This window comes from Hippocampus guttulatus, chromosome 1 (genome assembly GCF_054856545.1).
Source record: "Hippocampus guttulatus isolate MCC_2025c chromosome 1, RoL_Hgut_1.0, whole genome shotgun sequence".
Lineage (NCBI taxonomy): Eukaryota > Metazoa > Chordata > Actinopteri > Syngnathiformes > Syngnathidae > Hippocampus > Hippocampus guttulatus.
In genome coordinates, this window is record NC_141261.1 from 32871624 (window position 1) to 33370009 (window position 498386).

Sequence of the window (498386 nt, forward strand, 5' to 3'; positions counted from 1 at the left end):
TATTATTTTGTTCTCTCCGTGTCAACGTTGGTTTTCTCCAGGTACTCCGGTTTCCTCCCACATTCCAAAAACATGCATGGCAGGCTGATTGGGCACTCCAAATTGTCCCTAGGTGTGAGTGTGAGCACGGATGGTTGTTCGACGATGTGTGCCCTGCGATTGGCTGACACCCGGTCCAGGGTGTCCCCCGCCTACTGCCCGAAGACGGCTGAGATAGGCTTCAGCACCCCCCGCGGCCCTTGCGAGGATAAACCAGATCGGAAAATGGATGGAAAATAATAAAGCAGATTTATTTGGAGTTAATAATGTACATTTATCACTTTCACTGAACTTAATTCGAAGAGGCGTGCTTAACAACTGTTGGGCGTTTTGCGGAAAAAAAATTGGTCAACTGCATAACGCATACATGTTACTAGCAACCACTATTGCCTCCGCTTCTAAAATGATGGCTAAGCGGCTGCTACTTCAGTGCATTCATCAGCAGTTGCTGGAACACTTGGAGATCCACTTTCTTCAAGATGGTGACCTTATGCTCCTTGTGCAGCGCGTCAATGTAGTCCAGGACCATCATGCCTCTGGTGTTTTTTCCCTCCAGCTCCACCGTAACGGCCACCTGCAGCAGCGACGCCACGTATGTTTCTTCACATCTCATCTTTCTCATGGAGCTGAATGGACCTTATTAAGAATCGAAGAGAAGCGCTGACCTTCTCGCTTTCCGTCACCACATTGTCACTGATGGCTGCAGCCAGAGCATAGGTGTCACACGTGTTGAATCCAGGTCCTGACACCAGCTCCTTTTGATACCGATCTGTCTGAACCATCTACAAAGCCAACAGGTTAACTTGTAAAAGTGGGGATCTATCGAGTCTCTCCAATGTGTCGTAACATTGGAGGCTTAAACATAGTTGACATGACGTGTAAATAGGTGCTACGCAAAATCATCTTTACCTTGCGGGTGTGTGCATAGATGGTCTGCATAAAACGAGCCTTTGGAGTGTCTTGGGCCAGCCAGGTATCACAGAAGGACTTGGGCACACAAATACAGGGAGATATGATTTTTTTCTCCGACCATGGACCGCTCATAGAAAAAATGTGGCTTCCTTTCAGATATCACTACAAGTGACATATGCTCCTCACCCACGGCAGGCTGTTCCTGCAGCTGAACTCCCATGAGGCGATTGTGGTGGGGCAGGTGTAGCGTTCCAGAACAATGAAGGCGGCCTCAGGGTCAGCCAGAAAGTTAAATTCTCCACACACGGTCGTGTTCCCTCTTGCTGACGTGTAACAAAACACAGGTGTCCGTCATGCTCAACATCGATTGCAAAAGCAGCATAAATTGCAAACGGTTTAACAGGCCAGTTACATTCTATGTTGCCTCCCATGATGTAGATGCCCTTCAGTCTGGCGGGCAAGGACGGGTCCATTTTGACAGCAAGTGCCAGGTTGGTGAGGGGCCCTGTTGCGACCAGGATCACCTGCACAGGGAAATCGCATTACGCTTCACATTTTTACATTGTATTACTTTACAAAGGACGACCCTTTAAAATGAATCTGAACTGTAAATTGAATGATGAATTCATCTTTTGTGGAAATATTTGTCACATGATTGTAAAAGGCAGGGATCAAACCTCGGAATACTACTCTGGGAGGGGAAAAAAAAGTATATAACATAGCCAGAGGCTCCAATTTAATCATCCATGCATGGTTCATGTCGCTTGGCCTTATTAAGGTAACGGGTGAGCTGAAGCTTATCGCAGCAGACGTTGGATGAGAGAGGGGGTACACCTTGCCTGGACTGGACAATTTAGCATCTTAACTTTACTCAACTCTGTTTTATTTGTGTAGCACCGACACCAAACATATCTGGCTGTATACCAAGTGCTATAGGCTACATAAGATCAAAGATCATCAAGAAAAAAAACATTTATGATCCTAGGAAATTTTGAATGGGACAACTGACTCTTGCAAGGGGGAAAGCATTGTGGTTCGAAGTTGGAATGCTTTGAATCGAGCACGTGACACAAGAACTGGGGTGTAACTAATATTTTGGCCGATATGGCCACACCATTGGGGAGGCCTATGGACAGGAATCCTGGGTGTACACAATATTTTTGAATCTCAATTAGAATCTGTGGTGTACCTAATGGCCAACATAGCCGCCAAGTGTTGGGATTATTCATCCATCCATTATCTGAACCACTTCACCTCATAAGCATCACGGTGCGTGCTGGAGCCTATCCCAGGCTTCGGAGAGTAGATACACTTTCAACTCGTTGCCAGCCAATCGCAGGGCACATATAGACCAACAACCATCCGCGCACCCAATCACACTTGGGGAAAATTTGGAGTGTCAATCGACCTACGATGCATGTCTTTGGAATGTGGGAGGAAACCGGAGTACTGTACATGGAAAAAACCTATGCAGGCACGGGGAGGGCATGCAAACTCCACACACATAGCTTCTGCACTGTGAGGCGGGCGTGCTAACCAATCGACACTGTGCTGCCATGCTTGAATTAAGGCAGGTTAAATTTACAGTTAACCTGAAATACCTGAAGCAACTTGCTCTCCCAATTTAACAGTTTAAGATACGGATTCCACAATGGACTCGTTAGCATGACATGGTTTTGGTGAATGCGAGCATGTTGTCTTTTTTTTTTTATATCGGATTAAGAAAAATAACTGAATTAGGGTGGGTTAAATTGAAAGTAAATCAAAGGAAAATGTCAGAAAAATGCAGCAAAGTTCACATTGAGGTCAACCAAGGTGTTTTTGTGACTTCTCCTCGGTTCAAGTCAAATTAAAGTTACAAAATTTTGTTTTGGTAACACAAGTTTTTTTCTGAAAGAGCACACTTAAGACTAAGAAATGTACAAATATGTGAATTGAGGAAATATTCTCCCCACAGTAATGAGTTAATCAGAGATTTTTAGACAGATTATTCAGTGATTTTTAGATAGATTTTCCTGGCAGCTCCAACTGCAACTTAATTAGCTCCACTCTAGCCCATGGGTGACACACCAATGTACATATGTCTTTTTCTTTTGTTTTGTTTTGTTTTTATATTTCACTCACTGAACACTCACATAATTTTTCACAGCCCGTTTTGTTCAGCGGAAATGTCGGTCCTGTTGGACAGTCTGCGGCTGGATGGATGGATGGCTTGTGCAGCCGACGATGAGAAGAAAGGAGGGTCATCGCAGAGCGCAGATGCGTATGTGGAACTGGGAGTCCCCGCTTGGAATTGAAGCGAATTTACATGATGTGAGCCAATCTCTTTTTCATCAATGGACGCAACAGCTTCTTGTCTGCTTTCAAACTTAGCTTGTAGCAAACGTGTATACATTTTCAGCATGATGTCATGATCCACTGGTGAAAGGACACTTTGATTCTCTCCTCTTGCATCTATAACTGCTTCAAACAACAAAGTGTATGCAGAAAAAGGGGTTAAGATTGCACCACTATCTGTGTCTTATGTGTTGTGTTGTATTATTTTTTTCATTTTATGTTAACTGTTCTGTTGATGGCGGTGCGGGAACCTGCAGCGGCTCCTCTCTCTCCTGTGGTTGAGAGGAAATAAATTTCATCTGTGCTGTATGTTGCATATAGAGCACATTTGACAATAAAGTTGACTTGAACTTGAACATATGGGCGTGTGTACATTTTCAGAAAAATTATTATTATTATTAATTAATACAGCAACATTTTTTCCTTTATCCTAGTAAAGCTTCCTGGAGATTTGCAATTAGCAATTTGGCATGCGATAACATTGTCGGTAATGGTGTAGTGGTACACTTGCCCGACTTGTATGTGGACAGTGTGGGATGGGTTCTCACTCACTGATGGTTTGGATGTGAGTGTGAATGGTTGTTTGTTTCTATAAGTGCCCTGCGACTGACTGGCGACCAGTTCAGGGTGTTGTCTGCCTTTTGGCAAATCAGATGGGACAGGCTCCAGCAACTTCCCCTGACACTCTTCGGAATAAACAGTGTTGAAAATGGATGGTATGCGATAACTTGACCTAACATGCATTCTTTTGGAATGTGGAAGGAAGCCTGGTCCACTGGGCGCGTGGTTGTTCATATCTGTGTGCCCTGTGATTGGCTAGCAACCGGTTCAGGGTGACCCCGCCTACTGCCCGAAGACAGCTGGGATAGGCTCCAGCACGCCCCGCCACCCTTGTGAGAATAAAGCGGATCGGAAAATGAATGAATGAATGTAATACATATGGTGACACTGTGCTGAACTGGTTAGCACGTCCACTTCACAGTGCAAAGTTTGTGGTTTCAAATCCGGCCCTGGCCTTCCTGTGTGGGGTTTGCACATTCTCCCCGTGCCTGTGTGGGTTTCCTCCAGGTACTCCGGTTTAGTCCCACATTTCAAAAACATGCATGGCAGGTTAATGGAACATTCTAAATTGCCTCTAAATGTGAGCGTGATGTTTGTCTCTGTGTGCCCTGCGATTGGCTGGCGACAGTTCAGTGTGTGCTACGCCTACTGCCCGAAGACAACTGGGATAGGCTCCAGTACCCCTGCAACCCTCATCAGGTTAAGGAGTACAGATAATGGATGGATGTGGATGGGTGGATGTAATAGGTATGTTTGTTTGTTTTTAGATTTTCCATCCACTCACCTCCCCAGGATTTTGGTTGGAAATGGAAATGATGGCCTCCGCAGCATTTGTCTTCTGCACCAGTTCCAGGCCCGGGGCATCTGGATCGGGGGCATCACCCAGCCCGTCCTTCCCATGAAAATCTCCTGCATGTATTTTGTTGCACAGTAGAGGCTCCTCAAAGCCCGGGTACACCTTTATCTATGATGCATGACATTGCTAAGTTTGAGCCCAAGAACTGGCAACTATTTAACATGCATGCAAGTAAATGCTCACATCGAGCCTGTTGCAGATTTTCAAGACGCGGAGGGTGTTCCTCAGGGCGTTCTGTAGGGGAGTGTTGCCGTGAGTGCAGGTGATCCCCAATATCTCCACGTTGGGAGCTGCCAGGGCCATCATGATGGCCTGAGCATCATCCACTCCCGTGTCCACATCGAGGATCAGCCTCTTCATTGTTTCTGGAAGAAGCAGAGCGAGGATACTTGGCAATGACTCATGGCCGCAAGGTCATGAAAATCCTCTGTGAATACACATTCACAGCTGCAACAAATGAAATCATCTCGAGGAGTGTCAATGCAGGTTGGCTGCTCACGACAGCTCTGCGCTCTGGTCTCTTTGGGTCACATTTGTGTTTATTTGGTGACCAAAGCAACATTCCTGGGATGGATATCTTCAGGAAGGAATGTAAAAACAGCTCACGGTGGCTTTAACTCTGCTGAAAATGATGGGGAACAGCCTTTTTTGTGTGCAACTTTACATCTCAAAAGCACTCAAGAGAAACACCAAGAGACCTCCAGACTATGAAACAAACAGATCGCAAAAAAGAAAGAAAGAAAAACAATAAAATGTGAATGAACCACATAAAAAGATCATAACTCACAAACTTCGCTGGAAGCTAAGTTGAACCTTTGCATGCAACCTGTAACCAGATAACATGATAAGATGTCCATTGTAGGAACCTCTGTCCCTGAAAGGGTTAATTTATGCATATATGTTTTTTAATCTATGCCAGTTTGGACCACAGATATGTGATTAGTCCAGAAAGGGTTTGAAAAGAAGTTATTCAGTAGGTTGTTGAGAGAGGGCTGGGAAAATAAATCAACTCACCTGCCAGGCAAGATCGTATGATGGTATAGACTACCAGGGTCTCTCCAGTGAGGAAGTAGGTCTTTCTTGTGCGACATCCTGCTTTTTATACATGGGTGGGGCTCGGGTGAGGAAATGGGGGGAGGATTGCACAACAGCCACCAGTAAACACAATGTATGCTGGCCTTTGAGGAAAACTTGTTTAGCAACGAAAAAAAAAAGCCTGAAACCGTTAATTCAAGTTACACATAATGAGACTCCACATTCTCTTCCGATCATAATTACAACGATTTAAGTCATCTGAATAAACACACCCTAGGTAAAGACAGTTTGGTGCGTAGGAGCAAAGCGGAAAGTGAGCCTGTCATTCTTCAAAACCACAAAGTGCTTTTTCCATTTCTGAATTCGCAAATTGGTCTTGTTGAAAACAACACGGTCTAAATTGAACACTGTATATTTTTGGAATGCTCGGTTGGAATGAGAATGAAAGTGTCATATCTGTTCAACATACAGTTACAGTACATGTGGCGCCCTGTTTTTCTACAAAGCCACAGAGGTTTTATTCTTCTGAGTGCTCATATGACGCTCATGCTGCAGCGTCCGACTAGAGAAGCTGTCAGGCAAATGTACAGGAGCGGCGCCTTGCCTCTGCCAGACTGCCACATCAGCACATAAGGCCTGGCTCTCATGCCCCACGTTGACTGGACAGAATTCACAATCTGGAGCCAATCAGTTCTCCTACTTGCAAGGCATCAAGCTAAATGAAAGCTTTATTTAAATTTGTTTCTTGGAGAAACTATTGGGAAACATCCTCTTTGGCAATGTCGCCTGGTGTGCCCCACTCTTACCCAGAGTCAGCTTGGACAGACTCCAGCGTACCCGTGATCCTAATGACAAAAGTGCTATTAAAATATGGATGGAATGGACACGACAGATATCAGATTGACATGTTGTGAGTTATATATGGTTATGTTATGCTTCGTGATACCTGCCATAAATCTGTGTCCTTGCATGATACAAGGACCCCTTATAAAGAGAACCTGTGGCCAGTTCATTCCACAGCTGCTTGTGTGCAGCCAAGCAGGAGCACACATCTGTTTTGGTCATATAACAACCACACCTACATAGAGTTTCTCAGTTCTTGACTTGAAAGCGGGACTCGATGAAATTCCAGAGCAAAAGCAACACTTTAAATGCTGCATCCAAAGCATCTCTCAAAGCCACAAGTTCGGAGCTCATCTGTGTGACAGCGGGAGCTCATCCCTCAAGCCCAAGGCTTTGGAACGACACGGTCGTATTCAAGTACCCTTGTTGACAAAATGTAAAAATGTCAACCAGCTGTGACAGATGCTAGTCTGCTTGCTGGATACTGAGCATTGAGTAAGGCACCCTTCCCCCTGCTCAAGAAGTGCAGCATTCTTTGCTAAGGGACCATTAATCACAGGCAAAATGCTTTCACTCACTCACACTAGTGGAATTCTTTTTCGCTCACTCCCACAACGGAAATGCTCTCACACGCATTATTCTCACATGACAACTGTTCCCCCCTCCCCTCACACACTACTAAACCGCTCTCACATGCACTCAAAAAATTTTGGGCTCACATACACGTATGGGGCCCCAAATTCAGTTCACGAATATATGATTGTAAGGCCCCTCAGGCACGACCGATGGGTGAAGATTTTTTTTTTGTACTTCCTGCAGCCCCAAAATATGAACTAGTGAGCAGTGACAGTGATTTAAAGTCTCATCAATTTTGTGGTATTAACTAAAGAGAGACAAATGATGTGGAGCACCAAGGCACTTTGGGATATCATGGTGAAACTTGCCTAAGGGAACTTGGTATAAACATGATACCATTGCACTGCCACTGAAACAAAAGAAGACTACAATCCTTTCATTATCATAAACGCAATAAATATGATGCTAGACCTTCTCTTCGTGTTCACATTTTTTTTAAATATGTAATAGTATACTGTATTGATCAGAGATGTGTTCCTCAAACCAGTCCTTGGCCTCAAGGACCGGCCTGAGGACCAAGGGGCGGTCCTTGGCCTTGGATTGCCGGTCCTCGGACACAGTGAGGGATTAGAGCCTCAAATCCCTTGTATAAGGACCACAATAATCACGAAGGAATCTAATATATTCCATCCAAGGAAACCCATATTGATGGATTAACTCTGGGGCTTTAAGAGGGGCGGGTCTGCCTCTAACTGATAACAGTTAGCTCAACGTATAAAGAGCGGCATCACAGTTAGTTTCAATCACGGTTTGTTGCGTTCGCGATCGGCAGTTTAAATAGCGTGTAAAGCCTTTCTGTAACAGTGGTTTCTTTTATTTAGTTATTTTTGCACAGTCGTCACGTTTGTGCGGTCGCACTAGAATGTTTGTTTGAACCAAGTAATTTGCGTTACAGCTGGAGTCAATAATGTCGGCAGTTCACTTCCGGGTTTGGCCCTTGGGATTTGGAGTCCTTTTGCTCGATTCCAGTTATGTTTGCTGAATGCTTTCTCATGTTTGGAATAATGAATATTGATAATACATAGTTTAAAATCATGGTTGATTTAATTATTTATTATTATTATTGTGAAGTTGAAGGTATTAATTAATGTAGTATTAGTGGTAGTGGTAATAATAGAAGTACTCAGAGAATGGTTCGAGATTCAGCCATCTCGTTACCTCTGCGTCCCGCGTCCTAGACGCATTATTTTCCCACGGGACGCACAGTTCCAAACAATGTGCGCTTTTGGGACGCAAGGAAATTTCTCAGTCAAAACAAACAAACAAAAAAACTACGGCAAGCCTGAGGATTTCACAGTAACAATCGTTACCGGTAGCGTGTCGTTTCCGTGGCGCCATTTTCACTGTACCAAAAAATGGTTTAATTATAAAAGTCACCGCACTTGAATTGACTGTGTGATCCACGCGATTTCACTGCGCCTGTATGTGTGTTTGTGATGTGGTGTGGTGTGTGAGTGTGTTTCTTCTAATTTACTTTCGTTTTGTTTTGTTTTCAGTGTTGGGGGGACACAACAGATGACGTTATGTGCGCATGCGGGTTGTTATTTTAGTCCGCAAACTGAGGAATCGCGTGGATGAATGTTTGAGATGGCGGCGAAAAAAACTCACCAAGGTCTACTAATTACGATATTTAAGAAATGGGAATGCTTGTCTGATTTTTCGTATGAATCGTCCAAAGGGCGTATCACAAAACTCACCTGTGACGTATGCACGATTACGAGGCAAATTGGTCATTAGATTTGTAGGCTAATCGCTGTGAAAAATATTATGAAACAGTATTGGTTATTCTATAATTTACTGGTTGTAGCATGGTAACTTGATGAATAAAACATTCGTCACAAGGTGTAGTAATGCTAATGTTAACTGTTGGTAGAACAGTATATATATATGTAACGTGTGTTAAATTCTTTCGTCAAATTGATCTGGGAAGAGGATGTCAAGCCACATCAATACTTACATTACCAGTCAATTAATCTTTGCAGTGTGAGATTGGAAAAAATACTCTGATGATGCCACATGAGTACACCAGTTTTTGATCCATTTATTTTTTGGAATAAACCTGGAGTACACAGCTGCTGATGTAATGTTCATTGTTAATGCATAGTTTTCAAACATTGACCCTTGAAACATTATACTTTTGAGTTTCGGAATTCTTGATTATCAATATCAGTCAAAATAGAAAAATGGGTTCCCATGATGAACGTTTACGGAACCCAACATTTGTTATCGTGGTTTCCCATTGGGTAATCCGACGGAACCGAAAAACGGTTACCGTGAATTTCCGAAATCCTCCGGCCTGCTCCTGAATTATTAAAATTTTTGCAGCATTTGTTTATCATTGTATGTATATGTTGTTGTTTGTGTTATTATCATATGCAATTGAATAAGTAGACCCTTTCAGAATTCGAAATTTGGGACTCTCTCAATCCATAATGGCACTCATACTTTTCTGATCAGCGAGTCCCAGGGACTCGCTGCCGGTAAACTGTAAAATTATCACTGAGAGATTACCGCTTTTTCTGCAGTCAGTGATTGACTTCTATGCAGTCATTTCTCAACTTGTGTTCCGTGCCACGTCATGCCTGTTGAGTGTTGATTTACTTCATATTAAGAAACTACTGCACTAAAACATTAATTCATAAATGTATACCATATGATTTTATTTTTTTTTCTCAGTATAAATAACACGTACCCTGACTGTTCTACTCTTTGAATAAAAACACTTCATTCAAGCGTTAGGGAGTGCAAAGGGTTATGATGGAGGGGTGTTGCAAATCATGAAGACCTGCCAAGTGGTATGATAGCATTGTTTTATACATGTCCTCGGCTAGGCCTCAGTTTCAAAATCAGTCCTTGGTCCTTGGCCTTGCCCCGGAAAATTTTCCAAGTCCTTGGCCTTGGCCTTGGCCTCGGAGTCAAGTCCTTGGCCTCGGGTTGCCGGTCCTTGGACACAACACTGGTATTGACTTCCGAACCCCGCTGTATATATATATGTAACGGAGTGATATATTGCTTTTATTAAATTATGACGGAAGTGACGCAACAGCGCACAGTATGGCACCAGCTTCCCGCCGTAGTTCAGGCAGAGCTACCAGGGAAGTTACAGGGTAAGTCAGGTTTCATTGATGGTCCGGATTCATTTCTAGTTTAATTACAATATGTCACTTTGTTTTTCCTTTTTCTACGGTGCTGTGTATTTAATTAGTTCCCTGATTTGTTCCGAGTCCACATTGCTTTTTGTGTCGTCATTTAATTTAAGTTTTGTCGAATGAAAGTTTTTATCCATTGAGTTAACAGGTGGCTTTTTTTGTTGCGCAGTTATTTTTGAGACTGAAAAGCCCCGTGACTTCACCTATCCCTCCCGCCATACTGTGTTGCAGGTAATGCTTCTTTCCTTTTGGTTGTACTGTATATAGTCTTTCGTGTCATTTTTCATTTGGCTATCAGTGTGGCTGGCGTGTACCCGCGCGGTTCGTCGCGGCCGCCATTATTGTACATTGCGCAGCCGTTCTGCTGCATGTGATGCGTTCAGTGGTATCACGTAAATACCAGTGGAAGTGTGTTTTTTTCCCCCTTTTTTTGTAAATAGTTAATATACGATCACCTATGTTGTATATTTTGTTTTGTTGTGCATTTAGTTTTCTTATGGATGATGTTTAGTTCAGGCAGAGCTACCAGGGAAGTCACAGGTTATTTTTGAGACTGAAAAGCCCCGTGACTTCACCTATCCCTCCCGCCATACTGTGTTGCAGGCAATAAAAAAAAGAGAAAAGCCACATCCTAGTGTCTGGTGTTCTTGAGGCGGCAGCGACGTGGAGCTCGAGACCATCATAGTTGTGACCTCGTCACATATATATGACGTCCACTTGTCCAAGGCTGAGCTACACTGCAGTTGTTTGCAGAGTAGCTAGTGATTAGAGGACAAGTAGGGTAACATTTCCTGACACTTACCCAATATCGTATGTGCTACGTGGGAATTTATTTTTATTTTTTAGTAACTGTCCACAATCTGCACTTTTGGGTCCCGACCCACCAGTTGAGAATGACAAACACGTTTTGTTTGCGTCCAGACCTCATTGGCTTTTGGCATTTTTGACATACCGGTACTTGCAGTTGTGCTTCATATGGATCTCACTCCTAAAACCTACTGTGCTCTCTTTACCTACTGTGCCAAAACCCTCCTCAAAACTCACTTGTATTCTTTGGCATTCGACTCAGCATGACTTCGATTTGTTCTTGGTTTTACTGTTTGGTGCTTTCTACCGTCTTTATTACCGATTTGTTTTACTGTTTATTGTATATGTTAAATTGCTCCATGTACAGCACTTTGTATGCAGTGATGGCTGTTTGAAAGTGCTCTATAAATACAGTTGACCTGACTTGACAGCCTTGCAAGATGTGTTCGCCGTGTGGCAAAATGTCATCCACTGGCCTTTAAAACAAGATATAAACCAAACGACAACCAAGCCTTCCTTGAGACAAATGTCTCAAATGTCTCAAAAACAATCTTTTTTTTTGTTTGTTTTTTTGTCTGAGACTTTTTTCATCACCAGTGAACAGTTCTTCAAGAAATCTTAGCGAATTTAATGAAATACCTGAGGGGAACAGCTGACAGCATTAAGAGTGCAAAGCAGGAACATTGTGTTAATTTGCGGAAGTATGTCAACAAACAGCAATCTTTCTTTTTTGAATCAAGATTTTATTTGGCTTATGAAACACATTTCAATGTTCCCATCTTGGCTGTTGCTAGTCACCCTACTTGAGTGAATTGGTAAGCATCTGCTTAAACTTCTCCAAGTCGATTTTCTTCATGATGGTGACCTTGTGTTTCTTCTTCAGCAGGTCCATGTAATCCAACACCATCATGCCTCGGGTACAGGCCCCGTCCAGCTCCACTGTCACAGCCACCTAAAATACCAGCACAGGCAGTGAAAAAAACTAAACTCAACTGAGAAGGAAAGGCGGCTGCCTTTTACCTGCTCACTCTCTGTGACGAGGGAGTTATCGATGGCGGCGGCCAGGGCATAGGTGTCGCAAGTATTGAAGCCTTGTCCTGCTGTGATTTCCTTCTGGTAGTCCGCTGACTGAGATTTCTGGCATTGCGTGAAGAGTAATATGTCCTGAGCTGATCCATCCAGCTCATTTAATTTTCAGGGCAGGGTTGAGCGAACTTGAATTATACCGCCTGAAAGCGGACATACTATGGAAAATTGACTTATTAATTGATTGTATATAGAACGTGTTGTACAAGCAGGAGTGCCTGGATGCCCACCAAATTTGAAGAAGCAATTGATTTGTTTGCTGCCTCTTTCTGAAAATATGTCTGCGTGAACCTGCATGTCCCTTTTAACGCATGTGCTACAATGCAGCCCTGACTCTTACCGTCCTGGAGAGGCATGAAATGTTTTTCATGAAGGTAGCTTTCTCAGTCTTGATAGAAAGCCACTGGTCACAAAAGGACTGAGGAGGGAAGAGAGAAGGCAAAAAAGTCAAAGCATCAAAAAAAGTGACCTATTTAACTTCAAGGTGAGGCGTACCCATGGCAGGCTGTTACTGCAGGTGAACTCCCAGGAGGCGATGGTGGTGGGGCAAGTGTAGCGTTCCAAAACAACATAGGCGGCCTCTGTGTCGGCAACAAAGTTGAACTCCCCGCATGTTGTGGTGTTACCCCTGGCTGTACGCATCACATGACATGTCATGCAACAGATCACCGAGGGGGAAAACAAAGGTTCAAATGCATGTTTGGAGAGGAGAGAGCCGTACACTCAATGTTGCCTCCCATGATAGACAGAGCCTTTAGCTTCTTGGGAAGGGAAGGGTCTAGTTGCACTGCGACTGCAAGGTTAGTCAACGGTGCCGTGGCCACCAGAGTCACCTGCGGTATAATTACGACACATCAAGCTGTGACTCTCACTCTGGCATGTAATAATGACGAAAACGAGCCTCGCTTGTCTTACCTCTCCTTGGTTCTGCTTGACCATTTTGATTAAGGCCTTCACACCATTTTTCTTCTGTACCAGCTCCAATCCCGGTGCATCTGGATTTGGGACATCACCCAGCCCGTCCTTCCCATGGTAATCGCTGGCATGTTGCTTGTTGGACAGGAGGGGCTGCGAGCATCCTGCGTACACTGGGATCTTTGGATTCGATGGCTTATCAAAGCTCCAAAGCATGTACAAAGTTCAATCACGCTTGAAATGTGGAGCTACTTACATCCAGCCTGTTGCACGCTTTTAAAACCCGGAGGGTGTTCTTCAGGACTTTCTCAAGGGGGATGTTTCCATGGCAGCAGGTGATCCCCAGTATCTCCACATCAGGTGCTGACAAGGCCATCATGATGGCCATCGCATCATCCACCCCTGTGTCCACATCGAGGATTATCTTCTTTTTCATCCTGCATCCAAGCACAAGAAACCAGTCATTTGCTGGGTCTGTAAGTCTCTGGGAAGTGAAGGGGCTTCATGTTCAACTGACCTTAAAGTGTCACGGACAGGGAGATCTCAGCTATATGACAATGTGGTTAAAAAAAATGCATTTCCAAAAGAGGCAAAAGGGAATTCAAATAACCATGCATGCAGATTCACCTGTATTTAGTATGAATGCTCACAGAAGGGAAAATCCTTCAGGTGTAACAGAAATACATAAGGAAGTCCAATTCTGACAGTAAATAAAAAGACAAACGGTGGAAAGCCTGTTGAACAAGCAAGGGTTATTCAATTGAAAGGAATCCTCACCTGGGGAGAAGTCGTTGGTCGTTGGAGAATGATCTGCAGTTGCTGCCTGGAAATGTGAAAGACCCTCTTACAGGCAAAACTTGCACAACCTCTTTTTATGAGCTTGAGTTTCTTGTGCAAAAGGCACCACCCAGGCCTGGAGGGTAAAAAAAAATTCTTACAAACACTGAGAAGCTTCAGAAATTCTGAAGCTTTCAATATGTATTCTGAATCAGAATACATATTGAAATCATACATGTGGTGCTTCATTTTAAATGATTCATCATGTTGAAAATATAAATCAGCATGTATTGTAAAGTAGAGTTTATTCAATCACCTCTCACCATGGTGCCTGCAGTACTTACGCCAGTGTGTCCCAATTCAAAACCACAAGAGAAATGTGAAGTAAGGTCTGGATTTGGTTTGGTGGTGCAGATGCAGAGATGCATGCCTTTTCCATGTAGAAGATTACAGATAGCCATTTTGTTTATTGAGATATCTTAATAACCTCCTGCACACACTTACTGCTTTAGAACGGTCGTGCAAACAGGATCTTTCCACACTATGTTGGCAGCCTGCCAGTTGATGACAATGAGAAGCCTTGTTTTTCATCTTCTTTTCTTTATACCTCATTCGGTACAGCTCAGAGGTGGATGACTCTCGTCACGACTTGGAGACGTGTCAACTTAAGTCGCTAATTGTTAGGATCTGGACCAAACCGGATGTTTTTGGATTCCACAAATGCAGGCTCAGACAAAGCGTCATAACAAAATATTTATTACAGAAAAACGCATCGACAAAGTACAAACTGAAATCGCTGGTCACAAGAAGCCAAGAAAAACAAGGCATGAACAAAAAGCGCTTGCAAAGGCAAGGTACAATACAACACTGAGACCACACAAACAAAATATCAAAAGTCCAATAACGCACAACCAAGGATCAAGCTCAAATTAAAGGAATAATGATTACTTATATTGATTCTATGACAAAACGAGAGCGACTACGAAAGTTATCGAGAGGTCTAGAATACAACACTTGAAGCACAACAGCGAGCAAGGTCAATAATCCGACAATGGCGAGGCAGCTTGGCAGTACAAGGCTGGATTGGAAAACGCAGCACAGGTGCGCCTGCTGGAGGGAAACGCCCTTCACTCCAGCTAGAGCTGGAACACAATCAAGACAGAACATGACACAAATTTTAGGACATGCTTGGCGAAAACTTATGATAGACTTAATCGACTTGGCATTCATGCGAATTTACTTGATTTTGGCTTGACCTCCATGGAGGGGCATGCAGAGGGGGAGGCCAACGGGATGGGCATCCACTGGGGGAGAGTTGCGTTCACAGGTTACCCCCCCCTCTTCCCACCCCCACCCACTCACTCGACAACAGAAATGTAATCAGATTAACCCTTTCAGGGTCAGCGGACACTACAGTGGACAGTTTATCATGTTATCAGGTTACAGGGGTGCATGAAAGGGTTAATAATTAAAAATCACAAACACATTAATGCACATGTCGGCGGGCCATCCCGCAGGGATATAGGACTTTTTTTTTGTCTGGCAGAAGCCTGAAAATTGAATCTGAACAGTTTATAATTCCCTCCACATGTTTCAGTCCCAGCAAAAGAAAAACAGCCCCAAAGCATAATGCTGTCAAAACCATACTTCACTGAAGGTCTGGTACTCTTTTGGTGAGGAGCAGTGTTGTGTTCGCGCTCAACATGCGTACCTGTAGGAAATACGGCCAAAAAGTTCTACCTTGGTTTCCAGCAAGGCCAAGTTGGCCTCTCAGTAGACACATTTCGTCTGTGGTTTATGAGATGTCCTGATAGGGCGGCCCGGTAGTCCAGTGGTTAGCACGTCGGCTTCACAGTGCAGAGGTACCGGGTTCGATTCCAGCTCCGGCCTCCCTGTGTGGAGTTTGCATGTTCTCCCCGTGCCTGCGTGGGTTTTCTCCGGGTGCTCCGGTTTCCTCCCACATTCCAAAAACATGCATGGCAGGCTGATTGGACGCTCTAAATTGTCCCTAGGTGTGAGTGTGGGTGTGGATGGTTGTTCGTCTCTGTGTGCCCTGCAATTGGCTGGCAACTGATTCAGGGTGTCCCCCGCCTACTGCCCGGAGACGGCTGGGATAGGCTCCAGCACCCCCCGCCACCCTAGTGAGGATCAAGCGGTTCGGAAAATGGATGGATGGATGAGATGTCCTGATGCCAGCATGTCTGTGCGAAAGAATGTGAATACACAAATTGCCTGTAGAGGCTTCTCAGATGACAAGTTCACACTCTTTATCAGAGATTTGCGTTTTCATACTTTGCTGAGAATTAGCAGGTCTTTGTCAAAACAAAGTGGAGAGATTCTCTGGTGATTCATTTGCTTTGAAGTTAAGCGAGAACATACATGATGCGAAGGTCTGGGCTGTGGGGATCTTGGAGAGGAGGAGACATGGTCCACTTGTGGGATATTTAATAAATACATAATAGAGTCAAAGACGACCTCAGCTACAACAATGCTGAACGTGCATCTAAAGCACCTAGCCCCCAGGGGATGCACAACAACAGGATGTGAGCGAGCGCAGCATGCAAGCACAAAGTTTCACAAGTAGCCATAACGAAGACTGGTAATATGCCGGATGGGCCGGGCGAGCACAAGATATGGTACATATTAAAAACTGCATATGTTGACAGTCCATACCAAACATCAACAGAACAAGCATTAAAGTATGAACATACTTTTTTTAGTGAGAACAATGAAACAACTATGGGATCTGTCCTGTATGAACGTCTAAGTATGTTAAAAACATACGTGTGACAATACAAGCAACAAAGTGCAACAATATATCGCCCAAAAACTGTTTATAACACAAAAACTGCAGTACAGTACAGTACAATACAGTACAGCAGGGGTGGCCAACCAGTCAGAGACGAAGAGCCAATTTTTTTACTGTGTTAGTGCAAAGAGCCACACCATACCCTTCCTCGGGCACGCGCGCGCGCACACACACACACACACACACACACACTTTTTGGCCAAAGATCGACTTTTGAAGCGATCAACTTCTCACGAACGACCCGATCGCGCACGTCCAAGCATACCCACACGCACACACACACGCGAGCTCGCACACACGCACTCATACGGGTGCCCACCAGTGCACTCGCGCACATATGCACGCACACCACGATGAGCAACAGTCGGAACGGGCCGAAAATGAATGAACGCTAAAGATACAAACAAACAAATATTTTTTTTCCCACCCATTTCCTCCTCCCACCCCTTGCGGTCGACTTGGGACCATTTCGCTAGCTCCCGGTCGATTCTGATCGACGTATTGGGCACCCCTGCTTTAAAATCAGAGCTAATTCGCTGACTAGCTTAGCGCTTAGCGCCGTTGTTTGCGCATAAGCGGTGAGGCAGTCATCTGATTGGTTGCCCTCATTGTCAATCAAGTAACGGGATTGATGATAGGCTGACGGAGTACGTTCTGTGAAGTTAGCGCCTTGTTTGAATGGCATCGCCACTGCCGAGGCGTTTTCGATGCTTGTCGTGTGAGAGCCTGGGAGCCGCATTGAACCAGCCAAAGAGCCGCATGCGGCTCGTGAGCCGCGGGTTGGCCACCCCTGCAGTACACGTATATGAACAAAATATAACAAAGTTAGGACTATTTGCTACAAAATGAGACGAGCAAGGGACCTGGAAGCTTTTCTTTCCACTCACTCACTGTCTCTAACTTGACCTCCCCTCAATCACCACCAAAGACAGCGTTGCTCAGCTGATGTCGTGCAATGAACTTTTGAAGTCAGCCACTAGACGCTTCGAAGTCTTCAATGCTCATAGTTAACGCTATGGGACTTACCTCCTCTCTTATTAGCGGTCCAGTTTGCGTAAAGTTTTTAGCATGATAACAGTCAAACCATTCCAGGAAACGTTCACTTACTCGACTGTCCGTCGAGCAGCAAGCGATTCACTCTGAGCATGGAAATTGCCAGAATCGGACTGAGCAAGAATCGCTTCCTTGCTTTTTCCAAAGTCTCGTAGATTTGAGTCTTTCCGTCTCCAAGCGTCTCCTTACTGTTTTGGACTTTGTAACCCGCTTCGCTTCATCGGATACATTTCACTTTCCCTTCTGCGGTTATTACAGTTCCTCTTCATTTGGATGCCATGATCTACAGCAGGGGTCCCCAACCGCCGGTCCGCGGACCGGTACCGGTCCGCAGGGCATTTGGTACCAGGCCGCACAGAAAAAACTTGCCTTAATTCCGTTTTATTTATTTCGGAATACGAAAGATGTTTTATTTTGAAAAATTACCGGATTCACCGTTACATCCGTCTGTGTCACGCTTGACACACGTCAAGCCACGCTTCTGCGTCACGTGACCGATTACGCTAAAAACACAATGAGTAAAAAATGAGTAAAAAAACTGCTGGAGATCGCAAATGACAGCGACCTTAAAAGTACATTCGAGCCAACTGGATTAAAGTTATGGCTGAATATTCTGAGATCGCCACAATAGCACTGTTGCTATTTCAGACATGCTACCTGTGTGAGGCGGGGTTTTCTGCAGCAACGGCGACTAAAACAAAATTACGAAGTAGACTGGACATAAAACACACACTTGAGGTGTCATTGTCTCCTATTACCACAAGATGGGACCGTCTGGTTGCAGAAAATCAAGCTCGGGGCTGTGGTGAGTCGTCATTTTCATGCACTTTGAATTTGCATTGTATCGTATTTTGAAGGCATTAAACATGACCATCGTGACCATGAGTGTTGCGGCCAGATTAGACGCTCCTTGTGTTTATTATTATATTTCGAAAACACCATCGTTTTCATGCAGCTCATACCATATTATTTTGTCGTATTATTTCCGCCACACCTTAAATGCCGGTCCCTGAAAATATTGTCTGACATAAACCGGTCCGTGGGGCAAAAAAGGTTGGGGACCCCTGATCTACAGGACGTAAATGTAAATGAATGAAATTAAAAACTTTAGCAATTCCAGTAAAACTCACTGCAATAAGCTTGTGCGGGAGTTTTTTGCCTCACTCAAATTATCCTCAAAATGAGGGTAGTTTGAGTGTGGATTTTTTTTCTCCCCCTCTCCCTCCCTTGTGGTTTCTTTCTGCCTTCCGGGTTGAGTGAACGCTGGCGCGTTTTGGCTGCCGCTGCTCAACCTGTATTGTTTTGTGTTTTTTGTTATTGTAAAGTGTCCTTGGGTGTCTTGAAAGGCGCTTATAAATAAAATGTATTATTATTATTATTATTAATAAAGAGTCACTTACATGTCGCCGTTTTGGATCCAATGATAAAAAAGCAGCGGCGCGAACACATTTATTCTGTCGTATCGAGCGGGAGTTGCTTGAGTTGGAGCTACTGCGGGCTTACATATGGCTTCCGGGTACCAGAACTTCTGTTGTTATGAATCGATTGTTAATGTAATATAGTAGTAGAAAAATTCATGCATAAGGTTTTTTTTTTTTTTTTACCGGGTTCGGGAATTTCCGTTTGACAGAGTTCCGCAGGTGGTATATAAGATTTCTCCCTCTATCTCTCTCCCTCTCTCTCCGTCTCCCAGTCCCTCCCTGTGCTCTGCAACTTCAATTAACTGCGCCACCTGGCGTTGAAATGCCTGTCATTACAAGTCCAAATTAAATGAATGCAATCATTCACATCGAACCTTAACTGTGTACCAACCATCAGCGGGCCGGATTAAAAAGACATGCGGGCCGGATCCGCCCCGCGGGCCATAGTTTACCCACCACTGGTCTAGAGGTTTAAGGTTAATATTACATTTGTTGTGTTATTTCAGTCTGGGTCTTAATACACAAAGAAGGGCATTCCGTCAGTACTTGACGGAAGGTCAAACAGTCTGTCACTGACCGATGCCCGTTTTGATCACGAACGAGGAATAACGGGAAATTCATAAAATTGACCGACTCAGCAGAGACTGAAGTGTGTTTTCATCCGTCCCCTGAATTATCACTAACCAGATCAGTACTGAAGAATCTTCTCCTGTTTCACTGACGACTGACGGAAACGCACCGTGTAGCACACGTGTTTGTTCGCGGTGGAGAATAGAACACGGTTGCTTCTAACGGAGCAGAGAACTGGCTCCTCGTCCTCCAACAGGTGAAGAAAAGAAATTGGAACATCACTTATCCATCTGGTTTGTTCCCATTCGGGCATTTATCACCCCTGCAATGCAATGAAAGCTATAGGCCAACGGCAATATCGGTTTCTTGACCATTGACCAAGTTTTCTTAGCAACCGTGTAGCAAAATACAAATACAAGACATTTTGGACCGTGAACTCATTGACGGACCAAGTGACAAAGAATCTTGCATGAAACGTTGCTATGTGTGTTTCCCTTACAACAAAATCCACTGTAGTGACATGCAAAAGCAGCCATGCAAAATTCACAGAGAAACAGCACGTTTTGCTTGTGCAGAAACGGAACACCAAGAGCAAATAAGTACTTGCAAGTCGTGTTTAAACTTGAGCTTATGCTGTTCGATTTTTCAGACATGAACCATGAGAGAGTTCCACCCCATTAGAGACATCTGTTTGCACTACAAATGGTTGGTTTTCTAAATATTTAACAATACTTTGTTTGTATAATGTCTTATGTGCATTATTCCATAATACATGTATTTTGATCTTTTGAATAATTATGAAATGAGAATTGTTAAGTCGAACCGGAGAACATGTGTTCAGTGTTAAGGACCATCACAATTCTGTATTGAAAAATGTTGGGGAGAAAGTGGCCTTCTTTCCCCTGCGTGTTCGTTGAATTTCGGATGAGGAGGATGTTGGTTATCCAAATACAGGCTGGAGTCGATGAACAGTTTCGTTGAAGCTTTTAATAACAGAATATTCCGGGCACCCGCGGCTTACAGACAATGGCTGTGGTGGTCACGAGTGCAAAAAAGGAAGGGATTCACCACGTATTTATATCATCAAAAGGGTGGTAGCGAAACTCAAGATGTGACATCAGAACTTTCATTTCTCCTAAACTGTTTCTTAGCTTGTATCAACTGGTGCATCCCTATGACTGTGCATCTCTACAAGGTCTCCAGGAAGGAGTGTTCCAATTTTAAGTGATGATTGCTTCAAGGACGCAGAGTATCGCTGCGTGCATGTGAAAGTTAAACATCATGACTCAATATGAGCAGAATACACACTTCCAATTTATCCAAAAGGTGACATGGTTTGATCTGTTTGGTTTTGTTTCAGCCTGGCTGGAGTGGAGGGCATTTCCCCCGGTGGCGAACCTGGCACTCTTTGCAATCACTGGACTAGAAAAGGACTCAGTTGACAGCCGCACTCTTTCGGATTGTTAACCTTCCTCACTGTTTCTGCTTCAAGTGTTGTTTTCTAGACCTTTTGTCCATGCTCATGGTTTGCGCTTGTCCGTACTGATCTCATTTTTGTAAGTATTTTTGGATCTTGTAATTCCTCCTCAGTTTTGGTTTTCGCGTGAATTGGATACTCTTGCTATTTCCTTTTCTAGTGTATTCTGGTTTAACTATGACTTCGCCTTTTGCAAGCACTTTGTGCTTATTCCATGTTTTCTTGGCTCTTTGTTGCCAGCGACCTTTTTCTGTACTTTTTCAGTTCTCCGCTTTTCTAGAAATAAACACCACTGTTTAACCTTTTATCTTGTCTACGTTTGTAGGATCAAACATCATTTGCTTTGTTCCCGGACCGTGTCAAAAGGGTAAATATTAGCAAAAACGCCCAGAAAATCAATGCTGTTAATCCCCTTTCTGATCTGGGTATTGACAAAAAAAGCCCCAAAAACATTCAAGAATATTTGATCAAGTTGGTATGTTACCCACGCAGGTGCAGGAAGACCCTGTAAAGTCCATACAGGAAGGCTGGAGCTGGAATCGATCCCATGAACTCTGCACTGTGACACGGAGGTGCTTACCAGTCGACCATTATGCCGCTACAGTCACACAATCATTCATAAATATTGAATTCATGAGAGGAAATCCACTATTGTGGAACCTATCAGACCTATATGTTGCCAGGTTTGTGGAAGGAATTAACCAAACACAAAATACTTTTTATGTGGGCTTTCTTCCCGACTGAACATGAAAAAAATGTATGCATGCACAGCTATCTTCGCAGGCATTTCGTCCTCTCTTCACTTCCTAGTTTGAGTCTCACTCACACTTGGTGTTTTCATGGGACTTAACCCTGCGCTACTCTGAAAGTGACAGTGCTACATTTATGAAATGAGGCAGCATTCACTACAACAGTCCAAGTATGGTTCACCTGGTTACATATATAAAATTGTTAATAAATAGCGGGAACCTTAAAACTGCTGTATTAGCTCTGGGAACATATAACTCACCACAGTATGTTGGCAGAATAAGATAAGATAAGATATCTCTTTATTTGTCCCGCAATGGGGAAATTACAGTCAGAATTCAGAAAGGAAAACGCTGGGTAGGGAGAGGGAAAAAAAAACACGCTCAAACTATCCTCTTCTGAGGATAATTTAAGTCCAGGATAAAAAAGACCCTAGCACATAAATAAGCATATGACAGTTACAACAAGTCACAAGACATAACATGTAATAAGGGGGAGGATGAATGGGAAGGGGGGGGGGGGGGGGTGACCGCGACGCGGTATTCCTGACCAGCTGCACGGACACGTGCGCTCTGCAGGTCCAACCACGTCACGGGGGAAAAGAATCGGAGCGATGAAGACGGTGATAATAAGGATGTGTATGCGCGTGTGGTTGTCCAGTTGTGTATGTGTATGCGTGTACAGGTCATAGCTGCTTCGTCGAGGTCTGTCTCATGAAGACAGTCCCGGCTTATCAGTCCATGGCCGAGAAGGAGGGGGGTGATGGTGGGGGCCCTAGCTTCCATGCATACTTCCATCCAGGGGAAAAGGCCAGATAGCGTTGTTTGTTTTGGAGGGACGGCCGCCAAAAATTTCAGACAGCCTTGAGTCCGTAGCCTGTATCTCTTCACTGGCGCCGATCAGCCAAATCCTCAATCTCTTCGTCGAAAGAATTTTTGTCGATTGCATCGAGAGACCAGCCAACTAATTCCATGGTTAGTTCTTCGGATGAAAATACGGTAGGAGGCTAGGAAAAGTTAGACAAAGACAGCACAAAGACTAAGTGGCGAGCAAGGAGATGGTGGGGGTGAGGGCAGGAGCTGAGCAAAAAGCGTCCGCCTTCGTCGAGAGCCAAGCAGGAAAGGAATAAATAAATATAAAGCCCAGGATCTCTAACATAGGGTAATCTTCCTTCTTTGCCGTGTGTCTTGAACTTATCTTCATGTCCTCATTTATTTTCCCCCCTGCCTCCCTGTATTGCTGTCATTTCTCCCTGTCTTTCCTGAAATACTCTTCACTTCTTTTCAGATCGGCTTCAAATCTCTCCTCTCTCTGTAGCAACACTGCATCCTTGCTGCACTTAGCAATGGAACCATTTTCTAACCGTTATGACTATGACAAAGTTTGTCTCTTTCTTTGATGTTGTTAGTTGCTTTGTTCCTTTATTTGGTCACACAGGGCTGGGCTTGTTTTTCTCGAGGTAAGCTTGAGTTAATATTCAGTTTCCTTCCATGCCCTGCTGCATCCAGCCCTGTGTCCATCCCAAATTCAGAAACATTGGAATCATATGCATCTGTAGTGTGAAGTCTTTCATCAGCACTTCAGTAATCAGTCTTCAGGCAAACGGCTAATGTCATCATGTCAGGCTCTCATTCAGCAGCAGTCAATGCCGTCGAGTTCAGGATTTTTTGCCTCTGCAAGTGGATGGAACGTGGCTGGACAATAAACAGCTTTCGTTTGCGGACTTTCTGAGGAACTTCAAGATCAGCTGTCTCCTCGGGATGAACCAGAGTCTCGCAAACAGTTAACCTCAGAAATTGCGATGGACAATGGCATCAGAGAACGTCGTTGGAGTGCCACACTTGCCTGCTCTTCATCCCCTTGCACTGCTGTTCGTCGACTGGTCACCCAGTCTTTCAGAAGCCCCAAGCCACCTGCTGCCACCGGGGAAGAACCCATGCAACTCGGCAGAACCCGCCTCTCCTTGGAAAAACATGCCCAGCAGGTTGCGTAGCGTCTTTGCATCTATTGTGGAAGATCCTGGGACTTCAACAATCAGTCAATTGTTCAGACATGAATTGTGAGAGAGTTCCACCCTCTGAGAGTCATTTGTTTGTACCGCAAAGTGTTAATTATGTAAGAATTTAACAATAAGTTTTGTTTATAATCCCTCATTTGTCCCATATTTCATGATACAACTTATTTTTATCTTCTGAATAATAATGAAATGACAATTGCTAAATTTTGTTTCAGTCCCGGATGCTGTGGAGGGCATATCCCTCCAGCAAAAACTGTATGTACAGTTTAACAGTCCTAAGGTATGTATTCTCTGTTTCAATAGTTGTGTCTCTAAAGTTAAACAAAAAAAGTTGTATTTGCTGATGACACAATTTTATACCGCTTCAGAGAAAATCGCGTGTGGCTTCTGAATACTGTGGAAAAATAATTAAATATATTTTGAAATGGTTTGACATTAATAAATTCTCTTTGAATGTCAACAGTACAGTATATAATCTTTGGTCCCCGGCAAATTAAACACCAGGTCAAAATTATCATCAATTCAATTCCGCGATCGTCGGCCTCATTACGGACAGAGATGATCGGGAGTACAGGGGACTGACAGAGGACTTCGTGGTCTGGTGCCCGCAGAACCACCTGGGTGTTCTCAACAATAAACTAGGCTGGTCTAACAGCTTGGATGCTCTGATCAGGAAGGGACAGAGCCTGCTCAGAAAAGTGAGGTCTTTTGGGGTTCAGGGGTCACTCCTTAAGACTTTCTATGACTCTGTGGTGGCCTCAGCCATTCATTATGGCAAAGTCTGCTGGTCAGGCAGCATCTCAGCCCGGGCCTGAGGGAGACTGGACCGACTGGTCAGGAAGGCCAGCTCTGTCCTAGGCTTCTCCCTGACACTCCGGAGGAGGTGGGCAACAGGAGGATGCTTGCCAAGCTCAAGGCTATGATGGACAGACCCTCCCACCCCCTCCAGGCCACCCAGACAGCACTTGGCAGCTCCTTCAGCCAGAGACTGACACACCTGTGCTGCAAGAAGGAGAGGTACTGCCGCTCATTACTGCAGACTGCTGTCAGACTATTGAATAGACAGACCTGAAAACCTGGATTCAGACCCACTCACGCATTTTTAATATGCTTATATTTATATTGTATAATTAATATTTATATACTTTTCGTTTTATATACAGTATATATATATATATATATATATATATATATACTGTATATATTAGAGCTGTCAAACGATTAAAATATTTAATCTAATTAAAAACGCAACTGTCATAATTAACTCAAATGAACTAAAAATTAATAATGATTACTCATGCATTTTTTATCGTTTCTGAATTTCCTTTTATGTTTTTTGTCCTATTTTTCCCCATTATAATGCTCTCATCAACATGGAATCAGTTTTCTATGTGCAAAATGCAAATATTTACTGAAATAACAAGTTTGATTTTCAATTTTACATGAACATTTTTCACTTGGAGCAGTTATTCACACATAATCTCTCACACAATATTACTGTCCATCAACAACAGTGAAAAAAATATTTCGTCACACGACAGCTGCTTTAACGGCTCTTTTTATGGAATTAAAACAGAGCAATATAAAATGATAAAGTGCATATCTAAGGTAAACTAGTACTCAGCCTATAGTGGATTTAAGCCATGGTTGCATACTTCGTTTTTCTCAAGTTTGCTTTGAACACAGCAGTCAGGCTATAAGATATCCTTTATTTGTCCCACACTGGGGAAATTTACAATGTTGATTCTGTCGGTCCTTCTTGCGCGCAAGTCTCTCTACGGTTTTGTGTAGACATCATTTCGAATGACTACACCTGGTTCGATGACAACACTGGAGACGTTTTATTTTCGGTGTGTTCTAGTGGTGGGAATTCCGGCTCTTTTGGCTCGGCTCACTAAAAAGAGCCGGCTATTTCGGCTCTCAATTGGCTCCTCAGTTTTTTTTGTTGTTTAAATTAATTTATGACCAAAAATAATGTAAAATTAGGTGTAAAATGAATTACTAATGTAAAAAATATACAGAATATTAAATATTTATTATTTATATGGCTTTATTTATATTCTTCTGAACATACTCAACATGGAGTACAACATGGCGCGCTACAAAAAATAAATTACAAAGTACAAAAACAAAGACCCATCTCAAAACAAGGTCAACAAAAAGTTCCAATCTCTGTGTATATGGTTGAGTGAACGCTGGCGCGTTTTGGCTGCCGCTGCTCAACCCGTATTGTTTTGTGTTTTTTGTTATTGTAAAGTGTCCTTGGGTGTCTTGAAAGGCGCTTATAAATAAAATTTATTATTATTATTATTATTATATTTACAAGCTTTTAACTATTTACAGTAAAACGACATAAGTAAGCTGATTACCACACAACAAATTATAAATTATAATTTGATATTGGATATTTTAACCCTGCACAGTCTACACGCTGCCTTTGAACTATCAAATAAGTTGAAATTAGTCCAAATTTCACTGCGTTTCCCTATCCATTTTCTCACCTTTCCACTTTCCACCGTGTTGTTTTTTCTCTGTAGCGCTATCGAGCTCTCTCTCTCGTCTCGTCTCTTCTGTTTGTGTGCTGCTCACAGTGTGCTGCTGTGAATATATCTAACTCCTCCCCCTTCTCTTCACTGCAGCGTGTGTGTGTGTGTGTGTGTGTGTGTGTGTGTAACCCTCCCCTCCCTCTTCTACCACGGATCTTGACCAATCACGTGCGGCTTTAACCGAAAGGGGAAAAAAAACCTGACCAAAAAAAGTCGGCTCCTATTAGACTAATAAATGTGTTCTTATCTTATCTTATCCTATGAGCGGCTCCCTATTAGGAACCAGCTCCTGTCGTTCACTTCAAAGAGCCGGCTCTAAGAGCCGGTTCGTTCGCGAACGACACATCACTAGTGTGTTCGCTAGGTCGCGACCACCGCACCGCTGAACTCTCGACGTGCTTCAGCGCACCGTCGCTGTCAGACAAACACAGAGAAGCTCCACCTCCATGATTTATATGGACGCGGAACACGGTAACCTTCCACACAAAATAGTTGGGAAAATGAGCGGGAAAATGAGAAGCAGTCCGCAGAGAAGGAAATTACCACGACACGAGTGCTATTTGCGTGTGTGTGCGTGTGTGCGCGCGCGTGTGTGTGTGCGTATGTGCGCGTGTGTGCGCGTGTGTGTGCGTGCGTGTGTGTGTGTGTGTGTGTGTAACTTTTTTAGTCTCCCTTTTTATTTTAATTTTTATTTAACAGGATCAATATATAAGACATTGTCTTTTAAAATTTGGATAATTATATGCATGTAAAACATCTAGCTTCAGTGTATTTGCAATTTTTGTCCCCGGCAGGCTGGTACCATATCATCCCCTGGCTTGAATATTCTCAACAGACGTATTGTTACGCTTGCAGACATTTTAGCCCTCCTAATACTGTTTTTTTTCTCATCACTGTAATGTTATGACTGCAATTTCAAAGTCTGAAGAAATAAAAAGTCAAATAAGATTTCGAATCTGTCTTTTTAGCCCTGGGTTGAATGTGCCCCCCATCAAAACCCCTGGCCCCAGCCCGGCCCCCTCAGTGAAATTGATCCAGAACCGCCACTGGGCATACATCGAACTCAACGTAATGTCTGCTCTTTATTCACTGGAGGCTCATCAACCTAGTCTCTTATTTCGCACCCGAAACAGTGTCTTCTCCCGCTTGGTGTAACTTAGCCTTCTCCGCTACGTACAATTTCTGTTCATAGCTTGTAATGGAGGCTCTCGCTAGCAATCCGTAGTGGAGTCGTTCGATGCAATGCGAATGATTTCAGCTTGAGTCTGGCTGTGGACAATGTTAACAGGCTTGCATGCAGTAGCCATACATTTAGCAATGGCTTCAGCAAATTTGTTCTTCATCGTGTTATCCATTTTCTTCACTTTGAAATGATCCATAGCTGTCTGTCTTAGACGAGGGGGCGGAGTACTCACATCAGCTGTGTGCTTGGCCATTAAGTGGTATTTCAGACTAGACGTGCTATGATGATCTTGTAGCTCAGTTTACTACTGCAAAACATCCAGGTAACTTTGGTCTTGTCAGTGGAACAATCTGGCAACTTTTTAAAAGTAAACTTTCCATTCATAAACTCTTTAAGTATCCGTTTTCGGTGTCTCGCGCTGCCGTGGCTGGCAAAACAAACATGTGCATGGACCTGTGCAGCGTGCTTGTTGTTTTGTTTTTGGTTTATTTATAGAGCAACGTAACATCCGCTGTGACGTGTGCCGTGTTAATCTCGCGAGAAAAAAATTAATCCCGTGAAAATTCATTTAAATTAATGCCAATAAAAACGCGCTAAACTGACAGCTCTAATACAGTATATATATAAAAAATCCTTGTCTCACCCCTCGGGTGGTGTCTGTCCCTCATTCAGCTCGGGTTTTGTACAAAGCAAACAATAACCAACTTTTCCACAGTATCCAGAGGCTGTTCGAAATTTGACAGGGTTGTTGTAGTTTTAGGGGTAAAAGTGTCTTGAAATAAATCAAGGACAAGCACATCCATCCATCCATTTTCCAACCTGCTTATCCTCACAAATGTCGTGGGCATGCTGGAGCCTAACTGAGCTGTCTTTGGGCAGTAGGTGGGGTACACCCTAAACTGGTTGCCAGGCAATCGCAGAGGACAAGAAAAAACTGAGCATATGTCAGTTTCTGTAAAGGGTGTTAATTAATAGGACAATTTTGAAAAACTATTGAAAACTTGTGAATCAAAATTGTAAAACAGGTTTAAAAATACATAATAACATTAGTACTACAAAAATATAAAAAATTGTGTATTAACATGAGAAACGGAACTTAATCTAGTATTCTCCAGCCATTAGGCTTCAATTGATGAATAAGATTATCTATCCAACAAAACAATACGATTATTTGCAAATCATGTTTAACCTATACAGTATTAAATTGAATACACTATAAAATATTGAGGATAAGATAACTTTTATTTGTCCCACACTGGGGAAATTTGCAGTCTACAGCAGCAAAATTGGGAGCGGGGGGAGGAAAAAAACTGTTTCATTGCACAAAAAAAATGTTTCAGAAAAGAACTGTTCAAGTTCAATATACCGGTAAGTATAATATAAAATATAGCATTAGCATTTGAAGCCGATCAACTTAATTTTGAGCAAATAATTATATCTTAGAATTTTATGGCAGCAACACGTTCCAATAAATCTGGGATTTAGATTTAGGATGTATTGTGTTGTTTACGTGAACCCTTTATTTTGGTGGCCCAGAGGCACGCTGCGAGTTGCATACGCTTCCTGGCACCCAATCTCTTTCTGGAATTGTCGTTTCCGGTTTGGAAAAACAATTCTATAAAATTGTGTTAACGTTTAAAAAACGTTATGAAACATAATGAAAAAACTCACTTAACTAGGTACATTCTTGTTGCGTATTAGCAGTAAAAAAAAAAAGATCTAGCACAGTCGTTTAACCGAGAGAGTGATACGTTATATGCTTTATTTTGAAATAAAGCTTGAAGTCCAGTGGTGTCGTTACTACTGTTAACTTCATTCACTAAGGCTGGGTCACGCTCCAAAGCGGATGTTTTGTGCGTCGCCACAATGTGACAGAAACATGTGTTACCTTGATATGGAGGCGCTTGGCAAAGGACCCCAAGACAGCCACCTGCCGGGTAAGCAGGCGTTTGGAGCTTTAGCTTAAAGCGATGTCAATCGGCCGTGTAGGAAAGCTGCAGGGAGGTCGTGACGGTTTGGTTTGCAGTGACCGTGGACGCAAAATGCGCGCTCCCAACAAGCAGCACCTTTGCTCCTCAACAGGCCGAATTTGCATCGGTTTTAAAAGTGTACAAAATGTATTTGAAGTAATGTTGTTTGCTTTGAATGCGTCCCGCCTTTTATTTGTTGTCACAGGTGATCGTGACCCTGTGATGTCTCATGCATTGCAGCATCTGCGAGCCTGCAGGTGCCCCGGAAGATGTGAGCTTTGCGATAAAAGTATGCCAAATATCATCCGTACAAACAACCCCAAAACCTTTATTGGCTGCAAGTCACCGGAAAATAGTCAAAGTGGACATGGTCTGTTGAGAGAGCCTCGTGGACAAATGCAGTAGAAGAAGGTACTCTTGTATTATTGACAGCAGTGGGCAAAGTATAATAATGATCGAGAAATTGTAATTGGTTCAGGTTTGTCGGACAATGAGCGAAAACAGCCCACTGCAAAGTATGTTCAAAGGCTGTTGAAACCAAAACAAGTACAGTGAAACTCCTCTAGAACGAAAGCTACATGGGCGAAAATACCCCCTAATGTGAAAAATCTTCATGTAGTAACACCATTCCCATTCTCCTTTCCCCCATACGATGAAAAAACCTCCTGTTGCGTTATACAAAATCATTTTCTCTGCTCCTGCCTCGTGAAGACATTCACTACAACGAAGTCTGATCCAACTGCTTCGTTCGGAAACGGCAACAACAACCACCACACTGGTTTACATAGTGAACGATGTTTATTTCGGTCACAGCTGCGAGTTTCCTGAATGCAACATACTCATAGCTGCTCTGCCATTGGCTTAACGAGCATCATCCTGGCCTCCAATCGGCCAAGAGGGACCTCACTGTCTATGTGTGTAGATACTGGAGCTAGATCCGTGGAAGATAGAGTGGAATGCATCCGATTAGCTGCACAGAGTAAATTGCTTATGGCTTGACGGACATTCAAATAAATGAACGTTTCCTCGAATGCTTTACTTGTTATCATGCTAAAAACCTTACGCTAACTGGAGCGCTAATTAGAGAGAAGGCAAGTTCCATCGCGCTAACTATGGCCATCGATGACTACGAAGCATCCCGTGGCTGGCTTAAAAGTTCATTGTATGACATCAGCTGAGCAACGCTGTCTTGGGTGGCGATCGAGGGGAGGTCGAGTTAGAGACAGTGAGATGGTGGAAAGAAAAGCCACTGGGTCCAGGAAGTATTTGTTATTGTTAGATTCAGACACAGCATGAACGTTGCTTTGCTAAAATGGCTACAAAACGGACCTTTGGATGTCAAGCAGCTAAGACAAGAAGAGCTCTGATAAGATAAGATAAGATATCCTTTATTTGTCCCACACTGGGGAAATTTACAGCCTCCAGCAGCAAGAATGTAGGCAGAAAGAAGAAGAAAAAACAAACAAACACCGTTCAATTAAGTGCAATATAAATACAAAATGGATAAATCACAGTACTATTTACAGTTGTTTTCCACATCATTTAATTATTATTAATATTATTGTTGCTCTTTTTTATTCAGCAGCCTGACAGCAGTTGGTAGGAACGAGCGTCGGTATCTCTCCTTCTTGCAGCGCGGGTGTAACCGTCTCTGGCTGAATGGAGTTGCGTGTGCCATCGGGATCTCCGTTCACAGGATACGTAAAAAGATTAAAGCAAATAAAGGAGATGAGCAGAAATGAAGCTGCCCCTCTCCCCCCCGTAGGTTTGGGGTACAAAACCACGCAAAACAAAATGGGAAGAAGAAATAAATAAAGTAAAAGGACGAAAAGAAACTCAAACAGGGATATGCGCTGCTGGAGAGGCAGCCACTCAGGGGGCGCCATCATAAAAAAAAAAATGATGCAGGAAGAGAGGGTAAAAGTGATCAAAATGAAAGACGGAGCAAACAAAATAAAATACATTATCCAAGAAATTGATGAAAGTGAATGCTGATCGTAAATTTCGCAATTTCTTTCCCTTTTTCTCTTTCTACACTGACAATATGAAGTGTCAAATAAGTGTGTGCTCATACTTATGCACTATTGGAATAAAAATAGAGTACAGATACGTTTGTGTGTGCGTGTGTGTGTGTGTGGGGGGGTGGGTGGGTGTGTGTGCTTACATCTGAGATCAAATTTGCTACAGTGAAAACCCCTTGTTGTGAAAAATTTCTTGCTGCAAACATGATTTCGTTGTAGAGGAGTTTCACTGTAGTGTGAACAAATAATTTCAGAAAATGAATTGGAGACACTGAGCAGTGTTGACATAGAAGGTAAAACCCTTGCTCAGATATTGATGACATAAGTATAATGTTTTTACGATGTTTTACAAGAAAGGAGCCCAGTGGAATTCAGTTGATTGCTCTGATAAATTTTGGACATATACAATATACAAATACAAATACTTTAAACAAGGACTGAATATAACGAAGTGCAAAACAAGAAATAAATGTTTTCTACTATTACAAATTATAATCCCAAAACATGTTCTCTGATCTTTCATCTCCACTTATTTCACTGCTTTGTGCAGACTAAGAAAGTGCCCATCTAACCTTCACTCTCAGAATATTATTGTTCATGATAACCGATGGAATTTGCTCAATAACAATGTTCAACATCATACTTTTTATCCTTGTCATGCATTTTCTGTTTTTATTTTTGTAAACTGGATATCAGATGACTTTGACCTTTTCAGGATGACACCAACTTTCATTACCTTTAATGGGAAAATTGCCCGTACCAGCATGGCCGCCATGGGACTGTCTGTTGATTGTGCCACAGTGCCGTTTACTGGCAGTGTGGCCGATTCTGGAACAAATAGATTTTTGCTGTTTTTCCATCCATCCATCCATCCATCCATCCATCCATCCATCCATCCATCCATCTATCCATCTTCCGATCCGCTTTATTCTCACAAGGGTCGCGGGTGGGGGCGGGGGGGGGGGGTGCTAGAGCCTATCCTAGCTGTCTTCGGGCAGTAAGCGGGGTACCCCCTGAACCGGTTGGCCAATCGCAGGGCACACAGGGACGAACAACCATCCGCGCTTGAACTCACACCTAAGGACAATTTAGAGCAGGGGTGGGCAATTATTTTCCCGGGGGGGGGGGCCAAATGAGAAGCAGAAAATATTGTGGAGGGCCGGGTAAAAAGTTAGAAATAGAAATAGAAAATAAAGAAGACAGCACAATGTCTTTGTATGCCAGTAATAATGTAACATTCTCCTCCACCATCACACTCAGCACCGGTTCTCCTCAAGGATGTGTACTGAGCCCCCTGTTGTTCACGCTCTACACATTTGACTGCTCTCCGACTCTTATTAGCGGTCCAGTTTGCGGAAAGTTTTTAACATAATAACAATCAAACCATTCTAGGAAATGTTCATTTACTCGAGCCACAAGCAATTCACTCTGAGCATGGAAATTGCCAGAATCGGACTGAGTAAGAATCGCTTCCTTGTTTTTCAAAGTCTCGTAGATTTGAGTCTTTCCAACTCCAGGCGTCTCCTGAATGTTTCGTACTTTGTTACCCGCTTCGTTTAATCAGATACATATCACTTTCCCTTCCATGGTCATTACTCTCTCCCTCTTTCTTCATCTTCCCCTCCCTCCCTGTGCTCTGCAACTTGAAGTAACTGCGCCACCTGGTGTTGAAATACCTGTCATTACAAGTCCAAACGAAATGAATGCAATCAAACCTTAATTGTGCACCAATCTTCGGCGGGCCGGATTAAAAAGACAAACGGGCCGCATCCGGCCCGCGGGCCGTAGTTTGCCCACCCCTGATTTAGAGTGTTCAATCAGCCTGCTGTGCATGTTTTTGAAGTGTGGGAGGAAACCGGAGTACAGGGAGAAAACCCACGCAGGCCCGGGGAGAACATGCAAACTCCACACACGGAGGCCGGAGCCGGCACCGAACCCACGACCTCTGCACTGTGAGGCCAATGGGCTAACCACTCGACCCCTGGGCTGCCTGCTGCTTTTCCATGAGCCCAGTGCACGGTGCACAATCCAGCATGTCAGGTTCCGCCATAACATTTCTCAAGTGGCGAATCACAATATGGATTGCTGTGTCATGATGTGGCGACGCTGCAAAGTGCAGCCCATCAAATGCACAGAAGCTTTCCCATCAAGAAGAAAAATCACTTTCTGGGTTTAAGATAGTAAGATACAGCCACCGTCAAGACAAAGATGCAGTTTTATCAGTGCATATATTTTGTTTTTATGGCAATATTGAGCCATATGTACAGTTTCATATCGACCATGGATGAAATTGTGTAAAAGTAACTTCATGACTAACCTCTCATTCAAGTCAATGCTGAAATTCGAAATTCGCTTGCAAAAATGTTGACCGCAAGCTTCTATATTTAATCACCCAGATGCCTCATGACCAATCACTGAGTATACAATATCACACGACACGGGTTACGATGCTTCAAGACAGATCAAAATCAGTTATGAGACACTACCTTTGTTTGCGACATGTCTGTAGGCTCAAAATAGGGCTGCATTTGTATAGTCTGGCTTTGGTATTAGGGGAGTTTGACTTTGAAACTTGCCGGCAGTGACTGCGTTAACAAATCCATTAGTCCTTTCAATCTCATGTGCTGCAGTGTCTAGAAAAGTAACCCCCCCCCCAACCCCACCTATAGAGCAATATATGTAATCACGAGTGAGGTAAACATTGCTAGGAAATCCGTGGTTGCTTAAAATGCCGTTAAACACGGATGATAATGTGCACATCGGAACTCATTAATGTTGTATTGTTTGTGCTGCTTTTGGAACGAAAAAAAATATATTTTAAAAGGCTCATACTCGGCATTTTACTTTAGACTTTACATTGAGGGGAAGCTGCGAAATCCCCCGCGGAAATGGGCGTCACAGCCATTCCGTGCTAATTCGGGGATTAAAACAAAGCGGCAGTTTGAGTCTTGTCCGTAAGAGGGGGTCATTTATTTAATTTAACGCCTTCCAATGAGGATGGGCATTGCGCCACCTCCTGGAGATATCGCTCATATAAAAAAACTCGCCACTGATTTTCACAGACGTGATGGCCATTTATTGGTTGCAACATACTGCTTTAATGTAGAGTGCAACTGTTGTGATGAACTACCTTCAATATGTTCTCTAGCTTGTCCAGATGAATTTGTTCTTTTTACTCGTACAGCTTTTTTTCAGTGTGTCACTTTTTACTGACTTCCTCATAATTACAGTTTAACAAACATTACCGTGGCATGATAATTAACATCTCATGGTTGTAAACATCCATTCGGTAACTACAACCAAAAAGGCACAACGTGAACACAATTATTTCTCCACATTGACTCTTAAGATAAGATAAGAGGAAAAACTTATTTATCTCACAATGGAGAGATTCACAATTTACAGCAGCAAAATTTGGAAAGTAGAAAAACATGAAGTAGTTGCATGCACAAAATAAATTAAAAAAATGAACTGTACACAGTACAGAATGCAATATAAAAGATAAGATATACACATATATGCAACTGCATAGCATCCTCCTGTTGCCCACCTCTTCCAGAGTGTCAGGGAGCAGCCTAGGACAGAGCTGGCTTTCCTGACCAGTCGGTCCAGTCTCTCTCAGGCCCGGGCTGAAATCAGAATCAGAATCATCTTCATTGGCCAAGTATGTAGAACACACAAGGAATTTGTCTCCGGTATAACACGCTGCATTAGTATCATCATAAACAAGGACATGACAAATAGGTATGGAAGGACATTCCGTAATGTAAGTGAACCGTAGTGCGGTGGTACCACTCAGTGACAACTGTGAGACAATGTGCAAAGTATCAAGCAGAGCTAAAGTGATCAGTGGTAGAATACAATACTATGACAGTTGTACAGTTGGTGCAGAAAATCATTGAACCATTTTAGAGTGACCAGTCGCAGTATTTGTTGTACAAGAAGAGTGACTACGTCAGTGACTGTTTAGGGAGTTAATGGCTAGAGGGAAGAAGCTGTTCAAGTGTCTGCTGGATTTGGTGCGCATGGATCTGTAGCGCCTGCCGGAGGGGAGTAGCTGGAAAAGGTGGTGGGCAGGGTACGGGGGATCCAGGAGGATTTTCCGTGCCCTTGTTTTGATTCTTGCAGTGTGCAAGTCCTCAAGAGTGGGTAGGGCGGTGCCAATGATTTTTTCCGCCGTCCTAACTGTCCGTTGAAGTCGGTTTTTGTCCTTTTTTGTGGCGGCCCCAAACCAAACCGTGATGGAAGAACACAGGATTGATTCGATGACTGCCATGTAGAACTGACGTAGCACCTCCTCAGCAGCCTCAGGAAGTACATCCTCTGCTGGGCCCTTTTCAGGATCGAGATGGTGTTGACTTCCCACTTCATGTCCTGGGAGACTGTGATTCCCAGGAACTTGAAGGTCTCGACAGTTGACACAGGGCAGTTGGATAGTGTGAGGGGCAACTGTGGAGAAGGATGTTTCCTGAAGTCCACGATCATCTCTACAGTCTTTTGCGTGTTCAGCCCGAGGTTGTGTCGGCTGCACCAGAGCTCCAGCTGCTCCACTTGTTGTCGGTACGCAGACTTGTCGTCGTCTTTGATGAGACCAATGACCGGGGTGTCGTCTGCGAACAGAGATGTGTTCCTCGAGCCGGTCCTTGGCCTCGAGGACCGAGGGGCGGTCCTTGGTCCTCGGCCTTGGCCTCGGAGTCAAGTCCTTGGTCCTTGGCCTTGGCCTCGGGAGTCAAGTCCTTGGCCTTGGCCTTGGCCTCGGATTGCCGGTCCTCGGACACAGTGAGGGATTAGAGCCTCGAATCCCTTGTATAAGGACCGCAAAAATCACGAAGGAATCTAATAAATTCCATCCAAGGAAACCCATATTGATGGATTAACTCTGGCGCTTTAAGAGGGGCGGGTCTGCCTCTGACAGATAACAGTTAGCGCAACGTATAAAGAGCGGCATCACAGTTAGTTTCAATCACGGTTTGTTGCGTTCGCGATCGGCAGTTTAAATAGCGTGTAAAGCCTTTCTGTAACAGTGGTTTCTTTTATTTAGTTATTTTTGCACAGTCGTCACGTTTGTGCGGTCGCACTAGAGTGTTTGTTTGAACCAAGTAATTTGCGTTACAGCTGGAGTCAATAATGTCGGCAGTTCACTTCCGGGTTTGGCCCTTGGGATTTGGAGTCCTTTTGCTCGATTCCAGTTATGTTTGCTGAATGCTTTCTCATGTTTGGAATAATGAATATTGATAATACATAGTTTAAAATCATGGTTGATTTAATTATTTATTATTATTATTGTGAAGTTGAAGGTATTAATTAATGTAGTATTAGTGGTAGTGGTAATAATAGTAGTACTCAGAGAATGGTTCGAGATTCAGCCATCTCGTTACCTCTGCGTCCCGCGTCCTAGACGCATTATTTTCCCACGGGACGCACAGTTCCAAACAATGTGCGCTTTTGGGACGCAAGGAAATTTCTCAGTCAAAACAAACAAACAAAAAAACTACGGCAAGCCTGAGGATTTCACAGTAACAATCGTTACCGGTAGCGTGTCGTTTCCGTGGCGTCATTTTCACTGAGTTTGTGATGTGGTGTGGTGTGTGAGTGTGTTTCTTCTAATTTACTTTCGTTTTGTTTTGTTTTCAGTGTTGGGGGGGACACAACAGATGACGTTATGTGCGCATGCGGGTTATTATTTTAGTCCGCAAACTGAGGAATCGCGTGGATGAATGTTTGAGATGGCGGCGAAAAAAACTCACCAAGGTCTACTAATTACGATATTTAAGAAATGGGAATGCTTGTCTGATTTTTCGTATGAATCGTCCAAAGGGCGTATCCCAAAACTCACCTGTGATGTATGCACAGAACGCGAGAGCGAAATACGAGGCGAGGCACGATTACGAGGCAAATTGGTCATTAGATTTGTAGGCTAATCGCTGTGAAAAATATTATGAAACAGTATTGGTTATTCTATAATTTACTGGTTGTAGCATGGTAACTTGATGAATAAAACATTCGTCACAAGGTGTAGTAATGCTAATGTTAACTGTTGGTAGAACTCATGATGACGTGTGTTAAATTCTTTCGTCAAATTGATCGTAGATTACACATGCATCGTCTTGGGAAGAGGATGTCAAGCCACATCAATACTTACATTACCAGTCAATTAATCTTTGCAGTGTGAGATTGGAAAAAATACTCTGATGATGCCACATGAGTACACCAGTTTTTGATCCATTTATTTTTTGGAATAAACCTGGAGTACACAGCTGCTGATGTAATGTTCATTGTTAATGCATAGTTTTCAAACATTGACCCTTGAAACATTATACTTTTGAGTTTCGGAATTCTTGATTATCAATATCAGTCAAAATAGAAAAATGGGTTCCCATGATGAACGTTTACGGAACCCAACATTTGTTATCGTGGTTTCCCATTGGGTAATCCGACGGAACCGAAAAACGGTTACCGTGAATTTCCGAAATCCTCCGGCCTGCTCCTGAATTATTAAAATTTTTGCAGCATTTGTTTATCATTGTATGTATATGTTGTTGTTTGTGTTATTATCATATGCAATTGAATAAGTAGACCCTTTCAGAATTCGAAATTTGGGACTCTCTCAATCCATAATGGCACTCATACTTTTCTGATCAGCGAGTCCCAGGGACTCGCTGCCGGTAAACTGTAAAATTATCACTGAGAGATTACCGCTTTTTCTGCAGTCAGTGATTGACTTCTATGCAGTCATTTCTCAACTTGTGTTCCGTGCCACTTCATGCCTGTTGAGTGTTGATTTACTTCATATTAAGAAACTACTGCACTAAAACATTAATTCATAAATGTATACCATATGATTTTATTTTTTTTCTCAGTATAAATAACACGTACCCTGACTGTTCTACTCTTTGAATAAAAACACTTCAAGCGTTAGGGAGGGCAAAGGGTTATGATGGAGGGGTGTTGCAAATCATGAAGACCTGCCAAGTGGTATGATAGCATTGTTTTATACATATCCTCGGCTAGGCCTCAGTTTCAAAATCAGTCCTTGGTCCTTGGCCTTGGCCTCGGAGGCAGGTCCTTGGCCTTGGCCTGGGAAAATTTCTCAAGTCCTTGGCCTTGGCCTTGCCCTGGAAAATTTTCCAAGTCCTTGGCCTTGGCCTTGGCCTCGGAGTCAAGTCCTTGGCCTTGGCCTCGGGTTGCCGGTCCTTGGACACAACACTGTCTGCGAACTTTATGAGTTTGACAGCTGGACTTGTTGAGGTGCAATCGTTTGTGTAGAGGGAGATGAGCAGTGGAGAGAGGACACATCCCTGTGGGGCTCCAGTGCTAGTGGTGCGTGTTGATGATGTTGTTGCTCTCAGTCTCACCTGTTGTGTCCGTCCCGTCAGGAAGCTGAGGATCCACTGGCAGATCATAGGGGACACACCGAGGTGGAGAAGTTTGGGGGTGAGGAGTTCCGGGATGATGGTGTTGAACGCAGAGCTGAAATCCACAAACAGGATCCTTGCGTAGGTCCCTGTGCTGTCAAGGTGCTCGAGGATGTAGTGCAGACCTATGTTGACTGCGTCCTCCACAGACCTGTTTGCCCGGTAGGCAAACTGAAGAGGGTCCAGCAGGGGTCCGGTGACGTTCTTTAGGTGGTTTAGCACAAGGCGTTCAAAGGACTTCATGACCACAGACGTCAGAGCGACAGGCCTATAGTCGTTCAGTTCCGATGTTGCCGATTTCTTGGGAACTGGGATGATGGTAGACTGTTTGAAGCAGGATGGGACCTCACACAGCTCCAGGGATCTGTTGAAGATTTGTGTGAAGACACCAGCTGGTCAGCACAGCCTTTCAGGCAGGAGGGGGACACTTTGTTGGGCCTCGCAGCTTTCTTGATCTTCTGCTGCTTGAAGAGCCGTATCACGTCCTGTTCGTGGATCTGTAGGGGAGAAAAAGAGGGTGGTGGGGTAGATAGAGTAGTTTCTGGTAGAGGTGTGTGTGTGTGGGAAATGGGGGTGTCCTTTTCAAATCGGCAGAAAAACATGTTTAGTTCATCAGCAAGACCCTTATTGTTCACTGTTTGGGGGGATGGCATTCTATTGTTTGTGATTGCTTTCAGGCCATTCCATACAGATGCAGAGTCGTTAGCAGAGGACTGGTTTTTCAGCCTCTCTGCATAGCTTCTCTTAGCGATGTTAATTTCCTTTGTCAATTGGTTTCGGGCGTGTTTGTACAGTGCCCGATCTCCACTTGTTCGTACCCTGGATGTTCATCGGTTTAGGTGAGGGCTGATTCCTGCAGAAATCCACAACCAACTCCTTAGTTTTCCTGCAGTTGATTCGCAGGCACCAGTCCACAAAGTCCTCCGTCAGTCCCCTGTACTCCCGATCATCTCCTCCTGTAATGAGGCCGCCGATTGCGGAGTGATCAGAGAACTTCTGAAGGTGGCAGGTTAGAATGATGTAGCTGAAGTCTGAGGTGTAGAGGGTGAACAGGAATGGAGCCAGGACAGCCCCCTGCGGTGCCCCGGTGCTGCTGAGGAGCCTGTCTGACTCACAGCTCTTTGCCCTCACGTACTGTGGGCGGTTTGTGAGATAATCTGTAATCCATGATATGAGGTGATGGTGCTGCAGTTTGTCCCCCTGTAGGTTGGGCTGGATGGTGTTGAAGGCACCGGAGAAATCAAAGGACATGATCCTCACAGTGCTCCCAGCCTTCTCCAGGTGTAACAGTGCAGAGTGTAGGAGGTAGATGATGGCATCCTTCACGCCGATGCCGGACCGGTAGGCAAACTGCAGCGGGTCCAGTGACGAGCTCACCGGCGGTCGCAGGTAGGCGAGGATGAGTCTCTCAAGCGTCTTCATCAAGTGAGATGTCAGCGCCACCGGTCTGTAGCTCTTGAGCTCCTTTGGGTGGGGGGTCTTGGGCACTGGGACCAGGCACGAAGGTTTCCACAGCTGTGAAACTCTGCCCAGCTTCAGGCTCAGGTTAAACATGTGCTTGACAATGGCTAAATGGTGCATGCATAATTCATCATGTAAATTAAATGTGCATAATTTGGAAACGCAAGATGTGGCTCTTGTTTGGGGAGCGTGCTGCCTTTTGAGGAAGGGTGTTTTTCAAATAGCCCTAACTTTGTTATATTTTGTATATTTTTATGTACTTGTACTGTATGTTGAAGTTTTTGTGATATAAAAAGTTTTTGGGCAATATGTTGTTGCACTTTGTTGCTTGTGTTGTCACACATGTACAGTATGTTGTTATCATACTTGGACGTTCATACAGGACAGATCCCATAGTTGTTTCACTGTTCTCATTAAACAAAGTATCTTAATACTTAAATGTTTTTGTTCTGTTAATGCTTGGTATGGACTGTCAACATAGGCAGTTTTTTATATGTACCGTATCTTGTGCTGACCCGGCCCACCTGTCAAATTTTAGAAATCAATGTGGCCCCCGAGCCAAAAGGTTTGCCCAGCCCTGCCCTAGAGCATTGATGTCAATTAGCAATGGTGGCATCACAATTTTGCAAAATTCTGAACGGCTTGCTTCAAGACATTATTTTCAAAGACGATATACTTGATGGCTTGATGGTCACTTGATGGTTGGACAGGCACCGCTAAGACCCAACTACTTGTATACAAGCAGTTAAAAAGTCATTTCTCCAATAAGATGTCCCTTAAATCTTGTTCTTCACCAAACAAAAAAGGCAAAGATGTCTCTTTCCGAGTCAGCGGCCTGAAGTGTGCCGCCACAATGAGGACCTCACATAAAACTTTGTTAGCCCCCCCCCCTCCACCCCCAACACGCACGCACACACACACACACATTCGCCTTCCCTCCCTTTGAGCTGAGCCACACTCCTCTCTATTCTTATATATACTCTTAAAGGCCACGTCTCCTCTGTTTCTGCTTGACCCCCCCAACTTACCCCCACCCTTCTTCTAGGCTGAAACAAAGAGGACAGAGACGGTGGCGCTCTGTAGCCAGGTGTTCGCCACTGCTGCCCTGGGCCGTAAAGAGCACCATCCCTCACCCTACAGCTGCCCTCGCCGCCCTCCCATTGTGCGCTTCTATTGTGCGGCCGCCCGCCCTTCGTTGATTCATCGGCCACACAGGGGACGCTCATTCAGATGTTTGTGTGTGTGTGTGGGGGGTGGGGGGGGGGTGTTTGTGCATGCATTGACTACGCGTGCCTTGGAGAACGTCGCAGGTCTCCGACTCCTCCCGCCGTTATCTGCGTGCCTCATTGTGACACAGCCTCCCTGTGATTGGTGGACATGCGGGTGCTTGCAACAGGGGAATGGCTGACATTGTTCCTCCATCTGTTCTGCTTCTCACTGTCCAACGTGCCTCTGTAGGGAAAACACCGATCTGCAACCGTCCCATTCGGAGTCCTTCTACACTTTCACCTGCAGACTTCTATCTAAGAATCTAAACATGTGGAAACTGGGTTGGAGATTTTTTTTGTTGTTCCCATCTTTGTACGCTGATGCACTGATGATCCTGTAAGTGAGTATGTGCGAGTCATGATATGATGCATGCAGGCCTTCAATGTGATGTTCATGCACAGACATGCTGCCTTCCTTTGTGAGGCTGTGTGTTTTAGAAAGTGATAGTGGAGCTGATGTGATGTTCTTCACACTACTTTGAGATGTAAAGTAATGCAGCTCGGAATGAATGAAACAAAGGTGACACTTGAGGTGAGCAGAGTGGCAAGTTTACATGTTGACAAAAAGCTGGATGTACACTGCAGGTCCAACAACCCAATTTCTATTTCATGCCCATGTCAGATTTTTAAAAAAATATATTTTTTTACTATGCTCTCATGTACATTTCAAGTGATGTGTAGCGTATCAGATGAGTGTCTTTACATTCACAGTAAACACGGCCAAATTGTATGTAAATAACTCCAATAGCAATAAAACACATATTAAACATTACAAAGCTTTTGGATGGCCTCAGCTTAACTCTTCCCATCATTTATTCAAATGAAAGTAACTATAGAGTGCAGTTTTTCACTCACATCCCACGAATGCTAAAGCTATATAGGCTGTATATAAAGCTATGCTTTCTATTTTATTTTGTGTTGTTTCGGCAGAGCCATGTGTGTATGTCTAATGTATATGCACTCTGCATTGTGATGACATCAAGCTAGCATGGTTGGGGTATTTGCGGTCTGTGCGTTTATGCTGCACTCACATTGGCAGATATCTGTTCTGTCAGATTTTTCTCCACATTTGTAAGAGGCCTGATACGATTCCATGTTTGTTTGTTTTTTTTCCCCCGCTATCTTGCCGTCACACATATTCCAAAAGAGCAGAAAAAATGTTCACTTAAACCATGCAGTGTAAATATAGCCTGTTTGAAAAAGGCTTTGTGTGTGTTCACTTTTGGCAGTGCACTTGCCCGAAGTTAGCTTCACTTGGAAGTGTGTGTGGATGTGTGCGCGCTCATTCGTTTGGCTGTGGAGCGTTAGTGTCACTGGGGAAAGCCCAGTAGCGCCATAGTTGGGTTATCTCACCGTGGTGGGCAGTGCCAGACATCCCCCAGTCTTTCCCGATGACACCCGAAGAGCCCCCCGGGCCCCTCCCCAACCCGCACAATTTCAACCGCCAACCTCAGGGCTCCTAAGCGCCAAGCGGTATGTTGCATACTGTATGAATTGCGCCAGATGGGAGGGGGAGCGGCTCAAGTTTGAAAGATGCAACTGCTCCTCATGTCACAATGCTCGTCAGTGTTGTTCTGTTGAGACGAGTTGATGTTGTCAGTGGTTGCTGGAGTGGAACTAGAGTAGCTCAGGATTAAATTGATTTAAAATTTAAATCTTAGATTTATATAAAGTGTATTATTTTGTACATTTATTTAATTATTATAGTTGCACCATGTTTAACCTTCTAATTGAACTTGTTTTTTTCTTTTTTTTTTTTGCTACACCAAAATTGTTTGTGGGTCAGTGTTGAATGCATGAAAAAAAACATTCTATAGTTTTGTTTTTTACATGTAACCTTATTTGTAGTGTTGCAACTTAAAAATTTAAATAACAGGAGGGATAAATGTGTTGGATGCCAATCAGGTCAGTGGAATACTGTATTGCTTTCATGAGGCACACATGCACAGAGAGTTTGCAGTGCAAACGGTTCCTTTAAAAAAATAAAAGATAATCGTGCTCAGAGGGTTCTGAATAAAGATGAGGATCATCATAAGACAAGCTTCCAATATTTGGAGATCGTCTTTAGGTAGCACAATCAAAAGTGTTCCAAGTAATATTGATGGTGATTCTATGCAAATCCATCCACAGTAATACCTCTGGGAGTGAAATTTAAAACTGAGCATTGCTCTTTTTTGGCTCTTATGAGCTTGTGCTGCTGCAATTAGTGAACTGTCGTTGCCTTGAGGTGTGAAGGTGGTTGACCGATGTGTGGCAGACAAATGTAGTGGCTTGTAGCCGATTTTGCGTTGTCTTGATGCATCGTAGCCCACGTCGTGTGACATACTCAACGATGCCTCATTGTCATAATGGCGAAAGTCTTGCATGTCAATATTTTTGTCCGTCTTACGGCATAGTGTGACATGTCCTACGTCGTCTATTGATTGGTCTTCGGCATTGACCAATTGGAAGACAGCGCCCTCCGACTTATGATGAGAGACTGGGATGTGGTGCACACAATCACAATGTGGTGTACTGTACAGTATTTAAAAAGTGACTTGAACAAAAGGGGAAATATTGGAAAGTATATGGAGCATTTAACTCATGCTAGGTTTGCTAAAAGCTAGTAACTATTTGGCATATGTGGTGTAATTAAACAAATTTGTTACTTGAAGTTCTTTTTGGAGAATAAACAGTCCATACTTCCATCTCCCCACTATCCAAGAATGAAAGGGTCCATATTCCTGCCCCCCCCATCCCCCTCCCCTCCACTTTTCTCAACATAAAATCAACGCACATGCACATAATGCCTCCATCGACAAGAATTTGACAGCTGTTTGTCTCATCTCCCCGACCGACCTGCGCCGGTGGACTGAATCTTGACAGAAGAACACAATGATTGGGCACGGTCTGGTCGGTGACAAAAATGTTTCTCTGCGAGTCTGACAGCGCGACCGTCACGAACGACAACAATGTTGTCGTCTAGCCGAGTCGTGCGGACAAAGCCATAAGACATACTCTGAGAGCCCGCCCCCCTTTCTTCCCCCAGACACCGCCTGAACACACGCCCCTGTCTGGGCGGTTTGAGCGGGCTTTGTGTGTATGGGGGTGGGGGTAGGGGTTCAACAGCTACATCTTAGCAACAGTGGCTTAGTCATTTTGCCACATAGCCCCCTTTTTTATTAAATGCAGCCCGTTGCCCCTCCCCTAATCTCCTCCCAGCTTGTCCCTCTGCTTTATCCAAATGACCTTTTCTGGGACGTGCTTTTTTAATTAATTAATTGATTGATATTAATTTAAGTCTCTTACTTGTCTCCGTTGTACACTGATTTCCATGGGCATGAATGATTGTCATCTTTCGTCGCCCATAACTTCCCGTTTTTTCCATCCAGTTTTGGACCAGTGGGCCCACCGCACACTCACATGCAAACAATACCAGTCAAAATAAGTATCACGACATTAAAAGCCAAAAGTTTAATTTGCGAATGGGGAGGTGAGTTCTTTACTTCTGTCCGAATGTAAAGAGCTTGATTTTCTTTCTTTCATCGTTCATACTATGCCCTCCGTGAGCCACCACCTGACTGTGGTGGAGGGGTTTGTGTGTCCCAATTATCCTAGGAGCTAAGTTGTCTGGGGCTTTATGCCCATGGCAAACAGGTCCTAGATGAGGGACCAGACAAAGCACAATTCATACAATCTTTTCTGATTAATAACACAAAAGGACTTAGTTTTCCCTTGGCCGAATACGGGTCAGTGAGATTGGTTGAGCTGCTGTTAACCTTAACAAGGAGTCCTATTGTACCTTTTTGGCCTTTGGGACTTGGAGGCAGCCGATAGATGCTGACTGGCCAAGCAGAATGTAGCATTGACCGTCACCGAGGCAAAGACTCGGGGGAGGACTTCGGTGACACCAATTTCCTTACGGCTTTGAGGAAATTCTGGTTTAACATCCGGCATCTCAGCAGACATAAGCAGTGCCCCGTTAACACTGCGTATAGTTAAGATGCTGCTGACTGCGACTCGGGACGTTGTGAATCGGCGGGGAAAATATTTTGAAGACCTTGTCAATTCCACTGACCTGCGCTTACTGAGACAAAGCAGAGTCTGGAAACTCTGACTTGGGCTCTCCTATCTCTGGGGTTGAAGTCACCAAGGTGGTTAAAAAGCTCCAGTGGCATAGCCCACCGGGGGGTGGATGAGAACCACCAGGAGTTTCTTAAGGTTCCGGATGTTGTGGGGCTGTCCTGTTTGACACGCCTCAACAACATCACATGGACATCAGGGACAGCGTCGCTGGCTTGGTAGACCAGGGTCGCGGTCCCTCTTTTAACTCATTTACACCCTTTGACGTATAAATACGTCAATTTGCGCATAGCCGTTCCCTCCCCATGACGTATTAATACGTCAATCACGTGTTTTCATGGGGGAGGGTGCAAGAGAGTCCGATGCAACTTCTCACCACAGGATTAGGCTTGGCGGCAATGTTAAATAGCAAAAAAATGGCCATCGGGTGGCAGTGGTGCAAAACTCAACCAGGATCACGCAGCAGAAGTAGTAGAAAGGGCGTACAGTGAAGGAGGGGCGTATGTGGATAGTGGATTGGAACATTAGCAACTAGCAACGATGGAGAAAAGGAAATAACTAACTAAAAATGATTTATTTTTCGGTATAAAAGCGTCCTCGAAACAAAACAACAAAGGAGATGGTGTTTGTGTGGAAGAGAAAATGACGCTTCGGTCACTAATCGAAAGCGGCACCCGTCAAACGAACGTCGGCCTGCACAAACATGGCGTGCTACACGCGGCCCGCATAGCTCACGCCGAGTTTCGAGTTCATCTGATGAAGATGAACTTGCTCCACGTCAGCGATCATCGCTTGGCAGAGCATTTTGTGCCTCCCGATGCCCCACATCGCCCACAAATCGTCTCCCCGGCGACTTCCAGCGATGACGGCAAAGAGGCTGCATTGCTTCGCATGGCCGACGCCGGGCACACGTCAGCGATTCGTTGGAATCGTCTCGTAAAGACGACGGCGAAAACGATGAATTGGAGAGCGATTTGGATCCCGATGTCGGACGAATATGTGCCTTCGGACATAACGGAAAGCAGCTGAGAGTCCTCGCCAGAGCCGCTGGAACGAGGAGGTAACTGCTGACTAGCTTGCAAGTTCCCATTCAAAACTTCATCACTTCTTATGCCTCCTCAGTCACTTTTATGTACCGCTACATTCCCCGCTATACTATGAAGTTGCCAGTAACACTAATCATTTATGTACGGTTGATGCGTCTCGTAGATGTGGATGAAAATATGTGCCGTAAATGCGCTGACTTGCATGTCGCCATAGGTTTTCAAAAAACAAACAGGACACATTTGGTCCGCTCAGCTCTGCTAAAACCACTCGTGTTAAATTCATATTCCATTTCATTTCAAATTGGATGCTGAACAACGTGGAATGAATGGTGTAAATAGCAGTGTGCGAGCATGTATGTGTGTGTGTGAGAGATGTTGAAATGTAAGTGGAAAGCAACAATAAAAAAAATAGAAAAATAAAAGTGTGGTAATTGTACATACTTCTATAAATTACAGATTGTCCAACCAGAAGCCAAAAGATGACGACTCCTCGCTTTGGTGGTGGAAAGAAAGGTAAATAAAATTATTGTACCTCACTCTGCAGCAAGATATATTTGCAACTTTTTATGTTTCTATAATTTATAGGTCGTGCATCTGGACGTGGTGGGATGAATCGATGTGGTGACAAACTGGATGGAAGCCAAAAACCATCTTCTCCACAGCTGCACTTTTGTTCATAGTTCAATAGTTTTGTTGTGTGCAAATAAATTATTTTGCGACAAAAACATTATTTGTAATGTTCTTTTGTAGGAGGAACACATTATTGAGGTATTTGAGCTGCCACAAAAGCAAAAAATAGTGTAAAACTTGAAATGCATGCTTTTACAAAAAGCTCATTTTCTCTGGATTTCTGCAGAAAATCTGCATTTTCCATCAAACTTAGCAGTTTTCTAATGCTGATTGCCAACGAACGGAGAAAGCTAGAAACAAACTTTTTTTTCTGCTGAAAGAAGAGAGTCTCGCCTTTCTTTTGACAGGTTGCATGTATATATAGCCATAGAACAGAAAATTCTGTGGGCCTTGCAAATCAGTCAAAATTCAGTAAAATGTGAGGGATTGAGGGGGTTGCTCAAGTGAAAAGGGGTGGTATTCAATGAGTTAAAGAAGGGGGACTGGAGAGTGTGTTGCACCTACAGAGGGATCATGCTTCTCACCCCCCCTGGTTAGGTCTGGGAAATCTAATCACATTTCAGGAGGAGCGGTGTTAGTAGCTCTGCACCCTCAGAAGGGTTGCTTCAGCAGTATGGGGTACCAAACCCTCTCATATGGGCTATTCGGTCCCTATACCACAGATGTCAGAGTTTGGTTCGTCTTGCTGGCAATAAGTCGGCTTGGTTGACCGCCAAGGATGCTCTTTGTCACCAATTCTGTTCATAACCTTTATGGATAGAATTTCTAGGCACAGCTGAGGCACTAATGGGGTTCGGTTTGGTGGCCACAGTATTGCATTTCTTCTTTTTGCAGAAGATGTGGTACTAGAAGGTAAACGACGGCCCGGAGGGTTATTGGGGGTTGACATCCCACAAAATAAATAAATAAATAAATAAATAAAATATATACACACACACACACACACACATTGATATATATCTTTTGGATCTGTCTCTGTGCGTCCTGGTACTGGTGTTTGGGCACCTCTAATCTCGGGTCCTGGTAGCTCGGCCGCCTCGAACCTTGGCCACGGGAGTAGTTTTATCTTGAGGAATTGCTTATGTTACAAAAGTGAAAATGCAGTTGTGAAATGTAGTAGGTACAGTTTTCAGTAGTGTTGTAGTTAGAGGTGTCAATTTATCGTGTTAATTGCGAATAATTAATTGCAGTCATATTTAGCGCATTATGTTTTTAATCACGTTAATATCAATTTTAATCTGTAACTTTATTGTTTCTGTCGATGGGTTGCCTTTTTATAATATCCCTTTTCATGTGTTGGCTTCCTGTGTTCGAGAAGTTGAGAGTGGGGAAACAACTGTCAGTCACAGCCTGAACTGGACATTGATTGGCTCTCATTATGTTTGGGCTTGTTTAGCATGAGATGATTGGCTCCCATTGGGGTTGGGTGGGCTAAGTAAGCAGCGGTGAGGAGAGAAGAGGAGAGGTGAAAATCGAGGCGCATGTGAAAGTTCTCGGCACAATGAATGGATTTGATAAAAGTGTTGTGCCTAATTTGTAAGGAGTTTGCTGACCACCGAAGCAGCTCAAAATTAACCTCCGACATTTATGCAAAGCACCCAGTCGCATGTGCATCCACAGCTAACGTTCGCACCGAAAGCATTATCAATATTGTGAGCTAAAGCAAAGCTCTTCGCCAAACTAAACTCGAGGAGAACACCCCGCGTACGAGGTATGAAGTCAGCATAGCTGCTGTGTCCTCAGTAGCACATTAGAAGTGGTTGATGTTTATTTCAGCACTTTATTTTGTCATGATGTTGATGATGATGATGATTGTTATTTCTGAAGTGCTAATTTACAGCTCTGTGATTTTTTTCTTATTTATTTTTTATGATTGAAGCACTTTCAGTGTTGAGTACTTGTATTGCTCAGAAAAGTGTTCTTACTGTTTTTGATATGTTAACATAAGCACTTTTTATGGACCGGATGTTCAATTTTTATTTTTATTTTGTAATTATTTGGAGATTTACAAAAACAAACAAAACGGTGATATTCACCCTGGTGGTCGAAACTAAAGGTTGCAGGTAGGACGTGGGACTAGTCTCAACTACAGCAGCAAGTGAATGGCTAGGACTGCATCTGTTCCAGTCTGTTTACAAACAATGAAAGACTTTATAATGCCACTTTTTTTGTCTTTTAATCTGCCTCAATAATGTAATGAATTAAAAATAAAATTAGGGGCTTCTCAGCACTTTTTAGATCAGATTAAAATATAGATTAATTAGATCAATTAATTACAAATCATAATTAATTGATCGCTTGACAGCATTAGTTATAGTACAGTTATAGTAACAGAAATAGGATCAAGTCACACATTTTTAAGTCACAGGTCATTTTGTCTTGGGCAGTAAAGTCAAATCAACAAGACTACACCATTTGTCCTTTTGCGCAGTATTTCAACTTGTCATTACCATTTTACATGGTGTTGCCTTTGCCAATTATGGGATTGAAAGTTTTTTTTTTTTCCTCATTTGTCTTTTCTGCGAGCTGAGTTTGATGTGGCTCCAATCAATGTTCCCTCTAATTTTTCATGTCTGGGCAAACAGACAAGCTCCCTGAGCACACCGAGGACCACTGTGAGTAACATCATAAGTGTTCACTGTTGCCACACACTCGTATCACACTTGGGATCATAGAGAGTTAATGGCTTATTAAAAGAATCAAATTACGACATCAATTTCCATAAGTTTACTTTTAATATAACTAATTTGGCCCACTTAAAGTGAAAAAGACTACACTCATTGATAATTCGTGAGAGTCTAACTTTGGCTTTGGTCAGTGAGGTCCAGTTTTGGCCTGGATGAGGGTCTTGCTCTGGAAGAAATGAGGCATACACACCTTTCAGACGTAACATTTTGTTCACATTTTCCACAATGTGTGCTGTATCTTGTGATACAGTGTCTTTTATTAGCATTTATACTACTCATAAAGTAGGCTCCGATGGTGGGGGAAGATGCCGGTCCGTCCTGGCAGACCCAAACGTATTGTGAGGGTTTGTTGGGAGCGTCTGGCGGAATCCCCTGTCAGAAGGAGTTTCAACTCCCACCTCCGACAGAGCTTTTCCCATGTTCCGGGAGAGGCGGGGGACATTGAGCCCGAGTGGACCATGTTCCGTGCCTCTATTGTTGAGGCGGCCAATCTGAGTTGTGGCCGTAAGGTGGTTGGTGCCTGTCGTGGCGGCAACCCCCGTACTCGCTGGTGGACACCAGCAGTAAGGGATGCCGTCAAGCTGAAGAAGGAGTCCTATCGAGCCTTTATGGCCTGTGGGACCCCAGAGGCAGCTGACGGGTATCGACTGGCCAAGCGGATCGCAGCTTCGGTGGTCGCCGAGGCAAAAACCCGAGCGTGGGAAGAGTCCGGTGAGGCCATGGAAGCCGACTTCCGGACGGCTTCGAGGAAATTCTGGTCCACCATCCGACGTCTCAGGAGGGGGAAGCAGTGCACCACTAACACTGTGTACAGTGGGGATGGGGCGCTGCTGACTTCGACTCGGGACGTTGTGAACCGGTGGGCAGAGTACTTCGAAGACCTCCTCAACTCCACCAACACGCCTTCCTTGGAGGAAGCAGAGTCTGAGGACCCTGAGGTGGGCTCTCTTATCTCTGTGGTTGAAGTCACCGATGTGGTTAAAAAGCTCCTCGGTGGCAAGGCCCCAGGGGTGGATGAGATCCGCCCGGAGTTCCTCAAGGCTCTGGATGTTGTGGGGCTGTCCTGGTTGACACGCCTCTGCAACATCGCGTGGTCAACAGGGAGAGTGCCTCTGGATTGGCAGACCGGGGTGGTCGTCCCTCTTTTTAAAAAGGGGGACCGGAGGGTGTGTTCCAACTACAGAGGGATCACACTCCTCAGCCTCCCTGGTAAGGTCTATTCAGGGGTGCTGGAGAGGAGGGTCCGTCAGGAAGTCGAGCCTCAGATTGAGGAGGAGCAGTGTGGTTTTCGTCCCGGCCGTGGAACAGTGGACCAGCTCTACACCCTTAGCAGGGTCCTCGAGGGTATGTGGGAATTCGCCCAACCAGTCTACATGTGTTTTGTGGACTTGGAGAAGGCGTTTGACCGTGTCCCTCGGGGAGTTCTGTGGGGGGTGCTTTGTGGGTATGGGATACCGAACCCCCTGATACGGGCTGTTCGGTCACTATACCACCGATGTCAGAGTTTGGTTCGCATTGCCGGCAGTAAGTCGGAATCGTTTCCAGTGGGGGTAGGACTCCGCCAAGGCTGCCCTTTGTCGTCGAATTTCTAGGCGCAGCCGAAGCGTTGAGGGGGTCCATTTTGGGGGCCTCAGTATTGCATCCCTGCTTTTTGCAGATGATGTGGTGCTGTTGGCTCCTTCAAACAGGGCTCTCCAACTCTCACTGGAGCGTTTCGCAGCCGAGTGTGAAGCGGTTGGGATGAAGATCAGCACTTCCAAATCTGAAACCATGGTCCTCAGTCGGAAAAGGGTGGAGTGCCCCCTCCGGGTCGGGGAGGAGATCTTGCCCCAAGTGGAGGAGTTCAAGTATCTTGTAGTCTTGTTCACGAGCGGGGGCGGGAGGGAGCGGGAGATCGACAGGCGGATCGGTGCAGCTTCTGCTGTGATGCGGACGTTGTATCGGTCTGTCGTGGTGAAGAAGGAGCTGAGCCAAAGGGCGAAGCTCTCAATTTACCGGTCGATCTACGTTCCAACCCTCATCTATGGTCACGAGCTATGGGTCGTGACCGAAAGAACGAGATCCCGGATACAAGCGGCCGAAATGAGTTTTCTCCGCAGGGTGTCCGGGCTCTCCCTTAGAGATAAGGTGAGAAGCTCGGTCATCCGAGAGGGGCTCAGAGTCGAGCCGCTTCTCCTCCACATCGAGAGGAGCCAGATGAGGTGGCTCGGGCATCTGATTCGGATGCCTCCTGAGCGCCTCCCTGGTGAGGTGTTCCGGGCATGTCCCACCGGGAGGAGACCCCGAGGAAGACCCAGGACACGCTGGAGAGACTATGTCACCCAGCTGGCCTGGGAACGCCTCGGGATCCCCCGGGGAGAGCTGGAAGAAGTAGCTAGGGAGAGGGAAGTCTGTGCTTCCCTGCTAAAGCTGTTGCCCCCGCGACCCGGCCCCGGATAAGCGGTAGATGATGGATGGATGGACTACTCATAAATGATCTAGTCATAATAGAATTTAATGATTAATATCCATAAATAAAACATCTTCATAAATGTCACGAGAACTTAAATTTTACCTTATTTTTCACGTCTGTCCTTCTCACTTCTCCAGTGGTTCTACACTTGAGTCTTTGTATAATTCCAACAGCATTAAAATGACTTTTCTGCTGAATGTGTCGCTTGAGGTAGTCCAGCTTCCATTTCGTCCACTTGTTGTAAGCCAGGGGTGCCCAAACATTTTTGACCGAAGACTACTTTTTGATCAACCAACCTCTCGCGATCGACCCGTTATCGCGCACACGCGCGTACAGACACATGCATGCCATGATGAGCAAAAGCCTGAAGTGGAGCCATGTGACACAGTATTGCAGCCTGTTAACTATCGTAGCTCACGCGTACCGTTTTAAAATGCTTCTCTCAGCCCTCCAGATTCCTATTCTTTGTGCGTGCCCTCTGAGAATTGTACACGAAACAAACTCTGAATGAGAAAAATGATAATGATAAACGATGTAGCGCAACAGCTTCAATCACAAACTGCAATTGCAGACTGCTGAGCGCTAACAACTTTAAAAAAACTTTTTGTGAAAATGAGACTGATGCGATGATTAGGGTGCAGTGTACATTAACACAAAAAATATATTACTAACATGCACAAAGACACACAAATCGTTGTTTGTGTTTTTTTTCTCCTCTACACCCCTTGCGATCGACTTGGGACCAGTCCGCGAGCTACCGGTCGATCGCGATTGACGTAATGGGCAGCGCTGTTGTAAGCGAATTTTCCATCGGAAATTTCCATCGGAAAATTCGCTTCCAACTTTAGCCTCGCTGCATGTTTTACAGAGCAGACCTTTCTCACTCGAAAAAAAAATATCTCACCGCTTGTTCTTTTTCATTTGTTGATTAATGTGCACTGTCCCAATGAATTAAGAAAAAGTCCGACAGCCATTCCAGCCTAAAAGAAAGGCAGTTCGTTTTTATTTCGGTTTGGGGAGTCGACGTATAGCATTCACTGCCCGTTTGTTTCGCCATGATAAGGGGTTAGCATTAACGTCACTTTTCTCTGCCACACTGTTATTATGGAGCATGGATGAGCAGAGCACATGCGCCAGTATTGCCAATGCTGTGATTGGCTGCATAGCGTCATTGCATCGTATCGTATGATTGGCTGGACACATGTCACTCACTGAATTACACAGCAAAATGATGCAGAAAATGTTATATATTTAATTCGTTCTGCGCTGGACAGGGTTTCTCGTGCGCTGAGAGTGTGCGACCAGTGCGCAGTTGCGCAACTTAGAGGGAACATTGGCTCTAATTGCTACAGCCCTGACCAAGTACCGGTAGGATGCTGGTAACTTTCACTGCAAGTGCTGTCATTGGGCCACATTCACTTCCAATTGCATATGCATGTTTGAAACACAAATCTGTGATTCATTCATATGTTTGTACTTGGATCCGTGCCTACTCTACGACGAAATATAGCACCTTCTCAGACAATAAGCCTGCATTAAAAAAAAAGAATGATAAGCTTTTGAAAAAAAAATCATCAAAAGATACACAACGTATTGAAACTCCAGCCATTATTTTAAAAAAATGATACGTTTAACTATAATAAATTAAATCAGAACTTCGCTAATGAGTTTGCTAATGTCATAAATAACGGAATAGGACACTTCTCATCACTTTTCCCCTGCTTTAGTTCAAATGCTTGGAAGTGTGTATGTACTGCATGTGTGTATCTGCCGCTGTCTGTGTGTTGGCACATGATTGCTTCCATCAATTGAAGGCTTTGTTAGATTAGGCCTCTTTAGCGCATATGATTAGACAGTCAGTACACTGGGTACCTTGCCCCTCGTTCAAAGTGAACTGGGTTAAACTGCGGTTCACCCGCAGTTCATTTCTGTTAGTGTCAAGCACATTCTTCCTTTACGTGTCTTTTTCACTGAACAAATGCCACAGTGCTTCAAAGTTAGTGACACTCTTTAACTGTAGGGCTAGTCCCGTCGACATGACCAGTTCTTTCACTTCTTCTTCAGGCATCAATGACTCCAGGATTGAGGTGGCTACAATTTACCGGATGTCCGAGAAAGCTCCATGGGCCAGAAGAATCATGCGGAAGCAGGACCTGGCCGCATCCTCGATTTGGGGCTTGAGTATCTCCACGTAGCAGGGGCTGACCGTCAGGCTGGCAGCGCTGACGAGCCTCCCGCCATGGAGGGGCAGGGGGAGAGCGACGCCGGTACCACCCCTACTCCCCTTGCAGCCGTGGCAGAGGAAGATAGCTGTTACGACCGAGAGGGCAAGCCACGGGCTTCTCCCACTCCCCGGCTTACTGGTGACCTCAACCCCCACAGAGGAGAGAGCGGCTCTTCTCACAGCAAAAGCACCCACCAGCCGCTCTGTCGGACCCCGTGTGTGGACTTGGGGACCGAAGGACCACCCGAGCCGCCTGTCGAACTTTCGTCAGAGGGCCGACGAGACGGGCCTGCCCTGCTCCAGCACCCACCCTTGTCTCAGGAAAACCCGTCCAATTCTGGGCCCGCACTCGCTTTTGCCGACGAGCAATATCAGGCCAAACTGGGATTTGCGCTCAAACTGGGCTATTCCGAGGAGACGGTGCGGCTGGTACTCTCCAAGCTGGGACCGCACACTTTGATCAACGACATCCTGGGAGAGCTGGTCAAACGGGGCTCTTCAGATGGCGAGCAACCCGTCGGGTCGTCTGCCTCCACTTCGACGTCATCGTCCTCTTGTTCCTCTTACAGTTCCTCCGATTTGCCAGCAGCTCTGGGATTGGACTCACCGTGCCTGCCAGACCCTCTGTGTGACCAAGAAATCCTGCGGCCTGTCGTGGTGGACGGCAGTAATGTGGCCATGAGGTGAGCGGGCTTTGTGGCCATAGCGAATAGTCAGCACTTTTCGGGGGAGATTCTTCATATTCGTATGTTGGCTCTTCCCTGTAGCCACGGCAACAAAGAGGTGTTCTCCTGCCAGGGCATCCAGCTGGCTGTTGACTGGTTTTTAGAACGCGGCCACCATGATGTCACGGTTTTCGTTCCAGCATGGAGGAAGGAGCAGTCTCGGCCAGACGCCCCAATTACAGGTCTGTTCTCGAGTCTGGACAGAAGATTAAATGGAGCTGACTGTGTCCCGCCATCACTTTTCTCTGCAGACCAAGAGATCCTGCGGCGTCTGGAGAAGGAGAAGATCCTTGTGTTCACTCCTTCACGCCGCGTGCAAGGTCGGCGTGTGGTCTGTTACGATGACCGCTTTATCGTCAAGCTAGCTTACGAGTCGGACGGCATCATCGTGTCAAACGACAACTACAGAGACCTCGCCAATGAGAAACCTGAGTGGAAGAAGTTCATCGACGAGCGACTACTCATGTACTCCTTTGTCAATGACAAGTAGGTCTGCGGGTTGAAATCATCCAATTAAAGCCAATAATTGTTGGCACTAGGTATATGCTAAGCAATCCTATGTACGATTCAATTAGAAATTGCAAACAAACAATTTACATGCATGCAAGACCCCACGAATTGACCTTTAATGGCGGAGATGACAGGAATACATTTATTATTGGCTAGCCTCTTTTTAATCATTCATCCATCCATCCATTATCTGATCCACTGATCCTCACACACCTCAAGAGGTCTTCAGAGTTTCTCCCGCAGTTCAATAACTCGATTTAAACGTCATGACACAAATACGACATAACCAACTCAGAAATTCTTGTAGTACGCTCTTGTTTCTGGTCATCCTCCCTCCCCGTCTGTCAGATTCATGCCACCAGATGACCCACTCGGCCGACACGGTCCCAGCTTGGACAACTTCTTGAGGAAAAGACCTGTGATGCCCGAGCAGAAAAAACAGCCTTGTCCGTATGGTGAGAACACAGTGGGATCATGTCAACATCATTTAAGGATCTGATTTGTTGACTCCACATATGTTCCCAATTTAGGAAAGAAGTGCACTTATGGCCACAAATGTAAGTACTACCACCCGGAGAGAGGCGCTCAGCCGCAACGCGCTGTGGCCGATGAGCTGCGGGCCAGCGCCAAGACCTGCGTTTCCACCAAGAACCAGGCCGACGCCGGGCTGGTGAAGAGCCACAGCATGCCAGCTCGCAGCATCGAGGCAAAGAAAGGTGTGGCAAAACGGCAGTCTGACCCTGGTGTCCGAGCTCTGTCGTACAGCGACGCAGAGGAGAAACTGGCAGCAAAAGACAGGACAGAAAGTCGGAGGACCGGCGTATCAGGCGCTGTCGGTAATTGCAGCGGGACCGCAAGCATGTCCGCCGTCCTCCCGGGAGGCCAGCCCCCCGGCGCTCAGCAGGACCAACAGTCCCGAGCAGGCACCCCTCAGTGTGTCCCTCCAGCCCCCAGTCACGACCTCTACCCACACTGCGAGTCCCCAGACCTGAGCTGCTACTCGGCGGCGCACACCAACAGCAACCTGCGCATCTCATCCAGGCAGAGCCCAGACAGTCGCATCCCCCATGACGGCGACCTCAGGCTGGGCTCCATAGGATCGGCCGGCTCCGAATGCGGCAGTGAAAGCAGCACGAGTTGCGGCAGCAGCTGCGACTCGTACAGCGAGCGGCCGTGTCACGCTTGCCAGGACAGCCTGGTTGAGGACGCCGGCCATTACGCCAACAGCCACGGTCGGCTACATTTCTGTCCAGCTGCAGGAAGCCACGAACTGTGCAGCCTTCATTCGGTTGATCCTACCAGTGTGCCACACAGTAAAATGACGAACCCGGCAGCGCACGGCTATGGTACGAGCGCAGCACCAGGCCAAAGCTGGGATCACAGTCGGTCTCTCTACGCATTACCCCTTCATTTCCACCACCAGCCGTTTGCTACACGTTCGAGCTGTCCGGCCGACTACCACACGCTCGCTGCGTCTAACACACCTGACTCTCCTCTGTGCCGCCGCGTGGCTCCTACCAGAGCAGAGAGCGGATCAGAATCTCGTCTTTACGATAATCTGTGCATATTCCAACATCACCACCGAACGAAAGCTTTGCCCACTTGGGATGCGTACTACAGGGAGCCGCCGGCGCTTCCTCGGTACGGGCCCGGTGCCTATCCTTGCCTGTCGGACACATGCCGGGCATTGTGGCACTCTCCTCAGTGGGCACAAGATGGCTACACATCACGCCACTTGTCTCATCTCTCTCTCCACTCAGCTCCGTCGCACTATTTAAGTCACCCCTCTGCGCAATCTTCTCTCCCACCCCACCTCGCCCCGTCCTCTTACACCTCGCAGCTTCCCGAGTCCCCCGGGCACGCGAGGGAGAAAGCATACGCCAACCTGTGCAATATCTTCCCCTCTGAACTGGTGAGTCGGGTGATGGCCAGGAGCCCCCATGTGACGGACCCCCAGCAGCTCGCAGCCGCCATCCTGGCAGAGAAAGCGAATATGAGCTACTGAAGCAAGTTTTCAGCACTTATGTTGGGAATCCACCATGAATGACCAACGGCAAAATGCTGATGGATCAGCCGTCAAGATCTGTTTTGATGACTAAATCACTGAACATGTCAGATTTTGTGAAAAGTGTCACCATTACATACCCGTTAAGCAGCACATTGTGGGCAAGTTAAGTCGAGGTTGCACACCAAAATTAATTTGTGTGCGTTTTTGGCTTTGTTTTTGCGTGCTGATGACAGACGGCTCGTCATCTTGTTGGAGAATGACGCAAGTGTTTTGGGCCACGTGGAGATGTTCGATCCTGTGGTGTGTACCTTAGTTTTAGTAAGGGACATCTCTTTCTCATATTGCGCTCTCTGAGTATACATATAAATGTATGTACCTATAGATATACTACACCACACAAACACACTTATTTATATAGATCTATGTGGCCCTTTCTGTTGGGTTGACTGGAATCTGCTACTGACAGCATTGCTTGTGTAAATGTGTCACGTAAATATATCGAAGTAGTTATCTGTAGCCGATTCCAGCGCAATCACCAATGAGCCATGTTTGATACAAATTGTATCCGGAACCGAGTCGCCGATGTGGTGCAGGATTTTAACTAGTCACACTCTTGATGTAGTAAATATGTCCCGGCTCATGTACTCCTGCGGTGGACAAAGGCAGTTCGGGACCTACGTTGTGTTAGGTACGTTAGCTGCTTTTGGGATTTTTGGTTCGAGACAGCTTATTTTCTGCAGCATCTCCTTGAAAAGAAATGTGGACGTTCAGCTTTGTGGAGTGGGTTAGTCTTTCCTGACCAGTGTGGATTATTGAGAACAAAAGCTGCTTTTTTGCAGCCCGTGTCGCTGAACTGGGATGCTGTTGAAAAGAAGCACACTCAAAAATGTGTGTAACCAAGAAGCGCCTTCGCTCAGGCCTGCTGGCACCGTGTGTCAGCGTGGCACCCGAGCGTGGGCCCAAAGTAATGCCTCTTCATGGCATTGTGCTTACGACACATCCGATACTCTGAACTATGTTCAGCTAACTGTTGTGCATGTTTTCGCGCCTTTTGATTTCTGCATGTCTATTTGTGCCGACTTGACTTAGCAGCATTGAAAGTTCACTCCAACAACTCTTGTCATGATTTTTACTGCTGTAGCCGTTGCTGTGAGTGTTCATTAAAGGGTACCACCATGAAATCAAATGACTTTTCTTTGTTAGTATGTACGTCTCTGGTGTGTAAAATTGATGTCCAGGCTTTAACCGCGGCCCCTATAAATTTGTTTTGGGGTTACTCCATTCAGGAAGCAGGTATAATGCATGCTCTGTTGGGTTCAAGTTTGGAGATTGACTTGGCAACATTTGCAACCTTTTACAAGCCCTGACGAAAACCCCAAATTCGCTATGTTCGCAAGCATTTGCCACTCCGTGAAATACCATCTTAAAACTTTCCACTTCTTTTCTCTGGACTATCTTACTCCGTTGGCAGTGTTAATGTTTTGGTCTTCTTGCTTGCATCTTTGTGAATGATCAAGGGGCTACCACTCAGTTTGTTTGCATATTTGTTTAAATTGGCTGAGAAAATGTTTCCTTAGTATTCATTGTGCTCTATATCACTAGAGGAATGAGACTCAAATATATATATATATATTATAATAGCAGTTAAGGGAGACTTTAAATTTAAATGAAGCCACTTTGAGAGACCAAACACAATACAGTAATCCCTCGTTTATCGCGGTTAATGGGGACCAAAACCACCCGCGATAAACGAAAATCCGCGAAGTACAGGTACGTCCGCAAACGGTCTGCGAGAAGCTGCAAAACAACAGCGAGTCACATAGAGCAACATATACAGTACTGTACTCCATGTATATGTAAAAAAAAATAAAAAATTAATATGTTTGAAAAAATCCACGATGCACTGAACCCGCGATAAACGAACCGCGAAGTAGCGAGGGATCACTGTATTTCCTTCAATGACTTAACCAAAACCCTCCTGTGTTTGCATACATGACCCATTTCACTCTTAGGTCCTCTTGGGCCACTTTTGCCACCCATGTGACTCAAAATATCCTCACTTCCAATACTACTCCAATCATACAGTGCCTACATTGATTGTCATGTAGCACAAGCAAGATGACTCTCTGGGGAAAAATATGCACATAAAAGAAAGTAGTGTTCACAATATTAGCCATTTCATATCACAATGATGATATACCACAGTACATTGAGTTACTTCATATTTTTCTAAAAATTCAATAATCACACTCTAATCGCTTATCTTTATCGTCCTTCCCTCATACATGAAATCTGCACATTCAGTGGTCTTTGATTGTGGGAATGTGCAACAATCATCTTCTTGATATGATATACTTGTAAAGTGGCTGGATTATTTTGGTCAATAAAATCCAATGAGAATTAGGCCTTTTGTGAGTGACAAAAAAAGCCTTATCGCTTCGACTCCAACTCATGAAAAACGGGAGCAAAAATTAACGGGTCATAGTAATAATTTGTTGAGTGTAGCTACAGCTCGACCCAGTGGCTTGCGGCACAGATTCATGAACACAGCATAGTTTGCTTTTCACAATAAAAGACCGAACTCCGTATTTGCCTGCTCACTTCTCATCTGCACAACACGGGTCAGGTGTTTACTGTATTCATGATTAATACTCTACTTTGTGTTTTGGTTCCCTTTGTTGTGGTTACGCCTAGTGATTTGCTGCTTTGTTGCTCAAAATAGAAGACATATTCCAAGTGAAAGGGCACAAATTTAAAACATTTTATTAGTGATCTGACGCCAAGTTTTTCAAACCATATATCAAACAATCCTAACATACTGACTCTGAGATGAGTAACAAAAATAACGGCACACTGACAGCTGGTGCCCGAACATCATAAAAAAGCTGGCTTAGGTGGGCGGGCCAAAAACATGAAGTAGCTCAAATCAACTTGAAAAGTGCCACCCTCGTCCGTGGAAATGACTGGCAGGTCAACTCAGAAGCACATCCTATTATTATTATTTTTTTTTCCTGCTATAGCAAACACTTTAAACACAAAGGGCAGGCCAAGTGCTTTAAAAACACCTCAACTATTAAAAAAAAAAAAAAAGAAAACTCAACCTGCACCAGCCGCCAAGCAGAGCATAACCAACGTACTGTATGTGTTTGCAAAAAATACAGTACCGCACTGTCGTACTGTTAATTAAAACAAAAAAGGTCATCTTCATGTCAATTTCAAACATGTCCACAGCACTTTGACTCTGCACAAAGGATGTTGAATGTTGACTGAAATCATCCAGAAAGTGATCTGTTGTAACACTTCCCATTGTAAGAGGTACCCACATAGCAATACGCCAGCTCCAAATACTAATATCCCCCCTCTGTAAATTTTGCATATTACGGCACATCTTGAGGCTTGTCTCAAGCAGAGTTGGAGGTTCACCTCCAGATTTTTGGGCAGGGTTCGGAGACGGTTTTCTTCCGGGCCTCACGTTCTACATTTTCACTTGCCGAGACCACCACTTGGGATTCCTTTAGGAGCTGCACACTAAACACTTGAGATGCGACGACCAACTAGCTTATGCTGCAAACACTTTCAACCTGGAGCTGTGTAACAGTTTCCCTTTGACACCTTTGCTACATTCATCCATCAGCCGCTCAAATGGACATACTGGGTGTCTTTTCCCCCAACACAATCTGAAAATCTGCTCTACTCTCGAAATCCAGTTTGAAATGAAACAACTAAAATATGGGACAACCATCTTAAATTAAACACGAACTGACGATACGACCTTGTGGTGTTTCGCCTCGGAAGTGTGGGACGGTGGACTAAAAACAAGGCCTTAGCGATAAATCAAAACATAAGCGGAGCACACAACAGAACTAGCATACTGAATTGAAGACATGCGATCAAAGATGTGTAGCATTCGAGGGATCGGTCTGAAAAGAACCCCGTGTGTTCGTCTTTGGTGTGACAATGTCTTTTCCCAAACGCGGCAGGCCTCCCACAAAGAGAACAACTTTGGCAGACTGACAAGATTGAAGGTCCACGTTTGGTGAAGGGGGACTCGAGGGGACGGTGAAGGGTGGCTGCAATCAGTTGTCCATGAGAAAGCATGCGGCCATTTTGGAGAGCATCGAGTCTTCTTTTCACATGGACTCAAATTCATCGATGCGCTGCTTGGTGTTGCCCTGCCGGATCTGACGCAGCGTTTTGTACTTGTCGCGGCCCGCCTTCACGTTTTCAGCGTGCAGGACGTCATTCGCAGTCTTCTTGGTTTCGTCCCTGGCTTCGGCCAACTCGGAACTTAAAGTCTGACGGCGCACGAGAGGAGCGGTACGCATCGGATGAAATTCTTCAACTCATTTGGGATGAAGAGAAACAAAAGGTGAGGAGAACGCACCTGGAGCTGTTTCTTGACCCGCTCGTTCTTCTGGGCTTCGGTGATGCGAGCCTCTTCGCTGCGCAGATCCAGCTGGCAGACGCCCTCGTTGGACAGCTCGGCGCTGGCCTCGGCGTGGTTCTCATCCTGCTCGTCGTGCTCGCTCTCTGCGTGGCCGCTCACGGGCGTTGGCACCGTGGTTATGGCCGTCTTCAGTTCTTCTTTGGTCTTCTCTAGGTCCTCCTGGGCCGACAGCGCCTGTGGAAGGAGAAGCGGAGCGCGTAAGGGCACAGAGCGAGCGGTCGGCGTCAACATGCGTGCGGACTAAAGTGAGGTGAGGCGAGCCGCACCTTGTGTTGCCATTCGGTGGCCTCGTCCTCTTTCTTCTTCTTGGCGTCTTCCAGCAGCGCGATCTTGGCTGTGAACTCGGCCAACTCTGCAGCCTGAGACCAAATAACAGACAACGCTTTCATGGTGTTGATCAGGTTCACTAAGTTTTTAGAGCAGAGTTATGCGTTTGATTTTTTTTCTGCAACACTTGGTTTTAATTTCATTTGGATTTGTTTCAGTATAAGTTTTAGTTTTTTTAACATATAGTTGCTTTCAAGCTTAGCTTGTAGCAGACGTGTGCACATCGCAGCATGACGTCTTTGATCCACTGGTGAAAAGGACACTTTGATTCACTCCTCTTTCATCGATAACTGCTTCAGACAACAAAGTGTATGCAGGAAAGTGGTGAAGATTGCACGATTGTCTCTGTCTAAAGTGTTGTCTTGTATTATTTTGTCATTTTATGTTAATGGCGGCGCGGGCACCCGCAGCGGCTCCTCTTGTTTTACGTTGAGAGGGAAGAAATTTCATCTGTGCTGTAGCACATTTGACAATAAAGTTATACTTGACTTGAATATTTGTAGAGTGAAAGATTTAAAAAAAAAAAAGTCACCAAGTATTGTTTGTATGGACAAGCAGCAATAGCAAAATTCGTCAAAAATGAATTTCGAAAGCTCAAGTGTGATAATTGACGGAATAGCAAAATTGTCCTTTTTTGCTATAATTACAGTTTTATTAATCGAAGACATAGTTTCAGTTTCTTTTCATTTATTTTTAAGTATTTTTTTTGATGAATGGAAAAGTTTCAATTTGAGTTTTTTAAAACATTTTTGTTTCCCAATCACCAAGACACACACCAGTTGCTCCTGGTTCTTCTGCTGGTCTGCAGCCTGTTTGGCCAGCTCGCCTTTGGCCTCCTCCGCTGCTTGTCGCTCCTTGTCCAACCTCTCAGCTTCCTCTCGCGCCTTTCTTCGCTCTTGCTCCAGCGCCATGGCCCGGCGTGTCTGCTCCTCAAGCTCTGACGACATACAAACATGACAGGATTTCGACTTTGCAAAGCGTCCCGATTTCATCACTCACCCAATCGTCCGTCTTTGATAGATCACTGCCATAAAGTTCTAACCAATTCTAAAAAGTGTCACTTTTCATATTTCATAATCTCTCTGGCCGTATGAACGAGTACATTGTGGCTTTGTAAGATTTTGTGTTTTTACTTACATTCCACACAGCGTCCCGGTTCTAGGAAATTTGGGATTGCAAAGCGAATGTGGTACCTTTTTGGGCTCTTGTGGTCTGCTCTTCAATCTGTCTCAACCTCTCCATGAGTTCATCTTTCTCGCGCTCGATCCTTTCCTTCTCCTTCTCTGCAGCCTCTCGCTTCTTCTTCTCGCTCTCCAGCTGGGCCCTGACACATTTCGGCGTGGAGTGGATGAATGCATGCGCACAAATCAAGCACCCGTGTTGCTTTTGTTGTCACTTCTCTGGAGCCTTGCTCCTCTACTGTACATCACATCACCGACGTCCGTGTGGGAAAGGCACGTCCCTCAAGTGGAGAACAGCTTGTGAACAAGGGCTACTCGACCCGAGAGCAAGTGCGCTGTACGTGACCCTTTTCAAGGGGAACAGTGAAGTACCTCTCCATCTGCTTGTGATGCTTCTCCTCCCGAGCCTGAGCCTTCATCTGCTGCACCTCGATGGTGTCTGGCTTCCTCCTCCTCATGTACAACTCATGGTTACCCATACACAGCGCCAAGATGCGCTTGTTGATGCGCAGTCGGGGTGCGTAAAACACAAAGTCCTGCGGATGACGGTGAAGAGCGGCACATTGACGAGACCCGCTTCCCGTGTTTTGCAGGCTGAAATTGTGCTCACCCGCTTTGACACTCACAGGTGCTTTCTTGTCAATGGGTTTGATGACAAACTTCTTGTCGTTAAAGGAGATGTTTCGAATCTCGCTCCAGGGGAAGCCAATCTTTGGTGTTAACCTGCAAGAGCAACACATTAAGGACGGCAGATTGCTGTCCACTGCCTGATTCATTAAGCCTCGCCTAAGTTTCAAAACATTTTTTTTCCACGATCGTAACGGTGACGCAATAAGGATTTGTCACGTACTTGTCTTCGTGCTCATAAATGTTAAGGCCGAGCGCATCTACGCCCAGCCAGAGCTGCGTGGCCTTCTTGTTTTTGATTTCAAAGTAGTTGACTCCATACATCTCCAGGTCCTGGGCTATTTTCAAGTACTCCATCATAGAGTCCTCTCTGGTGAGAAGAAAGCACCATCATACACTACACACCCAGGATGTGGTTCTTGTACATGACACGGCATGTCCAAAGCAGCCTTCACAGACCTGAGCATTCCTGTGTGTTCCTCATGCCAAGTCTGGATCCTGTCCTCCCACTGCTCCTTGGTCAGCTTGTGCTGCTCCAGCACTCTGCATGCATACACACAAAACAACAACAACAAAAAATTGTGGACCAACAAGCTGTGCCTTTTATTGGGAATTATTCAGCGAAGCCAATCTGTATCATCGCCTCAGGAACATGCGGGATATTTTGTCAGCTGCGTCTGAGCCAAAACAAACATATGCCATCAAAAAGACTCCGAACAACGCAAATATTTTCTTCGTCTTTTTATGATATTCTTTTTCTTAGAATAGTTTTGAGCGACATATTATTGACAGATTCTTTTATTTTCATGTCAGTTTTGATTTATTCAATATGATGTCTTGGCACTCTATTTCTATTCGAAAATACAATAATGTAGTTACAATTTTATTTACAGAATGACACATTAAAATGATTATCAGGTTGAGTGAAAAATTTTACCGTGGTAGTATTTCTGAATGGGTTGTATGGACCTTTAGCAAAGCGAAAATGATTGAAGGAGAAAAAATAAAAATCACAAATTTGAGAACGTTTATTGTGCATAAGACACTGTAAGTGTGAATATATTTTTAACCTCATCTTGGCTGACGTATTCGATAACGGATTAATTCTGCAGAGTTCGACATCTACGGTGGCCCTGTGGCAGTATGCCATTGTGTCAGGCCACCACCTACGGATGCTGGCCAGGCCAGACCAGTAAAGATTTTTCAGTCAGTAAGAAAATGGCCCCATGTCACTAGCTTTGGAACAAGGGCAGCAACACACAGTGAAGCTTCATCGCCCGATTATTATGTGCAGCATTGTGCGGACAACAGCGGTATACAGTACTAACAAGAACTACATTTGTCATTAAAATGCAGATTTTAGGACAATTCGTCCCAAAACAGGGTGACACATTACAGCACTGAGTCGTTACTGTCATAACACTTGTTGGAATACGGACGGTTTGTTGAAGTATTCCAAGGAAAATGAGACAGTAGGCTATTGCAAGACAAGTCTCTCTTCAAAATAATGAAATAGCAACAAGGAAAGAGAAATGCTTGATTCTTTGGAGCGAGGCCGCTATGTGGCATCTTACAACACACTGTGCTCTGGAGGCCGGCTCGTTGTAGCGTAATGTTGGCCGACCATTTTCGTCATTTCTTTTTATTTGTCGCCATGCCGGTCAATATGTCTTCACATGAAAATGATCGAAAGTTTAAGGACCGCTGCCTTTATGACAAAACAATATATAGACACTGTGCATTGTTATAATGTCAGTGCCAAGTAAATTTGAATAATTCTGCAAAATATTGTTTGAAGAATTGATATTCCGAGTGCAATTCCAATGTGAGCGGGCCATCGCAACTTGGCTTGTCACCGCTGCACCGGCTGTCTGTTTTCTCTCGAGGGACATGCTGTTCATAGTCAGTCACAAATGACTTCCAAATGGAATTGAATAAAAACTCCTTGGACTTTTCTGAAATGAAGACAAATCATCGTCCAACAAATAAAAATGTAATTTGATCAAAACGGTAAATGAAGTGCACTTACAGTCTGAATTTGTAAGATTGCTTTGACATGCCAACTCGAATCACCACTGCCTCGTGGACAGCCCTACTGACGCGCTTTTAGTGAGACTTAAGTAAAAGGTGGACCGTGGCAACAGATACCTGATTGCTGTGTTTCTGACCAGATTTAACAATAGCATAGTGCAGGGGTCGGCAACCCAAAAAGTTCAAAGAGCCATATTGGACCAAAAAAACCCCCAAAAAACAAATATGTTTAGAGCCGCAAAATATTAAATATTGAAGGCAACACATGCTGTATTTGCCTACTATCAAAATGACTAAGGTGGTTACAAATACACAATGAGCCTTCACGATTAAATGGTTTTTTTCCCCTGCAGTGCATCCTGTAGAGAAGGGGTGCCCACCCTTTTTTGACAGAAGATCTACTTTTCGATCAACCAACCTCCTGCGATTGACCCGTAATTGCACGTGTGCATACACACACATTTACAAACACATGCCATAATGAGCAACAGCCATAACCGCCGCTAAGATGATCGAGGCATAGGAGGCACTTTTGCAGCGTGTTAACTATCGTAGCTCACGTGTTGCGTTTAAAATGCTTCACTCAGCCATCCACATTCCCATTCTTTGCCAGTACCCTTGGTGAATTGTACATGAAATGCTGTTTTTTTTTTTCTCACGACAGCCACCTGCCTGGCATCCCGTCCTGCTCATAGAAACTGTGTCGCAGGCTACGGCGCAAATTCTCGTTGACAGAAATGTTGACATTTAATATTTATTCTCCACATTTTTTTAAAGCATTGGAAAACGTGAAGAATGTTGGATTGGATTTAACTTTATTGTCAAATGTACTGTATGTGAAACATACAGCACAGATGAAATTTCTTCCCTCTCAACACAAAACAAGTCATGTTTGTCCTCCTACAGAAACCGTATTAAAAAAATATATATATATTTCCCTCCCCCATCTTTTTCCATTTTCAAACATTTTTCAAAAAGCTCCAGGGAGCCGCTAGGGCGGCGCTAAAGAGCCGCATGCGGCTCTGGAGCCACGGGTTGCCGACCCGAGCTGCCCACACTGCCAGATGTGCTTGAAGCCGTTTTTTTTTTTTTTAACGCTGAAGAAACTGCCGTGACCTCAATACAAAACACCATTGTGATTGGTTGACAGCCAGTCGCAAGCCACAGTACTCTGAGGAACATTTTCGATTTCCGTAAAAGTGGAACACATGGTAAATGCCCGTCACAAAATACACACAAATCGGAACACTCGGCATCTGTGGCTATAATGAACCTCTGAGGCAGCAGTCGGTCGTGGGTGAGGTATCCAGGCTTGTGGACATCCTTGCTGTAGTCTCCATATTTGGCCTGGACAGCGTATGAGGCGAGTAACACTGCTGTTTCCGGGGGACAATAGTTCTCATCGTTCAGGATGGCTTCCTTCACCTGATACAACAGGAAAGACACCGAATATAATACAGCGTCACTGTAATAGTTATTGGACCAAGCGGAGCAAAGGCACAGTGACTCGAGGCTGAGACTTACCTGAAGGAAGAAGAGCCTTTGAGTGATCTCCTGGATGAGCTCCTCTGAAACGTCCTCAGGAAAGAACTTTGCTCGGAACTTAAACTGCAGGGGATTCTCTTTCTTTACATCTTGTTGAGTCACCTGAACGACATGTGCATGTGAATAAGGAGCAGCGTGGGTTGGAAACAAAACAAAACAAAAAATAGGATTCTGACAAACCGTACGAAAAAGAGCATTTCCGGGTTGTGCAGCAAGGAACTGACCTTTTTATTTAATTTGAGCCAAGTGATGTAGCCCTTACTGTCCACGTACTGGAGGCCAAAAAACCAGACCTCCCGTAGCCCCACCGTTTTCACCACCTTCACAACCGAAAGAATGACATCAAACCAACTCTTTCAATCATCTGTGGGGAAAACACCAATGATTCTTTTAACCTGATCAAAAAGCTGTTTTCCAGTCGTGTTTGGCTGAATGGCAAACTCCAGCTCTGCATCCATGGTGGTCACACGAACGTTTATCTAAAAAGACACATTCCACAGACATTTTAAACTGCCTCATCTCAACTCAATGTTCATCAAGAATTATGATCAGACTGGTTAAAAAGGCAGAGAGCTTCATATTTTATACAGGGAAATGATGTGTGAAATTATTTGTGGAGTGGACAGCACACCTACTTTATGTTACAAAATACTCCTAGATGTATTTATTTATTTACTGACAAGGTACGAGTCTACTTCCTTCAATTATCAACTCAGTTTAATAAAATAAGGAAACTGTCTCCCGCTTTCCATGTTATAGCCTCTCGCCCACCTTTCATAGCGGCTCACTGGTGAGTCAGGCAGAGGGATGTCATTGGCTAATGAGCTTGTCTGGCAGCGCAAAAAAAAGAAATTGTTGCACTCTGACAAAGGCGTCTTCCTCCCCTGCATACATACTTGGGCCCTGAACCACATGTTGCCTCTGACGGTTAATAACGCAACAGGTGTTTTCAGCAGCATTTGTGTGACATGCCCACGAGTAGCATGCCGCTGTGCCGCTGATTGGTGATCTTGGGATAGGGAGAGAGGATGGGGTGGGTTAAAAAAAAGTGTGTTGGGGGCGGGGGGGCTTATCTTATTTGTAATAACATATGCATTTGAATGTGACTTTTATTTGGTTCCCGTCAGAGAAACTTGTCTCGATGGACAGCCCCTCTGTGCTGCTACATACGAACGTACACATACACTACACAACATAAATTGGACAATTACGTACATACAATACATTAAATACTCTACACACAATGGACACAGCATTTTAAAAACATTTTATATATGCCTTTTCGCTTTTAAGGGACCAAAGGTAATTAGACAAATAGCTGCTCAGCTGTTCCACAATGTGTCATTGCCTCATTATATCACTGAGAAGATGATAAAAGGCCAGCCAGAGTCATTTCAAGTTTGGTTCATTCGTTTGGAATCGGATGAGGTCGTCTCGCACAATAAAGGCCAAAGAAATGTCACGATCAGTGAAGCAAGCCACCATTAGGCCGAAAAATCAAAACAAACCCATCAGAACGCAAAGTCATTAGGTGGGGCAAAAACTAGTACCTTCTTAATAAGAGAGAAGGCACTGATGATCTCAGCAACACCAAGAGACTTGAAAGATCATGGAAAAGAAGTGTGGTGGTTAAAGGCGTTCTGAGCAGGGAGTCAAGGCTTAAAGGATGACGTGACTTGTTTTCCAAAGTGTGTTTTGGGGGTCGTTTATTGCCGTCACAAACATCGTGTCTTCCGATGACAATGCAACATCCTGAAATGATGTTCAACTGTCAATTAAAGGCCAACTACACTGACAACTGTACTGTATTGTGCTCTACCAGGCTGAAGTTATATAAGGCGCTTCGGATTATAAAATGCACCTTCAATGAATTGCCTGTTTTAAAGCTGTTTTTATATATAGGGCTCATTGCATTATAAGGTGCATAGAATAGAAGCTACAATAGTGGCTGCGGTTACGCTATGCATCCACTCGATGGAATACAATACAATACAGCTTTATTTACATCGAGCCTTCACAACCGCTGCAGCTGTAACAAAGCTATGAGAACTGGTCACAAACACAGACAGGAAACATAAATGCAAATGGTATTACAGAATAATCCATGAAAGACAAGTTATGAGGATAATTGATTCGATAAAAAGGCACACAAGCCTCATGGGCTCACATCAACAAGGCGCTAAATATCCTTCGAAGTCTTGCTTGTCACCTTCTTCCTCGTTTAGTCAGTAGCTAATGTTTGGTCCCAGTGGCCCTTGTACATCCCATCCTGTAGACTTGGGGCCCCCTGTCTCCTTATCTTACGTCAACAGTCTCAAACTTGGGCCTTAAACTGGACAGTGATTTCAAACTTGACCGGCAAATTGCTGCCGTTGTTAAATCCAGCTTCTTTCACCTTAGACAGCTGGCCAAAGTAAAACCTCTCCTCTCTCATTAACACTTTGAGACAGTAATTCATGCCTTTTTCACATCCCGGCTCGATTACTGCAATTCCATTTACTTTGGAGTCAGCCAGTCCTCCATGAAGCGCCTTCAGCTGGTCCAGAATGCCGCTGCCCGCCTCTTGATGCCTCTCCAGCACCGCATATCCCTGTTTGAGTTTCTTTTCGTCCTTTTACTTTATTTATTTCTTCTTCCCATTTTGTTTTGTGTGGTTTTGTACCCCAAACCTACGGGGGGGAGAGGGGCAGCTTCATTTCTGCTCATCTCCTTTATTTGCTTTACTCTTTTTACGTATCCTGTGAACGGAGATCCCGATGGGCGTTTGTTTGTTTTTTCTTCTTTCTGCCTACATTCTTGCTGCTGGAGGCTGTAAATTTCCCCAGTGTGGGACAAATAAAGGATATCTTATCTTATCTTATCTTGACTGGTACTCGTAAGAGGGAGCACATAACTCCTCCTCTGGCATCCCTTCACTGGCTCCCCATACATTTTAGAGTTATTTTCAAGATCCTCTTATTTGTTTTCAAATCTCTAAATGACCTCGCGCCACCTTACCTCTCTGAGCTCATCCGCCCCTACACACCTGCCCGCCGCCTCGGGTCTGCGGACCAGACATTATTGGAAGTACCAAGAACTACACTGAGGCTCAGAGGGGATCGAGCCTTTTCTGTTGCTGGTCCCTCTCCCTGGAATGACCTCCCACTGAACATTCGGTAAGCCTCCTCGCTGCCCATCTTCAAATCCCTCCTCAAAACTCACTTGTATTCTTTGGCATTCGACTCAGCATGACTTAGATTTGTTCTTGGTTTTACTGTTCGGTGCTTTGTACCGTCTTTGTTACCGATTTCTTTTACTGTTTATTGTATATGTTAAATTGCTCCATGTACAGCACTTTGTATGCAGCGATGGCTGTTCAAAAGTGCTCTATAAATACAATTGAATTGAAAGTAGCTAACTATGCTTTTGGTATTATCAGTTTCATAATGGCAGCGCAGAGCTCACAAAGTAGTTGTCTGTTTGAGTGTGTGTTGGTGAATGCACGTCAATTAGTGTCGGGCAGAATCCTTTTCAGTTACAATTGGTTCCTGCTAATAATCACCATTAGATGGCATCGGAACACTAACAGGGAAACAACTCAATGGGGAACATAAAGACACCGTTAACACCATATATAAGGTGCATTGGATTATTGGGGTGCACTGTCGGCTTTTGGGAAAAATGAATACTTTTAGGTGCACCTTACAGTGCGGAAAATACGGTAATAAACATAAATGACTGTGCACACTTTGATGCCGACAGTGTGAGAGTTATATGTGTGAGAGAGCGAGAAAGAGAGAGAGAGAGAACTTTACCTCAATTTATAAACATTTGATGTTACATAGTACATGTACTTCAGCCAGCAATTGTTGTGTTGTTAACTGTTATGGGGGATTTCAGAGGTGTTTGAATGCAAATTACTTTTTATTTTGAAATTCTCACCAAAGATGGTGGCTCCTAGTCACCTCACTGTAGTAATAACAGTAATAAGTATTTAACTCTGTTGCTGCTTATACTCCAAGACTTTACATTTAGTCATGCTGGTTACCAGCTATCAATACATCTTCAATGCCACTTATTCCTCACTGCGATCGCAGGTGTGCCACTGCTTATTCCAGCTGACTTTGGTCAAGAAATAAGGTACATCCTGGGTTGGTCGTCAGCCAATCACAGGACACTGGTTACATCCAAACAAATCTAACAGACCCCAGCCTCATATGCGGAGGTAGTAACATGACAAGAAAGGTGTTGAATTTTACTTGCGCACATCCTTTCACATTCTTACCGGTTTCGGCATTGTTGCTTCCTCTCTTCTTTAAACAACAAGATGAGAAGGTACTGTTCGTTGTCAGAGGATGACAACACCTCTATTACAGGACCTGAGAAAGGGTTAAACAAACGGTTAAAGCTGAGTAATCAGAGAACTGAAAAAAAAATTCACAAAATGCTATTCACATTAGAATTCATGATAACATTGGAGTTGCACTCCCAGAGCAAAACATATGCTTCATTTTGATCTGGCTCAACTATCATTTTACCAGTATCCGTTTTAAAATGCTGCACTTTTTTTCTATACGGCTATTAAACGTGAGGTCATGAACAGGTATGATGACAAATCATGCCGCAATATGAGTCTCCAAAAGATGATTGCATCACAGACAACGCTGTGGCATTATGCCCGATGGTGGCATTTTTGTACAGCACGGGTGTGTCAAGTCAAGGCCTGGGGTCCAGATCTGGCCCGCCACGTCATTTTATGCGGCCCGTAAAAGCAAATCATTTGTGTGAACGTCCATGATTCTTGCTAAAATTGTACCAAGATGTCAAATTGCCATGTGTAAGAAATAACGGTGAGATAACGGTGAGAACCTTGAAAAATAATTGAACAAGCAACAAATAAATTGTTGACTGATTTCAAAACGAGTAATTTATCAGTTCCAAGTCATAATGTGATGTGGTGATTTAACATTTATTTGGTTTCACTGTCATGATGGCCCTTCAAGCGAAGATGCTAACAACCACCAAGTGGCCCGCAACAAAAATGAATTTGACACCCCTGTTGTACAGTATTGGGGTGTTGCTATGATTTTGTGTGGTGTACTGGATCAACCTTCTAGTCCAAAAAAAATTTCTGAGCATTCTCTCTCACACACACACACACACACACACACACACACACACACACACACACACACACACACTTTTAGCTCATGCAATTTGTACTCAACTACCAAAAAAAAAGGTCAAACTTGTATTATCACGCGTTCCTGCTTTCAAGGCGCAACCGTTGGTGTTAAAAAAACCGGGAAACGTCATAATAGAGTCCACGTAGTATTAAATGGCATTCATTTACTGTAGCTGTTAACTGAATATGAGCATGTTTCCGCGTGGCGACTCAACATGTGGCTTCTGCGTTAGAAGTGACCACTTGTTGCTCGTCAGCAATTAGTACATTTGGTTTTCTCCCAGAGTTCTGTTCCACAGTAACGTAGTCATGATTTAAACAAACTGTAGGAAATATCCCAAAAATCTAAACGCTTGGAGCAAACAATCCAACAGCTCAAAACTTACAAGGCTACGAAATCATTAAAGCAGCACGAGTGACACTGACAACCAAAGCATTTCTAGATGACATCTTAATGTAAGCTTGAAGTGAGTTTGTTCAATCAAAGATATTGTACATTAGTCACGGGGTGTCCGTGAAAAGGCAAAACATTTCCTAGCTAGTGGGTGTAGTCTAAATAACGGGACAAGTCAAATGGTAGCCAAGGCTGCCCCGCGCGTGCACGTGAAGTTTAGAGCGGAGAGAAAACATGTCAGTTACCCAAGCGTAGTTTTGTAACTAGACAACCATACACGAATACATTTTCTCCAATTCATACAGGTAACGCGCTGCTGAGGAAAAAAACGCCGCGCACCATGATTTCCGCTATGGCATCAAACTTGAGCGGCTCGTCGTTGAGAAGCAACTCACCGGGGGGAGTGGGAGAAGAGTCGTATGTCTGTGAAATGAGAGAAAAGCTTGGCGTCTTTTTGCGAAGAAAACTGCGATCGGTGAAAAGAATCCGGGATGCTTCTTTCCTCGTGTGTGGCTGTTGCGTTTACACACGCAAATTCCCGCAGACATAGAAAACTGTTGATGACTAAACAACCATAAGGCGATTTGAGAGTCTCCAGCCTACCGGAATACACATCAACAGCTTCCGGTAGGAGCTTTGAAAAATAAATAAATAAATGACACGTTGGAAGACGGGCCGTCAGATTAACAACTAACCAGTTAACATCCATTAGCCACCATATTCAGAAGAAAAGAGTAACTTTTGCATCAAATCCGGTCCTGCCTTTGAAACACGCCGTTGTAGTCAATTGTTCAATTATAGCTACAGACGGTACAAATAATGTTGCCTCGGGCGTTTTATACTCGTTTTAACTAGTATATCCTACTGTACATGGCACCCAAGATAAATCAATCACTGACTCTATTGCACAGACCTCTCGATACGAACGTTTAAAATCTCACACTGATCGAATCACTTTGACAGTGTTTTCACAATTTCTGTCACGCCAAACACTTGTTGATTCCATCTGCATTTGTCCCTTTAACCGCTGGATGTCACTATTTCCCTTCAGTAACTAGCTGACAAAAGCATATCATCAATCAGTCAATGTGTTCTACCTATCCGTCTATCTATCTATCGATCTGTCTGCTTGCTTGCCTGCCTGTCTGTCTCTCACTCCATCCGTCCATCCATCCGTCCCTCAGTTCATCCATCTGTTTGCTGCCTTCCTGTCCTCGCACAAACAAACACTCACATGCAAGCTGTTAGACATTGAATTTATGACAACTGGACTGTTCTGGTTGTCATAAAAGCCGTTTAACGTCTCATCCGTGAAGTCTTTATCAGTTCATGCTCCAGGCTTGTGCATGAACTAGTGAAAGCATGAATTGATGAAACCTGCTCGGATGAGAGGCCAACCATCTTTGAAAACAGCCAGACCAGTCCAGTTGAGCTCAATTCAATGACATGAGAAGAGAATACTCACACTCACATTCATATTTATAGTCGATTTAAAGGGTCCATTGAAACTAGCTTGAATGCATGCTTTTGGAATGTAAATCCAACCATCCATTTTCTAATTCGCTTATCCTTACGAGGGTCGTGGGCATGCTGGAGCCTATTCCAGCTGTTTTCAGGCAGTAGGTGGGAAACACCCTGAACCGGTTGCCAGCCAATCGCAGGACACACAGAGACGAACAACCATCCATGCTCACAATCACACCTCGGGACAATTTATAGCAGGGGTCTCAAACTCATTTTTTTGTCGCGGGCCACATTGTAGTTACGGTTTGACTTGGAGGGCCTTTATGAATTTTGGGACACCATATAAATGTTTAATAATAATGACTATTGAATAAAAAAATAATGTTTGAAAGTGCTCTATAAGTACAGTTGAGTTGAGTTGAGTTAATCACCTCTACATATTACATAGCACACAACAAATTGATGAATAACTAGTTTTAAAATCAGACGTCAAGAACAATGACTGTTATTGTGGATTACGTATGACAATTTGAAATTTTGGTTCAGACTTGGGCAAACGTCATGGAACTTCACATGCTTGATTTGCTTTTGTGGGCCACATTAAATGATGTGGCGGGCCAGATCTGGCCCCCGGGCCTTGACTTTGACACCTGCGATTTAGAGTGTTCCATTAACCTGCCATGCATGTTTTTTGTTTTTGGAATGTGGGAGGAAACCGGATTACCCGGAGAAAAGGCACACAGGCACGGGGAGAACATGCAAACTCCACACAGGAAGGCCGGAGCCAGAATTGATCTCTGCACCTCTGCACTGTGAGGTGGACGTGCTGACCAGTTCACCACTGTGCCGCCCTGGAATGTAAATACACAGGGGAAAAAAAGGTGGAAGTAATAATTCATCACCAAGACCTTCGACATGAGCATGACATGGCCGATCTCACAGACTGGACTAATTGCCAGTCAATCGCAGGGCAGACAACCACAACTAAAGACAGACACCCATTGACACACCCCTACAATGTCTAGACAGAAGTCATCTGAGTGAGCCACTACACTGTGTGACTTTCCTAAACTCATTTCAGCACTTAATTTATTTTGAATATCCCCGGCAGGTGTATAGCTATACAGTTCATTGTTGTAAGCCACTGTGAAGACAATAGATGGCTTGTTTCACCAACAGTTTGATGGTTTCCATGGTAGATGTCCGTTATCAATGTGATCAATAACGTCACACGACCACAGCCGACATTAGCTTTTGGCAATGCGCCAGGCAAGAACATTGTTCCCATAACAACAGGAGCGGAGAGGAGAAAGGCGTCTTTGTTGAGTTATCCTGACTAAATTGACAAGGCCTTTTTCAGCCTTTGATACAGAACCTTGCACAATGGATGGCATATAAATTTGCAGATGTCGCCTGCAAAGCTCAAATGTCAAAGCTTTTCACAGCAGCAAGCGGAGCAATTGATTGACTCACTTATTTGTCTCCTGCCAAAATATTCATCCCGCAGGACAAAAAAAATAAAATAAATAAAAACATTGATTGGGTTACCTTTTGTCAACTGCTAATATAAATATATGTCCCACAGGAAAAAAAAAAGAATTGAAAGAATGGAAGCGTCAACGTGTTCCACTTCCTCTCATCTAGGTGACCTTGCGTGAACATACACCTGCCAAAAAACACTCACGATAGCTTTCTGATTCAAAATTGTATCACTTGGCCTGCGTAGTGGTCTTCTCCCCATGTTCAATAGCCGTTGATCATATCTTTTGGTTGGCCTGCAACACATTGTGTCTGTCTCTTCCCTCCCATTCATTTGCCATTCATTTCCAGCCACTGCAATTTTCTCCAGCAGGAACTGAATAGACAGATGACAAGACAACACCGGACTCTCCTCTTTCCCTAGTTATTGTAGAAAATAGCCCAGCAATAATTTCTTTTTGTGTCATTGGTAGACTTCTAAAAGCCCAATTGACGTCAGCTCGGCAAAGAAAGCCATAAAGAAACCCTTTCAGTGGCTTTGAATGAACGCAGGAAAGAGGAATGAATCCCTCTGGGGTGCTGTGACTGAGCGGGCCTTTTTATTTTCTTTTGCTCTGCTAATCAAATGGAGCTGGAATGAAAATGGAGTTTTCTATGAAAATGGGGCCCTTTGTTGGCTTTGCGAGGCTGGTAATTCATAAACAATAAGCAATCTCCTTTTGTTTGGGATATAATATATTCGGGCTGTTCTAAAAGAGGTCTTTGCGCGTGCACACGCACACACGCACACACACACACACACACACACACACACACACACACACACACACACACACACACACACACACGTGTGCTCAGACTGAAGCCAAGCGCGGTGGTCGGGTAAGAGAGGAGAGTATAAAAGGAGGCAGAGGAAGACTTTCCATTCATCCTCCTAGCTGAGAGACGGCAGGACCTCTCTTGCTTTCTTCAGCTTCCTGAACCTCGGACTCTCTCCCTCTCTCAAGAGAAGTTCGAGTTCAGCAGGGATTTTTCAGGCTTCCAGCAGGTCCACTTGCTCGGAACTCTTTGTGATGTGCACATTTTTCCCGGGCACATATGAGAAACTAATGATGTTTCATCCAGGCCTTGCACCTCCTGAAAGACAACGAAAAAGACATTCACGCACGCAGGGAGACAAGTGACAACAGAAAGGGAACACAAGGTGTTACCATGGGATTCAACTGGTGACAGGAGAAGCAAAGTGCACTGTGGAGGACCTTTTCCTGTTGAAGTCAAACTTTGTTGGATGTTTCCTCAGAAGGAATTACGTTCATAATTTCACACAGAGGAAAGTGAGGATGAGGATAAGGTCATCCATCCTCTGTCATCCACTGGGGCCAAGTTAAAGGAGTGCTGTTTACATTTGTACGGACATCAACAGATGTGGAATTGGTAAGTGCGGCTTTTTGTCCAGCTGAAAAACTTTCCATAAGCTTGGCAATGTTGTTTTATGAGACATGCATGTCACATGATGCGCTTTGTTCTTCATACTGAAATACAAGCGAGTCAATGTTGCTTACATCGCACAAGTTCACAACACATGGAGCAAGTCTAAAATGACCCAAAGGAGGAGAAGCGTGGCAGTCAATGGATGGATTGGACCGTTCAAATGCAGCGTTGTGGCTCTTTCAATAATCCGCTAGATGGCAGCACCACCTAACCAACAACTCAATGGCAGCAAAGTGTCCTCCGCGTGCCCTTACAAATGCATAGTTTGTATATTGTGTACACAAACACACGCATGCGTACTCTTCAAAGTGCTTTAAAGCTACATAAAATTACAAGGAGGTAAACACAAATCACTCCAATAAACATACATTTATTTCATGAAAAAATAGTTCACTAAATAAAAGCATGGTGTGCAAGCTCAAACACTTTGGGTTGTCATACGCACCACTGAATAAAACTATTTTCAGCCTGCAGTATCGTCCAAGTTGAGACTGTTTCAGATTTTAGCAGCATAAAACTCAAACACACGCCCACTTTGTTTCGACCTGACTCTTAGGGCCCTATTTCCTCGATAGGCACAGGAGGGCAGGAGGGAAGGCAGTCTCCAATTGCCCATGCCATATGACTACATCATTCTCAAAGGGACATTTTGCAAGTTAACTGCATAAAGGCACTTTTGCGGGCGCCAATCTCAGGCACGGACCCAGTGAGTCAATTTCTGCTTCAACTGCCCTGATTTTAAAGGGAATGAGGGGAGCCGATTTGATTCCATTGCCATGTTTTTCATTCATCAGTTTGATCGGTTTCATCATAATTTGAACTGATCGAGTGCACAAGCGACAACATGTAACTTGTTGATTGACCATCTGAATCGATTGACTGGAAGTCTGCTGGTTCCATCCCTCAACGATAAACAACACTGGGTACAAAAATAGGCCCCTTGGTATCAGAAACCATTCACTGAGATTCTCAGAAGTACCTTTGTACTCGACAACGAGGAGGCTTGTGCTCAAGAAGAGCTGTTTTGGACAGCAACATAAAACCAATGCAGAAACCTCTCCGAACTGCATGGGCAAGTATGGTCATATTTCCTGCAGGGTCTAGTTAGTAGGACTAAAACCACAGCATTCTGAATGTACTGCAGCTGAATTTTACTGCACCTCAATGAGCAAACCAGTTACAGTCGTCAAACTTGCTGGAAACAAACGTGGATTATTCTCTCCTAGTCATCTTTAGAACTGATTCATTTGATTTTGACAATGTTTTTGATTGTAAAAATGCCCCAAACCCAAGCTTTTGAGTCTCCTTTTGGAGACACCAACAATATACTGACATTGTCGAAGTGGCATGATCACAATTTTTGACAGCTGTTCTAAAACTGAGTTGAAAAATTCAGCTGTGGCCTCCAATTTTCAAGCAGTCGGGGTTTCTAAGGAGGCGTTGGCTTCCACTCAGGGTCCTGATTTTGAACAGCGGTTATAAAATTGAGTAAAAAAATCATATGTAAGGATTTGTGATCTCGGGTTTTTCAACAGAGTTTCAAAGGAGGGGTTAAAAGGTGAATTTGGTTTTGAAGCAGCATTCCCAGCGTTACTACTTTTAAACCCGAATTTGAAACCCAAACCCGAGTTTGAGACCCCACTAATTTTAAACCCCAAAGCACTTTGAAATCCTTACCGTCCATTGAAACGCCACTTTGAAACCCAAACGCTAATTTAAATACCTACTTTGAAACCGTGGACCTATTTAAAAATATCAGTCGCCCTATGTATGCACTTTAGCCGTCGAGATGCCCAAGGACCAGTTGCCCCACAATCTATCACGTGGAAACGGATCGTGATGAATACCAACGCACACTCAAACACACCACTTTATAGTTTGACGATAGCTTGAGGGCAGTGGACAAAGAGGATGTTTTTCCTCATTTCAAGATGCTATTATTCTTATGAGTTGCGGTGCTTTTGAAAATGTATAAATGAGGCTTTCTCTCGAATAGTGAGCGAAAATGGAAATTGTATGTCTCGGTTGCAGCATATGTATAATAAATGACCACAAGAGGGCGCTTGAGCTCCAGCGACTTGAACAGGCCAGACACTGCTGGTGGTTTGGAACAGGTCGCGCTTCAGTGTTTTGGCTCGTGATCACATTGACTTTTGCATCGTGTTACATTTCATATAATATCATCTAAATATAATCCAAAGCAACAAAGAACTTCGAAATTAGATATTTAGGCTGGTCACTATTATAGGGACTAAACTGATTGATGATATAGCTCAGATAAATCTGAACAGAAAATGTGTACCAGAAGCATTGCAACAAGCTTTCCATGTCCACGAATCTCACCCAGGCCCACTCACACAAAAGCCTTAGATCAAATTTTTTTGTGGTGTTGGAGACACAATTAAAAAAAAAATTTTTTTTTTGCTTTCCATTACAAAAACTGTCTGAACCACAATTTCAACTAATTCGATCAAACTAAAAGAGAACAATGAAGTAGCATGAATAAATATATTTCCAAAAATATAGAAGTATAGATTTTTAGATCCCTCCCTACTCCAACACACCTAACTCAATTGATCATGATCGTTTTGGGCTTCTACTGAGCTTGTTTGATGAGCTGATCATTTGAGTCAGGTGTGTTGAAGTAGAGAGGGATCTAAAACAGGCATGATATGGTTCTGGAGGAACCAGAGTTGCTTACCCCTGCCTGAGGAGTTCACCTTGTAGTACCCCCCCCCCCCCCCCCCTTAAAAACCTATGAATTTAAATATCTAGTAAACTAACAGTTTCTTGTGGCGATGAAGCTTCAGCACCATGGCCAGCGACTGTCACACCATCCACAAAGTACTTTCAACATAATTTCTGATCTTTTGGACAAAAGTACTTGACACAAGTGTCAATTTAACAGATTTGTGATCTCCCTTGCCAACTTTGCCTCAACCACCCACGGAGGTCAACTTGCAGCACTTGTGCTTCAACCTCCGATATGGAGTCCAGCAATTCAGTTGCTTCTTCCGCCATGTTAAGGACTATGTGCCTCTCGTGTACCGAGAATGAGAGGCAAGGTCGAATTGATGGCGAATCAAGTGGGCCGGGGTTACATCCACACCGGCGCAACACGCCTCTTTTTGAACTACTCAAAGCTACAGTACATGCGTCGGTGAAAAACATAAAACTTGGTCTCACTTACCGCTTCACAGAGTTGGACTGCGCCTTGTGCTAGCCTTGCACTGGACCTGAAAATAGCGTCCCACAAGTTTTTAAATCAATTCATGTGATCATGCTGTATTTCTGTGCTTTTCTTCTAATAATTTTTGTACGTATAATCATTGAAGAATATTTTGGATTTAGCAGAGAATTACCTTCGCCATTTGGGGTTTTGTTTTACTAGACGTGATTGAAGTTTTTCTCAACCAATCTAGACACATGCTGCCTTCGCAATTTCGACCTAACCTTTATAATAGGTATCACATGAGCAAGACAACAAATGATTTGCACGCCTCTCATGCTCAGCAGCTGCATGCTTCTTTGTTGTCTCAGCACTCACTAATTAATATGATAAATAAGATGCTATTTAATTGGAGGGAGTCATGACTGGCACATGCATGAGGACAGGCAAAGATAAGCGAGCTGTTTGAGGCAGTACCCCCCCCCCCCCCCCACTTCCTGTCTGATTGATGACTTTTTTTTTTTTTCTTTAGATACCGGACAGCTAGGAATAGCAGCTTTGCATTCAGCCACATTTCTATCAAGCGGTACAGTTGAGTTTATGGATTTGCAGATTTGGAACGGCTTCAATGGACAAAAAAGCAATATGGCACGGATCAATTGTTTTGGTGAAGTGTAATAAACCAAGCTACTGTTTAGTGATAATGGAGTTGTAGTTTAATTACAATTTGGACACATCTATTCAGGGAAAAATTGGACTTGTGCAAATTTCGGACAAAGTTTTCCCTGCATATCGCCTCATCTACGGAGCAAGAAAGTCGGTCATATCGCTGACAGCTTTGCCTCAAGCGTCCATGTAGTATAATAGAAGGAATGTACTGTGATCTCCTCATCCTCAGATAATCCCAGCTCCATCTGGATCCCAACAAGAAGCCTGCGGGGAAGTCGCTTCTGTTTTTCTGCGCCACCTAATCCCCCGCACCATCATTCCCACATACCGCTTGTGTCTGACAAGATCAACATCGTTGCACATGTGTGCTTGTTGAGAGAAAAGAAGAGTATTCAACACATCTTGGAGATCTATTTTAACAGCGTCTGGCTGGACACTCCCAACCTGTCCAGACAAATGCTGCGCCTCCACAATGATTTCCTCCTCCTGACATAAACTGCTTGTGCGCAAGCGGCAAGCGGAGAAGAAAGACGAGGAGGCTTGGCGAGCAGAGAAGCGAGGATATGAAAAGAGATTAGTGGTTGAGAGGAGTCAGAAAAGAGTGGTGAAAAAGAAGAAGAGGAGCAACGATATAGACGATGATTGCGAAGAGCTGGTGAGGCTGTAGATGAATTGTACAGAGAGAAGAAAGATTACACAAATGTTCAACCGTGCAACAAGTTGTCAGATGACACGGTACACGGAGGGTGTAGCAGTAGATGGCAAGGAGAGGAGGGATCAAGAAAACCGAGAGCATAGGACGAGGACAGCGGCCTTTTAAGCTGTAATGAGAGGCCAGAGAATGATAAGAGACTCTCATGGGAGAAGTGACTGTTGCTGCACTCCTTGGCCGGCTGACAACTGTAATTAGCCAAACTCCACTCTGGCTATTATTGATCGTCCCCTGCCCTCGCCTCCCCCGACACTGGGCCTTCGTGTCACCTCGACGCGCTCTTGCTGGTTGACGGGGTAGTGCTTGATTGAACCCTTCTCAGCATGAGAGTCGTTCACACCAGCGACGAGCATCCGCTCAAATAAAGGTACGTGGTGCCTGCAAAACAAACACAGTGGGGTCATGGGACCCATTTTCCTCAAGTAGGAGTGTGTGTGTGTGTGTGTGTGTGTATTTGGGTGTGCTTGAAATCTGCATCAAAACACCTGATTTGGAGAGTGTGTCGGCAACATGCGGGGTGTTTGCATATTCTCCTCATATATATACATACATTATATGTTTAAGAGGGTGGCTACTCCTTCCCACTCAGTGTTGGGACATAGATTTTAGCTATGCCAACTTCACACACACACACACACACACACACACACACACACACACACACACACACACACACACACACACACACACACTCACACTTCCTTGTCGTAACTGTCTGTGTACACGAGCTATATCAGACAAAGTTGCTCTTTGCAGTGGCACTGCCAGGGATATTGGGCCCATGAAAAGAAATCTTCCTGGACTCCGCTACAGCCAGTGATGAAGAACTAAGATTCAGGGGAAAATGAGAGAACCCCTGCTTGTCTCCAAGATGGTCATCCAACTCCTGAATGATTAATAAAATGGCTGAATGAATCCATCCAATTCTTTTGTTTGTTTGTTTATTTTATTGAACATATAAAAACACAATACAACAATAAATTGACAAAAGTGAAAGCAAGCAAAAATTGTAAAAAAGCAAAGAAAAAACCAGTCATCATCACAATTCTATGTTCAAAGGAGTAGGAGGAAGTAAGAAACTTATCTAGTCCTACCCCTTGTTCTGTAGCAACATATGAGTTGATCCTTTTTCAATACAAAAATAAAAGAAAAATCAACATTTCATCAATGCTTTTATCCTTATATGTACTGTACTAATCTCTCTTTACAGTTCTTGCATATTTTTATATCGATTTTCTCATATTCATAATTCTGATGTATTACTATATGTTATAGATATATCAAATTTATCAGCTTAACTCTGATTTGTGTAGTTTTTTTGTACTAATCTTTTGAATTTGTTTTTGAACTCGACAAGCAATTTACTGATTTTCAGGTCCGTTTCAAAATTATTCCACAGATTGACACCTATTACTGATACACTCCTTTGCTTGATGTTTGTTCTTGTTTTGGATTTTTTGTATAGGTTAGTACCCCTTAAATTATAACAACTTTCTTTAATTTCAAAAAGCTTCTGGATGTTTTGGCATAGGAGGTTATTATGTACTTTATACATTAATTGGGTGATTTTAAAGTCAACCAGGTCATATAATTTCATTGTGTTTGATTTGATGAATAGTGGATTTGTGGGTTCTGTATATTTAGATCTATTGATTATTCTGATTGCTTTTTTTTTGTAGTTTTCAAAATTTTGTCCCATCTTTTATTTTAGGAGACGTCATACATACACAAACATAAACTGTATGGCTAACACCTGACTGCATGGTTGTTTCATTGTTAGAATGTTTGCCTCACCATTTCTGAGAACATTTGGGTTTGGTATTCATACCTCAACTTCGGCCTTCCTGTGTGGAGGTTGCATTTTCTCCCCCTGCTGGTGTGGGTTTTCTCCAAAGAGTCCGTTGGAGAGACTGTGAACGTGAATACTTGTTTGTCCATATGTGCCCTGCCATTAACTGGCAACCAGTCGAGTGTGTGCACTGCCCCTCGCCCAAAATCATCAGTCAGCCCGCATAGGCTCCAGCATCAAATGAGGGAAAATAGAAAACGAATGACTGGCTCCTCCTTAAATCAAAAAAGCTCTACTAGGAGGGAAAATTCAACATGCCCTCATTTGTCTATATTTTTGTGTTGCACACCGCACAGAAAATCAGATCACACACATACAGGCATGTGATAAGCGATGCTAGACTGAAAAGTAAGTAGTGCTGCACTTTTTCAGCAAGAATTGGAAGGGACATTGCTCAAGCCTTGCTCCAGGGCACCTTGACAGTGGTCAGAAAGCAAACAAGCATCCCTCTCAGATCTAGTCATCTTATCTATCGATCTATCTATCTATCTATCTATCTATCTATCTATCTATCTATCTATCTATCTATCTATCTATCTATCTATCTATCTATCTATCTATCTATCTATCTATCTATCTATCTATCTATCTATCTATCTATCTATCTATCTATCTATCTATCTATCTTTTTTAAAAGGTCAATAGATTTTCTTTCATTGGGCATCTTCAAATGGCGGACTGCACATCATGCGCACATTGTTTTCTCACACGCGCCGCAGTCACAGACTGTGTACATGCTACTCAGCTTCAGTACCGTCATCGTGCTTGTTGAGCCAATTAAGTGTCACCTTTTAAAGTCCACAAACTATATGCCACCTCTTAACCACTAATTGTGTTCTTCTTTTCCTCCTCTCCTTTTTAAAACGAATCTTGTGTATTTGATCTTCTCAGCATTCTCTATACACACTAAGAATAAGATGAGTTACTTGGCTTCTCCTCACTTGACCACAAACAATGCAAAGAGAGCAAAACTCTAGTAATAACAATTATTAGTGTGCGACAGACGGGCCTTCTTACTGTGACAAAAACCCGAGGAGGACTCAAGTGAAATTGAAAATGTCAGCACTATAAGTGTGGACGCTAATCAGACATGCTGCCATTATAACAGCAAGGTTAAATACCTGCTGGCATCATCACCTTCAGCCAAGATAACATCCAAGCTACAAGACCTTGCACGCACACACACACACACACACACACACACACACGCACACACGCACACACGCACACACACACACACACACACACACACACACACACACACGCACACACATGCACACACACATACACACACACGCACACTCCGAGGATAAATATCTGATTGTGTGCCCAAGCACTGACAAAGGACCGATGAGGGATCTCCAACATTCATGCATCTCCTGTCGTCGCCGTACATGCAGCGTCCCATCGTGCCATTGAGTAAGGGGGAGGATTTACAAGTCACGCCAGTGGTCTCCATACGTACACCAAAGCTCTCTTTTGTTCCCCCCATCACCTGTTCCAGATTTATGACACCCAATTACGAGCAAGTGTCCTAACAGCATTCCCCATTAGCCTATCAAATGCTTTAGTGCTTGTTCCCTCAATGGGTTATCTGGCCTTTCAGCATGGCCATAGCCAATTTACGCCTCCCCCACAAGACCATGCGAACAAAGACCTCGCCGCTCTTCTTTTTGTTTTGTTGCAATGCTCCTCCAAGACAGGTAATTAAAAAAAACTGAGTTTGTGGTTAATTTGTGAGATAATTATCTAAATTAAACTGCTTTCTCCTCACATGGCGGGCAGGGGTGTGTGAAGAGAGGGCTCTTTCTATCTCATTCTCTTCCTCGCCTGACGAGGGTGGTCACAAGAAACAAAGACGCTAATGACACCTTCTCCTTTCTCTCTTTTTGTTTTCTCCGCCTTATTTTGCCTGCTCTTTTGTTTTATCAGCCTGACAATTAAATGAAGATGGAGGAGTGGATGTTTTACTTCCAGGTGCCTTTGTCCCATCTGCATTGTCTGGTAAAGCCAATAAAATATCAATTCTGCAGGTGGCCAATGAAAGCAGCAAAAAAATTATTCAGGACCCACACCAAGGTGGCATTTGACCTCTAGCACCTCGATGTAAAATACTGCTGTCAGCAGGAGGTCCATACATGGCCCTTTGTAGACACAAATTTCACAGAGAAGAACATAGAGATGGACACTGGAAATATTTAGAATTCTTTTGAATTAGCCGTTACTGTGTTAAAGAATCTGATATGGAAGAATCTGATATCATATTTGTATGAACATGCCAGCATGGAGATGTAGCTGGTGACTGTCTGACTTGCTCAATCACCCCTCCACCACACACACACACACACACACACACACACACACAGATAATTGATGAAGGAATGAACGCTCACTGTCAAATGTGGTGGCACGTTGCCATCAGGCCCTGACAGGAAAATAACACTCTTCAAGGAAAATAATACACTCATTCTGCTGTCGGCGCTCACAGAATATGGCTCGCAGACGATGCTCGCGCGTGTGCGTGTCCGCCTGTGCATTTGTGTCTGTGTGCATGAGTGCATATGTCTAAAAGCCCTCGTCACTGCTGTCAACCTGAGTACAAAGGATCACTTTATATGATTAGTATGCATCTCTGAATAACATACTGCACAAAAAGCCCTGCCCCACTGGATGCTCCACGCCAATTAATGGATTAAGAAATTATTTCCAGGCAAGCCTTGTTGTGAGACAGCAATGATATGTGGCTGTTGTGGCTGCTACTAGCCACATGGCCAATTTCTCACTCAGCAACTTGGTGTTGAATTCCGAAAGTAACTTCAAGTAGGCCGCCTCAAAATGTGTACATTCCTGTGTAACACACTTAATAGCAAGTGCGGGTTGAACAAATTCAATCCGTATGACAGTGTGAGTCTCATATTTGGTCGAAAGCCAAAGGAAAAAGATGTATCTTCAAACGAGTTTTAAAAATGGACAGGGATGGGGCTCGCCAAGTATTTGACGGAAAGTCAAATATTTGCATTCATTTGTGCTTTTCATTGACTGTTTTTCAATTTCTTATATTATTAATTAATGTCATGTGTAAAGTACCTTGTAACAGCTCCAGCTGTTGTGAAACACGATTTGTCAATAAAGTTGTACTGTACTGTATTGCATTGTGTTGTGTTAATTTCCTTTAAAAAAAAAAAAATTGAAACATTTGGATTATTGATAGCCGCAGGACACAAGCCCGCAGTTGGGGGCCCCTCCATAGCAAATTGAGTAAAAGTCGAGGAATAGGTCACCCGTCGGCAATTGCCCCCCTTCCGCTGATAATACATGAAATATTGCCGGAATATATAAATGTAGCGCAGGTAGTAATACACAAGGGATGAAGAGATTCGTTACAATGATGTCATAAACAATTTTGCAACTCTGAAAGTAAGGACGATAAAGCACCTAACTCACTGAGTGACACAGGTTTGCAAGTGTGTGGACACCTAAGGAACGTGTTTTTTTTTTTTCGTCAGGCTCGTTCAGTGCCACAAATGGTCGTTTTCTTCGTGGCTTTTTAAACCTGACATGGAATGAACTTAAGTGGCCTCCAAGTACGGAGAAAACCTTTAATCTGAGGGGAGCAAGCAACATATGTAGCATTATTCCAACATGTGGTTGAAGCAAATCTCTGAAATAATTCAGGCTGTATTTGTCATTCCTATTTAAGAGCGAGAGCGTCAGCTCAGTGCTGCAGGCCAGTATTTAGCATGCGGCGGATGAATGGAGAAATCCTATCCATCACATTAACACACTTTGATAGCAGCCTGGCACTTGGAGGCAGCTTCGTCTGCAGGAAGGCTCTCATATGCCAGCGGCCCCGGCATTTGAACTGTTGCACGCCACTTATGTCTTCCGCTTTATTTATAGAAACTATTTCAGTGCTGAAGTGTGGGTGGCAGATGTTGTCTTTCATATGTTTTTTTTTTTCAGCAAGACTGTTTGCTCTTGGCCTTTCCCCTTTTATCAAACATTGCATTTGAAAATTGACTGTGACCACACCATTTGTTGAACTTGAAATATCCAACGCAACTTCCTGATGCTGCACAAGTAAACCGATTAGTGACGAAACGTTTCTATGGAAAACCCATGATTAAACAATTAGTATTACCCGTTTCAAACTGTAATTAGCATTCGTAATGAATTTGGCTTCTCTGGGGGTACCCGGCTCATGAGCCAGCTCCTCTGGAATGCAATGCAGGGATGTCGCGCTGCTTTTTGTGCTCACGGTTTCCTTCGGAGGGCCGTTATGTCTCTCAACCCATATAAATGTATGATCGCCTGATGTTATCGCTTTTACACAACAAATTGATGGATAACTTGTTTTGAAATTAGAAGCCAGGAAATTGTTTGTTCAAATATGTTTCTGTTTATTTTAAAGGGGGTATTGGTCACCCCAAACAATCTTGCAGTAGCTCATATGTCATTGTTGTGAAATGAAGACAATTTGCAAGAAGCATGAAATCAACGGACATGATTTGCCTTCGCGGGCCACATAAAATGCTGTTGAGGGCTACATCTGGCTCGCAGGCTTTTTTGACTTTGACACCTGTGATGTAATGTGTCCAGGGGTATTGTGGCATTGAGTAAATTCAGGACAACTCCTGAACAGCCAGAAATTCAAAGCTGACATGGTCTGGTGTTACTTTTTTTTTAAAAGGTCAATAGATTTTCTTTCATTGGGCATCTTCAAATGGCGGACTGCACATCATGCGCACATTGTTTTCTCACACGCGCCGCAGTCACAGACTGTGTACATGCTACTCAGCTTCAGTACCGTCATCGTGCTTGTTGAGCCAATTAAACCGTTTGTTTTCCAGAACAAATTTGCAGCATGCCTTGCTCTAAAGTTCGGAGGCCAGCTCAAACCCGCTGCGTGTCCTGTGTTGCAAGACAGTGATTTGAATTACACTAAGCATCCCTTCCATACTTTTACTTTTTCTTCGACCAAACATATCCATTGAACCTGGCGGTCAGAACCTCAACAACATAGCAGAAATGGCAGCCGACTGCAGCAAAGTTACAGAAAAGAAGAGCAAATGAATGTTCCCTACTAATAGCATTGACTTGGGTGGCAAAGTGAAAGCGATAGAAAATAATTTTCTTTTTCACTTGAAATATGCATCGACCTGTTGTGATTGTTATTTGAAAGTGAGGTATGATTTTGAAGACGATGAAACCGAACCGTTAGAAATAGAATCCCTCCCAACGTTTAAAAGTAACTTCAATATCATTGATGGATCAATGAAAGCTTTCATTTTTAATTCGATGGTTAAATCATTCATTGCCCTCAAGTCATTTTGCTTTTGTCTCCAAACACACATGATCCAAGCGTGCCCAATATAAGGGTCAACAACAACATACTGCCACTGTTCCCATCAGTCGAGCATTTTCATCACTTTCCTGATGGAATCTCCTCTTCCTATTTTGTTGCGATAGGTTGTCATTCATCTCCCTCTTTGTCATTCCTCTGATCTTCTGCTCCCATTTGAGCATCAAAGGTGTTGAAGAGGTTGGCCATCTTGGGATCCTTCCTCACAATTCCCTTCATCTTCTTCAAAAGGAGGATGGTGCAAAGGCCAACTGTGTGTGTTTCAAATCTCTTGACTGAAATACTCCTCACACTTTGCAATGCTTGAAACCTTTGGAGCCTGTCGTACACACACACACACACACACACACACACACATGGTATTAAAGGTCAATGAAGAAAGACTTTGGAAAACTGTCATGGGTGACGATTTCTCAATCTGTTTCCTGTCCTTATGCCAAAATGATAGAATCACCGATCCTGGAGGATGATCATTTTGGAGAGTTAAATATACTTTATTCAAAATAAACGTGTTTGGCAAAACACTAACAAAATCAAAGCAAGAAAGAAAAAATTAGGCTAAAAAAATGATATACCGGTATATAATTTATAGCTCACTTCTTGCTCATTTTAGCAGATGGCAGCAATGAACTCTTTTGTGTGTCTTGCGGGGGGCTACACATACCTCCCAATTTTTGTAGCTCTAGACCAAACCTACCAGGATTGGATATTGTTTTTCCAATGTAGGTGGCGTGACAAAGTCTTTGGGCAGTATGCAGGGTACACCCTGAACTGGTTACCAGCCAACCGCAGGGCACACACAGACGAACAACCATTAACGCTCACAATCACACCTCAGGACAATTTAGAGTGCTCCATCCATGCAAGGGAGGGAGGAAACTGGAGTCAATATTTATTTATTCATGTTTTATTATTTGGGGGGTAAGAGGGATGAGCCAACCTCCATTTTTTGCGATAAATATTTTTGGTCAGTTTTTCCCCATTTTTTGGGGGGTGGGGGGGGGGTCGATTACTTCTTTTCAACACATTTATAACGGGTGTCATTTCATGTGTGGATTTTTGCTATTTGCAGCCCAGCCTAGTCTCTATCCCCTGCAAGTAGTGTGGGTTCTCCATATACTGCAATATGTACAAATTCAATCAATCAATCAAACTTCCATAAAAATGCAACTCAAAGTGCTGTGCAGTTAAAAAAAAAAATCAAAATTACAACACAAGAGCAGGACACACCCTGGCCACAACTCACACAGATATACAGTGAATCCTCACAAGAATGCCAATGCTTGCGCGCGCGTGCGTGCACACACACACATAAAACATGCACACACATCCCGATGGTGGATGGGGAGCTGATCCACGCTGAATGACTGCAACCACCCCTCCCAGCATGGAGGCCCCCCAAGATGAAACGGTGAATCTTAAAAAAAAAAAAGTAAATTCATAAAATAAATACATCAATAAATAAAAAGACTTACCTTAAAAGAATTAAGATAAGTATATAAATAAGTTATTCGAAAGCCAAGCTAAAAAGATGTGCCTTAAACTTCCTCTTAAAAACATCAACAGTCTCTGCAGACCTAATAATCTTCCTTTCAATGATAATAATAAGAACAATTATAATAATAATAGTAGTAAAACAGTTATCGTATCTATTCAAAGCAACAAATTAATCATGTACTGTATGTCGTTATGTTAGCATTGGGACTTTAGGGTCACACTGCAGACATCAATTTGTCTGTTGGATAGGATCGAGGTCAGATCATTTTCTTTCCACAATCAAACTGTTCAAAGACTGAGACCATATTTTTATTATCTATTTTCATGCTGACACAGAAGAAGAAAGCATGAGCAATTTATTTACCTTTTCCAAGCTGCCCCTGCGGGAGGTCAGATGTTTACTCAAGACAACACCACAATGACACACTTACAAGAGATGCAGTATTGCAGGCAGAAGTCTATTGACTGTAAATAAGTACATCGAAGCAGCATTACATTGGCTCATGGTACATTTGCCACTTGAAGCCCTTTAAAGGCTGTTTTTTTGTAAGCGAGCAAGGCCAGAACTTGGACAGACACTGTGCACGAACACCAACACACACACACACACGCGCACGCACGCACGCACGCACGCACACACACACACACACACACACACACACACACACACACACACACACACACACACACACACACACACACACACACACACACACACACATTCTAACCTTGAGCCTAAACCTATTCCTCATCTCTGCGGAAGTGCGCTGAGTGAATAACCTCGATAAAGGCTTTTTAATAGACTGCATTGTATGGGTACCCTGGTGTGGGGTGGTAATATTGTGGGCGGGGTGATTCCCGATGGGAGAACCGGAGAGGGGAAGCAAGTGAGAGATGGGAGCCCGGCACACACAAAACTCCAGCGGAGCATCGCTGCTCAAATTGCTGTGCCTGCGCTCCTGATCCTTATATACATGTAAATGCCTGTTTGCAATCCAAAATGAACAAGGTCTTGGGCAAGAACAACCCAGATACGATGAGCTTGGTCAGAGGCAAACGCTACAACTCGGTGATGTACTGGCGTTGTCTCTCGGATGTGTGAATGAAGACGTTTATTACAACAGACTTGGAGGATTAGCCAAGGGCTTAGGCCATTCTCATGGTAATGTTCACAAGGCTGCGAGTGCACAGATAAACGCAAGCACTTACCTTATCGAAATACACAGAACTGTAGGAGTTTTGCTTCACTGCGGTGACATACTGAACATACAAATATACGCTCACAATTCTAACTAAAGAATCGTGCGGCCATCAATGGCACCTGAATGTAGCATAGGCATCTGGGTTTTGTGGGTTCTGCTGCCTCACAGCAAGAGGGCTTTGCCTTTGAATCTCAGCTCAGATCTGCATGTTGAACTTCTCTCCAGGTACTTCGGCCTCATTATACAGTCACAAAAAAAACTAAACAAAAACAAACATTTCGCATATGTTAAACCTTGTGTTGTGTTCCGATCAAATTTGACCGTTTTAAAAGTTTTATCTCTGAAAGTGGGTCGCTGATGGTGGCACTGCGGGATCAGTGGTGGTGTGGATGTGGATGTGAAAGGTTGTTTGTCTCTGTTTGTAACCTGTGACTGACTGGCGACCAGTTCAGGGTGTGGTCTGCCTTCTGGCCAAAGTCAGCTAGGCTCCAGCAACTCACCGCGACCCTGTTCGGGGTAAGCGGTGTTGAAAACGGATGAATGGATCTCTCAAAGTTGTAGTTCATTTGTTCAGACTGACCTAAGATTTCATGACTTCATCTCACGAGAGGGCATACAATGATATAAGTTGTGTTTAACTTTTGTACACTTTTTGTGTTCCCACTCAGAAATGACTGTTCATTATAAATGAATGGGGGAGACAACGATTAGTGTAATAACTGAGCTCAGGCACACACACACATGCACAGAATACTCACACAACTCATTCTATGCTTTATTCTCCTTTTTATGCCTGTTGTATTTATTGCATGTGATAAAGTGATGATGGCAGCCTATCAGCTTTCACATAATAATGAAAGCATTTCAAAACAAGGCAGCGGACGCTCTCAAGTTACTTAAGGGGTGTTCACATGGCGCACATTTGCATCCGTGCTGCACCCATCGATGTATTCTGTTGCGATATATCTTACACCGGTGTAAATTTTGTGGAGCGTTCACACATATAAAGCTGCTGACTAAAGAGAAGCGTGTTGACCCTGGTGCATTCACACGGCAGTTTCTGCGGCCGTGCAATACGATAATCCATCCATCCATTTGCCGAACCGCTTGATCCTCACCAGGGTCGCGGGTGCAATACGATAATAATACGGAAATAAAACATGCACGTGCGTAATGTGTACTTCCTTTTCCCCGCCTTGTTTGTGACATGTTAGTGTCTACTTGAGCTGCTTTTTACTTCTAACTGGGTCAGTTCAGGTGGGGGACAGAGGTGTTCAGGTCAAAGCTAGGCTAGAGGGTCTAGTTTTGACCTGATTACTGCGCTCACTTAGCTGCTTTTGTGTTAGGAATAGGATTGCCCTCCCCACCCCCACCCCCATTGAAAAATAAAATCCATTGGATTTAGTTAATTTGAACACGTACTGTACATTGGCTGCAAATGATTTTAAAATGTTGTCACGTTTAACGTAATTTTAATCACGAGCAACCGAAAATCAAGTACTTTTTTGTTCAGTGCATCAACTGCCAGACTTTCCCGCAGGGGTAGAAATGTAACGGTTGGATATACGGATGTCTCCCCTGCCACCTTCGATTAAGGCCACTGTGGGAGAAGCGCACCTGCACAGCTGATGGGAGACAATGCCAGCGCTTCCTCTGTGAGATTGATTTTCTCCATTAAAATGGCATCTTTGTCTACCAACCTTTGTTATGCTAAAGAGAAGATGGAAGATTTCCAATCCAATTTGGACTGAGTTGCAGGCCGGTCAGCAATATGGGCCTCCATTGTCCCGACCAAGTCCACTGGGATGGGCGCGTGTGTCTCCTGAACGCCAATTAAGGTGGACAGAGAGACAAACAAGGTGAATTGACAGGCAAGAGAAAGGTATCCATCGTCCTCTCCGTCTCATCGCTGAAAAAAAAAAAAATCAAAGTGTAAGAGAGGGGAAGGAGGATGAAGAGGAGAGGCGAAATAACCCGTAACTCACCGCGTTGGAGGCCCTAGCTCTAGTAACGACGTTCAGCAATCTTATCTTAACATTTAATCATGTGCTTCTAGACTTTTGAATGCTGACATGTCAGAGCAAAGGTTTTTTTTATGTGTTATTGCATTTTTTTCTTTCAGTTTATACAGTTGTTAGTTTTGCACTTGCAATTTTAATCCACTTAAACACCTTCTAGTGTTGTTGTGTGCGTAGGACTGAGATTGGTCGCCTTGCCAAGAGGTTATTTAAAAAAAAAAAAAAAGACAAGCACCAAACCTTAACATTTCTACAGGTGCTATTGGAAACTGCAGTATTGTAGTTTCTGAGACTCCCTCCCAGATACAGTTGGAGCAGGAGATGTCCATCCCTCTGATTCTCAACTGCAACTCGAATTCACCGGTGGCTAATTTTCAGCGTCGGCAATAATGGTATTCTCGGTCGGTAATAATTCTATTCTTTTATTCATGGAGTAATCTAAAAAGTTATTTTTCCCGTAGTTGAAACGCCATTCCGTCTCATTTTTAGGGGTGTCAAAATTAGCATGGTTAAAGCAAGTCCCTTATTTGGAAAGCCTAGTATTTGAAGAATTCTGGTCTCAACTCAGCAGACAATTCTTCTCGAGTAATGCATTGCACAGCAGCCAATATACACAATGTTTGAAGAAGAAATAGGAGGAGCCAATTGGACTGTGAGGTACCACCACCTCTTCCCAGCTTCAGCGGGATGCACCTGGTAGGCTGCTCTTTAGCAGTTAGCACCAAGCTAGGTTTCTAGAGCTCCCAAAGTGGTCTGGATGGGCACTCCCAGACTCCTTTGAGAGCCAAGAGCCAAGTGCATGTCCATCTTGTCACTTGAGTGACACCAAGTCATGACTGGAAGTCATGCAAAAGTTTATGGGGTAGAGGAATAAGGTGGATTTTATTTAGTAACTCCAGAAGATAGCTTGTGCAACATCATCAATTTTATTTATCGCTCGTTTGATGGAAAGCTGCATCACTAATGTCAATGCGCATTTGTATAAAACCTGACAAAATAAAGGAATACAACACTGCGCAAAAGCTTCATCCATCCATCCATTTTCTGATTCACTTATCCTCAGGAGGGTCGAGGGGGGTGCTGGAGCCTATCCCAGCTGTCTTCGGGCAGTAGGCGTGGGACACCCTGAACCGGTTGCTAGCCAATGTTTAGCACATCCACCTCACAGTGCTGAGGTGCAGGGTTTGATTGCAGCTCCGGCCTTCCTGTTTGCATGTTCTCCCCATGCCTGCGTGGGTTTTCTCCGGGTATTCCGGTTTCCTCCCACATTCAAAAAAAAACATGATTGGCAGGTTAATTACACATTCTATTTTGTCCCTAGGTGTGATTATGAACGTGTATGGTTGTTTGCCTATGTGTGCCTGCGATTGGCTGCCAACCAGTTCAGGGTGTCCCCCGCCTATCGCCCGAAGTCAGCTGGGATAGGCTCCAGCACCCCCCGTGACCCTTGTGAGGATAATGGGTGAATGGGTGGCAGTCGGGAACAGGTTATTATTTGCAATGACTGCCTGCGGACAGCAAGTAAAAACTCAAATTCAATTGTATTTCTTTCGATTTCACTGATTGTTTCTGGCATGTCAGTACTGACAACTTCCAATCAGTCCACGCTCTTTAATTTTATTTTTCCTTGAATCGTCATGTTATTGATCGAGTGCTCAAGCAGTAGGATGTTTCTTTGGCATCGCACTTGACAGACATGTTGATGTGGACAGGCCTTTGATGGAGACCTGGCAGTTGAAAGAAGTATCGTCTTCCAGCACTTCACTTCAACACATCTCAACGTCACTTTTTTTTTCACTTTATAGCGCTGCGTTCTACACCCCCAATCACAACTGCGATCCCCCCCACCCCCCTCCCTCTTAGCATGGCTGGTGACAGACGGCTTAATAGGATTTAATAAGGCCCATTTGCATGTCAGCCTTTTAGAGGTTCTGCAAGAAAGAAAGGCAATGGGAGGGATGCGGTGGAAAGAAGTAGCTGCTGTGAAAGGATAGAAAGTGTAGAAAAGGGGGGGGGAAACGAGGAAGGAAGGAAGGAAAGATGGATAAATGCATTGATTTAAGGACCCACTTCTTGTTTCATTAATGCTTCAAGGCTGCTTAAATAGATGAGCAGCGACACCATAAACTTTAGGGTGCAAAATATCATATGTTATGAGTTTTCAACATGCATTCTTATTGCCATTTAGCAGAAATGTGAAAAACGATCCTTCTCTAAAAATGGATAAAATACTGTGAGGCAAAATATTTGCATTTCGCCCATTTACTTTATGACAGCTGCTTTTTGTCTGTGTGTGTGCGCATGTAATTTAAGATTTCTGATGGCCGCTGATGTTTGTTTGTGACGCGTGTTGTTGTGAACACACACACACACACGCGCGCACACACACACACACACACGCGCACACACACACACACACACACACACACACACACAATTTATGGAGTGTTTCAATGAATTATAGCTATCTCTAAATTTGCACGCACAATGTGATTACTCAAAACTATCTAAATCCAGCATGTGGTGGCAGGTGCAAATGGCACCGCGGTGTGTCACCATGACAGGGTGCTCCAAGCGATGCGATGGGTAGAAGGGATCTTTATAGCTCATGTACACATTTTTGAAATACCAGAAACAACAATTATTGCATCATATCATCTCTCAGCAATGCAATTTTGGAACTTGTGAATGACCTCAGGCAGGGGTCTCAAAATCATTATTCTCACGGTTTCTTGCAGACTTCGAACCCAAACAAATGTTTCATATCCTCATATTATTTCATAAAGGCTCCTAAATTAACAAGCGGTAAGCCAAACAATGCGCGTTCAAAATCATTTTCACAGGTGTTGATAAAAATTTACCAGCAGCCTGTTTGGCCGCTGATACATGAGGTAATGGACGCTGTCCATGCATCATTGACACATTTGAGGAGACGTGCTCACTTCCAGGTGCTAATCTAGCGCAGCGGTTCCCAGCCTTTTTTCCAATCATGTACCCTTTTCTGCCAAGTACCTCCTAATCAGTGACAAGCATTTAAACTTAAAGTGCTGTGCCATCAGTGTCTGATTTTTAAAACTTTGAAACTCCATTTGTAGTCATATCTGGAGAACTACTTGGTAATATAGTAAAAAGAAAGACAAAACAAAAAAAAAGAAACAATTAACTTCATCATCAATAAAGATGTTTGCACATAAAAATAATCATACAAAATAAAGTGTTCTCCTTAGGACAGATCTGTTCTCAAGGTGGAAATCACTAACTTAAACAGACACTGAGAAAAAACAAAACAAATATCGAAGTATCCATGTATAATTAAAAAGAAGAGTAACAACATTACCAATGGTCAACACTGCACATTTTTGTACAGAATTTATTTTTTGGGCCTTTAGTGGGACAGTTTAGTTAGACACTTGGGCTTGTGCTTCACTAAGGATCTTTGTCATTCTTGGTGGCAATTGTTCTGATCAAGCTCTTTTATTTATTTTTTGCCTGGATATATTTTCAGTATAAATATAAATATATTTTGAAAACCCACGTATCCCAGAAGTGCTTTAACGCACCCCCTGGGGTACACATACCCCTTTTTGAGAGCCACTTGTCTTTGCCATCACGTAAAACTTTTCAGGAACGACGTTGTTAACACAAATGACGAATTAACTTCTAATTTACTGCGGTTATCCAAGTGACAGCAAAAGGATCAAAGCATCATATCTCATTTATTGAGCCATTTGCTGTAACATAGTACATGCAGGCCACTGTGAGCATTGACTTGCAGTGCTTATTTTGGCACACTTAACTCTGTTCAGAAGACACAATAACCACAGAATAGAATAGACACCCATCCATCCATCCATCCATTTTCCGAACCGCTTGATCCTCACTAGGGTCGCGGGGGGTGCTGGAGCCTATCCCAGATATCTCCGGGCAGTAGGCGGGGGACACCCTGAATCAGTTGCCAGCCAATCGCAGGGCACACAGAGACGAACAACCATCCACGCCCACACTCACACCTAGGGACAATTTAGAGCGTCCAATCAGCCTGACATGCATGTTTTTGGAATGTGGGAGGAAACCGGAGCACCCGGAGAAAACCCACGCAGGCCCGGGGAGAACATGCAAACTCCACACAGGGAGGCCGGAGCTGGAATCGAACCCGGTACCTCTGCACTGTGAAGCCGACGTGCTAACCACTCGACTACCGCCCCAGAATAGACACCCAAAAGGGGAAAAAAAGACAGTTGTGTGCAAAAAGGAAACCTTCAACTAATTTAACCATAAGTAGACAAGATGAACTTCATAGCGCAAGCCTTTATTGTCACAACAAATTTGAGCTTTTGAAAACATCATAAAGAACCCATAATCAAATAATAAGAATGACAAGCATATGCTACTAACTGTAGGATGATGGTAAATGTTCCCACGAATGTTCCCCGTGGCTTCTCTCGTGGCCGGGTGCCTCGCATGGGCGGTGCGGGAGAGGGAGGGAGAAAGAGCGCCGATTTGTGACTCGACGGGGGAGCCAAGCATTGAAAAACAAAGAGAAAGGTGGACAAACTACCTTCATTGATTCAATGATGCAATAGTTAAGTCGTCTCGCCGAACGTATAAACTCCTTTGTAGAACTGGCTCACTGGTAAATTTTGTTTAAATACAACCCCCCCCCCCCAAAACAACAACAACAACACAATACATAATACCAAAACCTGCACACCAGAAAGTTAGCTTGAATAGCTTACCCTTCGTCTTTAAGAAGTCACAACTTTAGATGACATTCCCACCTTGAAAAGCATCAGTTCCGTGCGACTGAAAATGCCTCTTCAAAAGAATGAGGTTACTGTATTTTTCCTTCAGATTATGTCCTGTTAGCTTGAATCCAACGGAAACCGTAAGCCTCCGAATCTTCCCACCGGAAATACATAAAGAGCCGCTGTTCATGGAGTATATTGTGTCAGTCAGATATTCTGTACGCAGAGTTGGGCATCGAGTCTCGAGAATCGATTGGAACAGGACTACATGTATTCACCCGGAAAATGATGGCATTTAAAATGTCCTCATCCTAGGTTGTGCAAATGCCTGTATTTCCCACTACACTCTAGAGCACTCGTTCTCAAGCAGTGTGCCGTGGCGCATTAGCGTGCCATGAGAGATCATCACATGTCATTCACGTCTGTGGGACTGAAAGGGATATGACGGTGTTTCATTTGTATTTTTTTCTTTTGTATTTGGCTGCGTGTCAGTTTGCTGATGCCGTTTGACTGTCGCCGACGACTCGCACGGACTGGGCTGGCATGAAATACGGCAGCTCACTGACGGACTCACGGGACGCATGATGCCCACCTTACTCTGAAGAGGGGGGCTTGGTAACAAAAATCCCGTACAATATTTCCACGTTATTATTTCTCCATATGACATTTTGAGGAAATTTTGGTCGAGATTTTAGCAGCAATCATAGAAGTTGACAAACAAGATTTGTTTCCGCAGGCCACATAAAATGAAGTGGTTCAAAAGCAGTGATCGAATGGCTGACTTGGAGCCAGTCTCCTTTCACAACAGTCTCCTGTCAACTCGGAATTTCATTGTGACCATTTTTTTTTCTCCACACACTGTGAGGATGGTGAGGGATTGGCTACGACCAGAGGAGTTGTTGTGTGTTTATCCCAAATTTAAATGCAAATTACACATGATGCGCACTTGTGTTTGCTGGTTTAACCAAATTATCAGAGTGATTTATTTATTTTCTGTAACTCAGTATTACATTTATTTGTCTTCCACTGACACTTCCAATTCCATCACTTCATACTTCCCTTTGGGGTACTGTCCCAATTCTCCCTAAAAAAAAAAAAAGAAATCATCACAACTACCCTCTGATAGAGAAGGCGGTCGGTCTCCAACATTTTTGCACCTGCTGCCAACTTTGGCCCATAAAGTTTCCCTTTAGAGTCCATTTCCAGTGCTTACAATACTGACGTCTTCAAGCTGAGGTAACATGAATTCATTTCCTCATTTGTACAAACACACGGCCCACTTGGCTTCCCTTTCTTCTGTTGTGAACTAAACCATTGTTTCTCGACTGTCAAGCACAGAGGCTGGAGCGGCACACAACGCCGCCTCCGGAATTTGATCGATCAAAGTGCGAAAAAGCAATTTGGTTTCCAATACAATACGCTTACCAAAGGTATGTCCATTTTAAGAAAAATTTAACATGGCCGGATTAAGATTTGGTTTTACATGCATTAAAAAAATGCTTTTATTCGATGGACTGCATTTTTATGTGCATGGAAACATATTGACTATGCTCCAGTAGAGATGGGGGACTGATCCTTTTCGTGTTCCAAGAAGACTCCACCTCTCTTTTTTCGTGACTGACACCCCCTCTTTGAATACCCTCTCGCCATCTGTGATTCGACCACATTCCACCATCCTCCAATTTTGTCACTTTCACACAATGTCAAGTGCAGCGTGCTCGAATCAATGAATCGAAATATATACACGGCGAGTGTATTTTGTGTCGACAGTCGATCCGCCTGGTTTGCCGAGAGATTAACGCTGGTAAATCCTCTCTTTTTTTGTAACACCCCTCAAGTCTTCTTTCCCACAAATGCGAATGCTTCCCTTCCGTATGAGCTGATGAGTGGCACATTGATGCTTGTGTCTGATATGGACTCAAACGATTATGGGGTGGGCTCAATCGCCAGCTTGTCTCAAGGCCACGTTGAGCTCGGTGTCATGCGCAAAACTGAGAGAGCAACAGTATTGACTCCCTGACTGCACTCGCATCGGTCCCTGGGCATGGAACATCTGGTGGACTTCTTGGAACCTGCTCGTCATGCTGTACGACGGAGAGCTGCAGAAGCAAGATTCTTGGAACTACCGTACTCACTGGTGCAAAAGCTCAGGCAGACAACCATGTTAAAGACTAATTGACAAGCACTTAAAACAAGTCGTAATTAGTGCATGGCTGGTAATAATTGGGCAGGCAGTCTGAGCACTAATTAGCATTAGAAGAGAAAGAAAATAGCCTGCGGTGTACCTTAGTGTGTGGATAGATGATCCCCACGGGAGGGCACTGATGAAGTTGCTACTTTCAAGAAACACACTGGGGCTGGGGGAGAGTAGAGGCGAGCAAGGGGGCGAGGAGGAGGGTGGGGGGTCTTTTGTCATGGTGCATGGTCTGCGGGTGGCCCTCTGCAGGGGGGGTTGGGGGCGATGGCAGGTGTATGTGTGTGTGTGTGTCTGAGCTGAACTTCTGCTTTACAGAACTAATTGATTCTGCGGCCCCTTTTTTTTTTTTTTATCCGCCCCCATTCATCCCACATGCCAATTGTTTTGCACTCAAACATTACTAATACATTTCCCACCTGCTGCAGGGACACTCAAGTCACAAACTTGTGTCTTAGCGGGTTCCTTTCCACCCCTGCTTCCACAAAGATCGCCACTCATATCGTGTGCATTTCCGAACACGCTACAAACTAATGGTAGCAGTTTGAAACTAAGCTGTATGCGTGGAGAGAACTTTGCCACTGTGCATTCTCTAATTGTTGGTTAATTAAATGAAGTATCGGGCGGATTTGGTAAATTATGAGCAATTGTCCCCGAAGGAGCTTTAACAAGGTCTTGATTGGTGCCTCCAGCCACATCCAGTGGCAGCAATGATCCTTCAATTAGTACGGAAGAAGAGTCCCCGCCGTGGATGAGGGAACCACAGGTCCTGGAAGGGAAGGAAAAGGTTCAGGGAAAAAAAGAAACACAGCTCTTAATTAATCAGTGGTGGGACTTGGGCAACGTAGTTATCTCGAAAATTTGCATTTGTTCATCTCTTGAAGACTTTGTTGGAAATGTTCCCCCTTCTTCTGCTCTAGCATGTCAGGGTCCATATAGACCGGGGGTCGGCAACATGTGGCTCTCGAGTCGCATGTGGCTCTTTAGCGCCCCCCAGTGGCTACGATAGTTAGCACGCTGCAAAAGTGCATCCCGTGCCTCATTCATCTTTGTGGCTGTTTTGGCTGTTGCTCATTACGGCATGCGTGTATAAGAGTGTGCGCGAGGTTGGTTGTTCAAACAGTAGATCTTCCGTCAAAAATGTTTGGGCACCCCTCCTCTACAGGATGAACTGCAGGGGGAAAAAAACTATTAATTATGAATGCGCATTTGGTATTTGTAGCCAACTTAGTCATGTTGATAGCAGACTAATACAGTAAATATTCCCATCCCCGGAATTCTATGAAAAGGAATATCCTTCGCCCGTAATAAAAACCTACGCATTAACATTTTGACTATGATGTTACGTGTTACCGGAATTTGCGTAAGCGGAAATTCCACTAGCCGTAACCCGGATGGAGGCGTAATGCCGCGGGAGCTTAAATACACGCAACGCCCACAGGATGCGACGGAAAAGATACGACGCTGAGACACGTTTTCACTTCGCGTTTTTCGATCATCAGATTCGAAACGACGACGTGTGAGTTTTTATTGCCGTGCGTTTTACTGTAATTGTGAATGATTTTAACTTTATTCACTTACGTCCTGTCGAACGCGGCACTCGCTTAAAAGCAGCACCCACTCGACAGGACCAAAGAAACGTGTTCGCTTTGCCGTTTTCATTCATCAGATTCGAAATGAAGACGTGTAAGTGACTTTTTATTGGCGTGCGTTTTACTGTAATTGCGAAAGATTTGAACTTTATTCACTTACGTCGTGTAGATCATGGCATCGAAACGTAGAAGAACTGTAATGACCGGAGCGGAGCGAGTGAAATTCATCCGTTTGAGCGAGGCTGGACACAAAGTTAAAAAGATCCAGCAGACACTTGGGGTTGGGAAGACGCAAATCTACGAAACTTTAAAAAACAAGGCATCGATTCAACTCCTGATGACAAGCCACCATCCAGCCAGGAAGCAATGCAAATGGCAACAAAAATCCTTCAGTATGCACAAGAATCACCAGGCATCGGTGATCAACGGGACAGTTACTTGCAACTAGCAAGAAAACTGTATGACACGCAGGCAAACATTGTCATAAACCAAAGAATGCATCCAAGAAAACAATCCAAAATAGACACATTTTTTTTCCCAAGACAGAAAAAAATAAAATAAAAATAAAATACTGTACATATTGTACTGTTGTGATTTTTTTGGATACACCTGTATTGCAGTTTTTGGAGGGTATATTTTTGTATTTTATTGATTGTGTTGTTACACGTGCATTTTGTCAACATACTGGCAGGTTCATAAAGGACATGTACCATGCTCATTTCCCAAATGAGGAATTTCTGTTATCAGGACAAATTGGACAGCGCAAACTCAAGTCCGCACTAGAGAATAGTTACTGTATAGCTCATATCAATAGATTTTTGCAGCTCCAGAGATGTTTGTTTTTTTGTTTATTTTGGTCCAATATGGCTCTTTCAACATTTTGGGTTGCCGACCACTGATATAGCATTGGGTGTCGAAGAAATTGACCCGAACCTCAACAAATTCCTTTGAGAAGGGTCATGCTAACCCCCCCCCCCTCCCCCACCACCACCACCACCACCACCACCACCCTCACCTCCGACTCATACACACACAATGTACAAAGCAGTATAGTTGTTCACCGATTCACGAGACAAATGTAAACAGGCACTGAATAGGGACCGAGCTTGCACCACCTGCATTGATGTAAGCTATGTGAACCACTACGAGACCATTGGCTCTGGATGTATTCATCCATCCATCCATTTCTAGGAAGATTTCCTTGGCCTATGCAGCCCTGTCAGACCGAAAACTGTCGCTCTCTCATAGTGAACACACGCATGCGTGCACAAACGCAGGGGGAACAGAGATAGCAAGGTGGCTGACATTTGTACAGTGTCGACCGTGGACATTTCTTGTGGCCAATCACCCAGACTGAAAGCGGAGCAGGAGATAAGGCCTTTTGTCTGACCTGACAATGGCCTAGTGAGGCTGCCATGGGAGACCATTCAGTGTGTCCAATAGCCTTCACGTAAGTGTGTGTATTTGTGTCGGGCCTATCCTGGCCATCTATGACAGAGAAATCATTAAGATGGAGTCTTCACCTCATGACACGCTACGTCTTCAAGTTTCAACTTGATTTTCAGTGCAACCAATGTACATTTTATTTTTGACTGCCCCTGATGTGTAGCAGCACTTCACATGGAGTGCGGACGGGCAATGCAACCTTACCTTTTACCGGATAATGTCGCCTGGCAGCCAGCGGCAACGAGAATCACCAAATCTCTCAAATGACATTCGCACTTTGAGGCCTTCAAATGAGGAACTTGTGCGAGGAGCATAATATGCGAGACCATCTTCATAATAGCTGCAGCGCCACTTAAGCGGGTGCGAGAGTAATTGGTGCTCCGAAAATCTTTATAGCATCATATATCCACGATTGAGCTTTTAAGAGGGTATCTTGCCTTCCCGTGCATGCATGCTCACGTGCACGCACATACGGGAGTATGCATGCGCACACACACACACACACACACACACACACACACACACACACACACACACACACACACACACACACACACGCACACACACACACACACAAACGGGAAATGTGTTCGACGGCTTCAAGCCTTCTTGAAATTCCCAAGCGTATTGGGACACCACATGCCATAATGATCGTCTATAAGTGGAAGGTGTGGACTGCTAACTTTGTAATGGTGCAGATTGGGACTAATGCACTGCCAGGTAATGGGGTTGGAGTTGGGGAGGACTGGAGGTAGATTACCCGTCTATTATACGCTGACACTATGACAGAGCATAGCAAATCGTCAGGAGGTGAATGGGACGAGAAAGATGAGGAAGATGAACAGGATCAAAGTTGACAGTGCAGAAACTTTCTTTTAGTTCTACTGTTGCCACGGTGACAAGTCCTGCCGTGATGTCATGTTTGTCCATCAGAACTATCGACAAAAAGTGTCTAACTTTGTACATGTGAGTAAATGTCCACAAAAGGCCCATAAATGTTCTGAAGAAGGCAGGGCTGGACTGGCACAATCAATCAAGCCATCAATCAAGCAATCAATCATCCCGGGCTTTTTAATTTATACCGGCATATGCCCAAAAGCGTGCATAGGTACGCACTCGAATGCCTTCGCATGGTTGGGACAACCACTGTAATGGAGAAGTCATTGTTTGACATGCCATCCAAAGTCAGGGTTTGATGAAATAATATGCACAAATATCCAGGACCTTGCTCAACACATCCATAACAACACACTCATAACACAAACAGGGTGGAGTCAAAGTAAAAAGCAACATTTTCTCTGAGCATAATTTGAAGGATAATGTCATTTTATTTGCCATTGCTTTCTGTATGTTTAGCAGACTGCGTTTAATGGCCTATTTGTACAAATCTTATCTAAATGCACAATGACAAAAAAAAAGGCATTTTATGCACAATTCTAAACATTGCTTTTTACTTGTTTTTTTTTTCCTGCTTGTTTTATGAATGTGTTGAGCAAGGTTGTGATTACGTAAGCATTTTATTTGTGGATAGTATGATAAACAATTACTTCGCAGCTAGGTTGTGTGCTTGCTGTGGTGTGAAAATAGACGTGAACATTGATATTGATGGCACAAATCAAATGTTGTATTGTAAAGACAGATACTTATGAAATTTGTGTTTAAATAGGACTCCTGGCTACCATGTAGCTCTGCCGCTGTTGTTGATTGATTCACTTTGCTGTCTATATTCTAAATGGATTCTCTCTAAATTGTGGGCTAGTCTCTTGGTGTAAAAAAAGTAACATAGCAGCGCATCGGCCCCAACAGACAGCCTCCCGCCGGGCATCTGCCCTGTAAGACAGCTGGCCAGTCCAGGCCTGTAAAAGAGCCATTCATGGAGTATTTTCTTATAAAGCATTTTGTTGGATTGATTATTTTTAGTCATCATACATTCGCTTATGCCTGACATGATACATTGATTATGCTTGCAAAGAAGAACGCTTATGCTTGCAATCATTAATTGACTATGCCTGCAATGAAGAACGCTTCTGCTTTTAATAGAGATACATTCTTTATTATGTACTCACATTTTATCCATTATATACTCACTTTTATAATCAAGAATGCTTGGTGCACTGTGTGGAAGTTTAGGGACGCAACCACCTTTCCGAGGACGTGGTTGGGAAGAGATACGTGTTAAGACTAAACAGTGAGCAAGGGTGAACAATGAGTGGAGCCATCAACACCAGCTGTGGCGTGATGTTTTTGTGACAATTGCACACATGTACGTAATTTGCACTCACATACACACACATAGTCAAACAAGTTCAGTGTGTGTTCAACAGCCCCTCGCCCTTTAGGTTGGACACACCTATGTAGTAGCTTTCCCAATAAATGAGGAGGTGAAGGGGGAGATCGTTAGGGTGACGTGCCGAGAACTGAAACCGAATGCTTCTCCTCGTTCCCTCCTGGTACCAGAATCGAGTCTCCTGTCTCCTCCTTTTGTTTATTCCTGAGTGTCAAATTGGACAAACCTGACATTTTGGGGGGCTCGTCCGGGATCGCAATATACCTGACGCCTCCAGACGCTGAGTCGACGGCCGGGATACCAAATGGATAAAATGGATCCTAAAATGAAGTTAACATGTACGGACTGGAAATTCGTAGAGAGCCAATGTCCTTCTAAGATAAAACATCTAAATTTGTGGATAAAAAATGTATAATTTTGCTGACCGGCTGAACACACAAACATTACTGCACCTGCAGGATAATATTAGAACTATGTGCGAAAATGACAGAGAAAAAATGGATATGGATGGGTTCGAAGACATTGAGTTCTGGATGTTCTTGGCTGAAAAGAAGCAGAAAGTGAATGAGGAAGAGGGAATAGAGAAAGTTGAAAGAAGGGAACGCGTCAGTGAGATGGAATTTAACCATGACAAGAGCGATGGAAACGTTATGTTTCACAGGAGAGAGGATGATGAGTTGGGACCGGTAGGTTTACGGACAGGAGTAAAACAGAAAGTGGAGAGAGAAAGTGAGCTTGGGATGACATCCACAAATCCTGTTACACCATCATTGTATTCATCCCTTCCAACTTCGACATCTCCTTTTCCACCATTATTTTTTAATAAGTAATAATTCTTATTTGTTGGTGTTGTGGGGCAGAAGGCCACATTTCCCGTGACTGTCCCAAGAGTAAATTTGTAAGTGCATGACGAGACATTCCTGCTTCTCAGCAAGAGATAGCAACTTTCCTTGTTGGCTTCTTGATGGAAGGAAGTTTCATTTTGAAGGAACACGGAAAGTGATAGCGGCTTGTTTGACGGTAAATTGATGTTGTATATCGATATTTGGATGTAGTGAAGTGTTCTAGCAGGTGACAAAAGTTTGTAGATGCTTAACTTGGTTGAGAGTGGTAGCAAGGTGAATATTTTGGTTTGTCTGTAGAGTTGTGTCTGCGAATATGTGTTCGATTAGTCTTTGTGTGTGTGTAGTCTTGGAGCGACTCATGGAGTCTTGTTTGTTTTATTTTCTGGCTTTTGCAGTGTAGAAGGTTTGTATGGCATCTATTATAATTACTTGTAATTGTAACTGTTTTATTATAATTCCTAACGCCACTTGAGCTTCATTATTTCAATAATCTAGAGGAATCTAGATATAAACAAACGCGTTTTGCAGGCTATATTTAGGTAGGTTTGTGCGACTTTCGGCGAATCTCTGTAAAATGGCATTGCAAGGTGCACTCATTTCTGCAAGCCTGAATTGAACGGAAACTGCGTAATATGTTCATGTGAATACTGTTTATTTCCCAACGTGGCAATATAAGTTGGTGTGCCCTTATTGTGTTTGTACAGCCAAACACAATAAGCTTCATTTACGCTTCCTCGCTTGCTATTATGCAGAATAATGCTCTATTTGATGTCTGCACGTGTTTTATCTTCAAATGAGCCATTTAAATGTCATTACTGCGTGTACGTGTGTATGTGTGTTTTCATCTTGTCTTACTGTTTATTGTGCATGTTAAATTGCTCCATGTACAGCACTTTGTATGCAGCGATGGCTGTTTGAAAGTGCTCTATAAATACTGTTGACTTGACTTGACTTGACTTGACAAGGGAAGTGACCAACATTCTTATACAGACGCTGTAACACTTTTTTTTCATATACAGTAGAAAAAAAAATTCACAATTGAAAACATCTGTCTCATTGTTTGTGTCGTGCAAAAAACAGAAAAAAGAAAGATCTTTTATTTTTATATCTCTGCATGTATCCTGGCGGCCGGGTATTCGAGTGGTTAGCACGTCAACCTCACAGTGCAGAGGTCGTGGGTTCACGCCTTTCTGTGTGGAGTTTGCATGTTCTCCCCAGGCCTGCGTGGGTTTTCTCTGTGTGCTCCGGTTTCCTCCCACATTCCAAAAACATGCATGGCAGGCTGATTGGACACTCTAAATTGTGCCTTGGAGTGAGTGTGAGCGCGGATGGTTGTTCATCACTGTGTGCCCTGCGATTGGCTGGCAACCGGTTCAGGGTGTCCCCCGCCTACTGCCCGAAGACGGCTGGGAGAGGCTCCAGCACCCTGTGAGGATTAAGAGGCTTGGAAAATGGATGGATGGTTACATGTGTCCTTCGTAGTAAAAACTTATTACGATTGAAAATAATGTTTATTTGTGTTTGCGAGTTGTACTCAACAAGATTGTTTTTTTTTTTTAACAGTGGTAAGCATATGTTTAAAGAACTATGTTGCTAAAATGCATATGCCTGAGCCTGTGTAGGTGATGAATAAGGACGATTTGACGATGCAATTTTTTAAATACACAAAAACATATGAGGTTCACGGCTACGTCTGCGGCGTTTTGAGGGAGAGCTGTGGCAGGACAACTCGTGACTGCTTCCCCATGACAGCACCGTGCTTTCAATGCCTTGAGCATCTGACAGATCCTGGCTGTTAAAATCATTGCCATGCTGGTGCAACCTCCCAACTCACCCGACTTGGCTCCGTGTGATTCCCAAACTCAAGGTGATTATCAAGGTGGCTGAACGACATCAAGATGGCCTCCTTAAAGGAGTGCGCGTGGGACTGAAGGCTAGAAAAGTGTTTGAGTCCTGGAAGATTACTTTGACGGGAAAAAACTAGTACAGTAATTTGGATTTGAAATACAGGGTGTCCATAAAGTCTGAGTAATCTTCTGACATAATCATACACACACACACACACACACACACACACACACACACACACACACACACACACACATGCACGCACACGCATACACACACACACACACACAGATATGTTTTTTTTTTCTTGTCACAGGTCAACAACAGCATATTTAGCAGTGGCTTTAAATTTGGTCATGTTTGACACCTCAGGCAAACATCCCCATGCTCCTATTCCATGGCCTGCTTTTGAAAATGATTTCCTTCAAGTGCAGCGGTGTGACCTTGGTGCAGAGGAAGCCGTGACAGTCTCTCTGCCGGAGTGGCAGGCGTGGTTGCAGGGTAGCCTGCCACGCACTCTACTGTATTTCAGGAAATCATTCTCGGCGCATGACAAGGACACTCTCTTTTTACCGACGCACTGTAATTAGCTTGTTTCGCAATCCACCATTGAGCTGACACACTGCCGGTTTGTTTCTCTCTGTCTCTCTATCTTTCTCTCTCTCTCTCTTTGCTTGCTCACTTGTTTGCTCCCTCCCATTGTTGTTGCTGTGCGTGTGGCCTGCTGGCACTGTAGAACATCAGCATTCATCAAATAACCCTTATGACAAACTTTTTCTTGAAATTGACCGTACTTTTAATAAAACATGACGTAAATATAAATATTGGGACAGCTAGAGGGTTGCTGATGGTGTTGTGGTACACTTGCCTGACATGTGTGCAGGCAGCATGGGATCGGTTCCCACTCAGTGGCAGTGTAGATGTGGGTGTGAAAGGTTGTTTGTCTCTATATGTGCCCTGGGACTGACTAGTTCAGGGTGTCGTCTGCTTTCCACCTGGGAAGCAGCATTGTGTCAAGTGGTTAGCACGTCTGCCTCACAATTTTGAAGTTTGGGGTTTAAATCCACGACTCTAATGAGGATAAGCATTATTGAAAATGGATGGATGGGAAATTTTGCTGTCACACTGACATGAAATGAAAATGGGTGTGGGGGTATTCACTCGAAAACTATGCATTAAATATACATATTATTCAATCTAACAATCAACATCAAGTGAAATTCCTTCTTGCTATGACATATCTTTGTCTGCAAATTGTACATGAGTGCAGACACACTTGCATGGGTGTTGTATTCGTGTGTGTGAAAACAACTTGCCCTGTTCGCCATGGTGACGCCAAACCTCTGTGTTCTCCCGTCTCTACGGCAACTGGGGCCCTGAGTTCCCTCTTGCCGGAGGAGCCATTGAACTCCCCTGGCGAGAGACAATAGACAAGGACCTGGCGCTGCTAATTTCTTATCACTAAATCCCATTTATCTTTAAATCCCACGGAAGTAAAGTGAAAAACATCGCTGCTCGTGAGCTCGGTCCTGACTGAATGCCTGGCTCATCCAATGCTATAGCAATATTGCACACAACATTTCATTAACAAATAATATGAAAAACCTTGCTCAAAGTACTGCATCGACATAGTGGAATTTGTACTGTCTCAGCCTGGTTTGGACCGTCAGCTAAACTCATCTTCTACACCATGACTCTGAAGATGTTACTCTAGGTCCACAGGGTTAATGATGCAGAAAAAGGTTTCCCATTGCAATGAACTGTAACATATAGTCCGAGGGGATATTACTTTCAATTCACACCATGCACAGATATTACAATAAAACAAACTGAATTCACTGTGTATATGAATTACTTTTCATTCACAACCAACTAAATAAGTTATACATAATTAATAACATTACCTCAACCGCTATGGTAACAAGAGATCATTGTGCTAACGCAATTAGCTAGCACTAACATAAATCTTAACATTTTTCCGGTTGCAAACTCTGCTGCTCTTAGTACAACTTAAATGCAACATGTGAACTTCAATTGACTTTAAATTGCGAACAGAACAACACTGTTGGACCTTAACAGGGACATTTTATCATTTAACATTGGATTCCCAATTTAAAACGATTTCCATGTGTCTTAATAGTAGGCTTCTGACAGGATCGCGAATTACAGCATGCTGAACACCTAGTTCGGAAACATCCACACTGATTGAAATGACTCAGTTTGTAAAAGCTTTTGATGGAACATCCAGGGCAGCCCTTCTCAAAATCTAGCCCCAGAGCCAATTTAATTCATGTCATATTATCAGGTTTCAATTGATAGCACACAAACAGCCGGGTCTTTGGAGGATGCAGAATTGGTTACATTTGTCATGATTCTGTTTGTGAACAACAGGTGGCAATGTAGGGCTCCCCCTGCAGCTGCACACCTGTTGGTCATTATGTAATTAGTGGTATAAAAGGACTCCCGCCCGGCCACTCATTGTCGGGTCATTGTTTGTTTGTGTGTTTGCTTGTGTCAGGTTTGTTTCAGTCATGTTTCGGTTACTGTTACGTTTTAGCTTCAGTCATGTTTTTTGTTTGATACTTTGGACTTTGTTTGTTTAGGATTTAGTTTTCTCTGTGTTTTAATACAATCTTTCAAGTGCACCCTGCTCCTCCCTCCTGCCTGCTTTTTGGGGTCCAACACACCACCTCGCATCGTGACAAAATTAGTTCTAGCTTTGCACAACCGACCCGCAGGAATGAATATCTCTTGCTCTGGAGGAAGTCTCTGTCTCCAGAACTCTCCAATAATCTATAAGTACATCTAGCGGAACCTCAAATTCTGGATTTAATTGGTTTCATGAGTCCGCTTGTAACTTGAAACAGTCATAAATTGGGTAATGTTTCCCAGTGCAATGAACAGCAATAGAAATACTGTAATCAGTTCTCACCCCCCAATCCCAGGTTATACTTACCGGTTGTTATTTTGTATAGTTTTTTATTTAATTTTTTTTAACCAGACATTGTCAAAGACACCGAGGAACTGTTTTAAATTGTGAAAAAAGAGCTTCATATGTTTTCTTTAAGGTTAATGGCCATGTCTATGTCTATGTCAACAACCCACAGCTTGAGCAAGCAAAATAATAATCCATCCATCCATTATCCTAGCCCAGGGGTAGGGAACTTCCTTGAGAGCCTATCCTAGCCATCTTCGGGCAGGAGACGGGGCACACTCTGAAGTGGTTGCCAGCCAATCGCAGCGCACACAAACAACCATTCACACCGAGGGATAATTTTGTGTTCCATGAACCTGCCAAGCATGCTTTTGGAATGTGGGAGGAAAGGGGAGTATGCGGAGAAAACCCACGCGAGCACGGGGAGAAGATGCAAAAGAAAGCCAGAGCCTGGAATCGACCCTGTACCTCTGTGCTGTGAGGTGGACATGCTAACTACCGTGCCGCCAATATTAATAATAAGATAAGATAAGATAAGAAATCCTTTATTAGTCTCGCAATAGAGAAATTCCCAATTCACAGCAACAAAGTTATGAAAGGATTAAGTAGAAAAATAATAATTATGATAATAAAATGAAGAACAATAACAATGCCTCCGATTTATCTAGCGCTTTTCTGTGACACACTCAAAGCAACATTAACTTAGCTGTGAGCAGTGGCGAAAAGATTTGATACTGGTGCTTAAGAAACAAACACAGCCCGCCAAGCATGTGTGTCAATGCATGCCAGTGAACACCTTCGCGTATTATTATCAGTGCGCTCTGACAGTAGGTGCTTTTGACGTGGACTTGCTAGTACGCTTTTGCGGAGACAGTTCAGTTGTGTGTGTACGCGTGTGCGTATTTGCACTTGCTTCTTGACTGACAGACAAAGGCCTAATCGCTCCTCCGTTAAGGCAACAAAACAGCTCGAAAGGAAGTATTGATCCGAAAGCACCGTAATCCCCCTTCAGCTAATACGGCAATTTCATGTAATACCTGCAATAACTCACATTCGTCAGTCAAAAGAGCATCGAACATCGGATTTTAAAGGCAAGCTCTCTGAATAAAAGGGGTTTGAATTATACCTGTAATAATACTGTGCAGACACACTTTTCTGACGAATGGTCAACCCTTTGGCTTGAAAGATTTCATTTTAAGAATCCAAAAATTGACTTCATTCCGGGACTCTGATGCTTTTCCTTTTGGCTGTCAACCTGCATGCCACGAGCACCTTGTTTTCAAGAGAAACGGTGCGCATGAAGGAGCAAGAGCTATTCCTTGTTTGCGTTGAGCTTCACATAGAAGCCACGGTAAAGAAACAGCTTTTGGAAAACATCACATCAAAACCCACGTTAGATGAGAGTTGCTGTGAATGTTTTCCGCCCTAAACACATCATTACTGCATTGTGATATTACTGTAGACGTACAGTGTTGTGTTATTTGTGTGTTCAATGATGAGACTTGGTTGAATTTTGACGTTACTTTGACTACTCCTGTTTCAAGCTTCTGTGTATACTGAAACTGGCCTAGGATAGCCTAGATTTCGCTTCACTTAGGGTAGTAAACAAGTTTGTTCCATATCACAACATCCCCCCTGTTTGGCTTGAAACATAAAATTGTGGAATACATACCAAATTATTGAATCTCTAATAATAAAGCAGTTTGCCACATACAAATCCCAATTCCACAGAATTCCTAACTTCCGAATATAAACAACCATGTCATATCTAATTGCAGCAACTTTGTGGAACACGATAGCGTATCCAAAAACATGGGTACGGTTTCATTTAAAGCACGGGTGTCAAACTCATTTCACATTGTGGGCCACATACGGCCTCGGTCGATGTCAAGTGGGCCAGACCGTTAAAATGTAAATAACCAAAATATCACGTCTTTCCTTTGTTTTGGTTATAAAGAGGCACAAGAACATTAGGAAAATGTTGAAATTTAATCAACATACCTTTCACAAAACATTTGACAAAATGACTTGACTCTCTGTTTCATTTGGCTGTCTAAAATTTGCTGATAGGTCCGAAGTGCTCTCTGGTATTCCTCGTCAGGCTAATATTGGCAAAAGCTTGTCGGTTATTGGGACATACAAGTTCAGCCGCCTTTATCAAGCATCGTTTCACAAAGTCACCCTTGGAATATGGTTTTGATGCTAATGCTATTTCGCTAGCAATTAGGTAGCCGGCTTGACTGCTGTGTTGGGTCTGTCTCAGTGACAGACTGAGACTGCTGTTACCTTCTTCTCTGCTCAAAACAGTGTTCCTCTAGCGGATGATCCATGAATTGCAGCTTATTAAAAATATTAATTCCGTGTCTTTTATGTATTCTCTCACTTTTAAATTATCCCGCGGGCCTGATCGAACCTCATTGGGGGCCGGTTCCGGCCTGCGACCGTATGTTTGGCACCCCTGATTTAAAGGGTCAATATCATGCTAAACCCCACCTCTCTCCATGTTGCTGCCATACCCGTTTTGCGACACCTTAAAGTCGGTTGCTGCATGCACCGCCCATGAAATAGTTAAGAGTAATAATATGGAGAAACATTGTTTGAGCCTTACCTCACCTGACTTTTGAGCCATTGATCCAAAGTCAGGTGGACATTTTTATACAGCATTGATGTACCATACTATTCATCGGTGCACATGATAGTGTGTGTAACAAATACGTTTAGTTTTTATCCAACAAAACAACCTGACCGCAACAGAAACAAACAAACAGAAATAAATACCTTATTCTCCAAAAGGAGATCAAAATGGTCCCACACAGCAGACAATTTGCGTTTCCCCAGGAGCTGCTCCATAATATGCACATACTTCGACAAGTGAGCGAGGGTGAGGTCTGGTTTGTTTCTTATATGCTTGGTTTTTATGTGTTTGGGGTTGGGTATGACTTCTTCTTTTGTCAACCAACCTCTTGCTTTTGTTGTTGTTTGTTCTTCGAACAGCAATGTGCCCAATGTCCTCTCCCACCACAAGCCTTGCAGATGTCACGGATGATTTGACATATGTGATTCCTCTGTATGGTGTGCTCATTTTCTGAGTTTTCTGATTTAGACAATTCCAAGGTGTGGTTAACTGTGCACTCCCAGCTGATAATAATAATAATAATAATACATTTTATTTATAAGCGCCTTTCAAGACACCCAAGGACACTTTACAATAACAAAAAACACAAAACAATACTGGTTGAGCAGCGGCAGCCAAACGCGCCAGCGTTCACTCAACCCGGAAGTCAGAAAGAATAAGTCATTTTCAGTTGTTTAGATTGGTCAATAATTCGTAAAAATGTATAAAGAAAGGAAATAACAATAACACAGAATCGTGGAACTGCTAATGAGGAGTAAACAGTTTGGACTGGGCTATTGACTTGCACATGTGCAGTTGTCCACTACAGGCACTTCACAGGTGAAAAGGCTCAAGCTCACAAACAGTGAAAATTAAGTATTTTGACATTGCTTCCAGAAAATGTTGATTCCTGCATCACTCTGCACATTGTCACACAGCTGTCATCGGGTGGTACCACGGCACAATGGTACCCTTAGACTGCATGTTTTTCCTATTCTTTACAAAAATATGTTCTTCCAGAGTCATTTTATGATCATAACAACAAGGGAAAGAAACTTTGTTGAATTTAGTCTCCTCCCTCAACCAATGTCATGTCCTAAGAGACATGAAATACAAAAATAATAGAGCGCCCCGACACTCCCGAGTTTTAATTTTGTGTCAATTTATTCTGTGTAGAATGTCTCCCTCTGGCTTGCAAGCCAGTTTTTTGTTTTGAAAAATGTGAAAGAAGACAACACCCTCGCTTCATATTTGCAAGGATTAAAAACAACAACAAAATAGACTCACCATGGACATGAACAGGAGGATTATTCGCATGACTTCGGAACGACATGTTATTAGGACTTAACCATACTGAAATATTGATTTCACTTTGCTCTCTTCGTGGAGTTGTCATGAGCATTCGGACATTAATGCTTATCATCCTATTTCTGTCTTTCTTTCAATACTTCTCCCAAGGGGTAGCCTTGGGGTATTCCATACAGGTAGTCTTTCAGTGCAATCTGTGGGGTACTGGCATTTAAGAGTTCAGTGAGGCGTTCATTTGACTATGTCTCAGTGAATTGACATGACAGCGCCAAAATTCTAGTTCTATTCACAAAATCATCAATGCTGTCATCCAATTTTTGTCTGAATTGCATCAAGTGGAGTCAATGAATCTCAAAGTTCACATTTATCTGAAATCTGGTCTTCAAGACAAAGTCCACATCTTGTGTGGGTTCTTCTTGTGTGGATTATTGCACTTAAAACAAGTAACTACGAATATACAATAATCACAAGTACCCTTGGTTGTCTGTTGTTGCTATTTGTTTGTTTATTTTTATTTAACATATTTATATATTCATGTCTTATGGAATTTTAACGTAAATTTTAGCTGTGTGTGTTCAATACACTACATGTTTCCACTGTGGTTGAGAGAGGAAAGTAATTTCATCTGTGCTGTATGTTACACATAGAGCATATTTGACAATAAAAGCTGACTTGACTTCTTGTCCTCATCACTGAGGCCGCCAGCATTCAGTTTCTGAACCCCTCATCGTCTACATACTTTCCTAGGTCGTTAAACGTTATAAATTATTCCCTTCTCGTCCAAATAGAGACACATTTCACGCTGTCATGTTCTAGCATCACTCAGATCCGCCTCGGACCAGTTCATCATTGCTTATGCGATTCCTTTGGGTTCAGAGAATATCACTTGATCAACCGCACCTCGGTTAACGTAGATTGCCTCCGTTAGCACTTAGCTTTGTGTTTCTCACTACATTCGGCAACAGATGACGTATCCTGAGACAAATGCTTTCCTCAGCCCGTGTAAAGAGCAGACATTCACGTTACACAAGCAATCCATTAGTGCTGCCACCATGTTATTGGTGAGTTCAATGATGAGACTTGATTGACTGTCGATGGAACTTTTGCTCCTCCTGTTTTCATCAACCACCAGAATAGAGCCGCTATGTATCCTTACACTGTCCCAGTAGACGGTAAGCTGTATGCATACCACTCCACCTAGGAGGATAAACTAGTTCGTGACCTGTCTCAACATCCATGTTGTTTCTGCCGAGTTGGTCATTATTAGTGGAAGATGTTTGTGTGTGTGTGTGTGTGTGTGTGTGCGCGTGTGTGTGCGCGTGTGTGTGTGTGTGTGTGTGTGAGTGTGAGTGTGAGTGTGAGTGTGTGTGTGTGTGCGAGTGCGTTTTTGCATGTGAGACAGCTTTCATCAATTTGCATATCTGCATATTAGCACTGGACCATTCCTTTAATTTCCTATTGTTACTGATAAGCATCAATCCCTCTGTGTCGTCCTGTGTGTGTATGTGTGTGTTCGCACGCGTGCATGTGTGTGTGCGTTAGTGTCAACCTGGCAATGACAGATGCGTGTTACATGAGGCCCATTGACAGCAAGGGGCTTTAAAGACCTCTGTGAACCAATGTCTTCAAAGGCCAGTATATTGATCACTCACGAGTATGATTTGAATCGCCACCTAGAAGCTGATGGGCCCATCTGTCAGTGCAGGGCAACATGATGATTAGCACTGTTGTCTTAGAAGTTCAAGGTTTGGCAATCCTAAAGGGCACATTTTTGTGAAGGCGACATATTTAATAAGGTGCATATTAACCAACAACAAAATAAGTGCATAATAATCATTTTACAATATGCATTTTATATACATAATATGTCATGCGGCGGCCCGGTGATCCAGTGGTTAGCACGTCAAATTTACAGTGCAGATGTACCGGGTTAATTCCAACTCCGTCCTGCCTGTGTGGAGTTTGCATGTTCTCCCGTCAGTGTGTGGGTTTCTCCCTCTGCTCCGGTTTCCTCCCGTATTCCAAAACATGCATGGCAGGCTGATTGAACACTTAAAATTATCCCGGGGTGTGAGTGTGAGCGTGAGCGTGGATGGTTGTTCATCACTGTGTACCACGCGATTGGCTGGCAACCGGATCAGGGTGTCCCCTGCCTATTGCCCGAAAATGGCTGGGATAGGTCCAGCACTACCCGCGACCCTTGTGAGGATAAGCCGGAAAATGGATGGATGGAATATGTCATGCCAATACAAGAAGAAATATGGGCATCTGAGGAACTACCTGTCTGCGGGTAAATGAAATTAAATATGGTTCACATTGAAAAATGACAGATTTATGAAAATTCCGATGACATATTTGAACGAATAGATTTTATAGCTTGTCGTCTTAACTCTGCAACGTGTGAAGTCGGCCAGCGACGAGAGCCCCAGCCATCAAAGTGCCAACTTCGTGACACGCTGAGGAGCCGAGCAAAGAGAAACACAGAGAAGACAGACACAATACTTCCGTCGATTCAATGTTGCAAGAATTAAATTGTCTCGACTATTGTATAGACTTTCTCCTCTCTAGTACCCGCTCATTGGTGAATGCATTCAAATAAAAAAATGGAACGTAATGGCTGGCACATGTCATGCCCTGCAAATGGGGGGAGCTGCTACAATTGGCTGGGACATTCAACATTCAATCACACAATAGCACCCAATGGCGTAAAGGCCGCCTGATGCCCATTTCGGCCAGTCCATCGTCTAGGAAAATTCCAGAAGAAAGTAAATTCCCCCATCCGCACGGTTAGACTGCACTGGGCAAGAAAAGAGGGGCCAACGTGTATAATGAGACGTCAAACTGATGAATGCCGGTGTTTTGTTTGCAAATATTGTTTAATCTTGAATTTGATGCCTGCAAGTCATTCCCAAAATGCTGGGACAGGGGCAAGAGAAGACTGGAAAAGTTGAGGAATTCTCAAAAAAAGGACCTTTTGGATTTGTCCCACCGTTTTTTTTTCACAGTGGAATGGAAGTGCAGAACGGCTCGTTCAGAGAAAGATTTTCAGAAATAGACTGATAACTGAAGATATGGTGTACTGTTCAATCTCAATCATTTCCATACAAACATTCTTATTTTTACATAATGAACCTCTTTAAGTCAATGGGCCATTTTGCCTGACCACATTCGATATTTGGAGATTCAAATAATCATTTGGAAAATGCTGTTTTAGTTTCAAATTCAATATGTCGAGATATCCTTAAACCGGCCAAAGAATAGCAAATGTGAAAGCACAGAATGCGATTGGATGGGTGACCTTAATAAATTTTTTAGGTCTCAGTGAATGGCCTCGTATGTCTGCGCAGCACTGATAATGTGCGACAGGCCATTATTCCTCGGGACCTTGGGTGAGATGAGATGGTGAAGGTAGAGACGACAGCGCAAGTTGCGGCTAGCGAGATTTTAAAGGCTGTTTTGTGTGTCAGCTGTGGTTCAAGCTCGGGTGCAAAATGGGTATGACAAGAACGTTGTACGCCTTGACACACACAGAAAGAAAAAGTAAAGCTGGACGATGACATTTTGAGCATCTGAGTCTCACCAAAGTCAAACAGATTACTTTGAGAGAATGTTCAAAATATGTGGACAATAATATTTGTATTGTTATGGTTTCGGACCAACTCAGAACAGAAGCAGATCCCAAAAATGCAGACCAGGAATGGATCGGATACAAAAAAGCAATTTATGATGACAAAAATGGTCGCCACACTGACATAGTACAACACAAATCGTTGGGAGCAACCCAGGGTAAAATCACACGATTAACGAAAAGATCATGCAAAAGGCAAGAGAAAATAATAACGCAAATTCACATGTCCTAAAATGACAAGACAAAGCCAATCCACAGGTAAAACGTAAACACACCAAGGACAGCAATACCAAAAATTAACATGAGATCACAAGAACAACAAACCAGATATATGACAGAGAAAAGTCCACAAATCAAGAGCGATGGGAGACGAGAAAATCAGCACTTGCACATGAGACGGGAGCAAGGCGAATATTTCCAAAACTGTTGACGGCTAGACACTCTCTTAAAACAGGTGATCAATAATGGCATGATAAGAGACAGGTGCGGAACGGGAGGATGAGCCCTCCACTGCCCCCTGCTGGAGACAAAATAAAACAGAACCATAACATCTATGAGTCACGCACTTTGTTTGGTCTCATTACTTGAAGAAAGCTTTGCTTTTGCCACTGGGAAACTAACACCAAAGCAAACCAAATCCATGTATGTATGTACCAGATGACGGCATGAAATCACAATTGTTGAAATTTCATAACACATTTTTCACCATAGGTCGGGATTTTATACTGTAGTGGTTATTGCCCTGCGTTGTGGCCACAGCAATCCTCCAAATCCTGGTCACGTCATGTGCAAAGGGCATACTGGCCTTCTTCATTTTTTTGCAGCTGACTGGACAGGAATAATTTCTTCGGGGCGGTCCAGTCGTTAGCGTGTCGACCTCACAGTGAATTTATTCATTCATTCATTTTGCGATCCGCTTATCCTCACAAGGGTAGCGGTGGGTGCTGGAGCCTATCCCAGCCGTCTTCGGGCAGTAGGCGGGGGACACCCTAAACTGGTTGCCAGCCAATCGCAGGACCTCACAGTGCAGAGGTTCAATTCCAGCTCCGGCCTCCCTGTGTGGAGTTTGCATGTTTTCCCCGGGCCTGCATGGGTTTTCTCCGGGTACTCCGGTTTCTTTCCAAAAACATGCATGGCGGGCTGCTTGAACACTCTAAGTTGTCCCCGTGGGTGTGAGCGTGAATGGTTGTTCTTCTCTGTGTGCCCTGCAATTGACTGGCAACCGATTCAGGGTGTCCCCCGCCTACTGCCCGAAGACGGCTGCGGTAGCCTCCAGCAAACATTGAAAAATCGATGGATGGATTTTTCACCATGAAAATTAATGAATATACCGGTAAATGTATTTATGATCCAGTCCAATTCCAATCTGTCTCCATCATAAAAACTTGATTCAATGCACATGCAGACTTTCAAGTAACATTTTAACGCCGAGCCGCTAACTCTCACTACTCTCTAGAGCACAGGTGTCAAACTCAAGGCCCGGGGGCCAGATCCGGCCCGCCAGGTCATTTTATGTGGCCCGCGAAAGTAAATGATGTGTGTGAATTTGCTATAATCTGTACCGAAATGTCAAATTGTAATGTCTAACAAATAACGTTGAGATTTAGCACTCATTTTGTTACCCTGTTTACACTCACTTGAACAATAATCGAACAAACTATTATAATTGACTAATTTGAAAACTAGTAGTCAATTAAATTTGTTGTGTACAACGAATAATTTTGTGCTTTCACTGTCATAACGGCCCTGCATAGGAAGATGTAACTCCATATTGGCTCGCAACTAAAATGAGTTTGACACCCCTGCTCTAGAGTTTTCCTGCAGCGCAGGGAAAAGTACAAACATGCATGACAAACACACAGTATCCCATGGAAGGTTTAGACCTTTTACTGCAGCTGCCTGCGCTTACTTCTTGAATTAAGTTGAATTTGGAGCTGGCACTGCATTCTTCCCACTGTCTCTTCTGCACTCCATGCCGCACTCGTGATCACGCCATTGTCGCCATGTCACCGCTTTTATCTCGTCACCCGGAGCAACCTCTCCATCTTATTGTCCTGCCACCGCTATCTGTCTCTTTGTGGCTCTGATGAGGGTCACGAGGTCAGGCTGGGAGGGGGATTGTCATTAGCTGTGTGTGTGTGTGTGTGTGTGTGTGTGTGTGTGTGTGTGTGTGTGTGTGTGTGTGTGTGTGCACGCAGGTGAATTGTGTACATGTGTAGGCCACACAAGATAACAAGAGTCTTTAATGATCAGTGTGAGGAGATGGGTGCAAACGAGAAGCAACGCTGCTTATATACATACACAAAGTACCCCCCCCCCCACACACACACACACTTATATGCTGGCTGTGGTGCCGTACACACCAGACGGTGCACTTGGAGTCATTTTTCTGGCCAATAAGAAATACTAAATGTCACATTCAATGTATTAACCAGACTGCTGAACATCAGAAAATGCATTTTATTGGCAATGTCATGAGTATAAGTATATGCTAGCCTGAAGCATGAAGGGAGCAATGACTCACGTGACTCTTGCAGCTGTTCTTCCCGTGCATTTTTTTAACAGGAAATGTGCTAATATTAATGATAAAATCAGTGAAATTGTTAGATTGAAAAAAGCAAAATCAATGAAAAGCACAGACCATCGAAATAAAATCAAACGTAATCTATCTATCTATCTATCTATCTATCTATCTATCTATCTATCTATCTATCTATCTATCTATCTATCTATATGAACAACCATTTGCAGTGGCATTCCTAAAGTGCATGACAACAGTAACACACACAGACATTTCCTGTGTGTTTTTTGCAGACACCCGTTGGGCTTTTTCTGCCTTCCTTTGCTTTCCATGCTGACTGGTGCTTCTCTCGCGGGTGCTGTCTCTCCCAATAGCAACAGCAAAAATGCTGACACAGCGCAACTCGTAAACAAACACCATCCAGTGGCGTCCCACCTGCCTGCCAGTTTTTCCCCTCTTCTGCTATTCACTCACAGTTGGTTACAAAACTAATCCATCCATCCATTTTGTGTAGCACTTGTCCTCATTAAGGCTGCGGAAGAGTTTGTGCCTATTCCTGGTGACTTTTAGCGAAAGGTGGGGTAAACTCTGGATGGATCATAAGCCAATTGTAAGGCGTTGCACACTGGTGGTGACAAGAGACCCGAGGCCAGTGCCGCCACCAGGCTATTTGCCGGGCCTATTTGTTTCGGTGTCGGTGCCCTGAGCGTGTGTATTTACATCCATGTGTGGGTGTCATGTGCATGTGTCGATGCCACTATTTCTTCAGCTTTCTCAGGGTTGCCTCATCACAGTACATTTGTGTGAATGTGTTTGCCAGAGGGGAACAGATTCCATAGCAAAAATGTGCCCTCGCAGCTGGAGTGGGATGGATGAAAGGAATGACAGTCAGTATATCTACATGCATCCAATGATTCTCACCTATCTTACCGAGCGCCAAAGGTTTGTAAGAGTGTCCGCACATAGCAAATGTTTTTTCCATCAGGCCAACAATTTGAATGGTCTGAAACAGTTGTACTTGTTGCAGAGGGATTTTGTTCAAACATGTTCAAAATGTGATGGTGACAAGAAAAACTGTTTAAACAAAACATTCTAACGGTTTGGGAATGTTTGGTGAATGTATTGGCAACTGTTTGCAATTTTAAACCAACCCAGACAAAAAAAAAAAGGCAATTGACCGATGACTGTCATGGTTTTATTTACAGTTCCTGCTGGAGTGGTGGGTGTTCCCTCCAGCGGCGTACCTGTCATGAGTTAATGGACTATGTAAGGACATCCATGCCAACTACTAGCTGTCGGATTATCCGCCTTGCTCACAACTCTCGTACCAAGTGCTAATTCTCGAGACGTTCATGACCTTGTTCTTTCCGCTCTCGTTCATGCCACATTTTATTCCTTATGTACGTAGTGTTAAGTTATTTATTCATAGTGACTATTTTTGCTTCTAGTAATTGGGTTTCCTTGTCTTTTTATGACTAGCGATGTACATTATTTAGTCATCATTACCATTTGCAAGTGCTTTTTGTTCATTACGTGATATCCTGGCTCTCTGTACCAGCGACTTAAGTCATGCTTTGTCGGGCCTGTGCTTTCTTGTGAATAAACCTGTTTCGTTAAAACTTCGTGACGTTTCTGGGATTGACGCCTATCCTATCTGGACTACATCCAGATCCTAACAGTGAAGTTTTGGCTTTATTTCGTTCGAGACACTTGGGATGGGCTCCAGCACAACTGTGAGCCTCATATGGATAAGTGATTCAGAGAATAGATGGATGGATGAAATAGTCATAATACATTGTAGAATTCTTATTTAAGTAAATAAGAAATGCAAAAAAGAAATGCTACGGTAAAAACCAAAACAAAACAGTTTTTTCCTGAAAAAACAAAGTTGTGACTATTTCCACTCATATTTTAAAGTATATTTCAATTCAGCAAGTGGTGTGTACTGCACCTGCTGCAAGGTAGATCTTGCTAAGATGACAAGTTTCAAACATCGCTGGAAGATGGTTCCTTTTATCTTTCACTTTGAGCAAACGCCTAATTTCTTTACTGTATGAGGAGACTCGTGACCATTGTGATGGTGTGTTCGGGATTTAGTGTATGCAACATTGAAAAATTAATACTCATATTAAAGTGACGATTATTCTGCACAAACTGCTGAAAGATTCACAAACTCGCCACCACATGTACAAAACAGAGGGGCGATGCTACAAACTGTTGTGATCACGTCGCACTTCTTCCACGCCTCGTTCTGTCTGAATAGGGAAGGCATAAAAGTCCTTTTCTCCACCCCGCCATGCCAGGCAACTCCCAGCGGCCTCTTTGTTGACACAGCCGCCACAATGGTAGCTAAAGGCCTCCCATTATGACACTAACCCCAGGCCCGGTCGAGGCCTTGCAGGGTGATCCAGTGCACAGCAGCCAGCGCTGCCCAAAACCCCCCTTCAATATCAGCTTGCGTGTATAAGACTAAACCCCCTGCCCCCAGCTGCATTGTTCTGCATTATTCTGCCTCGACAATAGGAAATCACACTTTGAAAGTCATTTTCAAAAAGAGGGAAGCCAATCAAAATTTATTGTTTCCCTTTGGCTGAGCGGCCTGCCCCTCCCCAAAGCCCGGGTTTCATTCACAGCCATTATACAGACAAATTAAATAAAAGCGAGTATGGGGTCGGAAGAGGGCTGAGAGTTTCGCTGACATTCGCCAGAGACATTCAGGCTCAGGAAGATCTCTTTCAAGCAACGGGAGAGGGAAGAATTGAAAGATGCTGATGCAAATAACACGGCACGACCCCTCTTATTGCAGCGGAGCACAAGTTAAACGACAGATGTGAAGCAACAGATTGCAATTTGGTGGACTTCACGCTTAGTCCTTTTCTTCTTTTTTTTTCCTTCTCCAAAGCTCCAGCAGGTGATAACAGTATAGTGGAGGCCTGTTGAGAAGTAAGGTACGTTGCTACCCCTAACATACAGAGGCTTCACGTGTGTGTGTGTGTGTGTGTGTGTGTGTGTGTGTGTGTGTGTGTGTGTGTGCGCGTGTGTGTGTGTGTGTGTTTGTCAGATATGGCTGAAACCTATTCCGTAATAAACAGCTGTATTTAAATTTTGGTGCACTGTTGGCGCTGCCACTGCTTCTGCAAAGAAGGCTCTCGCAAAAGGACATTTCAACATTGGCTGAAAAGAAAATGTTGTACGGCTGCTAGGACGTTTCATGTGTCAGAATAGCCTGCTGTGTTTTTGTAGTTGAAGTCGCTCCGTTAACGGGAGTTCATATGTTTTGTACAACTGGCTGATTGCTTCTTCACTGATTTGCCTAAACACGACTTGTGCCTGGATTTGATGTTCCTCCTCGTGTCCATCCTGCGTTGATCAAGCCAGTAATTGCATTTATTATCAAATAAGCAGTCCAGTGACATGTTCTATTGGTGTGACCAAGCACACGAGAGACTGAGTGAGTGAGGGAGCAAAAAAAAAAAAAAGGATGGGATGGAGAAAAGGGTAGTTGGAGGGGTGCCGCTCTTTGAAAGCAGGAGAGCTTGGTTGAGAGCTAGACCCCATTTAGGATGAGCGAGAGAACTCTGGAGCAATTCAGGGAAGTGGGGGGTAGGGGCTCCTTAGACCTGCACTTAAAGGCCCTCTGCAGGAAGTCCTCATTCTTCCTCCTCTTCAGCAGCAGTGGCAGCAGCAGCAAAATGCCTAATTTAGCATGTGGGAGGATGGGAAGGAGGGCGTGAGGGAGGGGGAGTGAAGGGAGGACCCCCATCCTCCCTTTAAGTGGTATAACATCAAATGTCAGCAAGAACACAAGAATTAGTGTATATTATCAGTTATTTGTGTGTGCGAACCTTGTTATCCGCTCACTGTGACATTTGACAGAGGAAGCTCAGCGACCGTGTTTTGCCACGCAATGTTACGGATGGAACAAACACCATGCCTCACATCATCACCAAAACCTGAAATAATTACTCATGCTATGAAAGAACTACTACTGTTTGTTTGTTTGTTTTACAAGCACTGTTGATACAAAGACAGAGCGGTCTACATATAAATAAAATGAACTATCCAAAACCATACTGGTAACTGTTGTCATAATAGACACCATATGTCTCGTTATGAGACAGAACTATTTGAGTTTGAAAGGTAAGGGAAATAATGAAAGCCTTAGTATTAAATTACAGAAAAAAAGAGAAAACTATGTTGTACTGATAAAGAACTATGAACAAAACAATGCTTGTCAGCCATTTTAAATCTGCTGCTCTGAAAATCATGTCACTTTATTATATCAGGATTTGTAAAAAGAAAAAACAAAAAGTTGCGAATAGAGGGTTCTTTAAAAACATCTCCGTATTCTGTTATTATTATTTTTTATTTTTTAAACAATCTGCTGGAACACTTAAATTTTCCAATTGGGTTTCAAGTAAAGGTTATCGAATATTCTGCTGCATTGAGAATGACTAAACAATTTACAAAACTTTGTAATGTCTTCTTGTGATGCATGAGAAGGGCCATTCCAACGATTGGGTGATATTTGCCTGTGGGAAGACATTCACATAAATGTACTGTGACGAGGTAAACTTGAGTTTTTGTCCAAAGTTAGCTGGAATAGGCCCTAGGACCCCCCGTGACCCTGATCAGGATAAGCGGTGTTGAAAATGGATGCATGGATGAATTTCATTGCTATGGTTGGTTCCACATCTGTAAACGAGTCAATATACTCACCAGATATGCCGACTTCAAGGCTCCCCATTCTCCAAGCATGCTCCTTTTTCACTTGGTCTCGGTATTACAAGCTGGTTTTGTTATATACCTCTCAGTGCTCACAGATGGGAATCATATTGTCCTACGTTGTTTTTATTTCACCACGCTGTGTGTGTGTGTTTGTGCTTTGGGATGGAGAGCGTGACATAGTAATTACCATAATTTCCTGACTACAGAACACACCTGATTAAAAGATGCAACAGCTAAATTTAGCCATATAAACACATTTGTACGTACATACATTAGCCGTCTTGTGTCAATAGCCACATGTCTCCGCGTTATAAATGGGTTATTTGCAAAGGAAGAGGTCACACAGAGGGATTTTTATTTACCTCAAACACCAATAAGAGCCTCCCCTACCTCCCATAATCAATACCGAACACAGCTAGCTACACAGTCGCATCCGAGAACCTCTCATTCGCTCACGGTCACATTAGGCAAATTCTCCAACAGGCTTTCCCACACAGCAGTGCAACCTTTGGAAAGCAGTTTGTTACGTGGTGGGTAGACAGGGGGATGTACGGACTTCTATTTTTTTAATGTAACACAGCACATGGCGGCCCGGTAGTCCAGTGGTTAGCACGTCGGCTTCACAGTGCGGAGGTACCGGGTTCGATTCCAGCTCCGGCCTCCCTGTGTGGAGTTTGCATGTTCTCCCCGGGCCTGCGTGGGTTTTCTCCGGGTACTCCGGTTTCCTACCACATTCCAAAAACATGCGTGGCAGGCTGATTAAACACTCTAAATTGTCCCTAGGTATGAGTGTGAGCGTGGATGGTTGTTCGTCTCTGTGTGCCCTGCGATTGGCTGGCAACCGATTCAGGGTGTCCCCCGCCTACTGCCCGGAGAAAAGCTGGGATAGGCTCCAGCACCCCCTGCGACCCTAGTGAGGATCAAGCGGTTCGGAAGATGAATGAACACAGCACATTACACTTTTTACTGCCGTAGGAGTGGAAGATGGCCAGCTTTTCCTTGTAGTGTAATCCGCCGAATGTTGCTGCACCACATTCGTCCTTGCCCGGTTGGATCGATGGTGCCATTTCATAAAACGAAAGTTCGTTGATATTGAATTCTCTCGAGGTTGTTCGATTCCCATGGTCCTCCACGTAACTAGCTTGAAGTTCAAACCGCGGGTTCGTTGATTTTGAATTCTCTCGAGGTTGTTCGATTCCCATGGTCCTCCACGTAACTAGCTTGAAGTTCAAACCGCGCTTCATAAGCGTGTCTCTTCATCTGTGCCATTTTCCAGATGTTGTTTTGCATAATGCATGTACTATATACTTCAGTATATACACCAAGTAGGGGTGTCTTCTTTCACACCCACCCTTCCCACTTTAACATCTGTATGCTGTCCTCTGTTACATCAGCCTTTCCTTCTCATAAGTAGCATGTCATTGCAACATCAGTCAGTCAAGCGGACCCCTCATCCAAGTCACTTAACAGCACTCACAGATTTTGTAACTTGGTGAATACACAAGGCCACCCGCATTATTAGGCGGCCCGTCCATTTTGGAGAAAATGTAAGACTTTTAAGTGTGTCTTTTGGTTGTGAAAATACGTTATACATAATTCTCTGAAAGCATGTCACTCCATAGCCAGACTTGCTGACGTGTCGTCTGTTTCCACCAATGGCGGGAGTCAGTTGCCAAACAAACAGCAGAGACAGAGGTCACACTGCAAAGATGGCTGTATTTATGGCACTTGTTCCGTAGGCGGACAAACCATTTTTCGCTTCAAACTCTTCATCCGCGGAACCCAGCAGACTGTGAGAACAATTATTGAATATACGGTATTGGGAAACGCAACACCAGAAATGCTCAACTCACAATCAGTCTGACTGTAACATAACACAAATATATAATTTATATCAGATCATACAGTTTAAAATATACACTTCTAAAAGATTTAAGGTATTATATTTCATGTTAAAGACTAAATTTTGGAAGCGGGGATGGGCAACAAATGCTATTTCTCCAGTGTTCAAGGAGTTTAAATTATGACAATATTTTAAATGGTTCAGTTATACAGGCAGATTAATGTGCATGATACTTTGCTTCATAAAAAATGAATTTTACTGTTCATCTTCTAAAGCACTGCTTGTGTTTAGTTTGTGTGTGTGTGTGCGTGTGCGTGTGTGTATGTGTGTGCATGCAATGTCTGCAACTTTCTCAGGTCCCTCATAGGGACTATCATCGTTGGTAATCCTTTTCTCGCTCGACTAATCTGTTTTCGCTGGGGTTACAAAACACCCGCCCATCAACCCAACAAAAAGCCCCCCGCCTCATCCTCATCACCTTCCCTCTGTGCAGGCCCCCCTCCTTCGCTGCTTACCCCATTCTATCAAGGTTACATCTTCATCCTGCCTCTTCTCTTCTTTCAATAATCTTATTAGCGGTTTCATGTTTAACTCCTGGAGATGAGAGAATCTGACCAAATAAATACACCGAGTGTAGGGCTGTATGATATGGTCAAAATTTCCTCCTGCGATATGTTTGCCAGATACCTGTGTCCCGATGTGATATTGATCAGTGAAAATAAAAAAATAAAAATAAAAAAAACACCCATATGTGACTATGGTTATGTATATGCATTGATGAATTACATGTTGATGTGATGTGTGGACTCCCAGTGACTATACCAGCCTGGATTGCGTTTTGAGGCTCCCCATACAATATGTTGCATTGTATGACTTTTATTAATCCACATAAAGATGGTGGCAGTCAAAGATGACAGACATAAGACGTGGTTGATAATGATGAGGAAAGTGTGGATATAATGAAAGGCGAGGCTCACTCCCTTTGGAGCGGCGAGGCGCAGGCTGCCTGTACATTTTCAAACCAAGTTTTGCAATTTTATCCGCTGGTAATTCTGAAATTAAAAATATGGTCACATAATGTTCGAAAACACCATATTTGTGAGAGCGAGCGAGACAATTGAAACTATGCAATGTCAACAACATGCACAAAAAGTCCACACGTGACAGCTTAGTTTCAGACTGAATTTAACAACATTCACATCCAGTACATGGATGAGAAAATCTCCAAGTATTTCCAAAGCATCGCCCTCTGGCAGACAGACAAACAGCCATTAATGCAAATGCAAAGTGAGAGCTGACGATTCATTCAACATCAATTCGAGGACAAGGTGTGATGATTACGTTTTGAGTGTACATGCTTAAAAACTCTCAGTACATGTGGCTTGTTTAACACAACGCAGCACAAGATAGGTTGAAAAACACGGATTCATTCAGATGTTCACATTCTAAAAAAATTATTGAAACTGAATTTTTGCTTCGGAACATTGTTGATTTCACACAGTTGACTTAGAAAGGGGAGATTCCCATTGCTACTGAGAAGTCTTCCTCTTGGCTCATTGGAAAGGGACGGCCTTTCAGCTCTGCATTGACCTCGGGATCGGGAGTTTTTAAACATTTTGTGTACAGGTTACAGGGGGGACATTTTTCCAAGGCTCCCTCATAAACCCAGCACCAAGTCAACTAAACGAAATTGACTTACAGTGACTTTTCCAACTGCTCTAGCAACTGATTTTAGCGAGTTTGATTCCCGCAAGGATGGCACGTTGGCGACTGGTTAGCACAGGGGTTGGCAACCCAAAATGTTGAAAGAGCCATATTGGACCAAAAAAAAATCGAAAAACAAATGTGTCTGGAGCTGCAACAAATTAAAAGCCTTGTAACGAAGGAAACACATGCTATATGTAGCTATGTGAGCTATATTAGCTAACTATCAAAATGGCGTTGGCTACAAATACACAATGAGCCTTCCCGATTAAACATTTTTTTTCCCCTGCAGTGCATCCTGTAGAGCAGGGGGGCCCAACCTTTTTTGACCAAAGCTCTAACTTTCGATCAACCAGCCTCATGCGATTGACCCATGACCGCACACGGCGGCAAAAGCAGGCACTTACACACGCATGCCATAATGAGCAACAGCCATAACGGCGGCTAAGATGAACGAGGCACGGGACGCATTTTTTCAGCGTGTTAACTTTCGTAGCTGACGTGCACTGTTTTAAGATGCTTCTCTCGGTGCTTCAGATTGCCATTCTTTGCCAGTTCCCTCAGTGAATTGGACATGAAACGCAGTTTCTTCTTACAACAGCCACCTGCCTGGCATCCCTCTCTGCTAATAGAAACGTGTGTCGCAGGCTATGACGCAAATCTTTGTTGACAGAAATGTTAAAATGTAATATTTATTCGACATATTTTTACAGCGTTGGAAAATGTTCCGAATGTCTGTCCTCCAACAGAAACCTTATTCAAACAAAAAATATAATTTCACTCCCCCATCTTTTTCCATTTTGAAACATTTTAAAAAGAGCTGCATGCGGCTCCGGAGCCGCGTGTTGCCGACCCCCGGGTTAGCACGTCCACCTCACAGTACAAATATCCCAAAAGAAATGATAGCAACAGCTCTCCACGGCACAGTGGAGAGCCACTTCTCAGAACCATCATGAGAAGATCATTTAATGAAATTTAAATTCCACAGCACTCTATTTTTGACTGTCATTATGTTTCTTGACACGGGGGCACCATACAGTACGCTGCTGTGACATAAATGACAAATGAGATGCTAGTGTAAAGAAATGCAGCTTACTGCTATTCGAAATTGAAAAACACAAAAAAATTGGTCTTTATCATTTGCTTTCATATTTAATCTCCCTTGACCCTTGTCCGCCACTACCCTCCTTTATTTTTCAAATGATTATAACACTCAGGATGTTAAAAGGGCCTTTTATTTTGTACAGCCTACAGCATCTCCCATGTTAAAATGAGTGGATGAAGGACATTGAGGTCAGAGCGCGAACCTCGGTGTGTACGTGCGTGTGTATGCTCTATCAGTGCAGTTGAGCTCCACAAGTTGACAGTTTGCTATGACAGTGAGTCACAAACCAACTGGCGGTGTCCTCTAATGCACAGCAGATATTCCTTTGAAGTGTGTGTATGTGGGATTATTATTCGTAACATCTGTTCGATCAGTTAACCCCTTCTAGGACTCAGAAAGCCGATTATCCCACCTCCGTTACACAGAGCCATGTCATGCAGCATTAATTAGGAAGTATCCTACTTTTGTAGTTTTGGGTATACCCGCGAGTGGCTGGCAACCAGTTCAGGGTGTACCCTGCCTCTCGCCCATGGTCAGTTATGATAGGCTCCGTCCAGCACACTCGCAACCCTAGTGAAGATAAGCAGTACAGAAAACGGACAGTTTTGGGCACTTCAGGTAAAAGTCAGACGTATATGTGATACACGAGGTGCACTGCTTTAGCAAACCACAAAAGCATCATGCTATACTGTATGTGAGGTCATTAAGTAGCACTGACGCGCAATCAGTCAACCAAAAAGTAGGTTGCAGTTTATGTTTTGCAAAAAACAGCAGCGCAGCAATGAACTATGGAAACCAGAATCCCGGATTACTTTTTGAAAATGTTGTACCATTTTTCTGTTCTTTGGCCATAATTTACTTTGTGTTGTTGCTGTTGTTGTTTTTACAGAAAGGTATTTTTCCAACCGCCACCCTTGCAACTCAGCCGTCCAAGATTTGGGGAAATGTTGGAATGCAGATGGCCGAGCAAAACACACAAGAGGAACCATTTTGATGCAACAACACAAATTCACATCATCTGTGCAGTCCCCTGCCTACCTTCATGTGGCCTACAGCAAAGTCATGAAACACCAGGACACTCAGGACAACTGTCTTCTTCCACCGCGGATGTCTTTTCCGAAATAGAAACATGTTGACAGAATTAAGAAGAAGAAGAATAAAAATGACTCATTGTGTGTTGAACGTTTACATTTCCAATCTTATTGAAAGCTTCATGTCTGGTTTAAGCGCATGCAGATGTGCTTTTTCTAATGAGACCGAAACACGTCTGCTGCTGAGAAATACCACTGGTCATCATTCACAACAAATCAGGATCAGTTTTCAGGAAGGCAGAATCTCAAAGCTCGTGCAGTGAGTTAACCTTTGTCTAGTTCTTTGTCACAATGCCAACAACAAAAACAAACAAAAAGTCAAAAAAAATGTGACAAGCTGACGAACAGCGCAGCTCCGACCCAGGCACTCAGCAGCCAGCAGGTGGGAGAGAACGGAGGGAAAGGAAGCACGCGCAAATGGCAACCGGCATGTTCGAACAGTGTTTCCCAACCTTTCGTGAGTCATGACACATATTTTACAAAATCTCACGGCATACCACTGAGCAAAACGATTTACAAAAAGTGCATATACAGGTCCTCTAGTAGAAGAGCATTTGATTGTTATGCTTGTTCCTAAAAGTGGTTGGCATATGTAACTAAAACAGTTTTCTTGACTTTTATGCAAACAATTTTTTTGGTCAAAATAATTTACATTAATTAATGTCTCGTGGGTTAGCACGTCGGCTTCACAGTGCAGAGGTACCGGGTTCAATTCCAGCTCCGGCCTCCCTGTGTGGAGTTTGCATGTTCTCCCCGGGCCTGCGTGGGTTTTCTCCGGGTGCTCCGGTTTCCTCCCACATTCCAAAAACATGCATGGCAGGCTGATTGGACGCTCTAAATTGTCCCTAGGTGTGAGTGTGGGCGTGAATGGTTGTTCGTCTCTGTGTGCCCTGCGATTGGCTGGCAACTGATTCAGGGTGTCCCCGCCTACTGCCCGAAGACGGCTGGGATAGGCTCCAGCACCCCCCGCGACCCTAGTGAGGATCAAGCGGTTCGGAAAATGGATGGATGGATGGATTAATGTCTCGTGGCAATGTCACAGGGCCTTCAAAAGGCCTGCAACAGTTCACATGTATCATTAAATTTCTTTTAAGCTTCTTGATATGTTGTCGGTCACTTTGACGCATTTTAAAATCTAGATTTATTTTTCAGGTTCGCTGAATAATAATCATCATCATCATAATCATAATAATAATTGAATTTGCTTTGTGTTATATTTTGGGTATGATGAAAACGTAGTCACATTGACCCATGAACATTGTTGCGTGTGTGTGCGTGCGTGCAAGTGCATGTGCGTGTTAAATGGCTTTCTTTCTTGTTCACCGCAGAGCACTGGAAGGAAACAAAAGGGCGCTTTGAAAGCCACGTGCACCGCGCCGTCACTCAACCGTCTCCTAGCAACAGAAAGCAGAAATGCACCTGTGGCTCTGGATGGAAGAGCAGATCACGGAGCCTGTCGGTTGTCAAAAGCGCCGAGAAATTTCAAACATTCCACTTTCAGCGGTTAATTATTGATTTAAAACGGAAGCCCTATAATTCTAACTGACAATTTGTAGCATAGATCGGTCGAACTTTATTGTCTAGGAGAATGTAGCCTGAAAGGTTATTTTCTAATGTTTGGGAAACCCGGACTATTCATGAAAAGTCATCTGTTTTTATGGAGACGAAATCGATATTCTGCACTTGTCTCGTCATAAATAGGATCGAATAATGCAGGCGTTGATTTTTCATTTACACGGCAAAGGAAATGAAATCCTTAAGAAGCGTGTTTTGGGGTTCCGAATAATCGTGATATTCATGCTAAACAAGATCTAAATTCTCAGGGTTTACTGTATGTTTGATACCCACAAACACGCACGCGCGCGCACACGGCCGCTGTGACGTGTACAGAAGCTCGCTCCCGCGCATGCAAATCAGGTTCTCCCTGGAGCCTCTCCATTGGCCGCCCGCGCTCATTTAGCGGCTGTCAGCGCGCGGCCCGGGCAAGCTGCGCCAACTTTTGCCAGCGCAGCTCGGAGCAAAGTGGCGCACGCACGCACGCGGGGATCCCAGGCCGCCTTCTTCCGAGACGAATGACAGCAAAAAAGGGCAACGCGGGGAAGTGAGGAACAAGTTTGCCTCTGAGACCGCTACCGCTCTATACGACTCTCAGCATCCTCAAGGGAGGGAGGGTGAGGCGGCCTGAATGTTTCTTCGTGTCTGAGTGATTCGGCCAAGACAAGGTGAATGTACAGCATCATGATGGAGACGGACCTGCACTCCCCCGCGGTGCAACAGACCAACCCGTCCAACCCCGGGGGGCACGGTGGCGGCGGAGGCAAACTCCCCCAGGAGCGAATCAAGAGACCCATGAACGCCTTCATGGTGTGGTCGCGTGGCCAGCGACGCAAGATGGCCCAGGAGAACCCCAAGATGCACAACTCGGAGATCAGCAAGCGGCTGGGGGCCGAGTGGAAGGTGATGACCGAGGCCGAGAAGCGGCCCTTCATCGACGAGGCCAAACGGCTGCGGGCCATGCACATGAAGGAGCACCCGGACTACAAGTACCGGCCGCGGAGGAAGACCAAGACCTTGCTCAAGAAGGACAAGTACTCGCTGGCCGGCGGGCTTCTCGGCAACGCGGCGGCGGGGATGGGCGGCGGGCAGCGGCTGGAGAGCCCCGGTGGGGGGTCCCTGGGGTCCAGCGCGGGCGTGTACACGGCGCACGTCAACGGTTGGCCGAACGGCGCGTACTCCGCCGCGGCTGCGGCCGCTCACGCCATGATGCAGGAGGCGCAGCTTGCTTACACGCAACACCCGGGCGCCGGCGCTCACCCGCACCACCACACGCACCAGCACCCGCATAACCCGCAGCCCGTGCACAGGTACGACGTGAGCGCCTTATCTTACAGCCCCATCTCGAACTCCCAGAGCTACATGAGCGCCTCTCCGCCCGTCTACGGGGGCATCACGGGCTACACGCATCACCAGCACCACAGCGCCGGCGTGTCACCCGTGCCGGGGGCGCTCGGGGGAACTCTGGGGACCCTGGTGAAATCGGAGCCGAGCGCGAGCCCTCCCGTGTCCACGGCGCGCCAGCCGTGCCCCTCGGGGGACCTGCGGGACATGATCAGCATGTACTTGCCCACCGGGGACGCGGCGGGTGACTCGTCCGTGCAGGGGCGCCTGCACGTGCTCCACACGCAGCACTACCAGGGAAGCAGCGCCCACGTCAACGGGACGGTTCCCCTGACGCACATTTAAATGTATTTGATGTTTTGCAAGCACTCAATCGCAACCAAATACTCCAAGCAGTGGTGGGCCACTGCCACTCGCGTATAAATTAAGGCGTTTAAAGCCATAAAAATGCAATCACCTTGAACAAAGTTTCACCCCCTCCCCGCTACCCATTCCCAAATGTTTTCTTTCTTTTGTCTGGCCAGGCTTGGCGGAACGCTCACGCTGATTTATTTGAGCCCACGGTAACAGAGGTTGCCAAGTTTTCACACAGTTTCAATTATAATCCTCCAAGTCTGGTGCATTATACTTTTTTTATTTAATTTTTTTTTTTTTTTTTTACGTTTGTGTGCAATTTGGCGCGCTGGAAAATGTGTTTTGGAAAAAGTTTCCAGACAGCAATATCAATTGATTTTAATTTGTAACCCATCCTGTAAACGCGTGAGTCTGGCGGTGTAATTTGATTTTGCTGTTGTAAATGTTGTTAACGGTGAATAAATATGCCAACTGAACACGCTTTCTGCAACTGTATTGTCAAAAGGAGGAGTAATTCGCTTTTCATTTTTTTTTTCATTCACCCCAACATTTTTTTTGCTTGAAGTGGGCTGTCGCCGAACGAAATTGTAAGAGCATTTCAGTCTGCCACGAATACAGAAAAAGTGGTTGCTTTGTATTATCAATGCTCCCTCCTTTGATGTCCTGCTATTTATGCTATATCTGATTAGTTCTCGATTCGATTTTTCTGTCAGTTTCGTTTACCCTTAGAGGGGAGTGAATTGACTAATTGATTTTCAATTGGAACATAAATTATTGTTTTATGTGATGCCGCATTATCAGAGCAGTGCTTTAAAAAAACGTTTTTAAATGTAAGATTATTTTCTTTTTTCCATATGGATAGAGATTTCAAATCTGTATGATCATTTTAATCACATTGTCGGGTAGTTCAGTTGTCACACATTCGATGTCTTATTTATCCCTTCATTTGATTAATTTCCAACCGTTTATTTTCCCCCGTTAAAATCACGTAACGTTGCGGAAGAAAAGACACGTGCAAGCCAACACGCATTCTCATCAAGCTTTGCTCCAACCGCACTTGCGTTCGCTTTCTCCTCCCTTCAACCAAACTGTTCGAATGTATTAATGGGTTCGGGAATGGATTTATTGAAACGCGAAATGAGTGTTTTTCAAAGGGCAGTATGAATGGCCTTAGGCCATGCAGCTCGTTCGTCTTTTATTTCGTTGACGTTTGTTCATGTTAAAATCAGTTGGAGCCCTCGCTACCATCTCGATGATGACGTCAATCATAGTCATCCCAATTCCGGAATAAATGCTGCGCAACATCCGTTGAACTCTGGTAGAAAACGCTGCCGTTGTTCAATTTGGAAGCCCCGAAGGACGGCGTGGCCTGCCCGCGTGTTGCTTCGTGAAACAGCGGAGCAGGGTGAGGCAAGTTGAGGAGTGTTTGGTTGCGAAAGGGGATTTGAGTGACAGCGTTTCAGGCTTCTCGAGGGTTGGGTTTGGGTGGTTGTTGGCAACATACTCCTTTATTCACTCCTACCCCAAGATTCGCAAACAACATCCCTGGAAGTGACCTACATTTCCTTGACCCCCCCACCACCCACCCCTCAAAAAAAAAAATCCGTTTGCGATTGGCCTTGTACTTTTTGTTTCGGTATTTCCCGAATTACATTACATTAAATTAACATCAACAAATTTAATTAGGTGAGGAAAAAATGTGGGCATATATACGGTATATATATATATATATATATACTGTTTATATATATATATATATATATATATATATATATATATATATAAATCAATATGCGAAGATGCAAATGAATATTATTTCAGAAAATTAGGTCCTACATTTTTATTGCATTTTAATGCTGCATGGTTGAGCTCTGTTAATAAATGTGACTGATTCTTTTCTCATTTTCTCATTATTCAAGGGAGACCTTAGTGTTTGTGTCGTACATATTGACTGATTATTACTTTTGAAAAAAAAATCATACCAAAAGCCATGACTGATTAATTAATTGAAAACTATAAGTTAACTACAGAATTTACATTTCAATAGTTCCAAAGAAATAAACGAAGATCAGTAAATATACCACAAGGCTAAAATACTAAAATACTTGATGACCATTTTTACATTATTGGCTAATGTGATTGCTTTACTAAAGAGTGCCAGTGTTGGGCCATAAACTAAAGATCTCCCTTCAAAAGCACAGATGAAGAAGAAACTGAGCTGCACCGCCATCCTCGAAATGGCTCAACTTGTGCTTTCCTATTTTATTGCCTGTGTTAAGACAGCACCATTGTAATTAGCAATTAATACCTGTGGCACAAAACCTGCAGCGTTTCAACACAGCAAATCCTGACAATTAATTGTCACAACAGCAAATCTAAGGAGAAAATAAGAAGCAGTAGTGCAAAATCCTGCCCCAGAAACTGAAATCGGCCGCTTAAGTGCCTACACAGGAAGGCTTTGAAAATTGCAGAAGGTTTGTCAAAATGCAACATTTTGGCACTGGACGACCATCTTTTTCAGCAGTTGAGAAGAAAATAATTTGGCTCCCTGCACTCTGCTCCTTTGCTGCGCACAATCGTCATCTAATTTTAGAGCGGTCTCATCACTTTGGGGGTCATGGACTTCAGACATGGGCTCTTGCAAGTAAGTCAGGTTGTAGGGTTTGTTTGTTTTTTCCTACTGCTTAAATGTCTTGAATAATGCACTTGTTTGTATGCAATCCACGGACATTTTGCCTCGTGTATATAAGCTACTGTAGTCTGGTACCTTTCATACTCAGTGGAAATCGACGACAAAAAGAAGCATTTGATTTAGTGACTGTTTGCACTTCATTTAAAAGTTGCACCTATTTAATAAGCTTTTCCCCTCAGTGTTCTGACTTGATGATTTGGCTGAGTATTCAAATAAATGAAGTTGGTCAACTCTATTTATGGCCTTTTTAGTGATGAAAATTAAAGAATATGAAAAACCTGACGGGTTATCTTGTCTTGCCACATTATTGTGCTTGATTTAAACCAGTCAATAAAGGGTTAAACAGCACCTACATGGCCACAACTCATCTCTTGACAAACATGATTGTCAGTAATGAATACGTCCATCCATCCATTTTCTGATCCGCTTATCCTCACAAGGATTGCAGGGGGTTGCTGGAGCCTATCCCAGCTATCTTCGCGCAGTGGGCGGAGGACACCCTGAACCGGTTTCCAGCCAATCGCAGGGCACACAGGGAAGAACAACCATTCGCGCTCACACCTACAGGGACATAGAGTGTTCAATCAGCCTGCCATGCATGTTTTTGGAATGTGGGCAGAAACCGGAGGACCTGGAAAAAACCCACACAGGCCCAGGGAGAACATGCAAACTCCATACAGAAAGGCCGGAGCTGGAATTGAGCCCGGTACCTCTGCACTGGAAATCAAATTTGGATCCCAAATTTCCCCCACAAACCAACATCCAGTGAGGAACTTCAAGCATCCTCTTAATGGGGCCAGAAGGGATGACAATGATGTGATAAAATCATGAGGTTTTCTGCTGACGTCATGCATCCTACACAGGGTGGGTCACATTAGGACCGTGCTCCTCTGGCACCCCGCCCCCCACCCCTTCTAAATGCACTCAACACCCCCACCCCATTCCTGCATGTCCTAAACATGGATAATTGTCATCAGTTTATCACGCCCACGCATATCCCCCACCGCTTCTCCTCCTACAAAAGCTTGCACCTCCGTCGTTGGACGCCGTCCTGTCACGGGAGATTACGGGGGGCCGATTGCACAAAACCGAATGTGGCGCGGTGAGATTAGCTGGGCCGTCATTGAAAATAGCAATGGGGCAGACAAATTCTTCACGAGGGGGCCTTATCATGCAATTACACGTTGACACGTTTTAACCATTTTCCAGCCTCCTAATCCGAGAGCCCCCCCCCCCCCCCCCACCCGCTTCCAAATGGAGAACTATTGGAGCTACTGGCTGGCTGACTCCCGCCGGATGCCTGACTTTCTTTTCTCACGAGCAGACCCCACAAACGCAATTGCTTCGCTCGCCGCTGCCCTTAAAAACTGCCTCAGCAAAATGAACGTTTTCAACATGAGGCCCTGATCCGTGTGATGGCAGGGAGGATAAATCAGGGAACATCTTGAATGCACCATGAAAATCACTTTCATCTCAATCTATCTCAAACCCAATAAATCAGTTCATTCTGTTTTGAGCCGCCACCTTGACGGGATTGAACCAAGTCACTAAGCATCAAATGGAGTGCAATGCGTATTGTTCCATGTCTTCCTATTCAATTAGAGCCTTCCATGACAATCAATTAGGGGGCCCGCCCTAAATCTCCCCAGGGGGCCAATAATCATCATACACCATCTGCTTACATGGGCACAGGGGAGCACCGCTCAGCAGTAACAAATACTGTTGGGCCAACACCATGATGAATCGCAAAAGAATGCTCATTGAGACTGGAAGTAAATGACAGAATGACAACTGAATGACTGAAACCAGTACTAAGGGACAAGTGCACGATCCAGTGACTGGTTGTCAATTATTGATTGATTTATCTATTGACTTATTTTTAAAGGGACAGAGTATCTCAATCAACACTTTCTAAAAAAGTAAATACACCCAAAATAGCTAAAAGCTAGGTTTTTTTTCTAACCCCTTTACCACATGTTAATAGACACGTCAATAACAATACACAAGGGACAGATCATGAGGCATCATAGAAACAGAAGAATGAATACAGTGAAAGGCAAAACTAACTACTGAATAAAAAAATAAAACATATGCACATTTCATAGTAGTCCCCCTCGTGTTTACATAGTTGGGGATCAACAAACCAGTTCTCTATATTAAATGGATACATGAAATAAATATCCATTCATCCATTATTTGAACTGCTTAATTTTCACAAGGGTGCTGGAGCTTATCCCAGCCGTCTTTGGGCAGTAGGCAGGGGACACCCTGAACCAGCCAATTCAGGCACATAGAGACGAACAACCATACACGCTCACACTCACACTCACACCTATGGCCAAATTAAAGTGTTCAATCAGCCTGCCATGCATGTTTTTGGAATGTGAGAGGAAACCCACGCAGGCCCGGGGAGAACATGCAAAATCCACACAGGCCGGAGCCGGGATTGAACCCTGCACCTCTGCACTGTGAGGTTGGCGTGCTAACCAGACGAACGTCAGGCCGCAAATTAAATCAACACTCAAATATAAAAAAAATAATCAAATAAGAAATAGATGAAATAAAGCAGGATATGATAGAAACTCTCTGATTCGTTGGTGCATTCTATTGGTGTGATGCTTTGAATGAGAATACGATTTGACTGAATGCTGTTCATCGACGGTCTTTTTCTAGCTGCACCTCCGGGAGCGGAGGAGTCGAATTTTATGAAACTGCATCCGTTTTTGTCTATGTAGCTGATATTGGAGTAAAGACTCGTTTTATGGGAAACTCAGACACGATGGCATAATTAAAGATAGAGCTCAATACATGATACCACACCGTACTCACAAAGTGTTTATTTTGGTAACCGAATGATCACAAGAGTCATTAAACTGAACACCAAATTTACTTTCGGGATCACAAAATTATGCACAGGAAGTTGGTAAAACACTCATAACTACTATGACACAACAAGAGAACTGAAACAATCATCAACATCATGAAACGTGTCATTAGCTTTCAACAAAGTCGTTAGAAGGCTATAAGTGTGATCATTGCGGCTAGGCATCCTGGGAAAGTCCTCCTCTTTGTTGTTCATTTCAAATGCTGTTGCCAAACAGGTTGCATTTCTGTGAAACGAATGGAAAGCAAATTCAGAAACTTTAACGACATTAATTTGAGTTCATCTACAGCCTGCCATGTTTAAACGATATTCATCCGCTTAAACGGATTCTTTTTCAAAGTCAACACTGTGTTGCAGCCATATTTTGTGTTGTGCTGCACAGTGGCAGATGCTGACATTTCATCTGCGGTAAATTATTGGAGTGATTTCAAGAATATAGGCTACTTCTTTCAAGGTTTACATTTCTAGTGATTCAGTCGATCAGTTGAATGTCATTTCACTGTGCATGCGTCACGATCATCATGATTCATTTCTGTTGACCGCCTTCAAATAAAAAGTGTCACTGCCACATCATGAGCTCTGCCAGGTCAATTTAGAGCACGAACTCGGTTCCTTCCTTAAGAAAGGTTCAAAGAAACTACAGTACTAAATGAGGAAATTGGCTATAGTAAAGGTGCCAACAAGCTCTCTCTGAGAAAATGCAATATTATGGCGGGCGAGCTCAAAGTCACTTCTAAGTGCAGGAGCAATTACCGGCAACATTTCCCTGATGGCTTAAGACAGCTCCAAGCGAAGCGGTGGGGGTAAAAGAGCTCCAGAGTAAAGAGAAACAGGAAACACTCACATAATTATCACAGCAACTCAGGCTCCGGCTAATCACTGGAGTTAAAAGGTCTCCTGCCAGCCCGGAGGCCAGTGAACCACCACAGTGGCGGGGAACTTGTGTCATTTACAACCTGCAGGTGACACCCGGTTCACGTCTCTGCGACCTCCCATCGCTGTGGCCGTCATAAACACAGCTCAATTACTGCCAATCACTGGCAAGTGTCGAAGAATTACTTGCCGTGTGTGTGTGCGCGTGCATGTGTGTGTGTGTGTGCATGCAGGTGAATTGTGCATATGTGTAGGCCACATGCTCTCCATTGCAAAGTACAACAACAAAACAACAAAACAACACAAGGAACTTGTAATTGAATGTTGATTAGTGGGCTGAGAACACTGCCATCCAGCTAACTTTACATCAAACTGCTGCAATATCTGACCACATAAGAGAACTTCAAGTCTTAAAATATCCCTGGTTTGGAGTCCAATCAAAAAATCTGATTAGGAGGCTGGAAAATGGTGTGCGTGTGTGCGTGAGTGAGTGAGTGAGTGAGTGAGTGTGTGTGTGTGTGTGTGTGTGTGTGTGTCTACAGTTCATTCACTCATAACATGGCTAGCAGAGGCGATCCACTGTCAGTGTGTGTGAATGTCTAATGAAATTACTCAAGTACCATATTTTCAAGCACTTATTAACTGTTTATCTTAAGTGGCAAAACAAAACATTTAGCTCAAATATTGAGCTCCAAATATTACGATCTCCATTGCATATATGGTAGGCAAAAACATCAAACAGTGAAAGCTCAATCTTGAAAAAGTACTGGCCCCGCACAGGGTGTGTGTGTGTGTGTGTGTGTGTGTGTGAGGGAGTATGTGTTTAGTTTAAACAATATACTAATCTCTGGCATGGAGTAGAGGGATTTGCTGTATCAAAAGGAGCGAGAGACAGGCATGCTTGTTAGTGATATCTTGGCTAAAGATTCCCACACACACCCACCTCGGTGATCCACTTATGTACTGTCGGCCTGCGAGTCTGTGTGCCTGTTTGTGCGTGTGTGTATTAGTGTTTTCTTGAACCAAAAAAAAATGCAACAAAAATATTTTTGTCAAGGCAGATTTTATAACGCTTGACTATATAGGAGACTAAAATCTCTATGAAACAACCTGGTTGAAAATAGCCACCTCTCCGACATGCTTCCATACCTGTGCAGGTATGGAAAACAAAAATTAAACATACACACTGCTGAAAGATGGGCAGCCAAGAGAATGGCTGTGCGATGAAGAAAGCGGACCGTTGAAATTAAATTAATACATGACAATTTCGATGGAGTTGGGAATGTATGTCACTGCTTCTGATAGTGTTGAGGCCAGCAACGAGGGCTTTGAAGGCCCTCACTACACCCCCCACCCCCACCCCCGTTGAATTGTAGGGATTGTTATTCATGACAGCCATGTTGTCCTCACATCATGTCTTCGCCACAGCATCCAAAGATTCTTCATGCTCTGTTCACTTTTTGGCACTTGTCCTCGCACATCTAACGAGACAGATACCGACTAGGGGTCGGCAACACGCGGCTCCAGAGCCGCATGCGGCTCTTTAGCGACATCTAGTGGCTCCCTGGAGCTTGATAAAAAATGTTTGAAAGTGGAAAAAGATTTTGATAGTAGGCTAAGATAGCTTAAATAGATATAGATACATGTTGCAGCTCCGAAAAAGGAGAGCTGTGGTGTTATTTTTTTAAAACGTACACTTTATTTTTACTTTTAAAAGTCTCGACAAACACAGACACGTCTGCGTCCGACTCCGTGCCTTCTCTCTTCTCGTTCGACTCAAGAGGTGTTCAAAGACAGCTTCAGAAAGACGGAAATTAATGATCACTTCACTGACACTAAGAAAAGCGAAAATAATGCACCAAAACAAAAAATCAAGCGAGGAAATTACAAAATAAATTCTATGGGGGCGTTTGTGAACACACAACAAAGGAATGAATAACAAACAATTCTGAGACAGTCCAGTCTCCTACATACATAAGCATGTGTTTCCTTCATTGTAAGTTTTATATAAGGCTTTTATTTTTTTGCGGCTCCAACATATTTGTTTTTTGTTTTTTGTTTTTGTCCTATATGACTCTTTCAACATTTTTCGTTGCCGACCCCTGGTCTATACCGATTATTCATACCGAGAAAATGACCATCACTTCAATTACGGGCCTAGATTATCCTCCAGATCTCAAACATCCAAAATGGTGAGCAAATACCGATCACATGATCAAAACGTATCTATGACTGCATTCCTGAGGGGACTTGACTAGGAGGGCATGATGTAGGACAGGACTTGACTTGAAATAACCTTTGGGCAAACCGACCTGAGACATGCTTGAGAATTGAAGGTTACAAATTCTGACATACTTGTGACTTGATCCTATTTCTGGCTCCGGAACGGTCTCATATGTACTCAGATACATTATTAATAATAACAATATTAATAAGAACGACTTGATCTGATATAGCATCTTTCATGAAAACTAAAGACACTTTACATCAAAATGTCAAAATTAATAAACAAACAACAACAACACAAAAACAACCAAACCAAGCGCCAAAGCCCTTTGTAGTGTCATATCAGTCAAGATTCGAAACAGTCCAGTGTTGGTGCCTGCCGAATTTCAAAGGGAAGAGTGTTCCATAGGGTAGGGGCTGTGACGCTGAAGGCTCTTCTTGCCCCAAAATTTCATCTGATGGTGCAAGCGACAGTGGGGAGGCTTAGATTGACACACAAAGAAAACAAGACATAAAATGAAACAAAATTGCATGTAAAAAAGAAAGCAGATGATGATAGTGATGATGGATGACATCAGAAAGGTATGAGGGGGCAAAGTCGTGTTGTGCTTTATGGGTGAGGGGCAGCCGGTTATATTTGATGCTGAATTTGAATTTTGCACTGCTCAGGCAGCCAGATGTTGCAACACAAACTTTTTAAGTAGGGAAGAAGACGACGAATGATGCAGCACAGTAGGAAGAGGATCGCGGTGCCCAGACACAATGGAAGCATTCGTCCTTTAACTGCTCGGGTGTTATCATCCGACCACAGAGACGCTCCAAACGCTTTAAAAAGCACATTTGAAGATGTATTAGTGCATCCCAGAAACCACTTGCTGCCAATAGGGGGCTGCTTGCTGCGCTTTGTGCATGCCACTTTCGCGCCTGTGTATGCGCTCGTGTGTGTGCGTGTGTGTGTGTGTGTGTGTGTGCGCGCGCGCGCGTGCATGTGTGTGCGTGGTTCCCACCAAATTCTCTTAGTGAGCGTTGCTAAGGTGCTTTAGGCATGGGATTAGCTGGAGGCTCATCGCACATTCCCTGACTGATAAAAAGGTACAAAGAGGAAGTGCAAAACAAACAGGAAGTTTGAATGAAAACATTTTAAAAAAAACAGCAGAGAGCACCAATGCGATCGATAGGACAACGGGAAAAATAGAAGATTGCAATGAGGACAAACAAGGAAATTAGGGGCAGAGGTGAGGACGGGGGCGAGGGGCTGAGGAAGAGGAGGTGGGCGAGAGGCAGAACACGATTGCATATGGTTGCATCAGCGTGCTCACCGATGGCGAGATGGAGAGAATAAGCCGCATAATCAAGCGTGGAGGCAGCCGCTAAAAAGTGTCCAGGACGTCACCTTACCACTGTGAATCTTGGAAAGCCTTCAGAGCTGCGCGTCCCAGTTTGTGCGAATACCAATGACTCAACCGTACACATCCTTGACACCCCTGTTTATGTTTGTCAGCTGTTAATCAACCTGACATACATGCAGATGAACTATTCTTAAAACATGACTCTGATGCAAAATAAAATGAGGAGCTTCTTGTTCACATGAGACAGCTATGTGGACTTTCTGTGTGGAGTTTGAGTGCGATCTTGCTGTATCTGATGCTCAGATCCAACAACATGCTGGCAATTGTTTTCATAAAGGGTCACATGTAGGCTCCATTATTCACAAAATGTGACTCGAGAATGGGAGACTGAATGAGTCACAGGAACCATAGAAATGCATGTCCTGAGAAATGTTTTGATAGATTCATGAATGAAACACCTGTTGTGAATTTTGCTGTTCTGCTCCTAATTCTTAGATGACAGCAGTTTGAGCAACGAATAGAATTGAAGAGTTGGACGCGTGAATTTAAGAGTTTAGAGAAGGTCAAACTTATCTTGAAAGATGATCATGGATTTTGGAGTCAAAATGAAATTTCACCCAAAAGTCAAATATATTTTTTGGGAGGAGTGTATATTTAGATTAGCTGAATGAATAGAAAGAGAGAGGAAAGATAAAAGTTCCTTGTTAATTTTAAGTCTTTCTTTATTTTTTAAATCTGCAATTAGTTGAGTTATTCATGCTTTCGACATTATAAAAGGAAAATATGAAATAGATGGATGGATGAATGTTTCAACTCTATGGTAGGATATCACTGCCTTTGATTAATTTTTGTATCAATAACAAGATGTCTTTTCTTCAAATGTTTCTACAATGCAAAGCAAAAGCCATTTATCAAACACACCCACAAAAGCCTCCAACCTTTCTGGATCCGAGCTCATCTAAGATGGACTGGTGCAAAGTGTAAAAGTATTCTAATGTGGTCTAATAAGTTCACATTTCAACATTAAAATTCTTTTTGAAAATTGTGGACATCGTGTCAAAAATGCCCTTTTCAGGCATGCTGGGCATGCATTCAATTTATACACGCATAGCAGTTTTTATTTTGAGCCTCTTCAAAATACTAAGAATAGCAAAACTGATTTTTAAAAAACTTTCTTCAATAACTGAACCAAAAAGGTTTGCTGGGCTGCAGCTGGGTAGTCAGGAGGATCAAGGTGAGATGCTGCAGAAGCTGGCGATAGGCAAGTTTAGCAACGGGCTTGGCTGCCTACAACTGCCTGCGAAACACATTGCGGTTTTGTGCTTCATTCGGTAATCAAAGCCTCTTGTGTCTTGCCTCCATGTCAGCAAATAAGATATACTTCTTACAATTATCATTCTCAAGAAGGGATTATGCGGACTAATTACCAGAGGGAAGGCCAGTGAAGCCATGCTGAATGCAAAGCTAACCTAATGTCATCATGATAGACGGGAATTAAAAGTGCTTGGGTAACTGAGTACACTTTAGACAAGTCTCGTTGGAACTATGTTAAAGCAGAGCGTATCCAACTTTGATCAGGCAAAATAGCAGGCAATCTAAGAAGTGTCTGCTGAGAAAATTAAAACAAAACAATGCAACGCACTCGGGCAAACCGGAAATGTTACAGCATCCCGTACATTAACTTTAAAACGATATTAATATGGAGGATAAGCGATTCAGAGAACGGAGTGGTATACTGTAGTATATTGAATGCATATAATTTTACAAGGGCGGCTCGGTAGTCGAGTGATTAGCGCGTCGACTTCACAGTGCAGAGGTTCAATTCCGGCTGCGGCCTTCCGGTGTGGAGTTTGCATGTTCTCCCCATGCTTGCGTGGGTTTTCTGCGGGTCCTCCGGTTTCCTCCCACATTCCAAAAACATTCATGCCAGGTGAATGGAACACTAAATTGTCCCAAGGTGTGATTGTGAGTGTGAACGGTTGTTCATCAATGTGTGCCCTGCAGTTGGCTGGCAACCAGTTCAGGGTGTCCCCCCGCCTTCTGCCCGAAGACGGCTGGGATAGGCTCCAGCACGCCCCGTCGTTCAGAAAATGGATGGATGGATGGATAAAATTACTCCTGAACCGTACAAACTAATCTGAGAAATATTTTTATTGTAAAAGAAAGAAAGTCCTCATCTGTATTACTTTTGTATAAAGTTTCACTTTCCATAAAAACTCATAAATACAAAGTTTTTTTGTAGTGAAACTGTTAGTGACCATTTAACTGCTATCACAGGAAGGATGAATTTTCACAGACTTGGAAGCGAAACAGCTGCTGCAAGATGAGCCAAACACCGTTCAGTCACAACAGCTGCTGAAACCACCCTGCGCAGCACATTATGTCTTTTTTGTACATAGTTTCGGAACCACTGTTGACATGAGATCGTCAATCACTTTCATGCACACAAAAACAACGCCTAAACAGACTCTCTTAGTCTTACCTTGCATCAACTTGGCATTTTCAGCTCCCGGTAATCACAAGGCAAGACTCAGTCTATACATATATAAGGTCTCACAAACGCTTGGAAATGATAGAACTCTTAAGAGCACATATCCGCAGGATCACTGCAGTATTTTTTTGACTTTCAAATTCATCATGTGGGTGGTCGTCAATGGTGTACCCCACTCACCATTAACTCAAAATCAATTTGGATAGTGCTCCAGCTCACCTGTGAGTGCTATATAAGATGGATGGAAGATGCATCTGATATAAATCATTTACCTGGCACGGGTTGTAACAGTTGGCTTCTCAAGGATTCATCTGTCACTCTATATTTTGTGAATATAATACAGACTTTTGTCAATAATAGCTTGTGGCATCGTAACCATGAATGGTGAAGTCCTACAGCCTCATACATATATATATATATATATATATATATATATATATATATATATATATATATATATATATATATATATATACATATAAAATAAAAATCCTCGTCTCACCCCCCCTCGGGGTGGTGTCCGTCCCTCATTAAGCTCGGGTCCTCTACCAGAGGCCAGGAAGCTTGAGGGTTCTGCGCAGTATCCTTGCTGTTCCCAGCACTGCGCTTTTCTGGACTGAGATGTCCGATGTTGTTCCCGGGATCTGTTGCAACCACTCATCTAGTTTGGGGGTCACTGCCCCGAGTGCTCCGACCACCACAGGCACGACTGTCACCTTTACCTTCCAGGCTCTCTCCAGCTCCTCTCTGAGCCCTTGGTATTTCTCGAGTTTCTCGTGTTCCTTCTTTCTGATGTTTCCATCACTTGGGACCGCAACATCCACTACAACGGCTTTCCTCTGCCATTTATCTATGATCACGATATCTGGTTGGTTCGCCATTACCATCTTGTCAGTCTGGATCTGGAAGTCCCACAGGATCTTCGCTCTGTCATTCTCCACCACCTTCGGGGGTGTTTCCCATTTTGACCTTGGGGTTTCCAGTCCATACTTCGCACAGATGTTTCGGTATGCCATCCATGCCAGCCACCTGGTTATGGCGTTCCATGTAGGCTTTCCCTGCCAGCATCTTACACCCTGCAGTTATGTGTTGGATCGTCTCAGGTGCCTCTTTGCACAACCTACACCTTGGGTCTTGTCTGGTGTGGTATATAAGATAAGATAAGATAAGATATCCTTTATTATATCTGGGCCTCAATGGCTCTGGTGCTCAGGGCCTGCTCCTGAGCAGCCAGGATGAGTGCCTCTGTGCTGTCCTTCAGGCCAGCCCTCTATAGCCACTGATAGGACATCTTGAGATCAGCCACTTCAGTTATGGTCCGGTGGTACATCCCGTGTAGGGGCTTGTCCTCCCACGATGGTCCCTCTTCCAGCGCCTCATCTTCTGTTCCCCATTGTCTGAGACATTCTCTGAGTACATCATCCATTGGAGCCTTCTCCTTGATGTATTCGTGGAGCTTGGATGTTTCATCCTGGACAGTGGCTCTCACACTCACTAGTCCCCGGCCTCCTTCCTTTCGGCTTGCGTACAGTCTCAGGGTGCTGGATTTGGGATGGAACCCTCCGTGCATGGTTACGAGCTTTCGGGTCTTAACGTCCGTGGTCTGAATCCCTTCCTTTGGCCACCTTATTATTCCTGCAGGGTATCTGATCACTGGCAGGGCATAGCTGTTTATTGCCCGGGTCTTATTCTTGCCATTGAGCTGGCTTCTTAGGACTTGCCTCACTCACTGGAGGTATTTGGCCGTAGCCGCTTTCCTTGTTGCCAGTTCGAGGTTACCATTGGTTTGTGGTATACCGAGGTACTTGTAGCTGTCCTCAATGTCTGCTATTGTTCCTTCAGGGAGTGAGACCCCTTCAGTGCGGACTACCTTTCCTCTCTTAGTCACCATCCGACTACATTTCTCAAGCCCGAATGACATCCCGATGTCGCTGCTGTAGATCCTGGTTGTGTGGATCAGGGAGTCTATGACCCTTTCGCTCTTAGCATACAGCTTTATGTCATCCATGTAGAGGAGGTGACTGATTGTAGCTCCATTTCTGAGGCGGTATCCATAGCCTGTCTTGGTGATTACTTAGCTTAGGGGGTTCAGTCCTATGCAGAACAGCAGTGGGGAGAGTGCATCACCTTGGTATATGCCACATTTGATGGACACTTGCGTAAGTGGCTTGCCATTGGCTTCAAGTGGGGTTTTCCACATCCTCATCGAGTTCGCAACGAAGGCTCTTAGGGTCCTGTTCACCTTATACAACTCCAAGCATTCAGTGATCCATGTATGTGGCATCGAGTCATAGGCTTTCTTGTAATCAATCCAGGCTGTGCACAGGTTGGTACGTCGGGACCTGCAGTCTTGTGCGACTGTTCTGTCAACCAGGAGCTGATGTTTGGCTCCTCTGGTATCTCTACCAATGCCCTTCTGTGCTTCGCTCATGTATTGATCCATGTGTCCACTTATCTTAGCCGCAATGATGCCTGACATGAGCTTCCATGTTGTGGAGAGACAGGTTATTGGCCGATAGTTGGATGGGACTGCACCCTTTGAGGGATCCTTCATGATCAGGATCGTTCGCCCTTCGGTTAGCCATCTTGGGTGAGTCCCATCCCTCAGCAGCTGGTTCATTTGTGCTGCTAGGCGCTCATGGAGTGCTGTGAGTTTCTTTAGCCAGTAGGTGTGGACCATGTCCGGGCCTGGTGCTGTCCAGTTCTTCATATCTGAGACACTTTCCTGTATGTCTGCCACTGTTATGGTAACTGGGTTCTGTTCAGGGAGGTTGCTGTGCTCCTCTCTCAGGGTCACCAGCCATTGTGCACTGCTGTTATGTGCAACCTCCTTCTCCCATATGCCTTTCCAGTACCTTTCAGTTTCCAGTCTTGGTGGGTCAGCTCTGTTGTTAGGACCCTGCCACTGAGCGTACACTTTCGCAGATTGTGTTGCGAACAGCCTGTTTATTCGTCTGGCCTCATTCTCTTTCGTGTACCGCTTTAGGCGGCTGGACAAGGCTTGGAGCCTTTGTTTGGCAGTTTCGAGTGCTTCAGGGATGGTCATCTGGATGTACCTCTCGGGTATCGGCCTTTTCATCACACCTCTCTGGGCCTCCGTCAATTGACTCACATCTTTCCGAGCCGCCTTGATCTTAGCCTCCAACCGTCTTTTCCATGGTGGGTATACTGTGTATATATATATATATATATACACAGTATATATATATATATATACACAGTATATAGTCCTATTTTTCCCCGTTTTAATGCTCTCATCAACATGGAATCATGGATCAGTTTTCTATGTGCAAAATGCAATTTAAGATAAGATAAGATAAGAAAAACCTTTATTAGTCTCGCAATGGAGAAATTCCCAATTCACAGCAGCAAAGTTATGAAAGGCAGAAGCAGAACAACAAAATATAGGAGCTGCTGGAAAGGCAGCCACTCACGCGGCGCCATTTTGAAGTCTACAGATAAGAAAAGATAAGAAAACCTTTATTAGTCTCGCAATGGAGAAATTCCAGATTCACAGCAGCAAAGTTATGAAAGGAAGAAGTAGAACAACAAAATATAGGAGCTGCTGGAAGGCAGCCAGTCAGGCGGCGCCATTTTGAAGTCAAAATAACAAAAATAACACAACACAACACATAGGACACAGACAGTCATGCAATCTTCACCACTTTTCTGCATACACTTTGTTCTCTGAAGCAGTTATAGATGAAAGAGGAGAGGATCAAAGTGTCCTTTCACCAGTGGATCAGAGACGTCATGCTGAAAATGTGCACACGTCTGCGACAAGCTAAGTTTTGAAAGCAAACACGAAGCTGTAGCGTCCATTGACAAAAAAGAGATTGGCTCACATCTCCTGTCCCATGTAAATCCACTTCAATTCCAAGCCGCAACTCCCAGTTCCACATCCGCATCGGCGCTCCGCGCTAACGCTCCTTTCTTCTCATCGTCGGCTCCTCAAGCCTTACATCCATCCAGCCGCAGACCGTTCAACAGCACCGATCTCTCCGATCTCTGAACAAAGCGGGGCTGTGAAAAATGCTGCCCATAACAGGCGCAAGACACAAGCGCCCCGGGACTGTCCAGCAACGACAGTCAAATGGCGCCGACATTCCTCCCAGGCAAAAACAGTGCTGGTATACCCATGCTGCCGACAAGGCGCAACCACCAAGCACAGAGTTTCTTCCTTGATGAATGTCGTGGCCAAAAAATGCTGAAAAAAAGTCCACATCAGGTCCACATGACGTAACAACAAACACAAAGTGACAAAACAAACCAAAAAACAAAAAAAAAAGCAAGGCTCATGAGAGCACTTGCCGACGGCTGCCTACTCGGGCGCCATCTTGACTTCAAAGTTACTGAAACAACAATGCAATTTACTGAAACAACAATTTCGATTTTCAATTTTACCTGAACATTTTTCACTTGGAGCAGTTATTTACACATAATCTCTCACACAATATTACTGTCTATCAACAACAGTGAAAAAAATATTTTGTCACACAACAGCTCTTTTACCACCTCTTTTTAGGGAATCAAAACAGAGCAATATAAAATTATAAAGGGCACATCTAAGGTAAACTAGTACTCAGCCTACAGTGGATTTAAGCCATGGTTGCATACTTCATTTTTCTCAAGTTTGCTTTCAACACAGCAGTCAGGCTATGTTGATTCTGTTGGTCCTTCTTGCGCGGAAGTCTCTCTATGGTTTTGTGTAGACATCATTTCGGATGAGTACACTTGGTTCAAAACAACATTGAAGACGTTTTCTTATTTTCAGTGTGTTCGCTACGACTGCCCCGCTGAACTCTCGATGTGCCTCAGCGCACCGTCACTGTCAGACAAACACAGAGAAGCTCCACCCCCATTATTTATATCAGGGGTGCCCAAACTTTTTGGATCGTGACGTCGCGTATTCCGTTGTTTGGATGCAGAATTGCAGATGGCGGAAGTAATTTCTCACCAGGCTTGTGACGGAATTAGGGAGGTGGATGAAGTTGAAGGCTGTCCAGATTAAAGAATGAGAGACGGATCCAAAAGTGTTGGCGAGCTCCAGGAATCGGACGTGCTGGTCTCTTTGATTACACTCTTCATGTTGACATACGCGGCTTTCGTACCAAGAAACCACCAGAAATTGTGCTTGTACTCATTCCAGTCACACCAAAAGTAAATCAACTTTGCTGGCACCAAAAGCAACTGGCAACAGTAAGGAAGTCAGCCCCGAGTGTAAATGCTTGAGGAACCAAAAGTGGGCTCGTTCGGGATTTGAACCGGGGACCTCTCGCACCCAAAGCGAGAATCATAACCCTAGACCCGTCTTCCTGAACTGGCGGACCGCGATCCACGAATCTGTCCGGACCGCCGACCTCTGTCCGAAACTCCTCTGTCCGGACCCTCGGCAAATTGTATAAAATAATAAATTATAAAGTGATTTTTACGTTATACATTTTATATTTTTGGACTATAATCTGCGCATTACCGCGATCGCTTGTTAAAATGATCCGTTTTATTATTTGCGTGCATGAACAGATGTATTGCAGAGGACGCAGCAGCGCGACTGTGTGTGTATAATGTTTGACGAACTGGAGGCCCTGGCTGAGCAGGGCATGTCGGCGATAACGATGCGCTGATTGGCTCCTCTGAACTTAAGGTGTGCCCATACATAAGCGTCACACATTCAAAATGGATGATTGGGTCAGGAAACAGACACATGCGCGACGCCACAGTGTGCTCACAGCTTCAGCACAGGAGAGCCGCACACGGACAATTAGACAAGACGAATCGCGGGAGGTTTTGATCGTGTGCAGTTTTGCTCCCGTCTACCCGGGGATCTTTGCAGCTGTTTAACAGCAGAACACCGCATCATGGTAAATGAACATCCCAATGGCGTCCTCAAATAATATTTGCATGCCTCAGACATTGCATTCACCTTTAGTGGAAGAACAGCACTGCACATTCCTGTGCTCCCTTGTGTCAGTATTTAAAATGGTTCTTAACTCCTCTTCTGATATATTTTTCAATGATTTCAGAGGGGATGTGAAAAGGGGAATTGTACAAATGAAAATAATATTTTTGTTTTCATGTTTAGTATTTATTTTGGTAAAATGAGTATTTTGTTTTGCGTTTGTTAAATTAAGGGCTTGACATTGAACAGGTTCAATGTCAAGCTTCTGCAGAGCTTGCTCATGATCTGTTCATTTGAATCAGGTGTGTTGCAATAGGGAGACTTGGAAAACATGCAGGGCAGCGGCCCTCCAGGACCTGAGTTTGACATCTATGCCCTAGACCAACAAGGCACATATGCTTAGGTAAAATTTAGTAACTTTATGTCCTTTCAACTGCGATGTTTTGCACTTCAGGACGGAGGCAAGGACGAAGGTAAGCCATCGCAAGCCTGTCCACACTCGGGTCCTGACTAGATTGAAGAAATGCTAATTGAATAAAAACCTAGTATATCTTTGGATCTCAAAGCAAACACGGTGAAGCAGCATTTAGCTGTTATGCTCCACCCCAGTGGAATAAGCTGCCACCAGAATTGAAGTCGGCCCCAAGTGTAAATGCTTTGAAGCTTGGAGGCAATCCCAAGTGTCTTTGGGTAGTAGGCGGGGTACACCCTGAACCGGTTGCAAGCTAATCGCAGGACACACAAAGACAAACAACCATTCACGCTCACAATCACACGGAGGGACAATTTAGAGTGTTCCATTGACATGCCAGGCATGTGGGGGGGAAACCCAGAGAAAACCCACACATGCACCGGGAAAACATGCATAACCCACACAGGAAGTATTGACTCCTTGGCTCAGGGAGGAACCAAAACTGGGCTCGTCCGGGATTTGAACCCGGAACCTCTCGCACCCAATGCGAGAATCATACCCCTAGACCAACGAGCCTCCTGTCTAAGTTAAGAGTTTAGTACTCTATATCCTTTCAACTAATAAGTGTTTCCAAGGACAGCACTTGGTTTTGTGGTGTTTGCTTCAGGGCGGAGCAAGGACAAAGACGAGCCACCACAATGTGTCCATACTTGAGTCCAGACTACATTGAAGAAACGGTAATTGAGTAAAACTCTAGCATGTCTTTGAGGACTGCAGATTCAGCCCAGGTCTCAAAGCAAACATGGTGAAGCAGCATTTAGCTGCTATGCTCCACCCCAGTGGAATAAGCTGCCAACGGAAGTGACGTCAACCCCAAGTGTAAATGCTTTGAAGCCTATCCCATCTGTCTTCGAGCAGTCGGCAGGGTACACCCAGAACTGGTCGCCAGCCAATCGCAGGGCACACAAAGACAAGCAAGCATTCGCCCTCACAATGACACCGAAGGACAACTTCGAGTGTTCCATTGACATGCCAGACATTTTTTCGGTGTCTGGGAGGAAACCCACGCATGCACAGGGAGAACATGCAAAGCCCACACAGGAAGTATTGACTCCTTGGCTTAGGGAGGAACCAAAACTGGGCTCATCCGGGATTTGAACCCGGGACCTCTCGCACCTAAAGCGAGAATCATACCCCAAGACCAACGAGCCAACCGGCTTTGAGGCAATTAATTAAATCTATATCCTTTCAACTGCTCAGTGTTGTCAATGATTGCACTTGGTTTTGTGGTGTTTGCTTCAGGACGGGGCAAAGACGAAGAAAAGCCACCACAAGCGTGTCCATACTTGAGTACTGACTACATTGAAGAAATGCTAATTTCTGGTTTCAAAGCAAACATGGTGAAGCAGCTAGCAACGGAAGGGAAGTCAGCCCCGAGTGTACATGCTTGAGGAACCAAAGCTGGGCTCGTCCGGGATTTGAACCCGGGACCTCTCGCACCCAAAGCGAGAATCATACCCCTAGACCAGGGGTGCCCAAACTTTTTGGATCGAAGATCTACTTTTCGATCAACTAACCTCCCGGGATCTACACTTACCGGAACGCACACACACACACACACACACACACACACACACCACGCGCACATGCACGCCATGATGAGAAACAGCCTGAAACTGGGGCTTGCGACGCACTTTTGCAGCCTGTTAACTATCGTAGCTCACACGTACCGTTTTAAAGTGCTTCCGTGGGCCCTCCTACATTCCTATTCTTTGCCCGTGCCCTCGGCGAATTGTACACAAAGCAAACTGAATGAGAATAATGATGATAAAAGATAGAGCGCAACAGTTCTGATCACAAGCTGCAATTGCAGACTGCTGAGAGCTAACAACTTCCGGTGACATAATCACGTGCCACCGTAAATTCAAGATTTACAGTACCTGCTTTATTTTATTTTTTAAATATTTTTTTGGTGAAAATGAGACTGATAAGATGATTAGGGTGCAGCGTACATGAACACAAAAAAATATGTTACTAACATGTACAAAGACACACAAATGGTTGTTTGTTTTTTTTCTCCTCGACACTCCTCGGATCTACTTGGGACCTGTCTTAGATCTACCGGTAGATCAGGATCGACCTAATGGGCACCCCTGATTTATATGGACACGGAACACGATAACCTTCCACACAAAATGGTTCCAAACAAGTGACAATCGCATCAGTGGCATACATCGTACTCAACAGGCTACCTGCTCTTTATTCACCAGAGGCTCATCAACCTAATCTCTTATTTCTCCCCTGAAACAGTGTCTTCTCCCACTTGGTGTCCCTCAGCCTTCTCCGCTACGTACAATTTCTGTACAGAACTTGTAATGGAGGCTCTCGCTGGCAATCCGTAGCGGAGTCGTTAGATGCAATGCGAATGATTTCAGCTTGAGTCGAGCTGTGGACAATGTTGACAGGCTTGCATGCAGTAGCCATACATTTAGCAATGGCTTCAGCAAATTTGTTCTTCATCGTGTTATCCATTTTCTTCACTTTGAAATGATCCATAGCTGTCTGTCTTAGACGAGGGGGCGGAGTACTCACATTATCTGTGTGCTTGGCCATAAAGTGGTATTTCAGACTCGACGTGCTATGATGATAGCTCAGTTTACGACTGCAAAACATACAGGTAACTTTGGTCTTGTCATTGGAACTATCTGGCAACTTTTTAAAAGTAAACTTTCCATTCATAAACACTTTAACTGTTTTCGGTGACTCGCGCTGGCAAAACAGACATGGGCGTGGACTTCTGCAGCACGCTTGTTGTTTTGTTTCCGGTTTATTTATAGAGCAACATAACAACCGCTGTGACGTGTTGCCGCATTAATCTCGCGAGAACAAATTTAATCACATTAAAATTCATTTAAATTAATGCCAATAATAACACGCTAAACGGACAGCTGTAATATATATACAGTATATATAAATATATACAGTAACTATTCTCTAGTGCGGACTTGAGTTTGCGCTGTCCAATTTGTCCTGATAACAGAAATTCCTCATTTGGGAAATGAGCATGGTACATGTCCTTTATGAACCTGCCAGTATGTTGACAAAATGCACGTGTAACAACACAATCAATAAAATACAAAAATATACCCTCCAAAAACTGCAATACAGGTGTATCCAAAAAAATCACAACAGTACAATATGTACAGTATTTTATTTTTATTTTATTTTTTTCTGTCTTGGGAAAAAAAATGTGTCTATTTTGGATTGTTTTCTTGGATGCATTCTTTGGTTTATGACAATGTTTGCCTGCGTGTCATACAGTTTTCTTACTAGTTGCAAGTAACTGTCCCGTTGATCACCGATGCCTGGTGATTCTTGTGCATACTGAAGGATTTTTGTTGCCATTTGCATTGCTTCCTTGCTGGATGGTGGCTTGTCATCAGGAGTTGAATCGATGCCTTGTTTTTTAAAGTTTCGTAGATTTGCGTCTTTCCGACTCCAAGCGTCTGCTGGATCTTTTTAACTTTGTGTCCAGCCTCGCTCAAACGGACGCATTTCACTCGCTCCGCTCCAGTTAACAGTTCTTCATGCGATGATCTACACGACGTAAGTGAATAAAGTTCAAATCTTTCGCAATTACAGTAAAACGCACGCCAATAAAAAGTCGCTTACACGTCTTCGTTTCGAATCTGATGAATGAAAACGGCAAAGCGAACACGTTTCTTTGGTCCTGTCGAGTGGGTGCTGCTTTTAAGCGAGTGCCGCGTTCGACAGGACGTAAGTGAATAAAGTGAAAATCATTCACAATTACAGTAAAACGCACGGCAATAAAAAATCACTTACACGTCGCCAAGACAGAAAAAAATAAACATTAAAATACTGTACGTATTTTACTGTTGTGATTTTTTTGGGATACACCTGTATTGCAGTTTTTGTTATATAAACAGTTTTTGGACAGTATATTTTTGTATTTTATTGATTGTGTTGTTACACGTGCATTTTGTCAACATACTTGCAGGTTCGTAAAGGACATGTACGATGCTCATTTCCCAAATGAGGAATTTCTGTTATCAGGACAAATTGGACAGCGCAAACACGAGTCCGTACTAGAGAATATTTACTGTGTGTGTGTGTGTGTGTGTGCGTGCGTGCGTGCGTGTGTGTGTGTATATATATATAGAGAGAGAGAGAGATACTTTGAACCGCACACTTTGGTTCCTTGACCAGGAAAAATGTGAGCAGTAGCGACTGATGCAGATCAATGTTATGCAGCAATGGCAAAAAAAAGGGACAAGAAGGGCTGGTTATAATCGACTGAAGCTTTGACCTCTCAGACGCCACCGCAGGTTACATTTTACAATAACAATTGGCCCCCTACTCATGCACCCCTCTCCACTGTCCTCTCCATGCGGCCGCTCGGCCGATAGGTTTGAGGCAAACACTAAAAGCTCTCGCAGAGTGAGTGACAATAGCAGGGCAGGAAAGTGCTCGCTGGATTTCTTCTGTGCCCTCTCTCTTTCTCCACAGGAAGGCATGATGGAAGTCATTAGTGTGGGCCTCCAAGTCGCTGCAGAAGCATTAGAGGTGTTCACATGGCAACTTTTACTCCGGTGTAGCACCGAGGCTGCCCCCCATAGAGCGTTCACACCTACAAAATTATACCGGTGTAGCAAATTTAACCCTGCTCAGGAGGTGGTTTAAAAATTTACTCCGGAGTAAATGCGAGTTTGCGGGGCAGCACCGATATAAAATGGGACGTGTGAACGCTACAGGGGTAGACTTGCTACGCGTGAGAAGAGCTGATTACATACGGGTACTGAATAGGTAACCGATCCGTTGACAATTCTATCCCACCAAACAGAACTGCGTGTCTTCATCCATGTTGTTTTCTCGGCGTTTGGTGATGCCATGGCGAATGTCCACATGGCCATGAACGATGTCCTTGATTTGTCGCCGAATGAATCGTAGAATGCGTTGCTTTCGTGCTCTGTTGTACTTTCGCCATCTTTCTTTTCTGAAACTGCCAGAAACTGCCGTGTGAACGCAAGTGGGGCTGCACCGGGGTTAACACGCTTCTCTTTAGTCAGCAGCTTTTTACGTGTGAACGCTCCACAAAATTTACACCGGTGTAAGATATATCGCAACAAAATACATTGGTGCAGCACCGAAGCAAATGTGTGCCGTGTGAACACCCCTATTGTCTTTGACCTACTCAGGCAGCATGCTTGAGCGTGCACGTGCGTCTGTGTGAATGTGTGAGTGTTTTTTATGTGCCTTTCCTCTTCCTTGTTGAGTGTTAAGTCGTTAAGTTATTGTAGATATGCGCAGCTTCCCGAGATTCATTCATCCACAAAATATTGTCTCACGACTTTTTTCAATGATCGCGCAACGTTTTTCTTTTGTCGCTTTTTTAGTTTAACATTCAGTAATGTCACAGTCCATCAAGTTTCCTTCCTTACCAGGCACAGCGCCTGGGCTAAGCTTGACCGATATGTTGGGGCGCTTTTCTGTCTTTCTTTCTTTTTTTTTTTAAATCACAAAGCGATACATTGCTGAGATGAAATTCACTCTGACGTCCGTGCACCACTCTGAGAGCGCATGAGTTCGGATAGACGGGGTGCGGAATAATTTATTTTAATGTAATTATATTGGGCGGCCCGGTAGTCCAGTGGTTAGCACGTCGGCTTCACAGTGCAGAGGTACCGGGTTCGATTCCAGCTCCGGCCTCCCTGTGTGGAGTTTGCATGTTCTCCCCGGGCCTGCGTGGGTTTTCTCCGGGTGCTCCGGTTTCCTCCCACATTCCAAAAACATGCATGGCAGGCTGATTGAACACGTTAAAAATTGTCCCTGGGTGTGAGTGTGGGCGTGGATGGTTGTTCGTCTCTGTGTGCCCTGCGATTGGCTGGCAACCGATTCAGGGTGTCCCCCGCCTACTACCCGGAGACGGCTGGGATAGGCTCCAGCACCCCCCCCCCCCGCGACCCTAGTGAGGATCAAGCGGTTCAGAAAATGGATGGATGGATAATTATATTGACAGTGTATGTAATGAGAATTTGTTTTGAACAGGAATTTGGTGCTCCCTACAGCAGATGGCACCTAAGACTGGTTCACCAATGCTGGGGGCCAGTCCTGAGGCAGACTCTCAGTAACTCGGTACCAGAGCAGGCTAAATTTATCGTCTCCATGACCAGGGTTACAAGAGTTTCGGATATTGTAGTGAAGACCTGAGAATAAGTGACAGAAAAAAAATGCAGACAGGTTAATTTATGAAGCTCAATTTCTAGGTGGGGCTTCACCATAGACTGATTGGTTACAAACTCACACCTGTGGAGGTTACCCTCTGTTATACCATCCAATTGTGGGGATGGGGGCGGGGGGGGGGGGGGTCATCACGTTATGTAACATTTATGTCAAGTTGAATATATGTCTCATTTATGCATAACTGTTTACTTAAATGGTGTTACCGCCTAGTGATGACACTTGTTCATTTATTTACATCTCCAATTTGAGTCATTGTGCATGGGGCTGTTTCACATGGTCCATGACTGTAAACACAGTCGATGGGATCACTCTTGAAATGTAAATAACACAGAAAATTGGATAGAGGCATTAAATTGGAGTTGGGCACTTCGACGGGGAGTGTCAATGCAGCCTTAAATTGGTTCTTCATTGCTTGCTTCATTGACATTTGTTTTATATTTTTTCATCTTGCCTGTTACGGTTTTTCCATGCAAAAATGACTGATGTGAAAATCGACATGCCATTCACGAAGCTATGGTTGGCCTCACATAATTACACAGCACTAGATACATATGTACAAGTACAAAAAAGATTCATGATATTGTCCTATTCAACCGTCAATAACCTAGAACCAAGATGCACACACTGCACGACGGTGCGAATGCACCAGCCGCAACGTGCGGTTGTTGGATTCATCGCATGAAAAGTGATTGCAAGTGAGGTATGCCCTTGTTTGCCATGGTGGCAAAAAAGACAAGATCAACAACTTTTTTTCGTTTATTGTGTTTGTGTCCTTGCCCCCTCATGCGATCCTTTATGTTGATCTTTCATATGTCTTCACAAAGAAGTCAAGAATTCCGCTCACATTCGCAGAGTCAAAATAGGAATTCTGACAAAGAAAAGAAACTATTGATCACACTAGCCATTGTATAACACAAATGTTTCAGTCTTGACCTTTTTGCCTTTGACTCGACTCATTTGTGGCTTGATGAGAATGTGGTTGCAGCAAAGAAACGAAATGCATTATGATCACCACTACACCAATCACTTCACGTGATTGATGCAAGGTTAACCTCTGATTATAGTCTCGCAAGAACCTCCAGACTTGCACAAAAATGTGTCTCAAAATATTCACAGCTTATACACACGTTGATGAGGCCAAAATACACTACTTTGTGTTTGGCACGAACCCAACCGAGGGTGCGGATGTCGAGTGGCGTTGGGAGGCCTTTGCTCTAAAAGCAGCATGAATGAATCTTCAGCAATTTTGTCGAGCTCCAAAACTAATGGAAACAACATACTTTGTACAGTGCTGTGAAAAAGTATTCCTGATTTCTAATTTTCTCGCATATTTTGAGAAATATTGCGTCGACTTCCTGACTACTACAGTCACGTGACATGAGGCAAGACGGTAATACAAGGCAAGGCGTGGTCAATGCAAAATACAGTAGTTCTAACATAAAAATAATATTAATGCCTTTGATACAGATATCTTCTCGTTGGACTGTATTCAATTAAATATAGGTATATGTAATATAATGTACAGTACCTACGACCACAGCACAATGTGTAGATGTAACAAAGTATTACATCGTCTTTGGGCAGCGAATGCACTTTTATTTTCTGATAGCCGCACACATATTTTCTCTCTTGAAACTATATTGAACCATGTTTACATTTTCATATGCACTGTACCATGGTTGAGACAACGGAGAGCAGGATGCAAAGCTGACTATCATCACTCATTCATTCTGAAGGGGAACTCACTCGAATTCATACGGCCGCCTCTCCGAATCACAGGCTTGTCGCCCTCACTCTGCGGCGTTGGAAGGTCTCTCCCGCTGCTGTAGTCCTTTCATCCATTGAATGGGACCCGGCAAGCAAGCGGTGCGTGCGTTCGATTGTGATTTTCTTTTAAACCATCAATCATCAAAAAGAGTATCCATTAGTACGGATGAAATTATAAATATGGTTCAGTGTTGTTGTCAAAAACTATTGTCTTTATCGTAGACTGTATTTGTGTGAATTTGGCAATGGCTGGGGAATGGGCATGTGCGGCATCGCTGTCGGCCAATCAGATAACAGTGACACTTTAGCCGTAACAGTGCTTTCGAACCACCGCCGAGTTGGTTTTGAAAATCGATTCAATCAAAAAGGGAAGGGCCCTTTCGAGCGACGTTTAACACTGTGGTTCGGGTCTTCAGAGCGCACCAAAAACGGCGCTAGGCACTCGGCCCTTTCCCTGGGAACACGGTGTGCCAGTGCTGGCTGGGTTTGGAAACTTCTTTTTAAAGGCAAGTCAAACATTTTGGAATGGAGTGTATTCATTTCATTAATTATTTTGCAAATGTGGGACTAATTGCGAAAATGGCACAGTGCGTGACCTGCAGTTGTACTGATAAATCTGGGAGAAACACTTTGAGCACATTTCATCGTGAAGAATGTGATTTTAGAATTTCGCTCATGAGGTCTATTCCTGAATGCTACTCGAAGATTCGTTTGAATCATGTCGTCTGAGCCATCAACAGTGAAATGACAGTAAAGCCCATCGGGACAAAATATGAAAGGTCAACATAACCTTTGTCAGTCACAATTCACGATCTTGCGATAATATACTCTGAACAGTCGATGCAAACAGTGAAGTTTGTCCTTTGAGAGCCTCTCATTATATAAGATAAGCGAAATCCTTTCATTCAGCCAAACAACGGACAGAAGGGTGCAGTAGCCTATGTTGATTTATTGGGCGGCCGGATTCTTCATGAACGAAACAAACAAACGAAAAAAAATCAAATTAAGCCAAAAAATAAGGGTTTCTTGATTTTTTTTTCGGGGGGGGGGGGGTTATTAATACTAAATCTATGCTTCATTTATGGCCATACATCAAGATATGAATGAATGTTTATTTATTTTTTTAAAAAAGCATGCTCTTCATGTTCTCAGAGTACGCGGTCTATGCAATTATCTGCAGCTTACATGTGAGAATTCAATGACAACGTTGGGAGAAAAAAAATGTAGTGAAGATTGTTCACAATGGAAGGCATCCTTAGCTCTCTGCTTCAAGACAGGCTTCAGACTCTGATTTTCTGGGATGGTATCTGAGTCTATTGTGTGTCAAGACAGTGATGCATGTTGAAGACATGACAATCTTGAACTGATGGAGGAAAAAAAATGTTTCTGTACAATTTCCCTTCTTTGAGAGGAGCTGCCAAGGCTACGGAATGCTGCCAAAGAATAAAGGAGACATTTTCTTCTTGTTGAAAATAAATCTGAAAGGCAAACTTTCACATGAATCAGACTGAAGTTTTTCTTTGCAATGCATGCCGAACGCGTCTCAAGGCAAGTCTCAACTCATCGTTTTCTCAGCGAGGTCACGAGCGATATGAAAGCGGCAAACAATCAGCCGGGCTGCAAAACAGTTCATGGAAAATGGCCACAATTTCACAGATTTTTTTAACACCATTGGCTGCCTCGGTTGGCCAAAAGACATCCCGTATAGGTGCACTGCCTCTGAATATTATGTGCTCTTTACCTACCTCTGTTCCTTACTATTCAGGTGAAGATGGCACCGTTATTATGCTATAGTCAACGTGTGTTCACCACTTCTTTTCAGAAATGTCAACCATAATGTCACCTACTGTTTTTTGGGGGGAGGGTGGGGGGTTGTATGTACAACAGCTCAGCATCGTTGTCAATGCCATGCCATTTTTTTTAAGGGTTACTGGGAATAAATGTCTTCGAGTCATCACCATTTCACTTCTGTAGGACGTAAGGCCCCGATCTCCATCTCTCAGTGCTGACCTTTGACCCCAGATCGACCTATTCCTCCATCCTTACTGTTTGCACGACTCCCAGCAGGGAGGAGAGGAGCACAGAGAAGGGCTCTGATGATCCAATTGATGGAAGAAAGAACATGGTAAAGTCCCTTTTTATTCTTGAGACTTTATTTCAGTACATTTTAGTGCGTGATGTAGTTGTGCATAACTTGAAAACGTTCATATCTGGAAGAGAAACTCTGGGTAAAAGCTTATTTTAAACAATACTACTGTGCTGCACCCTAGTGGAGAACCGGTGAATTGCAGCATGAAAGCACAAGAATTATCTTAGTAGGGTAAAAAGTTGCGCCACACCCGCGTCAAATCCGACCTGGCCTGTCCAAATAATTGTTGGTTTGTTTTTACAACTGATAGGGAAGCATGGCGTGATGATTTGCTCATCATTTATGTCAGCATCTTAACACTGTCAGTGGGAACAAAAGCTATATATGCGGGTCCTTTGAAACCATCCATCCATCCATTTTCCGAACCGCTTGATCCTCACTAGGGTCGCGGGGGGTGCTGGAGCCGATCCCAGCCGTCTTCGGGCAGTAGGCGGGGGACACCCTGAATCAGTTGCCAGCCAATCGCAGTCCTTTGAAACCGAAGACAAATTAAGTTTGCTGACTCAAGAACAGCAAAAGAACTTGCAATAATTACAGTTCTCAGATGACTTGATACATTTGTTGTTCCAAATGCCACACCTGTCTGCGGTCAACTTATGTTAAAATAAATGGCACATACGGTACTTTATACTTTCAATGTTATCCTTTCAGAAATGGATTTTCTTAATTTACTACTCATCTAAATCATGATAAATGAAAAGGCATTCGTATCATAGCATGATGAAGCGAGAATTGAGTTTATTTTTTGGGTGACTAAAGACACCTTAACAGTGTTGGACTGACTGAAAGAAAAAAAGTTTGACACCCAACTTTAGCGGGCCAATTGTGTTTTCAAAGGAGCGGCACACATGGTTGGCAAGCACCCACAAGACGACTGTTAAAAGAGGCGCACAAAAGACCCCAAATTGCACACAAAAGAACAAAATATTTATTCACTTCTCTGTGTTGTGTATTTGAGTCGACATTTACTGATAATGTCTGCGTTGAGCAACACGGGACACTAATTCCACAATGTTTTAAAATAAACACTCAATTTGGAAGCTGTCTGTTTTTGAGACTTTTGGTAGGTGAAGAGAGTCAGGACAGGTTCAATTGGTGCAATTTTGAATTCCAAATACACAAAAGGCATTGGCATTTTTTATTGTTATTGTTTTGGGTTTTTTTTTTTTGCAAAAGGCAAATAAAAGACAAAGACAATTTTTCTGCAGTGTCCGTTCACCATTTTTCTTAACCTTTTAAAGGTATTCCGCACACACGGTCAAGTGCTTCATCCACCCCAATCCACTTTATTAGTGTCATATCTATACTGTCGTGCGGTCATAAATCAGTTTCAGAACCGGTCTCACTCGCGATACATGAGAATAATAGATACAAAGGTAAACGAACTGCTTCTTTCATTAGCTAGCGGCAACACAATTTCAAATAGTGACGCTCGGGGTAGAAATACATGTACATCATTTAAAAACAAAGTCACAGTTTGTAACATTGGTCGACGGCATTTAAATAAGTCCTGCGGCATATAAAACATAAAAACGATACATACAAATAGTGAAATTATACGCAAATTGTCCAACATTTTGTGCAGTTTGTTGTTTGATAGGTTTCCAGTGTTGTTCGGCGTGAGATGCGTTTTTACATTCAGCCACACTCTGCACTCTGCATCGCAGAGATATCAGCTACACAAGGCACCTAACAGGAAGCAGCTACAAAGATCCGAAGCAGTGACAAGGCTGCGGTTCAGAGACAACAGGTAGAGAGAAACATTTCTTCTACTTTCTATTCATGTACTGGAGCGGCAGCGACGCGTGAAGATGAGGAGCCGGCAAAAGCAAAACTGGCGGTCACGTGGGATGGACCATATCGCAGCGTCATCGCCACAGAGGCAACGACTGGAGGATAGCGTGAAGGACAAGGAGAAAGAAAGAAAACAAGAGAGGAGGAAGGGGAATATTTTATGAAAAAAAAAAAACCCCTGCTCTTCTGTGACCAAGGTAACACCATAACAGGCATATTGGCCGATTTACAGCACAATAAACCAGCTGTAGCCTCCATGATGTCACATTGTCATTCTGCACCTCTGGTAAATATGAGCGGTGCAGTATTCACTCCACAACATCAAAGGCAACGAGACAGCGAGCGCAGTCACACAAGTACCACTGCTAGCAGAATATTCGTTGGAAAAAGGGCCACGACGAAAGGTTGACTAGTCAACGGCTGGCAGGATACATGCTATTAGAATGCCTACCACACAAAGGCAAAACACAATACACACTGAAATATATGCAAGATGCTAGTTAGACTAGGGACACGGCGAAGCCTACAAGTGTAAACACGCAGGCCCCTGCCCTTGAGACACTTTTCTTACAGCATTGCAGTGTGTCCTATGAAGTGTTTCTGGACAATGTGTTTGCACGCAGAGAGGACCAGTTTGTCCTGTAGAGACACAGAGCACACGGACAGTGAGAAAGAAAGAAGGAAGGAAGGAAGGATGGAGATGTTTGCTCAGGTCATAGGGGCTAGAAGTGCTCTCATGGTCATCATCATCAAAATTTCAGTCTGCATAGAAGACAATGGCTGGTTAACCATCATAATACAAGAAAATAAAAACCCAACATACCCCAACAATCCAATTGCACTTCAGAATTAAAGATGATTCCAGTGCTAATGTTGAGCTGCAAAGCTGTGACACTGAGCCCTGATCGGAATGTAGTCCTCTCCATAGTCATCCCACAATGCTTTGTGTCATGCTTGACTGCTGACTTGGCAACAGTCAACCCCTTGCAGTGTGGTGACGCATAGCCGCTATTCGCGACATGTTCTGTTACTCCAGTGTAGTGACATCGGGAAATTAGCTTAGCACAGCTCGACTTGGAAGCCATTTGGTCCATTTGAACAGGATTCAATTAGTTCTGCTCACGACACTGTTTTATGACAATTCAGAAATTAGACCAAAGTCTCTGGTCCAGCCCTACTGAAGGTTTGGCCCTGCTTTGACGTGCGGTTGACATCGTTGAATCCCAGCAGGGGCGCGAAGGTGCAATAATCTGGGGGCCTCTGCCAGCGTGTCACCATGGCTTTCTTGGTAAAAGGTTCAGACCTTGTAGGGTTAGGCGTGTTCCTGTGGATGCCGGAACCTCGACGGCGGCTGCCAGCATTGGGAGCAGCGTGGATAGATGACAGGGGGGTGAACTCGGAAAGCTGACCCTTGTATACTTTATCAGCATTCTGTGTGGGGATCAGAACGGAGAAAAAAAAGAAATCAATATAAATATGGAAGGTTGCCGAGGAGCTACTGGACACTAACATCCCAGTTGGGTTCAGTTTCAAAAGCGTGCCTCCGACTAAATCCCTCAATGAGCAGCACTTGATGTTTTTACTTTGATTGATCAACTGGGATATTTCGTGTACTTTTGCAGTGTCCTCGTGAACAATGAACCATGCAAATAGAAACCCAAGAGTGGTGAGCCCCGTGGGCGTTTTGGTCGGAAGGAAGCACTCAAGTCACCAGAGGGCCCCAGAGATCAAAACATATCAAACCACCGAAACAGCCAACACACATGCACAACCCCCACTCCCACACACACACACAATAGAAGCTTTACCATGCTGAAGCCCTCTAGGCTTGTGTGACAGCTAGCCCACCTAGCAAGGAGTCAGAACTCAGGCAGGCTTCGGCCTCCTCATAAGCTCTACTATCCGTCACATGCTGCATACACGAACACACACCACACACACACAGGTTTATATCAACATGTTTTTCTCTTCATAGCTGAATCCAGACGTGACTTCTGTTTCATGCAAATGAGCAGAGCAAAAGGAACGTGGTCGGGAAGAGGAAGTGAAGGCCGGCTGAAAGGAAAGGCAGCGGACGGGTCACCTCAGGGCAGGATTAGAAACTGATTCTGCTGGAGGTCTGAGACAGCATAAAGATGGTGGAAGGCTGAGAGGCTAGGCACCGACGTTTCATCTGCCAGGGGAGCGGAATTGCAGGAGGGAGAAGGAGGAACCAGGAGGTCAGGTAATGAAGAAAAGAAGGGAAGGGCAGAAAGTTCACAGCTCACAAGATCACTAAGCTCTATCCATAGATGTGCATTATTTTAGTGATCAAGTCATTCAAACTGAAGGTAAAAGTGAGAGAAACATTTTAGGATCAATCAGGTTGAATGAAGATTAGCTCGCTTCAAGTCGAGGGGGAAGAGAAGGTTTTGATCACAGATCGTATGGAAGAAGCTCACTGCCGCAGCGAGTCAGACGACATTTCTAACTGGCCAATGAATGCACCGGGGCTGAAAGGATTGGACAAGGTTAAGAAAACAATTTCAAAATCAACACTTTCAGTACCAAATGTCAATCGCGCCTACAGTGTAAGTGCAAACACAAATTCTATTGCACTGGTCTGAAGTGAAGTCAAAGAGCAGAGGCAAGCACGCAGACAAGGCTGACTGACTTGGATCCGCGAGAGCAGGAACATAGCTGAGTCCTGCATACATCTGCTGAGCCACAGCCACCGATGAGACACAACGTTGTCACGGTCTTACCAAACTTGAAAGCGCACAATTAATGCTGGAAGCCAATCTGCTAAATTGGGCAAAAGGAAGGTGTTACCCGCTCGTGACTCGTACAACCAGGGCAGAGCTTACCTGTATACGTTCAGTGGTAGTGGGCCAAAGAGACCTCCAGATGACCTTCTTCAGAACATCTGGCAGAAGACTGGATATAATCAACAGTACTATGCTCAGCCATGCAGGGCCACTAGACAACATCTGCATGAATACATAGTACATCCTTTGGTAGTTGAGGAAGGGCCTGCGGGACACAAGACATTTCGGGACAACCAGTCAATCAGAGAGAACAGCTCTCAACATTACAGAGCAAAATGAGAAGGGGGGGGGGGGGATTGTACAAAGCCTACCAGATGATTCCTCCCCACAGCAGAGAGAACACCACAAAGAAGATAAGCGAGCCCCATATTACAAAGTGGTTGATCCAGGTCCAGTAATGTGTATCGAGGGCCAACTGGAGGCAGGCAAGACATGTCAATGTGTGTGAGCGCTTGTGTGCATTTGTGTGGATATGGGGTACCTTGAATGTAACTATGAAGACCAGCACTGTAAAGACCAGCGTCCCAAAGGTCCAGTTTCCAAACATCTGCCGGGAGAAAAACAAAATATTGTTGCTGTTTGCTGTCTCAAATCACTTTAATTCGACAAACACAAACGCTGAACAGTAAAACAGACAAGAACATATCAATGACGAATGTGTGCGTAAAATCAACACGAGTCAATCAATCAACAGATGGTCAACAGCGACATGAGGGAGGGACAACGGGGACTTGAGTATGCAGTAGTCATGTTGACACAATGTTGGGTAATTAAATAAGCAACAACCAACAATAAATAACCCTGCTATATTTTTTGCTTTTTATTGTTTTGTTCTACACAAAGTAAGAAAAGACATTTTGCAAGTCAAATCCATTTCAATTGTCTCATCATAAGCGCTAATGGCCATTAGTGGATGGAATAAAATAAACAACATAAAGGTGCCAAGTGGGCTTTCACACTTCGCTTCCCTGTACTTCATCAACAGCAACAACAAGAATCCTCCCCCAGTCCTAACATCTTTTTGTTGAGAATGGATGCAGGCAAACAGCTTCTCATTGGCACATGTAAATACCTAATCATATTATGTTCTGTCACACACATACACTGTCAGAAAAAAGCGTGACATTTATGATACCTTTTAGGGTCCAATGGCTTGTCACTGGGGCAGTACCTTGTAGCATTCACTTCGGTTGTATCTTTTAAACAAGGTCCGTATTGGGACCCTTAAAATTTGTACCGTTTGTGGAGAAATGTGTATCATAGAGTAATTTTTTTTTAAAATCTTAGAGTAGATATTTGTACTCATTTTAGGCAAAACTGTAACTAAAGGTACAGTACATCATATTTGCCTGCAAAGGGCGCTGTCTGGATCGAGGATGGGCAACATGATAAAAATGATTCCCCTACCACACCTGATCATTTTCAAGTTGTAATTATGTGCTTCATCCATATCAATTTGTGTAGCACGAGCACCTATTCACCTCTATAAGAGAAGAAAATCACGCTAGCGACAACCCTGTCAACATACAGAAAAAAGGAAAGCATCCACCTTGTATATATCAAGATGTTCACAATCACATGTACAGGTGTAGCACTACATGCTGAGCGCATAGTGAAACATGGGTAGTAAACACGCTTAAGAGAAAATGATTATTGACATTAAGATGGGAAATTTTCCGTATAGCGTACCACAAAGGATCCTGGGAACCGAAGATTGGTCAAAAAATACTAAAGTACTGTACACAGACAACAATGTTTTCTTCGCAAGAACCGTTGTCAGTTCAATGAAGTTTCCCATTCCCAGTCTATATGACCACCCTTACTGCTTTTTTTTTTTAAGAGCATTCAATACAACAGTGAGCTCTTTTGAAAGACATCCGTCGAGGCCTTGCACTTGTTTGCACCCTTACATGCGACCATAAAGGTAAAGAAACGGTCCTTTTACCAATTTCAACAATTTGTGTACCTTTCTAACCATAAAAAAGAAACTAATTGTCCCTAGGGCTAGGTGAACCCGACAAAAATGTGTACCTTGGCGAACAAAAAGTGGACCACCTACAGTACCCGTTTTTCTGACAGTGTATACAAATTGTAAAAGGGAGGTTTGGAATAAGAGTAAACATGGGTGTGAGTGAATATGCACCTAGCCTACAGCTGTTGTGTCTACAGCAAGCACTGAGAGAAGGGACATGAGATGAGAGGTGAGTGAGCGGGCAATGGTTGGTTCTGTATGAGGCAGTGTGACTGGGTCAGACTGGGACTCTTGGAGGGCCGACAGTGAGTCGTGGGCACGCTTACCATCTGTGTGTTGGTTGTCATTAGCTGGGAGGAGGAAAAGAGAAGCATAAAGAAAAGGCAACAGAAAGGTAAGAGGAGAGGAAAACGAAGGCCAGAAAAGGAAAATCATAACAGCTAAACCACAGTTTGGCGCCTGGAGGAAAAAAAAAAGAACTGATGCAAAGAAAAATAATCAAGAAGCTGACAAAGTTTGAGGACGGTAACATTGGTTACGAATGAAAGGTGGCAGACAGATGGTGGTGACATTTGAGCAGACAGTCTACTCTAAATGCTCTGACATCTAACACCCATCTGGCATGACAGCAGATCTGCACCTGGACATTGAAACCAAGATTAAACTAGTTAAGACAACAGACTCAAATTGTTTGTGACTTGTCGCCTGACATTGTACTACCTGCTATTATTCCATCCCCATCCCACTTTGTCTTATTTATTATTATTATTACTATTATTATTATTGTTGTTTTGGTAACCTCAATGGTAACTTAAACTAGACAAAGCAAGAGTGTTGTTGTGGACACGCTGGTGCTACCTGTCCGTTGCTGGTAAAGGTGGTGTTGTCAAACAGGAAGTAAGCACCAAAGAATATCACAATGGCATCATATACACCTAAGAGAGTCCAATAAATGAAGATGGGCCACCGCAGTAATGAATTCTTGGCAATGTCCCTGTGAAGGTAAGGAAAAACCATGACCATGAGCAAAAACACACCTACCGGTACTCATCAATACTTCATTGACTCCTGATGGAGAAGCTCCAGATCAGGATGTGATGTGTTCATTTGACAGAGTTACTTTTGATTCATCAAATACAGTTCATTCCTGTCTACGGTATTCTTTGGAACAGTTACCGTTATGTCCGAAATGACTGGACAACGCTTTCAAACGAAGCATTTCAAATATAGTAACTCAAGTGAAATTGAAGAGTAGATTTTCAGACCAAGAAAAAAAGTGGTAGTCACAAATTACAGTCCATTTATGCACAGTATGTGGCTTAAAAGTGGTATTTCCGTTCTGGTTTATTTAATTATAGTGGTGTGTGGATATAGACAAAATAACCAAACTATTTTTCACTGTCCAATCACTTCTGGAACTACAGATATTGGTAGCTTTTACTGGCAGTGCATGTGTGTGTGTGTGTTGTAGTCACTCAGAAAACACCCATGTCAGATGAGCACAGTCGGTAAGCCAATTATGGTGAGCTCCAACCTGTATAGGGACGGGTCCTTCTTCAGGATGTCCATGTTGATGTGCTGTTCAATGAGACTGTAGACCAGAATGGGCAGGGAAGTGAAGCTAATGTTGTACAGAGTCAAGTAGGCTGTATCATAGAGTGGCTGAAAATGAGGAGAGACACGATGAGTGAGACATTTGATCATTTGTGGTGTCTTTGCGTGCTTCGCTGTGCTTGTGCGAGTGCATCCCTACCTGTTGTGAGAAACCACAGAAGAACTGGTATAGAAATTGCGGGAAGATGAAACAGACATTCTGCAGGAATAGAAGCATAAACTCGGTCGGTCTATCCCGCACCTTGCATGAAAAGAACACGCCATCCACACTACAGGTACCCATACCTTGTAAAAGAAGTATTGTACAAGTTCAGAGATGCGTATGTAGTAATAATGTCCATGGACAAGCAGAATCTTCTTCAGGTGTTTGAATTTGGGAATGGCATAGTCGCTGTTCCTCACTGCCTGACGTCCCTCTTTACCCATGATACCTGAGGGACAAGGCCCGTTATTTTGTCCCCTGAACTGATCCTCAATTTTAAATGCTTAAAAAAAAAGTGTTCACCTATGCCAACATGAGCTTCGAGGATCATGCTGACATCATTGGCTCCGTCTCCAATGGCAAGTGTGATTGGATGCTCCTTGGAGGTCTTGATCAGCTTCACAATCTAGAAAGGTCAAAAATCAGAATAACGCCACCTTTACGAGTGCAAACCAGTGAGCCTTGCTCTTCTATTTTAGAATATGAAATTGGTCAATTCAGAGGCAGAGGTTGCCTTTGTACCTGCGCTTTCTGAAGCGGTGCCATTCGACAGCAGAGGACAGCACTGCAGTTGCGGCAAATTTCTAGGAAAATCTCTTTGTAGTTTCCTGAGTTGGAGTCCTCCTGGCCTGGCTTCATTACCGTTGAGAGGGTTGCTCCGTCGATGATGAGGCCGTAGTCCATGTAGTCACCTGATAAACTGCACAGTCACAAGACCGCAAGATCACACTCTGTGTGCTACCAAGCGACTTCCGGCTGCAATTCTCCAAAAGCCGCCGACATCTTTCAAAACACACCCAGAAACGTCCCTGCTCATGCCGCCATGCTGCCTGAGGACGGTTCTGCTCAGATCAAACAGAACATCGTGAAGGCTCTGCTCCTCTGTGCGCTTGGTGGTCAGCTCCAGGATCTGCGTGTTGCGGTGGAAGAGCTTGCTGGCATAGCAAGTGGCGGCTGCCGTCTCCATCTTGTCACCGGTCAGCACCCACACCTTCATTCCAGCTTTGTGCAGGGACTCAATGGTGTCTGCCGCTTTTTCTTGGAGTCTGCAAAGGTCAAGTTTGAGGAAGGGTCAAGCAAGTCGCACATCAAGAGGGTTGACTATTTCATTTGCCGTGGCTACACTGAACAAAATTATGAGCCCTTTTGGCAAAGATCGAAACGTTTTTCTACATCCACAAAAGGCCATTTTCCTGAAATGTTGTTCCCAAATCTGTCTAAATCTGTATTGGTGAGCATTTCTCCTTTGTCGAGATAATCAGCTCGCAGGTGTGGCGTATCAAGATGCTGAGTGGACAGCCTGATTATTGCAAAGATGTGCCTTAGGGTGGCCACACAAAAAAAAAAAAGGCCACTCTGAAATGTGCAGTTTAGCACGCTGACACAGATTTGGACAAGTTTGGAGGGAGCGTGCAATTGGCATTCGGACTGGAGGAATGCCCATCAAGAGCTGTTGCCTATGAATTGAATATTCATTTCAAGCCTTCTCCGAAGGCGTTTCAGACAATTTGGCAGTACATCCAACGCAGGCCGCGTGTCACCGCAGCAGCCCAGAACCTCCACATTCAGCATCTTTGAGTTTACCTTGTGAAAAATGGGAGCATAAATGAAAAGGTGTTGCATTTATATTTTTGTGTAGTACACTAAACAAGAAAGAAGTGAAGGGTGCAACGCAGGACAATTGTCTCTCTGTCTCACTCTGCAAAGTAGAAGCTGCCCTGCAATGCCCTCCGAGCTAACAAAGTCTTTGCATGAACTACCAATTGCGTCCTTCAGAAAGTCGTTAAGGCAGTAGCATTCCTGAAATCAAGAACTGATTCTGTGGAATGATGGGAGAGAGAACTCCGAGACAAGAATACCGTTCATTCATTTAATTTTTTTGCTGCTTATCCAGTTTAGGGTTATCCATGAGCTGAAGCGCATTTCAGCTGACTTTCAGCAATAGGAGGGCCACACTCTGTACTGTTTGCCAGTCAATCGGAAGGGCACATGCAGACAAGACAGTCATTGACACTCACGACGGGCTTGAATTTAACCTATGGCATGCATGCTTTAGGCTCAGGTGAAGAGAACATTCAAACGCCACACACAGAGTTCAGAGCCACCATTACCAATATTAAATCCCCAAATGAGTTAAGACGAGCCCAAATTGAATGCTGTCACCTACCTGTCTTCCACAGCAGTGGCTCCTAGCAGGATGAGGTCTTTCTCAATAATGTCATAAGCCTCCGCCAGACGTTTATCCCTGTCCTGTAGTGCCAACTTGGCTCGACTCAAAAGTAAGCACACCTCCTGGTACTGCGCTGGACTGAGCGGCCGGTATGCCACACAGAGTGTCCGAAGACCCTCCTTGGAAGAAATTCAGTTGTCACATGATGAATGCAGAGTGGATATAGAGTGCAGTATGTCTTTTGAGTATGCGTGTCTGCTCTCACCACTGCATTGTGCTCCACCCGAGCTCTGACTTGATCCACCTTGCCTGATATAACCCTTGGGAAGATGGAGGAGTCTGCTCCTTTGCAGAAAAGGTACAGTTCACCTGGAGACATGGGCAAATAAACAAAGAAGAAGAAATATATAATATATACGGTACATAAATCTGATGAGAAACCCAAACAGAAGATCCTTATTACCGGTGCTGGCCCTGACAATGACGCTCATCCTCCTTCTGACCGAGTCAAAGGTCAGAACTTCCAGGAGTTCAAACCTGATTGGGGGGAGATGGGGAAACAACATTGCATCCAATTAGCCATTTCATAGATGCAGATTAATAAATCCTCTGCATGCAGAGAGATTGACAGATTTTTTAAAAAAAGTATCAAGGAGAGACACTAACCTCTCAATCTCCTCCTCCCGGTTCAAGATTTCCATGTGACTGTCTTTGAGTCTCAGATACGTGAAGCCAAGTCTTCAGCACAGCAAAAATATTGCAACACACAAATTGTAAAAGAAGAGTTTTTACGCAAGGTCGCATAATATTTTTGACCGAACGATTCATGTGCGTGTAAGGCACCTCTTCATGCCCTCTACAAGCGCCACCTCATCCGGAGATGACGAGATGTAGAAGGAAGTGGACTTGCCAAGGCGGATGCCCTGCTTGATGCCATCTACCGTCTCCTCCTCTTTCACTTGCACAGTGTGGCATAAGCACAGCGCACGGAAAAACAACTCCTCGCGCTGCTGTTGTTTTGAGAGGCAACACAAGTACTCTCACTTACTTCAAGACAAATACTGCAGACAGACAGTCGATATGTGTCCTCACTCACCCTGGCCTCAGGACCCGGTGATGTGTCAATCATGTCCATGCTGTCTGCACCAGGCAAAACCTAAATACATGAAATAATGAATGGAGGCAGTAAGGGATGCCGAAATTAATTTCACAATCGTTTGATGAAAAAAAGAAAATACAAGAGTTGTATTATCACCTGTCCATTACAGATAGCTTGGGCGACATAAACATGTCCATCCACACAGCACTCGATGAACTCCATGTTGTTCTCTGTCAGCGTCCCTGTCTTATCAGTAAACACATACTCCACCTGGAGAGAAGAATTCAAGGCTACATCGATGAACGTGCCAACTGGAGAAATGTTTTCACAAAGGGCAAGACAATGGAGAACCTGTCCCAGCTCTTCATTCAGGTCTGATGTGTTGACCACTGCTCTCTCGCCAAGCTCCTGGTCAAACATCTCATCATCCCACATCATGAAATAGGAGCCCAGGAACTTCTGCATCTCCACAGTGACGTACATGGAAACGGGGATAATGTAGTTGAATAAGACCATGAAGGCCAGGAAGTCTGTGAAGGCTCTGATCACCTGCGGAGGCAAGAGGAGACCGTGAGGAGCGTAAAAAGGAATAGATAACCCTTAAAGATAAAGAAATAACCAGCAGTGTGGAATGCTGCGTTTAACAGACTCACAATGTTTCTCTGCCTCGCTGCCTCAGTTCTCTGGTCGTACCAGGGCTCGTCTCTGATGGGGTCAGCCTGCCACGCATATTTTAGCACTGTGTTGACAAAGGCCTTGCTGATGAGAATGCATAGGTAGACCACCAAATAGGCGTTCATTGACCTGCCAATACAAAACCTGTTAAATCCCCATACTAATCCTCTGCACCAAATGTGTTTGGATATTAAAGCCGATGTAAAGGTAACGGTGGATGAGGGGGTTAGCCGAACTGCCTCACAGTTCTGAGGTTTGCCGTTCAAATCCGGTCGCTGGCTTTCTTATGTGGTGAATGCATGTTTTCCCCGTGCTTGTGTAGGTTTCCTCTCATATTCAAAAACACGCCTCAGAAGGTAAATTAAATATTCTTAATTATCCGTGGGTGTGAATGCGAGTCTCAAGGGTTGTTTGTCAATATGTGGCCTGCCCTCGGCTGGTGACCAGTCCAGGGTGTATCCCGCCAGCGCAACCCTAGTGAGGATAAGCGCTATGGAAAATGGATGAATAGAGAGAACATTCCACTAAAGCGGGTTGAAAAATGAAGGCTCCAGATTTCAGTCGGTGTAGCTCCAGAAGTTGCGTGGATAGGAATGGAAAGAAAAGCTTACTTTTCTACTGCAGAGCGTTTCTGAGACTTGGACTGGTAGTTAAGAGCCATCTTTGTTTCCATCCCAGTGTAGATGGCAACTGCTGAAATAAGGAAATGGCAGCAATATTGGTTCGATGAGAACCTTCTCTTAAGGGAGTACTGACAAACAACATTAACAAATATGATGGTGAAATCTTCTGCCTTTTTGTTAAATTACCATAAATGTACTCTGTGTTCTTCAGTGTGGCTCCTCTGAGAAGCAGGTTCTCCGATCCCAATGGCCTGTGAACAGTCACAATTGTAATTATAGCCTTTTCAGGTGCATCGGAACTTTGTTATGCGGGAAAAACTTGCAATGTATATTTATTGTTGTAGCACAACGTTGATTATAAAGCACGCGAGACAGCAATATATCCTGTATGTGAAAGGTACACACGGTAATATTACCTTGCCACTGGCTCATTGTTCATGTAAATGTTGATGCGACCAACAAACCTATTCAGAAAAATAAATAAATAAGAAGAAATATGTTTGGGAAAATGAATTCCTGGCTGGTGTACGCAGCAGCAGGTTTCACTGACTTGTACAGGTCTGGCTGTGGTTGTTCACATTCGATGGTCGCGTGGATTGAGTCCACCTCCTTCTCAGCGTTGTAAGCTTTGGTGTCCTGCACTGCATAGTATGTCTGTGGAAGAAATACAAAACATTCTCGGCACGGTCAAACACTTGACATGAGATAGGCGGGCCGTGTCAAGTAACCGTCCAGCATGATAAGAAATGCTCACGCACCTTGTGACTGCTCTCGCCATCCAGACTGGCTGTGGTGACATGGCAGGTTCCATCATCCCGGGATGAGGACAAGAGAATGAGATCGCAGGGGAATGAATCATCTTCCTTCACAAAGACTATGTCTCCCACCTGAGGCAAATCCAACCAAGAGGTATATATTATCTCATTCATTTGCAATGTGTCTGAGTGCATTTGTGACCCAAAACCTGAGACACACATACAAGGGGGTGCAAAAGTACAGTAGGCCCAGTGTACACTTTTTATCATGAAAAAACAGGAGCTTTATCAATGGCCTTGTGAATATAATGGCCATTCATCGGGCCCCCGTAACCGATACATCTGTGGGGTGGTTCCATTTAAGGTGAGATAAAGAAGGAAAACAACTCGGTACAACTCTCACACCTTTGTACAGTACATACTTTTGCACCCCCTTTGTATATGTGTATGAGTCAGAGGGCGAAACCTTGCTTTGGTATGAGGCAATAGAATATGCTGTTCGGCGTAAGAGTGACTGATTTGGACACACATATGCACACAAACACACCCGCAGTTTGCGACTCGGCTTGCAGATCACTTTGCCATGTTGCAGCACGTGGACGGGACACTGGTTGACAGCGTTGTCCGCTTTGTGTCTCAGCCAGTCCTCGTAACCCTGAGAAATAGAGATGGCGGATGGTGACAAAGGCCATGGCATGGCATGACATCAGGCTTTCGGGCTTCCCACCTGCTTGATAGCTGTAACTGTGATGACAAAGAAGAGCGGCAGTCCACTGGTGACAGGACTGGTGGGTGTGTCAATGATCAACTAAAAAAAACAATGGAAAGACGTTTCGCAGTATGGAAATCGGCCGCAACAGTGACATTAGCTCAATGACAACAAGCAGTGCCCTTTAGTTCCATTCCACGCAGTACAAATTTTCCTCAAATTCAAAGGCTACAAAATAACTGATCCAAATCAATATGACTTTAAAGAACACTCATGATGTGCCAACCCCAATACAGTGCCTCGTGGACCAAAATGGTGATGTGAGACAAACTGGAGGACTGGTTTGGTCAACAGAAATTCATCACTTCCATTTTATGATGGGGATGGAATGGCAAGAATGCAATAGGTACATTTTATGACACAAACTTGACAAAGCCAAGAAGAAAAAAAAACATCTAATGTTGGATGACTTTGGTTGCAGTCGGGCAATTACCGGTAATCGAAATTTGAAATATCGCAGAAAAATGATTCATGTGCCAAACGGCTGCGTGTGTGGGCATTTTTCCGATGTTATGTAGGTATCCTGAATGCATGTTCCTTGTGCAGCAAATGTTTGATGTTATATACTACTGCCGTCCCTGAGCAGGCTTTAAGCTGTTTCATGACACCCCAGTTGGAGTTTACTGTAAAACTAGTGACTATAAAAACAAATACACATTGTATATTTAAATACAAGACATGCTTCCTTTTGAGAAAAATAAATGATCATCATCTAATTGCCCCACAGAGATAAATAAAGTTTTCTGAATCTGAATCATTGATGCTAAAGTCAATGTAAAATCCCATTGACATGCTACCGAGAAATTAGTGTGGAGTTCCAGGAGTGATATTCCTTCAAATACCGGTAAATATTCACACACAAACGCCACAGGAACACACACATACAAGCAATATAACAGGACTCAAAGAGACATTTCCTTCCCAATATGTTACAAAGTAATTATATTAATAGAGCTGGGACAGCCGACATTTATTTTTATTTATTCATTTGTTTAAATTGTAGTTATTTTGATACATTTTTATTTATTACTCATTTATTTTTTGGTTTTTCTTTCAAGTTACGTTTTAAAGTTGAGTTTAAAGTTGGAGCAGGACACATTTCCACATGGTATGGCATGAAATAGGGCCCCGAGGTCGCATGTTAGCCCAGTAAGTAAATAAAAATCTGAACTACAAAATAAGATGAAAATCAAAACAATTGAGAGATAAGGGAGATGCTAATGCACGATAGCAATGTGTGGAAAGATGCATTGCGGCAAAGGTGTGGATGCATGAACATGTAAGAGGCCTGAATTCCAAATGATATTTAGAAGTTTATCTTGTTCTTGTGTTCAAAGTGCAGGGATGAATGGGCATGAGTCGAGGATGACAGTTTTGCTAGTTGAATGAATACAGTTTTTTGAAATCAATAAAGTAGAATTTTCATTCGCCAGTAATTTCGATATCAATTAAAATAATCATGATTATCAGTATTACTTTTCCTATTTTTTTCATAGCCTTACTTTGTAATATTCTTACAGACGCCTGGTGCCACACTAATATGATGTCATGCAATTTACACAGAGGATGCAGCTATGACCATCACGTCTATACAACCTGATGAGGGTTACTGTTATTGTTCCAAACTGAACCATTGGTGAAAGACCTTGTCATATAAATGCAACCAAATCAATGTAATGTTACCTGAACCAGAAAGATGATGAGAAAGTAGAAGTTGGCAACTCTCCTGAACTGCTCAAACATATTCTTGGGGATGAAGTTCCAAAATGTGTACTGGGAACACAAAACAGCAGTCAGTTCAGGCATCTGGGACAATAAAGTAAAATGCAAAACCGCTTAAATGCCGAGAAGTCTCGACGAGTTTTACACCTGTTGCCAACAGCATGGGCAATCCATTAGAATGAGTGAACAATAAAGTTCACTCATTCTAATGGATTGAGTGGATTTGATTAAGATTGTAATCTCTATTGTGTTGACCACAAAAATCGGTTGATCCGAAAATGTATGCCTTGTAACCATTCATTCATTAATCACTAATTATTATTTAGTTTGTTTATTTCTTTCTTTATTTATTGCCATGCTCGCAACCAATGTTCTGGGTTGCCGCGTGCAGCGGGAAGCTTGAACCTCTCTTCTGGCAACAGAAACAGCTATCCAAGGATTATGCCTAATGTTTTCATTCTTTAAACAGTCAAAATTAAAGTTTTATGTCATGACTGCAAAATGAGACACACATGTAGGTAGGTGCAACAGGTTACCACTGCACTATGATGGGTAAGGTAGGTTTATTTCATTCATTCCTTTTTACTCATTCAGCTCGGATCACGACGACGGAAAATTAGCCCCAGAAAGACTCTCCACTTAATGTCATGGCTCAAAAAGATCATTTTAAGAGATATTGCTGCTGCGTGTGGTGTGTTCAGGCTGATCTGGAAGGACATTTGGGTCGCTCTGATCTCAAATTGGGGGATATTCAACATGTTGGATTGTTTAGGCCTGAGACTTTACGCCGTGTGAGGTGTGCCTCGAGGACAAACAGGCAGCCATTCGGAAAGCGAGTTGACGAGGCGGCGAGGAAGCACGGTGAGAAATACAAAATCAAAACAAACATGGCTCCACAGAAAGGCTGTGCTTGCGCTCTCTCTCAACCCCTCCTTTTCTTTTTATGTTGCTTTTTTGGGGGCTAAAAAACTATCGCCACTGCCGCCTCTTTGTCCGCCATGCTTGTTTCCTCTGAAGTGACGTTTAATCTCGAGAAGCTTTGTGTGGGAATATCTGTCAATGCAATCGGTTCGTGTGTTGACATATTGTACAAATATTGTACCTAAAAACTGGTATACCCGTGATTTCTTTGTGTGTGCGTGCGGTCGGGGTCAGGGGCGATTCCTTGAGTGGTCGATGGAATAGAACAATGGATAATTAATTCCAAACACATTTGCATGTGACAGCCTTAAGTGCAATCTTCGGCGATCACGCACAACGCACACACCAACAGTGCACGACGTCTGTCTCAGTGAGCACGCAATTTAGCGTCTCCCATTTGGCATCTTAAATCGGGTCCTGTGTGACTGGCCCTCATGTGCTTTCACTGACCTTAGAGGAGACTATCCTGTTGTCTGGGAATCTTTGTTGTATGAAGGCTTCCGTCCCTGGAGGAGGCTTCTTGTGTCCAATGTAGATTGTCCTACTGTCCACCCAGTTCTCCTCACCCACACACTGCAGGGGAATTCATCATAAAATATACAGATTGTACAGCTCATTCAAAGAAGCTTTATTGTTAAACTTATATTGAGTGGCCCACATATTAAAGCCTCATTTCAACAGCAGTATGTCATGTGACGCCTCACACTTTTCTGTCAAATAATCAAGATGAAGGAGCTATTTGTCCTCAATGAACAGCCGCTTTTGTTTCCAGATATACAGTCGCGTGTGATCAATTCTGGTATGTCGACGATGCCAACTCTCATTCCCGCAGTCGCCCACAAACGGCAAAGTGTAAAAATTGCAAACGAAACTGCTATTTCTCCCATTTTGAGCTCATCTTTGTCTTTTCTTGAATGGAATCGTTCTCCGGTCCCATTAATAACTAGCACAATGCTTACACAGTTTTTGCCTCACAATGACATTGCTGTATGCACTAACAACTACAGGTGTGCTGGGTGCCGTATACTAACACTGCTCTTCAACCTGAACTATAGAATCAGATGTTAACATGAAAATGGAAAGGTGTATAGACAGCAGCCTTTTATGACCGGATGAATTTTGCTCAACTCAAAATGTGCAGTGTGAATGTGGCAAAAATGCAAATAGAATTAATACGGTGGCGGGCATTGTTCCTGTTGCACACCAGTCGAAATAAAGCTGACTAATCCCTCTTTGTCTCACTTCAAATCAATCAATCTTGAACATAACAAATACTTGTGAATGCTTGCCAGTGTAGCAAAATTGAGGTTTTTGTCAAAAGGTTGCAAAAGGTTTCTTGTCGCCAAGAAAAACAGTTTGGGACAAGTAAAAACTGTCTGTGAATGCAAACATCAGACTTCTTTTCCAAACCCTGACGAAAACCCTAAATTCTGAACGTTCGCGAGTATTCGCTGCTCAGTGAGACACCGGCTTTAGATGAAGAGCAAACTGTGAGAGAGATACGCATAGACATGGAGAGGAAGTCATTGCAAAGCAAAGTTGTCATTCATATTTCCTTCTTCGCTGTTCGCATCTGTTCCTTGCTTGGTTTTGTGCTGTTCATTTGAATGCAAAAGAGGTTTGTTCAACGTGAACCTATGCATGCATGGCTTTTCATTCGCCGTCTTTTCGGGTAAGTGGTTAGCATGTCTCCCGCCTGGTTCAAAGATTTGGGGGTTGAATCTCAGTTCTGGCCTTCCTCGTGCACTATGCATATTCTCTCTGTGCTTCCATGCGTTTTCTGGCCGTACTGTGGCTTCCTCCCACATTCCAAAAACACGCATGGCAGGTTAATTGAAGACTTATAATTGTCCACAGTTGTGAAAGTGAATAAATTTTTTTCTGAACCTGTCCTGTGACTGACTGCTGACCAGTCCAGAGTGTACCCTGGGTGCACCTAGCAGCATACTGGGATATGCTGCTAGGTGCACCCACGACCCTGATAAGGAAAAGTGTTTTAGGAAATATATGGATGGATGGCTTTCTTTCATCAAAATAAAATGATTGCAGTTTGTTCAGGGTCAAAGGTCTCCACTTTGCTCGACTCAGCTGAAGCGCTTGACTTCATTTTGTACTTATTTATGTTGTTAAGAAAGTTACATCAAAAATAACATAACCAAACTCTTAATGTCTGCCTGTAGCGTCAAAAACTAGGCAGGTCGCCCGCTGCCGCACCATCATTGTTCCTCGTGGACTATGCATAAGCTATTCTACAGCCCTGGAAAGTAGTCACGACAAAATTAGTTAATTTTGTCACAATTAGCAAGTAAAATGTCTCACGAACTGTTTTATTAAACACTGCGTTTGTGGGTGACAGTGACACTTGGACTGATGTACCTTGCTGTGATTTTGATGACGAGTGATTGATTGTCCATTTCCACTGCCGTCTTAGGGCTGCGTGTGCTTTCCATCATCGGCCTCTCTCTGGAAGGCTTCTAAGGTCATAGTCGCCCCGCTATCGATTGAGTTCAACGTCCACCGGCAGTCAAGCTTTGTGCAAAAAAGCCTGTCTGAGTTTAATCTAATCAGATGGCATCCTTACAAAATAAACCTCTTCTTATACTCTGAAAACTGCCAATGTGAGATGTGATCATGAGACTTTGTGTGTAACTGGAGACATTAGGCTATTCTGAACCCTGGTAATCTCTTTGAGTGGCGTTTCATGTTCCAGGGCATGGTGGCTTTCAGAAGTTTATTTATAGTTTGAGGGGAAGCGTTTGTGGTCAGGATGGAGGGAAGATGGATGATGGGAGCTTGCAGACTTTATATCTGTCTGCCTCAATCAGTGCCACACATAGGCTTACAAACAAACATCCCTACCTAGCATTGCCTCACTAGTTAGCTATATTTAGATGAGGAAACAAGCTCCACCTCTCCTATTGTCTTTACAATTCAGTTTCCTCACATCTTGAATGGGTAGCACTGCAAGCAGGACATGGATCCACCCATTTCAAGGAGTACACACTTCCTAAAAACGCTAACTTGATTCTAACAGCTCTAACGCTACCACCAACGTAATATCCAATGAAGCCTATATATTCATTCTACAAAGCAAAACAAAAATATTTTTGGGACAATGCTATGCTTTCAACATGGGAATAGTTTGGGGGAACCTTTTGGGAAGGCCCCTTTTTGCTCCTCTGTGACTGTGGAAGCCATTATGGATGAGTTTGTTGTGCTTGAGCCTTGGCCTCAAACTCATAAAACAACTTTGTGATGAACTTGAACAGAGATAGTGAGCAAAAAAAAGAGCCTTTCTGCGGGCCAACATCAGTCAATGCTTGTCAGGGTGACTAAAAATCTGATGCAACATCTTCCCAAAAAGTCTAAGCAGAAGAGTGGAAGTGGTTCTAGGTGTAAAGGTGGGGGCCAACTGGTCACATATTTTCACTTGCTGTACATGTAATCACCAGGTGCCCCAATATGTTGGTCCAAGACGTTTATCAACAATATACGCTAAGTCAGGGGGAGGGGACTGCGGTTCCTCGAGAGTGATATCCTGCCTATTTTAGATCCCTTCTTACTCCAACACACCTGATTCAATTGATCATGATCGTTTCAGGCTTCTCCAGAGTTTGCCGATGAGCTGATCGTTTGAATCAGGTGCGTTGCAGTAGGGAGGGATCTAACGCGGGCAGGATATGGCTCTCGAGTAACTGGAGTTTCCCTACCTCTGCGCTAAGTGACGCACACATTAGGGCTGTGTGACACCTGGCATGTAAAGATAACCCACAGGACACTTGAGTCACATAAACAGATGACAATTGTTTCGACACAGCTTTTGAAGTTGAGTCATTGTTGTCAGCGATAACCTCCATCTTTTATCTCTTTATGTCTCTTGCCAACAGACTGTGACAGAGGCAAAGTCATCTTAGGCAAATGATGGTGGTCTGTTTTGTGTGATACGGCCACACACACACACACACACACACACACACACACACACACGAAGGAATCAGACATGCCATCTGAGTCTGCTCCTTTGTTGTGCGTATTGGACAACAGAGCATGTGCACATGCACAGACACTTAACATCATATCACTCTCAAATAAAGCTGTCTTGGTAAACAAACTAATTTCTGACATTAGCATCGATCTATTCGTCTCTTTGAGATCCGGCAAAGTGTAGATGAATATTTTAGCCTAAATGAATGCACTACCCCCCACTCATTAACTCTCGCACACTCGAAAAACTGTACAGGTAATAGGAGTCATCCAAAACCCAAATGTGGATGTCGACAATAAGATTGTCCCCTCATCATTTATTTATCATTAGTTGAAATTCTCTCAGCTAGTCGATGGTGTGAGCCAAGTCACCATCACATGCTTGACCTTGTTCTGACATATGGCATTGTCCTAACATACTAATATACACTTTTTTATTTTTTGGTGCTCGGCAATATGGAAATAAATCTTCGATCACAATATGGGCAATTTTATATCTTGATAACGATAGACTGTGCCACATTTTGAGTGATATAAACAGACTATAACTATATTAACAACTATACAACATACTCAGCACATTTACCTCTTCTCACTTTATTTTGAAGTGACATTTAGCAGACCCGTATTAAATGATGAATGCATCTAGTAGTGTTGCTACAAAAAGAGAGGCTTAGCTTACAGTCGCTTACATATTTTTGCACAAATGAAGATAATTCAAATAGGAGTCCAAAAAAATAGTTTGACATTTTCAGTAATTCAATAAAAGCAAGGAACATTTTTTTTCAAAGTGCAGTTTCAAGGTTCTGATATTTGTAGCCTTGTAGTGCAGCCAAAGGAGACGGTCAACAGTACCAATATTGCACAAAAGTGGCAGTGGTAAGCGATTGCTCTAAGACGCTCAGGTACCTTAAAAAATCCCCCAAAAAAGTGCTGTGTGTACACTTAATTGACTAAATATGCGCTCAAACACCTTAACCTTTTGGTTCAGAATCAGCTTCTTGTCACAACTGCCACAGCTTTCAACTCAGGCATTGCCACGACACTTTAACACAGTCAGACACTGAGCATCTACTGCTTTGTAAAGAGGGTTTTTCCACTGTGCGAAACTGGATGGTCATTGGATAAATGCTGAGAGTTTTATCCTGCCAAACTTGAAAGGAGGTATGTAGTTGGGTAGCCTGAACTGCAATACAGCGCTAGTGTGGAAAGTCCATAATTTGTTATCATTTTCGATATTACTATCTTGAATGTTCATATCCCAATGGCAATACAATAACGATACATCACCCAGCCCTAATAGGCGGTATGGAGAATGGATTGATGGATGTGTGGAGAATATATATATATATATATATATATATATATATATATATATACAGTCATGTATATATATATTTTTTTTTTGTAATTTAAAAAAGTTTCATGTGCAGATGAAAAAAAAATTACTGTGTTGACAGAGACCTGCAAAAAACTAGTGAAAAAGCTGTAAATAGGCAGGCCAGACCAATTGTTAGCTATGTCAGACTAATTAAATAAACAAAAAACAAATATGTCTGGAGCCGCAAAAAATAAAAAGCCTTATAATGAAGGCAACACACGCTGTATGTATCTATATGAGCTATATTAGCCTGCTATCAACATGACTAAGTTGGCTACAAATACACAACGAGCATTCATGATTAAAAGTCCCCCCCCCCCTCCGCAGTTCATCCTGTCGAGGAGGGGTGCCCAAACTTTTTTGACGGAAGATCTACTGTTCGAACAACCAACCTCCCGCGATCGACCAGTTACCGCACACGTGCGCATACGCACACACCTCCGCACGCATGCCGTAATGAGCAACGGCCGCTGAGATGAACAAGGCACGGGAAGCACTTTCGCAGCGTGCCAACTATCGTAGCTCACGTGTACCGTTTAAAATGCTTCTCTTGGCCACCCAGATTCCCATTCGGAGCAAGTACCCTCGGTGAATTGTACATGAAAGGCAGCTGTTTTTTTGGTTTTTCTTTTACAACAGCCCCCTGACTGACATCCCGCCCTGCTTATAGAAACGTGTGTTGCAGGCTATGACGCAAATATTCGTTGAGGAAATGTTGACATTTAATATTTGACACATTTTTACAGCATCGGAAAACAATGTTTATCCTCTGACAGAAACCATATTAAAACAAAAAAAATTATTTCCCTCCCATCTTTTTTCATTTTCAAACATTTTGGAAAAAGCTCAAGGGAGCCACTGGGGGGGGGGGGGGGGGGGGGGGTCTCTAAAGAGCTGCATGTGGCTCAAGAGCCGCGTGTTGCCGACAGGGACGGACGGACGGGCATACTTTACATTTTGAAATACAACAAAAAGATGGCCGACAAACAGATCCAGCCCAACCACATCACCAACATGGATGACGTGCTGCTCACTTTCGACATCCCAGTGAACCACACTATAGAGAAGAAGTGGACCAGCATGGTAGCTATACGCACAATGGGCCACGTGTGGGGTCGACTTTTACTGTTGTGCTTGGTTGCCATGGTAATGGATAGAAATGGCCAAAATTAAGTTGTGAGCAGTGTCGGAGCGATGAACACATCGCGAATACAGTTTTACTGAGACTGGGAGGCAGCGCCGGGTGAGTGACGCCACCATTTGTTCGTAGATTGTGGATGCTTGAGCTAATGTGTCTGCTTGCACTGGTGTTCGAGTTTACGCAAAAGCTGGCATCAGCAAAAGACTGACTCTGACAATGATGTGAGGGAGCCTGGTGTGTTTGATTGTGAACTTGCCCAGCTGTTCATTTCGGATACAGATTGGGACTCGGATGGATTTGAGGATGAGGACCGATCAAAAAATGAGGACATTTTTAAATACAGGGTGAGGCAAAATGATAGGACACATTTGTAGGTGAAATAAAAGGCAAATAAAGCACCCATTCTCGCGGCGCCATTTTGAAGTCAAAAATAACAAAAATAACACAACACAACACATAGGACACAGACAGTCGTGCATCTTCACCACTTTTCTGCATACACTTTGTTGTCTGAAGCAGTTATAGATGAAAGAGGAGAGGATCAAAGTGTCGTTTCACCAGTGGGTCAGAGATGTCATGCTGAAAATGTGCACACGTCTGCTACAAGCTAAGTTTTGAAAGAAAACACGAAGCTGTAGCGTCCATTGACGAAAAGAGATGAGTTCACTTCTCCTGTCCCACGTAATCCGCTTCAAACTCCAAGCCGCAACTCCCAGTTCCAAATCCACATCGGCGCTCCGCACTAACGCTCCTTTCTTCTCATCGTCGGCTCCTCAAGCCTTACATCCATCCAGCCGCAGACCGTTCAACAGCACCGATCTCTCCGCTGAACAAAGCGGGGCTGTGAAAAATGCTGCCCATTACAGGCGCAAGACACAAGCGCCCCGGGACTGTCCAGCAACGACAGTCAAATGGCGCTGACATTCCTCCCAGTCAAAAACAGTGCTGGTATACCCATGCTGCCGAGAAGGCGCACCCACCAAGCACAGAGTCTCCTCCTCGATGAATGTCGAGGCCAAAAAAATGCTGAAAAAAGTCCACATCAGGTCCACACGACGTAACAACAAACACAAAGTGACAAAACAAACACAAAAACAATAAAAAAAAAGCAAGGCTCATGAGAGCACTTGCCGACGGCTGCCTACTCGGGCGCCATCTTGACTTCAAAGATGCAATGCATGCTCCTGCTGTTTTAAAAACATACGCTAGCTTGCATGCATGCTATCGTATTTTCTAAGCTAGCATACGTTTTACCATGCCTGCGTCCAATAATACAATGTGTCTAGTGAAGTGGTTCTCAACCTTGTTAGAGGTACCGAACCCAACCAGTTCATATGCACATTCACCGAACCCTTCTTTAGTGAAAAATAAAAATATTATTTCTTTACAAATTCAAGACATTAAAAAAACATATTTATTAAACACAGAAAAAAAGTAAATAAAATTACATGGCCAAAGTACAGTTTTTTAAAAATTGAATGACGTACTATCACGACAGTCACACGGTGCTGACTGAGCGAACTAAATTTCCCGCAACACTGATTGGACAAGCAATGTAATGTGATCATCTGCAGCTGGTGATGGCCAAGCGGGCATGTCACAACTAATTGACACGTTGAGTCGGGTGTGTTTTAACCTCCATGGCAGAGGCTCCGTCGAACCCCTGAGACCGATTCACCGAACCCTTAATGTTCGATCGAACCCAGGTTAAGAACCACTGGTCTAGTGTATGTGCTAAATACAGAAACAGCACCCGTAACTGACACGATGCCTTTTAATCTGGTGCGCCGTATGGTCATGAAAATACGGTACTTCTGCTGTGGGAAGAGACACTTTTTGTGAATACCCTTAGTCGGCATACTTGTGACATTAGAGTTGATATAAATAACTAATGCTCCTCCGCTATGCACATTAACTCCACCTTAAAAGTGCATTTTGCTGCAGAAGCATTATCAGCACAAACACTGTCAATAACACTCCGTCCCACACACAAGCAGACCACCTCTGTATTCCCAAACACACATTTCAAATTTCCTCTTTTCAAGAAAACGTGCATCGTGCAAACGATGCACGTCATTTCAACAAGTGGCCAAATAATTTTTTTTTTAAGTTTAGTTTTTAATCCATTTTGAAATCAGAAAATAAGAGGAACTACTATTTTGGCATTTCTTTAGTCTTCAGAAGGTCAAAAAAATAAATAAAAAGAGTGTCTTGATGACGTTTCATTGACCCGGCACAGATTCAATACACACTTGAGGACCACAAAAAATACCTAATATTCATCTTTTTTTCTTCATGATTACTTTGTCGTGTTAAAGTTATTCCAAAGACCATTTTAGTTTTTTCTTTCTTGAACAGAGGGCTACCAACAATTTTGTCCATGAGTGTATTGTGCGCGTGCACACACACACACGCGCGCGCACACACGCGCACACACACACACACACAAACACACACACAAACACACGCACACGCACACACGCGGATTTGAGGACCCATATAACCCACAATTCTACTGTAGTCCCCCCCCCCCCCCAAAAAAAAACATGAGAAAGTGGCGTCTCCATTGGGTAACTGCTGCAGATGGCCTTGACAGATTTTTGTCTCCAAAGTAGACAATATCATGATCTGAAATTTCCTGACAATAAGGGCGGTAATTGGAATCAACCAGACGGGGCTCATACTTTGGCTCATTGTGCTCAGCGAGCAGGAAGAACTGCTGAGAGTCACATGATTCACCCCCACAACTTAACTTTCTGAGTTTGTCATGTGGGAATACATGTTTGGCTAGGAAGCATTAAGGAACACAGCTGAAAAACAGCAACATCATTTTGGTCCCGGAAAGTTATTTATCACACATGATTTATAATATTATGGAACAATCCTGATACAACTGGAACAAACCCAAAGCATGGATTGGTGTGATTGTCAGCATTTAATTAGGATGGTGTCTTTTGTTATAGTCAATGGTAGTGGTTGCCATTAGCGTTTTATACACTTAGTTATACATCACTTTCAGTCACAACTTTCACTTCCTACTGTCACTCAATACCTTCTACATCTCTCACAGGAGCCCACGAAAAAGAACCAAAATGGTTTTTTCATCTCCCCGTTTCCTGTTTCATCTCCCACCAATGTGTGTGTGTTTCCCCACTTTACAGTGCTCCGCACATTAGTGGAAGCGCTTCACACTCATCCATAATGTTTGTCTCATGGGGAGACTTGTGTGTGTAATGGTCTCTATCACATTGTATCGCCAGTAATCACCGGTGCACAATGCAAATACAAACCAAACAAAAAGTTATGGTCAAAACTGCATTTTTGTCAATGAAGTGATCACAAAACGTGGAAAAAGTCAATCCAATTTTTGCTTCCTCTGCTCATCAACTCATGGGCAGAAAGCAAATAAAGCATCCACATTCAGAGAGCCGCCATTTAGGGTATTGCTACCTGATCTTAAAAAACAGGCCTTCGTGGCTCATTGATGACCTCCCTCCATCTCTGGCTTATCACCATTCTATAGTTTTCTGTTTGCCACTCGTACGAGTTGCGGGTCATCATGAGCCACTCAACGCTGCTTCTCAGTTTTGGCTTTAGGGGCTTTAAATACTATTGACCACATGATGATCAACTGAGGAGCTTTGGTCAAATCCTGAAGTCTTGCTTTCAGAAGTCATTCCCTCTTTGTTTCAACTGAATGCTCCATTATCAAGCAGCTCCAAACTTTAATTTCTGTTGTATGTGGCACACACAGCACATTGGTATGATTGTTTATTAGCCCTGACATATAATGCTCCAGTTTTGCTCTGGTTCGGCATCAAGTTCTCTCTCCTGTTATCATGTGGTATCCTCCCTCTGCAACCACTGCAGCGAAACTGTATTTGCTTCTACAAATTCAGAGCCCGCGGGTTTAATCCAGGCCACAATGTGAATGTGAAATTGAAAAAAAGAATATACTGGAGCAGCTCTGCAGCTTTCAGTTGTTGGAGGAGTTACATCATTCCCAACACTTTGTGAGGCTGTAAATGTGTATGAATGGGTTGCCTGCTCAAAGCAGACCAGGAGAACCTGATCCATGCATTTATCTCTGGTTGTCTAGAATACTGTCATGGTCACCTGAGTGGACTCCCTCAAAAGAGCATAAAACAACTGCAACTCCTTCAGAACTAAACATAATACTCCAGTCCTAAAGGCTTCGCACTGGCTGCCAGTCAGCTGTCGAGTAGACTTTAGTTCTGCCTAAAAATCATGAAAAGGTTTCAGCCCTGAATACATGAAAAAAACCCAGGGGTTTTCCTGTGTTCAAAATTGCGTAGCGGCCACATCCGGCTAATTTTGGGCCGCCCTCGATCATACTGATTGATATCACTTAACAAAGCGTAAAGCTTCAGCTGTGCCGATTGAGGGATTGATGTCCCTCTGCGGCAGCTTCGTATTTTAACTGAAGTTGCAGCATTGCACCACTATGGAGTCCATATCAACAGCAGTGCACAGGAAATATCTGAAGCAGCTAACGAAGAACAAACAGATCGAATCGTGTTTTTCCCCCGCTAGTCGGTGCCATCAGCGTCCTGATTTTCCCTGGCGAACGGTACAAACAGGTAAATATTGACGGTTTATTTTTTTGCATCCATCACGTCGTGTTTATGAAACTAAAAGTTTCCTTTGTGTCAAAGTGACATTTATGATTTTTAGCATTGCAGATATGGAAGGGAAAATCCGTTTTTTTTTTTTTTTTAGCTAGCGAGAATGAAAGCCAAATCCAGGTGAAACGGATCAGAGAAATGAACATAACAGGCAGTTAAAGAGTAATAATTCATGGTGGTGTCAAGATGTGGAAATTTGGTCTGAAACACTGGTGATAGCGAGGGTCGGAATGCAGGACAGGACAAGTCGTGAGGCTCCATAAATCAGTTTCCAATTAAAGGCATAACAACGCAATGTCAACGTGTATGTGATTGAAACATTTTTTAATCCTCTTTCCATCTGGTCTTCAAAACACAAGAGCCAGTGGCTTTGACAAGCTGTGGCAAAATGAATTTACCTGGCTCAGGCATACTGATGAAGGCATGCACTGTTATTTATGCCAAAAGCATTGCCACCTAACGCAGCAGGCAAATGCTGCCTCGCTTCTGAGCCATCAACCAACTACAGGCTGGACTGATTAAAAAAAGACAGAAGCTAAGGTATTCACAGAGCCGAGAGAAGCTATGCAGAGAGGCTGAAAAAAAAAAAAAACAGTTTTCTGCTCACGACTGCATCCGGGTGGGACATATATATGAAGTATTCAACCTGTTATACCATGATTTTATTAATTTATTTTTAATAGCTGTAAAAGGCAGCGTTACGGATGTAATGAGGTAGAGTTCAGTGAATTCAATTAACAAAATACGGACTCGTTAACATTTGGCAGCTGATATTTTGCAAATAACAAAAACTTTTGCAGTCGATTACACTGACTTCTATTTTTTTCCTCCATGAAGTAATTATGCTTCAGTTACCAGTTGTGTCCGTAACAGGTCAGAAAATATGGAGCACTGTTGATTGTTTCCCCAAGTACAAGCCGGTGTATAATTTGGATTAAACACAAAAAAAAAAAAATTATCAGTCTGCTTTCATGAAGAAAGGTTACAGAAATCAGAGGTTCAAATCAGAGATTTGGACAATTTTATTTGACATCAAATTGGGCTGCTGAACAAAAACCAGAGGTCAAAGAGGGCAACGTTGTAGCTACAATTTGTCACATTCAATGAAACACCCTACATGCTGATGGCTGAAGAATACTAGTAGTACAGTATCATACAGCTAGCTTGAATCTTCAGTGTTGGACATTAGATGAGCTCTGTGAAAATTGCACTTCTATTGTGTTCATGATGCGACACCACAGCATGTCCATGAATCCTGCTGCCCTTCGGTGTCGCCATTGGAGACAAATTCACAAAAGAGAACATTACAGTGTGCTCAGGTTGTTCTTAATTACCCTCTTGACAACCACAGGATGAATAAGGTCTATTTTCCTTCTCATGCATCTTATGTCGCTGTTAATTCAATATTTGCTTGAATGTTTTTTTTCTCCATACTGCACTGCTGGAACTTGTATCATGTCATCAGATTGTAAAACGACTGGGAATATCAAAGGGGAGCAATAACAGAATGACATCATGTGGTCGTCATGAGGCTAGACACATGACCTGGGTCGAGTTCCACAGTGGAGATGGATTTTACAACTCATGAGTTGCTCGTAAGAGCGTTCCAACACATCCAGCCATGAAGTTTAAAATAAATGGAGTACGAGAAGTGGCTACCGTTTTACACGGCCGCAGTACAAAATCACTTAGCAGCAAACAATAGTAGTCAGGGAATGACTAACAAAATGGGAGAAAAATATAATTGTTTGGGTTTGGTTTGTTGCACCAAAAGCAGGCATTTGGTTCCATCATGACAAAAACTGAACAGTGTAAAAAGTAGAGGCCAAGTTCATGACACGTGGGGGGTGGAATAAAATTCAGCAGTGGCTGCTTTCTATATCGAAATTACAATCAAACATTAATGCAATGATTATTTATTCATGCTTAATGCTTCATGTAGTGCTGTTAAACAATCATTTGGATTTACAGTGAGCAATGCTGCACTTTGTTTCATAATTGATGCTGTCCTCTGTCATCATAGTGTGTTTGTATGGCCTATTTTCCATAACCTGTGTAGGTGAGTTTCCAGTGCCGCTAAGTGCAAAACTTATAGTTTAGGGCCGAACAGTTTCATTACAATTTGTATGACAGAAATTGCGACTTTGATTCAATTCGAATTTACTAACCCCCCCGCCCCAAAAAAAAAGCTTCAGGGCACTATTCGCTATGTCCATTAATGTTAACAAATATGACAGAAACTTGTATCATACCATCAAAATGTTAAAAGCTATTACTCGAATTAATGTAAGGACACTAAAGCAGGTGTCTGAAAATAATAAATAAATACATAAATAAATTCACCCCCAGTTTGCGAGCAGCATCTCTGAGCAGCTTTGCACGACCTGTCATGTATTGCATGCACATGACTGCATTGTCTGGAACCGTGATTTCATTCGAAAAACAAGAAATCATGTTCAAAGTCTAAGAAAATGGTGTCCAGAGAGGTGGCCATAAATTGTATTTACTGTATTTATTTATTTACCCAAATAATTCAATAAAGGACATTGTAGAACTCTGATTTTAACACGTGATACCTGATACTCCTTGATATTTTTGCTCTGTCCGAATCTCAGATTAGCCCTCCCTTGTTATATCAGAGGTCATCAAGGATCACATCATGTCTTCATGATGGCTGCCGGCATGGCTCAATTTTATTACACAACAATCAATGCCGATTTGCGCACAAGTTGCTTATGGTTGGTGGGGTAGTCTGGGTCACTTCAGCGTACAGCTGCATGCATTCACGCAGCTACTCGAGCTTTCCAAGGTCAGTATGATACTTCGTACGAAAGCTTTTAAGCAAACACATCGAAGAGAGTTAGTGTATGAGTCGGGTGCACAGTCAGCATTTGGGAAGATCGGCTGTATATTATCACTGGGCTTTTATTTACTGTCTGGAACTGGAACTGGGAATGCTTTGTTCCAGTGAGTTGCAGCGCTATCACTCCCAATGCCAAGGAGAACATTACGGTTGGAGAGAGCAACGATATTATGACAGGCAAAGTTCAAACATATCTCTCTCTTTGGAAAAAGGAGTCCATGTGTCATTAACCCTGGCCTATCTATCCTCTGTCTGCTTGTTCTATGGGTTGCAGCATCTTTGAATGCAACTGCAGCGGTGCTTACACAAGCCCTGAACAGCGCACCAGCTCTGCGCCATAACATGAAGTTGAAAGTCCTGACAGTAATGTGGTGGTTGATACAGTATATCCTGCAGGCGTCTTAAAAGTTAAACCAGGGGTGCCAGCCTCAGTCGCACAGCGGGGCCCAAAACACAACTTAGGTTTGGGATGAACAGGATGAATATTTATTGAACGGACTCGAATTTAACATTTATTTAACTTACAAGTCGATCAAAACCTACAGTATAGAACATTAATCCAAAATGAGTCAATGTAAATTTGAAATATTTTCCTCTGCATTTAAATGTCAAAATAAATTACAAACTCAAATAACATGCTACAAAAAAAAAAAGAAAACTGAATGTGAAGAAAATGTTTGGTTTTTACATAAAGGCTCAAATAATTTAAACGTTCAAGTTCAAGAGTCTGCCATTTGTCAAATATTTTTGCAGATGTGTCTGCATACTGAGCCGGATGTGGCCGGGAGTTTGACGCATAGTGCGACATGCTCAGAACACCTCACCAGGGAGGCGTCCAGAAGGCATCCTAACCACATGCCCAAGCCACCTCATCTGGCTCCTCTCACTGTGAAGGAGCAGCGGCTCAACTTTGAGCCCCTCCCGGGTGACCGAGCTTCTCACCTTATCTCTGAAGGACAGCCTGGACACCCTGTGGAGGGAAATAATTTTGGCCGCTTGTATACGAGATCTTGTTCTTTCAGTCACGACCCACAGCTCGTGACCATAGGTGATGGTAGAGCGACGGATTAATCGAGAGCTTCAGGTTTCGGCTCAGCTCCTTTTTCACCATGACAGACCGATACAAAATCTGCATCACAGCAGACGCCGCACTGATCCACCTGTAAATCTCTCACTCCCTCCTACCCTCACTCGTGAACAAGACCCCAAGATACTTAAACTCCTCCACTTGGGTTAAGATCTCCTCCTCGACCCAGAGAGGGCACTCCACCCTTTTCCGATACTATGGTCTCTGATTTGGAGCTGATGATTTTCATCCCACCTGCTTCACACTCAGCTGTGAGTCGCTCTAGTGAGATCGCGGACAACAATATCACATTATCTGCAAAAAGCAGAGATGCAATAATGAGGCCAACAAAACGGATGGCCTCAATGTCTCGGCTGCGGCTCAAAATTCTGTCCACAGAATCGGTGACAAAGGGCAGCTTTGACAGACTCCAACTCTCAATGGAAACAAATCCGATTTACTGCTGGCAATGCAAGCCAAACTCTGACCTCGGTAGTGCGGGGTAGCAAGAGCCAGGATCGAATACCTTCTGCAAGTGCACAAAACACATGTAGACTGGTCAGGCCAACTCTCAGGCACCCTCGAGGACCCTGCTGAGGGTGTAGAGCCGGTGCTCCTCCTGAATCTGAGAGTCGTATTCGGTAATATCTCACTTTGCTGATCCGATCAATGAGGTCTTTGATAGATTGCGCAAATTATAACATTACAGTTGATCATTGATTTTGCAAGAAATGCAACATGTCGACCACTTTTGATCCACATGATCAAATTGTGTAAACGGCACGTAGATAGGCTCAAACTTGTAAACCTTTGACTGAGATGACACTGCTAATCACTCTTAAACTGTTGATTCTGTAAGCCAGGGGTGCCCAAACTTTTTTGACCGAAGATCTACTTTTCGATCAACCAACCTCCCGGGATCGATCAGTTACCACGCGCGCGCGCATACGCACGCCCGTACACATGCATGCCATGATGAGCAGCCTGTTAACGCTCGTAGCTCACGCGTATCGCTTTAAAATGCTTCTCTCGGCCCTCCAGATTCCCATTCTTTGCCCGTCCCCTCGGTGAATTGTACAAAAACTCTGAATGAGAATAATGATAACTATAACAGATATAGCGCAACAACTCTGAGCACAAGCTGCAACTGCTGAGCGCTAACAACTTCCGGTGACGCAGTCACACGCCACCGTAGGTTGAAGATGACCTGCTTTATTTTATTTTATTTTTAAAATACTTTTTGTGAAAGTGAGACCGATAGAATGATTAGGGTGCAGTGTGCATTAACAAAAAAATATATTACTAACATGCACAAAGACACAAATGTTTGTGGGGGGGGTTTCCTTCTACAGCCCTCGGATTGATTTGGGACCAGTCCCCGATCTACTGGTTGATCACGATCGACGTAATGGGCACCCCTGCTGTAAATGATGCAGCTTGACTCAGCTGACTTTGACACGCACACACAATCGTATGTGTACTCTTTATTTTTATTTCAATAGTGCATAAGTATGAGCACACACTTATTTGACACTTCATATTGTCAATGTAGAAAGAAAAAAAGGGAAAGAAATTGCGAAATTCACGATCAGCATTCACTTTCACTTACATCAATTTCTTGGACAATGTATTTTATTTTGCTTCCTCCGTCTTTCATTTTGATCACTTTTACCCTCTTCCAGCATCAGAGCGCTTCTTGTCTTAGCTGCTTGACATCCAAAGGTCCGTTTTGTAGCCATTTTAGCAATGCAACGTCCATGCTCGTCTGAATCTAACAATAACAAATACTTCTTGGACCCGGTGGCTTTTCTTTCCACCATCTCACTGTCTCTAACTCAACCTCCCCTCGATCGCCACCCAAGACAGCGTTGCTCAGCTAATGTCATGCAATGAACTTTTAAGCCAGCCACGGGACGCTTTGTAGTCCTCGATGGCCATAGTTAGCTCTCGAAGGCTAAAAACCTTACGCTAACTAGAGCGCTTCTCTCTCATTAGCGCTCCAGTTAGCGTTTGTTTTGTTTTGTTTATTGAACATAAAACATATACAGTAATAATTTGACAGAAAATAAGGTAAATAAAATATTAAAAAAGAAAGAAATCAGTCTTCATTCAACACAGTTATGTTCAAGGGAGTAGGAAGAAGTAAAAAATGTATCTAGTCCTACCCCGTTATGTGTTTATATCTAATAAATCATTTTTATATCAATCAGAAAAGAAAGAAAGAAGAAAGAAGTCTCCATTCAGGCTCATACTTTACCCTTAACCGTGATATTTTTACAACTTTTGTATCGGGATTATATAAATCCACACCCTGGCACTCTTGTGTCAGCGTAAGGTTTTTAGCCTGATAACAAGTAAAGCATTTTGGAGGAAAATGCTTTACTTGTAATACGAGGAAACGTTCGTTTATTTGAATGTCCGTCGAGCCATAAGCAATTTACTCTGAGCATCTAATCGGATGCATTCCACTCTATCTTCTACGGATCTAGCTTCAGTATCTACAGACATAGACAGTGAGGTCCCTCTTGGCCAATCGGAGGCCAGGATGATGCTCGGTAATCCAATGGCAGAGCATCTATGAGTATGTTGCGTTCAGGAAACTCGCAGCTGTGACCGAAATAAACATCGTTCACTATGTAACCCAGTGTGGTGGTTGCTGTTGCCGTTTCCGAACGAAGCAGAAGAGGTCGCTGTTGGATTAGACTTGGTTGTAGTAAATGTCTTCGCGAGGCTGGAGCAGAGAAAATGATTTCGTATAACGCAACAGGGGTTTTTTTTCGTCATATGGGGGGCAGTAGAATGGGAATGGTGTTAATGCATTTAGATTTTTTCACATTAGGGGGTATTTTCACCCATGTAGGTTTTGTTCTACAGGAGTTTCATTGACCCTGAGGTGGGCTCTCCTATCTCTGTGGTTGAAGTCACCGATGTGGTTAAAAAGCTCCTCGGTGGCAGGGCCCCAGGGGTGGATGAGATCCGCCCGGAGTTCCTCAAGGCTCTGGATGTTGTGGGGCTGTCCTGGTTGACACGCCTCTGCAACATCGCGTGGTCAACGGGGAGAGTGCCTCTGGATTGGCAGACCGGGGTGGTAGTCCCTCTTTTTAAAAGGGGGGACCGGAGGGTGTGTTCCAACTACAGAGGGATCACACTCCTCAGCCTCCCTGGTAAGGTCTATTCAGGGGTGCTGGAGAGGAGGGTCCGTCAGGAAGTCGAACCTCAGATTGAGGAGGAGCAGTGTGGTTTTCGTCCCGGCCGTGGAACAGTGGACCAGCTCTACACCCTTAGCAGGGTCCTCGAGGGTATGTGGGAATTCGCCCAACCAGTCTACATGTGTTTTGTGGACTTGGAGAAGGCGTTTGACCGTGTCCCTCGGGGAGTTCTGTGGGGGGTGCTTCGTGGGTATGGGGTACCGAACCCCCTGATACGGGCTATTCGGTCACTATACCACCGATGTCAGAGTTTGGTTCGCATTGCCGGCAGTAAGTCGGAATCGTTTCCAGTGAGGGTAGGACTCCGCCAAGGCTGCCCTTTGTCGCCGATTCTGTTCATAATCTTTATGGACAGAATTTCTAGGCGCAGCCGAAGCGTTGAGGGCGTCCGTTTTGGTGGCCTCAGTATTGCATCCCTGCTTTTTGCAGATGATGTGGTGCTGTTGGCTCCTTCAAACGGGGCTCTCCAACTCTCACTGGAGCGTTTCGCAGCTGAGTGTGAAGCGATTGGGATGAAAATCAGCACCTCCAAATCTGAAACCATGGTCCTCAGTCGGAAAAGGGTGGAGTGCCCCCTCCGGGTCGGGGGAGAGATCTTGCCCCAAGTGGAGGAGTTTAAGTATCTTGGGGTCTTGTTCACGAGTGAGGGCAGGAGGGAGCGAGAGATCGACAGGCGGATCGGTGCAGCGTCTGCTGTGATGCGGACGTTGTATCGGTCTGTTGTGGTGAAGAAGGAGCTGAGCCAAAGGGCGAAGCTCTCAATTTACCGGTCGATCTACGTTCCAACCCTCATCTATGGTCACGAGCTATGGGTCGTGACCGAAAGAACGAGATCCCGGATACAAGCGGCCGAAATGAGTTTTCTCCGCAGGGTGTCCGGGCTCTCCCTTAGAGATAAGGTGAGAAGCTCGGTCATCCGGGAGGGGCTCAGAGTCGAGCCGCTTCTCCTCCACATCGAGAGGAGCCAGATGAGGTGGCTTGGGCATCTGATTCGGATGCCTCCTGAACGCCTCCCTGGTGAGGTGTTCCGGGCATGTCCCACCGGGAGGAGACCCCGAGGAAGACCCAGGACACGCTGGAGTGACTATGTCACCCAGCTGGCCTGGGAACGCCTCGGGATCCCCCGGGGAGAGCTGGAAGAAGTAGCTAGGGAGAGGGAAGTCTGGGCTTCCCTGCTAAAGCTGTTGCCCCCGCGACCCGGCCCCGGATAAGCGGTAGAAGATGGATGGATGGATGGATGGAGTTTCATTGTATATATATATATATATATATATATATATACATATATATATATATATCAGTGGCGGGCCGTGCATTTCAACCTTAGGCCTTCAGTGACGTCACATACATTAAGACAATACAGTATAGGCTCGTTAAGCAGCGCTTAATTTCAGGAGCATTGAAAACCATCAAGTATGCCAGTCTTCCTCAACTGGCGGACCGCGATTCACGACCGGACCGCCGACCTCCTCTGTCCGGACCTCCTCTGTCTGGACCCTCGGCAAATTGTATAAAATAATAAATTATAAAGTGATTTTTACGTTCTACATTTTATATTTTTGGACTATAATCTGCCTATTACCGCGATTGCTTGTTAAAATTATCCGTTGTATTCTTTGCGTGCACTAACAGATGTATTGCAAAGGACCGCAGCAGCGCGACTGTGTGTGGATAATGTTTGACTAACTGGAGACCCTGGCTGAGCAGGGCATGTCGGCGATAACGATGCGCTAATTGGCTCTTCTGAATTTAAGGTGTGAACATACATAAGCGTCAGCACGCGTCTATCCCAATACACACGCATTCAAAATGGATGATTGTGTCAGGAAACAGACGCATGCGCGACGCCACAGTGTGCTCACAGCTTCAGCCCAGGAGAGCCGCACACAGACAATTAGACAAGACGAATCGCGGGAGGTTTCGATCGTGTGCAGTTTTGCTCCCGTCTACCCGGGGATCTTTGCAGCTGTTTAACAGCAGAACACCGCAACATGGTAAATGAACATCACAATGGCGTCCTCAAATAATATTTGCATGCCTCAGACATTGCATTCACCTTTAGTGGAAGAACAGCACTGCACATTCCTGTGCTCCCTTGTGTCAGTATTTAAAATGGTTCTTAACTCCTCTTCTGATATATTTTTCAGTGATTTCAGAGGGGATGTGAAAAGGGGAATTGTACAAATGAAAAGGATATTTTTGTTTTGCTTTTGTTAAATTAAGGGAAAAAAAGACAACTACTGTTTAGCAAAGTTAAAGTAAAAATGACTTATTTCCCTAAAAGGGCTATTTCTATTATTAAGCAGGCACAACTTAACAAAATAAAAGAGTTCCTGTGCCTCAACACAATACCTCTCATTATTTGCTGTGTACTGGCAAAGTGAATAATTGTTATTTTCATGCACCCCATTATTGGTTGGTTGTGAGGAGTGTTGATTTGTATAAGCTTGGCTTGACCATACTAAATGGGCATATAGCCCTGCTCCCCATGACCGCGCATGGGACCGAACCTTGGTCTTATTAACTCATTGAATACCACCCCTTTTCACTGGAGCAACCCCCTCAATCCCTCAGATTTTACTGAATTTTGACTGATTTGCAAGGCCCACAGAATTTTCTGTTCTATGGCTATATATACATGCAACCTGTCAAAAGAAAGGTGAGACTCTCTTCTTTCAGCAGAAAAAAAAGTTTGTTTCTATCTTTCTCCGTTCGTTGGCAATCAGCATTAGAAAACTGCTAAGTTTTATGGGAAAGGCCGATTTTCTGCAGAAATCCAGAGAAAATGAGCTTTTTGTAAAAGCATGCATTTCAAGCATCATTTCAAGTTTTACACTATTTTTTGCTTTTGTGGCAGCTCAAATACCTCAATAATGTGTTCCTCCTACAAAAGAACATTACAAATATTTTTTTTGTAGCAAAATAATTTATTTGCACACAACAAAACTATTGAACTATGAACAAAAGTGCAGCTGTGGAGAAGATGTTTTTTGGCTTTCATCCAGTTTGTCACCACATCGATTCATCCCACCATTTTTTTTTTTAAACCTATGGCGACATGCAAGTCAGCGCATATTTTCATCCACATCTACGAGACGCATCAACCGTACATAAATGATTAGTGTTACTGGCAACTTCATAGTATAGCGGGGAATGTAGCGGTACATAAAAGTGACTGAGGAGGCATAAGAAGTGATGAAGTTTTGAATGGGAACTTGCAAACTAGTCAGCAGTTACCTCCTCGTTCCAGCGGCTCTGGCGAGGACTCTCAGCTGCTTTCCGTTATGTCCGAAGGCACATATTCGTCCGACATATCGGGATCCAAATCGCTCTCCAATTCATCGTTTTCGCCGTCGTCTTTACGAGACGATTCCAACGAATCGCTGACGTGTGCCCGGCGTAGGCCATGCGAAGCAATGCAGCCTCTTTGCCGTCATCGCTGGAAGTCGCCGGGGAGACGATTTGTGGGCGATGTGGGGCATCGGGAGGCACAAAATGCTCTGCCAAGCGATGATCGCTGACGTGGAGCAAGTTCATCTTCATCAGATGAACTCGAAACTTGGCGTGAGCTATGCGGGCCGCGTGTAGCACGCCATGTTTGTGCAGGCCGACGTTCGTTTGACGGGTGCCGCTTTCGATTAGTGACCGAAGCGTCATTTTCTCTTCCACACAAACACCATCTCCTTTGTTGTTTTGTTTCGAGGGCGCTTTTATAGCGAAAAAAAATCATTTTTAGTTAGTTATTTCCTTTTCTCCATCGTTGCTCGTTGCTAATGTTCCAATCCAATATCCACTTACGCCCCTCCTTCACTGTACGCCCTTTCTACTACTTCTGCGGCGTGATCCTGGTTGATCTTTGCACCACTGCCACCCGATGGCCATTTTTTTGCTATTTAACATTGCCGTCAAGCCTAGTCCTGTGGTGAGAAGTTGCATCGGACTCTCTTGCACCCTCCCCCATGAAAACACGTGATTGACGTATTAATACGTTATGGGGAGGGAACGGCTATGCGCTAATTGACGTATTTATACGTCAAAGGGTGTAAATGAGTTTAAAAAAAAGTGGACATACAGCATTTCTAGTTGAGGATCACTGAAGTATGCATTCACAATTAAGAGCAGGAAACTAAATTTATAGATATTGTCAAAAATAAAACCATGATTTTAAAATGCCACCCAACTTACGCTGTGTGATCTTAAACAAGTCTGTCCAATTAATTGCGCAATGTCGCAGTTTCATATAAGACACCAACCAAACAAAACAAAACAAACCATTCTTTGAAAATAAAGTTAACAGATCATTCGCATTTTGAGAATCGGCTATACAACAGCAAATCACTGATGATGTTGTTTAGTGCACAAAGGTGACTACAATGCGCGATTATAAATTTCAGGTGAGCGGATTTATTTGATACATTTTTGTATCGTTGTCATTTTATTTCATTCCCATTAATTTAATACTAACGAAATAAAATGACAAGAAGAAATGTAAAATAAAATTCATTTACTCACCAATGTAGTGCCTGTTCACTGAGCTGCACATCTACGCGAGTGTCCACAAACGTTTTTAAACGCACTGTAGTTTGTAAGTGCCCAGCCGTGCTCTGATGTTTCCTTGCTGCCTTGGTAAAACAACTTAAATGGGTAAATCCAGTGTGGCTCCAAACACCAAATCGGTCCGTTGCAAGCAATAGGCATTCCCAGCAGTACAATTTGCAGCGTTTCTCAGAGGTTGTGCGCCACGGGTACCGTTCATAATTGCTCGTCTGAAAATGACGGACAAACCCTTTTCCTTGCTGGGACAGGCTCGCGCAGGAGTTGGGCGACATCTTCGCACAATATCTAGCTTTTCGTGGAAGGTCCGTTTTGAAAATTGTGTGGAAAGTAGTTCTGCAACCAGGTCAACGTCTTCTTCTTCGGCCATTTTGGGTTAAAATGCAGTGATAGCTCCCTCTAGCAGGCGCTAATCCAATCACCGAACGCGCACGTCCAGTCTCAACATAAGGCATTCTAGCTGGCCCCGGTGCGCAGACTCGTGATCTGATTGGCTATTGCAACCTGACTGTGCCGGTTCATTTACAGCGCACAGGGGCCTGCACTGTTTAATCTGAAAGCCCCGAGCAAGTTTAATTTATCTGGCAACACAAGCTAGCTGAAATATGATTGGTTAAAATCTCTACCATAATAAATAAGTTATTTATCGAGTGGCTTTCAATGTTATTTAAAATAACATTGAAAGCCACTCAACTAAGTGGAAGTAATATGACGTAAAGAATACAGAGAATAATTTTGTTTACATATTTATGAAAATAAAATAACATTAATTAAATGTACAGTATGTTATTGTATGAATGTTTAGGCCAGCAGAGAAGGCCTTGCTGGCCCTGAGGGTCCGCCACTGATTATATATATATATATATATATATATATATATATATATAATGTATTTTCACGACCATTCGGCGCGCCGTATTGTTGGGCGCAGTCTCATTAACGGGTGCTATTTCTGTATTTGCCACATAGACAAAACGCACTGTATTATTGGGCGCAGTTTTACAGTGGTAAAATATACGCCAGCTTAAACATACGGCATGCATGCGCACACGCTAAAAACACGTTAGCTTGAAGCATACGGTAGCATGCCAAGACATACGGATACACGCTAAAAACACGTTTTTAAAAAGGCAACGGAAGCAAAACTGAGTTCAGTTGTATTTTGTTTAGCCATCATACAATGTACTCACGTTTTTCGATCAATCATCACCCAGAAATCCATCAAAGTCCTCATCTTCTGTATCAGAATTGAACAATTGTGCAAGTACCGGTAATCCATCAAAAACGCCGGGTTCCCTCTCGTTGTCAGAGTCACTCTCATTGCCATGTGGCTCCACAGAAATGATGCCGGCTTTGCCAAAAGCTCGAACAACAGTGCAAGCAGACATGTTCGTCCAAGCAGCCACAATCCATTCGCAAATTGTGGCGTAACTCGCGCGGCGCTGCCTCTCACTCTTTGTAAAGTTGTGTTTGCCATCGATCATCCATTGTTCCCATGCCGCTCGCAACTTTACTTTGAACGCCCGGTTGTTCTTTCGTCAAGCCTCCGGGAATGACGGCAAGCTCAGAGTTCATTTGCTTGACTTGGTTTTTCACCGCTGCTGTGAGATGGGCATGCATGCCAAAAGCATAACCGATGGCTTGAAGTTTGAACTGAGCTTCGTAGGTGTGTCTCTTTGTAGAATTTATTTTCAGATTTCTTAGAAACCAAAACCGAAGTTGTTTTGCAATAATGCACATAGCCACACTTTATACAGGTGTTGGTACCTGCTTGGGGCGTCCCTTTAGCGTCCACCCTTCACTCATTGGCGGACTTCTTCGCCGCATGCCTGTCCTCACTCACGTCCGCCTTTTCTCTCTCTCTCCATATATGTATATATACACGCCCACCCTTCACTGATTGGCCGACTTCTTTGCCGCATGGCTGTCCACACTCACTTCCGCCTTTTCTCTATATAAACAGCGTGTCGGCTGTCAGTCAGGTTTTGGAACTCAGTGCATACACAAGACGCTCCGCATCATAAGGCGTCCTGTCCATTTTGGAGAAAATTTAAGACTTTTAATGGCGCCTTATAGTCGTGAAAATACGGTATATTGGGCACTTGGAGACAGCCTTCTACACCGTTTGTGCATCTGTCAGTGACAACGTCCCTCCAGACACTCCTCCCCACCACCAGTAGTGGTGCCGCAGTCACAGATGTGATCATAATACAGTAATATGAATAATAATATTACTCATAATGATCATCATCATAATTGGCCGGGCCGGTGGTCGTCTGGTTAACACGCTGGCAGTGCAGAGGTGCCTGGTTTGATTCCGGCGCAGGCCTTCCTGTGTGGGGTTTGCATGTACTCTAGTTGCTTGTGTGGGTTTTCTCTGGGTACTCTGGTTTCCTCCCACATTCCAAAAACATGTGTGGCAGGTTAACGGAATATTCTGAATTGTCCCTAGGTGTGAGTGTGAGCGCGGACGGTTGTTGGTCTATGTGTGCCCTGTGATTAGCTGGCAACTAATTCAGGGTGTAGCCCGCCTACTGCCAGAAAACAGTTGGGATAGGCTCCAGCACGCCCTGCGACCCTTGTGAGGATAAGCGGATCAGAAAATGGATGGATGGCTTATAATAACCATTTGTTCAATTAGTTAATTTCTACAATGATTCAGATAAAAGGCGGCCCGGTAGTCCAGTGGTTTGCGTGTCGACCTCACAGTGCAGAGGTACCAGGTCCGGCCATCCTGTGTGGAGTTTGCATGTTCTCCACGTGCCTGCGTGGGTTTTCTCCGGGTACTCCGGTTTCCTCCCACATTCCAAAAACATGCATGGCAGGATGATTGAACACTCCAACGTGTCCCTCGGTGTGAGTGTGAGCGCGGATGGTTGTTCGTCTCTGTGTGCCCTGTGATTGGTTGGCAACCAGTTCAGGGTGTCCCCCGCCTACTGCCCAAAGACAGCTGGGATAGGCTCCAGTACGGCCCGCGACCTTTGTCGCGACCTGCCTGCACCTCGGTCAACTCCACCTGTGCTACAACTTAGAACTGCTTTTAGCTCGTCTAAATACTAGTCCACTTTGTTACCAAATTGTCAGGGGCACCATGGGCGTGTAATAGAAAATGCTCTCAGTCCACCGGAACGCCCAGCAAGGCACAACACACTCTATCAAAAACCCAAACACAGTAAACTACACTTTCTCCGGCACAAAAATGAGTGTGCCGCTCTCCGAAAATAGGGTCCATTGCGGCTGCATTTACCTGCTCTTCATGTGACCCAATAGATTGGCCTGAAGCACTCTAGTGTCTCCCAAAGCACCCCATAGTCCATCCCCTCCCACACACCCACACACCCACACGCACACATACACACACCATAAAAGATTAGGAGACTCCACAAGTACTATCATCTTGTCTGCTCATGAATTATTGACAAGCAGACAGCGCCAAGGAGTGCATGTAAACCATTGGCCTCCACCTCACAAAGCTACAACTCCATTCCCTACCCCGTGGTGTATGGCGTCATCGAAACTGAGGGACAAAGATATCCCCGTTACTGTAGCTTCTTTTCATGTTGAAAACTTTGTGCCAACTGCAAGGTGCAACAGGTGGAATACAAGCAGCAGAAGGCCAATGATTGTCTCAGATTCCTCTACCAGATTAAGTGTGTGAGGGTAGTGAACACCAGTAACCCTTTAATCCCCAAGCAGAAGGAGGATATTTTGCTTCCTGTCCAAGAATCGCGATTAGTCAGTGGCAGAGGAATGTTGCTTGGCTGCAGATGCACACACACCTCAACACAGAGGCGGGGCAGTCATGATATTTTACACACTAAAGCCCACTCCTGTTGCAATTATGTATCATTCTTTGAGGGTGGTTCACTGAGAAACATTTTGAGTCATTGTACAAGATTTTAAAATTGTTCTATTCCTGTGGAGTCGTTACAAAATTAAAGGAGGATTATTAAATGTAAAGGTGAACAAGGTCATCAGCAAGGCCTCAAAACTGTTGGACTCTACATTTAAAACCTTCCCAAATGGTCTTGTTAAGACCGTTACAGCGGAAGATACTGTTGGATAAATGGGAGGAAGTGAGCCGGCGGCATGACTGGACCACAAGTGAATTCATACTTGTCACATTTTATTGTCATTCTGCGCCGACAGAGATTACAGTGTACATTACACTTGAGAAGTGATCTTACATAACCATCTTCTACTCTTTCCATTTTATGAGAGATGGCAGCAATTGGAGTTACTGCTATGTTCTAACAGGGCAGTGAGTGAGCAAGACGTATTGTATTTGTAACTGAATTATAGTAAACACACACACACAATTACAAACTGCCCTGGTTTCAACATAAAAAAATCCAACTTATTTTCCAGATGACCTTTTTCATATATATGTGGTTCAGGGGATAATTCTTCATTAGCTTGCCCTCTCCCATGTGTTGACTTATATTTCATGAGAGTACACTGCTGACAAAGAGATAAAAGCTCCTAAACCAAAATAAAATATTCAAATTTCGTATTACTGTACATGCACTGGTATTACAATCAATTTAGCCTAAAGCCACTTTGTCTTGAGCTGTTATCCAGATCAATTACACCGGCAGACCTCATCAGCATCCCGCAACCAATCAGTCACAGTCATCTCATCCTGCATCCTACTACGCAGCTCCATTTCAGATACCATGCAGCAGGGATTTCATTTTATTGCCCATTAGCAACAGTTGGGAGGCCGGACCTAAGCCTCAGCTGAGCAAGGAGCTCTCTGACTCATATGAGCAGAGCTCGTTCGCGCAACACATTAGAGTGGGGCATAATGCAAGAGCCATACAGGATAGTGGATCCATTGCAGCCCATCGATTTGGCTAGCAGGGGCAAAACAAGTGGATTACATAATTCATGTGACTGTTCCATTTGTAGTCCTTCTCAAATGGGAGATGTCACAAAATATCTGAGACTGGTTTGCATACCCTCACTTTTCCGAGAAATAAGAATTTGTTTTGTAACATACTATATATCGAAACAATTTACATTTTCAAAAAAAGTGGATTTATGCTCTAAGAAATGTAATTATTATGGGACTTTATAACTAGGGTATGTCTTGCTTGAGCATGATAACCTGCACTTTGTGACTAGCCGGATGCTTCTCTGAGCAAGTTGTAACTTGTCTAAATATACAGACCAGTTGCTAAAAAGGGTGCATCAACGCACTTGCTAACTTCTGAGGTGATTATTTCACACAAATGGGAGATTTATTTTTTAAGTGACACACATTTGACATGGATGTGTTTACAATGCAAGCATCTAGACAACCCCCCACCCCAAGAAAAAACATATAGTGGAATTGGGCACTTGGATCTGAAGAGTTTGGTTTTCAGGTCCGCGTGCGGCTGCTTGGTCATGACAGTGTTTGTTGAACATCTAATTAAATACCCTTTTTACGAATTTAACTTCCGCCAGACTGCAATTCCACTGAACCGAAAACGAATACTGTACTTTCAAGTGACAGTATTAAAAATTTTAGTTGAAAACAAGTCCAGTTTAAGTCAACGACAAGGTTTGCTCCCAGAACAGTTTCCTATATACCTTTTTGTGTTTTCCTTTCTCGAGTGAAACTTAATCCGAAATGAGCGGTAGAAAGTATCAGTGTTGCTCTGTATATGTTCAAGTGCGGTTTAGTTAGTGTGTGTTGAAAGAAACGGCAATACACTGATGGCTTACATATCTGCTGATGAGGGTCCGGAGAGTGCTGAGATCCAGCCCCATCCTGTCCCTCTGTCCAGCCCGTCAAATTCTTTTTCTCTTCTTCTTCCCGTCTCGCTCTCCGCACGGACGGCGCTAGCTTGTTCTTAATTCTCCACCCGGGTCCATTACTTTTCTCTTTTCTCTTCGTCTCGGACTGGAAAAAAATGCTCAGTGGCGCTCACCTGGAAGGAGGAGAAAAGGTGGCTAAAAGTTGAACTGTATGGCTGGACGGAGCCAAACGACGTTGTAACACCTCTCTGTTGCTTGCGGACGTTTACTGTACTTTTCTAATCTCCTTTCCTCGCGCGTTCGACAAAGGAGCTTTCCTCTAATGGGCGTCACGCGCAGCCAGGTGTTTGCGCATGCGCTTTCGCGTGCTGTTGGTGCGGAATTCGGTCCCAGCAAATGACAAAAGTGAACAAATTAAAATAAAACGAAGTACTAAACGAGTGAACAAAAAAGAAGACCAGCAGTAGTTTTCTTTCTTCACTCGGTGTTTTCAATTATGTTTTTGAACTGGTGAAATAACTTTTGCTCTCTCTGTGCCTCGCTCTTGTCGCCCCCTCCTTCTCTACTGGCGGAGCCAGAGGGAGGGTGGCTGGTGGTTTTCGGGGTGAGGGTGGGGGGAGGGTGCCAGCTCTGTCAACTGCTTGGACCCGTCAGGTGCCACTAGAGATAATTGACATGATAATTGACACGTCAGGGTGGCGCACGTCTTGAAAACTGTTCATTATGCTTCTTTGGCCCCTATATATAAAACTGTTATTTGTCGATTAGCACCCTCTACTGGTTTAAAGTTTATACAACTGCTTCGCGAAAATTACTTGCACATGTCAGCTACTGTAGCTGAAAAGGATGCTCAACTTGACATTAGCAGCGCCCGATTTGAAATGTTAACTAATAAATGGCAGAATACAATTGTGATTCAATGTGAAGGAACTGGCACAACAGAAGATATCTAAAAGATATGTTGCAATTGTATTAGCATTTCACCTCAAATAATTGAACAATTTCAAAACTTGTTTTATGAAAACATAGGATTGGTCTCAGATTTTGACAAAAATATTGAGTACAATTCATAAACACAATATGGAAACATACAATGCATTTATTCGGGAATTAAGGAATGCCAGCCTGAGTATAAAACAGATGTCTGACTGGACAACTCATCCCCACCCCACCCCATCAATTTTTATTTATGAAGTGTGGGTAACTGTGAGCACAATAACTGCGTGCAAATGCAATAAAAATTCAATAATTCAATATAATATGGATGTTGACTGTTGATAATGATATTCACAAGTTGTTTTTTGCGGACACCTTGAGACAGCCTTCGCCAGTCCAAGGGAAAAATAGTGTAGCTCCGCCTCTGCATCTCTCTCTGTCTTTCAATTCCTTGCCTGCCCAATTTTGCAGTCATTTACCTTCGATAGTGACTGACTTCTTTTCAGGGGTTCGGTGAGGCAGTATTGTACGAAACACTATATTGAACTACTAATTATAACGTAAATTATTTAACGAAATAATTAACAATACAGTAGTTTCAAATACGGAGAGGCTACATGGGTAAGAACATTACTTTGCTGTGCAATTTTAATTTAATGTTTCGAGACGGAAATATTTTCCCACGTTCGTCCGTCTCGCGTTTCCTCCTTTTCGGCGGGTTATGTTGAACAGCGAAGCGTTAAAGTAACTGTCAAGTAAATCAATATCCGGTTATTTTCAATATAAGGTTTTACCCGAACTCTGTAAACGTGACTGTTATGATTGAACTTGCTTGTGAATTTTCTGAATGTTATTATTAATCACTCTAGTAGTGTTCTATATGTTTAATATTTAATTGAAAAATAACGGTATCTGTGGAAAGTACATAATACTTCTTACTTTGAAGCTCTCGCTCCAAGTGTGGTCCATTTGTTTTAGTTTTTTTTTTGTCTTAACGCGAGCTTGATTTACTTTGGCAAAATGGCGTTGCTAGTAATGGGCGGTTGAATGCATTTCTGCGATATACACAGTGACATATATTCGCATTTTACACCACACGGAACGTGAGACTCGGATAGAATGGCGACCCTTGATCAGAAATCACCCAACGTGCTTCTCCAGAGCCTCTGCTGTAGAATTACGGGGAAAAGCGAAGGTACATTGGCACAACTCGAATCAGAACCTCATTCAAATTTATGACTATGTCGCCGCATAACCAAGATTTTCACTTATTCTGAATGTTTGTTTGTAATCTTTCGGTACATTAATTTGATCGCTTCTCTGTCAGATGACACACTTTCTGACAACATTCTAGTCATTTCCCAATGCATACGTTGGGTGTCCCGTTGTCCGAATGATGAAATACGTCAGAGTATTACGGTCACTCATTATTATTAGTAGTAGTAGCATTAGTATTATTTATATGCTATATGTCTTAAGATGTCTGTGCGTTTAATAGCTTTTCTTAGTAGGGAAACCCTTAAAATAAATTTAGCCGGTTCCATGCCACGACATCATGGCTTGCATGCAGGCAAGTGGAACATTTGCATTATTAGAGCAGATCGGCAACTATAAATGTCAATGACATGTAAACATAAACAGGCAAACGATTCCAACGTTATATTTTCAGGAGCGAACAATGTGACTATCCTGTAAAAGTTTTTTGTGACTAATTCGTCACTATTTATTTATCTGGTCAGCTGAAGTTGCCCAACAGTTCCAGTATGCAGTGCGAGTCATTGGCAGTAACTACGCTCCCACTATTGAACGGGATGAATTCCTGGTGACGGAGAAGATCAAGAAGGAATGTAAGTCGAGGTTTCCCCAAAACTATCTGTAAATAACAACACAGCAGTGTTACTCATTTTAGCTTCAGTGTCTAGTCTCTAACGCTGTCAAGTGCTTTTTGAGATGTACGAAAGCTTTTTATGTTGCACTCTACAGAAAATGCTGAAACACTATCAGAGTAAATTCCCAGCCGTCCCATCAAAGTTGCCTGCGTTGTACCATTAGTTGGAAAACAATCAATCAAAGCTCTCATGTAAAAATAGCACTCCATTTACAGTATGACATGTTTATTAAGCACAGATTGTCTGGCAAGCTTTGAGGTGATGTTGTATTGCATGTCGTCACTGGCACTTTCTAAAATTACTCAGAGTTTCAGCAGATTTGTAAATGAAGAACAAAGTGAAACAGCTAGTTTGCAGCCATGTTTACCGCTTCAGTTATTAACTTGTTTTCTTACTCTACAGTGCTGAAGCAGCGGCGAGAGGCCGACGCTGCTCTCTTCTCAGAGCTGCATAGAAAACTGCAGACACAGGTTAGTACTGTCTACTGGCACATTCCCATATACTGTACAGTAGGGGTGCCACAAGCGATTATTTTGATAGTCACTAACAGTGGTCAGTATTAATCGACTAATTAGAGCAGGGGTGCCCAACCTTTTTTGACCGAAGATATAGTTTTTGATCAACCAACCTCCCGCGATTGACCTGTTACCTACCGCACACGTGCGCATACACTCGCACTTACATATACACTTACACACACATGCCATGATGAGCATCAGCCATAACGGTCCCTAAGATGAACGAAACAGACAAATAAAGTAGACACAAGAGTTTGTGGGTTTGTTGAAAGGAAATCATTGCCAACCTTGGTCGAGACCTGACGCGGAGGCATGGGACGCACTTTTGCAGCGTGTTAACTATCGTAGCTCACGTGTACCGTTTTCAAATGCTTCTCTCGGCCCTCCAGATTCCCATTCTTTGCCAGTACCCTCTGTGAATTGTACATGAAACAAACTCTGAATGCGAATAATAACAACAAGAAAAGAGAGAGCGCAACAGCTCTGATAACAAGCTGCAATTGCAGACTGCTGACCACTAACAACTTGCGGTGATGCAGGTCACGGACCACCGTAGGTTAAAGGTGACTTTTAATTTTATTTTATTTTGAAAATACCTTTTGGGAAAGGGAGAATGATAGGATGCTCAGGGTGCAGTGTGCACTAACACAAAACTATATCATATTAATAACACGCACACAGACACATAAATGTTTTGGGTTGTTGTTTTTTTGTTTGATTGTTTGTTTTTCCCCGCTACACCCCTCGCGATCGACTTGGGACTAGTCTGCGAGCTACCGGTCGATCGCGATCGACATCTTGGGCACCCCTGGATTAGAGCACAGGCGTCAAACTCAGGTCCTGGAGAGCAGTGTTCAGACTTGTAGGATGCCTAGTAAGATAAGATAAGATAAGATAAGATATCCTTTATTTTATCTTATTAGATAGATAGATTTTATTTATCTTAGTAGTCTGAACATGGCATTCTGATGAATATTGCGAATGTAGAAAATGAGTTAAGCAGAAAAATCCACTTGTTTTCGTCCATAATATGGCACAAAATGTGATTCCCAAGGTCCCAGGTTAAACGGGGACAGTGCTGGGCGATTTGGAAAAAGTTTTCAATCACATTACAGGCCATTTTATATCACCACATACCATGATGTATTTTTAGTTATACCGTGAAACTTGCTATCGCTAGCTGAGGCGACGGTGTCCCGCCTCAATCTACCGACTACCCAGCTGCAAGTGACATAAGCATTCCAGTGAAGCTTGTTGAGACGGTCTCATGATTCTCAGTTTTGCTGTTCTTTGTGTTTTGGCAAGGTTCACAGCAAAAACTGCAATAGTTGTATCATTTGAATGCATACCCAGCATGGGTACAGGGCTTTTTATTTTATTTTTTGTAAATAGTTAATAATTATGGAGTTTTTTGTTGTTAATTTATTCCTTCCCAATGCAGTAGAAATTATTTGCATTCACCTTGTTATTTATTGATTATCAGTGACAGTAATTTTGCGTTGTAGGTTTATGTACGGCAGGGGTGCCCATTAGGTCGATCCTGATCTACCGGTAGATCTAAGACAGGTCCCAAGTAGATCCGAGGAGTGTCGAGGAGAAAAGAAACGAACAACCATTTGTGTGTCTTTGTACATGTTAGTAATATATTAATGTACACTGCACCCTAATCATCCCATCAGTCTCATTTTCACCCCAAAATTTTTTTTTTCAATCAAACAAAGCAGGTAAATCTTGAATTTACGGTGGCGCGTGATTACGTCACCGGAAGTTCTTAGTGCTCAGCAGTCTGCAATTGCAGCTTGTGATCAGAGCTGTTGCGCTCTATCTTTTATCGTCATTATTCTCATTCAGAGTTTGCTTCGTGTGCAATTCGCCGAGGGCACGGGCAAAGAATAGGAATCTAGGAGGGCCCAGGGAAGCACTTTAAAACGGTACGTGTGAGCTACGATCGTTAACAGGCTGCAAAAGTGCATCGCATGCTTCAGTTTCAGGCTGTTTCTCATCATGGCGTGCATGTGTGTGCGTGTGTGTGTGTGCGCGCGCGTGTGCCGGTAAGGGTAGATCCCGGGAGGTTAGTTGATCGAAAAGTAGATCTTCGGTCCAAAACGTTTGGGCACCCCTGATGTACGGTGACTGTGTACAAGGGTGACACAAAAAAGCGGAGATTTTTAACAATCCAATAAAACCAAGAGTGATGGAAGAAAAACATTTTATTCATAGTAGTTAAAACCTTAAAACATGCCAATTAAGAAACAATTATGTCTTCTTTTTTTAATTAGTACGTCCTTTAGATTTCGCCCTCCTGTACAAATACATTATTGAATTCTGTTGTTAAGCTTCCTCATTGACCTCATTGTAATTTGAAATCTGATTTTCTTAGGTGAACACAAAAGCCTTCCCCAAAAGCCCCCCCCCCACACACACACACACACGCATGCATGAATGCTGTCACGCAGCAGGTGTGTCCCGAGAAGAAAGACATCTTTAATACCGCGGGTCGGTCAGCGAGTACAATGACCAGATCGAAGAAATCACGGGTAATGGACATGCCCAGCTGCAGCAGAAGACGAAAGAATTTGAATTATTTTCATGAGCACTGGATGAGACCACGGACATGCAGGACACAGCGCGACTGCTCATTTTTATTCGTAGAGTTAACGCAAACTTTGAGATGTGCGAGGAGCTGGCAGCCCTCCAAAGTCTCAAAGGGACGACAACGAGGGAGGATATTTTCGGCAAAGTACACCAAACTATGGCTGAGTTAGACCTGGACTGGTCAAAGCTGGCCAGCAACACAACTGACGGGGATCTGAGTATGGTGGGCGCCTCTCGGGGTTCTAATAGGACGCATGAACCGGGAGATGGAAGAACGGGGTTTCAAATTCACTGCCTAATTCACCAGCAAGCACTGTGCTGCAAATTATGAACTTGGGATTCTGTCATGAAGGTTGTGGTGTCATGCATAAACTTTATCAGGGCAAAGTTGATTATTATTTATTTCGTAAATTGCGTAATTTATTTCTGGGCTTTTTTCTGTGAAGAACCCAGTGAGGGTTATTTAGTTTTTATTTATTTCATTAATAGTGTTATTATTTATTTCCTGACTTTTGTTCGGTGAAAAATCCAGAAAAGGTTATTTGATTTTGTGTGGGTTTCTGCAAAACAATACTTTTTTATGTTTAGGTACTCTTGCAGTCACACTTTTTCTGTTACAAACCGACCCCGGCCCCCCGTCAGAGAAGCGTAAAGTTATGTGACCCTCACCGGAAAAAAGTTGGGGACCAAGTAGTCAGTTTTGTTTGTTGTTGCAGCAAGTTGGTAGTTGGTTACTCGCCATTTGACAATCGTTTTGTCCAATTCAACTGATTAAAGTCTGGGATGACATTGTAAATGTTCGTTTGTTCATGCTTTTGAATATTTGTCCTTTATGTTTGACAGGGTGTACTGAAGCATCGCTGGTCTGTTCTCTACTTGCTACTTAGCCTCTCTGAAGATCCCCGCAAGCCCTCCAGCAGGGTGCGACTACTTTTCTGGCTAGTCTGCACTTGATGTTTCCACTGTTATAGTCGAATAATAACAATACTGTCTCTCCTTCCAGGTTGGAAACTATGGGGCTCTTTTTGCCCAGGCTCTCCCGAGAGATGCCCATTCCACTCCGTTCTACTGCGCCCGGCCCCAGAGTCTGGCCCTTGGCTACGGGGAGAGGAGCAGCGGCTTGTCAGCCAGCATGGCCACCAGTGGGATCTCAAGTCTCGGAGTGTACGCACTCAACGGACCCACGCCAACACCGCAGTCACTTTTGGCCGGGTGAGACTTGTGCAGACAAATAACTGATTTTTAATTTTTTTTTTCATAGACACATGGATTAAAAGCCTTTTGTCATCTCATACTCAGATCTCATTGATTTTACACCGGTCAACTTGAGTACAGTGCCGTGTAAAGTTATTTGCCCCCCTCTCAAATTCTTTTTGCACATTTTTCCCTCTTTAATGTTTGAGGAACATCAAACAAATGCAATGATTAGACCGGGGATCGGCAACCTGCGGCTCTTTGGTGCCGACCTAATGGCTCCCTGGAGCTTTTTCAAAATTGTTTGAAAATGGAAAAAGTTGAGGGAGGAAAATATATTTTTTGTTTTAATATGGTTTCTGTAGGAGGACAAATATGACACACATTCTTAATGTTTTCTAATGCTGTAAAAATGTATAGAATAAATATTACATTTCAACATTTCTGTCAATGAAGATTTGCATCATAGCCTGCGACACACGTTTCTATAAGCAGGACTGGATGCCAGGCAGGTGGCTCTTGTTTAAAAAAAAAAAAAAAAAAAAGAACCGGCCTTTCATGTCCAATTCACCGAGGGTACTGGCAAAGAATGGAAATCTGGAGGACCGAGAGAAGCATTTTTAAACGGTACACGTGAGCTACGATAGTTAACGTGCTGCAAAAGTGCGTCCCATGCCTCGTTCATTTTAGCGGCCGTTTGGCTTTTGCCCATAATGGCATGCATGTGTAAGTATGTGCGTATGCGAGCGTGCGGTAATGGGTCGATCTCGGGAGGCTGGTTGATCGAAAAAGTTGGGCACGCCTGCTCTCCAGGATGCACTGCAGGGGAAAAAAAACATTTAATCATGAAGGCTCATTGTGTATTTGTAGTCAACTTAGTCATTTTGATAGTAGGCTAATATAGCTAATATATATACATACAGCATGGGTTGCCTTCATTTTAAGGCTTTTAATTTTTTTGCGGCTCCAGACATATTTGTTTTTTGTTTTTTTAGTCCAATATGGCTCTTTCAACATTTTGGGTTGTCGACCCCTGGGTTAGACAGAGACAAGATGAGATGCTCTGGTAGACTACAGAGTTACTTGTGAAGACCAACCAGTAAAAAAACACTCTTTTATGCTGCATGTCGCACCTTTGTGGGATCAGAAGACCATTTGATGGTATTCATCCAAAGTAACAATGAAACAGTTACTGGTTGCTTTTAGCAAGCATTTCCTGAGCTTACCAAGTCTGCAATTGAAACCAAATTAATGGCAACTCTGATATCTGGGCGTTTCAGTCATCCTCCCCAGTCTGCGGCGGGAGTGGCTCCCCCTCTGGGGTCTCGACTGGCCTGGGCTCTTCCTGCAAGCTCTTCCCCCTCCTCAGCTCTGGGCCCCGCCACCATTCGGCCACCCCTTGGACCGTCGCATCCCAACACCAGAGCAGTCCGCCCTCGGCAGGATGGTGATGCCGCTGGTGGGTTCCCATATGGGACAATTTGGATTAATTTCAGTGGACTCTTTGAGATTGTTTTGTGCAGACAGTTTGATGAAAAGGAACCGGGTAGCCTTGGATGAGGTCTGACTCTGACGTCTCAAGATGGCACATTGAACCGCAATGCAAATGTAAATCCTCTGTGCTTATTGTTTTTTATTTGGTCATCCTTTGTCTGCTGTAGGCGAGGTGAGCGAGGCGGCACTGGTGCGGGACATCCTCTATGTATTCCAGGGGATCGATGGCAAGTTCATCAAGATGAGCACCCAAGATAATTGTTACAGAATAGACAGCAAGGTACCGTAAGTAAGATGAGCACAACACCACGAATCCAAGTGTAGTGCGTCACTGAGGCTGTCCCCACGAAAGTTTTCAACGATTGAAATTATTTTGAGCAGATTTTGGGGTGTTGACAACCTGCAACCCTTAAAAGCCACACCATCCAGTACATGATTTGAGATGCAGACAATCTGGGTTGACCGTAAAGCAGCAACAGATCAATAGGGAGCTCTTTGGCAAAGAGCCACATTGACCTTGGCCCGTCTCTCCTCTGTGCTCATGGTGTTCATGTACAAACCCAATTCCAATCAATTTGGGACGTTGTGTTAAACATACATAAAAACAGAATGCAATGATTTGGAAATCATGTTCAACCGAGAATTAATTGGATGCACTACAAAGACAAGATATGTCATGTTCAAACTGATAAATTGTATTGTTTTTAGCAAGTAATCATTCACGTCGAATTTTATTGCTGAAACGAGGTCCAAAGAAAGCTTGGACAGGTGGAAAAAAAAGTTGAGGAATGCTCAACCTGTTTGGACCATCTCATAAGTGAACAAAGGCTCACAGGTAGGTGCCATGATAAGGTATAAAAGGAGCTTCCCTGAATTGTTCACTCATTCACAAGCAAAGATGGGGCGACGTTCAGCTCTTTGTGAGCATCGGCGTGAGAAAATCGTAAAACAGTTGAAGGACAATGTTCCTCGACGTGCAATTACAAGGGATTTAGAGATTTCAACACCAATGTCCATAATAACATCAAAAGGTTTGGAAAATCTGGAGAAATCACGCCATGGAAGCGACAAGGCCAAAAATCAACATTGAATGCCCGTGAACTTAATCCCTCAGGCAGCACTGCATCAAAAACTAACATCAACGTGGAAAGAATATCACCACATGGGCTGATGAAGACTTCAGAAAACTGATATCGCTAAATACAGTTCGGCGCAACATCCGTAAGTGCAACTTAAAACTCTACTATGCAAACAAAAGCCATTTATCAACAACATGCAGAGGAGCTACCATTTTCTCTGTGCCCGAGCTCATCTAACATGGACTGATGCACAGTGGAAAAGTGTTGTGTGGTCCGACAAGTCCACATTTGAAATGTTCTATGTGTTATCCTCCAGGCAAAAGGATCTGCGCTCTTATGGACGCAAGGTTCAAAAGCCAGCATCTGAGATGGTGTGGGGCTGTGTTAGTGCCAATGGCATGGGTAACTTACACCACTGTGAAAGTACCAAGATGCTGACTTTGTTGTACAAGAGTGCAGGTACTTGACTGGCCTGCCTGCAGTCCAGACATGTCTCCCATCGAAAATGTGTGGCGCATTATGAAGCGTAGAAAATACGACAACGGAGATCCTGGACTGTTGAACAGCTGAGGCTGGAAATCAAACAAGAATGGGAAAGAATTGCACCTCCATAGTTTCAACACTCGGTGTCCTCACTTCCCAAACATTTATTGAATGTTGTTGAAAGAAGAGGTGATGTGGAACAGTGGAAAACATGACCTCGTTCCAGCTTTTTTTGGAACGTGTTGCAGCCGTAAAAAAAAAAGAATGATTATTTACCAAAAACATTCAAGTTTATCCATTTGAACATTCAATATCTTGTTTTTTTTCACGTGTACAATAAAATATAGGTTGAAAATGATTTGCAAAGAGTTGTACTGTATTCTGTTTTAATGTTGAACACAACGTGCCACCTTCATTAAAACTGGGTTTGGCAAAGTATAAGATGTGAGCTAGCCATTTTGCGTCATTGTTTTCTGTGTCTCGTGTTGCGCCTCACCAGGTGATGGTGAGCAAATCCCTGAGGGACACCAGCAGTAGACTTTCTGAGCTTGGCTGGCTCCACAATAAAGTCCGCAAGTACACAGACGCCAGGAGTCTCGACCGGGCTTTTGGACTCGTTGGCCAGGTGTGTTTTTGTAATGGTCATCCTTCACTTGCAGTTGACCTCCACACAAACCAAAGCAATTTGTCCAACGTCTTTCCTCCCGCTACGGCCCAGAGCTTCTGTGCATCGCTCCACCAGGAGCTGAAGGAATACTACAGACTCCTGTCTGTCCTCCACTCTCAGGTGTGAAAGCTGATTGGGACGCATATTTAGTGAACACTATTAGCTGACACGCTGCTGTTTGCTGACCTGCATGTACATTTTAGATGCAGGTAGAGGATGACCAGGGAGTCAACGTGTGTACAGAGAACAATCTGACCCTCAGAAGACTCCTGGTCTGGATGTATGACCCCAAAGTCCGGCTCAAAACACTTGCCGCCCTCGTCGACTTCTGTCAAGGTAGCGTTGGCGTGTGGATTGTGCTGTGACTCGTTCCGATTTGGGTCTTTTTTAGTATGTCAGTTGGCATTGTGTTGGTGTCAGGCCGGAAAGGTGGGGAGCTGGCTTCAGCAGTGCACGCCTATGGGAAAACGGGAGACCCACAGATGAGGGCGCTGGTGCAACACATCCTCAGCCTGGTGTCGCACCCCATCCTCAACTTCTTGTATCGGTGGATCTATGATGGAGAGCTTGAAGACACTTACCATGAGGTGCATGCAGACACAACTGGAAAAGCAGACTGAGTTGTGCATGAACTAACTGCGCTTTTGTGTGTATCCTTGTTTGTAGTTCTTTGTGGCATCCGATCCAAATGTGAAAACCGATCGCTTGTGGCACGACAAGTACTCTCTCAGGAAGTCAATGATCCCCTCGTTCATCACCATGGACCAGGCTCGTAAGGTATACACACCCGTTGGTTTCAAATCCCCGTGCTGAGTTTTCATCCCCAGGCAGTTGTGTTGTCATCAGCCGCTTTGTCATTGACACCCCCTGCAGGTTCTGCTAATTGGTAAATCCATCAACTTCCTGCACCAGGTTTGTCATGACAGAACGCCACCAGGCAAAATCACACCAGCGTCCAAATCTACAGATACACCCAAAGATGGTAGGAGTTGTTCAGAGATCTTGATATTTCTGTGTCGATACATTCCGGTGGGTGTAAACGATATGCTCTTACGGATCAATGTCCTTGCCTTCTCTACCAATGAGGCACACTCGGCTCATGACGCCATCCCAGCGATTTGCAGCTTTTGCTGTCTGTGTTGAAGGGTGTAACGTGTGCCTCATTAGTATTGCAGAACTTTGCCAAGACAAAACTGCTAACAAAAGAAGGGGTAAAACACACAGCAGACCTTTATCTGCTGCTGACCGGTTCTTCTGGTGCCTGTGGCCATCTCACGCAACCACATTAGTGGAGACGATCATGTTCACTTTGGGTTTTTGAAGGAAAAGATACCACTGTACTGATTATTATGGCTGTATTCATTCCGACGGGTGTTTCAATTTTATTTGAGAAATATAATTTTTGTATTGGAAAATATGACCAGGTGCATCTTATAACATTGACTACTCAAATAATAAATAACGCCAAATGAGTTTTAGACAGGTGCTATAGTGAGATGCAAAGTTGGAACGCTGACAATTAGTAAGATGGCAACCTGAGCACAGGAAGTCCGGAGATAGAGCAAAATTGTGCTCTGTGCCAAGCACCATTTCCAATGAGATTTACTAACACATCTGTTGATACGTTAACATAAAACAAGAGGGGAAATTACATTTAGAAAGAGCAAAAGCATGTGAACCACAGCTTGAAAGAACCCAGGGGGTTGCCACATTTGCTCTTGTGTATCCTTGCGGGAAGGCGGGGGACTCGTGATCACTCTTTGAAGGGCTCTCTCTCCATTTTATTGGAATCACATGACCATGGTTCCACAAAATGTTTCCAACACTAAATATGTCAGTCGGTGCAATTGCAACGTATCAATTGAGTCCTCACTTTTGAGAAGACATTCAACACTGTGGACTGTCTCGGTAGGAGTGAAAGATTGTGCATTGCAGGCCCGTAACTATGAATGCACAATCCAGTGTGTCGTGAGACAACCCAGTGGTGAGACTACTACCGTATTGGCCCGAATATAAGACGGCCCTGATTATAAGACGACCCCCTCTTTTTAAAGACTCAAGTTTGAAAAATGACTTTTTGAGCACCAAATAATTTTTTATACAGAAAATAATTACAGTACATCTGAAACAAATGATGAAACAATATATTTGAGAGAAAAAGCAGGATATTTTGCCACATTCAAATCTTAATATCTGAACATTCAAATATGTAAACGAAAGTGCGATCACATTCGTAAATGAATAGCTGGTTTTTGAAATGTAAATTACATCATAACTTCTCCTCAGCTGCCGGTTAACCTGGCCGATCTTCGACCCACTTTTCTCCAGATTGTCGCTACATTTCTCCATTTTCTGTTATCTCTTCTATTATTTTTTTCTTTCTTACCGCTATTTCTTATTTTTCTTCTTCGTGTTACCGCTACTTTTATTTTTATTCTTCGTGACGGGTTGACTTTGGCCTGGGGAGTCAAGTTCAGCATTCGCTTTGATGATATCTGGCGCCATCTAGCGTCGTGGATGGGTATAATGTCTAGACCCCGAATATAAGACGACCCCCACTTTTTCAGTCTTATTTCAATGCAAAAAACACTGTCTTATATTCGGGCCAATACTGTACTTCTTTGACAGCGTCAATCAACACTGAGCAATATTCTCCTATTTTGGAGTTCTATCTAATCAGTGACCGCGGGTGAATGTGTGCAACGGTTTGCGCATGTGTTTGAGGCACTGAAAACAACAACCCAGCCTTCTCTCTTGTAGCAGCAGAACTGCTGTCAGACCTGGAGGGGGCATTTCAGGAGAAGATTGACGCCGCCTACTTTGACACCAGTAAATACCTGCTGGATGTCCTCAACCGGAACTACCTGCTGCTGGAGCACCTGCAAGCCATGAGGAGATACCTGCTGTTGGGCCAGGGGGACTTTATCAGACACCTCATGGATTTGCTCAAGTAAGTAGTGCTTGCTTTTTTTCTGCTTCTTCTGAATAATAAAGGAGCCATTAAGTGGGATGAATTTGGACAGCTGCAATTTTTCAAGTTCTTGCATTTCCCCCCACCCCCCAGACCAGAGCTGGCGAGACCTGCCACCACTTTGTACCAGCACAACCTGACAGGTATCTTAGAGACTGCCATCAGAGCGACCAACGCCCAGTATGACAACGTGGAGATCCTCAAGCGGCTGGATGTGCGATTGCTGGAGGTGTCTCCTGGCGATACTGGCTGGGATGTATTCAGTCTAGACTACCATGTTGATGGACCAATTGCTACGGTAAACACGTTCACGTGGTTGTTCACAGTTAGTTGGTTGTGTGTCTGGCTTTTGTGTTCATAAAGCTGTGCACAACAGGTGTTTACTAGGGAATGTATGGGCCACTACCTGCGTGTTTTCAACTTCCTGTGGAGGGCCAAGAGAATGGAGTACATATTAACCGACATCTGGAAAGGACAGATGTGCAACGCCAAGCTGCTCAAAACTATGCCTGGTTTGTAAACACCATGAAAGTGGTTGAATAATCGCATCATTTACGAAGTTGATCTATGGCACTCGCTTCCCTTCCAGAGTTGTCGGGCGTGCTGCATCAGTGTCACATCCTGGCGTCCGAGATGGTCCACTTCATCCATCAGATGCAGTACTACATCACCTTTGAGGTCAGGCCCTTAGTGAGGCTATTGCAGTCACGTCATTAAAAGGGCATTTTAAATCAAGATGAGTCCATCAACTAGGGACCCCTCTAGACTGTACTGAGCTGTGACCGTTATTAATAGGGCGGAGGCTTTCCATTGCAATCTTGTCTTCGTAGGTGCTGGAGTGTTCCTGGGATGAATTATGGAATAAAGTCCAGCAAGCACAGGACCTCGATCACATTATTGCTGCGCATGAAGTCTTTCTCGACACCATCATCTCTCGGTGCCTGCTGGACAATAACAGCAGGGTAATATATATAATACCGCAGTACTGTATGTGGAATGTGTGACGTTGCTAAAATTAGTCACACTTGATTTCCACCCATCTCTTGAAGTCTCTTCTGAACCAACTGAGGGCCATATTTGACCAAATTATCGAGTTCCAGAATGCTCAGGACTCCCTGTACCGCTCTGCGCTGGAGGAACTAGCCCTCCAGTTGCAGTTCGAGGAGAAGAAGCAGCAGAACGAGGAGGAGGTGAGACGGCCAAGAGAGAGAAACCACCGAAAAGCTGCTCCGCGCGCTGACCAGGAACCTTGGTGTGTTTTTCAGGGTCTGTGGAGGGTGACTGCCGAACAGGAAGCGGAGGAGAAGAAGAGGATTCGAGAGTTTCAGGAAACTATACCAAAGATGTGCTCCCAACTCCGGATCCTCACACACTTTTACCAGGTTGCAGGCTTTCCCACATGTTGCTCCCAACTGCTTGTCCGTTCCCTTTGTCATTTTCTCTGTGCCTTCTGCTCTTCTCAGAGTATTGTCCAGCAGTTCCTGGTGCTGCTGACCACCAGCTCAGATGAGAGTCTTCGCTTCCTCAGCTTCAGACTTGACTTCAATGAACACTACAGGTACGGCTGAGCCCATAACTGGACGCAGCACTTCCTCAGTCTGAGGAATCAACAACACATGCCTACCATTTTTGTACTCAGGGCCAGAGAACCAAGGCTGCGAGCATCAATCGGAGCCACACGGGGGCGACGGATGTCCAACGTCTGACCTCCAGTTACTGGAACATTTTGTATGACATGGCCCACCAGACAACCAGCACGTCATTCCAAGATAATGTCATGCCTTGGTGGAGCTCTCTTGCGCTGCACTCAACCATTTGGCTTTAAGTGGAAGCCAACTGATGACAGCTGAGTGCAAGTCAGCTCCCGGAATCTCAAACAGCCTTACTGATGAGAAAATGTCTTATGCCCCAACACACGTGTCCTGTGTATATATGCATGTATGTTACATGTATGCCTTATTGTTTCTCAATTTAGTTATTGGAGCGGTTTTGAAGACAAATGTATCAAATCATTTTTGTTACAGTTGTGCATTTTGACAAATCAGGTTGTCGCTGTGGTGACAAGTAGCAGCTTGTTGGTCAGACCTTACAGTGTTGGGCAACACTTCAATGCATACTGGAGCTACAGGAGTCGCACTAAGACATTGTCAGGAGTCATCACGACAGACTCCAAACGCCAATGCAATCAGATGTGCTCAGATTGAACGTGAAGAGAGGACCTTCTAGTTCCATTTTGTATGTGCAAACGTGGAGGGAAAATATTGATGAACTCATGTTTGTATGGAATTTTTAAAATATACATTTATTCCACAATGAATGAAAAGACTACTTTGAGTGTGAGTGTCCTTTGTGGCAATATTACCGGTAAGTTAAAGGTCAGCTAATAATTAACTTTACCTCGGATCAGAAAATTCTCATGATTTGTCATCAAGTTCTGCTTGATTGGTTATCTTAGTTTTTATTTTAATGCCTAAACTCTGGTATTTGTCATTTTAAAACTGATTGGTGCCGCGTGTGATAAGTGATGTGGCGCTGAAGTTGGCTGTGCTTTGACTCTGTCCTTTACATTGCACATCCTGGAATGTGAACTGAAAACAGAATAGAACTGAAGCAACGCACTGTGCGTTCAATAAAATAATGTTTTTTTTCTTTGGGCTCTATTCATCATTCCTGGCACCTCACTTGGGACAAAATTAAACATCAGCTTAGGCCGAATCATTAATGATGATATTTTTGTTCATCAGAACAACTGATATAAAATGGATAACATGGATGAAATCTCATGCTTTCCATAACGTGCCCATTAATGTACGCCACGGTGTTCTTCGAGCAACAGTTGCACATCTTACCGAACGTCAATGCTGCACTCAAAACACCACCAGAGGGAGTTGTGGTTTCTCCTAACCGCCTCACACACATGCTCGGCAATAAAAATGAAAACCTGTTGGCGGACTTCTGGCATTCCGAAGTGGATTTGGGAGGACACGCACCTTGTGTGGCAATAACTTATGAAGTGAAAAGAATCCTAGCAACATATATTTCGGATAGTTCAGTGGTTGGGTATTTAAATTCTTGTCAGCCAATCGCGGCAAAAGTAATCATTTTTCATTAAATCACCTGTGCCACAATTATTAGCAACCCTGATATCAATACTTTGTACTACGCCCTTATGTTGACAAAATGGCACCTAGTATTTTACACAAGAAAGGATAATACAAAAAGAGGTAACTTCAACCGAATTCCTCTTTGTCCATTTTTTTCACCAATCTCTCTGAATCATCCAGTCCTCTCCTCTGCAGTCTTCTCTTAAGCCAACTCCACAGCTTTTCAATGAGGTTGAGGTCTGGGGACTGCCATCCCTGGGTATGACACAGAGGACATTTGTGTTGCGCTCTTTCTTTCAGGCACTCTCAATTGAAATAAAGACCTCCATTTAGACAAGTGCGGATGCGACAGGTTTGGCTTCAAAGAGGATCTCAGGGACAGATCGATGCGCACTGTTAATTGGACATTTGTGGGTTTTTTACTTAGGGTAATTCGGTATGTAGACTGAACAGGAGTCAAAAAGCAGAAGTGATAACTGCCTCAGTCTGACATTATGACAATATGGCACAGAAAAACCTGGCAATGGTTTCAACAAACAAGAGGTTCAGTGAACAGAGGACATTGTTGTGTTCTTTCTTATTTTTTTTTTAATCCGCACTGTTGCTGTTTATTACACTAAAAAGATGTAGTCCAAATTTCTACAGGTACTCTCCCTAGCACATAGCAAAAACATGCATTTTAGCTTCAGTGACGACTTTTGTTCTACGTAGGTGATAATGTGATTGGCTGTCTGTCTATTCTACGTCTTGCCTGACAACTGTTCCAGGGACTACCCCACCTCTCACCCAAAGTGGAGGGGCACTGAATTACACAAGTGGTAGGTAGAAAATGGATGGAACATGGCAGACACTTGCTGTTAGATACAGCTGGTCAAGGTAGATGGCCACCCGTTCTTCAGTGCTGTTTGTGATTTCTTCCTAAACTGGGGTGCACACTTAGCTAATACCCGAACATATGTGTGCAATATTGGAGACCTGCCACATGACAAGGAAAATGTCTCCATGAGTGACTACTCAAGATTGCCAACATTCAACCACAATTGCGAGTCAACTTCCACAGACCAGTTGTTGTCGTACAAACCACAAGAAATTTCAAAGAAGAATAGAAGTAGTTGTCATCGTCGTAGTCAAGCTGCATTGAGGCTTCCACTTGAATGTCCCCTTTCCCTAATAAATAATAGATGAAAGTGCAATGTGAGGGGTTAAACATCCCTCCATCCATTTTCTGCGCCGCTTTTCCTGTTTGGCTCGCAGCTCACACACACACACACACGCACGCACACACACACACACACACGCACACACACACACACACACGCACGCACACACACAGTGGCGGTTCTGGGGGGGGGGGCAACGGGGGCCAGTGCCCCTGTAGCACCGATTCTGGCCCCCCCTGTGCCTCCCCCTCCGAGCGCAGATTACGCAGTCGTGCCGAAAGGTGGAACTAAAGTGCGTGATTTAACATTCTAGTCGGACCCTCTAGTGCGCTGCGCCACTTAAAAATGAGCGGGAAAATGAGAAGCAGTCCGCAGAGAAGGAAATTACCACGACACGAGTGCTATTTGCGTGTGTGTGCGCGTGTGTGTGTGTGTGTGTGTGTGCGCGTGTGTGTCTTCGTGCGCGTTTGTGTGTGCATGCGTGTGCGTGTGTGCGTGTGTGTGCGCGTGCGCGCGCGTGTGTGTGTGTGTGTGCGCGCGTGTTTGTGTGTGCATGCGTGTGCGTGTGTGAGTGTGTGTGCGCGTGTTTGAGTGCGCGTGTGAGTGCGCGCGTGTGTGTAACTTTTTTAGTCTCCCTTTTTATTTAAATTTTTATTTAACAGGATCAATATATAAGACATTGCCTTTTAAAATTTGGATGATTATATGCATGTAAAACATCTAGCTTCAGTGTATTTGCAATTTTTGTCCCCGGCAGGCTGGTACCATATCATCCCCTGGCTTGAATATTCTCAACAGACGTATTGTTACGCTTGCAGACATTTTAGCCCTCCTAATACTGTTTTTTTCTCATCACTGTAATGTTATGACTACAATTTCAAAGTCTGAAGAAATAAAAAGTCAAATAAGATTTCGAATCTGTCTTTTTAGCCCTGGGTTGAATGTGCCCCCCCATCAAAACCCCTGGCCCCAGCCCGGCCCCCTCAGTGAAATTGATCCAGAACCGACCCTGCACACACACACACACACACACACACACACACACACACACACACGTTCACTCCTCCACAAGAGGGCTGAAGCTGGGATTCAACCCCCCAACCTCAGAACGGTGAGGTGGATGTGCTAACCACCTTTTTCCCACATCGCTGAGGATAAATATGGTGGTTCCAGTTTCCTTCAGCCTCTTGCGTGTGACACACACGCCAAATCAAATGTTTGGTCCCACTGCCAGTTTCCAAGGTCAGCAAACCCAAAAAAAGTGGGGGTTTTATTTGAGTACCTGTATTGGGTATTGATCTTTTTGTCTGGCTGCTTTCCTTCAGTCCATTTCCTCCTTCCTTGCCTGAAAAATGGGCACATAGAAACAAAGCAACCAGTTTGTGGGGCGCTGGGAGGGGTGAGGGTGGGGTGTACTTGGAATTAAGGTCTCTCCCGTTCCTTCCGAGTACAGTGGCTTCTAAGATACTTCAAACAGAGTGGGAGGAAACGGCTCGATATTGCATTTTTATCAACGAAGCAACAGGCGGCGCCGTTCTCCTGATATGGTCCTTTTGTGCAGGGCTGAAAAGAAATACAGTGTCAGATGGATCTCCATATTGACGTCTTTACAATTCATTAATATCTGGTAGATTTCCTGCTTTCACAACAGCAATAGGCTGAAATACGTCATATCATAAAGGTGGGGTATGCAATAGAAAGTCCATCCACACAAAGGAATACACTTTGTGTGTGTGTGTGTGTGTGTGTGTATATATATATATATATATATATATATATATATATATATACACACACACACACACAGTATATATAAGGCTCAGATAACCAGCCTGGCTAAGACAGCAGAGAAGGTAATAGGACAGCCCCCACCCCCTGCTCCCCAGGACATATATGTGCAGTCCGTTATTCAACAGGCAAACAACATTTCAAACAATCCTTCTCATGTGCTACACTCCCAATTTGAGCTCCTGAACTCAGGAAAGAGGTATAGGACTCTTCTCTGCAAATTAAACCGGTATAAAAACTCATTCATACTGCAGGCTATCATTTTAATCAACAAACAATTAGAGGGAGGCAGACAGACAAGCGGAAGGATATGCGTGTGGTGGGGGTCAGGGGGTGCATGTGACTGTAATGTAGTGTCCAATGTGTGTAGAGTGTATACTGTCTTGTCTTGTATGTAATTGTCCTAATTATGTTGTGCTGTATATGTGTATGTTTTTTGCTCAATGTATTGTATGTAGCAGCACAGAGGGACTATCCTCCAAGACAAGTTTCTTCTTTTGGAGACTTAATAAAAAAGTCCAAAAAATATATACAGTATATATATATATACACACACACAGTGGGGCAAATAAGTATTTAGTCAACCACCAATTGTGTAAGTTCTCCTACTTGAAAAGATTAGAGAGGCCTGTAATTGCCAACATGGGTAAAGCTCCACCATGAGAGACAGAATGTGGGAAAAAACTCAGAAAATTACGTTGTTTGATTTTTAAAGAATTTATTTGCCAATTAGAGGGACAATAAGTATTTGGTCAGCTACAAAGAAGCAAGATGTCTGGCTGTCAAAGAGGTCTAACTTCTTCTAATGAAGTCTAATGAGGCTCCACTCCTTCCCTGTATTAATGGTGCCTGTTTTAACTCATTATTGGTGTAAAAGACACCTGTCTACAACCTCAGTCAGTCACACTCCAAACTCCACTATGGCCAAGACCAAAGAGCTGTTGAAGGACACCAGAGACAAAATTGTAGACCTGCACCAGGCTGGGAAGACTGAATCTGCAATCGGTAACACACTTGGTGTAAATAAATCAACTGTGGGAGCAATTATTAGAAAATGAAAGACATACAAGACCACTGATAATCTCCCTCGATCTGGGGCTCCATGCAAGATCTCACCCCGTGGGTCAAAATGATAACAAGAACGGTGAGCAAAAATCCCAGAACCACACGGGGGGACCTAGTGACTGTCCTACAGAGAGCTGGGACCACAGTAACAAAGGCTACAATCAGTAACACAATGCGCCGCCAGGGACTCAAATCCTGCACTGCCAGACGTGTCCCCCTGCTGAAGCCAGTACACGTCCAGGCCCGTCTGCGGTTCGCTAGAGAGCATTTGGATGCTCCAGAAGAGGACTGGGAGAATGTGTTATGGTCAGATGAAACCAAAATAGAACTTTTTGGTAGAAACATGGGTTCTCGTGTTTGGAGGAGAAGGATTACTGAATTGCATCCGAAGAACACCATACCCACTGTGAAGCATGGGGGTGGAAACATCATGCTTTGGGGCTGTTTTTCTGCAAAGGGACCAGGACGACTGATCTGTGTAAAGGAAATAATGAATGGGGCCATGTATCGAGAGATTTGGAGTGAAAATCTCCTTCCAGCAAGTGCATTGAAGATAAGACGTGGCTGGGTCTTTCAGCATGACAATGATCCCAAACACACAGCCAGGGCAACAAAGGAGTGGCTTTGTAAGAAGCATTTCAAGGTCCGGGAGTGGCCTAGCCAGTCTCCAGATCTCAACCCCATAGAAAAAAAATAAATATATATACAGTATATATGTGTGTGTGTGTGTGTGTACAGTATATATCTATAGTTATATCTATATCTATATGTATAGATGTACCTGTATATTTTTGGATGATTGCCGATGTCCTTCCGTTTCTTTATTCCCACATGTGCGAACACCATGCACATTGATTTCATTCTTTATATATATATATATATATATATATATATATATATATATATATATATATATATCGTATGTTGAGTGACTTCGTGTGAGCAGTGGCCAATAGCAGCTCCGGAATGAAATCAATGTGCATGGTGTTCGCACGTGTGGGAATAAAGAAACTGAAGGGCATGAGCAATCATGTCATCCTTTATGCACAAACAAGGGCACTACGTTCAAATACTTTTCATTCCCACCTCGTTTCTCTAACTGAAAAGGATTTTGATCATTTATTCTTCTTTCGTGTAGTTTCTTGTGAGGGTGAATTTGATGCTTTTATTAGCTGTCAGCTGTCATCAAGCGTTTTATATATAAGAAAGAAAATAGCTTGCGCTGTCATGACAATCAGTTGGCATTTCTGTTAACAATGTTTCTTGCAGTGTGAGATGCACCTTTATGAGAGCCAGTGCTAAACCTTTTCTCATCAGCTTTTCAATATAAAGGGCACTTTCCCCCATGTGTAAGTTCATGTGTAAAACTGCATTTTACTTAGCAGTGATTTTTACAATTGCAATTCCAGAGATGACAATTTTCAGCTTGCTGGAGACTGATCGTTGCAGAAGTTATTTTCCTCATTCTATGCGCACATCCATTCTTAGTGAGAGACTTGGCTGAGGCTTCTTCGGTTGCCATGGTACCAAACAAGCATCTCTGGTGCCGGGCAGAAGCAGGCCCTGATTGGTTCATCAGCATTCAGACTGTGTGTTTCCTGGAAGGTACATGACTGAACCTGTGTGTTTGTGTGTGAGAGTGTGTGTGTGTGTGTGTGTGTGTGTGTGTGTGTGTGTGTGTGTGTGTGTGTGTGTGTGTGTGTGTGTGTGTGTGTGTGTGTGCGCATAAACTAAATGTCACTTATCACCTGAGAGATAAATGATTGCTGTCTCACCTCCCATCTTCACATTTGTTTTTCTTCATAAGCTTTCCATTCTGAAAGAGAAGAGAGGTGATAGATGGGGGGAAGGAGGTGAGTGACTGGAGGAGGAGGAGGAGGAGCTGGTGAAGGAATATGGAAAATTCAATGGACAGATAAAAGGGGGAAGAATATCGACCGGCACGGAAAGATCATGTTAAAAGATACCAAGAGGATCTCTCTCTCTCTCTCTCTCTCTCTCTCTATATATATATATATATATATATATATATATATACTGTATATACTGTATATGTATAAATTACATATCCTGATCTGAATTGACTGTCGCCAACAAGCTGTATCAACAAAGTTCATAAAGTCAATGTATACCATGCTTTATAATAATTATTTATTTATTTATTTTATAATAAACTATACAGTGCATTCTGAATTTATAAATGTACCAGTGGATGAAAAAGCAAAGCATGGAGATTCTCCTGTCATGGAAATGCACGAGTACATTGTTTAAATGCTGTCGACGAATCTTTGTCTTCTAATATGGCGAGAGCAGACAGGTCAACCATTTCTTCCTTGAAAAGCAGAGCATGTTTGCAATTCAATCAAAAACAAGCCACAAAACATTGTTTTTCAATAAGAACACCGGGTGTTGCAGTGATGTGATTTACATGTGTGAGGCCTTCAAACAATCATGCTGCTGTACAGAAACCCATTTTTTTTCTTCCACCCTGAGATATTTGTGTATAGATGATGCAATTTGGTCTGTGGTGACAAACGTCTCCCCAACATTGGCCAGAGTGACACTTGAAAGACACAATTGGATATGTAACTCTAAATGGTTCCATGTGGCAGCTGTGACGCTGAAAGGCAGTGGTTCTTAACCTGGGTTCGATCGAACATTAGGGGTTCGGTGAATCAGTCTCAGGGGTTCGACGGAGCCTCTGCCATGGAGGTTAAGACATACCCGACTCAACATGTCATTTAGTTATGGCACACCCGCATGGCCATAACTGACTGCAGATGATCACATTTACATTGCTTGTCCAATCAGTGCTGCGGGAATTTTAGTTCGCTCAGTTGTCAACGTGAGACTTTGGTGATAGTATGTCCTGCAATTTAAAAAAAGGTTTTAACATATGCAATGTCAAGCATAAAAAAAAAAGTGGTCGGACAAATGCGTACAACATGGATTCACGTACATCACGGAACGTGGGACTCAATGTTCTATCTGCATGATTTGTCATGCCAAGTGGAGCAACTCTTGTCCCGCATCGGCAAAACGGAAGGAACACTTTTTTAAACACATATTTTTCACTCAAGGTTCGGTGCAACTGCATATGAACCAGTTGGGTTCGGTACCTCTAACAATGTTAAGAACCACTGGTGAAAGGGCATGCCCGTGTGTATATGTGTGTGTGTGGGTGTGTGTGTGTGTGTGTGTGTGTGTGTGTGTGTGTGTGTGCTTGACATACATGGAAGTGTGCCTGTTTTCTTTGATGATAATAATGAAGCAGACAGACTCACCAAGCTCACAACGCCACCTGAAATTCAGAAATTGTGTGTGTGTGGTGGATGAAAGAACAACCTGTTTGAATAAAATAAACCACAAAAATGGTGATGACAAAATGTCATTGTGGCCAGCATGTTAAGGGGGAAAAATTGCCCTACACTAGACCACGAGAATAGTTGTGAATGACTTAAAACTGGGACTTGTCCAGTGAGAAGCAGGTATGTCACAACGACGTTCAATTCAAAGTCCAGGTGAAGAGTCTCTGTAGATTTGGAAACAGTCTTGTGGTGCCCCGTTTTTCCACAGATGGCAGGAGAAGGAAACTCACAGTGTTGATCTTGATGTAGCAAAACACCATATAGGCACAGGTGCAGAGAGACAGCAAGTGCAAAGGGATACATCTTGGCGATGAGGTGATTACCGAGAGAACAACGAGGTAGGGGCGGCAGAGGCGGCAACGGATGATCGAGCCACTAAATATTGCTGCAGTGTTGCATGGGAGCATAGAGAACAATTTGCAGCTACGCTTTTCAAACGAAGAGAGATGCGGCCTTTGACTACCGGTACATATTTTTTTATTCTTCTCTGCAAAAACAAATTAACCAGATGACATGATTGACCGGTGAGCCCAATTCATTTGCCCATGTGTGTTGAAAGTGCATCATCATCAGCTTATCTGAATGCATGCAAATGTGTATTGATTTATTTTTTTACCTGCTGTGATTTGTTGTATGAGCACATTAGTGTATTGGCAGGAAATACAAAAGTAACTTCAAACAAGTCATGCTTTCTTTCTATAAATCTTTTATTGAATATTGTTCTGATCTGTGTGTATACAATAAGTTGGACACAAACTGTACAATATTTGCATATTATGAATGTTAAAGAGAAACTTAACCTTACTTGAAAGACAATCAGCACTTGCCACATTTTGCTACCAACTCACTGTAACTGTACAGGATTAACACTGGTGCGCTGCTGGAAATCAGCTTGCTTTAATTACTGGTGCTGTTAATCTTTACCTGAACCTAAAACAAAAAGACATTCAAGACAACAAGTAAATACAAAACAAACAAACAAACAAAAAGACATCTGGACCGGTGCAAATCAGTAGCAGAAATGGACTACATCAGGTGTGTGTGCTCTGAGGTCACATACAGTACAGTATGACTTTTTAAAATGAACGGATGAGATTTTTTAAAAAAGTTTGTGTATTTGAAATATTTCATTTGAATAATAAAATACCAAATAATGACCATGTTTTCAACGGATTATTTCTCCAACCATTTTCGATATCGCTTGTCCTCATGAGGGTTGCCGGTGTGCTGGAGATGACACAAGTTGGCTTTGGACAACAAGCGGGGAACGCCGTTTTTAATTAATCAAACAAGCATGTTGTTTGGAATGTGGGAGGAAACCGGATTACCCGGAGAAAATCCAAGTGATACCCACAATAAATCAATTAACCAATTATTTAGTGAGAGATGTCAATTCAAAAGTGCATAAATATGAATAAATATTACTTGAACCAGGGGGGAAATTAGATAAATTAATGCAATACATTTCACAAGAATTCCAATGATGTAAATGCTTAGAAGGCTGGATTAAAAACTGGATTTTAGCCACCCATTGGCTGTACGCCACTTCATATTCATTACGTATTTCTGAACAAATGCGTTAGCCCCAACCGCCCCGTGTCACTGGGCCTTCGTTACAAAACGTACGAGTGGAAAGAGTGCAAGCAGTGAGGAGGTGGGGAGAAGCGCTCCGGCTAACTTCTATATAGCAACAGTGGAGGAAAAGGATCGTTGTATGCATGTAGTAAGGCGGTCTTCTGTTCAATGAACAGAGTAAACCTGAAGGAGACAGGCAACATCATGCGCACAGTTCTACCCGTCACATGCCCTTATGTCACTAAAACTGTGCCGGCATTGCTGATCGGCTACGACTGCACATCCACGCTATAACACGTGTCCCTGGCGGCAACACATTTGAATGGAAATTCAAAAGATGCCAGCTTTGTCATGGTCTCTCCTTTTTGTGTGTGTGTGTGTGTGTGTGTGTGTGTGTGTGTGTGTGCACTGAGCATGTAGTCAGTGCTCATAATCGTAGCTTTGATGCTAGGCAGGCTAACGATTCTCACCAAAATTGGGATGTGTGGTTAGCAACCCGGAAGACCCTGTTATATCTGCTTCTTTGGTCCGCGGACCGGGGAATTATTCTTGAATACGTGTGAGAGCTCTTCAAAAGCAGCAATCCCTCAGGTGCTAACGCAATAAAATGAGGATTGATAATTTAGTGCTGAATTGCACCGGGAAGAACATTCCTTCCCAATGAAAAAAAGCGAGTACTGCATGATGACCACAATGTATCCCGCCAGGCATACTTCAATTGAACGTGATACTTTATATGTACCATATGTGTCAGACAAGAAGGGTTTCAATGATAAGGTCAGCTCAAATGAAGATGTGACCTGAACTCCATTTTAAAAAATTAAAAAAGCACATTTTGGGCCTACAGGTACTGTATGTTGAGAACTCCGGGACAGTATCGTGTCAAGAAGAACACACACAATGCGTGTGATCTCTGTGGTGCAGGATGGACAGCCTTCAGTCCACTATAGCTCTCGAATTCCCTTGGTCGGATAACATGTCGATAGACAAGATTGTCAGGGCTTGCTTTCTGATCGTTTCCTAGCAACCGACACGAGAGCGCGACAATACACGGAAAAGATCGACAGTTCATCTACAAGAGACAAGCACAACACTGGCCAACAAACTCATCAAGGGATAGAACATCACTTTGAGAATGTTGAGAGCACTCGACCCGAGAGGCATGTGAATATTTGGTCGACAGTGGAACCTCTCAGACGCAGGTCGAATTTAGAGATAATTGCGAAGGTAAGTTTTGCCATGAACGCCGCTCATGTACCGTATTTAATGTGCAAATAATGCAAAATACTTTTGATGATTTTTAGCATCGTAAACATTGCTGGGGTAACATGTTTTCATAAGATAAAATGCAAAGTAAAAAGCAGCATTTAGAATTGTGAAGAATTGAGAGCCATCGTGCTCTTTATACAATATGAATGGATGTGCCATCAATTTCGGTATGCAAGATAGTGATCACGCTGATTGGAAGTTACCTAGCAAAATGCAAAGCGGGAGACACGTACCTACAAATGAACAATGTCGCTTCGTCTCGCAGTTGGGAGAAGCCACCGACGGCCATCTTACATTGCCACTCGCTCAGCCCCACCTAACTTGAATACATTGATTTCTGTGTGGCCTTGTCACATTTTCTGTGTCTACGCCACGGTGCAAGGCATACGGTTGTACCAATACATCTCAGAGAAGCGCAGCATACATATTTAATCGGTAAAAATATGATTTAAAATGTTCTTCTACAAGTGCTACTCAAAGAGTGATCTGCATCATTTTGCCCCAACCAACAACTATGAACGGAAAACAAAGCCAAGCGGGACAAATTCGCTGCGAAATGTAAACCTAGCCTCAGACAGTCATGATTCACGAGAGTAAGATAATATACACTGAATGGTCGATGCAAACAGTGAAGTTGGTTCTTTGAAAGGCTCTCATTAATCCATACCAGGATCCTAGTGCAAAACATGCACTGGTAAGTGTTTTCAGCCAATAAATTAAATAAAAATAAAAAGAGAATAAAATAACAGAGGTTGTAAGTACGAGAGGCAACGTACGATGACTGCCCTCTGGATTCAGCCGTGAGGGTTTTATTTATGGTCCATTCATTTATAAATCCAAGGCCAAAGACCTGTGCGGTCACAATACGGCGACCGCAATCCGACAAACTAAATTACGCCCCGGTAAGTAAGAGTCTGACGTGCTCGTTTATTACTTCCATTTTTTTGTTTGATTCACCTGAAACTAGGAGTGGGTGATATGGGCTGAAAAAAGATCTGGATATACTTTCTAAAAACTTCTACAAAAAGACTGTAAATCTGCACTTGCTTCACAGAACAATTATGACTCGGCAGCGTTTCGGAACAACAGCTCTTGTTTGTATTTTCAATTGCTTCGTACATCTGCAAAACATTGCACAGCAATATATGTAGCAACATTTGACACATAAGAAAGTGAGATTAGGTCCGGGCTATTTGGGTGTTTTCATTGATTTCTGTGAATATTTATGTCACTGAAATGTCTCCTATTTCTCCATACTGACAGGTAGGATCCCATTTTGAGCTGCAGTAAGTGCTGGACTACCATTGCCAACTACTACAGCAATTAGAGTGAAAAAAAACATTTTATATTTGCGACATGGTGATTCGTGCCACATACGTCACCCTGAATATTTATTTATTTATTCAACACAGATGGAAAGAGGAATAGAACGCCGATGCTGCATACACATTTGAAGTCGCACAAATTTTCGGAAAAAGTTCCTGCACATACTTCACATGACCGCTAATGTGGCTGTGATGCAAAGAATGAGCGTGTAGGAATTGAATGTTATGCGAATGTTAAACATCCTTGCTTGTGACGTCGCATCATCCTTCAAATGGTTCATGGGTGTGCAGAAGTGTCAGCAAATTGACGATCATTTTTCGGCGCATTTTACAATGTTATTTATGAGTTCCAGGCAAGGGACATATCTTGCTTTTAATTTACTCACTGAGACGAGACACGTCTTCATCTTTGAAACAAAGGTTTGGTTCCCTTGGCTGAAAAACGTGAGCTACCCGCTGATTGGCAGAATGAAGACCTTGTACTTCCTGTTCCTTTCCTGCCACTGCACACTGATTCACCGAGCGAGTGTGCTGTATTGTGTAATGCAGTTCAGAGGATTACAACTACCCGTAACTGAACTTTGAATCTATCTAGTGAGACCAATTATAAATGACCGCTATACTTCATCTATTACTATCATTTGTTAACACAATGATCGAGTATACTTTAATACATTTAAAAAAAAAATCCATTGTGTTATTGACAATAGGAATGTGTATGGGCAATATAAACTTAACCTTCCCATGAGTGGAATTTAATTTGAGTTTGTTTATAATTTTATTTATGGCATACAGTCTCTGTTTATTTATTTACCAGACCAGACAACATTTCCACGTTGTGTACTTAAAAAAAAATAGATCTTATTTTTACAAATATTAATCCAAGGCAGTGATCTCCCACCATAGAGTCGAAAGATTTAACATGATAGCCCACACTATATAGTTAAAGATCCTCCATTACAAGTTACCAGCCCTGTTGCGAATTTTTCATTTTCGTTTTAAAATGTTTAAATCGTGATGAAATCAATTAATCCCTGATTAAAAAGTCATTTAAATTTAGAGTACCGGTAACTTGTTATTCTACACTTGACGCTAATATTGTCACAAATGAAAGTAACTATAATCTGAAATGTATGACATTTTTAAAGTAAGATCAGTCTGATCTGAAACGATTTTTGAAATGCAACAGACCGTGATGAGGAAAACAATTTGCACATATGTTGGTACTGCTCTTGGAATGTGTGGTGAACTCATGGGATTGCGTGAGCATACCACGCACGCAAGCATATCGCCAGCTATCAAATCGCGAGTCTCCTCCCCCGATCTAGATGCCCGGCCGAGTACCAATATTGGCGAGAGAGGCAATCTGGTCCCACGTGGGCTCCAGATTGATGAAAAATCTAAAGAAGAGTGGTTAAAAGCTACAAAAGAGCCGGGCAGAACTCTGTGCTTTTGTGCGATTGTAAATATTGAACCTCTCTAATTGGTGGCATTCCAAGCAGAATGGGGGAGGAAAAACACTGAACACACCCCACAACACGGGATAACCACCTTGGATAATCTTTTATAGGCGTCCGATAATCAGGGATGGCGGGATCCAAATCGGCCCGAATATCGCTATTAAGTCCATGATTTTGGGTGGACACTATCTACACTTTTCGTGTTCTATTTCTTTTAAAAACTCATATTGAGGCCGTTGCTGCTTTGTGTAATGATTATTCCCTTGACGTTCTCTTAATTGCGATCTTGTGTTGAGCAGCTACAGACATAGTTGCCTTTTTTTTTCTTCTTTAAAACATGGTGTGCCAACGCAAATAGTACAACCGTGGCCAGAGGGGGTTTGACTTTAGAGGCTCCACTGTATAAACCCAACGGAATCAGATCAGAAAATTTACAACAACTTCTCATTGGGACGACAACAGAAATACACTTGACACTTTGCAAGATGACACTTTTGTGATGAGAATTCGAAGCTCGCAGTGATTTGATAACGGGAGATGGCGAGCAGATGAGCCATTGGCGCACAAACAATTGAACAAAATATCGCAGTACGAGAAATGAGGGAACGGCACACCGCATTGTCCGCTCAGGCATTTCTGCCTTGGGCGTCGCGACTTTGGCCCGTGGTACTGACGACCTTTTGCCGAGGCCATGTAACTAGTTATGCAGCGCTTGTTTCTGTCTTTGTGGCTATCTTCACAGAGTGCCTGTTCCAGTCTGGAGGGAAGAACCACTCCTGGAATCTGTGCCACAAATGCTGGGGGTGGGCAAACTTTGGTGCTCAAGGGTCACATTTTGATTTTTAATGGCTAAGACCGCTGCGGATGAGTTAAAAAAAACGACCACCCCTTTTATTCACACATGCGCCGCGCTCTTGCTGTGACTGATCTTCCTTCCTCTTCTCTCCACTGCTTACATCCAACTCTCTAGGTTCTTTTACGCCCGCTCCCCACGCTCACCATAGATCTCGATGTCAAAGATCATAGTTCACGCAGAATCTGACCTCTTCAGTCAATCTATCCATCACCAAAGCAAACAGGCGGACCCGAGGTGATCTCGATGAAGTTCTGCTCGCACTTCTGTCACTCCAGCCTCCACCTCACCACTGTTTTACTCTTTTCATGTTCTGGATTTGTCTAACATACCTCTATATTTTTCCCCCTACTCCATTTCGTCATAGAACACCACAGCGCCCCCTTGGCGCCGTATCATATGCGAGTCCTGGAATCCGCCATATACGGCTGCTTTGAACCACAGTGTCTGACCCCGAGACATTTTTATGGGTCCCCTTATGATAGACGTGCCCATATGAATTGATCATGCTGATCTGTGAGAACTGGTGTGCCCACCCCTGCTCTAATGCTCGAGCGTCATCCTGAGCCACAACGGCGCGCACATCTTTTTCACTGGCACAAACACGACAAGGAGTATCACAGTATTTTTACCTTCTAAAAGGGATAGTTTATAAGCAACTACCAGTTTAGTTCACTGGCGTCTGAACAAAAGGCCCGGTTCTTGAGCAAGGCTTCAAGTCCTGAACAGATTGGAGCCATGTTGATGGTCACAGTGAGGAATCTATTTGGTTTGCTGTCATTGAGCGGACGGTTACCCGCACAAGCTGGTTATGCGATATTCTGATTGAGGCTATATTTGCGGTCAAACCCTCGCGGACTATTTCAAGCCACCGTGTTCAAAAGCATGATCGCATCAATCAACCGGCACGTCACACATCCGCTTCACATCAGTGACATAGTGTGGCTTTGACGTGATTTACCCTGTTCACTTTCACCCTTCTACCTTGAAATTCAAGTTAATGGAAAAGGAGCAGAATGTAATACACCGTCAGAAATGGAAGTCATTTCTGTTCCTCGAGGTACAATCGCTACGCGTGGTGCACAAGACTTTTTGGGATGTTTTATCCTGTTTGGGGTCCTAGCATCGAGGGTACAAGCCCTCTGTGTGCGCTGAAAAAAAGAAAATCCTTTGGATTTACTTCATTCAAACGTGGAGCGGTTGCACATGATGAAAATGTGGTCAAACTATGTCATGTTCCCAACAAATGTATTACCGCAGTTGAGCCCATTTTCATCAAGTGCAACCAAAAATCAAGAACAGATTTTTTTTTTTCAGGATATTAACTATTTCCCGATCTCTGTGTGGAGCTTTGCGCGTTGACCTTCAGCTACACTTTACATGTCCTCTGCTATTCCACGTAAATAATAACTGGGCTTCATTTGTTTTGGGCTCCAAACATGTGGAACCTCTTCGGTTCTTGCTACGTGCCGATGCGAGCGAGGCCTGGCTAGAATTCTTGAATGGCTACACAGGGAAGAGGTGGGTAGCATTCATTAGGTGCTTGGCAGGGAGGTAGCGAGTGAAATCTCGTCTGTCTCTGCACAACCAGCGGTGTTTTTGCGTCCTTAAAACCAACTAGCAACAAAGAAATAAAGAAACATGCCTGACTGTCAAATAAGAACCGAACTGGTGGTGAGATACAGAGCGTTGCGTGTCCGATTGGATGCAGCTTCAACCCTTCATCGTATTTCTTTGTCAGGGTGGCTTCAAATCCACCGCGTGGAGCTTGTGCGCGTGCGTGTGTGTGTGTGTTTTAAACAAGCGTACCTGACAACCGAGCAAGATCGGAGAAGGACAAGCAGGCCTCTTACAGGAAAACACCAGCGGAGATGGCACATTTGTATCATGGTGTGTTTGTTTCATTTTCAGAACATCCTTTCTGCCAAGGGGAGCTCACACTCCTGCCACTTCATTTTCTTTGTGTTTGGCCCTCGGCCGCCGACAAGACCAGATCTATCTTATTGTGAGCAGCGGGGTGGCGCGTGCTCCCTCACTGCTGACCAGTCTCAGCTTGACTTTGAGTCTCTTTTGTCACCTTTGTTGCAGAATGGCGGACTTTTCCCGGCCTCTGGTTGCTTGCGGATGGAAAAGGGGATGCGGGGGTGGGAACGGTGGGCTATGTCTCCTCCTTGTCAGGTTTGCTGACGGGCTTACCGCCGTTCATGACCACTGGCTCGCTGGTTGTGCTTTTGGAAGGCGGGCCCCCGGCGATCTTAGGCGCCGCCTCCCCTACGTCATGCAGTGAAGGCTCTCGGTACATTGCAACTAGAGGGGTGGGTCGGGAAATGGGTGGGAGGGGGGGGGGGTTAGGATGAGGAGAGGATGGATGACAGATGTGTGACATCAAGGCAAAAGTGAGAGTTAGAGCGACTGATGAAAGAAAAAGAGAAGGAAAAATGGCATTTCATTCAAATCTTCTACAGTACTTCTAAAATCGGTGCTGCTGCTTCACTGGACATTAACTCATTCACTCCCAAAGACGTTTTTAAACGTCTTTTCAGACTTGGTCTAGAATTGGCTGGTCCTGAATGAGTTTAAAAAAGCATGTCAAACCATCTGTTAACATTCAGTAACATGGATACACACCCATTATTATTAGTAGTAGTAGTAGTTTGTAGCAAAACATGAAAACATTTGTTGCAAAACATGAAGGTGAGTGGGAGTTACCTTCTATAGGTTTAGGCAAGAAATGTGCAGCTGGTTTGGTCTTCTTGACTCTGTTGCCCTTCATGGCCTGCCCTTCCTTGTTGAGGCCAAGGAACCAGGCCCGGCCAGACTCCTTCTGCCTGTACAGCATGGAGCTGTAGATCACATAGTAGTTCTCGAACACGGACTCCTTAAATTTGCACTCCGGGGTGAACATTTCCTGAGGACACAGGCATGGAAAGACTTTGAACAATCATATGATGGAAGCACTGTTGTTACTCTTTCCATAATCTCATGAATCCTCGCACAAGATGAGGAGAGAGAAGAAATGTCACATCGTTCCAAAGAGGAATGAACGGGCGCTTGACAAAGAGCGCCTCTCATGAACACGTTCCGCTGTAGCTTGTTTTGACGAGCCGCAGTATTTAATCCGCCAGTCAATAAAGTGTCCACCTCGATTCTTTCAAAGAAGTCACCGGGCTGCCGCGAGGAGAACAAAATATGTCAAATTTGGATTAATGTTCAAACATTATTATTTGAGACAAAGTTTGACTTTCCTCTTTGTGTCCTTCTCTGTACCTCAAGTGACAAAGTTGCTCAGTCGGCCAAAAGCTTTGTTGCATGCCTTGCCTAGCTCCATCCGCATCACCGTAATGAAAGCTGGACTTGTCCTTTGCCTCCGAAAGAGCCGCTTTCCCCCAAAACCGAAATTCCGTGTACTGAAATTCCTTAGACCGAAATGGCCAAGACATTTTATGAAGACCCCTGGGAAAACTCTTTCATCAAAGGCCTTTGATCAATCAACTTTAACCTATTCATGTACCCTGTAACCTAATAAACTGTCCACTGTCGTAACCGCCGTCCCCGAAAGGGTTAATTGACTCCATCGTGCCCCATCCCACACATCCGCATAGTTTTCAGCGAGTCATTGCTTACTGTCACCCTGCTCACAAACAACTAAAAATGGCAATGAGTGTGGAGGGATAACATTCTGGTCCACTTTTCTATGAATGAACTGTCTGTGCAGATTAACATACGAGAGGACTCAAGTACCCTTCACATGAGGCCCACATAATCCCCGTTGGCTATGTTTGTCTGGGCTTCCTCTTATTGGCTGTTGTGGGCCTCTTGTCAGAGCCACAGACACATTGTCATTCAGCTCAGGTCTGCCGGTCCGAGTCTCATAGCAACATGAGGAAGAGAGGCGACAATGTAGCCGTGGCAACCAACCAGCGCTTGAGAGGGAGGGCTCAATGTGTGTGCATGGAGTGGTTGGTGGGCTGCAAGTCTGAGACGTAAAGAAACGGACACGACGACCACTCGCTAATTTAACATATAATTCTGTCCCATAAAAGATTGCTCTTCCAAAGCATTGCCGTGGGAAGTCGTCACTAGGGTGGCAGTAAGCAGCTGTGAGTACATCCTACTGTATGTACGCGCACGCATCACACACACACACACACACACACACACACACACACACACACACACACACACACACACACACACACACACACACACTTGTGGCTCCAGGGATGAATGGAGGGACGTTCAGGAGCATTTGCTCAGCTATGAAATGTGACAAAATAATTGTTTGGTGACAAAACGAGGCAGGTGATGAAGATCGAATGCTGTATTTATGACACTAGCATGCCGCCACCAATCACGCGTGGGTGACTGCTCGCATTCGAAACCGGCGCAGGATCTTTGGGGCAGCACTGCCTAGGTTGTAATACATATTTAGTCTCGACCTTGAGCCAAGCTTCATTATTCATTTGTTGAAGAAGACGATCTTTTGTGATGCGCGCAGTGCCCGGCTCATGTTTGCGCTGGTCAGGGAGGCCATGCATCATTCAAAGCCGCTTTTAGAATAAAAGCTGTTTGACGCTCAAGCTGAAGCCAGGTGAGTCATTTTGGCGGTGCTAGGCTGTGTGGTCCTGTCATCATTTTTAAGTAGCAGAAGGGGAAAAAAGAATGAATGAAAGAGCACAGAGCAGAGTGAAAGTGGGACATGAAGGAAAACGGGGTGAATAAATCACAATGGCAACAACAGCCTGCTGCTCGGAAAAACAGCAGGAGATTCTCATTCTCTTCTTATCGCGCATTCGTTATCTTGCATTCCCCCCCCCCCCCCCCCCATCACGCTCTTATTTTCTCTCACAGTGCACATAGGCGTGCTCTCTACTATCTTTTGACTTGGACGTGCTCAGTACTTCGCAATGCAAGGCTGAGTCCCAGCTGTTCCCGTACATGATCAAACACAAAAAGGGCCATGGATATGACAAGCGTCATGCTTCTTTGGTGCCCCCCTTTTTGCAGACAGCACCTTTATCTACAGACCTGGACAGAATTGTTGTTACCATTCAGTTCAAGAAAGACCCATGTAAAAATTGAAGAAAAAAAAAAGGATAACATCAATGAAACATACTGGAAATTAACAAATGAATGTCAGAAATTGTTTTTATTTTGGGGGGACAACAGATATATTGATAATAAGTTTAAAAAAAACCCGAATGAAACTGGCTAGAAAAAAGAGGGTCCTTTTAACGGATATTTTGCTGCACGGCCTTTTCAGGCAATCAGTCCCTGTGAGAAAACTGCTCCGGCCGACTCAGGTATGAAGGGTACCTCTCCAGACTGCTTGTTTCAGCACCTATGTCAAATGTTCATTAGAAATTAGATCAGGACTCTCCAGAACAGTCAAATATTTTGTTCTGAGCCATTGGAAGTATTTTTCACAGCATTGGAAATATCTGTTGAATATGCTCAATTTTATTTTGTCAAGTGGCTGCACACAACAGTATCATCATGGGGTTTTTTTTTCCAACATGTGTTTAGTCGACCTAACAAGTGTATCTGGATCCAGATGATTGTATGTCATGCAACCACTTGACGAAATACAATTGAATAAATTCAGCGCAACATTTTTTTCCTCAGTGTGTGTGTGTTTTGCAATTTAAATTTGACTGAGTGTTCAGCCCTACTAAAAACAGAGCACAGTTGAATGGCACTAAGAAACGTACACCTCCACCAAGGCCAAACGATTCTAATTGGGATTAGTTTACCTTCTACTCATCTCTTTCAAGAGAGAGAGGCGTTAATCACTGTTAACTGCTCTCGCCCCACACTAACCAAATGTTATGTGTGACATGGTTTCATATTTGTTCTGTGATCAAGCAGTGATGAAAACGAGTCTGAACTGTGTTTTGCTTCGCAGCAAGGATTAGTGGAATTCACCAACAAACTGTTAAAAGCAGCAAGCTGACGTTCGCGGCGACGTCAACCCGGGCAGCCTTTGAATGACAGAAAGGTCACAAGTTGTCCTTTCCCTGAGAGAGGCGACTGTGAGGGTGGAGAGGCTGAAACCAAACCGGCTGATTCACTGCCTGGGGCCAGATTCGTGCTAGTGACGTCTAGCAGGGGTCCTCCACCACCAAAAATTCGCTTTATATTTCAAGTAGAGCGAGAGACGATATTCGAGAAACTTGGTGCTGCTTCCTCCTTTTTCGGGGGCATGCCCAGGGTACTCGTATAGGAGACAATCGAGCGGGCAAAATGAGCTTGAAGCATTTTCTGATTGCAGCCCCCCCCCCCCCCCCACCCACTCCACCCTCAAATGTTGCAATTACAATTATTTTTTTGAAGGTCTTATGCATTTATTTGTACATACGCAAACAATAAATTATCCTGAATTCTCTTTTTAGTGTTCACTATGACAGTTTCACATAATGATTACAACAACCTGTGGCTTTATCACTGCACTAGTCGCCACCCCCACCTTCTGGAACTCTCTGCCACAACACATCCACAACTGTACTGATGTCCAATCCTTCAAATAATTTCTTAAAACTCACCTGTTGCGCAACGCGTTTAACACCTCTTCTAAATGTGTTTGTTTTAAATCATGTATGCTTGGCTTTAAAGTGTACATTTTTATCCCGTGTTTTAAACTCTTGTAAAGTGTCTTTGAGTACGATGAAAAGCGCTTTCAAAATAAATGTATTATTATTATTATGTGTCATGAAAGATTGATATGTAGACGTGGACTGCACTTCTTTAGCAATCAATTTACCAGATGCGATAGAAATGAATAAAATATACACAAATAGTCAAACAAATAAAATCTATCAACCAGTCAAAATATTGATTTTTCTTTGGGGTTTTTTTTTGTTTGAATTGCACCCTGTGTGTGTATTCTGTATATTTCGGCATCAAACTAGAATTCAATTGTTCAGCCCTGCTAAAAAGAACACACACACACACACGCACGCACACACACACACACACACACACACACATTTCCATCCATCCATTTTCTGATCCGCTTATTCTCACAAAGGTCGCGGGGCATGCGTGAGCCTATCCCAGGTGTCTCTGGGCAGCAGGCAGGGTACACCCTGAACTGGTTGCCAGCCAATCGCAGGGCACACAGAGACAAACAACCACCCAGGCTCGCACTCACACCTGTGGACAATTTAGAGTGTTCCATCAACCTGCCATCCATGTTTTTTTCAGTGTATGCAATGCCAATTTGAAAAAAAATAAATGTTCAGACCTACAATCAAGCTATCAAAACCGCTTTGGCACAAGGAGTCTGAAGACTCGGCTTTCAAAGACAAGCCTTTGGAGTATTTTGAAAGGAAACAAGATTACCCCCAAGATGGGACCAGCTTGTTGGAGAGAAAAAAAACTCCTATGACATCAGACCTCTGACAAGGAGCTATTTTTGAAGGCCGAGCAACTGACAATAATCATGAAAACTCCAGACTTATTTTGAATTACAATTATAGTATATTGGTCCATGATATTAAAAATGCATTATCGTTCAGACCCTCGTGTTTAAAAACGTGCCTTGCACTCTTTTCAGTTTGTGGGAATTGTTTTTCACCCCGACGTGTAGGCAAGCGCACGCATTTGTGTATGCGTGTGCACTGCTCAGTTTGTGGGTGTGTTTGTTTCCAGTTATTATCACAGCACTAATTACCCAGGGGGATTGTGGGTAAACAAATTGTTCCACAGAAAAAAGAGTCAGTGAGGAGGCAAGACAAAAGGAGTGAAGAGGGCTTTTGGAGACAGTTTTTGTGTAATTCCGCTGTCAAATAAACTGGCTCTAAGCGTAGCCTCCTTCGTGGAGGTAAGAACAGACCAAAACTTGTGGGTAATTGACTGAATTTGTTTCTGTGAAACGTGCAGTCTTGCTAAAAATGAGATGACAGGCCGCTGATTTAAGATTGTGTCAGAGTGGGTATTTCGTAAGATGACATCACAAGTTGATGACATTTTGGAACACGCAGAAAAAAAAATCACGTTTCAGTCACTATAAGTGTGACACTATAAGTGACACTCTCCCTCTCACCTCGCCGGATACTAAAATGACAGCTTTTGCCCATCTGAGTGCTGCAATCTCAGTGCTCTGAATGGCGACACCAGTGCTCTGGTTCCGTTTTGCACACAAACCTGAAGAAAACATTCCTATACTGTACTCAACAGGAAGTGCATAAAAAAAGCTTTTTTTTAAAAATACAATTAAAAGGCCTAAGAAGTACGTCTGATTAATGTAATATGTAAAATGAGGCCAAAAAGAGATCCACAGGCTCTTTGCAATACCAGGAGTGATGTTTTAAATATGCTGAAAAAAACAAGGTGTGTTGAAATTACTCAATTTTGCTTCATCAAGTGGGTGCAAAAAATAAATTGATGTGGATCCAGATATAATTTAACCCTAGAAGACTCGATTGTGTGCCAACACAAACCTTTTTTTTCAGTGTACCTTGGTTTTGGTGGTTTGTGTTTTTTACACACACACACACACACACACACACACACACACACACACACACACACACACACACACACACACACACATACCCATCCATGCTCTGGACTAGGGGTGTCCAACTCCTGTCCTTGAGAAGCTCTGAGAAGCCTGATGATTTGAATCAGGTGCGTTGGAGGAGGGAGACCTCGAAGACATGCTGGACAGGGGCTCTCGTGGACTGGAGTTGGACACCCCTACTCTAGACTGCTTACCCTACCATGGATCGCGGGTGTGCTGTGGAGCCTATCCCAGCAGTCGTTAGGCGCAGGGCAGCAAATGGGCAACTGGGCACAAATTGATAAATAATACACATTCACACCTCGGGAGAATTTAGAATCTTCAATGAACGTACCGTGCAGGTTTTCGGAATGTGTAAGGGAAAAGCCCCAGGCATGACGTTACTGAGATAAAAAGCGGCAGGATCAGCGCCAGGATAGAAAAGATGGATGAAAGTCAGTCACAAAATGATGGTGTCTGGTCTATGTCAGGCATACTGAGCCCAGCATGACGGAATACACTTCCTTTTGATACATTGTGATTAAAAACAACAACACAATGTGCATGCGGAACGCCAGCGTGTACTTGACACCCATGCACAGTACACACTCCTTTCTACTCCTTGTCTTGCTCACAAGCTAAACTCATCCCACCTTACGACATGGTCCATAATTATCAGGCTGCAGCTCATTGCACACTGAGCCATCTGTTGGTCACACCCTCAAACACACACATGCACACACGCACAAACACACACACACGCACACACACACACACACACACACACACACACACACACACACACACACACACAAAAACAGATGCTTGGAATCTGGGATTCATGGGACAGTGCGGCCATGTATAACTAAGTTTGCAGCACATCGTTAACAAATTACAAGAAGAGACTCAAGAATCTCTTGGAGAAACAATAATTGTGCAATTAGGAGTCAAAGAGTGACTCCAGTGCAATACGGGATGCAGACTCATTCTAGCTATTGATGAAACTTACCCTGAGACAAGATAATACAAAAAACACCAGTACAGTATTTAATGGCTAAAGGGGACATGGTGTTGAAAATTAAGGGGTTCATTTATCCCTTGCATGCAAATAGTTGGAGTGTATCAAAAGAAAAAAAAAAGTCTTTCATCTGACCTTTTCTAAAAATATATATATATCTCTGAGCAAGCTATTCAAAATGACAGATAATAATTCATCATCTTAATGATGGAGTGTTGCCTCAGCAAGCACAAATGTAATCAAATTTGTATGGGTGCTCCCATCATGGGGGCCAGTTGGGGTGATATGGCCGAATTAGTCATTGGTAGCGCCGCACAAGTGTAATTTACTTGCAGTCTGGGTGCAGGGGAGGTTGAACATCTCATGATATGGAGAGAGTCGCAGTCTTGAGGAGTCATCAAATAACATTTTTGCTCATCACTTCCCAAAAGGGATCCGAAAAGTAGCTACAGTCAATATAGCAAGGAACTTAATAAGTGGATATAGTGAGGAAACACTTGCTTTACCGCATACCCTCGCTCCGCCCCGATCGTCATGGTGACAAAAGCCATACTCAGCATTTGCATGAAACAGCAGTGCTACCGCCCCCGAAAGTAACTGATTTCAAGTGTGGGGAGAGTGTGTTAAATGTGCTGTAATTCTTCATCCTTTGGGGTTTTTTTAACAGAATGTCAAGGAGCTTTTATAAGGAAACCTGGGAATTATTCCCATTTGTAAAAAACATGGGCGGTCCGGTAGTCCAGTGGTTAGCACGTCGACTTCACAGTGCGGAGGTACCGGCTTCAATTCCGGCTCCGGCCTCCCTGTGTGGAGTTTGCATGTTCTCCCCGGGCCTGCGTGGGTTTTCTCCAGGTGCTCCGGTTTCCTCCCACATTCCAATAACATGCATGGCAGGCTGATTGAACACACTAAATTGTCCCTAGGTGTGAGTGTGAGTGTGCATGGTTGTTCGTCTCTGTGTGCCCTGCGATTGGCTGGCAACCGGTTCAGGGTGTCCCCCGCCTACTGCCCAAAGACGGCTGGGATAGGCTCCAGCACCCCCCGCCACCCTAGTGAGGATCAAGCGGTTCGGAAAATGGATGGATGGATGTAAAAAAACATACAAATTTACAATAAGGAAACATTTCCACCAAGCAGTGCGCTTAGGTTTAGCTGCCTTGGTGAGAGCATAGCTACTCAATCCAAAGGAAGGCTGTCAAGAAGTTTGCTGTACCATGCAAACTTTACAAATGAACCACCTCTGCTGGTCCCTTTCGAATTTGTGGGGAATACCGCCACAAAGTGAATCAAACAGAACCCCCAGGCAGAGCGAGACCATGTGAAGTTTAACTAGCATCTCTTCAGCTGCGCATGACAAGCTGCCAACATGCAGCGGCCAATTAAATGTCAAGCAATGCTGACATCATCAATCAGAGGCTGGATTTCGGCTGCGCGCACACACACACACACACACACACACCACTTTGACTGCGTTCTAAAATTCAACTTGTGTGTGTGAGGAGAGGCGGACTCCGCTTCAGTTATTTAAAGGAAGCCCCTATGGGAGCGAAAGATGGTGTGATGCTGCTGAAGAATCAAAATGTCAAAAATGTGTATTCAGCTCAAGCGCTTCTTCTCACCGAGGACAACTTGTCTTTTGTGATGACAGTGTTTTGATACGTGTCTATATATGTTTATATGTATTGTGTGTCAGCGCACATTGAGGCTCACTTACCGAGGAGTAGAGGTGACCCTCTCCGTTCATGGCGATGTAGAGACCGGACTTTACTGATTGGATGGCCACAACTCGAAGTCCCACTGGAATTAAGTTGAACAGAGCTGCAGAAAAAGATGAGACATCGAGAGGTTGTACAGTATGTGCCCATGAAGTTTTGAACAGTTAGTTGCCACAAGTAACATGAGACAATAGTCATTGAATAAGTCTTGGAAAATCAATTCCTGAATCTTGTCTTGGCTTGCGTTACCTCTCAGTACGTTCGTTTCGGACAATTCAACGCTTTGCGGAAAGAGCTCTTATGTCTTCCAGCATGTTTGAGTCCAAAAAGGCAAGCCTGACAGAAGAAGTTGAGAGCCCTGACCTCAACCCCATCAAACACCTTGGACGTAGAATAGCCAACATCAGTGACCTGGCAATCCTTTTGCTCGATGATTACACTTTAAAATCTTGCAGAAGAGTGGGAGCTGTTGTCGCTACAAGGGAACTCCATTTTCTTCCGTGTTCGCTTGCCATTAGTCTTCATGCTTTTGTCTTCAGAGTGTATCATTCATGGAGGTGGCTCTCGGTTATGCTGCAAACGGTATGTGTGCATATCATCATAATCACAGCCTATGATGAAAGGCATGACAGCAGCTCTGCCTTTTTTTGCCGTGCATCTTCCCTCCAATCGAGGCTTGATTACACGAGGGAAGGCAGAGTCCTCATTAATCAAGACTGCTTCCAAGTGCTTTTCGAATGACTCTCGCAGCCAACACACACAACATTACGCGCTGAGGACAAGAAATTTATGAAATGTGCAAGGGTGATCATCCGTAGCAAAAATGCTTCCAGCTGATTAGAAGAGAAATTTCAAGCTGCAAGTGATCAACGTGCCCTCACACCCCATTTTCCAGGAAATTCTCAACATGAGAATAAAAATTTGATGCAATGCTACAACCACATTAGATGGTGTAGGCAAAGAATGGGCTTGGCAATTTTGCGTTGGCCATTTATCGAGGGTACCCGCTTCCGATTGAGGCTCATTTAATTGGACTAATTCCCAAAGAGTTGAGGTGAGGAATTCACCCAAACAAAGAAAAATTGCCAACGTCCAGTTTGTATTTTGTGCATGGGTTTCTGGAGACTTTTTCATGCATCCCACCATGATAGCCGGGCACCTGATTTTATGTCCGTTAGTAACACTGGTGTCTGATTTTTTTTCCCCCTACTTTTCAAGGGATGCAACTAAGACAGCTTTATGTTGCTGTCATGTTGCGGACGCCTAAAAATACACATCACTGGGATGTGCATCCTTTCAAAAGTTGGTGTGTTAAAACACACCAATTTGAAAATGTCAAGGGTCCCAAAAAGCAAAATGATTTCTCGCAAGAATAAGAAACAGCCTTTTTCAGGGGACCTCCGTACCGCCTGGTGCTCGGCGCTAATGACATTCCTACGAGTGTCCAAAGCATCACAGTTCTCTCTGCCTACCGACAGACCAACAAAGGCTGAAAGTGAGAGGTGCCTCGCATCCTCTTAATCGACATGCCAAGCCACACTGTATGTGTCCAACTGAATGTGAGGCCTGCAAAAAGCCAAGCAGGTGGATATTTCTATAGAGCTGTACAAGGTTACCACTGCAACAACACGGCATGTTAAAAAATGACAACAAACGAAAACACTGGAACCAGCTTCGTAATTCAACTGGAAGCTTTGTCAGGTCCAATCAAAGGGCTCCACAAAAACCTGACACTTGTTGCATCCGCGCATGTACATGATGAGTGTTGTTTCTACTTACAAGAGTTGGTGCTGTCATCTTTGGTCCCATCCAGACTTCCATCCTGGCCCATCTGGAGATAGAAGCCTTGCCTGCAGAACAACCTGGTCACTATGCCCTTCAGCTGCGGTTCTAGGGGAAACAACAAGGAGGCCGGTTGGGCAAATAAATAAATAAATAAATAAGGATGTGTGCAGGGTAAATGCTGGAGAGAAATGAACACCTGTTTGATCCAATAGAGGAGCTACATCAAAAGTTATGTCTTTTCAAAAAGGCTCAGTTTTGATGGACCCTTGTATTACTTGAAGAATGTGTTAGGTTCACAAGTGAGCTGGATGACATCCTTAGCAGGAAAACACCCTAAATCATGCAAACTCCACACAGCAAACCCAAACCTAAAAATGCTTAATTTGCATATTGCATCTCTTTGTGCACCTCTAAATCTGAAACAATGGTCCTCAGTCGGAAAAGGGTTGAACGCCCTCTCCGGGTCAGGGATGAGTTCTTGCCCCAGGTGGAGGAGTTTAAGTATCTTGGGGTCTTGTTCACGAGTGAGGGCAGGAGGGAGCGAGAGATCGACAGGCGGATCGGTGCAGTGTCTGCTGTGATGCGGATTTTGTATCGCTCTGTCATGGTGAAGAAGGAGCTGAGCCAAAAGGCCAAGCTCTCAATTTACCGGTCAATCTACGTTCCTAGTCCCACCTATGGTCATGAGCGAAAGAACGAGATCCCGGACACAAGCGGCCGAAATGGGTTTTCTCCACAGGGTGTCCGGGCGCTCCCTTTGAGATAAGATGAGAAGCTACGTCATCCAGGTGGGGCTCAGAGTGGAGACGCTCCTTCTCCACGTCGAAAGGAGCTGGATGAGGTGGCTTGGGCAGCTGATTCGGATGCCTCCTGGATGTCACCCTGGTGAGGTTTTCCGGGCATGTCCCACCGGCAGGAGGCCCCCGGGAGAACCCAGGACACGCTGGAGGGACTATGTCTCCCAGCTGGCCTGGGAATGCCTCGGGATCCCCCGGGAAGAGCTGGAACAAGTGAGAGGGAAGTCTGGGCTTCCCCTGCTAAAGCTATTGCCCCCGCGACCCGATCAGCGGTAGAAAATGGATGGATGGATGGGTCTTTGTGTTAGTTAGAATTTTTGGTACAGTACTCACGAGACCGTAACGCTGGACTATGTGTTCAGTCAGGAAAGAATTACTTGTAGTTATGAAACATTTCTGACCAGGTTCAACATTTTGTTGAAGGGCCATTTGAGACATAGCCTGAGCACAGCAACAGCCTCAACACCCTATCCTGAGGGACGTCCTGCAGAGAGGAGCAGTCAAGCACATCAAATCCATCGCAGGACTCTCGTACTAATCCTTTCCTGACTGGTCATTGTTCCACTTGGAAAACTTTGATAAGGTTTTCGGATCAAAGGGAGCCACTGTTTCAAATCACACACTCAAAACGGGTATGGACAAACGCCTACAGCCACATCCACGGTTCCAAAGCATGCTGGGAATCCCCTTTGAGAGTGTGCCAGAGAGGCAGAGCGTAAAGGAAGAGTAGAGGTGATGCACAGAGACAAAACCCAGGCTGACCCAGTTATAGGAAGAGGGTCCGGGAGTGGGGGGTGGGGCTCCATCATTGTGAGGTGTGAAGCTTTGCAACAAAGTGTGCGGTGATGTTGCGACACGTTACCAGCGCTGCACGGAGCACCCTCGCAAATGATGACGTACATTAACACAAAATGGTCCGGCATCTTATTTCATTGCTTTGATTGTGATTACGTCTGTCTACAAGGTTTTGGGAGCAAGTAGATTCCCTTGTAATGCTGTGATAAAAACAGAAGAGCAAGATTGTGGGGGAAAAAAATGGGACAGTTCAGGGGGTTTCATTGAAATAGGTTTCCAATTTTGAAGACAATATGCAACCTTGCACTCCTGTCAAGGTCATGCTTTGAACATAGCTTCAGTTTTTGATGTTTCACTGAACATGCTCAGGTCTGGCCGTCAGGCGAAAACAAGCCCTCCCCAGGCCACCACACAGACTTGTGTAGCCATTTTAGATGAGAGGTATAGGGGGAGAGTTCGAGGTAAATGGGCTTTTTATAAACTCGGTTTAGATTGTCATCATTATTACAGATTGCCGATGGATTGGTAATGCTTGCTTTATAATTGATGAAAAAGAGTCAATGACAGTCCACAGGGGAACAGTGCCTAATCATCTGTAGTCCGTTCAATTGTGCAACATCCACTAAAAAGGCTTCATGCTGCAATTCTTTCCACATTCGCCAAGGTGATATTCCCTTTTCTTCCCAGCATCTTGTCTGTTACTAGGGAAATTCCCATCTTTGTGTTTCCATGACAACAGCCTCGTGATGCCACAATGTTCCAGTAGAGAGGTATTCCCCCATCCATACACACACACACACACACACACACACACACACACACACAACATGTGGTGCGTCAATCCGTTGAACTCTTGTCATAGTCTGACACGTCACTGTTTTTTGAGCCTTGATGCAGGGTTTTACAGATGTGCACACCCACGCACGCGCATTCCATTTTGTACGTGACACATGATAATCAAACCACTTGAGTGCCATTCTACCATCACAAATGAGACAACCACAGATGTCGTGCTGAAAAAAAAAAATGCACCAACATCACCTCCGATATGGCACCAGTGACGCACTCTGTGGCTGTCAAATGAGAAACGCCAGAACCATCTTTGACTCCAAGTCTTGCATGCACACTTGACAATAACGCAACGGGGTGGAGAGCGCTTCAGTCTGCCATCGACTTTCCATACCTGCACGCATTGATTTCAAGTCAGGGGAATAGTGGACAGAAAGCCCGCCCATCATTGGGAGGACATTTGGATAAGTCAAGGTGATGGAGCTGGCCTGCGATAAATAACAGCACAATATGCATTTTCTAATTTTGCTTTATTTTGCAGGTAAATAAACATGGACTACAGAAAGAGAAGAAGGGCAACCCCTGGCTTTTACTGTTATTTCATCGATCTGACATCAACATTAAAATGAAGATACACAAATTACATTTGAGAGCAGTGGTCTCACCCTTCTCATAACAAGCCAAGTGTGAGTCCATATCTGTTTGAATGTCTCCTTCCGAAAACCCCTGGAAGGCTGCTTTGTGTGTGTGCTGGGGGTGTTGGCTGGAGGGAGTGATGTAGAGATCTGAGGCAAAGCGGGAGGATTAGCGTGATACCAAATGGAGGCAGGAGGTGGGGATGTAAAGATCTAAGCATGAGAAGGGAGGTTTGAACTAAACGCATGTGTAATCATTGGGAGAATTCTAATGTTCATAATATGCAGTGAGAGAGGGGCCAGAAAAAAAAAATCTGAAGCTCCGACGAGGACTTGAAGAGCTGAGAGAAAACAGATCCCTTGTGAGACCCTCATTGTTGCGTTTCTCAAGTCCAAGCTGGACCCATGAACATGATACGTCATCTCACCCTCCCCACCCACTGCCCAGGCCGCCTTCCCACGAGCTCACCCACTGACTTTCCACACAATTGGTTGAGTACGAGCACAAATCACTTAAACGTCAGTATTCAGTCTTTGAGCTCTGCGTGAACAAAAACTAAGCCGAATACATTCAAACCAGATTTTTAAATTGCACATGCACGCATGCTCTGAGTCAGACATTGAAAGAGAGAGACGAGACAGACATATCTGTGGCTTCAATAATGGATGTACTCGGAAACTAGTGAACCATATGGCGCTCCAAGACATGACAGTGCATGTGCGCGCGTTTTTGCGTCCACGACAGAGAGGAAAGGGTCGAAGCGGTCGGTCTGGCTTCAAGCAAAAACTAAAGTGTGTGAGATTTTGTCTCCCAACGCGTGCATGTATGCCAGGCGAAGCGCGTAAAGGTACATTTGCGCGCCTCTGTCTGCCGAGCCGTGCGTGCGTGTGATACGCGTACGTGTCTGTGTGCATATACGTGTGTCCGCGCACACCTTGTCTCCGTAGCCTCCTCTTCTTCAAGCCAAATATTCGGACTTTAGAGAAGATGTCGACCAGGTTCGCGTTGCACAGCCCCTGCTTCTTGCTGGGGCTCTTCCGCCGCCGGTGAGTGGTCGGTCGGTGGGCGTGTTGCTCCCTCGCCTGCCGCTTCTGGCGGATCAAACCGCTGGCGATAGCCGCTGCCATGTCCCCGCCGAGACAGCCTACACAAAAGCAGAGGCGTCTCCGCCCGCGTCTCCGGTCTCGTCACTCGCCTTCTCCGGATCGGGGGCTCGGATCCCAGACGATGCCGCACCCCACAGTCGCGGCGGCTCTGCCGGCTACAACGGCCCCATCACTTCAGAGTCCGAGCGATTCACGCCCCTGCGCGTCACGGCCACGGGCCATTGGCTTCAAACGCACAGCGGTTTACCTGTCCGTCACGTCCCGCCGCCCCGCCTGTCAGCAGCGCTCTATGAATGGCACCTGCATGCGCCTCATCGAGGTGCCTTGCCGGTGCTCCTCCCCATGGCCGACACCCGAGACGAACGCGACCCTCTGAAGGACACAATCGGGAGAGCACTTACGCGACAAAACGTCCGTTTCTGTTGCGCTGCGAGCGGCGCGAGGCGCGCGTGCAGCTGCGAGCCGTTCCAGGTGTGTAAAATAAACGCGAGGCACACACAGTCTCGCCGGAAATCGAGCGCTTGGACTTTCAAAGTTAAGCAAATGTCCGCTCGGCAAGTGAATGGGCTTGCGTCTCCGCTCAACCACACGGGGCTTTACATGCAGGGTACGGGAATACTTTCATATTAAAACGTTCCGATATCGACGTTAAATTCGTCCTTTCCCAGCTGTTGCTTCTAACCCCAAGTTTGAGTCCTGATGTTTTTATAATAACAACAGTTAGTGTTAGAATACTCCTCGCAGCATGGTGAGCGTTGTGTTTGGCATATCCGCCTCACAGTTCTGAGTTTGGGGGTTCGAGGGCAGCCTCTGGCCTACCACGGTGGAAATTGTATGTTCTGTCTACACTTGCGACGGCGAATACTTTGTGGCTTCTTCCCACATTCCAAAAACATGCTTCTTAGAAACCGTGAAAACTCTCAATTCTCCTTTGGTGAGAATATGATATATGTGAATATGAGAATGAGAATATGTGAATGGTTGATCCAATTGTCTATGTGTGCCCGGCTGCGCTCTTGTCCAAATCAGCAGGGAAAGGCACCAACCCTCCCGCGACCCTCAATTGAGGATGAGCAGTTTGTAAAAAACGATATATTTTACTCGAGAGCAGCGCTGATTTACCATGCACACACCATGCTTCCTTGAAAATGCAAGACGGGGAATCTGCCAAACGTTTATTTTGAAAGCAATGAAAAGGATGCCATAGTGATTGTCCAGAAGCTGCTTGGACATTGCTTGGCCATCTGTGGAGACTCACAGCGTTGCTGAAGCCATGCGCCCAGCGAGCCTGAAAAGAGCTCGCCATCGTGGGTGATGTCTTCAGAAAACAAAATCCAAACATAAGTATTTTATTGATAGTATAAGCAGTTCAGAAAGTTAATGAATATGCATTATGTGTGTGGATATTTTTACCATTTGTACAAAAAAAAAATGCATTTGCACCTCGATTATGGGGTTTGTTCAAAAGTTTTCTTCATGTTATTCCCTGCAGTCTTCCTACGACTAAAGCTAAAAATGTTGTGGTCTTATTGTCTGTAGCAACAATGAGTAGAGCATCACTTACCAATTGATTCTGAAACTGAGGCCCATTACCCCTTCTGATCATAATCAGCAAAGTCACAAATATTGGATGTTTTAGGAAGATGACCATGTGGGGTGAGGTGTGCTGTCTCTGGAACCTGTTTGGGAAATGGTTGAGGCCAACAATCATAACTGTTAAACCTGTTCAATATTTACTATGGCCAATCTGACTCTGTGATTGACGTGAAACGGAATAATGGCCAAACAGGAAGTGAGCTAATACTCCTGCTGTTGCCAGACACAAATAGAGAAACAGTTATTCGTATTGAATGTTTGCATAATGTGTCTCACAAAATGACAAGAAGAAGAGTTTGGCACTGTAATGTCATGACCAGAAAGGTTAAGTAGCTTCTTCTCTTTCTTTTTCTGATGCTATGAGACACCATGCTGCCTCCCACAGGTCAGCTTTGGTACTATGACATACATCTGGTTTACAGAAGACTTGTGATTATATAGATATGGGTGTCATTTAATTTGTCAAATTGTAGCTTTCCAGGCCATCACCCCCCTGTTTACACTTCCTGCCGGAAATTCCATCAAGGAGGAGACTGACAAAGGAGCGAGGCAAGAGGAGTTAGAATTATTTTGGGGTCATGTGATGATCATTCCGCGATGTCGTCATTTCATGGAGACTACTCAAGATGATGTCACATCATGTCAAAAATGCAATGTCTGCATATCAGAAGTAGGACTATAACCACAAATGCCCACTTTATGCTTTATGTTTCAAGTGGGATTAAGCTAAAATCAAATATCCACACTGACATGGTTCACAACTTAAAACTGCAAAGACAAGCTCTGTCCCAATCGTGTCACCCACACACCCCCTCCACTACCAATGCGCACAATTCATATTTGGAATGACTCATAACTAATAATAATAAATAAATAAATAAGAAGTAGTTGCTGCCAATGCATGAGAATCAGGGGTGCCCAAACTTTTTGGACCGAAGATCTACTTTTCGATCAATCAACCTCCCGGGATCGCCCCTTACCGCGCACGCGCATGCACGCACACACACACACACACACACACACACACACATTCAGACACACGCGTATGCCATGACGAGAAACAGCCTAACACGGAGGCATGCGATGCACTTTTGCAGCCTGTTAACTATCGTAGCTCACACGTACCGTTTTAAAGTGCTTCCATGGGCCCTCTAGATTCCTATTCTTTGCCCGTGCCCTCGGTGAATTGTACACGAAGCAAACTCTGAATGAGAATAATGACGGTAAAAGGTATAGCGCAACAACTCTGATCACAAGCTGCGATTGCAGACTGCTGAGCGCGAATAACTTCCGGTGACGTTGGTCTCGCGCCACTGTAGATCAAAGATTTACCTGCTTTATTTTATTGTATTTTTGTAAATTTTTTTGTGAAAATGAGACTGATGGGATGATTAGGGTGCAGTGTACATTAATATATTACTAACATGTACAAAGACACACAAATGGTTGTTTGTTTGTTTTTTCTCCTCTACAACCCTCGGATCTACTTGGGACGAGTGCTAGATCTACGGATCGATCAGGATCGACGTAATGGGCACCCCTGCATTAGATTGAATGTGAAAAAAGGAAAGCCCCATCAACACGTTTTTAAATTATCTTTACGCAGCCAAATGTGTCTAAGAAATAGCATCCTAATTACTGCAGACCTAAGAAACAGATGTGGTTCAGTGTCGTCACCATGGGCCAGTGTAATCAAGTCTTTTTGGTATCAAGTACATGCACAAAATAGAACACTCAACAAAAATATATTCACACTGAAATAATCATGAAATGGCACAAGCATCAATTTAATTTGAAGTCCTGGGTCGTTGACGATCATGCTGGTACACGCCCGTTTTCATACGCTACCATTGTGAAGCTTCAGGGCTTCCGCAGAGGATACATCAATTTAAGCTACCCTGTGGAAGCGCCTCGATGCTCAATTCTTGCACCTCAATGAGCGTTTGATATGCTACTCAAAACAGGAGCACGAGAGCAACTTCCAGGTCCCATTCAATCTTTTGAGGAGCTTGTCACGTTGCCAGTAAGAGACATGAGATGTGTGGGATCTCGCACTTTAAAAAATGGTTGAAGATGTTAAAAATCATGTGCATCACGCTTAATTCCCATGCTAACAATTATATTCATAACCGAAAATGCATGGTCGTAGGTGACCACAATCTATCCCACACGGTTGCTCAATTATTTTCAACCCAACTACACTGTACGGGTAAGCAAGCTCCTCGTTCACTTGTTCACCTGTTACCAAATGCGCCTAGTGACAGTTGCTTGAAAGAAGTTTAGAAATGCAGGCCAAGAGCTGCCACTATACCCATGTGTTGTTGTATGTTCCACATACAGTACATTTGACAATAAAGTTTATCCAATCCAATCCAATCAAACATATTACTGACGTAACATCACGTGACAGTCACGGTCTAGGGCATAAGTACCTCCCATTAATGATCTCAACTGGTCAAAGTTTTTCCGCTTCTCGCTGTCTGGTCTTCAGAGTACAGTCATGTCGCAGAACAAACGCTTCAGCCCCGTGGACAGCGAGGAACACAAACACAATTTACTTTGAAGGCCACTTGAGAGCGCCAGAGTACATGTAAGCGCGGTGCCAGGCAACGGGGCTCGACAGCTGGACTGCAAGTCGTTTTTCTGCTTGCTTTCATGGCTGAATAAATCAGTGTCGTCTTGGCTGGAAATGTCTCACGGATATATGCTGATTTGCCTGATGCCATTCTATCCTGCAATTAAAGTTTCTTTTTTATTGCTGATACTTTGCTTATTATATCAGAATAGTGGAATGTACGTGTGTGCTGCATCCATGTCACACTCAAAGGGAAATCGTTGCAAACAAACCAAAGCTTTACGTACACTGAAATGCATGCCTACTGCTACTTTTTAGAGCAAGCCGATTGACTAATGACTAATTCTGCTCTCGGATTCATCTTTCATCCGCAGACATGCCTCATGCAATTTTCACTTGTACACACCGAAAGCAGACTACAAAGATGCTCACAAATGAGACACACTCCGTTTTCAATCGTGATAAACGGCTCCAGTTTTCGAATACACTCACACACGTGTCTTGTGATCTTCTTCTGCGGCGTCACAGGTAGAATAGCGTCGCCTATCGACCATTATTCAGAATGGTTCATTTTTGTCTTGCATCAATCAAAATCAGATGGTTATACACTTTCTGACATGTCCTTTTTGTTGTCGTAAAGTAGGCTAATTTGATTGAGGTTGAATTTATTGTAACAATGCTTCTTTGCAAAAAATCATATTCAGTTGGAAAGCCTTTTTACTCGCCTCCTGTTTGGAGGTGGTGCTCGGACAAAAACATGGTTTTGAGGAACGCAACTTTGACGCTGCTTTATCGTACAGGCCTTGTCCAGATTAATTAAATTTGGTATTCCCATTCTTGAAGCTGACATCAAGTGACAGCTGTAGCAAGGCCTCACCTGGCGATACTAGAGGCCCAAAAATAAATAAATGACAGAACAAGACCAAAATAACCTGTTGGGCAATAGAAGCAGAGATTTCGAAAAATGCTTTTGCACACAACGCACATACTCAACTCTGCTGCTCACCGGTCCCCCCTCCCCCAAATCTGACAATCTCCCAAGGGGTTAAGAAGAAGAGCCTGGCCCAACACCTGAAGGAGCACTAGCTGCATCTCATAAGTGCTTCAAATTAGCCTGCAACAAGCATTCCCCTATAGAAACAGGGGAAAACAGCGAGGTGATGCAGGCATACAATTGGGGCATTTCTGTCACATAAAACCTCTCCTCTCACATGAACACTTTGAGACGGTAATTCATGCCTTTGTCACATCCCGGCTCGATTACTGCAATGCCCTTTACTTTGGAGTCAGCCAGTCCTCCATTAAGCGCCTTCAGCTGGTCCAGAATGCCGCCGCTCGCCTCTTGACTGGTACTCGTAAGAGGGAGCACATAACTCCTACTCTGGCATCCCTTCACTGGCTCCCCATTCATTTTAGAGTTATTTTCAAGATCCTCTTATTTGTTTTCAAATCTCTGAATAATCTCGCGCCACCTTACCTCTCTGAGCTCATCCGCCCCTACACACCTGCCCGGCGCCTCAGGTCTGTGGACCAGACTTTATTAGAAGTACCAAGAACTAAACTGAGGCTCAGAGGGGATCGAGCCTTTTCCTCTCTGGAATGACCTCCCACTAAACATTCGGCAAGCCTCCTCGCTGCCCATCTTCAAAACCCTCCTCAAAACTCACTTGTATTCTTTGGCATTCGACTCAGCATGACTTAGATTTGTTCTTGGTTTTACTGTTTGGTGCTTTCTACCGCCTTTATTACCGATTTGTCTTACTGTTTATTGTGCATGTTAAATTGCTCCATGTACAGCACTTTGTATGCAGCGATGGCTGTTTGAAAGTGCTCTATAAATACTGTTGACTTGACTTGACTTGACTTGACATTGAACCCCCTTATGTGCACCCTCATAAGGGGGTATAAAGACATAATCAAATACAGTGGTTGGACGATAGGATCCAAATCTATTCCTTGGGGCAAATTTGAAGGCATGTCTACCACACACCACAAGTGTGTATTATACTTTTATTCAAAAAAAAAAAAAAAAAAGAGAATATGAAGTGAAATCACAAGAACCCATTTTTTAATCTCAGCCCTTCCACAACTCGGTCAAACACCTACAAACAGAAGAAAAATTTCAGAGAAAAATTCCTGCCACCATGACTGACTCTCATCCATCCATCCATTTTCTGACCCGCTTATCTTGACAAGGTGTGCCGTAACCTATCCCAGCTGTCTTCAGGGCAGTAGGCGGGGTCCACCCTGAACTGGTTGTCAGCCAATCGCAGGGCAAACATAGACAAACAACCATCCACGCTCGCACTCACACCTAGAGGCAATTTAGAGCATTCCGTTAACCTACCACGCATGTTTTTGGAATGTGGGAGATGCCAACTCCACGCAGGAAGGCCAGAGCCAAAATTGAACCCTCTGCATTGTGAGGCCAACGCACTAACCAGTTGCCCACCAGGCCGGCCTTACACTATACAGCACTTTTCTACCTCAGGTTTTACACTGTTACCACATTCACCTACTGAGGGACGCAGTATCAGGAGCAATTGGAGATTAAGTATCTTGCCCAAGGACATTTCAGCATGGTTGCAAAGGCAGATTATTGTCAAAGGTGATTTATTTATGTATTTTTGTCTGATAACAAAGCCTCCTGAATTCTTTTTGTGAGCTCTGAAACGAACCTGTCAAAACTGAATCCGTTGCCAGCATTTTTCTCTTTGTGACCATGGAAGGCATTGCGACACCCCCTAATACAGCAATGGTTCACCATTATTTGATTTGGCCAGACATATGACCATAACTCAGAGGGAATACCATGACAGAGCATCTCTTGAGTTGCAAACAATAGTTCGGAAGCCTCCAAAATGTCACATAGGGCAAAGATGGCTACACAATGCACATTACCTATTTCAGACCGCCTTGGTCTAATATGGAATAAGGAGGAGGAATAACAAATTTTTGGCCCTCCCTCTCATGCACCATGGGCCTCTATATCTTAAATTCCTGAGCTGAGTTTGGGCGTCCTTGTAAGTACCGCTTACTGTATAGTCGTGAGGATCACAGCTGTGTTTGAGCCTATGCCGGCTGTCTTTGGGCAATGATAAGATTGTAACAACAAAATAAATACTGTTTTCTAATTAAAGTAGTTTAGTAGGCAAGTAGGTAGGTCGATCCTAAAACATCCAGCCATCCATTCATTTTCGAATCCGCTTATCCTCACAAGGGCCGCGGGCCTCAAACAGTTGAGTCAAAAATAACCGAAACGATTTAAAAAAGTGACTGACCAAAGTTTTTGAGTTATTCATTTGACCCGAAAAGTGTATAAATGTACTTTATTTGATTAATTGATTTTCAAAGTGCATGACGATTGATCGCTTTAATCGCTTAATCAATTAATTTTGACACTCCCCCGCCCCAAAACAAAATCAGATGACGCTCATGGAAACAAATTGGCAGGGGCTGCTCTGTGCTTTTCATGAATTTTCTTTTAGCCAATACTGTAGTGTAAATGATTTCACCATTAAAAATATGAAAATAGAATTAGAGTATTTAATCCCAAGGGAAATTACACATTGGTCTGTTGCTTAAACTTAACACATTAACACAGTTTTAATCTTCTATTTTGGATTCATATTTTTACATCCATCTCCTGAGGAGTCAGTACCTCCCCAGGCATGAACCTCAACACACGTCACTGGTAGTTTGATAAATGTGACAAAAGTGAGTAACAACCTCGCTAGCTGTGCGGCAGCCAGAGGGGCGTGATTTTCAGAATTGATAAAGTTGACATAAAGAACAATGCATTACATTGATTGATTTGTACGGTCGAGGGTTCGATGCACAATGTTGACATATTTATGAATGAACTATGATGACATCCACCACACACGCTGGCATGAGCTCAGAATCTGTCTGCCTCCATCTTGTTTAAATCCACCAAAATCATACTGCACCACAACTCAGACTTGCTTTTAGCAGGTCTAAAATGTCCTCTACTTTCAGGCCGTGTAAAAGAAAACACCCTTGGTCTGCTGGAACGCCCAACATTGGGCAATACAGGTCTGCCAAATTCTCAAACATGCTCATTGAAAATCAAGATGTGCCAGATTTTATGTCCGAGTACACATGCGCTCTCTATTAAAATAGAGCCCCGAGTTATCATAATGTGTAGTGAATATAACTAAGTAAAAATCTATTTTGACCTTATACTTTAACTGCATATGTTAAATGAGTCCTCTTACTTTTACTAGTCCACCAGCTTACCAGTGTTTACTCCGTCAGAGAGAGCATGGTGCTGAAATCAAGCGAGGAAGGGGGAGTTCAGACAAGGAGGAGACACCTTTGCATGGGTGTTCCCCACATTGGAGGAGTGTGAGGATAGCCACTGTGAAATGAGCAGGATGAGTCATAATTCACACTCAGACACCCGCCCACACGCACAGCTTCGCACAGGCATGGGGAAGTCCACTGTTACCAGGGTAACAAGTGGCAAGTGACGCAGGTGGATCTCTGAGTGAGGGAAGACAGCATTTGCTGAATGCCGAGAAGATGCGCACACACACGCAAAACGAATACGTCACACGTCATTTCAATTCACTAAATAGTCAGTTTTTGCCGCCGCATCTCTCCACTCTGCCGTGCTTCACCTCCCTCGTTTCCTTTCCTTCTGTCCTCATGTCATCTCCTTTCCTTGTTTTCCCATCCTGCTCCCTTGCCTCCTTTCACCTCACAACATCACCAGCCCACTAAAGGGAAGTAGAAAGAGAACAGTCAGACTAAATTATTAATCCCATGTTTTTTTTCTCCCCTCTATCTGTGTCTGTTCTTAGTAGTGTTCTGTCTCCTCCCTTATTCTTTCTGCTCTATATATGCATGCTTTTCTCACGAATCCCAGATTAAAAACTTTACTGCCAAGCAGAGATGGGATCAAATCTCATATGCGCAAGTTTCAAAACGAATCCCAAGTCGTTCTGTATTGGGCAAGGCTAAGTCACGGGTTATCTTAATGGCTTTCTCAAACTACACAACTTTTGGCATTCAAGATGGTTGCGCTGTCACACTCCCAGATAAATATCGTTGTTTGTCTTGGATCGGGTCAGACATCACACTACAGACCCCATCTGATCGTTGCGTGCTTCTGTCAAGAGTTAGTTAGTCCATCAGTGCGAGTCCGTCGGGGAGGCTAGACAAAACGTCATGTCAACAGAGGCATTATTTGCATGTGCGTTTGTTTTTTGCTCAGAAAAGGAAAAAAAAAAAGTAGGGGAGTATGGACGTGTTCCTGGATAGTCGGGCGAGGGTGTTATGGACTGACTGTTCTCCTCTTTCATCGATAACTGCTTCAGACAACACAGTGTATGCAGGAAAGTGGTTAAGAGTGCACGATTGTCTGTGTCTCATGTGTTGCTTTGTATTATTTTGTCTTTTTTTTTTGGTTAACTTTACTTTTAATAGCGGCACGGACACCCGCAGTGGCTCCTCTTGTTTTATGTTGAGAGGGAAGAAATTTCATCCGTGCTGTATGTTACACGTACAGTACATTTGACAATAAAGTTGATCCAATCCAATCCAAAAAGAACTTGAGGGAACAAAATAGTTTTCTTTAATGACACCACATTTGCTAATCTGCCACTAGCTTTGCCGTTAGCAAATGTGGCATGAATGATATGGATACTTTCCAATATTTTCCCCTTTTGTTCAAGTCACTTTTTAAATACCGTATTTTCCCCACGAAAAGGCGCACCTAAAAGCCTTCCATTTTCTTAAAAGCTCACAGCGCGCCTTAAAATCCAATGCGCCTTGTGTATGGTCATTACGCTAATATTTCAACCCCAAAATGGCTCCTTGCTAGAGACATGCTTACAACGCAGAGTTTAAACGCTAAGGCGATCGGTTAAGCGGTTGAACACGGAAATAAAGCAGCGGCAAGAGAGTTCATCGTGAATGAGTCAATGTTATAACTTGCTGTTGGTTAAGTGAACTGTGTCGCTGCTTTATTCAATACGTTTTCCTGACATCTGATCATTCTGTTGGCATTCCCTTGAGTGTAGCTCTTTTTAGTGGATGCATTGTAAATTGCATCTTATAATGCGGTGGGTCCAATGTATGAAAAGAAATTATAAAATAGGCCATTCGTTGAAGGTGCGCCTCATAATCGAGTGCATTTTTTAGTGTGAAGAAATACGGTACTGAACACCAAATTGTGATCTTGTGCACCACGTCCAGTCTCTCGTCATAAGTAGGAAGACACTTCTTGTCTGCGTGACTAACATGGTTTAACACCTCCGGACGCCTTGTGTCGAAGAGACAAAGACTTAGACGAGCTGCATGCGGCTACAATCATGCAGCCCAGTACTGCATTGGTCAGAATCCAGTGAGTTAAAAAAAAATAGTCTTAAGACAACATTCGGGCAACTAACAAGTTGAACTGTAACTACTGTATATCTTGAGGTCAACTTTTCCGCCATTTTTTGTGATGCCATTTTCGTGAGATCACGTTGCGCACGTCTGTTTTGCATCTCAGAAAAATTACCTCTGACTTGTTAAAAATGCTTTCCGCGTCTATTTTTAGATATGATGTGCAGTGGAATCTCCTCTGTCACATCGTTTCGGATTGAATCACTTTCATGCAGTATCTACGTTTATTGCACGCACGACGGGATAACTCATCTTCGTCGACCCAAAAATTGTTGGAAGCTAGACGCAATATTTATGTCTGCCTACACAACTGATTTGAAAGACATGAGAAGCAGAGCAAATGTCCACCGGGATAAGCTTGCGTACATTGCCGGAGATGATGTGGGAATTTCGGGTAGCCAAATGAAACAACAGGCAGAAGGGGGGGCACACTGCAGAAATGGCTTTCAAGGCACACATCGTTGTTCCCTATGTTATCTGGGCTCAAAATGCTTCTCTTTGCTCTTACTTGTCCCGAAACAGTCGCACGACGCTTTGCACAGACACTCAGTCACAGGCCATTCCATTGTAACAATGGAAAAAGTTACTGACTGTTTGAAGCCTTTAAAATATCATAACTTCCTTAATTATTTAGTGATGAACAAAAGCTATTCTTGTTTGATGTAAAAAAAAAAAAGCTCAATTTCAATCGATTGAAAGCTTTTTGGGTGTCCAAACTAAGCAAAATAAAAGATTAATCTTTTCTATTGTGGACTTAAATGTTCAAAATCCTCCTAATGTTGTTCGCTCCCTGTCTACTAGAGGTAAGATCTGAAGCCCAAACCCAAGCCCAATCCGACCCGACCCGAATTTTGGGCCTAAAATGTCTCTCTGCTTTTCTCTCTTAAAAGTGCCGCGCTCGATTCTTAAGGATGCACTGCTGCTGTGGTTTATGGCCCAATTTTCAACTCTTCAAAATGACGGATGTCCTTAAATATTTCCGGTGAACTCTTAAAAAAAATCCAGCAATGATGGAAAATTGTCGGTTAATGTACTGTCTGCAGAAACAGAAATATGAAAGATGTAAATGTTTATACAGTCTTGTTTAAGTCAGATTTTGTTACAAAAGGCATGCTTTAATTTGTTATCATAAATCACGCCTCCTCCTCCCAAGTCCTAACAAATAAAATATGAAATTTGGAGTTTGCTTCAGGCTCGGGTGTGCAAATCAAGTTAATTGGTCGTGCTCGGGCCAGGACGGTCTTTAATACCCGCTGGCCGGGTCGGGTCGGGCTGGATTTTTTAGGCCCGATCTTACCTCTAATTGTCATTTCAATTCTCACTGAGGCCTTATCACGTGTAACTAAGTTCCTGTCATCTGTGTCCAGCAAATCTGTGGACTTGTCAGTATCCTTCGAATGTGAAGAACATCACTCTCTCTTTAAATTTCTACTGCAAGTCAAGCAACGGACTTTGTTTTTCCCAGACAAATCTGCTGGAACTGTGATTTTGGTAGCACGTTAACAAAAATGTTAACGCCCAAGGAGCCTGCAAGGTCTCATAGCTCAGTGGTAAGAGCACTGGTCTTGTAAACCAAGGGTCGTGAGTTCAATTCTCACTGAGGCCTCATCACATGGAACTGACTTCCTATCGTCTGTGTCAAACAAATCTGTGTACTTGTCAGTATTCCTAAAATGTGTGCATCACTTTCTACTGCAAGTCAAGCAATGGACTTGGCTTTTCCCGGACAAATCTGCTGAGGACCCCACTATTTTTGACTCTGATTTTGGTAGCACGCAAATAAAAATGCTAACAGTCACCTAGCATGCAAGGCCTCATAGCTCAGTGGTTAGAGCACTGGTCTAGTAAACCAGGGGTCGTGAGTTCAATTCTCACTGAGACCTCATCGCATGTAATTGAGTTACTGTCACCTGTGTAGTTGTCAGTGTCCGTCATATGTGGAGAACATCGCTTTTCTTTATTTTTCGACTGCAAGTCCAGCAGTGGACTTGGCTTTTCCCAGAAAAGTCTGCTGAGACCAGACTATTTTGACTCTAATTTTCATAGCACGTGAACAAAAATGCTAACGGCCAGCTAGCATGCAAGGCCTCATAGCTCAGTCGTTAGAGCACTGGTCTTGTAAACCAGGGGTCGTGAATTCAACTCTCACCGAGGGATCATCACATGTAACTGAGTTCCTGTTATCTGTGTCAAGCAAATCTGTGCACTTGTCAATATCCTTCAAATGTGGAGAACATCACTATTCTTTATTTTTCGACTGCAAGTCCAGCAATTGACTTGGCTTTTCCCGGAAAAGTCTGCAGAGACCAGACTATTTTGAGGCGCTAATTTTCGTAGCACATGAACAAAAATGCTAACGGCCAGCTAGAACGCAAGGCCTCATGGCTCAGTGGTTAGAGCACTGGTCTAGTAAACCAGGGGTCGTGGGTACAATTCTCACTGAGGCCTCATCTCGTCCCATATAACTGTGTTCCAGTGAAGTGTATCAAGCAAGTCTATGTACTTGACAGTGATGTTGAAATGTGGAGAATGTTACTTCTCTTCATTTTTCGACTGCAAGTCAAGCAACGACTTGGCTTTTCCCAGACAAATCTGCTGAGGACTCGACTATTTTTGAGGCTAGGATTTTGGTAGCATGTGAACAAAAATGCTAACGGCCAGCTAGCATGCAAGGCCTCATAGCTCAGTGGTTAGAGCACTGGTCTAGTAAACCAGGGGTCGTGAGTTCAATTCTCACTGAGGCCTCATTGCATGTTACTGAATTCCTAACAAGTGTGTCAAGCAAGCCTGTGGACTTGTCAGTATCCTTCAAAAGTGGAGAACATTACTTTCGCTTCAACTTTCTACTGCAAGTCAACCAATGGACTTGGCTTTTCCCGGAAAAATCTGCTCAGCACCTCGAGGCTGTGATTTTGGTAGCACGTTAACAAACATGTTAACGGCCAATGAGCCTGCAAGGTCTCATAGCTCAGTCTTTAGAGCACTGGTCTTGTAAACCAGGGGTCGAGAGTTCAATTCTCACTGAGGCCTCATCGCATGTAACTGGGTTCCTGTTGTCTGTGTCAGGCAAATCTGTGTACTTGTAAGTATTCCTCAAATGTGTGCATCACTTTCTACTGCAAGTCAAGCAACGGACTTGGCTTTTCCCGGACAAATCTGCTGAGAACACGACTATTTTTGACTATGATTTTGGTACCACGCTAACATGCTAACAGTCAGCTAACAAAAATGTTAACGCCCAAGGCCTCATAGCTCAGTGGTTAGAGCACTGGTCTAGTAAACCAGGGGTCCTGAGTTCAATTCTCACTGAGGCCTCATCGCATGTAACTGAGTTACTGTCATCTGTGCACTTGTCAGTGTCCTTCAAATGTGGAGAACATCACTATTCTTTATTTTTCGACTGCAAGTCCAGCAATTGACTTGGCTTTTCCCGGAAAAGTCTGCTGAGGCCAGACTATTTTGAGGCGCTAATTTTCGTACCACGCGAACAAAAATGCTAACGGCCAGCTAGCATGCAAGGCCTCATACCTCAGTGGTTAGAGCACTGGTCGCGTAAACCAGGGGTCGTGAATTCAATTCTCACCGAGGCCTCATCACATGTAACTGAATTCCTGTTATCTGTGTCAAGCAAATCTGTGTACTTTTCAGTATTCCTAAAATGTGTGCATCACTTTCTACTGCAAGTCAAGCAGTGGACTTGGCTTTTCCCGGACAAATCTGCTGAGGACCCCCCTTTTGGCTCTGATTTTGGTAGCACGCTAATAAAAATGCTAACAGTCACTGAGCATGCAAGGCCTCATAGCTCAGTGGTTAGAGCACTGGTCTTGTAAACCAGCGGTCGTGAGTTCCATTCTCACTGAGACCTCATCGCATGTAATTGAGTTACTGTCACCTGTGTACTTGTCAGTGTCCGTCATATGTGGAGTACATCACTTTTCTTTATTTTTCGACTGCAAGTCCAGCAGTGGACTTGGCTTTTCCCAGAAAAGTCTGCTGATACCAGACTATTTTGACTCTAATTTTCATAGCATGTGAACAAAAATGCTAACGGCCAGCTAGCATGCAAGGCCTCATAGCTCAGTCGTTAGAGCACTGGTCTTGTAAACCAGGGGTCGTGAGTTCAATTCTCACTGAGGCCTCATCACATGGAACTGACTTCCTATCGTCTGTGTCAAGCAAATCTGTGTACTTGTCAGTATTCCTAAAATGTGTGCATCACTTTCTACTGCAAGTCAAGCAATGGACTTGGCTTTTCCCGGACAAATCTGCTGAGGACCTCACTATTTTTGACTCTGATTTTGGTAGCACGCTAATAAAAATGCTAACAGTCACCGAGCATGCAAGGCCTCATAGCTCAGTGGTTAGAGCACTGGTCTCGTAAACCAGGGGTCGTGAGTTCAATTCTCACTGAGACCTCATCGCATGTAATTGAGTTACTGTCACCTGTGTATTTGTCAGTGTCCTTCAAATGTGGAGAACATAACTTTTCTTTATTTTTCGACTGCAAGTCCAGCAATGCACTTGGCTTTTCCCAGAAAAGTCTGCTGAGACCAGACTATTTTGAGGCGCTAATTTTCGTAGCACGTGGACAAAAATGCTAACGGCCAGCTAGCATGCAAGGCCTCATAGCTCAGTCGTTAGAGCACTGGTCTTGTAAACCAGCGGTCGTGAGTTCAATTCTCACTGAGGCCTCATCGCATGTAACTGGGTTCCTGTTGTCTGTGTCAGGCAAATCTGTGTACTTGTAAGTATTCCTCAAATGTGTGCATCACTTTCTACTGCAAGTCAAGCAACGGACTTGGCTTTTCCTGGACAAATCTGCTGAGAACACGACTATTTTTGACTATGATTTTGCTACCACGCTAACATGCTAACAGTCAGCTAACAAAAATGTTAACGCCCAAGGCGCCTGCAAGGCCTCATAGCTCAGTGGTTAGAGCACTGGTCTAGTAAACCAGGGGTTGTGAGTTCAATTCTCACTGAGGCCTCATCACATGTAACTGGGTTCCTGTTGTCTGTGTCAGGCAAATCTGTGTACTTGTAAGTATTCCTCAAATGTGTGCATCACTTTCTACTGCAAGTCAAGCAACGGACTTGGCTTTTCCTGGACAAATCTGCTGAGAACACGACTATTTTTGACTATGATTTTGCTACCACGCTAACATGCTAACAGTCAGCTAACAAAAATGTTAACGCCCAAGGCGCCTGCAAGGCCTCGTAGCTCAGTGGTTAGAGCACTGGTCTAGTAAACCAGGGGTTGTGAGTTCAATTCTCACTGAGGCCTCATTGCATGTTACTGAATTCCTAACAAGTGTGTCAAGCAAGCCTGTGGACTTGTCAGTATCCTTCAAAAGTGGAGAACATTACTTTCGCTTCAACTTTCTACTGCAAGTCAACCAATGGACTTGGCTTTTCCCGGAAAAATCTGCTCAGCACCCGACTAGAGGCTGTGATTTTGGTAGCACGTTAACAAACATGTTAACGGCCAATGAGCCTGCAAGGCCTCATAGCTCAGTCGTTAGAGCACTGGTCTTGTAAACCAGGGGTCGTGAGTTCAATCCTCCCTGAGGCCTCATTGCATGTAACTGAGTTACTGTCATCTGTGTATTTGTCAGTGTCCTTCAAATGTGGAGAACATAACTTTTCTTTATTTTTCGACTGCAAGTCCAGCAATGGACTTGGCTTTTCCCAGAAAAGTCTGCTGAGACCAGACTATTTTGACTCTAATTTTCATAGCATGTGAACAAAAATGCTAACGGCCAGCTAGCATGCAAGGCCTCATAGCTCAGTCGTTAGAGCACTGGTCTTGTAAACCAGGGGTCGTGAGTTCAATTCTCACTGAGGCCTCATTACATGTAACTGAGTTCCTGTCATCTGTGTCAAGCAAATCTGTGCACTTGTCAATATCCTTCAAATGTGGAGAACATCACTATTCTTTATTTTTCGACTGCAAGTCCAGCAATTGACTTGGCTTTTCCCGGAAAAGTCTGCAGAGACCAGACTATTTTGAGGCGCTAATTTTCGTAGCACATGAACAAAAATGCTAACGGCCAGCTAGAACGCAAGGCCTCATAGCTCAGTGGTTAGAGCACTGGTCTAGTAAACCAGGGGTCGTGGGTACAATTCTCACTGAGGCCTCATCTCGTCCCATATAACTGTGTTCCAGTGAAGTGTATCAAGCAAGTCTATGTACTTGACAGTGATGTTGAAATGTGGAGAATGTTACTTCTCTTCATTTTTCGACTGCAAGTCAAGCAACGACTTGGCTTTTCCCAGACAAATCTGCTGAGGACTCGACTATTTTTGAGGCTAGGATTTTGGTAGAATGTGAACAGAAATGCTAACGGCCAGCTAGCATGCAAGGCCTCATAGCTCAGTGGTTAGAGCACTGGTCTAGTAAACCAGGGGTCGTGAGTTCAATTCTCACTGAGGCCTCATTGCATGTTACTGAATTCCTAACAAGTGTGTCAAGCAAGCCTGTGGACTTGTCAGTATCCTTCAAAAGTGGAGAACATTACTTTCGCTTCAACTTTCTACTGCAAGTCAACCAATGGAGTTGGCTTTTCCCGGAAAAATCTGCTCAGCACCTCGAGGCTGTGATTTTGGTAGCACGTTAACAAACATGTTAACGGCCAATGAGCCTGCAAGGTCTCATAGCTCAGTCGTTAGAGCACTGGTCTTGTAAACCAGGGGTCGAGAGTTCAATTCTCACTGAGGCCTCATCGCATGTAACTGGGTTCCTGTTGTCTGTGTCAGGCAAATCTGTGTACTTGTAAGTATTCCTCAAATGTGTGCATCACTTTCTACTGCAAGTCAAGCAACGGACTTGGCTTTTCCCGGACAAATCTGCTGAGAACACGACTATTTTTGACTATGATTTTGGTACCACGCTAACATGCTAACAGTCAGCTAACAAAAATGTTAACGCCCAAGGCCTCATAGCTCAGTGGTTAGAGCACTGATCTAGTAAACCAGGGGTCCTGAGTTCAATTCTCACTGAGGCCTCATCGCATGTAACTGAGTTACTGTCATCTGTGCACTTGTCAGTGTCCTTCAAATGTGGAGAACATCACTATTCTTTATTTTTCGACTGCAAGTCCAGCAATTGACTTGGCTTTTCCCGGAAAAGTCTGCTGAGGCCAGACTATTTTGAGGCGCTAATTTTCGTAGCACGTGAACAAAAATGCTAACGGCCAGCTAGCATGCAAGGCCTCATACCTCAGTGGTTAGAGCACTGGTCGCGTAAACCAGGGGTCGTGAATTCAATTCTCACCGAGGCCTCATCACATGTAACTGAATTCCTGTTATCTGTGTCAAGCAAATCTGTGTACTTTTCAGTATTCCTAAAATGTGTGCATCACTTTCTACTGCAAGTCAAGCAGTGGACTTGGCTTTTCCCGGACAAATCTGCTGAGGACCCCCCTTTTGGCTCTGATTTTGGTAGCACGCTAATAAAAATGCTAACAGTCACTGAGCATGCAAGGCCTCATAGCTCAGTGGTTAGAGCACTGGTCTTGTAAACCAGCGGTCGTGAGTTCAATTCTCACTGAGACCTCATCGCATGTAGTTGAGTTACTGTCACCTGTGTACTTGTCAGTGTCCGTCATATGTGGAGTACATCACTTTTCTTTATTTTTCGACTGCAAGTCCAGCAGTGGACTTGGCTTTTCCCAGAAAAGTCTGCTGAGACCAGACTATTTTGACTCTAATTTTCATAGCATGTGAACAAAAATGCTAACGGCCAGCTAGCATGCAAGGCCTCATAGCTCAGTCGTTAGAGCACTGGTCTTGTAAACCAGGGGTCGTGAGTTCAATTCTCACTGAGGCCTCATCACATGGAACTGACTTCCTATCGTCTGTGTCAAGCAAATCTGTGTACTTGTCAGTATTCCTAAAATGTGTGCATCACTTTCTACTGCAAGTCAAGCAATGGACTTGGCTTTTCCCGGACAAATCTGCTGAGGACCTCACTATTTTTGACTCTGATTTTGGTAGCACGCTAATAAAAATGCTAACAGTCACTGAGCATGCAAGGCCTCATAGCTCAGTGGTTAGAGCACTGGTCTCGTAAACCAGGGGTCGTGAGTTCAATTCTCACTGAGACCTCATCGCATGTAATTGAGTTACTGTCACCTGTGTATTTGTCAGTGTCCTTCAAATGTGGAGAACATAACTTTTCTTTATTTTTCGACTGCAAGTCCAGCAATGGACTTGGCTTTTCCCAGAAAAGTCTGCTGAGACCAGACTATTTTGAGGCGCTAATTTTCGTAGCACGTGAACAAAAATGCTAACGGCCAGCTAGCATGCAAGGCCTCATAGCTCAGTCGTTAGAGCACTGGTCTTGTAAACCAGCGGTCGTGAGTTCAATTCTCACTGAGGCCTCATCGCATGTAACTGGGTTCCTGTTGTCTGTGTCAGGCAAATCTGTGTACTTGTCAGTATTCCTCAAATGTGTGCATCACTTTCTACTGCAAGTCAAGCAACGGACTTGGCTTTTCCCGGACAAATCTGCTGAGGACCCCACTATTTTTGACTCTGATTTTGGTAGCACGCAAATAAAAATGCTAACAGTCACCTAGCATGCAAGGCCTCATAGCTCAGTGGTTAGAGCACTGGTCTCGTAAACCAGGGGTCGTGAGTTCAATTCTCACTGTGGCCTCATCGCATGTAACTGGGTTCCTGTCGTCTGTGTCAGGCAAATCTGTGTACTTGTCAGTATTCCTCAAATGTGTGCATCACTTTCTACTGCAAGTCAAGCAACGGACTTGGCTTTTCCCGGACAAATCTGCTGAGAACACGACTATTTTTGACTATGATTTTGGTACCACGCTAACATGCTAACAGTCAGCTAACAAAAATGTTAACGCCCAAGGCGCCTGCAAGGCCTCATAGCTCAGTGGTTAGAGCACTGGGGTCGTGAGTTCAATTCTCACTGAGGCCTCATTACATGTAACTGAGTTCCTGTCATCTGTGTCAAGCAAATCTGTGCACTTGTCAATATCCTTCAAAAGTGGAGAACATTACTTTCGCTTCAACTTTCTACTGCAAGTCAACCAATGGACTTGGCTTTTCCCGGAAAAATCTGCTCAGCACCCGACTTGAGGCTGTGATTTTGGTAGCACGTTAACAAACATGTTAACGCCCAAGGCACCAGGAAGGCCTCATAGCTCAGTGGTTAGAGCACTGGTCTAGTAAACCCGGGGTCGTGAGTTCAATTCTCACTGAGGCCTCATCGCATGTAACTGAGTTACTGTCCTCTGTGTACTTGTCAGTGTCCTTCAAATGTGGAGAACATCACTATTCTTTATTTTTCGACTGCAAGTCCAGCAATTGACTTGGCTTTTCCCGGAAAAGTCTGCTGAGACCAGACTATTTTGAGGCGCTAATTTTCGTAGCACGTGAACAAAAATGCTAACGGCCAGCTAGCATGCAAAGCCTCATAGCTCAGTGGTTAGAATACTGGTCTAGTAAACCAGGGATCGTGAATTCAACTCTCACCGAGGGATCATCACATGTAACTGAGTTCCTTTTATCTGTGTCAAGCAAATCTGTGTACTTTTCAGTGTTCCTAAAATGTGTGCATCACTTTCGACTGCAAGTCAAGCAGTGGACTTGGCTTTTCACGGACAAATCTGCTGAGGACCCCCCTTTTGACTCTGATTTTGGTAGCACGCAAACAAAAATGCTAACAGTCAGCTAGCATGTGAGGCCTCATAGCTGAGTGGTTAGAGCACTGGTCTTGTAAACCAGGGGTCGTGAGTTGAATTCTCCCTGAGGCCTCATTGCATGTAACTGAGTTACTGTCATCTGTGTGTTTGTTAGTGTCCTTCAAATGTGGAGAACATAACTTTTCTTTATTTTTCGACTGCAAGTCCAGCAATGGACTTGGCTTTGCCCAGAAAAGTCTGCTGAGACCAGACTATTTTGACTCTAATTTTCATAGCATGTGAACAAAAATGCTAACGGCCAGCTAGCATGCAAGGCCTCATAGCTCAGTCGTTAGAGCACTGGTCTTGTAAACCAGGGGTCGTGAATTCAACTCTCACCGAGGGATCATCACATGTAACTGAGTTCCTGTTATCTGTGTCAAGCAAATCTGTGCACTTGTCAATATCCTTCAAATGTGGAGAACATCACTATTCTTTATTTTTCGACTGCAAGTCCAGCAATTGACTTGGCTTTTCCCGGAAAAGTCTGCAGAGACCAGACTATTTTGAGGCGCTAATTTTCGTAGCACATGAACAAAAATGCTAACGGCCAGCTAGAACGCAAGGCCTCATGGCTCAGTGGTTAGAGCACTGGTCTAGTAAACCAGGGGTCGTGGGTACAATTCTCACTGAGGCCTCATCTCGTCCCATATAACTGTGTTCCAGTGAAGTGTATCAAGCAAGTCTATGTACTTGACAGTGATGTTGAAATGTGGAGAATGTTACTTCTCTTCATTTTTCGACTGCAAGTCAAGCAACGACTTGGCTTTTCCCAGACAAATCTGCTGAGGACTCGACTATTTTTGAGGCTAGGATTTTGGTAGCATGTGAACAAAAATGCTAACGGCCAGCTAGCATGCAAGGCCTCATAGCTCAGTGGTTAGAGCACTGGTCTAGTAAACCAGGGGTCGTGAGTTCAATTCTCACTGAGGCCTCATTGCATGTTACTGAATTCCTAACAAGTGTGTCAAGCAAGCCTGTGGACTTGTCAGTATCCTTCAAAAGTGGAGAACATTACTTTCGCTTCAACTTTCTACTGCAAGTCAACCAATGGACTTGGCTTTTCCCGGAAAAATCTGCTCAGCACCTCGAGGCTGTGATTTTGGTAGCACGTTAACAAACATGTTAACGGCCAATGAGCCTGCAAGGTCTCATAGCTCAGTCGTTAGAGCACTGGTCTTGTAAACCAGGGGTCGAGAGTTCAATTCTCACTGAGGCCTCATCGCATGTAACTGGGTTCCTGTTGTCTGTGTCAGGCAAATCTGTGTACTTGTAAGTATTCCTCAAATGTGTGCATCACTTTCTACTGCAAGTCAAGCAACGGACTTGGCTTTTCCCGGACAAATCTGCTGAGAACACGACTATTTTTGACTATGATTTTGGTACCACGCTAACATGCTAACAGTCAGCTAACAAAAATGTTAACGCCCAAGGCCTCATAGCTCAGTGGTTAGAGCACTGGTCTAGTAAACCAGGGGTCCTGAGTTCAATTCTCACTGAGGCCTCATCGCATGTAACTGAGTTACTGTCATCTGTGCACTTGTCAGTGTCCTTCAAATGTGGAGAACATCACTATTCTTTATTTTTCGACTGCAAGTCCAGCAATTGACTTGGCTTTTCCCGGAAAAGTCTGCTGAGGCCAGACTATTTTGAGGCGCTAATTTTCGTACCACGCGAACAAAAATGCTAACGGCCAGCTAGCATGCAAGGCCTCATACCTCAGTGGTTAGAGCACTGGTCGCGTAAACCAGGGGTCGTGAATTCAATTCTCACCGAGGCCTCATCACATGTAACTGAATTCCTGTTATCTGTGTCAAGCAAATCTGTGTACTTTTCAGTATTCCTAAAATGTGTGCATCACTTTCTACTGCAAGTCAAGCAGTGGACTTGGCTTTTCCCGGACAAATCTGCTGAGGACCCCCCTTTTGGCTCTGATTTTGGTAGCACGCTAATAAAAATGCTAACAGTCACTGAGCATGCAAGGCCTCATACCTCAGTGGTTAGAGCACTGGTCTTGTAAACCAGCGGTCGTGAGTTCCATTCTCACTGAGACCTCATCGCATGTAATTGAGTTACTGTCACCTGTGTACTTGTCAGTGTCCGTCATATGTGGAGTACATCACTTTTCTTTATTTTTCGACTGCAAGTCCAGCAGTGGACTTGGCTTTTCCCAGAAAAGTCTGCTGAGACCAGACTATTTTGACTCTAATTTTCATAGCATGTGAACAAAAATGCTAACGGCCAGCTAGCATGCAAGGCCTCATAGCTCAGTCGTTAGAGCACTGGTCTTGTAAACCAGGGGTCGTGAGTTCAATTCTCACTGAGGCCTCATCACATGGAACTGACTTCCTATCGTCTGTGTCAAGCAAATCTGTGTACTTGTCAGTATTCCTAAAATGTGTGCATCACTTTCTACTGCAAGTCAAGCAATGGACTTGGCTTTTCCCGGACAAATCTGCTGAGGACCTCACTATTTTTGACTCTGATTTTGGTAGCACGCTAATAAAAATGCTAACAGTCACCGAGCATGCAAGGCCTCATAGCTCAGTGGTTAGAGCACTGGTCTCGTAAACCAGGGGTCGTGAGTTCAATTCTCACTGAGACCTCATCGCATGTAATTGAGTTACTGTCACCTGTGTATTTGTCAGTGTCCTTCAAATGTGGAGAACATAACTTTTCTTTATTTTTCGACTGCAAGTCCAGCAATGCACTTGGCTTTTCCCAGAAAAGTCTGCTGAGACCAGACTATTTTGAGGCGCTAATTTTCGTAGCACGTGAACAAAAATGCTAACGGCCAGCTAGCATGCAAGGCCTCATAGCTCAGTCGTTAGAGCACTGGTCTTGTAAACCAGCGGTCGTGAGTTCAATTCTCACTGAGGCCTCATCGCATGTAACTGGGTTCCTGTTGTCTGTGTCAGGCAAATCTGTGTACTTGTAAGTATTCCTCAAATGTGTGCATCACTTTCTACTGCAAGTCAAGCAACGGACTTGGCTTTTCCTGGACAAATCTGCTGAGAACACGACTATTTTTGACTATGATTTTGCTACCACGCTAACATGCTAACAGTCAGCTAACAAAAATGTTAACGCCCAAGGCGCCTGCAAGGCCTCATAGCTCAGTGGTTAGAGCACTGGTCTAGTAAACCAGGGGTTGTGAGTTCAATTCTCACTGAGGCCTCATCACATGTAACTGGGTTCCTGTTGTCTGTGTCAGGCAAATCTGTGTACTTGTAAGTATTCCTCAAATGTGTGCATCACTTTCTACTGCAAGTCAAGCAACGGACTTGGCTTTTCCTGGACAAATCTGCTGAGAACACGACTATTTTTGACTATGATTTTGCTACCACGCTAACATGCTAACAGTCAGCTAACAAAAATGTTAACGCCCAAGGCGCCTGCAAGGCCTCGTAGCTCAGTGGTTAGAGCACTGGTCTAGTAAACCAGGGGTTGTGAGTTCAATTCTCACTGAGGCCTCATCGCATGTAACTGGGTTCCCTTTGTCTGTGTCAGGCAAATCTGTGTACTTGTAAGTATTTCTTTTTTGTTTGTTTATTGAACATAAAACATATATACAGTAATAATTTGACAGAAAATAAGGTAGATAAAAAAAGAAAGAAATCAATCTTCATACAACACAGTTATTATGTTCAAGGGAGTAGGAAGAAGTAAAAAACTTATCTAGTCCTACCCCGTTATGTGATTGTATCTAATAAATCATTTTTATTAAATGTGTGCATCACTTTCTACTGCAAGTCAAGCAACGGACTTGGCTTTTCCCGGACAAACGTTAACGACGTTAACAAACATGTTAACGCCCAAGGCACCAGGAAGGCCTCGTAGCTCAGTGGTTAGAGCACTGGTCTAGTAAACCAGGGGTTGTGAGTTCAATTCTCACTGAGGCCTCATCGCATGTAACTGGGTTCCTGTTGTCTGTGTCAGGCAAATCTGTGTACTTGTAAGTATTTTTTTTGTTTGTTTGTTTGTTTATTGAACATAAAACATATATACAGTAATAATTTGACAGAAAATAAGGTAGATAAAAAAAGAAAGAAATCAATCTTCATACAACACAGTTATTATGTTCAAGGGAGTAGGAAGAAGTAAAAAACTTATCTAGTCCTACCCCGTTATGTGATTGTATCTAATAAATCATTTTTATTAAATGTGTGCATCACTTTCTACTGCAAGTCAAGCAACGGACTTGGCTTTTCCCGGACAAATCTGCTGAGGACCCCACTATTTTTGACTCTGATTTTGGTAGCACGCAAATAAAAATGCTAACAGTCACCTAGCATGCAAGGCCTCATAGCTCAGTGGTTAGAGCACTGGTCTCGTAAACCAGGGGTCGTGAGTTCAATTCTCACTGAGGCCTCATCGCATGTAACTGGGTTACTGTCGTCTGTGTCAGGCAAATCTGTGTACTTGTCAGTATTCCTCAAATGTGTGCATCACTTTCTACTGCAAGTCAAGCAACGGACTTGGCTTTTCCCGGACAAATCTGCTGAGAACACGACTATTTTTGACTGTGATTTTGGTACCACGCTAACATGCTAACAGTCAGCTAACAAAAATGTTAACGCCCAAGGCCTCATAGCTCAGTGGTTAGAGCACAAGTCGCGTAAACCAGGGGTCGTGAATTCAATTCTCACCGAGGCCTCATCACATGTAACTGAATTCCTGTTATCTGTGTCAAGCAAATCTGTGTACTTTTCAGTATTCCTAAAATGTGTGCATCACTTTCTACTGCAAGTCAAGCAGTGGACTTGGCTTTTCCCGGACAAATCTGCTGAGGACCCCCCTTTTGGCTCTGATTTTGGTAGCACGCTAATAAAAATGCTAACAGTCAGCTAGCATGCAAGGCCTCATAGCTCAGTGGTTAGAGCACTGGTCTTGTAAACCAGGGGTTGTGAGTTCAATTCTCACTGAGGCCTCATCTCGTCGCATATAACTGAGTTCCAGTGAAGTGTGTCAAGCAAGTCTATGTACTTGACAGTGATGTTGAAATGTGGAGAATGTTACTTCTCTTCATTTTTCGACTGCAAGTCAAGCAACGACTTGGCTTTTCCCAGACAAATCTGCTGAGGACTCGACTATTTTTGAGGCTAGGATTTTGGTAGCATGTGAACAAAAATGCTAACGGCCAGCTAGCATGCAAGGCCTCATAGCTCAGTGGTTAGAGCACTGGTCTAGTAAACCAGGGGTCGTGAGTTCAATTCTCACTGAGGCCTCATTGCATGTTACTGAATTCCTAACAAGTGTGTCAAGCAAGCCTGTGGACTTGTCAGTATCCTTCAAAAGTGGAGAACATTACTTTCGCTTCAACTTTCTACTGCAAGTCAACCAATGGACTTGGCTTTTCCCGGAAAAATCTGCTCAGCACCTCGAGGCTGTGATTTTGGTAGCACGTTAACAAACATGTTAACGGCCAATGAGCCTGCAAGGCCTCATAGCTCAGTCGTTAGAGCACTGGTCTTGTAAACCAGGGGTCGTGAGTTCAATTCTCACTGAGGCCTCATTACATGTAACTGAGTTCCTGTCCTCTGTGTCAAGCAAATCTGTGCACTTGTCAATATCCTTCAAAAGTGGAGAACATTACTTTCGCTTCAACTTGCTACTGCAAGTCAACCAATGGACTTGGCTTTTCCCGGAAAAATCTGCTCAGCACCTGACTTGAGGCTGTGATTTTGGTAGCACGTTAACAAACATGTTAACGCCCAAGGCACCAGCAAGGCCTCATAGCTCAGTGGTTAGAGCACTGGTCTAGTAAACCAGGGGTCGTGAGTTCAATTCTCACTGAGGCCTCATCGCATGTAACTGAGTTACTGTCATCTGTGTATTTGTCAGTGTCCTTCAAATGTGGAGAACATAAATTTTCTTTATTTTTCGACTGCAAGTCCAGCAATGGACTTGGCTTTTCCCAGAAAAGTCTGCTGAGACCAGACTATTTTGACTCTAATTTTCATAGCATGTGAACAAAAATGCTAACGGCCAGCTAGAATGCAAGGCCTCATAGCTCAGTCGCTAGAGCACTGGTCTTGTAAACCGGGGCTCGTGAGTTCAATTCTCACTGAGGCCTCATTACATGTAACTGAGTTCCTGTCATCTGTGTCAAGCAAATCTGTGCACTTGTCAATATCCTTCAAATGTGGAGAACATCACTATTCTTTATTTTTCGACTGCAAGTCCAGCAATTGACCTGGCTTTTCCCGGAGAAGTCTGCTGAGACCAGGCTATTTTGAGGCGCTAATTTTCGTAGCACATGAACAAAAATGCTAACGGCCAGCTAGCATGCAAGGCCTCATAGCTCAGTGGTTAGAGCACTGGTCTCGTAAACCAGGGGTCGTGAGTTCAATTCTCACTGAGGCCTCATCGCATGTAACTGGGTTCCTGTCGTCTGTGTCAGGCAAATCTGTGTACTTGTCAGTATTCCTCAAATGTGTGCATCACTTTCTACTGCAAGTCAAGCAACGGACTTGGCTTTTCCCGGACAAATCTGCTGAGAAAACGACTATTTTTGACTATGATTTTGGTACCACGCTAACATGCTAACAGTCAGCTAACAAAAATGTTAACGCCCAAGGCCTCATAGCTCAGTGGTTAGAGCACTGGTCTCGTAAACCAGGGGTAGTGAGTTCAATTCTCACTGAGGCCTCATTGCGTGTAACTGAGTTCCTGTCATCTGTGTCAAGCAAATATATATGTAATATGTAATACTTTTCAGTATTCCTCAAATGTGAATATGACTCTCGACTGCAAGTCAAGCAATGGACTTGGCTTTTCCTGGAAAAATCTGCTGAGGACTCGACTATTTTTGAGGCTGATTTTGGGAGCGCGTGAGCAAAAATGCTAACGGCCAGCTTGCATACAAGGCCTCATAGCTCAGTTGTTAGAGTACTGGTCTAGTAAACCAGGGGTTGTGAGTTCAATTCTCACTGAGGCTTCATCTCGTCGCATGTAACTGAGTTCCAGTGAAGTGTGTCAAGCAAGTCTATGTACTTGACAGTGATGTTGAAATGTGGAGAATGTTACTTCTCTTCATTTTTCGACTGCAAGTCAAGCAACGACTTGGCTTTTCCCAGACAAATCTGCTGAGGACTCGACTATTTTTGAGGCTAGGATTTTGGTAGCATGTGAACAAAAATGCTAACGGCCAGCTGGCATGCAAGGCCTCATAGCTCAGTGGTTAGAGCACTGGTCTAGTAAACCAGGGGTCGTGAGTTCAATTCTCACTGAGGCCTCATTGCATGTTACTGAATTCCTAACAAGTGTGTCAAGCAAGCCTGTGGACTTGTCATTATCCTTCAAAAGTGGAGAACATTACTTTCGCTTCAACTTTCTACTGCAAGTCAACTAATGGACTTGGCTTTTCCCGGAAAAATCTGCTCAGCACCTCACTAGAGGCTGTGATTTTGGTAGCACGTTAACAAACATGTTAACGGCCAATGAGCCTGCAAGGTCTCATAGCTCAGTCGTTAGAGCACTGGTCTTGTAAACCAGGGGTCGTGAGTTCAATTCTCACTGAGGCCTCATCGCATGTAACTGGGTTCCTGTTGTCTGTGTCAGGCAAATCTGTGTACTTGTAAGTATTCCTCAAATGTGTGCATCACTTTCTACTGCAAGTCAAGCAACGGACTTGGCTTTTCCCGGACAAATCTGCTGAGAACACGACTATTTTTGACTATGATTTTGGTACCACGCTAACAAAAATGTTAACGCCCAAAGCGCCTGCAAGGCCTCATAGCTCAGTGGTTAGAGCACTGGTCTAGTAAACCAGGGGTCCTGAATTCAATTCTCACTGAGGCCTCATCGCATGTAACTGAGTTACTGTCATCTGTGCACTTGTCAGTGTCCTTCAAATGTGGAGAACATCACTATTCTTTATTTTTCGACTGCAAGTCCAGCAATTGACTTGGCTTTTCCCGGAAAAGTCTGCTGAGGCCAGACTATTTTAAGGCGCTAATTTTCGTAGCACGTGAACAAAAATGCTAACGGCCAAGGCCTCATAGCTCAGTGGTTAGAGCACTGGTCTAGTAAACCAGGGGTTGTGAGTTCAATTCTCACTGAGGCCTCATCACATGTAACTGAATTCCTGTTATCTGTGTCAAGCAAATCGGTGTACTTTTCAGTATTCCTAGAATGTGTGCATCACTTTCTACTGCAAGTCAAGCAGTGGACTTGGCTTTTCCCGGACAAATCTGCTGAGGACCCCCCTTTTGGCTCTGATTTTGGTAGCACGCTAATAAAAATGCTAACAGTCACCTATCATGCAAGGCCTCATAGCTCAGTGGTTAGAGCACTGGTCTTGTAAACCAGGGGTCGTGAGTTCAAGTCTCCCTGAGGCCTCATTGCATGTAACTGGGTTCCTGTCATCTGTGTGTTTGTCAGTGTCCTTCAAATGTGGAGAACATAACTTTTCTTTATTTTTCGACTGCAAGTCCAGCAATGGACTTGGCTTTTCCAAGAAAAGTCTGCTGAGACCAGACTATTTTGACTCTAATTTTCATAGCATGTGAACAAAAATGCTAACGGCCAGCTAGCATGCAAGGCCTCATAGCTCAGTCGTTAGAGCACTGGTCTTGTAAACCAGGGGTCGTGAGTTCAATTCTCACTGAGGCCTCATTACATGTAACTGAGTTCCTGTCATCTGTGTCAAGCAAATCTGTGCACTTGTCAATATCCTTCAAATGTGGAGAACATCACTATTCTTTATTTTTCGACTGCAAGTCCAGCAATTGACTTGGCTTCTCCCGGAAAAGACTGCTGAGACCAGGCTATTTTGAGGCGCTAATTTTCGTAGCACATGAACAAAAATGCTAACGGCCAGCTAGCATGCAAGGCCTCATAGCTCAGTGGTTAGAGCACTGGTCTCGTAAACCAGGGGTAGTGAGTTCAATTCTCACTGAGGCCTCATTGCGTGTAACTGAGTTCCTGTCATCTGTGTCAAGCAAGTATGTATGTAATATGTAATACTTTTCAGTATTCCTCAAATGTGAATATGACTCTCTACTGCAAGTCAAGCAACGGACTTTCGCTTCAACTTTCTACTGCAAGTCAACCAATGGACTTGGCTTTTCCCGGAAAAAGTATGCTCAGCACCAGACTTGAGGCTGTGATTTTGGTAGCATGTTAACAAACATGTTAACGGCCAATGAGCCTGCAAGGCCTCATAGCTCAGTCGTTAGAGCACTGGTCTTGTAAACCAGCGGTCGTGAGTTCAATTCTCACTGAGGCCTCATCGCATGTAACTGGGTTCCTGTCATCTGTGTCAGGCAAGTCTGTGTACTTGTAGGTATTCCTCAAATGTGTGCATCACTTTCCACTGCAACGGACTTGGCTTTTCCCGGACAAATCTGCTGAGGACTCGACTATTTTTGAGGCTAGGATTTTGGTAGCATGTTAACAAAATGCTAACGGCCAGATAGCATCCACGGCCTCATAGCTCAGTGGTTAGAGCACTGGTCTTGTAAACCAGGGGTCGTGAGTTCAATTCTCACTGAGGCCTCATTACATGTAACTGAGTTGCTGTCATCTGTGTCAAGCAAATCTGTGTACTTGTCAGTATCCTTCAAATGTGGAGAACATTACTTTTCTTTATTTTTCGACTGCAAGTCCAGCAATGGACTTGGCTTTTCCCGGAAAAGTCTGCTGAGGACCCGACTATTTTGAGGCTCTAATTTTCGTAGCACGTGAACAAAAGTGCTAACGGCCAGCGAGCATGCAAGATCTCATAGCTGAGTGGTTAGAGCACTGGTTTAGTAAACCAGGGGTCATGAGTCTGGCCGGGCTTCTCTCTCGCTGACTTTTTTAAAATAAATATATGTTTCGAGTCAATGCCGTGAATAGTTTTGGCCACGAGAGACCGTGGTTCGCAAAGAAACAGAAGTCGCCTCATCACAACACATACTGTACTAAATTCTTGCAATGACAATTCAAAAACTCCTTCCTGTTTATGTCTATTATCCACCCGTCATTGTTCTTCTCTGTCTTTCTGCTTCTCCCTCAAAGTGTCGCGCTAGATTCTTAAACAAGACTGTATAAACATTTACATCTTTTATATTTCTGCTTCTACAGACGGTCCATTAACCTACAATTTTCCATCATTGACGGATTTTTTTAAAGAGTTGACAAGAAAAATTTAAGGACATCCGTCATTTTGATGGGTTGAAAATTGGGCCGTAAACCACAGCAGCAGTATGTCCTTAACTTAGATTTTATTACAAAAGACAGGCTTTAATTTGTTGTCATAAATCACCCCACCCTGAGTCCTCACAAATAAAATATGAAATTTGGGGTTTGCTTCGTGCTCGGGCCTGCAAATCAAGTTAATTGGTCGGGCAGGGTTGGGCATTAAAACCGCGGGCCGGGTTGGGTCAGGCTGGATTTTTTTTGGCCCAATCTTACCTCTTCTGTCGCCGCACAATGAACCCAGGTAGATGAGTTTAATCAAATCAGTTATAAATTTTTGTATCCTTCCTTCCATTATGCTTGAAAGCATCATTAGATCATTGCACCTTAAACACACCGGCCTGTGTGCACGCGACATTGAATACTTCTTTATGCAGGACTGATGTGATGGCTTCCAACCATGATTTGGGTGTTTCTCCCCTAGATATGACATAGATAAACATTGTGTCGTACAGGTGTTAGTTCTTCCTTCAAGTTTTTATTGAACACCCACGGGAACATTTCCGTTCCAGGGGACTTCAAAATGTTCAAGGTTTTTATTGCATCCGGTATTTTCTGTTGCAAAATTGGACGAATACTTTCTGAGACGTCATCTTTCAATAGAGGTGGTATATGTAGTTTTTGAAGAAGTCTTGTGCTGCGCTACTATCTTGATCAGTATTCGAGTCACTGTACACATTTTTCGATAAAAACCCTTCTGCAATACTTTTAAGTTTTGCGACGATGTGTTGCCTGTGAAATCTGATTCATCGAAATAGTCACTTGTCTTACAAAGGCTAAATGAATTATTGAAATAAGCGTTATATACCACTCTAGATCAGACGATTTAATCCAATGTTGTTGTGAAAATGGAATTTAACCGTAGGAATTTGAAGAGCCAAAGCCCACTTTGACATCTTTCATTCATATAACAAAGTAAACCAATCCACCGGTTCAGGTAAAACTATGCAAAGCTTTATTATAAGCGACATATTCTCGCATTCACTCTACAGGCATTTTTTTATGCGCCTGGCTTGCGCACTTTTAAGAAAAAATGGCTGCGGGAGAGAAGTCTGTTTCAGAGCTACTCCGAGAAGTTGTAATCACGTGAGGCCTTAACCTCAGTCTCAGAGAGGATTGCAGCAGTGGGGTATTTTTGTTGAAGTTGTGGTGAAAAACAGCCTTATGAAATCAAAAAATAGACTTTGAGAAAAACGTTTTTATTGTTTTTTTTTTAAAGTCTTGATAAATAAATAACTTCTTCATTTAAAAAGTATGACAGTTGAAATAATCATAATCATTCATTTAATAATAATAAAATCATAATAAGTAGCTATAATTTTCTGCTGGCTTGTGGTGAAGGCAGACGCTTTTCTGCACTGCTCCTGTACAATAGCCCCCCTTACCTACTCTGCTTGCTGACTCTGTCAAATTTGCTGTCCTCTGTCTTGATATAGCCTCCGGCCGTATTTTTCCTTCCGAAAAGTACATGATGGAATTAGTCAGCTGGACTCTCATCACCACGGATACATTTTGTTGCTGCTGGATCCACCCTCGATCCTTGGCGGAAATGGAGACCAGTATGCCTGGCAATATTGTCCGGAGACAATGTGGAAGACATCTACATTGTTGTAGTGTTGGCAGTTTATTGATCTATCGCAAAATTCAGCCGGCGGGAGCAGCTTCACTGGAAGAGAATAAGCTGACGGCCTACTCGGAGGGTGTGGAGCGGGTGATCAACACTCAGACTCACGCGTTGACCGTATTCAATTACAAAGTAATGTCAACGTCTTAGCTGGATTCCTATTCCACTCCTATCCCGCAGCGCAGCTGGATGGACTTGAGCCCATCTCGAGTGCAGCCCGTCTCGCTGCTTGTGAAGAATAGGAAGAACGTATTTCCTAATAAAATTATCTTATCTTACAAGTTAATTGCCAGATTGTATATTTCTCTGTCATGTAACAAAATGGTATTCATTTCCAAATGCTGTTTTTATCGCGTTAATTTTGACCCCTTTGGACTTCCATAGAAGAGAAAAGATGTTTAAGGCTATGTCCAAATTCAGAGGCCACATTTCTGGCCGCATGACGTCACTTTTAGCGCAACTGGACCGCATGTGGTGTACAAATTCACATTAAGCCTGTCGCCACAGTGGTGGTTAAGTGGTCCACGGAGGCTACACGAGGAGGAGAATTTGAAGGCAGTGAAGGATCCAGCCTGCAAATTGACTTTCTAGAATTTGCAAAGCAAGTGCGGTGGAGTTGCGCCCGAAGTGACGTCATTCGGACGAAATCGCGGATGCAACCTGTGAATTTGGACACAGCCTTAGTCTCCAAGACGATATGCGCCCTGCAAGATTTGACAGGGAACGTCCTCATTTCAGGGTCGTACAACTCAAGAGTGTGCAAACATTTCTGAAAGGTGAATCGGTGACACACTTAAATTGATGGGAGGTTCTGTGCGGCCACAAAGGGCATAATAAATCAATGAGTCAATGATTTTTCAAGATGGTGGGGTGGCCAGTGGTCTTATATCCCACCTCATTGGATCCGCCCCTGCAATGAGCAGCAGCAAAATCACTTCACCACATTTAGCACCATAATGGGAGCAGTCTGCACTCAACTGACCTTGGCATCAAATCTTAGTGAATGATGTCTGATTGCCCAGTGTATAAAGTAAGTACGGTACGATGGTACAATGCAGGCGAACAACAAAAATGGACTAAAAATGGATGACCATGCAAACTTTTCTTACTCTGTCCCCTAAAATAATGCTAAACAAGAATCTTTTGGAACTGGAATCAATATGAAGGATCAGGACAGGGATCGTTCAAATTCAATCAAAGCCCACTCCTATTCTTTGCTCTACGTGGATTCTGAATACCGGTAATTGTATTTACGAACAAAATGCCTGGAAAGTGTTACTTTTTCAGTCGTAGAAATGAACTCAAACGTTTCGAAAAAGTAATTCAAAAGTTATGAAAAAATATTGATTAAAAAAAAAAAAGAGTATGAACCGTGATAAGGTGAAATAGCACGATTACTGGACAGTTTACCTATTTGGTATGTGTCTGTATGTACAGTATAACATCTCAAGATATTGCAGTCCAATTCAACACTATTTCATGCCACAATTCAATAGTACTCATGCAGGTTAATATATGAATGTCAATCAAAACACTCCCAATATCTTTAGCTTGTCTACCCCACCCAAAAACCGACAGCTAGACTATATCTGTCTGCTTGAAGCATATTTTCAATAAATCATTTCCTTTTAGTAAGTTAGTACATTTGCTAAATATGAGATTTGAAAGGGTCTGCGTTGAGTCAATGTGGCCTCACGATGTTTCCATCTTGGCTGAGGACCCTCTCAACTGGACTGGCACTGCAACACTTGCATTGCAACTCATTGCACATTTCTGTGTGAATGCTGAAATGTACTTTGAATATATTTATTTCAGTCATTCTTTTTTTTTTTAAATCATGTTCATACTATGTACTATTTTGAACTTAAAGTTATGGAAATTACATTTATTAACCCAAATTATTATTGAAAAGAACTGAAATCGAACCTGTTTTAAAACCATTCGTTTTCTTTTCCTGAATTTTAACTCACTGTTTCAATTGGTGGCTTGAGACCTAATGGCTGAATGCCATCAACCCCCGAACTCTGCATCTTAACAAGCCCACGTTGGTTGACTAACGTGGGCTTGCTGAGGTTAAGCACAGGTTTAGAAATGTACATATAGGGTTTAAATTAAACACATAAAAAGACTAACAGTGAATTTGGTCAGGTCACTACTCCTAGATTCAAGTGAAGTCGTGAGTTTTTATCTCCCAAGGCAAGTTTCAATTCAAAACTGTGACTCGAGTCAGCTCGAGTGACCCTCTCTGCTACCTAGAAGTCTCTGATTCAGCTTTTCTAGAGTCCTGAACTCGAAAGCCATTGCTACTGAATCCTGACCCCATTAGCATACCATGTTAAATTCCATCAAATTCTGTATTGAGCACACCAGAATAGACACTGCACCCACTTAATTAAAAAGGAACAGTGCAAAACTAAAAAATAATTTCCACAGAGCAAGGCGAATATGTCGGTGACTACAGTTTGATGTTTCATTTTTTGTGTTCCGGCCATTTCCATTGGCCTATCTATGGCGTTTCCCACTGTATACTAACATTAGGCTTGCCACTTAAAAGGATTTCAGAAATGAACAGAAACTGTTTTTCGGGTCTGTTGGATTACCCAATGGGAAACCACAGTAACCAATTTTGGGTTGAGTAAACGTTCATCATAGGAATCCATTTTTCTATTTTAACTGATATTCATAATCAAGAATTCTGATACTCAAAAGTATCATATTTAAAGGTGAAATGTTTGAAAACTGTGCATTAACAGTGAACATAATTACATCCGCAGCTGTGTACTCCAGGTTTATTCAGTAAAATGTGTTGTTTAACACTTTTATTGTACTTATATGGCATCATGAATACAGCATACCACAAAATCAGAGTATGTTTTCCAGTCTCACACTGCAAAGATTAACTTGCTGGTAATCATTAATATATGAATTACTATAAGATACTATGGCCATCGGTAACACATACAGGTATGTGGACACAATACTTCGGCTATATACCATGCGGGCCACAAGTAAACCTGACACTGTTAACATGATTATGTGTATGGACTATTTATGTAAATCAACATCAATGGCTACTCACCCCCTTTATTAATACAAAAGCATGTAATATGAATTGAATGATTACAATCATGTGATGATTTTTTTCAAAAATGAGCGTATCACTATATAGGGACTTATAGTAATGATATGGCTTAACGTCCCCTTTGCAACCTGTTGGGGGAAAGTGGCCATCTTTCCTCCGCGTGTTCATTGAATTTTGGATGGTGAGGATGTTGGTTATCCAAATACAGGCTGGAGTCGATGAACAGTTTCTTCGAAGCTTTGAATCACAATATATTCCGGGTATCGGTGAGTTACGGCTGCATATCACGAGTGCAAAGAAGCAAGAGATTCACATCTGATTTATATCATCAGAAGGGCGGTACTGAAACTCATGGCGTGGCATCAGGACTTTCGTTTCTTCGAAACCGATTATTAGCTTGTATCAACTGGTACATTCCTACGGCTACCTGATGAGGTAGTGTGCATCAAGGACACATCTGGCTACAAAACAGAGTTTCACTCCGAACATGAGAACGTTAATACTTGCAAGACTAAATATGGGCAGAATATAGACACAATATGTCGGCCCGGTAGTCCAGTGGTTAGCACGTCAACTTCACAGTGCAGAGGTACCGGGTTCAATTCCAGCTCCGGCCTCCCTGTGTGGAGTTTGCATGTTCTTCCGGGCCTGCGTGGGTTTTCTCCGGGTACTCCGGTTTCCTCCCACATTCCAAAAACATGCATGGCAGGCTGATTGGACGCTCTAAATTGTCCCTAGGTGTGAGTGTGGGCGTGGATGGTTGTTCGTCTCTGTGTGCCCTGCGATTGGCTGGCAACTGATTCAGGGTGTCCCCCGCCTACTGCCCAAAGACGGCTGGGATAGGCTCCAGCACCCCCCCCCCCCCGACCCTAGTGAGGATTAAGCGGTTTGGAAAATGGATGGATATAGACACAATATAGAACCCCAAGTCGATGCACTGTGTACTCGACTATCAATTTGACCAAAGAATCTACCTCACATTATCATTAGACCGACCGACAGTTTACATTAGTATTACTTCACCTTGTGACGAATGTTTTATTCATCAAGTTACCATGTCTACATCTAGTAAATTCTAGAATAACTAAGACTGTTTCATAATACTTTTTATAGCGATTTGCCTTTAGATCGAATGAGGAACTTCAAGTACTTGCCTCTCGGAATTGCGCCTCTCGTCGTATTTCTCTTTCGTGTTTGGTGCATACATCACACGTCAGCTTGGAAATACGCCCTTCTTTGGATGATTCGAAAGAAAAATCCGACTGGCATTCCCATTTCTTAAATGTAGCAACTAATACACCTTTCGTTGGAGGGGGGGGGGGGGGGGGGGTTAGGGGGGTGGGTTCGCCGTCATCTCTATCCATCATCCAGGTGCTTTCTGGGCATGTGGACGAAAATAGCAACCCAAATGCGCACACAATGTTTCCTGTTCCGACCCACCCCAAGCAAAACGAAAGTCGAATAAAAGAAAACCACGAACAATAATGACAGTGATGATGATGTGCTGAAAGTACTTTGAATGAACATTTATTACAAACAAATAGCTTGAAAAAAGCTCTCATTTGGAAAATTGCTGACTATCTGCCAGACTAAACGCTGCACATTCAAAGAGTGCGAATACATACAAATTCAAGAAATTAAAACGGCTAGCCTTACTGCAGGAAATAAACAAGTGAAAAGTGCAAAAACTAACAAATGGGAAAATGCTGCGAGCCCCGCAACAAAATAGGCATAATAAAACAAGTTTATGGTATGTTGAGGGTGTGGTTGATTAAAAAAGGTCAACATGGAGCTCATCGGAAAATTCAATTCAAGACAAGCTAAGAAAAGAACATGGCCCTGCTTGAATCAAGTACATTTCTGCAAGCGCTAAGAAAAAAGTCACGGCGTACGGTCCGAACGATGTAGTACATTGGTGATGCGCAAATCTTTCGTGAGGGGGACGTTCAATGATGTCCCATACAAGTTCCAATGAGAAATATGCAGAATCAGGCTTCTGCATTACAGTCAGCACATAAGTCCTCCAGATGATTCTCAGAAAACGGGGAACTTGAGCGGCAAGCGAGAACAGGCGAGTGGGGCGGATCACAGTACGCTACAGAGCTATCGTATTTCCACGACCATAAGGCGCACTTAAGTCTTTTTTCCCCCCCAAACTGGACAGTGCATACACTAGTGTATGCACCGAGTTCCAAAATCTGTGAATCTTGTTGTGTCACTTTGATGAGCGCGCCGCTTGACTGACTGATAATGAAAATGGCACCTACGAAGAGACACGCTCACAAAGCACAGTTTAAACTGCAAACTATCAGTTAGGCGGAGGAACATGGGAATCTAGCAGTCGCGAGAGATTTCAAGATCAACGAATCCATGGTACTCGGTGGTTTCGTTTTATGAACCGGCGCCATTTACCCATCTGGGCAAGGCCTATCATGGCGTAGCAAGATCCAGCGGATTACAAGCCAAAGCTTCATCTTCCGCTCCGACTGCAGTAAAAAAGATTGCCAACAAACACGTCCAGCCCAATCACATCACCAACATGGACGAGGTGTTGCTAATTTTTGACATCCCAGCGAACCACGTTGCAGAGAAGAAGGGGACCAGCACGGAAGCAATTCGCACAATAGGGCGCGAGAAGTCGGCTTTTACAGTTGAGCTTGATTGCCATGGTAATGAACGGAAACTGCCACTGGCTGTGAGAAACCAAGTGCAGCATATGAACTCGGACCTTGCCATCATTCTGGGAGGAGTGACAAAGGAATTCCAACCGCTGGACATCGGTGTAAAGAGGGCATTCAAAGTGAAGTTGCGAGCGGCGTGTGAACCATGACGAACACAGCCTGAACTGAGACTGGGAGGCAGCGCCGGGCGAGTTGCGCCACAGTTTGTGAATAGATTGTGGATGCTTGAGCTAATGCGTCTGCTTGCTGTTGTTCGCGCTTTCACAAAACCCAGCATTATTTCTGAGGAGCCGCACGGCAACGAGACTGACTGACAGTGACGCGAACCTGGCGTGAGTACATTGTTAAATACTTCAAAAAGGAAACTCAGTTTGGCTCCCGCTGCCTTTCTAAATTGGCTGAAGTGGCTAAAATATATATGGTAATCAAGCCAGTCTTCTGCTCAGTGCGACTCATCACTAAAACCTATCAAAGAAGGGTACACTTCAAAGGTACGAAAACATCTCCACATATTCAGAACTGTATTGAGAGAGTGTCCCATCTTCGACATTCCTGTGCTGCCTCAACTCCGGCTCCGACCGTCAGCCTCGTGCCACATCACCCGCACCAAAGGAATAACCGGGCAAGTGCAAATGCTAACATTATGAACCCTTCCAGGGACAGCGGTTACTACAGTGGACGGCGTATCATGTTATCAGGTTACAGGGTGTATGAAAGTGTTAAACAAGGTAGGCTGGAAGTACAACAGTGGCTCAACACACTAATGCAAATGCCCAGCGAATAATTACCTTTTAATACACAGCTACATGTATGCAAACAGCAAATGTGGGCGTAGACTGCTAAGATTAACATTTTCCTTCTGTGCCTCTAAAATGAAGCTTTTGTGTTTTTTCTTTCCAAGAAAAGCAACACTCGGTTAACTGACCTTCAGAAGCATGCTTGAAGTACCTGCTGCATTATTGTATTGTTTTCAGGTTCTCAAACAGAACGCCCTCTTGTGGGGAATTCAAGTTCATAAGTTTGATATTAATACAGCGGTTAAAAATGTCCCTTTGGGAGACGCATAGTTAAGTTTTCCCCATAAATCCTGAAATTAAAACACCTTTGCTTTCATCTCCAAAATAAGTCTCGTTAGCTCCCTTTTGTTTTGGTTTTTGCTTTTTAAGAATCTGAATTGAGATTCTTTTGATACCGGAATCAAGAATGAGATCGGAATGGGAACCGCAATCGATGCCTAACACTCGTGACAGCCTTTTGAGTGAGCTGTTCAGATTTTTGAAGAATTGTGACAATCCTTCCCTTAAGTGTACAAAGCATTCCAATATTTTCATCATGGTCAGTATTTCGCTCTTATCCCCAGGTTGCTGTCATATTTGGAGTCATAATGATTTTCAAAGTATTACGCAATTTGTCCAACAACATGTCAATGATAATTCACAGTTGGACAAGTTTGGAAAAAAATGCACACCCGCACACACAAATAACAAACACAAACATACACATTGTATCCACTTAGCATTTTGTGCGCCTTAAGTTTTCACCTGTTGATATTATCAAGCAAGAGCGTTCTGTTTTGGCGATTCCGTCGTCAGATAGACAAAGGCACCTTTTTCCACCCCACATTAAAAAGAGTCCCTTACCGGGTTCCGTTTGATTTAAAGCAGCCCGTATGCGCCTCTCTGCAACTTTTAGGATGAACTCAAAGTCCATGACTGACACGCACAGAGCAACTGACAGCATCATGCTTTTAAAAGCTCTTCAAGTCCGATTGGGGCCTCCCACAAACACGCGGTGATGTCACACACGGCTGTCATTGGGCAAAAGGTGAACGAAGCTTGAGTTCAAGTGTGAGTGATTGACAGGCCGCCTCCCCACACCTTGACGACATCATCAATCCAACACTTTTCTCCCAGCCAGTCGGCAAGAGACTTGCGAAGTCCTGCATAATAAATAACAATATGGTGTGTTTTATTTAGGGGCCAAAAGCTTCTCACGGTGGCAAGGCATGCAGAGATGGTGATCTGAATGGAGGAGGTGGAGGATCTGAAAGTACGGGCACGTTTCCCAGCTTCTTATCACCACGTCAGTGAAAACACCTCCTTGTGGATGGAGCCTTTGATGCTTGCCGCTCTTTCAGTGCCCTTGGAAAAATATCACTCAGCACTCTCTCCTGCTCGGACAGAAACCTTCTCACACACGTGTATGCGGAATACCTTGAAAATGATAGCATCGCCTTGCTTTCATTTACCATCAACGCACTCGGAAAATCCCCTGAGATGAATACTGTCCTTAAAAAATTCTCTAGCAAGGCGCAACTGGTGCCAAGACAAAGAAACAGGATCCATGCACAAGGACTTTAGATCATTATAAACTTAGAGCTTGTACTTTTGGTGGTTTAATTACATAGATGCCCTGGCCTCCGTGTGTGTGTGTGTGTGTGTGTGTGTGCGTGTGTATATATATATATATATGTGTGTGTGTGTGTGTGTGTGTGTGTGTGTGTGTGTGTGTGTGTGTGTGTGTGTGTGTGTGTGTGTGTGTGTGTGAGATGTATCAGTGCAAGTACAGACCACCAAAGTAATGCTGTGTTTTTCTGCAGAGTCAGGCTGCTCGGACAAAGTAATGAGCTCACTGACACACACACACACACACACACCGACGCACGCACACACGCTCAGGCTAACACACATGCACGCCATCTCTTTGGGATTGGAATAGAGGACACACATCACGATGGTTGTCGGTAGCCTGTCAGCTCAGCACCGCAGCAGCAGCAGCTCCAGAGAAGCTGCAGGGAAACTTTGCCATCTAATCTGATATTTGTCCGCATGCAAAGCAAACATGGGGGGAGCGGACTTGGTGAGCGAGCAGCTTTCTGGCTGCAAGAGTCAGAGCTGGCACAAACGCCATTGCTTAACGCATGAGCATTTGAATAAAATATGAAGCGCGTCGCCTTGATGGCAACTCTCCAGAGAAGGCAAGCGAGCATATGCACATATACGGCCGTGGGCTATAAAAGGGCGAGTCTCCAATCTAGGTCACACCACGTGGGACGCATGACACCGACTCTTTCACAATGAATGGCGCCATCACTGGTTGGCCGGGATGACACCAAGTCTTCAAAGTGTGTAACAATGCTTGCTCAAACGCACACCTTTTGTAACCTGAATGTTCTGGCTGAATGACTGACACCGTGTCAAAGTACTTTTTTAATGATCACTTGGCACACAAAAAGCAGTCATCCCATTATCTGAAGCACTCATCATCCTCAGGATCACGGCCGAGGATGGAGCCGAGGCCCATTTGCCTGAGGATGGAAAGCACCTTTGGCATCACACCGGGTGCCGGTCGTACAGTGATTGCAATTGGGGAATTGAGAAGGATTCGATCCAATGCCAAGTCGGCCGTAAACCACGCGTCTTTACAATACTATTCATCCTGATTTATACAGTGCTTTCACAACAGCGGCAGCTGTAATAAAGCGCTGAACAAAACAGTTAACTGGTGGTTGCGCCTTCTCGGCAGCTCGCCTGTACCAGCACAGATTTTGATTGGGAGGAATGTCGACGCCATTGACTGTCGGTGCTGGGCAGCCCCGGGGTGCTTGTGTTTTTTGTTTAATTCCAAATTTTCAGTCATGAGCACTGTACTCTGATTGAATCAGTACCCTGTTAGATGAGCCGCGCAAATCACTGGGCACAATCAGAACATAACTTCCAGATCTAAAGTCAATTTCACGTTGAAAAATGTATTCGAAACGGGCCTCATTGGAATTCATATTTCCCAGGGAAAGTCCACAATTTGGTAGTTGCAGACATCCTCTGAATTCAATGTGTCACACCTCTTCAGTGGCTATGCGACCTTTCAGCAGTTTTGCTGGTGGGTGTGTCAGAAGTCGAGACGGGAGACATGCCGTGCCTTCAAATTGCAGAAAAGAGAATTGACTGAAGCGCTAATGGGAAAATGTGACCTTATTTGCTTCCCAAAATAGGGCTGCTTGGTCACTCGACTGAGTCACATCCCAACTATTTATATGCTCTTTAGAGCATTACCTAATCAACTTATCTAACGGCAGTGGTGTTGTTAGGCTGATTCTAGAGGGGCTGAATCCCCCCTAAAATGCTATTAACCCCCCCCCCCCTCCCTGCATTTTTATCAATCCATTCATCCATTTTCTATTGCTTATCCGGGGTCGGGTCGCGAGGGCAAAAGCTTTAGCAGGGAAGCCCAGACTTCCCTCTCCCAAGCCACTTGCTCCAGTTCTTCCCGGGGGATCCCGAGGCGTTCCCAGGCCAGCCGGGAGACATAGTCTCTCCAGCGTGTCCTAGGTCCTCCACAGGGCCTCCTGCTGGTGGGACATGCCCGGAACGCCTCACCAGGGAGGCGTCCAGGAGGCATCCCACCTAATCAGGTGCCCGAGCCACCTCATCTGGCTCCTCTCGACGTGGAGGAGAAGTGGCTCGACTCTGAGCCCCTCCCGGATGACCGAGCTTCTCACCCTGCATTTTTGGGGTATTTTTATTTTTAATAAATGTATTCATTTGTTTCAAAAATGACCAAACGTTCAACACAACATTGGAGTTTGACTGCCGCAGTCGACCTTCACACAATTGTGCAGGTCAACAAATGCTGAGGAAGCAACACTATCAGATCGCTCTTTGTCAGTTCAGGTTGCCACCTGTGATGTTGAGTGTTTGGCAGTGATTTGGAAGCACTGGAAAAGTATGTATTTGACATTTGGATGCAGCCAGACATGGACACAGCATGAATGCCTAAATAAAAATAGTCATAAAATGTCCCACTTAGCTTTCTCTCTCTCCAATGAATTACTGAAGGGATGTTGTAGTAGAGGCGGCATGATGGGCGACTGGTGAGCACATCTGGCAGAGTTGGAGGGTTGGGTTTCTCTGGGTACTCCGGTTTCCTCCCACATTCCAAAAACATGCATGACAGGTTAATGGAGCACTCTAAATTGTTCCTAGGTGTGATTGTTGTTTGTCTATGTGTGCCTAGCGATTGGCTGACAACCAGTTCAGGATGTTCCCTGCCTCTTGCCCAAAGACAGCTGGGATAGGCTCCAGCACGCCCGCGAGCTTCATGTGGATAAGAGCAGATTAGAAACTGGAAGGATGGATGTTGCACAATCGCTTCAGAAGTGCAAGCTAATCATTATGATGTTTGTACCAAACTTCATCTTGTATGACAGCATCTTTTGTATGATTGCCAGCTTTCTGTTTTTAAAGCGGTATATTGCTGGTATTGGGCAGAATCCTGTCATCTTCTCAGAAATACAAAATTAACATTGCATTGCCAAAGAGAGACAGTCATTTTCAACACTTTGGATCAGTGGTGCTTTGACATGGGGAAACGAGCTCAGAGCCAAAATTCCCCCAATGAAACTATATATATAACACTTGCATGTTTTTGGTATGTGAGAGGAAAACGCAGAAAACAAATCCATGCAAGCATGTGGAGAACATGCAAACTCCACAAAGGAAGGCCGGAGCCTGGATCTCAACACCCAACCTCACCACTCGTCCACTGTGCCTCGGTTATTATTGTGTGTTTAAATTGTGTCTTATGTTCAATTTTATTAAAAAAAAAAAAAAATCCTCGTCTCACCCCTCGGGTGGTGTCCGTCCCTCATTCAGCTCGGGTCCTCTACCAGAGGCCAGGAAGCTTGAGGGTTCTGCGCAGTATCCTTGCTGTTCCCAGCACTGCACATTTCTGGACTGAGATGTCCGATGTTGTTCCCGGGATCCGTTGCAACCACTCATCCAGTTCGGGGGTCACTGCCCCGAGTGCTCCGACCACCACAGGCACGACTGTCACCTTTACCTTCCAGGCTCTCTCCAGCTCCTCTCTGAGCCCTTGGTATTTCTCGAGTTTCTCGTGTTCCTTCTTTCTGATGTTTCCATCACTTGGGACCACTACATCCACTACAACGGCTTTCCTCTGCCCTTTATCTATGATCACGATATCTGGTTGGTTCGCCATTACCATCTTGTCAGTCTGGATCTGGAAGTCCCACAGGATCTTCGCTCTGTCATTCTCCACCACCTTTGGAGGTGTTTCCCATTTTGACCTTGGGGCTTCCAGTGTGTTGGATCGTCTCAGGTGCCTCTTTGCACAACCTACACCTTGGGTCTTGTCTGGTGTGGTATATCTGGGCCTCAATGGCTCTGGTGCTCAGGGCCTGCTCCTGAGCAGCCAGGATGAGTGCCTCTGTGCTGTCCTTCAGGCCAGCCCTCTCTAGCCACTGATAGGACTTCTTGAGATCAGCCACTTCATAATATATATATATATATAGAGAGAGAGAGAGAGAGAGAGAGGGAGAGGGAGAGGGAGAGGGAGAGGGAGAGGGAGAGGGAGAGAGAGAGAGAGAGAGAGAGAGAGAGAGAGAGAGAGAGAGAGAGAGAGAGAGAGAGATAGATAGATAGATAGATATGGCGGCTGGATAGCCCAGTTGGTAAGGCATCGGTTTGGCATACGGGAGACGGTGGTTCGAATCCTGCTTGGGGCAAAAAATGAGCACATAACACCATCCAGTGTGGGTCCTTGGGTAAGATCCTTCACGCTAATGCCTACCTCATACAATGATGAGAGACAGTAAAATGAATGACATGAGACGTCGCCCGGCCAAACAAGGTCTGCGTCAGGTGCTGGGGAACCAGAGCACCTTGATGAAAAATGGGCTACTGGAACAAAGCAGAGATGGGCGAGATGCGATAACATGGCTCTGTTGGAATGCTACTACTCAAGCAACCCTAGTCAGAGGGGTTACATGCAGAGAATGTGGGCTAAATGGTTACTTCGAAACCCACAGTCACGGTTGACCAGTGTTCCAACATCCACAAACGGCAACTGCTGTCACAACTTGAGATTGATGAGGTACAACACAGGTTCCATGGTGAAGGGCCCCAGGCTGCCAGATCAGAGGAGGAGGTCACACCAGAGATTGGGAGGCAAACCCCAATGAATGCAGATGATGAGATTGGGAGGCCAGCCCCAATGAATGAAATACTGAGCGAGGCAGCAACTGACCTGAAAGCTAAGATCATGGCGAGAATGAAAGCCGGGCAACCTAGAAACGGCTATGTGAAGTACCACCTGAAAGTCTCATGGAAAGTGTGAATGCAGCACTGAGGGCGATCCCTACCGTAACGATCACGGAAACCAATGAGCTGATATACGCTTCAGCATCAGTGATCCTTGAGATGCTTGGCTATAAGAACAACCATGGAAGCCATGAGATACGTTACCCACCATGGAAAAGACGGTTGGAGGCTAAGATCAAGGTGGCTCGGAAAGATGTGAGTCAATTGACTGAGGTGTGATGAAAAGGCCGATACCCGAGAGGTACATCCAGATGACCATACCTGAAGCACTCGAAACTGCCAAACAAAGGCTCCAAGCCTTGTCCAGCCGCCTGAAGCGGTACACGAAAGAGAATGAGGCCAGACGAATAAACAGGCTGTTCACAACACAACCTGCGAAAGTGTACGCTCAGTGGCAGGGTCCTAACAACAGAGCTGACCCACCAAGACTGGAAACTGAAAGGTACTGGAAAGGCATATGGGAGAAGGAGGTTGCACATAACAGCAGTGCACAATGGCTGGTGACCCTGAGAGAGGAGCACAGCAACCTCCCTGAACAGAACCCAGTTACCATAACAGTGGCAGACATACAGGAAAGAGTCTCAGATATGAAGAACTGGACAGCACCAGGCCCGGACATGGTCCACACCTACTGGCTAAAGAAACTCACAGCACTCCATGAGCGCCTAGCAGCACAAATGAACCAGCTGCTGAGGGATGGGACTCACCCAGGATGGCTAACCGAAGGGCGAACGATCCTGATCATGAAGGATCCCTCAAAGGGTGCAGTCCCATCCAACTATCGGCCAATAACCTGTCTCTCCACAACATGGAAGCTCATGTCAGGCATCACTGGCATGGCAGGCTATGGATACCGCCTCAGAAATGGAGCTACAATCAGTCACCTCCTCTACATGGATGACATAAAGCTGTATGCTAAGAGCGAAAGGGACATAGACTCCCTGATCCACACAACCAGGATCTACAGCAGCGACATCGGGATGTCATTCGGGCTTGAGAAATGTAGTCGGATGGTGACTAAGAGAGGAAAGGTAGTCCGCACTGAAGGGGTCTCACTCCCAGAAGGAACAATAGCAGACATTGAGGACAGCTACAAGTACCTCGGTATACCACAAGCCAATGGCAACCTCGAACTGGCAACAAGGAAAGCGGCTATGGCCAAATACCTCCAGCGAGTGAGGCAAGTCCTAAGAAGCCAGCTCAATGGCAAGAATAAGACCCGGGCAATAAACAGCTATGCCCTGCCAGTGATCAGATATCCTGCAGGAATAATAAGGTGGCCAAAGGAAGAGATTCAGACCACGGACGTTAAGTGTCACGTTGGGCCCGAAGCGACAGAATAATCGCTTCGTGCGCAACTACTAGAGATAAGTGGATCCCCGAAATAGCAGACACAGAAAAGTATTTTGTCACAAAAAATGAGATTTAATATAACACAAAATCCCCGTCTAAACGGACAACAGAAAACGCTGGTCAAAAGAGGGCCAGGAAATAATAACGAAGCAACAGAAAACGCTGGTCAAAAGAGAGGACCAGGAAAATAACAGAAAACGCTTGCGAAACAAAAACGGCAAGGAGAAAGTTCTTAAGTAAAATACCAATCAAACACGAGAGGAATATTAAGGCACGCAATATAGTCAAGTAAGTCAGAGTTGTAACCGAGAGGGCATAGACGATAGCAAATGGCACGGCATGGAATACTCCGGCAGTGAGTTGACTGTCGGAGTGCCTAGATATAGCAGGTGCAATCGTCAACTAATGGGTGGCAGGTGTGCAGGCGGCAAGCAAGAACGCCTGCCCCCTGCTGTCAAATACGGAACGTGACAGTACCCCCCCCTCAACGGACGCCTCCCGGCGGCCCACCCGGCTTGGACGGGTGAGATGCGTGGAAGTCACGAAGAAGGGACGGATCAAGGATCCAGGAGCGGGGGACCCATTGCCGATCCTCCGGCCCGTAGCCCTCCCAGTCGACCAGATACTGGAAACCTTTTCCCCTGCGCCGAGAGTCCAGGATGGCCCGTACCGTGTACACCGGGCCACCATCGACGACCCGCGGAGGAGGGGGCGGAGTGGGAGAAGGAGCCAAGGGACTGGTCGCCACCGGTTTGAGCAGGGAGACGTGGAACACGGGGTGAACCTTCATGGAGGCCGGCAGCCGGAGCTTGACCGCGACGGGGCTGACGACGGACTCTACCACGAACGGCCCGGTGAATCGGGGCCCCAATATCGCGGACGTGCCGGCCAGGCGCAGGTCCCTCGTTGCCAGCCACACCTCCTGCCCCACTTCGTAGGTCGGTGCTGGGCGCCGACGACGGTCCGCAATCTGCCGGTTCCGGGTCGCCGTGCGGGACAGTGCGGCTCTGGCCTCCCTCCACACGTGATGGGCCCGCTTGAGGTGGCACTGCACAGAAGGGACCTCTATTTGTCCCTCCTGGGACGGGAACAGCGGTGGCTGATACCCGTAGGCCGTCATGAAGGGGGACCTTCCAGTGGCTGAAGAGACGAGGGTGTTGTGCGCATACTCCACCCAAGGTAAGTGGTCGGCCCAGGAAGAGGGACGGTGGAGACACACACAGCGGAGGGCTGCCCCCAGATCCTGGTTGGCGCGCTCCGCTTGTCCATTGGACTGTGGGTGATACCCCGAGGTCAGACTGGCCGTGGCCCCGAGGGACCGGCAGAACCGCTTCCACACTCGGGACACGAACTGGGGCCCCCGGTCCGACACTATGTCCAAAGGGATGCCATGGAGACGGAAAACGTGCTTGATGAGGAGGTCGGCGGTCTCCAACGCCGACGGCAACTTGGACAGGGGAATAAAGTGGGCAGCCTTTGAGAATCGGTCCACGATAGTGAGAACGACGGAACGCCCACGGGATGGAGGAAGGCCCATGACAAAGTCCAGGGCGATGTGGGACCAAGGTCGAGGAGGAATGGGTAATGGCTGGAGCAACCCCGCCGGAGGCCGATGCGAGGCCTTGCCGCAGGCGCAGGAGGAGCAGGCATTGATGTATTCCACCACATCCTTCCGAAGCTCCGGCCACCAGAACCGCTGGGCGATGAGATGCACAGTCCGGTTCACCCCAGGATGGCAAGCCACCTTGGACCTGTGCCCCCACTGCAATACTTCCGAACGCAGCGGTGGGGGCACAAACAGCTTCCCCGCGGGACAGTCAGCCGGGACCTGGACCCCATCTTGAGCTTCCTGTATCTTCCGCTCAATCTCCCACCTCAACGCCCCCAGGATGCAATGAGCCGGGAGAATGGCCTCCGGCGTTCGGTCCCTTTCCGCGGGGTCGTGGAGACGGGAGAGGGCGTCAGGTTTGGTGTTCTTGGATCCCGGACAGTATGTGAGGGTGAAATTAAACCGGGTTAATAGTAGGGCCCATCGGGCCTGACGGGAGTTCAGTCTCTTGGCGGAGCGGATATATTCCAAATTCTTGTGGTCCGTGTATACAGTGAATGGCTCCTTAGCCCCCTCGAGCCAGTGTCGCCATTCTTGTAAGGCCGCAACCACAGCCAGCAGTTCTCGATTGCCCACGTCGTAGTTTGACTCGGCGACACTGAGACGACGAGAGAAAAAGGCGCAGGGGTGCAACTTCTGGTCGACCGGGGAACGCTGGGACAAGACCGCCCCCACTCCTGAATCCGATGCGTCCACTTCTACAATGAAAGGGTGGTCAGGGTTAGGATGTTGCAGCACGGGGGGATTAGTGAATGCTGTTTTCAAATTTGCGAAAGCCGAGTCCGCATCCAAGTCCCATTGGAATGGGACTTTAATGGACGTTAGTCGGGTCAACGGGAGTGCCTTTTGGCTGTAATTGCGAATGAACCGTCGATAAAAGTTAGCAAACCCCAAAAAACGCTGTAGCTCCTTGCGGCTAGCCGGTGTCGGCCAGTCCACCACCGCCTTCGTCTTGATGGGGTCGGCTCTCAGCTTGCCCCGCTCAATAATAAACCCCAGAAAAGAGATGGCTGGTACATGAAACTCACATTTCTCTGCCTTGACAAAGAGCCTATTTTCCAATAACCGCTGTAGAACAAGTCTGACGTGTTGTTTATGCTCCTGCAACGACCGGGAGAAAATTAAGATATCATCAAGATAGACGAAACAGAAAATATTCAGCACGTCCCTTAACACGTCGTTGATCAGGCTTTGGAAAACCGCAGGAGCATTAGTCAGCCCGAAAGGCATGACTAAATATTCGAAATGACCCAGTGGGGTCTTAAAAGCCGTCTTCCACTCATCTCCTTCTCGGATGCGGACCAAATGGTAAGCACTACGTAAATCTAATTTTGTAAAAATGGTGGCCGATTGCAAAGGAGCGAAGGCGGAGTCTAACAAAGGCAGCGGATACTTATTTTTGATGGTGATGTCATTGAGCCCACGATAGTCCACACACGGTCGTAACGACTTGTCCTTCTTTTCTACAAAGAAGAATCCCGCACCTAACGGTGATCGCGATGGTCTGATTAGACCTGCAGCGAGCGAGCTGTTTATATACTCAGTTAACGCCTCTTGTTCCGGTTGAGACACCTGATAAAGCCGTGAACTCGGCAGCGGAGCGCCCACTTGCAGGTCTATGGCGCAGTCGTATGGACGGTGTGGGGGCAAAGAGCGAGCGCGATCCTTACTGAATACCTGTCGTAACTCATAATAGCAGTTTGGCACTCCGTCAAGGCAGATGATTTCAGGGGAGTCGTCGCCGGCACGTTCGCATCCCCCTACGGCTGATCGTAAACAACGCTCATAACAGTACGGGCTCCAAATCTCTATTGCCGGGCGCTCCCAGGAAATAACGGGGTTGTGAGTCTTGAGCCAGGGCAAGCCGAGAATAACTGGAACGGCTCGAGACCGCATTAAATAAAACCGTCTGCGTTCGACATGGTTTCCGGATACTTGGAGCTTTAGTGGTTCGGTTCTTTGCGTTACAACCGCCAGGAGGCGCCCATCGAGATCATGAACGCGCTTCTTCTCGGCCAACTCTTCGATAAAACAGCCTAACTCTGAGGCGAGGTCGTTATCGATAAAACAATCATCAGCCCCTGAGTCTATCAGAGCCCTGATCCGCCGCGCCCGGGACGCCCCATAGATCTCCCCTTCGAGTTCCAGTCTCTTGGGGTGCCCCGGCCGGGAGTCGGCTCGCCGAGGCTCGGGAGGCTCGGCGCGGGGTCGTGACTCACAGTACTCGGTGAAGGTAGTTGGCTGAGGTTCCGGAGGACCGGGAGCGGCGTGAGGTCCTTGTGGGCCGCTGTCAGACCAAGCCCGATCGTTGAACCGGCGCCGTCTCTCCTCCGATCTGGAACTTCCGCCACCCAGCTGCATCGGCTCCTCCCTGGTGACAGCATTCCAGGATCGGGGGTGGTCTCCGGACCCAGCTGCCCGAGGCGTCCCGCGGGATCCCCCGCGGTACGTCGCATGCCGGAACGGGAACCAACCACCTCCACGCTCCCGGCTTCTCTCTCTCATGCGGTTGTCCAACAGTAGGGAGAGATCTATTAACTCCTCTAGGTCGGAACTATTGTCGCGGGTCGCTAGTTCATCCTTGAGCTGGGTGTTCAATCCGCGACGAAACAATCCACACAGCGCCCTGTCCTCGTAGCCACTCTGGGCGGCCAAAATCCGGAACTCAATAGAGTAGTCCGCTACGGATCGCCTCCCCTGGTGGAGTTCGAGTAGCCGACCCTCAGCCTCTCTGCCCCGGATGGGATGGTGGAACACCCGGCGAAACGCTGCCACGAAGCCGGGGAAAGAAGATCGGAGGTTCGGCTTTGCGTCGCTCATCGCCATAGCCCATGACGCCGCCTGACCTGTCAATAAGCTCATTACATATGCAACCTTCGCGTCATCTGTAGCATAGACGGAAGGTTGCTGGTCGAAGATGAGCGAGCACTGGTGGAGAAAGTGCCCACACCGACCGTGCTCACCCCCGTAACGTGGGGGGTGTGGAAGCGACGGTTCCCTACTCATTGTGGGGAAGGAGACGGGTGCCTCAGTGGTGGTATGACGAACCACCGGGGGAGGTGCTCTCCGTTCCTCCAATCGTACAATACGGGGTTCGAAATGATCGAACCTATGAGCCAGCGTGGAGACCGCGCCGCGGAGTTCCGTAATGGCTTGGCCCTGCTGACTCATCTGTTGCTCTTGACGGGACAGAGCAGACAAAATCTTTTCCATGTCTGCGGGATCCATGGTGGCCGGAGTATTCTGTCACGTTGGGCCCGAAGCGACAGAATAATCGCTTCGTGCGCAACTACTAGAGATAAGTGGATCCCCGAAATAGCAGACACAGAAAAGTATTTTGTCACAAAAAATGAGATTTAATATAACACAAAATCCCCGTCTAAACGGACAACAGAAAACGCTGGTCAAAAGAGGGCCAGGAAATAATAACGAAGCAACAGAAAACGCTGGTCAAAAGAGAGGACCAGGAAAATAACAGAAAACGCTTGCGAAACAAAAACGGCAAGGAGAAAGTTCTTAAGTAAAATACCAATCAAACACGAGAGGAATATTAAGGCACGCAATATAGTCAAGTAAGTCAGAGTTGTAACCGAGAGGGCATAGACGATAGCAAATGGCACGGCATGGAATACTCCGGCAGTGAGTTGACTGTCGGAGTGCCTAGATATAGCAGGTGCAATCGTCAACTAATGGGTGGCAGGTGTGCAGGCGGCAAGCAAGAACGCCTGCCCCCTGCTGTCAAATACGGAACGTGACATTAAGACCCGAAAGCTCCTAACCATGCATGGAGGTTTCCATTCCAAATCCAGCACCCTGAGACTGTACGCAAGCCAAAAGGAAGGAGGCCGGGGACTAGTGAGTGCTCCATGAATACATCAAGGAGAAGGCTCCAACGGATGACGTACTCAGAGAATGTCTCAGACAATGGAGAACAGAGGATGAGGCGCTGGAAGAGGGACCATCAAGGGAGGACAAGCCCCTACGCGGGATGTACCACCGGACCATAACTGAAGTGGCCGATCTCAAGAAGTCCTATCAGTGGCTAGAGAGGGCTGGCCTGAAGGACAGCACAGAGGCACTCATCCTGGCTGCTCAGGAGCAGGCCCTGAGCACCAGAGCCATTGAGGCCCAGACAAGACCCAAGGTGTAGGTTGTGCAAAAGACGATCCAACACATAACTGCAGGGTGTAAGATGCTGGCAGGGAAAGCCTACATGGAACGCCATAAACAGGTGGCTGGCATAGTCTACCGAAACATCTGTGCGGAGTATGGACTGGAAACCCCAAGGTCAAAATGGGAAACACCTCCGAAGGTGGTGGAGAATGACAGAGCGAAGATCCTGTGGGACTTCCAGATCCAGACTGACAAGATGGTAATGGCGAACCAACCAGATATCGTGATCATAGATAAAGGGCAGAGGAAAGCCGTTGTAGTGGATGTAGCGGTCACAAGTGATGAAAACATCAGAAAGAAGGAACACGAGAAACTCGAGAAATACCAAGGGCTCAGAGAGGAGCTGGAGAGAGCCTGGAAGGTAAAGGTGACAGTCGTGCCTGTGGTGGTCGGAGCACTCGGGGCAGTGACCCCCGAACTGGATGAGTGGTTGCAACAGATCCCGGGAACAACATCGGACATCTCAGTCCAGAAATGTGCAGTGCTGGGAACAGCAAGGATACTGCGCAGAACCCTCAAGCTTCCTGGCCTCTGGCAGAGGACCCGAGCTGAATGAGGGACGGACACCACCCGAGGGGGGGTGAGACGAGGAATTATATATATATATATATATATATATATATATATATATATATATATATATATATATCACTTTTTTCTAACTGCAGTATTTTTAAGTGCTCTATAAATTCAGTGAAGTCAAGGTTTTTTTTGTGTTTATTGTGTTTTATGTTTGTTGTGTTTAATATATTTTATTTATGGATAACACTTTGTTTTCATTTGTATGTGGTTTTGTAAGTGCTCAATAAATAAAGTTGAATTGAGCTGAGGGGAGCAACTTAAACGTCAAATTTAAGGCTTCAGTTTAAACTTGAGGCTGCACATGGCAGACTCGACGCAATGTCAATATGGCAATAATGTTAATCATGCCCACGTCTCGGGGTGTCGCCAATGCCAATGTCTGCCATCCCAGCAAACTATTAGTTCTGCATGGAGCACACATTTTACAAATGTGATCAACTTTGAGTTGAGCATAGCTTGACAACATCCCAACCCAAATGGCATCTCTCATACAAATTTGAGTTAAGCAGGCAAAATTGGCCTGGCATGGCCAAATGAAAAAGTTGACAGCAACACTGTTGGACTCCGTGTAGTCCGCACCCGCACAAGCTCTGATGAGCGCACCATCGCACTGGGAGATGTTTGTAGTCACAGACAATGGAGAAATAAGCACAAGCAAACACACTTCTCGCTCTGCGCAGCTGTGTCTCACAGGGAGAGTGAAAATAAAGCCAGGTGCCTCTTATTTAGGCAGGTTGGTGGAGCCCGAATGACCGAATTCTAAATTAGATCGTATTTTCTGCAGCATCATTGCCACACATACTTTTTGAGCAAGTGCCACTGAATTAGGTTATCACACCGCCCCCTCCACACACACACACGCACACACACACACGCACACTCACACTCACACTCACAGTCCTCCCTCCTTTGCACTTGCTGCACAACTGCAGAGAAAATAGCAGCAACCAGTAGAATAGTTGTGCATGAAACACAGTCTCTCTAATTGGCTACGCACGTACACGCGCACACACACACACGCGCGCGCGCGCACACACACCGACTCAAACTTACCAGTTGGGTTCTTGGTTTTCTTGAGGCTCCTGCCACAAAGACACTGCAGCATATGCGATCCTTTGCTGAAAATGTTGCTCCAAATAAACCGCATGGATTTAGCCGAGAAAGGGGAGGAGTAGGAGTAGGAAGGAGAGCAGGAGGTGGGAGACGAGAGGCGCACCGGATGCGACAGCCTAAATTTTTGCCACCGCATGGGGGCCGGCCCGCCCCCCTGCTTGCATCCCAGCGGGAACAGCCAGCTGTTGGGCTCAGTTCGACTGTGCTTGGCTCCGCCAATTTGCACCATAGAAAGTAATAGAAGAAGCAAACCCGGGCCGTCACCCGGCGTCTCGCCCGCCTCGACGTATTTCTCCTCGTCGTCGTCCCTGTGCGGCTGGAAAAGAACGAGCTCCGCCTCGGGCTGCTGGAGAGGCCGGTGGTGCTCAGCAGTGGAGCTGGAGGAGGTGGCGGGCAGTGAGGAGGAGCGGTCGCTGCTGCTGCTGCTGCTGCTGCTGCTGCTGCTGCTGCTGCTGCCGCGCTCCCGCCGCGGCGTAAAGAGCCCCCGAGCGCTCCTCTTCAAATGGCGTCGTCGTGTGCCGCGCGGCGCGGGGAGAGGAGCGGCAGCGGCGGACAGGCATGCGGCGGCGCTAGTGGGAAGTCGGCGGTACGCGGCAGCTGTCGGCTTCTGCACAAAAAACATTGCATATTAGTGACGGAGGGATGGCAGGGCTCGGTGCGTCCGGGGCGTGGGGGGTGCGGAGAGGAAGGGCAGGTGGGCGGGATGCGGATCCCCGGTGTCCGTCAGCAAGTCGCTGGCATCTTGTACCAGTTGAACGGGCAACAACTGCAGCGGGAGGCTGCTTTCCAAAGGCACGCACACGCGCACCCACACACGCTAGAAGCAGAATCCACCAGCGGCAGCAGCTGCGGCCGCGCTGGTCCTCCTCCTCTGCTCACTGAGAGGAATCACTGCAGGGAATCTCTGCACTGTCCCACTCTGCGCTCCATCCCCACGCAAAAGTCCTCATGAATATTTGATCCGTGTTTCGGCCCCCACTTCTTAATAATCCATAATTCGCTGATACTGGCGGTGCCGCCTGCTCGCTTTTCCTCACACCGGCTGCACGTTGCGGGAGCTGCTGCGATCAAGTGGCCGGAAAGGGAATCCGTGGGCGGCCTCAGCCGCTGCTCTCCAGACAACCGAACCAGGGGTGTACCGAGTCGCTTAAAAGCAACCTGTGAAGGCGCGGGAGTGAGCAACCACTACATGATATCCGGTGGTGCACAACCTTCACAATAAAAGACAATTGACGCGCTTATCTTCCCCAGCAGGGGTAGGGAACTCCGGTTCCTCGAGAGCCATATCCTGCCTGTTTTAGACTTCTCCCTGGTCCAACACACCTAATTCAATTGAACATGATCGTTTCAGGCTTCTACAGAGCTTGATGATGAGATGATCATTTGAATCAAGTGTGTTGGAGTCAGAAGGGATCTAAAACAGGCAGGGTATGGCTCTCAGGGAACCGGAGTTCCCTACCCTTATATGTTCCACAGGGGGTGGAGGCACTTAAGTAGATCAGTGACCGTTTACGTTCATAAAACGTCTTGTTGCTATCAATGTGCAGTCTATCCTGTGTGATACACGCATCTGAGGGCCAAGTGATAAAGGTAAGATCAACGGCAACATTTTCAACAAGTCCTATTCAAGTGCACCCTCCACGCGTGCGACAAAACGAGGGAACGAGGAAGAGTGCCTTTTTGATTTGCTGCAGGTAGATACTTAAATTTCGACTTTGGGTATCGATAGCCTCTTTCAAATTTGGGTTTAATATGAAGAAGACTCAAACAGACATTGACTATTTTATTGATGCTCCAACCAAGCATTTATTTTCAGAATGCAAAATATTTTCATGCAACAATAAAGTTTCAGCTATTTAATACATGCAACAAACAATCCATCCATCCATTTTCTGAACCGCTTCATCCTCACAAGGGTCGCAGGGCGTGCTGGAGCCTATCTCAGCCGTCTTCGGGCAGTAGGCGGGGGACACCCTGAACCGGTTGCCAGCCAATCGCAGGGCACACAGAGACTAACAACCATCCGTGCTCGCACTCACATCTAGGGACAAATTAGAGTGTTCAATCAGCCTGCCATGCATGTTTTTGGAATGTGGGAGGAAACCGGAGGACCCGGAGAAAACCCACACACGGACGGGAGAACATGCAAATTCCACACAGGGAGGCCAGAGCCGGGATCGAACCCACGACCTCTGCACTGTGAGGTCGACGCGCTAATCACTGCACAACCGGGCCGCCCAAACAATCGTTTTTTAAAATTATTTATACAACACCCAAAGAAAAAAAAAGAGTGGAAATTCAAAATCTGTTAATTTGGGATTCAATTCATGTTCTGCTTCAATGCAGCTTTTACTTTCGATATGAAAATGGTATTGTGGTTCCCAGTGTTTTGTTTTGGGGGGTTTTCAGAGGTGGACAGCAATGGCTCGCTGAGTATTTATGGTTGCTGAGCCTTGGGCTTGCCTTATTTCACAACAGTAACCTGTGGCCCTACTTACAGTACATAGACAGGTGCCATGGCGCTTGGCAGGCGTACAAACAGATGCATCTTAATTTTTGTGCCAAGGCAAGTCTAGTTGACTGTGTTCAGGATCCCATTGCGCCTCACGGGGCATCACAATTCACGATACTGAGGTAATATACTCTGCTTGATACAAAAAGTGAAGTTCGTTCTTTGATACATTCTTATTAATCCATGGGGATCCTTGCATAAAATACACTGATAAAAGTGATTTCAGCGAACAAAAATCACAAGTTGTCAGTAACAGCATAAGATGACTGTTCTCTGCCTTCATCCGAGAGGGACCTATTGATAGTCCAGTCATATATATCAGAATGAGAATAATCTTTATTGGGCAAGTATGTAGAAACACACAAGGAATTTGTCTCGGGTAGTGCAGGCTACACTAGTATCAATATCAAGAAACTACGATAAACAACATGACAAATAAGTATCAAATGTTTTTCTGTAATGTAAGGGTACCATCGTGCAGTAGTACCACCCAATGGCAGCTGTGAGACAATGTATTGATCAATGATGGAATACAACACAAAAACGTCTTTTTAGTTGGTGCAGATAACCATTGCACCATTTTAAAGTGACCAGTAACAGTATTTGTAGAACAACTAAGTGTGCAATTCTACAGAAAATGCTTGTGCACGTTAAATTGGTGCTGTGGAAGAGAGATCAGTGACAATGTTTCAAGTAAGTACAGAGCTGGAGCTACAATGATTATCGCGGAAATGCTGTTTGGTTTGGTGCCGCCATGACTGCTGTGTAGAAACTGTCTTATTAGCCCCCGTGGCAGGCCGTGCTTCCTCAGCAGCCTCAGGAACTACATCCTCTGCTGTGCCTTTTATAGGATAGAGTTAATGATGACCTCTCACTTCATGTCCTGGGAGACTCCAATTCCCAGGAACTTGAAGGTGTCGACGGTTGACACCGGGCTGTTGGATAGTTTGAAAGCTCAAAACCGACAAAGTACAGACTAGTTCACTGGTAAACGGCGCCAGGAAAAAACATAACGAAAAGTCCTCTCAAAGGCAGTGCATGATTTAAAAAAGTACCCCCTCCGATCATCCGTTGTGAAATTTGTCACTTGATTGACATACAGAGCAGCCAGTCATACAACTGTTGCATGCCTCACCACACAGGCGCATATAACAGCGCTAAGTGGCAAATCTATCAGTTTTCATTTGTTCCGTCTACTCTAAACTTAATGTAAAAAGGTCAAAATGAATTGGGGAACATGTAATCCATTTAAATATTTCCATTTAGAGAATGATTTTTTTCCTTTGGCGTGGCCCGGTGGTCCAGTGGTTAGCCGCTAACCATTAGCGCGTTGACCTCACATTTCAGACGTACCGGATTCAATTCCAGGAATCCCTGTGTGGAGTTTGCATGTTCACCCCGGGCCAGTGTGGGTTTTCTCCGGGTACTCCGGTTTGCTCCCACATTCCAAAAACTTGAATGGAAGGTTCATGGAACACTCCAAATGGTCCGTAGTTGTGAGTGTGAGTGTGGATGGCTTTTTGTCTGTGTGCCCTGCGCTTGGCTGGCAACCGGTTCAGGGTGTCTTCTGCCTACCGAAGACAGCCAGGATAGGGTCCAGTACGCCCCCGCGACCTTTGTCGCGACCTTGTTTAAGAAGGTCCCTCTTCCAACACACCTGATTCAAATGATCATAATTGTTATTAGGCTTTTACAGAGCTTGCTGATAAGTTGATCATTTTGATCCTCGTGTTACATCAGGGAGAGACGGAAAACATGCAGGGCTGTGGTTCTCTCAGACCGGAGTTGCCGACCCCTGGTGGAGAGGTACACTTGACTGACTTGTGTGTGGGTTGTGTGAGATCGGTTCCGATTCAGTGATGGTGTAGATGTGGTTGCAAATGGTTGTTCGTCTCTTTATGTGTCCTGCGAGTGACTGTTAACCAATGTGGGTTTTGTCAGATGGGATAGGCTCCAGCACCCTCTGCGACCCTGTTCAGGAGAGCGGTGTTGAAAATGGATGGATATGTTGCATATTTTTCCAATATCATGCAACCCTATTTTAAAGTGATTAGTTATAGTGTATGGCAGCCTTCCTCAACTGACGGACCCTCGGCAAATTGTATAAAATAATAAATTATAAAGTGATTTTTACATTATACATTTTATATTTTTGGACTATAATCTGCGCATTACCGCGATCGCTTGTTAAAATTATCCGTTGTATTCTTTGCGTGCACGAATTGTATTGCAGAGGACCGCAGCAGCTGCGACTGTGTGTGTATAATGTTTGACTAACTGGAGACCCTGGCTGAGCAGGGCATGTCGGCGATAACGATGCGCTGATTGGCTCCTCTGAACTTAAGGTGTGCCCATACATAAGCGTCACGCATTCAAAATGGATGATTGTGTCAGGAAACAGACGCATGCGCGACCCCACAGTGTGCTCACAGCTTCAGCACAGGAGAGCCGCACAGAAAATTAGACAAGGCGAATCGCGGGAGGTTTCGATCGTGTGCAGTTTTGCTCCCGTCTACCCGGGGATCTTTGCAGCTGTTTAACAGCAGAACACCGCAACATGGTAAATGAACATCCCAATGGCGTCCTCAAATAATATTTGTATGCCTCAGACATTGCATTCACCTTTAGTGGAAGAACAGCACTGCACATTCCTGTGCTCCCTTGTGTCAGTATTTAAAATGGTTCTTAACTCCTCTTCTGATATATTTTTCAGTGATTTCAGAGGGGATGTGAAAAGGGGAATTGTTCAAATGAAAAGGATATTTTTGTTTTCATGTTTAGTATTTATTTTGGTAAAATTAGTATTTTGGTTTGCTTTTGTTAAATTAAGGGAAAAAAAGACAACTACTGTTTAACAAAGTTAAAGTAAAAATGACTTATTTCCCTAAAAGGGCCATTTCTATTATTAAGCAGGCACAACTTAACAAAATAAAAGAGTTCCTGTGCCTCAACACAATACCTCTCATTATTTGCTGTGTACCGGCAAAGTGAATAATTGTTATTTTCATGCACCCCATTATTGGTTGGTTGTGAGGAGTGTTGATTTGTATAAGCTTGGCTTGACCATACTAAATGGGCATATAGCCCTGCTCCCCATGACCGCCGTGCATGGGACCGGACCTTGGTCTTATTTAAATAAATAAAAAAAAGTGGACCTACAGCATTTCTTGTTGAGGACCACTGGTGTATGGTATCTTTGAGTATCGTTTCAGTACCTCGAGGCCGAGCCAAGTGTCCTATTGTTTGGGAATCAAAATATGAAAACCCTTGTTTGGATGAGATACGGGGAGGGGATGGGGGCTAGGCTCAAATAAATCACTCCCTGAAATGAAACGCGCTGTAATAAATACGAAAATGCTGCTTCCACTGTCTTACAGGAAGTCGCGCACACAATCATTTCCCCACGAGAGCCCTCAGCAACAAGATAGTGTAGAGATATTGTACTTCTTTTCCAAAACGGACTTTGTCTCCCCCTAGCGTGGCTATCTGACTCACTGACTTCCAGCAAACAAGAAAAAGGGGTTCCCAATCCACCGTATGAGTTTGTTTCATCCTACATATAAATGCTACGTCAGAGTTTCCCAATACTTCCAAGTCTTAAAAAACAGGTAATTACAGGTTTACATGGTATGCAGCTAGCATCAATTCTATGTCTCGTTTGTACCTCTGTCTTACTTGAGTTTGAGATCCGACCTCAGGAAGCGTGTTGACTACTTGTCTAAATTCAGACATTTTTTTCTGCAAGTTAAACAAGTCAATAGTTGTAGTACAACATACGCTAAGCAGGCTCCATGCCCGTTACAGTGGAAGAGGAACATTAGTCTTGTTTTACCGCTGGGGTTTTTTTTGTTTGTTTTTTTTAACTCCGATTTTTCGAGAGCCACTGCTCGCCTGTTTCGTTGCCTCCGTACTCCAACACACCGGATTCAAACGATCAGCTCACCAGCAAGCTCTTTTGGTGAGCCCGAAACGATCATGAACAATAATATCTGAGCCCGTGAGCCGCACGCACCTGACTTCGATTACACCCCAAGTGTTGCGTTCGTATGACGATCACACCGACGGCGTTTGGTGACGAAAGTGTGGAGATCTTTATATACACAGTAAGACGCGAAGACGTTTTCTCCACGAAGAAAGTGGAACATTTGTGCACAGTTGTGGCTCGCCGCATCGCTGAACACTCAGCGCAAGTTCATGCCGTCTCCCCAACTCCGATGTTGTAGGTAGGAACCACACTTCCAAGAATGTAATGCCCATGTGGACAAAACAAAAGTCCTGGTACCCGTCCGTTGAAGAAAGGAAAGCCCACGATGACTCACTTCAAATAACTTGAAACTGACCAAATAATGTCAATAAATGGCATACTTCAAAATTAACTACAACTAACAAATGAAAATAAAGCTTCTGCGGCTGTGGTGAAAGCGCTATAAAATAGAGGTGAGTTGAGGATTGCTACATATCTCTAGTTTCACACAATTAATGACCTGGACAAAAAATATGTAACTTGATATTGTCCCAAAGGAAATTGCTGAATTCAAATTGTTGCATATCGGAGCCTCCTTTGGCCCACTCTTGAGCAAACTGCTCCAGCTCGGTTTCAAGACTGCATGTTCCATCAATAGATGTCCACTCGGGGGCATGCAGTCACCTTTGAAGGGGCAGGTGTTCAATAATAATAATAATAATAATAATAATAATAATAATAATAATAATAATAATAATAGAAGGGCGGCCCGGTAGTCCAGTGGTTAGCACGTCGGCTTCACAGTGCAGAGGTACCGGGTTCGATTCCAGCTCCGGCCTCCCTGTGTGGAGTTTGCATGTTCTCCCCGGGCCTGCGTGGGTTTTCTCCGGGTACTCCGGTTTCCTCCCACATTCCAAAAACATGCATGTCAGGCTGATTGGACGCTCTAAATTGTCCCTAGGTGTGAGTGTGGGCGTGGATGGTTGTTCGTCTCTGTGTGCCCTGCGATTGGCTGGCAACTGATTCAGGGTGTCCCCCGCCTACTGCCCGGAGATGGCTGGGATGGGCTCCAGCGCCCCCCGCGACCCTAGTGAGGATCAAGCAGTTCGGAAAATGGATGGATGGATGGATGGATAATAATAGAAATAATCTTCTTCTTCTTTTCCTTTCGGCTTTTCCCTTCAGGGCAGTGGCGGTTCGGGGGGGGGGGGGGGCAACGGGGGCCAGTGCCCCTGTAGCACCGATTCTGTAAATGAGAAGCAGTCCGCAGAGAAGGAAATTACCACGACACGAGTGCTATTTGCGTGTGTGTGTGTGCGCGTGTGCGTGTCTGTGTGTGTATGCGCGTGTTTGTGTGTGCGTGCGTGTGTGCGCACGTGTGTGTGTGCGCGCGCGTGTGTGTAACTTTTTTAGTCTCCCTTTTTATTTGAATTTTTATTTAACAGGATCAATATATAAGACATTGCCTTTTAAAATTTGGATAATTATATGCATGTAAAACATCAGCTTCAGTGTATTTGCAACTTTTGTCCCCGGCAGGCTGGTACCATATCATCCCCTGGCTTGAATATTCTCAACAGACGTATTGTTACGCTTGCAGACATTTTAGCCCTCCTAATAATAATAATAATAATACATTTTATTTATAAGCGCCTTTCAAGACACCCAAGTCTGAAGAAATAAAAAGTCAAATAAGATTTCGAATCTGTCTTTTTAGCCCTGGGTTGAATGTGCCCCCCCCCCCCCCCCCATCAAAACCCCTGGCCCCAGCCCGGCCCCCTCAGTGAAATTGATCCAGAACCACCCCTGCTTCAGGGTCGCCACAGCGAATCAGTCGCCTCCATCTAACCCTGTTTTGTTGTGCATCCTCTTCCTTCACACCAGCTCGCTTCATGTTCTCTTTCACCACATCCATAAACCTCCTCTCTGGTCTTCTTCTTGGCCTCCCGCCTGGCAGTTCAAGACTTAACATCCTTCTCCCAATATAAATATAAACCCTCTCTCCTCTGGACATGCCCAAACCATCTCAGTCTGGCCTCTCTGACTTTCTCTCCAAAACCTCTGACATGAGTTGTCCCGCTGATGTACTCATGCCTGATCCTATCCAACCTGGTCACTCCCAAAGAGAACCTCAACATCTTCATCTCTGCTACCTCCAGCTCCGCCTCCTGTCTTTTCTTCAGTGGCACTGTCTCCAGTCCAAACAGCATGGCTGGTCTCACCGCAGTTTTCTACACCTTTCTTTTCATCTTAGCTGAAACTCTTCTATCGCGCATCACAGCTGACATTTTTCTCCAGCCGTTCCAGCCTGCCTGTAGATGCTTCTTCACCTCTCCATTGCTCTGGACAGTTGACCCCAAGTGCTTAAAATCATCCACATTCTTTATCTCTTCTCCCTGTAACTTCACTCTTGTGCTTGGGTTCCTCTCATTCACACACATGTACTCCGTCTTGCTGCGACTGACTTTCATTCCTCTCCTTTCCAGGGCAAACCTCCACCTCTCTAGTTTCTCCTCCACCTGTTCCTTACTCTCACTACTAACATCATCGTCCATGGAGATTCCTGTCAAACCTCGCCTGTCAGCCTGTCCATCACCATAGCGAATAAGAAGGGGCTCAGAGATGACCCCCGGTGAAGTCCCACCTCCACCTTGAATTCCTCACTCATACATACAGCACACCTCACCGCTGTCTGAAGTCATCATACATGTTCTGCACTGCTCTGACATACTTCTCTGTCACCCCAGAATTCCTCATACAATACCACATTTCTTCTCCTTAAACATCCTTAAAGCAAATACTGCATCTGTCGTACTCTTTTTTTTTTCTTTTTTTTTGGCATGATGAGCAGCCATACTGCTGCTCACTTCTGCTCTTAGTCTAGCTTCAACTACTCTTTCCCAGAGTTTCATTGTATGGCTCATCAACTTTATTCCTCTGTAGTTACGACGACTCTGCACATCTCCCTTGTTCTTTAAAATGGGCACCAGCACACTTCTCCTCCATTCCTCAGGCATCTTCTCACCATCTAAGATCTTGTTGAACAACCCAGTCAGAAATACCACAGCCACCTCTTCGAAACACTTCCATACCTCCATTGGTAAATCATCAGGCCTGAGTGCCTTTCTGCTCACTTCATCCTTGCTAATCTCTGCTACTTCCTGGTCCACAACAGTCACCTCTTCTACTCTATGTTCTTTCTCATTTTCCTCATTCATCAACTCTTCAAAGTACTCTTTCCATTTTCCCATCACACTGCTGGCACCTGTCAATACATTTCCATAATCGCCCTAACCTGCTGCACATCCTTACCAACTCTGTCTCTCTGTCTCGCCAACCTGTATAGGTCAGTCTCTCCCTCCTTGCTGTTCAGCCAAGCATACAAGTCATCGTAGGCCTCTTCTTTGGCCTTTGCCACCTCTACTTTCACCGTGCGCTGCATCTCCCTGTACTCCTGTCTACTCTCTTCAGTCCTCTCAGTGTCCCACTTCTTCTTAGCTAACCTTTTTCTCTGCATACACTCCTGCACCTCCTCATTCCACCACCAAGTCTCCTTATCTACTTTCCTTCCAGATGATACACCAAAAGTACTTTCCTGCCTGTCTCCCTGATCACATGAGCTGTAGTGTTCCAGTCATCTGGAAGAACCTCCTGACCAAACAGTGCTTGTCTCAACTCCTTCCTAAAAGTTATTCGACACTCTTCCTTTTTCAGCTTCCACCATTTTGTCCTCTGCTCTGTTTTTGCTGTCTGGCTACAATCTCACCTACCACGACTTTGCAGTCACTGATTTCCTTCAATTCCAACCCTCTCACTTCTAGGGATGTTCTGGATCAAATAATAATAATAACAATAATAACAACAATAATTGATAAAGAGGGATGGGGCACACCTATAAATGATGGCATTCCTGCACCGTCCACGCACTCAGGGTTCAAACCCATGTACTCCACCTCTCCACTGATCAAATTATGAGACATGTTTTTCTGCCTTAAACACTACTTGTTGTGTTCTGTGAGAACACTTAAACAATGAAAACGGTGACCAATTTTGTCTTGAGATTTCATCATCGCGTGCCATGCACAGATTAAAGACACCAGCACGAAAGCATAACCTAGCCACTTCCATGTTTCACTATTTTCACTATTACGTATTGTTGTGGGGCGGCCCGGTAGTCCAGTGGTTAGCACGTCGACTTCACAGTGCAGAGGTACCGGGTTCAATTCCAGCTCCGGCCTCCCTGTGTGGAGTTTGCATGTTCTCCCCGGGCCAGCGTGGGTTTTCTCCGGGTACTCCGGTTTCCTCCCACATTCCAAAAACTTGCGTGGCAAGCTGATTGAACACTCTAAAATTGTCCCTAGGTGTGAATGTGAGCGTGGATGGTTGTTTGTCTCTGTGTGCCCTGCGATTGGCTGGCAACCGATTCAGGGTGTCCCCCGCCTACTGCCCGAAGACAGCTGGGATAGGCTCCAGCACCCCCCGCGACCCTAGTGAGGATCAAGCGGTTTGGAAAATGGATGGATGGATTACGTATTGTTGTATCCTCGTACACATGGGGTGAGGGCAAAGTTATTGGTGACAGGAAAACACAGTGACCGCTTCAATAAATTTAAACCGATGAGATTGGAATTTGCTAAAATGAATGGTGATTAGCAAAATATTGAACTACTTTGTATTCAGAACAGTCCATGGTCTAAATCAGGCGTGGGCAACTCCAGTCCTCACGGGCCGCTGTCCCCTGTTTTTGATGTCTCCCTCGTCCAACACACCTGATTTAAATGATCGGGATAGTTATCCAGCTTCTGCACAGCTTGCTGATGAACTGATCATTCGAATCAGGTGTGTTGGAGGACGGAGATGTGAAGATTCAGGATAGTGGCCCTCGAGGACCGGAGTTGCCCACCTCTAGTCTAAATCCTACTGGGCATTTGTTGGAGCTGAAATATGCAGTCTGGTTGGACCACAAAATAAAATGTCTGATCAGTAGTATCTGTTCATTTTGATCTATCTTAGCAAGCTATACAATGATCAGTGTGGGTACCAATAATTTTGTCCATATCTGGATGCAACATGAATTGACCTCCAATGAGAGTTTCCCTAGATTCGAAAAGAAACTGTTCCGTTAAGAAACGAAACAAGGCCAGCATGTTGGGAGCTTATGCGGCCACACAAATGCGGTGAATGTAAGGGGGGAAAGAAGCTTTTGAATCATGTAAAAGGATAGAAGCAATGAGAAGAGCAGCCTGTTTGTTGGCAAAATGGGACTAGGCAGCAGTAGTATTGTGCTTACCTATTTCCAGGATCAAGAACAGATACGATATTTCTAACATAACTACACACATCCTGTTTCGTCTGACAGTGTAGAAGCAAAAATTGTACTCGAAAGCACCAAAGGAACACTGGTGTGTAACAAGCATGCATGCAATCCATCCATCCATCCATTATCCGAGCTGCTTCTCACAAGAGTTGCGCTGGAGCCTAGTCCAGCTGCTGACTTGGGGCAGTAAGTGTGTTAGATGCCAAAATGTATGCCAGCCAATCGCAGGGCACACATAGACAAACTACCACCACTTTCACTGTGAATGCAATACTTCGTATAACTATTTGAGAGCACTCAGTACCTTAACCCCACTGGCATCAATCTTACACCTGTTCTTCATTGCATCAAGTGTGGGCTGGGATGATTTCACTCACTGTTTTCCCACCTCTCACCTCCCACTGTCTCTTTTGAAGCCTCGAGCCTGCGCCTTAGCAACTGCGAAGGTGGAGTTTGTCGGCAAGTCATGTTGGACTTTAGCAAGTGGCCTCTGCTCCTGTTGTTGAGCACCGAGGAGCTTGCCACAATCCAACAGGCCTGTGTCTTTGGAGCATCTGCGAATGAGGCCATCTACATCACAAACGACAACAAGGTGCTCCACTGCATTCCATTGTCTTTTTTTTGGCTATGTGTGTTGTTCCACCTTTTGTGTTCAAACGACTGTTATTTAAGCGTTATGACCCTACCCCACACTGATGCTATTCCTTAGTGTGTCTATAGCATTTTCCATTGTTAGCACTGAGCCAGACGGGCTTTCCTAAGGCAAAATTATGTTTGTGGGTGTTTTAAATATATGGATAATAATGTTTAGTTTGACCGTACGGGAAACAGCTCGAAGCCCATTTTAACAATTGTAAATTATTTGCCAGACTGCTGGTTGTGGTTCGTGAGCCGCAAATTTATGAACGCAAGTAGAGGTGCATCAATTAATCGACAACTAATCAATTCTCGAATAATCGATCATTTGTTTAATAATCAAATTGCAACTTTTTATCATTTTAAATTGTTCAGAATTTCAGCTTCTTAGTAGTAGATATCCAATTCCTGTAGTCCTCCACTGATTGCGTTGAATCAAAAAAAAATTTATTTTTACTTTGGATCACAATGATCCACATGTTTGCCTAGTTTCTGGCATGTTATGAATCAAACCAGGAAATGAATCATATTTTTTTTTTGTGCATTTTCAGCAATGTCAATTTGAAATATTGTCATGTCTTTAAAATGAAGGGACATGTTTTTTTTAAATCGGATTCATCCATTGCTTGACAAAATAATCCACAATCAGTTATTAAAATAGTAATTTGTTGCTGTAATTGCCAGTCAAAGCAAAAAAAAAAAAAAATTCTGAACGGTGACAGATTATGAAAAAACTCATTTTTAAAATGTATTTTATTATTATTCATTTAAGTGACATGTCACACAGGTATTTGTGTTCGGCTTGAACTGCAGCAGCTGCCTGGGAACAGGAGATGGTATAAGCACCATTGTGCCGAAGCAACTGAGCTGCCTGGAGGGGAAGAAGGTGGTTAGCCTGAGCTACGGCAGTGGGCCGCACATCCTGCTGGCAACGGAGGGTAACCACAAGCTTGTTTCAATTAACAACCTTTGCCCATCCACGACAGTCATTTCAGCATGTATGGGAATGCACAAACAACATCCATAAATTTCATTAGAGGCTTAGTTTGTAGACGGTTGGTAGATGTCGAGGATCCAGATAAAGGTACACTAAGGTAATGACTGATGGAAAACATTCTGTAGCCTAGCTGAATATGGTCAGCGAGGCTTTGCAAAGGCAACAATTGTTATGGTGGCATGAGACTTTTTTTGCATGACACTGCACTTAAAATATGTCATTTTCTTAGATGGGAAGCTATTTGCTAGTGGGCACAATGGTTTCTGCCAGCTGGGGATCGGGACGGCCAACCAGGAGCTGTCCCAGGTGCTGGTCACTGCCAACATTCAGAATAAGAAAGTAAAAGAGGTGGCGTGTGGTGCACATCACTCCATGGTCCTTACACAGGATGGAGAGGTAACGTTTCCAACAAGACTATTCAACGAGTCTCCGCATCTATCATTTGAATGTGTCATTTTCCAAAATGATAGGTCTTTGCATGGGGTTTTAATGACTATGGCCAGGTGGGTTCAGGTTCCGTAGCCGTCCAAGCTTTCCCCTTGAAGGTGGGCGGCTCGTTGCAGGGTAAGACCGTGATGGGTATCACATGTGGACAGTCCTCCTCCATGGCTCTGCTGGACAACGGAGAGGTGAGGCCCCTGTTGTGGAATCGGCCCACGTCAACATTGCTCTGTAACCATTTTGTTTTGATCTAGATTCATGGGTGGGGCTACAATGGCAACGGGCAGCTGGGTGTGGGTAACAACAGAAACGAGCTGATGCCTCGTCGCCTCTCTGCTCTGCAAGAGTCCTCTATAAAGCAGGTATGGCTTGCCACCTGCTGCGGTGTAATTCTTCCTCACGGATGCAGACAGCAGCGTTGCAAGTTTTCTCCTCTGTAGGTGGTGTCAGGCTTCGGCCACTCCCTCGCGGTAACGGATAAAGGACTGCTTTTTTCATGGGGCGCAAACACATTCGGCCAGCTGGGAACTGGAGACAAGAACAACTGCTTTAGCCCTGTGCAAGTTATGGCCGATGAAGAGAGGTACATAGAAAAAAAACACGGCAAAATATCCAGTGGAATCTCCATTAAATGAATTATTGGGGAATAACGTACAACCGTTAGAGCATATTGTCTGAAATATTTTTTCCGTGGCCTTGAAACGCCGAATACAGTACAATGCAAAGTTATTGTGCCTATAAATATACAAATGCTTCATATTGTTTGATCCAATTGCACTTTGTTGGGGGAAGGATCACGGTGTGCATCAGTTCACATTTGTGAGCCACCATGTTAGCCCTTCCTTTTTCCGCCTCTGTTAGCATTCAACGCTGTTACGCAAAAAAATGTGTGTAAATAACATTGCCGAGCGATGTGTACACTGCTGGCTCCAGTGAAAACAACAGCCATTAAAATGAATAGGAACATAGGCTGGTTTTGAGCTCCAGTACGTGCTCATTTATGGTAATGCTAAGCTAATTTCCATGTTTGATGGTGCGGGTTCCTCTGCTAATATGGCCGCCTTTTTGGGTTGTATGTATTTGAAGAGTCCCCCAAATTACACCCCTACACTCACACAGCAACCCCCCCCCCCCCCAAAATGAATTTAAAAAAAATAAAAAATTGGCCGAATACCAGCTTCATCAATCAACACAACATTATGTGGACATGTCTATCGGAACAAGACCCTTGAAAAAGTCTCATGGACATGGTATTATTGGCACACTTCTCCCAGTGATATTTTTTCATCTCAGGTTTGTAGAGGTGGCAGCATGCCATTCGACCAACATTTCAGCGGCCAAGACGCAGAGTGGCCAGGTGTATATGTGGGGTCAATGTCGGGGTCAAGCAGTTGTCACGCCACGCCTCACCTACTTCACCAACACAGACGATGTGTTTGCCTGTTTCGCTTCACCACCGGTCATGTGGAGACTGGTGTCTGTTGGTGAGAGAAGCACTTGAATGTTTTATTTACAACGGATCCACTAATCAGTGCATGTTTTACGTTGGTCTAGAGCAAAATGACTTCCTGACAGTTGCGGAGGCACTGAGGAAAGAATTTGACAGTCCAGAAACGGCAGACCTCAAGTTTAACGTTGAAGGCAAATGCATCCATGTTCACAAAGCGGTGCTGAAGATCAGGTGTGTATGTGTGTGTGTGAGAATGCAAACAATTACGATATTCATCGCTGCGCAATGCTATCTTTTTGTTACGCACGTTTAAATGTTTTCAAGGTGTGAGCATTTCCGCTCTATGTTCCGCTCCCAGTGGGTGGAAGGTCGTCAGGAAGTGATTGAGATCAACCAATTCTCGTATGCCATCTACCGTTCCTTCCTGCAGTTCCTCTACACAGACACTGTTGACCTTCCACCTGAAGATGCCATTGGTCATCTATTACACAATCAATGTCTGCTCCGCCTGGCCATAGATGTGCATATGCATTGTTTTTGTGCTTGTTCTTCAGGCCTGCTGGACTTGGCCACCTCCTACTGTGAGAGCCGCCTAAAGCATCTGTGTCAGCAGATCATCAAAAGAGGAATCACGGTCAAAAATGCCTTCACCCTGTTTTCTGCTGCCAAACGATTTGATGCAGAGGTACATTTCTATTGCTGTTAGTTGATTTGATTCTTTTTAAGAATGACTCTGACAAGCGCCCCTTGTACGAATACTTATCCGATTGTGACCAACACAGAAGGCGACACCTCTGGTACATAGAGCTTTATTTGGCTGAGGTGAAGCTCCACTACTCTACTTTGCTCTTCATTTCTAGGACCTGGAGGAGTTTTGCTTCAGATTTTGTATTAACCATCTGACTCAGGTGACTCAGACACCAACCTTCAGTCAAGTTGACGGAAACATGCTGAAAGGGTTCATCATCAGAGCAAGCTATTGTGGAGCCTTCAGGTACTAAGTTGTTCTCTCAGTTGTTTTGTTTTGTTTTTTTAATGCTGGATGAGCCGCCCAGTGGCACTTGAGATGTGTGCAGGATTTTTATGCTGACCACAGTCTGCCAGTAGGACCTTTTGTCTTGGCCAAGAAAACCAAACATTTATTTCACTTTTGTGTCAGTGTTTGGGATCACTTCTGATGTGGGATATGTTTTTAAACTTCGATTTTTAATCAAACATTACGCTGTTTAAAGCATTTAGCCCAGAACACATGACCGCTGTAGTGGAATTTCAATGTTGTTTCTCTTTGCACCAAAATAAAGAAGTATTTGATGTATGTTATGAAGCTTTAAACCTCCACTCAGCAAAAAGAAGTGACTTTTTTCCCCCTAGCTTGTCTTCTGGTAGTTCTTGTCGACCCCAATTTGAGTCAAAATCAAGTCCTCTAATAATGGTTAAACGCTATGAAAGACTATTAGGGCACTGAATGGCAAATACAGGATTCAATCAGTAATGTTTGTAATTTCTATATTTTGAGTAAATGACTGTTTTGTTGTGATTAAAAAAATGCATGCTTGAAGGAAAAGTTATGTATTTGAGAAAAGAAAAAGGTTCCTATTTGACAATGGTGAAACTCGTACATTTGATGCATAAACCATGCAAGGGACTTGCTTTGACGACCCCCTGGTAGGACAAACTCAAGTTATAACTTTTTAAAGGTACAATATTATGAGTAGTTGGAATTCAAGTAATGCTATATATGAGGAGTAGCAAGGGGAGGCCGTTTGTATTCCGCCTCTACACTGTGGCAGGCAGAACTACATTGGTCTCGCTGTGGGAGCACAAACGTTTACGTTCTTCTTCTGGACAGATACCTGCCTCATGAGCATACTGTTTAACCATACATGTCTACAACTAGGCTAAGTGTCTTCATCTTTTTGGTCGAAAAGGATTTGATCCAGACTGTACCGCAGGTGACAAAATTGGAAAGATCATCCATACCTGAACATTAAAAAGATTCAAAACATTCATCTGGACTAGGACTTATCAAGGAAGACTTTCTTGACCGGCAATATTTTTTAATGAGAAGGAGAGCAACGAAAAATAATACAATGTAGAAATAATTTTAATATTAAGCAAACACACATAAAATAGTTTGTTCAGACACTGTGCAGTTTTGGTGTCGCTGGACTTTCAAATCTGCCTGCTGATATGTCAAGTGCTCGCAAACGACTCTGAAGCAGGCGAATGCTGATCCCTGAAATTGCTGAAGATCTGAAGAAAGAAGTTGTGGTGTGCAACTTGTTATAGTCGCCATTACTGAACTCTTCTCGCTTCTTTTTTTAAAATAAATCGACAGTATTTTTACAGCAACATTGCCACCTAGTGTATAGTCAGAGTACATCAAGTCACATGTACTATTAATCTCTATATAAGACTGATTCACGTTTTTGAGACACATAGCATACACTTCAGTCAGTCTTTGTAGTTTATTCAGTTAAATATAGGTTGAATGTGATTTTCCAGTGTTTTTATTTATGTTCAACGCAACTTCCCAACTTCATTGCCATTGGCTCTAAATATAAACTTAACTTCAGGGTAGAAATTAAATTGAGGTATAAAGAGGTTTAAATTTAATCTGACTTGAATTTTAACGAGGTATCAAGTTTAACAGGATTTCAATTCAAATCGTAATCTCATCTTGTTTTGAAGTAAAACATTGTTGGTGCAATCCATCCGAAGTGTTGACAGATGATGTGAGCGAAGACATGAATGCTAGGCGTTGTAAGGAGGATGCAGAAGATAGACTGATAGAAAAGGATGACACGCTCTGGTGACTCCTAGCGGAACTAGCCGAAAGGGAACGAAAGGCCATTATCTTCGGAGCACAGTTTGTGACTGAATATGCGTGTGCGCGTTTATCCGCGCGCGCGCGCACACACTGCAGCAGGTTTCTTAGTGATGGGCGTTGACACGCCCACGTGATGACGTCATTCCTTATTTGCGGAAGTCACCCGGTGATCAAGAAACGTATCGGTGTTCTTGTGCAAACGCAGAAAGACCAAAAGCAGTACGTCGTGTTTAACGTCAGATACGAAAAGCCCTCTGTAAGAACGCTCGTCCTGGTCGCGGAGACCGAATTAAAAAGCACGGTGAGCGCACGAAACGGCCATCGTACGTTATTCCGACATTTGCCAAGCAAAGTGTTGGCCTGTCTAAGTTACTGCTAGCAAGAAATACGGACCACAGAGAGCAATTGAGTGAAACTCCGTTTCATGCATGAAACGTGACAGCAACGTGTTTGTAGACGCTTGGTTGGCACTCGGGTACTTTCGAGTGTTTATAACATTCTACAACTACGGGACCGCTACGCCTTTCGCTTTCCGTTGAGGTCGAGGAACCCGAGTGGGGAAGTCTGAGGGGACCGTCCGAGGCCCTACTGGTCACGATAGGTACTCCGTGGCCGACTTCTGCGGTACGCTGATTGGATGGAAGAAAGCTGCAGAGAGAGTCCAGCCGAATCAGGCCAGGCATTGCCTCTCACAAGAGACTCCAGCAGTCAGACCATCAGCGTAGTGCAAGGTTGGGCCCGATTGCCAATCGACGAACTAAATAGAGCAGCAATATGTATGATTGTGTTTTTATGGTGCAGGTCTTGGCCCCAGGTTCTCCAAGATCAACCTGTTTAGCTTGTTGAGTTTGTGGCTGGAGCTGTTCCCTCAAGAGCAACCAGAGGACGACGACAATCCGGTTGGTGTAAACATAGCAGCTGATCGTTCACATTTTAGTAGTAGCTTCGTCTGACCCGCGTTGTTCTAGATCCGCAGCGTGGGTCTCGTGGTGGTGCGGGAGAGTAAGGTGGTGGGGCTCCACTATAGTGGTCATGAGCTCCACGCGGGCCAGGCAGCCATAATCCAACACGCTGCCCGCTTGGCCGACTGTCAGCTGTACTTCTCTCGGCGACCATGTGCCACCTGCTTGAAGATGATCATCAATGGTGTGCAGAGTTGTCATTAGTTTGAGTAATTAATCAGGTGTCTTCAGGGTGTCGATCCTGCCGTGATTTATTGTTGACATCAATCCAGTGGATTGTGTTTGCAGCTGGAGTGAGTCAGATCTCCTTTTGGCCTGGAGACCCCGAGGTCAGTATGCTGAGATCCGACCCCCACGCTCCTGCGGGCCACATCTCCGACGAGGCCACGCTAGACGCTGTGGCTACAGAGAAGCTCAAGTCCAACAGCCGCTCGCACATCTGCTTGCTGCTGCAACCTCTGGCAACTGGCATGGTGCAGTTTGTTGGCGAGACGTCCAGAGAGTGTGATTTCATGGCGACGCTGACCGATGATGACCCCGGCCTGAATGCAGAGGAACTCTTCTGCAGGTGTTTGAACGTGCCTTTTATGTTTGTTTGTTTGTTTTTGCTGCCATTCAGTTCAGATAAAGCAGTCCACCTAGAATGACAAGAATGATTTGGGCTGTTCCTTAGTGAACAAGAGAAACACTTTGACGATTTCTCCAAACGCTTCCTGATCGAGGACTCCCATCAGCACCGAGAGATTTTGAACCAAATGCATCTGGAGAACTTCAGCGTGGAGCCCTACTTTTCCAACCTCCGACACAACATGAGGCAGGTGGTGAAAGTTCTGGCTGCCGTGGTGGCTGGGGTGCCACAACAGCACTGCGCATTTCACCGGTGAGACTTGCTCTGTAAACCGTCCTCGTATTATTCATTTTTTGAGGAATTTTGGTGTGTCTGCAACAGGGAACCTGCGGCCCCTGAGACATTACTCAGCAGCTCGTCGCCGCCCCCTCATCATGAGGGAGTGTCCCAAGAAGTCGCCCGTCATTGCATCATCCAAGCCAGGCTACTTGCTTACAGAACAGGTCTGCTCAGAGTCGCTACCACTCAACTCTTTGAGCGAGCGCCGTAGAAGTGAAATGCCATCAATTGGGATCGTAACGAGCACTGTTGATGTCGAATTGCTATCAACTACGTAATGGGAATGGGTGAAGAAAAGTTCTGGCCAACTCTGGTTTCATAATTTAGCTCGGAAAGTAAAGAAAAAAAAACATTGACTATGACCGTAGATGGCAACTTTGGATGTCTTTTAGATGAGCTCACCATACATCACAATGTGTAAGCTCCTGAAACATGGCGGACCCTTGGAAATGAGATGCTTGTGATTGTACAAAGTGTCTGTCAATGTTTATATCTACTGCAGAGAGTCACAAAGTGAAGAAAAGATGACGGTGATTACTGTAGTTGAATTTAGAAGTAGTAACATTGATGGGTCGTATGCATACGCGCATGCTACTCACCACTATTATTAAATGGTGTGCAAACAATTTGTAAAAAAAAGAAATTGTCAAATGGTGTCACACTGGTGACATTTCTAAATACATTATTCTGCCATCAAAAGCACATATTACTGTATTTTAGGAAAAGGATTGCGGTGAAACTCGAGCCAAAATTATTCGCATCAAAATCACTGTTGTGCATCAAATACTGTATATATCTTTTCACAAAAAGGTTGGGGGTTTTTTTCCCCCAAAAATTGGTGATTTAGGTGAAACTGCTGATCACTAAAAAAATTGAATTAGGAAGAAACTAACTTTTTGTATGATGAAAGAATGGAATTTGACAGTTTTCTGTGTTTACAAAATGCTGTAAAATGGCTGGAGCTCGATAATTATTCATCCATCCATCCATCCATTTTCCGAACCGCTTGATCCTCACTAGGGTCGCGGGGGGTGCTGGAGCCTATCCCAGCCGTCTTTGGTCAGTAGGCGGGGGACACCCTGAATCGGTTGCCAGCCATTCACAGGGCACACAGACGAACAACCATCCGCGCTCACACTCACCTAGGGACAATTTGGAGTGTTCACTAACACATACAGCACATTTGACCACAAAGTTGCATCCAATCCAATAAGCCTGCCATGCATGTTTTTGGAATGTGGGAGGAAACCGGAGCACCCGGAGAAAACCCACGCAGGCCCGGGGAGAACATGCAAACTCCACACAGGGAGGCCGGAACTGGGATCGAACCCACGACCTCTGCACTGTGAGGTCGACGCGCTAACCACTGGACTGCCGGGCCGCACTCAACAATTGTTTTATTTATTTTACGGCTGGCATTGAAAGAATTACGATGCAGTATGCGTATGCGGCATTTTTTAACATCTCGAAACAGGTATCTTATTATTTTTGTCAAATTTCCCTAAGGATTTTTTTTCCTTGTTGAAATTCACACTTGATGGTGGACAGGCACTTCAGAAAGATTTTTAGACATACATAATGCATCCCCTTTAATATTGTTTTCAAGTTGTATCCTGTAACCATTTTTCTCTTTATCGTTTCAGAGGACCCTAAAGTAGGTGTCGGCACCGTCATCTGGGCCAGCAGACGGTTGGTAAGTTCACTTCTTGTCTTTTTGCTGTCGTTTGGACTTTGCCCCAGAATTGATCTCAGAAGCATGTGCGGAGGAAAAAGGTGTCTCTTCCTGTCCCAGGCTGGCCTGAATGGACTCGGTCGTCTGTCCCTGGTGGGTTGCGGCTACAATGCTTACCCAGCGGGCTCGCAGTACGCCGAGTACCCACTCATGGATGACAAACAGGAGGACCGAAAGCGGCGCAAGTACCGCTACATTATCCACGCTGAGCAGAATGCCCTCACCTTCAGGTATCGACCAGGCGGCGGTCACGTTGCTCCGCTCGACAGCAGTTTGACGGCTCTGATGTTTCTAGGACTCGCGATATCAACCCGGAGGAAGCCGCCATGCTGTTTGTGACCAAGTGTCCATGTGACGAGTGCATCCCTCTGATTAGAAGTGCAGGCATCACGCACATTTACACCAGCGACCACGACCGTGACAAGAATAAAGGAGACATATCTTACCTCCGATTCAGCAACTTGAAGGGAATCCAAAAGTTCATCGTGAGCAAACTGATCTGTTTTCTTCCTTTAAAAAAAAAAAAAAATCTTTTGTTTTTGCTGCGCCCTGGATAAGTCCAGAAGCTGAATACTGCCATTTGGCATACTCGGGATTCCCCTAACAGTTAAACATTTTCTGTATATGCCATAAAGGTAAGGCAATTGTCCGGTCCCTGTCCCCCGCTTTGAATGCAGAGGAAAACATACATTTCTTAATATATCTGTTCTTAACCCACGGTCTTGACCTGCATGTTTCCTGTTCATTCATTTGTCATTTTGATTTACTCAAATTCACAGCTTATTTTTGCTTTTTATATTGTGTCGTTGCACAAGCAGTAGATTTTTAATGCTGTTAATTTATCCTGTCGGCAGTTTATTTTTATTTTATTTTTTTGCGTCTGCCCTTCTTGAACAGGAAGTCTTTGGTTGAGCAGATAGCTGACAGTTCCCCAAATGTGGGGCAATGTGTTCTTGCATCAAGTGTAATTTTTGCTAGAGTGTCTTCAAGTGTTCATTCAGCGTTTTATGAAGACTTTTTAGGGCTTGAAAAAATGTTGAATTTGTGTCGTATTTTATTTGTAAAGCAACTGTCTTGTTTCCACAGTGGCAACGGGACCCTGTTGCATCTCCTTTTATCATCACCAGTAAGCTCCGTCTTGTAAAATGTCAATGATCTGCTTTTAATCCGCCTAACGTCTAATATCGCGTCTTGGCTTCCAGATGGTCACAGTAGCAAGCGCAACAGGGAAGAGACGCAGGAGAAGCACAGCATCAAGAAGCTCTGCGACAGCAGCTCTAATAACTTGCCCCCCATCAGCTGAGTGTCAGCCCCCCGAACAGCGGCACCGCATGTGCACATTGGAACTGAACTGGCAGCGTAAATCTTCCAAAGATTTGCCTGGACGATCAGCATTGAGACACACGAAAACTGAGCTGATCACACTGACTTCATCGCTCAGTTGCAGTTTATAGTATATTGAAGATACTGTATAACCCTAATGTGGGTTGTGATTGTCATTATGTAAGTATTGAATTGTTTTATATGTATGTGTGATTCCCAGTTAATGTCCAGGGTACGTATTTTAATGGGCTAATGATGGTTGTGATTTTTGTCAATTCTGTTTGTAATAAATAGGATATGCACGAATGTGACATAGTGCCAACGGATGCAGCTTGATTCCACCGCTTTTTGAATTCAGTCAAGAATTCCAATTCCACTTGGCTGATAAGAATGCTTTAGTCACCCTGGTGTGACTTGAAGGCTGCCTGCCTGCCAACCTTGTGACAAATGAAAGTACAAAAATTGATTTTCCATCCTTTTATTCATTCTCGGTATAGTACACAATGAAGCTGCATCTCGTACGAGATGAAAAGCTAGCAAGATCCAGAATGCGGACAAGACTTGATCAAACATCCACAGGGAAATGAACGACTCATTAAAGCTTAAGTTTTGTGTGCGTGAGATGCAACTTGTCATTTTTAAACCAATTTTGTGTTGTATGATTTTGCACATTTTGGAGTCCTCGTGGGTTGCCACTCCACTGTAATCCCAAACTGTTGGCCAAAGCAGCTGCATACTGCCTAATCACATCAAAATTCCAGTCCAGAGCAGATTGCTTTGACAATTATGCTTCCCCTTCAAAGATACAAGTAAACAAAATAGAAAAACACCGCAAACTAAAATGGCACTTCTGAATCTTCCACTCATCTGAATCGGACCCAAACAAAGCAAAGACCACTTGTCACCCAGTCTCTGCACCATAGTATAAATACACAGAACAGCACGAACACATTGATCAGCCCAGACAACCATTTATAAAATACAGAAAGTGCTATGAGGTGCAGTGAGAAGAATTAGTCGATAGCCCGATTACACGCCCTTCATTTCGAAATCAAGAGTCATCACTGCTGGCAACATCTGACGTGCATTTACAGGATCGTGCCCATGGGCTGTTAAAGCAGTGAAACGCATCCTTTACACGGGACATTTGTTCAGTTTTGACTCTGTAACCAAATTTTGTATGACCAAGTAAGTGTTGAGGGGTGAGGCTAATATTGTGCAGCAATGCCATTCCTGGCATTTCAACTGCTGGTGTTGCCCGCTCAGCCAATCAGATGCTGCCAACCAAATGAGTCGTGGCACTGCTACATTCTAATCATTGAGAGAAAAAAAAACAATTACAAAAGGTGAGTGATTGAGAAACTATTTTTGCACACATTTTTTGTGAAGCAAAAAAAATACAAATACCTTTTTTTTTCTTCTACAACTTCCTATTGATAAACAATTGAACTAGAGGGCGGAGGGGCTTCTCTAGGATGCTGGTTTCTTAAGATCCCTGATCTGTTTGATAAGGTAGGTTTTCTCGTCGTTGAACTGCTCATCGTCCGTGCGGTCCTTCTGGAAGTTGCTCAGGAAGTCAATCAATTTGCTCTGGTTCTTGAGCAGAATGTCAACAATGGGCTGTGTCTTGTTGGGGTTGGCCACAAACACCTGAGAATGAGCACAGACGCACACCTTTTGAACACAACGTTTCCCAAAGGACACATGAAGTCGAATGGTCTTGACAAATTCAAACATCCGAATGTAAGTACAATGAACAGTCTCATGTCTAACTCATTCAGATCTGGCAGCGTTTTATTCTGATGTGGTAGTGCACATGGCTAGCATGTCCGCCTCACTTCTATGTGTATTTTGTCTGTGTGAGACCCAATTGACGACTGCAGCTTGTATTTTGCATTTTATTGCCAATAACGTGCTTTGCCATTTACAACAAAGACACCTCGCTGAAATCCACAGGTGGTCAATTCGTGCAGCAAAGTAGCAGCAGTGCCTCTAATATAACAAAAGCATGATCATCTATCCTGCGATTGGCTGGCAACCGGTTCAGGGTGTCCCCTGCCTACTGCCCTGAGACAGCTGGGATAGGCTCCAGCACGCCCTGCGACCCTTGTGAGAATAAGCGGATTAGAAAACGGATGGATGGATGATCACCACGTCTGTGTCTTATAACTAACTGCCCTTTGTATCTTCCAGATGCCCCACGGCGCTGCGATGGCTTTTACCAGTCAGCGTTGAAGAGACTCATAATCGTCTGTAGAGCTATCATACATGTGGTGTGTTGTGTGGGTCGTCTGGAGTACACCGCACACCGTCCGCGCAGTGTGCACGCACTTTTCCCTCATCTAGTGTGGTTTCCCTCACATTTTCAAGAATAAGATGTTGAAAATTGGTATATGTGTGCCCGGCTTCAGAGGACCACTTCTCCCTGAATAGATCCATACCTTGAAGACATGGAAGGCCTCAAACTGGATGTTGGCACTCTTGTCCCTTAGCAGGTTCATCATCATCTTGAGATTTTCCGGCTTGCTGATGTAGCGCGTCATCACCGTAAAGTTGTGTCGGTCCAGCAATAGCTCGCCCAAAAGCTGCAGGAGAGGCCAGCGCGTCACATAATGTGACCTGCAGCGGCCACGACTGGCTTGCGCCACCGACGGCTAGTACACCAACCTTGAGCGACTGCCTCTTGGTGACGTAGTTCTCTGAGTGCAGAAGCTTCTCGTAGTCTGCAAACACCTGCAGCGACACAAAAGTTCAACGCAGGTCACATTTAGCGCCAAAACTTTCTCCGCAGAAGGGACTGGCGCACAATCACTCACCGCATCGTAGTTCTGTTCGAGATACTCCGCTACAAGCACTTTATGCCTCGTCAGGAGATCCTGCGAGCAGAAACAAGACAACAAACGGACTTCGACTTTTGCTCCAAGTGAGCGACTCGACGTGAAAGCCAGTGAATTGACTTGAGGGAAGGCCTGGGGTACCTTGAAGGTGGCAAAGGCGTCAGAGGCAATGTCGAAGGTGGACATCTCAACATAGCTGAAGAATCGATGGAAATGATCCGAATTCAGAACCACCTTGGCAAGCGGCTCATAGCGGATGCACTCCCTCAGCATGATCCCACAGTTGAGCGCCACCTGGGGTGCCTCGTACCTTGAAAACCAGCGTGGACATGAGTCCCCGGAGGCCACTCAAGGAAGGCCGGGCTTTGTGTGGTTTGTGCGCGCATAAGACAGAGTGAGAGCGACCAACCCTTTCAACAGGATAAAGAGAACCTCTTGATGGGAGCAAAAGTACTCCACGGTGGGGCTCCTGGTTCCGATCTGCCTCCTCAAGATGTTATTAAAAATCTGACAGACGTCCTTCTTGCCCTGGGAGCACATGCATTAAATCAGACTAAAGCGAGCGTCGGGCTATCGCTTCATCGGCCGGGAGCCGCAGCCTGCATCTTTTCTCACCTCAAAGTCAATGACCTGCAGGTTTTCCACCAGGGTGATCAGCAGGCCGCTGTTGTAGAGCTCTTGGGCCAACTGGGCCACCGTCTCGGTTTGAGGCTCCTTATCGTTGCTCCCATATAGAATCTCTTTCATGGACACCAGACACTTGGACACCTCCTCGGATGCCTGCAGGACAGAGCAGGAGGAGGTGCTTGAATGGAACTTCAAGTGTGAGGGTGGAGCCACAGACTCACAAATGGCTGCCACACTGGCCTGCACCTACCTTGTCTGTTTTTTTGTCCTGTTTAACCAGCACGGCCAAGTTCTCCTTGAGGGTCTTGACGATCTCAACCGGGGTCTTGTGGGATTTACCAAAGAGAGGCATGATGTCCGCACACTCGCCTCAAGTGCTGGGGAAAAGCGGATATAGCTTCATATCAATAAAGAGCACGTTTTCAACTCGCACGAAACACCATACTTGGTGCCTGCAAATAGGACTTGAATCCGTTCCGAGGTCACACTTGGCACTCAAAGCACTCGTATCTCAAATCAACATTCTCCCTTGAAATAAATGAAAATGGCATCGGTTGTTGTTGTTGCAAATAATCACGTGTGTTCCTTCCACCTTGACAGTGCGGGCCAAAAAATGTTCAGGAGCCCGCCGGCTTTTTTTTCTACATTAATGGTTCTACCTCACTTACCAAAGCTGCACGTTCAGAAAGAAAAGACAATTTACATTCATTAAGTTGAGGAGAGACTCATTTCATTCAGTGGACTTAGATTGCTGCAAGCCGCACAGAGTCGTCGAGTCAAGAATGGGAATCTGGAGAGCCGAGAGAAGTATTTGAAAACAGTACACGATAGTTAACTGCGTCACGTCTTGATTTCCTTTTCACAAACCCACAAACTCTTGTGTCAACTTTATTTTTCGGTTTCGTTCATCTGATGGCTGTTGCTCATCAGTGCATGCGTGTGTAAGCGCATGCGTGCGCGCGGTGACGGGTTGATCGCGCGAGGGTGGCTGATCGAAATGTAGGTCTTCAGTCAAAAAAGGTTGGGCACTCCTGGTCTAGTCGATGTCGTGCTCTGAACATCATTGGGGAATAGTTTAAGTCCAAGTACGATGACAACGGCGTGTGCCTTCTTGTGCCACACGACCATGGATTTTGACACGGCGTTCCAAACAAGACCTTTCAGTGTTATTTGCTGGGGAAGCTTTGCTAACTGAGGAAGCATCTTGTGTGATCTCACGCGTGAGGATAGATTGAAAAGACCTTGAAAGTTTAATTTTAGAGGCATGTTTTCTTCCCAGAACATTTCCCGCAAACCAATCAGCCAGTCCCAGTTTCCACAGAGTAGTTTCGCGTGGGTCTTCTGACCTTTCATTGCTAAAGCCACTTAAGACTGAACCACTTCCGTTTGCGCGGTGACGAACTGCAACATCAGCCAAAAAGATAAGAGTCAAAGCTAACTCAGCCCTCTGTATGCCGGTTGTCAGGGCGACTGCACATTCCTTCAGCACCTGAGAGATACATTCCAGAACCAACTGAGCAACGAGCTGAGCTTCTGACACACGGCTGCCTTCACAGAAGAGGTCATCATGTAAGCTTGTTAGACTGACATTCCAGCCTCAACGCATGCCTTTCATGTGAGGAGGCCATGTATGCAACAGAACGTATTTCTCAACATAGTCCCGATTCACCTGTTCGCAGTTCTTTGGGCACCAAGCCTATATTATTTATGGAAAAACTCAACTATTTGCAGTTTTGTGCCCAGGCAAAAATTCGAACATAAAGGTTTCAGGGGTGTTCACACGGCAACTTTTGCTCCGGGGCTGCCCCTGTAGAGCGTTCTCACACGTGCAAAGTTACGCCGGTGGAGCCCCTGAAAACAGCTTAAAGCGGAGCAAATTTAACTCTGCTCAAGGAGGTGGTTTAAACATTTGCTCCGGAGCAAATGCTACTTTGCGGGGCAGCACCGATGTAAAATGCTACGTGTGAACGTTACAGGGGGAGACTCACTACGCATGAGAAGAGTTGTTTACATAACGGCTAGAATGTGTTGCTTTCGTGCTCTGTTGTACTTCCGTCATCTTTCCTTTTGTAGGAGACTGGACTGGTTCAGAGTTGTGCGTGTAGTTTGTTCTTCTGTTGTGTGTTCACAACCCCCCTGTGGGCCCGCCCCCCCCATAGAATTTATTTTGTGATTTCCTCTCTTGATTTTCTGTTTGGCGCATTATATGTTTGCTTTTCTGAGCGTCATTGAAGTCAACGTTGATTTACGTTTTTGGGGGCGGTCATTGAACGCCTCTCGAGCAGAAGGCACGGAGACCGAGAAGGAGAAGGACGTGCCTGTAGTTGCTTGAGTTAAACAAATTAATAAAGTATATGTTTTAAAAAGAACCAACACGACAGCTTAGTTTTCTATCGTATTGCACGGCCGCAGAAACTGCCGTGTGAGCACAAGTGGGTTAAACACGCTTCGCTTTAGTCAGCAACTTTTTACGTGTGAACGCTCCACAAAATTTGTTCCGTGTAAGATACTGTATATCGCAACAAAATATGTCGGTGCAGCACCGATGCAAATGTGTGCCGTGTGAACACCCCTTTTGTCTTTGGAACTATCTTGTGGCAACTTAACTTAGTGACAGCGTATTGTGTGACTAGCTCGCCCCGTGAACAAGGACATACCTCAGACGGAATTCTTGCTGATGGTCCATCGGTTTAAGTGTTGGTCAATGTGATCTCCGATCATGACTGGCCTCTTTGACACAATTACCGAACTAGCCCAACAACCCAAAATGCCAAAGTCACCTTAACTCTTCTGTAAAACTTTCCATAAAAGACAGCGAGAGCTGGAGGGGGGTGCGTTGTTACACAAGCGGGGCATGCAAATTGACGGTTCATTTTGTGAATTAAATTGTTGAACATTTAAAATGTGTTTTTTTTTTTTCCAAGATCGTGTTTACAGAAAGTATAATTTTTGAGAAAATAAAAACATTCTCCAAGAGGGAGCATTTACCGGTATTCTCACGTTTTGTTTCAATATTTCTGGGGAAGTTCATGCCATAAAAAATTGCAGGAAAAAAAATGTTTCAAAGCAAGTTTGGTATCAGCACAGATGAAGCAAATCCCAGAAAGGGGGAAAATGTTTATTTTCAACACTGTAATTTTCATTTGTTTTTCTTCTTTAATGCGCAATTTTAAAAAACTGAAATTGGATTTTTGTCGGGGGAAAAAAAATTGGATCCACCTTGTCACCAAAAGCCACTCGAAATTCCAAAGAGTAGACTGTGTCACTTCTTTTCTACTCGGGAAATCAGACCAAATATTACACAATGGACCTCATCTGGTGACGAGTGGGGGGAGCTGCCATGTGTAACTGAAATAAGCCCACATATCTGAAACATTTAGCATTTCATCAATACTGACAGAAGGACCGTCAATCTGTCACTGACAAGTGCCCATTGTGCAGACGATTTACAAACGACGGAAAACGCAAGTACCGACGGCCCTCTTTACTGACTAACCGATAGACTGGTGAAATTTACAGACGGAAGCACGACGGACTGACGACTACAGTCTGGTTCGAGTTGGGAAAAAAAAAAAAAAGACTGACTGATGAGGATGGACGGATACCCAGGAAGCTGACGGATGACGAACTACGGACCGGCAAACTCCTGTAAAATGCCCACCTCTGCATTTGGACATGCATAAGCCATGTGCAGTCAATATGGACTGGTCATATGTTCAGATTTAAGCATGCACAACCATAATTGTGCTGTCGTCTCAATAGAGAGCGTCAGTTCAGGCACCTCAGCACTGTGGCAGCCAGTATTTGATGACACCTCACTTGAGATAGACATTATTCTAAGCGCAGTGCACCAAATGAGCGTGTACAAGTGAACATCATTTTAAAAAACATCAGCAATAATAAGAAAGAAAAGAGAAGCTTTGTGCCCTTCGAGCAGTCTGCAAGGCAAGCTTTTCTTGAAACGGTGCGGCAGATTTGGGGCAAAACCGTGACACAATGAAGGCTTGTAGGGGAGTTACTTTTCTAAACAACACACTATTGTACTGTGCCTGCACCATACAGTCACTTCATCGACATATTTTTAGTTTGAGGCAGGTATGTGTGAATGGTGACGAAGGGACTGCTCACTCAACAGAAGGACTGATGCGGCAGCGGGTGTTGCCAATGCCAACTCACGCAAGCCAGGAACACAGGAGAAGTGGTCGTTTGTTTCACAAAATATGTCAAAGCAGGCTCCTCCATGCTTACGCAAGACCTCTCAAAATTGCTCAGTTCCTGAGTCCACGTCCATGATTCTCTCCTTGTCCCCATTGTCCCGCATGATTGTCCCCATTGCGGGACAAATAAAGGATATCTTAATTTGAACATCTCTCTGCCGAGTCAAGACACCAGGGCTTCAACCCTTGAGGCTGGATTAATATCGTATGACAAGTTGTATTTGTCGCTGTCAAGTTTCTCGATTGGGATATGCGCCCTGGCAGCGGAATGAGAACCCCCCCCCCCCCCCAGATTGAATCAGATCTCCTTAGATTGGAAGCAGGTCTCTTCCAAACGTGGATGAACATCCACTAGACTAGGACAATAGCGATTGCAGCGTAAATGTATAGATCACATATAACTTGTCAATGCCGGCCTCACGTTTTGAAATACACTAATGGATGACGTATACACACAACGTCTTCTGCTCAAACAATGCAAATAAACACATTGTTACATAGATGTATTTGCATCATTACATAAGCAAAATCATGCATTGGCGTAAATCAGTGAGGAGAAAGAGACTGAGACTAACGAGGGTCGCGGGTGTGCTGGAGCCTATCCCAGCTGTCACGGCGGGTTGTGCGACAAATGATCTTAAAATGTTGTAAATTGGGGTACTACCACTGTAAATAACAATACAACCTTATTTCTGATGAACACTTAGGCTTATTACACTACAGTAATCTCTCGTTTATCGCGGTTAATGGGGACCAAAACCACCCGCGATAAACGAAAATCCGCGATGTAGTGACCAATTAACATACTTTTTTAAAAAAGTATATATATTTTTTAAGTCCGCAAACAGACCGCGAGAAGCTGCGAAAGTCAGCAAAACAACAGCGAGTCACATAGAGCAACATATACAGTACTGTACTCCATGTATATGATTTTTTATTTTTATGAATATGTTTGAAAGAATCCGCGATGCACTGAAGCCGCGATAAACGAACCGCGAAATAGCGAGGGATCACTGTGTTGAATTTTAATATTAGCCATGATGGTGGTACTTGGAAAACAAAGGGTTTTTTTCTTTTTTTTTCAGTAATGCTGAGTGTAAAAGTTTTGAGAATGACTGGTTGGTCACGATGGGTCGGTTCCAAAATAAAAAACGAGCACAGCCAAGTTCAAAAGTTTTTTGATGTTCCCACACACATATCAATATGCGTGTTTATGTTCTTCCGGGTCAGTTTGGCTACTGTAGATTCTCCTCCACGGCTGAGTGAGAAATGACACTACTCCGAGAAAGGAGAGAATCATGGACGTGGACTTGGAATCCTCCTTGCGGTCAACACATGTACATGAAGTACATGAAGCGCATATAAAAAAGCAAACCTTGCAAAAAAAGAAATGTGTTATCTCGCAACCTTTGCGGAAACGCAAAGTTGTTTTTTTCTTCCATGTCACCTTAGAGCAGGGGCCGGCTACCCAAAATGTTGAAAGAGACATTTTGGACCAAAATAACCAAAAGGAAAGTATGTCTGGAGCCGCAAAAAATAAAAAGCCTTATAATGAAGGCAACACATGCTGTATGTATCTATTTGAGCTACCGTATATTAGCCTGCTATCAACATGACTAAGGTGGCTACAAATACAAAGCGAGCATTCATAATTAAAATGGGTTTTTTCCCTTGCAGTTCATCCTGTAGAGCAGGGGTCCCCAACCGCCGGTCCACGGACCGCTACAGGCCAACAGGGCATTTGGTACCGGGCCACACAGAAAAAACTTGCCTTAATTCCGTTTTATTTATTTCGGAATACGAAAGATGTTTTATTTTGAAAAATTACCGGATTCTCTATTACATCCGTCTCTGTCATGCTTGACACGCGTCAAACCACGCTTCTGCGTCAAGTGACCGATTACGCTAAAAAAAAAAAAAATTGTAAAAAAAACTGCTGGAGATCGCAAATGACGGCGGCCTTAAAAGTACGTTCGAGACAACTGGATTAAAGTTATGGCTGAATACTCTGAGATCGCCACAATAGCACTGTTGCTATTTCCGACATCCTACCTGTGTGAGGCAGGGCTTTTCTGCAGCAACGGCGACTAAAACAAAATTACGACGTAGACTGGACATAAAACACACACTTCAGGTGTCATTGTCTCCTATTACCACAAGATGGGACCGTCTGGTTGCAGAAAATCAAGCTCGGGGCTGTGGTGAGTTGTCATTTTCATGCACTTTGAATTTGCGTTGTATCGAATTTTGAAGGCATTAAACATTACCATTGCAATCAGAGTGTTGCGGCCAAATTAGACGCTCCTTGTGTTTATTATTACACTGTATTTTGAAAACACCACAGTTTTCATGCAGCTCATACCATATTATTTTGTTGTATTATTTTCGCCACACGTTAAATGAAAATATTGTCTGACGTAAACCGGTCCGTGGGGCAAAAAAAGGTTGGGGACCCCTGCTGTACAGCAGATCGACCCGTCACCGCACACGTGCGCCTACGCACACTCTTACACCCGCATGCCGAAATGAACAACAGCCATAACGGCCGCTAAGATGAACGACGCACGGGATGCACTTTTGCAGCATGTTAACTATCATAGCTCACGTGTACCGTTTAAAAATGCTTCTCTCTGTCCTCCAGATTCCCATTCTTTGCCAGTGCCCTCGGTGAATTATACATGAAAGGCTGTTTTTTTTTGTTGTTGTTGTTTTTAACAAGCGCCACCTGCCTGGCATCCAGTCCTGCTAATAGAAACGTGTCACAGGCTATGACGCAATTATTCGTTGACGCAATGTTGACATTTAGTATTTATTGGACACATTTTTACAGCATCGGAAAATGTTAATAATGTTTGTGTCATGTTTGTCCTCTGACAGAAACCCTATTAAAACAAAAATATATATTTCCTTCCCATCTTTTTCCATTTTCAAACATTTTTGAAAAAGCTCTAGGGAGCTACTGGGGGGCGCTAAAGAGCCACATGCGGCTCGAGAGCCGCGTGTTGCCGACCCCCGCCGTAGAGGCTCCGTAATAACGCGATACATAAGAGGGAATGTGGGCTTCAAGATCGTTAAGTACAGGACAAAGCTGAGCATTGCTCAACGTAGGCATTCACTGCCCGATTGTTTATACACAGCTAACAGGCTAGCGGCTAATCTCTGCTGCTATATTGGCGACGTAAAAATTATATTAATATAGCAGTTCATAACGAAAGATAACTACTATGATCAACTAAAACATGTTTTTATGTTTATTATTAGAAAGATGTGCTTTAAACGGGGTGGCACATATCTTGGTGGGCAGGCACAGACTCCTATGGCCCACTCATGGCGACCGGTGTGTACCGGTGATATGAGCTGCATGAAAACTGTGTTTTTTTTCTAAATATAATAATAAACACAAGGAGCGTATAATCTGGCCGCAACACTCTGATCGCGATGGTAATGTTTAATGCCTTCAAAATACGATACAATGCAAATTCAAAGTGCATGAAAATGACGACTCACCACAGCCCCGAGCTTGATCTTCTGCAACCAGACGGTCCCATCTCGTGGTAATAGGAGACAATGACACCTCAAGTGTGTGTTTTATGTCCAGTCTACGTCGTAATTTTGTTTTAGTCGCCGTTGCTGCAGAAAACCCCCGCCTCACACAGGTAGCATGTCGGAAATAGCAACAGTGCTATTGTGGCGATCTCAGAATATTCAGCCATAACTTTAATCCAGTTGTCTCTAACGTCCTTTTAAGGCCGCCGTCATTTGCGATCTCCAGCAGTTTTTTTTTACAATTTTTTTAAGTCTTTTTTTTTTTTTTTTGCGTAATCGGTCACTTGACGCAGAAGCGTGGTTTGACGCGTGTCAAGCATGACAGAGACGGATGTAATAGAGAATCCGGTAATTTTTCAAAATAAAATGTGTCGTATTCCAAAATAAATAAAACGGAATTAAGGCAAGTTCATTCTGTGCGGCCTGGCACCAAATGCCCTGCGGACCGGTGGTTGGGGACCCCTGCTTAAGACAATATAATCATGCAGAAATTTAATGTCAACAATTTCAATGGAGCAGTTCTTAACTGTTTCAACGAATGTCCTAAATAAAAAAATGGGGTTAATAACATCAACAATAGAAACTCTTAAGAACAGAGGTATTAGTGCACACTGCTAAGTAACAATAGGCTTCACTCGATCTACTTTCTCACAATTGATTATTGCGAACGATTGTAATCAGAGGAAGGGTAGTTGTTCACACAGGTGCCTTTGACACACCTTGCCTGGGCTCAACTCCCAGCAAGTGCCCCATTCATAGTCGCCCTGTGACAGCTGATCCCTCGATTCCCTGTGGCGCAGTCAATAAATTGACGGCAAAATAGCACCTTCCGGGTTTTAAGTTGAAAATAACCGGAATCTGCTTTGTTATCATGGTGGTTAACCTCACACCTGACGTATGAAGTAACAGTAGGGTTGAAAAGGAGCTAAAGAAAATAAACAGCCGTCGCATTTAAACTAAGATTGGTGTCAATACACCAACGGCGTGTCAATCGGTAATTGTTTATGAGACATTTGGGAAACAGACCGCACATGGACACTGCCAGACAATGTGATTTGACAAGGCTACACCCCTCTCGCCCTGCGGCTGAAGTCGCTTTTTGTCGGACGGATTTCCAAAGCGAATCACAGTTGTCTCCATTGTACCACAAACAGCTGCTGGAAATGAAAGGTCCACATTCACGAGTTGACCCCGAATGACTTTACACAAAACGACCAGGGGCAATAAAACATACCAACTGCAATTACAAGCAACGATCCTGTAATGGATACTTACGGTGAGAAGATTCTATCTTTGAGCGTCTACACGCTTCTGTCCCGCTTTACAGCTGTCCTGATGAACTTCAGTTTTCACGCCAGGGCTGTTAGTCCACTGGGCCGCCAGCTAAAAAGCGTGAGAAACAATTTAAAATGTGAGTAATTTGTTAGGAAGGGAGTGCAGAATTCCATCTGGTTACGCTCCAGCCTTTTGTCGAGCTAGGAAGGGCAAACTACGCGACTTCCGGTGTCAAGCGGTTGAAAGGTTTCATATAAAAGCGAATTTTCAGTCCAAACGCCAACCTTTTACCTAAGTACTGGAAGAGCAAGAACAAATTCGAAGCCATATGAAACCCAAATATGTTCTGAGCCAATAGTAATATGGAGTATGATTTGATAATACTGTAATACAATTTACTTAAACTGTGGTTGCGCGTCACTTCTGGTTATATTTCAGGTGGCAGCTGTGCCTTCCAACAGCACTAGGTGTCGCGCACTCTCTCTCACAGTAAACCGTTTCTAGAGTCGTACCTATTTTATTGTTCCGATTAGTAATGACACATGGGAAATGCAATGTAAAAGGGATTGAGATTTTTTTTTTTTGTAAGCTTTCTTAATTCGTATCCTTCGTGTGCATTTTTTATAAGCTACCAAGATGTTTAGGTTCCTCAAAACTTGCATCTTTACATAACCGATAAACGTTTATTGGCATCAAGAAATCAAATCACGTGGCGAAAGATACATTTCAGACGCACTTTCGAATATAAGATATTCTCAGAAGAAATAATGCTGCAAATTATAGAAAACGTGCTCTATCTTGGTGCATTAGTAACATACGAATATTTAGATGAAGAATTTAACCCAATGCAGTTACATAAATCGTATATGTTTCTTTGAACATGACCATATCAAAACAAATAATTTAAATCAATTCCAAACACAGGCCTGGCTGTGTCAAGAAAGGGGCAAAACACACTGAAAACTCATGACATTCACATTCCTGTGACTCTTCTCACAAAGGTCCGGTTCATTGCTGCCTTCTTGTTTTTGAAACAACAACAACAAACAAAAAAACTACCAGAATCTGCCTTCAAGCTCGTTCGTGCCGATTTCAGTGCTTCTGCCGTGTTTTGATTGGCTACTCTTGCATGATGACGAGATCTCGCGTGATGCGAGAAGTCACTTGAATTTATGGGGGGAAACGTTTTAAAAGGGTCGATTTATGTTTATGAGCCGATATCAGGCTATGAAAGGGAAAATTAAATGGAGGGATGGATGAGTGTGGTTAACAGGCATTAATGGCTTTTCTCCAGGAAAAAAGTAAAAGAAGTAAAGGAAACCATCTGAGTTTATTAAAGCTGCTTTTGATTTTACATACAATACAGACTTACATATTTACAAATATACAGATATAATAGCTTCATATCAATACCATAATCAGTAGATATACAGTATGAAAATAAAGACTGTGGTTGCTGTAATGTGCAGTGTAAAAAGAAAGTACAAAATATAAACAAAATCTCTCTCCAGCCTGCGTGTTGACAGTACAAATAATTGTGTGACCGTGATCAAACACTAATGATGTGTGCCTGTGTCAGCTTTCATATGAGGGCAGAAAATAAACACTCCAAATACACGACAATGACTGTTAAAATGTTTTCTCGGGGAGAGACTAACAAAAAAAATATCCTCTTCATTAATCGCAAGCTGTAGAGAATTAGGTGAGGTATTTGACAGAATACAGTACAAGACAGGCATTTCTCTATTAGAGTGAGCAAAACACAGTCACGGAGACAGTTTGAGATTTGCTGTGCATTTCCACAGGGACAACATGCATTCTGTGCTGGACAACTACATTGGACTGAGGGGAAAAAAATAGCTTCATATGATTTTCAACAAAAACAGCGAGGATTATTCAGAGCGCTGATAAATGTCACACTGAATTGTCACAAGAAAATACACCCGATTCCAAGCAATGAACAGGCGGGGCTAATTTTACTACATCGGTGAGCTGCAATGGATTTAGGCACGTCACATAACATGAATGGTCAACAACCATGTGAGGACAGTAAAAATAGAGGGTTGTAAAAAATGGTTGACCTTATAAAACAAGGTAAGAGGCATGAATCATTGTCAATGGTAGCAAAGGTTCCTTATGTTTCTCACGGCACTTGCCGAAGGATGAGGTGCATCATAACCAGCTTTTTCGGACCCATGTTAGTGCCGTTCTTGACGTGACTCTCAAACATAAATTAATATTTTGTTGGCACCTGTCCGTCAGCTAGCATTATCCAGGGCTGTATAGTCAAGAAAGTAGATGGTTGGGAGGCAGATGGAACAAACAAGCTGAGCCGGTCTTGGTCTAGTTGCTTGTAGAGAAGTGACTACCGTCACATGCCATAGTTGGGCTGGGAGCAGCACAATGGGACAAAGCCTGTTTTTAAGGGCAAACCGGAAATAGATAAGCAAAATCTGAAACAATTTATTGAGTGTACTTAAAGAAGCTATGTATTTCAACATGGTGTTTTGGGCCTGTGACGCAAGCATGTACAATTTGTTCAGAAAAACATATTTGCGTATAGATGTGCGGCAATGTGCACAGTAAAGATTTAAACCCAAGTGGAGCTGGAATGTAGTCACACCTGCCGGCCCCGTGTTGCCTCAGAGGTTAATCCAGAGCACCTGAGAGGCGAGCCCGTCGAGCGCCCTCAAAGGAACAAGGTCCACATCCTCTCGGATTACTGGGTGGAAGGTAGAGAGGGGTCTGACCACCAGATGGTGCTGATGAGTCCAGCAGTGTGGCATTGAATATTCATGGCAACAGCTGCAAATCTCAGAGAAGCCGATTCGGATTTAAGTTTTGAGGACTCTTTATGCCCTTGAGCTGCAGGGCAGCATATGCTGGTAGCAGCTCGTTGCCAGTGGTCACAGTGTTGATCAACACGGGACACTAAATGCCGCTTCTGAACTACGTTCGCAGTGACTCACTGCCAGAGGTACACCCAAAAAAAAAACTCTCATGCAGACATTCTTGAGCCGTGTCCACATTAATGCTACATAGGCAAACACATAGAGACTGTCAGTAGCACGTAACACTCAGCTGAAACACTGGTGACGATGGCTGATGTCGCAACACTTGGTTTTCTGTGGGGCTGGTGGAAAGGTCAGGGTTTGATGTCTGAGAAGCTGGTGTAGGTTTCACTGCAGCTGGAGGAAGTGCTAAGGTTTCCAGAGACACTGTCATCTGCGGGACAAATTACTCTTGAACTCAGAATGCAACGGTCTGGACAAAAATAAACATTCTCACAATTCAATGCACAGCGTGTGAAATGATGACTTAGCCTGACCTGAGCTGCTGAGTGACTGAGATGACTTGGACTCAGCGATTAAGCCAAGCAGGTTTGCATGTGCCATCCAGCCCTCCTTGCTGCTGCGAAGGTTCCTCACAAACCTGCATCACAATACATTTGCTGTGGAGGTGCGAAAAACACACGCTACTCTGCTAGCATAACAAGACTTTTACCACTGGCCCTCCTCTCCCTCTCTGATGAGCTGCACCACATCCCCGCTCTTGACTGACAGCTCCTGAGGTCCCGCCTTCTCTGAGTCTGCTACCACTGTGTATCTCCCTGGAATCTAAAAGCCAAACCACTTTGAGTATCACTTGACCTAAAAAGCTAATTAGCAGGTACTTGTCCACCTAATACAGTGGGATCACCCCTGGGGTCATACAATTTGTAGTACAGTACAACCAAAATATTCCAGGAAAACGGAGAATATAATGCTATTAGAATAGAATGAAATGAAATAGAATGAACAGGAACTTCATTCATCTGACACGAGTAAGTGACCGCAATTGAACATTGACAGGGCTAATGCCGGTGTCGGATATCCTCCCTCATCACTGCTTTCATCTCATGTTCACCCCTGTTCAAATGCCAGGTTTTTGTGACAGACACACACACACACACACACACACAAATCCATACAAATGTAATGTCGACCAATGTCCCCACACTGATTTTGTTAAACCAGAGATTGCCATAGGACAATTGTTTTTGCATGTCTCACCAGCTTCTGTACTGCATCATACTCAGTGTCAGAGTTCAAAGGCTCCTCGCCACTGGAGTAGCCATCATTCTCCTCAGAGGCATCCACTGAAAGCGACAATTTGGTCAAGCCTGTAGGAAGACGACATGAGCTTGAGAGGAGTGAATTACGGAAAAAAAGGCAAAATGAAAGAATTGACAGAATGGCACACAGGAATGAGATGTGTGTGGAGCATTGGTTAGAAGTCAACAGAATGCCTTTTGAAACAAGCGCCCAAAATACGATCCACACTAGACCTCTGAATTTGGGCCACATTTTTACCGAGCAAACTCAAACAACGAGCACAGCAAATCACAGCAAAAGCCCACAAAGGCTGCTCTGTACCTCGCCGCTTGCTCTGTAACAGACTAGAGGCGCTGGCCCATTTGACTTTGCACAGACTGATGTGAGAGGCTGGACAAAGACAAAGAGCCGGCAATAATTAAGAGAGACATTTTCCATGCAAAAGGCACAAACTCCACAAATTGCAAAAGACTCGTGACCGGATGAGGATGTTGATGATGATGATGAATACGACCTGTGGATAATAGCAGTTATAAGTTATACACATGACAATGTCAATTGTAAGAAGGATCAGCTCCTCTAATAATGGACGGATATCCGTTCCAACATCCCAGCAACTCACTGGGCTTGTCAACGGAATACAAGACGATGACAACATACCGAGGAAGAGGAGCCTGGGATGTTTAAAGCTTGGAAAGACAGGTGACAAATGGTAGACTGACACCCTGTTGAATAATGAGACAACATTATACCTTTGAACCCACATGGAGTCGGGTCGCTCTTGACCAAGTGGCGCTTGGCACTGTGCTCTGGGCTCATGCCCGAGCCTGGCCACACAGGCAAGGAGAGTAAAAAGAAGGAGGGAAAAGGAGAATGAGCATGCAGACAGATAAACACAAAGAAGAATCAAACACTTTCCTCTTGTTTGGGCGCGTGGACTCATGCAATTCTGCATTATGGCCACGAGAAAGCGGTGTCCACATACGTACGTAGGAGCAAGGCGTGACTGAGAAAGTACTCTTCCAAAGAGGTCGTGCGTGTTTACCACTTTCTTCCAACACACCCGATTCAAATGATCAGGAAATATCAGGCTCCTGCGGAGCTTGCTGTTTGTTGCGTTTGCTTTCTAGAAAACGCTCTTCAATCAATTTTAAGTCAATAACCGTGAGAATGCAGGGTGCGACTGTATCGCACATGTAGAAAACGGGGCCCATCATTCTGTTGCTCAGCGTGCCTTTCAAATGTGAATGAAATCTGCTCATAAGACTTAGCCGGAAGTTGGTGATGGCTCAGACTTCACATATGATGAACTGAATTACATTTTTAAATCACTTGACAGTACTACTCTTAATGCTTTTCAATGGCCCGCGTAAAGCCTTTACTAGCCATTTAGTATTTTTTTTTTTCATTTATCGACATGCATCTGGGGAATGTGTATTTTCGATTACGGGAATTTGAATTCAAACCACTGTCAGGCTAAATTGAGTATACAGTTCATTCATTATTATTAGAAACAGAAGACCGTATCTGAGTATCGGACGTTGATGGACAACTGCACTGCGTGTCGTTCTTTTGGGGTCATTTTTTCTCACACTTAGTGTTTCATGTACAATCACTGTATCTGTTTTCAAAGGACAAAGCTCCATTTTCCGTCGCTGACTTTCTATTTGCTCTCCGCCTCAGAGCAGTTTCTAGTTGAACTGCCAGACAGTTGCATGTTCTGATCCCCTATGAAACTAAAGTCTCTCTTTCCTCTCAAAACAATAGGAGGTGCCTGTGCTTCTTCTAGAGGTGCAGCCAAAAAAAATGGCACCTTTGGTTGAGACAGACAAGCATCCCATACTTATGGTCTTAAACCTGCTCCTTTTTTTTTTTAAAGAGCCGAGACAGTGACTTAACGTTATACAAATAACATTGAATTTTAACAGCATCTGCAGCAGTTGTAGAAAACGGACAGTCCCATTTTGTCATGTTACCTTTTGGACTCTTGAGAGTGCTGAAGCCCTGCAAAGTAAAACGCTTTTTAGTCAGTGACGACCTGTCCACGGTTGGAATTGTCACCGTCTCATCTGGAAGCAATGAGTTGATACGTGGGGGAAAGAGGGGTCGTGCCAATCAAAAGAGCACAAACGAAGTACCCAAAGATGACGACAGATGAGGATGGTGAAGAGAAGATCAGGATTACAGATCAGCAAAAGATAATAAAGTAGCATTAAGATGGGACTTTGATGCCTTCAAGAATAATCACCTTTGTGTTTGGCCGGCAAAGAGTTGTCGGACACAGCGATCGCCTCCGCTTTCTTTTCCTCCTGCTTTTTTTGGCTCTTTTGACTGTTGCTCCGAAAGGGGCTGTGTTAAGATAAGAAAAGAAGATAAGAAAACCTTTATTAGTCTCGCAATGGAGAAATTCCCAATTCACAGCAGCAAAGTTATGAAGACGGCAACAGAGAATCACCGGCTCAATAGGAAGGTTTAACAGTGATGGAAAGAGCTGCCCACACGACCGACCTGAGCGAGACGGAGGAGTTGGTGGTGTGGTTTGGGGAGTCGAAGTTCTTCTGCTGGCTGGCATCTACAAATGTTTGAAGCAAAAGATTATAAAAAGATTGGCTGTGCCACGGAGTCAAGTGTTCACGATACCTCTGCAGGCTTTCAGCTGTTGGGTGAGAACTTTGCGGATCTCATTCACCCACGATGTTTTGATCTCAGGCGTTGGAGCCTAAACAAAAATAACATTTCAACATCAGGGCCGTGTTTGATTCTCCTGGTGCATTTCCTCCCACTAAACACACCTGGATGGTCATAAATTCATCCATCTGTGGGCATCTCCTATTGATGATTTATGGGGTTTTTTTATTCATTCAAACATTTACTTTTTCTCATGTACAATGTATTGTTTGTGTTTGGGTTTTCCCCGTTGATGATGCTATAGATCTTTAAACTCCAAAAATACTGTAGTACTGCAGATTACCCAGAGTACCTGAGAATGACACTGAAGCCTGACGTCTTCCCTTTAGTCTCATGTATTTGCAAAAAGTTTTGATTGAAACGATCCAGCGTTATCTGGCGACAACCTGTCATTTTTTCCCCTCACAATGATAGTGTTACCAATGTGTGGCACATGCGCGTGACCTTAAGTAAAGACATCTCGTGGGTTTCGGATCCTGATCCAACAATAAAGCTTACCTGCACAATAAAAACTTCCTCTCGTGAATTACACCAAACCTCAAACTTCTTGTTGTCTCCTTTAGCGCTCTCTGTAATTCCCACTGCACTCATCTGATGGAGAAACACAGCAAAAATAAGAGATGTGCAATTCTGGACTGAACATTGCAGTGGCTCACATTGAGAGAGTGTTTGAAGCTGTAAGATGGAGCTTTTTCATATCCCTCGCCATTCTCCTCCCTCTTCTTGCAAAAGAGCAGGGCCTTCTCATGCAAGAACAGATGCCTCTGCATGGGTTTAAACCTGGCCAGGTCCTTGACCTTGGCATGTCCTTTCTTGTGCTCTGTCCACACGCTAAAGGAGCCTTGCATCAACAAACGACCCAGCTCTGAGAGGTTACCCTGAAATAAGAAAAAAAAAAGATTCACTGCCATTCACAGGTTGCACAGAAAATGAAAGAAAAAAAATGCATTCATACCTCATATCCTGTGATGGCAATAAGGTGCATGGAGTCGTTAACAGCTTTCAGGATGCCCAAAATGGAGGTGAGAGCTTCCTGGAGGTCGTCACAGCCATCACAACCTTTACTGTACTTTAACAACTCCTGCAAACGCAAACGGGGGAAGCATGGCCAGTCTTCTCTGCTTTGCACGTGGACTTCACGCCGACATGCCACGTGAATGCAGCGCACCTTCAGCAGCAGCTGGTACTTGGTGATTCTCTGGACGGGTTTAAGGAGGTAGGAGTCCAATCCAAGTTTATGATCCAACTTCTTCTGACACTCCTGTTGGGGCGCAGGAGGGGGGGGGGGGGGGGGGAAGTCAATAGGCTTACGGATTAGCTGACAGACTGACTGACAGACTCCCAGACCCATGAAATTTAGCGCAGTTAAAAGAACATGACTGCCTGACCAAATGTTGATTACAGTTTGACTCGACTGGAAAGAAATGACAGACTAATGATGAAGGATGCGAGGGCCCAGGCCACTAACGGATGACTAATGATGGATGGGCAAAATTCTGTAAAATGCCCACCCCTGATAAATTATGCATTGTTGTGATTATTTAAATAGTTATTTGCTTCTATATTAATTTGTTAAACAAAACAAATAAACACCTACCGTGCGGTGTGGTGTACCCTACTAAGTATTTTGCCATGTCTTAAGGATGACACATTACACTTTGGTGCAAATTGGGATGGCAAAGTTAGAACATTCGGATATATTATTGTGTCCACGGACAACAGGGGACACTACCGCCATCTACAGGAACTTTCCAGGGTGTGCTTGTTGCCATTGTAAATACGATACAACACATTCTGATTTATATAGCGCTTTCACAAGATAGAATGTTGTGGCCGTTGAGTTTACGTTACAGTAACTAAGTCATATTACAATATTAAGCTTTTGTTTCAATCATTTTGAAGAACCTGGAAGAAGGCGCAATCCGAGCACTGCCGCCATAAACTCTCAGAGCGAGGTTTATTTTGGCAGTAAGCCTCGTAGATCTGTAGGTCCTTCATCTGAGAAGAGAGAACAACCAGTTTGCTTTTCTTCAACCATGAACCTTGTCATTGATTTTAAGCGCTTGTTAAAACACAAAGTACTTACTCTTTCTAAGAAGCAGCGGCCCACAAGTTCGGGGCAGTTCGTGTAAGCCTCTAGATCCTTCAGAAATGTCCTGAAAATTAAATTCACTCCAGGTTAAGATGTATATGGCAAGTACACAAATGCCAGTGTTCCTCTCAATAGAAGAAAAAAAAAAATACCTCTTGTGAAACTCGTAGATTTCTGACATGTTCCCAAACAGGATATCCTTCTTATTCAGCAGCATACTGGGAATGAGGTGAGCCATGGAGGGGTTGTCCATCTCTGCCGCATAGCCCTGGAGCGACACAACCGCCGTTGTTCAAACGTATCATCAGTAAATGTGTGGAGACTGCGGTGCAGATTAGATCGCAAGGAAGCTCACCTCTAAAACGCACAGAAGCTCCTCCACGTACGCTCTCTCGGTCTCCAGCAGTTCATTCATCACGTGACTAGAAGGCACAAACAGGATTGGTTATTTTTTTTTTTGTTTTTGTTTGTTTTTTTAAGACAAGCATACTCCAATCGTGTCATCATTAATGAACGAGTGCTTGTAGAAGCTGAAGGAGTGAAGCCGCTCACCGTCGCAGCACAGCCAGGTTTTCGTCTTCCTCGGACAGGGAGGCGTGTCTGGTGCCACCGTTGGATACGGGAGACTCAACCTGTACAAATACAATTTCTTAGTGGAGTTTGAAAAGTTTCCAACATGGCCCTTTCCATCTTGATAGGACAACAGCCTTTACCTTTCTGCAGAGGGCACTATCTGCCGAGTATCTCCTCTCTTTTCTCTGTTGATCTGACACACAGAAAGGTTTTAAGGTTTAAGGTTTGAACAAACTTGATCAATGGCGTCGCCTTGCTTCAAAACATACTGGGAGATGCCTGTGGAGACTTGACTTCGGGTCTTGGAGCCACTGGCTGAACTGGTCGTGTCTGTTTAGCGGCAAGTTTTTTCAGGCTGATGCGTCTCTTCTCAAACATCTCCTGGACAGAGCTTTGCTTCTGGAAAACTCTCTCTACCTGGTCCTGATGATGACATACATCAACATGTGCCACGTAGATCAGGATAGAGACGATTATTCTTTTTTAAAAATCGGATTGATTTCCAAGTTAAACACTTATTCGTTTTTTTTAATTCACCATTTGTTTTGAGTGTCACCACATTCCAGATTTTTGACTGACTGACCCTGAGTTGAGTAGTGAGCACCGCTTCATATTGGCAGCAGATGGCGCTGCGGTCAATGAGGGTGTGAAGCGGTGCGGTTTCCAGGTATCGTTCCAATTCTTGGAGAGCAGCCTCAGCCCCATCTTGAGACTGACATCGATCCACTGGCTGGCTCGCCAGCAGATAAATCCCCTCTTCGCACCAACGGGTGGCCTGATGAAACAAACCTGTCCAGCGTTCTCACAGAAATACAGCTTGGAAGCCCTGAAGTGAGAGTACCTTCTCCAGGGCATGGTGGAGCTCCATCGCTGTGAGAAGAAAGCTCTTTTTGTCCCTCAGAGTTGAACTGATCTCCTCACACACTGCCCTCAGCTCACAGCACTTCGGCCGAATGGAGTCCTCCGCATAATGAGCGTTCTCCATCAGTCCGTCGCCTTCGCTGGCAAGTGACAGGGCGTAGTCCAGGACGTCCTATCGGAGCAACAGATTAGTGTTTGCCTGCTCTGGGATTGCTCCGGCCACTCCACCTTTCAAAAAGATGTTTGTTTGGTTCATTGAAGACTCCAAATTCTCCATGGCTGTGAATGTGAACACGGACAGTTTGTCTATATGTACCGTATTTTCACCACCATAAAGCCCACTTAAAAGCCTCACATTTTCTGATGGGGCGCCTTATGTATGCACTGAATTCCAAAAATCTGTGAATGTTGTGTGACTTGGATGAGCGCTTCGCTTGACTGACTGACTGGTGTGCCGACAGGCTGCTTATATAGAGGAAAGGCGGACGTGACTGAAGACAGCATGCGAACAATAAAAGGGAAGGGTGGGGGTGAAAGAAGACGCTGAAGACGCTCCCTCCCCAGTAGGTGTAGATCAGGTGTGTCAAACTCAATTTTGTCGCGGGCCACATTGTAGTTACCGTTTCCCTTGGAGGGCCGTTCTGACTGTGAAACCCTATCAATAAGTCAAGAATAATGGTTTATTCAACTTTATTGTTTGTTTGTTTGTTTATTGAACATAAAACATATATACAGTAATAATTTGACAGAAAATAAGGTAGATAAAAAAAGAAAGAAATCAATCTTCATACAACACAGTTATTATGTTCAAGGGAGTAGGAAGAAGTAAAAAACTTATCTAGTCCTACCCCGTTATGTGATTGTATCTAATAAATCATTTTTATATCAATCAGAAAAGAAAAAAGTAAGAAGAAAGAAGTCTCCATTAAGGCTCATACTTTACCCTTAACCGTGATATTTTTACAACTTTTGGTTTGTATCGGGATTATATACTTCCACACCCTGACACTTTCAATAACTCCAATGAAGGGTTTGCTAACAAAATGCTTACAATATCTCTCTTTTTTATTACATATGAGAATTTGAAATTTGTGAACACATTTTAGCAAACATCATGGAAGTTGTCATCTTTGATTTGCTTTCGCAGGCCACATAAAATGATGTGATGGGCCAGATTTGGCCCCCTGGGCCTTGAGTTTGACACCTGTGGTGTAGATAGTGCCGGGATTTGCTTTGTGCAAAACAACATCATTTTGGCTACGGATGCCCGAAAACGGCACCTATCAAGAGACACGCCGATGAAGCACATTTTAAACTGCAAGCGATGAGTTACGCAGAAGAACATGGCAATCGAACAGCCGTGGGAGAATTTAAAGATCAATGAATCCATGGTTTGCAAGTGGAGGAAGTAGGAAAACGAGCTTGGCCAAGTCAAGAAGACGAAGGTGAATTTCCGTGGAAACAAAGCGAGGTGGCCCGAGTTTGTAGACCAACTCGAGTGATGAATTAATGATCAAAAAACAGCCGGGAGAAGCGTCTCTACTGTTACCATTCGACTGGGGGCAGTAACACTTGCAGAAGAAATAAAAATTGAACATTTGGTCGTAAAAATACGGTAACCTGCAATTGACTAGTGACCAGTCCAGCGTATTCTACCCATATCCCGCCAAAAGTCAGCAAGGATAGGATCCCGCACACATGCAAACCTTATGAGGTACAGATAAAATACTTTTGAAAAATGTGTGGCATATAACCATGTACAACATTTCTATTGAGTGTTCAATAATATGTGAAGATTCTAAACCCCTCAACTATTGTGTTTGTTGTAACTTGCTTGTCGCACTGAACAGTAAGCTTGATACTGAAAGCCAGAACCAAGTATGGCTTCCACTCAATACCTACAGTCATTTAATTTCACATTGCCCTTTATTCATCTCTTTATTCAGAAAGCTGCAAAGGGCCACCAGGTTGTTTATAAAAGTGGATTTCGTGTGTAGGTGTGTGTGTGTGTGTGCGTGTGTGGGTGTGTTCTTACACAGGCCTTTTCCTCATGACTGCTGAGCTCACGGAGGACGTGCTCGGCATGGACAGGATTTACGCTGACCTGTGAGAAACCGCACAACCGTTCCGACGTGGCATCAAGTTGGCAGCGCACCTGTGAGCGATATCACATCATCAAAACATGGTTGTTGAGAACATTTTGTTGCCTAGCACGGGCTGGAAATTTTCTCAACTCACTTCACGGAAGTGCTGCTCGAAACTTCGAAGTTGCAAACACTGTTCCAGCTTGGAGCGATGACGTTCCCAGAAATCGTCAAATGCTGTCTCGGTCTCGTCCAGCTGACCCAGGAGTCTGAGGGTGGGATGAGAAACGCGGCAGACAAGAGAATGAACAAGTTCAACATGTACACACAGTCAAGTTACTCTTACCGCTGCACAGTGGCGAGGTTTTCCAGCTCATCGTGGGTCATTAGGTATTCCGCGTCAGTCCGAAAAGGCTCGTTGATGCACTCCAATAGACGCGCGCCCTGAGATTGCGACACCTGTAGGTCCTCCTGGAAAAGAGAGTTTTGAAGAGATGAGAAATTTCCCCTGAGTACATCAACCACATGATAATGACAAATAGTAGTGTCCAAAAATTTACTTTTTGGAAAAAAATGATCAGCAAAGTGCAAATCGAAATTAGGGCAGATCATTTTTTTTTCTTTCAAAGTAATTATGAGAAAATCTACCCATGACAGAGAGTGAGAAAGATACCTTCATTTTGTCTTTTTTTTGAGAATGCAAGTCCAGCAGGCTGGTGGTGGCCTCAGCATCATTGGGCATTTCTGTTTCTGCAAGCTCGGTGCCAAAGGCCTGCAGAGTGTGAGCCGTCGTCTTCACCATCAGAGCAAACGCTTCAATTGCCTGAATCGGAAATGCAGAAACAGAGACAGACAGATCCAGTGGTACCTAAATAAAGAACAATGTGTTTCCACAAGATGGTCACTGAGGAGCGTGTGTGTGTGTGTGCGTGCATACAGTGCGGTGGGAAATCCAGCTTTCATGGCAGTATTCTTGCGTGCCCCCCAATTCCGTGGTTAGTTGTCCGGGGTCGATGTAGGCATGGAGCTCGGTCACCGAACTCAGCATGACCACCTGCAAGGACACATAAGAAGCAGAGCAGAGTCAAGCGCAACAGACAAATTGCTCCAATTACGAGACAGGAAGTCCCGGGAATGACAATCACAAGGAGGTAAGCCCCACCTTCATTTTGAACTCATCCTTGTTGAACTTGAAGAGGAAGTCTGACAGTGCCCGCTGCAGCAAAGTGGTGGGACGCAACACCAGAACCAAGTTGACAGTTGCTGGGAAGGCGCCCTGGGGGAGCATTATTAGTATCAGGGCTCACAATATATAGTTCTGTGTGTGTGTGTGTGTGTGTGTGTGTGTGTGTGTGTGTGTGTGTGTGTGACCAAATGACTAAAATGTAGTGCAGGGGGGGGGGGGGGGGGGTTGTCTCCAAATTGCAGCCTTTGTGATGAGATAATTGCACTCTACTGTACTGTGATGTTGATTTGAATTCAAAGATATCTTCAGCGCTAATTTTAGATATACAGGTACCGGTACTTCAGTTCTTTATGTTTTGTGTATTCTGACGGAAGAACCTCAGTGACCTTTGATTACAAAACATAGGAACCTTGTGAATAGTTAAAAAAAAAAAAAAAAAAGTCAACCCTACTATAACTGTAAATGCTCCGAGACAATGATGGCGCATGACCACAACCTTCACCCACATACACAAAGAATGCAGTTTAATAAAACAGCTTCACTGACACATGTTGTGAGGCGACATTGGGAATAATTTGTCTGGGGGAGACACTGAGGGAGGAGGCTATTGCACTGGAGGACATTCTTTGGTACTATGGCTTCCTCAAAAAAGAAAAAAAACATCCTAAATCTATGAAGCTGACCACAGATTGCAGAAAACAGCGATCCTCGTGAGCTACCGCAGGACACACGTGGCCGCAACTAAGTCAAAAAGATGACCTGCACAAACAGTCATGAAATGCATGCAGTTGCCATGGAAACCAATCTCCTTGGTTGGTCTCCTTGGGGAAAAAGTGCAGGCTGTAAAGGCGTGACAAGAGGGAGGGATGATGGAGAGAGTGAAACACACCACCACTAACAAAAAAAAGGTTGGTTTGTCATATTGCAAAGATCAGCTGAGCGTTACAATAACACCTCCACACAATTCACCATGCCGTGCCAGAAAGTGGAATTCATTCAAAATTAATTCATTCAGAGTGGCCTTGTCGCATTACCATGACAATGCAAATTCTGTCCCGCAACATGCTAATGCAGACACGTACAGTACATCTCTGGATACACACTTTTGCAGCCTAATGATGTGCACGCTCACAAGACACACAATCACATTACCAGATCAAAGATGCTTCCATAATATATTCTCAGAATTAGAATAACATTTAAGACAGGCCAGGCTGATTGATATTCCCTCAGAGCGGAGAATCAGTGCCGTCTTCCAAACAATGTGCTTGTCGCTCTCCCTGGAGCAAGACGGCCACATCCTAATCCACAGGCTCTAGGTCCTCTGTCCTTTGTGACAAAGGGGGCTTTAAGCAGCTACAATTTTTAAGCTGCCATATCAATAATACACCGATACGCACACTTATTGATTTATTTTCCAATCAAGCATTGGACTAGACCTCTTATTCTTCCGCGATTGTAAATTCTTCATCTTGCCAATACCCTCTGGACAAACAAGAGTCTCCAACTTTGTGGTGACAGTGGGGAAGACCAACGTCCCTCTAATTTTCCAGGTGTCTGAGCATTCACACAAACTCTCAGTGTATTCCTTGAACTACATAGACCGTGGCCCATGGGATAAATATAGCTTCCGTTTTTCAGTTTCATGACCACCACCTGGAAAGGAAAGGAAAATGTGAAAAATGGGGCCCGATAACCTTCTAGAGCAGGTGTCCCCAACCGACGGTCCGCAGACCGGTACCTGTCCGCAGGGCATTTGGTACCGGGCCGCACAGAAAGAACTTGCCTTAATTCCGTTTTATTTATTTCGGAATACGAAAGATGTTTTATTTTGAAAAATTACCGGATTCTCCGTTACATCCGTTTGTGTCACGCTTGTCACACGTCAAGCCACGCTTCTGCGTCACGTGACCGATTACGCTAAAAACACAATGAGTAAAAAAAACTGCTGGAGATCGCAAATGACTGCGACCTTAAAAGTACGTTCGAGCCAACTGGATTAAAGTTATGTCTGAATATTCTGTGATCGCCACAATAGCACTGTTGCTATTTCAGACATGCTACCTGTGTGAGGCGGGGTTTTCTGCAGCAACGGCGACTAAAACAAAATTACGAAGTAGACTGGACATAAAACACACACTTGAGGTGTCATTGTCTCCTATTACCACAAGATGGGACCGTCTGGTTGCAGAAAATCAAGCTCGGGGCTGTGGTGAGTCGTCATTTTCATGTACTTTGAATTTGCATTGTATCCTATTTTGAAGGCATTAAACATGACCATTGCGATATGAGTGTTGCGGCCAGATTAGACGCTCCTTGTGTTTATTATTATATTTCGAAAACACCACCGTTTTCATGCAGCTCATACCATATTATTTTGTCGTATTATTTCCGCCACACCTTAAATGCCGGTCCCTGAAAATATTGTCTGACATAAACCGGTCCGTGGGGCAAAAAAGTAAAAAAAAAAGTATGTTCTCGAGAGCATACTTTTTTTTCAGACGTGCAAATGTTGCACATTGGCGAGTACCATTGCATTCAAGTATAAATTGCAGGGCTGCAGACTCCCCTAATTGTGGCATTTTGACCCAATAGTGGCAACTAAATGTTTCATTAAAATGCTATCGAAATAATGGTCCTATACCCAGAAACACATTCGAATTAACAATTCTCATTTCATTATTATTCCCCAAAGATTATATCGTGGAACAAGGCAGACACATTTGTGTTAAACATGTACACAATTAACACTTTGCACTCCCTAATTATGAGTGGATTATATGGCACCATATTTATACAATTTGTATTATGACTTCATGAATTTTGCTTATAATGTCCTGTGTGCTAAAAGTAACAAGTTAGGGTTGATTTAATTTGTCCAAAAACTCTGTTCAATAAAATTTCTATTTTGATATATAGGTGGTTTGAATTTCTCTGGAACAAATACACTTCATGTAACTTGTTATGATCTCACGTTTTAGATGTGAGACTTATTTAGCCACCATGTGCATGTCTTGTGTTGCTCACCATGGTCCAAACAATGAGAATCACCTTTATTGGCCAAGTATGTAAAACACACAAGGAATTTGTCTCTGGTAGTACAAGCTACACTCATATTACTCGCAGTAACAAGCAAATACAATATATAAGGACATGACAAGTAAGTATCGAAAGACTTTCCGTAATGTAAGGGCACCATCGTGCAGTAGTACCACCCAATGACTGCTGCTCAGGGAGTTTGTGTGAATGCTCAGACACCTGGAAAATTCAAGGGGATGTTGGTTTTATTCCAAGCTTGTGTCATTTCTTAATTATTTTTTATTTTTAACATATGATTGGACGCTCTAAATTGTCCCTAGGTGTGAGTGTGGGCGTGGATGGTTGTTCGTCTCTGTGTGCCCTGCGATTGGCTGGCAACTGATTCAGGGTGTCCCCCGCCTACTGCCCGGAGACGGCTGGGATAGGCTCCAGCACCCCCCGCGACCCTAGTGAGGATCAAGCGGTTCGGAAAATGGATGGATGAACATATTTTACCGAGTGAGTTATATCTGGGGCGTGGCTTAATCCCAAAAAGAATTGTTTACACTGGCTCATGGTTACCACACTGTACCAACTACCTGTTTCCAAGGTTTGCAGTAAGAATAAGGCTGCTGTTTTCTCAAATGCATATGGCCACACAAATAAAATTAGAATCAAATTTTTTTCACATAGTTATAAGTAATCCCAAATATGCAGGGCCTCGGAATCTGCAATTAGAATAATGAGATGAGCCCCAGAACTGTTCTTGGAGCTCGCTGCTCATTCAAACTACATGTTCGGGGAAGAAGGGCCTCAGTCAGTGGGCAGCCAAGCACCTTATGCCAGAGCTCCAGCATTCCATCATCCAAGAGGATGACCATCTTCACACTGATCCACAAATCAGGACTGTGTGGTGTAATGGCCAGACAGAATGCCCTCCCGACTATTAGGCGCACCGGAGCGCACTCTGTGCTTGCCCAAATGCACCCACAGGGGTCTCACAAATGAAACAAAGGGTTCTGGTCTGATGAGACAAAGATTTTACTCTTTGGTGTAAATGTCAGATGTCATGCTTGGTGGAAATCAGGCACCACTCTCATCTGGCCAATACCATCCCTACAAGTGATAGATGGTGGTAGCACCGTCATGTTGAAGATTTGTTTTTCAGCGGCAAGAACTGGGAGGCAATGCAGCATATGTATAGAGAGACCCAGAATGAAAAGAAGCTCTCGAGCGTTCTTGACCTTAGCATGGATGGGGTCACGGTTCATCTTTCGGCAGGACGACATCCCTAAGCACATTATATTGTTAAGATATCAAAGGAGTGGGTTCAGGATGACTGTGAGTCTCTTCCAATGGCCTAGCCAGAGCCCAGATTCAAATCTGTGAGCCTCATCCTGCAGCAACCCCCTTCACGCTGATGTGACTGCATGTCCATGAACCACCACTGCCTACACAGATGACAGGCATAATTAATGTCCTCTCACGACTTGGGCTTTAATGGTAAGTATTTTCCTTGAGGATCATCATCATTCATTTCAACAACAAATTAGCAAATTGTGAAAGAAGCGATGAGGCAGGCCAAGGCCATTTGCTTTGTTGCCCATATCTATATGTAAACACTGGCCTCTCCTCCTTTATTTCTATCCAGCAGGATAGCAGCAGGTGACCTTCACTGACCTTGAGGAGGGGCTGTTCTCATGGGACAACAAGAGACCTTCACCTTGGCAATAGGTGGCACTGTTTTTGGCTATTTGAAAAAATAGGGAGCTGACAGACGCACACTCTTCAGCATACCTTCAGGTGAAAAAAATCTTACCCGCCTCCCAACAAAAAAAAACAGTTTATCCTTATATAAACAAATGTAATGGACCAGTCGGTAATAATCCTCTTGTGTGCAGAAATTGTGCTGTAAGGGAGAACAAGAGCCTGATGATCTTGGTGTTCAATTAGCATAAATTAGCATACATATGCATGCACCTAACAAGCTCACCAGTGTTGCACAGGATTAACATATTGACAACAGATGTATGTGTTCTGCTAAAAATGCATCCCCTGATGAGCAAGTGCTGCTTAACGTTGGTTAATAGATAGATTTCTCTTTCAATTCTCTATTCTGGTGCCCTGCTGAAGGTTGGACACCTGCCGATGAAGTGGGCTAGTAGGCTAAAGGAACGCACGCAGATACAAGAGTCAAGTGAAAAGAGCGATGATTGTGGACGCATGCAGAGACCGACAGCCAAACCAGCATGTTTAGAGTTGCCCTATGGCTTCACACACACACACGCCACATGCTCATGCTTGCAAACAGCATCTTACTGCGATTCGATGCAGGGTAGACCTTACAGCGGCCCATCGGTCCAGTCGCCTGTCGATGACTAGAATGAATCCTACTCCTGATGTGGCAATGCTGCAAAAGAGAAGAGCATGCTGTTTGTTTGTTTGTTCCTTTTTTTTCTTGCATAAAATATCCCTGAGATTTGTATTAAGCACAGTAGTTTATAAATTGTTCATCTCGTCATTTTGACTTTATTTGGGCTTTGTGCGCGCGCGCGTGTGTGTGTGTTGGGAGTCAAATGCTTTAAACGAGCAAAGGTTTTTAATAACTTGCTGCCAGCAATATGTTTGCAATTGGCAGTTTTGCAGTAACTGAACGCCCCATAATCACCATGGCAACCTTAGCTCTGCTTTTTTTTTGCAAATGCAGCAAGATCGGCATCGGTTTCAGGAACAGTGCCATATGCAGAACTCTCATCATGATAATGCAGGTGTCAGTCTGTGTGAGTGTGTGCGTGTGCATTTCTACATGTAAAGCCAATCTTTTCAGTCAAGGCCTGGCCAGACATTGGCAATCCCATATGCACAAAAGAGGAAAAACCAAACAACACACAATGTGAACATAAATGAAAATTCTGGGGGGGAATACCCTTACGGGGTGTCTAACAATTTTAAATGAGCACATACATGCATACGAGTTATGGAAATGCTACCTAGCGAATGCAGCAGCAGCAGTAAATCTTCAATCCATCCCAACAATGATAAAAATTCAAACCAGCAAGATGAAATACGATAATCCATATACAGTAATTCCAGTCCTAAAAAATAAAAAAAATAATCACCTCTATCATCAATATTCCAATGTTATGACCTGGAAATATTCCTTTATTTTCCATCATTCCATTTTGTCCTGCATCGCTGATTATGTGTTTGCAGCAGATGAAGAGAGGGCACTGTCCTCATCCTTCAAGAGCATCACCCCTCCTCCAACTCCTCCTCTACAAGCAGCACCTCATACTGAGCCAATTAGAGACAAGCTCTGCATCATACTGTTCCCCCACAGCCAATCAGCGCGCGAGAGAGCAGCCAGATCGGCAATTGGGTGCACAGAGCAAGTGGGGGGGGGGGGGGGGGGCTTGCAGAGGGGTGCAGTATATGAAAAGCGATTGTCGCAAGAAAAAAAAAGACACAGAAAGGCAGCCATATATATATATATATATACACACACACACACGCGCGCACACGTTCTATGTTTGTTTCACAAAATTCAGTGTTTTATCTTCCAGGTCTCTTGTCCTTTCTTATGCTTGCTCTAGTATCTATTTTTAAACCATGAGTGATGTCATCTTTCTGGCAGCACTGTGGTTTTGTGCCGTCATCTGTTGGTGTCATATGCTGGTTCCAACAAAAACTGAAACTGACCTGGGCACTGTTGTGAGGTAGTAAAGCACATTTTTGATCTCATCCTCTTCCAGTTCGCAGAAAGTTGGGAATTCTGGGAAGATGACGATGGGGCTGCCATCAGTCCCGCGGCCCCCTGTAGGCAGAGGTGAACACGGTAAAAGTTGCAGTCGCAATGAACCACCCACCGCATAGTGCTGATGTTTGCTGGACAGGATGCTGAGCATTTAGCAGTCAAACAGGAGAGAGCAAATCTACAAGAAACGTCCCCAGCTCTTCCCTGTGCATATTTGCAGAATAGCACTAGGCTCAATTGTGACATTTTAATCTTCTCACCCGTCTGTACAATATCACCAGTGTGTACAAAGGTTACATTACAAAAATCCAAAAAAGGGAGAGCGATAAACAAACTGGTGGCTCAAGTTGCACATCAGATAATCACAGTGATCAATTATTCATTTAGCGTCAATGAAAGAGTCATTCTCGTCATGGCAACCCAATGCATAGCCTCATTTTGTGGTCCTTGTGCACACCTCGAGTAGAAATAGTTTGAAGTGTCGTCCAAACAGGAAGACTTGTCTTTATATGAGAAAACATCAATGTACAGCACAGGAGAGCAAGAATAAAAACCAACCTGGTAGGGTGGCAAACTGCTTCTGGAGTTCAGTGCCAATTTGTGCTGCACACAGAGGAAGATCTGTCTGCAAAATTTCATCTGAGAAGAGACATTTATACACTTGTTTTTAATCAGCATACTACTTGATCGGTTCAACATATCTATCATTACACGTATTCGGCATTATAAATAAGCAGTGGGACTAACTGGGAAACATTTTTCACGAATGCGGTTGACTAATTAATACAATTGTAAAATATAAATATGTATAAAATGACAAATAAAGTCGACCAGTTTAAACACGAAATATCTTGGCTTTGTATTGCATTCAATTATATATAGGTTGAACGTGATTTGCAAATCATTGTATTCTGTTTAACACAACTTACAACTTTACTGGAACAGAGTTTGTATATTGTACTTTTTGTGTGCGTGCGTGCGTGCGTATTCATTTAGAATTTAATGTGTTTAACATGTTAAAAAACAGCTGGGACGGGTGGCAAAAAAGCCTGAGAAAGTTGAGGAATGCTCATCAAACAGCTGTTTGGAACATCCCACAGGTGAACGGACTCACTGGGAACAGGTGGGTGCCACAGTTGGGTACAAAGGAGATTTTCATTGACAAGCAAAAATGGGGCGAGGTTCACCTCTTTGTGAGCAGTCGCGTGAGAAAATAGTCGAACGGTTTAAGGACAATGTTCTTTAACAATTGCAAGGAATTTAGGGACTTTAAGATTATTGACAAACTATCACCAGTAGCTTACCAAATCAAGATGAGCAAAGGATGCAGGGGGCGCCTTACTGAAGTGGGTGTAAAAATTAAATAAACCTCACCATGGTCTTGAACATTTAAGTCACACAGTCTAAGTCACATTGAAAAAGGGGGTTGCACCTCAGATGCTGACTCAAAGACAACCCCAGACCCAGCGACTGACGTGCATTATACCGACCCGAAAGACGACCAAGCAAAGACCAATGGCTGAGAATAACCGGATGGTGTAAAGAGGTGGCTATTGTGCCCACCGGCCAATGCCCAACTTGTTCTAATCTTAGTTGGCTAATGACATAGTATTAACAAACTTGCATGCCTTTTGTCTTCTGTCTCATGACTCGGAAATTGTGTTACTGATGATCCTGAAGTTGTGCTTAACCACTTTAGTGGGCCAACCTGAAATAGTTTTAGCTTGGACCCGTCGAGGGAATTGAGTTGAGAGACCAACCAGGATTGTTCATGACCAACTGCCGGACACCCAAGGAGTGTTTGTCCGATGTGAAGCATGAGCGGTGTCCATGAAAGCACATCGTCCCGGGCACCCTAACCAGATGTACTGGGGCAACATGGTCCCGGAATGCCAACATCAAGGCCACCCTCCACACGACCCACATGCTTCAACAGCTCGGGAAGTTTGTAGTCACCCAATCTGACCTTAATCAAGTCACTTGGAAGCATATTCACATAGAAACCTCGACCCTTAACGCCATTAGCTTGAACACGGTCGAGAAAAAAATTGGGGAACTTCAAGCCCAGATACCCAACATCCAATGTGACATGGCCATACAACCTGTTAATCTACAATCTCTCAGCGAAACATTTAAAGATGCAATCCTAGTCCTCAATACTCACAGCGAAGTGATAAACTAAACCAGTCACTCCTTGAGCCTACACTGTACTGTGTGACACCACGTCATTAGACGGCTGCACTGTAAGTGCTTTGGGGCGATATATAAAATCTCGTTTTGGGCCGCCAAATCCTAGCGCCGGCCCAGGTTTTAAAACAATGTATGTGTTTTGTATATACTGTATTTCTATGGGGGCCTGCTGTGTCTCACTCGATTAAAACCCGCAAATTAATTTTTCCGCCTGTGTGAAAGCTTCTGTTCAGTTTAATTGGCTATCATTTGCAAATGTCACAAGGTTATGCAACTGCCATTGAGATTTTGAATCGCTGCAAAAACTGTGGCCGACACTCGCCCACCTTTGAAATCCTGTGGCAGACCCCCACACACTGCGTGAGTATTCATCCTTGAATCTGCTGCAGCCCTTAGGTTGGTTTCGTGTTAAAAATACCTTGATGTTAAACAATAAAAAGAGGAAAATGTGCAAAATAATGAGTGGAGAAGGAGCTTGAGTTCAAGTCAATTTATTTGAATGGGTATCTTTTAGCTGGACAAGTGGAAAACAATTTCCAGTTTCAAGAAATTGATCACGTCCCCCCAATTTCTTTTTTTCATTTACAATTGCTTCGAAGACTTCTACATTGGGGGGGGGGGGGGCAAACAGCCGTCAAGGATGCCCGAATTGCAGCGAAGAAATGGCTGAACAAATGAACACTTTTTTTGGGGGGGTAAAATGGAATTCCTAAATTTTCCACTAAGGGCAGCACTGAACCTGAACTTCTGCTTTTCACAATGTAAAAGTGTGGCTTATTCGCCAAAGTGTCTTTGTCAAAAACGAAAGAAGAGTTTGCTGAAGAATGACCGTTTCGTACATACTCAGAGAGGTGAATGGGAAACCCGTGCGCTTGGTGTGAAATCAACATGTGTCGGAAGGAATAAAATGTATCACCGCTACAAAAATCATGAGCGCTCGCAAGGACAACTGAGAAAAGAGAAGATCAATTCATTGCTGGCGGACCTGAAGAAACAGTAGTCCGCTTTCACCCGCAGCTGAGAAGTTAGTGACGCAGCAGTAGAAGCCAGCTACTTGATTGCTGATGAAATAGCATCAGCATTAAAGCCGTATTCCAACAGTGCCTGTGTTAAAACATGCAGTCTGAAATCTGCAGAACTTGTGTGTCCTGATATTTCTCCATTGTGAGACTATTAAAGGTTTTCTCATCTTATACGTGGAAGGCTTTTACTAACATTTGTCTGACGAGGACTACTGCGGCAGACAGGATTTCAGAACTATCATCAGATTTGGCCAGCCAGTCGAAACATTTAGTTGAGTTATTTCTTGCATTTTTGTTGCAATTGATGAGAACACTGACTTTACGGATGTAGCTCAACCCGCCCTATGTGTGGAGTGAATGAGACATTGGCCATCATTGAAGTGTTGAGAAAGGAAGGGAGGAAGCAAGGAACGGAAGAGGATAGAGGGATGAAAAGATAGAAAGGAGGGAGGGAAGCAGGAAAGGAAAGAACAGTCATAACATATTGGATCAATATGACCCAGGAGGACAACAGTCAAAGGTTTATTTATTTTGGTTGTATTTGTACAAACACTATGACCAGATTGTAAATGATAATCAGTAGAAAGTTTGTCTTGAGAAATCTGCGGTTGCTTGTGATGTTTTGTAAAAGGATGTCTCATTCAAGAATGATATTTTCCTAATGTCCTCCTTTGTACAAAAACAAAGGAAAAACGTGGACATATTGTTATTGATAGGTAATTGTGGCAGGAATTCACTTTTACATTACACCTCTCAGATTGAGTGGATCAAAATTGGTTGATATTTTTCACTTTTTGCAAAATCGCTAATCGACTAATAACTGTGCCATCTATCACTGACGTCATTGACTAGATCAGCGAAATAAGACATTACAGCAAACACAACCTCGTTCACTGCTGCCATAGTGTATACGGGAGCCCGACAGCTCATCTCTATTTAGCATCGCCACATGTCGTTTGAGCGCAAATAACTACAACTAAAAAAATGGAAAAATATTTTTGTTAAAATAAAATAAAAATGAAAATTGTTTTGAAAAAACAAACCAAAAACTATAATAGTTCACCTTTGGCAATTAAATTAATACATGATCCTTAGGAGTTGATTTTAAATGTGATTTTATCCTTCCATCCATCCATTTTCTACCGCTTATCCGGGGTCAGGTCACGGGGGCAACAGCTTCAGCATGGAAGCCCAGAGCTATAAATCCATCTAAAAATAAATACCAAAAAAAAATGCATGCACAAATAAAATTACTGATTAAATTACAAGACGCATATAAAATAAGTGGTCATAAACCCACATGCAACACTAGGTGAGAAGCGCTTTCCTTTTTCGGTTCATAAATGGAAAAAAATATATACAGGATATAAAAATAAAAATAGAACACTGTATAACCTGTTCTAATACTTACACAAATACATTTTAGAAGCTGGAAACTGTGGAAGTGATACTATCCACTGCACTTATTGTATCTGTATTCTTATACACTTCGGGTATTTGATTTGCAGGTGGATGGTTGTTTTAAAAATGTGTTTTTTGTTAATCTTGTACACATGTATTAAAATAATATTAATAGAAAAAAAAAAATCACAAAAACTATACTGGAACTAGAAAAAAAAGCAAATATAAGAATAAAGCTGCCCTGAAAACTAATTAAAACTAACTCAATTTAAAAAACAAAACTGAAAACTAAATGGAAAAAAATAACGAATAAATGTCTGGACTTGTTTACTGCTGATGAACCAAGATACAGAAGCAATTGTTTTAGCAATAGCCCTGGCAACCTGAATGACTCGTGATGTTCATGCTTTTGTTTTTCATTCATGTCCAAGAAGGGTATGTTGTAAACATGCAAACATTACATTTAATGCATGTCTTTTTGGTGATACAGTAGATATTTTTTTTTGGGGGGGGGGCATTGGGGGGCCAAAATGATTCTTTTTTTCAATGCATTTTTGCGATGACAAGGATCAACTGTCGAGTATATTTACAAAATGTGCAAATAGATATATTGCTCCATCTTGATTGACCTGATGTCAGTTTTTTTTGGTTTGTTTTTTTTCCAAACCTTCTGATTGCTACTCTACCTCAAAAACCTTGATGACGTAAAGTCTAGATTCTGTTCGACATCTCATTAGGCAGTACGTGACCCCTGAACGATCATGAATTTGACACCCCTGCTCCCCATTAGGGTAGAAAATACCTAAATCATTCTAAACACTACTGCGCATCAAATTGTGCTTCCTCAAGACAGTATGGGATGTGAATTATTTTCAAAATATGTAAATAGAATGATTATTTCTATTTCTTAAGTATTTTCTCACTGTCAGGCCGAATAAGGTTGGCACTGAGACGGTATGAGGGGAGCTTCAGATGACACATTCATTCGCATGAAAGTGCAATCCAAATATTTGTTCATCTTTTTGAGAGGACTGACATTTAGAGTTGAGAACAATGAGCAGACACTGAACACGGCCTATTGTTACTCATATAAACCGATACGACAACAACTTGCAATGTTTCGACAAGTTATATGTGAAGACAGTCACCATAACAAATGAGATTGAAATGTCACATAAATAGTTTGACTTAATATTTGAAAAAAATAAAATAAAAACATGACGTGGGTGGATAAGCACACATTGGAAAATATCCGATACGTATCGGATTTCTATCCACACTGAGCAAAAACCTGATTCCGATCTTGGAGTATCCGATTTTTTTTTTTTCTGTTCACGCTGCCATGACGCATATCGCACTCATGCCACTTCAAGGTCAAATGTGAAGTAAACTTGGCCAACCATCTTTTGAGTAACACTTAGGGCTAAGATTATTTCAAGCATACATTCGTTGATTTTTTTTTTTTTAACACAACCCAACAAGGTTCATAGTTAGAACCATAGCAACGTGCTTCACGTTGCTGCTTTTGTTATGCAATCTCCGGCGAATGACGTCATTTACAGAGTGCCGAGTAGCCAGTCAGCCATTGTACTGCATTGTTGATCGTCCAGTGTCTTTGCCATTGTTAAAGTTATTTGGCGAAATGCCTCGGCCCTGTGTGGCCATGCACTGTTCACATCAAAAGAAAAGAATAGGGCATGTCAATGGACCAGAAACCTGGAACAATACAGTTTCGTTCTCACAAAGTGAATGTTTCTTGTTGTCATGACACTGCACGGACTTGCAGCAAAAAATGTCAGAAACACTGGGACATGAGTGCGCGCTTTCATGAAGTCGAAACTTGACAAAGAAACGTTCGTTAGTGAGCCACCGACTAAAAAGAGAAGGTGTGTGTACATGAAAGACTGGGAAAGTCCGTATTTGTGGGTAGCAGTGGTCGAGCTTCAACCTGAGAGGTCTTTTTATGACCTTTGCGAAACGTCATTTTCAATCGCACGTGGAGGGGGACGGGACGCAACTCTGTTGAGTAGTGATCCCCAAACTCATTTTTATAAGCTATTCAATTTCATTTAACTTTATTTCCTTGTTGGCATACATCATCATATGTTAAGGGGAAGAGGGCATTGTTAATGTACAATGTAAATTGGGATGTGTTATCAGTGACTACCCGTAGGGTGGAGATGCCGCGTCGCTACCACACATAGCAGGGTCCCACATTGTCCGTCAGAAACATACCCCTCGGGCTTATTTGCAGGTGGTCACGGATATGTTCACGATATGATGACAACAACAAGAGCAATTCTTTGCAAGCATTACAACTGTCTGGCGACCGTCCGTGCAAGTGTTTGCAACACTGAACCTATCCCAACCACAAAGCAACATTCGCTGCATGCTCACTCACACACTTGCACACGTGGCCACTCAAATTTCAATTGTGTCACTTGAAGCACGCAGTGTCCATCCAGCCGTAGACTCAAATTTGCAAACTAACCCTGCACGCAGTGTGCAATTGTAGTGTACTTTGCAAGCAACTCTGTCATCTCTCAGCCCATTGATGTCAACATGGAACATAGTTCCCACAGGTTCAGCGGTCAATCCAAAGGGGACATAAGTGTAGATTGCACCTTGAGGGACATGTGTACTTTTCTGACTCTGTCGAGGTCCTGAAACCTGCAATCTTTGAGCCAACAGGGCAAAATAGAGCTAACTACCTGCTCCATCTGGGTTTTTTTTGTCTTTTTGTAATAAATTATAAATGTGATGAAGCCACTCATTCATCAAAGGAGGAAGTGAAAGGAAAAGTAGGAAAACGTATGGAAGTTGAATTAAACGGTGGTAAGATGGAGACGTGGCACAGCAGCAGCTCCGCTTGGCAGATTTGAAATAGCCCACAAGCATTCCAGCAAAGCCCAGAAGCCTCTAATTTGACCAAAACCAGCCACTCTGCTATAATTATCTACTACTACATAAAAGTGAAAAACGATCCACAATGAAGAGTTGTTCTCTTCAGTTTTTTTTTTAATGTGTAAATTCCAAGACAAGCTTTGTATGAATGCATGCTTTTGTTGGCTCATTTCAGCTGCTATCTTGTGCGTCTGACAGACTAAGACTGTGGTAAGCGACGACACGTGCCTTTTATGTCTCTACACACGTTCCAAGTGCGTGTGCACATGAATTTTGGCTGATCGTTGCTTTGACTCAAGACTTGTCGGTGTAGAGTTTGCTTAAGGTTGATTTTAGGCGAAGATTTGGCCCCTGATTTTGGTGGGACAGCTTACTTGCCTCTCTGAAGTTAAAATACTTTGAGGAGACCAATGTCACCGGGGTCAAATACAGCATTCTGCTGAGAGAATACAGAAATAAAAGCTCATCGGTGCAAAGACAAACCTCAGTCAAGCAGGCATCTTTTTTTTTCCACAGCTGCTGAACTCTAAAACTGCCCGCTTTCAGTCCAATGAATGACAAACTCTGGCTGCTCTGCTGTGAGTGAAACTCTTTTGAGCGCACACATTCACAGTGGAAGTGGGGCAGGCACAAATAGCGATTATGGGGAGGAGAGAAAAGAATGTCCCTCCACCGTTTTCACACCCTTCCCCCCTAACCGGACACCCGTTCCTCACTTCATTCACGCTTTTTCATTGGCTTAGCATGGAGAAAGAACACGTACCCTAGCATGGATGAAAAGGACATTTTTAAACAGTGTTCTTGATTCTCCTACCTGCAGCATGTCCTGTTTTTCGAAAATTGCCATGCCATTCATATTTTTTTGTCTGGAGACCGTGTGGTATTACGGCTGAGAAAGGGAACGTGAGGAGGAGGAGAGCGTCGAGGTGTTTGTCTCAATTTGGTGACCCAGGAACGCATTGCTTGACACATGCCTACATATTCAATGCTTTGGCCTGCTGATTGTCGACACTTCTGATGCGAGACCCCTATGGCTCAACAACCCCGTCAAACTTTCAAACACTCGACGAGCACCCTTCCTCACTTGACAAAAACAACACGAAAATCTGTTTCGGCAGTGATTATAAAAGGCTGAGGCTACTTTACGGACCCACCAGCGCTTATTATGCGGTTGTGACCCAATGGTAAATCTTTGCGCAATATGGACCATTAGTTCAAGAACAGTTTGCCGTATCTGATAAAGAGGGCCAGGCAAATACTTTTAATTACAGCGTCAAACCACAAAGACACACCCGCCCAGCCCTTTGTTCACGGCAGCTTTTATTTTTGCTAAACACACACTGCCAGTCCAAACACCGCAAGCAGCTGTTAATCGCTGCGACCGCTGATGGCCAGTCAAAGGAAGCTGGTGCGCGTCAACCATCGCGTACGCCTCCATAGGCAAGCGCAAAATCCCGCTTGGGGGCAATGCAAACAAACAAGAGCATGTCTGTTAGTGGAGTTGACAAGCACGGACCGCAGGCGTCCGCTCATCAAATACCAACAGAGAAATGGACAGTTGCATTTGAACTCGCATGTGCGCCTGTAGAGATGCCAGAAAATACCCGAAACGGTCCAGCTGTCTTCTAAGCGAAGCAGAGCTTTATTAGCGGGCATTACGGTGAGGCTTTACCAAAATACCATCTGTCACTGATACACGAACGCGAACGCACACGCACACACAAAATGCTTGCCAAAAACTGGGTCACCCTGTGATCAGCAATGCGTAAGTGTTGTCCATTCCCAATCCCAAAGATGGAATGAGGGATCAGGGAAATCTGCAGCCAAAAAGGTCCGTCACAAAAGGTTTGCTATTTCTAAAACACATGCTGACTGCCAAGCTGCAAATTTGTTTGTGGTTGACTTGGATAATTTGGCTGCTGGCGCCAAGTGCTTCTTGTCAAACCATTGCAGAGGAGGTTCATTCGCTGACCCATCATTTCGTCACGGCCTTTTCCAAGTGCGGTGGGACTTTCTGTTCGTCTTCTCATGTACAAAGCCTGCACTTGCAAGGGAAAAAAAATGTCCCTCTATTGTTAAAACAATTGTAAAAGTCAAAATGGTTAGTTATGGTAGGAAGCCAAAAATAACAAATGAGACAGCAAGACGGACTGGACAAGTGCTGACCTTTGTTTCACGGGGCTGTTCTGAAGTTATTCAAAAGCAAAATCCAAACGGTGCCTTCCGCATGCATCTGACACCGTGCAGCGCATGCAGAGCGGTGCGCTGCTAAAGTTAAATGGGTCCTAATCAAAAGGTCAACAATTGCCTGAGGGAGGGAAGGCGATCCAACCAATGAAAGGTTTGTATCTGAATGTGAAATTTATTTTGACTCCATAAATCAGAATTGTGGAGACCATGTTCTTTCAAAAAATAATAATAATAAAAATCCTGAATATATGTAAAGTGTGTGTGTATTGTCAACTATATGCAGATTCTCAATGGCCGGCCCGGTCACTATCGCCCATGAGTCAAGGGGGCGGGGAGGAGTTGCCTGTGTTTAAGGCGATGCAAAAGGTCACTTTTAGTAAAGAGGCCCCCTGAGGAACAAATCCAGTCCGTTCCAGCCACATACTTGCCTTTACACTACTATTCTGCCATGCGTGCAACAGCGCTCATCTGCCAGACTGCGGTTTGAGAACTTCTAATCTTGACTCGGCAAAACAAAGTGAGCAAGCACATATACCTTAACTGCCTTTGTGTTTGAGTAAAGACTGTGTGAGGGACAGGCGACCTGCCTGTACAGGAAACACACATGTAAAGAATTTGACATTCAAACACTAAAAGTGGAGTTTGATCTCATGTTGTGCCAAAAGAAAGCACATTAGGTTAATAGGACAAATACACTAACGCCAACACGTCAGACTACACAAATGTAGCCCGGTTTTGAGCCGACGGGCGTTTTGCACACAGATGATTTTGAGTTGTCTTAGCCCGTGCGCTCTGACATATTCAACAATTGGTCACGCAGCGTCTGGGACACTACACGACCACCACCACGGAAGTCTGGCATGTCCGAATTTTTTGTTGTCTTGCCGCACAATGTGTTCAGACAGTGCCCTCCTACTTATGATGAGGGACTGGAACTGGACTTGGCTCGCAGCAACAAACAAAAAGGCAGAAAAAGAAATCTTGCGAAGTAGTCGTTGCATTTCAACTCAGGTTTGCCAACTGCAAAAATAGTAGCTGATTAGCAAACGTGGTGTCATTAAACAAACTCCTGACCTCAATTCCTTTTTGGAGAATAGACAGTCCATACTTGGCTCTCCTCAGCATCCAGAAACGGGTTCATACCCTCTTGTTTTCCCCCTGCCTTTTCTGAACATTGAAACATCGCACATACACACAATGCTTCCGTCGACATGCCTTTGACAACTGCTTGTCGCACCTCCCGACAGACTCAATCTTGACAGAAGCACGTTACGATCGGGCACGGTCTGATCACTGATGGACTTGTAGTGTGACATCTCGCCCGGTTCAAGACACAGAACGATCTTTATCTGGTAGTCTGACAAGGCAACCGTCGTGAGTGACAAAAAAGCCGTGTGGTTTGACGAGGCTTTAAGGGTACACAGTCCAAGGGACAAATACACAAGCGCACTCCCACTCCTTCATTATGCGCATCTAACCTCGGGCCAAAATGCATGGTTTGTATTATGGAAGGCTGATGGATAGTGATGCTTTCAGAAGGACAAGCGTCTTGCTACCATTAAACAAAATCAATGTTAACAAAATCACGCCACGTTCTCTCGTTCATGTCATTCATAACAGCGGACGTGCATGCTGCGCTGCACTTCCTAAGGGAGCAGCGAGCGGTGATCAGCTGATTAAAAAAAAACAATTTCGCATGGAACAACATGATCTCATTTGCATATTTAACCCGTTTCCAAATAAATAGTCTTGTTTAACTGTGAAGGCGATACTTCAGTTCCTGTAGAAGCTTTAGCAAGTCCTGTACAACATGGACAAACGATAATGGCCAACAACATTGCCCGGTAGGCAGCAAAATCTCCTCTGTAAGGACTTGGGCTTTGGAACCGCAGGGTCATGGTTTGAGTGCCGGCAACTAGATTATAGAGAGATGCTAATCTACCCCTGGGCAAGGCAGCATCATAGCCCAGGAGGTCCTCTCGACATATGTTGAAAAATTCTCATTCCAATTAAGATCAACACAATATTCTGGACTTTGATAAATACACAGTGAAAAACATAACTTTTTTTTAAAAGGGAGCAACTTGAAAATATAAATGATTTGTATTGATGACAACTATGCCAACAAGCAATGGTTTGCTCCAATGCCATTTGTTGAGTTGACTTTACTTCCATCTGAGTTGGGGGACAAGACGGGAGACAATTAGCTCTGTAAATTATATTTCCAATTTTCACATTAGTAAAACTTCTTATGAAATATTTTCTTGAATTGCCCGCCGGAAATGTTTAATTGTTGCCTTGAAATTTTGAGTTCAACCAATTTTTGTTTTTTTTTTACAGCGTACCCATTTCCTACCCACTGCATGTCTACATTTTGTCACATTCTTTAGGTTTCATGCAAAGAAAAATCCATTCAAATGAATCAGCTCGGTTTAACCTGAGCCTCAATGGTTGTTTTCTGCTTCAAAATATGACAAGACTGTGACCCTCGCACTCTAATGAACACATTAACTGGAACAATGGAGGCCAGCAAATAAGGAAAGGGAGCCTGCTTGACTCATTTCCCAACATGTGGGAGCATTTATTATCATTGCAATATCAGTGCTTTGCTTTCTTCACTTTATCGCATGCCCTTTTGTCAGATGCGAAACTTCAACTACTGGAGGAGGCTTGCACAACCACGGTCCGACTACGCGGAACACCGATGCTGACAAGCGTTGCGCCGAATCGGACCAAAAGAAGCGGCAAAACAACCAACAACGCGTGAAATCTTGAAAAGTCATTTTACCTGTCAGCATCTTCAGTTGCAGCCAAAGCCTGGTGATGTCAAAGCACAGTTGAGAGACTCGGTTGACAGCCATGATTGCTGGTACCGATTTGACCCCCCTCTCCGACGCATGTAAACACAAACGCACGCACACAAACACACACACAGCCGCATGCTGTCAGAGAACATCCCAGTGGAGGTTCCGCCACTGGCAGTCCATTCCTGCACATCTGAGGACTGAAGCCGCTCACCGAGCTGTCACCCGCACAGCAGTGGCGCATACACGCGCACACACTTCAGTGCGTAGGATCCCCCCCCCCGGTAGGCGGAGCTTTAAAAGTTCCGCCCCCATCTCCCAGTTCACACTGTTTCTGCACAAAGTAGCCTCTCTGATGCTTGACAGGCCACACACGTCTTGAACATCGCACTCGATAGAAACCACACACACACACACACACAAAATGTAAACGAAGGCAGCAGGGAGAATCATTGTGCACAAAAGATATGGTAAGAACCAAACAAGGCGAGAAATAACTTTTTTTTTGAGGAGCAGTTGTGCTATAAATGAGCAACATTCATATTTTCTGCTGTGTAATTCCACGGACCTGAAGCAACGGTTTCATTAAATAATAACAATATGACACCCCTGGTATCCAACCAAAGTACTTTAGGACATGATGCTGCTTTTTTAAATCCAAGAATTGACATTTTACCATTACCCCTGATTTTTTTCAGGGGTAATGAGGCAGTCCTCATTACCCCGAAACCAGACCAGGTCTAGGAAACACCAGCCTACCCCTGGTATCTAATCAATATACTTCTCCACAAACGTATTCTTGTTCCAAAGTAAAAGGCCTCTGAAATCTGAAATTTTGACCATCAGATTTCGTTATTTCGCAACCAGGCTAGATCAAAGGAACACGAGAACACCCCTGGCATTCAAACCAAGATACTTTCACACAAATCTGATGTTGCGGTTGGAAACAATAGGCCTCTGAAATATGCAATTTTGACCAATACCCCGATTTCAAAGAAAATCATTTAAAAAAATCAAATGTTGTTATTCCACAACCAGACCAGATCTAGCAAACACGAGACCACCTTTGGTAGAACACCAAAGTACTTTGATCTGATGTTGCATTTTGAAATAAAAGGCCTCCAAAATATGGTATTTTGACCATTACCCCGATTTAGAAATAAAAGAAAAATCCAAATGTCATTGCTCTGCAACCAGAACAGGTTGAGTTCTTCTTCTCCTGATATATTCTTCCTAATTTCTTTGCATATTTATCACATACAAAAGTTTCAGTTCATTGAACCAGAAACTACCAAAGGAAATACAAAATGCAATTTCTAAATGCCCATGTAATCTATTTAGACACACAAAAAGCAATCCAAACCTATCTGTCCCAATGTGAAAAAAGTAATTGGCCCCTAAGTCGAATTGTCAAACTCTTGGCAGCAATAACTGAAATCAAGCATGTGCAATAATTGGTGATGAGTCTTTCACATCACTGTGGGGGAATTTTGGCCAACTCTTCTTCGCAGAATTGCTTCAACTCCACCATATTGGCACTGTTCGTATGTGTACACACACACAGTGGTACCTCTACTTACGAACGACTCTTCATGAGAAATTTTCAAGTTACGAAATGCCTCAACAGAAAAATATTGCCTCTTGTTACGAAAGAAATTTCAAGATACGAAAGGTAGAAATACAGCATGGGCTGCTACTTGCATCTCAGAGTTTCCTGAACGCAATACACTTATAGCTGCTCTGCCATTGGCTATTACCGATCATCCTGGCATCGCATTGGCTAAAAGGGACCTTTACCGTATGTGCCTATGTGTGTAGCTCAAGAGACATGTGTCTATGCAGCGTCCCTGTCATGCGCCCCTTGGACCATGAGGCGTTCCGATAAGTTTCACGTAAATGTGAATCACCCAGAAAAAGTGAAAATCCAGTTAAAAGAGGACCAAAGCAAACTTCCTTGGATAAGTTCTTTACAAAACGCCAGGCAAAAACAATTTCTGAGAGAGAACATGAAGTAAGGAGGGCAAAAAACGACGAGGACGCAGTCAAAAGCTAAACGACCATCATTTTTATTCTTAACTCTATTCTTTGTTTTTTTTACATTGTGCACAACTCTCATTTATTGTAACGTGTATTTGTTACATATTTTGATGTAATTTTATGCTTTATGAAACATTTGTGTGTGAATTTGGGGGGGCTTGGAACTGATTCAGGCATTTACATGGAAAACACGTCTCTACTCACAAACATTTTCTAGCTAAGAAATTTCTTCCAGAACATATTAAGTTCTTAAGTAGAGGTATCACTGCATACACAAAGTACTCACAAAAGGTTAGGGAAATTTGGCTTTCAGGTGAAATTTCAGGACAAGCTTAAAACACGTTCAAACTTCTACAGGTGAACTTAATGTGACCTTCTCTAAGTTCCTGAATGCACATGTCTAAAAGTTTCTGTACTTTTTGCACAAGTTTTATAACGAGGAGCTTAATGGTAAAATTCCTAACAGTAGTTTGATCCTTGAATTGAACAATAAATGTCCTGGTTCAATTAGAGCTGCTGTTTAAACAGTCATCCTCATCATGCTGTTCACATTTTGACATCACAAGACCAAGATGACACCTAAAAATGGATCAAGGGTAACTTGCCATCGTGATGTTTCAAACAGGACGTTCTCAGACGGAAGTGGCCACTCAGCTTAGCATGTCACAGAGTGTCATCAGCAGGATGCAAAAGAGATACCGAGAGACTGGAATAGTCACAGAAAGATGTCGAAGTGGACGTCCTTTGGCCACATCCCATACTGATGACCACTACATCATGAACAATGCCCTGAGAAAGCGGATGATGAATGACACTCAACTCCGGGCACGCTTAAAGGAGGTGAGAGGCACCCAAGTGCCACGTCAGACCATTTGAAACCGTATTCATCAGGGTGGTCTACGGGATGGACGACCCACAAGGTCACCGGGCACAGGCGTCATTGTCTTGCATGGGCCAGGGAGCATTTTTGTTACCAGTGGGCCTCAGTGCAGCTCTTTGATGAAAGTCGATTCACGGTGAGCAGAAATGACCGCCGCCAAGGATGTTGGAGACGTCAAGCAGAGCGCTCCACATCGGCCACTGTTGTCACCAGATGAGCTTTTGGTGGCGGCGGTGTTAACAGTGTGGGCAGGAGTGTCCAGTCGGTACAGAACTGCCCTACACTTTGTGACAAACCCATACTAGCTGAATAAGATTATTAATCCAGTGATTGTGCCCCTACGTGAACAACACGGGCCTAATTTCATGTTCATGGATGACAATGCTCCAGCACATTGAGGTCGCATCATCAGGGAACGGCTGTTGGAGACTGGTGTACCTCAAATGGAATGGCCTGCGCTTTCTCCAGACCTGAATCCAATTGAAAACCTGTGGGATCAGCTGAGTCAGCATGCAGAGGCTCGAAACTCCGCACCCCAGAACCTCAATGACCTGAGGGCTGCCCTTCAAGAAATTTGGGATGCCATGCCTCAGCAGACAATAAGACGACTTGTGAACAGCATGAAACTTCGTCGTCAAGCTGTAATTGATGTGCAAAGGCACATGACGAGTTATTGAGACGTCTAAATTTTTTGTTGAGGTGTACCCATAATAGTTGTTATCTTGTTTCAATGAATTGTTTGAGCTCAGGAAATACACACACACACACACACCTTTAGAACCCATGACCCCTTATTTCACATGGGAAAAATAGCGAAAGCTTATGGCCAAAATGGAGCGACCATGATGTACCGCGACGGCTACATTCAAATAATGCGTGCAGCTGGCCTTGCATCCTTGAAAAATAAATGCACAAAGAACAAACACTAATACAATTATTTACTTTTGTTCCTTCTACAGTATTACAATTCATACCGTCATACCTTGTGTAGTTCATTTCAAAGAACTTGTTTTCACACTTTGTAGTTTGTAATCTTAATGTATTGTTTGCATTATCTTTTATATCTAATACCTTTATTTTTACTACATCCTCATTTGGTTTCAATTATTCATGTCTTGTTATTAGTCCAATTTCAAACGGTAAAAAATAATAGTTGAATTGATGTTTTTGAATTATTAAATAAATGAACATTTATTATGAGAAATAAGGGGGGAAAAGGACCGAAAATCGGGACAAATGAGAACCGTTAGATTCCCAGGTACTGAGAACCGGAACAGAACCGGTTCCAATGTGAATGGTCCCCATCACTAGTAGCATGACGACAACACTTCAAGTCATTAACAGGCACGTTGAATTTTGAATCACTCCGAATAAAATAATGTACATATTCTTTCCCATCTTTATGGTTTCGTAATTAAGTTGATTTAGTGCACAACAACCTGGCTGCAAAGACGTAAGACAATAAATCGAGGCTTGACATTTCTCCTATATTTCATGTTTGTCACACTTTTTTCAACTATAATACTCACACATAGTATTGTATGATAACCTATTGAGAAATTTGATATGTTTTCGCTGAAAAGAAGTAACAGTGGATAAATGTGCAGACAGACAGACATGCTTCCACGGGATGTAAGCGAGACGTGTGTGTGGCAGACGAGTTAAATGTATTTATATGGGGCACTATCGACTCTTTCCGCTGCTGGTGGATTTAGAGCAAACAGGAAGATGCCAATTGAGAGGCAACTTGAGGCAGAAAGACGAACGAGGCAGAGGATATAGACTCATGACACATTCATCATCCACTTGCTTTTTATCTCGGCCAAGTGCAGGCCTTGACAGAGCATGCGAGGTTTTGTTGTTGTTTGCTATTGTGTTATCGCTCAACTGACTACCAAACTGACACACAAAACATTGTGGAATGGCGTGCGCATGTGAAAGAGAGAAACTTTTCCAGAAAAGAGTATCTTAGTGTTCATCTGGATCGTGGACATTAAGAGAACCAGAAAGGAGACAAGCAATGGCTTCTCCTTTAGTTGTCCGGCTGTTATCAAACACCTATATACAGATCCAGATCCCCACCACATGAAACCAGGTTTTCCTTGTCAACATATGCCACCCCTCGACAAAGAATTGTGGAAATCAATGTTATATATTTTAGTATTTCTGCTAAATGTGTTTACTGGAAAAAGGGTCAAAGGTGGTCAAAAACCTTTGTGCCACAGTGGACATAACCGAAGCACATCATATGAAGTGAAATCATGAATAATAGCATGATAAATCTTGTGATTTTCATGTCAGTTAAAGAGGAAGTGCCCCAAACGAACACACACACACGCACGGGATGCTAACACCGGACTCAGAGGACTATGACAGGAAGTTATAAGCAGCTGAGCAACACGTTTTGATTGTCCCAAACAATGTCAATGTCCTCTCGCAGCAACTTTAATCTAACCAGGCGACTGCACGTCTCAAATAATTCATGTGTACCATTTGAGATTTAAAGAGTAAGAAACAATTAATTTTTCCTCTCAAAGTTCTACAGCATGTGTGCAACAAAGTGGAACTGACTTTCAAGCCACTGTGGCAAATCCAGTACAAAGAGGAAAGGAAAGAAGCCAAAAAGAGCGGGCCAATAAGGCGCTGAACACCAGCAGTTCTTTTGTTTTCTAACATCCTGCCCTGAAATTCACATTGTCAGATGCGAGCATGAAACACAATCAAGTGAGGCTTTACACTCCAAGTTTCAAGTGCCACAATTCAAATTTTCAACTTCCATGCCGTTTCTGAGATGATGTCGACACTTATGGAGTTCACTACCTCCGTTTAGGATGTCTACTCATGTGGACTGCTCTACAGTACATGTTCGGTAAATGTGAACAAAGTATTAGTGGATGAGGCTCACACTTAACAGGCACATAAATGCATAAATGCAGGCCCCATAAAAATGGCTTGGAAAGCCATTCAAAAGGTGGCCGGGCGAGGCCACTACACAGTATGGTAGTAACACAGATGAGTCAGAAGCTGTTATCTTAAGGTCAATTTATTACATGCAGTTGCTTAACTTTAAATTGATAGCAATAGCAAGGTATCAATGGAAAGAAGAAAAAAAATCAGTAAGAGGGAAATAATTACCGGTAAGCAGCTGTCTGAGTGACAAAGCATGTTGAAGTAGAGTAGTACTACTGCTCTTGTAAAAACTAAAAATAGACTGATCAGCTCTAAATAAAGACCAAAGGAAATGGATCAGAGTAGCCCGAGCAGGTATCAAGGTCCAAAAATATACGCACCATAACAGGAGCCGTCATCGCACACAAATGCGTGCGCACAATTTATGCAAATGTGATATTGAACCACCTTGAATAAACACAAGGATGTGCTCTTCTCCCAAGCTGTAAAAATATGGAATGTGATCTGTGGCACTGAAGCAACACCTTGACTAAACAACATATGACAATCATCACGTTGAGATGAATGTTGCGTTATATTGAAGAGGAGCGCTCAAAGTCGCTGACAAGGTTTTTCAGAGTGTCTCACTCAAGCCGGATAATAGTTTGTCGATTCCTTTTCAAATTCAATAAGCACATCCTGAAGATCTTTAAATGGGGACAAGCTCCTCCAGCCACGAGGTGACAAATGACATTAAAATGAAGCAATTTACACGGACCAGCTCATAATTGCATCCATGCTTTTAGTTGAAGTCGGCGAAATAAGACAAAGTCAAGCACGCACACTTACGACGCAGCTGTTGACAGCACTGGCTGTATCTGTAATAGCTCTCCATCTCCGCCAGTGAGATGCAGCCAAACCGCTCAACTCCATACTCCTTGCCGTCATTCTCCTCTTTGGTCCCCATCTTCACTGCCACAGGGTAATAACCGAGTACCGCCTACCTTAACCTGCACTCCTCAGTGTATTTTATACATCTGGTTGTCTCTCCCTCTCCATACACGTACACCTGTCAACTAGCGTCATCACTCCTCCGTTTTCTGTCCCGCCCCTTTGCTCCGCACATGAGGATCAGACCAACAACTTTTTGAGACATGTGGCATGATTCCAAAACACACATCCTTGATCCCACTTTACGTGCGCGCATACACACGCACGCACACACACGCACACTTGTGAGCACAAGCTGCGGCTTTCACATTGCACAGCCAATGACTTGGATGATTTATTTTCAAGTCATCCGGCACTTCACTTTCAGAAGTTGAATGAACTTTCAGGGACCTTCGTCCTGCAAGCCCAAAGCATTAGCATTAGCATAGCTCCACAAAGGAGGCTTTAACTACAGAATCAGCCGCCTGCGCTTTCAAAACACAGCAGTGGCCCGAAGGGATCGCACACTGTTTGCTTAGAAAAGCTCAAATACAAAATGTCCACAAAACAAGGCAAGACCTCTGACTTGTCTGGTTTCATGCTCTGCGAGTGAATATGGACCGGGAATGATAAACGGTCCTATGTATCAATTCCATGTCTGTTGTAATCATTTCAAAGAGTAACGCGAAACCTAATTCATATAAATCACTGCTCACCTGTGCTGTCAATCCGTGAATACTTCAGAGTCTTTTTTTGTCCTGCTCCTCCACAGCAAAGACAGGCAGACATGGTCAATTCAAACACACTCGCTTGTGCGGCTGTACTGATATTTTGCCGATCTTGTTCTTCTCTTACAGTCAGATTGATTGCTCAACTTGTGGTGGCAAGTCAGCTGAGCCACAAATCTGCATTGTGGGCGTATGGAGGCATAAACTCTGTTAGCGATTAGCCACTTGCCAAAGCTAATCAGTTACTCAGGTCAAGCTGCCACATAACACTGCGGTTTCACTCAAAGCGCTATATAAAATATTACACACTGTATATAGCCTGATCTGAAGGTGCTAATTTGTCTAGATGACAGCAAAACGTGATATGGACAGTACATGCCAAAGAGAAAACTAACCTGAGGTAGTGTGATGGCCGCAACTGATGACTGATGCGTGCCGGGTGTGTGGGCCAAAAGACAAATTGTGAAGCAGTTGACTCAACAAAGTTTGAACCTCTTGTATCAACTCCACCAGAGACATGGTCCCTGCAGCCACCTCATGTCATATTAATGTGGCTCGGCTGGCCCGATGCTACCCCACTGCTTGCTGTTTGTGCATGTTTGTTTTTCTTAATGTCTGGGCTGCTTTATCAGAGGAAGAGAGGGGGGGGGGGGGGGGTCCCTCTGACATCACTCCCTCCTTTCAACTTAATGTGCTGAATGAATTGCAAACCAAATTTCAGTGTCCACTTATTTACAGCCCACCCTTCTGGGCAGGCCTGAAGATCAACTGGCGCCTTCCGTGTTTAAAAAAAATAAAAATATCTGCCTGCTACCACTCAATTCCAGTGTGTATATTTACTTACACTTACCTGTGTTCATCAATAGAATAAAGCAAACAAACTCAAACAAAATAATGAAAGTATTAATACGTTTTTTCAAAATCAATTTTAGCTATATTAAATCAAAGATGGAGGCATACACAGCAGTTTGTCAACACACAATGACAAGTGTATGACTTGTATTGTCTCTTACAAACGTGGCCTCGTGTGTGATCAATACACTTGAGTCCAAGCACTGTGAGGAGAGAGGCAGAAGACTGGCCAGCGTGTCAGTCAGAGTTGGTTTAAGGCTTCCATCTTCAACGTTAAAGCAGCTTCACAACAGTAGCAGTTTAGATTGTGATGCAGACTCACTAACACAGACCAACAAACTAATGATCAGAGCCCACTCACAGCCGGTTACACAGTAAGTAGCCTTGTGCAGCAGCTGCGAGCAAGCGGCACATCATCTAAATGAGCTTCACCTGCTTGAATGACCTGCAGTCACCGCTGCCCCATCTTTAAAACTGGTCTTCAAACTCATTTTTATTCTTCGGCTTTTGAGTCAGCAGGAGACTTGATTTTTAGTTGGACTGTTTTTGTGTTTTCTACTGTCTTTCTTATTAATTTGTTTTATTGTTGTATTAATTATTTTTGCTCCATGTACAGCACATTGTATACAGCAGTGGTTGTTTTAAAGTGCTGTATTCATACATCTGAGTTGAGAAACCAGCACCGAAAGAAGCCTGTTCACGCTTGCATGTTTGAGCAGCAGAGCAGCCTGTCCCTGTCACTTCTCAACTGTTAGATGACTTTTTTTTTCCTGACGTTCTTCATTCAAAGTGACACGTGAATGCACATGGAAGCAGCAGAAGGTGCCAAGTGCTAGCTTAATTATGGACAACATTTCAGTTATATGCATAAGTCAAGTGTAAAAGTCAATTCATTGCATAGCTTGGTTGCTTATCACTGGTGACGGGCAGCATCTTTGCATCGCCAAAACCATCATTTTTCAGGAAACCGAAAAGTGGCATGTTTGTTGAGCCATTAACGTTACGTTGTCAAGGAGAGCACGCCATTTTCAATTTACAATTATCAATAATTTGTCAAATTAACAGACCCACGTGGCGATATGAAGATCCATCCCACTGGGCATTGTGATTTCAAAAGTTGGGCTTGCCATTGGCCCATTTAACATAACAGACTGTCACGCATCTGTGACTTTCAACAAACTATATCAAGGATCAGGAATTGCATTGTCATTAGACATCATACTTCCTATCATGGTAAAAGGGGCTCTTTTGAAGGGTGTATCTGTCTCATGCAGTGGGCCTGCCCAGTTAGCTTTCATTCGAATGACAACCAGTGGGCTGGAGCTTACCACCCTGCATTGGACTGTCTCCACTGATGCCTGTGGTCGGTTGCTTTGATCCTACTAGCGGAAGCAGAGCCCACGAAGTGGAAAACAGGCAAAATACCTTCAAGGAGAAGGTTGCCTAAAGATGGGAGACCTAGTAGAAGTAACCACATCAGCAATAAAAGCGAAGTAATGGTTTCCTACCACTGATTGTTGACAGCACCTCCGGCGTTTGCTCCAACTCGTCTTCCACAGACAGCTTTGCTCCCATCGTGGGGGTGCGAAAAGGTCATAACCTCGTTGACCGTCTTCCTCACATGCGTCTCACGGCCTGAAAGCAGCAAACCGCAGCGATTGCTATAAACAAGTACAAGAAAACCTCCTTCCTTTCAAGGATGGCATCATTAGCCCCCTTGTTGGGTTTTTCTTGGGTACACCCAAAACAGTAATGGGTCAAAGTGCACATGTTTAGTTGTGTAATTTATTTTGTGCATACATTGAGGGTGGAACGATACATTGGTTTAATGAATGTATTGATGTGTCTGCTCCACGATCTAGCTACAGCCACAGGAACTGGACACGTGCACATCGGTGCTGGACACACATGGACGCATCATTTTTATCATTTTTATGTTATTAATTGATTGAACTGAGATAATTAATGAAATGATTTTAGACTCAAAATTGTAGGTGGAAAAGTGCTGTACAAGTGAAAGGCCCATTTTGCCACTGTTTGAATTCAGCAATCTCAAAAACAGAAGACATTTTACACATCACTTTTATGCACCTTCCAAATAAATTATGGCCGAAAAAGCCATTTTCCTCCCACCAATATCAATCTTCATCATTAGTCAAAATGATTGTTGGATTTGTGTTCAGTAGCATGCATGGACAGAGAATCTACCTGTTACAAAAAAAGGGTTGTCATTTGCTATCCCTTCTACAGCGGGCCAAACTTCAGTGACATCACCGGGTGAGTTAAACAATAAAATAAAGTCTATTGCCACCACTGGCACGTCTAAACGATTAGTCAACGCAATTGCAAATAACCTGCTAAAAGCGTATGAACAGCCTTTTCGAAACCAATCAAGCGTGGGTGTCCACACCAGGCACATTGGTACAGCCAAAACAACCTGGAGAGATCGTGGACTTCAGGAAACATCCACATCTCACACTATCCAACTGCCCTGTGTTAACCGTTGAGACCTTCAAGTTCATGACAATTCCAGTCTCTCAGGAAATCCAGCCTGAAAAAGGCCCAGCAGAGGATGTAGTTCCTGAGGCTGCTGAGAAAGCATGGCCTGCCACAGGAGCTGCTGAGACAGTTCTACACAGCAGTCATCAAATCAGTCAGACTGTGTGTTCCTCCATCAACGTCTGGTTTGGTGCCGCCACAAAAAGGACAAAATCCGACTGCAACGGACAGTTAGGACTGCAGAAAAATTATCATTGGTTCCGTCTTACCCATTGTTGAGGACTTGCAAGAACCAAGACAAGGACCAAGAGCCAAGACCAAGAACCAAGAAAAAAATCCTACTGCACCCACCCCCATATCCTGTCCACCACCTCTTCCAGGTATTCCCCTCAAAGTCGCCGCTATTGAACCATGCACACCATGCAACTCAAATCTACAGTGGCTCTTTGCAAATTTTGCAGCCCCCCGAAGGACAGTATTATTGGACTGATTATTGAGCGACAGCTGTCGACATACTTGAACAACTGTCGATCAATATTCCCCAGCCCAAGACATGAGCGCTCAAGGACTTTCTGCATAATTGCACACCTAAAATGTTACTACAATTACTGCTACTGGTCACTTTAAAATGGTCCAATGCACCATCTGCACAACCGCCATAGTGTTGTATTGCACCACTAATCACTTTCTCTCTGCTCAATGACTCTGCACATTGTCGCAGAGTTGTCAATGGGTGGTACTACTGCACATTGGTACCCTAATATTGCGGAAAGTCTTTCAACACTTATATGGCATGTTTTTGCTTATCATAGTTGCTTGTTATTGCAATATTAGGACAGCCTATACTACCAGAGACAAATTCCTTGTGTGCTCTACATACCTGGCCAATAAAGATGATTCTGATATTTATTTCCAATAAATGCAATGCTGTCATGCTACAGAATGATGTTTAGGCAAGGCAGTTTTATTTATATAGCACATTCTATAGATAAGGCAACACAATATGCTTCACAAAAGCAACACCTATAAGCATTTACAAACACAACAGTTGACATGCAGAAGCAAAGCAGAAAAAAGAGAAGCAGCTTACAAAAATTACCAGAACGTACATTGACAACATTTAACATATAAACATTCATTCATTCATCTTCCGAACCGCTTGATCCTCACTAGGGTCGCGGGGGGTGCTGGAGCCTATCCCAGCAGTAGGCGGGGGACACCCTGAATCGGTTGCCAGCCAATCGCAGGGCACACAGAGACGAACAACCATCCACGCTCACACCTAGGGACAATTTAGAGTGTTCAATCAGCCTGCCACGCATGTTTTTAGAATGTGGGAGGAAACCGGAGCACCTGGAGAAAACCCACGCAGGCCCGTGGAGAACATGCAAACTCCACACAGGGAGGCCGGAGCTGGAATCGAACCCGGTACCTCTGCACTGTGAAGCCGACGTGCTAACCACTGGACTACCGGGCCGCCCTAACATATGAACAGAAAACTTTAAAAACATTGAAAAGTAAATACATGAAAGTACGACTGTTAAGCATGTCCGCCTCACAATGCAAAAGTACTCCGGAAATCCTGTGTGGAACTTGCATGTTCTCCCCGTGTCTGCATCGGTTTTCTCCGGGTGTTCCGGCTTCCTCCCACATTCCAAAAACATGCATTATAGGTTGATTGTATGCTCTAAATTCTACCTAGGTGTGATCGTAGTAAGCATAGACGAACAACCATTCGTTTGTTCGTCTATGCATGCCCTGCTGGCAACCTTCTCAGGGTGTATCCCGCCTACTGCTCAAAGACAGCTGGGATAGTGGGATAGTGTGTAGTGATGATATGAGCTGGGATGATGCCATGTTTTGTGTACAATCTTAATTAAGTCCTAATATGACTTGAAGAGAGTTGCTGTTGTTGATGTCCAAAAACACATAATACAGTGAAACTCCTCTACAACTAAATCTACATGGGCGAAAATATCCCCTAGTGTGAAAATATTTTCATGCATGAAAACGAAAAGTCCCCCTGTTCCGTTATACGAAATCTTTTTATCTGCTCTTACCTCGCAACGAGATTCACTACAACGAAAGCAAGCCTGACGCAAAAGTCTAATCCAACCTCAGCATGCCACAGCGACCTCTGCTGCTTCATTCGGAAACAGCAACAGCAACCACCACACTGGTTTACACATGCGCAGTAGTACAGGAAGTATTTGTTTCAGACACAGTACGAACGTTACATTGCTAAAATGGCGAATAAACGGACCTAAAGGTAATAAAAATGAAAGATGGAGGAAGCAAAATAAAAGACGTTATGCAAGAAATTGATGTAAGTGAAAGTGAATGCTAATCGTAAATTTCGCAATTTCTTTCCCCTGTTTTCCTTTCTATGCTGGCTATATGAAGTGTCAAATAAGTGTATGCTCATACTTATGCACTAGTGGAATAAAAATAAAAAGTACATACCAGTATATACATTTTTTGTGTGTGTTCGTGGTTACGTCCGAGAAAAAAATCTGTTCCAGTGAAAAGTACCCTTTTGTGAAAAAATTCTTGCTGCAAACATGATTTCGTTGTAGAGGAGTTTCACTGTCACACTTTGAAGAAAAAAAGCATGCTATATTTAGTCAGCTTGCTTTATCATGTTCATGAAAGTGAAACTGCATTTAAAACATTGAGATCAGTATGAAAAAATGAATGAATAGCCATTTACAGAGCTTCATGTTAACATTTTGTTGAATGTAACATTTAGCCTACAGTATATCAGAAAATTCCAGGAGATATATGTGATATCTTTCTAGCTCCAAACAATTCTTACCAGTGTACAAAGACTGACAAGCAGACATAAAAATTAGGGTTGATATCAATTTTAGCATTTTAGCAACAAATGCATTATTCTGCCGATAGGAGAACCGGTCATTGTCAGAACAGAACTAACTTCTTGCAGCATGGCTAATAATGGAACCTAACTGTTGTGTGTTAACAAATTCAAAAAGATACGGTGCACAAAGTAATTATTTTTTTTCTCATCTGCTGGTTTGGTGTTTAATGTAAGCGTGTTATGTGCAGTCAACACTTTGCCGGTGATACTGATATCAAAGTTATAAAATTGATTGTATTACCGGTAGTTGTGTTTTTTTTTTTAACTTTCACTCGAGCTTTATTTTTGAAAACATAATGAAAATAAATTCTTTCTCTCTCTCTCTCTCTCTCACACACACACACACACACACACACACACGCACACACACACAAGCACACACACACACACACACACACACCAGGGTCACTGTGTGTACACTACACTGAGATCCCATTGATGGGCGGACCTGCTGTGGAGACAGACAAAAGCAGGGCAATTTGGTAACTCAATTGAGATTAACAGCAGGCAGACTGTTCCCATTGTGGACGCAGTTGTGTCTATTACTGCAGATGATTAATACAGGCTCGCTTGGTATAGAAAACACTAAAGATCCTAATGTGAATGGTTATTTGCATTTGAATTGACCCATCGTTTAGTTGGATGCATCAATGTTGGAAATAGACCTATTTCATTGTTCAACTCCTCCGATTATGACATTGAAGTTCAGAGTACTGTTGGCTCAGTCTTGTTGTGGTGGCAAGCATCAAGCTCGTCAGACACGGCACTCCATTAATTAAATGCACGTCATGCAAAGTGCTTTCCACAATCTCATCTTAAGTGTTGCATTGAGGTGACACTGCATTTAGTTTAACAAAGTTAAGCCACACTTGTGATCGGTGCCGGGTACACCCGCGCGATGCACATGTGCTTCCCTTTCGTTGAACGAGGCACCGTAGCGTAACCCGAAGTGTATCAGATCGACATAATTGCCGCATGCCTCACCGGCCAAAAAGGCTGGTAGTTTTTTATTAACACTCATCAAAATTAATTTCAACCCATATTTACCGGGTTGGTGGGCCTTAATTCAGAACCCTGGCTTACTGTAATGCGTTACCTCAAATACCGCAAGTCAGACATATAGTATTGTTTGATTACTGATAAGACAGCTGACTCCCAACATGCTCGCCACTATGTGGCCTTAGGCTAATACAGGCATAGTCGATGCCGTTTTAGCAAAGCTGTCAACTTTTTCCGGATGATTACATCAAACAGTCTTTGCACACAGTTAGGTGGTGAAAGATGTTTGAATTTTGTAGGCCTTGTACATCATTAATACAGGTCATTTTATTTAATTATATATATATATATATATATATATATATATATATATATATATATATATGTAACCAGGTGAACCTTACTTAGACGCTTGTAGTGAAGGCTTCCTTGTTTAACAAATTAGCACTGTCACTTTAAGAGCCACACTAGATCAAAACATGCGGGAACATATGCAGCGTGTGAGAATCAGACCAGTAAGGGTGACATGCACGTGAAGGAGGGTAGTCGCTGAACTGTGCCCACTGCTTGTCCCAACTTGATACACCCATGATCGTCGTCGTAACCCTGGCGATATTCAGAGCACAATATCTGGAGTGGTTTGGTTTGGAGATTGAAATCTACCCCTAGTGAGTCGTGTGAACAGCTGTACAGCAGGGGAGATCATTTGTGTTTGTCCACGTGCTTTGTACACACCCAACACACCGGAACATATCGACAAGCCACTGGTGTTGTCTATTGTGGCGTAATTGTCTTTAATCTGTTAAATGATTTTCTTTGATCTCTTAGATCCCTTTTCGAACTCTTTTAAAATTCAGTTTACATCTCAGACTTTCATCTTAAAGCTGTACAATTTCTCATTGTTCAGTCGGGAATAAAGCCCACATAAAAATTATTTTGTGTCCAGTCTAGTCCTTCCAAAGACTCGGCTACATATATATATATATATATATATATATATATACCGTATATATATATATACTGTATATATATATATATACAGTATATATATCTACTACTGTATATGTGTTAGTATCCGTAATTTGTGTTTTTATTTAGTGTTTTGACTTTCTTTTTGTGGTTGCATTATCATTAGTTGTTGCAGCTGTTGTGAAATGTGCTACATACTGTTAATAAAGTTGTACTGAATCGGATCTTTACATTGGAAGCCTGAAATTTGGCAAAAGGTCAAAGTTCAACAGAGGCTAACATTTGCACATCTGAACACATCCAAAGAGATTGGAAAATTGATAACATACTGTAGGTCATACAGAAAAAAATAGGAGACGAAAAGTTTAGTTTACAAGTCTTCAAATGGCTTATCCTCCCAATCTAAAGATCCAATATGGCTCACAAACAAATTCTGACCACATGATCAAAAACTATTGGAGGACACCGCACATAAATTTAGAACTCAAAAAATTGCCTCGATTAAGCTTTTGCAGCTCTTTATCCCACTTCAAATGCATGGTGCTTTAATTTTTTTTAACTTTCATTTAACCAGGTAAGGCAATTGAGAACCATTTTTCATACAATGACGACCTGGTCAAAATCGAAGTTCCCCTCATGATCTCAATTCAATGTCATCACCAGTCACTTTAGAACTAAATACTGTAGTCAAAACTAAATCCGTTGAATTCTGTTGGATTGGTCAAGCACCAACTCACACCAATCGTTATCGAAAGGGACTTTTAAACCACCACGTAAATAAACAGACAGTAGAAGAACGAAGCAAGTTGATTATGACACATCGGCTAAAGTTTAATGTGGATACACAAGACCCGTCTCACAAGGTTTAATTGGCTAGTCGTGCGACGTTTTACTGCTGGTGATTTAGGTGACTGTACGGTGCTTACAGTTTAATGTTGGTGGCACTTTTGCACTATTCCGAGCGAGCAACAGTTACAAAGCACAATAAATATCACAGTTGTATTAATTTAAATAAACTCCACGCTCCACCCATCATAATTAAAACATTAATAGTTAAACTGCGTTTCTCTCTTCTGGAAGTCACCGCGTTAGATTCATGGTCCCCGGAACAATAGTGAATCTAAACAAATCTGGTTTTATGTGATGCGTTTTCCTCCGTGCATAAATCAAAAAGACCATCCAAGCAATCCGTTATTATTTTATGCTAAAGAAAATCAGTTAACAAAGTACATTATATAAATTATATGTCGGGGGAGAGAATTACCTTCAGAGTTTAGAAAACGTTGATGCTCAATGAACAACTATATGATGACATGCTGATAGACGCTTCGACACTTCTATGTCGGTGGTTTGGATGTATTCTCTGAGAAGCGTTTCTGAACAGCTGAAAGAAAAACACTTCATTAAGCGTTCAAGACTGTGTTGATGTGTGGTGAGCGGTTACTACCCCTAGATGGCAGTAATGTGAGGATACAGCATTACTCAGCTGGTTGTTTACAGCACTAAGCCACACAGGGGTGTGCCGCACAAACTTGCCGGATCTACGTCAAGCTTTCCGCCATCTTGTGAGAGTCATTTGTCAACACTGATGTATGCTGCGTTCCCAAAAGTGGGAAATCAGACTGATCCGATTGTCACAGCCTCGTCACCTTCACGCAGTCAGTGTAAATCACGTTGTGTACCTGGAAGTTATTTTAACTACGTTAACGAAATAATAAATATATTGCGTCTTTGTTCATGACTTTGTAAATTATGTTTTCCATTCACGCTATTGTCCACCGTGGGCGTCGCCATTGTGGATTGACGACAGATCGAAGCCAGTCGATGAAATCAGTGTCCCTTTCCCCTCAAAATTTGCAACTCGGACCCCCGGATTGAAGAAACTTTCCAGTGCGCTTTTCCTGGTCGGAGGTCTAACTCCGACTTTCCACCTTCCTTAATTGTAGCATAATTATTCCGACTTCCCGCCTTCCTTGAATGCAGCATTATATATGCCTCATATTCAGAACGCTCGTGCGACATACGTGCACTACTCTGAGATTGAAGGATGATCTCGATTTTCTAATTACATGTGCGTAGATCATCGCTCCTGTTTAAATGCTAGCACCCCCCCCCCCCCACCATCATAAATTCAAAGAGGGAGGAGATTGACAAAAGCGCAAGGATGGAAATGGTAGAATTCCGTCCATCTCATTACTCTAATTGCACGTTCCTCGCTCCTTTTTAAAAACTTGCATCTCCCAGCAAACATTCAATCAGAGAGGGAGAAGCTTGACAAAGGAGCGAGGCAGGAGGAGGTACACATGTTTTGGGATAACGGCTGTGTACGAATTCAACCTGATTTCCTTGCCTAAACCATCATTTACTATGGGCGTGTTCGGAAATTCACTCACACAATTCATGAAGTGACGTAATATTTAGAAGACGTCTCCAGGAAATGACATCAGGAATGATCTCATTATGTACCACTAAACATTTGTACCGCACCCGACTCCCTCCTTCATGGTTGAATTTCTAGTGGGCGGTGCTAGCCTCCCACCAATAATTTCATAGAGGAGGGAGGAGATGGACAAAGGAATGACATTCTAATATATATCACTATCTGAGTCTTTGGTGAGATGTTCATTCTTGTGAGAGCCAAAAATTATCCCAGAACTGTGTATTGACGTCATTTATAATGTTTTCAGAACAGACAGAATAGAAGGAAAGGGTCGTGGGTATCCTCTTTTATGTAAAAAAATATATATATATAAATATATATATATATTGAAATACCAAAGGAAAAGAGAACTGGAACGTACAGGAGTGAATATAACACTCTCCACAAATATGTCCTTTATAGTGTTCTGTGTATATAAAAAATCTGGCGATGTTAATTTTTATAATCAACTCAACGGGTTCTCAAATTAAGGAATCATAAAAAAAAGAGATTATCCTAATTGGTGATTTTAATATAAACTGGGACAAAAAACATGACAGAAAACATCTCCAAGCCTTTACGAATCATTTCAGTCTCACCCAACTCATCGAGAAACCAACAAGAATCACCACTCGTTCTCAAAGTACAATAGATCCATTGTTCACAAACCAGACCTGAAAGAATTATTCAAACTAATAATCTCATAATTATTCTCTGCTTGGCTCTCGACGAAGGCGGACGCTTTTTTGCTCTGCTCCTGCCCCCCCCCCCCCTTGCCCGCCACTCAGTCTATGTGCTGTCCTTGTGCTGTCTTTTCCTAGCCTCCGCCGTATTTTTTTCATCCTAAAAAACAAACCATGGAATTGGTTGGCTGGTCTCTTGATGCAATCGACAAGTTTTTCTCAACAAGAAGAGCAGGCAGTGGGGAGCCTGCTTGCCCCTCGGGACATTTGCTGCTGGGCACACCCTAGATCCATGGAGGAAGCGGAGAATGGTGTGCCTGTCAATACTGTCCGTTGAGGAGGAGGAAGACATCTACATTATCGGCCTTCTGATAGCAGGTATGCTGCAGTTTGGTGTGAGCAGTTTCCTGTTCTATCGCAAAATCCAACCGACGGGAGCGGCTTTATTGGAAGTGAAGAAGCTGCCGGTCATTCTCGATGGTCTAGCGCGAATGTCCAACATTCAGACTCAAGCGGTGACTGAGCTCAACCGCAATTGCGGTTCTGGAGCGTCTCCGTACGATCGACATCAACAGGGAGAAGTGGAATTCTCGCTTTGAAAAGGAATTGAGGATTTGGCTGATCGGCGCCAGTGAAGGGATACAGCCACGGACTCAAGGCCACCTGAAATTGTTGGCGGCCGTCCCTCCAAAACAAACAACGCTATTTGGACCCCTTTCCCCTGGATGGAACTATGCATGGAAGCTAGTGCCCCCCACCATCACCCCCCTCCTTCTCGGCCATGGACTGATAAGCCAGGACTGTCTTCATGAGCAGAACTTGACGAAGCAGCTGCGGCCTGTTCACGCATACACATACACAACCAGACAATCACACGCGCATACACATCCTCATCATCTTCATTGTTCCTCTCTTCCCCCCCCCCCCCCCCCCCCCCCGCAACGTGGAATGATCTGCGGAGCGCACGGCGGACCGTGCAGCTGGTCGGATGGGCTGCGTCGCGGTCACCCCCCCCCCCTTCCCATTCATCCTCCCCCTCATTACATGTTATGTCTTGTGACTTGTTGTAACTGTCATATGCTTATTTATGTGCTAGGGTCTTTTTTTTAAATCCTGGACTTAAATTATCCTCAGAAGAGGATAGTTCGAGTGTGTTTTTTTCCACTCTCCCTACCTTGTGGTTTCCTTTCTGAACTCTGACTGTAAATTTCCCCATTGCGGGACAAATAAAGGATATCTTAATCTTAATCTCTCGCTCTCTCTCTCAGTTCAAAAAGCATTTTTCTTTACTCAAAAACTGAATCTGAAAGGAAAAAAAGTTTCAAAGCAAATGTTCTTTCTAGCGTTGACCCAAAGTAATAATCAATCATGAACCCTGCAATAATTAGTATACAGTGTCATCTGATGATGCATTTTACGAAATATATATACAGTATTTTTACTGGTTGCCAGCCAATCACAGGGCACATAGAGACGAACAACCATTCGCGCTCACACCGGGCCGGTAGTAGAAACTCACGTTCATTAAAATATATAATAGAAATCATAATAATAATTACGAATTCGGTTTTAATTGTGACTTTGAGTGGAACGGTCATTTCTGATGGGGAACACAAAATTGTTTAACTCGAAATGAACACGATATGAGGTTTAACAAAGATAAAGACGGCTGAGAGAGGCTCCAGCACACCCCGCGACCCTATTGAGGATAAGCAAAACAGAAACGGATGGTTGGAAGACGCTTTGTGACACCTTGTGGTAGAAAATAAAACTACACGGGCGCAACACGGTCACTTCCAAAGAATGTGTAGTGGTTCCAGTAATTAAATGTCAAATGAACCTTGATCATCCTCCTCGGTCCTTGACTGGTACTGTAATTTTTTTAAAATTTATGGCCCACCTAGATGTGTCCTCCCACAAGTCGTATTAGTCCTGAACAAACAACTCATCCACAACTAACTAATAGAAGCCTTCCAGCAGAGACATGACAATGTACCTGGTGTGATTCTGATATGAATATCTCAAGACACTGCATCGGTGGAAGAATTTTATTTTCACGTTCACATCAGTGAAATAAATAAGGGTGCGTGATTGTTGGAAGTCATTATCATTAAAAGACACTACTTGGATCAGCTGCTATCAATTTGCACTTCTATGGCATTAAATCCCTTATAGAGTTGAAGACTTTAATGTGGCAAAAGGATTTCTTGCAGTTGACATTGTAAAGTGTTTAAGGTTTGAAAAAAGGAATACCTTCCTTGTCTGTTGACAATCTTCAGTGTAGAAACTAAAATTAAAATACAGTAGTGCATAATGTAAAAAACACAACCTTAGCAACAACAAAAAACAATTTGGTAAATTGCATAATTGACATCGTATAAATCACAAATTGTATTGCTTTGGCTTAGAGAACACACATACCACTGACATGACTCCCTCTAATTGTTTCCTGGAGCTATCTAAAAACAAAAAAGTCATTTTTCACTCAGTTGTTTGACGAAGTGGCTGCAAACCTTAAAGGTCATTTGCGACGGTCCTGGCTCATTTCTCTCGCTGGCATTTGCCCACAGTGAGCGGGTCCAACATTCAAAGTGATGTCAGTTTCAGAGGTTCGTCTCATCCCAGCTTGGGTCATTCATGTTCTTCAAAACTCTCCTGATGATTCTCTCAAGCTCTTTCCTGGCTCGCTGCTCCTCCTCTAGTGTCCTTTTCATCCTCTTGTTGTCCTGCGAGCCCACCAAAACATGTCTCTCCCACGAGTACTGTCAACTATCCGAGCAAAGCGCTCACTTACCTGTTTGAGTTCTTGGACCTCATCTCTCAAACTGTATACAGTGTCCACCAGGCTCCTGCGGCAGCGAGGCAAGATGGCATTACATTGACATGAACTGTGGCGTGATACACAGGAAGCAACTCTTACATCAAGTGTGACCACTCATCAATCACAAGCCACACATTTGTCTCACCTCTCCTCCATTACAGTTTGTCCATTGCTCTTGGTTTCCTCCACGATGATCTTCTCCTCCTCTGGGAACAACATGTGAACATCCCGCCTACTGGAACCTGATCCAAATGGGGACAACAGAGGTCAGCTATGGTTACTCGTCTTCAGTGGTCACGTGACAACATGCATACAAAAGAACAAAGCCAATTATACACACACATACCAACACAGCAGATATGGATTCTAGAACTCTACCTCTATTTGTAAGCTAGCCAGGTTGCCACACCGTATATTCTGACTTGCTAAACCGAAATCTTACGAGAAAATGAGGCAGTCCTGTAACTAGTGGCAGTCCAGATACTGTCATAGTCCGAGTCTTCTGATTGGTCGGAACATGGCAGGTTGCCTGGGATGCCAGCAACGAAGAAGCTGGAGTCAGCGAGCACATGGTTGTGCATGAGGTCAGTGCCTTGCCAGGCTACGCCAGCAATCAGCAGTGGGAATACAGAGAAGGGGGCAATGGTGCAGGAAAACACAAACCGCAGGAGTTGGGATGCAGGACAAAAATTAAATTAAGGTTTGGGCCCAAAAAGAATCAGAACACAAATGTACAAAATAAATGGCACAGGAGGGGAGGGGGGATCCATTTCAATTTGAGGGAAAAAAAGCAACATTGTAATAAATACAATGAGGACAGTGGTTGGCGAGCATCAAGGGGTAACGTATACACAGGAGAATGCACAGGAAGTGAAGAGTGGAGGAATCAAAGGATGAAAAAAATGGGAGAAGAGAGAAAAGCCTTGTTAGAGTGGAAAGCTGAGGACAAAAAGACTTAGAGGTGAGCATGCATATTCACAGCATTTTATACGTGGAAAGTGTATGGGGACTCACTGGAGTTCAGGGTCTGTCTCGTCCTGGCACTGGTGCAATACGCCTCAATCACTTTCAATATCTGAGCGTCCTCCTCAAGAGCTGCTGTGCCTGAAAAATAAGGATGGGCAAGAGATTCTTTTTTTCTTAAAAGCGCCTCAGTTTTGATCAGGGGTCTCAAGCTCGCAGCCCATGGGCCAAATGTCGCCCGCAGGACGCTAGTTTGAGGCTCGCAGCCCATGCGGAATTGATATGGATGCTGGATGTGTTAGCACTACGTCCGTGCTAAATAGTTAGGTCTGTCCTCTTCGAAGGCCGACAGCTGCGGAGCACCTGGACGACAGCGGCAACGTGACTGTGCCCACGATGGCCCGCACCAGCTTGTGTGTGTGTGTGTGTGTGTGTGCGCACACACACACACACACACACACACACATGCATTAGCTCCAGGTAAATTGAGTTTGAGACCCCTGGTTTAGATTGACTCTCTTACTCTTTCTGACAAGGAAGTCTTCCTCAGAGGGTTTCCTCTCAGGTTTCCTCTTAGGAAGCAGCTTCTTCATATTCTTTGGACTCTTACTCATATCCTGCAAACAATTCATGTGCTTACTAGGGGAGTAGTTTTACATGAAAGAAAAAATTGATTAAAAGCGCGACTGGAGTGTACGTGGTTTGTTTTTAACCAGCTGGTCAATAAGCACCTCCTTGTTGGACAGGGCAACAGATGGCCGTAGAGGGGGCGCAGGCCGAAGACAGCTCATGCTCCAAGGTTTTGGGGTGCTCAGGGGCTCCAGGGCCCCCCACATGGGGCTGCCGCCATAAGAGGAAAGATGAGGGAGGGTGTGGAAGGCGTTGCTTCCGCCGTGAGACTCTGAGTGCCGGGAAGGGGTGACAGGTAGGGAGGCCAACTAGGAGGGAGTGCCAGTGCAGTCATTGATGAACTTTGGTCGGTTTGTCCAAGTCGAGGAGTAGAAAGACAGACTTACTGTGTGACACACCGAGTGAGTCTTGTGTGTGTGTTTGGTGAGAAGGTCCAGCCAATCCAGCAGATCCTGCTGGCTGTTGCACGCCACTTGCATTCGGTCACATTGTGCACCTGCATAGCACGCACACACACACACACACACACACACACACACACACACACTCACACACGCACGCACACACACATGACCTGTTAATGATTTTCTACATTTTCCATGCTGCCTTTGAAAAGCAATAACAAATTTAAGTCAAAGTCACAGGCACGTGAGACAAGAGCGAAAGGAAGAAATAAAAGACTGTGATTCAATATGTCAAAACAAGGGCGGACCAGAAATTTCAAAAGCATTCCTCATGGTTTCCCCATCTTCTATCCTGGAGATCAGCATGCCTGACAGCGGCATCTTCCCCTGCAAAGACAAACTCACAATGTTGTTTCTTCAACAATCCAGCAACACTTGAAGATCCTGAAAGCGGTGCATCGTAATGATCGCTTTACATGGCTGTCTTGATTGAATATCGAAGCGGGAGATCGAATTGAACCAAACCTGGTAAATGAATCCACTCATCCTCATGCTTGCAGAGAGGAAGAGCAGAGTGTGAGGGAAGAGGACAAGGTAGCGTTCACTTGACTCCTAAAAGACATCAAAGTGTCTCTTACGCTCTGCGCTCGCTATGTCGCAGCTCGGTGCGTGGTCAAAATGCGCCAGGGGTTCACCTGACAGCTGAGAGAGTGGACCGCAGCCTGGGACATGTGAAGAATGGGGCCGAGGGTCCTGATGTCCTCCCCCACCCAATTCCTGATTGGCTCAGTTAAAATCTGCAACTCCAGGTCCTTCTTCTTCCTCACTTCCTGGCAATGGGCCTGGACAAAGCGGCAGGAGACGGCACGCCATGAACCACCTCACAGGTTGGCAATATTCGAGCAGACCGATAGCCGTGTGTGTCTGTCTTACTGTAAGGCTTTGAAATGATGCCATGCAAGCTTGGAGGTCAACTCTGTCGGGGTGCTGGTCCTGAGAACAAGAACATCAAACAGGTTCGTGTTGATCTCCAGGAAAAAGTCATGTTGTTTTGCTCGCCGTTTCCTTGGCAACAGAAGTACTATACCTCCATGTGCCTGTCCATTTCCTTGAGCAAGGTTGGGTATCTCTCGAGTCGAGTGAAGGGTTTACTCAGACTGGTGGTCAGTGTCAGAATCCCCGGACTAGATGCCCCCTTGGATTCCATGTACTCACCCAGCTCCTCACTGCAAAACAGCCAACCGAGACATGTTTCCTCGTGTTTCTTGAGCCTCTTTCCCTGTCCTAGCATTATGGGCTACCCGTAAAATATTGAGAAAATGCCCATTGACAGGTAATAGCGAATGTGGCTTCTGACCTTTGCTGAGTGAGCACACTGACAGCAGATGGATGGTTTGAGCAGTAAGCCACATAAAGATTCTTCATTTGGGGCATTAGACTCAGGAAGAAGCCTCCTATCCTCTGCTGATGTTCTGGAAGCCTTCAAAAAAATACAGCACATAAAGCCAGAGACTTTTTGATTTCACCGCGCTGGTTGGTTTTAGTGACTTTAGCATTGACAGTGCTGGATTCTTTCAAATGTTAAATTGGAGTTAGTGGACCCCCGTCACCATTTAAAGTGCTTCCGATTAACTCCAAATATATCACTAGGCTTTCCTTGACATTTAGGTCATCACATTAGCAGCACAATTCATAGCCAGCAGAAAACTCCAACAGACCAAAGGTATTAGTGAGGAGAAGAATGCAACAAGAATTTCCAAGGTATTAAAAGTACCAATCAGCACAGTGAGGTGTTCCGGGGCTGATGGGTCGGTATTGATCTTTTTACTTATTTATTTATTTTACCCAAGAGACCGGTCCACAATTCACAGTAGAGTGAGCACCCATTCACAATATAGAGAGGAAACGGAACCAACCAACACATAATAGCCTACCAAACTGCTCAACCTCCTCCCTTGGGTGGGCGGCCTATTGGTCCAACTTCAGTCGAAACAGTACACTGAGCCAATCAGGATCAAGTGTGGTCCGTGTCACTCCCGCTGCTAGTTTGAAAGTCGTTGCCCTGTGTGTCCGTTTTGTTTTAGCTCCATCTGGAGTGAAGGGCGTTTCCTTCCAGCCGGCGCACATGTTCGCGATCACCATCGAGGCTTGTATTTCAGGACGTGTGCCACGCTTTGTCGGATTATTGACCTTGCTCGCTATATTGCTTCAAGCGTTGTTTTCGAGACCTCTCAATCTCATTTAGAGTCACTCTGGTTTTCATAGTTCCTTGTGTCCTAAGTATTTTCATCACTAAGTTATTTGTTCTTCATTTCGGTTTTGCGTATTTGGACTCTTGTCATTTCATTTATGTATTCTCGGTAAGCTTTAGTCACTTGCCTTTTGAAAGTGCTTTTTTGTATGCCTTGTTGTTTCCTGGCTCCTTGCGACCAGCAATTTCTGTTTGCGCTTTTCTATAAATATTTTTGTTTTCGCATTTTGTCCGAGCTTGCATTTCTGGGATCCAAAACATGATTCGGTTTGGTTCTGAATCTGACAGTCATGAAAAGGTGAGAGCGTGTCTGTTGCAAAAAGGTCATTTCATGTCAATTCACACAAAATCGAAGCGGCTCTAAATGCTCAGTCCATCCAGCTCTGCATAAAGGTGACCTAACCAAGATCTGGACATCCCTCCAAAAGTGGTTGAAAAAATACGAGATGAAAACTGGTCAGGGAGGCTGCCAACACTGAAGGAGCAGCAGCAATTTGGGGCAAGTACTGGCTGTTTCGTAAATGTGACAACAATCTGTCTCCTTCATATGTCTGAGCTATGGGCTACTGTGGCAAGACAGAAAGAAGCCTAATCTAACAAAACGAAATCTCACACGCGGACTTGAAATCTCCCATACCAAAGTTGGGAAATCTGTTATGCTCCAATGAAACTGATTGAACCTTTTGCCCACAATCCCCAAAGGTACCGCTATGTTTGTCAGAACACTTCTTACTGCCAAAAGAGCACCACACCTACAGTGAAGCATGGTGAGGCACCTGTTTTTGTTTAGCCCGAACTGGGGCCTCCTTCAAGGTGGCGCAAATACTGAACAGTTCCAAATACTTGTTAGGATTAGCACAGAAGCCTCAAGCAACAAAAAAAAATAATTTGAACTTCATTTGAGGTTAATCAGAGGGCTTTTAAATGGTGGTGCTGCATGCTGACTCCCTTTTAACGTGACTTTGAATGTGACTGGTGAACTGACCACTTCCCCAATTATAGAAGGGTGCACAAACTTGTGTCACCAGATTTTGAATTCACTTGCTCAGGTCACAATGGTGAAAAACGTTTTTAAATGATTTATCTTGGTCTCATTCTTTCCCAGTATCGCACTAAAACCTGCCATTTGAACAGGGGAAGGGAAGATGGAGAATATTTGCATCTACTGTACGAGACTGAAAAGGCATCATTTGTTCATTCTTAGCAGACAAAACAGATGTGGCTACTGACTTTGTGTGCTCCTCCAAGGACTGAACCAGCATCTGCTGAAAGGTCGAAATCTCCTCGAGATTTCCTTGAATGTGGCTGATGTCTGCACCACTCAGCCTGCAGAGAATCAGGTAGGATTCACTCATTTATTCAGAAGCTCTCTTTACTTCTCTTTCCAATCATTTCTAGACATTCCCTGATGTTGCATCCTGTAGCGTGAATATGTTTCACTATATATATATTAAAAATCAGCATGTATTGTATTGTATTGTATATTCTTGGGAAAATGTATCAAAAACATAGCTTAACCTGTCTGTGGGCTGGAGGGAGCGCAGGTAGCATCCCAAAAGACTTTGTAGTTCCCTCGAATACTCCCTCTCTGCTTCCAGGATGTTCTGGAGGACCTGAAAAACACAAAATGTAACCATGTAGAGGGACAAGACAATAAAAGTTAAAAGCATCTCGGCACTTCTTCCTTTTGAGAGGATCCATGCGATGACGGGCAAAACATGATGATTTGCGTTTGTTGACAATCTGTTGGTTAGTTAGGTAGATTCAGGTTCCCCAGACTGAAGATAGGGAGACTGTGGCAGCTTGCATTATTAAAACACCCGCGCACACCGAGAGGCGCGCCTACCCTGAGGCAAAGCTGTCCCAGAAACCAATGGAACGGAAGAAATAACCTACATTACCACACAGGCATGCCCACGTGCGCACGTACACACGGATAAAAAAAATAGTGGATTGCAACCGTTTACAAAATCATAAGACTGGGAGAGCCACTACAAGAAGATATACAAAGCAACAGTCAAGTGCAGATTGTTTTTTCCTTCCCAGCCATACATTTCTAGGTTTGAAACCCACCTTGGGCCTCTGTGTGGAAATGTTATTGTGTGACTTCTTCCAGATGCTCCAGCATCCACCAACCATATAAAATCATGCGCATTACATGAAATTCAGCGAAGGCGAAGTCCTCCATAGTGTGAATGCTTTCTCGATCCGGGCACTAGTAAATAGCAGTGCACCTTTCAATTTCTGTTGGTCCATAGGTGTCAATGTGACTACTTTCTGTCCGTCCAGTGGCTATATAGTCTACACCCGTCTTCCTCAACTGGCGGACCGCGATCCACGACCGGACCGCCGACCTCCTCTGTCCGGACCCTCGGCAAATTGTATAAAATAATAAATTATAAAGTGATTTTTACGTTATACATTTGATATTTTTGGACTATAATCTGCGCATTACCGCGATCGCTTGTTAAAATGATCCTTTTTATTATTTGCGTGCACGAACAGATGTATTGCAGAGGACGCAGCAGCGCGACTGTGTGTGTATAATGTTTGACGAACTGGAGACCCTGGCTGAGCAGAGCATGTCGGCGATAACGATGCGCTGATTGGCTCCTCTGAACTTAAGGTGTGCCCATACATAAGCGTCACGTATTCAAAATGGATGATTGTGTCAGGAAACAGACGCATGCGCGACGCCACAGTGTGCTCACAGCTTCAGCACAGGAGAGCCGCACACAGACAATTAGACAAGACGAATCGCGGGAGGTTTCGATCGTGTGCAGTTTTGCTCCCGTCTACCCGGGGATCTTTGCAGCTGTTTAACAGCAGAACACCGCAACATGGTAAATGAACATCCCAATGGCGTCCTCAAATAATATTTGTATGCCTCAGACATTGCATTCACCTTTAGTGGAAGAACAGCACTGCACATTCCTGTGCTCCCTTGTGTCAGTATTTAAAATGGTTCTTAACTCCTCTTCTGATATATTTTTTCAGTGATTTCAGAGGGGATGTGAAAAGGGGAATTGTACAAATGAAAAGGATATTTTTGTTTTCATGTTTAGTATTTATTTTGGTAAAATGAGTATTTTGTTTTGCTTTTGTTAAATTAAGGGAAAAAGACAACTACTGTTTAACAAAGTTAAAGTAAAAATGACTTACTGTATTTCCCTAAAAGGGCTATTTCTATTATTAAGCAGGCACAACTTAACAAAATAAAAGAGTTCCTGTGCCTCAACACAATACCTCTCATTATTTGCTGTGTACCGGCAAAGTGAATAATTGTTATTTTCATGCACCCCATTATTGGTTGGTTGTGAGGAGTGTTGATTTGTATAAGCTTGGCTTGACCATACTAAATTGGCATATAGCCCTGCTCCCCATGACCGCCGTGCATGGGACCGGACCTTGGTCTTATAAAAAAAAAAAAAAAAGTGGACCGACAGCCTTTCTAGTTGAGGACCACTGGTCTACACACTTCTTTTCTAATGCCAGGATTTTGTGAGAGAAAAAATAGGACCAAGATAAATCTTTTGCTCACTTTTTCCGCCATTAATAACCCTAACACTAACCTGTGATAATTCAAGTGAAAAAAAAAAGATTTTTTTTAAGAGAAGTAAAAAAAATCAACAACTGCAAGAGTGTGTTTTATCAGTATCTACACCCTCATAAAACTGGGAATGTGGCTGTTTACAATTAACCAGTCACATTCAAACTTAAATGATAGTCCGCAGACAATACCACCATTTAAAGTGCCTCTAATGAACCCCCAAAATGTTCATCTGTGTAGACCTTTGTTGTCTTTTTCTTGTTTTTTTTTTTTTTGCTAACACTGCCTAGTACTTGGAAGTGTTCATAATTTCCTCCACCTTGCCTAAAGCCGCAGTTCTCGCTGAAGAAAAGCTGCCACCCCATGTTTCAGGTCGGTAGGTTATATGGGTATGGTGTTCTTTTGGTGATTTGGTGTTCTTTGTAAAATGAGACGTTTGTCTTGCCACCCTACACCAAAGCCCAGATATATGAAGAGGATGGGAGATTGTTGTCATGTGTACTTCAACGTGGCCTCTTGGCAGCACCCCTGGCCAGTTTTGTTTTTGTCTTTATTTCAAATGAACTATGGAGGGATGTCCACTTCTCGGTAATGTCACTGTTGTGGCATATTTCCACCTCCACCTCATGATGACTGTCTTCACTTGAACAATGAGATCCAGCTCATGTTGCGGAAGGTCTCGGCCGACCAAGGAGCACACTGTAAAATGTGACTACGATAATGTCAGGAAAGCCTAATTGGTAGAACATCAAACATTTTTGGGGGGTTCATCAGAGGCAGTTTAAGTGGTGGTGGGCTTGCATTTAACATGATCTTGAATGTGATTGGTTAATTCTAAACATAGCCTCATTCCACTTTTTTGAAGTGTTTTTTTTTTTTTTAACTTAAAACACGAGAATTGGAACACGAGCGTCATAGACCTTTTTCACCACTGTATGTGTCCGTCCCTTGACTGACAGATGATCAATCAGTTTACCCCACTTCTGACAATAGGATCTATGAAGATGAGCCACTAACCACATTGTAGTAGGTCTTGCTGGTGATAGATGTGTCGAAACCTTTTGGGGGGCTTCTCAGCGTCCCAGACTTTGGTTTGTCAAATGGCTTGTCTGCACAGTAAGAAAAAGGGAGATAAATATTAAGACCAGAAGCATACAAAGCAGAGTATCAATATTTAATTGAGTTTTTATAAGAAACAATCTAATCCCTTGCTTTTTAGGGGGCTTGCTGTAAACTGTGTTTCATGCCTGTCAATGTCAGATAATGGCAGGCATGTGTGATGGTAGCCTGTAGCCTGACAGTAAAACAACTGATGTTAGCCAGACCAAGCTGGAACTAGCCCCTTGCAATCACAGTTGGTCTTCTCTACACTGAATGTTCAGGATGTTCCTCTCCATTTAGCATCTGTGGAACTTCCTGCCTTTGTTTGTCGGTCCAGTTTCCTTCCTTCCCTTACTGCAACCCCCACCCTCCTCCCAAAAATAAAAATATACATACATAAAAAAGAAACACAACTTCCAACTGCACCCATTTAGCTTGAGACGTGTGTGTTTGAGCAGTCACTGCTTTGGACATCTGCATATGACATAATAGAAGTGTATTGACATTGCTGCACCCACCGCTTCCTTTTAGTTCCCGCACATAGTTACTGGGGAACCAGCCAGTCTTGCCATTGAGCGAACCTTCCCACCAGCCCCCCTCCTCCTGCCTGCTCACATTAATGATGTCGCCCTTGGAGAAAGAAAGTTCGTCCTCATTTGTCTGCTGGAAAGGGAAGCGTGCCTTGAAAAGAAAATGGCCACACCCACTGTCCTCAGACATGTCCTGCGACAAAAGAAATGCACATGCATTAAAATGCAATAGGAAAACAAAATGTGAAATCAGCTCTGTTTGTGACTGCTATCAGGTGAACGCTATTTGCTCCCTTTCCAGGACAACTTACAAGGCTGTGATACTGTGGTGGCTGCAGTGTGGAGGAACGACTTTGACTGTTCACAGAATCAACCGATTTCATCCTCAATGTGGCGGAGGATGGCACACAAACAGAAACACCTGAATCTGCACAACCAATGAGCCATTTTAAATTCACAAAATATGTTTAAAATACAATTGAGAACATTTATAGAAACACTGTTACCTTCAGTGGCTTTGTTCAGTGCAACCAAGCAGTTTAGGACCTTGGTGAAGTGCAGTCCCTGAAGGAGGTCATTGACCTCAAAAGGCTGCAGAATTTAGGGGATGGATGACATGCAACATCATGACCATATTAAGATGCACAATCAGGCGATAGCATCCTCTTCTTATAAATGGATCATAACATCCAACTACAGTATGAGGACGCACACCTTCCTGAAAGCACTGTGTTTAGGTCGGGTTGTAGAATGCAATTCCATCTACCGTCTGAGGTGGGATTATTCCAAGTCTGAGCTCCCCCTGATAATCTCTCCATTACACACATAACATGGGCGCACACATGCACAGTCATTGTCAAAATACCTCTGAAGTGCCTAATCTTGTGAAACAACACACAAAGATTCCCAAGGCATGATTGGAGCATTTCAAGGTGAATTACAGATGGCTGATGAATAATATTAAGCATTTAATATCACTTTGAATTTGTTCAAATAAACCAGAGCCCCAGTGCTCTCAAGTGCATGGCAGTATGCAGTGATTAATGTTGTCTGGCTGCATAGTAGGTAGACACAATCGCTGTAATAAAATTTCACCTCTCTAACTACCATTAGGTTAATGAACAATAGTCCACTTTGTACTGTAATTAATTACTGCAGTACTGCATTTAATTGTTAGGCATTACAACATATTCCAAAACATAACGAGGAGTAGCCATTATACAGGGTACTTGCATAAATTTAACACCATTTCCAGTAGCTAAGTAAGGCTGCTGCTGTTACATAATATTGACTCAATATTCAGTGATGGTTTGATTGAAGAGAGTGTAAAGGTACCTGTGATTGGCCAGAGAGCTATCCACATGAGAAATATCATGCAAATAATTTAGTTAAGCGTCAAAACATATGGCCGCAATGGTTTCTGATAAATCAGTCAGCTCCACCAGATTTAGAAGTCCTCCACGATTGGAGAGACAGGCAGAATCGTCTGAATTACCACGCTGATGTCAGACAGGCTGCCACTAATGGAGGCCTTGGCGTCCAGCATCATGGTTGACTTCTAATCAACCTGATTGGAAAATCCACTAGCTGCATGACATGTTGCATTACATCAGCCTACGACTCTCCTCTTCATCTTTTGTTCTTCACACCGAGCCCCCACAAGCCAAGCCCACCCCACCCCGCAATACCCTCTCCATGCGGTTTTTGACAATATGGACATCAACATTGGACCCTGTGTAATCTGATCTTTTCCATTGTGACGTCAGATTCCACAAACGTCAATAAACTGTGTGTGTTTTTGAGGTCTGAAAACAGCATTACATTTGCTCCTGCATTCAAGTTTAAACTCAAATTAAATCATTTTATATTGCAGTATTTGTGAAGAATGCACACCAAACACCTACCAAATGCATTCTCAAGTCAGAGTTTAAAACTGAACTACTCCTGCCGCCTGTTCCCATGACTACCACTGGCGGGATGCAATACCTTGATAATGTAGCATTTTTACAGTTAATACACTGACCGGTGACTTTGTTAGTGCTTAGTAGTGGTGATCGTATCTCTGTATGAACTTTTCACTCAACAGAAACCCTGAAAACAATTATCCACGGTAGTTCATATTCACGTTAAACAGTTTGAATACATTCAATGTCCCAGTTCCGCGTTAATGTGACGTTTCCTGCCCAATAGTGCGCACCTGTAACTGTCCAATATTACAAGAGCATGCAAGCACACCTGAATATCAATATTTTAAAATGGGGGAAACTATAAATATCAACGTGGGCGTACACAGAAATGTCATTTCAGCATATTAACAGAAACGTGAATAGAGTGACCCACCTGCACGCCGAAAACCCCGATGCCTTTGATGAATTCGCAAATGTTGACTTGATACTCGCTGTCAGTCCTCGGTTCCTGAATAAACTAAACATAAGAAGTCGCCCAATTAGAGCAGAATGTAGCACAGATTTTTTTAAAAACCAAAACAAATCCGGTAAAAATAAGCAATGTTTTTCTACACGGAAATAACGTTTATTTCAAGCGTGGTTTGTTGTGCGGTACAGCAGTGATTAGGAGCGTCAGTGCCCAGCTAGAATTCCGTTTGGATTTTCAAATTAAGGATTTCGACGCTAATTTCTTTCGTTTCACTGTGGCTTTTGTGTTATTTTTTTACTAAACACAACAACGATAATCATGATGTATTGATTGGCTACGAATGATCTGCTTCGGAAGATGAGTATTACCTACAGAAGCGGATGTTGCAGTGCGGCGCCTTTACTTCGAAATAGACCGACCTTTTTAACACAATTGAGTCCTGGTAATTAATTTACAGATCATTCATTGAATACATATCCCTGGTTTCCCCAGAAAACAAATGTTCTTCTGTTCGTGTTCATTGGTTTCTATTTAGATTGTGTGTAATATTGAAATAAATGCTACGGTTGTTTGTCTTTCCTAACACATACTTTGTCCGTCGTCCCAGGTCTCAGTCGCTCCAACAGCTTGCACAGCACCACGCCGTCCTGGAGAGACGTCCGGAGGAAAGCCTCCGGATCAGAGATGCTCTTCTTGGGAGACTCCAGCACCCCGAGCGTAATGAGCCACGTTACCGTCTGCTCGGCCGCGTTCATCGTGGACTCACGACGGTTGTGGGACAATGAAATGTCTCTTTTTAGAAAAGGCGAAAAGTGGAGGTTGGTCGGCCAAATGTACACCTCATTGTTGACTCGACCCAGCTAATATTCCAATGTCAAAACATGGATCGCCCCCCTCTCGCTCTCTCTCTCTCTCGCTCTCTCTCTCTCTCTCTCTCTCTCTCTCTCTCTCTCTCTTTCTCGCCTCTCTCACTCAAGTGATAATCAATCACATCTGCCTCATCTCGTGATAAAACCGTATTTGTTGTCGCTGCAAGACACGGCATTATTGCATTCTTATTCATTTTGAGCGTAACTTTGAAAACGTTCCATTTGCAGTTGTGTTAAAATGGGATGTGGCGTCACCTAGTGGCCAAAGATGGAAAGTGGACACGTTTTACAGTGAGTTCGTGAGATGTTTCCAGTGTGCTCTAAGAACAAACTGCTTTTCTGTAAAAAGGGGAAAAAATAGTCTTGGGCAAAAAAAAAACCTAGAAGAATTTCTTTCTCATGACGATGTATTTCATGATCTATTCCAAAACTCATTGGCATTTCACATTCCATAATATACATTTACCATCGACAACACCCGGGAGTGGGTGGCAAGGTGAACAACTGGTTATCACGTCTGTCTCATAGGACAGAGGTCATGGGTTCGATTCTCAGCTCCGGCCTTCCTGTGTCGAGTTTGCATGTTCTCCCCATGCCTGCGTGTGTTTTCTTTGTTTGTTTATTGAACATAAAACATATATACAGTAATAATTTGACAGAAAATAAGGTAGATAAAAAAGTAAAAAGAAAGAAATCGATCTTCATTCAACACAGTTATTATGTTCAAGGGAGTAGGAAGAAGTAAAAAACTTATCTAGTCCTACCCCGTTATGTGATTGTATCTAATAAATCATTTTTATATCAATCAGAAAAGAAAAAAGGAAGAAGAAAGAAGTCTCCATTAAGGCTCATACTTTACCCTTAACCGTGATATTTTTACAACTTTTGGTTTGTATCGGGATTATATACTTCCACACCCTGACACTCTTGTGTCAATTTTCTCTTAAATTCATAATGGATATTTATATACCTTTCTCTATTTATCAACTTAGTTCTGATTTATCATTATATTTAATGTTTTGAATTTATCATTTTAACTCTGATTGATGTAGGTTGTTTGTACTATTTTTTTGAATTTGTTTTTGAACTCAGCAAGCGATTTACTCATTTTCAGGTCCGTTTTGAGATTATTCCACAGATTAACACCTTTGATAGATACACTTCTTTGCTTGATGTTTGTTCTTGTTTTGAGGTTTTTGAATAAGTTGGTACCTCTTAAATCATAGCTGCTTTCTCGAATTTCGAAAAACTTCTGAATGTTTTGGCAGAGCAGGTTATTGTGTGCTTTGTACATTAATTGGGCGATTTTAAAGTCAACCAGGTCATAAAATTTCATCGTATTTAATTTGATAAATAGTGGATTTGTGGGTTCCGTATATTTTGATCTATTAATAATTCGAATTGCTTTTTTTTGTAGGTTGAGAATAGGGAGTGTGTTTGTTTTGCAGGCATTTCCACACTGTAGGTCATATATGGTAATAATAATGAAGTGTATAATGTGTACAAAGATCTCTTATTTAGCACTTCCTTGGTTTTGTAGAGGATCCCTACGGTTTTGGCTATTTTTCTTTTTACGTTATCGATATGTGGCTTCCAACATAGTTTTGAGTCTATTACTAATCCGAGAAACTTGGTTTCATATGCTCTTTCTATCTCAATTGAGTTTACCATAATTTTAGCTTGGTGTTTGATTGGTCTTGTGCCAAAAACAATTAACTTCGATTTTTTCAGGTTAAGTGACAATTTATTTCTGTCGAACCAGTTTTTTAATTTGTTTAATTCGTTTTCTACGGTTGTCAGGAGCTGTTTCAGATTTATTCCAGAACAGTAGAAAGTTGTATCATCAGCAAATAGGACACATTTAAATTGTTTTGAGACCTTGCAGATATCATTTATATATAAGATGAATAGTTTTGGACCAAGCACTGACCCCTGAGGAACTCCGTGAGTGATTTTCAGTTGATTCATTTTTTTATTGTTGAGTTGCACGTACTGATATCTGTTTTCTAAATAACTTTTTATCCATTTATAAGCTACACCTCTAATGCCATATCTTTCTAGTTTTTTCAATAATATACTGTGATCTATTGTGTCAAAAGCTTTTTTTAGATCTAGGAAAACCCCAACAGTAAATTCTTTGTTGTCTATATTAGTGGCTATTGCTTCCACAAACTCCATAACTGCCATTGAGGTGGTCCGTTTTTCCCTGAAGCCATATTGATTCTCACTTAACAGCGCATGCTTTTGTATAAAGCTATCAAGTCTGCGAGAAAATAGTTTTTCTAATATTTTTGAAAATTGTGGTAGTAGTGATATTGGTCTATAATTTGTAAACCGATGTCTTTCTCCACTTTTATAGATTGGAATAACTTTAGCAATTTTCATTTTTGATGGAAAGATACCAGCTTTGAATGACAGGTTGCATATGTGCGTGAAAGGTCGCACTACATATTCTATAATCTGCTTTATTATTGTCATATCAATATTAAAGCAATCAGTTGACTTTTTATTTTTAAAAGTTTTTATAATATTTGATACTTCTTCTTGTTTTACAGCAGTAAGGAACATCGTGGAGGAGTTTTTTTCTACATATCTATTTCAAACAAGATTGTTGGATCAGGAATTTGTTTTGCTAGGTTACTGCCGATGTTGACAAAATACTCATTAAATTCAGTTGCTATTTCTGCAGTTTTTTCCAAAATAGTATTTTTGCCTTTGATAAAATACTCTGGATAATCCATTTTTTTAGGACTATTTCTGATTACTTGGTTAAGTATCTTCCATATTTCTTGTGTGTTACTTTTATTCTGCTCTAATAGTGCATGATAATGATCTCTTTTACTGGTTCTTATAATATTTACTAGTTAATTTTTATAGGTCTTATATTTTTTTTCTGCTTCTTCAGTTCTCAATTTTAAAAACAATTTATATAAATTGTTTTTCTTTTTACATGCGTTTTCTATGCCTTTCGTTATCCATGGCTTACTTGGGTCTTTATACTTTTTGGAGACTTTAGTTAATGGAAAATGTTTATCATATAAGGAGATTATGGTAGACTGAAATACTTCAAACGCTGTATTTGGGTCTTCGTTTGAGTAGACCTCGGTCCAGTTTTGTTTTTCTAGGTCTTGCTTAAAGGCGTCGGTGGAGCGTTGGGTTCTTAGTCTTATTTCTGTTATGTGAGTTGTTGACTTAGCTTTTCTATCAAAATAATTATGAAAAACTGCAAAAACAGGTAGGTGGTCACTTATGTCATGAATGAGAAGTCCACTTTCCATTTTATGATCAATCTTATTTATAAATATGTTATCTATTAATGTGGCCGTGTCAACTGTTATTCTGCTAGGTTTCAGGATTACTGGGAAAAAGCTGTTGCTGTACATAGTATTTATGAAGTCAGTTGTTTTTTGTGTCCATTTGGGTTTAATAAGTCAATGTTAAAGTCACCACGTATTATTCGTGTTTTCTTATCGTTGTTGTAACTGAGCATATCTGTTAGTTTTTTATTGAATGTGTCAATACATGATCCTGGTGTCCTATAGATGCAACTTATGATGATATTTGATGCCTTTTTATTATGTATTTCAATGGTTAGACATTCCATTAGGTTTTCTATTGTGTTTGTCAATCTCTCGATTTTACTGCATTTTTGGGTACTTTGGGTACTCCATAGCCGTGGTTGAAACAAAAGGTGTGCAACAAACACCCGAAATATGTTTAGGATTACAAATGAACTTTCTTCTGTTGATTCTAGTTTCTTTTATTGTTACAATTCCAATCCTCTTCCTTGATGGGGGCTTGGGACTGGGAACGGACCCAATAGAGACATTCAGGCGAAGTTACTTTGGGTTTTTTTTTGTTTGTGTTTTAGTTCCTTTTAAAAAATGTGTTCGTTTAGTTACCTTAAGTTTAGTTTGGTCACGGTGAAACCTGAACATTTTAACCTTAAAAAAAGACAATAGAATACATCTCAACTGCAGTTGAAAAAATGAAGTTATACCAGGCCCTCATTCAGTTTAATTGTTTTTTTTACATTTGCTTTTCAGACCACCCTTTCGTTCTGCGAGAGGACTGTGAGCGCTCGGGAGTCGCGGCTTGGAGTTGAAGCGGATTATGTGGGACAGGAGATGTGAGCCAATCTCTTTTCGTAAATGGACGCTACAGCTTCATGTTTGCTTTCAAAACTTAGCTTGTAGCAGACGTGTGCAAATTTTCAACATGGCGTCTCTGATCCACTGGTGAAAGGACACTCTGATCCTCTCCTCTTTCATCTATAACTGCTTCAAACAACAAAGTGTATGCAAGAAAAGTGATTAAGATTGCACGACTGTCTGTGTCTTATGTGTTGTGTTGTGTTGTGTTATTTTGACTTCAAGATGGTGCCGCGAGCCTTTCCAGCAGCTCCTATATTTTGTTCTTCTACTTCTTCCTTTCATAACTTTGCTGCTGTGAATTGGGAATTTCTCCATTGCGAGACTAATAAAGGTTTTCTAATCTTTCTTATCTTATCAGGGAAGGTGGAGAGGCCGATGGAAGCACCCTGTCATGTTCTGCTTTGTCTTTGTTTTTAGCACCAGCTGGAGTGGAGGGCATGCCTCTTCAGTGGTGCACCTTTTTCTCATTACCAATCAAATCTTGCAATGTATTTAAGGACTGCCAAGCTGCCTAGTCACTGCCGTATTGACCTTGCTAGCTGTTTGCTCAGAAAAATTTTCAAGATGCCTCATTCATGGTTATAGTTGCTCTTGTTTAGTAAGTATTTCTTGTTATTCTTGAATTATTTAAGTTTCGTGTAATTGAACTTTTGCCATTTTGTGTTGTGTGTTTTCGGGTAGCAAAATGACTTTTTCGCAAGCAATTTTTTTTTTCTTTCTTCATATTGGCTTTTCTGGTTTGGTGTCGCCAGCGCTTTATGTTTATACTTTGTCGGTCCTTCATTTTACTGTAAATATTTTTTGTACCGTCATTTGTCTGAGTCTACGTTTGTGGGATCCGCTTACCTTCTGGTCCATTTTCGGATTGTGTCAGAATAATTCGATCATGAATCCCATAGACCCAGAGATGGAATGCTTTGGCCAGCCAAGGATGACTGATGGGACAACAGGAGACTGCGTTAAAGGAACTCTGCTCTGCTGGCTCGCCAGTTCGAGGAATTAGGCTCACGAGTAGTGCAGTTGGGTAACCGGGGGACACCCCCCTTGGATACCTGATCTGCTATGCTTGGGACGCTCCCCCCCCCCCCCCCCCCCCAACATTTGTTCAGGAGCCAAATTTGCCACACACATCTCGTTATTGTGGAGAGATCAGCCGTGCCAGCAACCAATCCCACAGTGGGCATGTACAGTACAGTACAGGCATGTCCAAAGCCTCTGTATCACGTCAGCTCTTTGTTCGGCATGCAGGAAAACCTTTTCGCTCGCACATCAACATGAAACAATGCGTCTTTCCGTGAAATAGCTGGTGATTGGCTGTATTTTATTTGATTTTTTTAATGAAGTTTTGAAAAGAAAATAAATTTGAAACACTGAAGGCACAAAACTTGAAGTGCGAAGTGGTGAGGGATCACTGTACATTCATATTCTTCATGATTTGTTTTTCATTGGATTATAATGTAATTTCCTTAGGTACATGTTAAATAACAATCATATTGCAATTTGCAACACCCATATCACATATTGCACTTTTTTTTCAATATCATGCACCCCTACTTTAAATACAGGGTGTTCCAAAAGTCTTGGGCACATTTTGACATTGAATATCTTGGAAACGCATCTGGTAAATTCAGAAAGCTTGTAATCTCAATTTTTACATGGAATGTTCAAAGATTTTCAGTGTGAGCACGGTTGGTCACACGACACACATAAAGCCGATAGTCAAATTCTTGCCAAGCGCGTCCCAGCATTGCATTGTCATTGTTTACAACAGCTTCTGTTATTCGTACCTTCAGCTTAAAGCATAAGCACCCATCCGTTATGAATTTACCATGCCATCTCACTACGGACTTCCTCTCTGGTGGCTCCTTTCCGAATTATCTGCGAAATGCATGTTGAACAACAGTCCATGATTCCGTTTTTGCAAATTCAAGCACACAAAACGCCTTTTCTGGTTGAGTGAACGCCATTAATGGGTCTGAAAAGAAATTAAAAAATCTATAGCGTTACGAAAAACGTAATGTAATTAGCTTTAAAATGGCACGACTTTTATCTTACTACCATTCATAGTTAAGGAGATATGGGGACTTCAAATGTGTCCAAGACTTTTGGAACACCCTGTATATTGTAATGTATGGCATCTTTGAGTGGCATTTCAGGACATCTAGGCTTGGCTGAATGTCTTGTTTTGGGAATCAAAATAAGGGCTGTGTTCAAATTCACAGGCTGGGTCCCCCAAAGGGCAAATTTTCGGCCGCATGACGGAACTGGATATGATACAAAACAATATCACAGCGCATTCGCCATATTGAATGTGTCTGTTGTTTTCGCCATATAATAATCGGTATGTAAAATTAACATAGAATGACATAACACAATCAAAAGCTGTGGTATGGTATTCATTGTTTGAGTTTCTTCTCGATGATAAATCAAACGACCAAATGAACGAGCCATCTTCACAAATACTGTACCTTAACGTTAATACATCTAATATGTCTAATGCATTGGCGTATTTAATAAGACGTCTACCTATATGTAGTGAAAATGTCAGTGATAATACTTGCCTAGGGTTGTCGCAAATGGCGCTATTGAATAGGAGTGTGAATACTGTAGCGCAGGGGTGTCCAAAGTCAGTCCTCAAGGGCCGCTGTCCTGCCCGTTTTCCAGCTCTCCCAGGTGCAACACACCTGATTCAAATAATCAGGATTGTTCTAATGCTTCTTCAGAGCTGGCTGATGAGCTGATCATCTGAATCAGGTGTGTTGCAGGCAGGAGAGATGGGAAAACGGGCAGGATGGTGGCCCTCCAGGCCTGGAGCTGGACATGTCTGCTGTACCGACCGGTATATACAAATATATGGAGGAAAGTAAGTGCTGTCTGTAGGGGATTAATAATAGGGGTCACCCATTTCATGTTCTGCGCCACTTTAGGCTGGGTTTGGCAACGGGTCTGCCTGTCCGTCCACTGTATTGGAGAGGAGAAGGGATGGAAAAGGCATTTCCCCAGTAGCCTCCTCTTTTATAGTGCATTAATTTTACCAATAGATGGTGCTGTTGATCTGTACTATTTATGCATTGAAAACGGGCAGGCTGCATCAGTGGGCCTTGCAGGCCAGGACAGTCATCCAGAGGAGACCTGACCCGGGGACTGAGTTCACCGACTGGCCTCACCAAAGTACCCCCAGCGGGCCTCCAAGCAAATACTACCCCACCACACATCAGTCGAGAACATTCTCGGGACCCCTTAAAAAACACCAGTTTGTACTGTCTCTGTTGCTGTTGTTTGGATCTGTCTTGTCAATTGCCTCATTTTTTTTAAGGTGGGAGGGGGGTATAAATTGGGGGCTTTTTGGCCATGTTAGGGCTTCTAAAAAAAGTGGTTACTTCGCCGAAACAATATAAACACGACAGTTTCACAGCCTCTCCACCGCCTGTATCAATGTATGCTTTTTGATCATCTGAAAACCGTCAATTCGATGCTTCTATTCATGAAAATTAGCAACACTTGGAAGAAAACGCTCGGCAATACAGCAATTCATCAGTCCTGTCAGTTTTTCTGTCAGCGGGTCTTCAACTTCCTTGTTTGTCTGTGAGTGGTGCTTCCTCTTTCGCTTACTAGCATGAATGTTTTTTGGGGTGAGGCTTCAAAAAGAGTTTGGTAACGGTTAACATTGACATATTAGAAAATAATCTCACAGAACAGACGTTTAAACGGAGTGGCCCGTCTCTGACCAGTTAGTTTGGTTTCAGGTTCAAATTGTTGTGGGGGGCTGATGAGACTTGCACAAGATGGGTGAGTACAAGAGAGAATGTTATTTACTTGTTCCAATTCAACAACTCATCATGATTTTCTGTCTCTTTGCAGCAGTTGTGTGTTCATTGATGGATGTTTGACAAGTCTGTGGTATTTGTAGTTGTGGCGATATCTGTCGATGTAGTTTAGATGCTGTCTGCTTGAGTCTACGTTTATGCGTTGGAAATGTTGGGAGACACCAGCACCCTGTCTTGGAGGAACATGTCTCCCACCGGCCAACCCAAGACCCCAGACATGTCCCCCACAGCAACGATTGGCAGCAACAGCATCTTCCCGGTGAAGATTATCAAAGTGTGTTTCCTCAGCAACAGCTTCAACCTCGGCAAGAACTTCAAATTGGTCCGCTGCGATGAAGGAATGGCAGTCAAGGTAATTTAAAACTACGATGCTACCTAATACTACTGCAGTTTTGCTCTGTGTTGTGGGGTTCTATTCGGACTTCTGTGCCTCTTGGAAGGATCCAGCACCCTATTTTAAGCCCATTTGTGATAGCCATCATACATTACATTATTGATTATCACTCAAGGGCGGTCAAGTGGTAAGCGCGTCAACCTCACAGTGCAGAGGTACTGGGTTTGATTCCGGCTCTGGCCTTCCTGTGTGGAGTTTGCATGTTCTCCCGGGCCTGCGTGGGTTTTCTCCGGGTACTCCGGTTTCCTCCCACATTCCAAAACCATGCATGGCAGGCTGAATGAACACTCAAAATTGTCCCGAGGTGTGAGTGTGAACGTGGATGGTTTTTTGTCTCTGTGTGCCCTGCGTTTGGCTGGCAACCGGTTCACCGTGTCCCCCGCCTACTCCCCGAAGACGGCTGGGATAGGCTCCAGCACCCCCCGTCACCCTTGTGAGGATAAAGCGGATTGGAAAAGGGATGGAGGGATGGATTATCATTCAATTCCTGGACAGACACATGAGAAAGACTAACATTCACACAAACTCCATACAAAAAGGCCTTTGCCAAGACTTTGTTGCTCAATGGGACCATCACTAACCAGTTATTCGTGTAGTTTTATTAGTATTATTATATAGATACACCTATACAACTATATATCGTCGACAGCACAGAGTGTGCAATAAATCTTAATGTTTGTTTTTAGCTGGCACAAACTCAAAATAGTGACTGTATACTATTTCCAGTTTGAAAACACAAGTAAGTCTCTTTTCTTCCTCAATTGCTCTTTATGGAACACGTAAGTCGTCAATGCGCTCCAGACGTGACACAATGCTTACATGATGTCCCGGGTTCTAAATTCACTTTTTTGATCACTGGTGACTCTCTGAAGTTACCAGTCAACCAGAATATCCATGAGGCAAATTTCTTTTTAAACTTTAGCTGTGCTGTTTTTATATCTACCTCACTCACAGTATCACTGTTGGTTTCTCGCACCGGTTGCAATCTAGGCTGTAGCATGAAACTCCAGCATTTGTGCACCCAATGGATGTATTAAAGGTCACTATGTAGCATTAATGTGCAGTATTATTGGGAATTTAGGAGTCAATGCCTGGTGTGAACGAATGAACGTGAACGCCGAGAACAATAGATATCTGACCAACATTAGGGATAGACTGAAAAAAGAGAATATGATCGAAATGGCGGGCGGCCCGGTAGTCCAGTGGTTAGCACGTCGGCTTCACAGTGCAGAGGTACCGGGTTCGATTCCAGCTCCGGCCTCCCTGTGTGGAGTTTGCATGTTCTCCCCGGGCCTGCGTGGGTTTTCTCCGGGTGCTCCGGTTTCCTCCCACATTCCAAAAAAAACATGCATGTCGGGCTGATTGGACACTCTAAATTGTCCCTAGGTGTGAGTGTGGGCGTGGATGGTTGTTCGTCTCTGTGTGCCCTGCGATTGGCTGGCAACTGATTCAGGGTGTCCCCCGCCTACTGCCCGGAGATGGCTGGGATGGGCTCCAGCACCCCCCGCGACCCTAGTGAGGATCAAGCGGTTCGGAAAATGGATGGATGGATGATCGAAATGGCTCACCTCTTCAGGGCGGACAGTGGCCAGCAAGGGATCGGAATTGTCATCTGTAGGACCATGGGCCCCAACGTAATGTTTACTAGATATGAAGGTGAAAGGATTCAACATACTGGCATTAATTTCGTCTTTTGGACGTACACACAAGTTAACTTAGCGTTCACATTTATCCCTCTGAGTTTTTGGTTTTGGGAAACAAATAAAAAATGCATCCTTCAAATGTGGACGATAGTAGTATCTGAAGTCATTTCTGCAAGTTCCATAGCATCAGAGTTTACTTGGCATGTTTTTTTTTTCTGAGATAAATGGGCAGAAAACAAACAGTCGTTGCATGAGTCATCTGCGAGAATGCTTCTATATTGCCCTTCCTCCAGTTCACGGCGTGATGTCACGCTGCCTTGCGGTCTGAAAATAGCACTCGTGCGACACGCTATTGTTTGCTAGTCTCTTGGGGTAAAATGGACGCAGTTGTCTCCTGTATTTTCGGCCAAAGCGGCCAATAAGTTTTTGCCCACAAAAAAATTAATTTTCATTTGGTGTATTGGCAGGTGTTTATTTAAAACCCCGATTGATGTTACTCCCCCAGATGGGGATGTGAATTTGAATACTCCAACAATCCGTTTCCCTATGTTCAAGCTGTGAATACCCCTCTATTTTATTATTCATTAACTGCCCGTTTTTCTAAATGCACAATACATGCACAAGAGAGCACTATGGCTGAGAAGTACAGTATGTGCTGTTTAATTCTTGTCAATTCTTTCACATTGCTACAATTCACAGCCGGTCAACTGCAACTGCCTTTAATTAATGGTGACATTTGAAGAATGAATGTAGTCTGATTACTTGACTGTAAAAAGGAATGTGTTAGATTATTCATAACTCGAAAAAGTGACTTTGGAGTAACTCGTTGGTTAGCACAGTTCTGAGGTTTGGGGTTTTCCAATACAGGCTCTGCCCTTCCTGTGTGGCGTTTGTATGTTCCCCTTGTACTTGCGTGGGTTTTATTATGCCTTTCTGTTTTATTCACACGTTTGAAAAATATGCCTATCAGGTTCACTGTAGACTCAAACGCTAACGGTGTAGTTGGTATACTCGCCTTACTTCCACCCAAAGTCAGCCGGGATAAGTTCCCGCAACGGCGACCCTGTTGCCCACAATGCTGTTCAGGATAAGCGGTGTTGAAAATGGATGGATAGACATTTGGGTAGCACGTTTGTCGACTGGTTAGCACGTTGGCCTGACTGTGAGTGCAGAGCTGCAGGGTTCTATTTTGGCTCTGGCCTTCCTGTGTGGAGTTTGCATGTTCTCCCTGTGCCTGCATGGGTTTTCTCCGGGTACTCTGGTTTCCTCCACATCCCCGAAACACGCATGGCAGAATAATGGAACGCTCTAAATTGTCCCTAGGTGTGACTGTGAGAGCGAATGGTTGTTCGTCAATGTGTGCCCTGCGATTGGCTGGAAATCAGTTCAGGGTGTCCCCCGCCTACCGCCCGAAGACAGCTGGGATCGGCTCCAGCACGCCCGCGACCCTTCTGATGATAAGCGAATCAGAAAATGGATGGATGGATGAAGACTCAAATTGTCCTAAGTTGTGAATGGCTGTTTTCCTATATGTGCCATGCAATTGACTGACGTCCAGCCCAGGGTGTGCCCTGCCTCTCCCCCAAAGTCAGCTAGGATAGGATCAGGCATACCTCTGACCCCCGCAAGTAAAAGCAGTGGATTCAGTTGTGTTGAGTATAACTTAAGGGAGAGTCAAACTGTTTCGGGCTTTGCCTAGTTGAGGTACTGTACATCACGATATATGACCAAGTCTTCAGCTTCACAACACCATCTTCTGTCATAGGATGTCATCAACATTGTCCTGTCAGGTGGCTGCGTGGGTCCTGGCATAAAACACACCCAGTGCTACGGGCTCCTCCTCAAACACCTCAAGTCGTCCGAGATACACTGGCTGCACCCGGACCTGACAATGACTGAACTCACCCAGCGTTACGAGCAGCAGCACCTGGAGGCTGAGTGGAGGTTTGTATGCCTTGCAGATTGTGGTGCAGTACACGTGCTTGAAATGAAACGAGGCAACGTTACTGTGAATGTTACTTTTCCAGATACGACTTAAGGATCAGGTACATTCCATCAAACTTCTTAGCAAAATTCCAAGAGGACAGAACCACCATGCTCTACTTTTACCAGCAGGTCAGCTATGTTGTTGTTTGAAAGGCTTGTATTGACCTGAGAAGATACAATGGTTTTAACGTATGTTGTGTGTTTGCAGGTACGCAGCGACTATATGCAGCAGTTTGCCTCAAAAGTCAGTGATGGGATGGCTCTCCAGCTTGGTTGCCTGGAGATTAGGTAGTGAATACTCCCAAATTCACACCTCTGTATCTGGGTTTTTTTGGGGGGGGGGGGGGGTTGTATGGAAAAAAAAAAAAGAAAACCCTGCCTGCTCTTTTGTTGTGTTGGCAGGAGATTCTACAAAGACATGAATCCAAACGGACTGGAGAAAAAGTCCAACTTTGAGCTCCTAGAGTAAGTCAGTGCCTTGTGATTTGTGTACAATGTACAACCTCTGACAATATATCATCGAACACAGGCATCACGTTCAGAGAGAACCTGAGTTCCTGGAGTGAAGACATTTTTCTTTGAAACCTCATACAGAAGTCTTGGCTCCCATTTTCTGTCCGCTGCCAGTGGCCACAAGTCTAGTCTTGGCTGTCCGTTTAAAATAACCTCACTTAGACTCACGTTTCCAAATGGTCCACATCATTTAGAGCAGGGGTGGGCAAATGTTTGTGCTCAAGGGCCACATTTTATTTTGAAACTGGATGATGGAATCACTAGAGATGGACCGAGTTGTATGCAAAAAAATGTAAAATTGAAAATGTCAGACTAATTGCTCACGCAGTTGTTCACAAAGTGATGAACTTCACCTCATCCTTGCTTGTGAACAGCTGAGCCTTTGTTTTCATTTAGAGTGTTATGAATGGGTATAAAACCTGTTTCCAGTTAACAGCAATTGGCAGCAATTTTCCTGGCCTTTTGTTGCCCTGTCCCAGTTTTTTTGTGAATGTGTTGTCATCTTCAAACTCAAAATAAGACAAAAAAAAAAAGAACACAACAATGTTGTGAATGAACATATTGCCTCTATATTGTATTTATTTGAATATATGTTGAAAATGATTTTCAAACCACCAGGGTTTTTTTTTTCACAGCATCCCAAATTAATTGGATTTGGTGTAATCTGTGACCAACAAGATTTTTGGTTGATCATGATCTGACTTTTCTCCATTAGGAAGGAAGTTGGACTGGACTTGTTCTTTCCAAAAGAGCTTATCAACAGCATGAAGGTAGAGGTCCATCTGTCACACATTCTATGGGGGCCTATGTCACCTGAAACTGATTTGTGACTTTTTAATTTTTTCACTGAATGAACGTCAGCCGAAACAACTGCGTCGCATGATCCGGCAGACATTTCAAGGCTACGGCACTCTGAACCAAGAGCAGTGCATGGTCAAGTTCTTCAGCACTCTGGCTCAGTGTTACAGCTATACACAGGAGAGATTTGCCTGCCAGCTGGTGGTGAGTCATGGGGAATGGAAATTAGACATAATTCCCATAAATTATACATTTGTGACATAGATTTATCCACCATAGCATTTGGTACACCTATATCAGTTGTTGGATCAAAAATCAGCCTCCAGGAGAGAAACCCAACCACCTAGGGGGAGAACAGGCAAACTCCACACAGGAAAGCCTGAGCCCCTAATCGACCTGGACCGCTGTACTCTGAGGCGCACATGCTATATGTAGGCCGAAATGAACCCGCAGCGCCTTCCACAATTTAACAACACGTGTCCAAATAAACCTTGCCCAACAACTTCCCTGAAGTTGTCCATTCAGGACCTGTGTCAGGTCAATTTTCCAATGTCTATCGAGTCATCCAGTGGAGGCGGTATGGCTCAGTGGTAGAGTGGTTTTCCCCCAAGCCAGCGGTTGGGGGTTTGATCCCCGGCCATTGCAGCCATGTCAAAACATACAAGCTACATGGCAATGTTGTAATTTTTTGGGAGGGATTCGTTAATCACCGTTTGGTTTAAATGTATGAATAGTATCTTAGCCTGTGTTGGGTAAAAACCTTTTGTACTAGTTCATGGTATGAACTTTTTTTTAGACCATTGGCCCATTTTTGCAAGTTCTTGTCTGTGCTGCAGTATATTCTCACATGCACGATAGATTGTTGTACAGTATGTGCCTGTGTGCCTCCCTTCAGCATGGCTGGCGTGTAACAATCGACCTGGTCATTGGATCTGAAGGTATCAGTCAGCAAACTGACAATTCAACAGTAAGCGCACACTCTTTAAGAAAATACATTCATGCTATTATCATACATCTTGCTGAAATAAAGATGGATTTTTTTTCTTTTTTGTTTTTAGCCAGTCCTCCTGGCCACATTCTCCCAGGTGAATAGTATCTTGTTCTCTGCAGAGAGCCATGGCCGAGCTCTGCTCACTGTATACATAGAGGGAACAAAGCAGGTAACTCGTCCTTGGTGTAAAGTAATAGTGTCATGTTTGCATAAAACACCATTGCTATGGTGGGAAATATGAAGTCCAAATACTTTGTATTTGTACCGAAGTCAATTTTTCTGTTACTTTACTTGAGTACAGTATTTACGTACTTTGTATTTTTATGACATATTTTTGCTCCCTGCCCCCTTTCATTTGAAAACAAACATCTGTGGTTTCTGCTCCTTACTATGTTAAAATAGGCATTTTACATTTTTCAACGACTGCGGATGACATGATTTAAGAAAGACTTCAAGGTAAAGTCAACCGCGTCTGAAATCTGGGTTGATTGCGATCGTTGGGTTTTATAAGGTGTAAAAACGGCTACAGCAGTGAAATGGAGGAACATGAACAGGGAACATTGTCAACAACAGATTAAGGGAAGCAAGATATTTCCCATCAATAGCCTTATTCACTCAGCCATTTAAGAATGGTTTGTCAGCTACAAAAACAAATCATGGCGAAAGTCTTGTGTCTTGTGCCACCTGAAAAACCACCATCTTGTGGTATTCAAAAATTCTCTGTCTAATCTGAAAAAATATACCAGTATTCTGTTGTTGTTTTTTAAATTATCAGCTAATTTCCACGTTTTTGTTTTTCAGTTCACAACACAGTCGCCCTTGTGGTTTGGCACCAATAAATATTTGCAGATTTTTTTTTTCAATATTTTCCCCTCCAAAAACGGTTGCCGGTACTGTAATATCATGGCATTACCCCCCCCCCCCCCCACCTTACCTTTTACCGAAAAAGTATTCTGAATGTTTATTGGCATTTTTGAAGTGTTTGGGGGGGGGGGGGGGGGGGGAGCATTCCTATAGCTTTTCAAAGGGCATCAATTAGACATGGATTCTTGCTATTCAAGAATCTGCCCGGTCTCTATCCCCTGTCAGTTGTATTAGCAAAGCTATGGGAACTCGATGATGTCAACTATTTTGTGTGCTTAGTTTTTTTGTGGTTGTGCCAAGTTATCAAATAATAATTGACAGTGAAAATTCATTTTTACATCTTACGTTTGCACTTCAGTACTTTTCAGGGTCTGTACTTTTTTAAATTTTACTTCTGCGCAGGAGTTGATTAACTAGTTGGAGTTTATTATCCAAGTGTCTGCACTTTTTAAATCCAGAATACAGTCATACCTCGGTTTTCAACCATAATCCGTTTGAAAAGCGATTTGTTCGAAATCCGAAACTACTTTATTCACCCATGGTTAGGGGCTAAAACACGATGCAGAAATAACAAAAAACAACAGTCAGATTTGCGTAAATCACAACAAACACGTCTGCTCACAATGAACGTTACACGAGGAAGTGTCACTCCTCGTGTAAGGAAGCCGAGAGGAGTCGAGTGGCGTACAGTATTCGGGTTTGTTCAGTTTGGTCGAAAACCGGTTTTCGGTCGTAATCCGAGGCGTAAAAATCTCAAATTTTCTGGTCGAAATCCGATTTGGTCGATAAAAGAGACGTTTGAAAACCAAGGTTTGACTGTATAATCTTTTCATTTTTCTCTGAGAAACAAATGTTCCTCATATACTCTGCCAGTGTTACAGGACTTTGTGGGGACCGAGCCAAAGTGCGCTGGCCTTCTTGTGGTTTAGTTTTCACACTAAATATACTTTTCCATCCCACAGCCCCTCTCAGTGAGTACAGAGTCTATGGCTGTAGCAGAAAACATGGCCAACCTAATTGATGGCTTCTGCCAGATAGAGCGCTCCCCTGAGGGCTCACTCATTAACAGGCCTAGCAAAGGTATACACATTAGGCAGTGGCCTAAAATGAAGAAGTCATTTCGAATGAACGCATGTGACACATTTGAGAAAATCATTTATCGTTTATTCTTACAGTGAGACTGAAACTGCCAGACATTCCAAAACGGTGAGTTAATTTTTTATAGGGCACCCTCAAAATTCGTAGTTGTCTTGACTTGACATCTCATCTCAATAAATGTTGTTTCATCTCATTCAGCAATGACTCAACTGGACCAAATAGAGGTTTGACTAAGTTTAATACTAAACTCGAACACATGCAGTCAACTGTTATCCGTAAACATAGACGGGTACATTTTCAGCATTTCTCTCTTCTGTCTTCAGATTCGGACATTTATACTGAGATTCCTGAGAGCCCGACAAACCCTTGTGGTGAGTCAACCTTCACCGAGCCTAATAATCCCTGAAAATGTGGCATGATCATTAAAAAAGATTTGTTTGTGCACTCAGAGAAGCAAAGGATCTCCCGAGCAAATGTAATTTTAGGTCAGATCCTGGGTGAGGGCTTTTTTGGAGAGGTTCATGAGGGTGTGTATAAAAGCCCGGTGAGTTGATCTGCGCTGGAATGACATCACTGCATTGCCTGCCCAAATCATTGTTGTGACTGTGTTTTGTGTCTAAAGACAGGCCACACAATCCAAGTGGCCATCAAAACCTGCAAGGACTGCTCAGCAGGCGTGAAGGAAAAATTTCTCAGTGAAGCTGGTCAGTTTGTTCACATTCACAGAAAACATCCATGCATGCTTTTCCTGAAACAAATCACATTCATAAATGCCTGACAAAGCTGATTGATTTGCAGACTTAATGAAAAATCTGGACCACCCACACATTGTGCGCCTGATTGGAGTCATTCATGTTGATCCGGTCTGGATTGTCATGGAACTCTATCAACATGGAGAGGTATGCGTGCATTTTTAGAAATCGGTGCAGTGTTCCCTCACAAATTGCAGTTAATGCGGAAAGATCAAGACAAAATTTGGACGATATGATCACAGCATGCCATGGCGTGTTCTAGAGTATATTTCCATGAAATATACCATGAAATTACGATCATCCCCTCCTGAAGCTATGAGCAGTATAGAAATGCAGGTGTGGGCAAACCTTGGTGTTCGAAGGCCAGATTTGATTTTTAATTTTTTTTTTTATAGAAAGATGTGCCAGGTCGTTCTTAGATTGGTTTATGAAAAGATGCAAACTTTTAAGTAAAATCGTCTATTTTTAAAAAAGAAAATAATTCTTTTTTTTTTTTTAAATCATTATTAATTGTACAATATACATTATTATAGGGCACTTGATAAGATAAATGCTCAGATTAAAGAACCAAAAGTGACCCATTGGTCATATACCGCACACCCGAGACACCAATTATGGTCCACACTTTGCATCCATTTTCCAATCTGCTTATCCTCACAAGGGTTGCGGGCGTGCTGGATCCTATCCCAGCTGTCTTGGGGTAGTAGGCAGGGGACACCCTGAACCGGGTGCCAGCCAATCGCAGTGCACATAGAGACGAACAACCATCCACGCTCACACTCACACCTACGGACAATTTAGAGTGTTCAATCAGCCTGCCATGCATGTTTTGGAATGTGGGAGTACCCGGAGAAAATCCACGCAAACATGGAACATGCAAACTCTACACAGGGAGGCCAGAGCCGGAATTGAGCCCTGCACATCTGCACTGTGAGACCACGAGACGACCACCCACCGTCCCCCCTCCCCCACATTCTAAACAGCCAAAAATTTACACTCAGTAGAGTAAAACATTGAAACAAATTTGAAGTGATATTTAGCTAGCGGAGTTTTTTCGCTCAGAAATTGTTACTACGTTTTATAGAGAGAGTATTTGAGTACATTTTACGTATATGGTATCAATTTATGAAAAAAAGCTTACTCAGGGGTTAAGCAAACGAACCCAAAAACCTTCAGGTTGGGAGAGAGCCGCACTATCACCTGAGCCTTGCCGCTCCGACTGTGAGTTAGTAAATCGCAGGTGTCAGGTGGAATACTTGTATCTCCAAAAAGAGACCTAAGTATTTGGGGTCTCCTTTTGGAGACAGCTGCTATTTATCAGAATCAGATTTATTGACCAACTATGGAAAACACACAAGGAATTTACATTGCCAGTTACAACCTGTCCAGAAAAACGGAATCAAAACAATGACCAACAGAGGGACACAGAACGGGAAGCCTGGTGGTTTGCTATTAAGCGCTCTGATGTCTTTGATGTCAAAAGAAAACAAGAGGGAAGAGGAGGGGAAAAAAACCCAAACAGACTGCAAACATTCTCCTGAAATGGTTTGAACCTAAGAAAAAAAATCACATATTTTAAAGGACATGTGGAACAAATCTCGAGACTTAACAGTGAACGAGGAGGATGGAAGGGGAAAGAGGGGGAAACGTGTCACAACCAGTCTGACTTGCTGTTCAGATAGGAGTGTTCTGTCAGTCATGTTACGACACGGTGCTGGAGCGAATAGGAATCCAACGAAGGTGTTGACATTTCAGGGCATAACGTCGCATGTTATTGTCATTTGTTTGTGTGAATGTGTGTCAAGTATCCACAGCTGCAAGGGCAAGCCTTATCAGTCTTAGCTTCGTGAAGGAGGGGTTAAGAGGGGTGATAAGCGGATTTCTCCATCCATCCATTCATTGCAAGGGTCGCGGGTGTGCTGGAGCCTATCCCAGCTGTATTCCGGCAGTAGACGGGTAGCTTGTTGCTGGCCAATTGCAAAGGACATATAGACGCAGGGGACAGTCCAGATAACAGTTGTTTTGGGAACAGGCCATCCACAATTTCGGACAGCCTTGAAGGTTTTTTAGCTTGTGAAAATTTCTTGGGGTCATTTATCTGAATCCTCGATCAATCAATCAATTTTTCCAGGCCGGGCCAACTGCTCCTCGTTTTTTTCCATTTCGTGACTCCAACAGCACATCCACTTTGCAATTGAGTTTTATCAACGGACGAGTCTGAGTGTTGATTACCCACCCCAAATCTTCTAGAAAGGCCGGCAGCTTGTTCCCTTCTAATGAAGCTGCTCCCATAGGGTGAATTTTGCGATAGATTTCAATGGTCACTCCTATTAGTTGGGCCACTTCGACTCAGAACTCCGTTCCTACCCACCTAAATTCACTGCAAGTCAATGAGTTATTTTATGATTGTCTGTGTTGATGGTGTCAGCTGGGGAACTATCTGAAGGAGCAGAAATCGACCCTAACAACAGCAACATTAATACTGTACTGTCTACAAATCTGCAAAGCCTTATCATACCTGGAGAGCCTCAACATGGTGCACAGGTATGGGCAGATGATCTTTTTTTTCTCTTCATGTGCCATTGTTAACTTTGTTGCGCATTCTACCGTGCTTATGTAGAGATATAGCAGTGAGAAACATCCTTGTGGCATCTCCTGACTGTGTCAAACTTGGTGACTTTGGTCTCTCTCGTTACATAGATGATCAGGAGTACTATAAAGGTACGCACACATTCACGAGTGCAAAGATTCTTGGTGCCAGTTCATTATCTAATGGAATGTATCTCCTTGATTATGCAGCATCTGTTTCAAGAATGCCAATCAAATGGATGGCCCCAGAATCTATCAACTTCCGACGGTTCACCATTGCCAGTGATGTCTGGATGTTTGGTTAGAAACCCCCTCATGCAAGTCTTATCTACAAATACATTTACTGGATATGCCATTCTGTGCTAAATCGGTTTGAAAATCCCACATCACCAAAATGATCATTGTTAACAGCATCATCACAGTACTGCTAAAACTATTTTTTGAAAACAAAATCTTCTCTGAATTCAAACAGTATGACACCAGCAACTCGATGCACTTTGCACAACAGCAGCAACCAAAAAGGATTGTCATGCATGCAAGGTCCCCTCCCTGAGCTGTCACCCACTGTGGCGGAGATGTTTGTGTGTTCCAATGATTCGAGGAGTTACTGTAAGTTGTCTGCAGCGTTATGCATAGAAAACAGGTCACCGGTGAGGGACCAGACAAATCATGGCTCCAAGATCCACCTACTCCGATGGGGCCCAGCTGGGCACAGCTGGAAGAGGCAAGATGGGACACCTTACCCAGGTGCCACCATCTTTGAGGGAGGCCAAGAGGGTCGGTTTTATAGTAACCTGCATGGTGGCTGAAGGCAGAAGACAAGGCGGTTTGATCCCCGGCTACAGAAGCTGGCTCTAGTGACATGAAACTTCACCTCTCTGGCAGGGAAGTTTAATGGTGGAAGGGCTGTCACTTGTATAGCTCTTTTCTGGCAGCGTTTCACACCGTTACTTCAGCAACTGGGGGTTGAGTTTCTTACTCAAGGACTCTTCGACATGGCCGCAATGGCCGGGATTGAACCACCAACCTCTGGATTGGGAAACAACCACTTTATCACCGAGCCATGATGCCTTATAAGTATCAGTCAGGCTCACGTCGACACATAGCTCGAGCCCTGGTACCAGTCCTCTTGAGAGGGATTGGACTCAACTCCACTCTGGAACTGCCCACGGTGAGAAGTGCCAAAAAGTGTGGCCAGACTTATTGACGGTGAACAAGAGGCTAGCATCCCTCCGCCTTCAGGTGAGGGGAATGTAAGAAGCTGAAGGGAGGTGTAGAGCTGTCAACTTATCACCTGCTGGTAGTATGCTGGCTCGATAGTGGGGAAAGCTGCTGCATCAACCCGGCAGATCTAGATGTATTGTAAGCCTCTGCTGTCTTTCATAGACCCCTATCAGAAAAAAATTCAACTGCCACCTCCAGCAGAACTAGAAACCCGTGTCCCAGGGGGAGGCGAGGGCCATTGAGTCGGAGTGGGTGATGTTCTGCATCTCCATTGTTGAGACGACCGACCGGAGCTGCGGCCATAAGATGTTTCAGTGCCTTTAGTGGTGGAAATTCCTGAGCCTCTTTAGTGGTCGTTGAGGTGAAAACTCAGGCATGGAAGGGATTTGGTGAGTTCATGGATACTGTATGATTTCTGGATGGTTTTGAAGAAATTTTGGTCCACCATCCAACGTCTCAGAGGAGAAAGCAGTGCCCCATCAACACTGTGTATAGTGAGGATGGGGCGGTGCTGACCTCAACTCAGGACATTGTGAGTCATGGGCCGACTATTTCATCCTCATCTATTGCATGACACACTTTCCCAAGAGAAAGCAGAATCTGGGAACGCTAAGACGGGCTCTCCTATCTCTGGGGCTGAGGTCAGTGAGATGTTTAAAAAGCTCCTTGGTGGCAGGGCAGGGCAGGGCCCCGGGATTGGATGAAATCCACCTGGAGTTCCTGAAGGCTCTGGATGTTGTGGGGCTGTCCTGATTGACAAGCCTCTGTAACATCGCATCATCATCAACATCGTATCTGGCAGTGGCAGAAGCATACCACATGGTGATGGAGGAGGTGAGGATGGACTTGATGATGGCCATGTAGAACTGCACCAATATCTTGACAGAGAGGTTGAGTTATCTCAACTGCTGCCGGAAGAACATCTTCAGCTGGGCCATTTTGATGAAGGAGCTGATGGTCGGCTTCCACTTTGAGTTCTCGGGTGACGGTGGGGCCCAGGAAGCACAAGGAGTCCAAGATGGAGATGAAGGAGTCTGTGGGGATGTGACTTTCCATCTCCTTTGTTTTGTGGGTGTTCAGCTCCTGGTTGTTGTGGTTGCACTAGGACACCAGCCGCTGCACCTCACAAATGTAGACAGACTCATCACCATTTGAGATAAGCCTGATGAGGTTAGTGTGCTTCACAAACTTGATCAGTGTTTGGACTGAGCCATGGCACCGAGGGGCTCTGTTGCTTTGACAGGGCCTGTGGGGATGTTGGGGATCATGGTGATGGTGTATGCGAGATGTGGGGGTCTCCAGAGACGGGGGGGGGAGGGAGGTAGGGTATCTAGGCATTGTTGGTAATTTGCCTAACGCTACATTCAGACCGAAGATGAAATGTCGCTTTGCTCCCCGTGACTTGCATAAATGAAGGCCCAATCAATGTTTTGATGTCACCTGCCTTCCTAAAATGGCGTCGTGCATTAAAATTAACCAAGGGGATGGTGGTCAAGACTGGACATAAACGATGGGAACACGAGATATTTATTAAACTTTACAATATTAATCAGTTGCCCTATCAATAACTTGAAACGGGCCATCAAAGGTACACTTTAATAAACAATTTATTCTTGGCTAGTTCGTGTGTCCCAGCGTGTAGGGAAAAAAAAGCACTGTTTGAGAATGCAGGCTTTTTCCAGTCAGGGCCCCCGCAGAACCCTCGACACATGTCGACCAAAATGTCTCGTGTTTGCGTCCAAAAAGGTGTGTGCGTGTGGGAGATCTTTTCCATGGGTCAACAACCATTCCTCTGGCTGGAAAACGGACAGGTGATCACCCAACTGGAGTCCGGCGTCCGACTTCCCAAGCCACTGTTGTGCCCGCCCACTCTTTACTCTCTGCTGACTAGCTGCTGGGCCTATGAGCCGTACATCCGGCCCAGCTTCCGCCAGCTCGTCTGCTCCCTGAGGTACTCGGCTTCTTAATACACACCCTTTGGGGGCAAAGCTGTATTACCCGTTCCTTTTAAGGAGATATTATGGAAAACCCAAGGTCCAACCCACTGGTTGTCATTCTAACTAAGGCCGGACTCACCTTTGGCCCAGCACCATATGGGGTGCGGTGAGAGCTTTTACTGCATTAGATAGAGCCACCTCAAAAAGCAACTTAATGCCAGCATGAAAAACCATACGCTGTAAAAATCTGTACGGTATGGAATGCTTGATTCATGAGTAATTTCCAAAGGCTGTTATTATTATGTTATTAAGACACGGCAGCTTTTATAAACTGTGAAAAAAAAATGCATGTCTTCTCCAAATGACCTCGTGTGAATTGTAAAGACAAATTGTTAGACACTGACTGTACTTTGATAAAAGGGACATTCTCAAAATGGAGGAGGCAGAGTCACCACACCGCATCTCGTCCAGCTTGCCACTGGGCCATGACTACACCGAGCCTCCCCCAAAGGTGCTGTAGAGTCACGTGAAGGCACAATTACTTCTAGCAGTTCTTGAACTACTAACACAGCATCTCATGTGATGTCTTATCAGCCTTCCAGAGTGCGACCGACTAGCCCCCTCGTCTCGCACAGTCAGGTTCGCTTCACGTGTGTCCATAAATTGCAGTGCATTGCTGACTCACACATTGTGTCACGCACGTATTGTAAATTGAGCAAAAACAGCTCACGTTGTGTCAAAAATAGCTTACCGGTATATTTGTGTGGTTGCACGCGTGTGCATGAGCGTGTGTTTGTCTTTGTAGGGAACAGCCTGGGACGTACCACTTTGGGAGAAAGGGCAAGAAAACGTTGACGACACTCTACAAAGGCAAAAAAGAGAGATGGCGATGGATAGTCAGTGGCTGGAGCAGGAGGAGCAACAACTGGTGATGCACCCAAAATATGCACGCATTCACGCACATAAGCACACACGTGCAATCACATTAATGATATGTTTGTCTTGCAGGATCCTGCTGTGCGACAAGCTTCAAATACAAAGGTGCAATATTTGTTTCTCATTCTTCATGCACGACACTGATGTAGGCATTTGCATCACGAATTAGTGTTCAACAGGTGAACCTGTTAAAATTCAAGTGCCCCCTCTCTCATTTAAAAATTTCAACAATTCAAGGAGCTGTTCTGCGAAAAAAAAAACACTAAATCGTGACCTTTTTAATTTGCAGCTTCCAGAAAAAAATGCAGCTGACTGTAAGTTGCCTCGGAGTCGGTACACTTTCAAGTTAAACTTCACAAATGGTAATAGGGAGGTGGCTAAATCAAATAACCCCTGATGTTTTTAAGGTTCTCCCCCAATGTCCCCAGTGACGCCTGACATCACGTTGGTAATACCATAATCTTCTGCTCAGTTGGGCCGATGATTGAATCAAATTTGTATTCTTTTACACAGGTGAGTAGACAATTCCAACAGAATAGTTGTGTTCTAGTCTTGTCCCACAGCTGAATTGGACCGATCGGATGATCAGGTTTACTCCGGCGTCATGGCGATAGTCAGACAAGTGGTCCAGCTGAAGAATGAGGTCAACATGCTGCCGGCCTCAGAGTACCCCAACGCTGTCAAAGTAAGTGCACCGTCTTTGTGTATTTTTACTTTTGATGTAACCTGGACCCCACCTCACTCTCTATTGGTCCCCCTCCTCCCTCGTCACAATGCAGGCAGTTGGCGTCACTCTGCGAAGCCTCATTCAACACGTTGATGATATCCTGCCTTTCCTGCACGGCTCAATTACAAACGAGGTATTGTCCCTTTTGGTATCCTGTCTTGTCCAGGGAAACCAAGACAACGAGTATTACATAAAAATGATGAGATGATGTTGGGAGGTGGCGACGGTCAGCATTCAGCATTTTGAGCAGCTACACAGAGTGCAGACTAGTGCATGAGCAGGCAACTTTGCTTATCCGCAGATCTGTTTTGAATTTGTTTTTGTGCTGTCTCAGATCATGGGCACAAAGAAGCTGCTGAACAAGGATTTAGGGGAGTTGATCAATAAAATGAGATTGGCCCAGCAGAACTCGGTGACAACACTGAAACAGGAGTGCCAACGACAGATGCTGGCTGCCGCACACACCCTGGCACTGAACTCCAAGAATCTGCTGGATGCGGTTGACCAAGCCCGTGTCGGGGCCAACCTTGTCAGGTCGAGACAAGATGAGGACAGCTCGGGGCAATAAGGGGTATTATGTTATTTGTTTTAGTGTAGAAGATGTGGGACATGCATACAAAACCGAAATATGTAATGGAGAAATATAACATTTGTCTGAACTGGACTCTTGTGTTTGTTCAAAAAGGAAAAAAACCCCCGAACTGATGAAGGCTGTGCCAAAAGGTAATCTGAATGTCAGATTAAAGATAATTTCTTCATCTGCTATAGGGTGGGCTATGTTGGTTTTTGCATTTCAGAATTGGACATCTGGCATATGACCACAAAATTTACATTCACAAAGCCTTGTGTGTGTTTATGTCATCTCGCTCAAATAGGATAGGACCGGAAGGGAAATTTCCTTGGCAAAAACGAGAATTTGAAGAGGCGCTACTGTATGTCTCCCGGCTGTCTTGAAAACGCTTAAGATCCCTCAGGAGGAGTTGGATAACATGGCGGGGGAAAGGAAGTCTGCTTTACTTACTGCCCCATGACCAGACCATGGATCAGTGGAAGAGCATATGGAAAGCAATTCTATACTTTTGTAAATTTCTACGGATCGTAAGAAACGGACAGGACTAGATAATCTTAAATGCTTCTTCCTGCCCGTTCCTCATAAACATACCAGTTTAATTATATTTGAGTATTAGATAGTTCTCTGCGTTTTTTTTAAATTATCTTCCATTGTACTGGTTAACCTTTGTTTTTAATAAATGACCTGTGCAGAATCATGTGAGTCTAAGGTTAAAAAACAAAAACCAAACAGGATGCAAAGGCTGCGCTCTGAAATTCACTGACGCCCGTGCACTACTCCGACATTGGCTGTGCCCAATTGCACAGGACGGATCCTCCCCAAGGTCGCTTGACGCCACTTCCAGCGCGATTCGACTGCACGCGGTGTCCATATTCGCCACGGTTTAAGCGGTCCACAGAGGGTGAATGAGGACGAGACCTTGAAGGCGTCGAAGGACCCAGCCTGCGAATTTTGTCCTCCTACAATGTGGAAACCACATGCAGTTGAAAGCCCCGAAAGTGACTGCATGCAACCAAAAATGCAGCCCTCGGCTGACGCGGCCTGTGAATTTTGACAGAAACAACCCCACAATGTTCGGGGAGACAGAGTGCACTCCGCTCCGAGTAATATTCGATCGCAGCATTCGTTCTTGAAGTGTAAATTCAAGCAGCGCATCGGCGGTGAACTCATGCGCGCTGCGAGCATATTTCCGCCCATACATACACGAACATACAAACCTGGTCTCGGTCGTGTTTGGATCGAAGTTCATTATCAAAAAAGAATGACAACGCAATGTAAATTTCAGTTTATTCAATGGAAAGGACCTTCGGGAAATAACAGTGATTCCCTCAGTACACACAAAGGACATAAATTATAGAGGCAAATGAAAGAAGTGGAGTGGAAGGGGGGATTAATCCACACTGCCCAGAGGGTCACTGAGCAGGATGCGGAAGAATCAGTGAAGTCTGAATTTGTCATTCATCATGTGAGCAGTTTCATTTATCCTGTACATGAAATTCTAAATGATAGTACAAAAAGGAATACAAAATACAAAAACAGTACAACTGCCCGCAAATTATCCATAAATATTAATATTGATCCACATTGGTTTGACAAAACAATGACTTCTGTAAACATTTTCCACATAATGTGTGCATTACATTTCAAAAAAACACAGCAGTCGCATAGTTATCTGAAAGGATCTCATGATAAAGACTAAAAAGTACTGTAAGCCCAGGTTAAAAAATATGCCACTTTTTTTTGGTGCCATCTTTGTGACATTTCTTTGCAACACTGCTGCAATTCTGGCCTCCTATTTTCACAGATGGACTGAAGTTTAGGTGGGCGAGATGGAACGGGATGTTGATCTTTTTTGTACACCAACAGCTGCAAAATGTGACGTGAGGTGATAAATGACAGCAGTGGTGTCATATTTTATAAGATGGGAGGGGGGAATAAAGAAAAAAAGACTAAGATCAAAAATATTCAAACAAGGTCCATGATGTCTCCGGTCACTGGTTCTGACTAAAGCCTTCCTTCAACTTTTTTTGTTTGTTTTGTTTTGCTTCATAGAACCGGCAAAGGATTTTCAGCAGTTATTTTTTCCGTTACTTAAGGCAACCGGAAATCATATGAGCTACAGTGGCACTGTGGCGCTCACATCCTGTCAGATCTCATGCACACAAGCTTTGTTCTATTGCGGTCACTTGTAAATCAACGGCTGACTCTGTCAATCTAATTCACAGTTTACGCCTCGTCCCGAACAACCCACCAACTGGTTCATAGAAACGTGGGTCTCCTTCCTTGCGACGATGATGGATCTTATCTCCCTCTATTCACGTGCGGCAATCAAATAAAACTAGACAATGCGTGAGAAGTCTGAACTATTGGGCTGACTGAGCAACTTTGGACCAATGCAATTTGCTTGGCGGCATGCTTGGAAACTCTTGGAGCTGATAATCCTGTACCCTGTCGCTATCACCAAGGTCCTTCAAAGTATATTCAAGAAGGCATACGAGTGTTTGGTGAGCCACTGAGTGGGAGGAGGAGGAGGAGGAGCTTGTGTCACATGAACTAAAACGGCAACAAACCAGTAGCGTGTGTGTGCGCGTGTGCGTACAGTTACTCCTCAGTCGTGGACATGCTCAGTGTTGTCCTGCACTGACCTTGCGCACGCACACAGGATGCAAGGTACAGAAAGATGGAGACATTCTACTAAAGTTGAGGGTAGGAGACTCAAGGGAAATTCGGTCGGAATATCGTTTAATTAGCACGCACACACACCGCCACCCACACTTGGCCCAAAAAAAAAAAAGAGAAACGCAACACCCGCTCACCGCTGGCTATTCATGACGACAAGACGTGTATGAGAGCACAAGCATCTTCATCGTCACAGTAGTCATTTGTTGGTCGCTGCGTCGCTGTCCTGGCATGTGGACTACCAGCTCATGAGGGAAGTGCGTCCCAAGGTCATGAAGTACACCTGGCTGGCACCTCCAGCCCGCACGGAGGCAAAGAAGACCTGCGGGACAAAGGCCGCAATATGGATTTCTCTGCCGAGGCATGCCGAAATTCCAGTTGACACGGGACACACCTTGTCATTCCTCTCACACAGGAACTTGAGTCTCTGGGCTCGCTTGTGCATAAAGACGCCATCCAGGTGGCCGGTTTCCACTGAGCGGATCTCGATGGCCTTCTCACCCCAGCCCATGATCTGGTTCGACCTAATGTAGGCTGCACAAAAGGCAGACATGGGCAGCATGAATATGACTACGTCTCACTCACGTCTCCTGCGCTCGATTAACGCCGAAGTCCAAGAGCCCCATTCTGATAAGATGCTTGTGTCCATTTCAAGGGACAACTTTCAATATGCGTTTACATACACGGAGCACGAAACAACGGCGTGCAGAGGTCCATAATTCCACAAGTCTCGGCACAACATGCGAGTCTACTATAATGAATACAAATATTGAACAATACACAATGCTTAGTTGGCCTGGGTTGTCTTTTCGAAACCATTGATGTAAATGAGGGTGAGTTGGGCATTACTCCCCTGGTTGCACCCAAAACTGTTTTATCCTATGAATTATCACCACGCCTCAATATTTAGTCCATATTTTGTCTTTGCTTTTGCTGAAGGCGAAAATTACAGCATTGTTGTTTCGGCAGACGCGGCGGGTATGTGTGTCACTGATCTGTGCATTTCAATAGCCAGGTTTACATGGAGCCTTTTATTCACAAAAATGAAATAATGAACAAACCCAATAAAATACGTCCCCGTATAAACACCTGCGGGACGTCACGCATGGAAAAGTTGTCGTCGATGGGCCGTCACACGCCAAAACGTAGTCGGTGACCAGTGCGGGAGTGCCGAAAAAGTATCAGGAAAGGGGCAAATACTTTTTCACGGCACTGTATCCGTGTGTGCATTCATGGGGTTTATCCAATCTGTCTATTTATGCTGCACCGCCGACACTCACAGATAACCGAATGGGCTGGATTTTTATACACACTTAGATGCCTGATTCTGATCCAAGGAATTCTGGTTCTGTTCTCGACACTGCTATGACGCATATCACAATTGTGCCAAACAATTGAAACGATGTCACTTTAATATGCAGTGTAAATCCGCTTACCCACTGAAGTCGGCATTTCCCCCCACTGCAGCACCACGTCCTTGGTGATGCGCCCGTACGTGTTAACGTAGACGCCCTCATCCTCGTAGCAGACGAGCAGCTCTATTCCATCGGTGTTGGGCAGGATGATAATGGCGTGGCACTGAATGCTGGTCTGGATCTGAAGGCAAGTGAGGGACCAGTTAGGGAGGGCAAGTCAAACAACGTTGGGGATGTTGAGCAGGGCATTTACGTGAGTCGTGTTAATTGCGTGAATGAAAACCAAACATACTGTAAATACTTGCATCAACACACATATTTCACCGGACAAAAACTAGACTAGACGAGACTATACTCTCCCTCCATTTCGTATCCAATCCAATCCAATATACCGTAACTGGGACTGAAACTAGAAGTGAAGTATTAATGGCCATGCTTTGCATATTGCAATGATTTTACTCGAAGAGCAGGAACGTGGGAACAAGGTAGCTGGGGGGAAAAAAAATGACTTGAGAGGCGTTCATGACCGCCTCTGAAAAACGTAACCTGTACTTTACTATTACTGTACTTAAATGAAACTACGAAAATTGAAAATAATGCATCAAAACAGAAAATCAAGCGAGGAAATCACAAAATAAATTCTATATCCCCCCTACAGAATTTATTTTGTGATTTCCTCGCTTGATTTTCTTCGTGGTTTCATTGAAGTAATAATTAATTGACCATGAACGCCTCTCGAGTGGAACGGAAGAGAAGCCATGGAGACAGACAAAGACGTACAGTACCTGTATTTGTTGAGACTGTGAAAACCACTAATAAAATCTGCGTTTAAAAAATAAATAAATAAAACCACAACCACAGCTCTCCTTTTTTCAACAAATACAGGTGCGTCTTTGTCCGTCTCCGTGCCTTCTTTTCTTCCGGTCAACTCGAGAGGCGTTCATGACCGCCTCCGAAAAACGCATTGGCATTTCCTTGATCGTAGCTCCAACAGTACTATCAGATGTCAGTCATAGTTATTTATTTCTTTGTTGTGTATTCACAAATGATGTATTATTTTCAATTTTTGTAGTTTCATTGAAATAATCGTTAGTTTATGTTTTTCGGAGGCGGTCTTGAACGCCTCTCGAGTCGAACGGAAGAAGGCACGGAGACAGACAAAGACGTACCTGTATTTGTTGAGACTGTTTTAAAAAATTAACACCACAGCCCTCCTTTTTTCGGAGCCATAACAAAAACTTATTAAAAAAACCCAGCAAGTTATAACATTAGAAGCATGTCTCCAGGAAGGAGTCATCTTGGAGTCGGCGTATTACCGTAATGACCATACACAAGATGCACTGGATTTTAAGGCGCTCGTGAGCTTTTAAAGAAAACGGAAGACTTTTGGGTGCGCCCTGTAGTGCGGAAAATACGGTACAATATTTTTCACTACCAATTGTTAAAGTTTTGCGCCTTTGTACAATCAGTGGGATCAGTTGCAATGCATTTATGTGAATGATAAAAGTAAATTGCACATTTGTCTAAGAAAATCTAAGGTGCTTCATGAAATGTTTTGTAAAAGATATGTTCATTAAATTTCAAAATTTCCTCATGTTCTTGTACAGTACCTGTATTTGCTGAGACAGTGAAAACCATTAATTAAGTCTGCGTTTAAAAAATTAAAAAAACCACAGCTCTCCTTTTTTCAACAAATACAGGTGCGTCTTTGTCTGTCTCTGTGCCTTCTTTTCTTCCGGTCAACTCGAGAGGCGTTCATGACCGCCTCCGAAAAACGCATTGGCATTTCCTTGATCATAGCGCCACGACGACTACGATCAGATGTCAGTCGTAGTTATTTATTCCTTTGTTGTGTATTCACAAATGATGAAATCACAATATAAATTCTGTAGGGGGAACTATAGAATTTATTTGTGATATCCTCGCTTCCTTTTCAGTTTTGATGTATTATTTTCAATTTTTGTAGTTTCATTGAAATAATCGTTAGTTTACGTTTTTCGGAGGCGGTCTTGAACGCCTCTCGAGTCGAACGAAAGAAGGCACGGAGACAGACAAAGACGTAGCTGTATTTGTTGAGACTGTTTTAAAAAATGAACACCACAGCTCTCCTTTTTTCAGAGCTGCAACAAAAACTTATTTAATAAAGCAGCGACACAGTTCACTGAACCAACAGCAAGTTATAACATTGGAAGCATGTCTCCAGGAAGGAGCCATCTTGGAGTCGATGTATTACCGTAATGACCATACAAAAGACGCACCAGATTTTAAGGCGCTCGGTCAGTTTTCAAGAAAATTGAAGACTTTTTGGTGCGCCCTATCGAGCGGAAAATACGGCAATTGGATGTCAAGTTGAATTTGTGCGAAAAACAAACAAACGTGATTGAAACTAAAAGTAAAACAGAGTAAATTTCAAAAAAGCTGATGAAATTAACACTATACGTGAGTGGGTAGGTAGATGTCATAGACTGCGCCCGAGTCCACATCCACAGCATGGAAGCCTGAGCTGGAGCCATAGATGACCTTTAACCTCTGACCTTCCTCTACGGTCAGGTCCACCAGCAGAGGCTTGTGCACCAAGTCACCAAATGACTGAAAGCAAGAGCAAGGGTGAAGTTATTACGGGGGCATCGAATCGGGGTTGGGGGGGCGCAAACATCTAACCGGCTCAGCATGCTCACCTTGAAGGCCATGAACTTGTGGTACGGTTTCGGCGCCCAAGCGTAAACCTCCACCGAGTTCTTTAAGGCCAGTACCAAGAATTTAATCCTCTCGTATTTCACTGGAACACACAGTCATGGATTACAACAAGAAGCCAATGCGGCTTATTGCCGACAAGGCCCACGTACCGACTTTGTAGTGGACACAGCCTTCCAGGTCACCCACATTAACCCAACCCTGCTTCTTCTCCACCTCTGGGTCATTATGCAGAATCTTGTTCCGCAGCCAGGACAGGTAATACACTCGCAGCTTGTTCTTTTTGCCTGAGAGAAAAAGACATATTTCCCAAGTTCCTTTTCTGTCAATTAATAACGTACGGTAGTTCAACGGCAGTACCTGAAATGGTAACCAGAACGTTGAGACCCTCAAGGACATCCATCTGTTGGATACGTCGCCGGTTGATCAGCGGGTAGACCTTCCCCTGACCGCTGCGGTCCAACAGCATCAGACCGCTCTCGGTCCCCACCAGCAGATTGACCCCTGCAGTGGCAAGCGAGGCTTAGCGACCCTCACCTGAGAAGGAGGGTTGACACTGTGGCGCATCCGCTTACCCCAAAGGGCTGCGCACAGGATCTCCGAGTTGAAGCGTTTTTTATATTTGCGGATCTCTGGTGTGTCACTTGGCGGGCGTGTGTTGACAGGGTTGACATTGACCACCGAGCCTTTGCGAGACGGGTCAGACCTCAGTGGGTCCGCTAGACGTACGTCTTGCCCAAATCCAGCTGCAGGCAGATGGCACAAGACTTTCTGTTCAAACTACTCAATAACAGAATCACGGAAGAGCGTAGCCTGCACTTGCTGGCTGCCTCGCATACGAAACGGCAGACCTTTGACCTACCCATGTTGTTGAGCGAGCTTCCGCTTGATGGGGAAATCTGGAGCAAGCGAGGGTCGATGAAGGGAGTGAAGGAGGACGACGACTTATGTTTGGACATGGAATTACTCTCGGACTGGCTCTGTCCAAGACAGCAGAAACAACAAGTTACCAAGACCGACAAGATAACCTTCCTTACTTTGTTGCAGCCACAGTGGAACATCGATTTAATAGACTAATGGGGGGGGTTTAATATTGAAATACTTTTTTAGTGTACAAAATTACTGTTTTGGTACCTTCTTGTTTTTTTGTAAAAAAACATGCAACCATTTTATAAGGTTTCAAGTTTATCCAAACTTTCCTTGTTGGTGCTTGGGGAGGAGGATAATGGTGTGTGTAGCTCTGGTCATGTTTATGAGCCACAATGTTCTTTTTTCACCTCCGTTATGATTAGATGCCATAGATAAGGGCTCTACAAAAAAAAACACATACCCACCAAACAACTGTGTACTGTCCAAAAATAGCATGTTCGAGAGATGTACACGTGACACATGACACAGTCCTTTTGAACAAAGCAAATGTAATTCCATTATCCATTATCTTTGATGAAATAGTCGTCCCCGCAAACCTGGCTGCCACTTAAGTACATGCATTGTTTGCTGGCACTGTGATATATTGCGGCCGATTCGGATTTTGAGAGCAACTGGTAGTTCGAGTGTTCCTACCTAGCTATCTACCTACTCTCTTCGTGCTGGCTGACACATAATGCCTCTGTGCTACTTTTCCATTTGATCCTTTCATTGATGTGTTTCTTAACTGGATCAATCAAAATTCTTCCCAACACTTTCCTGGCGATTTATTTGATGCTCCTAATTTCGGATTCACGTCACCAGTTATCAAAACCATGTCGTGTTTGTTCACCTTCTCTACTACAGCGGTTCATCAGGACTGTCTTTTGCCTCATCAGTACCATCCGCTGTTGGTGCATAGACATAAATAATTGTTAATTCAATGATTTTGGAATAAAATCTTTCAGTAATGATTCTCTCATTTATGGGTCTTCATTGCATCTTCCCTGCCCGAAAATATGACAGTCTAAACAGTATTTAACTTTGTTTTACCATACCCAGTCTCGCACTCGCTAATTCTGAAAAGGTCAACCTTGTCTTCCTTCATCACTTTTGCAACTTGAGCTGTTTTCCCAATAGAAAACACTGTTCTTGTACATGGCTCCTTCCATCACAAAGCTTGTTTTCTTTGTTCGGCATCTATCTATTTATGTATTTATTTTTACAGGAATGGGTTAGAGCTAACCCCCAACCAGGAGGACCAGGACACTATTCTTCATCTGGTTTCTACCTGTCCACCTGTCAACCCGACCAGTAGAACTCAATTCCAGGCGGCATAGCTCCTTAGGTCACTGAACCAAACAAACATTCCCACAGAGGATAAGGTGATAGTCTCAGCAGAATGTCATTCTAGTATCGTGGACACTATTTTCGGTCCAGTGGGTCAATTTGTTCCAGGTCCGTTAAATCAAGGCTCCACTGTGTATGCGTGTGTGTTTATACACACACGGACACTCGCACACACAAACCTTTAAGACACACAAGCTTGATAAAACATGAAGCTGGGGGGATTACGCAGTCTTGAAGTTAGTTTCGACAGTAAAAGACAGAGAAGTGGAAAGGAAGAAATGCTAGCAGGAGAGGTGGGCACGTTCCTCATTATTTCAAGCCGAAACAAATTAATCATCAGTCAGTCCGTCCGTGCTTCCGTCATCACTAGATGACAGTTCATCAGTTTATTGCCACCATAACCAACAGATCTTCGACTGCTACTTCGTGACGGGCATTCGCAGCACAAGCAGTGTATCTATGCCTGTAAAGGGCCATGCCACGTACAAAGAAAAGCAAAACTAAGACATTCCATAGCACTTACAATCAATATTTGTAACCCAGTAGTAGATAAAGCGAAAATAATATCGCAACATACACGTTCCCTAATCTCTTTCCAGCCATCCAACATACACGTTCCAAACGGGAAGTAATTGTGGAATCCAAGTGCAATTTGCCGGAAGTTACAAAATATTCTCAAAAATAAATAATTTCACCAAAATTTAACAGTAAAATTACCATAAAGGTCTATATACAAGTGTGTCGTCATGGCAACCAATCAAAGGTAATACAAGCGGCAGCACATCTGCGTAACAAGATTGATATTGGAATTTAATTTAATCCTGCTTGAAATAAAGCATCAGGTGGACATTTGTGGTTCAAGCAGTAATTGTGACATGCAGACGGTATGTTGGTGAGGCACGTCGTCAATAACAAGATGCCATCTTTAGCAGACGTCTCCATCAAACGAGACGTTGAGGAGCCACGTCCCTTTACCCAAAATATTTCTATCTCCTCGCTGGAATTTCTGATGGGAGGTTCTTGCATGTAAACGGAGGAGCAAGGAGCGAGAACATAGGAAGCTGCAATTAGAGTAGTGAGATGAGCCCATAGACAATGCAGTCCGCTCAAAGCAACTCCGGTGTATATTCACCCTCGCGAACAAAAACGTTAGACAAGTGGTACGTGTTTCCGTGATTCGTCATCGAAACGGGGGGTGCGTCAGTGAGAAGGTCCGTAGGTAGTGACGATGCCAGTGACGGATGAAAACCCACCTCCATCTATGCTTAGGCAGTCACTTTTTATAAGTCCCCCGTCATTCATTTGCAAAACGGGCATCCGTTAGCAATGAATTAACAGACCTTCCGTTAGTACTGATGGTATGCCCACCTCTGGGTAGCAGTGTATGTTAATGCTGCGGTATAATGCAGGTAGAAGAGGATCCTAAATCCACCACCAAGATGCATCTTGTTTGAGGCAGTAGTGATGATTTTAAAAAAATACACCAAGCACCTACGAGCACAACGCAAAGCAGAGACACTCGCTTGTTAGTTCAAACCAAGAAGTTCCCTCCAAGCTATGACCGCATGCTACCACCAGGAGGCAGCCATGTTAGGAGGTGTCAGCTAGGCCACAAGGAGGAAGAGAGCCAGAGTAAAAGTAAGCAGGATGGAGCCAGAGAACACAGACTTGTCAGGCCCAACAACCAGAATGGCACTATAGGTTTTGTACAGGCTCAGAGATTTACTTACTTTTTGCTTTTTAAACAAATTAAATAAACATTTCCAAATACAGTGGAACCTTTAAAGTGAGGTGCACCTGATGTTGTACAAGTGGGAATTAGATTTAAAAAGGCTTTTAAAATCACTCAAATATCTAGTTTTTTTTTTTTTTTTACTTTAGTATTTTCCGGTGTATAGACCTTGCAGAAGCTTTTTTCCAACATTAATCCCATAGGAGGAACAGCCTCAATAAGGGCTGTTTAAAAAAACTTGAAAGTGGAATTGTAAGCAGACCTAAATTCAGATTCCAATACTTTTGTCGACCATGCATGATCACGCATCGTCAAAAATGGCACTGCTGACAGTCAGCTACTTTTTTTAAATACACAAACCCACTACCAATGAAGTTGTGACGTTGCAGTAAACAGAAATTAAACCGGCATACAATGATTTGCGAATCATATTCAACCCATCTTGAATTGAATACACTACAAAAGGAGTGTCAAACTCATTTTTGTCCACATTATATTAACCGTTTCCCTAGGAGGGCCATGATGACTGAAACTATATAAAGAAGTCAAGAATAAGTTTTATTCAACTATTGTCATGTGTTTGTTAAATGCTTACAATATGCCACTGATTTATTCCACATGAAATTTTGGTACACATTTTAGCAAGTGTCATGGAAGTTGTCATCTTTGATTTGCTTTCGCGGGCTACTTAAAATGGCGGGCCACATCCGGCCCCGGGCTTTGAGTTTGACACCTGTGCACTACAACGTGTTTAAAGTTCAAAGTGCTAAACTTTGTTTTTGGCAAATGATCCTAAGCTTTGAATTTTATGGCTACAACACGTTCAAAAAAAGTTTGAGAAAGTTGAGGAAAGCTCATCAAACACCTGTTTGGAACATCCCACAGACGAAAAGGCTAACTGGGAACAGGTGGATGCCATGATTGACTATAAAAGGAGCTTCCTTGAATTGCTAAATCATTCAGAAGCAAAGATGGAGTGAGATTCAGCTCTTTGTGAAAAATTGCAGGAGAAAATAGTCAAACCGTTTAAGGACAATGTTCTTCAACATACAATTGCAAGGAATTTAGGGACTTAATCATCTACGGTCCAGAATATTTAAGGTCAATGATTATTTGTGAGGTATATATAAACAATATATATTGTATATATAAAATATAAACAATAGTCTCCCAGTTTGAACATTACATATCTTGCTCTATAGCAGGGGTGCCCATTACGTCGATCCTGATCTACCGGTAGATCTGAAAGGCATTGTGGGTAGATCAGGTCGACCATCCGCCCTGACAGTTTTTTTTTTAATAACAATCTTTATTTAAGAAGTCAATTACAAATCACAGAAAATCCGTCCCGACAATTTTTTTTTTTTTTTAATCCGTCCTGACAATGACATTCGAACTTTCTCTGCCACACGCGTCACTGCGCATGCGCATTCAACTCCACTAATTACTGCACAACTCTCGTAAATTTGAGAATAAGACAGGAGATAAATATGAGTGGAAAAGCTGGACTAAGTAAAAATCCGAAGACCTACCACTACCGTAAGGAGTGGGAGGAGGACTTATTTTTTACAATGTCGTTTTCAAAGTGCAATTCTGGAACTTACTCCCAGAGGACAAGTACCCCAACATCAGGAAATGTGCTACCTTTTTGACCGCATTATTTGGCTGCACTTATTTATGTGAGTCAGCCTTTTCCTACATGAAGATCATTAACTCCAAGTACCGTTCCACCATGACTGATGAGCATCTGGAAATCCGCTTGAGGCTGGCTATCAGCAGCTACTGTCCGGACTATGCATCCCTGTCTGATTTAATTCAGTGCAAGTCGTCAGAGTAAGGTAATTACAAAACATTTATTTGTTGTATTGTGCTATACAGGTTGATGCACTCATGCATATCTATAATGTACAAATAAAAATAATTCAAAATATATATATAAATAATGTGTTTTTCATTATTAACAGGCGGTAGATCATTTTGCCTCGGTCATGTCATAAGTAGATCTCAGGTCGAAAAGGTGTGGGCACCCCTGCTCTATAGTGTATTGAACTAATGTAGGTTGAACATGATGTGCAAATACTATAATCTGTTTTTATTTTTAACACAAGGTCCCAATTTAATTGGAATTGGGTTTGGAAATAGCCTACATGAATTACCGTTGACATCATGCTTTGTTCTTTCAAAGTTTTAAGTTAAGCAAGGTTTTATTCACATTTTATGCTTAATAATGGTGAGTGGACTAATTTTTAGACTTGTATGAAAAGGAAAGACTTCCCATCCTAGTAATAAATGTTTATCAAGGGACTATTTCCATTTAAATTATTTCCGACAGCAAAAATTATGTGGCGGTTGACATGGATTGTGTTTGACTATGGAAGTGGCGTGGTAACGTAGTCAGCACCTCAGTTTGTAGTTTAAGAGGAAGTTAAAGGTTCCACTGTAGTTCAATATAACCTGGCAGCAAAAAGTATAATGCTGCTAGTTTAAATCCTTAGCCAATGTTGGTGTTGGAAACTAAGTGAAAACAAACATTCAACTGGCAGTTGACCCAGATTAGCTGCCCGTGCCCGAGCCTGAACTCCCTGGAGTCCATTTTAGCAGGCGCTGGCCTCAGCCAAGTGAGGGCAACATACCTCGATGGCAACAAGCTTGTCCAGGGGATTCAGTGGGGACATGGCCAGACTAAGTGGTGATGATGAGGAGGAGGAGGAGGAGGAAAGCATTGATGTGGAAGAGGAAGGGGAGTGATGGCTCTGTTGGATAAGGTCTGGTAAGTGGTGAATGAAACCAGTGAAGCCATTTTTCTCTTGTAGGCTGTGGCTGGATGGTTGGGGCTGGCCGTGAGAGGAACCGGTGGGGGAAGAGGAGGAGAGACTGACCAACCGCTTAATGTCAGCGGTGCTCTGAAAGCAAGAACAGGCAGACTTTTGGCTCCAGTGAACAGGAGGAAAGATGACACATTCCGCAGTCGAGTGTTTTTAAGATCCTCTTCTTCCAACAAACAATATATTGGTGTAGGTCAGGGGTGCCCAAACTTTTCGGATCGAAGATCTACTTTTCGATCAACTAACCTCCCGGGATCTACCCTTACCGGAGCGTCCGTGCGCACACACACACACACACACACACACACACACACACACTGACAGGCATGCACGCCATGATGAGAAACAGCCTGAAACTGAGGCATGCGACGCACTTTTGCAGCCTGTTAACTATCGTAGCTCACACGTACTGTTTTAAAGTGCTTCCCTGGACACTCCTAGATTCCTATTCTTTGCCAGTGCCCTCGGTGAATTGTACACGAAGCAAACTCTGAATGAGAATAATGACGATAAAAGATAGAGCGCAACAGCTCCGATCACAAGCTGCAATTGCAGACTGCTGAGCGCTAACAACTTCCGGTGATGTAATCACAAGCCCCCGTAAATTCAAGATTTACCTGCTTTATTTTATTTTTTTAATATTTTTTGGGTGAAAATGAGACTGATAAGATTATTAGGGTGCAGCGTACATGAACACAAAAAAAATATGTTACTAACATGTACAAAGACACACAAATGGTTGTTTTTTTTTTCTCCTCAACACTCTTCGGATCTACTTGGGACCTGTCTTAGATCTACCGGTAGATCAGGATCGACGTAATGGGCACCCCTGGTGTAGGTCTATGATGATACACTAATCTTTACTTCAAACAAAAATGGAGGACTGCGGTGAATGATTGGATGAAAGCCCTGGACAGAGACACACTGCTCATGTGTTCTTTGGTTTGACAATGTTTCAAAATGAGGTTCACGGCTCCTCCTCCTACCTGTCTGATGACCAATGTGCCGTCCTTTGAGGGTGTCGTGGCCTGATTGCTCTCAGAGTCTTCAACCAGCATAGTTTTGGCAGACCCGGTCTCACCATTGCTCAGCCTCCTGTGGAAGCCGTGAGAAGATCCGACATGCACAACCAGAACCATTTAAAGAACATTTTTATTTTTATTAAAATCCACTTTCTACAAAGAATGATGACAGTGGATGTCTTCCACTAACCCAGAACGGGAGTCCTCTGCCCCCGAGGTAGACTCTTCGCCCGCCTCCTGGTCTACTTCCTCGTCGTCGTCCTCATCAGTGGTGCCGGACTCTTCACTTGAGGACGAGTAGTCAGTCACCTTGTGGGGAGGCCGTACATCGTCCACTGCACGAAGTTCCTTAGCAAGGGCTGTCAAGTCCTAAGGAGTAGTAATAACCAAAAACTAGGTAAGACAGAAGACAAAGTGTCAGACAAGAAGAGCGAGTGTACATTCAAATGTGGCTGTCTTAAAAACCAGTGGCGGCGGTTTCTGCCGCTGCACAAGGCAACAAAGTGAGGAAGGACATAATTTTACATTTCAGGTGATAATAATTTGATTGCATTAATCCTCCAAAGGAATCAAAGGCTCCAAGATTTCATATTTATTTTATTCTGCAATGAATAGCAGTGAGATGATACCGTCTCCCTGAACAGACTGACAACCACGAGATATGCCAGGTGGGTGTATGGAAAAAACATTTGAGAGTTGTCGCACATTAAAAAAAAAAAAAAAAAAAAGATTTGTTGGCCTATTAGCAAGTAGGAAATACTTACAGCAGGTCGAGTAGGCCTGGCAAAATTCTTTTCATCAGTTTTTTTGGGAACATTCTCAGGGCGCTGGAGAGGCGATCCTTCAGATTTGGAGGATGCTTGGAGGGTCAAAAGAAACCGGATTAGAAATTTTGGGGTTTTAATTTTGGCAAAGTTGGCGGAGGGACAGGGAGTGGCTGAGGATAATACCAGGAGACTCACAGCGTGGCCTGAAGCGGTCTCCAGGACTGGCCTGGGAGCTGGAGTTGGAGGAGCCAGACGAACTCCCACTGCCAGGCCGAGGCTGCAGCTTCTCGACGCGGTCCCACAGGGGGCGCTGCTCCACATTACTGTCCAACAGAAGAGCATTCCAATAAAACAAACATGACCATTTTGAAGTGTCACAATTTATCTAAGGCTTCTCTGCTTACCCAGACGCGTTCCTTTGGCCGCCAGGCTGCAATGGCAGCGGAGACTCCCGGCGTGAGAGGACCGGTGAACGGGACGTCGTTCTCACAGGTACCTGGACAAGATGTACACAATGTTCGCTTTACGCCTGTGAAACAGTCACCCACGAGTAAGAAGCAAACACTTAATCCAGATCTTTTTATTGTGAGACAGACAGACAGGTTGTGGTAGGAGCACCATTAGTCAGTCGAGTGACAAATGTGACAAGAAATTAATGAAGACACTGAAAGGGGAAGCATGAGGCTCTTTATGACTCCTTACCTTGGGTGGCACTTCGTCACCGGGCTGGACCTGAGGATGGTGAAGGGGAGGTTGGGGCTGGGGGTCAGTGCGTGCAGGCAATGGGTGATGATGGTGGGGATCCTGGGAGCGCAGGTGGAGTTGTGCAAAGCTAGTCGTGACAGCACCGGGCTCACTGAAGGACTGGGAGCGAGCGACCACGGTCGGAGGAGGAGGAGGAGGAGGAGAGGGGGCAGCGCTGTTACTGCTCTTTAGAGCAGCAAGGTGGGACCACTGGACCTTTAGGGAGTGAGTGGGGGTGGGGGTACGGGGGTGGGTAAAAAAACAGTGAGACACGAGGGAAGATGTGTGGTTTACATGCATACAGTGATATCAACGCAGATGCAAACAAGAGACAGTCACGATACCAATCACTGTCAGGACACATAATGTACAACAGTGATCCTTAGAGCGTGGGCTCACACCCCAAATCCGTATTTGCTATTCGTTTAGCGGCAGCCAGTGAATTTTGAATGGGTTCCCTTTGCAGCTTTGCCGAAAAACACATTATTGTCCAAGAAATGAAAAATCTAATTTGATGATGACGAGTAACGGTAAAAGGAGTGCACTTAATATAGCGATTTGTCATCACAATAGGTTGGCCAAAGTGTTTGACCAAGCCTCACGTTTTAGAAAACATATCGGACGCTAACACAGCCGTATCAACCTACGGAAAGGTTTTCTTTATTAGTTCAAAATAACTTGTGTTTTAACCTCCAGGACCATACATTGGCCAATGGCAATACCCAGGGTGCTGAATTTTGAAAAAGTTTTAAATCCATCCGTGTTCTGTCGTACCAACTAGATGGCGCTATGCAAACTTGGGAGGGTGTGTCTTTGCGGCAGCGCCCAAGTTTGCAAACTGCCTTTGTGCGAGGATAGCGTCAGATGCTAACAGCGAAGTAACAAAAAATTGATTGATACACTGCCTGGATGGGCTTGATTGAAAGATTGCTGAACAGTTAAATGTAATGGTCATTAGTTGGCGAAATATTCCCATACACATGCAAACACTTCCAGGTGTCACTATCAAAAAGTTTGTTTCACACGACACTGCACCCCTCACATATGTACATATGTCGCACGCATTGCCATTCAAACATTCCTGTGACAATATGCTTTGATTCATTTTCACTCAAATCCAAAAATTTTGAATGAAAGGCCAAATCGCTTCTCTAGTCACCAGTGATTTCTGCACAGTCCGAATGTTTTTCAACCAGGTTGCCCAAGAATACTCGTGGCACTGCAAGAAATGATCACATTTCGATTGTGTGTCCAATGTGGCAATATTATTCATGAATTACACATAATCACAATGAAATGTGACACCATTTGATGGAAGAGTGTACAATAAACCTTTGTATCCACCTGTTGCGATTCATACAAGAAAATAATAGCTTTGAATTTCACTAAACACAGCCATAATTTACACGGAGTAAATTGAGATGAATTACTGATAAGTATTCGTATTTTTGTGACATTTTGGAATAATGGTGTTCCGTGAGATTTTTCTAATGACATCACTACGCATTTATGTCAAGAAAGACCATGCACAGACCGGACGCAGTTGGACAAAAAGGGACTGCAACGCCCGGAGGGAATGGAGTTTAAAAAAAAAAAGCCATTGGCAAAAAGAGACACTTGTAAGCCAAGTTGCGGCCATTTTGATTATTTTTTTATATTTGGAACAATGTTGATGTGCAACGGGTGGAACAAGTTAGCGTTCACTCAGTGATTCTGTAACAGCTCTGCGTTTTACCAAACACCAACCCATTCACTTTTTTGCATTTCATAGGGTTTGTTTGAGGGGCAAAATATACATTTAACGTTGCAAACAGCAGCACGAAACCGCTGGTTTCGAGCCTTGCAATGAGGAGCACTACTCCAGGATATACAAGTATGCCCGTTCTCAACATGTATGTTCAATGTGCTCTTCTGTTACTTGCATCACCTCTCCAGCTTCTGGAAGTCAGGTGTATAAGTTTTACATAATCCAGTAATTAACATACGAAGCCAAATGTAGATGTTTACATTTCGTTTCCCATTGAAATGGATAGCAAGTACAAGGTGGAGCGGATACCTGAGGCTCCATGGGCCGGTGCATGGCAGTGGCGTCGGACAAGCTGCTACCGTTTGAGAAGGGTTCAGCAGAGCGAGGGGGAAGAGGAGGCTGCTTGGAAGGAGGGGCGGCCTGAGGAGAGCCCTGAATATTTTTACGGTATCGTTCATCAGCCTGGGGTGAGGGAAACACAATGAAACAAAGGATAAGGTGAGTGTAGGAAAACCGGAGTGCTGAGACTCAAGCATTAAGGTTCATCATCACACTCAGAACTCCTCTTTCATTGCCTAGAAAGACGTGCGCCAAGCGTGACATATCATGCTTGAAGTTGCTCTGCACAGACACACAGGTGAACAGACATATGCTATGATATCAACAACTTTGAACGCTGAAAAGGGAGGAAAGAGTTGTTAATTATGAAGTGCCTCACTGCTTGGACGTTGCATATTAGTTTGGGCTTTGGCCATTTACATGCAGCTGCCCAATTTATCCTGACATCGCAGCCACAACTTCTCATCAGGAATTCTCCTTGTTTAGTCTCCAAAAGAGAAATCGTGGCAACTCAAGTGCTACCGGCACCATCTCCGTCATTGTTGTCACAGGGGCAGAGCAAAGACAAAGTGAGAAGATGGAAAAAGCAAGTGTCAGGGCAGTCAGTCGGTCAACAAGGGGGTTCACCTCTCTGACAGGCTGAGGAGGAGGATTGAGCGGTCTATCAGGCTCAGCATATTCTCCTTGGGGAGGTGCGGAGTGAATGGAAGGTTCAGCCTGAGGGGAGAGGGGACTACAGGAGGCCAAACTCTGGCTGATGTTCTCATCAGGGTCACTTTTCTCTGACAGTGCTGCCTGAGCTTCAACACTGTCAGGGTGAAATGCCGGTGGTGCTCCAGAGTTCTCAGAGGTTCCTCTCAGTGTTGCAACAGCACTGTTGAGTACCACCGCTTGTGGGGGCAGGGTAAGGGTTCTGTCGGGGGGCGATGTCGTTGGCGGAGGTTTGCTAAGGTCTGAGGGGAGTTTGGCCTTATTATCAAGCTGCTGCCGGGATGCATGCTGGAGTGACCGCAGCTGCTCCTGCTGCAGCCGCTTGTGAAGCCGCTCAGCCTTGCGCTGCTCCTCCAACTCGCGCCACTTGAACTCCTACCGCAGATATGGGTGGGGGGGATTCAACACCGCAGTCATTTTCTACAAAAAAACAACTTCTACAAAGCATTTGTCCAATTTCTTCTCGGGAGATTGTCCACAAACTCTCTTCCTTCCTCTTAAACATTTGAAAAAGATGCACACCTGGTGGAGTCAGTTCAGAAGTAGTGCTGTCACAGACGAACAAATATATAATGCAAGCATTAGGTCAAAGTGGTTGTGTGACTGACCAGTAACATAGCCTGCTCACGCAGTAGCTGTTCCTGTAGCATCTCCAAATGTCTCTGCTCCTCCTCGAGCTGCCGCCGGATGTACTCCTGTCAAACAAAGCGTTAATCAGTGTATCATGTATTAGAAAATGAACAGCAATGTCCAGGTTTAAGGATGGGATGGAAGTGGTTTTCACCGAGACAAGACTCCCCCCGACCCCAATGCGATGGTCCAGCGCAGTTTTTCTGTGGGAGTCTGATGAAACTAGAGTGAAAATCCACTCATGTGTCACCCTTTAATGCAGTGCTATCAAACATACGGCATGCGGGCCAGAACCTGCCCCCAAGGATGTTTGATCAGGCCCGCAGGATCATTTAAAAGTGAAAAAATGCATAAAGGACACTGACTGAATATTTTTAATTAGGTGCAATTTGTGGAGTATCCGCAGATGACAAAAGCAGAGAAGAAGACAGAGAGCTGAGACAGACCCAACACACCAGATGCTATCAAGGACATGTGAATATTTTATCCTTTATACATTTAATAGCACTCTCCTTAGTTTGTACGGTGTAGTCAGGGATTACATTTAGATTTTATATGCACATGTGTAAATGGTTTAAAAATTCCTCTTTATAAATCTCGTTTAATCTTAAAATGCATTACCGTATTTTCCGCAATAAAGACGCACTGGATTATGAGGCGCACCTTCAATGAATGGCTATTTTGTAAATGTTTTTCATACATTGGACGCCTCGCATTACAAGGCGCAATCTACAATGCCTCCACTAGATGGTGGTACGCTCCTTCCATTCAACTCGAGAGGCGTCTGTTCAACTTGAGAGGCGTTCATGACCGCCTCAGAAAAACATAACTGATAGAGAAATCTATGAGCAAAATTGTATCATGTTTAAAGTTTCGGTTAATTTGGGCATGTCTTGACATACTCAGCGCAGAGGCGTCGGCCGTTTGGGCGGAGGGCCTTTTCTTGAGTAATCACGGGGGCGAACAGATGGAAGAAGACTAGATTCAATCACAGAGTGGGAATGAACAAATTGGGAACAAAGAGTTGTTGAGTACCAATAGACAGTTTGGGAACAGCAGTCACGCCCAGGTGATCATTTGTCATCAGAAAAGTCTGTGACTTGTGTATTCGGGTAGATCAGATCATTACTGAGAGGCCGGGCCGGGGGGCGCAGTATGCAAATCTCGGGGGCAGTGTTTTTCTTGTATTTTACAATAAAAGTTCAAACCGGCGGAGAGGGAGCGCAGATTGTGATCGCGGAGCAACTGACCGTCGTTCGCTCTCGGAGATCCGCTCCCGCCGATATTGAAGACAATTTTCCTGTGTGCCGAGTCATTTCTTTAACTTTGTCCGAGAAAATCTCTGACAATAACTTAACTATTAATGTACTTAAATGAAACTACGAAAATTGAAAATAATGCATCAAAACAGAAAATCAAGCGAGGAAATCACAAAATAAATTCTATATCCCCCCTACAGAATTTATTTTGTGATTTCCTCGCTTAATTTTCTTCATGGTTTCATTGAAGTAATAATTAATTGACCATGAACGCCTCTCGAGTGGAACGGAAGAGAAGCCATGGAGACGGACAAGGACGTACAGTACCTGTATTTGTTGAGACTGTGAAAACCACTAATAAAGTCTGCGTTTAAAAAATAAATAAATAAAACCACAACCACAGCTCTCCCTTTTTCAACAAATACAGGTGCGTTTTTGTCTGTCTCCGTGCCTTCTTTTCTTCCGGTCAACTCGAGAGGCGTTCATGACCGCCTCCGAAAAACGCATTGGCATTTCCTTGATCGTAGCTCCAACAGTACGATCAGATGTTTTTCTTTGGCGGTCTTGAACACCTCTCGAGTCGAACGGAAGAAGGCACGGAGACATACAAAGACTTACCTGTATTTGTTGAGACTGTTTTAAAAAATTAACACCACAGCCCTCCTTTTTTCGGAGCCATAACAAAAACTTATTAAAAAAACCCAGCAAGTTATAACATTAGAAGCATGCCTCCAGGAAGGAGTCATCTTGGAGTCGGCATATTACCGTAATGACCATACACAAGACGCACCGAATTTTCAGAGCATGGTGAGCTTTTAAAGAAAATGGAAGACTTTTGGGTGGGCCCTGTAGTGCGGAAAATACGGTACAATATTTTTCACTACCAATTGTTAAAGATTTGCGCCTTTGTACAATCAGTAGGATCCGTTGCAATGCATTTATGTGAATGATAAAAGTAAATTGCACATTTGTCTAAGAAAATCTAAGGTGCTTCATGAAATGTTTTGTAAAAGATATGTTCATTAAATTTCAAAATTTCCTCATGTGCTTGTGCTTCTTTCGACCAAAACAAAGGAGAGACATATTATTTTGGTTATTTATAGCAGAGTATGATATAATTTTAATGGTCCAGCCCACTTGACATCGACCGAGGCCGTATGTGGCCCACAATGTGAAATGAGTTTGACACCCCTGCAATGGGTATACAGTACCAATAGTAGTACCGTATTGGCCCGAATATAAGTCGGTGTTTTTTGCATTGAAATAAGACTGAAAAAGTGGGGGTCGTCTTATGTTCGGGTCTAGACATTATACCCATTCACGACGCTAGATGGCGCCAGATATCAATGAAGCGAATGCTGAACTTGACTCCCCAGGCCAAAGTGAACCCCTGCCACGAAGAATAAAAATAAAAATAGCGGTAGCATGAAGAAGAAAAATAAAAAATAGCGGTAAGAAAGAAAAGAGAAGAAAATAATAGAAGAGATAACAGAAAATGGAGAAACGTAGCGACAATCTGGAGAAAAGTGGGTCGAAGATCGGCCAGGTTAACCGGCAGCTGAGGAGGTATGATGTAATTTACATTTGAAAAACCAGAAGCCAATCATTTACGAATTTGATTGCACTTTAGTTTACATATTTAAATGTTCAGATATTAAGATTTGAATGAGGCAAAATAACATGCTTTTCCTCTCAAATATATTATAATCATTTGTTTCAGAGGTACTGTAATTATTTTCTGTATAAAAATTAATTTGGTGTTCAAAAAGTCTTTTTTCAAACTTGAGTCTTGAAAAAGAGGGGGTCGTCTTATAATCAGGTCCGTCTTATATTCGAGCCAATACGGTATGTTGAATTCAGTTTTGTGAAGGCCTGCAATTTTCCAAAAAGCTATTTTGATTGATCTAAGGTGGAGTTAATGAATGGGCAAAAGAAACAGAAGAATGTGTTAACTTTTGAACAAAACAGACCTGCTCACGATCATTCCTTCTTTTCTCATCCTCAGCCCGTCTGCGTTCCTCCTCCTCTTTTCGCCTGCGATCCATTTCCTCAATGCGTCTCTTCTCCTCTTGCTCCCGCCGACGCTGATCACGCTCCTGTTGCCGTCTCATTTCGCGTTCACGTCTTTGTTGCTGCATTTTTGACACAATATGATACTCGGCAGTGTGCGTGTGTGTTTGTGTATTTCATCCACTGTCTATTTGAAGTGAAGTTCTGTTTTTGAATAATAAAGGGAGATAAATTTAACAAATGTTTTTGAAAATCTGATTAATCAATGAAATGAAGGGAAAAAACGGATTCAGCGATTATTTAAGAAGTTGTAACTCTAAAATTGTACACATAATCCACGTGATCGGAATCGGCTGATCACACTCATGGAATATTGGTACTGGTAATGGCAGTATAAAACTCTGATTCTAACAACCCTAGTTCGATGACAATCAAAGCTGTTGTTATCTGTGCATTATTGAAAATTATTATCTGGCTAAGAAACTTCACTTTGTGCAAATGCCCATAGTTCTTGCCACAGATATTAATTATTCAGACGAGTGGCGATTGCAGTTAGCCTTAAGTGGCTTTTCGAGTAACGTCAAACTCTACTAGCTTCCAACCCACTGCAGTGGAGAGGAGTGAGCAGTGATGCATTCCGTCTCCAGTGCCACTGCGGCTTGCCAAACATGGTAGATCACAATTATCTACATATTTTTGCTCATTTCAATCTGTGTGAGCATTGGGGTCCATGTTTTTTTTATTTTTTTAAATATCAACAACAGACGGCGTTAAGCCGTAACGAGGTAGAGTTTCGTGATTTCCATAACAAAAATCTGTAACAGTTGGTGGCTCTGGGAGGCAAATGTGTTGCAAATCAGAACAAGTCAGATTGCCAGCCTTTAAAAAAAAAAATAATAATAAAAATCACCTCCTCGAGGCGCCGCCTCTGCTCCTTCTGCTGCTCAATACGCTTCTGCCTCTCGGCCAGTAGTTGGCGCTTGTATTCCTCCTGTTCACGAAGCTGCTGCTCCTGCAGCAGTTGCTGACGGCGCAGTGCCTCCGACCTCTCCTTGTTCTCCTGCTGGAGACGGATGAAGTCTCGGCGCAGCGTTGACTCACCCGGCACATTAACAATGGAGCTAGGCCGTGAGAGCAATCAAATGTGTTAAACTGTAGTCGTACATGTCATGAGGAGTAAGTCGTGAGGACTGCACATCATGCTGCAACCAAACCTTGGTTCTCCCTCCTGCTCCGCCGGATCCTCTTCTTCCTCCTCACTTCCACTGTACTCATACTCAGTCTCATCTGTGCACAGAAGACATTCCAAGTGATGCAAATGTCACATAACAGGATCTTGTTCACAAATTAGGAGACAAATGCACCTTTCTCGCCCCTTTTCTTCTTCGTGCGATCGATGTGATCTTTCAACTGAATTCGGACCTGCCTCTCATTGGGTTGGTCACGAATGAAGGGATGTTTGAGCAACTGTTCGGTTGGGGGTCGCTGTGTGTAGTTCTTCACCAGACAGCTTTCAATGAAGCTGAAAAACTTTTTGGACCTGTACAGTCCATACATAAAAGCAGAGAGAAGAGCAAAATTGGGATTCCACAAAGTTACAAATTGATTTGACATGGGCCCTGAATACACGGCAAAATGTATTTAAATTTAATTTTACTCTATTGATATAGCACAATTGTTTTGACAGTATCCGTTTTTTTTTTAAATTACCTAAATTTACATTAGACTATAGCACCTTAAGTGCAAAATGACTGATTCAAGTGTGTGAGATGAAACAGTATAAATACAATTAAGTTCGTTATAAAAAGTTGAGCATTGAGAAGTCACAAGTTTGTACACGCACGCGCACACACACAGGCGCACACACACAGGCGCACACACACACACACACACACACACACACACACACACACTTAACTCTGAAACACAGCTCAACTAGTTGGTAACAGAAGCAAATGAAGACTAGTTGCCTGCACACTTTGTGAAACTACTTTTTCAGAGCCTTTCAGCACTGTCACTCATTGCGCGGCTGACTTAAGGAAGAGAGTTAGAATTCTGCAGATAAAGATAGAAAGATCAGTTTTCATTGAACGGTAGGTAACGACTCAGCTCACCATTTTTTGGATTTAAGTCTTGGAGGCGGGTTCCTTGGAATCAGGAAGAGTGCTCGCATAGGATGCATGTCACAAAGCGCTGCAAGTACACACACCACATCAGAAACAGCCCTGTGTTTCATATAGCAGAAAGCAAAAAGAAGCCCTTACGTGGCGCTCCTTCAGCCATCTCAATTGCAGTAATGCCGCAAGACCACAGGTCACTCTGCAAGAAGTCAAGAGCGTCAACCACGCATGCAGGCATGCACGCGCAATCCAAAAGAGGGTCTTACTCGGTAGTCGTATGTCGCATCTGGATTCTCATCACAGGCGATGACTTCAGGGGCCATCCAATAGGGAGTACCAATGAAGGTGTTTCTCCTGCCCACGGTTCGATCGAGTTGAGCACTTACACCAAAGTCCACTGGGAAGGTGGAAAGAGTTAACTGTTGTCAGATTACAGCTACAATGTCAATTTTTTTTTTGGACAAACGGCAGGGATTTTCAATTTACCTAATTTGACTTCAGCATTCTCTGTCAACAGGACATTCTGGCCCTTGATGTCACGGTGGATGACGTGGTGGGCATGTAAGTGAGCCAGACCCTACCAAAGGTCGACACAGAGCACATGAGTCAGCTGAGACATTTGACCTTCAAAAACTCAAAGCAAAACAAAAAGAAAAACGATCATTGGTAAAAGTTTCCAGTAGCGGAGCCCAAGGGTGCCGCACGAATGAACAGGGGACTGCCTGACCGGAGTCGATGTCCAGTAGTGGGACCAACCACTGTGCGGAAGATTGGAAAGAAAAAGAAGTTGGAAGTTGAAGTTGGAGCAAAATAATCGCAGCATGGCAGTGAGTCCACCTAAGCTATCACAATGGAAGTTGATGAGAGCCAGCCAGCTAAGCAAGGGAGCTAGCTAGCTGTGAGGAAAAGAGGGTAGCCGACCCAGCAAATGAGAACTTAGCGCACCAAAGCCTTCCAGGGTTCCACCTTAGGCATTGATATGATTTGATCACCATGACAAACATGTATAATGTACTTGTATATAGTAACTGCATCTAACGATTATTTTAATAATAGGCTAATCTGTTGATTAATCGATTAATTGATTTTAAAAAAGACAGTATGTCTACCCCTTTTATTAAAAAACAGGAAGTTGTTTCAAGATGACAGCATAGAAAAGGGACGCACAAATTATTGAGTATTCAGTTACTGTTTTAGTCCATAATATAAAAAAGTGATAAATGTTTTCCAAAGTAAAATCAAATATTTTATTTTGACACAAAAATTATCAGTCTACTTTCATGGAAGACTCCAGAAATCAAAGAATATTTACTGTTGAGAAGCTGAAATTCTGAATATTTGGCAATTTTACATTTTAAAAAAGCTACCTAAATGATTCAGAGATGATTAAAAAAAAAAATTAATTTGATAATCGATTCATTGTCGATAAATAAGTCATGAAACCTCTAATAAAAACCAATCTGTGATTTCACTGAACAAGACCCAACAAGAAGTATTCCACTTTTAGAAATTCCTGAGTTGCAAAAAAAAAAAAAAAGATGAGGAAGTGAGAGGAAGAAGAGCACTTACTCTGAGGATTTCTCTGGAGATGTAGGCAATCCAATCTTCCTTGAGCTGGTTCCCCTTGGTGTTCTTCACTAGGTCTGTGATGGAACCAGCTCCACAGAACTCCATCACCAACTAAACACCCAAAATTGTAGAAAAATGAAGCGTAACAAAAAGAACCCTTATCTGGTACAATATAAAAACGAAAAAAATAAACAGTGGTTTCCTGATTTTCAATCATCTCCCAAATGTTAGCATTATTGTACAGACTTGAGAACCTACCCAAAGCTGATCGTCATGTCCAGGTGGACTCTTTTTAATAAATGCGCCATAGTAGGTGGCAATGTTTCTGTGGTGAGAATACTTCTTAAGCATATTAATCTCCAGTTTAATTTCCTCCTCTTCATCCTGCATTCAAACAGAAGTTACCAAGCTTGAGAGGAGAGAGAGAGAGAGATTAAGCATTTCCAGTGAGAAGGTTAGAAAAGTAAGATTTCCGAGATCCCATCTGGCGGAAAAGAACCTCATTCTTTCAAGAGGTCCTGGCCCCATCACTGAAGACATTTAAATATTAGTCAAAAACAATCCAAACACAAAATGCAGTTTTTAAATGCGAGTTTTAATTAATAACGAAGAGGAAAAAAATCCAAACCTATCCGGTGTGTGAAAAAGTGATTGTCCCCTAAACTTAATGACCAATTGGCCCACCTTAAGCAGCTCTTTGCACTCATCCGCAATGAGTCTCTTACAGCACTGTCGAGGAATTTTGGCCCACTCATCTTTGCACAATCGGTGTAATTCAGCCACATTGGAGTTATTTTTGAGCATGAAGCTCCTTATAAAGGTAATGCCAGAGCATCTCGATAGGATTCAGTTCAGGACTTGGACTAGGCCACTCCGAAGTCGCCGTTTTTACTTTCAGCCATTCGGAGGTGTACTTGCTGCTGTGTTTTAGATCCTGCTGCAGAAGCAAAGTTTATTTCGGTTTCAGGTCAGATGGCTGGACATTAGGGCGTCACAGTTATTTTGACTGAGATTGAAATCATGATTGTTAAAATGAACTTATTCAACGACTTAAATTCCACCATTGCAAATGATCATCATAACCTCATGTCCATTCACCCCTGCATGGTAAACACCTGATGGCCAGTTTGAAGATTAAATAAGAGAGATACGATAGTAGAAAAATTACCCCCTATAATCTTTTTTTTTCGTCATTGCAATGCAGATTAATATACCGGTATATGAATCTATATATATATATATATAGATAGATATAGATATAGATAGATAGAGAGAGAGAGAGAGAGCTCGACAAGCTCTACTTGCCGTTATCATAAGTGGTTTATTGGTTTTCATAACCACTTTTCGTTTTTGTTACCTGCACTATATAATGACAATAAAGCAGTTTTATTTTCATATTCATCTTGCATATAATACCGTAAAAGCTGTGGCTGTGGTTCAAAGTGCTCTATCAACAAAGTTCATGTGAATGTCTTGCAGGTCAAGTCGTCCACGTACAAGTAAAAAAAAAATTAAATTAAAAAACAGACTTGCATGTACTGAAAACTGAATGGCTCACTGCTAATACTTAACTAACTGCAGAAATTGTCATTGATGGTAATCAAAATGGCGCCGCGAGAGTGGCTGCCTTTCCAGCAGGTCCTATATTTTGTTGTTCTACTTCTTCCTTTCATAACTTTGCTGCTGTGAATTGGGAATTTCTCCATTGCGAGACTAATAAAGGTTTTCTTATCTTATCTTAACATAACATGAAGCTAACGGAGGCCCAAATGGCACCGACGACCACATGGCTTGCTTACATCGCGATTACGACTGAGGGCCCGTTGAGCTATTTGTGACAACTTAGTGGCTTGTTGGACTCCTCAAGGCCAGTTAAAAGTTGACATGGGGGCTGGTCTCGCAAGCTGGATGCTTTGCTCTCATGAGTCACATTTGGCCTGCGGGCCACTAATTGGAGATGGCTTGGCTACCGTATGATGTTCGATTTGCAATATATTCGATTTGCGCTCCAATTACAAGCCCCTCAGAAGATATTTCGAGTACAAAAACGGGTTTTATGACCAGCTATTTTGAACAGTATGTTGTTTCTGTGTTGTTCTTGTTTTTTAAGCTTTCATTTCATTTTTAGCTTCAATCACATTGTTTTTAAATCCATCTTTTATGAATGTAACTCTTTTTATTTTAAATAGTTTAAATAAATTAATAATTATCAGTAGACTAATCTGAAATCTGTGATTCGCCGAGCCCTACTCAGCACATGATGTCTAAAAAGACAATTGTTTCATCTTTAAACTAACCAGTTTGATTGTTTTGCCATAGTTGTTTCCTTTTATTTTATGTCAGATATCCTATTTTAGGGCTGAAAGGGGTCCTCGAGTAAATAACCTACATGAAAAAAATTACAAAATAGGCCCTTCGTTGAAGGTGCCCCTCATAATCCAGTGCGCCTTTTCGTGGGGAAAAATACGGTACCTAAAAATGAAAACCAGTCGGCCGTTCCATTCAATGGAAATTTGTTTTTTGTCTTCCATAGCTTTGACTAGGCAAAAAAAAAAAGATAATTTTTGTTTTTTATCTGAGTGATATCCTTTTCAACCCATATGATCCAGCCCCAAATGACGTATTAATCCTTGTCATGTGTGTGTTTGTGGTACCAATATTTGAATGTGTCATAGTTGACATGTTCTTTATTGATGCTGAACGATATTTTTTATTGTTTTTGGTTTTTTTAAAGACTGACTTTAAGTTAGATGAAAAATAGTGACAGAGGTGGTTTTACAGGCCTGCACCAGGTGGCAGCTGCCATCATTAACATTTTGCCACCCCACTGGCAATGAATCTGTCAAGACAAATTTCAAAATGTTATTATAAATGCTCCTTATGTTGTCTACATAGTGTGAAGAAAAAGCGTGTTTAGTATTTACACTCACTCCGACCCATTCTTCTTTCAAACAGAAATGCTAACGTCCTACACGCCACCAAAACAGCTTCGGGTGGCACATGATTGATCCCCGTGTGCATTTGTTTACCCTGGCAGAATAGTAGCGGTGACAGGTGAAGGATTTACAATAGAGAGTAATGATGAAATTAGCTTTCATCAGTCAACAGTCTCTCCAAGTGAACTGACATCCCACTTGGATGAAAAGCACACAATGAGATACAGGTGCAAGCTGCACAGTTGGGATACTACAAATCTTATCAAGCGCCAGGAGTGCTTTTTACAACTATAATACTGAGTCGCTGCGAACATACAGGGGCTTGGAAGGCTACAGGTTTCGGTTACTGGCGGTGTGTACTTCGAGGACTCATAAAATGGCAACATGGCAGGCCCGAGATGGATAAAAACTGGTGAATTATCTGCTGAATTCATATTGCACTTACGCAATATTTATCAGAACGCTGCGTTTAGACTAGTGGGAGGCGCATCGAAGATATTAAAAAAAAAAGTCCTTTGGATGGCTTTCTTTAACTTTGAAAACAGAAATGTCTCTTAAGTATGCGTATAATATTGAATATTCCCACAATATTCCCTCTGCACCGCCAATGATGCACATGATTTGTTATAGTATATTCACAACATCACTTGTCAATCCAATGTTACAAATTGTGTATGTGACTCGCCTTGGCAAAAGTCAGAACTTGCTCAACTAGGTTCAGAGATCCAAGGCAATAATGGTTCATTAGGTCAAAATTCTCCCCTTTCATCCATTAAAAGTTGAACAGAGATGTCCCGATCACATTTTCTTGCACCCAAGTCCAAGTAATTTGTTTAAAAATAGTTGCCAACACGAGTCTTGATATGATACCTCGGCAATGCATGATGAAGACAAAAAGAGCACTTTGAATAAAAACCTTATAGAATGACTATCTTATTGAACTTCATCCATCCATTTTCTGAGCCGGTTATGCTCATTTGGGTCGCGGGTGTGCTGGAGCCTATCCCAGCTGTCTTTGTAGGCAGGGTACACTCTGAACTGGTTGTCAGCCAATCGCAGGGCACACAGAGACAAACAACTATGCCATTTGGTGGATTTGAGGCGTCTGTTTATTCAGTCAGGCTCTAATTATTTTTACACTTAACCAAATTATTTCGAGGGCCGGCTTAAACCCTGCTGCGCGGGCCGTACATTTGACACCCCTGCCCCAAACGCTGACTCAATTATCGATATACTTGTCAATTAATTTGATAAGTATTTCGTTTTCAAGAAATTGATGAATTATTGCACCTCCAGAGTAGATTGGGTGGTTTTAATAGGTCCTGCATCATGAAAAGCTTAATGACGTCTCACTGATGAGGACCATCTTACTGTGGCTAGCGGATTAGCCTCGGAAACACGTGATGTGGCTGGGAGAGTTTTATATTTTTCAGCCACATTGGCTTAAGAGGTTACAGGTACTGACAGGACCTGTTGAAGCCCGTTTGCTGACTCCCTTTCATTTCAAAAGACATTTACGCAGCTCTGCACATGTGCATATGTTTTATGCTCTGGAACTTCTAAAGCCTGAATCTTTGTTGAAAGAAAAGAAAAAAACATCAGGCTTTACCTCTGTGACATCCATGACCTTGATGGCAGCCAGCTGTCCAGTCTTGACATGTCGACCCTGTGATAAGAAATTGCAGAGCTGGTTTCAAAATCTCACTCAATTCAACAAACACGGTTGACCGAAAATCTTTAAAATATATTCACTATTACATTATGACAACCACAACACACAGTTATTGTGGCAAGCACATTACGAATAGTCTAGTATTGATTTTCATAATAAAAGCCACATGTCTGACGATCAGGAAAGTGAGATGAGATGGACCCCTCCACCTTGAATCTATTTCACTTCGATCCCAGAAGGTCGCTTTGTGCCGCAAACACAATGAGGTGGCCATTTGGCTCCCGAGCCCAGCACGACAAGAGGACTATAAGCGTGTGGCCAAGACATACACAATAAAATGAAGACAAAAGACTGTTGGAAATAAATTATTTCCACTTCATTTAAGTTCTAAATCTGAGTCTGAGTTTCTGATAATGTTTGCGCCTTGGCGGCTCTGAAAGAATGCCACTGATAGAACTACAAACTTTGTGCACTTTTTGAAATGATTTATCCGATTGACTGATGAATAATAAAAAAAGATACAGGGATGAATCATTATTAAAATAATCGTTAGGTACAGCCCTACTCTGTACACCAATATTTTCCTTATATTTTCCTATAATATTTTCTTTGAATAGTTTTGAGTCATCAGTCACGTATGGCCACGTCCATGTTTACCACACAGACATTTGCTGCAGGCGGACATAGTCCATTCCAAGGACCGGGGCCTTAAATTAAAAATATGCCTGAGGTATGGGGTCGCCAGCACTCTCAACTCAGAAAATATATTACCTGAGTAATCAATGGAATAATCAACAGGATTATCGATTCTAAAAAGATATGTTAGTAACAGCCCCAGCCCCAATATTATAATATTAGGTCTTGATAGAGACCCAGCCGAACGTAGACGTATTGTGTTTTACAACAGTACTTTTGGCCCTGAATTGGGAGTTCCCATGCTAGTGTGCAGGTCGCATGGGTGCCCGAGTCCGGTCCTCGAGGGCCCCTATCCTGCCTGTTTTACATGTTTCCCTCCTCCAACAAGCTTTGCAGAAGCCTAATAATGACCCTGATCATTTGAATCAGGTGTGTTGCAGGAGGGAAACATGCAAAACAAGCTGGATAGGCGCTCTCAAGGACCGGATTTGGGCACCCCTGAGTGTAGGGTGTCCAATTCTCCAAAGTGCTGTGCCCGCTCCGTGTACGCCCTTGTTCCGCACTTCGGCTGAGCCCGCGGTCATGGCTTCTCAGCCGAAGTACATTACCCACAATTCATTGCAGATTTGACTACAATAGTGGGGAAACTGGCACCGTTCGGTAGAGTTCTTGTGCCTGCATAGGAAAAAAAGTCATTTCGAGTGCAAGTATCAAATTGTGTGAATGTATGATTTCAATCAATGTTTTTAAGTCACCTACATATTTTGTCCTAATGTGGTTACCGTATTAAAGACTTCTGCTCATGCGCCGCAGATCGTGCAGGAGCCGCAAATGGTGCAAATAGTGGAGCCCGAAAGCCCGAGCCCGAGTTTTAACTTTACAACCTTTTTACTGCTATGTTAATATCTTTTTAAAGATAAAAATTGCCAAAACAACAAACGGTACCGCCACGTTTGGTGACGCAGTGGCGTAGACCAATGACATAACACGCTCTGTCCCAATTCTGCAATTTTGACAGGCTTGTAACCTGCGCCCTCAAACAGTCCGTGCGCCTCTACTGAGTGTACACTTCATTGAGAACAATTGGATGTGGGTATTGGGACTGGGCTGTAACATAGTATATAAAAAATATATTACGTTAAATAAAGGCACATCCCACTCATTTTAACACACAGGCAGTGGCTGGAGTTCGCATCGAACATACCCATTTGAGTTTCGTACACATGCGCAGGGAATCAATGTAATAATCGTGAAAATAACAACAACAAACGGTTACTATTGGCCATCAACACACCACAACAAAACTCATTGTCCACTCATCTGCTGCAGAAGGAAGAAGGTAAAGGTCTGCCTCCACATATGCTCAACTCACTGCACTGCACTGCACCCCCCAGCTGCTGACTGACTAACTTCTCCAATCATAAATATTACAGCAGCCACATTAGATGTGTGATTGACAGTCAGGAGGAGGGGAGAGATAAGCCGCCCATATGTGCGGCCTCTGCTTTGGCTCAACTAAGCCTAAATGTGGCATCAAACCCGCTGGAATCTGTAACAGCAGAAGGTAGCAAAACCTAACTCTGACCTCCAGTCTGTGCTGTCACCGCGAGGATCCAGCAGTTTCGGGTCAGGAAACACCAATGCACTTGCCATTCTATGCAACCCCGACCTACGAAGCAGCAGCATTGCCCCAGCGCAGGTCGCCCAGGAGCATTGATGTCATTTCCAGTCATTGCTATGCAGTCAAATATAATAAACATTTTAACACCATACCGCGCTGCCAAATTAATTCATCATCAGATTTGTTGACGTGTACATTCAAGTACTGAACACTGAGAATGTGGAGCGACATGCTGATTTTAAAGCTGCTCCGTGTACTGGAAGGGTTCAGCAATGTTACCTTTAAAGTTACAAACCTAACACGACTTGTTGAAAAATGTTATCCACACATTTCAGAACGGTTAGTGGTTGATTTGATATTGTGATGAACATGTATTTGGATAATTATGGTGTGGCAAAAGCTGTATTGTCTTAGAAAAGCATGCAGGCATGCGAATGCACCCTGATGGTGACACAGAGAGGAAGCACTGAAGCAAGTGGTCCTGCTGATGACAAGTGATGATGACAGACCACCACACACACCCCCACCACCCAAAAAACAAACAAAAAAAAAGATCCGCACTTTCTAACCTCACTAATTTTCATCCACTTTAATTTGTCCAGCTGTGCAGTATTTACATGTACAAGACGTGGTCTTTTCAGTCTCAGAAACCACTGTCCTGGTTTACATAAAACATGTCATTAATCTTGATGGCATGCTCTTTATTTTTTCCAGCTGTACAGTGTTTAAATTCACAAGGCGAGGGAGGGGGCAGTGAGGCACGATGCAGATGTCCATTTTTCTTTGTACATTGTACAAAGTTTGGGCGTTGAGAAATTGCACAATTAGACGTTTTCATTTTTAGAGAGAGATTTTTCTTTTTCATTCAAATATCGTGACATACCGATGTCCGACAATACATCGAGTATCACAGATAGATATTATGTGCTGGGATATTGTCGTTATTGTGGGCCACGTATCATCGCAGTATTGAATTGTGAGTCCCACCCTGATTTGTCATGCTGGTTTAGGGATCAGAGTTTGTGGTACATTAACGGTTTGTTACAGGCAATTAGAATCAATTAGGAGGGCATCGGTTATTTGCAGAAATTTGCTATTTACATCAGGCTCTGGCCTTGAGCCTTGAGAAAGGTTGGCATCCATTGTTACAGTTAAAAGCAGACAGCATTTGTCTGTTGTTGTGATGAAGATCAGTTCACTTTTCAGAATCATTTTATGCAGAAACACAGAATTCTCAAGGTTTGACATATCTTTCTGCTTTTCATCGTAACCACGCATGCACACGCACAGTGTGATGGCGTCAGCAAACATGAGCATTTCACTCGCGTTTGAAGTCAATGACTGTGCGAATTGGAGTCAACAGCAACGATTAAAGCACGTTAAATGAACATTGCGAGAAAGTTGCACATACGTGAATGAATCTCGTCTGCCAATGCCTCCCTTTGTGTACCAATAGCAACACAATGCGTGTGGACTGTCTGGAAGAATTCACACAAAAACACCAAACGTTTTGTTGAAAAGAATCAGCCACTCAGAGAACACTGTGGCTCTTGTGTCTTGTGATAAGGCTGAGGGTCATCATGGGGGGAGGTGGCCACAAAAGAAATGTCAGATTGAGAAGCTGAAGAAGTGAGTGTGCCTGTGTGTGTGTGTGTGAAACATTTTTGCATTTCTATGAATGTAATGAGGGATCGAAAGTGAGTTGAACTATTCTCACCATGCGACATATTAGCACATCCAATCATGTCATGGAAACAAAATGAAAACATTTGACTAAATAAGAACTATCCGCAAACCTTTATGTTAACCTGCTCATTGCCCAGAGTAGGGAACCTAACATAGCACACAGATTCAGGTATGTCTGACATCAGCTGCCACCCGCCCCCCAAAAAAGAAAAAAAATTCTCTTTGTGAAGCGCAGATGTTTTTGGGGAGGGGAACATGGTGAGCAGCACACCGATTGATTCACTGTTTCTTTACTACAAACAGATCTCTCAGTGCTTGACCCAGTTAATCCACTGAGACATGGTTGAAAGAAACAACCACAAAGTAAACCCAATCCATTCCCCAATATATATAACACAGTTACTAATTAAAATGAAAAAAAAATGTAGCTTGCAATAAAGCATTTGTGTAGCTTTGACCGATGCTGTGGCTCTGCACACAGGTGCTCGCACAGTTTGCTGCAGTATATTGAAACTTCCACTCAGATGAGTAGGATGCAGAACTGAAGGATCCATTCTTTTTTTTATTTAATATTGGCTGTTAATCAATAACTGCACGCAACCCTTCCTCCTGCATTGGTAATGGGACCACGAGCTGGTTTTCTGGAACGCTCAAATCATCAAAGGCCAACGTCCCAAGGTAGTCAAAAGTGAAAAAGTGGTTTGCCAGCTGTGACAAAGGAGATGACGGTGCGAGATAGAAGAACCACTGGCCTGTTTTGCGTAGCTGGGCTGCTCTTCTGCCACTTGCAACAGCAGACTATCATTTGTCACGTGAAAACTCAGCGATCAACACACTGATCAGAAAGGTTCAGGGAGCCGTGAGCTGCGCAGTGCAGCCGAACTCCTCGCGTTACTACTGCACAAAGAGCAAAATACAAGAAACAGCTCAGTTCACTTCATCACGACAAATAAAAAACAATTCGGCATACAATATTGAATTTAGTACTGTTTGGACAGAATCAGCAAAATCCTTGTCGTATTCTTTGCAATTCCTGACTGTCACAGAGCACTTGTTTTGGATCTCATTAGATTGTACAAGTGGATTTAAAGATGGATCTACACAGCGTGGTTGACGTGACGGTTTTATTTTTTTGTGGCACAATTAAGAAGTGTGTCATGGTAATGTAATTTGGAGGAGGAATGCATGTAAACGCAAGCACCAGAAATACCCCGTCGATTCCAATTTGACTATCCAAATACAATGATACATAATCCGCATAAACAGAGCAAATAAAGTAAAAAAACACCACCTGGGAATCTTAACTACAGTGAATGTACTAGACCATAAAGCGTGGTCTGAATATGCTACATTAGACTTTTGTCCATCTTAAATAAGCTAAATAATTCTTGATGGCAACTGATAGAAGAGCTGGATGAGGTGGCCGGAGATATGTAGGGAGGGATGGATAGATGGAAGGAGGAAGCATGGCAAATTATGGAGCAATATAAATCAGCGCCCAACCAATATGGCCCATTCAGATTCTCATATTCGTCAGAAAAAAAATTCTGTCAGCCATGCAGACACTCATCCTAGCACCAACATAGAATTAGCAAATGTATACACTTTGGTAGCAACATATTAATCATGAAGTCTCAGCATTAATATAAATATCAACATACGGCTAGAAACGGAAAACTTGTCGTATTGGGCTTTCGAGAGGAGGGAGAAAGATGTCATCCACAAAGAACATTCTGTCAGCCATGCATATCCTTCAGTCAGAGCTCAACTAGGGCTGTGCGATACAAAATTTAGTCTCTGTATTTTTCCCCAGATATCTTGATAACAATCTAAATGCGATATTAACGCGGCCTACGAAAAAGTACGCTTGTTTTAAAGAAAAAAAAATATTTAAAACCAAAAGGATGCAAAAAGTGTTAGTTTTTTTTGTTTTGTTTTTATTAGAACTTACTGACAGCCACCAACATTAACACGTCAGCAAAAAATAAAAAAATAAAAAGAATTCACATTACTACAACTGTGCTTTAGCAATCATCGTTCGTTCCTGCTGACTGCTGTCTGGATACTGAATAGGCGTGCCTGAAAACCTGGACTCTCCCCCACTCACCCATTTTAAATAGCAGAGCCAAAATACCAGAGCCAACATGAAGCATTTGCATGCACAATACAGCGATCCCTCACTTATCGCAGTTTTTATTATTATTGCACTCAAATTTGAAGCAGACATCCTTTTTCCTTTTCTCGCATGTAATCATTTGTAGAAGGGTTTTTTTTGGTTAAATTTTGTTTATTTTTACTGTGTTTTATATGTTTTGATTGTTGAAGATACAAAGGAACCACGACTGGCAGCCATACATGGCCATGCCACGAAGCTTCACTGATAGCGTGGGTGAATCATGATCATGAGCAGTTGCCCTTCTTTCGTCATACTCTCTTGCATCCCTCTGGTGCAAGTAATGTTTTTGACTCACTTGTCCATGATATGTCGTTGCAGAACTATAAAGGCGTTTTGGGGGGGGGAAATTGTGTTTGCTCTTCCTGTTTTGGAGGCTTTTCCTCTGATGAAGCCTTGTTTTAATTGATGTTTTTGACACATTCTTTTGGATGTCATATTAAGAGTGGACAGCAACAGATCCCCAAACGCAAATAGTACACTTGAAATTCATTCTAGACCTTAGACTCATTCACTGCTGAGCATTTTGGGCATTTTCAGACAGTCCTTTAAACTTCCACCTTGGGGGGGGGGGGCATTTCAAAATATAAATACGTGGATTCTTAAAAGACCAAAAACAAAATACATGTCATTGGTGGTGAATGAGTTCATCTGCTTAAATATACAACAGTGTTTTAACTCAGTCGTCTACAGCCAAGTAAATTTATCACTGTAGAAAATTAAACTGCCACAACCTGAGACGAATAGTCTGGAGGACATAGACTGCAAGGGTTTCAACATTTTCTTCATTGAAAAATCTAAATAGTAAAACAACTGTCATGCTTTTAAAAACTGAACTTCAGCTCTTACATATTAATTTGCCCAGCAATGTATTCCTTAACATGGGAGGAGATTGACAAAGCAGCGAGGCGGGAGAGGGTATAAATGTTTTGGGGTAATGACACGATCACTCAATGTCGGCATTTGTTGAAACGTCTGCTAATGATGACATCATGTCATTCACGTAGATCGCAAATGCACTGTCCGTGTCTCAAAAGTTTTACTACAACCACAAATGTCCACTTTATTTGTTTCAAGTGGGAGTAAATTAAAGTCAAATGTCAACACTGTGATGCTTCACAACTTTGCAGATTTAAAGACGAGCATGATTGATCTGTCCCAAGCGCGTCTTCCCCGCCCTCCGCACCCCAATGCTCACAGTGCACATTACAATGTAAATGTCTATCCATCCATTTTGTAATCCGCTTATCCTCACAAGGGTCGCGGGGCGTGCTGGACCCTATCCCAGCTGTCTTCAGGCAGTCGCATCGTCTTCGGGTACACCCTGAACTGGTTGCTGGCCAATCACAGGGCACACATAGACAAAGAGCAACCTATCACACTCACAATCACACCCAGGGACAATTTAGAGTGCTCTCGTAACCTATGGTGCATGTTTTTGCAATGTGGGAGGAAACCGGAGTACTTGGAGAAAACCCACTCAGGCAAACATGCAAACTCCACACAGGAAGGCTGGAGCTGGAATCTAACCCTGCACCTCTCCACTGTGAGGCGGACGTGCTAACCAGTCGACCAGCGTCCCATCGACGTGTCCATATGTCGCTTATGTATTACGCTGAATATGAAAACGAACAAGCAATCAAAATGATGGCCAATGCATTTGAACAATAGAAGCCTACTAGAGTGCAAACCTTAGAAACAGGTTTGGTTCAGTGTAAGAGCCTGTGTAATCAAGTCCCAAACAGAACAGACACTCAGCAAAATATGACAAATCCAACTAAAATGATCAAGAAAAGACAAAAACATGGATTATTGCTATTTAATTTGAAGTACTGCATCATTAACAGTGTTGCTTGCACTCGCCCGTTTTCATACGTCAATTCGAGAGGCTAAAGGACTTCAGATTTTCGACTTCCGCAGAGGATAAAGCAGATGTCCCTCAATTTATGCTAGCCAGTGGAAGCTCCCCCAATGCTCGGTCTTCGCACCTCAATCTGTGTTTAAGATGACCCGAGACACTGCTTAATATGGCGGCGTGCAAACTTCCGTGTTGTGCTCAATGTTTTGAGGTGCAAGGAGCTAGGAATGTTGCAATTTGGAGACATGAGAATAGCCCTTTTGTGGAGCCAGAGTGCATTCAAAGTAGGCAGTAGTCGTAAACTAATAAATGGGGTGTAACGCAATCGCATTCAACGTATAATAACAGCACTTCAACTGTGGGAAAAATAAAACGTTAAAATACTCCATTAATGAAAAGGGGAAAAAACAATTACCTAATAGTGTTAGTTAGTCCATAATGCAGAAGCGCGGTTAGAATAATGATGACGGACTGACAGGCCGGCGACTGGCAAATCACAATTGAAATGAAATTTAATTGACAGGGTCGCCACTGCTGTTATCCATGTAAACAGCTTTTTAATGACAGTCCTAAAATAGAGGTGATGAAGTGTAATTATGCGATGATGGAAGTGTGGTTAAGTTGCAATGACGGAGTGACGATGACAGTGTTGGTTCTGCTTGAAAAAATGAGGGACTGACAATGACACACAGGTGGCGTGGCCGCTGAGGAATGACGGGCAGGCAAAATTTATTAATGCACCCATCTCTGGTTCCAATATGTATAGACCTGATTGTAAATTGACAGTCACATCCAAATTAATTTGGAATTAGGTCCTCAGACCTGCAGTCTAACTTCAGCCAAATTGTGCATGCTATCGATGTTGATGCGACGACCATCCCTGGATCAAACCTTCTCCTAAGAGCTAGCAAAGTTCATTTTGAGAAGAGAACCACAACACCAGAGGTTGAACTGCCAGTGAGAAGGATTCCCATTAGCTGAACTAGACTTATTTCTGAGCAGAAAATTGGTTCTGCCTTGCAAGAGACTGCATGCAATAAGATTAGTCATTTCCACTTTCATGCCTTCTCATCGACTTATCAGTAAGGTGGGTGACGTAGGACAGGTGATGAATCAGGCTGATTCACTGTTTTACTTAAAGCTCACATTTGGTAACATGAACAATCAACATCAGCTCCAAAGCAGAGTCAGTCAACTGAGCTCAGACAAAAGTGATGTCATGTTTCTGCAGCACAGATCAGCAACATAGTCTGAAAGCAACATCTGCAAGATTTCCATTTGTAAACGGGATTTGTTTTGCTCTCAGAGATCAGTAGTGGAAAAACAAAAAACAAGCAAGCTTGTGGTGATCATCTGTCTCCTGCAGGACAGAGCACGCACTGCGCCTCCCACCAACCTTGTATACTTGTCCGTAGGTGCCATTTCCAACCACCTCCACCAATTCAAATATCCCGGCTGGGTCCTAGAAGAGAAAAGACAAGGCAGTGGATGTTAAGAAAAGCAGATATCCACTATTCTGTGGGGCATTGTGCGCGGTTAGCCAGCTGTTGTCCTCTGCTTAAGCCTCATGTGCCAAATACATGTGGAACAAAGGAAAAGCAGACAGCGGCAACACCTCGCGGCGACTCAGCGCTCGTTTTCAGCGCTTCGCTCGAGACAAGGAGAGGCATATGCGTCTCGATTAAAGGCTGCCCACGTTAGCCACACGGAATGGCGTGTGCTTTGTCGAATTGCGTTAAATACACGCGAGGAAAAACGTTACAAAAAACACACGGTCTCGTGTCGGAAGCACTCACCCGCAGTGAAGCCAAGTCGATGTCTACAAGACTTTTAGCTGGGGAGTCGTTCGCCATCTTTCATATAAACCCCGTGTTTCCCTTAACAGCTACTAACGTCTCCACGAATGTCTCATTTGCGGGTATAATGAGTTATGGATGTAGTGTATTCCTCTCTGTATGGTCCGCTTATCGGCAGTGGATGCTGAGCTCTTCCTACTCCATGTTGAGGTGGCAGCGGCGGACTCCCGGTTAGCTCTCTAGCCGCCCTAGCCGCTGCCCTGAAGCAGAGTTAGTGACTTCCGCCAACAATATTTCAACGTAAAAGGCCTTCTCTCGGGCACAGCCTTGAGTAATGATTACGATCTCTGGCTTTTGTGTGAGTCACCGTGAACATAAATGACCGATTTCAGTCAAATGTTTAAATGTAGAGTAACGTTTCTGGATTATTCGTGAACCTCAATGTCGACTCTTTTTTTTAAACGTGCTACGTACACTGAAAGTATAAGTGCTTAATTTCCTTTTTTTTTTCTTGCTTGCATCCAGTCAGCTTGCCGCGCCGACGACGGAGCCGATCAACTCCGAACACCCAGCGGACAACTGGGCCGCCGCACATCAAGCGTGCTTAAATAGATTATGACTCAGTTAACAATACACTACATATTACAACGCAGCTGCCAGCCATTATACTTACTCCGTAAGAGATGCTGTATACAACGCCATCCGCGCGCTTTGTGGTCAGGAAGACTTCATTGTCAATATTGGTCGACAAGGGTGTGGCAAGTGAGCCATCTCAGAAGTGATGCTCAATGTGTATGCGGTAATTCTAGGGGCACAATAAGCACAATTACTTTTTCAAGAACTCTTTAACTCAAGTACAGAAATCATTTCAGAATACCTTGCCATACAATACCGCGCAAAAGTATATCTTTGAGGGCCCAGTGGCGTCTCCACATAATACTGTATAGTCTATAGCTAGTAGGACTTGGGACCAGGGACACAGAAGTAATTTGGGAACTGGGAGGACGGGGGCCAAGCTTATCCATTGTAAAATTCTTAACTGAAATGTCTAAACAATAAATCACACATGAGCAAACTGTTATTTGTCTGTAAACCCAATCCATCCATCCATTTTCTGATCTGGGTCGCGGGGTTGCTGCATCCTATCCCAGCCGTCTTCGGGTAATAGGCGGGCGACACCCTGAACCGGTTGCCAGCCAATCGCAGGGCACAAAGAGACGAACAACCATCCGCACTCACACTCACACCTAGGGACAATTTAGAGTGTTCAATCAGCCTGCCACGCATGTCAATTTCAACACAGCACAATTTACACAAAGAATTGGTTCCACTTCCATTCTAGAATTGGAATAGTGCGCCGCAACGGAAATGTTACCTGGTTTGTGATTTAACCTAAACGAAGCAACAACTGGGAAATACAGGATGCAACTTGGAAGAGGGAGAGCATTTTAGGGGGGAGATTAGGAATGTAAGTAAATAAATATTTGCATAGAAGTAGTTGGGCGGTCCGGTGTGCCATCGGTGCCATCGTCGACCTCAGAGTGCAGCGGTACCGGGTTCGATTCCAGCTCCGGCCTTCCTGTGTGGAGTTTGCATGTTCTCCCCGTGCCTGCGTGGGTTTTCTCCGGGTGCTCCGGTTTCCTCCCACATTCCAAAAATACGCGTGGCAGGCAGATTGAACACTCTAAACTGTCCCTAGGTGTGAGTGTGAGCGTGGATGGTTGTTCGTCTCTGTGTGCCCTGCGATTGGCTGGCAACCGGTTCAGGGTGTCGCCCGCCTATTACCCGAAGACGGCTGGGATAGGATCCAGCACCCCGCGACCCTAGTGAGGATCAAGCGGTTCGGAAGAAGATTCCAGGTTGTTGACTCTGCAGATCTCTTACACACGCCCCAAACTGGACGAAACCCCAAACCATGACTTTTTTTTTTCCACCACCAAACTTGATTGTTGTCGGTGCCAATCTTGAGTTCATGCAGATTCCAACAGGCCTTCTGCAGTGTTTGTGGCGATGGGATACAGTTCACTGGATGATTCATCAGAAAAATCTATTTTTGCCGCTTTTCCAATGTTCATCCTTTCTGCAGACTGTGGACTTTGGTCAATTCCAGATGGGGTTTTTTTGTTCTCTTTTGCTTAATGGTGGGTTGTGGCCATGGAACCCCCTGCAGGAGATCATTACAACAAACTTCTTGTTGATACACAAGTCCCTGGTGACCAGTTTGTATTTTGCTCAACTGATGTTGAAAAAAGACCAGCACTGCACCGTCGAAGCAACAAACAGTCTTCTTGAACTGTCCTTTTGGGTCTGCCTGACCAGTTTCTACAATTTTTTTTTCTCATTCCGTCACCTCAGCATCAGTCTTGGTCTTCAGGCATATAATGTGGAGATTGGCTTGGTGGAGGGGGACTATACATCGTGGGTTGGCTGTAATTGTCCTGCGCTGCAAATAACTAGCTACGCTCTTGTCGCTTTCCCATGCCTCTCATCCATGAGTTTTGCACCTGGGCCTTCAGTGGGTTTTTGTGATCTAATCCACCTCTTGATAACGCCATAATGTCACAATATGTGCGCAAAAGAAAAAAAAAAAACGCTGTATAAAATTGGTTAAGTTCACACTGCAGAGCGTGTTACCAAACTGTTCCTAAAACACCACGATGGTCTGTATATTCTCCCTTCCAAAAGCACTCACCCGCACACATCGATACAAAAGAGACTGATGTCTGGCATTAAATAAGTGCATTTCACATATTTGAGGATACTGTATTACCAACAGGGGGGGAAAAAAACAGTTACCTTAATCTTTCAATACACAAACTCAAGAACTTGAAAGCGCTACACCACAATATAGTACTTCACAATCAATTTTTATCAATATAAAAACTTAAAATAAATAAATAACATTGTACTCACCGGAGAAGCTCCTACCTGTCTGTGTATGCAAACTTGCCCACTCATACATAGCTACCGGTACTCTGAAATGTCATACACATCCAAAGGGTTTGGTGACATGGAAATGGCATGCAAATGACGGCCGCATTACCTCACACTCTGTTACAGTCTTCTGGTCGATCAAACTCACTGTGTTGGCTGCAGCACAGTGATGATTTAAGACAAGACACAAAACGCATTCCAGTAATCGATATGAAACAATACTTTTGAACCTAACCCAAGAAAAAAATTGTAGGAAGACAGTCAGACACCAAGCTGTATTTTCTCTTATGACAAAGTCATTCTTTTACCTTTTTGTAAACAATGTAATACGCTGACACAAACAAAGAGGCCAGCTTCTGCATCCTCCATCGTGTTCAAATGTTGCTGTATCGCATGTTTGTCCAAAAGTTGTTTATATTTGGACAGGGCATGGAGGTCACCATCTTGTAATCGGTAACTTTGTAACTCACCAATGACGCCATTCCCAGCTCCGAGTTCCGAGACAAATGAAATGCAGCATTAGTCCATTTTAAGTGTGTGCATATCATTTGATCATTTGAATAAGGTATGTTGGAGGAGGGAGGAATCTAAAACATACTGGATCGGGGCTCATGAGGACCAGACTTGGGCACCCCTGCTATAGACTCTTCTCCGTGTGACGTCACCCTAAGAGTAACTTGCAGGCCGCAAAACCTTCAGATGCATCACGTTCTAGTATGCATTTCAGATTTCTTTTAAATATGGAAAATGAGGCAGATAGTTTTATGTTATGATCCAGCTCATTTGAAATTTGTGGACCAGCTGAACGTGCGTGATTGTACCTCCGTATGATTGTGTGATTGCCGAATTGGAACAAGCAAACATCAAGAAACACTGACGACACACGGGTCGCAAAATAGAAACGAAAAACACAAGTGCTGATCCTACACGAGTAATACCCCACTCGGAGTATACTGTGAATACAATATTCACTGAGGTCTCGTGTGCCATTAAGTAACCACGTTGAATAAACCGATGACGCCATCCTCAAACTGAGGCCCTTGTCATTGATCACGTGATTATCGGAGAGACCACAGCGAGCCCGGAGTCTCAGCTTTATTTGGCACGCCCACTCTTGCTGGAGACTCTCTCCGAAGCTTCGGCTTGTCTCGTAAGATCACTCGGGAAAAGACAACAAGCCGGGAGAGTTGGTGCACGTGACAGAGCCACACCGCGAAGGATGAAATCAAGCGTTGTTTACAACTTACTGCACCGCTATACACTTATCACGGTATGGTGGGGTGATGAACGGGTTATCTGTTTTATTCCATACTCGGAATGAGCACTGGATCGGCAGACATTTGCCTCATGTGGCGCATGGGGTGATCGTTCTGTGCGTCCTCTTCAGCAGCCGGTCGGCTATCTTCAATGCAATCAGTCCGATAAGGACAAGCGCCCGGTTGCTGTCCCCACGCCTTTCACCAACAAAAATCGCCGTTGGAGCATCCACATGACAAGGTATTTTCTGGCTGCAGTGCTGTAGCGCCACTGGCTCAAAAACAACTGCTAACTTTTTGGAGCTAACGGCTAGGCTAGTGAATGAGTGAATTAGTTGTTGTCCATCTCAGGGCATTGACGCGAACGCAAACGAACTGATATGTGTGTGACTTTTCGACTTAAAGCCGAGCAGGCGTCATTAGTTCATGCGCAAGACAGGACAGCTCTAGCTGTCAACGGCTTTGAAGAGTGAAGCGCCGCCGTCCAGAGGCTTCCTTAGCCGCCGACTGATGCAGCGATGCGGCACCACTGGTTGTTCCTCGGGGCTTGCGGCTGGGTGCTGCTTATCCTCGTATTTGTCACCAAGTTTATTAGCCACAGAGCTGTCGATGGTGGGTTCTCCTCCCAGTAATGGGTAACGTGTTGTGATTGATTGATTGATTGATTTTTCATGAAGAGCACCCTCATTGATATTTTACAGAATATGAAGAGCGAGATAGTGGTCAGAGCCAGACTGTGTCGGGAAACACGACAGGGAAGTTTCAGACGCTCACCGGAGGAAAACCGGATTCACAGAAACCAGAGCAGGTAATTAGAAACACAAAAAGAATCCATCCACCTTATCTATATTTATATTGCACTTAATTGAACTGTGTACAGCTCTCTGAAACATTTATTTTTGTGCATGCAAACACTTTGTTTTTCTTCTTTCTACCCCCCCAATGTTGCTCCTGTAAATGTCCGGAGTGTGGGACAAATAAAGAATATCTTATGTCGAATGACTTATTTATTGTAACTGACATATTGTGTGTGTGTGTGTGTGTGTGTGTGTGTTGGGCTGAGGGGTTAGCAGAGGCCTCAGTCCTCAGCCGCCCCTGCCATGTCAGAGTGGGACTCCATTGTTGAAACGCGACTACAACTGCTACTCGCTGTATGTAAGAACAGCAGCCTAAGAAATTTGACTCACATCCCCATCAGCAAGTTTGTCCTGGATCGCATCTTTGTCTGCGACAAGCACAACATCTTGTTCTGCCAGACCCCCAAAGTGGGAAACACACAGTGGAAGAAGGTCCTAATAGCGCTCAACGGTACGTCGGGGATTCTTTGATTCATGCATCCGTTAACTCGTCTGCTGACTTTTCGTGCTGTTGTTCACAGGAGCCTTTTCGGGCGTGGAAGAGATCCCAGAGAACCTCGTCCACGACCATGAGAAGAACGGCCTGCCCCGCCTCTCATCACTGACGCCGCAGGAAATTACACACAGGTGAGGCACAATGATGACCCGCCCACCATAATATACAGGTGTGGGTGTATTTTCCCTTGCGGAGGCAGCACTTCCTCACCAAGCCGCTGAATAGACCTTATGCTCAGTAACTCAAAAAAAAAAAAGTTACGGCGGAAAGGTAAAATGGCATAAAAGTTTTCAGTCGATTTTCCGTTTTCAGTCGACAGCAAGTGGCAAAATGGCCGCCCCAAGATAATAATAATAATAAAAATAATACATTTCATTTATAAGCGCCTTTCAAAACCGATTAATTCAAACGTGTGGATTTTGCTGCTAATTCATGTTAATTAATGGGGTTTTACTGAAATTAATGATGCTGTTCTTTTAACGAAGCAAATGGCTGCCACTGCCACCCGAGGGTGATTTTATGATCACCACGCCCACGTTTGTTTGAGACATGCACCAACGCATCTAACATGTTTTGTGCTTTTATAACAAAACAGAGGATCATTGTAATGAGTTTAGATGCCTTCTACATCCCAATAGCCTTGCGGGTGTTATGCTGAATTTAAGTATTTTTGAATACACCTGCTATTATGATTTTCCTTCTTACGATTATTTACAAAGTCACTTTTGTTCTGCTTAACAGGTTAAAAACTTACTTTAAGTTTTTCATCGTGAGAGATCCATTCGAACGTCTGATCTCTGCCTTCAATGACAAGTTTATCAAGAACCCCCGCTTTGAGCCTTGGTACCGGCACGACATCGCTCCCGTCATAATCCGCAAATACCGCCGAAGCCATCGCGACAGTGACCTGACAGCGTCCGGCTTGCACTTTGAAGATTTTGTCCGTTACTTGGGGGATGTCGAAGGCCGCCGCCGCCGCCTGGATCGTCAGTTCGGCGAGCACGTCATTCACTGGATGACGTACGCAGAGTTATGCGCACCGTGTGACATCCACTATGATGTCATAGGCCACCACGAGACGCTGGAGCGGGACGCCGCCCACATCCTGCGGAGAGCGGGCATCGAGGGGCTGGTGTCCTACCCGGCCATCCCTCCTGGCATCACGCGCTACAACAAAACCAAGATTGAGCGTCACTTCTCAGGAATCAGCAAACGGGACATCAGGCGCCTGTACGCGCGCTACCAAGGGGACTTCCACTTATTTGGATACCCAACACCCGACTTTCTACTGAACTGACATGACTGCGTGTCACACAGCTGATATGGATTGTCTCGAACAAGTACTGTGTCACTTATTGATCACAACAGTCACTCAAATGCAACTGACTGTCATTTGGTAGCACTGACAAACTAGTTTCAGTCCACTGTATGAGTCGTAAGGTTTGAGCTGATCTATCAAAATGAACTTTTCTACATTTTTTTTGTACACTGGAGAGAATGTGGTTGAATGGTAATAAAGTGAAGAGGCAAAGAGCCTAATAATTACTGAAATCCCGATGCTTCCAGATGAGCAACATTGCTCCGCTCCACAGTGGAGTCACTGTTCTAGCATTCTGGATGGCAAAATCTCACTTCCACCATTCTTTTTAAAGGCAAGTCCCAAGGGCCTGGCCTTGCATTTGAATGATAAGAGGCGTAACATGCAGTGTAGAAATGAAGGATGGAAACGTCCTGAATACAGATGGGAGTGGGTTTTGCTCTTTGCAAGAACAATAAAACCACAAACAACCAATTTGTCGAGTGCTTCTCCTTGTTAGGGTCGTAAATGATCTGGGGCATGTGGCAGCTAATTTAGGCCAAGAGGTGGGAACGTCCCGGGACTGGTGTCAGTCATTAGCAGCAGGTCTGAGCCAAAATTGAAACCCAGAACCTCAGATTTGTAAGGCAAAGGTGTTCATCTCTATTCCACTGTTGCCTGCAACAAAAACTTTGACTAACAATTGCTACTGCACAGCTTCTTCAGCTGCAGGTTTTATGCGAATGAAAGTGCTGCTGATACTTTCAGGGGGGCTGTCATGTTGCGTGAGTCATCCTGCTTAACGGGTTTTCCCTGCTCTTTCTCATTATCGACCTGTAGCGTTGCTTTTGCTTGTCTTTGTGTGCGGGGAGAAATAACTAAAACTGAAGACAAAAGAAGGTAAGATATTATTATGCAATAAGTATAAGAAAACCTTTATTAGTCTCGCAATGGAGAAATTCCCAATTCACAGCAGCAAAGTTATGAAAGGAAGAAGTAGAACAACAAAATATAGGAGCTGCTGGAAAGGCAGCCACTCACGCGGCGCCATTTTGAAGTCAAAATAACACAACACAACACATAGGACACAGACAGTCGTGCAATCTTCACCACTTTTCTGCATACACTTTGTTGTCTGAAGCACTTCTAGATGAAAGAGGAGAGGATCAAAGTGTCCTTTCACCAGTGGATCAGAGACGTCATGCTGAAAATGTGCACACGTCTGCTACAAGCTAAGTTTTGAAAGCAAACACGAAGCTGTAACGTTACAGTTACAATAGTTTTGTTTAATCTGTTTACGAGGCCATGACCAGCTCAGGTTCATTTTACAGACTATGCATACTTGTATGTAGATTTAAAAAAAAAAATTGGCATAAGTAGTTGTGATCCTACTGTGTGTGGTGTTGTCTGACAATTTCAACACAGCACAACTTACACAAAAAATTGGTTCCACTTCCATTCTAGAATTGGAATAGTGCGCCGCAACGGAAATGTCACCTGGTTTTGTGATTTAACCTAAACGAAGCAACAACTGGGAAATACAGGATGCAACTTGGAAGAGGGAGCGCATTTTAGGGGGGAGATTAGGAATGTAAGTAAATAAATATTTGCATAGAAGTAGTTGGGCGGTCCGGTGTGCCATCGGTGCCATCGTCGACCTCAGAGTGCAGCGGTAGATTCGATTCCAGCTCCGGCCTTCCTGTGTTCTTCCTGGGTTTTCTCCGGGTACTCCGGTTTCCTCCCACATTCCAAAAACATGCGTGGCAGGCTGATTGAACACTCTAAATTGTCTCTAGGTGTGAGTGTGAGTGCGAATGGTCGTTGTTCTCTGTGTGCCCTGCGATTGGCAGGCAACCGGTTCAGCAACCGCCTACTGCCCGAAGACAGCTGCGATAGGCTCCGGCATGCCCCGCGAGCTTTGTTTTTTGGGGGAGGAAATCGGAGTACCCGGAGAAAACCCACACAGGCACAGGGATAACATCCATCTAATCAAGAAAAGAACCGGTCACAAGTCAGTTTAACAGCACATATGGCGATGGACAATCATTCGCACTGACATTCACACCATCACTGAGTGGGAAGTGAACCCACGCTGCTTGCACTCAAGTTAGGCGAATTTACATTTGTGGTTGAAAATGCTTTGGCAGTCACTTACCACAAATGTGACAACAAGAAGAGTTTTCAACTGCAATGTGGTCATCTGATTCCTTTTCTTAGTACAGTCGTAGTTTAACATCCTGACTTCACCACACACAGCTATTTTGATTCCTATTGTGTAAGGCTTTGCCATTTAAAAAAAATCAGAACACATGGTCATGCACATGTGTTGGTCTTCGCCTTTTTTGTTGAAGTATGCAAGCAAACAGTAACAGAATTCAGGCAAACCAAAGCTGCCATGTTAATCATCTCAAGTCCAGAGGTGCTTTACTGTTAGCATGAGGTGGATGTCGTTATAGAGTTACTCATGTCTGGACCAAAAGTGATTACCATTTCCTGACACTTCCCTAATATTTTTTGTTCTATGTGCCTCAGAACTGTTCTTGAAAAAAACAAAAAAACAAGATGCACATCTATGTCATTTATGTCCGCAAACCACCCGTTCAGAATCACTGCTCGAGTATTTTGCAAATGACTGTTCAATGTTTGTCATTCAAAAAAACAATTCCAGAGGTTCCATGTAAGCATTATGTTTCATGCCACTTTTAGCCTACACCGGAAAATAAAAGGATGCGGTTCCGCTTGCGCATCTTCTTGTCTTGTGGCTGGTTGCTGCTCCTCCTCACAGTGGTTGAGTGGCTCCTTCGCCTCAGGGATGAAAGAGGTGAGCTTTTATTCAAAAAGTACAGGTAATTCCAATCCACAACATTCAACTGTCTGCTCTCCTTGTTTGTCTTTTCCTCAGAAATGGAGTTCTTGATAACAGGACATTCATTTAACCAGGTTGGTTTGAGCGACAGTGCAGTGCATTTAGAGAGTGAGCAAAAAACACTGTTCAAATACAGTACTGCACTGTTTTTTTTTCTGATGTAAAAAAAAAAAAAGATACCACAGTAAGCCTATTGTAAAGTCAGTCAGTCTGAACTATATCTAAACACAGATTTATTTTTCTTTCAGTTAAATTGTACAAGTCTATATCTTAATAGACGGGTAAACAGATCACAATGAATGTCAATTACCGGTAAGTATATTTTGTCAGGGTAGTCTCACCCTCTTAGTACCGCTGTAGTTACAATGACTAATAACTCACTAATGATGTGGCACATGCATCCTGAAATGAAAGGCAATTGTTTTTGTTGTTGTTGTTGTTGATGTTTCAGTCCTCAGGGGCAAATTGGGGGATGATTGTTGAGCAAAGGAGTCAGTGGCTCTCCGATGTATGTAAGAGCAAGAATCTTTGGGGGGACACCCACGTCTCCGAGTTGGCCTTAGACAACATCTTTGTCTCAGACCGACACAATATATTGTTCTGCCAGACACCCGATGGGGATGACGATGAATGGAAGAAACTCCTCATAGCTCTAAGCGGTAAGTAAGATGAGACACTGCATCACAGGATTGGGCTTAGTTGACCATTGCTAAGAAAAGGGGCTGATATTGTGCGTCAATACCAGTAATTGTGCGGATTACTCATGTTTCACTGAAAAAGGCTGTGATTTTCAAGTCCCTGAAGGTCGGGTTTTTAAAAAATGTATTTCTTTTTATTCAGCTCATGATAATCCCCCCTCCATGAGCCTTCACCTTATCGTAGTGGAGAGGTATGAATGTCCCACCGGCAGGATGACCCAGGACACGTTGGAGAGACGATGTCTCCCGGCTGCCCTGGGAACGCCTCGGGATCCTGGGGAGGGATGGCTGCGCTGCAATTGGCTGCTAACCAGTTCAGGGTGTACCCCGCCAACTGCCCGAAGACAGCTGGGATTGGCTCCAGGACGCCCCGCGACCCTCGTGAGGATAAGCAGATCAGAAAATGGATGGATGGATGATTTGTTGAAGATGAGCTGTTATTTTATTCATCCTACATACTTAAGTTCCAAAATATTGACTATATCACATATAGCATCCATCAGTGGCGTGCAAAGCACAGTGGATGCTAGGGCTGTTTTTGACGCCCCCCAAAAATTACACATTTATTTCCAGGCGTGACTTTTCCCAAGTCAATGCTCCTCAATCCCAGCCAGTCCACCCCTACCCCAAAGACCCCCATTGTTGCCCCCTCCCTCTGCACAGTATAACATAACAGGAATATCAAAATGGCAAGCTCAAAGGACTGCGAATGTCATACACACAGAGGCATATTGCAGTGTTCAATTAGACTTATCTGATGTCATTGCTAATCTAGCAGCACATTGGGGTGATATTTCCATGGTTTCTCGCATTTGCACTCCTGTCTATTAATTAAGTATCTATGTACAGTATCTATATTTGAGCAAAATCAGTCCTCAGTTTTGTCATGCTGGCTCTGCACAACTCTCAGCATTGTCTCAGCATATTTGTACTTGTTCTGTCGTTGGCAGGAACATTTTTGAGTGTAGAGGAGACCCCAGAGAAACTAGTTCATGACCATGAGAAGAACGGCCTGCCCCGCCTCTCATCACTGACGCCGCAGGAAATTAGACGCAGGTGAGTCACAGTAAACCTTCCACAAATGATGACAACAGATGACTTTTTACATGGTACGCAGAGACCAATATTCAAGCCAAACTTTGACCCAGATTGTCCACGTCCAATCAAAGTCCACAAAGGTCAGATGACCAGATGTCTCCCAAACATTACCCAGAGAGAGTATCCTATGATGTGGGATGCGTTTCGTGATATTTTTCCCCGCCCCAGTCTGCTTGGAAAAAAGTCTTATAAATAAATGTTATATTGTTCACTCTTTACGGCGGCAAATATTGAAACAAAACAACAGCCAATTAGGATGCTCGCTGAACTCGACACCGACTGTTGCTACACACAAATAGTCGAGTGCTTGGTTGTGTCGAGTGTTTGTATAAAAAATAAAACAAATATTTGTTTGCCTCCACAACATAGTTGCCACATAAGCCAACAGTTAACAAAGTTTCTTCTTTTCCTATGATTTATACTTTTACTTTTTGTTTGTTGTATTTCCCAGACTCACAGAGTGTTGTTGGTACTATTACACGAATTTGGTTGAAGGCAGGAGACTTGCAATTGGCAGTGTTGATTACATGTGTGTGTGTGACGTGCTGGACATCAAGAATGCCTCAAGTTAGGAGCAACAAGAACTCAAATGCTTAATTGTGTCCCTATCATGTGCGCTGTGTTCAACAGATTAAAAACTTACTTCAAGTTTTTCATCGTGAGGGATCCATTTGAGCGGCTGATTTCCACATTTGAGGGCAAGTTCCTGTTCAACAAACCTTCTGAGCCTTGGTACAAGTACACCATCGGACCTGCCCTTATCCGCAAATACCGCAAAAGCTCTCGCCACCTCAGAGATACTGGTTTAGTCTTTGATGAATTTGTTCAATACCTGGGGGACGAGGACGGCCGGAAGGCCATGGACTGGCGGTTTGGCCAGCACATCATCCACTGGGCACCCTACATGGAATTGTGCGCGCCCTGCAACATCCACTACGACGTCGTAGGCCACCTCGAGACATTGGAGCAAGACGCCACCCACATTCTGAGGAGAGCAGGCATTGAGCAGCTTGGGTCCTACCTGCCCATCTCTCCTGGTGTTGCACACTACAACAAGTATATTTTCCTCAATGGATGCTACAGCTTCTTGTTGACTTTGAAACTTAGCTTGTAGCCGACGTGTGCACATTTTGAGCATGACGTCTCTGATCCACTGGTTAAAGGACACTTTGATTCTCTCCTCTTTCATCTCAAACTGCTTCAAACAAAGCGTGTGGCGGAAAAGTGGTTAGGACTGCACCACTGTCCGTGTTTTATGTTATGTGTTGTGTTTATTATTTTACTTTATGTTAACTGTTTTGTGAAGCGCTTTGTTACAGCTGTCGCTGTTGTGAAAGCGCTATATAAATCAGCATGTATTGTATTGTAAGACCAAGGTGGAGCGCTACTTCTCAGGAATCAGCAAGAAGGACATTCGACGCCTATATGCCCGCTACCAGGGGGACTTTTATTTATTTGGATACCCAACACCTGGCTTTTTACTCAACTGACATGCTTACAAGGGGACATGATATGCCAATGATACCTTTTAATTGTTTGAAGACAAATACTTGTCCGAAACGTCGGTCAAGCCATCACCCAAGTTGTCTTCGGTTCATTGCCGAAACAGTGTTATCTTCTGACCGAAGTGAATAATGTTTTAGGATTCCAAAAATGCGAGCTCAGACAAAGTGAGATTACAAAATATTTTTTTGTCATCAAAGGGCCACTCAGATCATGGTTGGGGGTCACATGCAAACCGAGGACTGTCAGCTGCCCCTGCCCAATTTAGAGATAGTGATAGATGGATAGATACTTGATTCCATTCATGAGGGAAAATTAAACTGTTACAGCAGCAATAATTCACAATTACAGCCCCAAAAAGACGAGCAGTAGATAACTTAAAAAGGAAAAAAAAGAGACAAAAGCACTATTGGGAGGACAGAGGGAAAAGTAACATCTAATTTAATAAGGTGTTACTGTTAGACCGTGGAAACTAATAAACAATAAAGCATAAATAGAGCCCAATTCGCCCCACAGCAGAAAGAGGTTTTAATAATTTACTGTTGTAGCTTCCAAACTGATCATGTTGACAGCTGTTACATATTTTATGGCTAAATTATGATGTAATGTTTCTCAGTGTCATTAACGCAGTGTTTCTCAAATAGTGAGGGGGGCGAGGCTCCGTCAAGGGGCGCGCGTTTAACCACGGGGAACATGCTTTTTTATTTTGAATTTTTTTTAGTCCGAAAATAAAGTGCAGTTGCACCTCCACTACATTAGGGGGCAGTGACGCGGTCATTGGCAGCGTTTGCGTAGGGAGGTATTCTCAGGGAGGAAATATGACGAAGCGTATGTAGCGCTTGGCTTCGTTCACTGTGACGACAGTGGCAGACAAGAAAAGATCGGTGCGCTTACTGTGTCTAAAAATGTTGGTAGCGGACAGCATGAAGCCAAATATATTAAGGCTTCACTTAAAGACATGATACTCCAATCACGCTGAGCAACCGCTTGAGTTTTTTCAGCGAAAACGTGCCGAATATTGTCAACCATCATGCCGCTTTGTGACTGCTACTTCAGTAAACTAATACAGGTTACTACACATCGAGCAGGAGCCGAGAGTTGCTTTGCTCTGCTGCAAACCTCGCTCCGAAAAGCTGTGCATTGCAAAACGTGCTCATTGTAACCATTAATCCAGACATCTTTGATTTAAAAAAAAAAAAAAAATCAGCACAAATTATTTTATATATTTTTGTTTTGCAGGTTATAGGTTTTTTTAATATTGTGCTCCTGAGTTAATGTTGGTGATCAGTTTGAATACATTATTATTTATTGATTTTATTTTTCAGTATCGTATGGTTTGACATGGTCAGTCAAAAATGTTTAGTTTAATTAAGGATTTAATTTTAATTTTTAAATTTCAGATGCCCTTTAAATCTTTTCTGTCACAGTTAATAAAGCTATTCTTTGTTGTAAGTTGGTCCATATTTCTTTTTTTTATTCTTTTATATGTTAATAAGAATACAGTGTTATGCAGAGGTGTATTCTAACAATTTTAAAGAAAAATGACACTAGTCGTTCGGGGGGGGGGGGGGGGTTCTTCTTCCTGGGGGGGGGGGGGCATGACAGAAAATAATTGAGAAACACTGATATAGACATCAATCTACGTATATATGCCTTAGAATAGACTTCCTGGTAGATTTATACCAATTCTTAGGCACGGGGCCTTGTTCAAAACAAACAACTTTTTGTACTGGAAACATACTAGGTCGTTTCAGCAATGCACTGGACAAATGATCAAATCCAGTCACCTTCTTCAATTTAAGTTTGTCCACAGATCTTCCTTCTGTCAATTCAAAGTTTAAATATGATTTCACCTAACCAGCAATTACATCTGGGATTTTTTTGAGCAACTTGCATTCCAAATAACCGTCATACAATCGGGGCAGATGAGTCTTGCTGAAAATAAAGCTTCAAACTCGGTCTCCCACTTTTTAAAAACATTTCTATATCAAGACATAATAATCCAGCGTTACCACAAGTGGAATACTGCCAACTTTCCTTGGAAACTTTCCAATTTCCATCCATCCATTTTCCGAACCGCTTGATCCTCACTAGGGTCGCGGGGGGTGCTGGAGCCTATCCCAGCCGTCTTCGGGCAGTAGGCGGGGGACACCCTGAACCGGTTGCCAGCCAATCGCAGGGCACACAGAGACGAACAACCATCCACGCCCACACTCACACCTAGGGACAATTTAGAGCGTCCAATCAGCCTGCCATGCATGTTTTTGGAATGTGGGAGGAAACCGGAGCACCCGGAGAAAACCCACGCAGGCCCGGGGAGAACATGCAAACTCCACACAGGGAGGCCGCAGCTGGAATTGAACCTCTGCACTGTGAAGCCGACGTGCTAACCACTGGACTACCGGGCCGCCCTGGACCCAATTTATTTACCAAAATTCACAATGCTCAAACACCTCAAACCTCAAGCGTTATGAATTTGATTATAATGTAATTAATGTTCAAAGCGAGACTCTCTAACTTGTGTTTTCTTGGCTACTCTCACATCTTTCCTTCTACACAGCATACAGATCCTTGTTCCAATACGGTAGTTGTTTTCCTTTTTCACCTCCATACAAATTGTCTCAAAAACAAATTGACAAAAACCTCTAGAAATCGTATCTATCTCAAGTTCATTATTAATTAGGGTCAATTTATCCACAAATACGGAGACTACAGACTGATATTGGTCATGTAAAAAGTCTCAAGTTTCTTAAATTCACTTCTTTATCCTGTTGAGGGTGTTTTTTGACACCAACCAATTTTGTCCTGCTGAAAATGTTTGAATTAGAATTTTACAATGAGAGTCCAATTAACCCAAAGTATCTAAAAGCTCATTTGGACTGTAAATAAGTATGATAAATTGTGATAATATAATCCACCACTGCCGTACAATTTATTTTTGCTCCATGTACAGCACTTTGTATACAGCGATGGTTGTTTTAAAGTGCTTCATGAATACAGATGACTTGAAAGACACAGAGGTGCACTTATTACTACTCAAAATGTGACCATTTAGAACACAGCATTTGCTGCCCTTAAGAAACCGAATTGGCATTTCTCCTTGAAAATTTACACTATCATCCACAACATTCAGTCCCGGAGCAAGGCCCAAAACGGAATCACAGATCCAGTCAACAAAATTCCAATTGAAATCCCCCCAAATGTACACTGCATCACGTTCAAATTCAAAACTATACATTTTAACCAAAAGAGTAATAGACTACCTCTGTGGGTCAGACCGCATTGATCCCTTGTGGAGGAGCTAACATGAAACAGTAGCCGGGAAATATTTTGATACCACATGCTTAAAATGAATGCAAATTATGCCCTCATTAGACATGTCAACCCAAAGCACCTCCAACTCTCTCAGTGTATTATTTTGGATGAAAATCCCAACCCCCGTCTGAGCCTTCATAAGCTTAAATACGAGTCCTTGTATTTTGACTGACCCAAGTTGAAGCAATAATGCCAATTGTGCTGTCCAGCGTACAAGTGTTTCCCCAGTTATGGCTTGGGATACAGTACCTTAGGTGGCCATGAGACCCCTCCATTAAAGTAAACACACCTCTCATGCAAACAGACTCAACTGGAACCTCTTAATTTGATGGAATTGAAATGGATTTACATGGGACAGGAGAAGTGAACCAATCTCCTTTTTTTCATCAATGGATACGACAGCTTCTTGTTGACTTTTGAAACTTAGCTTGTAGCTGACG

At 43.8% G+C, this 498386-nt stretch overlaps 17 protein-coding genes, 2 long non-coding RNA genes, 56 other non-coding genes and 2 pseudogenes across 113 annotated transcripts; 64 read left to right on the top strand and 13 right to left on the bottom strand.

Moving 5' to 3' along the window:
- Window positions 1-265: 265 nt before the first annotated feature.
- LOC147211400 (inosine-uridine preferring nucleoside hydrolase-like) lies at window positions 266-5778 on the bottom strand. Of its 2 annotated transcripts, XM_086126853.1 has the most exons (9): window positions 5720-5778; window positions 5493-5531; window positions 4889-5070; window positions 4634-4813; window positions 1364-1475; window positions 1138-1274; window positions 949-1026; window positions 705-821; window positions 266-613 (listed from the first exon to the last, which is right to left on the bottom strand). In XM_086126853.1, the coding sequence occupies exons 3-9, from the start codon at window positions 5063-5065 to the stop codon at window positions 461-463; spliced, it is 954 nt and encodes a 317-aa protein (XP_085982979.1). In that variant the 5' UTR covers window positions 5066-5070; window positions 5493-5531; window positions 5720-5778; the 3' UTR covers window positions 266-460. The 2 variants fall into 2 exon arrangements, with proteins under 2 accessions (XP_085982979.1, XP_085982971.1); XM_086126845.1 differs by lacking the exon at window positions 5493-5531 and having other exon boundaries at window positions 5720-5773.
- Window positions 5779-11904: 6126 nt separating this feature from the next.
- Window positions 11905-14042, bottom strand: LOC147211401 (inosine-uridine preferring nucleoside hydrolase-like). The gene is made up of 8 exons (XM_086108185.1): window positions 13954-14042; window positions 13433-13613; window positions 13177-13356; window positions 12983-13094; window positions 12757-12893; window positions 12602-12679; window positions 12196-12312; window positions 11905-12127 (listed from the first exon to the last, which is right to left on the bottom strand). Exons 2-8 carry the CDS (start codon window positions 13610-13612, stop codon window positions 11975-11977), a joined length of 957 nt encoding a protein of 318 aa, XP_085964311.1. The 5' UTR covers window position 13613; window positions 13954-14042; the 3' UTR covers window positions 11905-11974.
- Window positions 14043-18313: 4271 nt separating this feature from the next.
- LOC147211402 (uncharacterized) lies at window positions 18314-21888 on the top strand. The gene is made up of 3 exons (XR_015102642.1): window positions 18314-18620; window positions 21167-21650; window positions 21776-21888. It is a non-coding gene; the product is annotated as an uncharacterized LOC147211402 (long non-coding RNA).
- Window positions 21889-29599: 7711 nt separating this feature from the next.
- On the top strand, window positions 29600-59435 carry LOC147211403 (putative ribonuclease ZC3H12C). 5 transcript variants are annotated; one of them, XM_086126875.1, is made up of 7 exons: window positions 29600-29713; window positions 29952-30157; window positions 54853-55695; window positions 55780-55919; window positions 55989-56223; window positions 56596-56702; window positions 56778-59435. In XM_086126875.1, exons 3-7 carry the CDS (start codon window positions 54911-54913, stop codon window positions 58250-58252), a joined length of 2742 nt encoding a protein of 913 aa, XP_085983001.1. In that variant the 5' UTR covers window positions 29600-29713; window positions 29952-30157; window positions 54853-54910; the 3' UTR covers window positions 58253-59435. The 5 variants fall into 5 exon arrangements, with proteins under 5 accessions (XP_085983001.1, XP_085983011.1, XP_085983019.1 ...); XM_086126885.1 differs by having other exon boundaries at window positions 29952-30035; XM_086126893.1 differs by having other exon boundaries at window positions 29952-30017.
- Window positions 59436-61002: 1567 nt separating this feature from the next.
- LOC147211404 (radixin) lies at window positions 61003-74564 on the bottom strand. Its single transcript, XM_086126935.1, has 15 exons — window positions 74367-74564; window positions 72678-72771; window positions 68809-68892; window positions 68638-68733; window positions 68393-68515; window positions 68142-68293; window positions 65297-65380; window positions 65061-65207; window positions 64837-64933; window positions 64583-64746; window positions 64223-64353; window positions 63806-63966; window positions 62969-63061; window positions 62640-62876; window positions 61003-62550 (listed from the first exon to the last, which is right to left on the bottom strand). Exons 2-15 carry the CDS (start codon window positions 72687-72689, stop codon window positions 62386-62388), a joined length of 1746 nt encoding a protein of 581 aa, XP_085983061.1. The 5' UTR covers window positions 72690-72771; window positions 74367-74564; the 3' UTR covers window positions 61003-62385.
- A 3303-nt stretch (window positions 74565-77867) lies between these two features.
- sox1b (SRY-box transcription factor 1b) lies at window positions 77868-137045 on the top strand. 2 transcript variants are annotated; one of them, XM_086126956.1, is made up of 2 exons: window positions 77868-78348; window positions 133116-137045. In XM_086126956.1, exon 2 carries the CDS (start codon window positions 135544-135546, stop codon window positions 136558-136560), a length of 1017 nt encoding a protein of 338 aa, XP_085983082.1. In that variant the 5' UTR covers window positions 77868-78348; window positions 133116-135543; the 3' UTR covers window positions 136561-137045. The 2 variants fall into 2 exon arrangements, with proteins under 2 accessions (XP_085983082.1, XP_085983075.1); XM_086126949.1 differs by lacking the exon at window positions 77868-78348 and adding an exon at window positions 125522-125794.
- Window positions 137046-155899: 18854 nt separating this feature from the next.
- On the bottom strand, window positions 155900-155971 carry trnap-ugg (transfer RNA proline (anticodon UGG)). Its single transcript has one exon. It is a non-coding gene; the product is annotated as a tRNA-Pro (tRNA).
- A 563-nt stretch (window positions 155972-156534) lies between these two features.
- trnal-uag (transfer RNA leucine (anticodon UAG)) lies at window positions 156535-156606 on the bottom strand. The gene has a single exon. It is a non-coding gene; the product is annotated as a tRNA-Leu (tRNA).
- Window positions 156607-166477: 9871 nt separating this feature from the next.
- Window positions 166478-211609, bottom strand: atp11a (ATPase phospholipid transporting 11A). 10 transcript variants are annotated; one of them, XM_086126978.1, is made up of 32 exons: window positions 211529-211609; window positions 211252-211457; window positions 183146-183268; window positions 181736-181825; window positions 180011-180091; window positions 179831-179938; window positions 179287-179415; window positions 179079-179182; window positions 178945-178992; window positions 178715-178779; window positions 178517-178598; window positions 177884-178034; window positions 177582-177779; window positions 177387-177500; window positions 177228-177287; window positions 176975-177141; window positions 176798-176869; window positions 176595-176668; window positions 176397-176500; window positions 176129-176310; window positions 174759-175007; window positions 174484-174661; window positions 174265-174367; window positions 174045-174190; window positions 173899-173958; window positions 173680-173807; window positions 173004-173139; window positions 172472-172495; window positions 170655-170720; window positions 170485-170588; window positions 170213-170378; window positions 166478-168797 (listed from the first exon to the last, which is right to left on the bottom strand). In XM_086126978.1, the coding sequence occupies exons 2-32, from the start codon at window positions 211294-211296 to the stop codon at window positions 168516-168518; spliced, it is 3639 nt and encodes a 1212-aa protein (XP_085983104.1). In that variant the 5' UTR covers window positions 211297-211457; window positions 211529-211609; the 3' UTR covers window positions 166478-168515. The 10 variants fall into 10 exon arrangements, 9 of the variants coding, with proteins under 9 accessions (XP_085983104.1, XP_085983129.1, XP_085983114.1 ...); XM_086127003.1 differs by having other exon boundaries at window positions 166478-168005; window positions 168670-168797; window positions 211252-211598; XM_086127033.1 differs by adding an exon at window positions 169450-169539 and having other exon boundaries at window positions 168650-168797; window positions 211252-211598.
- A 1621-nt stretch (window positions 211610-213230) lies between these two features.
- On the top strand, window positions 213231-227759 carry tubgcp3 (tubulin gamma complex component 3). 3 transcript variants are annotated; one of them, XM_086127077.1, is made up of 22 exons: window positions 213231-213415; window positions 213960-214067; window positions 214512-214579; window positions 218066-218143; window positions 218226-218434; window positions 219697-219875; window positions 220078-220190; window positions 221972-222097; window positions 222191-222259; window positions 222343-222475; window positions 222560-222726; window positions 222806-222916; window positions 223013-223121; window positions 224900-225089; window positions 225204-225408; window positions 225487-225622; window positions 225700-225788; window positions 225941-226072; window positions 226160-226300; window positions 226376-226492; window positions 226574-226668; window positions 226750-227759. In XM_086127077.1, exons 1-22 carry the CDS (start codon window positions 213340-213342, stop codon window positions 226814-226816), a joined length of 2718 nt encoding a protein of 905 aa, XP_085983203.1. In that variant the 5' UTR covers window positions 213231-213339; the 3' UTR covers window positions 226817-227759. The 3 variants fall into 3 exon arrangements, with proteins under 3 accessions (XP_085983203.1, XP_085983184.1, XP_085983194.1); XM_086127058.1 differs by having other exon boundaries at window positions 226376-226668; XM_086127068.1 differs by having other exon boundaries at window positions 224903-225089; window positions 226376-226668.
- Window positions 227760-236284: 8525 nt separating this feature from the next.
- LOC147211410 (fibroblast growth factor 14-like) lies at window positions 236285-259673 on the bottom strand. Its single transcript, XM_086127091.1, has 5 exons — window positions 259050-259673; window positions 255093-255203; window positions 253313-253416; window positions 244787-244985; window positions 236285-244384 (listed from the first exon to the last, which is right to left on the bottom strand). Exons 1-5 carry the CDS (start codon window positions 259240-259242, stop codon window positions 244236-244238), a joined length of 756 nt encoding a protein of 251 aa, XP_085983217.1. The 5' UTR covers window positions 259243-259673; the 3' UTR covers window positions 236285-244235.
- An 11666-nt stretch (window positions 259674-271339) lies between these two features.
- trnat-ugu (transfer RNA threonine (anticodon UGU)) lies at window positions 271340-271412 on the top strand. Its single transcript has one exon. It is a non-coding gene; the product is annotated as a tRNA-Thr (tRNA).
- A 204-nt stretch (window positions 271413-271616) lies between these two features.
- Window positions 271617-271689, top strand: trnat-agu (transfer RNA threonine (anticodon AGU)). Its single transcript has one exon. It is a non-coding gene; the product is annotated as a tRNA-Thr (tRNA).
- Window positions 271690-272181: 492 nt separating this feature from the next.
- trnat-agu (transfer RNA threonine (anticodon AGU)) lies at window positions 272182-272254 on the top strand. Its single transcript has one exon. It is a non-coding gene; the product is annotated as a tRNA-Thr (tRNA).
- A 224-nt stretch (window positions 272255-272478) lies between these two features.
- Window positions 272479-272551, top strand: trnat-agu (transfer RNA threonine (anticodon AGU)). The gene has a single exon. It is a non-coding gene; the product is annotated as a tRNA-Thr (tRNA).
- Window positions 272552-272763: 212 nt separating this feature from the next.
- On the top strand, window positions 272764-272836 carry trnat-ugu (transfer RNA threonine (anticodon UGU)). The gene has a single exon. It is a non-coding gene; the product is annotated as a tRNA-Thr (tRNA).
- A 212-nt stretch (window positions 272837-273048) lies between these two features.
- On the top strand, window positions 273049-273121 carry trnat-agu (transfer RNA threonine (anticodon AGU)). The gene has a single exon. It is a non-coding gene; the product is annotated as a tRNA-Thr (tRNA).
- A 477-nt stretch (window positions 273122-273598) lies between these two features.
- Window positions 273599-273671, top strand: trnat-ugu (transfer RNA threonine (anticodon UGU)). The gene has a single exon. It is a non-coding gene; the product is annotated as a tRNA-Thr (tRNA).
- Window positions 273672-273872: 201 nt separating this feature from the next.
- On the top strand, window positions 273873-273945 carry trnat-ugu (transfer RNA threonine (anticodon UGU)). The gene has a single exon. It is a non-coding gene; the product is annotated as a tRNA-Thr (tRNA).
- A 204-nt stretch (window positions 273946-274149) lies between these two features.
- trnat-cgu (transfer RNA threonine (anticodon CGU)) lies at window positions 274150-274222 on the top strand. The gene has a single exon. It is a non-coding gene; the product is annotated as a tRNA-Thr (tRNA).
- Window positions 274223-274425: 203 nt separating this feature from the next.
- trnat-ugu (transfer RNA threonine (anticodon UGU)) lies at window positions 274426-274498 on the top strand. The gene has a single exon. It is a non-coding gene; the product is annotated as a tRNA-Thr (tRNA).
- A 223-nt stretch (window positions 274499-274721) lies between these two features.
- trnat-agu (transfer RNA threonine (anticodon AGU)) lies at window positions 274722-274794 on the top strand. Its single transcript has one exon. It is a non-coding gene; the product is annotated as a tRNA-Thr (tRNA).
- A 223-nt stretch (window positions 274795-275017) lies between these two features.
- On the top strand, window positions 275018-275090 carry trnat-agu (transfer RNA threonine (anticodon AGU)). Its single transcript has one exon. It is a non-coding gene; the product is annotated as a tRNA-Thr (tRNA).
- A 216-nt stretch (window positions 275091-275306) lies between these two features.
- Window positions 275307-275379, top strand: trnat-ugu (transfer RNA threonine (anticodon UGU)). The gene has a single exon. It is a non-coding gene; the product is annotated as a tRNA-Thr (tRNA).
- A 201-nt stretch (window positions 275380-275580) lies between these two features.
- trnat-ugu (transfer RNA threonine (anticodon UGU)) lies at window positions 275581-275653 on the top strand. Its single transcript has one exon. It is a non-coding gene; the product is annotated as a tRNA-Thr (tRNA).
- Window positions 275654-275871: 218 nt separating this feature from the next.
- Window positions 275872-275944, top strand: trnat-agu (transfer RNA threonine (anticodon AGU)). Its single transcript has one exon. It is a non-coding gene; the product is annotated as a tRNA-Thr (tRNA).
- A 224-nt stretch (window positions 275945-276168) lies between these two features.
- On the top strand, window positions 276169-276241 carry trnat-agu (transfer RNA threonine (anticodon AGU)). Its single transcript has one exon. It is a non-coding gene; the product is annotated as a tRNA-Thr (tRNA).
- A 212-nt stretch (window positions 276242-276453) lies between these two features.
- On the top strand, window positions 276454-276526 carry trnat-ugu (transfer RNA threonine (anticodon UGU)). The gene has a single exon. It is a non-coding gene; the product is annotated as a tRNA-Thr (tRNA).
- Window positions 276527-276738: 212 nt separating this feature from the next.
- trnat-agu (transfer RNA threonine (anticodon AGU)) lies at window positions 276739-276811 on the top strand. The gene has a single exon. It is a non-coding gene; the product is annotated as a tRNA-Thr (tRNA).
- A 477-nt stretch (window positions 276812-277288) lies between these two features.
- Window positions 277289-277361, top strand: trnat-ugu (transfer RNA threonine (anticodon UGU)). Its single transcript has one exon. It is a non-coding gene; the product is annotated as a tRNA-Thr (tRNA).
- A 201-nt stretch (window positions 277362-277562) lies between these two features.
- trnat-ugu (transfer RNA threonine (anticodon UGU)) lies at window positions 277563-277635 on the top strand. The gene has a single exon. It is a non-coding gene; the product is annotated as a tRNA-Thr (tRNA).
- Window positions 277636-277839: 204 nt separating this feature from the next.
- Window positions 277840-277912, top strand: trnat-cgu (transfer RNA threonine (anticodon CGU)). The gene has a single exon. It is a non-coding gene; the product is annotated as a tRNA-Thr (tRNA).
- Window positions 277913-278115: 203 nt separating this feature from the next.
- trnat-ugu (transfer RNA threonine (anticodon UGU)) lies at window positions 278116-278188 on the top strand. The gene has a single exon. It is a non-coding gene; the product is annotated as a tRNA-Thr (tRNA).
- Window positions 278189-278392: 204 nt separating this feature from the next.
- On the top strand, window positions 278393-278465 carry trnat-cgu (transfer RNA threonine (anticodon CGU)). The gene has a single exon. It is a non-coding gene; the product is annotated as a tRNA-Thr (tRNA).
- Window positions 278466-278963: 498 nt separating this feature from the next.
- On the top strand, window positions 278964-279036 carry trnat-agu (transfer RNA threonine (anticodon AGU)). The gene has a single exon. It is a non-coding gene; the product is annotated as a tRNA-Thr (tRNA).
- Window positions 279037-279513: 477 nt separating this feature from the next.
- trnat-ugu (transfer RNA threonine (anticodon UGU)) lies at window positions 279514-279586 on the top strand. Its single transcript has one exon. It is a non-coding gene; the product is annotated as a tRNA-Thr (tRNA).
- Window positions 279587-280078: 492 nt separating this feature from the next.
- trnat-agu (transfer RNA threonine (anticodon AGU)) lies at window positions 280079-280151 on the top strand. The gene has a single exon. It is a non-coding gene; the product is annotated as a tRNA-Thr (tRNA).
- A 224-nt stretch (window positions 280152-280375) lies between these two features.
- On the top strand, window positions 280376-280448 carry trnat-agu (transfer RNA threonine (anticodon AGU)). Its single transcript has one exon. It is a non-coding gene; the product is annotated as a tRNA-Thr (tRNA).
- A 212-nt stretch (window positions 280449-280660) lies between these two features.
- On the top strand, window positions 280661-280733 carry trnat-ugu (transfer RNA threonine (anticodon UGU)). Its single transcript has one exon. It is a non-coding gene; the product is annotated as a tRNA-Thr (tRNA).
- A 212-nt stretch (window positions 280734-280945) lies between these two features.
- trnat-agu (transfer RNA threonine (anticodon AGU)) lies at window positions 280946-281018 on the top strand. The gene has a single exon. It is a non-coding gene; the product is annotated as a tRNA-Thr (tRNA).
- Window positions 281019-281495: 477 nt separating this feature from the next.
- Window positions 281496-281568, top strand: trnat-ugu (transfer RNA threonine (anticodon UGU)). Its single transcript has one exon. It is a non-coding gene; the product is annotated as a tRNA-Thr (tRNA).
- Window positions 281569-281769: 201 nt separating this feature from the next.
- Window positions 281770-281842, top strand: trnat-ugu (transfer RNA threonine (anticodon UGU)). Its single transcript has one exon. It is a non-coding gene; the product is annotated as a tRNA-Thr (tRNA).
- A 204-nt stretch (window positions 281843-282046) lies between these two features.
- Window positions 282047-282119, top strand: trnat-cgu (transfer RNA threonine (anticodon CGU)). Its single transcript has one exon. It is a non-coding gene; the product is annotated as a tRNA-Thr (tRNA).
- Window positions 282120-282322: 203 nt separating this feature from the next.
- trnat-ugu (transfer RNA threonine (anticodon UGU)) lies at window positions 282323-282395 on the top strand. The gene has a single exon. It is a non-coding gene; the product is annotated as a tRNA-Thr (tRNA).
- Window positions 282396-282618: 223 nt separating this feature from the next.
- Window positions 282619-282691, top strand: trnat-agu (transfer RNA threonine (anticodon AGU)). Its single transcript has one exon. It is a non-coding gene; the product is annotated as a tRNA-Thr (tRNA).
- A 223-nt stretch (window positions 282692-282914) lies between these two features.
- trnat-agu (transfer RNA threonine (anticodon AGU)) lies at window positions 282915-282987 on the top strand. The gene has a single exon. It is a non-coding gene; the product is annotated as a tRNA-Thr (tRNA).
- A 356-nt stretch (window positions 282988-283343) lies between these two features.
- Window positions 283344-283416, top strand: trnat-agu (transfer RNA threonine (anticodon AGU)). Its single transcript has one exon. It is a non-coding gene; the product is annotated as a tRNA-Thr (tRNA).
- A 396-nt stretch (window positions 283417-283812) lies between these two features.
- trnat-cgu (transfer RNA threonine (anticodon CGU)) lies at window positions 283813-283885 on the top strand. The gene has a single exon. It is a non-coding gene; the product is annotated as a tRNA-Thr (tRNA).
- A 486-nt stretch (window positions 283886-284371) lies between these two features.
- Window positions 284372-284444, top strand: trnat-ugu (transfer RNA threonine (anticodon UGU)). The gene has a single exon. It is a non-coding gene; the product is annotated as a tRNA-Thr (tRNA).
- Window positions 284445-284668: 224 nt separating this feature from the next.
- Window positions 284669-284741, top strand: trnat-agu (transfer RNA threonine (anticodon AGU)). Its single transcript has one exon. It is a non-coding gene; the product is annotated as a tRNA-Thr (tRNA).
- Window positions 284742-284953: 212 nt separating this feature from the next.
- trnat-ugu (transfer RNA threonine (anticodon UGU)) lies at window positions 284954-285026 on the top strand. The gene has a single exon. It is a non-coding gene; the product is annotated as a tRNA-Thr (tRNA).
- A 216-nt stretch (window positions 285027-285242) lies between these two features.
- On the top strand, window positions 285243-285315 carry trnat-agu (transfer RNA threonine (anticodon AGU)). The gene has a single exon. It is a non-coding gene; the product is annotated as a tRNA-Thr (tRNA).
- Window positions 285316-285516: 201 nt separating this feature from the next.
- trnat-ugu (transfer RNA threonine (anticodon UGU)) lies at window positions 285517-285589 on the top strand. The gene has a single exon. It is a non-coding gene; the product is annotated as a tRNA-Thr (tRNA).
- Window positions 285590-285807: 218 nt separating this feature from the next.
- Window positions 285808-285880, top strand: trnat-cgu (transfer RNA threonine (anticodon CGU)). Its single transcript has one exon. It is a non-coding gene; the product is annotated as a tRNA-Thr (tRNA).
- Window positions 285881-286092: 212 nt separating this feature from the next.
- Window positions 286093-286165, top strand: trnat-cgu (transfer RNA threonine (anticodon CGU)). Its single transcript has one exon. It is a non-coding gene; the product is annotated as a tRNA-Thr (tRNA).
- Window positions 286166-286381: 216 nt separating this feature from the next.
- Window positions 286382-286454, top strand: trnat-agu (transfer RNA threonine (anticodon AGU)). Its single transcript has one exon. It is a non-coding gene; the product is annotated as a tRNA-Thr (tRNA).
- Window positions 286455-286678: 224 nt separating this feature from the next.
- Window positions 286679-286751, top strand: trnat-agu (transfer RNA threonine (anticodon AGU)). Its single transcript has one exon. It is a non-coding gene; the product is annotated as a tRNA-Thr (tRNA).
- Window positions 286752-286967: 216 nt separating this feature from the next.
- Window positions 286968-287040, top strand: trnat-ugu (transfer RNA threonine (anticodon UGU)). Its single transcript has one exon. It is a non-coding gene; the product is annotated as a tRNA-Thr (tRNA).
- A 204-nt stretch (window positions 287041-287244) lies between these two features.
- Window positions 287245-287317, top strand: trnat-agu (transfer RNA threonine (anticodon AGU)). Its single transcript has one exon. It is a non-coding gene; the product is annotated as a tRNA-Thr (tRNA).
- Window positions 287318-287509: 192 nt separating this feature from the next.
- On the top strand, window positions 287510-287582 carry trnat-agu (transfer RNA threonine (anticodon AGU)). Its single transcript has one exon. It is a non-coding gene; the product is annotated as a tRNA-Thr (tRNA).
- Window positions 287583-287783: 201 nt separating this feature from the next.
- Window positions 287784-287856, top strand: trnat-ugu (transfer RNA threonine (anticodon UGU)). The gene has a single exon. It is a non-coding gene; the product is annotated as a tRNA-Thr (tRNA).
- A 201-nt stretch (window positions 287857-288057) lies between these two features.
- On the top strand, window positions 288058-288130 carry trnat-ugu (transfer RNA threonine (anticodon UGU)). Its single transcript has one exon. It is a non-coding gene; the product is annotated as a tRNA-Thr (tRNA).
- A 218-nt stretch (window positions 288131-288348) lies between these two features.
- trnat-cgu (transfer RNA threonine (anticodon CGU)) lies at window positions 288349-288421 on the top strand. Its single transcript has one exon. It is a non-coding gene; the product is annotated as a tRNA-Thr (tRNA).
- A 252-nt stretch (window positions 288422-288673) lies between these two features.
- On the top strand, window positions 288674-288746 carry trnat-ugu (transfer RNA threonine (anticodon UGU)). The gene has a single exon. It is a non-coding gene; the product is annotated as a tRNA-Thr (tRNA).
- A 196-nt stretch (window positions 288747-288942) lies between these two features.
- Window positions 288943-289015, top strand: trnat-ugu (transfer RNA threonine (anticodon UGU)). Its single transcript has one exon. It is a non-coding gene; the product is annotated as a tRNA-Thr (tRNA).
- A 32274-nt stretch (window positions 289016-321289) lies between these two features.
- Window positions 321290-321980, bottom strand: LOC147211465 (uncharacterized; annotated as a pseudogene).
- A 109-nt stretch (window positions 321981-322089) lies between these two features.
- On the bottom strand, window positions 322090-323489 carry LOC147211466 (uncharacterized; annotated as a pseudogene).
- Window positions 323490-325292: 1803 nt separating this feature from the next.
- On the top strand, window positions 325293-329351 carry rcbtb1 (regulator of chromosome condensation (RCC1) and BTB (POZ) domain containing protein 1). Its single transcript, XM_086108287.1, has 11 exons — window positions 325293-325418; window positions 326250-326400; window positions 326689-326855; window positions 326930-327088; window positions 327155-327262; window positions 327341-327483; window positions 328194-328384; window positions 328455-328581; window positions 328675-328826; window positions 328905-329035; window positions 329211-329351. Exons 1-11 carry the CDS (start codon window positions 325293-325295, stop codon window positions 329349-329351), a joined length of 1596 nt encoding a protein of 531 aa, XP_085964413.1.
- Window positions 329352-331313: 1962 nt separating this feature from the next.
- Window positions 331314-336725, top strand: cdadc1 (cytidine and dCMP deaminase domain containing 1). Of its 2 annotated transcripts, XM_086127103.1 has the most exons (12): window positions 331344-331481; window positions 331721-331911; window positions 331982-332079; window positions 332149-332326; window positions 332431-332710; window positions 332816-333022; window positions 333092-333213; window positions 334693-334742; window positions 334842-335011; window positions 335077-335266; window positions 335868-335907; window positions 335984-336725. In XM_086127103.1, exons 2-12 carry the CDS (start codon window positions 331818-331820, stop codon window positions 336082-336084), a joined length of 1530 nt encoding a protein of 509 aa, XP_085983229.1. In that variant the 5' UTR covers window positions 331344-331481; window positions 331721-331817; the 3' UTR covers window positions 336085-336725. The 2 variants fall into 2 exon arrangements, with proteins under 2 accessions (XP_085983238.1, XP_085983229.1); XM_086127112.1 differs by lacking the exon at window positions 331721-331911 and having other exon boundaries at window positions 331314-331474; window positions 331977-332079.
- On the bottom strand, window positions 336567-348833 carry cab39l (calcium binding protein 39-like). 2 transcript variants are annotated; one of them, XR_015102660.1, is made up of 10 exons: window positions 348607-348833; window positions 339819-339945; window positions 339557-339721; window positions 339351-339469; window positions 339083-339251; window positions 338921-338980; window positions 338772-338837; window positions 338546-338689; window positions 337512-337754; window positions 336567-337415 (listed from the first exon to the last, which is right to left on the bottom strand). XR_015102660.1 is itself a non-coding variant. In XM_086127124.1 (9 exons), exons 2-9 carry the CDS (start codon window positions 339918-339920, stop codon window positions 337575-337577), a joined length of 1005 nt encoding a protein of 334 aa, XP_085983250.1. In that variant the 5' UTR covers window positions 339921-339945; window positions 348607-348833; the 3' UTR covers window positions 336567-337574. The 2 variants fall into 2 exon arrangements, 1 of the variants encoding a protein (XP_085983250.1); XM_086127124.1 differs by having other exon boundaries at window positions 336567-337754.
- Window positions 348834-349917: 1084 nt separating this feature from the next.
- Window positions 349918-389501, bottom strand: mcf2la (mcf.2 cell line derived transforming sequence-like a). Of its 5 annotated transcripts, none has more exons than XM_086127142.1 (32): window positions 389327-389501; window positions 369515-369595; window positions 368902-369016; window positions 367522-367612; window positions 362161-362274; window positions 361936-362052; window positions 361672-361821; window positions 361345-361469; window positions 361153-361267; window positions 360950-361069; window positions 358895-359086; window positions 358637-358828; window positions 358323-358476; window positions 358194-358246; window positions 358033-358112; window positions 357836-357902; window positions 357633-357748; window positions 357475-357544; window positions 357294-357386; window positions 356557-356649; window positions 356344-356469; window positions 356045-356266; window positions 355887-355979; window positions 355341-355419; window positions 355209-355272; window positions 354949-355049; window positions 354677-354769; window positions 353453-353527; window positions 352659-352768; window positions 352111-352223; window positions 351935-352038; window positions 349918-351831 (listed from the first exon to the last, which is right to left on the bottom strand). In XM_086127142.1, exons 1-32 carry the CDS (start codon window positions 389448-389450, stop codon window positions 351752-351754), a joined length of 3522 nt encoding a protein of 1173 aa, XP_085983268.1. In that variant the 5' UTR covers window positions 389451-389501; the 3' UTR covers window positions 349918-351751. The 5 variants fall into 5 exon arrangements, with proteins under 5 accessions (XP_085983268.1, XP_085983278.1, XP_085983287.1 ...); XM_086127152.1 differs by lacking the exon at window positions 389327-389501 and adding an exon at window positions 381452-381690; XM_086127161.1 differs by lacking the exons at window positions 353453-353527; window positions 354677-354769.
- Window positions 364099-369803, top strand: LOC147211471 (uncharacterized). Its single transcript, XR_015102662.1, has 3 exons — window positions 364099-364396; window positions 366854-367005; window positions 368955-369803. It is a non-coding gene; the product is annotated as an uncharacterized LOC147211471 (long non-coding RNA).
- Window positions 389502-402263: 12762 nt separating the features above from the next.
- On the bottom strand, window positions 402264-415736 carry arhgef7b (Rho guanine nucleotide exchange factor (GEF) 7b). Of its 2 annotated transcripts, XM_086127200.1 has the most exons (22): window positions 415447-415736; window positions 414821-414904; window positions 412987-413071; window positions 412792-412907; window positions 412469-412673; window positions 411867-411958; window positions 408818-408912; window positions 408530-408625; window positions 406406-406528; window positions 406136-406274; window positions 405982-406041; window positions 405744-405890; window positions 405574-405660; window positions 405357-405435; window positions 405031-405140; window positions 404746-404952; window positions 404538-404631; window positions 404066-404155; window positions 403494-403652; window positions 403197-403293; window positions 403025-403079; window positions 402264-402956 (listed from the first exon to the last, which is right to left on the bottom strand). In XM_086127200.1, exons 1-22 carry the CDS (start codon window positions 415609-415611, stop codon window positions 402834-402836), a joined length of 2508 nt encoding a protein of 835 aa, XP_085983326.1. In that variant the 5' UTR covers window positions 415612-415736; the 3' UTR covers window positions 402264-402833. The 2 variants fall into 2 exon arrangements, with proteins under 2 accessions (XP_085983326.1, XP_085983333.1); XM_086127207.1 differs by lacking the exon at window positions 403494-403652.
- A 7571-nt stretch (window positions 415737-423307) lies between these two features.
- Window positions 423308-441426, top strand: LOC147211473 (protein-tyrosine kinase 2-beta-like). 5 transcript variants are annotated; one of them, XR_015102669.1, is made up of 31 exons: window positions 423308-423668; window positions 423741-424058; window positions 427509-427687; window positions 427771-427858; window positions 427938-428017; window positions 428132-428194; window positions 428958-429012; window positions 429104-429244; window positions 429936-430007; window positions 430099-430200; window positions 431858-431975; window positions 432071-432101; window positions 432192-432217; window positions 432317-432364; window positions 432443-432537; window positions 432616-432697; window positions 432792-432892; window positions 435174-435289; window positions 435366-435634; window positions 438305-438509; window positions 438916-439006; window positions 439090-439134; window positions 439301-439423; window positions 439504-439536; window positions 439721-439745; window positions 439839-439879; window positions 439982-440116; window positions 440211-440291; window positions 440493-440729; window positions 440844-440927; window positions 441034-441426. XR_015102669.1 is itself a non-coding variant. In XM_086127235.1 (31 exons), exons 2-29 carry the CDS (start codon window positions 423855-423857, stop codon window positions 440724-440726), a joined length of 2883 nt encoding a protein of 960 aa, XP_085983361.1. In that variant the 5' UTR covers window positions 423308-423668; window positions 423741-423854; the 3' UTR covers window positions 440727-440729; window positions 440844-440881; window positions 441034-441426. The 5 variants fall into 5 exon arrangements, 4 of the variants coding, with proteins under 4 accessions (XP_085983361.1, XP_085983344.1, XP_085983352.1 ...); XM_086127235.1 differs by having other exon boundaries at window positions 440844-440881; XM_086127247.1 differs by lacking the exon at window positions 441034-441426 and having other exon boundaries at window positions 423311-423668; window positions 435366-435466; window positions 435545-435634; window positions 440493-440921.
- Window positions 441427-441999: 573 nt separating this feature from the next.
- Window positions 442000-482432, bottom strand: LOC147211474 (mitogen-activated protein kinase kinase kinase kinase 4-like). Of its 6 annotated transcripts, none has more exons than XM_086127270.1 (31): window positions 481627-481879; window positions 481227-481292; window positions 471794-471850; window positions 467507-467632; window positions 467249-467359; window positions 466166-466256; window positions 465946-466076; window positions 465824-465878; window positions 465674-465752; window positions 464924-465099; window positions 464774-464846; window positions 464470-464680; window positions 463520-463681; window positions 460269-460355; window positions 458920-459072; window positions 456822-457079; window positions 456524-456615; window positions 456315-456442; window positions 456117-456211; window positions 455543-455721; window positions 455317-455425; window positions 454139-454408; window positions 448380-448497; window positions 448093-448263; window positions 447878-448021; window positions 447670-447804; window positions 447502-447602; window positions 447263-447412; window positions 444845-445004; window positions 443803-443942; window positions 442000-443730 (listed from the first exon to the last, which is right to left on the bottom strand). In XM_086127270.1, the coding sequence occupies exons 1-31, from the start codon at window positions 481681-481683 to the stop codon at window positions 443647-443649; spliced, it is 3969 nt and encodes a 1322-aa protein (XP_085983396.1). In that variant the 5' UTR covers window positions 481684-481879; the 3' UTR covers window positions 442000-443646. The 6 variants fall into 6 exon arrangements, with proteins under 6 accessions (XP_085983396.1, XP_085983413.1, XP_085983405.1 ...); XM_086127287.1 differs by adding an exon at window positions 459577-460035 and having other exon boundaries at window positions 442000-443942; XM_086127279.1 differs by lacking the exon at window positions 481627-481879 and adding an exon at window positions 482300-482432 and having other exon boundaries at window positions 442000-443942.
- A 3233-nt stretch (window positions 482433-485665) lies between these two features.
- LOC147211475 (carbohydrate sulfotransferase 10-like) lies at window positions 485666-488961 on the top strand. Of its 6 annotated transcripts, none has more exons than XM_086127346.1 (7): window positions 485674-485830; window positions 485948-486057; window positions 486222-486428; window positions 486518-486624; window positions 486887-487124; window positions 487195-487300; window positions 487911-488961. In XM_086127346.1, the coding sequence occupies exons 3-7, from the start codon at window positions 486335-486337 to the stop codon at window positions 488464-488466; spliced, it is 1101 nt and encodes a 366-aa protein (XP_085983472.1). In that variant the 5' UTR covers window positions 485674-485830; window positions 485948-486057; window positions 486222-486334; the 3' UTR covers window positions 488467-488961. The 6 variants fall into 6 exon arrangements, with proteins under 6 accessions (XP_085983488.1, XP_085983445.1, XP_085983472.1 ...); XM_086127353.1 differs by having other exon boundaries at window positions 485951-486057; XM_086127319.1 differs by having other exon boundaries at window positions 485667-486057.
- A 1432-nt stretch (window positions 488962-490393) lies between these two features.
- Window positions 490394-494706, top strand: LOC147211476 (carbohydrate sulfotransferase 10-like). The gene is made up of 6 exons (XM_086127374.1): window positions 490394-491287; window positions 491369-491406; window positions 491784-491991; window positions 492981-493086; window positions 493759-494186; window positions 494500-494706. Exons 1-6 carry the CDS (start codon window positions 491194-491196, stop codon window positions 494616-494618), a joined length of 993 nt encoding a protein of 330 aa, XP_085983500.1. The 5' UTR covers window positions 490394-491193; the 3' UTR covers window positions 494619-494706.
- Window positions 494707-498386: the final 3680 nt, after the last annotated feature.

Excerpts from the sequence above, each read along its gene's own strand:
- LOC147211410 (XM_086127091.1), bottom strand. The coding sequence starts at position 259,242 with ATGGCAGCGGCTATCGCCAGCGGTTTGATCCGCCAGAAGCGGCAGGCG. Across the intron at positions 253,417-255,092 it reads AGATGACAGCACCAACTCTT|CTCTGTTCAACTTAATTCCA; the intron begins GTAAGTAGAAAC and ends CTTTTTCTGCAG. Across the intron at positions 244,385-244,786 it reads CTTGCCTAAACCTATAGAAG|TTGCAATGTACCGAGAGCCT; the intron begins GTAACTCCCACT and ends CCACCCCTCTAG.
- mcf2la (XM_086127142.1), bottom strand. The coding sequence starts at position 389,450 with ATGTCTCTGGTGGAGTTGATACAAGAGGTTCAAACTTTGTTGAGTCAA. Across the intron at positions 361,470-361,671 it reads AAAAAAAAGACAAAATGAAG|GAGGACCTACAGGTGTCGCA; the intron begins GTATCTTTCTCA and ends TCTCTTTTCCAG. Across the intron at positions 354,770-354,948 it reads TTTGCCGGCCAAACACAAAG|ATGAGACGGTGACAATTCCA; the intron begins GTGATTATTCTT and ends CATTGCTTCCAG.
- LOC147211404 (XM_086126935.1), bottom strand. Across the intron at positions 68,734-68,808 it reads GAAAACAGCTTTTTGATCAG|GTGGTGAAAACGGTGGGGCT; the intron begins GTTAAAAGAATC and ends TCGGTTGTGAAG. Across the intron at positions 62,551-62,639 it reads GGGTCAAGAAACAGCTCCAG|ACTTTAAGTTCCGAGTTGGC; the intron begins GTGCGTTCTCCT and ends GTGCGCCGTCAG.
- tubgcp3 (XM_086127058.1), top strand. The coding sequence starts at position 213,340 with ATGGCGACCCTTGATCAGAAATCACCCAACGTGCTTCTCCAGAGCCTC. Across the intron at positions 213,416-213,959 it reads AATTACGGGGAAAAGCGAAG|CTGAAGTTGCCCAACAGTTC; the intron begins GTACATTGGCAC and ends TTATCTGGTCAG. Across the intron at positions 225,623-225,699 it reads GCTGCTCAAAACTATGCCTG|AGTTGTCGGGCGTGCTGCAT; the intron begins GTTTGTAAACAC and ends CTTCCCTTCCAG.
- cab39l (XM_086127124.1), bottom strand. The coding sequence starts at position 339,920 with ATGCCTCTCTTTGGTAAATCCCACAAGACCCCGGTTGAGATCGTCAAG. Across the intron at positions 339,470-339,556 it reads TGCAGGTCATTGACTTTGAG|GGCAAGAAGGACGTCTGTCA; the intron begins GTGAGAAAAGAT and ends ATGTGCTCCCAG. Across the intron at positions 337,755-338,545 it reads AGGCCTTCCATGTCTTCAAG|GTGTTTGTGGCCAACCCCAA; the intron begins GTATGGATCTAT and ends GCTCATTCTCAG.
- LOC147211474 (XM_086127287.1), bottom strand. The coding sequence starts at position 481,683 with ATGGCGAACGACTCCCCAGCTAAAAGTCTTGTAGACATCGACTTGGCT. Across the intron at positions 467,633-471,793 it reads AGGTCATGGATGTCACAGAG|GATGAAGAGGAGGAAATTAA; the intron begins GTAAAGCCTGAT and ends GTTTGAATGCAG. Across the intron at positions 467,360-467,506 it reads GACATGACGATCAGCTTTGG|TTGGTGATGGAGTTCTGTGG; the intron begins GTAGGTTCTCAA and ends TTGGGTGTTTAG.
- atp11a (XM_086126978.1), bottom strand. The coding sequence starts at position 211,296 with ATGGGGCTGGATCTCAGCACTCTCCGGACCCTCATCAGCAGATAT. Across the intron at positions 178,599-178,714 it reads GAACACAGAGTACATTTATG|CAGTTGCCATCTACACTGGG; the intron begins GTAATTTAACAA and ends TCCTTATTTCAG. Across the intron at positions 178,035-178,516 it reads AAACGCTCTGCAGTAGAAAA|GTCAATGAACGCCTATTTGG; the intron begins GTAAGCTTTTCT and ends TTGTATTGGCAG.
- LOC147211401 (XM_086108185.1), bottom strand. The coding sequence starts at position 13,612 with ATGAAAAAGAAGATAATCCTCGATGTGGACACAGGGGTGGATGATGCG. Across the intron at positions 13,357-13,432 it reads AAGCGTGCAACAGGCTGGAT|ATCCCAGTGTACGCAGGATG; the intron begins GTAAGTAGCTCC and ends TCGAATCCAAAG. Across the intron at positions 12,313-12,601 it reads TTTCATGCCTCTCCAGGACG|AAATCTCAGTCAGCGGACTA; the intron begins GTAAGAGTCAGG and ends ACGCAATGCCAG.
- rcbtb1 (XM_086108287.1), top strand. The coding sequence starts at position 325,293 with ATGTTGGACTTTAGCAAGTGGCCTCTGCTCCTGTTGTTGAGCACCGAG. Across the intron at positions 326,856-326,929 it reads TCCTTACACAGGATGGAGAG|GTCTTTGCATGGGGTTTTAA; the intron begins GTAACGTTTCCA and ends CCAAAATGATAG. Across the intron at positions 327,263-327,340 it reads AAGAGTCCTCTATAAAGCAG|GTGGTGTCAGGCTTCGGCCA; the intron begins GTATGGCTTGCC and ends TCTCCTCTGTAG.
- sox1b (XM_086126956.1), top strand. The coding sequence starts at position 135,544 with ATGTACAGCATCATGATGGAGACGGACCTGCACTCCCCCGCGGTGCAA.
- cdadc1 (XM_086127112.1), top strand. The coding sequence starts at position 331,314 with ATGACGTCATTCCTTATTTGCGGAAGTCACCCGGTGATCAAGAAACGT. Across the intron at positions 333,214-334,692 it reads GCTACTTGCTTACAGAACAG|AGGACCCTAAAGTAGGTGTC; the intron begins GTCTGCTCAGAG and ends TTATCGTTTCAG. Across the intron at positions 335,012-335,076 it reads CAGAATGCCCTCACCTTCAG|GACTCGCGATATCAACCCGG; the intron begins GTATCGACCAGG and ends TGATGTTTCTAG.
- LOC147211475 (XM_086127319.1), top strand. The coding sequence starts at position 486,335 with ATGCGGCACCACTGGTTGTTCCTCGGGGCTTGCGGCTGGGTGCTGCTT. Across the intron at positions 486,429-486,517 it reads TAGCCACAGAGCTGTCGATG|AATATGAAGAGCGAGATAGT; the intron begins GTGGGTTCTCCT and ends GATATTTTACAG. Across the intron at positions 487,125-487,194 it reads GGTCCTAATAGCGCTCAACG|GAGCCTTTTCGGGCGTGGAA; the intron begins GTACGTCGGGGA and ends TGTTGTTCACAG.
- LOC147211476 (XM_086127374.1), top strand. The coding sequence starts at position 491,194 with ATGCGGTTCCGCTTGCGCATCTTCTTGTCTTGTGGCTGGTTGCTGCTC. Across the intron at positions 493,087-493,758 it reads CCGCAGGAAATTAGACGCAG|ATTAAAAACTTACTTCAAGT; the intron begins GTGAGTCACAGT and ends TGTGTTCAACAG. Across the intron at positions 494,187-494,499 it reads TGTTGCACACTACAACAAGT|CCAAGGTGGAGCGCTACTTC; the intron begins ATATTTTCCTCA and ends TGTATTGTAAGA.
- LOC147211473 (XM_086127235.1), top strand. The coding sequence starts at position 423,855 with ATGTTGGGAGACACCAGCACCCTGTCTTGGAGGAACATGTCTCCCACC. Across the intron at positions 424,059-427,508 it reads ATGAAGGAATGGCAGTCAAG|GATGTCATCAACATTGTCCT; the intron begins GTAATTTAAAAC and ends CTTCTGTCATAG. Across the intron at positions 439,880-439,981 it reads TGACGCCTGACATCACGTTG|TCTTGTCCCACAGCTGAATT; the intron begins GTAATACCATAA and ends GTTGTGTTCTAG.
- arhgef7b (XM_086127200.1), bottom strand. The coding sequence starts at position 415,611 with ATGAACGCGGCCGAGCAGACGGTAACGTGGCTCATTACGCTCGGGGTG. Across the intron at positions 406,042-406,135 it reads AAATGGACAGGCACATGGAG|GACCAGCACCCCGACAGAGT; the intron begins GTATAGTACTTC and ends TCTTGTTCTCAG. Across the intron at positions 405,141-405,356 it reads GAATGCTTTTGAAATTTCTG|GTGCACAATGTGACCGAATG; the intron begins GTCCGCCCTTGT and ends CGTGCTATGCAG.
- LOC147211400 (XM_086126853.1), bottom strand. The coding sequence starts at position 5,065 with ATGAAGAGGCTGATCCTCGATGTGGACACGGGAGTGGATGATGCTCAG. Across the intron at positions 4,814-4,888 it reads AAATCTGCAACAGGCTCGAT|ATAAAGGTGTACCCGGGCTT; the intron begins GTGAGCATTTAC and ends CATGCATCATAG. Across the intron at positions 822-948 it reads TCTATGCACACACCCGCAAG|ATGGTTCAGACAGATCGGTA; the intron begins GTAAAGATGATT and ends TTGGCTTTGTAG.
- LOC147211403 (XM_086126875.1), top strand. The coding sequence starts at position 54,911 with ATGGGCCAGAAGAATCATGCGGAAGCAGGACCTGGCCGCATCCTCGAT. Across the intron at positions 55,920-55,988 it reads GCCAGACGCCCCAATTACAG|ACCAAGAGATCCTGCGGCGT; the intron begins GTCTGTTCTCGA and ends TTTTCTCTGCAG. Across the intron at positions 56,224-56,595 it reads TACTCCTTTGTCAATGACAA|ATTCATGCCACCAGATGACC; the intron begins GTAGGTCTGCGG and ends CCCGTCTGTCAG.